At 36.8% G+C, this 463,479-nt stretch overlaps 39 protein-coding genes across 80 annotated transcripts; 21 read left to right on the top strand and 18 right to left on the bottom strand.

The window, feature by feature from the left end:
• Positions 1–12,816: 12,816 nt before the first annotated feature.
• Positions 12,817–18,513, top strand: LOC105256617 (zinc finger protein 835). Its single transcript, XM_011266705.3, has 2 exons — positions 12,817–13,115; positions 15,976–18,513. The coding sequence occupies exon 2, from the start codon at positions 15,988–15,990 to the stop codon at positions 17,749–17,751; it is 1,764 nt and encodes a 587-aa protein (XP_011265007.1). The 5' UTR covers positions 12,817–13,115; positions 15,976–15,987; the 3' UTR covers positions 17,752–18,513.
• Positions 18,514–25,305: 6,792 nt separating this feature from the next.
• LOC105256616 (pre-mRNA-splicing factor CWC25 homolog) lies at positions 25,306–27,655 on the top strand. The gene is made up of 6 exons (XM_011266704.3): positions 25,306–25,537; positions 25,627–25,966; positions 26,050–26,210; positions 26,280–26,918; positions 27,118–27,362; positions 27,503–27,655. The coding sequence occupies exons 1-6, from the start codon at positions 25,520–25,522 to the stop codon at positions 27,615–27,617; spliced, it is 1,518 nt and encodes a 505-aa protein (XP_011265006.1). The 5' UTR covers positions 25,306–25,519; the 3' UTR covers positions 27,618–27,655.
• On the bottom strand, positions 27,354–33,971 carry LOC105256615 (probable phosphorylase b kinase regulatory subunit beta). 3 transcript variants are annotated; one of them, XR_003122869.1, is made up of 19 exons: positions 33,656–33,693; positions 33,124–33,586; positions 32,614–32,970; positions 32,346–32,543; positions 32,080–32,218; positions 31,679–31,956; positions 31,366–31,380; positions 30,809–31,039; positions 30,430–30,617; positions 30,234–30,349; positions 29,778–29,920; positions 29,562–29,694; positions 29,330–29,472; positions 29,048–29,250; positions 28,833–28,970; positions 28,514–28,754; positions 28,165–28,272; positions 27,736–28,104; positions 27,354–27,624 (listed from the first exon to the last, which is right to left on the bottom strand). XR_003122869.1 is itself a non-coding variant. In XM_011266702.3 (18 exons), the coding sequence occupies exons 1-18, from the start codon at positions 33,691–33,693 to the stop codon at positions 27,928–27,930; spliced, it is 3,309 nt and encodes a 1,102-aa protein (XP_011265004.1). In that variant the 5' UTR covers positions 33,694–33,971; the 3' UTR covers positions 27,354–27,927. The 3 variants fall into 3 exon arrangements, 2 of the variants coding, with proteins under 2 accessions (XP_011265004.1, XP_011265005.1); XM_011266702.3 differs by having other exon boundaries at positions 27,354–28,104; positions 33,656–33,971; XM_011266703.3 differs by lacking the exon at positions 31,366–31,380 and having other exon boundaries at positions 27,354–28,104; positions 33,656–33,971.
• Positions 33,972–34,654: 683 nt separating this feature from the next.
• Positions 34,655–44,141, top strand: LOC105256663 (endoribonuclease Dicer). 2 transcript variants are annotated; one of them, XM_025408968.1, is made up of 25 exons: positions 34,655–34,875; positions 35,085–35,273; positions 35,408–35,585; positions 35,675–35,914; positions 36,018–36,309; positions 36,478–36,554; positions 36,671–36,774; positions 36,869–37,004; positions 37,182–37,312; positions 37,655–37,895; positions 38,550–38,795; positions 38,909–39,169; positions 39,451–39,627; positions 39,708–39,912; positions 40,063–40,384; positions 40,442–40,797; positions 41,259–41,380; positions 41,468–41,599; positions 41,710–42,225; positions 42,389–42,586; positions 42,800–42,881; positions 43,049–43,269; positions 43,360–43,531; positions 43,756–43,831; positions 43,934–44,141. In XM_025408968.1, the coding sequence occupies exons 2-25, from the start codon at positions 35,110–35,112 to the stop codon at positions 44,091–44,093; spliced, it is 4,809 nt and encodes a 1,602-aa protein (XP_025264753.1). In that variant the 5' UTR covers positions 34,655–34,875; positions 35,085–35,109; the 3' UTR covers positions 44,094–44,141. The 2 variants fall into 2 exon arrangements, with proteins under 2 accessions (XP_025264753.1, XP_025264754.1); XM_025408969.1 differs by lacking the exons at positions 34,655–34,875; positions 35,085–35,273; positions 35,408–35,585; positions 35,675–35,914 and having other exon boundaries at positions 36,056–36,137; positions 36,223–36,309.
• A 788-nt stretch (positions 44,142–44,929) lies between these two features.
• LOC105256614 (microfibrillar-associated protein 1) lies at positions 44,930–47,008 on the bottom strand. The gene is made up of 2 exons (XM_011266701.3): positions 46,763–47,008; positions 44,930–46,320 (listed from the first exon to the last, which is right to left on the bottom strand). The coding sequence occupies exons 1-2, from the start codon at positions 46,857–46,859 to the stop codon at positions 45,044–45,046; spliced, it is 1,374 nt and encodes a 457-aa protein (XP_011265003.1). The 5' UTR covers positions 46,860–47,008; the 3' UTR covers positions 44,930–45,043.
• A 333-nt stretch (positions 47,009–47,341) lies between these two features.
• Positions 47,342–49,655, top strand: LOC105256613 (dnaJ homolog subfamily C member 1). The gene is made up of 7 exons (XM_011266700.3): positions 47,342–47,641; positions 47,727–47,828; positions 47,910–48,128; positions 48,235–48,479; positions 48,561–48,867; positions 48,953–49,174; positions 49,246–49,655. Exons 1-7 carry the CDS (start codon positions 47,492–47,494, stop codon positions 49,309–49,311), a joined length of 1,311 nt encoding a protein of 436 aa, XP_011265002.1. The 5' UTR covers positions 47,342–47,491; the 3' UTR covers positions 49,312–49,655.
• A 204-nt stretch (positions 49,656–49,859) lies between these two features.
• LOC105256612 (ATP-dependent RNA helicase DHX8) lies at positions 49,860–54,287 on the bottom strand. Its single transcript, XM_011266699.3, has 2 exons — positions 54,205–54,287; positions 49,860–53,955 (listed from the first exon to the last, which is right to left on the bottom strand). The coding sequence occupies exon 2, from the start codon at positions 53,883–53,885 to the stop codon at positions 50,271–50,273; it is 3,615 nt and encodes a 1,204-aa protein (XP_011265001.1). The 5' UTR covers positions 53,886–53,955; positions 54,205–54,287; the 3' UTR covers positions 49,860–50,270.
• Positions 54,288–55,561: 1,274 nt separating this feature from the next.
• LOC105256608 lies at positions 55,562–57,880 on the top strand. 2 transcript variants are annotated; one of them, XM_011266694.3, is made up of 7 exons: positions 55,562–56,000; positions 56,154–56,366; positions 56,512–56,693; positions 56,773–56,962; positions 57,059–57,230; positions 57,319–57,464; positions 57,694–57,880. In XM_011266694.3, exons 1-6 carry the CDS (start codon positions 55,725–55,727, stop codon positions 57,426–57,428), a joined length of 1,143 nt encoding a protein of 380 aa, XP_011264996.2. In that variant the 5' UTR covers positions 55,562–55,724; the 3' UTR covers positions 57,429–57,464; positions 57,694–57,880. The 2 variants fall into 2 exon arrangements, with proteins under 2 accessions (XP_011264996.2, XP_011264995.2); XM_011266693.3 differs by having other exon boundaries at positions 56,773–56,971.
• Positions 57,569–59,758, bottom strand: LOC105256610. 2 transcript variants are annotated; one of them, XM_025408970.1, is made up of 6 exons: positions 59,293–59,758; positions 58,744–59,154; positions 58,403–58,605; positions 58,224–58,296; positions 58,071–58,157; positions 57,569–57,860 (listed from the first exon to the last, which is right to left on the bottom strand). In XM_025408970.1, exons 2-6 carry the CDS (start codon positions 58,968–58,970, stop codon positions 57,674–57,676), a joined length of 777 nt encoding a protein of 258 aa, XP_025264755.1. In that variant the 5' UTR covers positions 58,971–59,154; positions 59,293–59,758; the 3' UTR covers positions 57,569–57,673. The 2 variants fall into 2 exon arrangements, with proteins under 2 accessions (XP_025264755.1, XP_011264998.1); XM_011266696.3 differs by having other exon boundaries at positions 58,744–58,989.
• A 367-nt stretch (positions 59,759–60,125) lies between these two features.
• Positions 60,126–64,649, bottom strand: LOC105256611. The gene is made up of 8 exons (XM_011266697.3): positions 64,641–64,649; positions 64,290–64,400; positions 64,039–64,187; positions 63,153–63,358; positions 62,867–63,042; positions 62,446–62,604; positions 61,427–61,790; positions 60,126–60,574 (listed from the first exon to the last, which is right to left on the bottom strand). The coding sequence occupies exons 1-8, from the start codon at positions 64,647–64,649 to the stop codon at positions 60,423–60,425; spliced, it is 1,326 nt and encodes a 441-aa protein (XP_011264999.2). The 3' UTR covers positions 60,126–60,422.
• A 455-nt stretch (positions 64,650–65,104) lies between these two features.
• On the top strand, positions 65,105–68,817 carry LOC105256662 (peroxisomal acyl-coenzyme A oxidase 3). The gene is made up of 12 exons (XM_025409040.1): positions 65,105–65,234; positions 65,465–65,615; positions 65,706–65,834; positions 66,021–66,176; positions 66,254–66,401; positions 66,489–66,779; positions 66,902–67,068; positions 67,177–67,420; positions 67,524–67,757; positions 67,933–68,087; positions 68,321–68,614; positions 68,718–68,817. Exons 1-12 carry the CDS (start codon positions 65,227–65,229, stop codon positions 68,805–68,807), a joined length of 2,067 nt encoding a protein of 688 aa, XP_025264825.1. The 5' UTR covers positions 65,105–65,226; the 3' UTR covers positions 68,808–68,817.
• Positions 68,818–69,992: 1,175 nt separating this feature from the next.
• Positions 69,993–86,406, top strand: LOC105256607 (vacuolar protein sorting-associated protein 13D). 3 transcript variants are annotated; one of them, XM_011266691.3, is made up of 25 exons: positions 69,993–70,132; positions 70,196–70,406; positions 70,622–70,812; positions 70,950–71,181; positions 71,304–71,500; positions 71,568–71,735; positions 71,800–72,037; positions 72,145–79,010; positions 79,526–79,676; positions 79,755–79,983; positions 80,058–80,301; positions 80,425–80,793; positions 80,953–81,141; positions 81,257–81,580; positions 81,748–81,940; positions 82,027–82,209; positions 82,298–82,528; positions 83,034–83,060; positions 83,421–83,581; positions 83,664–84,278; positions 84,359–84,541; positions 84,624–84,995; positions 85,126–85,238; positions 85,322–85,754; positions 85,843–86,406. In XM_011266691.3, exons 2-25 carry the CDS (start codon positions 70,310–70,312, stop codon positions 85,942–85,944), a joined length of 12,108 nt encoding a protein of 4,035 aa, XP_011264993.1. In that variant the 5' UTR covers positions 69,993–70,132; positions 70,196–70,309; the 3' UTR covers positions 85,945–86,406. The 3 variants fall into 3 exon arrangements, with proteins under 3 accessions (XP_011264993.1, XP_019884726.1, XP_025264658.1); XM_020029167.2 differs by lacking the exon at positions 83,034–83,060; XM_025408873.1 differs by lacking the exons at positions 69,993–70,132; positions 70,196–70,406; positions 70,622–70,812 and having other exon boundaries at positions 71,065–71,152.
• A 2,982-nt stretch (positions 86,407–89,388) lies between these two features.
• On the top strand, positions 89,389–91,789 carry LOC105256606 (tumor protein p63-regulated gene 1-like protein). Of its 2 annotated transcripts, XM_011266688.3 has the most exons (6): positions 89,407–89,718; positions 89,828–90,035; positions 90,107–90,283; positions 90,615–90,722; positions 91,055–91,188; positions 91,321–91,764. In XM_011266688.3, the coding sequence occupies exons 1-6, from the start codon at positions 89,634–89,636 to the stop codon at positions 91,509–91,511; spliced, it is 903 nt and encodes a 300-aa protein (XP_011264990.1). In that variant the 5' UTR covers positions 89,407–89,633; the 3' UTR covers positions 91,512–91,764. The 2 variants fall into 2 exon arrangements, with proteins under 2 accessions (XP_019884749.1, XP_011264990.1); XM_020029190.2 differs by lacking the exon at positions 90,615–90,722 and having other exon boundaries at positions 89,389–89,718; positions 91,321–91,789.
• Positions 91,790–92,421: 632 nt separating this feature from the next.
• On the top strand, positions 92,422–95,239 carry LOC105256605 (glycoprotein-N-acetylgalactosamine 3-beta-galactosyltransferase 1-B). Of its 3 annotated transcripts, none has more exons than XM_025409039.1 (5): positions 92,422–92,593; positions 92,681–92,831; positions 92,937–94,018; positions 94,096–94,397; positions 94,597–95,239. In XM_025409039.1, the coding sequence occupies exons 3-5, from the start codon at positions 93,184–93,186 to the stop codon at positions 94,831–94,833; spliced, it is 1,374 nt and encodes a 457-aa protein (XP_025264824.1). In that variant the 5' UTR covers positions 92,422–92,593; positions 92,681–92,831; positions 92,937–93,183; the 3' UTR covers positions 94,834–95,239. The 3 variants fall into 3 exon arrangements, with proteins under 3 accessions (XP_025264824.1, XP_011264988.1, XP_011264987.1); XM_011266686.3 differs by having other exon boundaries at positions 92,681–92,835; XM_011266685.3 differs by having other exon boundaries at positions 92,667–92,835.
• Positions 95,240–95,764: 525 nt separating this feature from the next.
• Positions 95,765–111,795, top strand: LOC105256604 (hemocytin). Its single transcript, XM_011266682.3, has 28 exons — positions 95,765–95,972; positions 96,108–96,260; positions 96,569–96,696; positions 96,779–96,938; positions 97,018–97,145; positions 97,225–97,320; positions 97,568–97,920; positions 98,023–98,599; positions 98,809–99,096; positions 99,202–99,635; positions 99,738–99,999; positions 100,078–100,308; positions 100,575–100,800; positions 100,857–101,062; positions 101,135–101,494; positions 101,799–102,137; positions 102,233–106,739; positions 106,854–108,055; positions 108,371–108,724; positions 108,982–109,095; positions 109,192–109,413; positions 109,622–109,902; positions 109,997–110,275; positions 110,361–110,618; positions 110,714–110,866; positions 111,025–111,151; positions 111,266–111,418; positions 111,502–111,795. The coding sequence occupies exons 1-28, from the start codon at positions 95,863–95,865 to the stop codon at positions 111,693–111,695; spliced, it is 11,895 nt and encodes a 3,964-aa protein (XP_011264984.2). The 5' UTR covers positions 95,765–95,862; the 3' UTR covers positions 111,696–111,795.
• Positions 111,796–112,624: 829 nt separating this feature from the next.
• On the top strand, positions 112,625–115,857 carry LOC105256601 (nuclear pore complex protein DDB_G0274915). 2 transcript variants are annotated; one of them, XM_011266680.3, is made up of 7 exons: positions 112,625–112,823; positions 113,051–113,231; positions 113,400–113,436; positions 113,529–113,700; positions 113,859–113,945; positions 114,040–114,067; positions 114,125–115,620. In XM_011266680.3, the coding sequence occupies exons 2-7, from the start codon at positions 113,153–113,155 to the stop codon at positions 115,618–115,620; spliced, it is 1,899 nt and encodes a 632-aa protein (XP_011264982.2). In that variant the 5' UTR covers positions 112,625–112,823; positions 113,051–113,152. The 2 variants fall into 2 exon arrangements, with proteins under 2 accessions (XP_011264982.2, XP_025264882.1); XM_025409097.1 differs by having other exon boundaries at positions 114,040–115,857.
• A 231-nt stretch (positions 115,858–116,088) lies between these two features.
• LOC105256603 (serine-rich adhesin for platelets) lies at positions 116,089–124,252 on the bottom strand. The gene is made up of 7 exons (XM_011266681.3): positions 124,058–124,252; positions 123,668–123,864; positions 123,388–123,579; positions 123,018–123,269; positions 122,852–122,908; positions 116,590–122,777; positions 116,089–116,490 (listed from the first exon to the last, which is right to left on the bottom strand). The coding sequence occupies exons 1-7, from the start codon at positions 124,075–124,077 to the stop codon at positions 116,356–116,358; spliced, it is 7,041 nt and encodes a 2,346-aa protein (XP_011264983.1). The 5' UTR covers positions 124,078–124,252; the 3' UTR covers positions 116,089–116,355.
• Positions 124,253–124,925: 673 nt separating this feature from the next.
• LOC105256600 (transmembrane protein 184B) lies at positions 124,926–131,305 on the top strand. 4 transcript variants are annotated; one of them, XM_011266678.3, is made up of 7 exons: positions 124,926–124,945; positions 125,989–126,213; positions 126,683–126,879; positions 126,955–127,549; positions 127,654–127,895; positions 127,986–128,070; positions 129,997–131,305. In XM_011266678.3, the coding sequence occupies exons 3-7, from the start codon at positions 126,694–126,696 to the stop codon at positions 130,170–130,172; spliced, it is 1,284 nt and encodes a 427-aa protein (XP_011264980.1). In that variant the 5' UTR covers positions 124,926–124,945; positions 125,989–126,213; positions 126,683–126,693; the 3' UTR covers positions 130,173–131,305. The 4 variants fall into 4 exon arrangements, with proteins under 4 accessions (XP_011264980.1, XP_011264979.1, XP_011264981.1 ...); XM_011266677.3 differs by lacking the exon at positions 124,926–124,945 and adding an exon at positions 125,581–125,759; XM_011266679.3 differs by lacking the exon at positions 124,926–124,945 and having other exon boundaries at positions 125,582–126,213; positions 126,686–126,879.
• Positions 131,306–131,412: 107 nt separating this feature from the next.
• Positions 131,413–136,145, bottom strand: LOC105256597 (probable E3 ubiquitin-protein ligase bre1). Of its 2 annotated transcripts, none has more exons than XM_011266667.3 (3): positions 135,187–136,145; positions 134,912–135,028; positions 131,413–134,840 (listed from the first exon to the last, which is right to left on the bottom strand). In XM_011266667.3, exons 1-3 carry the CDS (start codon positions 135,295–135,297, stop codon positions 131,607–131,609), a joined length of 3,462 nt encoding a protein of 1,153 aa, XP_011264969.2. In that variant the 5' UTR covers positions 135,298–136,145; the 3' UTR covers positions 131,413–131,606. The 2 variants fall into 2 exon arrangements, with proteins under 2 accessions (XP_011264969.2, XP_011264970.2); XM_011266668.3 differs by having other exon boundaries at positions 135,202–136,144.
• Positions 136,146–136,241: 96 nt separating this feature from the next.
• On the top strand, positions 136,242–157,278 carry LOC105256598 (trithorax group protein osa). Of its 5 annotated transcripts, none has more exons than XM_011266670.3 (20): positions 136,242–137,587; positions 137,720–137,842; positions 137,969–138,175; positions 138,841–138,900; positions 145,581–145,728; positions 146,125–146,223; positions 146,363–146,688; positions 146,770–147,172; positions 147,261–147,386; positions 147,519–147,700; positions 147,828–147,869; positions 149,030–149,218; positions 150,158–150,377; positions 150,452–150,628; positions 150,719–150,878; positions 150,954–151,215; positions 151,416–151,581; positions 151,698–152,017; positions 152,168–152,404; positions 152,605–157,278. In XM_011266670.3, the coding sequence occupies exons 1-20, from the start codon at positions 136,679–136,681 to the stop codon at positions 154,612–154,614; spliced, it is 6,366 nt and encodes a 2,121-aa protein (XP_011264972.1). In that variant the 5' UTR covers positions 136,242–136,678; the 3' UTR covers positions 154,615–157,278. The 5 variants fall into 5 exon arrangements, with proteins under 5 accessions (XP_011264972.1, XP_011264971.1, XP_011264974.1 ...); XM_011266669.3 differs by having other exon boundaries at positions 149,030–149,227; XM_011266672.3 differs by having other exon boundaries at positions 136,243–137,587; positions 145,581–145,713; positions 149,030–149,227.
• Positions 157,279–157,312: 34 nt separating this feature from the next.
• Positions 157,313–174,233, bottom strand: LOC105256599 (vacuolar protein sorting-associated protein 13C). 2 transcript variants are annotated; one of them, XM_011266675.3, is made up of 50 exons: positions 173,903–174,233; positions 173,495–173,602; positions 173,234–173,360; positions 172,878–173,040; positions 172,588–172,796; positions 172,308–172,482; positions 171,693–172,180; positions 171,335–171,556; positions 171,122–171,234; positions 170,836–171,044; positions 170,478–170,762; positions 170,122–170,418; positions 169,877–170,009; positions 169,568–169,798; positions 169,352–169,491; positions 169,182–169,279; positions 168,893–169,092; positions 168,618–168,797; positions 168,354–168,543; positions 168,127–168,287; positions 167,654–168,040; positions 167,417–167,583; positions 167,078–167,336; positions 166,864–166,930; positions 166,421–166,752; positions 166,167–166,305; positions 165,781–166,070; positions 165,499–165,670; positions 165,193–165,384; positions 164,627–165,106; positions 164,398–164,552; positions 164,118–164,320; positions 163,706–164,045; positions 163,401–163,613; positions 162,844–163,320; positions 162,453–162,722; positions 161,895–162,251; positions 161,621–161,809; positions 161,186–161,320; positions 160,973–161,124; positions 160,098–160,266; positions 159,822–160,009; positions 159,561–159,747; positions 159,361–159,483; positions 158,933–159,050; positions 158,672–158,795; positions 158,523–158,589; positions 158,312–158,457; positions 158,041–158,167; positions 157,313–157,584 (listed from the first exon to the last, which is right to left on the bottom strand). In XM_011266675.3, the coding sequence occupies exons 1-50, from the start codon at positions 174,041–174,043 to the stop codon at positions 157,450–157,452; spliced, it is 10,230 nt and encodes a 3,409-aa protein (XP_011264977.2). In that variant the 5' UTR covers positions 174,044–174,233; the 3' UTR covers positions 157,313–157,449. The 2 variants fall into 2 exon arrangements, with proteins under 2 accessions (XP_011264977.2, XP_011264978.2); XM_011266676.3 differs by having other exon boundaries at positions 165,208–165,384.
• Positions 174,234–174,743: 510 nt separating this feature from the next.
• LOC105256595 (60S ribosomal protein L5) lies at positions 174,744–178,091 on the top strand. The gene is made up of 6 exons (XM_011266666.3): positions 174,744–174,869; positions 175,797–175,982; positions 176,440–176,574; positions 176,917–177,119; positions 177,370–177,547; positions 177,825–178,091. The coding sequence occupies exons 1-6, from the start codon at positions 174,867–174,869 to the stop codon at positions 178,011–178,013; spliced, it is 894 nt and encodes a 297-aa protein (XP_011264968.2). The 5' UTR covers positions 174,744–174,866; the 3' UTR covers positions 178,014–178,091.
• A 1,517-nt stretch (positions 178,092–179,608) lies between these two features.
• On the bottom strand, positions 179,609–190,750 carry LOC105256594 (zinc finger protein 91). Of its 5 annotated transcripts, XM_011266661.3 has the most exons (11): positions 190,319–190,750; positions 187,246–188,130; positions 186,687–186,920; positions 186,338–186,538; positions 185,828–186,253; positions 185,206–185,688; positions 184,430–184,717; positions 183,523–183,972; positions 183,080–183,216; positions 182,748–182,869; positions 179,609–182,668 (listed from the first exon to the last, which is right to left on the bottom strand). In XM_011266661.3, the coding sequence occupies exons 2-11, from the start codon at positions 187,771–187,773 to the stop codon at positions 180,624–180,626; spliced, it is 4,914 nt and encodes a 1,637-aa protein (XP_011264963.2). In that variant the 5' UTR covers positions 187,774–188,130; positions 190,319–190,750; the 3' UTR covers positions 179,609–180,623. The 5 variants fall into 5 exon arrangements, with proteins under 5 accessions (XP_011264963.2, XP_011264966.2, XP_011264965.2 ...); XM_011266664.3 differs by lacking the exon at positions 190,319–190,750 and having other exon boundaries at positions 185,551–185,688; positions 187,246–189,350; XM_011266663.3 differs by lacking the exons at positions 184,430–184,717; positions 190,319–190,750 and having other exon boundaries at positions 187,246–189,349.
• Positions 190,751–194,092: 3,342 nt separating this feature from the next.
• On the bottom strand, positions 194,093–196,375 carry LOC105256593 (isocitrate dehydrogenase [NADP] cytoplasmic). Of its 2 annotated transcripts, XM_011266659.3 has the most exons (3): positions 196,100–196,375; positions 195,863–196,006; positions 194,093–195,427 (listed from the first exon to the last, which is right to left on the bottom strand). In XM_011266659.3, exons 2-3 carry the CDS (start codon positions 195,875–195,877, stop codon positions 194,216–194,218), a joined length of 1,227 nt encoding a protein of 408 aa, XP_011264961.1. In that variant the 5' UTR covers positions 195,878–196,006; positions 196,100–196,375; the 3' UTR covers positions 194,093–194,215. The 2 variants fall into 2 exon arrangements, with proteins under 2 accessions (XP_011264961.1, XP_011264960.1); XM_011266658.3 differs by having other exon boundaries at positions 195,863–196,375.
• A 905-nt stretch (positions 196,376–197,280) lies between these two features.
• On the top strand, positions 197,281–203,137 carry LOC105256661 (ribonuclease 3). Its single transcript, XM_025409007.1, has 10 exons — positions 197,281–198,254; positions 198,402–198,645; positions 198,713–198,904; positions 198,988–199,345; positions 199,427–199,844; positions 200,266–201,217; positions 201,319–201,528; positions 201,608–201,930; positions 202,305–202,450; positions 202,882–203,137. The coding sequence occupies exons 1-10, from the start codon at positions 197,362–197,364 to the stop codon at positions 203,073–203,075; spliced, it is 3,930 nt and encodes a 1,309-aa protein (XP_025264792.1). The 5' UTR covers positions 197,281–197,361; the 3' UTR covers positions 203,076–203,137.
• Positions 203,138–203,618: 481 nt separating this feature from the next.
• LOC105256592 (mitochondrial mRNA pseudouridine synthase Trub2) lies at positions 203,619–205,230 on the bottom strand. Its single transcript, XM_011266654.3, has 4 exons — positions 204,959–205,230; positions 204,230–204,638; positions 204,013–204,149; positions 203,619–203,908 (listed from the first exon to the last, which is right to left on the bottom strand). The coding sequence occupies exons 1-4, from the start codon at positions 205,110–205,112 to the stop codon at positions 203,649–203,651; spliced, it is 960 nt and encodes a 319-aa protein (XP_011264956.1). The 5' UTR covers positions 205,113–205,230; the 3' UTR covers positions 203,619–203,648.
• Positions 205,231–205,930: 700 nt separating this feature from the next.
• Positions 205,931–208,312, top strand: LOC105256591 (ras-related protein Rab-9A). Of its 2 annotated transcripts, XR_002192791.2 has the most exons (4): positions 205,931–207,334; positions 207,421–207,677; positions 207,768–207,976; positions 208,187–208,310. XR_002192791.2 is itself a non-coding variant. In XM_011266652.3 (3 exons), the coding sequence occupies exons 1-3, from the start codon at positions 206,900–206,902 to the stop codon at positions 207,787–207,789; spliced, it is 714 nt and encodes a 237-aa protein (XP_011264954.1). In that variant the 5' UTR covers positions 205,931–206,899; the 3' UTR covers positions 207,790–208,312. The 2 variants fall into 2 exon arrangements, 1 of the variants encoding a protein (XP_011264954.1); XM_011266652.3 differs by having other exon boundaries at positions 207,768–208,312.
• Positions 208,313–210,523: 2,211 nt separating this feature from the next.
• LOC105256589 (high affinity copper uptake protein 1) lies at positions 210,524–219,148 on the bottom strand. 2 transcript variants are annotated; one of them, XM_011266650.3, is made up of 5 exons: positions 218,875–219,147; positions 212,201–212,431; positions 211,902–212,134; positions 211,613–211,642; positions 210,524–210,893 (listed from the first exon to the last, which is right to left on the bottom strand). In XM_011266650.3, exons 2-5 carry the CDS (start codon positions 212,429–212,431, stop codon positions 210,692–210,694), a joined length of 696 nt encoding a protein of 231 aa, XP_011264952.1. In that variant the 5' UTR covers positions 218,875–219,147; the 3' UTR covers positions 210,524–210,691. The 2 variants fall into 2 exon arrangements, with proteins under 2 accessions (XP_011264952.1, XP_011264953.1); XM_011266651.3 differs by lacking the exon at positions 211,613–211,642 and having other exon boundaries at positions 210,692–210,893; positions 218,875–219,148.
• Positions 219,149–220,503: 1,355 nt separating this feature from the next.
• Positions 220,504–223,972, top strand: LOC105256588 (separin). Its single transcript, XM_011266648.3, has 9 exons — positions 220,504–220,772; positions 221,005–221,221; positions 221,304–221,593; positions 221,652–221,788; positions 221,874–222,090; positions 222,884–223,191; positions 223,305–223,472; positions 223,560–223,705; positions 223,785–223,972. The coding sequence occupies exons 1-9, from the start codon at positions 220,542–220,544 to the stop codon at positions 223,925–223,927; spliced, it is 1,857 nt and encodes a 618-aa protein (XP_011264950.1). The 5' UTR covers positions 220,504–220,541; the 3' UTR covers positions 223,928–223,972.
• A 152-nt stretch (positions 223,973–224,124) lies between these two features.
• On the bottom strand, positions 224,125–226,429 carry LOC105256587 (mannose-1-phosphate guanyltransferase beta). Its single transcript, XM_011266646.3, has 7 exons — positions 226,064–226,429; positions 225,876–225,938; positions 225,617–225,780; positions 225,122–225,515; positions 224,855–225,016; positions 224,516–224,747; positions 224,125–224,429 (listed from the first exon to the last, which is right to left on the bottom strand). Exons 3-7 carry the CDS (start codon positions 225,767–225,769, stop codon positions 224,261–224,263), a joined length of 1,110 nt encoding a protein of 369 aa, XP_011264948.1. The 5' UTR covers positions 225,770–225,780; positions 225,876–225,938; positions 226,064–226,429; the 3' UTR covers positions 224,125–224,260.
• A 270-nt stretch (positions 226,430–226,699) lies between these two features.
• Positions 226,700–227,978, bottom strand: LOC105256586 (26S proteasome non-ATPase regulatory subunit 8). Its single transcript, XM_011266645.3, has 3 exons — positions 227,830–227,978; positions 227,505–227,577; positions 226,700–227,409 (listed from the first exon to the last, which is right to left on the bottom strand). Exons 1-3 carry the CDS (start codon positions 227,950–227,952, stop codon positions 226,790–226,792), a joined length of 816 nt encoding a protein of 271 aa, XP_011264947.1. The 5' UTR covers positions 227,953–227,978; the 3' UTR covers positions 226,700–226,789.
• Positions 227,979–228,231: 253 nt separating this feature from the next.
• On the top strand, positions 228,232–231,394 carry LOC105256585 (elongation factor 1-gamma). Its single transcript, XM_011266644.3, has 8 exons — positions 228,232–228,382; positions 228,514–228,663; positions 229,355–229,418; positions 229,506–229,648; positions 230,014–230,316; positions 230,418–230,753; positions 230,847–230,999; positions 231,083–231,394. Exons 1-8 carry the CDS (start codon positions 228,371–228,373, stop codon positions 231,236–231,238), a joined length of 1,317 nt encoding a protein of 438 aa, XP_011264946.1. The 5' UTR covers positions 228,232–228,370; the 3' UTR covers positions 231,239–231,394.
• A 743-nt stretch (positions 231,395–232,137) lies between these two features.
• LOC105256582 (probable 39S ribosomal protein L49, mitochondrial) lies at positions 232,138–234,097 on the bottom strand. 2 transcript variants are annotated; one of them, XM_011266638.3, is made up of 3 exons: positions 233,335–233,539; positions 232,563–232,749; positions 232,138–232,441 (listed from the first exon to the last, which is right to left on the bottom strand). In XM_011266638.3, the coding sequence occupies exons 1-3, from the start codon at positions 233,416–233,418 to the stop codon at positions 232,167–232,169; spliced, it is 546 nt and encodes a 181-aa protein (XP_011264940.1). In that variant the 5' UTR covers positions 233,419–233,539; the 3' UTR covers positions 232,138–232,166. The 2 variants fall into 2 exon arrangements, with proteins under 2 accessions (XP_011264940.1, XP_011264939.1); XM_011266637.3 differs by lacking the exon at positions 233,335–233,539 and adding an exon at positions 233,567–234,097 and having other exon boundaries at positions 232,139–232,441.
• Positions 234,098–234,136: 39 nt separating this feature from the next.
• LOC105256584 lies at positions 234,137–248,279 on the top strand. 4 transcript variants are annotated; one of them, XM_011266642.3, is made up of 7 exons: positions 234,137–234,435; positions 235,328–239,542; positions 239,904–239,937; positions 240,520–240,782; positions 240,905–241,060; positions 241,151–241,464; positions 241,541–244,278. In XM_011266642.3, the coding sequence occupies exons 2-7, from the start codon at positions 235,352–235,354 to the stop codon at positions 243,180–243,182; spliced, it is 6,600 nt and encodes a 2,199-aa protein (XP_011264944.1). In that variant the 5' UTR covers positions 234,137–234,435; positions 235,328–235,351; the 3' UTR covers positions 243,183–244,278. The 4 variants fall into 4 exon arrangements, with proteins under 4 accessions (XP_011264944.1, XP_011264941.1, XP_025264655.1 ...); XM_011266639.3 differs by having other exon boundaries at positions 239,904–239,979; XM_025408870.1 differs by lacking the exon at positions 234,137–234,435 and adding an exon at positions 247,872–248,279 and having other exon boundaries at positions 235,316–239,542; positions 239,904–239,979; positions 241,541–243,196.
• A 4,018-nt stretch (positions 248,280–252,297) lies between these two features.
• Positions 252,298–366,613, bottom strand: LOC105256581. Of its 4 annotated transcripts, none has more exons than XM_011266633.3 (3): positions 366,063–366,613; positions 256,312–256,648; positions 252,298–256,201 (listed from the first exon to the last, which is right to left on the bottom strand). In XM_011266633.3, exons 1-3 carry the CDS (start codon positions 366,208–366,210, stop codon positions 255,631–255,633), a joined length of 1,056 nt encoding a protein of 351 aa, XP_011264935.1. In that variant the 5' UTR covers positions 366,211–366,613; the 3' UTR covers positions 252,298–255,630. The 4 variants fall into 4 exon arrangements, with proteins under 4 accessions (XP_011264935.1, XP_011264936.1, XP_011264938.1 ...); XM_011266634.3 differs by lacking the exon at positions 366,063–366,613 and adding an exon at positions 355,772–356,010; XM_011266636.3 differs by lacking the exon at positions 366,063–366,613 and adding an exon at positions 285,113–286,051.
• A 637-nt stretch (positions 366,614–367,250) lies between these two features.
• Positions 367,251–368,466, top strand: LOC105256580 (glutaredoxin-related protein 5, mitochondrial). The gene is made up of 3 exons (XM_011266632.2): positions 367,251–367,448; positions 367,723–367,864; positions 368,164–368,466. Exons 1-3 carry the CDS (start codon positions 367,368–367,370, stop codon positions 368,358–368,360), a joined length of 420 nt encoding a protein of 139 aa, XP_011264934.1. The 5' UTR covers positions 367,251–367,367; the 3' UTR covers positions 368,361–368,466.
• A 51-nt stretch (positions 368,467–368,517) lies between these two features.
• Positions 368,518–374,561, bottom strand: LOC105256579 (4-coumarate--CoA ligase 1). Its single transcript, XM_011266631.3, has 7 exons — positions 374,304–374,561; positions 372,767–372,943; positions 370,067–370,401; positions 369,781–369,927; positions 369,356–369,601; positions 369,015–369,286; positions 368,518–368,927 (listed from the first exon to the last, which is right to left on the bottom strand). The coding sequence occupies exons 1-7, from the start codon at positions 374,559–374,561 to the stop codon at positions 368,605–368,607; spliced, it is 1,758 nt and encodes a 585-aa protein (XP_011264933.1). The 3' UTR covers positions 368,518–368,604.
• Positions 374,562–382,639: 8,078 nt separating this feature from the next.
• On the top strand, positions 382,640–459,435 carry LOC105256578 (potassium voltage-gated channel protein eag). 7 transcript variants are annotated; one of them, XM_025408924.1, is made up of 15 exons: positions 382,640–383,006; positions 396,846–399,081; positions 433,976–434,076; positions 437,672–437,804; positions 439,393–439,404; positions 443,445–443,713; positions 444,280–444,579; positions 444,777–445,030; positions 445,779–446,044; positions 446,282–446,567; positions 446,677–447,040; positions 451,370–451,485; positions 452,544–452,660; positions 456,972–457,129; positions 457,323–459,435. In XM_025408924.1, the coding sequence occupies exons 2-15, from the start codon at positions 399,003–399,005 to the stop codon at positions 458,363–458,365; spliced, it is 3,498 nt and encodes a 1,165-aa protein (XP_025264709.1). In that variant the 5' UTR covers positions 382,640–383,006; positions 396,846–399,002; the 3' UTR covers positions 458,366–459,435. The 7 variants fall into 7 exon arrangements, with proteins under 7 accessions (XP_025264709.1, XP_025264707.1, XP_011264928.1 ...); XM_025408922.1 differs by having other exon boundaries at positions 444,777–445,045; XM_011266626.3 differs by lacking the exon at positions 439,393–439,404.
• LOC105256577 (TLD domain-containing protein 1) lies at positions 447,121–450,150 on the bottom strand. Of its 2 annotated transcripts, none has more exons than XM_011266622.3 (2): positions 449,752–450,150; positions 447,121–449,404 (listed from the first exon to the last, which is right to left on the bottom strand). In XM_011266622.3, the coding sequence occupies exon 2, from the start codon at positions 449,402–449,404 to the stop codon at positions 448,070–448,072; it is 1,335 nt and encodes a 444-aa protein (XP_011264924.1). In that variant the 5' UTR covers positions 449,752–450,150; the 3' UTR covers positions 447,121–448,069. The 2 variants fall into 2 exon arrangements, with proteins under 2 accessions (XP_011264924.1, XP_011264923.1); XM_011266621.3 differs by having other exon boundaries at positions 449,882–450,150.
• Positions 459,436–463,479: the final 4,044 nt, after the last annotated feature.

Raw genomic sequence — 463,479 nt, 5'->3', positions numbered from 1 at the left:
AGAAAGAGAGAAAAGTAGTTGTAATTTATAATGATAATAAGAGCTGCGCGTGTACAAGTTTAGTCGCGAAAAATAATATTGAAAATCTATATTATGAAAACATAACACCGTGTAATATATTAGTAATAACAATAATAATTAGTAATAACAATAACAATAATATGGTAATCGATAACTAATTGTATAACAACATCAATATATGATGTTAGTAATATTATAATATTATATTATAATAATATATAATAATAAATTATTAATGATAATGATAAGAATAATAATAACTTCAACAAAGATGACAATAACAAAGATAATTGTTCTTGTTGTTGTTATTATTATTATATACTATTATATATTTATCGAATATTTATTCAATAAATATACTGTACGCTATGTAGTATCATTGCAAAACGTATTTACAAAACGATAAGTAGAAAAACAATTGCGAGAAGGAAAACATAAGTAGGAGCGTCCAAGAGCTATACTAGAATAGAATTATTTTGCAATACAAGGTATGTCTCAATAATACGATTGCTTTACCTTTTCGGGATATTTCTTATTAAATGAATAAAAATTTTATATACAAAATAGCACAAAAAAAAACGAAATGTCATTCTAAAATGCTAGAAATAATCTAAGAACATAAAAAATACAAGATTTATAATTTATTTTTACAAATATTTATAATTTCTATCTAATGAAGATGAAATTATTAAACATTACTCAACATGTGAAAAGTAATTACTACTATATTGATTTCTAATATATTGTAAAAATAAGTATTCTTATATTTAATTTACGTTCTAAGATTACAAAATTGATATTTCCCCCGAGAACAATAAAATGTATAACGATGATGATAGTTTTTAATTGGTGCTAAATCTATGCTAATCTGCGTAATGCATCGAATAATGAATAATAAAGTGTGTAATAAGAAGTTTAAGATTTGCGATATTTAGCAGACTTTGAACAAACTTTAAGAATTAGTAAGAATTAACTTATTGGAAATATCTTAATAATTTAATTTATTTGTAATTTTATGAGAATTGTTTACCCAAAGAAATAATTAGTCCTTATTACATATTATAAAGAAATTTATATATATATATATATATATATATATATATATAAATTTCTTTACACACACACGGAGAAAGATATAGATAAAGAAAGAGATAAAAAGAGAGAGAGAGAGAGAGAGAAAGAGAGAGAAAGAGAGTGCCACTATCGATATAAAATCAAAAAATCGTCATTTCCTTTTTTATTTGATTGAGATTTGATTAATAATATCATATGAAACGAAATTAATTAATTTGATTAATAATATCATATGATACAAAATTAATTTCAAAAGCGAAAAAGCAAGAATAGTGATCAGAAAATCCATAAATTGGCACGTCCAATGCAATATTTCTTATTTTGTTTCTTTGGTGAGAAAAATACTTTTTATAGTCAAAGGAGGAAATGTATACCTTTACATATACTATTACTACTATTATAGTACATTTTTAAAAGATATATTATGTAATCAAATTAACTATAACAATTTCACAAGATACATTTTTCACTATTTATTTTTAATTTTTATTCTACATCACGCGTATAATATATTTTTTGACTTTGTTTATTTCAATTTTAATTAATGTTTCAAAATCGATAGATTTTACAAGATATTAAATATGCGAAAATAGATACGATAATATTCAATAAAAATATTTCGTTTCTTTAATAAGAATGCTAATATATTTTCTCGCAATGTTTTTTACATGGAATCTCATTACATACGTAAGTTAAGTTTGCTTAAGTTTTAACGTAATAAAATCGCTATCTCTTAACGATCTCTTGACGACTGATCACGCATATTTTGCCCAGCGATGTTTTCTTTTACGAATACTACGAACGATGTTCATGTTATATATCAGGGATTAGAATAATTTTAGTGTAATACGTCGTTAGAAACAAGTAACAAATACCACATTGTAGTAAAAGAAAAAAAGGCATAAGGAAAACGTGTACGAGAGACACATGCGTGCGCGGAGAGCGAGAAATAAAAGAAATAGAAAACGCGCTCACGGTGGTAATAGTGATGTAAATAATGTTAAAAAAAGAGACTATTGCGATACACGAAAATTGTCTCAGAAATCCCTTTGGGATTTAAGTTATTTCCCTGCGAAGAAAGAGAGAGGGAGAAAAGAAGCAGAGTAAAAGTTCTAACGTTAATAGCTAATAATAGCTGTAATAGTTGAAGCCGGTGCTCTTTCGGCGACTTCAAGTTAACAAAAAAGAGAGATTCTTCGAAAATCTCACTGCGCCAATTATGCGTTGTGTCCATACTGTCTCAATTAATAATATATATTATGTATATTATATATATCTGACAATATTAATTATATATATTAAAATTCTTGATACTATATATAAATGTTATACCTCTTTAATCCTTATTTCCCGAAAGTTGATGTATCATTTTCTATCTTATCTTTATTTTAAGAGAACTGTATACATATTTATACATATATTTATTTATTTATTTAATCAATTTTATATATATATATATATATATATATATATATAAATGTATAAAAAAATTCTAATTATCATATTTTTCTGAATGGATATTCTCTATTACAGTAACGCGAAGGATTCTGTGCATTTCTTAGATGTAATTTCTTTCCTTCTCAATTCAAAACCTAAAATACGTAAGTATTTTATCATAAATACAGAAATTATTGACAGAGATGTAATTGGAACAATCAGATTCACAGGATAAATCACACGAAAGTTTTTCAAACGAGAGTGACCGATTTCGTGGAAGCACGTGTGCCGAGGGCGTCGACCTTATACGAGCTATGCAACCAGGAACGAATAGATGATAAATTCTCAGTTTCTAGGTCGCCGAGAGAAAATCGTCACGTCGTGAATGGCTCGTGAAACATATAATCGTTGGGCAACGCATTCAATGGCGGCTTCAAAGTTCGAAATCATCTTGTCAGAGATTGCATCACTCGGATGCGTTCGAGTCTCGGCCCTTTTGCGCCTGACTCACAAAGAGTATTTCCTTTGGAGAAGCTCTTCAAGTAGGACACACGATGTTACACAATCATGGACTACATCCTGTTTCGATGATATTTCGATTATATGAATGATTTAATAGTTTAGTCATTTTGCACATACTCTATTATATAATTATTACTATATAATTTTCGAATATATATCCGTTTTATTTTAAAAAATGTGATTAAATCAATTTATAATGATTAATAGATTAAAGTATGATAAAGGTGATAAAAGTATTTAATAGATCTGCAGATGCAATTATATATACAATATACATGTATATATGTGTGTGTGTATGAAAAGTAAATTTAATAATAATTTTGCTTTTAATTTTAATAACACCGTTTTATACATAAAATAAAGGATAACGATAAAACTTTTTTTATTTATCTCAAATTCGTATTTCTCGCTGTACTTTTATTGTTTCATAACTATTAGCTCGATTAATATTAAAGCATCGCAAAATTTTCCTCTCAAAACTCTTTATTTTTATTTTAGATCACATTTCAACTTGCGAAATTAAATATTTCGCTAAAGTACATGTATATCGAATAGATTGATTTCTAAAACGCGAAGCTTCTTAAATGTTTTTCAAATTATAAAAAAATTATAAAAAAAAAACATGCTCGTATATCTCATTCGTCTCGAAATAATTATGCATCATATGCAATATTGAAAATCAATGGAAATATACAGTTGTCAGCGCGAGTAATCCGTAAAAAAGAATTTATCGCTTCCGGGTCGAGAAATGCAACGATTCAAAATAATCGTGTCATTCCTGTGAGATACGCTCGTACATTCTTTTCCGATACGTTGGCATGTATGGTTCCACGTATTACGCAATCTCTGAAGAGAAATCGGATAAGACGGAGAAAGCTACTTCTAAGCTCTCTCTGCTTGGCGAAGATGCCGCGACCTTGAAGGGTAATGCACTGTGAGCGTGATGCAGCTGACATACATCGGTGTGCTCTAGGTCGTCGACCCTTTCTCTCTTTATCACGTCAACTCTTCTTTCCACTTTCTACTTTAACATCTTTCGCGGCTTCTTTCGATTCATTCACGTCCTAATCTGTTATCCGAATCTAATCCGATGGGTGTGTCCCGGAACTCAATCGCGCCCGGGACCATTAACCTCTGTTTCACGAAATTATACAAGAGTTATGATACGACTAATAGGAAACTATAAATAGAAAACACAGAGGATTACTCCTACGACATTTCTACCATAAGTAAAAATATCTGTTCAAATGAAAAAGACAAAGTTATTTCAAAGTTGAAAAGACAAAGTTATTTGAAAAAGACAAAGCTATTTCTTTCTAATTAACGTGGATTTGATCCCCCTACTTTTAATGAAATAGAAAGAGAAGAACAATATGGTATTTCAAATATCATCATCTCCCTTGTGCCTTATGTCTGATTGAGCAATTTATTTTTCTTATATACGAAATACTTACAAATAAAAAATAAATTACTATAATATTAGATCAGAAAATATCACTTTAATGATGTTACAAGATTTTAATTTTGCAGTATTTTGCAAGTTTATATACATATATTTTTTAGGAAATTACAATTAATGTTAAAAGATTCTTTGATTAAGTTAATCAAATATTAATTTTTTTCTAAAACGCGAAGCTTCTTAAATGTTTTTCATCTAAATTATAAAAAAAAACATGCTCGTGTATTCCATTCGTCTCGAAATAATTATGCGTCATGTGCAAGATTGAAAATCAAGGGAAATATACAGTTGTCAGCGCGAGTAATCCGTCACGTAAAAGAATTTATCACTTCCGGGTCACGTAAAAAAATTTATCGCTTCCGGGTCAAGAAATGCAACGATTCAAATTAATCGTATTATTCTTTTGAAACACGATCTAATCATCCTGATTTCATATTTTAATTAGTTTCATACAAAGTTGAGAATCTTATACAGTTTTACACATATAATTACATACATTGAATTTTTTCTGTCCACACAAATTCTGTAAAAGAGATTACATAAAGGATTCTATGAATATAACATAATATTGAAATTGATTAATGTCGAGTATTGGATTATTCTTTTTTTTCAAATTATTTTCGTCTCAAAATATCTTATAAAAAAATATTTTTATTTCTAATACAAAAAATAGATATTTCGTGCAATATATACATGTATGAATTTATTGATATATATAGTTTTTTTTTTATTATCCTATGTTGGTTCTGTAGTTGAATATTTCTGTACGAAATTATATCGATTAGATTGTTTCGCATATTTCTTTTTTAATTATCGCAAACGGACATTCGCTATCGCAGATATTTGCTACTTTCGAAAACAAGTCTCTCGTGACACCCTCCGAAAATACAAATCATTCCGTTTCTAATTAAGCCAGCCTCGGCTGTTCGAAAGGGAAAACGATATTACGCCGAGACGTTTCTGCGAATTCATCGCGGGAATGCGGATTTCGCGGGGACGGCCCGGACAAAAGAAGTACACGCGTGCTCGCCATTTCGGTTTCAGCACAATCGCGCAACTCGTTTCTAAGGTCATCGTTTCTCGCGCGCTTCTGGTATAGCTTAAAACAAGTCGCGTTGAGATTGGTCAAGGTACGACATCGCTTTAGACCCGCTCCTTTCGCTCGTTCCCTTCTCTACCACCCTTCCCCCTCGCTTCACCTTCTCATCTTCCCGCTCTGAGCCCGCTCGTTGCCTTCGTCACCGGTTTCTAGCTGGTCCATCTCCCTCTCTATCCTTTTGCCGTAGCAACGGGGTCCCCCATTCTACTCTGCCCCACCCCCTAATACGAGCGCGCAGCTTCCCTGCTGAAAACGATGTACCCCCGTTTGCGCGCTTTGGAGGAATCGCACGAACCAAACGATTCACGTGTTCTTCAGGAGCGGCGTCGAACATTTTCGGTGCCCCAAAAAGTCCCGATGTTTCATTCGGAAAAAAGAATTCAGCGAGATTGCGAAATATCGCATTCCTCGGGATTCTCGAGATTCTCACATCTCGGAAAGCTTGTGAAAATTGCAACAGTCTCTATTCAATTTCGTATCGAATTTATTTCCGAATTCAAATATTTCGATTGAGATAGAAATTTGTGAACGAGTCTGCTTTTTTAAAGGGAGAAATCTTTTTTAGTTTATATTTTTTTTTAGAAAAATAATAAAACTAATGAACAACTTTAACTTTAATTTCTCTTACTTTGGAAAATTTCCGATATAAAAAATTGTTAGTTATTTTGCATAATATATATTCCTTTACTTAAAAAAAATAAATATTAGAATTATCAAAATATAGAATCAAATATATAATAAACCTCTCGTATAAAGAGAGAGAATTAAAAAGATTTCTTGTAATATAACTCGACAATACAACTATTTATAGAAATAAGATTCGTGTAAAACATCTTTGTTGCTTTTCCAAGTAAAGATGAAAACAACATTTAATAGTAAATATAAATGTGATAAATATGACTCTTTTGTATCGAAGGCATGTAACATCCATATCGTAATTCAATTTGCTACTTTTGATGCTGGGGTCCGACCACTTTCTCTCTCTCTCTCTCTCTCCCCCCATCTGTGTAGGTATTGATCGCTACTAAATTTTCGTCATATCTTCCGCGCTTTAGAACCGCAAAGTCAAGGTCTACGATTCATAGGCCTTGTAATGTATACACGCAATGTTTATATCTATGTAAATTTTTAACACGTATCTATAAAATTGAATTTAAATGCGTGTATGCGAATAAAATAGTGTAGTAGTATACGTATATAAATTTTGTATATAAATAAAATTGATATATCGATAGCTAAAACATTTTTTGTCTTTAGCATTAAAATTAAAAAATTGAAAATTTCCTTTGCACAATTGCCGAATAATTTAATTTTTCAAATTGCTCGATTGTAATTTAAAAAGTTACATCTAAACAAAACGGTGAGTTTTCTCACATTTTTTCAATTTGTCGTCGTAATATTAATGAGAATTTATGTATTTAATAGAGAATACAAGATTGATATAAAATATTTAGAATTATCGTTGTTACAAAAGTTTGAGTAAACATTTTCATTCAATATTTCGAGCTCGTCGACAATCTTATATCCAATGTTACGATCTATTAATAAGCGGTTAAAATAATCAAACTGTACAAACGATATAGATACTATCACAACATCAACCTTATCGAATCAACATCGTAAGATCGTAGATATTTCTGATCGACGACGCGTGTACGGTAGTCGGAATTTTAGTCGAGGATCTTTCGGAGCGTTTCCGACTTGGGCACTCCGGTTCCTGGAAACGACGCGTACTTTGCTCGCATGCGCCGAATCAGGGATTTTACCGGGCCATCACCATTATCCGAATCAACGAGGGCGTATCGACGAGAGGCTCCCGTCGGCGTCGGGCCGGGCGTTTCGCCATTCGTGTGTAGATATAGCGCGTAGCGAACGGGTAAGGCGAGAGCGAGCCCCCTTTCCCCGCTTCGCCGCCCCTTCCGCCGCCGCGTCCTCCTCCCTGCCCCCATCCCATTCTCGCGAACCGCACGTGGCGTCCAATGCCCCGCCGTGAGGCAGTCGTCGTGGTTTCCGCCCGGCACACGTGCGTCGCGCGCACTAGGTCATTGCTCTCCTACGTCTCCGACGGGCTCTCTCGCGAGCAATATCGTTGCGAGCGAATCGGTGCGAGCGAGCTGGCGAACCCGACCCTTCTTCACGGCACTTGCCGCACACTGTGCGGCATGACCACGACACGCCAAATCGCGCCGAGCCGCAAACCGTCCCGCTCTCGGTGCGTTGTCCTGCGTAACCGTGAAACACTTGCGAAGTCGACGCTCGCGGAAACTCGTCGAGAGAGAGAGAGAAAGAGAGAGCTTTTTGCTTTCGCAGAAACTTTCCGAGAAGAGTAGATATATTGTACGTTATCTTCCGCAATATATACAATTATACTTGGCGCGTTGTTCTTCCTTGAATATTAAAATATGTACACGCGCGAATATGAAAAAGCATGATGAAACACATATAATTAACAAGGCTATATTTACCGGGATATTGTAGTAAGATGACGATAATTATATAATTATTGCCAACTTGATGAGAAGTTGATCGAAAGAAAAAAGGCGATAATTCCTTGCTCAATGATTATTTAATCGGTATCGCCCTGAATTTTTTTCTCGCGCACACGCTCTTTCTACGTTATCATTCTTGCATTACATTTCATTATTATAATATATTATTTATATAATAAATTTTATTATTAGCGAATGGATATTAATAACCAAGGTATTATTTATCTCTCTAGAAAGATAACATTTCGCGGCTTGATTATCAGATTCTCGATTGTTTGCTCCGCGCGATACAAGTTTATGTTGCGTGAAAAATAGAGACCTACCTCGTGATTCCAATTAACAAACGGAAACAAATTAGCTCCGCAATTGCCTCGAATTGTCGCCGGTTACGATGTTCGCAACAACGATGATGTGCGTATCATTTCGTAATAAAAACGTGCCGGTGTCAAGGTAGACTTTTTCGTATCGTACCGTGTTAGCAGTCATCGCTATCTTAGACGTGTACGACAGTAATCATCGCCGCGCGCGTGCAATTATAATATTATTCATGCGACATGAATATATTGACATATATAAGAGCGTACGTTAATCGTTCCTATCGCCAATTTTACATGTTTTTATTCAATCAACCGTTGCGCATTTTGCCTCGTGTCGTGCTCGTCCAAGGTCGTCAGCCCGGTTAAAACACCGAACGTTCGTTATCTAATATTGATACGTGCCATGCGCGCTTTCGAACAATCGGCGCAACGACTTCTGCTTGGTCGAGGTCTTTCTCGATTCATCTTGCTCGTATCCAAGTATTACGTACATCGGGGACGGCCTCACCTCCCCCTACATCACCCGCGATTCCCAAAAGATCCGTATTATGACATGGAGGCTTGCACAATTACTCCGACACGTTTCTTATTGCCACACTCGCATATTCGCACATTCTTGTTTAAAGTATGCAACAGGACTTTGTGCATGTACAATTATCATCTTTAATATTGATATGATCATTAATGTATTATATGATATTGATATGATCATTAGTATGTATTATATATTGAATGGAAATATATACATAGAAAAAAAATTAATGTCAAATCAAAATTTATATACTTAAACTAACGCGTTCATTGTTTCGTATATACGCGACAATTTATAATCTTCTTGGAAGAATTTAATAATTTTAAATTTCAACAATATTATAGTCTTATTTTAATATTGTAATTGTTACCTCACGAATATATATATAATTATTTAATTCTACTTTAAGAAAATTATAATCTTTGACTAAAAATGTTATTTTCTGTCTAACATTGTTTCTTTTCCATTCGAGAAAATTAAATTTTAAATCATAAAAATATATATTTTTCTCGATTGAACTATATAAAATGACTTCATTCAAGTAAGCAATTATATTTTTCTTTAATTAACGTAATAATCTCCTTTCAAAATTTCCAAAACTAAATATATTTTCAAAACAAGAATGTCTTTTTTTCTGTGCACATATAATATTGCTTGGGATACTGTGGCATAATTTTCAAAATGTGCAACGTGAATGCATGCAACGTATCAACTTTGACAAAGATAATTATTAATCAAGTCAACAAGTTTTGTTTATCATTAAAAATTAAAATTACTTTCGCATACATGTATAATAGCAAACAATTATAGATTGGCGATTAGAAAAAAAAATATAAGATAAATGATAATGTTAGCTAAGGGACTCTGCACTTGAAGAAGAAGACGATGGTTTAATGAATGCTCAACGAATAAAAGGATAGTCTTTGTAGCGTTTTTAAACTTTCTACGTCCGCTCGTTTAGGCGGTGAAAGCGAAAAAGATAAAAAGAGATCACCAGACGAGCCGGAATATCATTGCGCTAAATGTAAGCCACGATACATTTACGTCTTCCGCATTGTTTTAGAAATTTTAAAAAATTCCTAAAGTTTCGTTTCCTCGAGTTTTTCCCATAACTTTTGTCGATTTCCTTGAATTTTTAAATTAATCAAACTTTTTAATCGTCGAACCTTTCAAGTTTTATCGAAACGTAATGTTAAATCTTGTTTGAATAAAATTCACTAATATAAATTAGAGAAATAAATAATGTTATGTTATATCTATCTTTATCTGCTTCTTTTCTAATTATTATTCTCGTCTATCATTTTGATTAAAAATTTCTTTCTTACATTTGTCAACATACGAAAGCTTTTAATTCAAGTCTTAATTTTCTCATTAAAGAAACAACTTTATAAAATATTTCTTTAAATAGATGCCTGCGCCATCGAAAAACGTAGCCTCACGAAATATCAATACAATAAGGAACAAAGAGTTTAATTTAGACAGAGACTTTTTATATTTGTCTTAATTGTCAACACAAGGTGGGTGTAGTCTTTTCCGATCCTCATCTTTTGTCGACATGGCCGCTCTGATAAATTGTAGCATCGACCACGTGGATCATGCGCCGATGTGACACGACCTTACGAAAGAGGAGAAACAAGGCGTAGAGCGCGGTGAAAGCGAAAGACGCGACCCTACCAATCGTTACGCATGTACGTACGCACGCACGTACGCACACGAGCGCGCAGCCGTCAATGACGAGCAGGACGCGTATTGTGTGCAGTAACGTATCAAGTTTCCTCGCCACGGACCAATTCTAACTTAAGTTATTATCAAAAATTCTTAGCTTCTTGACTTTGTTAATCATTCTTTGTCTTTCGAGTCGCTCGTAAAAAAATATTTTTTTTTGCTTAAAAAAAAAAAGATTTTTGTACAAAATTATGGATTGTTAGATACTTTTTTTTAATTTAATTTCGACTCGTGAATGATTTGCTTTATTTGTGAATTACATTAAAGAGTGCAAAATAATTAAGTATAATAAGATAGTTGATTTATATGTATTAAATGATTCGTTACTTATCGTGATTTAATTTAATTTTTCTCTCTTTTTAGATTTTTTCTAAATATAATAGTATAGAAGAAAGCTGGAAAATCAATTGAATCATAGTTTCATGTAACGTATACTTACTCCAAAATACATTTTGTAAAAATAACGCGTGATCGTCCTTTTAGGAGCTGAATAGGATGCTGATAAAGGGAAAACTTGATCTTCGCCAAATAGCTCGCAAAAGAGTGAGTATTATGGAAGAGGGCGATATTTATGTGTAGAAGAATCCCTTCGGTATTTATGGGTTTTGGTAAAGTATAGGGCCATGGAGCGCTTTCTGGCACTCGCATACAATCGGGAGTTGGATCGCGCGCGCGCGAGCTCGCGAACGCGACGCACGTGTGGCAGTGAATCCATGATTGCGCGCGTCCGCAGGTCACCGCGTCCTTTACACCCTCCTTGTCGCTTCCCTTCGCGATTCCCTCTCGCTTCCTCCTTTCACCACCCTTTATCCCTTTTGCCGTCTTCGTTCTTCAATCTCACGCGCGCTCTTTCTTTCTCTTTCTCCTTCCCCCTTCACAATGCCGTATCTTTCAGAGTCATAACATTGTACTTTTATCAAGAATCTTAATCTAGCAATTTGCGTTAAATGTTACGTGTAATTTATTTATAAGGTCAATTTAAATAATTAATTTTTATTTAGGTAAATTAGAAAATATTTTTTCTAATTATTAATATAATTTTCTAATTCTTTGGTGTATCTTAAATTTGTAAATGCGTGAGTGTGTGAGCGAGGCTTTACATGTACATTAAATATTTTAAAAACGTATTTCAATGTTTATCATTAATTTTTACGCAGTATGGAAGTGGTTTTTCAGATACCGCGACTTTATTTTAAAATTTCCATGCTCGCACGTTTAATTTACGTTCAATACATTCAGCTCTATTTTTGTATTTGACTGTTTTGACTTGTTGGGCCGGAAAGGAGATTATTTTTATTCAAGAGAAACGACAGTTGTTTATGACGATAATGCGTCTATTGATTAGGAAGGAATGGGCTTATCTCCCAAATTTTGAAACGAAATCGTCGATCGCGGTCTGGGAGGCGCCACCTCATGACAAATCAACAACAAAACTTTGATAAGCATTGTTGTTCCGCTTGTACACGGATGGGGATACTTTACTATTCTCGATAAGCTCCTGATTAAAATCACTCGGATCAACAATGGTAACGTAATAACATTTTTCAATGCGTTGTGAAATATTGCGTTAATGTCAGCAACACGATGTATTTTTTACCGTTTAAAATTGACGGAAATACATGTATTCTCAATCAAGAAATAAGTTTCTACGCCTTCAACGTCGTATTGTAAATATTTTTCTGTTGCCTCGAATCAACTTGAAAATTGCAATTTGTTTATTAAAATTGTATTTGTTTGTTAAAAATGAAGGAGAAAAAATACAACGCATTTCATATTCGATACGAGCCATCGAACATGCCAGGAACGAAACGAAGGCTCGACGAGCGCTGGCTACGGCCGTGCCCTCTCCCGCGATCGTCGTCCATCGCCCCCTCCGCCCCTCGCGTCCCGCCTCCGTCGCGAATTGCACGCGCGAGCCAGGCTGCGCCGACCACGCCGACAGCCTCCACGTGCTGTCGAGCGGCACTCAGCCGCCCCAAATTGTAGGTCGCCGCCGACGTTGCGAAGAGCGGGCGGCGGTGCGGGACCGGCGGAAACGGCGGCGGGACGCGAGGGGAAAGCAGAGAGGGGAAGATGCGGATCGCGCGCTCGTGCGTGCGCGCCTCGGTCGTGATCGTTCGGTGCGGCCGAGGAGGTAAACATTGTACAGTACGATTGGCCGGCCCGGAGGCGGCGGGTCTTTCGCTTTTCCTTCCTGCCTGTCTCCTGCCTGTCTGACGAGATCAACCTCTTTTTCTCGCCGAAGGTTTCGCCACGCGAGACTCGAGTTTCGTCAATTTTCCCGATCGTCGGATTAAGATTTCGGGAATCTCGTCTCTCTTCCTCTCGCTTCGCGTTAATTCCTTTGGACGTCGCCGAGAAGATGAGGATGGCATAACCGTGATAACCAGCGCCTGAATTCTGGATTACGCTGGGACGCAAACGTGGCGTGAGTGAACAGGTGAGTACCGTCGACATTTTTTTTCGCATCGAGACGTTTCATTTTTCTTTCTCTTTATAATTGTTCGATGACAGATGACAGATTCTGCGATTTGATCCTTCGAGTCGTTCACGAATCTGTCGACGTATTTCATTTTTTCACGAATGTTACGAATTTTTAGAGTATCTGATTTTCACAAAATCATTATGCGTGTAAAGTTTTCGAATCATTTTCTCCTAAATTTATCAATGAATCAGTTTCCATTAATTAAAATTTTTTTTTTTTACATTAAAAACGACTTCAGAGTTATCCTATTGATATCGAGTTTTAAACGAACGTGGGTTATTTTCTCGTGATAAAGCACGCCGCGAAGGCGTCGAGTAATGTTTTAGTAACGTGCGCTTATTTGTGAAGCAAACTAATCAGCTTTCTAAATTAAAATCGCAAATCATCATATTCGGTTACTGATGGCTCGAATTTTATTTTTTGTAGAAACAGCCTTTAGTTAAATACATATAATCATCGGAAAATTTGTGTAATTTGTCTACACGTTGTTTATAATATTTATTCGAAATTTGGCAAATTATTAAAAAATTAAGAAATATTTAAAATTCCTTTTCCTTGGAATATTTTTAAAACAAATAAAACATTTTTTTATGTAAACGATTTTAATAAAATATAATGGTTGCTTTTTAAATATAAAAATTTATATATCATAATACAATTTATATTATCATAATCTGTAAAACATCCAAAATATACATATAATTAAATAAGTAATTGCAAGGTTCATAAATTATAGCCAGTAAATGTTAAACATTACATAGGCAATAACGTATATCATTTTATCTTTTCAAAGAGATCAATGGTTGCTTTTTAAATATAAAAAGCAACCATTGATCTCTTTGAAAAGATAAAATGATATACGTTATTGCCTATGTAATGTTTAACATTTACTGGCTATAATTTATGAACCTTGCAATTACTTATTTAATTATATGTATAATTTTGGATGTTTTACAGATTATGATAATATAAAATTGTATTATGATAATATAAAATTTAGCATTTTGTCAATTTATAAAAATTCGCGAAGATTGAAATCTACTAATCGAAATATATTAATGACAAATAAAAAAGATAAAACAGATAAAAAAAAAATAAAAAAGGTGGTTTATAATAAAATTGTAAGAAAAATGCGTTAGCTCGTGAAATTTTCTAGAAGAAGAGACTGATGCAGAGTGAAGATGGAAAAATCGAAGTTTACTCTGGTATCACCGATCAAAGATGAAATTTGTAATTTGTATAAAGCGCGATCACAGAGAAGCGGTCGCAGAGTCACTCGAGTCGTAAAGAGGGGACGAGAAAGAGAAAGAGAAGGAGGCGCGGTTCCATCATAAAATTCGGCGGAAAGTGTGTTCCGGGTGCGAGCGGCGACGGTCTGGCCGTAGGGCGAGATTTTCCCCCTCGGTACAGGGGATGTTTCCGTGGATCAATACGATTTTTGCGTATCCCACTGTGCGTCGCGATATTCGTCGTGGGACGCCGATTAGCGGAGCTCGGTCAAGAAGAGGACCGGGCCTCTTCGCGGGCGGAGGGGACGGAAGAAGGAGCGCATCGTACGCGATTATCGTCGGACGTGTGCCGTCCGCGCGCTCCTCTTGTGATGTAACTCGACGTCCTTACTGCGCGCCGAGTTGGACGAGGTCGGTGATCGCTATAAAAAAATGCGACTCGCACACGTGGAGGCGGTCGCGCGGTTTCGACCGCGGCGTGCGAAAGACGGGCGCGCGGCGCGGGGAGAGGCGCTTGGAGAAGGAACAGTGGGAGGGGGGTTGCGCGAAGATACGCGCGGCCGCCGACCACGCCCGCAGCCTCCCGGCGACCGTTGCCGGACGGTTGCGCTGCGCGCGTGCGAGCGTTAGGTTCGCATCTGCGATGCACGCATTCGGTCAGGATTGTCTCCGATCGAGAGAATACAAATATTTTACCTGCCTCTTTACAAATATTATTGTACGTTCCTACGTCGGAATTTAGATTCTCGAACATCTTGTATTCGGTATTGCGTCTTTACAGATTTTCGCGGAATCTATCTCACGCGCGCTTTTGTCAGCCTAGTTTGGACACATTTTTCGCAACGTAATTCTTTCGGTATTTTTAAACTGGAAAACTGTAGAAATGTAAATATTGTAGCAATAATAGTTTTATTTATTAATTTATATTTGAATTATAATAATATATGGGATTTCTTTGTATACGCGATTTTTGACGAACGATGAAATTGAATTGATTTAGGAAGCATTTACACACTTGCCTGGACTATCTTATCGCAGGGATGATGCATTTTAAAGATATTCCGATAATATGTTCCGTGAATTATTACTGAAATCTTTGTGACCGATAAACAACAGCGCAATTAAATCTCTTATGTCTGATGAGTTGCGACAGTAACGCGATTATTCGTAATATATGGCGTTACGGGTGTAAATCTCTCAGAATTTTAGCAAGAGCATTAAAATTCAAAAGTTTTTAAACTTTACGATCTTTAAGAGATTCACGTATCGAATTAATAATTTATGCCCATTCCAAATTTGTATATATATGTATTGAAATTCGTATAAATGATTAATCATACGAAAAACAAGAATGTGCAATTTTTGAGATTTACGCATAAACGAAAACATTATGTGGGAGCTAAAAGAGAAATTGCATCATAGCTTATCGTATGCGCAAATTTTCGCAAGTGCGATAAATCAAGATAACCGCGTTATCTCGCGCTGATCTCATAGATACGCTAAATGGTACACATTACATACGAAAGATTACGAAGAAAGATTCACGATCAAAATTAATCACCCTTTCCGATATATTTTCGTTTCAGTCTCCATCTTCGATGTTGGGCTACTATCAGACGGAATCCATGCCAAATTCAGCGATGTCGATGCCGGCGCCGGCACCGGGCGGCGGCATGGTCGCTGGCCTAGAGGCGATGAACTCGGTGAAGAGTCTGGTGTGTAGCCCGGACCTGACGATGTTCGCCGCGCCGAGATGTAGCGGCGCGAAGACGACGGACTCGGCCAGGCCAGCGACAATCGCGACGGCGACGGCGACGGCGAGCTGCATCGGCGGAAAGTACCAATGCGTGATCTGTCAAAAGAACTTTGCGCAGAAGAACGTGTACCAGAATCACCTGAGGTCCCACGGCAAGGAGGGCGAAGATCCGTATCGCTGCGACAAGTGCGGCAAGACGTTCGCCGTTCCAGCGCGGTTGACGCGCCACTATCGCACCCACACAGGCGAGAAGCCGTACGAGTGCGAGTACTGCAGCAAATCGTTTTCGGTGAAGGAGAACCTCAGCGTCCACCGGCGTATCCACACGAAGGAACGGCCGTACAAATGCAACGTGTGCGGCCGCGCGTTCGAGCACAGCGGCAAACTGCACCGTCACATGCGCATCCACACCGGCGAACGGCCGCACAAGTGCAGCGTATGCGCCAAGACGTTCATCCAGAGCGGCCAGCTGGTGATACACATGCGCACGCACACCGGCGAGAAGCCGTACGTGTGCGAGTCGTGCAAAAAGGGTTTCACCTGTTCGAAGCAATTGAAGGTGCACACGCGCACCCACACCGGCGAGAAGCCCTATACCTGTGAGATCTGCCGCAAGGCGTTCGGCTACAACCACGTGCTCAAGCTGCACCAAGTCTCGCACTACGGCGAGAAGGTGTACAAGTGTACGATCTGCAACGAGACCTTCAACTCGAAAAAGACGATGGAGCAGCACATCAAGAAGCATCCGGAATCGCCGACGTCCCTCGCCTCGACCATCACCGACAGCGGCGTCTCCTCGCCATCGGCGCCGATCGAGCCGGATATCGAGATTTCCCAGGGTGGCGTCGGTGAAGGCGGTGGCGGTCTCGGTTCGGCCGTTGTTCCGGCGAGCCCGGAGGGTCTGCTCGCAGGGTCTATCGCCGGCGTTGACGACAAGGAGAATCGCATGAAGACTGAAGAGGCCTATCCGGATTCGACGACGAGTCCTTACGCTGTTCAACGCGAGTTGGCGTATTACTTGTATTCTGGTAACAGGGAGCAGCAGTATTCGCAGCCGGTGGCCGCGCCGCCCGTTAACACGACGGAAACCGTGCTCACCGACGTCGAGGAGAAGCGCTTTCAAGCGAGCGTAGTGGTGAGCTCGCCGCTGGAATCGGTCACTCACTACCATCACCACGTATTCTTTTATCCCGAACCGGCGTATTCCAATTTTGGTTTGACTTCTAGCAGCGGCGTTGACCTCGAAACCGCCGATTGCTCGTCTCTACTTAATTTGCCGGGTAACGATGCGCGTCGCAGAGTCGAGGCCGCGCTGGAAGCGGTCGAGGAGGAACGTCAGAGGCAAGAGTGCGACGGTGTCGGGATCGTCAAGATGGACCGGGATCCGTTGCTCACGCCGCCCAGCAGCAATCCCGAGAGTCCGGCGTCGTCGCCCGATCTGGCGCTGGATTTGGCGATTCCGCCGCGGGAAACGCTGATTCTGCCTCCCAGAAAGCGCAGCAAGATGATCCTCCAGTCCATGGAGAGCGAGTACAGGAATAGCGTCGGCCTAATCGCGACCTCGCAGAGACAAAATTCTGTCATTCAGTTCGCGCGAGCTTCATAGTTGATATGCGGAAGCTAATGACGAAGCTTCGCGAAGACTTCACGTGACTTTGGAAACTAAAGGAAGAAGGAATTTTCCAAAAGGTATCCATCTGATGATCAAAAATGAAAATTGGAGCAATTCGACATCTGAGACAAGCTGAAGAACTAACGTTGGAAATCTTTGCAAATTCCACTAGTCTTTCGACGTCGAATGATAATCGCAAAGCGCGTAAACGAACTTATGAACATTTTAACTTAACGATCGCGATGAGCAAAACTGTATCCACCAAGTCCCGTTGTTTTCGAAAAAAATGGACCGAAGGAAGAAACTCATTGTTTCTCTTCGGCAATCCTAATGTGAGACATGACGCAAGTGTATTGCAGCTCGTCAGCATCTTATCTTTCCATTCACAGCCCGCATGGTTAAAGAAGGGCTGATGGCAAATCAGCTCGATAATCGAGAGTAGTCGCACTTGTTACTTAATAGTAATATCGATACTAATTAATGCGTAGTCCGTCACTGGACTATATGTATTTTCCTAATAGATTGCGGGCGACAACAATACGCTCGCGATTATCTTCTCAACCTTGTTCGATAGCTTTTCAGCCTTCAAGGCGCGTAACGTTGGAGGATATAGAGACGAAAAAAAGAGACTGGATATTCCTTCATCGGGAGAATCGCACCGATTGTAAGCGTGCTCGATGAAGTAACTGCGCGAACGTAACTATATATGTGCTCAATATTAAAACAATTTAATTCTACAAGAGTAATTTCTTTACAATTAATTAATTAAAAAAAAAGAATCTTGCTATCTAGAGAAAGAGTTTTCTTTTTTTGATAATCAGATCAAGCTTTTTCTTTCTTCTAAAAAATTTACTACAATTTATATTTCGTTTAAGTTTATATATTTTATTATATATATATATATATATATATATATATATATATATATATATGTTATTTGTATTTTAAATATGTAGCAATTTTTTTGGAGTTACATTGTTTTAATACTGACTTGTATGTAGCAGCTGAATATCATAGGTATCAGAGGAAGAGAGAGAATTTTAATATTTTATTTAAACAGAAGAATTTATCATTGAGTATACTATAGGCTGTACAAATATTAAGAAATATCACTTAGATACCTATGAGAGAGAGAGACACTTGGCTATTGTAAACTGATTTTATACACGGCAGCTATTGCCAGCAATATACCGCTCAGTGATTGATGTACAAAGTGATTAAAACAATAATTAAATATCAAATAATACATACATATATATGTTTCTATGTATGTATGTATTCATATGCCAATTTTTTGAAATATATATCGCTAGCTACACAACTGCCGAACGTTAACGGTCAATAAGTGACAACTATTACACAATTACCGACCAATATAATATAAGAGGGAGTTGGCCGTTTAAACGTTTGCTCGTTGAGCAAAGCGAGGCGACGAATTATAATTCTGACGTTCGTGCATATTACATCATCGCCGCACGCAAGCGACGTGCGCCCGATGTTTTTCGAATAATTTATTCGCCCACTTTTGGGTCTAATTTTCGACGTCGTGTGTTTGTCCTGTGTAATTGTCTAACTCGTGTCGACCGACTCGTCTTTCGAGTGCATTCGCGAAGGTCGAACATCTAATCTCTTGCCAGCCTTAACAAGACTGACGTCAGTCTACATTGTTAGCGTCATAATCCGGTCACAAACAGGTGACTCCTAGTGGCTGTTAATCGTCCTTGTCGTTGGTTGAATGCTTATCGAGCGAACAAAAGTAGACGATAAATTTGAGATAGGTACGAGTCTTTTTTTTTTACAAGTGTAAATTATTTTTAGCAGATTGATATTTAAATTTTGTAAAGACGACATATACGGTATGAATGTGCGACCTATGATTCATCCAAGAATTTAAATCCCCCAAAGATTTAAAATTATCAAAGATCTGAAAATTATTTTTTACATATATAATTCTCGAGAGAAATTAATATCGAGAGAATTGAGATTGATTTTATTTTTCAAATTATGATTAATTTAAAAAATTGACTTATACCGTTTAACATTATAAGTACCGATCGTCATTGCATATTGATTTTGCATATTGTTTTTATGAAGCAAAAACTTACCTCGACGTTGCTCGACGATGACGCCACTGGAATCTCGGATGTTTAGACCGGACGGACGAATTTTATCCGTCGACAACTCATCAGGAAATTTAGATATATTTTCGAGGATCAGAGGCCAACTTCGCCAATGTTGGTTAACCGCAATCCAATTTATTCTCCTTCGCTGCCTTCCAGTCGTAATTCTAGAAAAAGATAGAGGCTCAATATTAAACCAAGGTCAAAATTATTCAAATTTGGCGAAATTGGTCGATTTTTGAATTTCACCGAAAGACTACAATCATGCGCTTTCGGATATATTATTGTATATTTATATATATATATAGATATATAGATATATAAACACAGCTTATATAAAATGTACGACAAGGACGACAAACCTAATTGGTGAAAAAGTAAAAAAAGAAATCGGTCTTTGATGGTATCGTTGATATTGTTTATCGCTTTTGTGAGGATTCGAAATCGATCTTAGTGCGGTTATTTAGTGCGTGCAAAATTAGTGTGTAACATATTAATCAGCGTAGCCAGACGATACCGCTGCGGAATTATAAGGAAAAAAAAAGGATTACAGTCTGCGAAAAAAAAGAAACGATAGAGAAGGACAAGGGTAGGAAGGGGAGAAAAAAGTGCACCAAACAATTTAATATCTCTGTGATAAAAACTCCATAGTACCAGAGTATTGAGCGGAGCCGAGCCCACTGCCAGTACAAGCGTATATGTGCACATGCATGCTAGTGTGATGCGAAACTGTTAACTACACACTCTGTATTATTTTATACAGTATGACACATTATATCATGATGTGGAATTCTATTTGACAGAACAATGTCTATCAAATTTTTTTTTATTCTCGCAAACTAATTATCTCTCAAACATCTCTCGTGATTTTGAAGAAATCTACCGCAAATCTCTCTAGAGCGTAGATGGAAAAAGTCTAGATCTATAGTTTAAATAAATCTAAATTTGCTGAATGATTCTATATTTCACGAATGCTGAGTTTCTCGAGTCATACTTTTAGACTTATTTTCCGAAAAATTACTCAATTTTTCTATACATATATTTTCATATACACCGCACAATTAATAATCCTAGACTTTAGTTTCCACAAAATAATTATCGAGTTTTTGTTCTTTCCGGTATTTCAACCGAATCTATGCTAACTAATCTGTCAAACAGAGTTCCGCCACACACAAACGACACTGATAGTAATAAAATACATGTCCGCTCGCGACGCCTGGCTACCATAACATGCGTGTACATATATGCGTTCATCTAAGTTTATTATAATAACAAGTAGCGTATCTTGTATCATGTATACATTATATTCGCGATTGCTGCGAGAATACATCGCGCGGCTCACTCTCGTTACTCTCTCGATGCTTTTAGCGTTGATAACAGTGCAATCGTAATTTTAAGATCGCCCGATTTCGAATCACACCCTTCCACGAATATACGTAATGCTTCTATTTTTTAAAAATAACGTAATATGATATTCGCGCAACAATCGCACAAGTCTGAAGCGAAGCTGAAAATTGGAAGCTAACGCGAAGGAAGGGGTAAAGAGGGCTTGTTAATTTATACGTTTTGGATAACATTGAAATTTTCGAAATTCTAACATTTAAAGGGATTTTAATTGATCCCTAAATGATAATTGTTATGGCGAACGTAAGCTGCGCGATGTAACGCGAATCGAGCGTTAATTACATATTAAGTATTACATTAATGACGAAAGAAATAATAATAATGACGTCACTACTGTTAGTATATATAATATCTATTATTAAATATTATTTTATTATTATTACGATTACACTATCATCATTATTATTATTAATTATTATCACTGTCCTCTTATTATTATTATATTATTAATATTATTAATTATTTTTTTACAATTGTAAAGCCGTACATGCCGGAGACAAAAAATTATTTTATTCTAACTGGCATGTAGAACTGATTACATGTACAAGTATCATTTTCGTAAAGAAAAAAGCATCATTTCGTTGCGCCTTCATTTCATTGCGATTGTTATTAGAATTATCATCCGATAATCCTTTCTCGCAAAATCGAAGAACACGAGAGCAACCTATTTCGAAGTACAAGCAGGGGCCCTTTCTTAATTTTAGATCGTTGTGAAAGTTGTACAAAAATTTATTATTGTTTTTGTATTTATAAAATTTAATATAAATGAATAAAAAGACACACTGAGTTCTCAAACAGCTCTCTCGACATGTTTGATTCATGAAATATAAATAAGCATGATTAAAAAGTTTACAAACATTCGACTCATGTTTAAAATACATATGAGTGCATTTATTTCATATGTCCAAAATTTATCATTGAAACTAATAAGATCTTAATATCGCTCGTTTTTTGAACGCTTCGTTTAAATAATATATATAATTATTGAATATAATTGTATTAATTTCATGACACAAAGAAATCATCTGTCATATAAATAATATAAATAATTGAAACGACAAACTGCGTACATACGCGGCAAAATTTTACGTCAGTGCAGTCCGATGCAACGCGATGCATGCAACGTGATGCATGCGTTGCGGGCATCGAGCTCACCTGTTTTTACCTCGAGAGATTTCGCGCATTATGCACGCGGGGTGCATCTAACAATAATATGATTTTTTTCAATACGAAAATAACATTGATTTGATATCAGTCCATCGTTATCAAGTTATTTATCGAGTTATTATTCACAAGAGGTCTGTCCGCTTGAAAATCATAGAAATGGACGGTTCTATAGAGAACTTTGAAAAGTCTAAATTATATTGAAAATTGCATCAAAAGTCTAAATTATATTTGAAAGACTATTATGTAGATAGATTAATTACACATTTCATTTATAATTCTTCTCATTCATATCTTTTGAACAACTTTTGATTGAACTAAGTTTGATCAAATGTAATCAAAATGATATACAAAAGAAAATTGATTAATCATTGTGAGATTAATTAGGAATTAGTACGATAAGAGATCATGACAAACAAAAATAGTATGGCTAATATCTATACCACTAAATACATATTTAAGAATGATTTTTACTATCTCCGAAAATGCTGATAAAAACGCATGTAACATCTGATACAATCACAGTAACATGTTTTGCTTGTTGATTCATAGAAATGGATTTTACAAAAGACGAACATTTTTGACAAATATTTCTTCTATAAAAAAGATATCAACAACGCGCACGCTGTATAATATAAATCTTTTTTTAAATAATTTAACATAACACAAACAAAATATTGGAGATAAACTATATATTTTGTTAATTTTGTCAAAAAATTATTTGTTAAACGGGTTAATTTCGGATCAATTTCATTAGCGATGATATAATATGGAAAAATATCACTTATATATACATATGCAAGTATTTTTCTTTTCGAAAAAATTGTTTATTATACGACAAGAATATTGATTAGCGATGTTAATTTTTCTCATGCAATCAATTCTGATCATTTTACTTTGAGTATTGTATATACTTGTTATAAATATCTTAGTGTGTTCAATATCTGGCATAAGAATGTCTTTTATCAAACTTATATTAACTTCCGACTAATAATTTGGAAGCTTTCTGAAAAAATTGAAAAATTCATTTCCATGATCGAAAAATATTCTCTAACAAGAAAATTGATCTCTTAATCATTATTTTTTACTATCTAGGAAAAGTGACGGAATTTGCGTATCAAATTCACATTTACCTTTATTTCGGAAAAAATAAAACAGATGTTTGTGATTTTAAAGAAATGCGATGAATCTCTCTCAAAAAAATAGATATCCAATGGATATAATTATGTCAGCAACTTTTGGAATTAAGCTTTTGGAATTTTTTAAATTGCATAGAAGAAAAAAATAATAAATTTCGATATGAAAAGTTTGAAAAATTTTTTTAAAAATATTTTACTTATATTGCGTCTGCAATTTCTTTTTCACTTGACACATAGAAATTAAGAAGTCACTAAGTTTCTTACAAGAATGTAGAAGGCATAATATCGTCATTGATAAATCAGCTCATGCAAAAGAGGTACGTTAAATCTGATGATGAAAAAGATATCGATGTATTTTTTATAAGTACGTATCTTTTTTGTTTTTAAATTAATTTTTTTCTGCCATTTATCTTATTCTTTAAAATCAGGTTTAAATTTTTTAGAAATAATATGTTAAAATCAGTTTTAATTTCTTTTAGAAATAGTATGTTTTGTATAATAATTATGTAAACGTACCTTTAGAAATTTTCTTTCCTGTAGAATATTATTGTGAAATATCACATTTGTAGATAGCAACAGATAGACTCACTATGTTAGAAATGACTGCGCATATTTATGTCTTTTTCCTTGTTGAATTCCTTTTGAAACTTCCTTGACGATAATGTTCCACAAATTAGCTCAACACCAAGATCTATGAAATAAAATATACGAGGAAATTTACGAATAATCTAAACGAATCGACATATTTTCACAAAATAATAAACGACAAATATACATAGTAACATTTTCATTTATAAAGACATAATTTTCAAATAAAAAAGGAGAGGAAAAAATAGAAAAAGAAAGAGAGAGATTTGAAAAAGATATATTTATATTTCTTTAATTTTCTGAATATTTTTTACTTGTTATGTGCTTAAATAGAGAGAGAGAGAGGAGAGAGAGAGAGAGAGAGAGAGAATTGAAAAATATATATTTATATTTCTTTAATTTTTACTTGTTATGTGCTTAAATAAATATGCTCGATAATAACATACGTATGTATATATCCATTATATTTATGAAACATTGAATATATAACTGTCGAGTTATTTTTAAAAAGATCCTATACAGTACAGAACATTACAGCAATATTGCCGTAATATTGCTGCAATGTTCCGTGCTGTATGGAATGTAATCTCACATATATGTATATGATTTTATAAATAGATAAAAGTAGAATTAATCCTTTAACGTAACGTATGACTACAGTAAAAAATTTGTAGATATATTTTTGATTAAGAGTGTGTAAATGGCAAATGATAATAATCATTGCGGATACTCTGCTTTAATCTTACTTGTTTAATACTTCTTTTATATTATGTATTTACGAAAGTTTATACTTTTCATTATATTTATACACACTAGTAGGAAATTTTATATATTATATAAATTAATTACCGAAAACGTTGAAAATCTGCGCTCAACGACATTCAGGATATGATAAAATAATGCAACATTTTCGTGGCGTGATGTGCGCAACAAATTCAAACGTGCTTCGGCCAATCAGGAATGACCCTAAATATAAAAGTAACATGATGGCGAACTGCTAAAATTCGGATTCTAGACATTATTTCTGATTGGCTAGATAATTATACTGTCACCATGTTATACGTCATATTTCTTCATATCCCGAGTACGTTCTAGAAAGTGCGTGATACATGCTAGTTGTAGAATCACCGTTGTATATAATTTCAATTAACCTAAAAAGGTTAAAAGTGCGAAGAATTGGAATAGAGAAAAAAAAGAGAATAATATTTATATTGTATTTTATAAAGCTTATGTAAAAGATCAACATTCTTTTCAATTGCGATTACATATTGATACGTATCGGTATATATTAATATAGATTTAGTGTGAATTTTATAAAAAACATCACATTGTTGTATTTAATACAAAATGGGAGGCGGAGATTTGGTAATAATTTATTATAAAACAATAGATAAAGCCAGACATCACATTTGTTACACTTGTCAACTAACAAAAATAAAATCCTACTGTTATAGAATTTGAAGAAGTCATGGCATCCATCTACTATGAAAAACATGGAGAAGGTAAGGAAAGCGGAGCAGCAAAACAATCAAGAAAATAGAAGAATAGCCGAGTTGAAGAGGCAAATTGAAATGGAGAAAGACCGGGAGGACATGACAAAGTATGCTATGGAGCAAGGTGTAATAGAAAAGAAGGATGAGAAAAAATTGGATTGGATGTACAAAGGGCCGAATCAAATGGTCAATAGAGAGGAATATTTACTAGGAAGGCCAGTTGATAAAGCCTTTGAACAAATGCAACAAGCGGAAAAAGAGGCGGAGTTGATTAAAGTACCAAAAAATCACGTTGAATATGGTAAAGTTATATCTATATTTATATGGTAATTAAGAAAACTTATATATGATACTATAATCATTTTTATTTTGCTATTTACATAGAATGTATTCCACCTTCATTGCGATTTTTCTCTGGTAATGAGCAAGTAGACTTGGTTAGAAAAATGCAAGAAGATCCTTTATATACCATAAAGAAAAAAGAAATGGAAAATAGGAGTCAGCTCTTAAAAAATCCTGTTAAATTGAAACAACTAAAACAACTGGTAAGTAAATATTGATATTTCATTTTTGTTTGTATGAAATATTTATTTACACATGTGTATAATTTATAGCTGGAAGAACAATCGTGTAAAAGTAAAAGGGTGAAAAAATCTAAAAAAGAAAAGAAAAAATCAAAGCGGAAGGATAGCAGTGAGGATGAAGTTGAATTGGATAAATTGCTAGCAATTAAATATAAACAATTAAAAAACGATATTAGCGAAAAAGATTTGTTAAAATCGATGAAAAAAATTAGATATAAACGAAAGAAAAAATCAAAAAAGCGGAGTCACGATTCGGAAAGTGAATCAGACACCAGTAGCGACGACGCTTCTGTTAAAAAAAGGCGACATAAACGGCAAAAAAAACGAAGAATAAGTACAAGCGATAGTGACAACGACAGTGATAGTACTGAGAGCATTAGTAGTGAAAATGTCACACAACGTGAAAGAAAAGATAAAAAAGAATATGATAAAAGGAAATGTTCGAGAGATGATATAAAAATTGACAACGATGATAAACGAATGAGAAAAAGAGCGTCAAGCAAACATAAAGATTCAAAGTATGAAAAAAGTAGAAAGCATGAGGAAGAATATAATAAAAATTGTAAACGACGATACGAGCAAAGTGATACGCGCGCGCAAAGGGATAGTTCAAAAGATAAATATAAAAATGAAAGAAAATATTCTGCAGAGAAACGAAACGACGCAACAGTAAGTGATAAATCTTTGAATAGTGAATTAGCTTTAAATAACAACAAATAGTTTTTAAAACTTTGCATTATGAGAGCTCTCGAATCATTCTAACAAGAAATATATTGTCCTTTAATATATTATTATTTGATAAAAATGTAGAAATGCGTCTCGTTCGTATCATAATTGACATAGACTTAAAATGTGTTTGATTTTATAGATATCGAACAACGAAAGATCTAAATCTACCTCTGATATTAATCACACGAAAGAGGATAGAAAAGAAACAAAATATAGACCAAAAACAAAACTGAGCCTTACCGAGGAGGAAAAGGAACAACGGCGACAAGAGATGATGGCAAATGCAGCGTGGCGCGATAAAGAGAGAGAGAAAAATGTGAAAATGTACCGTGAGGAAGAGAAAAAGGAAATGCAAAATAATTCGTATAACAAGGATTTTATCAGGTACACGATTAGACGTGTTTCACGTTTATATATATATATATACATACATTTCCGCGAAATAGATATAATATACGATATAAAAAATAAATTTGTATATATTATTAGATATTAATTCGATTAAAATATGGCATTTGTTATAGGAAACAACTGGTTGTCGCGACAGAAATGGGTACTGTCGCATCTAGGATTAAAGCCAATATTAACAACATACAACGTTCCGGTCGCGCAATGGACATGAATTTCGCCAAGAGATGACTTTTATCTGCAATCATATATACTTTGTACAACTATACCATTTTTGTATAACATATATGTATCTGTATGAATGTAAAAATATTTTAAAATACGCATATATTTACGCATATATTATTACCCGAGAAAGCGAAAATTTTGCATTGCACCTGATCGACTCTATATCATCACCGTGCTTTATCTTGAACCTGATAATATATATATATACACATAGCAGATACATTACACACGTCTACATGTATTACTTTCTTACTAATATTAAATAATAATCTCCCTTTTAGATCTTTAATCTTTTTGATACCGACTCGTATCGTTATGTAATTTTACACATTTCTCGGGGTGATTCAACATCGCTAGGATCTACAATTGTTGTCACGCAACCACCGGTAAGAACGTTGTTGACTACAGCTCTAGCGAGATATCCCGTGGTCACCGAGTAATGTGCAGAGAAAAAGGATGATTTATCATCGGTATTTGATAAATTGTGATCCTGTAAACATATATAGCAAAGATTTAAAGAAACAAACACTTATAATATTTTTTATATTACCTTGCAGTACATGATGAAACTATCTTCCACAAGCTGGTTAAGATGCAGCTTTCTTTGGAAGCTTAATTCTGGATTTCGAAGCAAGATGGTCGATACAATACTCAAGAGCTATAATCATAGAATAAAAGTATTTCTTTTTTTTATATAAAAAACAACGATAACTATGACCTCTTATTAAGAGAACTCTTTTTAAATTTTCTTTGTTTTTTTCTAATATCTGGATTTCTTGTATTTGCATTTTTATATGTAATATATTGTTTATATTTATATATTATTTTGCAGTAAATAAGACAAGAAAAGAGAAAGATAATATTTATGAAAAATACTATATTTGTTAAAAATCACTTACTTCAACTACGATTTGACGATATTCCGGCATCTGTATGTGATGTAGCAAAGATTCCACGAGCAGAGCAAACGTGATCTCGGAACGAGTCATGCTGGATACGGTAGGCTGCTGAGGTAATTCGCGTCCATTCACCAAGATACCACCGGGGCAGCGCATCAAAACTTCCCACACTTGATTATAAAAGTGTGTCGGTACTCTACATAAGCAACCCTCAATTTTGCGGCGGCCAATCACTGTCAGACTTCATACCAGCAATGTGATTAATATTATCAAGGAAACAGATTTCGTTTAGAACTTTATAATTCGAAGTATAACATACTTTTCTGTATGAGCCCATTCTTTGACAGTCAATACTTTGATGAGAAACTGCCGAACTTCATAAGGACTATAATTTTCGATTGGTTTGGCATTCTTCACGAACATTTGCAAGTAGAGCTTCATCGCTTCCAGGACCCATCTAGATATCATTCGAATAGCCAATTAAGCTTTGCTTTTTTTATAGTGAGAATATTATTGAAAAAAAATGATACTTACCCGATACGTATTTTTAATATGCCTTTAAACATCTCTGGATTAGTACCAATAAGCCTGCCACAGTACAATAGAATCTCTTGCTGAAGCACAGCCTGTACCACATTATGCGGTTGTATCGTGGAATACATCACCGATTGTATCTCCGCCGGAGTCATCGGTTTGTCGAATATCGTTTCTTCCTCTCCAATCACTCCCACTGCGATCTAATGCCGCATTGATTGAATTGTGATAAGTCTCAATTGAATTAAAAAATCAAATTTAGAGTTTATATACTATTGATACCTGTTTTCCTTTGACTAGTACACCAGTAATAAAGGGACTGATGCTATCTACTGTATGATTCAACAAACTACTGCAATAACGTACAGCCATCCAAAATCTTAAGGATCCAGCTTGTTGATATAATGATCTCAAATTATCACGAACTGGAAAATGATGAAAAGTGACGATTACAATCAAAAATTATGAATGAAGAGATAAAGAAAATGAGAAAAAAAAGAAAAATATAAAATACCTGTCGTTCCATTAACTTCGTAATTAATTCCTTCTCGTTTTACGAGAATACCATACAGTTGACACTTGGCATATAGACCAATGCTATTGCGAAGTTCGTTTAATATATTGCTCAGGGGTTCATTTATCATACACTGAAAAATAAATTATTATCATTCACATGTCTAGTCAATTAAAAGTTGCATTTAACTGTGCAATTTTAAAACGATTTTCTTACAGAATAATCAGTGACGTCTTCTGCGTAAGCGATGGCTCTTGGGACATCTGTGAGGCTTTGATAACCAATATAATCATGCTGCAGTTGTCTAAATTGTGTTAGATCCAGATCTGTTTCCATCGTATTTACAAAGTCCAGATGCTCTATATATATATATATATAAATGTAATATGGATTATGATGTTATTATATATACCAAATCATAGTGCAGAAAGTCATCCAATCTATCGAGTTTTGATTATAATAAACGTTATATTACATTTCAAAAGTTATTTCATGTTTTTATTATTATTTTTAAAAAAGGCAGGAAATATCACTATAAAGAATATTACAATCGTCAATATTTGCATTGAATGTAAGATTTAAAATTTTATAAACTCAGTCTAGTTTCTTGTTATTCATTTATTTTTTATAGAGTGCACACAGAGAAATCAATTTTGTAAATATGTACGTTACCGATGCAAGAGGATGAAATTAGATTTTGTAAACGGCCGATTCGAACTTTTGTTTTATCACAGTAACCTTTCTTCAACATCGCAAAGAGGTCCAACATCTTTTTAAATTGCGGATCTCTAAATAAATTTTTGCAAAAATAAGACACAATCACTACCCACTCACGCATATATAAATTACTACAAGTATGCAAACTTACCGCATGTGTTCCTCCCGTATCAAGAGACATACGGTGGGTCGGCCAGAGAGACGCCAATACTTGCCCACGAATTGCAATTCCGTTTTAATATCATCGATTAATAGAGCCATGTCTCTGTACAAATAAAATTCGGATACCTCGAAGATTAAAGGATAACAGAGCACCGTCATACCACAGACTCTATACACCTGCTCATGTAAAAGTATTCATTTGCATCAACATGTTTTATTATTATATTACTTTACATTATCAACATTATTTAATATTGTAATTAATATTTTTTAACATTGTATTTCATTTTACACATTACACCATTACATATTATTGCTAAAAACATCTCTTTGGGAGAAAAAAATACAGAATCTTTCAACACACATACCTTACTTGTACCTAGAGAACCTATAGGTCGTGCGGGTCGTCCTTGGAGATTTAGTTTCTTATTCACTCCTAGTTTTTGATAAACTTTCACTAATTGAGTAGACGAAAGAATCTGAACTGGCTCAACTTCATGTGGCGTTTGCGTTTGAATACCATATGTGGCCATCATGGCTTGCAATCGCATAGATTCTGCGATCAGAACTATTTGTACTACTAGGTCGGTGTGAGTGCCCTAATATACAAAAGATACAGCAGTGCTTATAAGTACAATGCTATCAAGAATACTTCTGAAATTGTACAACATTGAAAATAAAAGTTTGCAACTGTCGTGTATATGCAATTTTGTAAATTTATAATAGGCTTTAAAAAATATAAAGCAAGCCAAACATATGATTATGCAAATAAAAAACATTTTGACTGGTAATATATTGCATGCTTTTGCAGAAATAAAACATCAAGAGAGAAACAACACACTTTTCATATAACAGCATTACTCTTTCAAGGAAAAAGAAAATAGGACATTCTACATATAACAGACATATACATTAAATTACTTACACTGCTGGGCTTTGCCTGTGTGGAACATAACACAAAAAATTATTAACTTTCTATTGTCCGAATCATGAAAATAAATTATTAAATCAATTAAATATTTCTCAAAATCACTGTTGATATATATATCTTATTTCAAGTAGCTGTATAATGCATGATTTAATTTCGAAACGAAGAAAACGAAATAGAACAATTTTTGTTAATTCCATTTTTCTTATTTATATTTATTTCACTTATATTATTATTATAAATAATTAACTATATATATTAATATGTATTTAATATTTCAAGAAGAATTATATATTTTTTTCCTTTTTACCTGAAAAGCAGAATATCTTCCCGCACGTCTCGGACGATTATACGATGGTAGATATCGACGTATCGGATCTAATTCGTTAATATGCAAAAGGCTAGCAGTCAGCAGTTGCGCAATCACAAACATGGCTTGATTCCACAGGTACATCGGCGCAGAATCTTGATCTATAGATCTAGAAGCTCTCCCTTCATCGCTCGGTAAACGATAAGCACTGCATGGTTCACATCTTTCAGCTTCCAAATTTTCAATGGGTACATAATAGTACATGGGAATCACTGGATCTATTGCACAAAAGAAATCTTATCATAAACTATACAATTTATATATGATTATTAAAGATAATTTACATACACATTACAAAATATTATTTATAGAAAACTGAAGTAAAAATATTTATTTGATACCTCCATTGAGATCTTTGTGCACTCTCGCTTTTAGTAAATTTTGATACTCCTCCACTTGCTCTGGTAGACTTTTGAATACACCATCTATTATCATAAAGATATAAAATAGTGGCCACTCGCACTCGATACTATCGAAATCCTATCGAAGAAAAATGTTGTTTTTCAATTAAAATCAAGAAATTTTCATACATAGGTAAATAAATTTCTCTATATATGAGTCAATGTAAATAACAATATAAACTCTAACAATATAAACTTTATAATACCTTGATTTCTCCAGGTTTATAATACCGTCGCTGCTTATCCTCCAGCACCGTTTTATAACCATCTCTTCCGAATCGTTTAAAGCCATAATTGCCTCTCAGCCTGCCTACTATGTTTGCCTTGGTTTCATTGTATAGAATTTCTTCGTGAGTCGCAAAGGCAGGAAACGAAATTGTTGGTAGTAAAGCTGCATCTACACTCTGGAAATCAGTAAAATTTCATAAAAATCAGCACTAGAAGATCGTGCAACTGTGTCCTTTGTCCACTTACCTTTGAACTAGATTCTCTCGGAAGCATTGTCTCGAAAATACTACGATTACGATTGTGAGCATCAATATCGACGTATATCACGGACCAGGACGCGCCCTTCTCTCCGAATAAGTTGCAGCCGTTGATCGCCTCCAGTGCGCTCTTGGCGATCCCGATAGAACTGGCGTGAATTTCTGGAGTTCCATCATTGTAACGACTTCCACGTTCCCACATGCCGTAATCCGGTGTACGATACGCTCTCTCAACATAGTATACTAGGTTTTGCACAAACGCCACTTCGTCTTGCGTGTATATAATTTGTAGCCCAGACGAAATCATTTGTACCAAAAATATCAAATAGAGGGATACAATGTCAATCTGTACAAACACACACACACATATATATATATATTCAACAGAGTAGAAATTTGTACATAACGACATATTGTATATAACGACAAATACATATTTAATATACATAAACACAAAAATAACATATAAGAAACACAACAATTTTTATTAAATACTAACTTGTAAATGATGATAGTTGGCATCTTTATAAATTTCATCGCCAGTGTTCAAGTGAAATTTACAATGCAACGCATAACGATCACATTGATTTTTCTTAAAGAGCTCTACTCTGGAGGATTGCTTTATCCAACATTCCAAGATACCCCGCATACATTTTATCGCGGATTGCCCCAATTCGTACGACTTTCCGCGATCGTCGTCGATACGTCTGTACGCTTGATACAGACTCCATATCGCAGCAGCACAGTATATACTTTCGCGCACGCTGCCGACCTCCCGATCAGTCGAGATTTGTGGAAATAAGCCTGTTATGCAACTCTGATAACGCAACAGTTGCCGTTTAACGATTCCGTAATATATGTCCAGTTGTCTGACAGTATCCTCATAGTTTGATATCTTGAGAAACATATCGGCGTCTATATCTATCACGCTGCCTTGCCGCATATTTCTAATCTGCGAGAATCTGCAGAAACGTAATAATTTTTATGGGGAAAATCATTATTATTCAGATATCTTTTTTAATGTGACAAACCTTTTTGTGTTCGACGATGTTGTCAATAAAGTAGCCATTTTACGTCTCCTGTTATCTCTATTCAAGTTATTTTTAGTTCGATGATGGATTGCTACATATCTGTATATATTACTAACAATTATATTATTTTATGTCGACACGATATACTGCTGCCTTAAAGTAAATTGTTATATGTTTCACCTTTAATATTCATTTGAAAAATTATTAAATAATTCATTCTCCCCTTAAAAAAATAGCAGTCGAGAAATTTTTGTTTAAATTCCTTCAATTATAAGTTATACTCGATACCGTCAACAATCATAGAGATCAGCTGATCGGATGATTGCTTCATAGATATATAAAAACATAGACGAGGCAATAACTATCGATACGGGAAAAGGTATAATATAAACCACTCTTATATTTTAAAAATGTCAGACGGTCATTTCATTGGCCGAATGGAATTTTAAAATGACCTAAAGGTGCGGCCTCATTGACGCTAAAAAGTAGCGTCAACCATTGGTTGAACAAGGAGGTAAGTATAGTTGCTTCATTGTTCAACCAATGGTTGACGCTACTTTTTAGCGTCAATGAGGCCGCATCTTAAAGGTGCAATTTCATTGACGCTAAAAAGTAACGTCAATGAAATTGCATCTTAAGACCATTTAAATATAAGAATTTTATATAAAACAGGCTATTGTCGGCATTTTCGACCAATCACAAAATGATTTCTTCAGAAGAATAGCTGCGATTGGTCGATAAATTAGTTTAGTAAACAACCCTGAATCGATCAAACCTGACCATTCGAAAACGCCATATGAATATCGGTCTTTACTCTTTTGTAGAATTTTCGAACGTATTCAGGATTACAGGCAAATTTTGAACCGACGTTTCAATGAAATAATTTTGTTTAAATTTTTCGATTGTTTTTTTTTTCTTTTTTTTTTGTTGTTTTTCTCTTCGTATTTATTTTCTACTTATTTAATGCGATTGTAATTCACGAAGGAGAAAAAACAATTTTTTCTCTCCTTTTAAGGTTATTCGTGGAACCTTCGAGTTTCGGGGTTGTCCCGAAATATATACAAACGATCTTTATTGATCCTTATCGAATGAAGAAACGTATACATGTATACGTAATCAATTGATTAGTCAGTGTCCGGTACTTTGTGTCTTCTAAATGCTTCTCAAGTTAGACTCTTAATCAAATCGGTCTTCCTGCTTGACAAATATTGCTTTGCGTGGTAAGAAAGAGGATAAAAATCAATAATTATAAATTTAAGTAATTTAACCTAGAAGTTCAAATTGCAAATTGTCTTAAGAATTGAGCTTAAGAGATTTATAACGCAACTATTTCACATCGTTGCCTAATACATTCCGTTGTACAGTATTAATTAGGTAAATCGTATCGAATACATTAATTTCCGACAATACAACGTGTTTTAAAACGTAGCGGTAATTTCAATTGACATAACACGATGGAGGACAAACCTACATCAACCGAATTTACTCCGAGGGCGTATCAAATAGATCTCTATGAAAAAGCAGTGCAAAATAATACCATTATTTACCTGCCGACTGGTGCAGGCAAAACATACATAGCTATTATGCTCTTGAAACATTTAAGCGCCGATGTACGCAAGTATGTATCTTAGTGTAAAAGTATTTTTTCCTAATCTTCCTAACAATGTGTGTTTCTATATTTATTCTTTTAATGTATAAACCAATAATATGTATCTGATTGTTTGGAAATGTTAAAGTTTCATTCATTTCTAGGCCCTATAATCAAGATGGAAAACGTAGTATATTTGTCGTAAATACAGTAGCATTGGTACTCCAACAGTCGGACTATATAAATAGACATACGGATTTAACTTGTAAAGGTTATAGCGGAGATATGCAAGTGGATCATTGGAAGGAAGAACAGTGGTTAACTGAATTAAAAGAAAACCAAGTACTAGATTTATGTTATTGATAGTTTTGATTTTGTTATAAAATAATAGTTATTAATAGTATTAGAACATGATTTTCCAATTCATTCAGGTTTTGGTAATGACATCGCAAATTTTGGTGGATATACTTAGCCATGGGTATATGAAATTAGAAAAAATAAATCTAATTATATTTGACGAGTGCCACAGAGCTGTATCCCATCACCCCATGAGACAGATTATGCAACGATTTGAAAACTGTCCTAAGGATAAGCAACCACGTGTCTTAGCTATGTCGGCAACATTATTAAATGCCAACATAAAATTGGACAAAATTGAATCTACAATCAGGGTGAATAGAATCATAATATTATTATAGTCATTATTATCAATAATCTTTACTTATACAATTTTCAGAAAGTTTAAAATTTTTAAAAATTTTTTACATTTTATAGTCTTTAGAGATAACATTCCATTCAAAAATAGCGACTGTAGAATCAACAGACTCTATTCAAGGATATTGTACAAACCCAAAAGAAAATATTATCACGTATAAGAAATATTCAATTTGTGAGGTAATTAAAAAAGTTAATGAAATAATAAAGGAGACTTTAGACATATTGGAAAATATAAATTTAAATTTCGACGATTTGTATAAAGAATCTAGTGAGCAATTGCGACCTAAAACAAAATCTTCTAAACTAATGGCTATCATGAGAGACATAGAATCAACTACTACGCATGCAGGTAATTAAATTCACCTGTATATATATATATATATATATATATATATATATATATATATATATATATTGGAATGTATAGCAAAAGCTTAATGCATTATTAATTTTTATACGCATCACTTAATGTTAGCTATTTAATAGACATGAATGTATGAAATAATTTCTATTGTAGGTATATATGGTGGTAGCAAATCAGCTTTATTGCATTTGATTCAATTAGAAAGCTTAAAAAAATATTCTACCGAGTTGGTAAGTAGTACTTTAAAATTATGATTAAAATCTATTATTCTGAGTGTGACATGTGTACACAAAATATAAAATCTTTGATTTTTTTTTAATTTTACGACTTATTGAATATATTTTAGGTACTGGACAATGTTTTGGATTATATGATTGCACAAATAATTATGATAAGAAAATTGTTTGACAATAAAATGAAAGGTTACACGGAATTAGAACAGCTGCAAAAGTTAGTATAAGAAAGTTCAAATTTTTTTCAAGCCATAACAATTTACTATTTATAATATTATATATTTTTATTAATGAGTAACTTAAATTTTCAGCTTTACATCCGACCAAATTCACCAATTATTTGAAATATTAGTAACATTTAATCATAACTTAAGTAATCAAAAATTCTGCTGCATTATTTTTGTGAAGGAAAGATTTATGACACAAGTGATATATCATATATTAAAAGTAAGCATTTTTCCTTATATCTTTGATATTAGTACTCATTACAACATTGCAAAAGTTTACAATTATTCCTTAAAAAATTACTGTATTTTTTAAAATTTAAACAATAATTATAGCTACAATTAAAAAGATATAAATTTAATATTTATAATATATTTATAATTTATATTATTATTTCAGACGTTATCAAAACTCGATCAACAATATGATTTCCTTTCGCCCGATTATGTAATCGGATTTCAGAATAATCCTTACAAATATAGTAGAGAGGTCGCGTGTATTGCAAAATGGAATAAGGAAGTATTGCAAAGGTGAAATTTAATTTTTTGCATATTTATTATATATTTTTGTATTAATAGGGATTATGGTAATTTTTTTTGTAAATTATTATTTAATTTATATAATTTTATATTATATAATTTTTTCTTATAAATAATTATCATAAACAAAACAATAATTAATATTCATTCACATATAATCTATATACACATTAAAATATAATTGAAATATTTCAATCAAATAATATGAATTATATAGTATATTTTGTAGACTTTAATAATTAGGTCCATAAAAAATTGTTTTTTGTGTATGTGTCATACAGTCATAAATATGCTTTGAATAATTTAGTAACCAATATAAATGCATTTTTGCAGATTTAAAACTGGGTCGTCAAATTGTATTGTAGCAACTGATATTGTTGATGAAGGTATCGATGTGCCAAATTGCACATTGATAATACGATACGATTTGCCAATGGATTTTAGAGGATATGTTCAAAGTAAGGGTCGAGCACGTCACAGTTCAAGTAATTATATCGTTTTAATGCCGGATGACGATCGCACTTTTCTTGAAAGATATAAAAATTACATACATACAGAAATTCAATTAAAAAAGGTAAGCATTTCAACTTATTTAATAAGCAATCATTGATCCTCTCATTTAAAAATGAAAAAAATCGTAAGATCGATTTAAAAATTATACAGTATTAGCTTTATATATAATAAAAGGATTTATATTTATAGTATTTATATTATTAGTATATTTGAGAGAGAGAGAGAGAAAGAGAGAGAGAGAAAATATTTGATATATATTTACATCAAAAATATATATGCATATATATAAATATATTTCTTGTTTTAATTTTGAAAAGAAATATTAATCTTGAAAGTCCTATATAGAGAAAAAAATTCTAGGCATTAAAAAATTATTTACAAATATTTATAACTTGAAAAAGTACATTTCCATATTTATGATTATATAACTTGTTCCATTTTCCAATATTGAATATATTATTAACATTTGATGATATAGTAGAAAGAAAAAAAGAGAATGAGAGAAAGAAAGAAGCACATAATTTATATTATTAAGTTATATATAGTATGTTTACTAATGAAATATGTATTGTGTGCGTTTGTCGCATGTATACATGATAATGTAATTTGTTATTTTAAGTTAAAAAAAGAAAGCATCTTTTAAATCATTAATCATAACAAATTAATATGAAACAAGAATCAATAACATTAATTTATGTGATTTTATTGTTATTAGAGTTTGATGGGGCAAAGTGACCTACGTATGTTGCCTACTGATAATGATATTTCAAGCCATCTATATGTAAGTGAGATCAAACCATATGTAGTGAAACGAAATAATATTGAAAGTTGTATAACAGAAATATCCGCGATCAATGTGGTAAATATGTATTGCAATACTCTAATGAAATCCAAGTTCGTTCATCTGGTGCCCATTTGGAAATTAGATGAAGTGAAAAATGATGATAGGATATTGTTTCAGGTATATTTTTCTGGTTTATATATATATTCTTCACTATGATTCTCACTATATATATATATATATATTTATTTATTTATTTATATATTTATATATTTATTGTATGAACTTAATAGATTTCTCTTAAACTACCAAGCATATCACCAGTAAAAACTGAAATTTCCGGCGATGTTATGAAAACTAGAGATAGCGCTAAACGATCTGCCGCTATGAAAACTTGCATAAAATTGCACCAACTAGGCGCATTGACGGACAATTTATTACCCGCAACTGGAAACGCAGTCTTACAAAATTTAAACCATTTGTTTCCAAACTGGATAGATGAAGACGATTATTTGCCTGGCACATATAAAAGAAAGCGAGGACATAAACTAGAGGCAAGTTTAGAGGCAACATTATATCTAATAGAATGAGATCACAGACATGAATTTTGTTTTTGCTTAAAAGTAATTAATATAAATTATATATATATAGACATTATTTTACATATGTAAACACTACACACACACACACACACACAGATATATATATATATATATATATATATATATATATATATATATATAAAATGCTTAGTTTTTGAAAGAAAAGGGGTGTACGGGTGGTCTAGGACACCCTGTATATATACATATTAACTTACAAAAATATTCTTGAACAGTATCCAATGGCATTGTACAGCGCATTCCCGAATTCTTCAGAGACATTGCATCTTCATACTCTTAATTGTACTCCTGCATATTCTATGACAAGTTTTGATAATAGACGTATAATTTTTTACAAGTTACTGAATGATAAGAGTGGTTTTGGTATTCTTTCCACAAAGAGTATGCCAAAGGTAAAGACATTTATAAGAATATAAAAGTATTAATTTAAAATTACATACACATCAATGTATTTCTTTTCACAATTTGTTAGATACCTTCCTTTCCAATTTTTATGAAGGATGGCCAATTAGACGTTGACGTAAATTCCAATTATGCAACAATGACACTTAATAATATAGATATTGAATTGCTCAAAAGATTTCACTTTCTATTGTTTAATGAAATTATAACTGTTATTAAAAGCTTTATGCTGTTTGATAACGAAAATCTTGAAAACTCCTTTCTAATTGTTCCATGTAAGTAAATATAATTAAAATATAAATTGATATACATAATATAATCTGAAACATTGTAAATTTACATGTTAACAATTTATAATTTCCATATTAAATCAATATACGTACATCAACACTGATAAGAGAAATATTTTTACCTCAATATTTTAGTGAATGACAAACAAGAGATAAATTGGGACGTTGTAAGAACATATCAACAAATAGAACGAATTATGCCATCTAAACCTTTTCACTTCAAAACTAGTGATTACGAATTGGCATTAGTCACTCCAACTTATAGAGGATCAACAAATGCCTATATAGTTACGCGAGTATGCGATGATCTTACACCCGAATCGTGCTTCCCTAATGAAGATTTTGAAACATTTACGCATTATTACAAGGAAAAACATGGTTTAACTATAGAGAATCTGCAGCAATCAATGTTGGAAGTGAAACCGATACCGGTTAAAATTAACTACATAACACCGAGGTAAAATAATGCGTTTGTGCCGTTTGCATAATTTAATCGACTTAATAAAATTTGTAGGAAATTGCACGATGGATCAAAATCTAAGAAAACGGATGATACAGTGGAAGATCTTCAGGAACACTTGATCCCCGAATTATGTTGGAAAATAAACTTTCCAGCTTTATACTGGTTAAAAGCGACCACGTTACCTTCCATTCTTCATAGAATTTCTCAACTCTTAATCGCAGAAGACTTGAGAGTAGTTATCGCAAGAGAAATTGATTTAGGATCTCCAAATTTACAAAAATGGTCTCCTTTCACATTGGAAAAAAATAACGTGAAATTAATAGAACAGGAACCTAGTAATGAATTAGATTTAATGATGGATGATATAATCGAAAGCCAATCGGATCTAAATATATTTGACTTAAACGGTATGTAGATAATGTTTTACCTACATATATTTCTAGAATATTATTGCGCCCGTGGATCGAGATATCGAATGTCACCCCGCAAATTACTCTTATGCGCGAAATCAATAACACACTTAGAAATATAACTTTAATATTAATAGATAATACATATAAAATAAGAAAGTAATTGAAATACATGCAATTAATATGATAGCGCGAATCAGACTTTCTCATTGTTTACTAACAACCTTTTGATAACACAACAACGATGAAAATTTGAGTGCTTTCCAAAATATCTCGAATACCGCGCAATCCGGGAATATAACTATATATATAGTTATATATATATATATATATATATATATATATATATTTATTATATAGATAAAAAAATTATGTGATACGATTAATCTTATTCATTACAACATTTATATTTTTATAAAGCTTATTTTCATAAGTTTTAATAATTCTAAAATATGCAGATTATAGTTCCTCGAATGACAAAGAACCTCAGGATTTATATCGTAATATGGAACAAGTTCAAATAATCGATATTCAATATTATAATCAATTTATATCTACAAATGGTGACGATAGTATTCAGGTGAACAAAATATAGCGGTACATATTGCGATTATACATATAAACATCTTTTAAATATTAATTAAATATTAATATTTTTATAAAATAGAAAAATACAAACAAAGGCTGTATCAGTCGCCATACTATGAGACCGACAGTATCAGTGCCATCATTGGACATTCTTGTATCGACTGATAATCTTTTTTTCTCTCATGGTCCTAATGCGGTAGAAATCATGCATGTGAGCAAAGTTATTTATTTCTCATCATAAGCGTCAAGAGAGTAATAATAATTAGATGAAAATAATTTACTCAAAAGTATCCATATCTGTAAGAAATTATTTGATTTTAGGCACTGACTACTAAATTAGGCAACGATATGTTCGATTTGGAACGATTGGAGACTCTAGGCGATTCTTACTTGAAGTTTATTACATCGTTATTTTTATATCATAAATTCCCCGCATTTAACGAGGGTCAATTAACGGCATTGAAGGGAAAAATTATTGGTAATCGGAATCTCTATTATTGCGGCAATAAGAAGAATATTCCCGGCCGTATAAAAAACGACGCTTTTATACCTACGAGCAATTTCATCGCGCCTGCTTACACGGTATTACGTCCGTTGCAAAAAATATTGTTGGATGAGTCGGTGGCGCCAAATGTATTATACGAACTGCGAATACCGGAAGAGGAGAAATTCACCGGATATATAAGCGAAGATACGAAGATGACGATGCAGCAGATAGTAATGAACTGGGATAAGGAAGACACGAAAACTGGTTACGAACATTACCTCGGTGTCCAAATTTTGTCTGATAAGACCATAGCGGATTCAGTAGAGGCACTGATTGGTGTTTATCTCAAGGTAAACGATTATGTACAACATTATATTTATTTATTTAAATTGTCTTTGACATTTGAATTTGACATTCGAGTAAAAATAAAACGTAACAAATGAATGTTAAATAAATAACCCTACAAGAATCAAATATAGAAAGTATTAAAAAAATATTTTCTTTTTATATTAGAGCAACGGTATAAAAGGTGCCGCAAAATTGCTCAAATGGTTCGGCATATTACCAAATATTCAGATCGATGAATTACTGTATAGTAATCCACCGGATCCTTTAATAAATCCCGGGAATCCCAACAGCTACATGCCATGGGCCAATGACATGGAAACTAAGATCGGCTATAAGTTTAATAACCGAGCGTTTTTGTTACAGGTAATCTTTTAATCTGCTAAAAAGAATAACTGCATATATGCAAACTTTTATATTATTATTTATATTTATTATTTACTATTATGTATATTTATTTAATCAATTCAAATTTTTTCTTCTTTACATGTTTAATTTACCAACATATTTTTTTCTTTATATATTTATACATACAATAATATACAATATAAAATTATGATATTGTCTATTTCATTTCAGGCATTCACTCATCCATCTTACACGCCAAATGTAATAACCGAGTGTTATCAAAGATTAGAATTTCTAGGAGACGCTATTTTAGGTAAATATGAAAATTATTTGACAAAATTCAAATATTCGTACGCAATATGAGATGTGATGAGAAATATAAAATATTTAGACACATCTTTCTCGATTATTTTAAATTGAAATGACAAAATTTGCAGTGACAAAAATACATAAATTTCATCTCCTTTTTAATGATTCTAGATTTTTTGATTACATGTTACATTTATGAAACTTGCGGAAATTTAAGTCCCGGCCATCTTACTGATTTGAGATCTGCTCTCGTCAACAATATAACATTTGCTTGCTTAGCAGTACGGTATGGTCTAGATACCGCTTTATTGTCCTACGCTCCAAAATTGCACGAAGCGATCGATCGCTTTGTAAAGTTCCAACAAGAACGAAATTACGTAGTTAACGACGAGGTATGCGAGCAATATTATTAATTTTAAAATGAAAAATATAATGTACTATATATATATATATATATATATACACATCTTTTCTTAATATAGCTGTTGTGGGTATTACTCGAAGAGGAAGAATGTAACCTGGCGGAATATGTTGATGTTCCGAAAGTTCTTGGAGATTTATTCGAGTCTTTAATTGGGGCTATCTATCTTGATAGTGGCAAGAATCTTACAAAAGTTTGGGAAATCGTATATTCTTTTACACATAAGGAAATCGGTAAGATTAATGTATAAATAATATTATGATACTAATTAGCAGTAATAATCTGATTCGATAAAAAGTAAGAGAATACCAAGTAAGAGAATAAGAGATATTCGATCGAGATCAAATAGATTTATTTATCTTCATTATATTCATTAATATATCTATTTGATTTGACTTGTTGGAGTTGAATCTTGTTGAAAATGAAGATGATGATTATAATCGTGTTTATTTTATAGATAAATTTAGCAAAAACACACCTAAACATCCGGTACGACTAATATATGAAAATACAGATTCACGTCCCAAGTTTCTGTAAGTTTTTAATCAATTGTTAATCAATATTTTTATGTGTTTATTACTTTACATTCGCACACACCCAAACATATATGTACCTATATATCTATAAAATTGCAGGGATGCAGTATTGATCGAAGGTACCGATACGATTATGGTACCTTTGAAAATAACTTTTGCAGGTAAAGAGAAACTCTTTCATGGTTTTGGAGCTAATAAAAAGCAAGCTAAATGTGCTGCTGCAAAACAAGCATTAAAAACACTAAAACATGAAAAATAAATTTTCCAATTTAATTGTTTTATATAGCATACATATATATACATATGTACATATTTGTACATATGTATAAATATGTATGAATCTGTGCATGTATGCATATTTGTATTTTGTATAAAAATTTATAGACATATGTCGAGCAAATATTTTTTTTATGCTCGATGTATTTGATAATTATATTATAACGTTGTTTTGATGGCACGAGCTTCCAGATTATCATTAATATGATAAATTTATGTAAATACTTTTTTTATTAATTTTCCTATTAATATACTAATTGGCTGCATAATTTGACTCCAATACATACTTTTATATTGCATAGATTATATATAATGAAAATTTTCTTCAAAAGATATATAATATTCCATTTTCAATATTTGATAACAAATAATTATAAACGTTTTTTCACATCAACTTAACAACTTGACAACATGCCAGATTATATGCAAACATAAGAGATTTCTGAAAAAATATATTCTATATATTTTTTTTCTAAAATAAAGATCTATTAAGAAATAAAGATCTATTAAGAAATAAAGATCTATTAAGAAATAAAGATCTATTAAGAAATCAATTACGATTTCTTATAATATTGTGTAGCGACTTAGAATTTACTTTATATGCATTTTTTAAATAAAATATGTACATTAAATCAGTAATTTCTGAAAAAAATGATTGTTCTTTATAATTAAAGATATGCCTAATAGATTATTACGTTAAATACGAAATTTGTATTTTAAATATAGAGCATTGAATTATAGAATATTATATTTGTAAAAACATGAAAAGTTATAAGAATTGATGAAATATAGATAAAAATATACATTAATAAAATAAGGTTACGTTATTATTAAGTTTTATATTTGTTATATTGCCATATTTGTATCTACAAATGTTTTCCGTATGTAACTGCTGTAAAAAGAAAATAAACGCAAAAAAAATACTTGTATAATTTAATTTTCAGTTTTCCTCTTTTTTAAGGAAGGTCGATCAAAAACTTGTTTCATCCCGGCCGCTTGATTATTGTGAAACTTTAGATTTTGCGCAGTCTCCGATATCCAAGGTGAATCGAATTGCGTGGTGTCTTGATCAACCAAATGAGTATACTTGGTTCTACCGCTGCGTCCAAAATTCTTTACTTGCATGACTTTAGGTAAAATCGTTTTGTCAAAGTGATCCTCTAAAGTTGCGCCGGAGAAATCACGTTTAAATATGGAATCGTCTTTATCCAAGTAGAAGGCGCCACGATGATAGTATTTCTGCAAAAATTTGTACTTCCCTTTCGCCGCTTTATTAGTAATCATTTTCGGATTCAATCGTGCCTCTTGTCTTCGTTCCTCCTCTGTCATGTTACGGATACGCTCGATTTCGAGACGTTCCTTCTCAAGTTGTTCCCTCTCTTCGCGATCTCGCTTGATTCTTTTCAGCTCGCGCAATTTCCAAGCTTCATATTCTACCTCATCATTCTCGTCATCTGTGCAAACATCGTTCAATTTGCTCTCTTGCTCGATGTTACCTTTGTTTCCCATTTGCGTCTCCTTCCGTACTGCCTCCTCCACCATTCTCAGGGTTTGTCTCTTTCGTTCTTCGGCCAGTTTTTTAATCTCAACCTCTGCTTGCTTTTGCCGCATTGCCTCCTTCTCCTTTTCCATCACTGTGATTCTGTCCTTTTTGCGAACAAATACAGGTTTTAATCGCGGTCCAGTCTCTTCTTCAGAATCTGTATATTCCTCGTATTCCGAACTTTCCTCCGAACTTTGGCCCGATCTATCCTCCTCTTCGCCATGTATCAATTCTTCTTCCGTTTCCTTCTTGGATAACACTCGTTGTTTTAGGGCTTCTCGTCGCTTCTCTATCTCTGAGTCTGACAATTCCTCGTCCTCGGAAGAATCGGAGCTCTCTAATTTGATCCTCTCTCGCGTTCTATCCAATTCAATCTCGATGAACTCGGGCTCATGAATGTGTCTGTGTCTTTCTGTACGCACTTCTGTTGGCGTTTCCTTTTGCTGTCGCGTTAATCTTCGTAAACGCGGATCATCCTCGTCTCTGATTCTCGCGTGTGAATGCGCGGTAACATCCGTAACGGCTTCGTTGTCATCGTAACTCTTATGTACACGTTTCTCCAGAAAATCCTCCTCTTCCGATTCCTCATCTGAGCTTGCAGCTGCATAATCTGGTCGTTTACCAGAAACATAGCGATGTACCTTTACCTTTTTCATCGACAATTCTCCTGTAAGTATAACACAATTCTTCAAAAGGACAGAAAAATTTAAACATAGATTATATATCTCAATTATATAATCATAAATATGAATAAAATTGATCTAAATATTCCTCAGTAAGACGAAAAAATGTATATTAAGAATAAATTTTTTTCATCTTAAGCAATTCCTTTATATTTTCAATATTTGACTAAATGTCATTATCGTCATTGTTATGACAAATGCTTATAATATAATCTACAATATAAATATATGCTTATAATATTAATCTACAATATAAAATATAAATATAAATTTATAAATATATAAATTTAAATATATAAATTTATATCAAATTATAATCTAAATAATATTTAATTAAATTATAATCTAAGTAATATTTAATTATAATTTAATTATAATTTTTGTTTCGCGATGCATTTGTACTTGATTTTAAAACTTAATCCTAACCTTTGTCATTTTTCACAGGTACAGCACCCGCCGTGCTTTGTATTCCCATCGGTGCGGGTGCTAAGGAATTATTCGTCACAAAGTAGTCCATCATCATCTTGATAACGTCTGTTAATAAACTTTGTCTGTAGGTCTGTTTTTTTATTCTCGCTAGACTGAACTAGATCTAAAAATGCGCAAGGACGACGCCACAGCTGATGTGCAGTGTGTACGAAAACAATTCATGACATTCCAACCTCCAACACTCTGACATTTCCTTTGGGCGATATTACATCTGTCGAGTTTATCTAATAGCGTTTTCGACTTATCGGGTTTAATCGCTCCGGGCTAATTTACTAGATGTTATTGACCAATCACAGTCATTCTTTTGAAAAATGTAACCATATATTCTTCAGAAGAATGACTGCGATTGGTCAATAACGTCTAGTAAATGTGAGAGTCAGCCAATCGGCACGTGCGACAAAGCATGCATGTGATGCTATTGGTCGATTTTTGACTATACGCATGTATATACTTTCATACGTATCGACCGTATCGTAATTCTGACGTATCGTAATCTCGAAGTCTCGAAGAAGAGATAATTGCAATGTGGCATTCTTGCGTCAAAAAAAATTTCTAACCTAAGATGTTGAGGAGCAAGCCACTATGTCATAGTAAAATTTGAGATTTCGCAACGAAAGCAAGAAACGCGCGTGTATTAATAATTATGTCTATATTCGGCGAATAAAGATGAACGTACCATTGATCATTTTTGGAATTTTCTATTTTCTGAACACCTTGTTTAGATTTTCCCATGCGTGGGACAACGACGAATTGGAGGTATTCGACGTGGTTGAGGAGGTCAATCAAAATTTTTACGATGTCTTGGGCGTTACACAGGTATTTTTCTACCACATATATTTTAACGTCGTCAAATACTATTCAATGAATTTTACTACTATTGATGAATGTCTCTTTCTTACAGTCCGCGAATGCATCAGAGATCAAGAAGGCTTTTAGACGCTTATCGTTACAACTACACCCGGATAAAAATCCGGCAGAGGATGCGGAACAACAATTTCGAAAGGTATATACTTTATAGAAACAAAGATAAGACATTAAAATTATTGAAGATATATATGTTGACAGTTTTTATATTTTCTCCTAGTTAGTCGCTGTTTATGACATTCTAAAAGATCCTGGGAAACGGCAGAAATATGATAATGTACTCGTTAATGGTTTACCAAATTGGCGATCGGCAGTATATTACTATCGTCATGTTCGAAAAATGGGATTACTGGAAATGAGTGTTATTCTATTTACAGTTATTACAATAGGACAATATCTTGTAGCGTGGGCAGCATATTTCGAGAAACGATATACTTACGTAAATATATATGCATCTATCGGAAGATAAATTTTTCTTCCAAAGAGAAACGTTTTCTTTCTTTATGCCTGCTGTGAAATGTTAACATCTGTCGTATTGATTACAGGAACAAGTTTTAGGTAGTAAACTGCAAAAGATGCAAAAGAAAAGCAGAAAGAGCAAAATGGATGTACCAGATTTGGCAGACATTTTGGAAAAAATTCCCACTCCAACTATGTGGAATACTCTTCCATTTCAATTACCAAGATGGATAATAGGTTCAATAATCGCTATACCTTCTACCATTCGTTTGATTGCTCAACTTTTGAAAGAAAGAAAGGAAAAGAAAAAGCAGGAGGAAGAGGAAGCATTGTAAGAGAATATATAACTTTCTGTCTATTTCTTATCTAATTTATTTTATCACTTGTGAAATTTTAAACATCTATTATCCAGAGCACAGGAGAATGAGCAACCAGAACCAGAAATAACGTCGCGTGGTGTTAGGAAACGTCGGTCTGGTTTTACACCGCAAGAGAGGAATAGCAGCAATTTTAAAGAGCCCGTAAAGAAAGAGAGCTGTGATTACACGAATCACGTTAGTGAAAAGTCAACGATATCTGGTGGCTTGTGGACTGACAATGACATATTGGAGCTGATAAAGTATGTGAAAAAGTATCCTGGTGGAACTCCGGAACGATGGGAAAAAATCGCGAGCGTTATGAATCGCACTGTCGTGGAAGTTACACATATGGCTAAAAAAGTTATTATTTTGTTATGTCAATTTTATTTTTATATATATAATAAGATAATTAGACGTTGAGAATCGATATACTTTACCATGTTAGGTAAAAGATGAAGGTTTGAAACCTGTTGAATCAATTGAGGAGGAAGTTGTTGCAGAAGAAAGACCAAAGAAGATTAAGACCCGTAGCGAAAATACAGTCAGCACCGTCGAGTGGAGTCAGGAGCAGCAAAAGGCATTAGAGGCGGCTCTCACGAAACATCCCAAGGGTACCTCCGTAGATAGATGGGAAAAGATTGCAAATTGCGTCGAGGGCAAAACAAAAGTAAGAGATTTTATTTATCACATACTTTCCCTCTTTGTGTAATAGATATAGAAATTATCGCTTATTTACAGGAAGAATGTCAAGTGCGCTATAGACAATTGGTAGAATTAGTGAAAAAAAAGCAACAATCTCAATAGTCCAATTTATATGAGATTCCGTTTTTCTGAAGATTTTGTATATCATACCACAAGCCAAGAAATAATATTTTATTGAACTATAGCACAAATGCGGAAACAACAAAGTGATATTGCCAAATATATATTGATTCTCATTTGGAAAATTAAATTTTCTAAAAATTCTCTTATGGTGTTTCAACCGTGTTATATGTGTAATATATATATATATACATGCGTCCATAACACACAAAACTCGGTTTCATCATAATACAAACATAAATTTGAAATTAGAAATAAGGGAAGAATAAATTAAATGGGGAAATGTTTTTTCTCTATTGTCACATCTTATTAAATGTTATCGAGAATGTATTTATTTATAATAAATTTAATAATTAATCAAGAGGGAAGACTGAGAATCTTAAAACATTGCCCTCTTCTCCAAAAGACTGATTACTGGAGAATTTGTATTGTATTTTGTCGAAGCAGATCTTTTTAAAATAATGAAAATTTAATATGAATAGTTATATACAACGTATATATTTACAAGTATGTACAGCATATAAAGATACGTAAATAATTGTTTTTATAATTGCATTATTTATACATATGATTCAATGATTACATTATTGTTGTTCTGTTTTCTCATGAATTTATAATAAAATCGAGTCGTATAACATCTTCGCGATAATATAAATTGTCTTTATTCCTTGCTTTTTCTAATAATGAAATGAAATATTTTTTACATATATATCAGAACAAGCTAGTGTTACACAATAAACATAAAAAATAAAAATGTTTTCTGTCTCACAAAGTCTTGTCATTGTAGATGCACGCTGTTACTGTCATAAAAAACATTACTTTGAACTAGAAGCAAATTTTTCTTTATGATTTTTGAAAAGATAAAATATTATTTTAGCAGAGGTAAAATCGTTATAATGCGGAAACGCGGACGATTTTTAGATAGATCGTAAGCAAATTTTTTAATTACGCCTCCTGCGAACTCGAGATATTCTCCACGCATTCGGTTCCTCATATTTATTGTAGAGCGGTTCTAGTCTCTGATTCTTCTTAAACTTGCTAAGCTTAGTCGGATCGCTAAACTTGAAGAATGCAGGCGCGAATTCCACCAACCATTTTGGATCAATGGTCGTCACTTCTCTCATGTATTCCTTAGTAGTCTGCACCAATTCATGATAGATGACCCATTCCGGTTGGCGATTGAACAACGCGCTACTCGGATGTATGTACACCACTTGGCTATCGACCAATGTTCTATATCCTTCCTGCGGATCCTTCTTCGCAGCATTTCTGAAAAATCCTGAACACACCGCCTTCTGTATGCGCACCGTATTTTTGCCGGCCGACACCACATCCAATTTATGCCTGTCCATTATGCCTAGCAGTTGCTTGCGCACATCTTGGGCGCGCTTCAGCGTTCTGATCTGCACAAAGTTCTCGTAGCACCATGCATTACTCAGCTTATTATTTTTCCAAGAATTATAGACCGCTAATAAAGTCAAATGATCGCCTTCGGCTTGATTAAATTTGGCCTTTTTTTGATCGGCCAAAGCCTGCTTATCCTTTGGCCGATAAAAGACATTTTGAACGGACAGCATACTAACGATAGTCAAGATCTCGTCGGAACATTGAAGATGTACGCTCATGATTAACATCTTGGATAGATTTGGCTCGAGTGGAAATTCTGCCATTCGCCGACCCAGTCGCGTCAGTAGACCCTCGTTGTCAAGAGCGCTCAAGCTGTGCAACGACTCTAATGCCATAATCAGCGACTCCACCGGCGGCGCGTCCATAAAATCGAAATGTAAAAGATCATTGATGCCCATAGTCTTCAGCTGCAACACGGTGGTAGCTAAATTTGTGCGTTGAATCTCCGGTACTGGCGTGGGCAACATCTCGTCTCTATAAGCCCGCTCGGTGTAAAGTCTGTAACACTTTCCGGGTCCAGTTCTGCCGGCACGGCCGCTGCGTTGCTTCGCTGCCGCTTGACTGATTGGAGTTACTATGAGACTATCCATGCCAGTCTTGGAATTGTAAACTTTTTGCTTAACAAAACCGGGATCAACGACATAATAGATGCCGTCGATCGTCAGACTAGTTTCGGCAATGTTTGTAGCGATAACGACCTTGCGCGAGCCGGGTGGTGCCGGCTCAAATATTCTGGTTTGCATCTCCGAAGGTAGAGCCGAGTACACTGGAAGGATGATTAACTCTGGCACATCCGGACCTAATGACTTCATGCGCTCGTAAAGAATCTCGCAGGCTGTGTCGATCTCCTCCTGACCTGTGAGGAAAAGCAGAATGTCGCCCGGAGGTTCGCGTAAATGGATCTGCATAACAGTGATCAGCGCGGCGTCCAGATAATCTGTCTCTGGCTCTTTCGTGTACATCACCTCGACTTCGAACGTGCGTCCGGGAATGGTGAAGATGGGCGCTTCGAAAAAGTACTGCGAAAACTTGACCGCGTCCAAAGTTGCACTAGTAACGATTAGTTTGAGATCGGGCCGACGACCTACCGCCTGTTTCAGCAAACCGAATAACACGTCTGTGTGGATCGTGCGTTCATGTGCCTCGTCCAGCATGATCACTGAATACGTCTTCAAATCGAGATCCATCAAACATTCGCGCAGCAACATACCATCGGTCATGTATTTGATGCTGGTTTCTGGTCCGGTACAATCCTCGAAACGAATAGTGTACCCTACTTCCTGACCCAGGCAGCAGCCAAATTCCTCTGCTACTCTTTTGGCCACACTCATGGTTGCCACTCTTCTCGGCTGCGTGCAGCCGATCTTGCCGCGCGCGGTAAAGCCAGCCTCCGCGAGGTATTGCGTAATTTGCGTCGTCTTGCCCGAGCCGGTCTCTCCGATGACGATCAGAATCTGATTGTCCGTTACCGCTTTCACCAGGTCATCGCGCAACTTATAGATTGGCAAACTCTGACGTTGCTCCAACAATGTCAGATTAGTCTTCTTACCGAACGAAGACTTCTTACCGCCTATCACGTGCTTCTTCCATTCCGGTAAATCTTGTGTTTGCAGTCCGATGCCGCGCATGTTCGCCGCCAGAGTACGGCTCTCTGCTTCCGGCAACGGATCTATCCAGTTCTTGTTCAGACCGGTAGGCACAGAGTCCATCTCTTGTTCGCGCTGCAGCATCTTCTGCTCTCTCCGTTCCTTCGCCAAGGCGCTCTGCATCATTGCTGCTTGCGCCAGCGATCCGTCCGGATTCTTCACTATTCGCACAGGGCTAAGGTCGCCCAATGCTCTACCATGACCATGTAGAAACGGAGGCTCCTCTTCAACGAGCTCGATCTCCACGTCTTCCTCTTCATCGTCTTCTCGCGGTAATATCCCGGTCTCCGTATCGAATTCCGGTAACTCGTTCCTGTCGATGCACGACGCTGCCAACATCTGCTTAATCTCCCACTTCTCCGGCGAGGACAAACGTTGTACACGCTTCCTCGAATATGTCTCGTCCTCATCGTAATTACCCTGTAGCTCTAACAAGGAAGTAGGCCTATCTGGATTACGCAGATGCTTCTCGTCCTCGTCCGCCTTTGCGATCGGCACCACGGGGTTCAGATCTTTACCGGTTTCTTGATCGACATCCTTCATACTTAGAGACACTTTTTGCCCACCGACGCTGAGAACTTTCACGAGGACCTTCTGACCCCTGGAGACTACATCGCTCGCGTTTGCTACTCGACCTTCTCTCCGTAATTGTGAAATGTGGACTAAGCCCTCCCATCTACGCCGCAGACCCTCCAACTGGACGAAACAGCCGAATGGTACAATGTTCGCGACCTTGCCTGCATAAATTTTACCCACTTCTGGTTCCACAGATAGCATCTCTTCGACAGATCCAGATCTAGATCTATCGGCATCGCGTTTCCTCGAGTATCTCGTATCTCTACCATCGCGGGACAATGATCTTCTGTGTTCGCGAGATACGGAACGTCTTCTGCGCGTGCTATCTCGAGATCTGTAATGGGTTCGAGATCTGGATCGAGATCTGTGCCGTCTTTCTTTACGGTTTGACGATCTGGATCTGTGTCTTCTCCTGTCTCTCGATCTGCTTCTGCTTCTGCTTCTCTTTTCCCGTTTGCTTTTTTGTTCACCATTGTTAATCTTACTGTTGTTTCTTTCAGTATTCGAAGAAAGCTTTTTATTGGACGGTGCAAATGCTTCTAAAGAAGCCATAACATCGTTAACAATATCCTCATCTTTACCTTTATTAATATCGGAACATTGCGGATCATCGTTTGGTAATGCCAGTGCAGGAAATTTTAATGCCAGTTCATCCTGTTTATTCGTGAGTTTCGATAGCTTTTCGGTAGATGTTTTAGCAGGTTTCATATGCTGTATTATTCTAAGAAGATTAGCTATAAAGGAGTCTGAGAACTCAGCATTATTCTCGATCAATACTTTCTTGAATGCCGCAAACGTATTATTCTTTTCAGCCAGATGTATAATAAATTCAGCCAAATATTTGTAGTTCAATCCTAAATGATTTTCCAACTCTGTGCAGATTTTTGACACTAAGGATAGATGTTCCAATTTTGTAACCTCTTCCATCGTGTTTCTTTTTAATAATAAATTCTTGAATGCACGTGATTTATGATTTAATCATCTTCGGTTTGTGATTCTGAAAATAAATGAAAAAGAATAAACAGTTTTATTGATACTAATATTGATAAAATAACGTTTTTTTAGTTACAACATTAAACACTGCAATATATTACCAGAAATAAAAAAATAATAGCTTGGTTTTCCTTTATAGTTTAATGTCTCATACACTATTCATTTTTCGCTCTCTTCAACATTCAAATATAATTATCTATTATATCTAATAATATATAATATATATTATATATAATATAAAATATATAAATACCTATTTCACTTCCTGCAACAAAATTATAACAATAACCACAAAAATGCACTCCACTTGAATGAACCGAACGTACTGGAATCTGGAATAGGTAATCCAAAATGGCCGCATTCAGCGGATTCAACCGCTAAGTAACAATCTAATATGATTGGTTTCTACTTTTAGGTCCGACCAATCAGCGTCGAATTAGATCAGAAAATCTAGTAATGTTGCCCAATTGTTGAGTCCGCTGAATGCGGCCATTGATGTTTCAATGCCATCGACATATACACTGGACTGAGCATTGTGATAGACAGGCGAGCGCCCGCTGTAGAGAGAGATATACTACATGGGAGACCTATGTCTGTTTCTTTTGCTAGTATCTCATTGGTAACTTTGTTTCCCGCCTCGATGGGCGGGATACTAGCAAAAGTCCGATCTTATATTTAAGACCATCTTAAGTTCATCTTCAGATAATCTGTAGCCAATAAAATAATACATACAACATCTAGAGAAAGATGAACTTAGAATAATCTTAAATATAAGAACGGACGAATACCGGCCTTAATATCATCTTAAGAACTCATTCAACCAATCAAATAGCTACAATGCAGCTATTGATTGGTGGAATGAGAGCTTAAGATGATCTTAAATGTAAGACCGGACTATGGCCGGTATTCATAGTCCGATCTTATATTTGAGATCGTCCTAAGTTCGACCTTGAAACGTTACGCAGCTATTTCATTGGTTGAATGAGGTCTTAAGTCAACCTCGGATCAGACTTAAGACAATCTTAAATATAAGATCGGACTATGAATACCGGCCTATGAATACCGGCCATAGACCGGTATTCATAATTCGATCTTATATTTAAGATTGTCTTAAGTCTGGTCCGAGGTTGACTTAAGACCTCCTTCAACCAATCAAACAGCTGCGTAACATTTCAAGCTCGAACTTAAGACGATCTCAAATATAAGATCGGACTATGAAAACCGGCCATAGGGTGCATCCAGATGCACAACCGCTCACCGAGCGGCTAAGGCTGTGTTCCAAAATTTACTGCCGGTACTGAAAATCTATAGTGTACATACATACGTCACGTAAACTATAAATTTTCAGTACTGGCAGTGTATTTTGGAACGCAGCCTAAGTAGCAATTGAATGTGATTGGTTGGGAGCGTCTCGTTTGACCACGTTGCGATTGACCACAGCCAATTATATCGACCTGTGCCTAGGGTAACCAGCAACGATTAACCAATCAGAGAGTCCTATTTTGAATTGGCCAATTGGCGACGTGGTCAATCGGGTGCCACCCGATTGGTTTCTATCTTCGAATTCACCAATCACATTCGATTGCTACTTAGCCACTCAGTGAGCGGTTGTGCTTCTGGATGCACCTATAAAATGGAATAAAGGTACGATTTATTCCAAATTTCAATTTAACGTAAATTTACATGATGCAAGAGTAATGCAAACAAAGAGGTTATTCATTGAAACATTTAGTTATTCGCCTAATAAAAGTATACGATAAAATTCGATTTGAGATGCTAACTACCAACGAAGAAATAGACGAAGCCGGGAAGCTACAGTCAAATGACAGTAATACGGTTGAAAATTTACGAGTAGAATTGAGAGAAGCTACTTTGACAAAAAGAAGGCAGAATCGTACGTCTGCGTGGGATAAGAATCGCAAAAATTTGGGAGAATGTCCAGAGAATGAACTATTCACGGTCGAGTATGTTAATGAGAGAGTGAAGTTTCTTAAGAAAAAAAGGATATCTCTTAAAGATTATAGATATTTGCCTAATGCTCTTATCCAGGTATATATGTGTTTCAGAGAATTAATCTTTTTTAAATTATTAACATTTTGTGTATGTATAAAATTACCTAATATATGCTATACAACTATATGTATAATAGATCACAAAAGAAGTAAACTATAATAATATTATTTAATCTCTTGTATTTATTAGTCGGAGGAGAATATTTATGCCTTTTTAAAAGTAGACCAAAGTTTATCAGGCTTGATACGCGATCTGTCTGGTAATAATCCAATCTTTCAATTATATGCAGCCAATTGCTGCTGTAATATTGCTCTTGGAAATACAAAAGCATGTACAGTATTGGGAAAAGCAGTTATTCCATATTTACTTATCGAGTTAGAAAGCTTAAATTATATATTGCTGGTAAGTTTATCTAATTAAAATTAAGCAAAAAAAGAGCAAACTATGAGTTAATCTATCAACACAGTTTTGTCATTTATCAAATTTGTATAAAAGTTTTAACAAGTACATAAATTTCTTATCTTACATAAATTTCTTATCTTTTTAGGATATTTGTATTTGGACAATTGGTAATTTAGTTGCAGGAAGCCATGTAGCTTTTTCTATACTACATGCACAGCATTGTTTGAAATATTTAATTTTATTGTTATCTAATTGTGACGATTTGATACTTCCTTCTGTAATATATGCACTTTTACATTATGTACATGTGGGATTTCATGAGATATCGTAAGTATTATTTGTTTTTATGCACTATACTTACTAGTAAGTAAATTTATAAGGAAATTTAATATTCTGATATTTACAGAGAAAGTGAGATGATAGAGCTTATCCAAGTTATTACAAAACAAAAATTTTTATATAAGAATCCAAATTTTATTTGGTTGTTAGCATTGTTATCTTCTTCAACAGTATGCACAACGTATTTATATTCTATTTTGCCACAAATTGTTGATCATCTTTACTTATTATTTTCTGACTCAAAGGAAATATCTCATGTTAGTGAGGTTTGCTGTCCCCTTCTCTCTTTTTTATATGTAATACAATTGTAAAATCAACATGTTAAATTCACAATTTAGTTTTTTCTTTTTCAGATTACAGCATCTATACGTATACTAGCTAACACGCTCAGCAATTCTTGCAAAGATGAAGCAGATATTCTTCTGAGAAACTCAAAATATTCAGATGAGGATCTGTGTCTTTTATTAAATAAATTATTATCTCATCAATATATGCACATCAGAAGGGAAACCTTATGGTTAATAGGTAATTGTGTTGATATTTTTTTAAAAAAGAAGATATAAAAGAGAATACAAGTGAAATATAATCTAATCTCTAATGTAATAAATTGTAGGAAATTTGTATAATCACAGATCATCTAGTGTTGCTAAAAATATAAGAAACCTTGTAGCCTTTTTACCAGCACTGAATCAGGCTTTTCTTTCAATTGGTAATTGTGTATAAGCGAACATTAAAACGACATGTTCTTTTTCCAAAAAGGTATATTATACAATATTTTTAAGAAATTAGGAAAGAATTTTAAGTATATAATGCAAATATAAAAAAATAATATTTACATTTTTATTATATGATTCTGAAGATTATTTTTACTTTTTTTTTTAAATTGAGCATATGTTAAACTTTTGAATACATCTAATATCATACATTTGATTTACATTTTTAGTAATTATAATATACATTATCAAGTTTTAATATTCTTTTTTCACAGGTACAAACTTTCTTGACAATTCCGTGGAGGAATACTGGTTTCTTTTTTTGTCTTCTATACATGGAACTTTGACGATGTTGAAATATATCTGTCCCATTAGATTTGCCGTTGGATGATTGGCAGCTTTTAAACATTGATAAAGCGCTTTGTCGCAAGTACAATGTGACCTGTGAAGCAGTGAAACACTTGCAAATTAATATCTTTGGAAGGAAAAACAATTTTGAGACTATTAATAGGTAATGTATAATTTTAAACTTTGTTAAGAATGATTAAAGAAATAATATAAGACATTGACGTTCAAAGACGCATTATACTAAAATACTTGAAATAAATCGATTATTAAATATTTTTTTTACGAATTATCGATAAAATCTTACTTAGTATACAGGGAGTAATTTGTAAGATTATATCGGGTCTGTTGAGCTCGGACTTTTATAGGGCAAAGGTCGTGGGTACGACAGCATCTGAAAAATACAAGATCTGTATTAAACTGACTTTAAAATTAACATTTTTGAAAATTACTGATTTACCTATCAATGTGAGGTAAATCGCCCAGATCATGGTAATTTTCAGCTATATCTCCCGTACCGCACCATTTTGTACCTATAGTAATATATTTCTTAATTAGGAATATATATACATGTATTTAATTTTTGCCTATGTAGAGTACAATATTGCATGCGTTAAAAATATCATAAAAAAGATTGACCTGGTAGAATACCAGATAACAGAGTAATTGAACTAGCGGCTCTGCTTAATGCGTTTGTGGGCAAAGTGGATGTAGCTTTTACTTGAAGTTTGTCCAACAATTCGCATTGTTGCATAAGTCTCGTTATCTCCTGAAAGGATACCACTTGTGGTTGTAAAGTCATAGACAAGTTTCGTAAAACTTCGATAGCCTCGGACGGCTCACTGAAAGAGATACAACGATGCGAAATCAAGATTATGCAGAATTAGAAAGAAAAAATCATGATTAGATATATAACTGACTAAGAACCGGTTTTGACACGATCTGATTGTCAAGCAGCGGCCTTTAGGGCGACCACTTACTATACTTCAATGATATTGCAATCGCGTAATACATTGCTTGGATCGAGATTGATCACCGCCACTGTCTGTTCGTGATAATAAACGACTCGTATCTCGTCGTTCGCGAGCGCAGAAGGACTCGATTCGACGCCGTTCAATCCTTTGAATGTACTTCTGAAGAATGTTGGCTGCGCGATCAAGCTGCATATCGACGCGACGAGAAGGAACGTCAAGCGCATTGAGTACATCTTCTTCAAAGTATCGATCCTGATTTTTCATCAATTATTGCATTATGTGGTTTTATATTTATTTAAAATCTTCACATTGTACATTTTAGAGTTTTCTTCGCGAAAGGAAGAAATAATTTCCGTATAAAATCCGTATATATTTTTCGATGTTTGAATTTTTCGCATAAATACGAAAGAAAAGTAACTGAAAAGTAACATTTTTTATAAATCACATAACAAAATGTTTTGAAGAGAAAATCTAAAAAATAAACAGTAAAACACTCAAGATCAGGACATTTTCTTCACTTGCGCGAAACAATACTTTAAATGGAATCAAACTTACCTTTCGTATTCTGAAATGTTATTTGGCACATGCGAGTTTTTGCAAAAACAATTTCTTTTAGTAAAAATTCTTTTAATATTATATAAAAAATTATCACGATATAAAAAATTATCACAATATAAAAAATTATCACGATATAAAAAGTAAAATAAACTTCTTTAAATTGACTGACACTATTCGCACGTTTGCATATATCGGAGACCGATCACATCAAACTAGTCGGACACAAATGTATCTGGCATATAATTATATAATGCATCTATATCCAACATCAATCGCATATACGGATATACCCGGACTAGCAGTCGATCGAATGGCTAAACGTATAGGTACGACAAACACCCGCACATAGCTTCCCTCTCCTTCGATCAAGTATTGCATGGTAGCGGCAACATATACCGGTGGGGAGACCTACATTCGTGGGGGACTAGGACGAAGAAAGTGGGACGAAACAGCGGAATACTGTAGTTTGTAACCATAAATTTATAGAATTCCCCGTAAAGAAAAAAAAGGGGGAGAAAGCGCAATGTCTCGTCGAGTTTCCTCGCAATCGCATGAGAATCGTTTTTATCATAAATAAAATTTCCGTCAAGACAAATTCTTACATAATTAATATTATAAAAATATATATATTTTATAAATAAAATCTCTATATAAAAGCATTTTTTGTACATATAAGTTACAGTATTTTATGAGAAAAGATAAGAGTCTTCTTAAGTCTTTTCGAAAGTCACCATCTTAAAAACTCTTGTAGGGACTTGTTTATGTAAATTACTACATATTGTTTATAATTTTTTTTTTGCGTGATGTAAAATATAAATTACTACGCATTGTTTATAATTTTTTTTTTTTTTGCGTGATGTAAAATATAAATTACTACACATTGTTTATTTTTACGTTGCAATCCAAATAGCTACGTGACATTTTTTATTTGCAATGGATGAGGTCGTTAAATTTTTTGAAACTGAAATTTTGCTTGTGATTAAGATTATTATCTCCGCAATATGGACAATTATTAAGCGCTGTCAATGTAATTTCAAAATTATGACAACGGTGGTTCGAAAATAATGCCAATGAAGCTAATAATTTTATATACAAATAATTTTACTTTTCTCGTGAAACATTGATATTTAACAGTGACCTTGCCTTAAGGAATGGCATGAAGGATTCGATTTGTTCGCCGCGTTTGTTGGATATTGACTCTCTGTGCGAGTTGTACTCAACGTGATGCTTACGGGAGTCGCGTTGGACAGTTGCAGTCTAACTGGACACTGTCTATATCCTGTAATAAAAAATAAAAGAGCATTATAGTCGCACTGTGTCTGTATACAATGCGCGATAGCAGGCACAATAGTATTTTCAATATGCATGCATATATAGAGTTTCTGATAATAAATAATGTAAAATAGAAATGTAGAAAGTTGTATTATTACGTAAACGTAAAGTAATTTGCGGCAAGAATTGATTTGTTTCATAAGAAAGTTTTTTTCTTGATTTCTAGAATAAATATGAATCGAATTTTATACTTTATTCGCATATTTTAAGCATATCAAATTCAAAGCGACAGTTTGTTTTTGTAGTTCTCCCAATAAAAACACCAATATCAGTTTGTAATTATATTTATGATTAATGAACGTCAAAATGAAAATCACGCCACATAAGATAATTTGCAAAAAACTAATAATAAATAATTTGTTCTTGCAAATTACCTTATAACGAATGAAACAAATCTCGCGATTCATTCCGGAGTGAATTGCAGATTAAATATTTTATAATTTAATTATAATTATAATTAAAACACAACGTTTAATTATAATTAAAACATATATTAATTAACAAAAAAATTAAATGAAGCAATTATTCATAAATTGTTAAATGCATATTATTTATTCATTCATATACGAAATCGATTTTTCATGTATGTGTAAGAAATATATAGTTCATAGAGCAAAAAAGTACATATAAATTTCTCGTGAGTTTGTGATCAATTATTTATACGAATAATTAAATAAAATATACATTAAACGATTCAACGAATAATTGCTACTTTTCTTAAATTGTGTCACAAAATGTGTGTAATTAAATAGATGAGAGATACTACGACGTTTTGGCAAAGAACGGAAAAGCTATCTACCGGCATGATGAGGCCCGGAACAGTGACAGCATATTGGATTATTGCGTGGCCTGGGACAGAATTCGACGCTGTGCGGCTCGCCGCAGCGGACGCAACGTGGCAAATGTCGACAATTGGCAGCCACGTGCCAAAAACCCTGGCACCGATAACATTGCAGCACGCCATCCGCCGTTTGCGGTACATTCGACATCTCCGGAGAATTATTCCCGTAATCTGGCAGTGTGCATCGCGACGATATACCGGAGAAACATGCGGTGTTAGCGCTACCACGCCACCAACGTTCCGGGACGGCATTGAAACGTGCCACCTCGAAAAAGTCCAGGCCTTGACGTAACAGGGCTTCGTAATGGCTCGCATCAAAGACCTATGCGAAAAGAGACACTAAATATCTTTCAGTGTTATATTAATTATTATGTTTATACATTATTATATTTATTAATTATTATGTTTATGCATTATTATATTTATCTTAACAATTTTTGCGATAGACTTATAATTAATTTTAATCGCTACTTTACATTTTAATGTTTTCAAATAAATGCAAATAGTGTAAGAGAGCTAATGGCAATGAGACATAATTGGAAAGTTAACTTTCGAAATCTATTAAGCATATCTTAGGTATTTCACAGCCAGATACAAAAACTGGTATTTTTACATAATATGCATTCTATATTTGTGCAAATTTAAGTAATGACAAAACCTATACATCTGAAGTTGGATCTAATTTTAGATCAATTTTCGATGATATTAACCCACATATCCAAAAGATGTCCAGAAGGTATCCAGAAGATATCTTTGAGCGATTAGACATCTTCAGGATGTCCTGTTAATGTCTTTTGGACATAGAATGCTATATAGGAATACTGCGATATTATAACTGCGTAGTATTCTTCATACGTAATATACATATGTTTCAATATTCTTCATACATAATATACACATGTCTCATAACATATAATTATTACATGAACGTAATAATTAAAGTGATAAAAACAAAAGGGAAGATATTCGATTTCTACCTCTACTCGAACCAAATGTCGCGAACGTTCGACATTTCCAGCGACAATTCCTTGCTTTGCCAGGGCCGAATTTATATCCTGGAGTGGTATGGCCCATGGGACATCTCTAAGAAGTACGGCTTGACGATATCGAGAATCTCTCGCTGAGAATCGCGCTACCTGATAGAAAAATAAATTTAATCGAAAAACTGTTCAAATATAAATGTTTAAGGAGAGAATATTTAACCGAAATTCGAAAGAATAATACAGCCTCAGAATAATATTTGATTATGAAGTAAATTGGTGGGGAATTCTAGACAATATTTTACAAAATAAAATGTTCTTTTTTTGTTTGAAAAGATAACAACATGCAACAAGATGCAACATTTCTAAAATGATTTGTCATTTGGTAAAATTTGAAAGTAACAAAAATATTTTGTACTTGTACAGGTCTTCCGAATACGCGGGCTAAATCGCCACGTTGCAATAGTTTTTCGGCGTCGTTTTCTCTGGCAAAGGCGGCTATCAAACCGCACGGAGTTTCAGAGACGCGCCACATCGACAGCGGTTCGGAACCGACGATAGCTTCTTCGAGTTGAGATCGTAGCAACTCACAACCTGATCAATATCGAATTGGTTAGAAATTAGATTATGTAAAATAAAGTATAGATAGATAATAGTCATGTAGATAATAAGTTTCTATCTTTGGAACAAATTGCATATTGCACCTTGGACTGTGTAACCTTGGTCTTGGCTACCAGCGCGCGATATGTATAAAGAGCAAGTGAATAGTGGTTCTTTCTGAATAGCGGGATCTTCATTATTATGCGACGTCAGATGTAAGTTTTTTGTGTGATTATTGTTTTTGATCTTGTTTTGTACAGAAGAATTTGCGACTTCCTCCATTCTGTCCGTCGCGTACTCGTGATGATAACTTGAATTTTTATGTATATAGAGAATCAACCTTTGTACACATGCAGTTTTTATTATTTATATAAAAAAAAAGATGTATTTTTTTACAAATATATATTATATCTGTTATAATATACACTTATTTTATATTTAATTATCAACGAAATACAATGTAATGTAGAACTTATAATAGGTAAATTAGAATCAGAAAATAGTCATTATATATTTATGTTACAAATTTCGATAACGATCATATGAGAACAAATGCGCCGAATTAAAACTTATATCATTATTGATTATATAGATAAGCGAGCGTACAAACCGATATAAATAAAATAGCATTCTTATGATCGTTCTCGAAAAAAAACATTCATTAACGATGTAAGGTCCAAAATGATTATATTATAATATCAAATAATCCTTCTCATTCCATCAAAATTTTATATCTAATTATAAGTTTGTTTATTTTTTTAAAAGATAATCTTCTTGCAAGATTGAAATTTCTATTGTATCTATTTTAAATTTGATGCTCAAAAAGAATTTTTTTTTCACAATTATGATAATTCAGTATTTTCTTCACGCATTTATAAAATAATTGTAATATTATGAGATAAGCGATATCGATGATCATAGTTTAATTGATAAAACTATTAAGTAACGTGTCGCGAGTTTGATTTCATTTTTGAAAGCGACATATCTTACCTCAAGTATCTTCTCTTTCGCCTCGTTAATGCAGAAGAATGCAGCTCGGGCACCGGAAGGATCAAGAAAGAAAATACGGCCCATGCTGACGACGGACGCCATTCGTACTCTTGTCTCTCGTCCTCGCCTACTAAAATCGCCTCACTTCGCTGTAATGATCGATATTAGTGAAGAGAAATTATAGTATAAAATTTTTATATTTTGTATAAAATTATATAAAATTTTTATATTATATAAAATTTTTGCATTACAGTGTTGAAATGTACTCTGCGACATATATTTCTAACATGTTTTAAGATTCCTCGAAATAGAATTCGTAAAATTGTATCCTGGATATATTTTAGTACACGGAAAAAAGTACTCTACATTATTATTATTAATATTTAAATGAACAAAAAAATGCTTCAAAGAAGGAATATTTCAAGATTATAGTATTGTAATGTATTGGTTACGATTATTTTATATGATTGTGAAAGCGTTTTAAGAATTTTTAAAAGTCAACGCATGAGAGAAGTCGATATTCTCATGGAATATAGAACAAAGATAGAATGATATTTCAAAGCATCCAGAGCGTCTTCCCGATCGCAGCCGATAAGATAGACTTCTCTCATGCGTCGCTTTTAAAAATTCTTCCCGCCGCAGCTATCGACTGTTGATTTCTAAACCACTATGAATCTTCATTCTAAAAATAGGGCGCTATTATCGCATTCATTATCTATTATTATTATTTACTTCAATAAAAATATAAAATAGAAATCAATAGAAGAAATTAATTTACATATATATATGTGTGTGTGTGCGTATGTGTATATTTATATGATATGTGTATATTATATGTATGTGTATATTTATATGTGCATTTATATATGCATGTGTATATGTTTGTGTAAAGGATAAATTATACATATGTATATATGTATATGAAAAAACGATTGTTGGATATGTGCACATTTCTGTTTTTATCGCTTACTCAGTTTTACTTTATAAGCTACTGTCAAAACGATAAAAACTGATTTATTCAACAGTTTAAAGTTCGATGTATTTGCATATATATATAGATTTATAATATATACTTATCATATACGACTATATAAGATTGCATTACATTTTTATATCTCCAATCGTGATAATATTCTGAGCAAAGTGACAAGTAAAAAAAAAGGAGGAAAAGTAGTAAATTATACTCATATGAGCATGTACGTATACGATATTTATCCAGTATTTTATTAGAATTGAGAGCATATTAAGCCACATCTGGAATTGTTAAATAATGTCACAATTATGCATCCTTTTTCTACTATGTCAATTTAAATAAGGATAAGAAATCATAAAAAAACATACTGAGAACGAATAATCTTCTATTAAATCTTTCTTTATTAATGCTAGCAAGCTTTTTCTTTAATCATTATTTATAATGCAATTGTAGTTTCAAAAGAAGAAATTGCATAATGTCCATTGCCAATAATTTGATAAAGGACCTGCCTAAGGGACCTTTAGATGTTTATAGAAAGCGGGCAACCTTTGATTGGAAATCATTCAAATTAACTTTAGAGGGTGAGGATAGTGTACGATTTCAGGTATTGGAACTGATAAATTTTAATATATGCATGACATATATACAACTATAATTTGTATTATATATAATTATATCTTAAACAAATATTTAGGAAAAATTATGGGAATATGTTAGAACGAATCCAGCATTTCAAAAGACTTCAACAGGTCTAACAAGTTTAGATGAACTGCGGAAGCGCTGTAATATTCAACTGAGAGCATTTCATGAGAATGATATGACTGTAATTATAAATAAATTACATATAATCGTAAATTAATTATAACTCTAATTGTATAATAATTATAATATGTTATTTTTCTCATAAATTGTTTATTAATATAAAAATACTTTAAAAGATAATTTAAAATACTTTATTAAATTTTTACTTTATTGTCTATATTTATATATAGTTTTATAATCTTTTTAGCCTATACATGCTCAAGATAATTTTTTTTATATTTTTCAATATGATGGATCTATACCAATAAAATTAAGTATTATGTATTCTATGGTATCAAGTACTGTGTTAGCACTAGGTACTGAACAACATTATCATCTTGTAGAAGAATTGAGCAGTGGAAAAGTATGTATAAACGAAATTAATGATTATTCTTGTAAAATATATAATATTTATTATTGATGTGTTTCTTAATTGCTTAGTATATTGGCTGTTTTGCTCTAACTGAATTTTCCCATGGATCTAATGCAAAAGGCATGCGGACTACAGCAACATATGATATAGCAACAAAAAGTTTTATTCTTCATACTCCTGATTTTGAAGCTGCAAAATGTTGGGCAGGTGGTTTAGGTGAAGCAAATTTCAGCATATAAATTCAATAATGAATTAAAAATTGACATAATAATACTTAATACATTATTCTTTATATATTTTCAGGAAAATCTGCTACACACGCCATTATATTTGCACAGTTAATTACACCTGACAGGGTGAATCGTGGTCTACATGCTTTCATCGTACCAATTCGCAATCCAAAAACTCATCTACCTTTCTCTGGTGTTACTATTGGTGACATGGGTGAAAAGATAGCACTTAATGGAATAGACAATGGATTTATAATATTTGACAAATATTCTATATCGCGTACTTGTCTATTGAACCGTACAGCGGGTGTTACCGAGGATGGAAAATATGTGCTCGCTATAAAGGATGAACGAAAAAGATACGGTAGATATTAGTATTAATGTGCCAAAAATAATGTTATATATAGCTTATATATAACATATATACTTATATATATTCTTTTTTTTTGTATAATCGATTTTCATTTATACATTTTACATATGTAGGCTCGTCATTAGGCGCTCTATCATCAGGTCGTGTCAGTATTACCTTGATGTGTTCGCATTATATGAGTCTCGCCCTAACGATAGCCATACGTTATTGTGCAGTTAGAAAACAATTTGGACCTACGGACAAGAATGATGAGTTACCAGTTATAGAATATCAAGCACAAGTATGTGTGTGTGTGTGTGTGTGTGTGTGTCAGATTTTCATGTCAAAATTGAATTGTAGAAGATTTAACAATTACAGTTATAATTCATGTCAAACTCGTACGTTTTAGCAATGGCGAATTTTTCCTCATTTAGCCGCAACATATGCAATAAAAATATTTTCGAGTATGTTTTATAAGAAGATGGTTGAATTCAATATGAAAAGATTTATGGGAGAGGACGAAAATTTGAGCCCTGATATAGGATTAGAGATACATGCATTGTCTTGCGCAGCAAAACCATTATGTTCATGGATCGCTCGTGATGCAATTCAGGATTGCAGAGAATCTTGTGGTGGTCATGGATACTTGAAAAGTAAATGCAAGATTTTGTACAAACTTATATTATTTCAATAACTATACATATTTTATACATATATATTTTATTGATACTAATCATCTTGTAATGTTGTTAATAGTGTCACGTTTGGGTGAAATAAGAGGTGAAAATGATGCAAACTGTACATACGAGGGTGAAAACAATATACTTATCCAACAAGCAAGCAATTGGTTGTTAAACCAATGGACTAACGTAATTAAAGGACAACGCGTGCCGTCTCCACTTGGTTCGGCGGATTTTCTTGTTGATGCAGAACAAATATTGAATACTAAATTTGATCAAGTTACAATTGAGGATACATTAAGACCTGAAAGTATGAAAAATTAAATAAAACATTAATTTTAATAATTATTATAATTAATAATATATTAATTAAATATTAATTATATATTAATAATTATATATTAATTAAATATATATTATTAGAAGTTGTTGATCTTACAAACGACTTATGCTTCCTGCAGTTAATAATGTTTTCCCTATTTTAGATTTGCTCTTAGCTTTTAAATGGTTAATATGTTATTATCTGAAAAAGACATATCAACATGTAAATAAACTTAAATCAAATGGAATGTCTGATTTTGACACAAGAAACAATTCTCAAGCATTTTTAGCGCGGACTTTATCTCTTGTATATGGAGAGGTAAGCAAAATATGTTGTGTGTATGTATGTATTTTTTAATTAGAACAGAGAAAGTATAGCAACTTACATTTCAAACAGTTTGCATCAAATTGTTAAATTGCATTATTGAATTATAGATTCAATTACCAAAGAAAATATATATGCGCTTTATATATGGAAATAAATTCACTATATGCTAATTTATATTTACTCAGACAAAAATTAATGCAATTAATTTTCTTCTTTTTTTATAGCATGCTATAATGGCATATTTTATCACATATTTACAAGATCCGAAATGGAAAGCGAATGAACGAAAAGTATTGACACAATTGTGTTCATTATTTGGAGCTATAATCTTGGAAAAGAAATTGGCAGATTTATATAGTGGTGGTTATGCTTCTTCTAGCAGTAACATAGACAATTTTTTGCGGGAAGGGATTATAATATTATGCAGAGATTTACTAGATAATGCAGTTGCTTTGGTTGATGTCTTGGCTCCGCCGGATTTTATTCTTAATTCTGCCTTAGGAATGTCTGATGGCGAGGTATAATATTACTATTGCTGAATATTTTTTACATCAAATCATTTTTACATATAATAATTACTTTTTTTCATATATAATAAATCAAAAACTTTTTTTTATATAGATATATAAACACATGAAAGAATGGATATTTAAAGATAAAGAAAATTTTGAACGTCCATCGTGGTGGGAAGAAATCCGCTCAAAGTTATAATATAATAGTAGTAATATATATTACTATATATAATATATTACTATTATATTACTATATATAATATATTACTAGTTACATAATATATGTATATTACTATATATATTTACTACTATATATATATATATATATATATATATATATATATAGTATATATACAATATACACATATACATATATAGAGTAAAAATACAGCCATTATATATACGAGGTACATTTCATAATTATTCCAATTCCTTTTTATTTATAGATTTTAAAAATAAAAAATACTTGAGAGAAAAAGGAAATAAGAATTTTGGTACAAATTCATGTCGCTTTGTTTACAAAGTTGAGCATATATACATATATGTATATACATATAGACTCAATTCCATATACGGTGCCACACATGTGCCACACATGTGCTCACGTATGTGTATGCATTGTCATTGGAATAATTATATATATTATAATAATCGATACCTCGATATTGAGTGGTACATTATACTATTTTAAGGGGGGAGATTGGTTTAGATTTGTTTGGATTTGTTTAGTCTCAATTCTTGTTAGACTTTATACATATATATACATATATACATACATATATAGATACATATATTTTTATACATATATACATTTATATTATACATATTTACATATTATACATATTATATTATATATATTTTTATACATATATACATACATATATTTTTATACATATATATGTAAAGTTTTTATTTTATTATATTGTTATATTTTTAATAAAGTTTATCAATATATTTCCTTTTATTATGTATTATCCATTACACTTAAAATGTACAGATTTTTCATTTATTAATTGATGAAACAAGCGTTGCGAACATTAAATAGAATTTAAATATGTTCCATTAATATTAGATCCTTTTCCTACGCATGATCAAATGATGCATAAGTACTTTGAAATACAAAATCTTATCCTTTTTAAAAAGCTATTAAAAATTTTTTGAAAAATTAGAAAAGAATCAAGTAAAATGGGAGTAAAGTTATATGATATATATAAATAAAATTATTTGAGATCAATCAAGTTTAATATAATTTCATACAATTGAAAACTGTAGTGTCCGTATTTTATTATGTGTCATTTATATTTACCGCTATTACGTCGCGCATGCGCCGAAAAATGAAATCTGTCCATCACTGCGTTCCACTTGAGTTGATACTATACAAGCATCGTGAACGATAAATGGAACGCACTCGTTGTTGATGGTTCTCAATGAAAAAGAGAGAGAAAGAGAAACCGTTATTTAAAATGATATTCACAGTCGATGACGAATTACGGATTTTTAATGAGGAATGTAACGATAGTCGAGGTATGAAAGATGCCAATCATACGAAGGTCAGATACCATCTATCAAAATGTCTTTTCGTTACAGGCTGTTATTTCGCAAATTTCGAGAATTCGAATGAAATATAAGGGACATAACCTATACAAATCTTACTTATGCCTATTCTCGATTCGATAGTAGCAAAGATCCTGTTTGATCAAAATGTTGGAAGGACTCGTGGCTTGGGTGCTCAACAATTATCTTGGCAAATATGTGGAAAATTTGAACACGGATCAGCTAAGCATTGCCTTGTTGTCGGGTGAGGTTATGTTACACTACGCATTTAAAATTTTTCGAGGACCTATTTTTTCTCATTATCAACTATATTTCTAATTTACAGTATTTTTATTAAATAAAAATGTATACTTCTATACATCATTTTGTATAAGAATTGAAGAATTTTGTTTTTATGTTACTTTTATTTATGTATATTATGCTAATATCAATCTGTTTAATGAATTTATTATCATTTAGGGGAAGTTGAATTAGAAAACTTACCTTTGAAACGCGAAGCTTTGCGTCATATTGGATTACCTATGGAAATTAAGGCTGGATTCATCGGTAAAGTTAGATTACAAGTACCAGTTAGACAAATAAGGACCGCATCATGGGTCATAGGCATAGAACAGCTTTATCTAGTAGCAGGACCGATTAATTTGGATGAGGTAAAACATTAGCAAGGGATTTTCTATCATTAATAATGTTAGAAAGTTGATACATATAAATAACATTAATGGGGATTACACAAAGAGAATAAATTTTACATATCTTAAGTAACTAATTTAAAAACAAATTTTCATAGTACGACAACGAAATGGAGGAACAAGCAATATTAGAATATAAACTTAGTCGATTAGATGCATTGGAAGCTAGATGGAAAGCTGACATAGAACATGATCCTGGTTATTACGCTTCGAGTTACAGTTCGTGGCTGAATTATGGCACATCTCTAGTAACAAATATCATCGAGAATTTACAGTTGAACATCAAAGATGTTCACATTAGGTATGAAGATGGTGTTACATTATCAAATGGTATGCAATTTCTCTTATACTTTATATTAAAGTTTATTTCAAACTATTAAAATTTAATGACAATCAACATTTTTAATGAAACTATTGATCTTGTTTTTTTTTTTATACATATATATATATAGATAATGGTATCGCATTTGGCATTACAATTGGAGCATTAACGATTCAAAGTTGTGATGCTAGCTGGATACCTGGTTCCACATCTTGGAATCTTACAGATGCATCTTTTAAATTAATGGAACTTGATAGTCTTTCTGTTTATTGGAACCATGTAAAGAAAGATCAACTTTTTGGAGGTCTGAATCTAGGTGATTTAGCTGTAAGTATAGACGTATGTGTGCATGTACATATATATAGTATTACCTTATTATGAGCTTAATTTTTAGATTGCCATGAACGAATCAAAAAATTCAACGAAGCGACATATTTTATCGCCTGTAAACGCAAGAGCACATATTAAGAGAGACCGAACAGAACGTCCATTAAGATCTATTAATAAACCACGTATCATAGTAGATTTACTTTTGGATGAAGTACCATTATCTTTAACAGACGTAAGTATCGTCAATCGCACAGAACTGTTTACTGCAGATAATGATAGACATTATTACAACTTAGATTCAATATGAAGAAATGGTCAAATGTATCAAAGAACTCGACCGCATAGATCGCTGTAAGCAGCAATTGCGTTGTAGACCGGTAACCCCTGTTAAAGAGAGTTTCAAAGAGTGGTGGAAATATGCTGCTAGATGTCACCTCGGCAGAGACACGCTTAAACCTAAACCATCTTGGGAAACTCTTCTTCTCAGAGCAAGAGAGAACATTAATTATGTTCAGGCGTATGCTAAATTATTAGGTACAAATATTTTTCTAGATAAGATACTTTTGTAAATTTTAGAGAACCCGATTCGCTTGAGATGAAAAAAGTTTTTTTTCGAATTTGTATCTTCTTTTTATTATTAGGCACACCTACTTCGGTCTTACCAACGGAAACTAAAGCTTTGAAGGAGAAAGTTGAGAACGAGCGGAGTTTCGATGAACTTCGGGTGTTGAGAGAATTGGCTATGCACAAAATGAAACCCGCAAAATCACAACAGGAATCTAATACAAAAATGCCACAGGGACGTGGCATGCTCGAACAGTGGTTTCCACAGTGGTGGGGCTGGTACTCGAAAACACCACACAGCAACAATGGAACACAAAATGGAGGTAGTTCGACTACTTTTGATGGTGAATTGCTAGATGTTTTGGCGGACACTATGAATGATGATACTTTACTACGTCGTGACACGATATTTGGACAATTTAATTTCACTCTAGTGCAAGGTGCGGTATCGTTGTGTACTGCTAGAAATGGCAGCGATGGTACGAAGACTGTGATAGAACTTAAATTTGAGAGAGTAAATCTAAGTTATGAGTCACGACCTAGGTCCGGATCACACAAGTTTTCGATCAGTTTGGGCGCATTATATTTACACGATTTTCTCACAGAGAACTCGACATTTCCTATTTTAGTGCAACCACAAATCATATCTAGCAGCACTTCCTCACGTGTCCGCAATTTATCTTCGGAAAAAGTGACGAAACAAGCCCCACATCATCTTTTCGAACTGATTTACGAGAAAAGACCGTTACATGTTAATATGGATCATTTGTTGCATATGTATTCACAGTCTTTGGACATTGTGTACAATCCTACTGTGATATACTGGTTGATAGATTTTATATATAAGCCGCATCGATCGACATCGTCTAATCAACAATTCCAGGCGATGAAGCGTCGCACGAGAAGACAGCTGATCAAAAATTGGGAGCAGATCTTAGACGGTGATTTTGTGTATCGTTCGTCGTGGGATCTGCAATTTAAAATCTCTGCACCACAGATTTTGTTGGTAGAGAGCTTCGTCGACTTTAACGCAGCCGTAATAGTAGTCGATTTCGGTAAATTACATCTGTCGAATTATACAGATTTGAATGAGATGATACTGAAAACAGAATCAATCAACAGCGATGATGATGAGGAAGAGAGATATGAAACACCTTGCTCCACTCCACCGGGTAGCCAGGAAAACGGCTCCCTGAATGATTTCCAAGCTTTATCTGAAACGGAATTACATAAGAAATTGTACGATCAGTACTCCATTAATCTGGTGGATTTGCAGGTTTTGGTAGGTAAAGCGAAGGATAATTGGAAACATGCTCGCACGAGAAGCATGTCAACTCTGCACTTTCTCGAGCGTTTCAACATATCATTACAAGTCGAGCGACGTGTCTTTACCACTTCGGATCCTAATTTCCCGTCAGTCACGGTATCAGGTAACCTGCCAAGATTGGTTGTGCATGTAAACGAACAGAAAGTGGGCTCGATACGTTTGATGTATAATTTACTTTCGAGCTTCTCTAACTCGGCTGGTATTCCACAGGCGGAAATCATCAATGTAGAACCTGAGAGCCCCAAAAAGGAGGAAAATCTAGATCGTTCGTTGAGTCATGCAGTGATGGTACAATTTATTATTGATCAAATGGCCTTTGAATTACAGTCGAGAGGTCGCAGCGTAGCGGAATTACAAGTGTCTGGCGTTCGAGCAGCTCTCAGTAAAAGAATTGCAGATCTGAGCATCTCTCTCTCCGTTCATGGATTACTTTTAGTCGACGCTCTTCAGGAATTTGGACCTGATTTTGAACTATTGGTGGCCAGTCACAAACACGTTGGTATGGACAGTATTTCCGGCAGCTTAAGAGACTCAGAACCAACATCTCCTATCTCGCCAGAGTCACCTGAATCACCAGATCTTACAAGACCACCGCGACTAACTTCGCCTATCGCTCTAACTAATGCATTATCCACCTTAGTAAGCAAAACAAAGATTCCACATTCGCCTAGAAATAATTCATCGGTTTGTCTGGAAAAATTGGATTCGGAAGCACTGATTATCGTAGAGTTGACGCTGGTGGATGATTCCATAGAAAACTTGAGGATGGCAAACATACAGTTCAATAATCTGGATATTATAGCCAATCAAGAGACGATAGTAGAATTGCTGGGTTTTTTCCGGAGAATATTGCCGCTGCAGAAATCGCGGTCGGCGTATATCGCTAATCGCAACGATTCCTTGTCGAGTCAAAATACAGAGACGAAGTCGGTATTGACAAGAACAGAAATTACTTTCGAATTTCACCGTTTGAATGTGCTACTTCTACGCGCGGTCGTGCAAGACAATCAATTGGTCGGACAAAAGATCGCCACAGCAACCATGTCGGATGCGCGCATACAAGCAACATTGGCCGCAAACACATCAATCTCGGGTTCTCTCGGTGGTGTACAGGTTCTCGATCAAACGCTAACTGGAAAAACCCATCAACGGATAATCAGCGTAGGTAGAGATCCGCTGGCGGATCCACCACATCATCCACTCGAGCATTTCAGCGGCTTATCCGATAATGAACAACAAGAAGCATTCAGATTCATGGTTAGCCGAAATACCAGACAAGCTAGCGATGAAGACTGCACCGAAATCGATCTCGATTTCACGATACGTGTGGCTAGCGTCTGGTATACTCACGCACCACATTTGATATCAGAGTTACGTTCATGCGCCGACGAATTCAAACAGTACTTAAGCAACTTTGCGCGTCAGATCGGTGCAGCCGCTACCGACATGGCAATCGGCTTAGTAAATGCCGACGATTGGAGCATCCCGCCGCGTAAACGGTTACCTAGCGTTTCGATCGATTTAGATAACACGAATGGATTATCGTTAAGATTGGACGTGCTTCTGGAAAGTCCAGTGCTCGTGATACCACGCTCTTCGCATAGCAAACAGGTATTCGTGGCTCACCTGGGCACAATGTCATTACGACACGAACCTCATCTAGGATCTATGGCAAAGCAAAAAATTACATTGGAAGTGCGCGATATGAATCTACATTCTCTCGAAGTGACTACCAATACTGGACAATCACAGAACAATCTACCGATGAGAGCTGAGGAGATGTACTCGTGTAAAGAATCTGGCAGGCCGATATTGCATGACACGACGCTAAAAATTTTAGTCGAGAAACAGAACACGTTAACTCAAAGTATGAGTTTCCTGCTGGACATTGATGATTATACGAGTAACAGCCCGATTGTACAGGTAAATGGTACTGTAATAACGCCTCTAAAAGTATCTCTATCGCGTGGTCAATATGAGCAATTAATCGACACTTTTCATCGATTGTTCTCCATGCCCGTAGTGACTGCTACGGCCGCGACTGAATGTGACGATCTCGATGGAGCGTCCGACTATTCGGATAAGCTCGATCTCTGCGTGAAGGTCTCGTTTGAGCTGCCGATCCTCAGTATAGAGCTGAAGCAGGCGCACTCAGAGCAACCGGTAGTAGAGCTATCGATGCGCGATTTTGTGGTCAAATACGAAAAATTACATCGGAACGAATCCAGCGTGCAAGTCGCGCTACGTTCCCTGCTGATGGAAGATCTTTTGTGTCCAATTGGCTCGCGACATCGTTATATGATGCAGTCGTCGGCGCCCACGCGCGCAAAATTGCTCACGGGTGCTTCGAAATCGTGTCCAGATCTTGCCTTTGCGCGACAATACAGGAACACCTTCGGTCGCGGCAGTTTACCAGATCGTCTAGAGACCGACTTATATGGAGCGATTCCAGCTCACTGGCGCAGAAAACCAGCTATTTCATCGGCTGACACGCCAAACACACCGCCACCCTCGCCAGGCGGAATTACCAGTGAAGAAAACTTGGTGCTAATGAGTATCACCATGACGCGACCTGAAGAGATTGTATCGGAAGAAAATCGGTTCCATCGGAAAATGGTAACCGTAGACTTCAATTGTCTGGACTTAGTAGTAAGCGTTGAATCGTGGATGGTAGTGTTTGACTTCTTTGGGATTGCAGGCCTGTCCGATACAGCGAATAATGAAATCACCATACGTCAAACCACACCGGATAGCGATAGCGTCAGCGCAAGCAAGGTAGATGATAATCTACCAGTGAAATCGGAAATGGAGATAGAAGTGAGATCGTTGACGCTAGTGTTAACGCAACTGGAACGTGAAATAGCCAAGGCCAATGTGTCTAATGCCAGCGTAAATATTCTCAAAGCGGTGGACGGCAAGACTAAGGTATCGGGATCATTGGGTTCGATGTCGTTGCTAGATTTAACGCCGCATGGTCGATTCTACCGTGAAAGATTTTTATCGTCCGGCAGAAAGGCGCTGAATTTTCAGTACTCGAGCTATGCCGATTGTGAAGATCGACCACATGACGCGCAGCTTAAACTAGAAATGTCTGCCGTGCATTACGTTCACACGCAGAGATTCGTAGCAGAGTTGCAGGCTTTTTTCTGTCATTTTTCGCAACTGTGGAGTATCATGAAGAATTTGCGGGCCGGCGTCGGTGCCGTCATAGATATGAACAAGCGTGGTACGCGATTGTCATTGCAATTGCACGCTGGCGCGCCAGTAATATTGTTGCCAGTTAGTTCCAGATCCGATGATTTGATTCTGCTGGATTTAGGAGAGCTCACAGCGCACAATAAATTTGACATGTCAACGACCGTTCCGGAATGCTTGCTGGACGTGATGCTGCTTGAGTTAGTCAACATGGATGTATATGCAGCGCAAAGATTTAAGTGTGATGATTCAAACTTGAATGAAGACGCAGATACTTTGACGGTGGGTGGCTTTTTCATCAAGAAAATGGGCTGTTCGCTGCTGACGGAGAAGTGTCATTTAAAATTGCGCGTCGAACGAAATCTCGACACCTATATTAGCCGCGACATACCCGATCTCAGCGTACATGGTATACTGTCAACGATGGATTGTGCCTTGGATCCGGCACAGTACATGTTGATTCGTGGCCTTTTGTCTTACAACATTGGCGAGAACCTAGACGATTTGCGTCTTCTTGTGCAAGACTTGAATCACACAGTAGAATATGCGATTCCGGCGGATAATCGTTTAAAAACATGGACCCGATCATGTATAATTCTCGAGCTGGTTAATGTGACAGTAAAACTACATCCGAGTCATAACATCGCAGCGTTGGCATGCATCAATTTCATCAAATCTCGATTGACACTGGATTCGCTGAGCGATGGTTCGCAGGACATTGATCTGGTATCACAGGAGATTCTGATCTTGGACACGCGTTTCCAGAATGAACCGGTTGATCGGCAATGTAATGTGTTTACGCGAATTCTGCAACCCTTAAGGAACTCGGCCGACACTAACATCGCGGAAGACCGCGTTCAAGCCGAAGTGCATCACCGAAAACGCAAAGCTTATTCGGCGACTACCATTTTGTTGCACAGCATGCGACTGACCGCCATTCTGGATTGGTGGCAGGCTGTACGAGATTTTCTACTACTAAACTCGCCAGAACCGGAACCTATACCTGGCACTGCTCAGATGTTAATCGTCAATCAAGAGACGGAAATCGATACTACCGCAACCATGACTATACCATTCGAATTGAAAATTAACATTACCGATTCTGAACTGGTCTTCGTTGAAGATACCGCGATTCTGGATACTAATGCCGTGATTTTGAAAACTACTGCTGTCTTATCTTACCGCTCGATGGCTCAGGAAGGCGAGAAACCATTATCCTGTAATCTCTCGCACTGCGAATTATTTTCATGCATTTTAGGTCTGGAGAACGAGACTGCCTTGTCGATCATAGATCCGGTTGGGGCAAGTCTAGATTTAACTCAAGATAAGGCTCTAGAGATTCAACTGCAACCGTTGTGCGTCCGACTGAGTTATCATGACGTTACCATGTTTTCTAGAATGTTGAGTTCGCTTCCCAAGCAGACCCTGTGGGCAAAACAGAGATCGAGTGAAGCGGTAACGGAGGGTAGTCAGATATTAGTGGATAACCAGGTGTTGAAACTGGTTAATTTAGGTTTTGCGGAAGCTGACTGTAAGATCGCATTGGACCGCTGCGATGGTCAACTGGACGATGCCGCCCTGTGGCTCACGCAAAATGCAGAACCGACAGGTTCCGTTACTGCGGCCGCAGCGGGGAGCGACGAATCAATCTTCCGCGCCGTGGAATTGGAAGCGTCTTGTATGCGAATCTGCATCATCGACGACTGCCGTGACGCGGATGTACCACTACTGGAGATCACACTGGCAGACTTTAGCATGCGGAAGATAAGACAGCAGCCTGGCTTTTTACTTGCCACTTTTAGTGTGGATTATTACAATCGAGTGTTGAGCGGTTGGGAGCCGTTTGTCGAACCTTGGCAAGCAAATATTCAGTGGGAACAGACGCTTACCGGTTCGCTCGAGCCAAAGAGACTATATGTATCCATTAAGTCTCAGGATTCGGTGAATGTTAATGTTACCTTAACATTAGTGGAGCTCGTACAATTGGTTAAACACAATTGGACACAGGATTATTACTTGTCCAATGATAGCACAATTGTAGGCAAAACGACAACGAGAGGGCAAGTCTATCGACGCCGATCACCGTTCGTACCTTTTGCTTTAAAGAATGATACAGGTTGTAGACTCTGGTTTAAAACAATTATTGCCATCGCGGATGATACGATAGATATCGATAAGAAGTCATCTCAAGCGAAAAAAGATGTGTCGAGCAAGGATGATACATGGATAGAGGTAACTCCTGGAGGTACAATATCGTTTACATTCGAAGGGAGAGGCAAAATGAGGCATCATGCAACGCATATCAGTAGAAGACATCAGATTGCGGTTTTGATCGAAGGATGGAAAGCCGTGGATCCTGTGACTGTCGATCGCGTAGGCATTTACTTTAGACACGCAAACGCTGACCTTGCTGAGTCTCAGGTAAGGCAATTTTTTCGTTTTAATGAGCAGAATTGTTTTGTGAATCTTTTTTTATTTCTTCATATGTAATACTGTCTACATTCTCTATTATATATATATTTATTTATTTATTTATTTGTAAGAACTTAATCATTATATATATATATATATATATATATATATATATATATATATATATATATATAATATAATATAATATAATATAATATAATATAATATAATATAATATAATATAATATAATATAATATAAAATATAATATAATATAATATAATAGAGAATGCAGACAATATTACATTTTTATTATTTCATATCTTTTTATTATATTTCATATAATAAATATATTTCATGTAGTTCCACTTTATAATCTGTGCATAAAACGAATTTATCTTAAAATATAATAAATTACAACAACAATAATAATAATAATAATAATAATATTAATTAAATTACAATAATAATAATAATAATAATAATAATAATAATAATAATAATAATAATAACGTTCAATTTTAGACATTCGCACCAAAAGCTAGAATTGTATTCGCTGTAGAGTTAGAAGGATCCGCTAGGAAATTAGTCACTATTAGATCAGCCCTCCAAGTGTCCAACAAACTAGCTCATCCTATTGAAATCAAGATGGAAAAATCCTTGAATCAACTGGGATGTCAGTCTTTTATTTTTCATGATTTTTTCTTCAATAATGATGATTAAATCCAAAATCGAATATCATATTTTCTTTTAGATTTACCGTTGACTTTGGCTAACATCGGGAGAATCCTACAAGTACCGGCGCAATCAGTGATGTCTGTGCCTTTGACGCATACTGGGGTGCAAATGTGTTTCAAACCACTCATTTCGAACTTTTTGTTTCAATATTGTGTGGAATCTGTAGATTGGACAATAGTTAAGAAGCCGTTGGAAGTGACGGAAAGCTACATCACTTGTCGAACCAATCAGCATAATATATTCAGGTGTGATGACATGTGAAACGAGTTTTCGAGGAAGCTGACGATGAAAACTTAACGTTTGTTAATTTTTTTTGCAGAATGTGTGTAGCAGTACGACGAAACAATTATCCGCTCGATGGTGTGCAAGTATTGCCAGCGCATACCATCACGGTAATGGCTCCCGTAACGTTAACGAACTTATTACCATATGAACTGATGTATGAAGCGGGTATAGAAGGTGGCAGAATTGTACCAGGCTGCAACGCGGATCTACATTGCGCTAATCTAATTGAACAACTGGAAATTACGATTCAATTGGATGGTTATCCAGGATCTGGAGTAGTATGTATATGATGAGTAGCATTCGAAGCATATGACTTTACATCCAAATTTACACGTTAAGCTTTGTTTAATTTTCAAGAATTTAATTATTTTTCAATAATTTAAATATATTACACATTTCAGGTAATATTACCACCAAACAGCTGTTCCTTTACCGCTCGTCTCAAGCTACTGGATTCTGCCAGCAGGATGCTGTGCTTACAGGCATCCGTGATCGTGGAAAAGGGTTCAGCTGTGCAAATTAATATCACCGCACCTTATTGGATTGTAAACAAAACTGGCTTACCGTTGGTGTTTAGACAAGAGGGAGTTGGCATAGAAGCAGCGGGACAATTTGAAGAGCATGAAAGAGCGAGAATGGTGGCACCGTTACTGTTCTCGTTCAGCGACGAAGAGGCCAGTAGAACATTGTCAGTGAGAATCGGCACCGAGGTGCACCCTTATGGAATACCGCAATGGTCTCAGCACTTTCATCTACAGCCTGGCATTCATGTAAATATATTTTAAATAAGATGTTTATTTTGATTTTTATTATTTTAATATAAAAGCTAGATGAGAGAGAGAATATATATCATATAAATTTATAAAAGATTCATTATAAGTAAAAAATCATAAGTAAAAAATGTCTATTCTTACATACATGTTCCATAGGTTCATCGCTTGAGAATTAGCCTACGCGATGGAAGGCCCGATATAGTCTATTTGATTAGTGTAGCCACTCGAGCAGCAAGAGCAAGATATAGAGCTACTACGGTAGTCACATTATCGCCGAGATATCAATTGCACAATAAATCGTCTTATACGTTGGAATTGGCTCAGAAATGTTTCACAACGACTGTTGTAAGTTTGGTGCAATCTAAAAAACTAAAAACGACGACTGTTGTAAGTTTGGTACAATTAAAAAAATAAAAATCAGGTAAAAAAAATAATTTGGTCAATGTTATATTGGTTTTAGTCTCATCCGGATGCTCAGGCGACGTATATAACGACTATGCCTGAATGTCATATGCCTTTTCACTGGCCACGACTGGATAAAGACATGTTGCTCTGTGTCAGAATCACCAATGTACCGGATTGCATGTGGTCGGGGGGTATCAGATTGGACGACAATTATTCATTAACTATTAATGTCAGAGACATGATAGGGAAGATGCATTTTCTACGGGTAGATGTGGTGTTACAGGAAACTACCTATTTCATTGTATTCACCGACGCCGATACTATGCCGCCACCCATAAGAGTAGATAATTTCTCAGAGGTTCCACTGATCGTTAATCAGGTACATTTATAATATTTTATTCGAATATCATTTTTAAGTTTCGACATATTGATATTTGTATTCTTTTATTGTTTCATGAATTTTATGTTTATACTTATTGAATTTTATAGCAATCGTAATTGTCGTCATTTGATTATGTTAATTAGTCGCAATTTCTAAATGTATAGATTGGAGTTCCTGATAATTTGCAATGGACCGTAAGACCTCATTCGTCGGTACCGTACGCTTTAGATGAACCAATACAAACTGCCAGTTTAGTGTTAACAGCACCTGGAGGAGTGACAGCATCTTACGATTTAAATATACTCGGAGAGGGCAGAGGATTGACTTACGAAAATTTTATTTATATTGCATTTTCAGGTAATATACATCAAATAGAAATAAAACGAGAAAAATAGATTTCGTTTATATAGTCACATCTCGATTTTGTGATTTTATTTCAACAGGAACTTTCAAAACTGATTCTGACCTCGGATCAGGTGAAAACGAGCTAGATCCACTGGATGTGGAGACTCAGAGATTAGTCTTGGAAGCTGGCACCGGTGGTTGGGTCGCTTTACGGAGAAAACAGTATGGCGATAGATCGCAACTTTGGAGAATGACTGGTGATGGACAATTGCAACACGAAGGTAAGACAGAACACACAGTTAATAAATAAATACCATTTTTTAAACTGTAATATTTATGTTTCTCTTTTGCGTAATTTTAACGAGACAGGTTCTAGTCCACCGAGAGACAAACATTCCAAAACTCCAGACACAATATTTGTTTTGGACATAGCAGGCACCGCGCCGCAACCGTTTACTTATTGCGCTCTCGCCCTAAAGAAACCGGATCCTAGACGGAGATCGACGCAAACCTGGCGATTCACCGATGATGGGCGTTTGTGTTGCGTGCATAAAAATATGTGCGTTCAGTCGAAAGACGGCTTTATGGGATTATATGAAGGTTGGGACGCTTCTATTTTTTGCACGTATTCCAATGCTTGGTGATTAAAATCGTTCGAATTATCTGTGAACGCTATAAATTTCTTTTAATTTCACGCGCTTCGTCTTAAATATTTTTTCTATTACTTTTTGTTGCTTTAGATTGATTCGATATATTTGATTTAAATTAATTTGATATATTATATTATTTATTTGCGTGTTGATAATTATTTCTCTTTGTGTGATAAATATAAATATTTTTTGTCTGTAAATACAAAAACATAAAACATAAAAGCTAATAAGATAAGTGTACAATATCGTTGGAATTGGCAAAAAAATATGATTTTCTGTTATATATTGAATTGATGGTAGGTAGTATAGTTGTCTTACAATGTTGCATCTATTCTGTGATTTTAATTTATGTTTGGCAATTATCTATTTAATTTCGATCAAAAGATCTTTCTATTTTTTTCACTATTCCTTTCTCGCTACTTTTGAAAAATCTAAATTGATCATGAATGTTGCAGGCGGCAGTGTCGCCCGTTGGCAAATGTGTACGTATAGTTTTAGAGTACACATTAAAATCGGTGATTTCCTATAAGAGCTTTTATCTATAAGTATATATTACGTGTTACAATATCTTTATTTTGCTCCTTTTTTTCTTTTTTTTCTGCTTATAAACCATTTTCGCTTTGCGCATTTTCCCTGAGAGTGTCAAAGTTCGATACAGAAATTTCTTCTTTTTTTTTTAATAAAACTTTTTTTATATCAGATCATCTTATTACAAAGCGAATCAATTGTGGCGTTATTGTACTGTGGCATAACTTTCGTACTCGCAAACTCTTTTAAATCGTACAATTCTATCATGCTTATTTTTCACGCAATACAAAAAAAAAGTCTCAATGTTTTTGTAGGGAGCGAAGCGGTATTAGGTCCTCAAATGCATGGTAATCCGCCACCACTCGAACAACGAGTGGGGAGACAAAAATTACGCCCAGGTTCTGGATTCTTATCAGTCAGAGTGACCACTGACGGTCCGACCCGTGTTTTGCAAGTCCTGGACATTAAGGAAAGAGTATATATCAGTCTTGAATAAATAAAATTTAAGCGAATGTTGCATAAATATCCAAACTAATACGAATCTTTTTGTACTTTAGAAAAAAACGTTTGCCCTACTAGAAGAACGTGATTGGTCGCACATCGCTGTGAGTCATCGGCCTACCCGAATCGATGCCGATATCAAAAAATTAGATTCTGGTGAATTAGATCTGAAACTGAACTTACCAGCTGGCCTCGGATTGTCCATTGTATCGCAACGGCCATTGGAAGAGCTCTTGTTCGCGCGGTTAGCTGGAATATCCCTGAATATGTTGCAAACCCCATTAAATACTACGTTGGACCTGAGCGTCGCCGATGTGCAAATCGATAATCAATTATTCGAAGCGCAATGCACGTCGGTTTTATTCGTCACACGTTCATTTCGCACAGAGGATGAGTACCGACCTGCTCTCCATTTGGCTGCCGAGAAGCTGCAATCGAAAAATCAAAACGCCGAAATATATAAACACGTCATAGTGAGTGTCAAGGCTTTGTGTGTACATTTAGAAGAGAAATTTATCCTAAAATTGGCAGCGTTCCTCGGAATTGGCAAGTCGGAGTTAGAAATGCCGGTTGACGAGAATGATTTCAAAGCGCAGAGATTTATCTCCGAGGTGTCCGCTGCGCATGCTAAAAGATATTACTTTGGCGCTCTGAAGCTCGTTCCTAATCAGGTAGATATCAAAATATAATATTATAAATAACAATGTACTATATTCATATGATAATATATATAAAAAAACATTTTCTCTAGGTAAAACTTAGTGTGCTTACCACAACAAAGTTGCCACATCATCTGCAAGCTGTAAAGAGAAAATTAGGTTTGACTTTGATCAACTTTGAGAACGCTACTATCGAGTTGGAGCCATTCGTCAAGAAACATCCTTTCGAAAGTAGTCAATTCTTAATACATTCTATCGTGAAGCACTACAAAGATGTAATATAACGCTCTAAATGATCCTTTTTTCATATATTGCTTATTTATTTATCTAATAAGTATATCACGATGTTTTTTTCAGGAACTGAAATGGCAAGCCGCAGTTATTCTAGGTTCCGTAGACTTTTTAGGAAACCCTCTTGGATTCATGAATGATGTGACGGAAGGTGTTTCCGGTCTTATCTACGAAGGCAGCGTGAAAAGTTTAGTGAAAAATGTCACGCACGGTATTTCAAATTCGGCAGCGAAAGTGACGGAGTCCTTATCGGACGGTTTAGGGAGAGTGATCATGGATGAAAGGCATGAAGAGGCCAGACAGAGAATCCGAGCAAATACTACAGGTAGCAGTGATCATTTAGTGGCGGGTCTCAAGGGATTCGGTTTTGGTCTATTGGGCGGTGTCACTAGTATATTCAAACAAACTTATGACGGAGCAGCTAATGAGGGTTTTCCGGTATGTAAAGTATAACAATTTTTTAAGAAAATCAATAATTTTATTTTTATATCCGGTTAAATAAATATTCGCTTTACGAGTATATAATATATAATTTATAAAACTTTTTGAAGATGATTTAAAATTCTAGGGCTTCTTTGCGGGCTTCGGAAGAGGAGTAGTTGGTACAATAACAAAACCAGTTGTTGGTGTTTTAGATCTGGCAACGGAAACAGCTAGTGCTGTACGAGAGACAAGTAGAAGGTATAATACATCTCATGTAGTTATATTTGTAATGCGCTTTTTGTACATTACATAATTGACACAGTTTATTCTCCTACGTATAGCGCTCATCGTGCGATACCGAAACGTGATCGACCGCCACGTGTCGTCAGTGGTTCTACTGGATTGCTACCACCATATAATCGTCAACAGGCTGAAGGGCAGGAATTCCTATATAGCATTAATAATCGCGACTATTCTGAACTTTTTGTGGCTTACGAGTGTTTGTGTAGCGGTACGGAGAATCTCAGAGTGCTCGTGTCTAACGAGAGAATACGTGTTATTTCGGGCGGCACGAAGGCCGTAGTGACTCAAGTTGATTTGGCGGATCTTCTACGTTGTCAACCAATGCAAAAGACACAAAGCAACAATGTAATCCAGTATTACATAGAACTAATATCCAGATTCGATTCTACAGCTGCGATTAATTTAGATGGAATGGCCGAGTTGTTGAGACGACCAAAGGTGCGCTGTGACAATGAAGAAGTAGCGAAACGCGTGAGTATATGATAAGAATAATTAATATGGTTATTTTTCGTTATGTCAAGCTTATCGATTAATTATAATTAATTAATTTTTGCTATAGGTATCGCAACAAATCAATTATGCTAAAGGGATGCATGAGGAACGCAGTTTGACATTATCATCGTCGGATAATATGTTGGACGACGTGCAATACTATAAGTAATCTGTTCAGACCAAGTCGACTGGATTTCGTTCTTATTTCTGACATGATTCTTTGATATACTAGTCGAATTTTCAACTTTCTTTTGTAGAACGCACGATCGGTATGGATGCCTTAGTTATGACGCTTAACGTTAAGTTTAAAAAGACTGATGCGAAATACCATAATAACTAAATAACTTGTCGGCACACGAGACACGAATTCGTAATTTAAGCGTAATTGAATGATTTCGCGTCTTACAGTTGTGGCGCAGATAACGCAGAAATTTTTGATACATATTAATTAGATGTAAAAACATAAAGTAGATAGAACTCGGAGAAATTTTCTAATGTACATACGCGCGCATATATGTTCTTTAATATCGCATATACATGATTCTATATGATGCATGTTCAGTATGTCTTAGAATCACTCTTTTTCAAAAAGACCAGAAACAATTATTTTTAAATGAAAATATATAGTGGGAAATTTTATAATTTGTTTCTGTAATAAAGAGCAGCAAACAATTTTTTATTATGCTTTTCAATTATTTGTTTCTTCGCAGTTGGCGTATTCCTATAATTTTTCTATAATCGGAATATATTCATTTTGAGACAGAGACTGTACATGTATTTATATGTATATATGTATTAAAAAATTAGCAGGTAGTATAGATTATTTATTTACTACATGAATAATTTAAATTTAATATATATACATAGAAACAATTAAACCAAAAATTTTTAGTATATTTTTACATCTAGCAAATAAATGTCAAAATATATTTATTTCTTACATATATTTCTTTGTAGCACATATCTCTTCTGCTTTAATTCTGTGTTTACATTTTCAGTTTTATATATTTCAATGTACTACTTTGTACAAAAATATAAATTTTCTCTTAAGGTTTTTTAGGGGACCTATAACTTGCGAAAAAATTCAAGACAAAATTCTATTTAAAATTTCATGCATGACATGTTTTAATATATGTGTGTATTTTGATGTATATTTTGATTTCTGATATATTTTGTGTTAAAATATTTCCTATATTATAATATATATATATATATATATATATATATATATATATATATATATATGATACATAAAATTTATAAATAGATTCTTGTCTTGTAAATTATAGCCAATTATAGCTCGTCTAAAGTCTACAGAGATCTTTATATGAACATAGTATATAATAAAAGTGTACAAAAAATTAAATCGATTCGTATTTAAGTACTTTTGTAAAACTAATGTACATGCATACAAAACAAGAATATTTGTAATATATTGTATTGATATTCCTGTTGAGCAGATTAATAAATGTTACATCTATATAACTGATATGGAAACAAAAACTTTGTTATATCTCAACAATACAATTGGTATATTTTGAGTAAAAATACTAAAATAAGATCATATTATGAGAAGATAGAATTTTATATAAAATTTAATTTAGATTAGTATTTCTCTGATACATAATAAAATTTAATTTAATTTTTTTCTAAAATTATATTTATTATATTATTAATATGTATTAATATATTAATATTTGTTATATTAGTATATTAATATTTTTAAATAAAATGAAGCAATAGTCGAGAGAATAAAGAAAAAGTAACATTTAATTGACCAATCGAAACAAAGATATCTTTGCTCCTTTTTTACTTTAATTGGTCAGTTAAATGTACTTTAACCCGCGAGTAAAATTTTTGAACGCATCCCAAGGCTACGGTCGGGGAGACGCTCCGAATGCTTTAAAGCGTTTGATTGGCCAATCAGGTTTAAAAATTCTTTACTTCTTTTGTCCTAATTGGTCAATCAAACGCTTCAAAGCATCTTCGCTTTAAGGTGCGGCCTCATTGACGCTACTTTTTAGCGTCAATGAGGCCGCATCTTTAAGCGGCCTTTTCATTGACGCTACTTTTTAGCGTCAATGAAATTGCACCTTAACAGTTGGCAGCCCTACGAGATAGGCTGTGCAGCACTGCGCGTATATAAAATAAATTTGAAATCGCTTCTAGCCTAATCATCTTCACGCGATCGACTTTATTTGAATTGCACGGCATCGCATCGAATTATGATGCGATGCGGCGCCGATTTGTTCGAACGTAATTCGGGACATCGCGATGCTGTATAAGCGTCGAATGAGCACGAATTGTCACGCAAATATGATAAATCACATCTACTCACCGTTCACCGGCTGTTCCACAGGCCGCTCCACTCGCTCGCCTCGGGACGTCCCATTCCGATCTTGATGCACACGATATCATCAACGCGAACGCGCGACACTTTATTCGGCACTCCCGATATTCGCTCGCATCCGATAATCATCATCAAGGGCGCAAATAACGCGACGCGACTTCGCTCCATCTTCGCGATCGCGCTATCACTGAACTGTGAAAAATAGCTGTCGCGCACTTTCACCGACATATTATGAAAGTCGCGCGATCATCCTTGAACACTTTCGACGCTCTTTCACTCGCGATATTCGTTTAAAAACGGTTAAAAGACGCGAAAAATGCGGACGTACGACGATCGTGTAACTGCGTATGACTCCGATTCACGTATGACGCGTATGACGTAGCAGTGACGCGCTAACATGGCGGCCGAACCAGTGTGCATTCGTTCTGCGCACTGGTTCGGCCGTCATGTTAGCGCGTCACTGCTACGTCATACGCGTCATACGTGAATCGGAGTCATACGCAGTTACACAGATCGTCGTACGTCCGCATTTTTCGCGTCTTTTAACCGTTTTTAAACGAATATCGCGAGTGAAAGAGCGTCGAAAGTGTCCAAGGATGATCGCGCGACTTTCATAATATGTCGATGAAAGTGCGCGACAGCTATTTTTCACAGTTCAGTGATAGCGCGATCGCGAAGATGGAGCGAAGTCGCGTCGCGTTATTTGCGCCCTTGATGATGATTATCGGATGCGAGCGAATATCGGGAGTGCCGAATAAAGTGTCGCGCGTTCGCGTTGATGATATCGTGTGCATCAAGATCGGAATGGGACGTCCCGAGGCGAGCGAGTGGAGCGGCCTGTGGAACAGCCGGTGAACGGTGAGTAGATGTGATTTATCATATTTGCGTGACAATTCGTGCTCATTCGACGCTTATACAGCATCGCGATGTCCCGAATTACGTTCGAACAAATCGGCGCCGCATCGCATCATAATTCGATGCGATGCCGTGCAATTCAAATAAAGTCGATCGCGTGAAGATGGTTAGGCTAGAAGCGATTTCAAATTTATTTTATATACGCGCAGTGCTGCACAGCCTATCTCGTAGGGCTGCCAACTGTTAAGATGCGGCCTCATTGACGCTAAAAAGTAGCGTCAACCATTGGTTGAACAATGAAGCAACTATACTTACCTCCTTGTTCAACCAATGGTTGACGCTACTTTTTAGCGTCAATGAGGCCGCATCTTTAGTTAGAGTGAAAAAAGTATGTTTGTCTCTTTCTAATTTATTGCACTAGTGTAGCTGAAAAGAGCAGATCCCATAATGTAATATGGCGTCTCGCACGGTTGAACGAGACGTCATTTTTGAGCGATTCGATCGACTGCATTTGCTTAATTAAAGTTTCAAGTAGTCTTGCGTACTTCAAGTTTCAGTGTTTATTATTATTATTGTACGTTTATATGTCATTGTGATTCCTTCACCATTGTGTCTGGTGTATACGAACGAATCTTTCGTTGACAAATAACCTAATGAGAGATATGGAAGAGACGTATTTGGACGACGGACCTGCGGTAAATTTCGAAAGAGCCACTTTAGAAATCGCTAATACCGATTGTAAGTTTTTTCACCAGTTTTTTTGGATAATAAGTTTTTAATAAAATATCTCCCTTAAATTTTGAATGAACAAAGAGAAATTTTTTGGTTATTCTTTCTTCAATTTCAGCTGTCAAATCTACTACAGAAAGTGCGGATGAGACATCAAAGCGGAATTCCGCTTCGAAAAATGTGTGTCATGTGCCGTTTAAACATATAGACGTTCATACATTCTTCACCGATAGAAATGAAGTTGTGGAAAGAGCGATAAATGACTGCACTGAAAATCTGATCAAGGAAAACGACGATGAGCTTGTAGGAAGCTGGCTTTTGACAGAGTATGTACTATTATAGCCATTGAGTTTTCTTTATTTTTGCATTTCTTACAAGAAAATTTATTTATTTATAGAATAAGTCTGTGGGATACAGAAAAGGAGAGACTAGTTTTACTATCGACAAAAGCTCTTTACTCTGTAAAATATGATTTTATTTCTCTAAAAATACTAGATTTTAATCGAATACCTATATCATTGTTTGATACAATAACTATAGGAGAATTGATTTATCCATCTACTTCTCTTGCACCGTGAGTACTAATGTTGTGAATTATTTTTGTCATGCAAGAATATATATTCTCTAAACTATATATTCTACAATACATATATTAATCATATAAAAGTTACTTATATGGTTAATATATTATCTATAATACTGTAGCTTTTTAAATAGTTTGTTCTTTAATAATCCTTTTTAAATAGTTTGTTCTTTAATAATCCTTTTTTTCTTATTAAAAAAGATAACATTAAAATTTAAAATATGTAAGCATATATTTTTTTATATAAATGAAGATTATAGTCTCTGTATTGCTTTTATTTGTTGCATATTTTATTTATGTCAACTTAATATTCTAATTCTAGACGATTAAGTGGATTAGCAGAAGGTGTGTCGTCTGTAATTCATTGTGCAGTACGTCAAGAATGGTCGTCTATCACAGGTTGCTCTAGTCTTACTCAATTTGAACCTAGGTATCGCTCTAGTCTCATTAAATCTTGGTATCACTGTGCTATATTATCTGTTAGCACTAATTCTTTACATCAATTTATTAATTTGCTTTGGATATATATTCGTTTTCACTGCTTTTTTCTATTGTTTATGCAATGTATTTACATTAATAAACACTTGTGTTATAGTAACATTTGCTTTCTGTGTATTTATGTTATAAGCAATTTTCTTAAACTGTCTCAAAGTATTAACTTTGTATGACACTTTATAAAATATTGTTAAAGTGATATAAAAATTAAATTGGCTTATTCATATATACATTAAAATCTGTGGAACAGAATTTTAAATTTTTCAGGAAGCGGCATATGTCAGGAATAAGACTTTTGTGGAATAGAGGGCAACCTCTGCCTCTTATAAAAAAGTGGAATCCATTTGCAAAAGATATACCATGGCTTACATATACTAGTCATCCATTATTTTGGTATAAAGGTAGATGTTAAAGCCAAAATTTTTTGTAACTATGAAAGCATAAGTAGCACAGCTATATATATGAAAGATTTTTCCTTATGTATCTTTTAATAGTTGCAATAATAATTAAATAATGATATGGTATTTTTTTAGCTGGAACTGAAATTGTCAAAACGAGATTTGACATAGAAGCCTTTCATACTACGCTCAAAACTTTATTATCGCCTGAATGCAATGTTGTTAATATGCCGATCATTATAGAAAATTATTGCGGTCTTGGTGCCTTGGTGCACAATAGAAATGGCTTAGGTTTTTTTAAAATACGCGGCAAAGTCAGTTTCTAATTTCTCCAATGCCATGTCTTGCAAACTCTAAGATATTTCTCTAAACTTAATATTTTTTCTTCTATTTTTGGAAATCATTCTTTTTACATTAACTTGTAATGTTCTTTAATATTTTACTTACAAAATATTTAAAAAAGAAAAAAATAGCAATTATTACACATATACATATATATATACACGAAATCACTTTTATGAAAAACTATTATGTATTAAGCAAAATCTCGATACAGTATTTTTAAATTTGCTTAATTATTTTCGTAAGAAATAGCACAGTTGGAAATCTGTTAAATGTACAATAGTAATTTTTATTAATTGTTACATATTTTCTCTAACATCATAAATCATATAAATTATACATTTATATTAGATATTTTTTGAAATATAAATATTATATTTATATTTAAGTAATTATATTACAATTATATTTACATTCTAAACACACAAATTACATATTTACATTGTGTGTTAAATTATTGATATCTTGCATGAAGACACAAAAATTTATGTGTTTTAAAAGAATTATATATAACAAAATTTAAAAATATTTTAGACTCTAGTACTTCAATTATTGTATGGAAAGAATTGTAAGTATTTGTTATAATCTCTTATTATAGAATATGGTGCAGTGTATCTACATATATTATATGTATATGGTACATGTCGATATTTTTAAGTTATATAATAAAATTAAATTTTCTGTAAATTATATGTTCACGATGATATTTTTTAATGTAGCCAAATAGGAGGAATATTTTAAATTAGAAACAGTCGAAAAATTCTCCTCCAGCTCAAATTATCAGGTAATTGATTAATTGGTAAACTATAATAAATAAAAATTAATAGTTCAATCAATTTATTATACTAATAAATTATAATCGTGCTACTCAATTAATTGTATTTGTTGGCATTTTAAATACGGATTACGGGGAGAGGTGGAGTCTCCACCTCTGATGGAAAGAGAAGAAGGTTATGTAAGTTAGGTTGGACAGATGCTTTGTTTATGTCACTCATTGAACTATAGAAGTTAGTTCTATAGTTCAATGATGTCACCTGTTGCATCGAATATTATGATTACATCTACCGTATGTTACATTAGCTTGATTGCTTTTTAGTTGTTAATTTTTCTTTTGAATTATTTAGCAAAAAATATCACAGATTAATCGTCGCAGGTGTGTGGGTGTGTTTGTAATATAAAATCACCGGATATATACAATAATTTTACACAAGCATAATTTTCAATATATTCTTCCCGTCAATTTACCCAGTAACATGAATGACTTCATCACGTATTTTTATCGGCACATGCGCAAAATGCATCCTGTAGGTAATTAACATGATTATTGTAATGATTAACTGTTAATGATTAATTATAGACATGATATATTCAATATAAATAAGTTAACTGTGTTATATTGATATTTACAGTTTGGTCAGATTATATAAATGGACAACTTTACAAATAATATAGAGATACAAATAAATTTAAAGTATGCAACAAAAGAAAATATAATGAAATAAATGAGTTCAACGAAGATCAAATATAATGATGAAAGACACACTAGAATGCAGAGTAGAGTCTACTTGATAATTGGCATTACTTAATCACTTAGCATTAGCGTCAAGAAAACTTGATTATGTATTTGTCAAATTCAATTTTCAGTGTGATGACAAAATGCGTTTTCGATTTTTAAAACAGAGATCTATATTCCTGATTGGTTCAGGAATTGGCTTTATTTTTCCACTATTGCTATCTTTATTAAGAAATATATTTGTGATTGATTCGAGGTGTGAGCAAACCCTGTTGTGGCAACCTGAATATTACTTGAGTAAAGTACCTCACCATGAAGAAATTGTTTTACGGCATTGGGAAAAAGTAAAGAGGACATCTGACTATTTTAATACCATTACATACTCTACTTGGTTGGCAGCACAAAATTTAAGCTTACGCACACTTGATTTGGATAAATATTTATATGGTCCCCAAAAAGGATATAGTACCAGAGAGATTGAAAGTGTGGAATGGAACTGGTTGAAAAAACGAGTATCTATCACATGTATGGTTTTTGTAGAAAAACTTAAATTGGGAAAATCAATCCAAGCTACATGGGGTAAACGTTGTAACAATATTTATTTCTTTGGACATCGTTTGAAAGACACCGAATTACCTATTATAAATATAGATACAAAAATTGTATCTTCCTGGCAATTGTTGTGTGAGGCTATGAATTACATTTGGAAAAAAATGGATAAATTAGAGTGGATTATTTTTGTAAAAGATGATACTATAGTCATACCAGAGAATTTACGCTACATGGTCGCTCCATTAGATTACAGAGATGATTACTATTTGGGTCATCCAATAATTTTATGGGGTCAGACTTACAATGTTGCTCGATCTGGATATGTTATTAGTAGAGGAGCATTGGCTAAAATAGTGAAAATGTTTAATACTACAGAAAAATGCATTGCAGGTGGAAAATATTGGAAGAAGGAAGATTATTATCTTGGTAAATAATATATTTTTATACAAATTTGAAATAACATGTTCTACATATGTAATATTATTTTCTGTCCCATTTTATAGGAAAACATCTATCATCCTTGGGCATACATCCATCTGATACAAGAGATCAGTACTTAAGAGGTACTTTTCATGGTTATTCTTTACAAAATCTTCTATGGGGTGTTATAAGACCAGATAACTATTTTACACATGCTGTCTATCCGACAAAAGGAGAATGCTGTTCACCGATATCCGTGACTTTCAGTATTAGTGAGCCTGATAAAATGCACATGTTAAATTATTTGTTGTATCACTTACATGTATTTGATGGCAAAGGCAAATTTGGTAACGTACCTATCAAGATGCATACATCTGAAGACAATGTAAGTTTTAATACTACATTTTTTAATTTGGTTTTTAAATATGTTTTCGTCAAATATCAGCATTTTTATCAACGCAATTTATTTATTTATCAATTAAATTTAAATGTATATATAAATTACTTTTGTTCAAACATATCGCAATAGAGAAATATTATAGTGATAATAATCGAAAATAATTATTTTATATGTGTCGTTTCAGGTATGGAAGATTGCTCTACAGGAGGAATTCAACATCACGCATTTGAGCGATATATCGAGTGACGCTTATTACGAAATATGGCACTCGAAATATTTGGAACCAGGACAGCTAAGAATTGCTAAAAACTATCGAATGACGCCAGATGCACTTAATTGTTTATTGGCTAATTATAAAGCGGGAAACAAATCTACGTTTAATTGTACAAGTAAAACTGTAGTCGATAGTACAAAAATCTGAGTCGTTAAAACAGTTATTAGAACATTATAACAACTTTATTATAATTATCAAGATAGAAGATTAACAAAAAATTAATAGACAGTGAATATTTTTAGTCTTGTAGCACACAATTATCTATGCATTAAGATCACGTTATAAATTTTGACAAATAAGTATATTAATAAAGATAACATTATTTGATTTATCTTATTTAGTTTGCTATGTTTAATTGATTCGATTAGATATATGCTGTGTAAGTCATATTATTAATAGGAAATGGTTGATAATTACTTTTCCTGTGCTTTATCAAGCCAATTAGAGACTCATTAACGTCTACAAGAGCGATAAGTTAATCTCGTTCTTAAAACACTTTCGCAAAAGCGTGCCTATTTTCATAAGTTTAATCATCGATATAAAAATAATTATATACGCGTTATTCTATGACAATAATTATGCATTTTTTTCCTTTGACTTTGATATATATTTTACATTTATTTCTATATTTTAAATGTATTTAAAGTTTATATAAAACATATAGAATTAGAAATGTACAGGTACGAAAAAGATATGTTTATAAAGCAAAAAAAAATGAATTACACATTTGAAACGATGAAAATTTTTACAACTAATAGTTTTAACGATTTTACACATGAAATGAAAATTTAAACTAGTGCTACAAAAAGAATGTTTATAGATAACATAATAACTATATTTCATATATTTTTCATACATTATATTTCTTTATATTATATATTTATAAAGATGCATACACACAATACAAACATTGATTTTTGTATATATAAATACTTCATACACAAAATGCATATCCGCGACCGGTTGACCCATATTTTTCATTTTTTTTTCATTTATCAAGCACGACCTGTAAGCTTATCGCTTATCCGTTTCCTTCTAGAGGTAGATATATAAAAGAGTCGGGTACTCTGATTCGCGTTTTTTAAAAGTGTTGCTTGGTTCGCGCATTTCATAAAACATAAATGTGAATTTTTGTCTGGTACATTAATATGAAAAGTTGCATTTTGCATTGATAACATGGTGCCGTTACAGATATTTGGATATTCATTTGTATTAATTATCGTTGCAAACGATATAATACAAGGATATGGATATTCGGTGGATATGAATACACAAGAAACAAACGAGTTAGTATTTTACACATCTTTTTGTTATAAAGAGAAATTTTTTTTATATTATTGGTGAAACTATACATCTCTTGTCTTATCTATACATGTATATATATATAAAAATACAATAATATACTTGGTTTTTTTATACAGAAAAGAAGATATGCTAAACGATGCGCCAGATATAGCAATTGAAGATTCTTATAGTGTTAAAAATAGGAAGGGTGGAAGACGCATATTCGCGGGAGGTTGTGCCCGTAGACCGGATACACCTATAAACGGCAAACTTAAATGTTCATTGAACAGGTACTTATATATTTATAACTTGTCTAGTATTATTGGTAAAACTATATGTCTTTCTTATCTATGTATGTTTATAAAAATACAATAGTATACTTTTTTATACACCAAAAAAAAAGATATGCTGAACCAATTATTAATTGTCAGTGGTTTTTTTAAACATATTAAATATATTTGTAATATTAATTTTTTAAAGATATTAAAGTTTCAAGATATTAGATTCTCTAGATAAATAAAAGTATGTACTGTATATAAAATATTGAGAGAGAAGAAAATGTAATAATATAATAATATAATTCTTTTTGATGATACAGTGGCTGTACTGCAAGTTGTGCGCCAGACTACCAATTTCCAAACGGCGCTCTTCATCTGATTATCACTTGCGTCGATAAGGAATGGCATATTGAAGGAACCGAATGGAATTCGATACCACATTGCGAACGTACGTAAGAAAATTATGAATTTTCTCCGAGTTGAAAAATCTAGAGATAATAAAATGATTTTAATCAAATTCTTTTTCATAGCGATCTGTATGCCCGAGTGTCAAAACAAAGGGATATGCATCGCGCCTCATCATTGCAATTGTCCGGAACATTTCAGTGGTCCGCAGTGCCAATTTGAGAATAAACCATGTTTGAATTATCCACCGCCTGTTCTTAATTCATATAAAAAATGTAACTCAAAGTGAGTGATGTATTTAAATCTTATCATTGCATTTTTTATTACATTTGTTTTTCTGACTTTTTAAATCTTGTTCTTTCAGAACGTGTACCGTCTCTTGTATGGAACATTTTACTTTCCCCGACAGTTCGTCCGTTGCTAATTTAATATGCAAGGACGGAAACTGGAAGCCAACCAGAAGTGATTGGGTATCGATTCCGGATTGCGAACGTATGTCTGCACGATCGTTAAATCTCTATGTGTATCATATAAAATTGCAGCATAATTTAATGCAATCGTATCCCAATAGCTGTGTGCGAGCCGCCCTGCCAGAATGGCGGCAATTGTCTACCGACCAATTTATGCCAGTGTCCACAAGATTACAGAGGACCTCAATGCCAATACTGTAAGTGTAAAAAAATATATCTCGTAACTGAATTTTATTTTATTTTACGCCAAAAATATATACATTAATAACGTAAAAATATTTTTAAAAATATTTATAAATTAATAAATTTTTATACATTTCTATCATATATATATATATATATATATATTATATATATATATATATATATATATATATATTCGTATATACGTATATTTTTTCATATAAATTACAATTTTAATTTAATTTTTAATATGGATGGCAGCTGCTAATACTTGCGATACCGAAAAACTACGTTTCAACGGCGGATACTATTGCACCGGCGACAGCGAATCATATTCTTGCACGCTGAATTGTCCTACAGGAGTGGAATTTGAATTTTCACCTGCCACAGCTTATATCTGCACCTACGATAAGGGCGTTTTTGAACCGCAGCCGATACCGCAATGTAAGATCGACAATAACATCAAAATCATCTCTCTCGGTACCTCTTACAACACCTATGTACGAGAATCGAATCATTCATGGTCGATGCATGATATTTTCGGCACAAAACACTCTCAGGGAATCCATGACGGATATTACGGCATTCATGGTAGTGATGCGTCTTTATATCCGGTAAATAATGCATCACATTCACGGGTATAACATACATAATGGAACGTGAAGTGAGAATGATGTTTATTTATTAATTAATTTGTGCCGTATTAAATTTTGTAGATTCAATCCAATGGCGTAATGATATTTGAAATGAATAAACCGAAGCCGAAGACATGCTTCACTTGGAGTGGCGCGCACTACAAAACCTTTGACGATAGAATCTACAGCTTCGATAGCGACTGCGCGCACACGCTTCTTCAGGAGACGCGAGACGGCATCTGCACGATTGTAGTACTTAATAGTCCAGGATGCAAAAGTGGATCATCGAGTCGTTGCGTCAAGATCATAAAGCTGTTCGTGCACGACAAGGAGTATACACTCACAAGCAATGAGATGGGAATGTCAGTATTTTCCAACAGCAAACGATCTTTGCCGATACCTGTATATTTGCCCGGATTGCGCGTGGACAAGTCTGCTCATTTCACCATCGTTTCTCTCGACTCGTTGGGCATGAAATTGAAATGGGATGGTGCCCTGTTACTGCAGATCGAAGCGTCCGAAAGTATGTGGAATAAGACAACCGGTTTGTGTGGTACAATGAATGATGATCAAAACGACGAATTCCTAACAAAAAGCGGAAGTTACGCTAGTAGTATACCAACATTAGCGAATTCTTGGCGCGTCGACGATCTTGGAGGTAAGAAGAAACGACACAAAATCATCTTATATAAATTATACATTTACATTAGTATAAAATCATTAAGTAGCGATAATATAATGTTGAAATTATAAAATTATTTATATTGTTTTGTCTACAATACGTATTTTGAAAATATTGTTATAATAACAGATAGATCTATCATCATTTTGACAATTACATATAGCAACCTGTTTTTCATTTCGCAGAAATATGCGATGATTATCCAAGTACGCGACATGCATGTGAATCGAAAAATGAGTTGACTCGAGACGCTTTCGAATTCTGCAACGAGTTACTTTCTAATCATAAATTCAAGACTTGTGCTAATACTATCAATTTTTCTGAATTAACCGAGTCATGCTTATGGGATTATTGTGCGTGTGAGCACGATGACAAAAGGAAATGCGCTTGCGATACTATGGATGTTTACATTCGCCAATGCGCTCACAAGGGAATCGCGCAATTAACCGCGTGGAGAAATAATGATACTTGTCGTAAGTTAATTTAAAAATGTTTTATATAATCAATAATCTTATGTATAACAATTAAAATCATTTTATTCTATTTATTTATTAGTAAACAAGTACATTATTTTGTAGCAATTTTTTGCGATGGTGGACGAGTGTATCTATCATGCGGCCCGAAAGCGGAAGCCTCCTGTTTTTCCGGCATCGAAGCGAAGCAAGAGATTTCTTCCGAATGCGAGGAAGGTTGTTTCTGTCCAGCAGGTACTTTAGAACACGAGGGCAAGTGCATTTCTCCGGAAGAATGTCCATGCAGATTGAGGGGGAAACTATTTCAACCGGGTACAAGCGTGCAAAAGAAATGTAATACTTGTACATGTATTTCCGGCAAATGGGTCTGCACGCAAATACGTTGCGGTGCCAGATGCGCCATTGTCGGCGATCCACATTACACCACGTTCGATGGCAAGCACTATGATTTTATGGGAAAATGTAAATACTATTTGATGAAAGGAGAGAATTATACGATCGAGAGCGAAAATGTCCCATGTTCCGGAGCGATATCAGAGGTCAGAGAAGTTATCGAAGAAATAAAATTATTTTGTTAATTTTATGAACTACCGCTCATTTTTCTGTATTTCATTATTTTCACTCATTTTTATTTATTTCAGAATTTGGGTTTTACCTTCGTAGGATCTCCATCATGCACCAAAAGTGTTACAATCAATTTTAAAGATACTATTATAAAACTAAAGCAAAATCGTCAGATTACGATAAACGGTGACGAGATAACAAAATTTCCAATACTATTTAATGGTGCACGAATACGAATCGCGAGTAGCATATTCGTGGTGATTCGGTTGCCAAATGCTTTGAAAGTATGGTGGGATGGTGTATCGCGTGTTTACATTAATGCTCCAGCCGAATTCCATGGTAATTTTTTTTGTTTAAATAGCGGCAATATAATAATTTCTTTAAAGAACATTTTTGATTAAACTATTATTATTACAGATCGAACGAAAGGACTTTGTGGAACGTTTACCGAAAATCAAAAGGATGATTTTATAACACCTGATGGCGATACTGAGACTGCGGCGATCGTCTTTGCTAATAAATGGAAAACAAACGAATATTGCATTGATGAACTTGAAAGTGAACCGAAACATCCTTGCGATTTAAATCCTCAAAGAAGAGCGAGGGCGGAAGAATATTGTTCAAAGATACATAGCAATATTTTCTCAGGTATTTGTTGGAATTTTTATATCGCACGCGTGACTTAATTTTATGTTTAAAATAATTTTATAAAAATTTAGATAAAATATAACATATATACTTTGCAACAAGTTATGAAAGAATGTCCGTTGTACTAGGATATAATTTTTAAAAATTTTAAATATGTCAGTTTTTTTTATGGATTGATTACTATATTTTTATTTACTTATAATTAGATATATAAATTTATTCTAAATAGTTTTCATAATTTTATTATTGTTATACTGTCGTTTTAGACTGCCACTGGTATGTTGATCCACAAGAATTTTATCGAGATTGTATGTACGATATGTGCGCATGCGATACCGATGTAACATCGTGCCTTTGCCCGATGTTGGCAGCATATGCGAAAGATTGCGCGACACTAGGTGTGAAGCTTTTGTGGCGTGCCGAGATTGATGAATGCAAGATACACTGTACTGGCGGGCAGACTTATCAAATTTGCGGAAATAGCTGCACCAGGTAGAATATACAACAACCATATTTTTTATTGGATTTTTATTACTCATTTATTGCAGATCGTGCTCGGACGTATCCTTTTATCGAGATTGCAAGCAAGAGTGCGTGGAAGGTTGCAATTGTCCAGAGGATCAAACATTGAATGCAAATGGCGAATGTATCCCGATTGTTCAGTGTCCTTGCTTTTTTGCCGGTCGCGAATACAAGCCTAATCATCGAGAAGTTCGTCCAGGCAACAAGGGACAGGAGTGTTGTTCTTGCATAGGTCAGTATTCAAAGTATGAAAGTTTGTTTTTGACAATATTTTTCAATGCAAAGTCTTATTCTTTTACTAAAGGCGGCGTATGGGAGTGTCGATTAGCAACACCGGATGAAATTCGTGAATATCCACCAGTCACGGATCTATTCTGTCCTGCTAGTAAACATCTGGAGGTGACGGATTGTCAACCTGTGGAGCAGAGAACGTGCAGCAATATGCATATACCGATCGAACAGACACCATCGGTGTGTACGTCCGGTTGCATTTGCAAATCTGGATATGTCTTAGATGTGACAAACGGTATATGTGTCAAAAAAGAGGATTGCCCTTGTCTTCATGGTGGAAAAAGCTACAAAGAAGGTTCGGTTATGCAGGACGGGTGTAACACTTGCACATGCAAAAACACCAAATGGAAGTGCACGGACCGAACTTGCGCAGGTAAGATTTTTCTCTGAAATTCAGTTTAATCATCATCATCATCATTATTATTATTATTATTATTAATATTATTATTATTATTATATGTATATTATATATTTATTGATCAAATTTAAATCATATTATATATTTCTTATTTTATATGAAATACTTCTATATGTGTAAATATAAATAAAATATATTTGAACGCATAATTGCTTCTTTTTTCTTATTTTTTGTTAGTAAATGCATATTGTATTATCTTGAGTGAAAAATAATGATTTATTATATCAACATATTATTCTCTGATATCTTCTTTTGGCAGGAATTTGCTCTGTGTGGGGCGACTCACATTACAAAACATTCGACGGTAAGATGTATTCTTTCCAAGGCATATGCGACTATGTTTTGGCGAAGAGTACGCTGAGCAAAGAAGAATGTTTCGACATCTCGATTCAGAATGTACCTTGCGGAACTAATGGAGTCGCATGTTCAAAATCGATCAAGCTCCTAATTGGAAGCGGTGAACAGCAGGAAGAGCTTATCTTGACGAAAGGAAAAGAGTTACCGAAAGAAACTTACAAGAGAATGACAATAAGGGACGCCGGTCTCTTTGTATTTGTCGATGTGCCGGATTTGGGATTGGTATTACAGTGGGACAAAGGTAAGAAGTCTTTAAAAAAGGTGTAGATTAATTATAATTATTATAATTAATCAGATTTAAATTTTTGAAAGACTATTTTGATAATTTTCGTTTAGGTACCAGAGTTTACGTGAGATTAAATCCGGAATGGAAAAGTCGCACGATGGGTCTGTGCGGTGATTACAATGACAATGCCGAGGATGATTTCAAAACACCGTCCGGTGGAATATCCGAGGTCTCTGTCAATCTATTTGGAGATTCGTGGAAAAAGAACGCGTTCTGTCTTGAACCAAAGGACATGCAGGATGATGTCTGTGAACGGCATCCAGAACGTAAGCTGTGGTCATTACGGCAGTGCAACGTGCTCAAATCACCATTATTTTCATCATGTCACTCGGAAGTGGAAGTCGAACCATATTTGCGCGACTGTATTTTTGACACGTGCAGCTGCGATGCTGGCGGTGATTGCGAATGTCTATGCACAGCATTGGCCGCGTACGCGCATGAATGTAATGTACGAGGTGTTCCCGTGAAATGGCGGACGCAAGAACTTTGTCCGATACAATGCGATGAGAAATGCAGTACATATTCGGCTTGCGTCTCGACCTGTCCACGTGAAACTTGTGACAATTTGATGATTGTGAAACATAGTTCGCATTTATGTACGGAGGATACGTGTGTGGAGGGTTGCCAATTCAAACCTTGTCCCGATGATCATGTGTATCAGAATTCCAGTTACACAGAATGTATACCCAAGTCGATGTGCGCGAAGCCGTTCTGCATTGAAATGAATGGAACAACATATTACGAGGGTGATCGAGTCAGTGGCGACGATTGTCATAGTTGTTTCTGTAGTCGCGGCAAAGTGACTTGTAATGGAGAGGCTTGCACCAGTACTACTATGGCTAATAATGCTACTATACCTTCAACGGAACTACAGAAATGCGTGGATGGTTGGTCATTGTGGATCAATAAGGATCCAGAAGTGAAAGGGAAAAAATTCTTGGACGTGGAAACATTGCCTAATTTAATGGATTTTCCTGATGTGAACGGATTTCCGATTTGCGACAAAGAGCACATGGTCGATATAAGATGTAGATCTGTCAAGGAACATTTGAGTCCGAAAGAAAGCGGTTTGGACGTAGAGTGTAGCCTAGAACGCGGTTTGTATTGTCAATCGCATCTTCCTGATCTTCCTTGCGTGGATTTTGAAATCAGTGTGCTATGTCGTTGCTTTGAACCAACTACACACGGCGTTGAAAATACAACAACGGAAATTGGAAAGGAATGTGATGTAGCGCATCCCAATTCACCTCATCCGACTAATTGTCAATTATTTTATCATTGCATTATCACACCGACGGGGCATGAACTGGTGGAGAAATCATGCGGTCCCGGTACCTTGTATAATTCCAAGACCCAAGTATGCGATTGGCCGGCACAAGTTATACGTATACGACCAGAATGTTTCGAACCTGAGCGAACCACGCAGACTAGTAGCGGTACCGAATGGAGTACTAACTATGAGAACACGACGACAAAGACAGTATCGACTATAAACGTATGTAAGGACGGCGAAATGTGGAATGAATGCGCGATTCAATGCGTCAGGACGTGCCAGTACTATCGTCATATTCTAATGACGCAGGGTCATTGCAACGAAGATACAGATTGCGTTGCTGGATGCGTCTTGATCGATCAACCGATGTGTCACTTTCCCAAATTCTGGCGAGACGGTATTACCTGTGTAGAGGCAAATCACTGCCCTTGTAAATCACATGACGGTAACTCGGTCGCGCCAGGCGCCATCAAGAAGGAATCCGATTGTGAGACCTGCCAGTGCATTAATAATTATTACACATGTGATACAACTTTCTGCTACAACGTATCAAGTCACGAAGAAACAGTAGGAACAGGAAAAGTACCTGAACAAACCGAAACTGTCACTACGCAATCGTCATTCAGTACGATCTCGGGAAGCACTTGGAAAATATCACCAATTACTTCATCTCCTTTAATCGAACATACGATCCTTATACAAAGCACAGTCACACCACCCGAAGAATGCGATGATGCAAATTATGTGCCATTAATACGAAATTTGGGAAAGAAAGTGACTATCCGTGCTAGTAGCAGCAAGAATCCTGTATTGCAATTTGAGGATCTGCTGATATATACAGAAGGAAACTTTCCGTCATCATCCGAGAAATTCTGGGAACCCGAAATAACGAATACGGATCAATGGCTCGACGTCGAATTCGATAGACCTGAACCAGTTTACGGTGTGATCTTACAAGGTGCCGTTACCAAGGATGAGTTCGTAACCAGTTACAAGGTACTCTTTTCGGAAGACGGTCAAAGCTTCTCGTACACGCTCGATCATGAAAAGCAGCCACGCGTATTCAGAGGACCTGCGGACAGAATCCAATCCGTGCAGCAAAGATTTTATCAACCAATCGAAGCAAGGATTATTCGTATCAATCCGCTGACATGGCATAACGGGATCGCTGTTAAAATGGAGGTACTAGGTTGTCAAGATCACATAATATCGGTAATGATGACGTCGACAACCGAACAATCAATAATAAAGACAACCATGTCTGAGAAGATCGTGAGACCAGTATGTGAAGATTCAATGGGATTAAACAATGGGCTAATGACTATTGAACAAATTTCGGTATCGAGTTCACCGCAGTTGATTCAAAATCTTTCATTATCTTCGGAAGGAGTATGGCGTGCCGCTTTAGATAATCCTCATCAGTATATTCAGTTTGATTTTCTAGAGACCCGAAATTTAACCGGAATCATAACCAAGGGAGGAGACAACGCTTGGACAACCGTATACAAAGTATTCTATAGTAATGATGGTCATCATTGGAATCCAGTCATCGATAAGAATGGCAATGAGAAGGAGTTTCTCGGCAATTTCGATGCGGAAAGTCAGCAAACAAACTTCTTCGAAAAACCATTGCACGCGAGATTATTGAGAGTACAACCCATCAAGTGGCACGATCATGTCGCATTAAAGATCGAAATCCTTGGCTGCTATTTGGCGTACCCTTCAATGAAAACATCAGAAATCACATCAACAACGACGTCATCATCGTTTGAGCGAGAATGCAATATATGCGATGGAATGGATAGGACAATATTAAACGATGAAACACGCTGCAAATGCGAAGATCCTTATTGGTGGGATGGAGAATCGTGCGTATCAAAGTGGGAATGTCCCTGCATAATCGGACACGTTTCTTACGCGGTAGGTAGCATCTACGAGACGGAAGATTGTCAACAATGCACATGCGTCTTGGGCGGAACGCCCACGTGTTCACCAAAAAAATGCGAAACTTGTCTGGAACCAGGTCTACAATCTATCGTCAGCAAATTATGCACTTGCCTATGCAAACCTTGTCCAGCAGGCACAAGACACTGTCCCACGAGCGACGTATGTGTAAACGAAACCTCGTGGTGTGACGGTATTCAAGACTGTCCAGATGACGAGAAAGATTGTCCAGAAATAATTTCCACAACGCCTATTGCGGTTGAAATTTCAGAAATAACAAATACGACTGGTCTACAAATTATAACTACTTCCAGTCCTATTCAAATTCCGCTACCATGTGAAAAACCATTTTGTTCACTTGGCTATAGAGTAGTCTTCAAACAATCCCGGTTGCATCATCATAAAACAAACATAAAATCCAATAATCGCAAAGGTTTTACGAAGACAAAGGGACACAAGAAGTACATGTTCCACGAGCATCCGATGAAAAATCAAGAGAATCAACCAATAGTGGAAGATATTCAATGTCCTGAATTTATTTGCATACCCAAACCACCTGTCTTGTCTGACGACAAGAAGCCGCAGACGTGTCCGGAGGCGGCATGTCCACCTCAATACGAGGTAGTGTTTGAGAGAACAAGCATGTACAAGAAGCACAAGTGTCCGAAATACATCTGTCGACCATTGAAACCACAAGAAGCAGTTTGCAACGTTATCGGAAGAACGTTCAATACCTTCGACAACATGGAATACAAATATGATATCTGCAATCATATTCTAGCCCGAGATATGTATGGTAACGAGTGGTACATCACATTAGAAAAACTGTGCTTGGATTCGCATGGGCAGCAACGCTGCACCCGTATCCTAGTAGTGACGCTGAACGAACGTACGATCGTGCTTTACCCGAATCTGCAGGTAGACATCGATGGATATACCTTTACAGCCAAACAGATTGCGCGTTTCGGAAATCGATTTCCCGGTTTTGAGCTTTTGCGCACGGGCGACAGAATTATCTTCCTCTCGCATCACTACGGTTTCTGGGTAATCTGGGACTCGAGTACCAACGTAAAGATCGGTGTCGTCGCGAAACTGGTTGGTCGCGTGGATGGTTTATGTGGATACTTCGACGGTAACGTCGCAAATGATCGTCAGACACCTGAGGGGACACAGGCGAGAAGCATCATTCAGTTCGGAAACAGCTGGGCGATGGAAGGTGCCAAAGAATGTGATCTACATGTGTGCCCGCACGATGTTCAAGAACAGGCTTGGACGATTTGCAGTTCCGTGAAAAGTCCGATGTTGTTAGGTGCCTGCTCCGCGATCGTCGATCTCGACAGGTTAATAGATTTTATTAATTATTTAACAATAAGAATTTGTTGCTATACATAATTATAAAAAATTCAAATAAATTATTACTATAATTCAAATTACTACTAATATTATTACTGCAGATTTGTGTCTCGCTGCGTGGAGAGCGTATGCTCCTGTTTGCATTCTTCCAATACTTCCTACGAGGATTGCCGATGTCGCTTGTTAACGAGCTTCGTCAGCGAATGCGAGGCTGCCGCCGATTATGACACAAATCTATTGACAGATTGGAGAACCGTTTATGACTGTCCCGCAAACTGTCCATCACCGTTTGTTCATCGGGATTGCTTCCGTAGCAAGTGCGAGATTACTTGCGATAATTTACACGAAGTAGAACCGTGTCCACCGATGCGAGATATTTGCTTCCCCGGTTGCTTTTGCCCAGACGGTCTAGTACGTCGAAACGACAATGAGTGCGTACCGCCGGCTCGCTGTCTGGATTGCGTATGTGACGGCCTCGGCGATGCCAAGTTCATCGACTTCAATCGCAAAAACTTTAGATTCACTGACAACTGCACTTATCTGCTATCAGGAAACACTATGGAAAATGCGAAAAATCAGAGGAACGAAACTCGCGCATATCAACTTTTGATCACCAATGGATATTGTGCCACCGGTATATGTACGGAAGTCATCACATTGCTCTACGATGAACATGTGGTGCAAATAAAGCGCGCGGAATTATCGAAAGATCTACAAGTATCGATCGACGATTCCCGAGTGGAAAGATTCCCAACTGATCACACGTGGATTGTATTAAATCAAATGTCAACTGGAGATGTTACTCTATTGGTACCATTCATTCAATTGGAATTTGTTGCTTTTCGACAGAATTTCGCATTTACCTTGAAACTACCTTCACACATCTTCAGCGATGTTACTGAAGGTCTATGCGGTAATTGCAATGCTGATACCGAAGATGGTTTTGAGAAACGCGGCGGAGAAATCACGCAGGATGTCGAAGAGTTTGGTAAATCCTGGTTGATCAAGGATCTGCCGATGCAGTTGGGTCTGAGCGATCGGACATGTTCCAGTAACCGCCAATCTCCATGTACGCCACCACCAGCTGAGGAAGATATCTGCAAGAAGCTTTTGGATTTACCACAATTTATGCAGTGCCATAGCATCGTCGATCCAAAACCATATATGGATTGTTGTTACGATGCGTTATGCACAGGTGGAAGTTATTGCGACAGCTTGGAAATGTATGCAAGAAAATGTCTGGAAGCTGGTTTGTGTCCAGCTTGGAGAACCGATGAAATCTGTCCGTATGAGTGTTCCAAAGGTAAAATCTGATCTCTGAATTTCATTCTAATTGCACAAATATTTATCAGTAAAATGAAAGCAAAATTATACAATACTTTGCATTTCATTTAGTTTATAAAATAATTTTTATGAAGATAATCATTATTATGCCTTTAAAAAAATAAAACTTACTTAAGAGAAAGAAGCTTTAAAACATTTTTAAAAGTCTCAAATGAATTTAATCTTTGTTTAAAACAAGATTCAATAGAAAACTGATCGTTTTTTTGTATCAATTTAATACCAATAATTTATGTAAATATATTTTTTTGATTCGACAAATCTATTTTTTACTTAGATCTTATCTACCAGCCATGCGGCTCTAGTTGCAAGGAAACATGCGACACTTTGAATAAATCAGACAATCCAAAATGTGCATCCGGTCCTGTTGAGGGGTGCTTCTGTCCAGAGAATTATGTATTCCACAATGATTCTTGTGTATTGAAACAAGACTGTTTCATCTGTGACCAAGAGGGTCATGTACAGGGAGATATCTGGTACCCAGATAAATGTACTGAGTGCAACTGTAACAATGGGGTTGTAAATTGTCAGAAGACAGAATGTCCTGTATTGGACACGATCTGCGACGAAAACATGACACCGATACTTGTTAATGGAACGGAGGAGAGATGTTGTGCCAAATATTTATGTGGTGAGTTAATAACATCATTAAAGAATACATTTTTATATATCTTTGTTTATCGAAACTGCTAATAGATAAGTTTTTAACATGTATAATTGTGTGAAAATAGAGAGAAAGAGAAAGAGAAACAGAGATAGAGAGCCTTACAAAATTTATAAATTGTAATAAAAAAGAAATTAGTAATTGTACTTTTTTAATCGATGCGATTTTAATGAATAAGAATATATTTTATTAAACTCATTTATAATTTAATGATTTTTATGCAGCTCCAAAACCAACAGCTCCTACAATATGTATTGAGCCACAAGAGCCGGAATGTGGTTTTGGTCAAATAATGAAAGCAATTATCGACGCTGATGGATGCCATAAATTTATATGTCGTATGTATATATATATACATACGTTTATAAATTATTTATCAGATTCCGTTCGAGATCTTTCTAATAAGCTAAATGGCATTGCGTGATTTATTTCAGAATGTCTTCCTGTAAACGAATGTCCTACTTTCGATGAACTTTCAAACGAAGTCGAACAACTGCAATCCGGTTTCGTACAAGTGATGAATACATCTGGCTGCTGTCCACGACCAGCTAAAATATGCGATCCAAAAACTTGTCCTTCTGCAGCAAAATGTCCAGATTATTTTAATACTACAGTAATTGTGCTCGCAAACAGTTGTTGCCCTACTTATGAATGCGGTATTGTATTTCCTTTTCCTAATTATATATTATATATATTAATATAACTTGTAGAATTGTGTGCGTGTGAATCTGTATTATTATATTTCAAGTAATTCAAAATGATGTGATATAAGAGTCTTTTTTAAGAAGTCGATACTTTTTTAATAACATCTATGAAAGAGATATAAAACGGAAATGTGAATGGAATGTTGATCGATTATTTTAGTGCCTCCAAAAGACGTTTGTCTTTATACAAATGAAAATCAAAGCAGCCAGCCCGTAATAGTGAAACAGATTGGAGAGGAATGGAAAGATGGTAAATGCAAAACGTGCTTGTGCGAGAATTCGCATGACGGTCCTAAGGCAAATTGTTTAATCATGGAATGTCCAAGTATGGATGCACAGTCTGATATGGAATTGTATGTATTGGAAGAAATACAATTGGATGACAAATGCTGCCCAATCTTTGAACGTACTGCTTGCAGATGGGAAGACAAAATATATAATGTATAAGAAGATATATTAACATTTTGTAACCAATTTTGCAATTTTTTAATATGGTTTAAAAACATTTTTTAATATCGAGCATTATTTGTAATAGGTTGGTGAAAACTGGAAGCCTAATATCAAAAATGCTTGTCTTTCGATGTACTGTGACAAAAAATTGGATAGTGTTCAGATATTAACCAAAGTCCAAGAATGTAATACTGTGTGTGACTATGGTTACACATATCAAGCGCCTAATGACACTAGTGTTAATTGTTGTGGTACATGCATCCAAGTTGCATGCATTGCAGACGGCATACTTAAAGAAGTGGGAGAGCATTGGTATTCAGATGATCATTGTGTGACATATTTTTGTGAATCAACGAATGGAAGTGTGAGATTATTAATAAAATTTTCTAAATACATACCGACCTAATCGATGAAAATGTGAATGTTCAATAACTAATATTTATTTTTAGGTATATATACACGCAAATACCGAAACTTGTCCAGAAATCGATCCGCAGTTGGAATCCGAATATGAGGTGGAAGAGCGCAAAATCCCAGAAAAGTGTTGTCCAGAATATGTCAAAACAGCTTGTCGTAGTGATGGACAAATATATAAATCTGGAGAAAAATGGAGATCTCTCACAGATAATTGTGTCATCGAGACATGTGTTGGACCGAATATAACAAAGCGCAAAGAGATTGAAGTGTGTTCAACGCAATGTTCTCCAGTAAGAATATTTATCATATATTCTAGATACGATTTTAATAATTTCGCTTTTATATATTCAAATCGATAATAACATTGCATTGGTCAATTTCTAAGGGATGGTCGTATCACGAATCAGAAGATGGTAAATGTTGTGGAGAATGCAAACAAGAGTTTTGTGTATTCGAAGATATCTTGTATGCACCTGGTTCAACATGGTCATCCGATGACAATTGTACTACTTATACATGCATGGGAAAGGATAAACAGGCAAGTTCTTTTTTAGGAAAAATAATATTTCCACATTTGTTGACGTTTTCAGAAATTTGATATTAGATATTAAAAATATAATCAATTATGCAATAAAAAAATGAATACATATATACAATTACTTTTTATAATTATCTCAGTTTTATTAATCATTTTAGCTATCTCTTGCTGTAAGTCCAGCTGCTTGTCCAGATATAACAGATTGTCCTGCTGAATCAATTTATCATGATCACTGCTGCAAGCGATGTAATTTAACCATCCTTAATATAGAAAAAGAGATTAACAGTAAGTGTGTATAGAAAGAAATTAAAACGAGTATTTTATATATTTATACTATATTCTCTCTCTCTCTCTCTCTTTTCGAGACATTTATTATTTTTTTTCGTGACTATTTTCTAGAAACATGCAACACAGTTTTTGTGGATGCAAATAATACTGTAGGTATGCTGGTTGTAAACCATCTTTTACATGGGAAATGTAAAAATTTAGATGTCGTTGAGGGTATTAAACAGTGCAGTGGAACATGTCAATCTTCAACGTTTTTCGATAGCGGTAACAATACATGCAAAATAAATTTTTCTGCGATACTTTACGGCATTGATTTTAATTTAACCCATTTTTTCTTTTTTACACAGGAAGTTGGAGTCAAGTGAGTAACTGTTATTGTTGCCAAGCAGAGAAATACAGTGGTCTTATTCAAGTCAACTTAACATGCGAAGATGGCGAAATATTAAAAAAGCAACTAGCAATACCAAGTTCTTGTGCTTGTCAAAGTTGTGCTTCTTCGGATGTTAAAAGCGAAAATAGGAAGACAAAGAGCAAAAGTTAATCTGTAAAAACTGTTTCTCAACTATACATTTATTCTTTATTCATATATCTTAATGATGAAATATTTTTATGTTCTAAAATGCCAAAGAAGATATTTTAAGAGAACATGTATGTACATACATACATTTTTTTAATAAAAATGAAAGTTTGAATTATTTTAAAGCAAATATAAATTTTTAAAGTGAATATTTTTATTCAAAAATATATATACATATATATTTTTTTAAATTAAAAATATATATATTCTAGAATATACATATATATGTTTTCGCTTATTTATTAAAATAAATCTCAACACTAGAGATAAATTCTTCGGAATGAACGGTGAAAAGATGCTATATTCACTTTTAAAACTTTTATATTTTCCTATATTTCATTTCATTAAATTTCGACTTGAAATCTTAAGAGACTATTAAAACATGAAAAATGAGAAAAATATAATTGAAAAATCTATTCAATTCTGATTTTTTTACACTCCTTGGATGTGTATATTTTAATATCTATAATTTTTCTTTTATTGCTATTACGCGAATGATTTCTTTACTAACTTAATGAAAAAATCTACGATATAAATGAATATAAAAAAATAAGTCTTTCTTTAATTCATCAATTGATAAGTTCCCGCTATTTGCAACAAAATGTTGAGAAAATAATACGAAAGATAAACTATTTTACCGACATATTTTTCCAAGAGTACGTTCGGTAATTCTCTTTGAATAGCATTGAATTGATCAATCAGGGAAACGTCTGATTAACTAACAGCCAATTATATCAACCTGTGCCTAGGGTAACCAGCAACGATTGACCAATCAGAGAGTCCTATTTTGAATTGACCAATCAGCACAAAGAAATCTTTTTGTTCTGATTGGTCAATTAAACGCCACTTTACGATATTTATTATTTAGTATTACGAACGCACCGGAATTCTCTTTTTTTCTCTCTGCCAATGGATTATATGTGTACAAAAGTCGCACATGTATACAAAATAATTTTTGAAATGAAATCGAAGTTTGTACTTAATGAGAGAGAATGAGAAGCAGAAGAGAGGTAAAAGAGTGTGATACTGCAAATGAATTATCAAAGAAGAAAACAGAAAGATCTCATTTATATTTCTGCTTATCTTTCTAAGGTATGTACATACTAGGATGCGATGAAATAGATTCGTTGCAAGTGAAATGAATATATAGACGATTTGGAATGTAGAGAAATCTTAATTTGCATTTAATCACACCCTAGATTCACAACATATTGCCAATTATATTCTATATTTTTTACATAATATTTCACGCGCATGGTTTTCAATATATTTACTTTTCACTTTTCGTCATGACTGATTTTATTTAAATTTGAAAACAGGCAATCATAGACGGTGTTGAAGCTGTTAAATTTTAATAGAGTCTGTATCTCATAATATCACATCCATAAAGAAGAAAAAGAATTTATATACTTTGGGATACAATGGTTATCTGCAAATATTATCGACAAGGCATTTGCCGTTACGGGCAATATTGTCAATTTGAACATATAAATAATTTTGGTAAGATACTTGTTAACAATATCTTCATCATTTAGGTGATCTAAAATTCACTGCTAGTACTGAAAATCTATAGTGTAAGTCATGTAAGCTATAGATTTTTAGTACTGGCAGTGAATTTTAGAACGCAGTCTTAATATCGAATAACATCATTATTATTTTTTCAAATAGGCAACACCAAAGCTGAGCATAATGAGGATGACATTGCGTAAGAACTATATCAAAATGCTATTATTCAAGTTATTTTATATAATGTAAATTCCATTTTTATTTACTTTTCATTTGTTTATGTAATATTAGTGTCACGGTAGCCAAGGAAGTGCTTCTTGCGGAGAGAGGTGGGCAATGGCTATTATCATGTTTTGGACCATTCAGAGATCGTCCTATCATCCCAGGCATGCAAGATTTATCTCCCGAAGAGGTTCGATATGAGATGTATGAGGCACAGAAAAATGGTTTAGTTGAACAAGCAGTTAGTAGAATTATGTCTTTATATTATTCAAAAACAAAGTATCTAAAAGATTCTTGAAGGATTGTTTCAACATCTTGTCAATATTTAGATACTTTGTACAAATGCATGTTTTCTTGTAACTTTTCAGATATTAAATTATTTTTGAAAATTATTTTTAGAAATTACATTTTCAACAATTGTGCCAAGATATGAAGGCGAAAAGAGAAGCGTTAAAAAACCCCACTCGAGAGACAATCACAATGTTGGTATGTCTCAACTGATACAATTTTCTTTATATAATCACTTTGATTAATCGATGAGAATCTTTCAAACTAATATAGGAATACAATTGTGTTTCAGAAAAGGATTTTGGGAAGCAGCCAAAAAGGTAAGTTGAACATAAGTAGTAACACAGCTGAAAAATCATTTATTTTCTCCTTTACAGCTCCTCATTTGGGCCTAGTCAATAGCGCATCGACTAATAATGTGTTTGGAAATAAAACATTTGGTGTTCAAAATAATAATCCATTTGGTGGAGGAGGGTTTACTTCTTCGAGTAACACATCGTCAATATTCGGAAAGAGTAATAATAATTCAACAGTGTTTGGTAGTACGGCGCCCTTTGGAAACAATCTCGGTGGATTCACTACCGCGACAAATACCAATTCCTTCTTTGGTGGAACAGCCAATACCTCGACATCGTTTAACAATGTACAAAACAACACTCCCCCGTTTGGAACACCTCAGAATAATTCAATCTTTGGCACATCGACACCTCAAACCGTATTTGGCCAAAATAATAATGTATTCGGCTCCACGAATCAGCTCGGCAATGCATCTTCCACTTCACTGTTCAACAATCCGATGACTTCGCAAGCAAACACTTCTTTATTTGGTGGAGCGACAACCACTACGGCTAACTTATTTGGCACCTCATCATCTGGCTTACAGACAAACTCGGTATTCGGTGCTTCTACTACCTCATCTGGTTCATCTTTCAGCGGTGGTTTATTCAATCAATCGAAAACGCAGATGCCTGCGTTTGGCGGAGCGCCAGTTTTCGGTGGGGTAACTTCCAACTACGCCAACAATTCTAGTGGTAATTCCATCTTTGGCGTTAATCAAACATTCGGTGCTACTACGAGCGGTATTTTTGGTGGATCCACAACCGCTACAGCACCAGCTTTCGGAGTATCTACCACTACGACGACGTCGGTTTTCGGCACATCTATTGCTACCACAACGGCACCGGCTTTCGGTACATCCGTTACTACAACGCCGGCTTTTGATCTGAACCAACAGCACGGTAATAATACTTTTGGAACGACGGTATCTGCCCCGAATGTCTTTGGTAGTACACAAAATACTGATAGCACAATGTCAGGCAACAGTAATGCACCGTTTGGAACATCGATCACTGCTGGTCCATTTGTCACCGTTAATTCGCAGCAATACGATTCTGCGAACGCGAGCTCGACATCGTTTACCGGCACGGGATTTGGTATTGCAGTCGCAAGTACAAATAATACGTTTGGCACCACAGAAACGTCTTCCAATTCGATATTCGCAAACGCGGGAACTACCTTTGCAACCTCCAATGCGACAATTCCGAATCCTGCGTTTCCTACGTCGACATTTGGCAATATTAATGTTTCCTCGTCGACTAGTAGCACAACTCTCACTACAACCACAAATCCATTTGCACCTCGAACGCAGCAAGGCACGCCGTTCGGAAGTGTCGCACAAGTTCAATCTAACGCTATTGATCTCTCCTCTCCATTCGGAAAATCACCATTTAACGCCACAACCAACACTGTCATCGATGATACAGTTTACAGCGTGGAAGGTGTATTAACGGATGATGAAAAGAGCATGTATTTGGCTGAGAAATTTATTATCGGTAAAATACCACTCAAACCTCCTACCAAAGATATAAGGTAATTCCATTCAGAGATTTATATAACGATACGTTTGTAAAGCATGTGCTGTGATAAGAACGCGTTTCTGTTGCTTGTAAATATCAAAATCTTTTCATGACTCAATGTACATAAAATCAGATTTTTAATATAAATTATGATAATTAAAAACTTTTACTACTAGCTAGCTACAACTAGCTTAACTTTAATTTGACAGTTTGAAATGTACAATTCAAAGAATAATTTGAAAAATTAATGCGGTAATGTATCAAAAGCATAAAATGTATAAAAGTGATTTTGGTTTGAGAACTGCGATTCAATATATGTATTTCTTTTGTACTAAAGTCTTTTGATTTATTGAAATAAAATCATTATTGGTAAGTCGACAGTCCATTATGTTTGACAATTAAATAATCAATATAAGTTAAATGTACAATTTTGAATGAATAATATACATAATATTATTTACATGATGTGTTAAATAATACACATTATTTACATTATATACAAATGCCGATTGATCGTATTACAAACTATGATAGATTGATAGATTTTTATATTTATTCCATATATGTGTATGTGTATATATGTATGTGTGTGTGTATGTGTGTGTATGTGTGTGTCGGAAGATAGAGGCAAAAAAGAAAACAGAAAGTAAACGTTATTGGTAAATCGCGTACTTTCCAGTACTTACAAATAATACATATACATATTATTCCTCAGAACCATATGTAATCGGGTCATATTAAGTGTAGAAACTCTATAAACATGGTTGCGGCAAATGACACAGAGAATTCGACGGATAATTAGTTCGTTGCGTATAGGTTGCAGTCTGATTGGATGCAGTCTGCGATAGGCCGGATGGTATACCATTTGAAGATTTATATCCGGTGACCTACAAGAAAGATTTTAAAAATAATAAAAATCTTGCAACGATCGAAGACATCGATAATACATGGCTCGAGCTTGTATCGGATGTACTATCATATCATACCTTATCATTCATTTCAGGAAATATTGTGGTTAAATTGAAATTGGTGAGACTGGTGCCTCCAGAGGGATGATGCGGCATAGCCATCGGATTGCTCGAGACGATTCCTCCGCGCACCATATTGGAATTCATCGAGAAACTAGTCGCGGCACCTTGAGCACTCATGGCCGACGGTGGAGGTGGAGGAAGACCATTGACAGTCTTAGCGTATACATTCGTTTGCGGATGATTCTGATAAAGTGGATTGGCGTGGGGCGGTGGCGGAGGCGGCGGCGCCAAGAACGTTGCCGAATGATGATGGTAGTCTTCCAATGGAGAATTGATGCCAGACAGTGGGAATTCTGCAAGATTCTGCATCGGACCAGCTTCAATAGCGCTCTTACGTTTGCCCTTTTTCGCAGCAGTGGAGTATGAACGTTTGTCGCAATTCGGATGTTTTCCATAGTGCTGAGGATTCTTTCCATTAGCATTCGTCGAGGTGGAAATTGTATTTGCACTGGATGTATTCGCGGTGCTGGACGAGCTCGTTCCTCCCATGTTTGGCAACAAGAAGCTGTTGGTCTCTTGCACGTAATCGGCGGTATTGTCATGCAGTTGCATACCCATATAACTGTTGGACGTGTTGGTAGAAATACTGGTGATAAAGTTACCGGTAGGATATATAGAATTGGCAGAGTTGGACGAATATGCGTACGTGTTAAAATTCTGATTGACCACTGATTGACCGTAACCGGCTGCGGCGCCATCGTCTGGCGGGGGCGCACTGGAAAAGTAATTAATCGGCATTACCGTAGCATCCATGGCAGCAGCAGCAGACAAACCATTCTGGAATTTATTCTGCGGATAGTTGGTTGTAAACTTGATCGACGCGTGCTTGTCCTGATGATGGCTACCAGCATCGTGAACGCTGGTTCCAATTAGCGCTTCCGCGGTGTAATTGCTCTTACAGTTCCTGCTTCTCCAATGAACGTTATTCTGCTGGTATTTTTGTTGCTGTTGCGGCTGATAATTCTGTTCCGTAAACACAGGTCCAGAAGATTTTTGTTCTTCGTGCCTTTGATGCAAGTTGTCATTGGTCGTAGTAGACTTGCGAATATCCATTTGTCGTTTACTTGTTGTTCTAGGACTTGTGTTACTCTTCCTTTGATGTTTTCTAGCCTGCTGTTGTTGTTGCTGCTGCGAATGCTGATGTGGATGATGATGTTGATGATGCTGCTGATGGTTCTTCTCTGCCTTTTCATGCTCCACCAACTGACTCACTGATAAAAAGGTGGAAGCCGAATGTTGCGCATTTTGAGTGTTCAGTATTGCATGCAAATCTCGCCCCGACACATTGTTTGTCTCTTTCTCCTTTATCGACGTATCTTTACCCTGCTCTGTGGAGATCCTTGATGAGGGAGTTGCAGTGGCGAACAAGAAATTCTGCTTCTCCGTTAGATTGGCGCTCAGATCAAGATCACTCACCAGAGATTGTAGACTTGATGGTACGATATGTTGATCGATACATTTGATCGATGATTGGCCAATTACATGTTCGACACTATTGTGCACGCTATTTTTCGTCGGCGACCATGGAAACGGTTGTTCCTCGGAATAAAAAGTTTCCGTAGACCTCTTTGGATCACTTTGTAGAACTGGCAAATTCGGGAAGCTATGAGCGGCGGCTGCGTCATAATTATTATAAAATTGATTCGGAGTGCTCTGATTGTACGTAGACGTCTGAGTAAACAAATTGTTTTGACAAAATTCCAGCTCCTTGCCAATTGGTGGTAAAATATCGGCAATGCTTGCAGAGTTATGTTTCACTTCCGGCGTCATCATCCAGTTAACTGGCGCCTTGACTGCGTGCTGTGGATGCTGATTACTCTTAGATTTGCTGCCGCTATTATTGTTACCGCTGTGCGACTGTTGTTGTTGTTGCTGCTGCTGCTGCTGGTTATGCTTTACGTCACTGCTATTGTAACTACCGTTGTCGTGTGGCAGAACAGAAATTTGTCCTTGGACAAGAGTCTGATACTTGTGCTGACTTGGTTGTTGCGTAGTTTTTTCCGCATATTTAAAATTCGTACCAGTGTAAGCCTCGATTGAGTATTTCATCTGTACATTACTTTCCGCCAAATCAAAGTTATGTGGTTCGTAGGTGTAGATCATTTTTTCCTGCTTGGACGACAGACTCTGATGATTCTTCGAACCATGCTGTTGAGACTGCTGTTGACTCATGCCAGTGCTATACTCGTTCTGCATATTGTAGTCCGAATCCATACTGTATTTATTCTTGCTTTTATTGCCATCGCCGAATTTATAGTCATTGTCAGTTTGTTGACTCTGCATCCTATTTTGTTGCTTCGATGGGTCATTCCTGGTTTTTGAAGTATCGACAAAAGACTGCTTCTGTGGCTCAATCTTTCCCTGTCGCAACTTGTCGATTCCAGTTGACACGGTTGGATAATCGTCGTTAATCAATACTTGATTGGAGAAATTCGTATTCTCTTTGTGTAACGGTACATAATTGTAACTTTCACAAATAGCCTTTGCCTCGGTATTATCGTTCGGATGTGGCTGTACTTGTTCAAAGTGCATCAAATTATTATTGTTGTTGTGGTTGTTGTTGTTGCTACCGCCACCACCGCTGCCGCTGACCGGTGAAAATGTCGTCCACGAGAGAATGCTAAAGTTGGACGAGTTGTGAGCAACAGTGGTAGTGGATTTGGCGTGATTCTCCGTCATCGTATTCTGTTCATAGTTGGACGACGTATGTTGCGAATAGCGTGGAACGATGTTTTGTTGTACAGCCGTTAATTTGCTGTTGGCCATAGCGTTTGTTGAAGCAACAGCATTCGTCTTCTTGCTATTCTTGTTATTCGTATAAGAAACATAATTATTATGCGTGTCATTGGTATTTAAAACATTTGTTCGTTCGCTCGAATTACTCATTGTCTCCTTAACGTCGTACTGGAACGATTGGACAAACGAATCTACGTCCACTTTCTTGGCGGGAACATAAGTCGAGTCGCGTATGTGATTGTGCCGCTGTTGCTGTTCCTGAGATTTGGAGCTGAGCATACTGTTCAATTTTGTCTTCTGATCCGTCTGATTCGGATTGTCTGACGTGTCTGTGCTTTTGCTCAGCTTGTTGTAATTTCGTTGGAAAGGATTTTCCTGATTTACGGTCTTTGTGATGTAATCTTGGTTCCGCGATGAAGCGCTCGTAGTCTCGTTTGTCTCGCCATTTGTGTATGTTATCGAGTCCTTCTGCGACATCGTTTTCGTTTGCGCATAATTATTATGAGAGCTCGCAATGATATGTTCTTGTTTTTTGTGAACATCAAACGTTTGTTGAGAATCATTTAAATCTAAGAGAACGTGGTTATCCTTAGATTGATTGTACATGGGTTGCATGTCCTGAGAAGGAAAAGTTGGAAGAGGACACTCCTTGGTTGTCGCAGAATAATTGGGCAAAGATGTCGCCGGAAGACTTCTATCTATCTGATTGTTGTAATCGACACGATGATCGGAAACAATGCCGCCAGAATCAATAAGCGCGACCTTGTTGTGCGATGGATAGGTAACATGCGATGAACTTTGCGAGCCTTTATCCTTCCCCTGGTCTGAATAATCCACTTGGAAAGATCGCAAAGTCGTAGATGATGAATTCGTGGTCACTGTCGCACAATCGAGGCGAGTGTCCAACAAATTCTGAGAGCTGTCAGTGGTTTCGATGCGCGAAACGACTGATGTAGAATTCGGATTCTGAGTTGTCGTCATGGCGTCCTTGTATACAGATAAGCTCGGTGTTTGTTGCGACGTTCCCACGCTATTATTTACCGTCGAATAGTTTGGCAAAAAGTTTGGCGCTCCGGAATATGCTATGTCAGAATTACGATTCGTTGTTTCTTGGGTCACGCAATTCATAATATCGCTTTTATCCGTAGATGCAGAAATGTTCACTTGAGAAGTTTGAGATGAGACGACATTGACGTTATTCAGCGCGTTCGTTGTCATCAGTTGACTCGAGCGACTTTGACTTGCTGCTAAACTTGAAGAGATGCACGAGGAATCCACAGCGGAGAAACTAACTGAGGAATGAGAAAAAAATGCATTGGTAGTTGTCACAGGTTTTTCCAAACTCGATGTTAAGACAGTTTGAACTATTTTATACGGTTCCCGCAATGTCTCCTCGCTCATCACTTTTGGTAATGATTTTGTCGTGGAGCACTCTACAGGAGCAATTATGCCTGTGTTCGTCGATGCGACTGATTTTTCTTCGCAAGACGCCTTTAATCGTTTCTCTGCAATTGCGTGAGACGGAGAGGACGTCTTAATTTTAAAACTATTCGGCTCTATGGTGCCGATTTGTAACAGCATCGGTGGAGTCTGACTGTGATACTTGAAGTCTTCTTTCATCTCCTCATCCAAGACTTCAGTCTTGCCGTTCAAAGACGACACCAACGGAAAAGACATCAAGAACGCTGCTGTAGGCGATATCGATTCCGAATTATGCGAACTAGACGGAACTTGCAACGATGCAAATATATCATTAGATAAATCCGAGTGTAATCCATCAGTTCTGTTACTGATCGGTACAAATGTATTTTCACTGGTATATGATAATGATTTTGACATCTCATCCTTCGAAGTTTTTGTCAATTTAGTCTCATCGTTAATTACATTGCTAGATAGCAACGAAGACGATGACGATGTTGATGATGATATTGATGACGATGATGAAGATATCGGTACCGATGCTACTGCATCGACAACATTCGCACTCGCGTCGGATTTCATAGTTGTCGTAGTATTTGTATCTAAATTTAGAATGATCTTGTTACTATCTGCGGTGCACATTGTGTCACATTGCGTCTGTTGCTTCTCCTTGGCTGTCGTCGCGCGTAAAAGATTATCGAAACGTTTGCCTAAATTGCACTCATTTTTTGATTCATTTGAACCTACAGCCTTTTCCGCCACATCAATATCAGTCAAGGTCGATTTCGCACCTAAATTCTCCGTGTTTTCATCATTCTTCTCCGCTATATTGTCTATCGACATGTTAAAATTGTTGGACGATTGATCGGCCGTATCCGTCTCATGCAATTCGTTGGGAAACTTGTCCGAAACAGTCCGCGACGTCACAGTATCGGTTGTTTCCTTGTCCATATCGAGGCAATTTGTCTCCACGATATTTATCATTTTGTCTGTTTTGGACGTATTTTCATGACTCGCATCATTCGCTACCTCCATAATTGCATCGTTTGATTCCGTAACGCCAGATTCTTTTTCGTTACTCGTAGTCACATGCTTATTTGGGATATCTTCTCCTATTTTCTCTATAACATACTTTAAACTTTCGATAGATTTGCAAGTGATGTTAAAATCTGACGCTTTCGAAATGATCGGTTGAGCGGTATTTATCTCGCTGTTTGTGTTCTTTCGCTTTTTGTCTTCCGGTTCATTTGCTGAATCGGATTCTGCGGATAAAGTGCGTTTAAGAGCGGCTTTTCGCACAGTGGTTACATCTTCTTGAACCTTGATAGTATTTTCTTTCGACGATTTCCTCTCGATATTTTCCTCAATCACTTCCGGCGTATTTAAAACACTTTTAGAGTTTTTGGAGTGATTTTTGCAACTTTTTTTCACTTCCAATTCTTTTTTCGCACTGTCTTTTGGCTTTTCCAGTTTTTCCTTGTGTATCGCCGGAATAGGCATTTTGTAAGTCATGGTCGTCTTTGTAGTATCTTTGCTTTTCGGCAAGATGCCCTTATGCCCACCGATTTTCGTAGCGTTGATTATATTCTTCACATTGGACACCGAACTGTGAGAATCGACAACCATGTTTGCGTGAATAGCCGCCGGTAGAGTGTTCAGAGTGACTTTTTGTACAGTGTTGATCAAAGCGTGATTACATATAGAGACGACAGAATTTTGAACGCGATTTGCCAAAGGCTGCATCACAATCATCTGATTCTGCTGCGTGCTACTGAGTATAATTGGATTAGTTGGCGCTTGCTGTGTATTTACAATGATATTCGATGTCATCGGAGCTACCAAGGGCATCAACTTTCCATCGGAGAAAATGAGGGTATTGGGAGTTAAATTGGTGACAGTACTGACTGCAGGTGGTAATGCCGCTTTTTTCTTATCTTTACGTTTACTTTTCTTCTTCAACGTTTTTTGGGATTTAATTTTCTTTTCCACTGGAAGGAAAACAATAATCCACATTAACTATTGATAATATTTGTTGAAAGTGTATTAATTTTTTTAAACTCACCACGTTTCTTTTTTGTATTTATTGTATTATCCGTAGCAGTGGCTCCATTAATAGAATCTAAATTAAGACAGAATTGATGAGTTGATGCGCTTATTCAACATCAATACAAGAGAAATTTTATGGAACATTATATACATGCAATTTATTATTCTGCATCTATCTGTACCATTTTGACAATGTTCTGTTTCTTTTGATCCAGTTTCAGCTACTGCTACACTATTCGTATTATCGGAATTATAATTTTTGCTATTGGTGCAATTCACCCGATTCTCCTGATTCTCTATCGAATTACAGACATTCTTATCAACAGCAGTTTCTTCAGACAGCTTTTTCGAAGCTGATGATGTCACAGATTTTCTCTTAGAAGGCACTTTATTTTCCACAGATTTTTCCTTCTTTTTTGTTCCTACAGTTTTTTCTATAAACATCAAGAGTAATATATATATATATATATATATATATATATATATATATATATATATATATAGAGTTGAAAATTTCCAACTATTGCAAACTTTATCATGCAACATACTTACTTTCTTCAATCTTATCAAAATATTTATCTATATCATCAACATTAATTTTGTTGGACCATTTTAAAGGGGATATTTTTTCAAGAGCTGGTTCAGTTGGTATAGAAATTCCTGCTTCTTTGAGAAGAGTAGATAGTAATTGAGTACGAGACATTAGTTGAGTCACGAGCTTTTTCAAACGAATCAATTCTTCCTCTGAAAGATTAAACCGTTATATTATATATAAAGACCATTATATTTAAAGAAATTTCAATGTCATAGCAAATCACAACAAATCACATACTATGTGCCTCAGTTGCACGATTAGAGAACAACTCTTCGGTACGACTATGCAGGTCTTTTATATATTTTGTAGCGTGAATTAGAATGTCGACTTTGTTGAGTTTGCGACCTTCCTGATGGGGCGGTAAAAGATCCGCCAATGTTTTGAAATATGTGTTCATACGTTTTCTTCTGTCTCGCTCCCATGTTTTCGCTTTGCTGCAAAGAGATTTAAATTTAATAAGAAGAAAAACCAATGTGTTGCGAAAGCGCGATTCGTGATACATTCCTTCATCGCGCACAATTGTCATCCGTTCGAAATAAAAGGGTGTTAATTGCGAATAACTCTTTTGCGAGATGACAGGTTGGGGCAGAAGACAAGAGGTTAGCCAGTTTATAAATCCAAACTCACGTGTTCTCTTTTCGTGGCATAATTTATCCGCTTGACATCATCTTATGGAAATAGCCTGCCGCGAAAAATTCCGGTGCGTTACTTGTCCCTGACATTGTGCTACGATTGTGAAAATCGTCTTCGCATCTCCGACATTTCTCGAGACAGGTACTCTCGCAAAACATAAAAACTACGAAACACACAGCTGTGTGAGCCGAGAGTAGAAAGAAACAAAAAGGCAGAGAGACAACGAAATTTGAGTCTATTAAAGATCAATGTCGGTAACTTGAAAACAACGGAATCTACTTTATGGACAGTGATAATGTCATCGTACTTAGTAGTTTGACAAATGAACGCGGATTTAAACAGTGCGCCTCGCGCTCTCAATCGTTAGAAATATCGATACGACTATCTTTCTTTTTTCTCTCTTTTCTGGCCAATGGCGTGTCAAGAGGGCGCGAAATTGTTTCTTTTTCCAACTTTATTTCGCGCAATTTTACATCATCGTTCTGTCGGCTCTTGTTCAAATAATCGAGCGCGTATCTCATTTTTCACGAGCTGGGTGATCAAACATGATTGGAGATATTTTTAAAAGTGTGGGATAAAGCTATTTCCTGATCCTTCTCTCGACCTTCGACGAATCGAGGGAAATCAAAGATCCGACAATTTGCGTAAACCACCTTCGGAGATGGCACGAATGACGTGATCTCTCATAAAAAAGGATGCAAGGGAGAGAGGTACTTTTCACGTGGATTATTCATGGATCGCGTGTCGACCAATTAAGATGTAAATTTTCCAGAGAATGCGATGCCCTAAGAAACTTGTTTACTTAACTGATATTTAAGATGCAGATGTGTTTCTTTTTTTAAGTGACATTTAAGACGCGGATATTCCTGGCTGCGAATACACGTATGTATATAATAGATTCCTATTACGATCTAATTAATATACAACGCTTTGAAATATGCAGAAACATTTATATTGTTTTTAATTTGTACTCATAATTAAATTTTCTGATATAAACAAATTTAACGTATCAAATATTGATATTCTTATATACATCATTTTTATATATTTTATTATTTATATTTTACTCTATATTTAAATATTTCAAAATTTATTATTTTCTATTTAGACATTTTATTATTTATATACATAATAATCACGTAATTTTAATTTTTCTAATATTAACGATTTTAATGTAAAATATCGATATTCTTTTCTCCTTGTTTTTTTCATTCTATATTAAATTATACGAAAGCTAGAAGGAGGGGAGGAATCAATCAAATCGCTATACGTCAATTCCGATATCTGGAGCCGTGGGATCTACTCTCGTAACTTTACTCCCTGCACCTTCGTGCGCGGAAATATTTCTCCTTTTTTCCGCTTCAGCGTCCGAGCAGAAAGTGATCTGAAAAGAATGGAATGCCGCGCATCCTGTCTTGCGCACAAGTGATCTTTCGTCGGCGCGGGCGGCGAAGCGTGGAAGGGATGGATGGAGGGGGAGGGGGGCAGCGAATAATCGGTGCGCGCGTGGTGGGAGGTGGGAGGTGAAACCGTGTTCGCGGGGATCGGCGGCGAAGGGCTCGCTCCTCGCTCGCTCGCTGAAGGAAAACAAGTTCGTCAAAGTTCGCGGAATAACGGCCATACGGTTCTCGTAATAGTCGAGCGAGATCTCGCGGATCTTCCACTCAGTCACTACCTTCCTTCCCTCGCCAATCTGGTACGTTCTTGTTTAATCGTTTGACGTCTGATTGATTCCCGACTCGATTTGACGTACGCGAGAGAAACCGTCGACGGAGAATGTCGAGCGCGGAAAGACGCGAGTGTAGATAGGATTCGCGAACGCAAATACCCGGAGGGCAATCAATTCTGTGTAATTCTGTATGCTTGCGTAGATGTATACATACATGCGTATGTGTCTGTATTGTTCATTGAAACGTCGTCGTTAGCGATCGCCAGCTGAGATCACGACCGACTTTGGGAATCTCGCGTGGCGTTCGAAATCTGAAGTGAAGCGTGATTTATCGGGGACTTTGAGGATTGGCCGATCGAGGTGCTCGCTGTCAGCTCTGCCTGCCTTGCCGCGTGAAAGGAGAGACAGCGCGGAAGTCCAGCAAGGGCACATCGAGCGTATGCTGCAATATCTGGAGTGGACCTTGCGAATGGGGACACGGGTATGTTGCTGAAACACGATAAGAGAGAGAAGGAAATTCGCGTTCGATTCTCCGTACCGTGTTTGTCATCTCGTCTTGTATGTATTATTTGCGTATTTTTATGCTAAAGAGCCTCGCGTTTGTTTGCGACACCGCGTAAAGGTCTTGTTTATTTATTTTTTTTCCGCATAACGGCCGTGTCAAAACCTAAAACTGTTGCGCGGAAATCTTACCGTGGTATATACATATATATCGATTTATGCGAGCATCGCTCGTGCAATCTCGTTTACGCGATTCGCACGCGCTTTCTTTCTCCCTTCCCCCCTACCAAACGCCCACCCACTCCTCCCTTTTACCTCCCTCGCGTTCGAGATTACGCGTTGCGATGATTCCTCAAGTCGATCACGTCGAATCGATTTGTCGTAAACATCATTTGTCGCTCCATGATCGCGGAAGTGTGCAACTGTCAATATCTTTGCTTTGTTATCAGCAGGTTGACGTATGAATGTAGTCACAGGGACACGCGCCTCGTTCGTAAATATTTCGGACAAGATGTCAACGACCACCGATGTCAGTGACTTGGTGGATGTCCCCAAGGAAGGAACGCCAATCTTTTTGCAAACGCGCGCGGCCCAAGTCATCGCTGGTATATTCGTGTGGATAGCGCTTTTCCTTACTTGCCAACAGGTATCTGTCATCGATAGAATTCGACATCTTCTTTTGTAACCAATATCATACTTACCTTCTTTCTGTCGTTTGTAGATTTATCAGCATCTAAGGTGGTACACAAATCCCACCGAGCAGAGATGGATAGTGCGAATTCTCTTCATCGTGCCCATCTATGCCATATATTCCTGGGTCTCGCTACTGTTCTTCAACAGCGAAAGCTACTATGTTTATTTCTTCACGGTGCGAGATTGTTACGAGGCGTTTGTTATATATAACTTTCTATCGCTGTGCTACGAGTACCTAGGTGGTGAAGGCAACATTATGTCAGAAATTAGAGGCAAACCGATACGTTCCAATTGTCTCTATGGCACTTGTTGTCTCGTCGGCAAGACATACACCATCGGCTTTCTGAGATTCTGCAAACAAGCCACCCTACAGTTTTGCTTAATTAAACCGGTGATGGCGTTTGTCATTATATTTTTGCAAGCCTTTGGCCATTACAGAGACGGAGATTGGTCCCCTGATGGTGGTTATATTTACATCACTATAATTTATAACATCAGTGTATCACTTGCGCTTTATGGGCTATTTCTATTTTATTTCGCTACAAGAGACCTGCTGACACCGTTTGAGCCAGTGCTCAAGTTTTGCACGGTGAAGAGTGTAATTTTCCTGTCATTCTGGCAAGGTAATGTTGTTGAAAAATTTTACTTGTTTTATGAAGAAAAAAATAAACACACGGATATGTATCAAATATAAATAACAATCTAAGAAAAATTTTTCTTCATACAGGTGTTTTACTAGCTATTTTGGAAAAAGCAAATGTTATTTCACCCGTTATAAATAGTTTGGGTCAGTCGACAAGCGCTGGTACAGTCTCTGCTGGCTACCAAAATTTCCTGATTTGTATCGAAATGCTATTTGCTGCTATAGCTTTACGTTACGCATTCCCGTATCAAATATACGCAGCTGGCTGTGTTACTGATTCCAGGGGTAGAAGCGTAACGATGCAAAGTATCAGTAGTAGTCTAAAGGTACATATGAAATATATTTCTCAATCTTTTACATGGAAATATAACTTTTTTTATGATGACCTGATATATATACTACTGTCAATTTTGCAGGAAACGATGAATCCAAAAGATATTATGACCGATGCCATCCATAATTTCCATCCACAATATCAACAGTATACGCAATATAGTGCCGGTATGTATATAATTTTTATATTACAACTTTAGTTTTTCATACATATATGACTTTAGTTTCTTTTTTATGTATTAATGTGCATAATTATTTAGTATATGTATACATATATATATTTATTTATTTTTATCATGTCAATATTATATACATTTATAAATTGCTCAATCTTCGTATAGCATGACAGTATGTAATAAAATTGACTTATAAGTTTTTATATCTCATACCAAAGATTATTTTTTCTCATACATTGACAAAAAAATTTTAATTAAAAATTTATATTATAAAAGCACAATTACTGAATGTTCTAATTATAGAGCAAGATTATTTGGTATATAATGCTAATAATACATAATTATGCAAGATATTTTCGAGGTTGCAAATGCTTGAATTACACACACGCTTTAGCTTTTGTATATAATTTATATTTCACTTTTATCCAACTCTCTGACACTTGACTGCTGGTCGATGCGGGTACTAATTGGCGAATATATTATTAATATAATATTCACTCGCACATTTATGTAATTTTTTTACACAAGCAAGTTTAAAATCACAAATAGTATAGAATATCACTTTCAAAAATGTTTGTCGTTTTACTTAAATAGAAAAGATTATACAAGTTTTCCCTATGTGCCAGTTAATTAGATTCAGCAATTACTTTGAAGGCACTTTTGTTTGATATTTTTCAGACGTTAATACCAACTTGCCGTACGAAAAGATATGACACAATGAGGCGTCACTTTTTTAATTTCAAGAAATTGGACATCGAGCTTTGCGCGCGACTTTAAGTGAAGATTGAAAGATATTCGATACAGCACTATACTTTACTTATGGGATTACACAATCTCTTAAAAATTGTCCATAAGGGGTTGATCAATGAATTCTCTACTGAAATTATAAAATAAGGGTTGTACTTAAACTATCATTGATATAATACGTATTACATGCATATATGACTCATTTATATTTTATATAGATTAATAAATATCTATTAAAGTAGAAATTAAGCGCTTGATATAAGAGCATTTATATATATATAAGAAAGAGAAAAGAGAAAGAAAGAATAAAAAGAGAGAGATATTGTACTTTTATAGTATTGCTCTATAATAAATGTAAAAGATGTTTAGGCTTTGGTTGATGTTTATTTTTTTTTGTTTTCTTTTTTTTTCTTTTTCGAACATTGTAACTCTGTCACAACTTTAATATTAATTTTATTGCTTTTATTTTATATTTCTATCACATGGTATGTAGCATGCGAATGTACAATGTGAAGCGGCTGAGCATGCAAGCACATTATGTCCTCTTCCCAAGATATGTACACCTATAATGATAAAATTATCACGGTCCTAGCTGCTTCTTGCGGTTGTTTTATTTCTTATTTCGATAATTTGCATGATTTGTTAATATTGCAATTTTATCATATTAATATATTTCTTTTTGCACTCGTCGCGTCAAATTGTTGCTCTGATAAAGCCTTTCGAGCAGCTTGTCCTCGCTATACGTTATCGATGCAATTTGTATTTGCGCTACTTAAATTTTCTCGTACGAAGCATCATTTTTATGTAGAAAAATTGGCATAGTTTCACCGAGTTTAGAATTGAATATTTGCAAATAAATAAACTTATTATAGAATATTAGCTTAATTAAAATGAGGAAATTATGCTGATTTCAATTCTTGATTTCGCAAGTATAAAGCAAGATCGTTAACGAAATATGTAAATGTGACATTTCGGCGAGAATACCGTCCGCTAGATTTTATCATAATTTTACTGTTAAAATTTAAAAGAGGAAAGTGTACTACTACACGGCAGTTTATATTTACGTGTGACAAATTAGCCAATTTTAGCGCATTATATCGGTCTCTCCGAAATCGACGCATATTTTATGTATTTCTCAATCGTATAATGTATAACGTGATGAAACAATTAGGAGGCCCGAAAGGACAACGTGGTATGCGAGTATCCAGCTTCGATCCGGACGATCCGCAAAATATGCCGGTACCACCGCCGCAAAGGCGAAACGCTTCTCATCAGCGCGTCGCCACGATTTCGCAAAACTATAACGAGAAAACAATGTTGCTGAGTAGCGACGATGAATTTCAATAAGGCATATGTGATTTAAGTTCGACTCTCGTACCAATCAACGTTGCATTACAATGCGCGGGACTTCCATAAACTTTTAGAGAATCTGCTTTTGGAGAAGAAGAAAAAAAGGATATGCTTTAAGCGAAGCGAATTTAATCAAGTAGGAACGTAAGGTTTACAGAAAACAAACGGGCTGAGATTAAAAAAAAAAAAAAAAGAGGAGACGAAAGAATAAAAAAAAATTAAAATCGCGCGGGGATGTAAGAACGTATTACGCCGCACACAGTAATAGAGTTCCATAATGTTACATCCATGTTAATATATGTATTATGTTATGACATATGAGTAAATGGTATATAGAAGATATTTATTTTACTATGCTGATGTATCTGAGGCAATGTGTTATCTATATACCTGTGGCTCTATACTACGATACTGTAAAGGATATATTATCTGCACGATAAAACTTACATCTTGTGAATAAGCAAATGTAATTGTGTATAGTACTTAATTTTATGTAAAATCACATTTTTTCATTATAATTGTTCATGATACATCTATATGTAAGTGTCGACGCTTCTTTATACTTTTGTATCCTTTTTTTTATTTACGTAATGCGTTTAACAAATTTTGACTTTTTTGTAATCTCGCATTTGTACAAGAAGCCTCGAGCCACACAAAAATCTTTGCGTCCTTGTCCTGTGAAATTCCTTTTTTGATCTTACGATATTCTCGTACGTGTATATATCATTAAAATAGATTATATCTAAAAATGCAAAAAAGTTGACGAGTTTTCTTTCAATGGAAGCCTTTCGAGATACAAGAAAAAGAGATAATAATACTATATGTGAGAGAAAGTGCAAAGACAATTAACGGGTATCGTATCGAGCATGAATAAACATTTGGTATTTGGTGTCTTAAATGTGTACACAAATTGTGTATAATCCTTATATTTTTTTTAAAGAATAACAGACGATCAAAGTTAAGAAACAAAAATCTATTTTATACCAAAAACACTGTGTCGAAAAGATTTTGTCGCCGCTTAAAAAGAAAGAGAACAAGTAAATCTGTGAAGAAATTTTATCGTCTTATTACATCTTGTAATAAAGATGAAAGACAATTATATGAATACAACATTATTTATTTACAAGTAACACATTTGTTAATAATAATACCTCACTTGTAGAAAATATACATATATAGATATATATATATATAAGCAATTTTTTTAATTATACAATAATAATCTGTCAATGTTTTCTTAAAAATATGTTAGTCAACTCGAATATCGTATTATTATTGTTAGAAAAATAATTTAAAATGTTATCAACAGCCTTCAATTTTTGGCAAAAAAGAAGAATAAAGATACAAAATATTGTACACACGTTTGGATGAAACATGTTCATTTTTCTGATTGCAGTGAAGAAGCATTTATACAACAACAATTTACAACTACTACCAGCCGATCCAATACGATCGATTGTTCGCCACAATCTTTTTCCAACCGTGCCACGGAGATTCCAAGTTTTCCGGAAACACATTGTTCTTTGATCGTACTTTCGATTTCATCATGTTTGCCGATGCTTTATCGTTATCCTCCTCCTCGTCTTCCTCCTCGTCTTCCTCCTCCTGCTCCTCCTCCTCCTCTTCTTCTTCTTCTTCTTCTTCCTCCTCCTCCTCCTCCTCCTCCTCTTCCTCGATATCTCGATATTGCAATTCATCATCCATGTAAATGACCGCATTATCGTCTTCACTGGCGTACTTGTCGTATCTCTCGGCAACATCTCGCTTCGTTACTTTGCTCGTAGTCACGAAGGTAGGATTTTGGTCAAGCTCGGAATCGTACGCGACAATTTCAAGCGGGGACCTTGGTTCAATAATAGGCTTGAAGCCGATCGACCTGAGCCGTGCGATTCGCAAATCAGTGTCAAACGCGTTCGTCACAGGCACAAAGGCCGACGTTCTATCCTGGGAGAAATCCGTCTGTTCTTCGTTGCGCTTCACGTTATTCTTCTTTGCAGAAGCAGCAAGTCGTGCTGTTTGACAAATTTGGAATACTCGATCGTTGTCTGTTGCATCGCATATAGATTCCGATCTCATCATCTTCTTGTATTTGTCCAACTCCATCTTCAAGATAGCCTTTTGATCGTTCAGCTGTCCGATAACAAAGACCTCTGGGTTCTCGGAGACGAGTTTGCATTGCGTCGTCGCGTCCATTGTTCTGGGTTTCTGAGCCTGTTTCTTATGAAAATAGTGTAAGAGTGGCGTTTGAGCAGCGCGATGCGATAAAGGGATCGTCAGTTTCTTTCGAAGGCCTCTGTCGAAGGAAGCCTTGGAGATGTTACGATCATCGTCGCCAACCGTTGCAACTCTATTCTCCTTCCTTTTGCTGACATTATTACGATTGTAATCTTTATTCGCACTATCGTTGTTGGCGGCAGCCTCGAAATTTTTCTGCTTTTCGGTCGTATCGTTCATATCTTTAACATTTGTATGCAAAGCGTCAGATATCCTATCTCTGCTCTTAGCTTGTCCATCACTGGTACGTTTTACCTTAGTCAATTTGCTCTTTCGTTTAAAGCTAGACTTGCATCGTTTGCTAGGCGAATAAATCACGGTATTGAAAGTGCTACAACATCTCTTGTTTGCGTACGTAGTGTTTTTGCATCGTAATCTCCTATTTCTTGGTCCGCGAGTTATAGGACTAAAATTGGCGTCTATCGACAAGTTGGCGATTTCTCTATCTCGTTTCTTATATCTGCTCTTTTTAGTCGACGAATCGGAAAACTTTTGTTTCATCGAGCCCATCGCGCCTTTATCGGTCCTAAGACGAGTCTTTATGTCATACGAACTACGAGTATGTTGGGCGATAGTCTGAAGCGAAGCTTGTACGCGAAACGGTGATAAATACTCGTTGCTCTTCTTGGGTATATCGCTCTTCCTTGTATTATTGTTACATTTCTGATTTGCATCGTTGCATGATTGGCGATCCACGCTAGGTAAAGTCTTGTCAAATTTTCCCGCATCCGATTGCACCTTCCAAGATAATCTCTTGGATTTGGAATATTTACAGTATCTTCTGTTGTCCAGACACGCGACATTTTCTTTTATATTATCTCCTTTTTTGCGTCTTTTCTTAAGATTTACCTTTGACGATATATGCATCTTGCTCTTGGAATCCAAGTTTATCTTTGATTCATCCAACATTGCACATTCTTCACTAGTTATTCCTATCACATTTCCAATCAATAACTTGGATAGAGGATGATGCTTCTCCTTATTAATCAAGTTCAAGATCTTATCTGGTGTCAAAGAATCCAAGGATTTTATGTTTTGCGCGCAAAGCGATTCATTCGATATATCCAAAATATCATGGTGTTTGGAAACTTTTTCGTGCATTGTGATCAAGTTCCTCGAAATTGATTCGTCTAGGGGGGGACTAGGGTTTGACATCTGTATATCCAATTCATTACTGGAATTTAAATTTGGTGAATCTAAATATTGCTGAATATTTTCAAGTTGTTCTTTATGCTCGATAACGTTTGCATCATTTTCGAGACTATTTAGCGATGTAGACAAGACGGAGGAATGCAAATGTTCCGAGTTTAAAATTTGCAAATTTTTGCGTTTCTTCAATGGGCAAATAATTTCGTTTGCGTTCTCAGTCACGATATATCCATTACAAGATACATTTTCATTTAGTTGAGGACTATTCAGCGGTTTATCCGCATCTAGCCTCGTGAAGAGTTTATTATCCTCTTTCGATGTCAAACGAATGTTCTCCATATCCAATGCCGTACGAATAGCGATATCGATCGACTTGGACGGCTTGTGCAACATTGTCGAAACATTCTTCTTTGCGTCTTGAGCGTTATGCGACGATTCGTATAAACCCATGCGTATCGAGATATTTGTACTGTGAGTTTTAGCAGCTGACGTACCCATGCACGTTAATGTCTTTTGATCGGATAGGATGGTCGACGTTGTGTTTTCCGCATTACTCGGTTGTTTCTTAAAAACATGACGCGTGACGATAAAACTTTCAGGTACAGATTTTCGACCGATATCTACAAACGAAGCCATTTTCGCAACTGATAAATCATCTCTGTGGCTGAGTTTTCGCTTGCCGCAAATACCGCTAATGTTATACGAACATTTTCTCAAATCATACGCATTCGAGTGGTTTGATTTCGATAACGGATCGCATTGTCGCGCGGAAATTAAATCTTCCGAGTTTGATTTGTTCCAGCTTGGCGGGTCTTGGTCGGCCAAACGCATTAGAGCAAACTTATTGTACTTGGTTCCATTCGAAGCTACGCCTATCCAACAGCCTATAACTATATAGAGTCCGTCATATCTATAACCTGTGTTTGGCGCGATGTCGTCTTGCAGACTGTAGCTTCTGATTAATCTTAACGGTATCTGATTCTTGTAGTTGCGAATGAAGGGATCGGCGCCAGGTTGCTCCTCGCGATACATCTGACCTGTGAGCGTGAGAAAATCACCAAGATCCACATCCTCGTTCATATTGGTATGAGAAGTGCAAACTGAAACAACACCAAACGATCCTTCGTGTACGTCGGCATCAAACGGATCGTGCATATGATCCCTAGAGCAGTCCATGCGTATGCCCCACCAAGATCCAGGTGGAAAACCCAGAACTGGACCGTACCAACATTTTGCAGTAACCTAAACAAAGTACACGAATCTATATCGTTATGTATTTCGTTGCAAAGATCGATGAGAACAATTATACTCACGCTCGTACTGTAACATGGCAGGTTAAACTTTTCTGACGTTTTCACCAAGTTTGTCCCCACAGTCTGATTGAGTTTGCTAAACAATTTGTTCAGGTCCTGCCTAGCTCGGTTCTTTCCCTAAAAGACGAATCGATATATGTCAAATAACATTAATAAGTATATGTAAAATTCGCAAACATTCGTCTACAATAACATAAACACAATAGATCGAACGGTACCCTACGGACACTAGATATGCTTTCTCGATTCCTAGAGTTCAGTATAGATAAAATTACCTTATGGGGCAATACCTGATTCTTAATTCGCGCCTCGAGCAGCCTCTTCTTGTTCTCCTGAATGATATTCGCGCACACGATCCTCGATACGTCATTACTCGCCCTCGCCATTTTACAAACGGCAAAAAGATGCAGCGCGTACGCCAAGATGCGTTCCACAATCGGGACAATCCGTTCTCCATTCGGACGGAGAGTCCGTCCCGCGAATGCAAATGGCCGCTGCGGTTGTTTCGTCGATCGCTCGCGCGATAACTTTGTGATGTAAACACACGACTAAATTAAGTTTGTTCATTTTAGCTGCACTTTCCACGCACCCTCGTTCAATGTCAAAGTATGATACATACGTATGTATATCTATATATATTTTATTTTAAATGCAAAATAAAGTGCAAGAACAAATTTCTCGTGCATTGAAGTATCGCGACGAAGCAGTTGCAGCAGGGTATCAGAAAAAATGTTGAAAAATTGCTCGATTCGGAATATTAGATTTGTTTCTGCCTCTCGTAGTTGACTTTCGCGTTCTCTTCTACCTTAAAATGATGTACGTATCTAGATTATCTTGGGAAGAAAAGGAGAGATGGAAACAAAAATGGAGAGATTTATTCGCACGAATGAATCTAGGTAACCGTAAACGTGTAAATGCTCGGACACTAATACAGGACAGCGTCGCGAATGCCTTTGAAGCTCAGATAGCTACTTCCGGGTCAAAGTAGTCGACATCGCATGCAGATGTATTCGTACACGAGGGCCATCAATTTTGACAATTTCGTTCAACGAAATTTTCGATAGTTTGACAGCTGCTTGATTGAAAATGCGAGATTAACGGAACGTAACGTAATCTTCCGCTTCGCGTTCCCTGGCTGACGATAACGCGCGATAACATTGCCAATTCTTCTCGGAAGCAACAGTCACGAACGCGCGAATAGATCTAGATGCGACGCGTTCGATCGGAAAGTCGAGGCGCAAAACTGCCGTTGCAAAGTCGAATATAAATGAACGAAGAGCAAATAAATAAATAATAACGAAGGAATAATTGGAAACGAGCGATGGCGAAACGATAAAGTTGCGAGTCGAGGTGGAAAAGTTGGGAAAAGATTGGAAACGGGGCTTGCTTTCGGGGACTCAGGGAACGGAGCGCGATTGGAAACGGCGGCCTTTGGATTCTCAGGCGATTCGACTCGAGGAGGCTCGACTGGCCTCGCGGCCGCGAGATGGCGTACGACATGCGACGCTGCTTTTGACGTTCGCGGACGAGTTTTTTTTTGGTTGGCCGTCCTTTGAGAGCGCGAGGAAGCGATATCGGGCGATCTCGGCGCTGAATCAAGACGCGGACGATCGAGAATGTTCAGGGAGGCGGTTGCCGCGACGCGAGCCGTTCGACTAATCGGTATTTCGATTTCGAGTACGTAGTACTTGGCCCGAGGCGCGCACGAGGTCCCGCGATTGGCCAGTTTACGAAAACGACGATGGCTCCGTGAGGTGAGGAGAGAACATGGCTGCGACGCAAGCCGAGAGCCAACAAAACGATGTGAAGCTGAACGAGTCTGTGAAATGCGCACAGAAGCGTACGCAAGTAGGTGGTGCGAATAGTGCGAGTGCCAGTGCGAAGCAGCAGCTGGATTCTGAGTCGGACGATAAAGTGTCCCGGGGCGCGGCCCAGCTGCTTAAATATGTGAATCGCGGCGGCGGCGGCGGGGACACGACGACGGGCTACGAGATGAGTCAATACCGCGAGGACATTGGCGGACACGGTGCCGCCGGTGTCGGTGTCGGTGTCGGTGAGGTCAAGTCGCCGCGCGAGGCGCCCCAGGAGCCCGTCGGCAAACAGGAGGCGCACGACGCGCCCGGCCATCCCGGCGCCCACCCGGGACATCCGTTCGCGCCAAACGTTAACGTTATGCGCGACTACGCCGACGAATACAGCAACAACAAATCTGCCAGCGAGGCCTTCGCCGCGACCAAATCGCTCGCGGCCGCGGCCGCGGCCGACTATCCGCCCGGCAAGCAGCTACCGGAGTACGTCACCAAGCACGCGGACTTTCCCGGCAAGCAGCTCGATTATGGTAAACACTTGATGCACGAGAGCGAGCGGGCGCACCGGGCCGAGATGGAGGAGCACTATCCCGGCTCCAAGATCGAGTCGCGCCTCGCCTACGCCAGCCCAGGAAACTTCTCCGGCCAGCCGAGGAGTCCGTTTCTCTCCGGACAGGGTATGTCCCCGACCGCTGGTCCCACCCCGACGTTGAATCAGTTGCTGCAGGCCTCCACTCCGTCGATGCATCGGTTTCACGGCAATTATCCCGGAATGGGCTCCGAGCCGTATCAGCAACCGTGGCCTATGCAGAGGCCACCGGTCGTGCCACCGGTGTATCCGCAACCTAGCCAGCGTCCTCCGCAAACGGTAAATTTACGCCTTTTCGCGCGACCGACCAGTCGTGGTCAAACCTAGCTCTAGTCTTCTTTGCGAGTCTTTGCTCTCCCCAAACACGTAGCACGTGAGTCTAATTCGACTGTCTGCTTCCCAAATTGACAGGGTTCGCCGAGATTGCACGCGGGCCCAGGAGGACAGAGCTCTCCGACATCTATGCAGTATCAACAATATGCCCAACGATATTCCTCTCCTACGAGACCTCACGCACCTTATAGTCATCATCAGGTAAACCGTTTTATCGAATCTAATTGGTGACTTTTAATTTAAAAATACTAAAAAATATTAAAATAAGTTGCTGCTTTTACGAGATGTTTGACATACGTATATATATATATATATTTTCTTTTTTAGCTAAACTCTTATACGACGCAAACCAGTCATCCCTCAAGCTTATACACGGAACAAAGGGGATGGAATCAAGGTGGTCCGCCAAATCCACCTCCACCACCGAGTAATCAGGTCACTCCATCCGGTCAATCGCCGCAACGAGCTCTGTCTCAGTCCCCGGCTCCACCACCAGCTGCATCGCCACAACCACAAGCTACCGGTCAATCTCAGGTGAATGTTGCTAAAATTTATATAATTCGAAGTCATCGATACACCCTCTATGTCTAATTTCATTGGAAATGTTACCAAAATTTTAGATAATTATTAACGTACACCACATTCTACGACAAATAATTACATGTGATAATTTAAATGTAAAAAATGGTGTATTTGTGAAAATAATGTATTTCTTTATAAAATCAAGAAAAATATCTTGATGTGAATTATCTGTTGCAAGTAAACTTGATTTAATAATTGTTGACACGAAACAATATTTGCCTAATAGATTTTTTAATCACTACATACAAATATTTTATAATGCAAATATATATTAATGATATATATGAATTATGGAAATGTTAATGTATGCACATATATGCGTAGACGTTTCATATCAACAAATCTAATCTCTTGTTGCGTTTTATTATACAAATTTATAATGCAACACGAATTTTATAAAGTTTATTCGAAATGTGTATTTAAGAAAGCACATATGTATGACAAAGACAGAGAGGAAAAAGTAATTGATTTGTTAATAATTTGCAAGAGAGGAGTTATTTTAAAATTAAAAAAAAGAACCACGATGACATGACTTAATATTAAGAATCTATATGCTTGTTAGAATATTTTCATAATGTAACAATAAATAAATTTACAACATGGCGTTTTTTTTTTAGGCTTTCCACAATCTGCAACAGCGAGCTACGACACCAAATACTCAAGGAATTGATTCTGGGGTGAGTTTTTGTATATGTATATATATATATATATATATATATGTACGTACATGTTTTTAAAAATAATTTTATTTCAATGCTAAAGAAACAAGTGCCATCGACACTACATTTAAAGCGCCTCTTTCTCAAGGTTCAAATACGCGTGCAGTAAAAAAGCTTAAAGTACCGAGAACGTGGCAAACAAGTTTTTGCCGGCAATTGCATAATCCCCGTCATGACAAGAATGAAATCGCGTCACAGGAAACTCGTATACGACTCGAATCTATTCTATTCCTCCATCGCAGAAGCGATTCTACACTGATGCGAAATTTAATACCGCATATATCTAAGTTACATGCACGTGCGTGTATGTGTGTGTGTGTGCCTGTACATCGTCCGTTTAACGTAAGGACGCCAATCTCCTGCGACGGAATCATTTAATGACGGGACCAATGATCGATCATCGACCAGTTCTCTGTCTTATGAAATATCATTTGATTTTTGACACGGTATCTCGACGCAGACCCTCGGCCAAGTATCTCCCCGACGAAAAGAGCAAGCGAGAGTGAGCGAAAGGGATGCCTCTCGCTTCGCAGCGCGCGAGGATTAGGTTGCGAGGAGAAGTGACAACGAAGGAGGAGGAGGAGGAGGAAGGGGGAGGATGAGCAAGGAGCGGAAGAGCGCGAGGGGAGGAAGAGTAGCACGACGGTGGGGGACGGAGAGTAGCGGCGACTCGTGGAGTTCGATTAGGGCGCGAGTTGCGCGGCCGCCGGAGCCCCAGATATTAGCGGCTTCCCCTCCGTTCTCCCGCTCCTATCCCTCGCCCCGGGTTTCCCTCCTCCTCCCCCTCCCGGTCCCCCACCACTTCGTCGCGTTTACATGGGCGGGTGAGCGAAAGAACCGAGCGGGATACGACGCAAGGGCGAGCGCGATTGGTCGAAATCGACGACAGCGACAGCCGTGGGTAATCCCTCCTCTCTTTCTCTCTCTCCCTCCCTCCCTCCCCCTCCCGCCCCCCTTTCCTCCCCCTCGTGAAAGACGTGACGTTTTGCGTCGTGCTCGGCTATATTCGGTTCGCCGGATCATGCGACTGTCACTCTGCGACACGCTATCGAACTTCTTGCGCTCCCACGGCGCGGTTTCGAGGCGTCGAACTAGTAATTGAAATGTATCTACCACGCGGATATATCAAGGAAGGAGCGAAAGGAAGCGATATTATTGCAGGATTATCGCTGCGTCCGCACCCCGATGAAGAGTTTTCGGACGCCCGTGGCTGTCGCGGCAACGGAAGCCATCCCCTGGTTCTTTCTCTCTCTCTCTCTCTCGGAGCGAGAGCGTCGCGAGAGAGATACTCTCCTCGAAATAATATTCCGCGCGTTGCGTTCCAAGGGGAATAGAACGATCGTCGGCTCGATCGTCAGGGTGGCGGGAGCTCGCGATCTTTAAGTTAATCGCGCGAATCGTTCGCGGAGTACATGCGCTCTCGGCGGGTGCCCGCCATGTTACTTTTAGCGCGACTCGATTCCCCAGCTCGTTGTGCAACGAGGAAAAGGATTTTTCTTTCTCGCGAGCGAAATTCAAATTTGCAGCCCAAATAAACCCGGGGAATTTTTACTCGAGAGATGAAAAATTGCGCTTCATTCCCACTATTAATTTTGTACACATCTTTCGATAAAATTGTAGGGATGGAAAAATAGACATATATATTTTATTTTTTTTTTTTTAGTTTTCGATGTTTGTTATGAAAAAAAAACCATAAGCTTTGCGAAACGACGTTAGCGGCGGGAAGGGACGCATTTTTCCCCGTGGAAAAATTCCTCTCCGTTTCTCTTCAAAGTTAGAAGACTGTCGCGAGGAAAGGGACTGAATTCGTAAGGAAAGGGAGTAAAGTTTGGAAAAATTGTTCTCGATGGCATAAAAACGGCCATAAACGGTAGATGCTTTATGTACGGTCACGGTGTGTGGTATACGGTCAATAAACGTCAATGTGCATCGAGTAGCGGAGCTCCAACTCGCGACGCGTAAAACTAATCCGTGAACGAGTAGTAGCAGACGATCCAATGTAAACACGTCTGATGGGAACACATGGTATTTAGTCTGCTACAGGTGATCTTTGAGCGGGTTGTAATCTTCGGGTTCGATCTTGCGTTTCGTAAGCAAATAGGAAGAAAAAAAAGACTGTTTACGCTAATCACATGTATCGCGAACAAGGATAAGAATCTCCCAAACGGAATTTAAAAGGAAATTATCGCGCCTTCGATAACCGACTTCGATATCGGCTCTTGATGTACGCTACTCTTCTCTCTCCCTCTCTCTCTCTCTCTCTCTCTCTCTCGATAGAGTTGAATGAACCTCGAGGATTCAGTTATTGTCGCAGTTGACGGGATAATAACATTACGGCGACTGGCAGATAAAAATAATGTTACGTAACCTTTGCGATTCGCGCTCCTCCCTCGCGAGAGAGAACACGGGTAAATAGCCGTGTACCCCCTCGCGCCCCCCGTTATTTACGTTTTCATTCACGCACATCTCGCTCAGCGGGCCGAGAAAGAGAGATACCGATCGGGACCTCTTTCTAACACGCACACTCGCGCACTCGTTACATATCGCTCAAGTTCAGCGCGCGTATCGAACGGATTAACTTTAGTCATCCGATAACGTAAACATTCCCGCGGATGCCGTGGACTTTTTGTGACAATGGATTTGTGTGAATCAAACGCTTTTGGTTCACTTGGACTCGGATCGATTTTCGTTTTTGAAATATTTCGTACAAATATATAAAATAATTTGGAAATCGGATGTAAAATAACGAGCTAAAAAATTCGTGGAAATTGTATATTATTCTTGCATTTCGTTTTTGGTTGAATTTTTAGAGAATCATATTTTCCAAAGATTCAATGCTACTTTTGACAGTTATTTGGAAAAGCCACGTGCGGGGTAAAAAAATTTGAAAAAATTCACGGAAATTGTATATTATTCTTGCATTTCGTTTTTGGTTGAATTTTTAAAGAATCATATTTTTCAAAAGATTCAATGTATACTTTTGACAGTTACTTGGAAAAGCCACGTGCGAGTAAAAAAACGCTTTTGATTCACTTGGACTCGAATCGATTTTCGTTCTTTGAAATGTTTCGTACAAATATATAAAATAATTTGGAAATCGGATGTGAAATAACGAGTCAAAAAATTCGCGGAAATTGTATGTTATTCTTGCATTTCGTTTTTGGTTGAATTTTTAGAGAATCATATTTTCAAAAGATTCAATGCTATTTTTGACATAGTTAGATAAGCCACGTGCGGGGCAAAAAAACGCTTTTGATTCGCTTGAACTCGGATCGACCTTTGTTCTTTGAAATGTTTCATACAAATATAATATAATTTGAAAGTCAGATATAAAATAACGGGTCAAAAATTTACGGAAATTCTCAAAAGATTCAATGTTACTTTTGACAGTTACATGGAAAAGCCACGTGCGGGGTAAAAAAATTTGAAAAAAATTTAGGAAGGATTAGAGAACCTTTTTACATTCATCTGGACCGATCGATTTCATCCGAATCGAACGCGCTAAAAACGGAATAAGAGCTTTCGCTTTTCGTCCTAAAAAACAAGAGCAGTGAATTTCCATATTTTTAGCATCAAACGTCCAAATAATATCAAGATTGTCATATTACAGACTCGAAAATAACTGCATATATTTAGCGTTATAAATATCGCCTGTTACTCTTACATAAAAATAGATGAATTTTAACATGTTACATTCCCTTTTGCGAGATCCGCTTTTATTTTATTCGATACTCCAATTTACACGAATGACATTGTATATTTTCCATTTTCACGCGCGCTCGGGAGATTTTGCGCTAGAATATGGAAAACGTTTATTTTGCATAGAACACGACGAGATGGCATATAGACACGAACCCCTCGATGTTCGAGCTTTACTGGGGCACACACGAACACGAATTCGCCGATCGAAAAGCGCCGAAGTCGCGCGACGCTCGCCGATCGCTTGCCGCCAACCACACGAGCGGCTGCGCTCCTACGGGCTCGCACGTACATACGTGTGCGTCCCAACACTCATCCCCGACACGGCGATCTATGTACCGTGCATTCGATGAATTCGCGACAGAGTCGACGACGAGTCGGCGTCCCGCGATCTCTCCGAGGGAAAATGACGAGACGCGAGGACGAGTCAAAATGTATGAAAGGACGATGGAAAATTTCAACGGGGACAAATACGATGGGATCCGAGCGTATATACGTTATACGTCATACGTACATGTACGCGTATATACACGTGTATACGTATATATACGAGAATATCGACTTGGATAGAGTTCCCGAGACACAGTCGGGCTTTTGGGAACGATTCGCTGGCATACGGTCGAAGCTCGGTCGAGGCGGAAACGACCGAGCGGCGCCGAGCGAGCGCTTGCCGCGCCACGAAAGAACGCCCTCCAACAAGCCAGCGACGAGCCGAGCCAGCTAGCTAGACGCGAAATCTGTAAACCGAAGTCTCAACGACGAGGCCGACCCCGATCGAGGAATCTCTCGTCGCCGAACGCGACACGTTCGTTACTGTGCATCGCGCGCCTTTGCATCGCTCGTCGCGGCCCCGAGCGCGGATTATAACCTGTTTGACGCGTGTAGCACGCGCGCACGCACGCACGCACGCACGCACGCACGCACGCACGTAGAGACAGACGGACGATCGAGCAGGCAGGCAAGGCAGGCACACACGCATGCACGCACAGATACGGGGACGAGGACGAGGACGCGCGCGCGAGCGAGAGATATTATACCACTACGTAATCCTACGTGTCCCTCCGAAGTTGCACCAGCCGCGTCCCGTGACACCGAGCTCGTTGGGAGAATTATTGACACGACATGCGACGCTCGAGGAGAGCTAGGACACACGGCGGAAAAGCGACGACGGAATAGGCAGCGTCCGACCCACCAGGAATATAATGCTCTCGTTTGATCGGTACGCCAGCGGCGCACTGGTGCGATAATTCTCGCTCGTGGCAGCGAATATCTTTGACAACATTTTCTCTCTCTCTCTCTCTCTCTCTCTCTCTCTTTCTTTCTTTCTCTCTCTTGCGCGTGCATTACTCCACGCAGTTTGACAAACATGTGAAAGCGCAACTATATACGGAGCAAAATACGTTTCCGCTTCTCTTTCTTACTCGCTCTCTCTCTCTCTTTCTCTCTCTCTCTCTCTCTCTCGCTCTCGCTCTCTCGGTTGCTACTCGTCGTGCTTTAAGTGGAGAGCCGGGTAACGCCTCTCCTTCGATCTCTCGCGTCATGCCGAGAGTCCTTGTACCGGACGGCCTATGTACCGTACGTTCGCTCGTACGCCCGAGGAAGTGTTTAATCGCCATCCGCACGGAGCAGCTATACGCGGCCTGGTAGGTGTAACGATGTGCCTGAATTTTCTTTCGTTCTCCTCGGCCTCGCTCCGCTCCCTTTGCCTCTTTCTCCGTCTCTCTCTCTCTCTCTCTCTTTCTCTCTATCCCTTCCCGTCTAATCTATCCGCTTCTCTCTTTCCTTCCCTCGGGTTCCACATCCATCCTCTTCCGTCTCTTCCGTTCCACTCTCTTTCTCCTACCTATCCCTCCTCAGCGCGCATACACACACACGCGCGCGCGCGCTCGCGCGTATTCACGCACACGCAGCAGCCGCTCGTTGCGATGCTCGTTGTGTGACGGACAGATCCGTAAGAAGTGCGTATACACGCGGGCACATGCATACGCGATTTCGACCGGGGATATACACGGTGTGTGTTGTGTATTTCGTGTATTGTGAATCGAGAACGACGCCGCGTGCCATCGTTGCAACGATGACGACGACGACAACGACGACGATCATCGTCGTATACCACCACCGAGCGTTTCGCCTTCCACCTTCGTTCGCAACACGGGACGTGATAGTGTGACAAGAGCATTTGTGAGCGATATTAACCGCTGCGCGCGCGAATAACACGAGCGACATCGTCGCTGTCATCGTCATCGTCGTCGTCGTTGTTCTCGTTCTCGTCGTAATATCGGCATCGATTGATTTTTCAAACGCACGCGATTATCCGAGCACCGCCCGATGCACAAAGTCACCTTCGTGGCAACGAAGATGAATCGCGTTAAAAGAACTAGCATGACGATGAACATGAAGCGGACTCCTCGTGAGTCTCCCTCGTTTGCGCGCTGAGCAATCGAGAGGTGATCCTTGTGGGTTTTCTCTCGGTAGCTCCTCGTTTTCACACGATTCGAGTGTAGACTACGATTGTAATCTGTCTATATCAAAAAGTGCTTCTCGTTTTCTCTGTATATCGTAATGCATGAATAAATTGTTGCCATAGTCTTATGAGAGTGGATTCTGTTACAAAACAATGACCTACTTTACAAAGCTGCAATTGATATTTACAGATTAATCATGTGCACCAAGTGTGGAATAGTGTAAAAGTTGTATTTCTATAAATTATATATTAGCTGTTTAAACTTGTCATATGTACATAAGTACGCAAGAGACAGTTTACCGTATTTATTGTTGTAGGCTAAACACAGTTAAAGATGCGGTGAAATTCCTACTAAAATTTGCTACACTTTATTTCTGCGATTGACAGTTTCGTGTCACTTCTTTTTTCAATCTCTAAATAATTAATCTTTTTTTCTATCATAAACTATTGTTACATGATTTAATTTGATTTGCAGGAATTATCAGGACAGAATAGTAACGATAGTTCGAATGGACCAGCTTGCCCAGGGACACCGAATTCTCAGGGGATGAGACCTACCCCGTCGCCTACAGGATCCACAGGTTCTCGCTCGATGTCCCCTGCTGTTGGTCGGTCTTTTTTACGTCTGTCTCTCTTTTCACTCGCATTTGTATTTAGTGATAAAATTTATAATTACAGATATTATGCGATGCGGAATGTTCCATATAGATCATAGACGTGTTTCCTTGATTACACATTGCGATAAATTAAGAATCAATTTTTGTCATAGAGTATCTCACTGTTATATCTCACAGTTTTTATTGGAATATTCCGCATAGCATATATTTTAATGTAATACTCGAGAGTAAATTATCTCAGTGTTTTTTCTCAATAGAGTGATATTGAAAAGAAGAAAATTTGGATGTTATTGCAAAAGTTATTTTATATCGTCATTTTTCTCTTCTTTCTATATTACATGTATATATGATATTGCAGAGAGTATTTATTTAAATTATATAAATTTATCCTTGAATGTACAGGCCAACAAAACGTTCAGATGCCTCCACGTCCGTCGAGTAGCCAGTCGGATGGTAGTGGACCAGCACCACGCATGAGTCATTCTCCCATGACCACTCAAGGTATCATTTCCATTCTTTTTCTGGCACTTATTTCTTCTTGTGAAAATTGATTAATTTTCAAGCAGATTCAAGTATTTTAATGCAGATTGTCTCATATTATAAAAATCAATAATAATAGTAAAATTGTCATTGATTTCAGGGGCGTACCAACAACCATTGGGTCCTTCGCCACACATGCACAGCTACAAAATGAACAACACTGGTCCTGGCGTAGTCCAACCGGGACCCGGCTCGACGGCTCTCGGTGGGATCAGCCCAATGGGTGGCGGGATGAGCTATGCAGCTGGTGGAACAGCTGCGGGTCAACCTGGGGGTTATCACGCGCAATCTACGTATCCACCACCGCGTCCTCATATGCAGTTTCCACAAGGATATCCGACACCTGCAAACTCACAACCGCCACCCAATAATCAGTATCAACCCCCCAATAGACCCAATAACTTGGTACAATATCCACCATACACGGTAATAAACAGTTTCTTAATAACATAATAACGATAATGTTTTATATTATTGTACAAGCTAACATTCTTTATTGGTTTGCAGCATAAAATGGGCTTCAACAGTGTACCACCAGGAATGCCACCGAGTCCAGGACCACCGCAGGTTTATGGAGCCGGTGGTGCATCCGCGATGGTGCCGCCAGGTGCTCCAGGTGTGCCCGTCATCGGTAATATGGGACCGCCAGCAAGTTCCATGGGCCCACCACCGCCGTCTCCTAATCATATACCTAGCAACCAACCACCACCGCCTACTAGCTCGGCGGTACCGCACTTACACACTCCAGCGGCCACACCGCCGCTCAATCATGAAGGCAGTCCGATGCCACCGCCAAGTACCACACCAAATTCACATCAAACTGCATCAACACCGACGCCAATCAGCCACAACTCTGCAGATCTCACGGCTGAAACTTCCAACGACAGCGGTATAACTACGACCGCTTCAGGTACGCGAGAATATCTCGAGTTGTATAGTTTTTGTTTTTATCATATCATGCAATGCCAAATAACTAAAAATTGTACGATTACATGTAGGTACGTCAGCTATAAATGTCATATCTACTTCGAGTGGTACTGTGACATCTGTAATAACGACAGGTCCAGATGGCACATCTCTAGATGAAGGTTCACAACAGTCAACGTTATCCAATGCATCAGCTGGTTAGTATTATTTTTCAATTCACATATTTCATATTTTGATCTTTTTTTTTAATTTTGCAAATTTTCATTCATTGTAAGCAATATCGCGAGTACAAATAAATATAATAACTATATAATATATTTTGTAAACAGCTTCTGGTGAAGATCCAACATTTACGCCAAAAGTACGAAAGGAAATGATGGGAGGATACCACAGCCATCCTACAACACCACAGAGTACAGTTCCGTCTCCTGGTGCTGCGAGTATTAATTCGATTCATGAGGAATATTCAGACATGAACAGTCCTGGTTGGCCGCGTACTCCTGCTAGTCCTGTACGTATGATAATATTACCCATGTATTTATTTTATTGTGTTAAATAAGTATAAGTTTATTATGTAGATTTCAGATAAAATTGCAACATAATTATATATAAATTTTCAATATTTTAATATTTTACAGGTATTTAACAGTCATGTGCCTCAAGACCCATACAGATCTAAGGTTATTGTTTTTTTTTACTAAATATTTGTTACATTGTCGAAATCCCTTTTCCATGCTTTAGGCATTTTTATCCTATACTAAAATTTTTCATGCTTGACACATATATAAGACGATATATGTATATATATATATATATTTTCTTATTAATCTGCAAGTATCATGTCATTATCCATAAAAGTTACATGTAATGTATTTAAAACTGTTATTTTAATAGGACATAGAAATAATAGTATAATATATTAATTTTCTTATTACATTTCTAATTTAGAAAAAAACTTTTTAATTTATTTAAATTATCTTTTTTTTTTTTAATTTACAGAGTAATATTTTCTGTGTTACTTGTCAATATTATTTATATTAACTTTTAATTACATATTTTGATCAGATAGAATATTGGAACAATGGAATAAGTTGACTATACTTTTGTAAGATTGCAAAATCTTCTTGATATAGTGCACAATTTAACATACAATAATTATATACAATAATTTTATCATATATAATATTTTATAACAGATTATCAATATTACATAAACTACACAATGTAGAGTTGTCACACACAACTATTTATTAAGACAATTTATTTATTGATACATTTATTTCTTGCACTCAATATTTTACAAATTCTTTGCCAACTTTATTTCTGTTACTTGCATAATAACAGTGTTATTTGCATTACATTTTTTACTAAATGCATGTATCAAATTACTATGCTACATATATTGCTCTATTCATCTTAATTTTTTAAACTTAATATTGTTTAAATTAAATAAGAATGTTTTAATCATGCGTTAAAGGGAAAAATAATTCCTTGTAAACTTTTTAAAAATGCTAATACTTCTTGTTACGATCTGTGGATTTATTTGGTATATGTGTCTCACTAATGGTAATAAAAGATATGTTAACAACTGTTGTCACACAATCATCAAACGAAAAAAAAAAAGATATACAAGTATTGAAAATTATGTTTATGCATGTTAGATAATATGGCTACAATTGGGATTACGTTCGCAGCTTTGCAAGAATTTGCAATAATTGTTTTATATTTTAATATATAGTTGGATCAATAATATACACGAAACATTTCTATTAAATCTATATGTTAGTAACATTTTCATTTAAGATCATGATAAAACATGAAAATTGTGTGCGACTTTCAGAAGCCAGATAGTCTGGCAAAGTTATATGAAATGGATGATTCGATGGAGCGGAGAACCTGGTTGGATAAGCTGGTCAATTTCATGGAAGATCGAAGAACACCCATCACTAGTTGTCCCACCATCTCCAAGAACCCCCTCGATCTATTTCGGCTATATCTCTACGTGAAGGAGAGGGGGGGCTTCATGGAGGTATGCAAGGTGCAGTGTAGTTCCATCTAGCCCTCGGTGTCTTACATAGTTTCTATATTGTTTTTATGTATTTTTGCATTCTTTACATATATGGTTGTTATTCTGTGCACATTGTATTTTTGAGGTGTCTTACGTCGAGTTCCAAGTACTCAACGATTGAAAGTAAATGTTTTGAAGTTAAAATCTCTAAAACATAAATTGTCTAATATATGATAAAGTTTTGATTGACAATTTGTATCAGTTAAAAAATTTTAAATTTAATACTTAAATATATATATATATATATGTATATATATATAGATAATGACTGAATATATGTATATATATAATACCAAAACACCTCAGAACATGCTTCATTTTTATATCTATGTTTAATTGTGCATGATATATGTATAATTTCTATTTTTGCTATTAGTATCCCTTTCTTATATTCTACGTCTATGTCATGAGAAAACAAAAAAAAACAGAAAAGCTTAACATATCTTTTCTTAAAGTAGTCATTCAACAGTCGAATATGGAAACACCCTGATCTACAAACCTTGGTGCTATATGGAATTATTCTAATAGTCACACAGCGAAGATAAACTTTTAATATCGAAATGTAACAATAACGGTAATTCGTTCCGATTGTATATCTCTCGTTTGTTTTTGTTTTATTTTTTTTAAATTTGCATGTATTTAGAAACTGCTAATTTGTACCAATATCATTTTTTTGTTAATTTCTTCAATTTTATTATTATTATTATTTTTAAGATTAATATCTTGAGCTATGGAACATCGGCAATATCTTCCGTATTATATTGTACATTTTTCTTTTTCTTTTGGACATGCAGATCTTTTTTGTCTGTATGTGGGTGTGTGCGTGTATGTGAGATTCAACGTAAAATTGTTCTCGTGTGAGCGTAGTAAGGAACGCGTGTGCGTAATCTTTTTCTGTAGGTGACGAAAAACAAAACATGGAAGGATATAGCCGGCTTGTTGGGCATCGGCGCGAGCAGCAGCGCAGCTTATACATTGCGTAAGCACTATACAAAGCACCTGCTGGCATACGAATGTCATTTTGATCGCGGGGGAGTGGATCCTCAACCCATTATTAATCAAGTCGAAGCGGGGTCGAAGAAGAAGGGATCCAAGGGAACTGCTTCCGTACCATCGCCGGGTAAAAACTACTCTCTTTTTTTTCGAAATTTCCTTGTTTGTTCCAAAAGAATCTGTAAAAACCTCTTGTTGCAGGTTCTTCCAATTCTCAAGACTCTTTTCCCGCTGGCGGATCGAGTAACGCTTCCATGGATGGCTATGGAAGTTATCAGGGTAGTTACGCGGGTGGTACACCTGGTGGTCCGTCGTCAGAATATACGCCACCGCCACCTAGGCCACCCAGTCAAAGCAGCGCACCTTCCGCTCATCAGGGTATGTCTCGCAATTTGCAAACACATTAATAAAGTATATATATTGTTATGAATTTTATGACAATATTATTTTTCTCGTTAACTTTTTAAGGAATACAACAAGGTAGTTACCAGAATACGGGTTCCTATCAAAATTATCCGCAAGATCAATACATACGGCCGCAGACAAACACGCTGTCCCAGCAAGCGGAATTTAATCAACCATACTCGCCAAGATCGCATTATCCTCCATATGTACCGGATGTCGACAGGTAAGAAAATATCATCTTTATCTTTGTTTCACAATAATGAATCTGTTATTCAATATATTTTCGTCATGTGTACAGGGGATACCCGAGTGGTAACATGCCGCCGAGCAACGCTACTGGACAAGACATGTACAACAGATATACTAGTAATCAGCAGGGACCTACCAGCTATCCCACAGGAACGCCTCCCAACGCGCGGAGTAACAGCTATCCATCGGGACCGCAGACTCATCCGGCCACCGTGCAACAGCAAACGGTGACCAGTCAGCCTTCTTCACCTTCGCAACCACCAGCCGCATCGTCATATTCGTGTCCACAAGATTACTATCGACAGGAACAAGTTAATACTCATTATACTTGGTTAACATAAATAATTACATCATTATACACTCTTACGTGTATATATTATACTTTTGTATTTGTAAGCTAGTTGATTTGATTCTTAATTCTCATTATTTCTTAAAATTTAAGAAAATCTTTCTCTATATACAAAAAGAAAGATGTTAAAGTCAATAATTTTAAATATCTCGTATATTGCAGAGTGGGTATGGTGCGCCTGCTGGAACACAAATATATAGCACGAGTGGATCGGCTAACAAGAATATGCCACCGCCTCCTCCGGGACCCAGCCAACCTAGACGTCACCCAGATTTTGCCAAAGACCAACAGTATCCCCAGTATAATCAGCAACGACCACCGTATTCAGGTCAGATATTTAAAAGTATAAATTATATTTTGTAAGAGTAAATTTGAAAAAAAAAATTTAACTTCAAAGAAGATAAGAGAGCATGATTAACGGAGAAATGCAATCTCTTTCTACAGGATGGCCAAATACAACTAATCAATACAATAGTAATAGTGGAAATAATAGAGTTCAGTACCCAAGTCAGCCGACACAACCGCCATCACAACAACAGCAACAACAACAACAGCAACAGGCATCACAAGTCGGTTCCACCGCACCAGCACCCACGCCAGTCAGTGCTATGACCAGTAGTCAGCAGTGGGCCAGCCAACCACCAAACAGGTCTTCGACTCAACCTTCTTTAAACGCTATAGCACACGCGCCTCCGCCGCCGTGGGATCATCGTTACACGAATCAACCGTCCCCTTCTTTATATCCGACACCAGGAAATCATCCGGTATGTTTTTAATTCTCGTGCCAACACAATACATTATTCACGACTAAATTTATCACATAGCATCGTTTGTGTTAAATGATATATACATATATTTTTTTCACAATTAAAGTATCTTGCAGATAAAACAAAGTATCATTTTATTTCACGCAGAATCTCGGAGTAAATCCTATGATCAGCCAGCAACCAACGTCAAAGAGAGAAATGACATTCCCTCCTGACAGTGTAGAAGCGATTACGCCTCTTTTGTACAAGCGACGAAAATTGACGCGCGCTGACGTGGCGCCAACAGAAGCTTGGCGCATTATGATGTCTTTGCGATCGGGCCTCCTCGCCGAAAGCTGTTGGGCTCTTGACGTATTAAACATTTTGTTATTCGATGACTCTTCTGTAAGTATATCTTCTTGTTGCAATTATTTTAAAATTTTAAAAATCTATAAATTTTTTAAAAAAATTTTCTTTTAAAATTTTAAAAGAAAGAGAAAATATATATAATAAGGAATATTTCTGCCTATGTGATAATAAAAGATAAAAAGTATAAGATACTTTATTTAAATTTAATTTATTGATATTAAATTTTGCGTTTGTAGGTAAGTTACTTCGGGTTAGCGCACTTACCTGGATTATTGGATGTTTTGCTGGAACATTTTTCTCGTTCTCTATCCGACATGTTCGAATCGTGCGTGAATGACGACGACCGCTATTGCCAGGCCACAAATGGTCCGGAGGTGGATCTTGGCGCAGTGACGCGCCCAATCGATCCAGAGGATCGGACAAAACTGCTCTCGACATCGAATTACACGTATCTCTCGAGAAGAGGTCGACCCGTCAAGATCGTTCCTCGGGATGAGGATTTATTTGTTCTAGATACTCGGAGACCTTGGGATCATCAAGAGTGCGAATCGGAGACCGAGCCGTGGCAAGTCGATACGAACGCGACCAAATATATCGTGACGTGTTTTCAGTCCGAAGTGGGCTCGGTGCCTTTTGCTCGTTTGCTGAGGGACGAGAAACCACCGTTGCTGCAGAAGGAGGTCGACAGCACGGATTTAAAGGACGAAGCTAAAGCGGACAGCTTCAGTGGTAGTGTTCATGAGACACTAGATTTTACTTACAAATCCGGCGAGCTCGGCGATAAGCAGTCTAGCAAGGAGAGCGGTGAACGTAAACAGCAGTTGGACAAGAAAAAAAAGACAAAGACTCTGAGCGACGTATTGTCGAGGATTAAGAAAGAACCCGTAGAAATGAATGATCTCACGAGGGAGCTATTCGAGAAGAAAAATGATGGCTTTAAGAAAGATTGCGACAGCGAGACGACGAAACCGAACAACAATATGGGCGAGCACTTTGGCAGCGATATGTCAAAGGTGAACGACGAGGATTCTCTGCCCACGCAAAATGGGTTGAACGATCCGACAGCAACGACGACAGCGAGTAACGTCGACAATACCATAGACAAAGCTGAGATCAAGACAGAGACATTGGAAGAGCACGAACTAGAAAACATGACGAGAGATGACAAGGAGGGACCAAGTTTAAAGATAAGAGATCCGGCAGGAACGCTGAAACGACGGAGGATAAGCGACTACGAGGACGAGAGTTACTCTAGAGACGAGGCGAGCCTTTACCTGGTAACGGAGACGCAGGACAACTTGGCCCGCCGTTGCGTGTGCCTGTCGACGATCTTGAGGAATCTCACCTTTATCCCTGGCAACGAGGTTGAGTTTGCAAAGAACGTCACGTTTCTCAGCTTACTTGGCAAATTGTTGCTACTACACCACGAACACCCGGTACGGGCGCAAAAGACACGCAACTACGATCGCGAAGAAGACGCCGATTTTGCAGATTCATGCAGTAGTCTGCAGGGTGAGAGCGAGTGGTGGTGGGACTTTCTGCATCACGTGAGGGAGAATGTTCTCGTGATGGCCGCCAACATATCCGGCCACATGGATCTGAGCCAGCATCCGGAGGAAATCTCGCGGCCGGTGCTCGACGGCCTCTTACATTGGGCCGTATGCCCGGCCGCGCACGGTCAAGATCCGTTCCCGACGGTCAGCCCAAACTCGTCGTTATCGCCGCAAAGACTCGCGCTTGAGGCATTGTGCAAATTATGCGTGACCGAGTGTAACGTTGACCTGGTGGTGGCGACGCCGCCCTATTCTCGATTACAGAGATTATGTTCCGTACTGACCAGGCTCCTCTGTCGCAGCGAGGAGCAAGTGCTGCGCGAGTTCGGCGTGAATCTACTACACTTTCTGTCAGCCGCGGACAGCGGCGTCGCGCGTACCATTGCCCTGCAGACGCCGTGCGTGGCGTTGCTCGTCGCGTTCATCGAGCAGGCGGAATCGAGCGCGCTTGGTGTCGCCAATCAACACGGTCTCGCGGCCTTGCGCGACAATCCCGAATCGATGGGCACCAGCCTCGACATGTTGCGACGTGCGGCTGGCACGCTGCTCAATCTCGCCAGGCATCCGGATAACCGGACTCTCCTTCTACAACACGAGTCTCGCCTGCTCGCATTGGTGATGAGCCAGATCCTGGATCAGCAAGTCGCCGCGATAGTCGCACGCGTGTTGTTTCAATGCTCGAGGGGCACGTAACTTTCTATCGTTTGTCGGGACACTATGCGATATATTATTATTAACGGTGCCGACAATGATTAATAAAATATACACGACGTTGTGATGGTAATATGTGTATGAACGGATGTAGAGTGCGTGGAAAGCGGAAATGAAAAAGTAAAAAACTTTAAAAGAAAGATAGAAAAACAGATGTAATTGACAAAACAAATGAAAGAGAGAGAGAGAGAGAGAGAAAGACACGCGCATAGCGAGAGAGCGCATACGAGTGAAGGAACAAAAGTGCTGATGAAAACCATGGCAGCGCAATTGTAGTTTTATATCGATTAAACAAGAAATAAGAAAGTTTAATTATTGGTGTTAGCGTGTAGGTATACCCGATGCGATCTCCGCCTATCGGTATACCTTCCCCTTCGTGAATTGGAATAATATCGATAGTGTAAGATATTTCATAGTTAATGAAAGAAAAAAGATACATATACACACACACACCATACAACACATGCAAACACATACCAGACACACACACACTCACATATAGAAAATACACGTACACACAGATTCATGTACACACCAGGCACATACAACGTAATCCGTGTACTTGTAGCAGATACACGCGCGCAAACGCGAACGCGTATATGCAGATACACAAGCACACACGCAGTATAAAGGGAAAAAAACGAACTTTCATACACAAGAGACAACGGTCAACTGCATAATAGTATATATATATATATAGCATGCTTGGTATATATATATATATATATATATACCAAGAAGTATATCGGCGAACCTTAAATGGTGCGATGTGGGACGATATATATATATCGGATGATGATTATATATAAATATTAAACGATAATATAATGCAAATTTTTATATTTGCATGTTTTGTGCTGTAATTAGCGAGTAATTAAGATATTTTGTAGATAACACACACTTCCATTGAATCTTATTCGATTTTTGTGCTACGGCTACGGTGGCGCAAATATACGTTTGCGGTCGTAGGACCGCATAAAAGTCTCGACTTTTAGGAGCACAGGCAGAACTAGAACTGAAGAAAGACATTGCTAGAAGAGAAAAAATAATGTGACATGTGTGATAAAACCGCTGATTGAAGTGAAAGGGAGAGAAAGAGAATGCGAGAGAGCGAGAAGGAAAAAAGGAGCATGCGTGCGTGCGCGTGTGTGTTTATGTATTGCGTGTAATATTTGCGTGTGTGCATGCGTGTATGTATGTATGTATGTATATATATATAATGTTGAGATTCAGAAAAAGAGAATGAGAGAGAGAGAGAGAAAGGAACGCAAAAATATAGAGAAAGAAAGTGAAAGAATGAGAGGAAATATTTGAGATAAAATGTAGAGACCGGAGATACATGTTCGCCTACATTCGCGCATTCGAAAAATGCTTGTGTACGAATGCATATGCGACACGTGCATACAATGCACACTTTGGAACGTATGCATATATATATGCGTGCGCTAATGTAAAAGATGGCTTTAGAGAAAAAAGAAAAATGCGGGAATGCGTGCATGCGAGTGTGCGTGCATGTATGCGTGCGTATGTATGCACGGAGGATGGGGGTGCCGGTAGAAAAAGGGGTGGGGATAGTGTCTGTGAAAAAGAGAAAGAAAATATGCAGCTTGCGACATTAAGTAATTGATTCATTTAAATAATTACTTAAATTATTAATTTTACAAATGGTTATTTAAATAGTAGGAGATTTTACAGTTTCAATAAAATTTTTTCCTTCGTTTCTTTTTTTTTTTTTTTTTTAAAGATGACTTCTTGTAAAAGAGAGAGTTGAAAGTAGCAGATCCAATTAAAACTGCAGTCTTTTTGGAAAATAAACGTATTTATTAAAATGCCGTTGTGATAACGAAGAAAAAAAAGACAAAAAAAGAAGCAGAAAGAAGAGAAAGCCGGAAGATGAGCCGGAAAAAACCAACCATTGTAGAAACAGACAGAAACTGGACGATAATGTAGAAACGAATATATTAAAATGGATGAAAAAAAAAAAGAAAAAGAATTTTTAAATTTAAGCTCGATCGTGCCATTAACGATTCTAATGGAAATAATATATTTATAACCAAGATTTTATGCTTTTTCAAAGCGCGCATACGTTATTGTAAAATTAACAAATACCGATATATTGTCAGCTTGCACATATTTTGATGATTCTTACAATACGTACATTTATCTGTAATTGTAAAATCCCACTCTTGCGCAAGAGAAAGTTGCAGAAAAGAAGAAAAAAAAAGAAAAGACGCATTCGCGAACTCGTCGCACACCTTCCACTGATATATTTCCTCGTTTCGTAGAGAGAATGAATTTATAAGAGACGGAATGAGGTTTAGTTTTCACGCGACGTGTTGTAGCCGTTTAAAAAACGACTCGAATTCTCGTCGGAGATACGATTAGAAACGATTCTATTGAAATAATAAGTTAAACAGAACACTTTCCCTGGTCCCAGCTTCTCCCCGACCCCAAAGTATCCTATTCTATAGATATCTAAATACATGTAGTTCTTAAATTATTTACTTTAGTTCGAGTGGAGATGCCTGTAAGTGTAATTTACTAAGACTTTTTGTAAATAAATTATGAAATAAACTAGACGTACTTTATCCAAGATGAAGATGCGATCTGACTTAAGGCATAAAATATAACGATAATAAAACAAGTGTAGGGCATTAGAGAAAGAGAAAGAGAGACATCGTTTTTCTTTTTCTTTGCATTCATCATATATAGACCTTTTATTACGCCAAACTAAATATGTAAATACACTGATCTCTTCATCCTTTGTTCCTTGCTCTTGATTTTCTCAACGGCTTCGTCAACGCATTAGAGTTTCTCTCACTTGGAACAAATGCTGCTTTCCATATTCAGGATCATTACGCTGTTGATTTTACGACACAGCCATTCCAGAATATCCGCGGCTTTGCTCTCCACGTACCAGTCTACCATTGACGATGACGTCTCTTCCTCTTCCTGCGCGTGTAACATTTAATGTAATTTTTAATCATGTGTTCAACGCTTTGTCGATCGAGTAATATTAGAATGTTAGCCTTGATATAATGATTTTGATTCTTTTTATTATATCATTCCTATTTATTTCATGTGATTCAGACAAAACGTTTTTCGTTAAAAGATAACTTTAATTATTTTTACACCGAAAAATTATCAATGACTGATTTCAAAAAGAAATCGACCACTACTTTATGATGTTATTCAATTGCTCGCCACTGTTGAGCATTCTATTGTTAATTTTTAAAAAATCGAGAAACTGAATTACCATTATTTTTTAACAATTAATTTTCGTTAAACCTGAATATTTCATTCTTTAAAAAGGCATGTTCGAATGTATCAAATCATTGTCTCTTTTTCACGATTGTAATATTTTAGTAATATGAATTAAATATATGTCGCATCGGACGTACAAATTACCTCTGTTACATGTAAAATGAGTTTATTTTTAGCGACAGTTGGCGGTGACAGCAATTGATTAGTTTCTAAAGTCCATTTCACGTTCCATGATCCCCAAGCATTTCCCTTCTCGATATAATGTATTCGCCTAAAAATTCATCCAGAATTGATTTTCCAGGACATGTTCTTACATTTCACAAAAGAATTAATATAGCTTTATATTCTTAAAATCTTTTAGCTGTCAAATACGCGAGCATTGAGAAATGCGACTTTTTATAATTGCCATACTTACTGCAAGGATACTAGTGTAATATATTTTCCATCATTGTAGAGCGTAGCGTGTCCCCAATAAGAATCATTCTGAACGCAATGGCCTTTACTTATAACGTTCAGTAAGTACACTCCCTTTGCTTTGTGCGTCGAAAACAACTCCACACCCTACATAAGGATACAATTAACGATATAAAGGATATTACACTTGAAACATGATGGACGGTACTTACGAAATGTGGATTGATATATCGTGGCAATCGCACTCTGGATACAAAATTATGTCCTACTTCCTGTGCTCTGTAAAATGAGCAATTCGCTTTTAAAATAAACTATGATCTTATGATGCACGGAAGAAAGAAAATAGTATTAACGTTGATACCTTTTTATTATGTCTGGTATTACTTTCGAATGAGTTTTTAAACAAGAGCTTTCTGTGTTAAAAAACACGGATATTTTTTTCCCCAATGTTTTGAAGAAATATCTCAACTCTTCTCGATAAATGCCTGCCACATTTTTAATAAGATTTAATAAACGTGCCGAGAGATGAAAATAAAATAATAACGTTCGAATTAATATTACATGCACAATTATATACGATTTCAATTTATGTCGACTCTTGTTCATATTATAATTTACTCACTATTTGTTGACGTGGTAATCAAGCCGGCGGTTTCCAAATCGATTTCTGTAGCGAATGAATGATCGACTAGAAATACTAAAGGCGGTACATCCGGATTCTGATAATTCACATCCTTTATCTGGAACGAAACACGAATATGTATTATTTCCTATATTTTCATACTATAAGATATTTCCCGTATAATCAATGAATTTCAATTATATAAATATGTGAAGATAAATAAGGACCAACTTGGAGTTTTGTTTTTTAAGCAAATAATTTAATTTTAATTGGATGTGTGCTTGACAGAGACGAAAAGTTTAATCGTGTCATATTTTAAAAACTGCCACATATTAAATTTCCTATCAAAGATTCGGAGAAATATCCACTGATTAAACAATCATTATGTACATATAACAGAATATGTTTAGCTTTACAGTTTTATTTACCTTAAAATGAGATGCATGGCTATCTAAAATCGATGCTTGTATACCATCAGGCGTAGCATATCCCAGTTCACATGCCACTTCATATGCCAATCTCTCCGCAGCTTCGTCACCGCATAGCAGTAACTGCAAATTTTCCGCCTGATTAGCACATTTCAATATAGAAACAAAAAAAGAGAATCTTATTCGTTTTATACACTTACTGAATCTGGCTCGCAAAAGTTGCTTCCTGGCGATTTAAAGTTGTAGCCATACTGATTTCCCAAAACGGTAACTAATCGCACCAATACGTGAAACTGTTCCATAATCTGCGCTACATAAGTTCGCAAAAGGTGCGAGAAAAATTGCTTCTTATTGACCACGATGAAATTCTTTTGATAACTGGGCAATCTAAACAATGGGAGTAATATAATACTTGTTCTATTGTACATTTGCATCATTACAATTCAAAGTTAATCACTCACCTGAATTCAGCCTCCCTTTCAAATGCGCCCTTTTCCGCGTAATCAAAAATGAATCGAAGAATATTGCGATAATCGAGCATGATGCTGAAATTACGCGCGTTAGATCCGTCTGTATTGGCCAATAATCTCAGGCGCAATGCCATGGGAGAAATATATATCTGCTCTATTAAATCTGTTTTCTTATTGTTCTGCAATTTTATATACGCAAATCGGTCAAATCCCTGCTTGTTCTTTGTATATATGCATAAATTAATATGATAGCTTGTATGATCATACGTTACTAATTTTGTGAAACGAAGGAACGCGCATATTGGACACGTCTCTCCTGAGTTTGGCGGCAATTGAGTGTTTGGTTTCCGGGTTCTTGGGTATTAGATTAATCAAGGAGCAGAGAAAAGTCTCTTCTAAATTTAAATTAAATTCCCTGACGATGACACATATACCTCTAAAAAAATATCATTTGAAAATTAATATACTAGCTACTTATCGTAAATAATAACATTATATAATAATATAGTAATTAATAAAACAATAATATATAATTTATAATATAATAAAATGTTATATAGTTATTATATAGTTAATATATAATGTATAATAATATTATATAATATTAATATATTAACATAATAATATATTAATATAATACTATATTAATACAGGATGTCCGCAAAACCATCCGCAGTATTTCGGGAAGTGATTCGGGACCCAAAAAGAAATTTAAAAAACTACATAAACATAGATCCGTAAATAAGTCATTTCCGTGTTATAATCACTTTTATATTTAAAAAATTGGTATTTATAGTCTGCTTGGCATCCCTCTTTTTAAAATTTCTTTTAAATTTTTAATTTTTAAATTTAAATTTTACATTTAAAAATTTAAATTTAAAAAAAAATGTTAAAAAGAGGGATGCTAAGCGATCTATAAATTACTTTTAACAAAAGTAGCTATAACTCGGAAATGATTATTTCCGGACCTATATTTATATAGCTTTTTTTCCTTCTTTTTGGATCTCAAATCACTTCCGGAAGTACTGCGGGCGATTTTTCGGATACCCTGTATAATATTTATAATAGATTACACAATATTATGTTATTAATATTATTATTTATATTATAATTAATATATTATTTATGTACGCAAGCTGTACTTGTAAATAGTGTTCTTCAATTTGCGTTGCTTCAGATATGAGAATTCTAAGCAGTGTTTCATTCTGCGGCTTCCAGCGTAATTCACAAAAGTCTTTTGCAAATTGGAATATAGAACCACCGGAAAGACAGCTTCACTCAGTTGATTGTCGATCTGTGCAAGATAGATAAGAAAAGTTATTATCGCGAATTGTAATTATAAATATAATTAATACCTGTATCCTATGAATGTATCCTTGCAGATAACAAAGCGTGGTGGATTCCCTGCAATGAAACCAGATACCTGGCGAATATGTCCTTCGTAGCTTGCCAAAAAATGGTTTGGTCATCTGCATTTTTGTCAAGTCAACCTGAAATATTTGAAAAAGAATATTTTAAAGATTCATTTATTTATGCAATACATCACAATTACAGCAAATACATGCAAATATATTAATGATTTTTGTATAATAAACATACCAATGAAACATACTTTATATTCAATACTCTACACATTTTTAATTTTTATAGCTAGAAATGTCGTATTTATTAATAAATCTAATGTTCTAATCAGTTATATTTTATAAAATAAAACTAAATAAAATCAAGAGCAAAAGTGGTGATATTCATAAACATTTACAATTTAAGAGATTACGTTAGGCAAATCGTACATCAATAAAATTCTCCAACTGCGCCGTTTTTGCGGAATTCGTATACTTGTTTTCCAGCCAAGCGCTCAATTCTAACGATAAGCTCCTCCATCGTTTGCTGAAGTAAAGCTCCCAATGCGCGGCGGAATCGATCACACTGGCGTACAGTAATTCCCGTCTAGTATTGTGAAGATTGGATTCCTGTACAACCTGTATGGGAAAAAAAGTCAATCGATTTTCAGTTTATCACAGCTGAACGATTTATGCAAAATCGCCTTAATATGTCTTTACTTACAATGCTAACTCCGATAGCCGCGATCGACAGAAATATTTCCCTTTTGCTCGCCTCAGGATCGATGATGCTTTTCGCCTTCAAATACACACTTTCGTGCTGCGTAAACAATAATACACGTTGCTCACCTTCCATGTAACTCACCCAGTAAACCTCCGTTTCATCTTGTCGCGCGTGTTCCAACACTTGCGGCTTTGTGTCGGATTCTGTATTAGGAGAAGAATGAGCAATACTTGCGCTCGTATCTTCTGACCACGACTTTGCATTTGCTAGTGATTTGGGAGCGACTTGGGAGGAATGAGACGCGCTGTCACGCCGTTCGACGGTTACGAAAGTTACAGTTTCGTGCCCACAGCCATCCTATAACAAACTAAATATTAGTGTCAAGTAATCAATCCTTAAAATAAATTGAAATTAAATTTAAATTGTGAAGATTAATCATGAATTTTGATCATTGCATTAATAATAAAAATTGGAAATGTATTTCAAAGAAGATAAAAAATCTTGTCAAAAATATAAGTATATAATGTAAATTAAGAACAGACAATTTTCTTTCTTTACCGTCTCGAGTTCCGCTCGATAGCCAAGTGCATTATTGTTATAAACATTCCAAATCAGTTCTCTGGTCTGAGTAGGATCATCCCAAGTATATAATAGACTTTGAAACGGTTTGAGCAGAGCGACTTGACCTAAACCGATTTGATTCAGTTTCAGAAATAGTTTATCGCAGAGATTATCTACTCGTACGGGTATATCATTGGCGATATATCTTCGAAATGTTATGCGATATGGGGCATTCATGCCACCTTCGATCTCTATGCATAACGCTGACTACAAGATAAGAAATTTTATTATCAAATTTCTTCAAGTAAAAGTATCGTAAAATAAATAAAATACTGTACAAGATCCATTCGATTAATTGTTACAACTAATATGTACTCGCGTGTCTTACCCCGTTATCCATTCTCAGCACAGTCTTGCCCACGTATGTGATATCGAAATGTTGCGAGACCAGCTGACTGTTTCTCCATTTTATCCTCATTTTCATAGACTCGGTGACAGGCCAGAATGACATCTCTTGCCCTGGTAAAAGATCATTCCAGAGATCGGCCTCTTCATTTTCTTCCATGAATCTTAGAGCCTTTTTGGTTTTGTTGCAGATGAAAAAGTATGGTAGAAATGTTATAATTTTCGTGAAAATTGGTGATAAGCGGGAACTTTCTATCTCCGTTAAGATCTGATACTTTCGTCCGCGTTCGATATCTCGACATACAATCAACGACATTGAGGTGAGTCCATCCAATCCAAATGGCATCGACCACTCAGATTGATGGGCTCTCAATCGTATCATGCTCTTTTTATTATTCTTTTGGGAGAATACCATCAATTCCTCTTCTGGCATCTCATAAGTTATATGAGAATGGCAATCCTAAAGAAGAAGGACGAAAAATGATAATAATATAAAAATCATAATTTATTATTATGAAAATCAAACTGTTTAACTTATACCTGGATAAATAACGGTAAGCCAGACTTATTTATCATCCAATACTGCGACTGTATAACGATGTTCCAGCTAGAAATTTTGCCCAGTTCTAAGCACAGCAAAAAGGGTTTCGTCAATTCCGATTCGTTATCTGTAGACATCAATATAAACTTTCGTTCTAAATTCATATTCAGTTTTACCGCGCCCATCCAAGATGTACCCAAGTAGTTATGTATCTATACATAAAATTATTAAGAGGTGAGGTATAATTAAACGACGTAGAGTTTGCAATATTTGCATAGCCGACTTTTTTCAAAATTCTACGCACCTTAAAAATAAACTGCACATTACTGCTATGATTCAGAGAATGCATGTTTATTTTTTCCCCGGGTTCGATTTTCACTTCGTAATTAATGCTAGGTATACCGACATCAATGACGAAGGGCAGTTGATTATTAAAAATTATTGGTGGTATAATATCTATCAAATAATTCGGCACTTGGCAGCCCGAGGGACGAGTTGTTAATGAGACTTCCATGCATATCGCCCTGACACAGAATACATTACAGTTAATGTCGCCCTTCGTTTTGCAGTATACGTCTTTAAATGCATTTGCTGTACCCCTCAAGTCTTTCCAATAAATTCCTTCTTCGCTGACTTGATATTTTCTATATAAATAATATATTTATTAGTAACAGAAAACAACTTTTACAACTGATCTGATCTGCGATTCTACTTACTCTAGATACGCAGGAAGAACATGAATCGGACAATGATAAGCGATATATAGAGGAACATTATAAGTCGCATCAGGTTCAATGATCGCCATTCTTATATTATGATCAAACGGATTTGTAACTTCACCGGTAGGTGTTAAACCCAGTTTGTCCACCACCGCTTTCTTGTAATAAAGTCCAAGTGCGTACGATGTTTCGTTTCGAAACTAAAAGATATTTTTCAATTGGTGGAAAACAATGAAAGATGATGAACGTGAAACATGTATAAAATGGATTACATTACCTGTAATGGAGATCTCACGCAAATCGTACGATGTAGATAACTGTTTATTGTCGCCTCTATCACCAGATAATAGCGGACATCGTGTCTTACAGGACGAAGCGATATGAGATTGCGTGTTTCCTTTTTAGGACAATACACCAATACGTCCTCGAAACCTGCGTATAGATTAAAAATGCGATTATTAACATATTTATTTGATATTTTTCATATAATGAAGCGAGTAAGATACCTTCGAAAATGACACGAAGAAGCTCGCCAGTTATAGTTTTATAAATTTGAACTGGCGAGTAAACAGGAAAAGTTTTACATTCCGATACGAGTGCGACTTCTTTATCGATCCATCGGGGACTCGTGAGATCCCCTTGGGTTTCATTTTCCGGACTGCTAGGCACACTGGTCGGCGAATTTCCATCGTGTGCAAAATTATGCGCGGCCAGAACACGCGTAACACTGTTTCCGTCTACTTGTTCTTGAACAAGCAGTTCCACTCGACTTGCGTGACCTATATCATTCAGCACAGTCAATTCTCGTGTATTGGCTGGTACGAACGGGATTCCACCCTTAACTCGTGCAAATGCGTTTGACATCGCATTCCATGTCGCGATCATGTTTTCTGTTATAGTAATGTTGATTTTATCCTCCGAATATAGAATAATATGCGGCGCGAATAGATTTATTTTCCCTGATGCACGTGGTATGGCGGAATTAACTGCATGCAAAATTAAAACATTAATATTTTTTCATGTGTGAGATTTTTTCATACATGTGTGATGTACTCTTTGAATTTACACATACAAGATTCATAGTTACAATCTAGCGTTAATTCCTCCAGTTCCTCATCCTCATTTGTACTCGAATCATCGGAATCACTTTCTTCGTCATCACTGTTATTATTAAATAGATAATTGGAAATTTTTGTTAATTTCGTATCGCTCTCGTCATCATCCGTATCAGATTCATCCTCGTATGTGATGTAAGTTTCAGGCTCTGTTTATTTAAAAAAATAAATAGAATACTAATAAATTCATGTATTATTTATAAATGTATCATATATCATGTATAAATTCACGTATTAAACAATAATCATATGAATAATTTCACCTTTTTTCGTAGACGAGATCATATCAGCATCAGGTCCAATAAATATCATATCTGTTACATCCTGTTCATTACACTTTATATCTTTCTTTTTTGCCTTTACCGAATCTTGCTTTATGCAGTGACAACAATCTGTCCAATGGGAATTAATCATATTTGCTTCACCTCGATATGTCTGAAAAAATTATCATCAATAATAATATGAAACTATATAATAGATAATTAAAAAATAATAATATAAATATAAATAAATAAATGTGTAATAAAATCGATAATTTTTGCAACCTTGATCATGAATTCCCATGGTTTATAGTTTACATCGTCCTTTGTGCAGAGTTCTATGAATGGCTCCCAATTCTGATAAGCTCTATTATAACAGAATGCATGAAGTTTTATATTGGATTCGAGATGGAAATTATTGTGCCAATCATCGATGGTAACGGTAACAACAGTCTCCATTTTCATTACTGGAAATCTTCCTACAGAATACTCCATTTCCAATAATAAACACATTAGTACAGGTCTCAAATTGAATATTACATGATCATTATGGTGATGATACAATGCCGAATCGCCTAATAATAAGATAAAAATAAAAATGCAAATTATTTAGATAAATATGATAATAAAATTTAAATAAAACAATCTACATTGTATTGCAAGATATTTACCTTCATCAGTTTTTTTATATGGTATACTAGAAACTTTTTTCGGTGCCCAGAGATTATTATACACGTTGGCACTCTGATTGCTATTGTCATCCATTTTCGGGCTAATGCTGTTCAAAAAAGTCGACGCTTCACTCAATATCTAGAATACAGATATTAACAATATGCGATAATAATTAAATAATTCAATTGCAGTTTATAGATATTAGGTATATTCCATAAATTAGAGACTCTCAGCTCAAGTCATGATTACTTACATCGAAAAAAGTATGGATCACTTCTGCCGATAGTTGTATATTAATACTATTTACAGCAACGACGATTTCCTCATTACCGGTTGACAATTCTTTCTTCTTAGAAATTTCTACATCGCAAGGATGTAGTAACCAATATGGGGACTCGTAATTTCCCTGTCCTTTGGTCTTGGCATTGACATTAGTCAGGGTGCAGACTATTGAAGAGGAACAACCATGTCTGCTGCTTTCAATGAACACTTCTGTCTGCATTCGAATCACGTGCGTATTATTCTTCTCCAAGTCACCGAATAGAAAAATATCCGGCTTCTGTATTCTAATTGAAATAGAAGTACCTAAACAAATTAGAATTATTTTATTTTCATGTAAAGTAATATGAAAAATATCACATATATGTTTAAAAACAAAAGAAAGAGTCATCTTTGTGTACAATCTGCATAAACTACCTGGTTGCTCCTTAAAATATTGGGAGCGACTTATTTTGTCAGTTTCTGCATTTATAGCATTCCGGTTCTTGATTTAAATCAAATATATTAATGGAATTAATATAATTTAACAAATACATTTTCGAGAAGATGTACAATTTTTGAGAGATTTAAAAAATTAATAGACAAATATTCTTAATGAGTACTATTACTGTCCAAATTAATTTATATTTACCATTTGGTTATTATTATCGTATCCATGATTGATGATTCCTTTCTCTATTTGCTCGCCAGGTAAGGAATCCAAAAAGTACCGACCCAAGTGCATTAAGAAAGGTACAGACAGATTAATTCGCACATCCTGAATAAGAACATCGAAACACTTTTCTCTTGCTTGAGTACGACTGTACGTGATATCAACTATAGGAGACATTGACACAGAAATACAAGATTCTAAATTCTTCTCTAAGGATATTGCCGGTGATTGTATTATTCTACAATTGTAAAATGAGATTAATAAAAGATAGTTAACAAAATCTTTCTAAAATCAAAGCTCTCGATTAACAATACCAACTTCTTTTCAACAATCGAGTCCTTGCGAGTGTCTTGCAATAAGCAGCTCTGCAAAGACAATTTCATTTTCACGCTCTTATCACTATAAAAGTCCCAGGTGTTTATAGTTTCTCCAAAACTTAACTTGCACAAACCATGATTTAAGTCACGCACAGGGGAACTCAATACCTGTATGATATAATCAACATTATATACATATAGATAGATCAACATTGATTAATTTAATATTAATATTTACTTCTTCTGTATCCATGAATAAATTCAATTGTAATCCCTCCAAAGTAAGTTTTATATTGACTTCACATAATGCTGTTTCATTATGAGTTAAAAAATCTTCCAGCTTCTTTACCATAACATCATCATCGTGCTTGACATTTTTTTGAGAATCTTGCATTGAAATTCGATCCTCGTTTTCGCCGACCTTCTTAAGCAATAGTATTTTGGAAATATTATCTTGCCACACTGATATGAGAGACTTGAGATCTCGCTGACTCAAGTTTACATTTATAATGTCGATTGCCCCTTGCACATTAAATAAACCGTACATTTGAAATTCTATAATACTACGATATTCAGTTTTCCTCTTGATATCAAACTGAATTTGTATAGGCTCGATAATGGGTTCCTGAAATTATTTCCATAGGGTATACAATTTTTCTTTAATAAATACTTTTTATTGTAACAAAATTGAAATATTTAATCCAATTTTACCTGCACTTCCAAGTCTCGCGCCAAGGTCATAATTGCTCTAGATATAGTCATAGATTTCAATTTTATCAAAATGTTATCAATTATCAATTGTCCACTATCATTAGTAGTCGTCTTCATCGATTGTCCGCTATTCTTGAAAAAGTTTTCGACCGATAATATGCCTGCAAATAAATTCTATAAAAGAACTATCTCAAGTTGTTATAATTGTCTCGGATTCAATTTTATACCCGTGTCAAAAACCAAGAGACTCGGGGCATCCTTCTTCTGTGGTAGCAGAAAAGTAGGTCCTTGTATATCGATAAAAATATGTAATTTTGTCGCGCTCTTCTTAAACAGCTCGATTCCTCCCACAAATTTATTTTTCAAATAATTTAAGAAGCAAGTGTAGTACGTGGAAGCAAACGGTCTCACAAAATTCTACACAAAGGCAGTTAAAATGTTAAATATCAATAATATCATAATAAAATATAAAGGCAAGAAATTTATCGTACCCGTAAATCGTACAAAATTTTAGAAATGATCACACAATTTATTCTTCCAATGGAAAGCTTGAAGGTACCGTCTGACATCACATCATCCTGATTATTATCAATATCCGAACATTTATATAATCTTGGTGTATGTCTTACATATTTCAGATCAAATACCTTGTCTTCATCAGTCGTTAAAATCTTTGAATAAAATAAGAAATATATATATATATATATATATATATATATATATATATATATATTAAAAAAATATACATATTATTTAGCATAATTACTTTCGAATAAAGCGTGTCATCATTTAAGTCTTCGGCAAGTATACTGCTAAGATGGGCACGCAATACCATTCTCTCGTTTGCATTGTAGATGCAATCATTTTCCAAACCCGAAATCTTAATCTCCATTAAATCTATGTCCTTGTCGCAGAATCGTAATATTAGCGAGCTAAGTCTAGTTGAATAATTGAGTTTAATTGCACCTATAAAAGCATTGTTGTAAGATGCGAAATTAATTGATACTCCCTTTCCATATCCAAAAATGCATATATACTCAAGAATATATTTATACCTGGTGGGATGGGTGGATCTACATTCTGTTGTTCCCGTTTTATAATATTACTGCACATCTTTCTGGAGTACTTGATTAAAAGCGTACCATCACACATACTGAAATAAATCAATTAATATTCCTAAGAATATCTGTCGAAACGATTGTGTTTTCTTGTATGTCTTACTTACGTTTTAAATTTATGCCAATAATCTTTTATTTTCAGTAATGCGGATCTATGAAGATTTATATTAATATTCAATAGATTTATAACCAGTGAACGCTCAATATTTTTAAAATGTGACTTGAAATCCGGACAATTTGATTTAACCTTTAAAACAGAGATAATTAATACACATTTACAAATTAAGGAGCATATATATTATATTTTTTGTAAGATACGATACCTTGCGATACGATACAACGAGAACTTCATAAGATTCGTCGGTGGATATTAATTCCAAATATGATCCGGTAACGCCAGCGTTTGTCTTATCGACCAGAAGAATCGATCCAATGCCGAATTGAACAGCAACACCATATTCCATCATAGCTGTTTCGTAGTACAAGGTATGCAATCTCAAATTCAGATAAGGTTGTTCTCGGTTATCCACCAAATGTTCAAGATTTATGGAGAACTAAATTTCAGAATCCAGATATATTAATGATATGTACACTTAATAAGATATACGAATGCTTGATAAGATTGTACTTGCCTCGCTTATAGCAAATCGAAGTAACAAATTAATGTGATTACACGGAGATATATTATCATCAAATCCAGACAAATTAATCGTTTTAGATAACAGTTCCAAATCTTCTTCACTGACTTCCGAAGAGACAACACTCCTAATAAGAAATTAAAATTATTTATTCCTAATAAGAAATTAAAATTATTTGATCTTAATAGACTTTGACTGATGAGAAAAAAATATACTTTTATAATATATTATCGCATTACCTGTCAAGCTTTGGTACATTATTGGTAACTACTTCTTTAATAACGGGTTTAAAACCATTATGCATCATTATAACAGATGGCAAACACACACCAGATTGTACTTTCATTAATTCTTTTAATGAAGTAAAAGTAATTCTCGATTTTTGTTCAAGAATAGGATTTTTAAAGGTAGTTTTATATTTTTCAACATTATTTTCATATAGCACTAGCAATTTATTCAAAAAGTGTGCCATCAGTTGCAATTTGTTTTCTGATAAATTCAATTTTACGTTTGAAATATGTACATTGAGTTTTGTCCTGTGAAAGTCACATATTAAAAAGAGGAATAAACAAGAGAAATAGCAACAATTTCTTACCGTGGTAATTGACGATATTCCGGTCTAATACTATACGAAAGTGTTGCATTCGCTTGCAGCTTGGGTAACAAATGATACTCCGAATCGTTCCGCTTTCTCGCAGAGCGCCAATCGTCACCCGAATGACAAAATAAAATTTGCGCGCCGGAAAACACCATATTAAGTCTGTCGTAAAGTAATTCTTCCAGTTCCATGAGAGTGGCATCTTCCAGTTGCAAATTCGCTGCTTGAAGTTCATTAGTCAACATCACATTACCGAGATCCAAGACAAGTATATATCCTCCTCTAAGATAAAAAAAAGATGTGTGATATTTTTTGTACGCTTTTTTTCATAATCCTACATACATAGTGACCATACTTTTGAATCGATCCGTGTTCGGGAAATATAATATACGGACTTTTAATATCTATTTTGAAACTAATTCTCAATGTCTGTGAAGTGATGTCGTCCACAAAGTTGAAATATTTTCTTTTGGCATAATCCCACAATCTGTATATTCCGAGAATCGTGCCATAGATGTAATTGGTGTTGAATTTGAAAAAGTTTATAATCTCCACCATGGCAAACTAAATAAGAAATAATGAATGTAAGAGAGAGATTTTGGAATTGCGACCGAAATAAACGCATATAAAAGCGCTATTACATGATGATAAGTCACTTCGATAGCTTCTAGCTTTATAGATACTTCAAAAATAGGATCCATATTTAATCCATTCTTCTCAAAATCTATGGCCAAGAAATAAGTGGACACATTCCCTATCGGTTGCATATAATAATTGCAATTAGTATTTATAATAGTATTTATAATAGTTTATAACATTAATTGCTTAGCAAGATAAATAAATAAGTGTGTTACCTGTCAACACATTATCAACTGTAATTAAAGGAACCAAATCACCGTCGGTTGATATAGCTTCGACAACAAAACTCTCAGCACGAGCAGATATCTTGAAAGCTAGTAATGTAGGCCGTGCCTCGATACTTGTCAGTAATTGTGCGACAGTTACAATCAACATTTCTTTGCCTTTGCTCAAAAGAGTCAGACAACAATTTGCCAAAGTAAAGTTCAATTTGTAATCTACAAACATGAATAAAATAAAAATTCGTGTCAAATATTTGCTTTTAATACAACACAAAATTCTTGTAATAATTTTCTTCATAATATTATATAAAAAAGTAATTAATAATTTTGAGGAAAGTATTTGTGCGCTCACCGATTTGCTTTAGTGTCTTTTCCAATTTTATCTGTAAACCAGATATATTATCCTTCACATCTATCATTGAATTTTGGCTCTCTTCTTTGGTTTCTTCTTTGTTGGATTGAACCATTATATTTTGATCCTTTTTCGATAATATTTCGACATTGACATTTTCTGATGAATTCATTGTTGTAGTTTGGCACTCGCGCTCGATATCCTTATTCTTTAATTCTTGTTTAGCGTGCTCCCTCGCGATCACTATGTTTAATATTGTCAGACTGTCCTCGTATTTTTGCAAATCCAGTTTTAACTCTGTGTCGTTTGGTCGTTGCAAATTTTGAATACACACTTCTTTATAATTTCTATAATTTTTTCTATGTTTGGCTATATGCGGCCAGGTATATGGTTTAATATAGTGATCCAAGATAGAATTATAGGCGTATCTCCACCAAGATGTTGGCTCCTCGTATACACTTTTTTCAGGCCGATATTTAGCATGCGGTCTGCAAATATTACATATAATTATTAATTTTTAATCATATTTTATTAAGGATAGAAAGAGAGAGAGAGAATTGATTAAAAATACATTTAATATTAAAATAAATAGAAGAATTTTAGTAAATTCATTACCTATTAACGATCGCTCGTAACAAAGACTCTTGAATATGGCAAAATGTAGCATATTGTGTTTCAGATAGTTGCATTGCCACATCCTGGAGCACAATGTCGACCAACATACGAGAAGCTTGCATTTCCGTACCTTTGTGTATGATGACTTTGATCTTTGCTGTAAAAGGCTTCAACACTTCAACAAAAAAATGAAATTAAAATCAAGATAAAAGTGGAGAAATAATATTTTTCTTTTTTCATGTACAAGATATTGAAATGAATAAGAAAATGTCAAACATACAAAATTGAAATTCTTGATTTCTCATTCCGAATGTTTGCAGAGATCTATGCATCGCGCTTTTCCATGCCAGAAGATTGGACATGTCCCAATTATCCTGGACATTGATACAGGATTGTGTATCATGATCCATATACACACTGAGTGATTCCGCGCGTATAAGCTGATATACTGTCTGTGAATTTGTAGCACATACTCCAGGCTTCCATTTACTGAAATTTATCATTTCTATTAACAACATTGGACATACATAATCGAAACATGACAATATGTGTCATCAAGTTACTTCTTACTTGTTGGTAGTTGTAATTGATATACTTTGTATACATATACCACAGGCACAGAGAAAGTTTCGCAATATTTTCTCTTCATATCTAATATGTACATTATTTATAGTAATTTGAAAGTTTTTTGTGACTGATGCTAATAGACCATCAAATAGCTGAGGAGGTAGACCTATAAAATGAAAGAAAAATAAATTATACAGAGATAAAACTTTGAGAAAAACACTTTAACGTTTATATTAATAAATGAAAAACTTTGACAAGCATGTAAATTAAATATACCGATATTTCCTAGAAAAAATAGAATAAGCTCAATAAGGCAATTTGTTAATAAATATCTAATCTTGACAAAAATATTTAACTACCTGCTTTAAATAATTCATCTTCCTTGAGATCCTCAAGAATTTTCTTTTTTTCTGCTCTTATCAAACGTTTCTGTATTTCTGGATCATATGGACCAGACAGTGCAGGTACTGCTACTGCATATATATCCTACAGAGAATAAAAATAATTATATATGAAACATACTAAGTTCTTTATTAATATATATACATAATTGTATATGATTTCATATACTATTTCAATATAAAATATTACAACATTATTATATATAAATTTCTTGATACCTCTATGCATATCACAATTGGTTGCGAAAAGAGTCCAGACCATGGTATTTTCAAAATAATTTTTCCTATCAAGCCAATCTCTATTCTAATAGGTAATCCCAGTTGATACTAAAAAATATATAAATATAAAATATATATATATACCTAATATAATTCTATTTTATATAAAATGAGGACAAAATTTTGAGCAAACCTAGATTAACTTAATTAGTAATAGAATTTTGCCTACAGCAAAAATCAAATTTATCAATCCTAATTAAATTTTTCTTCCAATATGTCAAAAGTTAATAATTCTATCATCATAATTTTAAAAAATATTGCAACTTTTATTGAAAAATTAATCGCCGAATAAGTTAATCGAAGTTTAGCTCTGAAAATTTTTTTATTTAACTATTGGAAAAGTCGTACCAGAGCTTCCGGTTTCAACTTGAGATCGGTGAGGCACGTATCCCCGGAGAAAATACCGACGTTGAACTGTTCCGTGTCCAGGTCCTCTACGTACCTACCCAGCAGACGGTTCAAAAATGCCGCTATAGCCCCCTCGAACATCGTAGCTGTCAGGCCCGTTGGCCGTTTTCTATGGGTATATTTCGCGAGTCGAAAGAAGAACGAGATCAGCTGGAGTCGACCTGGCGCCCGGTTGTCACCATCGTCATAACCTCAAGATTGTTGTAAAATAATTCAGTCATGCGCGACGCCACCGCAATCTTTATCGATCTTGAATTTCGTCTCGCCATCAGTATAAGGACGTATTCACATCTTGGCAGTAAAACAGACAGCAAAAAAGCAGAGAGCCAATCAGAATTCGCGTTGGTAATAAGCAGTGGCTGCGGTCGGGAAGACGCTTTGGATGCTTTGAAGCGTTTGATTGACCAGCGCGAGTTGTGATTGGCTTGGGTTGCACGCGATTGACCACGTCGCCAATTGGCCAATTCAAAATAGAACTCTCTGATTGGTTAATCATTCCTGGTTACCCTAGGCAGATCAATATAATTGGCCGCATTCAGCGGACTCAACCGCTAAGTAGCAATCGAATATGATTGGTCTCTTTCAGGTCCGACCAATCAGCGTCGAGTTACATCGAAAAATCTAGTAATGTGTCCAACTGTTGAGTCCGTTGAATGTGGCCATTGGCTGTGGTCATTCGCAACGTGGTCAAACGGGACGCTCCCAATTGGCTTCTGCTTTTCTGTTTTCTGCCAAAGTGTGAATGCGCCTTTAGCTTGAGCCTTTTATAAAAACTGGTTTCGGCTTCCTCTTCCTCTCTCACTACCCAGTGCCACTAATAGAAGGTAACGTCCTTTTTCGTACCTTGCACGGCCTGTTTTAGGAGTGCTTGTATTTCGTGCAATTTTAAAATCGTCTTGACATAATGGTAAGCAGATTATTTCTCTTAATATACGGCTTATTTGTCAAATTAAACTTTAATATACGTGGATTATTCATTAGAAATCGACAAAAAGATAAGATGTCTATTTTTTAGAGAGATTCATTTGTCGCATGCTGGAAAGATACTTGACAAAGAAATTCACATTTTCTTCATATAGCTTTAAAATTACTTGAAATAATGTATCTTTACTTGACAGGCTTTAATTAGCTATCAATATTTATAATTTCCAATTATGTATTTCATATACATATATATATATATATATATATATATATATATATATATATGTATGTATGTATGTACTTTTTCTTTGGCTCATTGAACTCTAAATTTTATATGCAAAATATGTATATTGTCTGTTAGCAATAGAAATAGTATTTAGAAAGAATGATCCCTTAAATAATAAGTTTACATATTATATTCCTTAAATCCCTTAAAATAATAAGTCGGATATCTTAAGTTTATCAATTATTTATTTACTGTAAACCTCCGAAAGAATATCTGAATGTATCTGATATATATTGCTAAAATGATGACACACCTAGCTCGCTTTGATGTTTTAATGAAGAAAACATAATTGTTCCCTATATATATAATCTGATTAGCAAAAATATTAGATAATATATTTATGAAATATTGAGAGATTAAAATTAATTGTCGAAAGTTAATCATGTGTTTAGTTATACATCGTGCAATTATATGCTTATTTATTAAAAAAAAAAAATTTTATTTTATGATAAAAGAATTCGAGCTTGTTTAGAAATTATTAAAACTTAACTTACTGTTGACTTATCTGAAATATTAAAATCAATAATATTAATAATTATTCAAAAATTAATAATTAAATAATTTAAAGCTTTTTAAGGCTTTCTTTATCTGATCTTATTCTAATACCTGTGTGCTCTTGTATAGGGTTTTGTCAAAGTAGTCAAGAATAAGCAGTACTTCAAGCGTTATCAAGTTAAGTTCAAGAGGCGTCGTGAGGGAAAGACCGATTATTACGCTCGCAAAAGATTAACTATTCAAGACAAAAACAAATACAATACACCCAAGTATAGATTAATTGTACGTCTTTCTAACAAGGATATTACATGCCAGGTAAATTGATAATAAACATAAATTTAATTAAAATTAAATGTGTAATTTAGATGTATTAGAACTAACCAATCTCTTTATTCTTAACTTTTATTTCTATTTGTATTACACACACACACAATATATACATGTATATGCAAAACAAAAATTTTTAGTGAAATTGGAGACATTTATGACTGCAATTTCACTAACAATTTTTGTTTTGCATGATCAAATGGTCAATATTTAGTAATGAAACATTAGTACAAAAAGCCAATTTATAAAAGCTTAATTGGTCGAGAACATAGAGAAATATACTATATTTTTCAATGTATTATAATTTTTACCTAATATATAATTATATATTATATAAATATATATTATATGAGTATATGAAATGTATATATATTCTGTGTGTGTGTATATGAGTATGTTATTTATGCAAAAAATCGACAATTAGCTAATAATAAATCTTCTCAAGGTTGCTTATTCGAGAATTGAAGGAGATAGGATTGTGTGTGCTGCTTACAGCCATGAACTCCCCAAATATGGTGTTAAAGTTGGTCTCACCAACTATGCATCTGCTTACTGCACTGGTTTGCTCTTGGCCAGAAGGGTAAGTCATATTTTTCTCTATTTTCTTTGCAAAAATATGTATAATATCTGCAACATATACTGCTGGCAATGGCCATACTACATTGTAAAATACCAGTTCTCATCCGATCACTGAAGTTAAGCAACATTGGGCATAGTCAGTACTTAGATGAGTGATCGCTTGAGAAACATACTGCTAACATGATGAAACACCTAGCTCACTTTGATGTTTCACTGAAGAAAACGCAATTGTTCCCTGCATATATATTCTGATTAGCAAAAATATTATACAATATTAGACAATTGTATTAAAAAAACTAGCATCTTATATGATTTGCTAAAATCTATAGTTTTATTCTTGTAGCTCCTTAAAAAGTTGGGATTGGATACTTTATATGTGGGTAGTACAGACGTGACCGGTGATGAATATAATGTTGAAGAATTGGATGACGGCCCAGGTGCCTTCAGATGTTATCTAGATACGGGACTTATGCGCACCACAACAGGCGCCCGAGTTTTCGGTGCCATGAAAGGTGCGGTAGATGGCGGTCTCAATATTCCTCACAGGTAAAAAAAAAAGTCATACGTGTCATTCTGCTATTTCATTAAATCTACTACTTTTATATTTTTCCTTTTTCTTGTATGAAATATATTTTTGTTTTGAAATTTACTTTTATTTTTACATTTTACAATGGCGATCTAGTAAATTTCACATACAAAGTAATAGAATTGCACATGTAATAGAATTAAATAAAAATTTTTCTGATAATATCGACTTCAAAATATACTTCAAATTACTACTACTATTGTTCTACAGCACCAAGAGATTTCCTGGATATGATCCTGAATCGAAATCATTCAATGCAGAAGTGCACAGACAGCATATATTTGGTCAACATGTTGCAAATTATATGAAAACTCTGGAAGAAGAGGATGACGAAGCTTTCAAAAGACAATTTTCACAATACATTAAGCACGGCATCTCTGCGAATGATGTAAGCAATTATATATTGCAATTTTTAATATATGTTTATATTATTTTAATATACATATACATATATATCCAATTATTTTAATATACATATACGTCCAACTATAATTACTGTTTAGATTAATTAAATCTATGTAGTGTCGCAGTTGGACAATAGCAATTTTCATTGGTTGTTAAATGTGAATGCATTACTGCATTTATCAAAATAAACCTATGTTACATTATTACTAAATGCATATTAGATAAGTATAGAGATATGAAAAATGTATTTTTTTTGATAGATCGAGAACATATACAAGAAAGCTCATGAAACAATCCGCGCTGATCCAGAACATAAAAAATTAACGAGAGAAAAAGAACCTATTAAGAAGAGATGGAATCGCGCAAAATTATCTTTGTCCGAGAGGAAGAATCGTGTGGCCCAGAAGAAAGCTTCATTCCTCAAGACCTTGGAAGAAGCAGAAGTGTAACTATTCTCCTATCAAAATCATTTATGATACACAAACTTGTGTTTATATGAATGAAGAATAAAGAAAACCTAATATATATGATGAGTTTATAAATTGTAATTACATATTTACGTTTTTTTTTTTTTCCTTTTTTTTTATTATCGTCAGGAAATACAGGTTGACTTTATAATGAAAATTTTTACATAAAATTTAATTTTGTTGGTAATAACAAAATTACTTGAATCGCTCTTATATATTTGTTTCTGTGGTAAAAATCGATTGTTAAATGTAAGAAAGATACTCTTAGTCCGTGTTAAAATTAATCTTTTGTATCTTGCATTAAACTTTTGATTAATCATTTTTTTATTTTCTCTTGTGCTATCAAATGATATAAATAAATAATTCTGAATTTTCAACTTTTAATGAAATATTTTATATACATCTATTATTTTAAATGTGTGTAATAATCACAATGATATTGCAATATTACACAATATTTAAAAAAATTCATAATTTTGATAAATTTTATCAATTTTGCATCATATCGTCCTGACGCGGCGCATGAGAAAGCGGACATGAACCAGGGAGAAGTCTGACAATATATATAAACTATAGAATGGGAATCAAATAGCTTTTCGCGAGCCAAGAGAGAATATTCGTCACGGCTAGGTATCTCACTTTGTCCTTTTAGATCTGCTTGCTGTCAAAGATATGCGTAAATGCGTGTGAGCGAGACACCTGGAAATCTACCTATCTCAAGCTCGCTATTCATATATAGTACATACGTATAGCACGGCAGTTCCCATTCCAGAGAGTTTATATATAGCAATATGTAGTTCAATGACATTAGCAAAGGATATTGTGTCGCCACAATGTCGACACCTGTAGAGTGGATTTCCGTTGCACTTTCTGCATTTTGAACGAAATAGATGCATGCTTGCAGACTGCTGGAGAAAGAAGACAGATAGAAAGAAATTGAGAGAGATAGAAAGTTAAATGCGAACAAAGATCTTATAGATTCATTATTCTCAACTATTGTTTTGCACTTTTTACATTAGTAAAGATGACGCAGCGAACCGTGACAAAAAGCGGAGTCTATAGAAGCGATAAGATTAGAGATATGTTATCTCTTGTGCTACATCATATACTTGCAATTTGTATAAATAAAAATAAACTTGCCAGTAAAAATGTCAGCTACAAGATGGAAATTTAGATAAAAATTATCTCTACAATCTTGACATCGATCGTACACATATTTCTATAAAGTATTTCAGAATTTCTATTTCAATGTACATACATATATCAGTCAAACTTAACATATGCATTGCAATATATAGTCTTTTTATTTTTATCTAGTAAATAATTTCAGATTAGAAATAAAAATTTGCAGATTCGGATAAATTCAATTTTTTGGATATTGAGATCCGAATAGTTTTAATTATCCGGATTGTAGTCATAACTTTATATATTCAGATATATATTATATACCTCAATATAACATGTGTATATGCATATATATACATATACATACATACATACATATATATATATATACACGCACGCACACGCGCGCGCACACACGCACACACACACACACACACATACATATACATAAATACACTGTGTGAGCATTTATTATCGTACACATTTTGTATTGTACAAGATCGACGGTTTCAAATAAATATTTACAATAATGATGATCATAGATTAACAAAATATAGTATACATTATTAAGTTTGCATGTAGAATATATATTCACATATTCATTATCGTTCAAAGTTACTAAATAATGTATCAATAATGAATGCAAAAATGTAATATAAAGCGCGCGGTACCTATAAAATATGACTGAAAAGATCAATACTATTTTATTACATGTAACAAATCTATATACAGGGTGTCCCACGTAGAAGTGGCCACCTCCTTTTATCTTTTAAACTAAAAGAGATAGACCATAACAAATATAATGAAATTAAATGGCTTTAACTGAACTTTATTGTGAGTATAGTGGTTGATTACAAAATTTATCTGTATTAAAGAACGGAGAGATATGTATAATTTTTTATAATAATGTATTTTGATATAATAAAAGTTGAATGATGGACGTCGCCCGCGATATTTCAAGCCGGAAAATCTCGTATAATATGTAAAATATTTACATTAAATATCATACATCGTTATATTCGTTTCAAACTACTACAACTTTTATTATATCAAAATATCTACATTATTATAAAAAAATTATACATATCTCTCCGTTCTTTAATATAGATAAATTTTGTAATCAACCACTATACTCACAATAAAGTTCAGTTAAAGCCATTTAATTTCATATATATTTGTTATGATCTATCTCTTTTAGTTTAAAAGATAAAAGGGGATGGCCACTTCTAGGTGGGACACCCTGTATATATGTTCAGAAATTTAATGGATTGATAAATTCTGTTTTAAATGATCAATTATTTAAAAAAACAAAATCGTTAATTTTTACAATGCGCACTAACTTATAATTGTTCGCCAAGTCTATATCATCTATTTCGTATCAGTCTCTTACATAGAAAAATGCGTGAAAATATGCCATGGACACAGAAATGTCCGCGCGACCATAATCATAGAATAAAAATGTTCGATTTATGTAGCAAGATTATTCTTAGTTTCACCCGTGTTTGGATCCACAATAACCCTCTTGTTTACAGTTGAAGTACCTAGAGATAGAGAGTGCGGTTCGGTAAGCGGCAAAAATCTGCCATCGGCGCATTCCTTGAACAAGAGCTCTTTCATCCGTTGTCTTCCCTTCTCCTCTTCTTTGCCGTTTACCTTTGGTATCTTTTCCATCATCAGCGTCAACAGCTCGACAATGAGATATGATTCGGGTTTATACAATCTCGTAAAGTGCAATCTGATGTGTTCGCCAATATTTTCATCCTTTCGCGGAATATAATCGCAATGCGGACATGACGGAGTCATACGCTCAATGCCGTGGCGACGCTTGTGCGCGTCCATCACGTCCTTATCGGTGGTGGAGAATGGGCAACTGAGGCAACGGATCGTTTCCGCATCGGCCTCACCCGTTGCGGAGATGATACCCTTCTTCTGCATCAGTAGCAGACTCTGCTTATCCTGATTAGAAGGTTGCAACGTATTTGTGATATTGTTACCGGAAGATACAACAACGACAGACGATCGCGAGGATTTGCGCGATGAAGACGCGACAGTTACGTCGGCGATACTGTCGCTGTCCACGGAGATCCGATCATCCTCAAACTGTCTGCGCGATGCTTGCGCTTCCGCATTTGCCTGATGCTTTTTTAAATGTTGTATAAAATTTGCGTAGTATTTGACCGAATAGTCACATGTGTCACAGCGATATCGCTGCTTGGCGCCGTGTAGCGTTAGATGGACCCTGTACTGCTCGCGTTTCTCGAAAGCGGACGGACACTTGTGGCATTTGTAGCGTTTTTCCTTCAAACGGCCGTTCCGCAGATAACCTTGGTAGACAAAGTTGGGATTACCGCGCATGAAGATACCGAATTGCGGATCCGGTGGCGGTTGCACAGATAAGGCGGAAACGGAAGAGGTAGCTATAAGGGTAGTCGACGGTGTCGTTGCTGTCGTTTCGTCGTCGATTTCGTTGTGTCGTCGATGTACCACCTGATGCTTTACGAGGTTCTGTGTTGTTTTTGACGAATAGTCGCAATCGTTGCATTTGAATCGATTGTTCGAACCATGTAGAGTCATGTGGTACTCTAAGGCATCTAGCCTGAAATAGCGCGCTGGGCACTTAGCGCACGTAAATACTTGATTTCCTCCAGTCCTTTGAACGGTCGACACGGCGCTGCTGTTTACATTTTCATTGATCTCGACGACGATCCATGCAACGTTGGGCGCAGAACTATTGTTACTCTCCTGATTCGCCGCTGCCTCTACGCACGCTGTCGCAGGTGGCGGATAACGTTGCGAATGCCCGTACAGAGATAACAAATACTTGGTGCGTTCTTGATACTCGCTCGAATGCGCCTTTTGATGAGCCAACAGATGCGTTGACTGACGCGCCGCGTATGAGCACCATTGGCACGAATGCGCTAGTTCTGTGGTATGATAGCGCAGGTGAATGCGCAATTCCTTCTCACATAGGAATCGTGCCGGACATTTGCCGCAACAATGCACCAAACGAGAGTCGTGCAAGTCAGGTTCAGTGCCCAATACTGGGGTATGCGTCAAGCCGAGTAGAGTGGCTAGATCATTCGCCTGTTGAGAGTCGGGCCGTGTCTCATCCACTAGACAGTGAACAGTACCCAAGGATCCTGCGTGCATCTCCGTATGCGCGATCATAATTTCCCGGCGCGCGCAGGTGAAGCTACAATCCGTACAAGCAATCAAAGGACCGTGAGCCGGTGTATCTACGTGCATCGTCTCGTGGTCGCGCACTTCTGCACGACGCGATGAGACATAGGGACAATGACGACACTTGAGCATCTTTGTTAACGTGCCATCTGGTCGCGATACCCAAACGAGCGGAGCATCTGGAAGAGCGCGGGTATCTAGGAGAAGCGACGGTGGTGGTGGCGGCGGTGGAACTACTCCCGACGCAGACTTTGAAACCGTCGTTACATTATTACGCGACGTTATCTGAATCACTTGTTCTACAGATGTTTCGTTCTTTGTTCGAGATATGCCTGTGAAGAAATATTTTAAATCGCGATGAGTATTCGAAATATAATGTTTCGATTTGCAGGTGCAATTTATGAAACTTACCGACGTCGGAAATTGACACTTGTTGTAATTTATTCTTCGAATTTGGTGAATCCATCATCATGTTTTGCTGATGAATAGATGCCAACTCTTCCCCGTGAAGTCTAGCGTGTTCCAACAGTTCTCTGTGACAATAAATAGAGATTGTGTTATATATATTAGAATATCACTTTTTTTAATATTTTGCTTTACATAAAAAACTAAAAGTTAGTGCGCACTTTTTAATATTAAAGAAAACAATTAACTAAATAATTGATATTTTAAAACACTAAACTATTACTCGAGATTAAAAAAAAAGGTTCATGTTCATAAAATGCATTGTCAGCGACACATACGCCTTTGTACTAACGTAGTATGGACAAAGATAGCATTTGAATATAGCTTCCAAGTTTGGTCGATGGTGCATCTTATGAAGAGATAGAGTCGCAGCGTCTGATGCTGAAAAGGGACAAACCCCACAATCAAATGGATCCTGCGAAAAAAAGAAAATAGCGCATTAAATTCGATTTGGTTAAATTCGATTTAGTTAAACAGATGTAAAGATATAAAGATTAAAAGCAAGAGAGAAGAATATTTCTTATTCTTCATCAACTGTTGTATTTAATAGTATTGTTTCGCTTATATTATTTAATTATCTGCACAACTATTGCACTTAAATCTTTTTTCTTTTTTCAAAGCACTCGTCATTCGTCAGGTGGAATACTTAAGTATGAGTACGAGCGCTTTACGAGCGCTTTACGAGCGCAAGAAATAAAATATAATTGGTAGTAAAATTTACCCTTTCTTCGGTGGGCTCTTGATCAGTAGAATCGTAATGAGACTTAACGTGCAACAAGACAGTGTCTTTATTAAAATCTCGAAAATTGCAACGTTTACACTTCCACTGAATACGTTTGTTTTCCTCTGTCGCTGTTGATATAGAGAGCGCACCGCCACCACTAGTGGTATGTATCGTGATTGGATTGTTCTTCAGCAGAGACTGTCCACGACTCTTCACTGCAGCTTTAAGTGCTGGTGGAGGTCGCAAACTCACGTCCACGTTATGACCGTTCTGATTCGCCTCGCTCGACGGCAAGATCGTGACGGGAGATTGCGACGCGAGATCAATCGTCGGAACGTACTCTTTGTTGTCTACAATTAATAATTTTGTCGAGGCAAGCTCCTCAGAGTTTGTTTCCTCTATGCTACGTTCCTCCATATGATCCTCATCCCACGGTTGTTGTTCTACCTGAATCACAGAAATCATTGCGCCGTGAATTTCGAATTTAACGAGATATGAATCGAATGTAATAAAATACATGAAATATGCTATGAAATATTATCATCAAACTACATCTACGCTGAAAATTTTGTATCGCATTCTTAATGAAAAATCAGTTTTGTTTTTTACATAAGTAATAATATACATAATTTACATAATAGATTTTTATATAATTTTCAAAAATATCTAAAGTTCGTTCATAAGAAAAGATAGAATAGATATTTTCCGTTTATAATTACTAAGAATATGCTTATAATGAGTGTCAATGTCAATCAAGGCGTTTAAGCGCCGTGGCCGAATTGTGGTGCCGAGATTCTGTCATCTCTTTCGCAAGTCAAATTATTGCATATTAAATTACTATGCTCGATATGATATAAATCAATGAATTATTCTATTATGTAACTATTAAGATTCATTATTTCACCTGTGCGAGATATTTGTTATACTTGGAATAATTCCGTCGACCTGTCTCATCCGTCATGAGCACTCTGGCGGTCGTATGCACTGCGTCTTTAGCTGCTTTAAGTTTAATATGTTTTGTGATGTCCCATCGCCAGTTAGAACGATACGCGCACATAGAACACTCGAACGGCTTCCGGTTTAAATGACCGACTATATGAACGTGAAAGCGACTTGCGGTGGAAGCCCAAAACGGACAATGGGGACATTTGAATACTCGCCGCCCGCTCGGATGTGTCGGACCACCTTCAACCTGATAAAAGTTTTTTTTTATCGCAACAAACTTAAAATGTCAGTAATGACATGATAATGAACTAGTAACAAACTAGAAGAGAGATGCTCGACATCCACTATGCAATATGTAAAGCACATTCTTAATAATAAACGAAGAGAAAAAAAAATAAGGCTCTAATCAACATTCTCTAATCAACATTTCGCGATACACAGACTTCTGCACACCTCTATGATATATGCTTTACCAACACTAGCACTAATAGTATTACAGACTTTTAACTATTTTACAGAAAATATAAATTATAAAATACATGGCTAAAATGAATATTTACATAGCGAAAAAAAAAAATTTGCTTCACATAGAATTCCTATAAAAACGCCCGTGTCCCACAAACAACTGCTTTATATGACTTTGCGATGATGATTTCCGTAGAGAATCGCGATATCTGTTTTGCGTAATAATTTTCTTATCACATATACATAGATCATTATCATCAAGCACTGTACCGAAGATCCAGAAGAATTTAGTCCTCTGAGATTCGCGTCCCAATCCATTTGCGATGGAAAAGTGTATTCACCACGATAAGACGAGGTCATGCGGACGTCCGAACAATTGGTTACTTTCTCTAAACTACTATCGATGAACGATGATGTGTCGTTGCGCGAATGGCAGCATTGCATGTGCACTTGAAGATCAGTTGTACTCTTGCAACGTCTTCTACACTTAGGACAACGTGTCGTACCCACGGATACACTGAGCGCAGTGTGATGTGTTTGTCTGTGGCAAGCTAGCTCCTCCATGCTACTAGCTTTAAACGTACACCAGCATTTCAAATTGTTGTCGCTACTTACAGCTACCTCTGGCACGCTGTTATTATTAATCGACGTCGCCGTCGTCGTTAGTTTTTCCTTAAGTTTATCGAAGAAGGAAGCGTTTTTTCTCTCAAATATACCGGCCGCAGTATTAAGGTCCCTCTTCGAATTCGCAGCCTGAAAAATTAAATGACAGATATAGTAATAAGATAAAGATATATTCTGTAATAAAAGTATAAACAATATATCTTAACTATTTATGTATATCACATTCACGTTCCATACATAACAAGCAAATTTTTTTCACGCAACCAACCTCTTTATTTCCATACATTTTGGCCAGCTCTGTATCCCTCGCAATTTGCGCTAGCTCGGGCCTCACTCTGACTCGTGGAACTTTTAGCAGAGTGGTGGGTGGTCCACTACTACTATTGCCAATCGGGCTATTATTGGGCTTAGAATTAGCTAAACTTAATGGAATTAATCGTGGCAGTGGTTTCCTTGGCTTGGGTGGCGCGTGACATTCCGCTAAATGACGCTGCATCTCGGAATCCCAAGCTGTTATAAATTGACAGCCCTTTTCTTCGCATTTCAATGCAATGCATTCGGCACTGGCTAGAGCGCTTCTCTTATCGTCTAACGAAATTAACGAATGATCCGATACAAACGAATCGGTAGAGTTGGCCGATGTGGTTGTACTTCCAGTTTTATTGAACGATGCTCGAAAATCACTGGCTCCAACCTAACAGAAATATCAAACGCTATTTAATACAACTGATCGATGCATTTAAACAGAGAAAGAATATAACAATATGCCTTACGTTACCTGATTATAACGTTTCGGACTATTTCGTGGCTTACGTTCAAAAGCATTATTACTTTTGCGGTTGATATGACCCACAGGTGGGTTGTGATGATACGACTCATGCACCGTTAAGCTCTGACGGATATCAGCGGTAAAATTACAAGCGCGACATTTGAAAGCACCTCCACCTCCATGATTCCGCATGTGTCTTTCTAGATTCCACTGAAAAATAGCGTTAAAAGAGACACACATATAATCAATATAGATATAATCTTAAAGTAATCGCAAGCTTCTCTCCGTAATCCTGGAAAATTTGTGACGTATAATCACTCATCTTTCGAAAACCAAGTAGGATTATGAAGAAACAAACCTTATACGCTGAACTAAAATCACAAGCATCGCACTTGATCATTGGCATAGAATGATATTTAACATGCTTAGTATAACGCGCTCTGATGTGCGTCATATAATCGCATTTTGCGCAGCGAAAGAATTTTCTTTTCAAATGATGCACTCTTTGATGATTTTCAAGATCTTTCACGTTCAATGTGACATACGAACACGCAGGGCAACGATTTTCGACTGGATTGTGTCCGTTTTTGCCCTAAAAATGACAATAAAACATATTCCTGCGAACTGATGAGTGTACTGTCTTGATATGTGAATGATTCACTTAATACGTCGTCACACTAGAGAAAATTGCGATCGTGTCTAGTAGTAACGCGTCGAGAATATTGCCTCGTTTCTTATCGCGTATTTCGCATTCTTTAAAAAAAAAGGAGGGAGGAAAGAAAAGAAAATGAGATAAGAAGAAAAAAAAAGAAAAAAAGAAGGAAAGAAAGAAACGAACACGAGAGCGCAAAACGGAGACACAATCGAGGATACGAATCCGGACGGGAGAGGAACAGCCGTTCCCTGATGGCGCTCACCTTGTACTTGTGCTCCTTTCGGAGATGCTCGAAGTAGGCCTTGATATCGGACAGCATTTTCGGGGGTTTGCAGCTCTTGCACTCGTAGGAAGCCTGCTCGGTCGTCTCTTCCTCGGATCTCATCTCGATGTCAACGTCAACGACATCATCCGGGGTCGCCTCTTGGTTCGCCTCGTCGGTGATGGCGGTCATGGTCACCTCTTCCTCCTCATCGTCGTCATCGTTGTCGTCGTCGACGTCCATTTCGTTCGCCATCGCATTGCCCTCCATATCGGTCGTCTTCCCCGCATCTTCGGTCTTCTTCTCCTCCTCCTCGTCGCATCTCTTCGCGTCAAGCTCCTCCTCGCGACTCGCTGCCCCTTTAAGGTTACCTTCCGATCTGCGCGTCGCGTCCGTCCTCGTCCGTTGCTGCCGCGACCGCGGTCGCAGTGCCCGCAACCGGGGCGGCCTTCCCGACATCTTGGACGAGAGTCGCGCGCTTCCGCGCAGATTTCTTCTCTCGCCCTTGTTGCCCGCCGCGGGCAACATGGCGCGCGAGGAACGATTATTATTCACCAGTATCTAGGCGCTCGCGCGTTCGTCGATCGTCGTCATCCTCGGATTCGGCGGTCTCCGACTCCGGCTGCGGCTCCGGCTTCCGGCGACGACGATCACCTCCTCGCCTTCCGGCGACACGATCGCGGGACGAATGTGGCACGGCGCTCTCGTCGCCTCCTCCAACGTCCACCCGCCTCGCGACGCTCGCTTTAGCGCGGAGCGATTAAAGAGCCTTGCCTTATCGCGATCCGTCAGCGTCAGCGCTCCCGTTCCCGTTCCCGTCGATCGTCCGGCTACTGGCTCGCTCTTCTTTCCATCGTCCTCCGAGACTCATCGGCCGACGTGTGGCTGCAACAAATTCCGGTTTACATTACGGCCCGAGCGGATATGCGTGCGTGCGCTAATGCGTACGTGCGCGCGCGCGAGCGCGGACATCCATCTGTGCCGAGAGGCACGAGGAGGAAGAGATCTAGACGCACTTCGATGGCGAGCTGCCCCGGAGTCGCTCTTTCTCTTTTTTCTTTCCCTATCGACGAAGATTCGTCTGAAGCCTCGAGGGAATGATTCTCCTACCCCCTTCTCTCTCTCTCTCTCTCTTTGTCTTTGTCTTTCTTCCACCTCGCGTTTCGGATCTATGAGCCGTGTCTCAAGAGCGCTCGATCGTTACTCGGCGCTCGGTAAACGAGGAGATCCCTGGCCCCTATCGCGTGGTGCGCGATATCGCAATAATATCGCCAAGTGCCAAATCACGCAACTTTATATCATGCGCGGTGAACGTTCGGAGCCTAAACTCGGGGCCTCTCCTTCCCTCTTCCCCCCCCCCGCGATCTCTGCGATTCTCCGGGTTACATCGAGAAATCCCTTTATCTCTCGAATAAAGCCCGCTTACCGTGCTCCGTTCAAAGTACACGCGGAAAAATGTGCGTTCCTCTCGCTCCAAGCGCGGAGGAATTCACGCTTCTGTATGGCTGGACGAGATAATTTTTCACGCGCCCACACTTTGCTAGCCATTTATCGCCGCGCGAATGAACGATAAACATGGCCACGTCTTTGACATCGATGCCGAATCGTCCCCGATTTATTATTATTATGATTGACGCCATTCGATTAAATAATTTCTCTCGCGAGACTTTTTTTTTCCGAGACGCTCTTTCCATCCGACAGGAAGTAAAAACCACGGACTCGGACGGAGACGCCGCGAGAAAGCAGTCAGCTGATCGCCAGAGGGACGGAATTAATGACTGATCATTTGAAGAGAGCCATTATTGGCTCGCGATTCGCGAGCAGATCGAATTTAGCAGCTAAAGTGGCTTTCACGGCCGCGAGAAATCCCACGTCGCGCCACATGTGACGCCATGATTAATCCCGCGCCACTGACGTACGCGTTCTTGCTCGCGACGTACTCGCGGAGGAAACACGTCATCTCGTTAACTCGCTTGCTCGAGAATTCGCCCGATATTAAAGTCCAGAGAAGCGTCGTGGAAGCTTTGTCCTTTGTTCTCCTTTAAATATTCTCGCGACATATATTTGGAAAAATTAAAATGGCAATTATATCGAGGAGAAATTATACGCATCGCGTACAAATATTTATTTATATTTACATCGCGATATATCTTAGAAAAATTTTATCCGTTAAACAACCTGAAAAAAATACTGTAGGAATATATACTTTGAACCTTGAGTTTTTTTTTTCATTTTTAAATTTATTTTAATCGTTACAGCTACTTCGCGCCCTTAAAAATTGATACCGAAATTGACGTAAAATTGAGAAAAATATTACATCGAGAGTCCGCGAGGTCCTGAATTTCGGAGGGAATTAATTTCAATTCGCAATGTCGAATAAAATATTAAGAAGAATTACTTCAGGGGGCCTGCATTCGCGTTCGACTTTAGTCTCTCATCCCGACAACATCCGGTAGAGAGAAGCGTGGGCGGAAATAGACAGGACGAGTCGGCTCGGAAAACTCAATGGGCGCTTGTTTACTCGATTCGTGCGCGCGCGCACGCAATATTGGGACGACGCGGAGAAATCACTGTCGGGTAAACCAATGACAACTCGAATCGTAATAAACCTTGAATGATTCGCTCGAATAACGGTGATGGCATCAGTCGCGAACTCCGATGATTTAAAAATTGACGATAGGATTGCCAGACTAGTCACACGGAATCAATTGGGCGGCCATCTTGCGAGGCTACGGTTCTTCGAGATCGGGAGGGAGGGGGATTCTAGGATCTATCATCTGCCATCGCGCGACGTGTTGCTTTCTATTTCCCTCGTACGCACGTTGATATACGCTCGTCTCGATCATCAACAGGGAATTGATACTCGCATAATCAAACGTGATTAATCGTATTAATAAATTGTACGATTGTCACGCTGATTAAAACGATTAATCGTATCGCTATTATATCGCCGGCAATAGATACAATTGTTGGCAACACGATGCAGCAAACTCACAGACAACTGGCCATCTGGGTGACGTCGCGGATCTAATAACGCGAGCCGGAGCGATCGGGCGCTTGATCGGAAACAAACCTTCGTTCACCTGCGCCACCGTCTGCGAGTCTTTCGCGAGTAGGTTATCTTGCTATCGGAGACGATCGTGGTAGAGCGAGCGATGACGACGCTGACGACGTCGCGTGACGATTAGTGTCGCGTCATCGGCAACGATCGGCCAATCGACGAGAGCCCGGGAGGATTCCCGTCGTGGCTAATCGCCACGTCCGTCCGTCCGTCCGTCCGTCGATCGCAAGGTATCGGATGTTCCGTTTCTCGAAAGTCTCAACGGCGACAAAATAAAAGAGAGAGCCTCCTCTTTGGCTCCCCTTAGACTTCCCCACCTCTCGATTCTCCCTATCCCTCCTCTCTCTCTCTCTCTCTCCCTTTCTCTCTCTCTCTCTCTCACTCCGCTCCGACTCTCGCGCTCTCGAGCTTCTTCCGTTCTCTCCGGCTTCGATCGCGAATACCTCTCGTCGTTTCGGCATCAACACTGGCCGATGGAGCGGACAGCGGATCGTAGGAAGACTACGAGGAGCCGAGCGAGCGCAGTCCCTTCCCTCCCTTTCCCCCTTCTGCCGCGCCCGCGGTCGACTCGACTGGCAGCGGCGGCAACGACGGCGACGGCGGCGATGGCGAGGTGGCTAGTGGCGCAAGGCTGGGCGCCATCTGCAATTCCAATTCCGACGTCGGGAGGAGATTCGCGAGGCCGGGAAGAAGCCTCTTGCTCTTGGTCGCTTTCCCTCTACCTGCGGTCTCTCCTCCTGCGAGAAAAAACGGCTTTCCGAGAGAGCGGATGTCGGAAAATCAGCATGATGATGATGACGTCACTTTCTACCGATGACCTTTAATTATGTAACAGATCCTATCGTGTATATAACTTTGGAATGATACCAGAGTATGCTTGTTTCTTTTTTTCAGCCCAATCATAACGCGATCCTCTTCTGTCCTGTCTCAGATCCAGTTTTCTCTCTTGGGAAAGGTCTTTTGTCTTATTTCTCGAGGAGGGATATCTTTGTCCCACGTCCAATTTTTACTTCGAAAAGATATCGTACTTTCGCCTTTGAAGAGATGTCGCAATATTATTTCGATTCCTCCTCGCGTCTTTCGCATTCTTCGTTTATCTCTTAAAAACGAGCTACACTCGGAACGATGTCGACGTGCGAGAGCATCTCCACGATCCTCATCGTCAATTTCAGATTCACGCTGACGATTTATTCATTTGATTGGCAAATGGATTCGTTTTTTGGAGTTTCGAAAGCCGTTTTTTTTAGGCTTCAATGTCGATTTTTTTCCAGCAAAAATGTAGGGAGAATGTCATCGTTTCGCAAGTCTTCGATTTTCTCGAATACACGATAGAAACGAGGATAAATAATAGTCGATCATGAAGGACATTTTTCCGTATAATTATTTCACAAATAACTCTCTTAATTTGTATTATTGTTGCAGCATATAATTGTAAAGGATTGACAATCGAGTATCTGGTTTGTGTTACCCCTTGGAGAAAATATTTACATCTTGCATTTTCGGCTTCTATTTTAAAGAAATTATATAGTGCGTCTCTATATATTCGTATTTCGCATTTTTTTGCGAACCAGCACGCAGCAAGATCTCTTTGAGCGAAGCGTGTTACGCTATAACCACGATATTGATGCAAACTAGCAGGGCGGTTACGCAAACACGTGCTTGTAAAACGCGTGCACGTGCGTGCGTATGCGTCACACGCATTGAGGACACTCCACAAAACCAGATATACGCGTACATTAAATGCAAAAAAATATACAAAAACATGATTAGTTGCATTAATTCATGGCCATTTAACTTTTCCTCCTGTAATTATTCATTGCAATGCCAAGTATTTCTTACTGTCTCGCTAAATTAGATGTAGCCAACATTGTATATTTTGCGGAATAAAATAGATTAGTTAATCTTATTCCGATCCATCTTTTTTCTTAAAGTAAAAGAGAGCGATCTCTTACGTACAAAATGCTAACCGAGGTTGACATCTTCTCTTAAAGAGAGCTCGAGCAAAGTGTAGATAAATATGTAGATTAAAATAAGTCGATGCTCGAGAACTTATCGTTAGTCTGAGATATACATGCAAAGTCGATGAATTATCATTATTAAGTAAAAGCAACTGTGCAACGAATATTCTATGTATTTATATGATTGGCGGAAATAAATTTTGGCAGATTGTATAACGCAAATCCTTTTCTACGAGTCTATATTTTGCTCTCTGTTGATAAAATCATCGAAAATTATATATCGATAATGCAGACCGTCTGCTAATATATTTCACGGTCATTTACCGTCGGTTGATATATGCGATATGAATATGCGATTATGTAAAAAAAAAGATTAAAGTCAAAGTTGCTTATAATGTATGCATAATTTATTAAGGTTTTCAAAGGTCGATAAATTCAATGTTTCTGAATCAAAGAGAATGAGTTTCTATGACACTGATCAAAGTCATTCTCTACATTTTGATATATTTCACATTAAAAAGATTGAAATCATTGTTAAAATATTTCTATTTAATTTTTTTGATTTGAGAAATTTAACATCTGCTTTTTCTATAAAAAATTAAGAACTCTAATTATTCTAATTATTGGAAACATTATTGTGTTAATTAAAATCCACCTCGAGATTTCTTTGCTTTGACTGTTCTAATTTGCGATATATTATTTACCGATGTATATAAAAAATTGTGATTTACATTATCGCAAATCACTAAGAAAAAGAATCCATGTAAAAATTTCACAATATATATATGTGTACAATAAATTGCATTATATTTAAATTATCGAAAAACCGTGAATCTCTTCTCATTATTTTCATAGAATTATATTATTTCATTGAACTCCGACTTTTCGATGCATAATATTCCGTAATCGTTTTTACGTAAAGTTAAGTTTAGCAACAGTTAACTGATATAGTTTTTTTGATAATGAGGCTGTTATTTGTAATACGATAGATCGCGTGATATTATTTCTTATTTAGATAATTATGTCAAATTCTTGATACAAGAATTAATATTTAGACATATTTTGGGAATGCAATTTAATCGCTTAATATTATGTAAGAGAAATATATAAAAAATTTAAAGCAAAAAGATTCTTGTATCCTCAAATAAAAAAATAAAAAATATATATAATTATACAAATAATATATATAATTAAATATATATAATTTCTTTAAGTAATTTAATATGTAATTTTTTATAATTTCTTTAAGAAATTTATTTTCCACAATTTAAAGTTATTAAACTCTTTTAATATCGAACGATTATGAATTGCATTACTCATATCAACGCATGTAAAATGCGTTTTATGATTTTAAAAAATTTATTTAAAAATTTATACAATTGTATATATATTTTATATATGTAACCAACTAGTGTACTAAAAGAATATATAAATTTTTTAAAATATCGCCCAAAATATCGACGATAATTTGAATACAATCGCATATATTAATATCTAATAATCGATTTAATAATAACGAAAATGAACGAATCTATCGTTTTTACTTTGTCAAACTAAAAAATTCTAAAATTTTTCATTATCAAATATTGTTACTTTGCGTATGTTTGCGTCTTTTATATTTTTATTGCATAAAAATCGGTACAAAAGATGCAAACACGAAAACAATAAAAATAATCAATTCGATTTCGCATTTTATGAAAGAAGCAGTAATCTCATCAACATTTCTAAATCAAGTACAATTATAATGCATAGCACGAAACTGATTTGATTATGGCAACAAAAAATCTTTATGTATACACATATAAAATGTAATTATATAACTATATAATATATTTATATTGAAGCCTTCATTTTCCCGTAACCATACAAAAAAAGGATTACTTTTTTTCTTTTGTTGAATGTATACTTAATATTTGGCTTGTAGACTCGTACATTCTTTATGAGTAACGAGTCATATATTAAGCTGCTTTTTCAGATTGTCGGCGAGCTTGTTCATAAACTCGAAAGTCTCCAAGTAATCAGCCCTAGTGACATTATTCATACCCTTGATGCATATGGCGAGATCCTTGGTGAAGAAACCAGATTCGATGGTGTCTATGCAGACTTTCTCCAGTGTTTCAGCAAAGTGTCGTAAAGGCTCGTTATTATCGAGTTTGGCGCGATGCAATAGTCCGCGAGTCCACGCAAAGATGGAAGCAATCGGGTTTGTGGATGTCTCTTTGCTCTGCTGGTGTTGACGGTAGTGACGGGTGACGGTGCCATGGGCAGCCTCGGCTTCGATCGTGCGACCATCCGGACATAAGAGAACCGAAGTCATCATACCTAAGGAACCATAGCCTTGAGCCACCGAATCCGATTGCACATCTCCGTCGTAGTTTTTGCACGACCATACGAAACCACCCTCAGACTTCATAGCGTACGCCACCATGTCGTCGATCAATCGATGTTCGTACCATATTTTCTTCGCTTCGAATTGTTGCTTGTACTCTTTATCGTAAATCTCCTGGAATATGTCCTTGAAGCGTCCGTCATATTTCTTTAGAATCGTATTTTTTGTAGACAGATAGAGGGGATAATTTCGCGATAGCGCATATTGGAATGAGCTATGAGCAAATGCGCGTATGCTCTCATCGGTGTTATATTGAGCCTGAGCGATACCGGGACCCTTAAAATCGTGGACAGTGTGTTGGATCTTTTCGCCGGAAGCGCCGGTCCATGTGATTTCCAGCTTGCCTGGGCCTGGTACCACGAAATCCGTTGCTTTGTACTGATCGGCGTGCGCGTGTCTGCCGATAATGATCGGTTCCTTCCAACATACCACCAGCCGCGGTATATTTTTGCATATAATCGCCTCGCGAAATACCGTACCGCCCAGGATATTTCTAATGGTACCATTAGGACTCTTCCACATTTGCTTCAGATTGAACTCCTCTACACGTTTTTCATCGGGTGTAATAGTGGCGCATTTGATGCCGACGTTATAACGCTTAATTGCCTCAGCGCATTCTACCGTCACATTGTCGTTTGTGGCATCGCGATTTTCGATACCCAAGTCGTAAGTATGCAGCTCAATGTCTAAGTAGGGCAATATGAGTTTCTCCTTGATCGAATCCCATATGATGCGTGTCATTTCATCTCCAAGAATGTCGACAACTGGGCCTGCCTAAAAGTTATATATAGTATTAAAAAAGTCCTTGCATTTTTTAAAAGACAGTTTTTTTCAAGATAATTTCTTAAAAGACAATTTTTTCAGATCAATCTTGCATAAATATTAAATTAAAAATAATTATAAAAATAAGCATATCTCAAGATATTGCGTTATATTTATCTAAAGTCTAATATTTAAAGAAACTCGTTTATTTTTCACTAAATATAATATATATCAAGGGATATCCTGTTTTTGATAATAAAATTTATATAATTTTATTGAGTTGAGAAATATCGATAATCAAAATTGAGCAATCTCGAAAGTATAAAGTCCACTTTCTCCTGCATTAAAAAGATTATCGCAATTTATTAATGTACTCTTCTCTTCCCCCTCCTCTTTACTTCGGATGACATATCACTTTCAAGCAAGAACTTGTAGCAACTCTCTTACCTTTATTTTCGCCATTGTCGTAAATGATGCACCGAGTGTTTTTACGAGCGATTCTGCCGACGAGGGATTTTGTAGCAGGTGACGACGATTAAATTCTCGAGCGAGCAACAATCGCGACGACGATGTGACACTGTAACTGGCTAACTGTAACGAGCGTACTGTCTTTATAAAATATTCGCACGGCTGGAGGATACGGTGGGGCGTGAGCATGGCAGCCTTAAATATGTGTACACCCACCTCTACCTATATACTTTTTACTGCCCTCCGCTCCGTCCTTTCCCCACCTTCGTCGTTGTCGTCCTCTTTTTCTTCTTCTTTAGACCGCACGCGTTTTTTTATCGCGTAAACGCGACTATTAGTGATAATAGTTTAGAGTAACTTACGAGTTTAGATAACTCGAGAGGAGATAACTGGAGTCTTATCTCGTGAAAAAAATTGCACCAGTCATGAGGTTTTAACTCTGATTACGTAAATCCAAACAAAAAATTTGTAAACTAAGTTTACTAGCTCAGACTTTGAATTAAACGAGACGAGTCTTACCGAAGAGAATCGCTAACTGACATCGAAAAGAGACATACCTTTTATCTTGGAATATGTAATCAGAATATTTACCGAAGATGTAAACACATGTATGTTATGTTCCCGTGAATCTACCAGCATTTGCTCGCGAGTTCAAATCTTACAAGTCGATTGCCCCGAAACAACACTTACCTTATTGTCATTATTTTCACATCTCTTTGTCCTGCGATAAAAAATAAATACAATATAAATATGCGATCTCCGACTGTTTATTTTGAAGTGGTACCGCGTTTAGTACCGCGGCCATATTGAATGAGTTCGAATTTCGAGCGTATTCCTCAGGGCGCATTCACATCTTGGCAGAAAAGCAGAAAGCCAATCAAAACTCGCGCTGATAATAAACAGTGCGTAAGCAGTACATTAGACAGGCAAAAAGTAGGAATTGGGTACTTCCCGATTCACGCATGATGCGCATGAGATGACAGAAAATGTATAATATGCGTGACATGAACTATATATTTTCTGTCATTTCATGCGCATCACGTGTGAATCGGAAAGTATCCAGTGCGGGTTCTGATTGGCTTATGCTCTTCTGCTTTTCTGTCAAGGTGAATGCGTCTTAACACCTCTTATCATCTATCACCTCTCATTCTTTCGCTGGTACCGTACCGAACAATACAAAAAGACAGCTGATTCAATTGAGAGGTTCTATGGAAGCACTTTTTTTATTATATTTTTGTATTAATCAGAGTAATAACGTGTAATCAATATTTATTAATATAATCATCATGAGTGAGAATAATGTATTAAATTATTAATTTAAAAAAGATAAAAAACCGATAAATAAAACTAATTATTATATTGAAAGTTATCGGTAATGAAAAATTTTCGACATTGACATAATTAATTCGAAAATTATTACTTACGAGAAATTAATAAGATGATATTATCTTAATAAGAAAAATAAATTTTACACGAAGATGGCAAATCCTTCAATGAACACGGGACAAACGTACTATTGGACTCAGGAGCATATGAAGTATTATCCAGTACCTCCAGTGCCAAATTTTCCACCGCCTAATTACAATCAACCACCAAATTATAATTTGTCGTACAATGTTCCTCCTCCTAATGTAGCCGATGTTAAATCGCCAAACTCAATGTATCAATTTGCACCTCCTACTTATCATGATGGAGCGACCAATTTTTACAACAATGTTCCTTATCAAAATCAAACAGACCCACAGTACAGTAGTCAATATTATGACAAAACAGAAACTGCGCAGCAATTTGTGAGTGAAAATTATACAAATTGGGACAGAAGAGACATGTATGATAATAATACTGATAACGAGTGGCGTTCTAATAATTCTACTATAAATTGGACATTGCATCAAAATATACCTAATTCTTCTATCTATGATTTGAGTAAGATATATAATGATAGCGAGAGAATATGCTCGGCACAAAGATACGAATTGTTGCAAAGAAATAAAGAGCCTGAATGGAAATACGACGATAGGGAAACCTTGTCTAATCGTACTAGTAGTAAACAAAGATCTAGAAGCCCAGAAGGTAGACTAGAGAAAGTATATAGATCACGATACGATGATCGCAGGGACAGATATCGTCAATACAACAAGGACATATCTAATTTACGAGAGCCTACATATGACAGTGGTTATTTTGAGAGGAGGTCTTCATATAAGAAGCATGAAAGTTATACGTCTCGTTCAGAAGGATCTTATACAAGAAGTAGAAGTAGAAAGAGATCAAAATCACGGGAATCTCGTTCGACCCGAGATACAACTCCTATCAGCTCTAAACGAACAAAGGGTCCTACTGAGAGAGAATTACTTTTAGAAAAATATAGGTAAGATTTATGCACATATAATTTTTCAATAAAGGTTCAATAGATACAGTCTCGATTTTTATTATGCAAATGTTTGTTTTTTGTGCAAAAATCATATTTATAAGGTAAGAGACTTTACTAATTGTAAAATATTTTTATATCTTTCAGACGTAATTATTGTGCAACAAGTAAAGATATAGAGCGAAAGTTGAACGAATTATCAGCAATGGGATCAGAAGGCATACTTGAAAGTGAGAAAAAGATTTGGACTCGCACGGCACCAGCGGATCTTTATTATTTCAGAGACGAGAATAATCCAAAGATAATGAAAAGTACTGTCAAACTACAAGAATTATGTGTGACTTTTAAGAAATTATTAATTGACAGAGCAACCGAAGCAAGGGCATTACAGGTACATATATATTCTCCTTAATTGTTTTAATACAATGCAATTGATTCTCTCTTTTTAATTTGTTTAGCCACCTTATGATCCACCTCCGAGAAAAACTAGAGCACGTCTTTGTCGTCATAAATCTGAAGCTTGTAGTAGCTCTTCATCTGATAGTGACAGTTCTATGGATGAGGATGATAGGACAATGGAAGAATTAATGGCAAAGAAACAGCATCCACAGAGATTGCATCCTGAAATGTGGTTCAATGATCCTGGAGAGGTAATCTCGAGAATTATCTCTTTTCTTTTTTTAAAAAATCTACCCATTAGACATTTAAGAATATATTTATAAATTTTTCCTAGATGAATGATGGTCCGTTATGCAGATGCAGCGCGAAATCACGACGGTCAGGCATAAGACATGGAATTTATGCCGGAGAAGGTGCAATAAATAAGTGTGATTTGAATATGAATAATGCGGACAAATTGTATCACTATAGAATAACAATTAGCCCACCGACTAATTTCCTCACTAAGACACCGACGATTATCAAACACGACGAACACGAATTTATATTCGAAGGTTTTTCTATGCTCTCTCATTTTCCACTGGTCAAATTACCAACGTGTAAAGTCATACGATTTAATATCGAATATACAATTCTCTATATAGAAGAGAAATTGCCAGAAAATTTCACGATACAAGAATTGGATTACTTTCGTAAGTAGTACTATATTTTTTTAAACACGATATTTTATTTTATCGCGCTTATTTTGAGTATAACATTATGAATTTTTACAGAGATGTATCTATTCAAAGAAATTTTGGAGCTTGTAGATTTTGATTTACATGCAGCACAAGATAAATCTGGCTGTGGACAGTTCCATTTTATGCCAAGATTTGTACGTGATTTAGCTGATAATGGTCAAGAAATCTTGTCGATGAATGAAGTCCTAAATTATTTGATAAAGAGTAGTACTCTTCTAATAGATCCAGATGATCTACCTAAATTGGTGGCGATGCCACAATACAAATGGCAAGATTTCGCGGACGAGGTGAAGGGAATGGTTGTGACTTATCCGGGGAAGAAACCGTGTAGCGTTCGTGTCGATCAGCTGGATAGAAATCAAGTGGACCAGCCACCCGGCGTTACCGCTTATCCTGAGATAGTACATTTTGGTATCCGTCCACCACAACTTAGTTATGCTGGAAATGCAGAGTAAGTAATCATTTATTATGAATATATAAAATGTGTCATATTTATTGCGAAAATATGATATTAATATAACATATATATATATATATATATATATATATATATATATATATATATAAAGTTTAATATAAAAGATTTGTCAAATAAAGTTGAATCCCAATCAATTTAAAATCATATGTCCTAATTTATATAATACAATAGTTATGTGCTTTGTTTTACATAATTATGTATAATAAATCCAAAAACAAAAAAATATTTTTTACTTAAAAATACAAAATTTTTTTTAGAAATGTTTCATTCTAAATAATACAAACATTATACAAAATTATATTTTAAATGTATCAAAAGTTATATTTTTTGAATACACATGATATATTAAAAAATTATAATACTATAAAAAATAATTCTTTATGAATTTATCCAGTTATCAAAAAGCATGGAGGGACTATGTGAAGTTTCGACATCTACTCGCGAATATGTCGAAACCTTCCTTTGAAGATAAGAGAAAGTTAGAAGCAAAGGAAAACAAACTTCAAGAATTACGTACCCAGAGTAAGATGAAACGCGATGTCACAGTCGATGTCAGCTCCGAAGGATTTTATAGAACTGGCATTATGTGTGATATTGTGCAGCATGCGATGTTGATACCGGTACTCGTCTGTCATCTGCGGTTTCACAAATCTTTGGACAATCTGGAACGCACGTTGGGTTACGAGTTTAAAAACAGATATCTGCTCCAACTAGCCCTCACACATCCCAGTTACCGTGAGAATTTTGGCACGAATCCGGATCATGCACGAAACTCTTTGACGAACTGCGGTATAAGGCAGCCCGAGTATGGCGATCGCAGAATCCACTATATGAACACACGAAAACGTGGAATCAACACTTTGATAAACATAATGTCCAGATTCGGTGCGAAAACGGAAACGGAATCATCCATAGCGCACAACGAACGGTTGGAATTTCTGGGCGATGCGGTCGTCGAATTTCTCACATCCATTCATCTCTTTCACATGTTCCCGGATTTGGAAGAAGGCGGTCTGGCTACTTATAGGGCGGCGATCGTACAAAATCAGCATCTTGCTGTGTTGGCAAAGAAATTGAGTCTCGAGGAGTACATGCTCTACGCACACGGTAGCGATCTCTGCCACGATCTCGAGTTGAGGCATGCAATGGCAAATTGTTTCGAAGCATTGATGGGCTCACTTTTTCTTGACGGAGGGATAGAAGTGGCCGATCGAGTTTTCGGAGAAACGCTTTTTAAAAGCGAAGAAGATCTTGCCAAAGTTTGGGTCAATTATCCGCGGCATCCTCTTCAGGAACAAGAACCGACGGGAGATAGACAATGGATTCCCAGTTTTGAACTACTACAGGTATGTATTATTCAGCATTTGAATAAGTACTATTCAATTGCAAGACGCGTTCTTAAACAGTCTCTCATTTTATCTCTTCTTATTTATCTCCTTTTAAACAGAAACTGACAAAATTCGAAGAATCAATTGGAATAGAATTCACTCACATCCGTCTCCTTGCTAGAGCGTTCACGGACCGTAGTATAGGATATACTAATTTGACCTTAGGATCTAATCAACGATTAGAATTCCTTGGAGATACTGTGCTGCAACTCATTGTTTCTGAATACTTGTACAAATTCTTTCCAGAACATCACGAGGGACATTTATCAGTAAGAACAGTATTGCTTGTAGTATTATTTGATCAAGTAATTTTTTTCTATTTCTAATTATAATATTTGTGTCACACAGTTGTTGCGGAGTTCGCTTGTAAATAATAAAACGCAAGCGGTTGTTTGTGACGATCTTGGTATGACTCAATACGCTCTTTACGGGAATCCGAAAGCTGAATTAAAGACAAAAGATAGAGCAGATTTATTAGAAGCTTTCCTTGGCGCGCTTTATGTTGATAAGGGTTTAAAATATTGTCACGTTTTTTGTGATGTATGCTTCTTTCCACGTTTACAAGACTTTATCATGAATCAAGATTGGAATGATCCAAAGAGCAAGCTGCAGCAGTGTTGCTTAACTTTAAGAACCATGGATGGTGGAGAGCCAGACATTCCTGTGTACAAGTAAGTTTTTAGTTTTTTGATAGAAAAACTTTTAAAATTGATATTAAACAAAAAAGAAATGCATTATAACATTAATTTATTATTATTTGATTAACCTAAAATACTGATATTATAAATTAACAGTGTATACGAATTTTATTTTTATTTTATTTTTATTTTATTTTTATTTTATTTTATTTTTATTTAATTTTACTTTATTTAATTTTATTTTTATTTAATTTTACTTTAATTGCAAATATCTCAATTATTGCTGAATATATATATATATATATATATATATATATATATATATATATATATATGTAATGAACCTAACTAAAGAATGTGTGTTTACAAAAAATATTTTCATAATTTCTTATAATTTTTTCCCACAGAGTTATCGAATGTAAAGGACCTACTAATACAAGGGTTTATACAGTTGCTGTATATTTCCAAGGGAAACGGTTAGCTAAGGCTTCAGGACATAGTATCCAAGAAGCGGAAATGAATTCTGCTAAAGAAGCTTTAGAAAAATCTCAAGGTATGCTAATAAATAAATATATACACACACACACAGGATAGTTTAAAACAGGATATTTAAAATTAACTTATCAATTTTTACAATTAATAATTAATTAATTATATAACATAAATATATATAATCAACCTTTGTGGGATAAAAAATTCGGTTGCCATTTTTCTTTTATAATTTCCTTCACAATTTTCTTAATTGTAAGAACTTTTAATTAAACTTTTATTAAAATATTAATAGAAATTGAACAAAGAATAAATCTTTTATCCATAAGATTTAATTCAAAAATTATTAAGATAAATTTTCTAAATTTCCATCCTAAGAAAAGTTTCATTGTATATTTTAATTTATAGAATATATCTTTGTAGTGTTTAAAATTTAATAGTTTAAGTTTTGGAATTATTATAGTTTTTGATTATTATTATTATCTCTTTCCATAGACTTATTCCCACAATTGGATCATCAAAAACGTGTGATAGCAAAAAGTATGAAAATGCAGCAATGGCCAAATAAACAGAAACCAAGAGGAAAATCGTCAAGGCCTAGTGAAAGATCTGACGATTCTGACTCGAGCCAAAACCGGAGAAGAAGTCATAGCAGGGAGCGTAATGCTTCAAAGAAAAGAGAAACTTAATTGTTTTTTTATATAATTCTTTTACAAGACTAAATCACAGTTTTTATTTCGACAGATAGAAATGCGCATAAAAACAAAATAAACTTCTTTAAACTTTTATTAAAATATTAATAAAAATTAAACAAAGAATAAATTTTTTATCCATAAAATTTAATTCAAAAATTATTAAGATAAATTTTCTAAATTTACATCCTAAGACTTCTATCCTAAGATCTTTATTACAGGTATATTATATGAGAAAATGAACTCTCCTTACATATCTCTTTAAAAATTATTTATTGAATCTTAAACAATAATTTTATAATAAATAATATTAACGTTAATATATTTTTATTGATTTAACAAGTTTGTTGAATTAAAGAAATACTCAGTGTTTTCATTGCATTAAAATTCTTCTTTATTCTCTTCCTGCTCTCTCATTTTATTATTAGCTGTTCAAAGATAATTCTCTTATGGAATAGAGCATATATACATCATTATCTATACATAAATGTTTTTCATTAATATGTATGATAATTTACATGACGTGTTTTATTTTTTATATTTAAATTTACAGTCTGAAACAAATTTTAGTTAATTATTTTGTTTTGTCAATATTGGATTTTTTTGTTTCAGTAAAGATCTATTTTGATTAAGTATATCATGACATTGTTCTATATTATCTAAAATGTTTTGCAACTCCCAATGTTTTGGCAATAGGGCAAGATCTAGGTTGAATAACGCGTATCGAAAACATAATATTTGAGTACATGTAGCAACACTATGAAGTTGTATTCCTAAATCGTGAACCAAAGTTTTCAAATACATTTCGTTTTCGTTTATAGCCACAATTTCTAAAAAGAAATATATAAAAAGTATATCAATATATAATTATATAATATGATATGATTATGGATAATAAAAATGTGTTGTGTAATAAAAACTATAATATATTTACCTAATGTAAATTCAGGAGATGTAAAGTCTACACATTTTATGCTATAAACCATAGGAATATCGTTGTTTGCAGGTCTCATTAAACCTTTTACAGCAAACTCATATGCAGCTTGACTTTGTATATCTATTCCACTGACTCTAAATATGCAGAAAAGATTGACTGTTAATTGTAAATTTCAATAATAATTCATAATATCATAGATATTTATCATACATACTCAAACATTTTTCTTTGATGCGCAGCCTGCATGGAAGCACACATTCTATCAATAACATCACGCTTAATATATTTGTATGTAGATCTTTCGACGATTTTTCCAGTTTTAAAATAATTATCTGTTGCTTGTCCCAAGATGCCTTTAACTTTGTAACTGCTCGGAGGTTTAGATGCTTTCAATTTGTGAATCAACTTGGTAGAATCATTAATACCACAGATCATGAGTCCTGATGAGTTGGTGTTCAAATAATTAGCGCATATTAATTTGAAATCTTTTAATTGATATCGTGGTCCTACTACTAAAGGATGATCCGCATAACTAGGATGTGTAACTACTTCCATCTTCTCTGTTGTATCACCTTCTATACACACATGTTGGATCGGTGGACGTACTTGCATACTATTCAAATCTAAAATTAAATATTGGTTTTGAAGAAGTTAAAAATAAAAAATAAAGATCATTCTTTGTATTAGCATTCATTTTGTTTGATTTTTTCGCAATACAAGTCTTTTGGTTCCATTTTAAGAGTAAAATAGAAAAAGAAAAATTCTTAAATTCTGCTTCTTTTTTAATATTGGATTCTTTCTTATACTTTTTATATTTAACAAACTTAAAACTTAAAATAATATAACCAGTTTTTATAGAAAAAAGAAAGAATAAGATTTATGAAAGTGTAAGAAAGAATGAAGCAGAATTCGCGCATAAAAACATAAAAAATAAAATTCTAACCTTCGCAGAGACGATAAATTATGGTGTCTCGTGTATTTAAATAGGTGACTGCTGGGGGTTTGTAAACAGCAAATACGCCGTTTAAAACATTCCATGCTATTCTTGCATCGGATACTACATGTTTAATTTTTGGAATTAAAGTTCTCGTCTTCATATTGAAAATGCAAAATATTCACTGTTTTTACTTAGATATTATATCTAACTTGTATAAATTTTACTTAAATGTGAACTACATAATGTAATTACGTAGTAGTTTTTTCTCTAATTTTATATATTTTATAAAAGTAATTTGTTTTTAATTTAATTTAATATTTTTTATTAATTTTATATTTTTATAAAAATAAGAGAAAGAGGTTATCATGTATCGCTACTGTTACATGCCATAAGGAAGAATGAGAGGTCTCTGAAAGCGATACGCCCTCTATAAACATTAAAAACATGGACATGAACTACGAAGCTAATGTTCACGAATGTTCTCAGAGGGTAACATAAAATATGCACAATTTCTGGTTTGTTCCGTGCTATGTGCACGAAATGCTGATAGCACCAGTACTGTATGTGATTTGATAATAAATAAATTATTCAATCGCGAAAGATACTATGATATTCAAAGATGAAATAAATATTTTTCTATATTCATTGTTATATTTATATCTTTTTAATTACACTCTCTCCGCGTGCACATAGCACGGAACAAAACCAAAAATTGTGCACATTATATATTACCTTCTGAGAACATTCATGGACATTTGCTTTGTAGTTCATATCCACGTTTTCAATGTTCATAGAGGGAGTATCGCTTTCAAAGATCACTTAAAAGCAAGCCATGACATCTCTCAGTTTTCTCTCTGATTGCTATTTCCTTCTTGGTATTTTCCATTATCCATGTTCGATTATTTTCTCAAAGGGCACTTCCGGATCAACTCTACATATATTGTATCATATCTAGCTGTTCATGCATTATGACTCAAAACAGATGTTTGACATCTGCGAGCGCTATATGTGTTAAAAATTAAATGTAAGGTTAAAAGACGAGTAGTAAGTCGTATAATGTTAATCAATGAAAATGTGTTAGCAATTTTGAATTTTTCTCAATCTTAACAATCTACTCTCCATCATCTCCTAATTAGATGTCCTAATTGTATTCCTGGATATATAACAGCGGCTGGTATTTATTTATAATCACAGAGGTAGCCATATTTTTGCGAGGGTCGCGCTTGCTCGACCTCCAACATGGGCGTTCCTTTTGTCGTCTGCAATGTGTCAAATGAGCCGAAAATGATCGAAAACTGTTGGATAATCGAGTGAGATATTAAATTCGCCGTGAAAATCGATGTGTCAACAAAGACGTCTCTGGGGAGATCTAAAAATGCATTATCCATTTTGACAAACGTATCGGATTTCCGTTTGCTATTTTTGCTGATAGTGTCGCGAGAACAAAAGACATTTCTAGTGCAATTAAATACATTAGTTGAATTAGAAACACGAAAGAAAAAAGTGCGATTTCGTTTTATCGAACAGTCTCTTTTTCACCGAAGCTTCGAAACTCTTAATCCACCAGATGAGAGATCAATGAGGGATCCCACCGATTCAGTAAAGGTTATGCAGCGAAATCGAGAAAAAATAAAGACGTCAAAAGAATTTTCTGCATGCTAATTATTTGATGTAAGCAAGAAAGAGAAAAAGGAAAACGGTTTTTTTTGCAAATAATAAGCGACAGAACACTTTAATGCGTACTACAAGCTCCGAGAAACTAAAGTACAAGATTCCTGTCCCAAATCAGCTGATCAGCAAAAAGAATCTGTGAGATTTAATTAAGCTTTAATGAGAGCATTATTTTGAATATACACATATTGAAAATATTTGCACAAAGCTCAGTTTGAGATAATTTTGTACGCGTGACAGACAATATTTATTTCTCACGAAAAAGAAAATTGTAAAATGTCGGGGAACAATTCAACGGCGATGAATACAAACAAAGGTAGTAATCTCCAAAATCGCAATTCGCAGAGATCTACCCTTCTGAAAGTAGTGATACTTGGAGATGGTGGTGTCGGAAAGTCTTGTCTTATGAACAGATTCGTATCGAATCATTTTGATGAGCATAGTTTTCATACTATTGGAGTAGAATTTCTAAATAAAGATATTGAAATCAATGGCGAAGGGTATACATTACAAATATGGGACACTGCCGGCCAGGAAAGGTTTAAGACCCTCAGAACACCTTTCTATAGGGGCTCGGATATTTGCCTTCTGACTTATGCAGTAGACGATAGGACGAGTTTTAGAAATTTAGCATTATGGAGATCTGAATTTCTAAAATATGCAGATGTTCAAGAAGATTCCAGTTTTCCATTTATCGTTGTTGGTAATAAGGTAAGCTATGGAATAAGCAAAATTTGCATTGAATAATGCATTGAATACTCTTTCCTTACTATAAAACATTCCTTTTTCTTTTCTAGGTGGATGTTGCCGAATCTGAGAAGCAGGTGTCCACAGAAGAAGCTCAAGCTTGGTGTTTAGAAAATGGCAGTCCTCCGCTAGTTGAGACATCAGCGAAAGATGCCACTAATGTTGAGGCAGCATTTGGGGCAGCGGTTGACGTATGGGCGCGATTAGAAGCTAGATTAGAACGGCCTTTAATAGAAGATACCGTCGATCTTTCTAAACAGCAATCTCCGCATCGTTCGAGCTGCTGCATGCCTGTATCTAGCGGCGAGTAGGTCTTATGATTCTTCTCAGCTTATGATTCTCATTAGTTTTTGATTTTATGTTCCAATAAAATAATGCATGATATATTTTCTTCAAGATCTTCATTTGTGAGCAGCTAATTGAAATTATAGGGTTATAGGAAGATAAGCATGCAGTATGCAATCTTTATATGATGCAAATCAATATTTCTGGAACAGACATTTAAAGTTTCTTTCCATTTGTAAGAAATATATAATGTCACAAATTGAACTTGAAATGATGTTTTTACTCTCTTTAGGGTCAATAAGAACATTACGCAATATAAGTGTAAGAAATTATTTTAATCTGATATTTTATATACTCACAAAAAAAATGAAAATTTATTTGTAGTCCACAGAAAATTCGAACTTAAGTCAAAAGTTTAATTAATTAATTTCATTTCTCAGTTTCTCTTTTCAGTTACGTCAGAGATAGACATTTTTACAAATTATACTTAAGACATCATTTTTTTTTATACAAGGCATACTTTGTTTCTAGGTCTAACAAAGTAATTTGAAGAGAATCTCTTGCCTGTCTACAATACTTTCTTCATTATATGGTAAACTTTCTTTATTGACATTGGAATTATGTCGATTGTATATGAACGACATATATAATTTCAAATCTTTTACTTAAGGCTGATTAAGATTTCCAAAGAATGGTCTAATTTATTTACAAGCAAATGAATGTTGATTTTGTTGGTTGACTCCTTTTTTATGAACAAAACCTTTCTTAATAAAATATATTCAAATAAGGCCACAGAGATCGTATATAAAATAAATAATGCATTGTGTGATACATATATGCATATACATACACACACACACACATACATATATGTATGTATATATATACAGGATGTCCGGAAAATTGCCCGCAGTACTTTGGGAAGTGATACAGGACCTAAAAAGAAGGAAAAAAGCTATATATATATATATATATGTGTGTGTATGTATATGTATATATCTAGAATACAATCTTAAGATCTAAGATCAAGTTAAACGTCCTATCAATGCTTTGTGCAGCTCTTAATAAGTTACTGACAGTATTTTAAGTGTTTTCACACACTACTGGCTTGTGATAAAATATAATGATAATAATAATAATAATCATGAATTGCTTTATTAAATAAGACATAAGCATAAGATGTAATTTTAGCTTTGTAATCTAAATTTGCCTTATCTTCGCGATATACATCTGAGAGCAGTAAAGTAATATTTTATTTAACATTTTATTCAAGCAAAATCTTGCTATTCATATGCGAATCTCTCTCTCTATATATATATATATATTTAACATTTGTACAAAAAAATGTGGCACATGCTTTTCTGCTCTTAGAATATTTCTCATTCAATATTTAACAATTTTCCTACAAAATTAATAATGTTATAAAGGAATGAATTTTTTATAAACAATCATCGTTATCACATATTTGATTCGGAAGGTATTTGATTCTTTAGAAATATAGCCTTATATATAGCACAAAGAGAAAGTGTATGTAATAATTTTCCAACGACAAGATTTAAATTGTGTATAAAACGTGCATGCTGGTGCTTTTTATATATATATAAAGTACATGTGAAGTATATAAATTTATAATAAAATATATAATGATAATTGATAATTAAAATATTAAGTACATCTAAAACTAATCATATCAAGATGAGAGATGACTTCATCTCATAATCATAACACATAAGCATCATTATTACTCCAAATCTTTATATGAAAAATCTATGAATTATTTTTTAAAAGATACTGCTGCATACACATATACATGCATTATTTGTGAAAAAACGCGTGCGCGTATCGATTGTTATTTATTATTTTTACATATTTAATAAGACAAGGCTATTTCTCATATGCACATGTAACTTATGTACAATATGTGTGTATGCCTTAAGATTTTATAATTCTAGGTGACGATTTTGCAAGGAAAAATAAATTATACTGCTTGTTTAAAAAGTCATAATATAACACATATTACTCAATTACTAACATTCCCTTCCTCTTTCAACTATGGTAACATTTTTAATTTGCTAAAAAAATGTATCATAAATATGAAATATGAAATCAAAAATAAAAATGAAAATGTGAGACAAAAATTTACATAATTCAAGACAAAAAAGGGAAAAAAGAATTGTATAACTCTAATTCTTTTAAATTTCTTTGCTTTTTTTTCTTATTTGAAATATTTCATGAAATATTTTACATGAAATTATAATGCAATCTTTACATGTAATATATGCAATTTACATATCGATTTGTAACAATTGTATTTTATAATTGTATATTTTTACAATTATTTAAGATAATGTAGCGCACACACATTCTTTTTCCCAAATATTAAAGTTATTGATACTAGTAGGTGTTCTTATAAAAGCATAATAAAAATGGATAATAAAAATATATAAATTGGGAAAAAGTATGTGTATTTCTTGACAACATATTTCTTATATGAATATTTTAACAATATTTACAACTTGCTACATTTATATGTATCTAAGATTCAAGCTCCTAATTGTTTATAATTATTTCATGATTCAATGGTGAATTACATTCTAAAATATTTGTGTTTCATCTTTGTAGAACTTATATAATAATTATTTAGAATGTTTTTAATATTAAATTTAAATGTAAATTAATATGTCCATTTATATTGTCTTTTTAGAATGAGAAATCAAGGAAAAAAGTAAATTATGTAACTAAAATAAATATTTTTCTTGCTTCTTGCTATATTTCTATATATTTATCTATAAATATATAGATAAATATATATATATATATTTTATATATTCTATATATTCTATATATTTCTATATATTTATATATATAAGCTTAGAAGAGATTAATTCTCTATATCTTTGTTTAATACGCAGAACGCTATATTGCGCTGTTAATCTTGACGTTTCTTTTACATTTAGACGGATTTCCATCAAAATTTAGTTGCACTCTTGTATGAGTACAACTTGGAAAAAATAAATTATAACAATTTACTGAATGCTAATGACAATGTTCCGTAACATCTACGATCACTGACTTTTTCCAGCCAAATAGGAAGTAACCGATAGCAGCACCTATTACTACGGCACAGCACAGCCAAACATTGTACGTCATGAAGATTAGCATCAAGAAGTATGACAGGACGATCTGCACGATATGCAGAAGCGTTTGGAACAAATGCATCCAAGACAGCATAGTTGGCCTGCACAGATTAATGCATCTAGTTACGCTCAAATCTATTTAAAACTTGAATAAATTCAAAAGTTGATTTATAGATTTGAATAGTTTACAGTTTTGCAAAGCTAAATTAAGTTAAAGTTAAAAGCAAAACACAAGATGAAGAATTTTTATACTAATTATTCATAGTTATATTTCAAAATTGAGTTATAATAATTTCTGAAAATAAATATGTAGTCAAATATTAACTTTTCATATTTTAAATGAATCAATCTCGTTAATAATTTTAATAATTAATAAAAAAAATTTTAATTATTTAGGGAATATAGAAAGAATTAATAAATAATGTAATAAAGTCACTAACAGTATTAAATTTAAAAAAAAGATAAATATTTAATATATGCATCAGAAATTATTTGCAACTTAATTTAATATATATAATAGATATAATAATTAAAAAAGTCAATTTATAAAAACGCTTAATTGAAAATATAAAGACATACACGAGATGAATGGAAATGTTGATGAAACAGTCGTGCTAAAAATATTTGATAAGTAAAGTACTTTATATTTTATATCCAAAAGATAAAATCCTATTAAAAAGATATACATACAAGTTTTACAAATATGAAAATCACTTAACAAAATAATCACAGCAACACCACAGCAATTAATGACACATAATAATATTGCAGAGTACAAAGAAAATATCTCACAGTATCTCGAAGAATATTATTTACTTACGGTTGCTTGTGGATTACTTCGCCAACCATACTAGAAAAGTACATTTAACGATTAAATTGACAATGTAAACTATCGTTTATGCATTTTAACGATCCTGTAAAAGAATATTGCTCTTTGATTTCGAAATGAAAAGCTGCCTGAAGATTACATACTACTTAAGTTGATTTAATATTTATCACATCCTTGCAAATTTGTCACAGTAAATTATAAATATTCTTGCACAAGCAAGTATGGGAAAAGCAACATTTTTTTGCAGGATCGCTCTCTAACAATAAACAAGCGAGCTTACTGAACGACTCGATTGTCCTCAGCTACCACATTCTTCTCACTGGGCACCGTGACGCTTCTATATTGCAGAGCATTGTATGTCTTCCAGAATAAATACTCCCGATAATATTTCAAGCCCTCATAGAGCGCGGCCATGATAATGATACCGATCATCGAACCGACGAGGCCGCCGATCGACGAGATCTTCCAGTTTTCGAACAGCACCGATTCACAGTAACCGGTGTGAAATGTCATCTAGGCCGTGGAAAGCAAATAGTATCGTTAACAGCACCAGGTACTGAACAATCTACTCATACCTACCGACATACCGTGCATGTCCATGTTGCTGCACGCATCACTCGTCGAAGCACCGATATCATGGCTCATTGGGTGGTTCATACTCCCATGGTTCATATTCGCATGGTCCATACTCTCATGGTTTACGCCTTCGTGATTCATGCTCGCATGTTCCATGTGAGCCATATGTAGACTGTGAGACGTGTGATCCGTTGTATTATTCATCATGATGTGATCTGCGTGATTATGAGACATCTGCAAAAAGGAAGGAAATTCTTAATGGGATATGTTTTAATCAAATCCATCGGATACACTCAGTCTCTACGCGAAAATTATATGAAGGCTCGACGATAGTAAGAGAGATAGAGAGTTTTGCCAGATTCCAAGATCTGATCGAATCGTTTTTTCTCTTCTTCATTATCACAATTCCATTGTGATAGAAAGTAATACATGAAATGTGAAAATGTAAATCATTTCTTTAATCTGGATTTAAAGAATTTGTTCTGTTGCGATATCTGTTGAAGAATTCGCAAGCACTTGAGATTTACATGTTGTGTGTTATATTAGAAATTTATATTATATAAGAAAACATTAAAAGAATTTATTATTTTAGAAACTTAGATAATATTAATCGGGGATTATCCTGAATTTACGATATCTGAATTTACGATATCTGAAATTGTGATATCTGAATATGCGATATTTGAAATTGTGATGTAATAAAGGAATTTATTATTCGAGCCATTAAGTGCTCGAACACATTTAAAAACGTAAAGAAAAACTAATTTATGTATTAGCTATTAAAACTATTTGTGCTACTTTTCAGTAGTTTATCAGTAATCTGATTGACTATGAGATAATAAACTAATCTATAACTTCAGAAACGAAACTTCAAGCATTAATTTGGAAAGTATAAAGAAAAAAATAATTGCGAGTCACAATACTTTTTAAAAAATAGATTTCTTGGATAAATGTAGATCAACATTTAATTCTGTTAAGCAAAGGATCACTGTCTATTTTAATCGTTAAAAGTTGGTTGGATATTTTTTTAATACCTGTAGTTATTGGTATAGAACTTATATATATATATATATATGTGTGTGTGCGTGTGTGTTAAATAATATTCTGAAAAAGAGCAAATTTAAAATCGAAAGTTTGACTTTATAGTTTAAGAGATTAAAACCTTTAAAATGAAATACCTGACATACATTTCACAAATTATTTTAAAAAACAAAGAGTAAGTGTAAATGTTTTGTAAAAATTCGAGAAATAAATCTAAATTTAATTTTACCGATTTTAACACATCTGTTTCCTCAAATTTTAAAAATAAATTTGCTCAATATTATAATTAAATAAATGGAAAATAATTTGACAATTCGTTAAAAATATCAATAATTTTTTGATTATTGATTAAATGGGAATTATTCATCAACAAATAATAATAATGATAACCTTGAGAGAAAATATGTAAATATTATGTAAATATTAATAAACACAACTAATATTTTGTATTTTTTCCACTTTGAAATTATATATTTTAACAGTATAATATATTATGATAATATTATACACAATATTATATATATTATGATAATATTATGATAACATTATACACAATATTATATATATTATGATAATATTATACACATATATATATTATGATAATATTATATAGAAATACTCTTCTGGTTAGTGATATCTCGTGAAGTAATGTATCAGTTGAATGGCTATTTCAACTTATATACATTTCAAATCATATATTTCAAGTAAGCATTATCATCTCATTAATGAACAAATTTTATGATTAGATTCTTTTACATAGAAACGAAAAAGATAGAAAAAAGCGAAAAGGAAAAAAATTTTAAATACGTCCCGAGAATAATTCACTAATTATAGAATACATAGAGAAGCAATTTTATTTTATTTTTCATGAGAAATAAATATTTGTTTCATTGAATGTTTCACAATCAAATATTTTCACAAGTTTAATTTTTATTATTGTTTATTTGCAAAAGTGTATAATTATCAAGTATATATTATATGAATCAAAATATTATCTTTCGTTGCTTAAAACTTCACAGTGAATATCATAATAAGAATGAATATCATAGTTTTCGTATTTTTCTTGTCAAAAAAAATGGATTAATTTGTATAATGCTGTATATACTCTGAAAAATATAATAAATATAACAAAACTTAAGAAATAACAAAAATTGCAGAGGTAATACAAAATGTTGCTTTCAGAAATGATTTGATTACTTATTCGAGAATACATTTTAAAAATATTTGCATCGCATATTATCACATAATGTGTTTCTTGTGTATCTTTAGGACAGATAAGATACACATCTTTCTACTTGTCGACCACAATTTATGTATGCACGTACAATTTAAATGTAATAAAAATGCACATATAGTACTTAATAAAGCATAATCTTCATTCTAATGACAGATTCCTTAATCTGAGATCGATTTTTTTAAATAAAAATATCAAATTCTTTTCGATTTATAAACGATTGAAAATGAGGTATTTCTCGTAAAATAAGCCTCAATAAAATAAATATTTTACTGAATTCAAAGCTTAATTTCGATTATAAATTGGAGATAAAAAGGAGATAAGAAAGAACTCAGATTATAAAAAGAAGACAGGAAAGAATCTGTTTAAAAAATTAAAATAGATCGTACAAATCCACAAATCTAAAAAAAGTTTAAATTGAGAAAAATCAAGAAATAATAAAATATCAATAGCTGCAGGAACGAGGAAAATTGATAGCGATGATTAAACATACACGGATATGGTAAAATGTGACCATCAGGATGTGTGTGTGTGTGTGTATCGATGAATATTATTTTGGAACTGTGTAACGATAAGAAATATACATAAAATATTTCAATACTTTGGAATCTTATCGATTGAGTAAATATTCCACGGATACATGATCATATAAAAAAATTATCACCGTAGATTTACAAACAAATCAGCGACTGAGCTTAAGTTACGATAAAAAATTAAAAATAAACAATTTAAAAAAGGATAAATCGCACTGTAAAAGACAGTTTTAATGTACAAGAAAAAGATAATCTTTCTCTTTGTATCTCTTTCACATTATAATTTAAATAATTTTTTTAATTAGTTTATATAAAATTTTAAATACATAGATAGGCGGAAAATTGCATCAATTATTTTCACCGTCAAATGTACGTCAAATATAAATCAGTTTTCGTATATGTGTGGCATCGGAATCTAAATTTTCCACAAAGATCAATACTAGTCAAATGATTTTTTTCCATATTTTCTTGTTTCGTATCATGTTCTGAGGAGAAAACTCGTAAGCAACAGATAAAGACACGCTGAAGAATGCCTTTGAATGCGTGTATTCGATTGTACAGGCTATTATTGAATTATTATTTGGTTCAAACAAGTACATTGTTTCAATCTTTCAACGAAATTAAACTCATCGATGAAACTTATAAACATTATCGTTACCGATCACCGTATCATTCATTTTTTTTACTGGCTATCTCATCCAGGTAGATCAGATATCTCGATTAAAAATTGCGTAATATTATAGAAAATTACAAATATCATACGCAATAGTTGTCCAGTATCCAATACGCAACGTCCTGCTAAATGTTTCATAACGAAATCCTAGGACTCAATCAAAAGACGAAATACCGTTATCGGTTGATAAAACTGACTCATCCAGCAGTGGTTTAACTGTAAAAACCGCATATGTGATTAAAACCCATGATATAGAAACGATTTAAAAAAAAAAAGAAAAAAAAAGAAAAAAAACAGGAAGCGTCGACGATCCGGAAAAAATAGCACGGAAAAATAGCAAGGATAAAATATTCAGAAGAGATAAAAATACTACAAGTATGAACAATAAGATAAAATAAGCTAACAAAATATTTTACTAATTGTAAGTTTAAATATATGTTTAAATATATGTAAGTTGAATATATAATTTCAAGAATATATTCTCCAATGAATTTAACTCAATTGCAAAAATTTAAATCATGACAGAATTATTTAAAATGACAAATAGTAACAGATTTTTTAAATCAATTTTATAATATTAAATAATCTTAACAAAAGCATTGAAAAATAATTTTCATATACGCTTTCCGAAAACTTAAGGATGAAAACAGATAATTAAAAAATGTGATTTTTTGTTTAATTTTGAATGTACTTTACTTTAACGGTTGAGCAGTTCAAAAATTATTAAGTTCAAAGTTATCAATTCGAAAGTCTATTAAAAAGGCAGGAAGTAAATGACTTCGATATTTTCGCTAAATCAATTGAATTGATCAAAGACGGACTTGAAAGAGAGAATGCTCTGTATACGATATTAAACGTAAAAAATATAGCGAAATTTCTGTTGCAAATTAATAATTAAATTTCGAAATTTTGGCTAAAGTCATCATCGCGAGAAAAGATTTATAATTGAAATTTTGGAGCTACCAAAACCTTGAGCTTATTTGCTGTTTTATGCTGTTGAATATGGAAAACAATTAACGCATCGATTGAGATAGACATTTTATGCAGAAATATTCCATATTTCGTGATAGATTTTGACAAAAAATGCGTTCTAATTGTAAGATCAATATTAATCGACAATTTGGCGCGGTGCAGGAATCTTTAATATCGAAATACCAGAACATACCAAGAAAAGGCATGCGTTATAATTCCTGTAAGAATCTCAATTATCGATCAATTGGTGGAATCATTCGTGGGCTGAGTTAGAATGAACGTTCGGATAAATTCTCGCGAGAAATTTTCAATTGCGAAAGCAATACCCGAGATCATTATAGCGTGTCATTGTGTCACGTTTAACACACAGAATCTCATTACAACGAACTGAAAATCGATTCGCATCCACTTACGATCTCTTTAATCAATTTAGTCGTCAAAAAATTTTTCGGTAAAAATTTTAATTGTTCACGCTCTTCTGAAATATTTAACATCAAATATCTTTAAATGAAATTTTAAAATTAAGTTCGTAGAAATAAAGTTCGCTTAAAGTTAGACAGAGAATGAAGTTTCGTTATGTTTAATTTATGCCTTTAAAATTTAATTTAAATACCTTTAAATATTTGTAACTCAGAAATTATTAATCTACAATATTTCAAAAGAAAATTCAAATCAAAGATCTTTTTTAGTAGGTGAAAGGAAATGCGAGAATTCGAGATACTTTCATATAAGCTTAAAACTATATCAACTCTCTATAGCAAATTCTGCGTTCCTTTCACAGCACCTTCTCTATCTAATTAGACATATTAAACAACGATTTTGTAACTATCTTACCTTTTATGGAATACTTTCATGAACTATCATTCTGCACAATTTTATTTCTAAAATAATGCAGATTTAATCCTAATCGATTAATAAAACTGAAACGTGATAAATCTACATAATTTCGATTATACTTTTTAATTTACATAATCTCGACTAGCTTAAAATCTAGTTTCAAATTTTTGTTTAAAAGAATATATACGAAGCAGATTTGTATGAAAAACGTACATTTTAAAATCGCTCAAAAGTTACGCGACTTTGTAAAAAATAAAAATTTATCATCAGAAGAAAAAAAGTATCAAATATCGACATGCTTAATTATATAATATCATGGTTGGGACAACATGATAAATTATATAATATGGTGTGACATATTTTTCACACAATGTGTTCATGCTAAGATTTTTTTCGCACAAGTCTCTTTCGATCTCGTATCCTGGTGCAGTTTCACCAACTCAAACTCCGCTATCGGTTCGATGATGCAAATTCTCGACCGAGGGTTGAGGGACGATATTGGCTCCAATTGGATCAATGACGGTAAATCACGATTAATTATGTACACGTCCAACCGAGGGATGTGAAGGAGCATAAATATCCGCTGCGGATTTATCTGAGTAAGCAAACGCACGCGCAAGCTGATAACAAGTATCAACTTTCACGTCGTGAAAGTGAATGCTCTGTAAGGTTCTGTCTCTCTCTCTTTCTCATCGCGATTTAGGCAAAACACAAGAAACTGGAATAGAATTTCGTTACAAAATATATTGGCTTTTTATACAATTGAAGGTATCTGTGACGCAACTGTAGCATATGTTACATCGGAAGTGCTGTGTAAAGAAATGCAAGACAGGAAAGATTCGCGATAATCGCGTCCGTGAGAAAATTTGTTTCACGATAGCTGTCGTTAAGCAACTCTGCGCGACTACCCGTTCTAAATCACGTCTCTAATTGCGCTGAGGATAAAAAAGGAAAGGATTAGTCATGGCAACCCTTTCTATAGACAATCTAGTTGTTTTACATATGAAGATCTTTAGGATCAATAATTTAAGTATATAATAAAAGAATTTTGCGCCGTAGACGAGTTTTTTAAGCATTTACTCGACTGGATCTTTTTTCAAGATTCTGAAGAATATTTTAAAAATTTGAAAGAAATCTTGTTTGTCTTCAGAAATTTTGTTTACAAGAATAAAGGTCGAAATCCATTTCCGCGATAACAATTACATCAGAGGAAGAGGGGAAAATAATTTTCTTTCAAAAATGAGCAAAATCAAACAAGACAAGATTATTTATAATTGCTCTCCTTTTACTCAATCAGCTGAGAAAATCTTTCGGTAAAATGAAACGAAACAAGAAAAATCACGCCACGCAAACTCGCAATGAAGGAAAGTGTCATCGAGTCATTTACCTCTGCAAGTAAGGTTATATCACGTTGAGCGACAATCGGACGAAGGTCGAAGTCAGGTCACAAGCGACGATGATGGAATGATGGCAGTTTTTCTCGGTATCCTTTTCCCTGTTATCCAAACGCTGCTTAACTCGCTCTCTTAAGCAACCTCTCGCGAATCCATTAATAAACTGTGCGCGACTTTCACAAGTACCCACTGCCTACCCATGCGCCGTCTGTCATCGCGTAGCTGTGCAAACCAAGAGAGTTGATCTCATTGATTATAAGACTCGTGATAGCGAATGCATGATAGTAAACAAACATGTGATAAGGGACACGCGCTATCATATGATTGCATTAGGGTAGGGCGCATTCACATCTTGAAGAAAAATAGGAAAGCAGGGAGTCAATCAGAACTCGCGTTGATAATATATATATAAGCAGTGTATAAGCAATGCATTAAGGCCCGGTTGCACCAACGTTATTTCAGCTTTAAGCGAAACTTAAATATATGTCTGCCTTTATTTATTTAGAAAGAAAGATAAAGATAGATATATATTTAAGTCTCGCTTAAGGCTGGGTTTACAATAGATAATTTAAGCCATAAGCCTTAAGAGATTGACCAATCACAGTCAAGTATGAAGAGAATACTCGATTGTAATTGGTCAATTTCTTAAAGCTTAGGTCTTAAATTATCTATTGTAGACCCGACCTAAAGCTAAAATGATAATGGTGCAATCGGGCCTAAAGGCTTTTGCACATGAATTGCCATAATCATAAACGTAAAACGTAAATATAAGCTGAAGAACCAATCAGAATATAGGCCGCAGCACACACTTTTGCATAAGCGCATACCATAAGCATAAGAAAATTGATTGGTTCATTTTCTTATGCACATACTTGGGGACCAATCAATTTCCTTATGTTTATGGTTATGCGCTTATGCAAAAGTGTGTGCTGCGGCTTTTACGGCCACGTAAGCAAAAGTAACTAGGATTTCAACCGGTTGAAATCACAATGGATAACCAAAAGCAACGATTGACCAATCAGAGAGTCTTATTTTGAATTGGCCAATTGGCGACGTGGTCAATCGGGTGTCACCCAACATGACGTCGATAAACGTATTGACCAATCAGGAGTAAGGATTTGTTTTAATTGGTCGAATAATCTCCGCTTCTACCAATGGCCGGACTCAATGGTTGGGCAACATTACTAGATTTTCCTATGTAATTCGACGCTGATTGGTCGGATCTGAAAGAGAACCAATCATGTTTGATTGCTACTTAGCGGTTGAATCCACTGAATGCGGCCATTGGCAATTTTGACACATGTACTTATCAAACAATCGCCTTAAAATTAACTGCCGATTTAAACTTGAAACTTGCGATGTAAAAGTCTGAACGCGTATTTAATTAAAGAGTTGTGCGTCTTTATATAATATTTAATTAATAATAATTGCTATTGTACGTATAATAGAAATTAAATTATTAAAGTATTACTATCGAAGGTGAATTATAATAAAAATCGCGTTGTACAGTGTAATATATCACGTGTGATACAAGTGTGTATATATTATTTCGTACAAATGAAAAAATTTTATAGGATAGGAATAAAATGAATATTGTATAATATATACATAATTCTTATAATTTTTTTACAAAAACTTTTTCTGAACATTTCCGAGTAAAATGAGCTTAATTACTGATAAAATTATGCGAATTTTACGCAAATGTCATCCTGATAAAAATAATGAAAATGAATCAAAAATGAGTGTGATGAAAAAATCACAAACAGAAAGAGAAAAATTGGAAGAAATCAAAAATAATGCAGAAAAATTGCTTGCGGATATACAAAGCAATTATGTAGGAAGTATTGAATATGCTAATTTGAATAAAATGCTGGCAATTTGTAATTTAGAGGTAATCTTTAATTCAAATTTTTAATTTAATTAGTGTTTATGTAATGAAATGAATATAAATTGTTTTTAAATATATATATCCCTTAAAACATATATACTATTATATATATAAATTACACAACATATATATTATATATATATATATACACACGTTATATGTTTGTGTAAATATATGTGTATATATGTTTAATGATAATCTTGCAGTAATATTAATATCAGCTATATCTTTTTAGATTGGAGATGAACTCACAGCTGTTCATCATTTGATTGAATCACATGCAGTAATACTTCGACAACACATTCTACATAGATATCAAAAGTCTAAATTGTATGAATCTCTAAAGGCTAAGCCGCAAATATATGGATTAAAACCAACACATGTAAAGTTTGAAACAAAATTTGCAGATAATAATGAATCATCAAAATCAAAGCTCGCAGAATTACCAAAGGGTATATATATATATATATTTTTTTTTTGTTACAGTATATTCCTGTGTAAATTTATTATACTTTTCTAATTTTATATTTGCAGAATGGTATATGATTCAAGTTACTGTTCAATATGAATCTTCAAGTATATTAAAACATGAAAAATGTACATCTACTGTAATGCATGCCATACATATTACAATATTGCCCACGGGACCATCTGATATAGAACCTTTGTGCATAACTTTGCCAAGACCTGCAACACAAGTATCTTATGATATTTGCAAGGAGATTAAGAAATTATTAAACAATTACAGAACCGAGTTAAAAGCTACTTATGAAAATCGTGCACAATATTGGAAGATGCGTGAAATTCAAAACAACAAAATGAAGGTAGACTTAAATTTAAACTATTTTAATTATTAAGGAAATTTAAGATTATTAATTACAGATAGCTATAAATGGATTAGAAAATATATGGCTGCGGGAATGGAGAATACTATTTATGGCTGATCCCATTGAAAATTTAGAAATTGTAGATGATATGCATCAAATGTTGGATAAATTGATATTAGATTTCAAACCTTTGTAAGTATATATAATGTTATGTAGATTATTTAAAGCCTACTGCAGTATGTTATTTGTGGATATTGATTTTGTTATATCATTTTAGTGTTGAAATATCAAAGCGATGTAGATGGCTTCTAAGAAAGATATCTACATGTGCATGTTTTCTCACACGTGAAGAAATAGCACGTGCAGTGAAATTTCTCCTTCCTAAATATGAAAAACTTGCAAATAATATTATTTTGTCTATTTATGGAAAGTTAGCATATATACAAAAATTAAAAATCGCAAAGCGAAAGACATTAGTTCTAATTATCGACGAGGTAAGTGAACAATATTGTATCAAAAAATAATTATACTGGATGTCCGGAAAATCGCCCGCAGTACTTTGGGAAGTACTTCGGGACTCAAAAAAAAAAAGGAAAAAAAGCAGAGCATGTATAAACATAGGTTCGCAAAGATAAGTTTCCGAGTTATAGGCACATTTATATTTAAAAAAATCGTAATTTAGAGTCCCCGCTTGGCATCTCTCTTTTTTACATTTTAAATTTAAAAATATAAATTTAAAATTTAAATTTAAAAATTTGAATTTAAAATTTAAATTTGAAAATTTAAATTTAAAAATTTGAATTTAAAATTTAAATTTAAAAATTTAAATTTGAAAATTTAAATTTAAAAATTTAAATTTAAAAATTTGAATTTAAAATTTAAATTTAAAAATTTAAATTTGAAAATTTAAATTTAAAAATTTGAATTTAAAATTTAAATTTTGAAATTTAAATTTTAAATTCAAATTTTTAAATTTAAATTTTTAAATTTTAAATTCAAATTTTTAAATTTAAATTTTAAATTTATATTTTTAAATTTAAAATTTAAAAAAGAGGGAGGGATGCCAAGCGGGGACTCTAAATTACGATTTTTTTAAATATAAATGTGCCTATAACTCGGAAACTTATCTTTGCGAACCTATGTTTATACATGCTCTGCTTTTTTTCCTTTTTTTTTTGATTCCCGAAGTACTTCCCAAAGTACTGCGGGCGATTTTCCGATCATCCTGTATATGAATTTACATAAATTTCTGTTTAATATAACAATTAGTTTTATTTATGTCTTAAGCACATGGATTATATAGCATTTGAAGCTATGGAAATTATTAAGAATCACCCTGTCACTCGTTTCCCATCTCTACATGTAGCATATGCATTATTCAAAGAACATAAAGATACTATAATAGATGGTTGTAAAATAATTAAAACCACAGAAGATATGGGAATCTGTATGATTAATTCGTCGGGTAATCTAAGCAAAATGGAGAAACGCATAAAGCTTTTTATGGACTTTTGGCTACCACAATGGAAACTGCACAACACAGAACTTAATGAAGAAATTTTCGAGGAAGCGCTAATAAATCACGATGTTTTAATGTATAAAAATATTATATATATTATATATGTATAAAAATATTATATATATTATTTCAGCAATGTTATTATTATCGACTATTCGTTTGATTATATCTATCCTTTCTCCTATATAGGTATACTGGTCATGGGAGTGGCGTAGAATATTTACCTGGAGAAAATATTGAAAAAATGAAAGTGAGATCTACTGTTTTATTATTTGGATGTAGTAGTGTGAAATTACTTACGATAGGCGGAAGATATCCACCTTTTGGTGTTTCGAATCAGTATTTAATAGCATGCAGGTAAGAAAGATGTAATGCGTAGTTTAGTTTTCCATTGTAAAAATTTTGTTTAAATTAAAAACTAAATATGTATAAATCAATTTGCAGTCCTTGTCTCCTAGGTATGTTGTGGGAAGTAACAGATGTTGATATTGACAAAATGACTGCACACTTTATAAGTAATTGGATTCCTTCATCGTCCGAGAGATCGTGGACAGAGGTAGACATAGATAGTTGGACTTCTGGTACTTTAAGTTAGTATTATGAGGTGAAAGTCGCTTTATGTTTCCTCTTCAATGTTTGATAATTTTTTTATAATTAAATTTTTTATAGAATTCACAAAGAAAACAGAAAACGATAAAACGGAAATGGAGCCAGAAATGTTGCGAGCAGTGGCAAAATCTAAAAATACTTGCTCTCATTATATGACATCAGCTGCAATAGTAGTACGAGGCTTACCAATAAAAATAGTTTAAAAGTTTTCCTAATATGCAAGTACATTTCTTTTTTTATATTGATATAAGCTAATTTCTTTTTCTACAATGTGTAAATTACTTGTATTTTAGAAAATGAAACAAAGACTTTTTGATTATTTATAAAGCAAAATCTGTATTTTTTTGTTTTAATGTGAAGATATTTTAAAAACGCGCGATATAGTATATAAAAATAATAACATATGGGAAATATTATACATACATTGAGTGTTTTTAAAAATTATTAAAGAAATTTTCTAATACATTTTCTAATACATATGTCTTGCCATTTAATAATGCCTTCACTGATTCGCGAATTTAGATTATACTCTTTGGTCACATAATGATCTGAGGTTCTGGTACAGAAGTGGAAATGCTCTTATGTGGCAAAACTTGTCCTCCATTGATGTATAGTTCATCCTTTACAATAACGTCTTCTCCTAATACAGTTGTACCTTCCATTCGTACCCATCGCCCTACGACACTTCTCCATCCAACTATACATCTGTGGGTGATAATAATTACTTTAATATCATTAATATCATACATGTGAATCTTTGTACATATATACATAATATAATTAATACTTGCCCATCAAGCCATGCATGTTCCTTTATCACAGCTGCCTTAAGAATAGTGCTTCGTTTAATACAGCATCCATCAGCTAAAGTGACACCAGGGCCAATTGTTACGTTTGGTCCAATCCTGCAATCCTTGCCAATTGTAGCTGTCGCATCTATTAAAACGTTTCCTACTATGCCCGGTCCAGAATGAAGTTGTTCAGGATGCTTTTGCCTCAACGAAGCGAGGTACATAGACATTCCTAAATAAAATTAAAAATATCAGATGTAAACGAACAAGTTAACTTATATAACTTATATATAAATATTATAACTTATTAAATAACGTATATGAGTAATATGTAAATACCTGTAAGAAAGTCTTTAGGTTGTCCCACATCCATCCAGAAGCCTGGCAATTCCATAGCGTATAATTCTCCATCCTGAGCCATGCTTGGGAAGACTTCTTTTTCAATACTAGTAGGTTTCAATTCTATTCTGTTTAGTATGCTTGGATTAAAGATGTACATACCTGCATTTTATCAATATAATTTATTTTTTTATATTATGTAGATGTATTTACAATCCATAGAATTTTTCTATACAACAACAAGTCTTGGTATTTTTACTATCATACCTGCATTAATTTTGTTAGATATAAACTCTTGCGGTTTTTCGACAAAACTTTCAATTTTTCCATCTTCTTTATATACAACTACACCATATTTTGATGGCTCCTCTACTTTGGTGACAATTATAGTTCCCTCTTTACCATGATTCTCATGAAATTCAAGAAGCTGTTTAAAAGGAAAATCGCAAATAATATCAGAATTCAAAACAAAGAATGGATCATCACTGGCACATAAATATTCACGCGCGAGCGCAAGCGGTCCAGCGGTACCCAACGGTTCTGGTTCGTGAGAGAAGATGAGCCTTACTCCCAATTTCTTTGCTTCATGAACCAACTCCTCTTCCATTTGCTGCGCTCGATAGGAAACAGCCAATATCACTTCCGTTACATTCGTTTGTACCTAAGAATGTTAGAAAAACGTTTGAATAGAATATGAAAATTAATTTTCACCAAAGTTGATAGATTAATCAATTAATAGTTGAATGACAAATATTTATATACCAATGCCTCAATCTGATGTAGGAGCATCGGTTTATTTGCAAATTCAACAAGTGGTTTGGGCCTACTTAAAGTAAGAGGTCGCAATCTGGTTCCATAGCCACCTACAAGTATTAAAGCACGCATGGTTTGTAACTTTTTTCTCTTTTCGTGCATTCCTAAGAATTCTGCAACAGTTAAAATAAAAACATATAATTTACACTGTAATGAAAACGAATTAATTCATAGTCCTAATGTGTTATATCATTTTTTATTAGATTACCTTATGTTTTTTTTGTTCTTGTTTCTTTACTGCACTTTAGTAAATTAATATATTTGCGCTTTACTAAAATATACATTTATTTATTATTACTCCATTGTAATATGTTACTATTATTTTATAATATGGATAATATAACTGTTACACAATGTATTTATTATCTTTCGTCGAATACACGCGATGTTACTTACGTGCAATGCACGTCTTAACGAAGCAACGCGATATCTCTCTGCGATAACTATTGCCACGTAAGATGCGCTTGTAATAAATGGAAACGCATTACGTGTTTACGAGTTGAGTACATGGCAGCGACAGCTTCATGTGATGATTCACTATCAACTTTGGTTGAAAAAAATAAGTTGCTATACACAATGATAAACCTCATGTGTTCCTCTCACATAATAATTGCAAATATTTATTTCACGAATCTCTGTTGTGGCTAATTAATCTTCCAACAATATTACTGGACGCCATTTTTCCACCTGCCGGTGCTCACCTGCCTCGCCTGTCACTGCTACTGTCATTTTTGACATGACAGTATTATGCCTTGTGTTATTGGAGGTTAAATGACAAAAAGAAATCCTCTTGCATTTCAATTGTAAAATGATTTATAAATTATCCACAAAGAAAATTTCAAAAATATTTTTTTCTCGAAACTATTAAAACGACTTATTTGCAAATAACATAACCTTTTCAAATCCTGAAATTAATGTCGTCAAACGTGACAATTCTTGCAAACAAAATATAGTACATGATATACATATATCTATATATGTATATTTGCATATAAAGAGGAAAATGTTATTTAAACATAACTTTTTATTTTAAATATATTACAAAAAAAGTTGTATTTCTTTATATGTTATACAAGAGTGATAGTTTATTTAAATGTAAAGTACAGAGAAAATGCTTAAGCATTAAACAATCATTTCTAATTCTCGGGCATAGTCTATAGCAAGCGCTGCCAATTCGGAGCTCGGGATAGGATCTTCGGATTTTTTTTCACTGATTGTGGTAAAGTAAAAGTAACCGTCCTTGGACAGATTCCAATTCTTCTTGGCGGCAAACGCCTTTATGTCTTTCTCGGTGTTTAAATTGAGCATCCTTGCAGCATCTTGAATGGAGATCTTGTCATACGCGCTCTCCATACACGCGCCGATCTCGTCGCGAACAGTATTTAATAAAATGTCTATGAAGAAATTGTAGGACGCAGCAGGAACGTTGCCCTTGGCCAGAAAAATCTTGTTGTACGAACCCTCCATCAGGTATTGCTCGAGACTCAAGGGATGCCTTATGTAGACATTGGATTGTATCTGATCAGACGGCAGGAGTTCCAGTTCTGTGTGAAATTCGGCGACACGATTTTGCGACAGCAGGAACAAGAGATTTAGACCGAGAAGCTGATATTTGTACGCCGACTCCATCAAACCAGATTTATAATCGAAATAGTAGCACTTGAGCTGTGCCATGTATCGCTCGAAGGAAGGTATATCTTCAGCAGCAATGCTCCATTGCGCTCCGATTTCTAATATATCTCCTGTGAAACGTATAAAATGAATTAATATTTTATTCGATATAGTATATAAAATTAATATTTAAAATTATTAAGACTTTTGAACGAATGATACATACTGGCAATGAGTAATTCATTTTGACTGGCTGTGCTGTTTGATGTCGGGAGAAACATCAGATTCGTGAGACCGACCTACAAGATGTACATATAAAATTATCATTTAATCATTAATGTTATATATAATTATGAAAATTTCATATATATACATATTTAAAGGCTGAAATGTCAAATATAATAATGGAATAATGGTTGAAATTTGAAAAATAGATTTAAGGGCAAACGATGACAATCCATTTTGACAGTCCACAAAAATGAGGTTACGACGAGATGCTTGCGTCAGTAATTATCTTACTTCATACTTTATGAATAAAACATATTATAAACCTTCAATTGATTGAGCAATTCCCCGCATTTCTTTAAATTACACGGGGTTCTTGTCCACTCGCGTTTTAAATTCTGATACAAGGAAACAACATCCTTGAGGGCTGCCATTTTTAATTTCGCCATGGAACATTAAAATGTCTGAGATGCGCGATCGGAGAAACATCCAGTTCTGCCAATTTTATGGAAAAATAAAAAAGAATTATGTAAAATCTTGTCATTGGATGGAATAACGTTTAATCGACCAATCAGAATATAGGAATTTTTTCCGTTTTTCCTGATTGGTCAATTAAACGTGTCATCTCGACATATTATAATAGCATCAACCAATCAGCGAATTTCTGACAAAGATAGCGATGCTACCAACATATACCTGTCCTTTTCTACGAATTTTACATCGTTCCCCCACCCTTGGATATTTACTCCACATGCGTGGAGCTCAATGGAATGTATGGTTCACTTGCGGCGTACTTTACGACGCGATTCGGCCGAGGCGCAAAGATCTTTACCGGCCTTCAACTTCCTCTTCCCGTGACTGGATACAATGGCGTCCGGAGTAAGTGGCTTTCACGCGGCTCTTCACCGGTCGGCATCCGCGTCGTGACGCGTCGATGCCGTCATGGGATTAACGTAAAATGAAACCTCGTACGATGTACCATTTATTACATTATGGATTTTTTCTTTCAGACTTTATATACGTACCCGGAAAATTTCCGTGCCTACAAGGCCTTAATAGCCGCACAATTCTCCGGTGCTCAAGTCAAAGTCGCCGAGGACTTTATATTCGGCGAGACCAACAAGACCGAGGCGTTTTTAAAAAAGTTTCCGCTGGGAAAGGTAAGCCGGGCGATTTCAATCGCGCTCCTCGCAAAATCTCTTTATTGTTTGCAATACACTTGATATGCTTCTGTAACACATGGTGAGAAAAGTTGCAAAATACTTTGTTATTTGATGAAGCTAAATTATTATTTAAACAATTGTTTGTTAAATGCATCGTTTTACAATTATATTTAAAGTTTTATACATAAAGATTTAATGATTCATATGGTATTATATTGACATATTTTTTCATTTCTTCATGTATGATAGAATTAGATTTATGTATGATACTAAGTAGTATAATATAGTAAATAATTTTTAATTTTGCATAAGAAATTAAATTCTGTATAATTATTCACATAATTCATATAATGATACTTGATTATCTCTGTATAATAAAATGCTATATATCTTTATATAATATCCATATAAAAGAATGTCATTGTGAATATTTGCAAATATTCTTTACGCTATGTTCTCTTATTTATTCATATTTACTATATAATCATATAACCACATTAGAGTAAATATATAATACATTTTTTATGTACATTACTGTTAGAATAAATAATTGTAAAAAAATTTTGCAGTAATGATATCATTCTATAAATATTTCACAATACAATTATATTCTTAAATATTCTATCTAGTTAAAATCTAGGAATTATTGTAAAAATTGGAAATATTGTAATATGTATGTAATTTTCAGGTTCCAGCATTTGAAACAACCGATGGAAAATATATTACAGAAAGCAATGCAATTGCTTATTATGGTAAGACTGAGAAAAAATTATTTTGAGCTATTTATATGATCTATTAATTTCAATATGTGTATTTATTTATTTATTTATTTATTTTAGTGGCTAATGAACAACTCAGGGGAAAAACTGATATTGAACGTGCATTGATCATTCAATGGCTTGGCTTTGCTGATTCTGAAATTCTTCCTGCCAGTTGTGCTTGGGTATTTCCTCTACTTGGAATAATGCCATATCACAAGCAGGTATTAATTGCATTTGTTATTTGATTTTGCATACATAGTTACATATATCCTCCTACAAAGGCAAAATTGGCGAAATTGTATAGCCATTCTTTGTAACTCAAAGAGGTAGATTAACTCTGGGTGTATTGAATTTACACGTATATGTGTCAAATGCATATGCTTTTAAAATATTCCATACATTTATAATGACAGGTTTATTTTTATGCAATTGTACTAATTACAAACATACAAATATTGCCAAATTATAATAAAGTATTAATATGGCTAGTTAATTAAATTTATATGATTACAAACATACAAATATTGCCAAATTATAATAAAGTATTAATATGGCTAGTTAATTAAATTTATATGATTGCTTTTAGACTGTTGAGCATGCCAAGGAAGATATAAATAAAGCACTCAATGCTCTGAACTCACATTTACTTACGCGGACTTACTTAGTAGGAGAGCGATTAACTTTGGCAGATATCTGCGTAGCTATGACATTGTTACATCTGTATCAGTATATTCTTGAACCAGAGCTGCGTAAGCCTTATTTGAATGTAAATCGATGGTTCCAAACAGTTATCTATCAACCTGAATCTATTGCTGTAATTGGTGCCTTTAAATTGGCGGATAAAACTATTGAATATGATCCTAAGAAGTATGCAGAAACTCAGGGAAAGGTATTTTACTTAAAAAATATATAAATTATATATAAATAAAGAAAAAAAAAGAGGAAAAAATAATTTCATAACTATTATAAATTATCTATTATTTTACTTAGAGTTCGAAAAAAGAAAAAAAGGAGAAAGAATCTAAGAAGGAGACTAAAGAACCGAAAGAACCTAAAGAGTCAAAGAAAGAATCTAAAGCTGCAGCAGATAAGACTACAGCAGTAGAAGAGGAAGCTGACCCAACAGATGAGGCTTTAGCTGCCGAGCCGAAAAAGAAAAATCCCTTTGCTTCGATGCCTAAGAGTTCTTTTGACCTTGACGATTTTAAACGGTTTTACTCTAATGAAGATGAGTCTAAATCTATTCCTTACTTTTGGCAGAAATTTGATGCAGAAAATTATAGTATTTGGCTTGGTGAATATAAATACAACAATGAATTAACTAAAGTATGTAAATACTCTTTTCAATAATAAGAATTCGAAAAGTCAAAAAACATTGGATATCTTATTAATATTCATATCTTTCTTACTTTCATGTAGGTTTTCATGTCTTGTAATTTAATTAGTGGTATGTATCAACGGTTAGATTCAATGAGAAAAGGTGCATTTGCCAGTGCCTGTATATTTGGAGAGGACAATGACAATACAATCAGTGGCATTTGGATCTGGCGTGGACAGGACCTTGCTTTTACAGTAAGTGTTACACATTTAAGTGAATATTTAAGATATTTATAAATAATATATATTTACATATATTGTTTTTTTGTTTCCTGCAGCTAAGTCCAGATTGGCAAGTAGACTACGAATCTTATACTTGGACAAAACTGGATCCATCGAAGGATGAAACAAAAGAATTGGTCAAGCAATATCTCAGTTGGACTGGCACGGACAAAGAAGGACGGAAATTCAATCAAGGAAAAGTTTTTAAGTAAACTTTACTATATACATCAAATAAACCCTATTCGCATAAAAATAAACCACATAAAAATAAACCTGAAGGAAATGATAAAATATCAAAAAAGTTTACATATGTCCTTCGCAAGAACTCTAATAGAATAAACCGATATTCGGAATCTCATTCTCCTAAATATGTTCCTCTCTTCCTCTTGATCTCCATATATAAAATAAAATCTTTTATATACATTTAAATTTATTTTCTATAGTTTAAAAAACGTAAAAGTTTTAATGGATAAATGTTGGATATCATTTGCAAAATTATAATATTTTTAAACAAATTTTTTACTCATTTTGTATTCAAATTATTAGCATGTTTGATCATATCTATATAATTTTAATCAAAGTATTTTAATAAATGGAACGAAAATTATTGAATCTTTTCAGTAGGAAAAAAATGTATAAATTTATACAGAATGTATATAAAAAGAAAAAGTAAAAACAGATTGAGCTCTGTTAAGTTTATGGAAACTAATAATTTTATGATAAGAACATTGTACACATATATATATATTTGTTATGGTCAGTAATTACTTATTGTAACAATGTGTGAGATTATATTTATGTACACATTTATATACATAATCATTCATTTTAATTAAAAATTGTTTAATGTATGATATATATGTATTATATACTTTTAAAGTTTTAATATACGTAAATAATTTTTTGGTATCATGCAAACATATATTTTCACAGAAATAAATATAATGTTAAGACAAAAAATAATTATTTTATTAAGCAAAAAAAGGTTAAATATTCTTTATTTAAATGAAAATTGTATGAAACCGTAAGTAATTTTGAATAAATAACGCAAATATATTTCATAACAAAGATTCACTGTTTATTACATATTTAAATATGTCATAACAATTGATTAATTAAAATATCTTTTTCTGATTATTTTTAAAATCCTTTTATGTTCATCCAGTCTTTAATGCGATTAACATAGTCACCTTTATATTTAATTACACCTGAAAATTCATGTATTTGGCTAGGAGGTGCTACTCTTAAACGTTTCTTTAAATATATTTTTATATCGTGATCCAATTCCCATATATTTCCTTGAATATTTTTAACTGTTGTGAGTCTTCTCATTCCTCTGTGTGTTATACCTAGATATACAGGTTGCATATGATTTCTGGTACGTTGTATGAAATAGGGATAATCCGTGGGTGACGCTGTTAAAAAAACAAAAATAGGCAAAATTCTTCAGAGACATAAAAGGAGATTGAAATGTATGTACAGTTTGTATAAAAAAAGGAATACTTTAATAAAATTTATTTAATGATTATTGCTTACCACATGCTGGTTTATAGCCAGATGGCAATTTAACATCTCCAGTGGGTGGTTTAGGTACAACTTTATATCTAAACAAACGCTCTACATATTTCCATTCATTTGGATCATTTGTTATTTCATAATCTGTGTAATTTTTAGAATCAGTGTACGTGGGAGATGATTTATAGCTGCTCCATCTCCGTTGAATCTGAAATGTGAAGATTATGTATAGTAAACTATGTACACATGTTGTTGCAAGTTTTAATAATTAGCTTTATTGTATATATTAAATATTGCAATTTATCAATATTAATACATAAGAAATTTATCATATTAATTTCAGTAAATTTTTAAAGAATATAAACTTTTGTTCATAATGTATAAAATATTTAATGTAAAAATTTTAATACACTATGCAATATTAACCATCCTATTGAGTAATGTGCAACTGTTAGAGCGTATAATAAAAGACAATAATTAAAAAAGTAACAATAACAAACTTTTTAAACTTTAATTACAACTTTTGTAACTATATATACAGTTTAATCCCTTTTTTTAATAAGTTTAATCCCTTTTTTTCAATTATGTAAATTTGTAGAAAGACTTTATATATAAATTTATATGTATAAATAATATCTCTAGGTTAGTAAAACATCCGTTTAGAAAATGCGCAGTATTTTTCCATAATCATTAATTGAATTTTATCCGTCATTAAATTACAAGTCGGATCAACAAACCGCGTTGGACTGTGTAGATAAACACGATAGACAGAAAACGAGTCACGCTTAGAGACCTTAATCTTTTCTCGCGTTTGAAATGATCGTCTCATGATCTTTCGTCGCGCATTTATCGAGCGCCGGATCGACGGATGTGACATCCGCGGATGATTTCGAGGACAAGCACGCTTACGACTACTAGTAATAACGAGAGAGGCCCTTCGGCCCGTATCTCGTCGCGCAGATAATTATACGGTTACAGGGCGAGGAGCCGCGCCTCGAGATCTGGTCGAGGGATCTCGCGCGTACCTGAGGGAGCACGAGGGCGACGCGCGACGTCGCGACGTGACTCGACGTCCGCGCGGAATTCAGGATCGTCGCGAGGCTCTCGCGTGCGAAAATCCGAAGGGCGGCCATTTTGGGTACTCGGGTAAATATAAGGGTCGGCAGCCGCCATTGATGCGCACCGCGCAACGGGCGCGTCTTCCCTCTCGCATTCTCTTCTCGCGACCGACCGACTCGACCGATCCATCTACCTATCGCGAGAGTCCTCGTATCGCGGGACTATCCGACTCGCGCCGCGCGTCATCCACCGCGACGTTTTCATTCTCGCTCGATTCGCGAGTCGCGGGCTCACGAATAGCAGAGACGACGACGACGACGACGACGCTGACGACGTCGACGACAGGCAATTCCGATAGGTAGGTGATCGCGTCCGCGCGCTACGAGGCTAAAATCCGCGCTCGGAACGCAGTCGAGTTAACGCGCATGTACTGTAGCGTTGGAGCTGGACTGGACGAGGTGAAGTGAGGCGGGGTGCGACGCAGACGGGCAGGGAAACTCGCTGTCTCGCGGTGCTCGACGTCGCGACGGTGCGCGGGTTCTCTCGTTTTCCCCCCTCGGACTCGCGCCAGGAACCGGCGCGGTCGCGCTCCGTCCTATTTCGGCCGGACGGGGGTGCAGTCCGGCGAAGTGACGCGCCTTCGGCGCGGCGTTATCGCGAACGGACTATGCTTCTGGGAGAAGCCGCGCGCCACGGCCGCCAGGTGGCGACAGACGAAAGACAGTGGGACGGCGCATAGACACCCTGCAACGGGATTGTCTCTTCTACGGGGATCGTCGTCCGCGATTTTTCTCGCGATCACCACGGACCTACGGCAAGATTTTCAGTCCCCGAGGTGAGTACTATCGCCGGGCTTCTCGGAGGACCCACGATCGCCCGTCACCGGGGCGTCGCGGCGTCGCGCTGGAGCCTCGAAAATCCGAGCCGTGCGTCCGACCTTTTGTTTATTCGTGGCGATTTTTTCGCGACGACTTGTCGCGACGATTTCGCGACCTTCCGCCGCGATCCCGGTCGGATTTCCCGGCCGGGCAGTTAGCGTGTGACACGCGCTCTCTCGCGAGCGCGAAATCGTCGCGATCGGGTGGACGCGAGCCGAGATATCGCGCGAAATATTTCAGCCGCGCCGCGAGACGGGAGAGCCGAGAGCGCGCAGCGAGCGAGCGAGCGAGGCGCTCCGCTCCGTGCATCCGTGTGTTAACGCAAACTTTGTCACGTAATTTTTCTGGTCGCCAGGGCCGCATCTATTCGCTCGGCTCGAAAATCGCGTGTGCTTTTTCTCGACGCCGCGTATTTCTCGCCCACTCTCGCCTACCTCCTTTCCCTTCCCTTTCCTTGTTCTCCTATCGTTAACGGAACGGAATTTCGATTACTAACTCGTAACGAAAAACGTGTCGACGTCCACGTGTTTCGTTCTCCAAACTTTTTTTTTAATATTAAGTTTTGTATTTATATTATATTTATGTTTGTATAGTTTTATTTATTTCTTTTTTTTCTTCCTAAATGGACATTTATAATAATATATGCAATATTTTTTATATAATATGTATTTAAACTTTGATGAAATTTTTGACTCTTCTTTTTTATTAATTTTTAAATATCTCCGGATTGAATCATATACAATGAAATAATTTTTATTCAGTCAATGGTAAAGAATAATTTTAATATTTTGTAAATTTTGATATAACGTTAAAAGTATTTCTTTCTAGAAGATGTAAATGATATTACAGGAGCCCAATGTGGGTGGAAGTGAGATGGCATCCAGGGAAAAGAAACCCTTAGCGCCTTCCAAATCGAAACAGAAGGCGAATAATGACTCTGGTTTGCCATCCAATGAGGTCAAGAATAAGAAAGGCAGGTCATTGCCGAATATAAAGCAGCAGCAACTTACGCAAGAGATTTTTGATACAGTAGCAACAGGTAGTCAGGTTCCTGTTAAACTAGAGGCGAGCTTGCCACGCAGGAATGCCCTTAAAAATCTGAAGCGCAAACAGAATCTAAGAGCAACTAAGGTAAATCTCATTAAATCCAAGGTTACCAGGAAAGTGACGAACAGAAATATACGCAGAATAACTCCTGACGTTAAGAAAGGTGTGAAGACGAAAAAAATTAAGCAATCAGACGAGTCGACTGTCGATATCTCTTCGAAGATCTCGGAAAATCAGACAAACAATAAAGACAACGAAAGCAAAGGAACTGAAACACCAAGTAAAAGTGCCAAGAACAATCTCAGGACCAAAAAAATCAAATCTGACATTCAGAACAAAGAAGAGGCCAGTGCTACATCTAGCGTTAAAGTTAGTGCAAAACTTGGCAGGAAGGGAAAAGCGACAGAAAGTCCTGACTCTTTGTCCAAGAGTGCCAAAACAACAAAGTTGACAAATTTGAAGAAGAATACCAAGGACAATTTCATCAAGGTTGCAGAGGACAACAGAGATTTGCATAAGAGTGCAAAGGGCAGAAAGAGCAGTGGCAAGGAATCAGATTGTGGTAGCGTAAAAAGCAATTCCAGCGTTGAAAAATTTCCAAAGGCAATTTTGGATGACAAAAATTCTATTGATCTTACTATAGACGAAGTTATTGCTTTTTCAATGTTGAGTGATTCTGAAACTGAAAATCAGAGCGTTACAGAGAAGACTGAGGGAAAAGTAACAAGGAGTAAGAAGATGTTGGTGGATGAAAACATTGCCTGCGACATTGAAATAAAGAAAGAGCCTGAAACCGATGACATGAAAGTTACATCGGATGGAGAATATACAGAGACGGATCAAGGTTTCCACTTTCAGAATGCTATTCAATTGAGAAAGAGATCGAAAGTCGGTTATATCGAACAAATATCTCAAAGAAGCTTGAGAAATGGAAAACAGCGACAATTATCAGATTCGGGGAACTCCGCGGATAATGATTCTAAAAAGCGTCATAGATTAAATTCGGATGGGACTATTATCTCGGATAATTTAATAGAACATATCTCGGATTGTAATACAAATATGGATCCTTGCTTTGCGGATCCCAGTTGTAATGAATCTCAGACTGCATCGAGTAAAGAGGAGATTTGTTTAAAGGATGAAGTGTCCAAGAGTTTCGACGAGGAAACTGATGTCGGATCGGAAATGGAGAACAATAATAATAGTGATCGTGTAGATAGAACAGGTGAAACGGGCCCGACATTGCGTTCTAAAACTAAAGCTAAAACTATAGAAAACGAAGCAACAAAAGATGACGATGTTAAAATTGAAGACACGCGGATAACATCCAAGTGTGCGGAAGCACAGGAGGATTCAAAGAAGCTTAATAATTTAGATCAGGCGAGAAAGGATTGTATTTTAGCCAAACTTACAGATAAATCGAAAAGTCGTAGGAGTAGTTTAAACATAGATATGAAAAAGACAGTGAATTCCTTTTACAATTCAGATAAATCAGATGGTAATTCAAAATCGCAAATAGATCAAATGATTGAGAATATTAAATTAAATATTGCAAAATCTATCGAGAGTAAGATATTTGGTCCCGAGAAGGGTCTTGGATTAAGTAAAAACTTCGATGTGCCCAAAATCGAAGAGATTGTCGCGCCACTCAGTACAGATTCCCAGAAAATGGGATTGGAGGACAGTACCGACGAGGACAGATCCGCTGTTGCGAAAAACGAGATCACGTCAGATAGCTCGGAGAATTCAGTACCAAAAGTGGCCGATACTGCCAAAGAGATTGAAGAGAAACTAGTCAAGTCTGATATTGGGGAAGCAGAGACGCATTCGCAAAACATCCAGGAGAACAGGGCCTCCGATAATGACAGAATTAATAATGTACATAATATTTGTGAATCTACATGTAATATAAGTAATAATAGTACTGCATCTTGCAACAGTATGGATGAATCGGAAGTCGAAAGCGTTGGTTGTAGCACAGCCAGCAGTGCTTCGGTCAGTTGCGATGATAATGAGTCGAAGACTTTGGACGAGAATAAAAAGATCGCTACGAGAAGGTCTCCGAGGATCAGTGATAAAAGTTTAGACATCAGTAATTCCGATGCGAGAAAATCGAACAGGACACCGAGTAAAGCAATTTCGAGATTGGAAGATATTTCTGCGGAACATGTACAAAAATCTACGAACGAGGACACAATTTTAGAGGATGCTGCACCTCGTCAGCTTTCAGATGATAATGCTACAACTGCGCTAGTACCTGCATATTCTTCTCGGGAAGTAGAGGAGAGATTTACGGAAAAGCACGCAGAAGCGAAAGAATTAGAAACTTCTCTAAGCAATTCGGAAGATTCGGAAACGCTGGAAAGTATATCTCTCGAGGTAGAGAGACTAGTTGCAGAAGACCAATCTGCCAAGTCATCATTACCAAACGCTACAAACGATACATCGCTAAGCAAAGAAATAATTTCTGATACAATGTTATCGGATAAGGAGCCAATGATCCAGCGTGTAAATAAACAGGAAGCATCCGCTTGCTGCAACGAGAGTTCTATGTTAGAATCAGCTGCCAATACTGTAAACGAAATACCAAGCGAAAGCCATGCGGATAGCAATCTTGCCGATGCGAACGAAACATTGCAAGAGAACGATGCTTCCTGCAAAACAGCGCAAAGCGCGAAGCATTCTAAAACAAATAACGTATCAACCACCGCAAACTGTGATTCAAATAGCGAATGTAGCTCTGTAAATTCTGTGCCTGTACGCATGTGCACTCCCATTTCTTGGCAGAACGATGAAACCAAGAACCTCGACGCGGATAACGACTGCAAAGAACCGGGCAAAATCAGCGATTCAATATCAAGTTTGGACGAAAATGTTTTGGAGTCAAATTCGGAATCTAACAAAACGGATTCAAGCAATAAATCACCAGACAATAAAGATTCTGAGGAACAGAAACCTGTGAATGAGAAGAAAAGAGCGTTACGAGCTCGTGATAAGCAGAAGAAACAACAATCTGCGTCTCGCGGTCGAGAATACGTCGATGGCGTAAAAGTCAAGGCTGAGGAAGCTGGCGTTCAAAAGACGCAAAATTCCCCTTTACAGGGCGATACCGACAAGACGCCGCAAAGTTCATCAGTATTGGACGAGACTGTCGTTTCCGAAGATTCTCAGAAGATTGAAGATACGGGTGATTCGCCCAATAGCAATGAATCGGATGACATTCCCGAGTCCCAAGCCCGTAATACTCGTCGCAGTAGAGACATCAAGAGGCGCAAGGAAGAACCGTCGTTATCCAGTAGCTCCAAGACTAAGCGCGTCAAGCGAGAGTCGCGAAAGTCCGATCAGCAGAATAAAGAAGAGACTCTTCTGGATAACGAGGTCGCCAAGATTAACGAGAACAATAGATCGTTCTTGAACAAGTACGACGGTGCCGAAGTATCCCCCCGTACGGGTCATATAATCCATGAATTTCTCAAGGAGCAAACCAGACTTGATAAGAAGGGATCTAATGTGCGCAGCAAATCGGAAAACGATTTAACAATTGTTGGCGCAAAAAATTGCAAAAGCGCGAAACGACAACTCTCGCGAAACTTGTCTGAGAATCACGTGTCAAAGCAGACGGCTGACAGTATAGATATCCTGGAAAATGAATGTAAGAGTCCCAAAATACCGGAGCTGGTACAGAAGGATTCCGACGAGACTTCTACATCTGGCGAATCGTCTAATAGCGATATGCCAAAGATCCTGGAAACACCTGAAGACAAGGAAAGAAAAGAGTCGATCTTGCGAACGTTGGGACTGGAATCTCTGGAAGAAGCTGCGAAGAGAGTGCAAAATCAGCAAAAAATTAAAAAGGAGCAATCGTCAGGTACTTTGAAAACGATTATCAAGGTAACGCAAAAGGAGAAGGATAAAGATAAACGAGGATCGCGATCTCCATTAAAGATGATCCTCAAACAACAGGGTCGTGGAGATGGAGAAGGGGATTCACCCGAGTTTTACACCATTCAAAAGGAGGTAAGAGAATGATTTCGCATGCTTTTTGATCTATTTTATTCACTCAATGAATGTTGTTCTTATCGATTTCATGTTTTTTCCTCTTCACGTTTAATTTAAAACCGCTGTAATATCAAATTGTCGATCGATCATGGCTCAAAGCGATTTCTAGTATACAATTTATTATTGCCTTTTTAGAGATTTATACATTTGGTTTCATAACGCGCGCATTCGTTTAATTTCTGCAGCGTGCATGAAAGGCAAAGATTTAAAAAATATATCGATGCGGGTGTAAACTTTAATGGGTTTATTTGACATTATTATTTATACGTATATATTTTTTACAATCGATTCAATTATATTTTGTTTCCTTTTTTTTCAGTTTGGAACCAGTGGTTTGGGAGATAGCAGCTCTGGTGCGAACCGAAAGTTCACTACTAACCACAGACACTCTTGCGGTAATCCTGGTTGCGGGAATAACTAAATTGATAATCTCACTTACTTTTCCTTCATCGCCTTTTCCAAAAAAAAAAAAATTTTATACTTTATTTTCAAGTTAAATTAAGCGCGCGATTGTATACATCGAGATTAGCACAGTGTAGTCGGCTATTTTTCACATTTTTATCTTGGATGTTTTGAAAATAGATTATTAATATATTCGAAATATCGTGTTAATCGCTCGATTTATATTCTCACATTTTTTGTTCACAATTTTTAAAGCTATTCGCTATGTGTCTAATGTAATTAAAAAAAAGTAATATGCACTAATCCGATGCGAAGTATTACGTAACACTTTATGTATTTCAGACCACTAGTTCCAAAAATTACACTTACACTAGCTAATATTTTTTATAACAATGCATGCTGAAGAATGCTATTGCTTTTCACCTATTACATTCTCACTAATATCTCTCTAATATCGACGTCTTCACATTATCTAAGTCGGAAGATGAGTTATATATTTAACATTTAATAATTCGCTAATTTTATCATCACAGATGACGATAATGAAGACGCTACACCTAAGGATCGTCAGTCGCTTGTCATTCCAGAGAAATCTTCCTCTTTTTCTATACATCCCGGACGTGTATGTTCCGACGTATGTTCCTACTGCTTTGGCAAATTCGGTTCGCTGGATACGCCAATGCACTTAGCACAAATAAAATCCGACGAAAGGCGAAAGAAGATCTTAAACTTGGAGAGACATCTTACAAAAGATTCGTGTCTATGCGATGCGTGCTATCGTCACGTTGATAGAAAGGTTCGTTGCTCCTCGACAAATGACAATAATCACGCGAATCGTTATATCACTTGTAAATTATTAACTCTCTAGATGTATATATAATTGATATAATTCTGATAGACAATTTATCGTTCTCCTAGGCGAACACTAGTCCGGCAAATATGCAGCAAAAGCCGCAGAAGCAGCACAGACAATTAATGGTATCAAAATGTTCGGCTCGCGAATGCCGAGATCCTGCGCGACATCACGTTAAACGTCGTTGGTTGCTCAAGATAAAAACTGCTCTACAAAATCAGGTTAGTATTTGTGATCTAAAAATGCTCATGTTAATGTTATTTTGAATGGCATATATCGTTTGCATTTGCAAATGAAAAATATTATTACAGGTCGACATAGATTGGGAGTCGTCTCAGCACACCACGATGTCGTTTTGCGTTAATCATTACGAAAAGATTGGGCGCTTTTTGACATGCGCACTGTGCAAACGCCGACTAGCACGAACGCATACCCATCAACTGACTAGCGCGGAGATTGACGAATTAAATCAGCTAATCGGTCAGCAAGGAATTCACGTTACACTAACAGCCGGCACATTTGTATGTAAACTATGTCGATATTTTACCCAAGTGCAACTCAAGTATAAGGATCTCGAAAACATGAACGTGAATCACAGAAACTTCTGTAAAAGTTATCGAAGGCGGTAAGTATACAAGCTACTTCGAGAAAATCCGTTGAAGAAACGGAAAATTGAAGAAAAATGCTTTTCGATAATGCAGGATCTTGCATTACCATGGAATCGAAGTGCCCGACGAGGAGGACGATGATTCATCACAGCAGGCGAATCAGGTCAAGGACAAGAAAAGTAAGAAGAATACCAAAAGCGCGCAGCTTAAGAGCGGGAGTTCCAAGTCCCCGGAACACATGACGAGCGGCACATCAGAGAAGTCGACGCCGGAACCGAATAAGAACGAGGGTGTGGGATGTCCAAGCTCTTGCGAGATGAGTGGCGAGAATCGCGTCGCAAAGACAAGCGGCGACGAAAACAGTGGTACAGATATTCAATATCTTAACAGTATCGAGAGCGCTGTGGAGAATTTGAAGAAGCGTAAGATACTTGACATGCATACGTACACATCGACGGGCGACGGCGCGACGACGGCGAATGAAATGGTTGAGATTCTCGGGATGGATAACGAGGTTACTCTGACGCGACTGCCGAAGAGGCCGAGACTCAATAATAATAACAACAATGACATAACGCCCGTGGTGCAGAGACTTGGCGCGAATCCCTCCATAAGCGTGCGCACGCTTTTCCCAGGCGAGGAGGAGATGAATCTTCACGTCAACATTGAATTTCAAAACGTACGCGAAGTAACGCCGCAGGGATGGGAGAAGTGCGCAACAATGATTCAATACGATCGCGAAACCAAGCATCTCTGGCAGCAATTGCAGCGACCGTACGGCAATCAGAGCTCCTTCCTACGACACCTCATCCTTTTGGAGAAATATTACAGGGCTGGCGATTTGATACTGGCGCCAAACGCTTCACGAAACGCGATCAACTACTCTACATCGGTGCAAAACAGATTGATATCGTATGAAGGCCCAGAAAAGATGGATGAACCGATAATGGAACCGATCGCAGCGGAATACAATTCGCGTCGTTTAAGCGGCGGCTATGTGCTGGAAAAGGATAGACTGTCCGTTCCCGGCACAAGTTCGATGTCCAAACCAGCCACTAGCGGCAGCGGTGCGATGTCATCGCATTCAACGAAAGTGAATTCGCCGCGGGTGCTCAAGCTCAACTCGGGGGTGTCGATTATCAAGAAACCGCCGCCTAATTTGCAACGATTAAATCTGTCGTCCACTAGCGGCAGTAGCGGAGTGGTCGGTACCACAACGAATGGTGGCGTTAAGCGGAAGGATGGACAAAATGTATCTTCTTACGGCGGCGGCAGCAGCAAAGTATTTCAATTGAGCGAATCGGACCTAAAGCGGATGCAGACGCTCAACAAACGGCAGAAGCCTAGCGACAGACAGTTTGGTGCCGGTACGAGTAACGGATCGAGCTCACCGACCAGCGGCAATATCAGATCGCATTACCAGAAGACGCAGATCGCTACGATTCCCGGCCACAACCAGCAGTTCCAAAGGCATTTGCGGATGCAACAGGAGATGCTGAACCGTCAGAGCCGCGGCGATTTCGAGCCGCTTATCTGCGACATGACGCGTTCCGCCGCGAACGAAAACAACCCTACCGGCCAAAATCTCATACACAATCTTAATCTACCCAAATCGATCCAAGTGACGACCAAGCCGACGACGTCGTCAACGAGTAGTCCGATTCCGATTTTGCCCAAGATCCCAAAATCATTGACAGTAATACCGCAGACCGTCACGAGACCCGCTGATAAATGAAAGAACGAGAGACCGTAAGTAGATTACATTGTTGAGCATACAGTTTCTTCTCTTCTTTTTTGAAGGAGGAGACGCGGTGCGGCGAATACGGAAAATCGATTACACGTGTGCTTTTTTTACGCACCCGATCGAAATTATCGCCAAAGCAAAATAAGATATTGATGATGATCGATGCTCGGAGAGCAGTTTTTGCCTTACGTGAGCGCATCGTGGCATGCACTTACCGAGCTTAACGCTCAAAACATATACATACATATATACACGTAAATACATATATACATGTACACATGTATTGACACACTTTGATTTTACATTCTGATTAAGACAGATTATAGATGATTTATATTTGTTGCATTAATCATGATCACACAGACTTGTAGATAAATTAATAGAATAATTTTAACAAATTGAAACACTTCGATTTCTTTAACAATATTATATTAACAACCAAAGCATTATTATAAAAGTAACGAAAAATGTGTTGAACAATGCTGTTTCCATAAAAAATATCTAAAGTGAGAAGAGCGGAAGTTAATATTATCTTTAATATTATCTTTAATATTACGTAATTTTGCACAGTCATTACAGAATCATTACAGTCAATATGCAGAATCGTTTAGTAAATCGTTACAAACGGAGAGGCGGACATCTTTTGCGAAAAACTCGACATTTTTAATAAATAACTGCAATTAAAAAACTTAAAAATTCTACATGACTTTATTCTCTTTCAAGGTAAGTAACATAAACTTTTAAAGAGGTTGAGCATTTTTTTGTGAAATACACTGTATTACAAAAGATATAGATAATGATATTTATCTACCCCGAAGCAAAATCGTTTAATTGTCGATCATTTTCAATTAAGTAAATTTGCTTACTTTTATTTGAAATCCATTATTCCCGAAGATAAATCAAGAAACATTTTCTTGTAGCAAATTAAAAGAATCTTTTTGTTTGTGTGTGTGTGTTTTTTTTTTTCCTTTCCTATCATTAGATATCATCTCGCCGATTGTACATTATCGATTTATTGAACATCATGTATAAATAGACTTCATTATTTTAACAGCAATGTATAGATTCTAATTTAAACGTAATTTTATGTTCTTTTTTATATTTTTTTTACATTTATAATTGGGAACATGTAGTCAATAAAATAAGTAAAAGAGTAGGCTTTTTTACAATTCATCACGCAGAAAGATCTCAAATTATAAAGAAATTACTTTATTGAACTTGATTTTCTTAATTGATAAACTGGACATATCTATTTTTCAAGAACAAGATGTGAAGAGTATAAGTAAATTAAGAATAAGAAAGGGATGCATAAAATATTCAAATTCAATATATATATATATATTATATATATATATATATATATATATATGTACTTTGTATTTGAATCTTATGCCGATTTTTCACGGTAGTTTGTTCCTTTTATCACGTCTAAGAAAAATATTCGAATTCAAAGTTGTATATAAGCGATATTATACAAGTCAATATATTTTGTTTACGCAGATACCTTTTGGGCATCTATATGATAACGAATGTACATTGTAATATTGGCTTCCTCGATTTTTTTAAAACATAACAAGAACGTAATTAATTAAATAACGATCAGTTTAATCTAAACTTGGGTTTTAATAAACGCCATTAATCGCATTCTGGCATTCGACATCATCGTCACGTTTCGTTCCTGTTAACATATGCGAGATTCTCTTCGCACCGTTTGCATTAAACTGTCCGCAGAAAGTCCTTTCCATTCGCGTTATGCAAGAGAATGCGAAATAATCCTTCAAAACGGTTCGTAAAGTGTAAAGTATATCTTTAAAAGAAAAAAAAAGAAAGAAAGAAAAAATATAATTGTGCAATTTTTTTATGGGATATGAAAGCAAAATTCATACTTTTTCTACACTGCCCAAAATACATAAGAAAAAAAAATATTTCCCAGAGAGAGAGAGAGAGAAAATTAAATGACTTGCATGGATTTTGTTTATTTTGAAATCGTGAATGTTGAGCGTTAGTTTAAAAAAAATGATTTCTACTTGAAAATGATAGTAAAAATAAAACTGAGAGTAAGAAATAGAATAAAAATTGCCTTCTTAATTGGATAACGGAAAGGAAAACAGAAAGGAAAATTAGAAAGTGTGAATTTTGCTCGTATATTTCTTTGCATCATTGTAATATCTTGCACTAAAAATCATTGAAATTAAGTTATGAAAAAATTATTGCTATATTTTTTTTATCATGGGGAAAATACTTGCCGTTATATATTACTGATATAAAATATTATTGAAATTATTATTGTCGTATAATCGTTTTATTTTTATATATTTGAGCATTGTTCAACGAATAAAATACGAAATAGATTGATGCGTGTACAAAATTTTACGAGTTTTCACTTGCTTTACAGATCATGAAAGAATGTATTCATATATGTATTCTCCAATTTTATCATTCATTATTTAATCAAATATACAATTATAATCTCAGTTATATTTCTTATATTTGTCATTGAGATGTCATGAGATTATCTCAACTGCCTATAAATCAAGCAAAAATATGAGACATTTTACATTATCTTATAACTGTATATTTCTCTAAAAATTTTTTTTGCACACGCAAACACACATGAATGTTTTAGTATATAGTGAAATGTACTTGTACTATTTTAATTTTCCTTCGAGGTGTTTCATTTGTTTGTCAATCGTGGTTGCATAATAGATTTTCGATCGCCATTATGAAATAATAAAGTTTCTTAGAAAAATTATTACAAAAAAAAGTTTATGCAAGAGAATCTTATATCTGCAGAAGAAACGATATTCCTCCTTTCTCTAATCCAATTTAATATATAAATATTCCTTTCAAAATTGAAAAAAATAATAAATATTGTATACATTAAACAAACGTGCGAGATAGCGTTTTATTAAAAAATATCACCGAGCGATTAACGCTTATGTTCATACATTCAAAGCACACATAACACACAAACACATGTTTATATAAATGCACGCGTATGCGTGCGCGAATGTACGAATAAAAGCATAGGTATTACATGTATATTAATTATATATAATACCGCGTTATAAATAAAAAAACTATAAATATTATATATATATATATATATATATATATATATATATATATAAAGTACGTATGTAAGACGGTATACATACATTCACACACACACACACACGTGTTATACATATAAATGCTTTATTTTACTAAGGATATTTTTGATATATCTATATATAATAAATATATGTATATCGAATTGAAGGAAGGAATGCAAATCACTAGCGATATAGTGATCGATAAATATGATTATATTGTTATATTGGGACTATGCGAGGGTGTGGAAATCACAAAGAGCCGTAGGGTGGAGTGTGCCGCAAATATATATAATGACCATAAAACATAAAAACTAATTGTAACACACATAAAGATTGATATTGATTCACGTGTACATATGTCCCTATTTTGATTTTCATCATTCTCGCAATCAATGAAATTTCGACTTCTCGTGTAATTTGTTTGTCAACAAGAAATCACAGTGATTTTACATCTCGCTCAATGTTCCTTTTTCCATTTTTTGCTTTATACAAATTTGCTACCTGAAATATTCTTAATCGCATTTGACATTTAAATAAACACACGCGAGAAGGATAAATTCATCTGAGTGATATAAAGTACTGCGTGTTAATATTTAAGACTTGTTACTTTAAATAATCTCAATATAAATTACGATTATGATATCGCATAGCATGTGTACATAAATATTTATTATTTTAATGTAGGAAATGTTATTTTTTTTGTAGTATTAATTTCGAATTTTCTTACATCCTAGAATTTCCTTTTCAAAATATTGTAACATATTATCTTCTTGTATGACTTAGAATAATTCTTTCTTTATAGTTTTTATTACAGAATGATTCTTTATAGTGTTTATTACAATCCACATGGACGTAACGCTTATGTTCAACAAAAATTTGCGATCCTATGCTATTTAATTATACAAATCAAGTTATAAGAAATTTGACAAAACTTTCCTTTATATATTTCATATACATGTACTTTTTTTTTAAATTTTTGATCGTTCATACACAACGAGCGAATAAATTCAGGTTGAAAATGTACCCTCGAGATACATTATCGTGAGGGTAATTAAACGGTCGCTTGCGCTAATTTCACTCGAATGCTCGACATTGCTGATTTATTCGCCATTTGCACGCGCCTAATGTAAATCCATGGCACGCTCCACGATACGGCATCCGCCACGTATGCACGCGTGGATGCGACGAAGGAGGGGAAGAAGAGTTTGCGGATTGCGAACGAGAACTGAGTTTAAGTTTTAAGAATTCTATTTTTCTTGCTGTGCACAGAAAGTGTAAATTAAAAATCATAAACTTATCTCGAACGATATTGACTCTTGGAGATCGATCGTATCATTGTCCCCGATCCAATAATAATTGTTTAATATTATCATCCACACGGAAGTAAAATCAAATCATTAATTCTTCGAAAGAAAAAAACAGTTGCTTTCTATCGTCATTTATGGATAAGAAATAACTGATCTTTAAACATGTTTGTTGATTGTTTATTTGAAAAGTAAATCACAATAACACGTTTAAAGAAATTTTTTTCAGATGTATTTGGATGATACTTGGATATTTATTTATTTATTTTTTTTGTTTATAGGCAAAATGGCAGCGTTCGAGTTGTGTTTACTCGATCTCGATTGCTCAAGTGTTCAATTTAATCTCAAGGTAAAATTGTGGATTCTAAGAGTCAATAAACGTCCCGAGGATGTCGGAATGAGTGTAATTTCATTCCATTACAAAAATTATAAAAATGCGAGTGAATGAAGGCGCTGCTACGATAATTTGAATTATGTATGTTATCTATAATTAATTGCTATATGTAATATATCATGATTAGGTCACAGTTATATCAGGTTTAATCAGTGCAAGATTTTAAAGATGAAAAGCTGTGCTTTTACGTGTAAGTGTGTGTTTGTGTACGTTAAAAAGAGTGAGAAAAAGGAAATGCAAAGTAAACGATGAGCGTGCGATACAACGTACATGTGTAGAATAAATCTAGGATTAGGAGTGAAATTTTTATAATATATTATAATATTTTGTAATAATATATTATAATATATATTATGTATATATATTATATTATAATATATATTATGTATATACATTATAATATATACTATCATGTATATATACTAATATATATACTGTATATATATGTATTATTATGTATATTAATATGTATTATTCATATGTATTCTGATTTGCCTTTTTTCGTAAAAGAGGAAATGATGATTTGCAATATCACGAAAATCGAGTTTGCTCAATTGCCGCTGACTGTCCAAAATGTATGTATCGGAAATGTATCAATTGTGTTTACAATAGCAACAGCTTCGTTCACTCGCCGTTTCACTTTTTTAGTGACAAGGAATGCTAGCCGGGGATTGAAGTAAGTTTGGCGTGAAAGATAACCGACTTGTGTGACTGACAATCACTTTGGCAGCGTGGATTGTATTTTCGCTCTTAGGATTCGAATAACATAATCCTGCGTCCTTGTCGCGAAAAAAGTGAAACGACCAAAATGCGCGGCCTTGGCAACGAGCGGATCTCTTCGAGGAGAGCGAAAAAATGAGAGTGCAACTATGCAAACGCAAGTATGCTAACGCAAATATGTGATGGGAAATGGCGAAAGCGTCGCGTCATGCAAAATGTTTCGATGTTCTTTGCGTGTGCGTGGACGAGAATATTTTTCAGAAAATGGTGATATCTTGCCTCTCGCGAGAGGTGATATTTTATTAAAACACGTGGAAAAAAAACAAAAAAAAAAGAAAAATATGAAAGAAATCGTTGCGCAGTGTGTTTGAAGAGAAGCAATAAACGCGCACTTCAGTTTTACGCGAGTCGAGCCTCTCGAGGACATGTATGATGTTTTATTGTATTAACGCGTTCTTAGATATCTCGGAGACACATCGAGCTTGGTCTTTTTGTTTCTCGCCTTGGGCGGAAATTTCCCCGAGGAAAAAAAAGATATCAAGGTGGTGACCGCGAAGCGAATCAGACAGGAAAAACTGCGTTCCCGCCTCTCTTTTCGATATTCTCTTCTCTCTCGACCACGAAAAATTGTGTTCAAAAATTTAGTATCGCGGTGCCGCGGCTTAATCGCAGAAACTAGGCGAGGTCGTTCGCAAAAGGTTGAGAGAGTGAACAGTGGAATGGACGGATCTTAATCTCCATCCCTCTTAGAGAAATCGCAAATATTAGTTTAACTTTAATTAAAACTCAATTTTTGTGTGAAGATTTTTTGTATCCTTTTCGTGCTCGACTGGAAAAAACAAGTTGGACCAACGTGAATCCTTTTGCTCTACATTCTTTCGATTTTCGGGTACCTGGCAGGAATATGGGTAAATTCTTTCTTTTGCGCTTTTTAAGTAGTTAAAATATTTATACCTTGCAGATATTATTTGAACATCCGGAAGAAAAATACGCGCAAGTAAGGATTGATTCACATTCGATCCATATTCAAGTCAGGTACTTTGACGAATAAATTATCGAACGTATGAGTGAAACATTGCGTAGATGATTAGCGATCGTGTTTGACTGAATGATGCGTCAACTTGTTTGTGCGGTCGATGAGAATACAAAAAATTCCCTCTCTCTTTGATTTTTTTGTATATTTATTCAGTAGTAATTTAGTCCAGAAAATATTGCGTCTGGACTAAAGTAACGTCACACGGTATGTCATACATCACCGTGTAGATGACGAAACGCACAATAACACGTAACGCGGGATTCGAGTGTGTTTTTGCGTGATCACGACGTGCCTCGTTTCGCTCTTTTCGGCCGAAGCGTTCATTATGTTCTTTAAACAATCATGGGGATGTCATCTTCCAAAGCGAGGAGGAGACTTTTACGAGTCCTGTAGGAGATCTACACGGCGACTTATAATGATTTAGGCCGACCGTGACCAAAGCGCGAACCAGGGATCGATTCGCCGGGATTGATCGCTGTAAGATATAATCCATTGGTTAAGATTTATTGTCGTTAGGGTAGAGATTTATCAGCGCGCAATCGAGACTCTTGTCGCGACTTGTGCTTTTAAATAAGATTAAGATTATTATTTTAAGATTTACATCGCGAGAAAGATACTCTCTTGCGCCTTGTGTATCAAATCTGCGATTAATTTTACGCGCATTCTTTAATTCAATTCTACGTGACAATATAACGCTTAGAATTATTACATTAATATTATTACGAGAGCGTCTCGTAAGGAACGAATTATAGATCCCAAATGTAGTAGTCAATCTCCAAGAATATACTACTTATGTTGAAATGGCAAATAACTGGCGATATCTGGTACCGGTTTCTGACTGAGAGTTATCCCCGGGCCCACATTAGATAAAGGCAACGATCTCGAACGACGGAGGTTCGAAGCAATAATCGTGATAGACGAATAATTTTCGCTTTTTGAGAGAAAATTCTTTTAGCAGCATCATCGAGAGAAGCGGCAAGAAATTTTCGGGGTGTATCGCGAGCGAGCGTGAAAATGATCTTCGAGAGGAGTGACGGAGAGGCACCGGGTGCCAAACGGGATAAGCGGGAGAAACCATCCCGTCTGTACGTTCAGAGCCTTTTCTCCGTCTCTGGTCTCGGTGCAGTCTGATCCCTATGCTCATATACATAGACACAACACATACACGGTGTTACAACTATTATGTTATTTAAATTAATATTAACACACGGTTATACTAGCATGATAATCCTTTGTTTATTTAGTTTTTAAGCGTAATAGTTATATTATTAGTTTCATCCTTTGTATATATTTTACGGAAAGCATCAATAAAAAAAAACAATAAAAAGAACAAAAAAACCACTAAAAAGTGTGTGCAACCTTCCATTTCATTACCACTGCCATGGAGATCTGCATAATGTATATGACGCAATGACAAATAAATATTGTATAACACAAATATGATAACATTGTAATTTTTTTCTTTCTTTGGACGCATATTTTTTTCTTAATTATTGAGAAAGTGACGGGGAAAATTGAAGACAAAGATTGTTTTTGCAGTTTATTTGCAATTTGTTCATATAATTGGTAACTGATCTCGGATATAACTAGTACTAAAAAAACCTAAACAACGTATGAAATTTTATACATAGCTAATTATCTTAGTAGTGCTAAGGCGACTATTTACATGTAAACGCATTGAGCCGTTTTACGCAATGTATATCGTCAGGTGTCGGGAGATGATACACGCGTGAGTTTCGTTATCCGTATACACATTGCACACGGTTCACGGAAAACTTTGGCCCAGGCGTTCCGAAGGAAGTTTGGATCTATCTGCGCATTTAACGCGCGCCCCAGACGTATTGCCACGGAATTTGTCTTTACCCATATGATATTTCACTTTTATTTTTATTTCCAACTCTCTTTCGGAATATTGGATTGTTAAAAAATATTAAATGATCGAAAATAACGATAGGTATCGTAAAAACATGTTTTTAAATCGTAAACTAGTCTTTCCTAATTGACCTAATGTGTAATATCTCGAAAGGATATGAGATTTTATTCTCGAGAAGAAATTTTCCATTTTTTTGCGTTGGAGAGACTACGCACGTTTTATTTTGCGACGAAGATAAAAGTTTATATATGAGAAGTTTATTCGAGAGTTGAATAACATATATATTTGTTAATCGATGTGACATGGGTGACAAATCGTTATCCAATTCCTTTTAGCACTTTTTGTGAAGAATAATAAAATAAATTAGAAAAAACGGAGGATTGCATGAATGTGATTGCCAACCACGAATCAAGCGTGGCTGTTACTTCGATAACGAGCATTGGTACCAATAACTATAATAAATTGATACATGATTTCTCACATCATGCATAATTTTAAATAATAATTAATGTAATCATACATTGCGACTTTGAGGAATATATTTCACAGTACCGCGTTTTCATAGTTTTGAGCATTTTTAATTTCGCGACATTAAAATGCAAACATATATATATATATATATATATATATATATATATATATATATATATATAATGAAAAAGAAAAATTATTCATGTGTGACAAGTAATTTAAGTCAAATAATTAACAAACGCATTTTCAAATCAAACAATACAACAAACGCGGCAGTGTCTAAATCATATAAAAATCATTGATAAAAATTATTGTGATAAAAAACATTAGCAAATATTAGGAATGAAAATATTGCACTATGCAGAAAATTCATTAAAAGTTATGAAAAATATTCGAACGATCCAACTTCAAACACACTGTTTGCAAATAATATTAATATCTTCTTAACATGTAACTAAATCAAAGGCGAGTTTAATTTCGATCAAGATAGAAAGAAAAAAAACCAAAAAATATTTCTTTCGATTAAAATCAAATGCCAAGAGTCAAGTAAAATTAACAAATGATTCAAATTCAAAATTATTCGATTTAGCATGTATATAATAAAGAGTAACGAAATAGATTTGCGCAATAAAGAACGAAATTCTCATCTAATGTAAAATCGTGCTCCTCGATGCGGATTTTTGCGTTGATCGCGAAGGCTCTTCTCCGCATATCATTCCAGAGAAGAGAAGAACCTCGCGATTGATCACAACCGATCGTACGACGATTGAAGAATAATTTAACGCGTATGTCTCTTAATAATTTGCTAAAACGCTCGGAGGAACGCAAGTTTGACATCCTCATTCGCATAACATGAAAAGTCGGATATTTCCTTTCATGGTTAACTTTTTCATTGATTTTATAATGAAATATTATAAGGTTCAAATGCTGCGATTTCTCGTGTCATTCTATTCGATCATAAATAGAATGATGCCATAGAAGGAGGAAATCACCAGTGTGAAAATACAGCTATTAGTCGCTGTTTTCAGTCCTCTCGAGCGTACAGAAAGATATTATTAACAAAAATGATACGATAACATACAACAGCTAAGGCTCGTCGTGGCGTTACGCGGTAGCGTGTCTTTCTGTCGCGCTTACAAAATTGCGTTCGCAGAACATTCTCTAGAATGAATCGTATCCCGCATTAGCCATATAAAATCTGAAAACAGTCGCTTGCATCTCGGAAAAACGACGAGGTTTATAAGTATGTATGTATACATATTCCATAAGAATATTAAATTTGGAATCTTTTCATATCAGAAGAAGCGAGTTTTCTACATCGGCTAATGGGAAAGGATCCTCCATAGAATAAAGTGCCCTCGAACGCGAGACGGAGAAGAGATCGCGCCTCGCATTATTGCGAAAATTACAATCTTATAATCTTTGCGCGATCTTCTCCGCTTTTCCTAGTAATAGACTATAATCATTGCGCGGAAAAAGCTCTTTAAACGCTTTTCAATTTTCCGAAACGTCGGGAAGACGCACGAAGCTTCGTACAACATTCGGCAACTCAGAAAAACTTTATCAGAGAGCCCGACGTTCGAAACGCTCAAGACTTTGTTGGCGCCAAAGCCGCGTTTTCCACGCGCATTCATAGTTCCGGGGACGTGCTATCTCGCAACATAATTCATCCTACATACTTATAACGTGCTCTCTTAAAAATCTATCTGTATATGTACAAACAATGAGCGCATACGCGCGTGACGTGTGCCGAAGGCCGACGTCGCGTCAGCGGAGTATGTAGGCACGTATCTCCACGACGCTTTCGACACTGTAAGGTGCAATTCGAGCCGCGGGCAAAGTTGGGCGAACAACGCGCCAGGAAGATTACGCTGGCGAGAATACGTGAATCGGGATGAACGAGGGTCGTTATTAACACGTACGAGAGTCGCTATTAGCGCGGCGTCGGCGGATTCACAAAATTAAAACACTATCTACCAACTACGCGTATATATATATTCCTCTCCGATTAAATTTATAAAATAATTAAAATGTAAAAAGGTAAGTTTATAATAATCTATAAAAATGGAAGAGAAATATCGGCAAAGAAATTCAATTCTCTCTATAGAAAAGAAATGATTGTTGTAAAGAAGAGATGTTAAGACTTATTATACAAGTGAGAAAGAAGAAACGATTGTATATACGGATAATCAGCTGAAAAATTGATCATTTATGACCTTTAAAATTTATATTGCCAATGTATAAATAGATCATGCGCGGCATCCAAAAACCGAAGCCAACTATTACATCAGGGTAAAGAGTACTGCAAAGAGCAATTCTCGCTGTACTACTGGATTAATATATTAGACAAATATATGAATGATGAAAGAATTTGAGTCTCAACTAGTGACATTTTCTTCGAATATTGTTTTCTGCAATAAGTTTGTAATTGTTGGTCTCGTCTTTGTATGATATATACACGCTACATAAAATATCAAGAATTGAAAATTAATATTCTACAGTTTTATTGGATATAAAGAAAAAGGCTTGTACTAAGGTTATTGCTACTTTGAAAGGCCGATTAAAGAGCGGTGTGTGTTTACAGTATTATTAGATATCTCGTAGCCGCGCGTTGAACATTGAATCAGTACCGTAAGTAGATTATTACCGGCATGAGTCAGACTCTCGTAGGCGATGATTCGACCGAGATACCGTGCATTTATATTATTATATGTTACGTGGCATTCTCTTCCGGGAGTATATGAAACGTTTAATTTTAATTTTCAAATCTCAAAGTTAAAAATATAAATTTAAGAATAAATTTTTGAGTTTTAAAATATTAAATATTATGCTAAATGATAATCAGAAAAATTTATATGTTAAATTAAGATGAAATTATCGATCATAATTTCAACGTTCACAGTTTATGATGTCATTAATATGTATTGATTGCGGATCTACTCTTTTAAGTCAATTAACATCAGAATCACGAATATGTTTTATCTCATTTTGAAATTGAAATTTTTACCCACTTTTTTGCCACTTTGTTGATACGAGAGCTAAATATTGATAAATTTGGTATAAAATCTTTTTAAAACTTTGGAACTATTTTCCTATCAAGAATACTTTTTTAAGCCATTTTTTACGTGAAACATGTTTATTCTGTTTCGTGATTTTAATGTTAATAGAATAGCGCGCGTGCTTAATTTTGCCCATCTATTTGCCCACGGTAAAAAAATCCATTAGCGCAGCTTCTTTTAGCTTTCGCATTTACGCAAGTTTCGTCCTCGGCATCGGAGACGAACGGATCATCTCCGACGCCGCATTGGCCACTGTCGACCACACTATTGCGGTTCGATAAAGTCACGCATCTCAACGACATTGTTACTCGTTTCCAGACACGTGCGCACATCTTTCACTTGCGAGGATAAGCCACGAGACAACAAGTGAATCTAGGCTTATCTGTCAAAGCTCGTCAAGTGATTTCGCATCCCCGAAAATCGCTGTCCTGTTTTCGCCATTCTGCGACATGATCGCGGGTCGCTCGAGGCACGACGCTGCCGCCGTCTATGTCTCCAGGCCAGGCACCAGACTATGAAAGGTCTGTATATCGTGGAAGGCGCGGCCGCAGCTCTGGTTGTTGTTACGCTCGAATTTGGTGAGGTCAAAGTGCTCGTCCAGTGACTGCAGCTCGGCCAATCGTTCCTCCAGCGTCTTCGCCGAGTCGGCGAACCTGGCAAAATCGCAGAGCCGATCAGGATCGACCACGTCGGCTACCTCCATCATGTCGCTACACGATCTCGAGAGGTGAGCGTTCGCGTCGTCGAGATCCTCGGGGAAGAGCACCGAGTGACAGCTCGTGTTGCTGCTGGCGGTCGTTGCGGAAATGCTGCTTGCGCTGCTCGATCGCACATCGAGCACCCCACCGCTGCTCAGACGATCTTCCGGGAAACCTAGGTGATGGTGGCCGTTGTGATGCGACGCTTCCGGTTCCGGTTGAAGCTCGTCGATGTGCGAGAGCAAGCGTGGCGTCGGCGGCAAAATGTAGAAGTCACTGAACACGTCGTCTTGCAGATCTAGATCGTCGTGCCTCTGCCTCTTGGACCCGAGCCCATCGTTCCTCGAATCATCGGCCAATCTGCGTCAATCGATCGATAAAAAATATTAGCACGAGGATTCTTTACGCAATATTGCGATGCAACTGACAAGTTGACTTTGCGAGAAATTTCGAAATAAACTAATTCGTACCTTTTTCTGGAGGATGCTTCTTCGTCATCGGAGATGAGGCTGCCGGTGAGGCTGACGCTGCTCTCTTTGCTGACGTCGTCCATGTACGACGTCATCACCGGAAGGCTACCGTAACTTCGCGTCTTGTCGTCTCGGCTTTCGCGATGCAATCGTCGCAGAGCGTTATTTATGAGCACCGATCGGCATAAGCTTGCCTCGGGATCCTCGATTCTCTTCAGCTTGACAGCGGAGATCTTCATCAGACGACGGCGTTCCTCGCGGGCGCGATACTTGGCGGAAATCATCGTGGGTCGGCTCCTACGGATCACTAGGTCCTCCTCCAATCTCATTTTAGCGTCTGCGGAAACAAGAAAAACGGGAATATTACAATGATTATCGTTATTATTGCAAAATTGTCATTCTCTCAGTTTGAATCTCAACTCTTGGATATTCTTACAAAAGCAATTATCTTAGAAGAGAATGTTTAGAATGTTTCCTCACACTTTGAACGATTGACTTTTTAATCTTAATGAGAAATGAGAACCGAGTGAAAAGCACTATTAATGCGATAAAATATCTAATCTAATCTTACATTAAGAACACTGTTCTTTTAAAATAATATTAGGATCGATTGGGAGCCGGAATATCTAGCTTTATCATATTTTTCAATATATGATTACTTTCTTGAGGACAAATTATGATAAATTTATTATTGTTTGAAGTTTATTTTGATGACTAAAAACAAAAGAGATAACGGATCATTATGATAGAGAGAAAACGGCGATCCGGGATTTTACGGAGTAAATAATTTCAACCCGGTTAAAAAATGATAATGCATCATTTATAACTTGTGCATCTGGCAAAATCTCGCGGAGATTTGCACGGAAATGGTATTCCATGTGTGTTTTCATCGTGAGTAAACAGTTTCTTGCGGTCGACATAATATATGGATACACGTGTCACTCATCCTACATTTATCTTCCGGTGAGAAAAAAATTCGATTACTGCGCTTTTTCCACGATGTTCATCAAGTATTTTCGCGAGAGCTGCAGAGGAGAGAAGCACACGTACGCTCCAAGTACGTACGTACGTACGTATGTATGCGTTTACTCACGTATGGCCGATAATCTACGGAGACGAAAGGTCTCTCCTCTTTTTCTTTTCCCCCCTATCGTCGTCGTTCGCTGACTGACCCAGTTACACGACGGTGCTTCCGTCTTTCCGTTCACGCAGCGCGTAAATAAATCCTGTCCGTCTGCTTTGTGTTAGCGGAGAGGGGGGGGGGGGGAAATAAAAAAAATACGCGTCCCGCTATCGCAGCGTCTCTCATAATCGACGACGACAATGACATTAGATCGTTGCGTGAAATCGCGCTAACGGTCGCGAAAATTATTACTGTTGACAATAATTCCCTTTTTCAACGATTTTTGAATAATTCCCTTCGTTCGACGAATAAAAATATTTTAAGGTAAATAAGAGCGTGGGAAATTCAATCAACGGTAAGGAGCATTTTGGATCTCTCGTTAATTTGACGAAAATTTCGCGAGAAATGTTATCGAAAATGCATCTCGAAAAAGCGCATCGATTCTTAATCAAAATTCTATCCATCGAGTCTGTGGCTTCCGGTATCTCTTTCAATTTTCCACGTAAAGAAAAATAAATAACTAAAGGTAAAGAGGGAAAATGATCAAATTTTTTACAATCTCGCGAGAGAAAAAGCTGCACGCACGAATATCCACTAATATATTTATTGTTTACTCCGATAAGAGAACGAAAATGTTTATTTAAAAAATATATACGCCGCTGTTTCCAACTCTTCTTCTCTCTTATGTTTATATGGACAGCAATTTTTATTTTGCTGCCGTACGTGCCGCTATACGTTATATTCGCGCATCTTTCGTGCAGTTTTATTGCTACTTGGGTATTTTAATATTAAGAGGGAAACGACTCCCTCCTTCCCTTTCTCGCGCGCAACTCACTTTTCCCTCCATCGATCTCTATTCTCGAGAAATGTTTTCGCGAGCGAATACTTTAAATTGTCATGGAAGTTACTTCTGACCGGTCGCGAGATCATTTCCGGTCTCTCAACGAGGGCATCGGAAATCGCGCTCCCCGATCCCCGCTAATTCCCATCTCCCAATCGATCCTATCGCGTGAAAATTGTTAATTCGCCGTCCCATCGAGATTATGGCCGATAGTCACGGTCATCTGCTTTCTGATTCTTTGTTTAATCGATCGCGTAGGAGGAAAGCCCGCGCGACCAGGGAAGATCGATTTATAATTTCATTAACTGAAGTTGCGACGTGTCAATTAATTTTTAAAATTTAATTTGACACGTACTCGTTTGTCATGTCTTCGATTGACTCGAGTTTTCCGATTCCGGAATTTTATTCCTTCCTGATCGATCGCGCAAATTTTGAGACGAGGGTACGCCGTGCGACCGAAAGATGTCGCGCCACGTGTCTCTTGGCGCCATTTTTTTAGACGGCCAAGATGGCGCGAAGTCGGTCGCGTTCGGTGGATTCGGATGGCCGTTCGCGCGACACTTGTTGCTAAATCGATCGTTTGCGAAAAGATTCGCGTCCGAGATCTTTAAATTTACTTCGACCAACGACTACGATGATTCCTTTGCGTTCGCAATTCGAAAATGACTGAAAAATTTCTGGAGTCGGCCGCTTATTCGCGAGAAACGACGGTTTTTACACGCGCGATATTCAAAGGTTACTGTAATTTTTTTGAGTGCAAAATCCAAAGTGCAATTTCGCGCATTTCGATATTAAGATGATACAAAAATTTCGCGAATCAAAGTGACATCCGAATTGACGAAGACAATTGGAAATTGAAAGTTAAACTGAAGATCGCAGGTGTCGTTCCATCGCGATTCTCATCATCCGGAGATTACTTAATTCTCGTTGCCGTAGAAAATAGAGCGAAAGTGTGAGAGAAAGTAGAGTGGAGACAGGAATTCTCTGTTTTGAGACAATAAACTCCGGAACCATAAATCAAGGTAATACAGCAATTATATAAAGTATTTCTTTTTTGTGAAGAATCTTTGATTAGCGAAAGGTAAGACGAGCGAAATGAAAATGGACACGAGAAATATAAACTAATTGTAAACTTCTCATTTCTCGATCCACAAGATCTCGATCTGTAAAGCGACTTTGGAAAGTGACCGATTAAGTTAAATTCTGTAATCTCACGCGGAATGCGTAGACTAACAGCTCGAACATATGAAGAAGAATTTTTAGCGGATAACAATGTGACAATGTAAGACAGACAGAGAGAGAGAGAGAGAGAGGAGAGAAGGAGGCCTCTCTCGAGAGGCGATTTTACGCTCGAGGTACGCCTAGGCTAACTTTCTCCATGAAGGAAAAACCGCCATGGATACATACACACACACACACATACACACATACAAGTGCACGTTACCTAACCTGACGCGCAAAGTCCGCCTTGCACAGTCGCTAACTCGCACGTTCCTCCCTTCCTACCCCGCCCCTCTTCCTCATTCTTCACCCTTTCGACCATCGCCCTCCAGACTTTCTGCTCTCTCTCTCTCTTTCTTCTCCCCCCCTCCCCCCTAGCGTTTATTTACATACGCTAACACATTGTTGTAGATTGGCAACTTCGCGTGCGCTCTTCTTCGTTGGTTAATCTCGCTGTTAATCTCGCGAAAGAGCGAGATGGGCTTCAACATTTTACAACGTATCACCTTGATACGACAGGTGGATATCGAGCATGAATTGCAAAATCTTTAGGAATTAATTAGTAGAGATATGATAACGACGAACTTCTCTTCTTTGTGAGTATCAGAAGAGTTGGAAAAATTCCTCCTTCAAAGCGTTGAAATTTCAGAATTTTAGGATTATATAAATTTACATAATTAAGTAATATTACGATATTTACGAACAGATTGCATTAGTTGATAGATGAACAGGTCGCGTCAAAGACTAATGAAACCGCATCGCTCTGTTTGTATCGATATGACTTTTATACAACGGCTATCGTTGATCCCGCTTAACAAACACAAGCTTAACAACACAAGACTCCAAGGAATCGATTTATGCGAGCTTTCTAGCACCTCTCCAATATCCGTGTCTTATGAAACTATAGCTTGCATAAATTTATAATGACGCGATACATGCAAGCGACATTAAAAAATCGTTTAAGATGCCGTGAAAAAAAATACGATTTTCTAACGAGGTTTCGTCGAAGGAAAAGCATCGTCACGCGCTGGATATTATGTCATTGTCGAGTAGTCTTTGGCAATTAAATGAAACTCGGAGCTCGACTAAATTTAGATTCCCTTGTGCACGCGCCATCTTAATATTAGGTCATCGAAAGAGGACACAATAGCAAACGTGAGACATCGATAACTGTACATTAACGATACAAACAATAACGCATTGTGTAATTAAACCGTCTCGTTAAATAGTCAAACAATATACTTTCCGTTAAATACAACTTTTCATCAATTTTGTCTCCGTCTATTGAATTTTTTTACGCGAAATGCGCCAAAATGCAACATTGAAATCTTTTTTACAGTCTGTATCGCGGAATAATCGAATTGTTTTAAACAATATTTTCGATATAGTCACTCGTGCTATAAATAACAGTACCGCCTGCCAAAAGTTAATGGCGATTTAGTAACAATGTCGGTTTAGTCACGACTGTTTGAAAGCGGCAGCAATGGGGCAAACTACCCCCCTCCTAAAACGACCATCCGACCACAATACGAGCTTCGATCGCTGCACAACTGTAAACGATGTTTCTCGCTGCCGGGAACACGTTTGCGCCGCTATACCGGGTGTTTGCGTCAAATTTTAACGCGACAGGAACTTGTCGTTTGAGAAATTTAATTGCAAGGGCATTTCATTCTTTAAGAATAAAGATTTTCTTTAAATTGCGAATCTCGTTTCTTTGCGTGAATCTCGAATGAATTATTCTTATTATTTTAATCTATTCTATATTTATTTTATATCTTTTATCAATTATTTTATTTTATTAATTAATTTATTTCTTTTATTTAACTTATTATCTTATTATTTTAAACTTTTATTTTAATACGATTCAATTTCCAATTGTCAAGGATTTGAACGACTGATTGTCAAATCTTACAATTTCCTAATACTTTAATCAAATAAAAAATGCAAATTTGAAAAAGAGAATATAAATATTTGACTCTTCAAATATCGGAAAGCATGAATTGAATATGTACGTTAATATTTAGCTATCTTTGAACGTTGTCACGGTCGTTTCCCGAACAATTGCGAAAGAAGAATCAGCGCGACTTTGAGAAAGCTCTGCTCGACACAACAGTCTCAAACTAATTTGACGAGAGCGCGCAAAGCGTCCCGCGTATTTTCGCGCGCGATTTTCGCCACTCGATAGGCGCATTACGTATGCTTCGAGTAATCGCATAACGGGCATAGTATATGGCGATAGCTCGTAATTCGCGAACGTTATTCGAGCGTACATACGCCATCGATATTCCACCGAAACGAGAGACGTCCGGCGTCGACGACGGCGGGCGGTGCCATATTGAACGAGAGAGACTCGAGAGTGAGAGGGGAGAGTACGAGAGCGAGAGAGAGAGAGGAGATGTAGAAAGCGCTCTCGGTATTATACGCAGGAAGGAACGAACGGCGTCGACGGCTCGTTCTCTCCGGGGCCTTGGAAGGAATGCAGCGGATAAAAAGAAATCGCTCCTCCGCGCGTGCTTATAAATAAATCTCGCGGACGGTGAACCGAGAAAACGCGAAATTGACGTCGCGTCACCCACATCATCTCGGGTGGCCCCCGGCTTTTCCTCCTCGATCGTGTCTCTTATTTACGTGTATTATATTAATATCGGTGGTGTGATCTGGTATTCTCTCGCCGCATTATTGAATTGTTTTTAAAGGATTTTTTTTGCGCAAACACACTCGGTGAAATAAAGTAAATTTTGGCGAGCTAATATATTATAATTATTCATACGTGATGCGAGAATTGAGCGCAACATACGAAATTATCAGATGCAGCGGGGAAAATTAATAAACACGCGCACTATTGAGCATCATGTGTAAATAATAATAATAATCCATGCGCAAAAAAATTACAATATATATATATATATATATATATATATATATATATATATATATATACATGTAATCAAATTTTAAGAGAATTTATGTCGCTCGTTTGAATAGAGACACAAAGCACTCTATCCGCCCACTTGGATTACGCAAGTCATCGTCTGCTTAATAGATTCGTTACAAAGCTCCATTGTCAAAGCTCCCATTACCGACATTATTTTTTTGCAGAAATGTCTCATATTCATCGTTTCGATCGATATAAAATTTCTTTGAAAAATGCCCGATTGTCATTAATTTTTCAAATAACTTGACAATGTTGTTTCTAAACGAGACAAGAAATTACGTTATTCACTTAATCATTGACTTGTATTGTGCTTTAGAAATAAGGAGAACGGTAGGATGATAATTTCCAGGACATCCCGTATAATGAGCGTAATCCTCGTACGGGCACATTGGATGGCTCTCGCGGGTTTATTAACCACCGGGTTCAATATCGTGTTTCAAATGCGTCGTAAAGCGACTCTGATGCACACGCGTTCCGAACAGAGGCTCGCGGCGCGGTTCTTCATAAAACTTTATTCCTCCGTCGTCAAGATCGATAGGCCGGTTATCCCCTGCGGGATAAATTGCACGTATCGATTACTTTGTTTTGCCGAAGGAAAACGCGGGGAGAAAGTATGCGGTTTACGCGGAATTTACGCGGAGCGACCTTTTTTTCTTATCTCATACGCGTATCTCCTTTTTTTTTCAAACGTCTCAATGCCATCTTAATTTTATGCTTATCGACACCGAGCTTTCGCATATTTATACAGCTCCTAAGTTCATTATCACGCCTGATATTTCGCGAAATCAGAGATTACGAAGCCCCGTTCACGTTCTTTTCGATAATTCGATTAAACTTGAAGCGTTTTATTTATGATATGTAATCTATCCAAAATTAAATGTTTCTTAATAACTCTTTAATTACATGTTTTGTAAATAACTGTATTATTAAATGCGCTTATCTGCAAGGGAGCAGGGGAAGAGTTGACCCTGACGTTTGAATAGACGCATTCGTTTGCATTCATCGCAAATCCATTCGTTTGAGTGCAAAAGGCCGAACCGATGGCTTAATTAAAGGACATGCGCTGCGGTTGTATCTATATTTACACACGTATACTCTATTTACACACATTGCGGATGTTATTTTATAATGACCTTGCGTAAGACTGCAGTTTTCAATCGACACTTTTTGTTTAAATTAAGATTAAATTCTCGACAATTTTGTTCCGATCTCTCAAACGATAAACATTTTACGCCGCTATTATTATTTACACATCTTTCAGTCAGCGAGACGTTCTCTCATTTTTGTCCAAAGTTATCGCAACAGTTTTGAAATTTGACGAGAAATTACGTAAGCTGAAATTTTTCATAAGCAGAAAACTCGGTGAATTCAGATTGAAAAACGATCTAGCCGGTCCTGGTTGCAGACGAGGATTCCATTAATTACACGCAATGACTTTCACTCTTGACGATAAAAGAAACGAATCTTTCGAGCGTGCTGCAACGACGTATATTGACGCAATGGTTTTGCGGTTTTCGCAATTTCTTACAAAATTTGCGCGCGCGTCCTCCCGACACGTGTAAATAAAAACTAGCTCCTTTTCGGAGTAAATAAAGCGTACGTCGCGTCGAAAAAGGTGAGGTGACATTTACTCCAGATATCCTCGCGAAGCCTTCTTTTCGTGGAAACACGAGCAATCGATATATCGGTCTCGCCGCGATAAGAATCTCGCCGCCGGAAATGAATGGCGTGTCTTTCGCTCGCGAAGGAGAGCAAAGAGAGGAGCGTGCGAAGAGTAGTCGGGAAAAGAACGGAAGAGTCGTAACTGTCCGCGAGACAAACGGTACCACGTTTCATATGGAAAACGAGTCTGCGAGCAGACACCGCTTTTGCACCGCTCGTCAGAATTTTTCAATTCTCGCTAAAGAGTGTCATCTACAGATCACGTATCCGTTTATATATATATTTTTTTTTAATTTTCTATTCGCAAAGTATCTAAAGATACATTCAAATATTTTATTTAATGTCAACTTTTCAAAGTTACTCGCGCGGATCGCGCCATTTTTTCCTCGCTTCTACGATTATATTCGACTGCCGATGGATTCCTATTCTCTCGATTTAGAGAGTCACGTTCTCGGCGAGATTGTGCAGAGTCGTGCGGCTAAATAGGCCGTGACCATTCGGACGACTTTCTCTCACAGCCGCAATGAGCGAAGACGTAGAGAAAAAAAAAACGTTCCTATTTAAAACGGAGCAGACGAGCTTGACTCGAAGGAAATCGACGCGCGAATTTTAGGTACGCGGTACAAGCGGCAGTTTACGGAAATAAAGACGTCGAGAATACGAACGTAATATGATTTCGCAAGCGTACGTTACGAAATCATTATTTGATTTGATTTCCCGATAACAAACGAGTGGAAAGATAAGGATTTTTTTAATTTTAAACGATTTTGCAGCAAAGATTTTTTCGAGCCGATGCGAGAGGAGCTTCTTGCCCGTTTTCTCCGAGTTTCGCGCTACGTTACGAGGAGAATATAACTTCTCTTCCCTTCTGTTCCCTTCACGATTCCTCCAACATCCATCATTTTCGGTCAATTTGCCGCGCGAGACGCTACTTCGTCAGCCGATGCTTAAAGCACTGGAGAGAGAGAAAAGCGCGAGTCATCGACGAAAAGCGCGTCAATAGCCGCGTCATGATATTGCCACTTTAGTTTCGCAAAGCATCGAAATTGACTCAACGATAAGAGCGATTACGAAAGTTCCACGGTGTATAGTCAGTGACGGAGTGTTTCAATTTGCATTTACCGCAATATGATCTCTTGTCGCAATATTTTGTAACTTGGTCTAAGCTGTCATCCGCAACGGAAAAAGAGAATTGAATTTTGTCAAGTATACGATCATGAATTTAGCAATACGATTACGATACGCGTCATTCGACATTATTTCAATCATATATAAATAGATAACAAACTGATCGACTGATTTAAAGAGAAAAAAAAGAGAGAGGAACTATGTAACTTTTACTTAGGTAATAATGCGAGAGAATAACTTGTTTTTAACCATCTGTTGAAATAAATAATTGCGAGAGAAAATTAAAGAATCGATAACAAATTGAAAAATTGTCTTCATACGAAAAGATAGTAAACAAATACAACGCGACAATAATAAACGCAGAAAGTTGTTTGCGGACATTATCATCACATGATATTCCGATCTCGAGTCGGCGCGTATCGATAACGCGACTATATCTTCGGTCACTTATCGGTCGTTCGAGAACGTCCGGAAACGAAAATACAGATTCGAGGAGCCTCTCCTCTCCCTCTCATCGTCGCCGTTATCGCGAAAATAACGGAGATCGCGCAACAGGTTAGGGAGATTAACGTAGGCGCGCGGATTCTCGTCGCGCGATCGTTATTTTGCCGGCAACCTTTCTTCCCAACGCTAATAATTCGCTTCATCGTGTAATTCGGATAGTCCATCGCCAAAAAAAAGTTGATTCGCAGAGTGAAACGTGCGCGTAAAGTGACCGTCGACAATTCAACGTTGACCTAGATTTAGATTAATAGATCCGCGTTGCAATTTGCCTCATCAAGCGCTCAAATTTTCGTTTTATCGTCCTTTTTTTTTCTCTCTCTCTCGCTCTTGAAAATTAAGTCATGCGAAATTCATCCGCGTAGAAATAATGTCACAAACATGTTTTATCCTCTGCTTTGTAATCTTTGTCGAGAAATACGAGATTTATTCGACGAGGAACGTGAGGCAATAATCAAAGACGTGGAATGAAAAGGAAGACATGATGCAATTTTACACACAGCCTTTAATTATAATCGCCAACACATGTTCTTCGTAGATCGGATTGATGAAAAATTGAATCTCAATGTTGAAATGCGTCGAGATGCTCGCCGCGAATCCGCGATGAATATGCAGTAAAAATGCAGAATCATCCATATTTATTTCGCGGCGAGGAGAGAGCCCGCGATAGATGAAGAATCGCTGCTGCTTTTAAGCTCTTAATTGATTAATTGCCAGTGATAATACATAGTACGATCATCCAGCAGCAAGATGCTAATGAGATGCATCACTTTGGAAAGTAGACGCGTCTCGAAAATCAAGTTTTCTTTCGAAAAATTATATATTTTTTCACAAAAAAGAAATAAACATTTTTTATACGATATTATAAAAAAGGTATCCTTTTCGTCCATCCGCTAGACTCTTTTTACAGCTGCTCAAATTTTTACAAAATTATTATTAAAACTATTATTAAAAATTATCCTATAAGTATTCAAATTATGCAATAAGATATATACGAGCGCTCTTTCTCAATTGTGTAATATAAATCACAATTAGATATACTATTCGTTCCCGAGGCACGTTGCAACGAGAGAAGCGATAAAGTAAGTGCGACGGACGTGACACGTTGGCCGATTCTTGACCAATCTCTGGTTATCCGGAACCGTTTTTCCTCTCTGTCGTCGCGACCTTCCGCGAGCCGCGGCCGCGGCCGACAACATTAGGGATCATGCGTTTATCTGGTAGCCCGCAGTCCTCGTAGAGCCGCGTCTATAGACGGCAATCACGCTAAGAGCAGATGTTATCCCCACCCGGATCGCGCGGATCTTCTCCGGCAGCTAGAGGAACGAAGGAGGAGGTCAGACGCGGCATGAGCCTCGGAATCATCGGCTCGTGTCGTCGATACTCGGATATCCCCGCTGCTCTCCTTTCAACCTCCCTCGCTCCGCCACGTTCGTACGTATGTACGTACGTCGTACATGCACATGGGACCGAGCCAATACTTGGTCGCGAACGTCGCGCGAGTAGTCTTGTCTCTCTCGCCGCGACGTCCCCACGGTAAATATTTCCGTAGGCCTCTCTCGCACGGGAGGCGAACGTGTCGCACGCGCGCCACCAGAAGCAACCTTGTATGTGCTGACGTCAAATAGATATCCCTTCCGCGCTCTTCTTTCCGAGAAAATTAATGCGGAGAATCGGGGATCTCGACTCTGATAACGCGCGACCGACGGTTCCTCGAGATACTTCAATATGTATTACTTCGCTTCGAAAATAATACAACGTCGATTTATTGCGCTCTCCGCACTTGAAATACCAAAATTACAAAATTAATATGATAATATATGAAATTATCCTTCTCTCTCATTAAGCTTTCACATTTTTTTTAGAGATCAAGTATCTAGTAATTTTATTTTTTTTTATTTCCCCATCGTATTTTGATTACGTCGCATCGAGCAACTCGAATCTATCAGCGATCGCAAATGAGTATTTCCGTTTCGCACGATCTTTGTCCTCTCGCATCTATTTTTACCTGACACTCTGTCGACTATTTCCGACTCTTAACATCACGTCACCATGATTATCGGGCGTTGGCGCGATATGGCAATTTGGTAATGGTGTTTCGTCGCGCGGGATCGCATCCGAAACATTTGTAGCGCGGCGACATTAATGGCTATCCCCTCGAGATTCCAGCGGCTATCGTTCGCGCAAAGATAATCGCTTCCATCGCTCGGTGGTTCTCGGGTCTCGTGCCGCACGCTCTCGCTACATGTGTCGAGTCGCGCGAGCGAGGAAGGGGGAGAGAAAGAGGAAGCGAGAGTGTATCGACGAGGGATGAGGCGCGCCTGTGGCACGTTGGTGAATAGGTATAGGCTTGTGATGTCGCGCATTCCATCAGCTGGTCGGGTAGACGCCAGTGTCGTCGCTCGCCCTGTTGCCATGCCTGTGTTTCTCCGTAAGAACAAACGTAAAGCAGCGAGGGAAAAAGCCACGAAATTTCGAGGAACGGCTTCCCGAGCTTTTTGCAGGAACAATAGAGCCCAAAGTATACAGGTTCCGCTCGCCATCGAGATATTTCATAAAGGAAAAAGAGTCGCGATGTATGCGCGTGCGAAAAAATTGAGAAATTTTCTAATGTTTCGGAGGAGCTATTCGATACAATTAGGAAGAATTATTCAATGTAATACGCGTCGACTGTAAAAATGAAACATTCGTGCGCAAAATATGTAATTTCGTCCAAAGCTTCAAAGTTGTAATTCTACTCGGGACTTGGTTAAAGAGGTCGCGGAAGCCCACGAGTAGTTTCTTATCGACCTGTTTTAACTTTTACGCAGTTAACTAACTCTGGTTACAGCGACTCTCTCTCTCTCTGTCTCTTTCTAGGTCACAGTCGAGCCAGCTATTATAGATAATGCAGGTCGAGAAACAAAGCTCGCGCTAACCACTGACAGTCGAGTCTCTTATCGACGACGTCGCTAGAATTTTAGATCGTCTCCGCCAAAGTTCAGCAAAGATCTATTTTCAACTTTGCTCTAAAATATGCATACAGCGTTCCGTATATGGAACGGATATAATAGAAACTGCTATTTTTGTCTTACTATAGCTTTCGTGTTTAGATACACACCCGTTATTCAATTTAAAACAAGCATCAGAGTGCGAGTGGAATTCATTTCCCGTCAAATGACACTAAACTCTATGCAAGTTTTACGCATCCTCTCATTCCCACCTATCTAGTGTCGCTCAAAGTTGTATCTTCGCCCCCACTTTAGGTGCTTTAAAGATAGATATTTTCGTCCGTTTTACTTATCAATGTCAGGCAGCAAAAGTAAAGCGAAACGATAAAAAAGACCCTCATACGCGGATGTTTCTCACGCTTGGGGAGAACTTACTACAGGATCTTGGAAACGGACTTGGAGGCAACGAAGATTCCCCCTGGAAAATGATGGATTCGATTATCTCGAAGCGATCGAAATAGTCACTCGCGTAGCGGGCGGTTAAAACCGAGATCGCTTCCCATCCTCGGCGAGAGAGGCGTTAAACGGGTTCTTTGTTCCGCGTAGCAATAGCATAACCATGAGCGTTTTATTCGATTTCCATCTACTGGCGGCGCGTGTCATCGCATTTCTACGTATGTATACGCGCCGATAGTCGACAGTCCGCGTCCACACACCTAGCGTGTTCACCTGCACGTGTATACCTGTACATATATATATATATAGTCGGTATAGTCGGTATATCGGGGCCAGGCTATCTCGCGCAATCAGACCCATATCGATAGTCACGGCGCGGCCCGGCGGTGGCACATGCTCGATTCGCGTATTATCCGCGTGACGTGCGTTTCAATCTGCCGCATGCGTGTCTACGTATTACGTATACATGTCGGCGCGCGCGCGAGCGCGAGCGCGGGGGCGAGGGTAGGGGCGGGTTTGCTTTTTCGTCCGTCTATCGGCATCCCGATCGATCGCACGGCAAATTACACGGACCGCGCATCTCTCCCCGGACTATTGTTGTCGGTGATTCTCGACAGATCTTCGGATTAACGATCGCCAATTATAGCTTTCGCGGCCAATTACGCGACGTAATTGACCATAAATGCTGATAACGCGCGCGCGCGCGCGGGATTCTTTCGCTCGCGAGACGAAATCGGCGGCCAAGTCGCAACGAGCGCGAAAATCGGAGGTGCATCGAATGCTAATCTCTTTGGCATGTCAAACGGAAAGCCGCGCAGCAGCCAGCACGTGTTTCGGAGACGCTTGTGTCTCGCGCGAAAAAAAAAAAACATTTTCGAACGTGAAAACGGATTAATGTCTGCGTAGAAACAAAGCTCCGCGCGTAAACCCTTTTACGATTCGACGAGCGGCATCCGTCTGCGTTTTAAACGCGATATCGCGTGATTAAGCAGAGTTTTGCAATACCGAAACACACAACTATGTCGAAACCGGCTTGATAAATTAGAGAACGGCGCAATATATTTCCAAATGCCGTGACTTCCTCGTAAGATAATGCATTCGCACACAAATGCTAGATATCGATTCCTCCTTAATCTTTTGTTTGCCGACATCGCTGCGATAGGGCTTTTTAATTTATATATAGCGATAAGCGTGTTTTTGAAAAATGTTTCCCAGCCGCGTACAATTTTGAAGATCAAAGAATCGAAGATAACGATTAATCTTATCGAAAAACAAATGTCTATTAATTTGGTCATTCTGTCTCGGTGGAAGATCTGTTTGTAAAGATTTTTTTTCCCGAAGATATAAGTTCTATCGCACGGCTCTTTTTTTTTCTTCGTGTATTCTGAACGCGTGACGTAATTCGAGTTGGTAATTTCGCTCCTCCTAGTCAGTTGCTCGCGCAAAGTTGAAGTTTTATGCGAGCAAGCTCTCTAATAAGTGGGATATAAACTCTTTGGCCAGTTAGCAGTTCGTTCATGCTCGTGCTCATTTTTTCAAACACTATACCTTTACCTCCCTAATCTCGGAATCGTCGGGAATTTGTCGTCGCTCGTTTAATTCGTTATTCCTCGTCTCGTTGGTCGTCGTTTCGAATGATAAATTAACGCGAAATATCGATCATATGTATTCAGTGTCGCAATAAAGGTATAAAGGTATTATCTTTATAACGTGAAAACTCCTTTTTTCCGTATAATCTTCATCAAGATCGTTAAACATGCCGTGACAAAAGCGCGAGCGTAGCCGCGCATTACGACTAATTAAATCATGCATTCATTAAATTATAACCACACACCTGCGTGTGCGCGAGAGAGAACTAAACCGAGTCCTTCGTTGACCTCGTTTAGAGCTCGACGGTGCATACATAATTTCGCGATCTTCTAACATTGCGTTTGTATACGCGTATAACGACTCCTACAAGAAATATTCATATATTTATCGCACATTATACATTTATCAATCATAATTATGCGCGTGTCTTTTGATGAATATTCTATCAATATTTTCCTAATAAAATCTCGACGGAGGATTATCTTGCCTTCAATCTTCGCTATTAATTAAATCGATAATTGATTATTTATCTTTGGAATTTAATCACGGCGACTCTTTGATCTTTAGCTCTTACTTTTCCCGTCATCGCTGATAAATATCTCCGATATTCGAAGACGTTAATGTTTGTCAATTTAAAAGGAATCTCTTTAAACAAATTGACCTCTCTATTCGCCTTATATCCTGTGTATAACTGGACATGACGCGCATCTCGAAAAAAACACAGACCAAAGACGTCAACGATGACGCCGAGGAACGACAAATTTCCGGGAAGATGCGTGTCATCTCGTTTATACGCGCAATCGATGACGTAACCGTCGCAAAACATTGATAATTATTCCAGCGCGCTTACGTCTTCGATCTCTATCCGGTTGCTTAGTTTTTCCGTTTCTGACGGAGCCCAGCGTATTATATCGTAAAATCAAACAGCGTATTTTGAATACAGCTCGCGGGACTGGATCTGTGCCACGCAGCGCGTGAGAGCGTCTTTATGCTTGGTTTGTCACGCAACTCGATGACGACCGTCTCCAATTATTGCCTCCAAGCGCTCCACACATCCGGATTTTCCTCTAACGCATCGTTCGCAAGATACAAAGAGTGTTCTACCCACAATTGGACGAGGAGAAGAACTCGTATATTTTTTTCTGTCTCTCTCTCTTCTCTTAAAAGGAGGAAATAAATTTATCGTCGAGAGGAAACACATTAACATCTCTTATCCATTTTCGAGAATAAAAACAAAACGATAAAAAAGGTTGTATACGTTTAACGTTCCATAATGTTATCAAAGTAATGATAATTCAAGAAAAATATCGAGTTTTCTTTAAACGAGATACCGAAACAAATTTTCCTCCAAAGGCGAGACCTGTCGTCATCGCTGTTTGCAACATCGACCGGTTCGAAAGCGGAAAGTACGCTGCAAATGTATTCAAAGTGCATAGAGAAAAGGAGGCATATCTACATGTACATAATACACACACGCACATATATACATAATGTATTATACTATACGCATTCCTCTTTTCCAAGACGCGCTAATCGCCGATGTCGCTGGTAACGGGACATTTCTGCAACGGCAGGAGAGCGAGCGAGCGAGCGAGCAACGCGCGCACGGGGCTCCGGGGCTACGCGAGCAGGAGGAATCGTCCTATCGCGTGCCGCGCGCGGAAGGTCAGTGACAGAAAAGCGGGCGCCGCGTCGGATCCGAGCGCGCGCGCTAGTCTCCCAAAACAAAGAGTCATCGGCCTTTATGCGGCGGGATCTCCGCGCCTCGCCCCGCGTCCCGCCGCGCCTCCGCCCACGGGATATTCGCGCGGGGGTGGTTGGAGAGGCGAACTCGCCCCCTTCTCCCTACGCGACGACACGCTCGCGCATTCCGGGGCTGAGGAGACGCGCCGAGGCGCGTGCGCGGCGTGACGGCCGCTGCTATTTTCGTCGGCGGATTCACCGCGGAATGAGATCAGTGCGCTAAATTTATGACGAGGCGCGAGCGAGCGAGCGTCTCCTCCCCTTTTACGCGCGGCGCTCACTGAGCGCGTCGCGGTTTAGTACGTCGTTAAATAGCGTCCCCCCGCGCGGGGCGATACTACTACTTACTCGAAGGGCGCGCTCCTCCGAAAGCTGCAGGGTGCATTATACGTCCGCGACTAGCCGCATCGAGTCAATCGACAACTTTCGAAATGGTCACTCGGCCCACATCTCGTATATCGCTTAATCCGTCCATCTTGTTATTTGCATTTTGTTGTCGTTCTCTTAAACGCGTCCTTTCTCAATGTTTACTTAGCTACGGATTAAAAGAATGTAATTCGTTGTTATTCCAAGAATAATGGAAAACAGACCCGTGTGGGTGTGCGTGTCTGGTAAATTGGATCTCGAAAGCTCCATATGTTGACACGGTAGACCACGTTTCCGCCTGGCGCCAAATTCTACGAGATGCCTCGTCATGCCTTTCGAGCTAAAATTGCAAGTTTGAAGCGAGAACTCGGTTTCTGAGTACACTTTTCTCGACTTTATTCTACGTAATTTCAATGTGGGCGCATCTCGCGAATAAAGATATTTGCGCGCGCCCAAGATTACTCTCCCGACTCTCTCAAGACTGACGAAACGAGCTCTACAATCACGTCTCGATTATACCCGCGTATTTTTTAAACACGCAAAAGCCGCGCGATAACTACGCGTCATTATTCATTACGCACGAATATATGGCTGCTCCAAGATACTCGGCCATGCGAGCGTAACAATGAACGCGTTTATCACCCGTTATAGCGTTGATTAACGCGCCATCATTAATCATCAGAGATAAGTTTACACCGTATTTGTTGTCTATTATGTATTGCGAGATTGTCATACATATTTATATTATATAAAGGTTAATCAAAAATATTTCTTGCCCTTCCCCTTTAATTTCAAGTATAATTCTTTAATTCAAACATTCAGCCTAATTAATAAGCGCGAGCGTATTTTACATCGGACACGAAGAAATGGCTTTCCACGGGTGTAAACGCTGCACGCGTCGCCAATCGGCAGGTTAATCGCCTTCTGAAATACGTCGGCTATCGTTAAATATGCGCACGTGCGCACCTAATGAGCCGAGTGTGCGTGCGTGTGAACGTGCGTGCGTGCGTGCGTACGTGCGTGAGAGCGCGCGCGCGAGCGCGCTCGTGGTTGAGATTAGCGCCAAGGTTTTTTCCTCGACTTTCTCGATTGAATAAAGACGTTTGTCTGCGGTCTGATGCCGAATGCCGTTTTACGATTGCGAATATATGACTCTGCAAATGTTGCGCGCGCCATCAACGAAATAATAATATCGGATTCTCGCTTCATTATGGATAGTATATATTACAAAATTGCGTAATGTTAAGAATAAATTGTACATCTACGTCCATGATTAGCTTCATCATATCGCGATAATTTCTCCGTCGAGTGCGACGTTAAAAAAAAAAAGATTACAACGCGAGGAAGCTCGCTGAAATTCAAAAGAAGCAATTATCGAGCGCGTAATACACGCATTATATTGATGTTTGAGTTCTTTAAAGGCTTAAAAAACACGCGCGGGCAATTTTTATACAAATCGAGTTATCGCTTTAAAAGACTCGGAGCCAAGATTGCCATTATCGTAGTCTTATCAGCGGCAGTATTCGCCACCGTACGCGGGACATGTAACGTCATATGTATGTACTATGTACCTCGGATACGCGATACGTCATGTGCGAGCACGAATCCCATGTATGTACGTGTGGCAGTTTCGCGTCACGCGACCGACGTATGAAGAGTCTCTATCCGCGAGATAGCGACCGTGGATTTGCATAAGGACGCGAGCGTTAACGCGCGGGACACCCGGTATACGTATGTATATAAGGTATGTCGCGTACAGACATTTCGTTCATTGTTGGAAACAATTGGCGGATTCCCGATCGCGGACAGTCGGGGACAAACTCTCGCGGATACTTTCCCCGATATCGATAAATTGCCGGTTGTTGCCGATACAACGCGTTCGCTTCATTTCGCATAAATCTACGATCGCGGATTTACACCGAATGTTTCCGCGGGATTTCCGATAACGTAAGTATATAACGCGCGCGTTTCGCATTCCTCTTGATTACGCCGATCAACACGGCTCTTCTGGCATTTATCCCGATTGTTTTAGAACGTCGCGAAGGAATCGCGTGCTCGTGTAAATTCGCGCTGCTCGTGCAAATAATAATATCGTTATCCGAGTCGCGCACACTTGTCACAATATCCGCGCGCGAGTCGCTGACTTTGCGATATCTCGCGTTCTTTTTAACAATCATTCCGACTGGAGGAAATGCATCGGGAATAATTTCGTCAATTTTAATTCGTTTGTGCGCGCGGTTCTCTATTTATTTTTACAAAAGGATTGCGCCGTCTCTCCCTCTCTCTCTCTCTCTCTCTCTCTCTCTCTCTCTCTCTCTCGCACTCGATAAATGAGAGAGCCAAGAACATGGTGCACGCGATAAAACAAGTTGCGGAACACCTTTTTATCGATCGCGATGGGTCGTCTCTGGGTCGGGATACTCTTTTGCCCGCGCTGGGAGACCATCTTCCTTCCTGTCGTCTCGTTTCTTACGCAGTTTCCACGAGCGGTCTCTCTAATCGGTGCCGGCATGTAACTTTGTGCAAATGTAACTCTTGTACTTTCTTCCCCCTCCTCTCTTTTCGCGACGAGCGGTCCGAGTTTGTCTTTTCGCGGCATAATTCACTCGCAAAGTTACGAGCAAAACGAATAATAATAAGCGCGTCGACGATCGTTTGCACAATCGAGCGTGATTTGACGAAATTGACCCGATGGTTTTCGGCGAAAACGCTTTGTTCGAATAGCTTGGACCATATTGCGGTTTTGCAATATCGCGGACGCAGCGAGCAATGTCCATGTGCCTTTTTCAACGCTGTCTCTTTCAATAAAACGGTAATTTAGAAACAACGTACCATTCTCCATATATATATACTCCCGTTCCCGCCTTCTATCTTGATGGTACTTTGAAACATTACGCAACCGTATAGCGGTCTCGCAAAGTAAAATTTTGTTTTCGATTACTGAATATTTACAGTTTGTAACGTAACGTATGACGGTGCTATTATTGCCAGACTATCCCTCGGGACGTGACGAAAACTCGACTTTGAATAATATTGACAATTTAGCACGACGCAGAAAAAACGCGTGCTGTTGATTGGAAACGAGCAACGAGCGCAGCCTCCGTAAGTTCAGTGTCAATCGCGAGCCGTCATGATGTCATCGGGAAGAACGATCACTGTTATTAATATCGCATGTACAGCTCCGTCGTATGTATTTTTCGTCGGATACGAATCGGAGGAGGATCGTGATTTTTCGCACTTTAAGATATCGAGAGATCGGCAAGTCGATCCGTTCGTTTCGTGGATCCGTGCCAACTAATACAAGTTAATGATTCCGCTCGAGCGCAAAACAATGATTGCCAAACGTTTTGCGATTATACGTTACGCGGAGATATTTTCGTCTCTCTCATCAACGGTATCCTCGTGTCTTGTATCACGAGTAACATATCGCGCAAGTATCTCCAAATTTATCGCCCCAATTTTGACGCAACGTTCTCGATTATTAAACTATAGTCACATAAATTAGTACGAAAAGGATTTGTCAAATAAATAAGAAAAAAAGATGATTGCAATGTGATTCTCGTTTCAATGTATTCCGTTCTTTGGCGAACATTTTAAATCATTTATAATGTATTTGTACTTCTCTGAGAAAGAAAGAGAAAGAGAGAGAAAAAAAAGAGAGGAGAGTTATATCGACTACGTCCGCTATCCGTCCATTAAAATGCGCTACTCCACGATCGAGCGTATGTATATCGATCACAAGTCAGCGTCAAGCTCATAAAAATTCATTCGATCCCGGGAATAAAAATGCGTCTCACGAGTTTCGTTAAAGTTTAAATGGAACGTGCCTCTCCATTACTCGACGCCTAGAGTACAAACTATTAAGCTACGAATCTACTTTGCAAGTATCACGCGATGTTTTGCAAAGATCGCGCGAGACACATCTCCCACCCTCTCTCTCTCTCTCTCAAAGATATATTTACGCGCTCGAAATCAAAACAAATGTGTTTACCATCAGCGACACGCGCAAAGAATCGAGCGCAAATTAATAGCCGAGCGTCTGGTTTTTAAGGAAATTTCCCTCGTCGTGTTAATTTCCGCAAAGAAACTAATCCTTGACAAAATCCAATTTTCCGCAAATTACGCGAAATTCATGCCCTCGATAATCTCGAGCGCGCGCGATTCGCAGACACTGGCCGTGCTCCAAACTCAATCGCTTGGACAACGAGACTTTCTTAAATTTGCGACGATTAATTTTGCGTTTCCGAGTGTCATCGACGTTCCTTCTCCCCACCCCCGTTCTAGCAAAAGTGACAATCGCGCGATGAAACGCTGCGAAAATTCCGTCGCAGGCTGGTGCGCGCGCGCGCGCGCACGCCAGCCTATAAATAATTCCTAATCCAGTGATCGATCGCGTCTTTTCCTCTCGCGAGGCGCTCCGAACGGGCGAACGAGCGATCGACGTACGGAGGCGACGGTCCCCTTCTCGCTTTTATCGTATACGAACGGAATCGGAGGATTAAGCCGCCATCGCCGCCGCCGCGTCGCACATGCATATGCGCGTCTTTTATACTTGACCCTTCGACGCATAATGCGTCGCGCACGAGGGCACCGTTTAAACGACTTTAATTATGCGCGAACGCTTCGTCAGAACTCGGAGACGCGAACGCTCCGATGTGAACCGGGGAGTTTCGAATTAATTATTTCCAACAACTGCGAACAGCGCGAATTCGTTGTTTCGGATGTAAAACGAGATAGTTGGAAAAAATAAATTTTTTACATTCTCTTTCGAGAATGGCGAAAGAGAAATACTGCGCTTCTTTTTTTTCGCATATTTTCCGGGAGACTAAAATATTGCGATAATTTTCAACTTGCATAATCGTGTTATACAGACCGTTTAATTTCCGCGAAAATTACCATAAAAATTTCGCGCTGTATTTAATTCCCGTAACAAATTACTCTCGAAAATTCTTGTTTCCCATATTTATGCCCAAAGTAAAATTATTAAACAATTAAATTCCTATTCATTCCGAAGGTTAGGATGAACAATAAAAAAGCCTGTCGTTATCTTTATATAGATTTGCGCTATTAATATACTTGGAGAGGCTTCCCGATGTCATTGACAAGTGTATTAGAATCTCGATTATACTCGAAAAGACGCGATTCACAAACTTTTCACAATAGTATAACATTAACGACAATAATGTAATTAAAAAATGAATAATGAGATTATGATATAATGGGATAATGATGTCGTACGACTAATTATCACTTGGAAATGTCCAACGGTCGAGCAACGCGATAAACTCGAGGCAGAAATGTATAAAGAATGAAGGCTTATCGAATTGTTTCGGCGAACGACATCGAACGGAAGGAAGAGAACCGCAACGCTTCTAGGTTGAAGACTACTTTGAGCGGCCCACTTTCTTTACTTTCACGCCACCGCCGTTCTTCTCTCATCGCGTTTGCCGACCGGGCAACTCGGGGCGATGCAAGAGTCGTGAGAGGGGAGCTCTCTCTCTCTCTCTCTCTCTATCTGTACACAGATATTGTGTTGTGTATATGTACACGTGTACACAGATATACAATGTACCGCTCGGCGCTTAATGGCAGATCCGTTGGCTAATTTCAAGTTGATTTCCGTAACGAAAAGAATGCCCGGATGTGCGAATAGAAACTTAAATTCTCTAGTTAATTTCAAGTTTTTTGTAAAAATTGCCGTTCTCGTCGATGTAAAAAAAAATTACCTCGCCAGAGCTCGAGGAGAGCTACAGAGCTATAGCGGAACATTGTATGTAAGCGCACGCTCGTCGTCGGCATCTTGGACATGCGAGCGCGGCGTCGAACAATTTCTAACGGGTTTTCGTTTCCTCGGCCGCGTCGAGGGAAGAAGAGGGCGAGACAAGAGAGCCTGCGAAGGTTAACTCACACGAGAAGCGAGCGGTGTCCGCGCGTTCCTTCATTCGAGAATCGTGTCCGGACGCGAGCACCGCAAATGAGAACGGATGCATGTGTTTCGTATTAATCGGGCAACCCGCGCGGTACTTTTTTAACGTCAACGCCGCTGTTCGGTCACGCCGTTGCGCCGCTTCATTCGCGAACAAGTACAATTAATATTAAATATGGAATAAATAAATACGTGTAAAATTTTGCTCGTTGATTCCATCATATATGGCACTTTTATATTAAGAAATGACAATATATACATATTTTATCGCGACGTTAAATAAATTAGCGAATAATTATTTTTTTACACGTATTTAAAAATTCAGCCGTCGAGTCACGCCGCCGTCCATTCGCGTCCATTGTGCAAGTTTATCTCGCTGCTTTTCCGCCCAAATTATTCGCGGTACGTTTCCGGTTCTCCCGATGTCTTTCCACGCTGCGAAAAAGTTAAAACGCGCCCGCCAACAGCTGCACTTTGCATAATTTCACCTCGCAGTGGCTACGCCCCTGCAAAGTTGTCTCAACTTTCGGGCGATAGTGTACACCGGTCGCGCGGCCGATCGATGCCGGATGCCATTTTCGAATTCGGATTCCGGCCGCGGACGCGAACAACGTACACGATGTGTACGTGTGCGTCGAACCTCGAATTATCCCGAAATTGCAAGACGCCAGACGACACCGTCGCGTCCCCCAGGCCCCGCTTCGATCTTGCACGAGAGCAAGTTATATTACGCGAGCACGCATAACGTAAAAGCGAGACGGTACTTTAAAAGGGAGACCGACCGAGGGAGGAGGGAGCGCTCGCCGATGCGTATAAAGGCGATATCTCACGCGCAAGCCCGAGCACCGGAAGTGCGTTTACACAGGCGGGTGTCCGTTTCATCGCGACGCGCGTGCAGCAAGATCGAAACGATGAAACGAGGGGGAGTTGACGCGCATAATCGCGCACGAGGAAGATTTTTTTTTTTTTTTTTTCAATGATTTAACATCGAAGGAGAATAATCGAGCGCGCAATCGTAAAGTTGGATTAGGAAAAGTTGCGTCGCTTTGAATCAAACGAAAAAGAGGCCTTCTTTCATCCCCTGCGCGGAGCAGCGTGATGTAATATTCTCCCCGGGAACAATCTGACCCCGATGTTCCGACGATATCGAAAAAAAGTTTTCCACCTCGGTGAATTCTACACATTATCGCGCGCAGCGCAAAGTATCATCGGCCCATGTAATTAATATACCACTGTGTGAGTGGGAAGAGCGTCGGAATGCGAAACGCGCAATGTTGTGCTATTTTCGACGGCGTTTACCACCGACGATTTTATCGGATGAAGCACCGGAGGTTCGAGGGTGGAAAAAAAATATAATATCGACAGGGGCTGCTGGAGATGCGACGTCGCGCAACGTTAACGTCGTCGTTTCCGGGATAAATTCCGTGAGATGCGACGAATCGAAATTCACCGTCGCCAAAGACGCAACAATCGCTGGAAAGTTTGAATGTCGATGTCTCATGTACGTCGCGATGTTACCTTTATCCGTCGACGATTTCCTGCGCTTACGTATCGATAACAGGAAACGTTATCGCATTCCCATCGAACACGGAATGGCATAAAAAGTATTCTCGCGATTCTCCGAAGGAGAAGGATCCTTCATCGATTTATGCGTATCGCGTAAAAGAAAGATTATTACGTTGTAAGAAAAAGAATTTGAAAATGTAATATTTATATTAAAATGTAAATTTTCGATACTCGAGGAGAGATAATCTCTTTATAAAGGGGGAAAAACATGTCGCCCGATTTTCGATGAAAAATTAGGAATTCGCGACATTCGCGCACAAAGCATTCCCAAGAGTTAATATCGTCGACGACGACATCGATTACATTATGAGTATCGGGAATCGATAACGAAGCGCACCGTTCGGCGTAGATCGCGATACGTCGTCGCCGCGATAGCGATTCGAGTCCTTAACGGTGACGTCGGGTTGTAGTATACGCGTAGTTTCACCGCGTAATTGATAGACATATAACAACGCAAATTGAACGCACGGAAGACGCGCTAATGTAATGCGAATACGTATCCGTTGCATCGGGACACGTTTCGTAACACGCGGAATGTCATTACGTCCCAGTTATTTTCTTCTCCAAACTTCCGTTTTATATTCTTTGATATTTCTTTACGCTTAAAAATTGCCATGAAATTGATCTATCGAATATTATTTATCGAGGTGCAAAATTTTAAATTTAAATCTACCGAGGATATGTTTGAAAGAATAATTTTGCACGAGTATTTTTTCTCTCCTCATCGGAAAGCAGCATTCGGACGAGGCTTAGCCAATCAACTGTACCATTAACTGCCCGAGAGCCATAAAGGATATGAAAGCGTGGTTACGTTCGTTTCGTCCTTGATGTGAAGCGGACATAACGCCGCGTAGCACCGAGAAGAATGCGGTACTCTCAAACACAAGTCCACAGATAAAGAGAAAATATCCACAACATTGTTAAAGAAAAAATCCAGATGTCAGTTTAAACTGACAATTCTTTAAAATGCTTCACGATATCTACAGCATTATTTCGAAAAACAATTTATATAATAATTATATAATATTAATATTATTAATGATGATGAATATTATAAAACAGAAATTTATGATTGTAAATATTCTAATACGATTCGCGCGTGCTTTTCTCAGTCTATTTGTGTCATCGAGGACAAAGCGGCGCACGAGTGAGACCATCGCTGCGATAAAACGCTAGGAATCGACGAGCCCTCGGGTCACTCGACCACTCCCGGATTAGAAATGTCCGACTGTGTTTATGTTTTCGTAATGCTCGACGATCAGCTACTCGCTATTTCACGCAAGGTGAGAATAAGCTCCACGCCTTGTGTACCGAGTGGCGCGGGGTTAACTTGGGCAGCAAACACGATAATAATCGGATACCTTGACTCGCGGCCGCGCTTTCCCCGCGATCCTCGCGGATCGACACGCGTGCGCGGGCGTCGCGTGTTTCGCGATAAAATCATAAATCACGCGCTCCAACAGGTCTCGTTATCCGAGAGTCTCCTTCTCGATAATGGACGTTTTACCGCCAGTTGATTCTCGAAACAATGAGAGGGAAAGTTAATCCCTCCACCGGGAATTTTTGGAAAACTACTACTACTTTCAAAGATGTCGTTCGAGGAAAACGGACAAAGGAGTAACGGAAATTTTACAGGTCATTGTTAAACCCCAAATGACTCTAAGAGTCATCCTTCTTATGGCGCCGCTCTTAATACATTGTACGGTGCTGGGAAAATGCAACTTTAACAGGGCCATAAATTATCTTCGTTATTCTTGGCAGCACTCGACAGATACCGGGGCAACGACTACTCTCGCAATCAATACTCGGCGCGACACACATATTTCAGAAAGATATTTCGCCCGATGACTTTTCCAAGATTTATAAGGCGCGAAAATATTTCCCGCGCGCCTCGCACCCAAGAATCTTAGGCTCGCGATTCGTACCCCCCGATCGACCTTATTATCGGCGACTTGTCGGGGACAAACGCCAGAGAGGAGAGCATGTGGATTTACGAAAGATCGCGCGGCTCGCAGGCCGTGGGCATAAACGCGATAACTCGAAAATCGATAGCGGGCTGTGCAATCCACTTAATGGCATCCTCCCATTCCTCTTTCCCCTAAGCAGCCCCATTGGACGTGATAAATCGCGAAGGCTGCCGGACTATTTAGATACGCCGCGTATTGCGTGCGTGCGAAGTTGAAGAACGCCTGGCTGCCCGATAGCGATATTATATGATATATCCTCCTTTTTTATATTTATCGAGTCGGCGAAAGAAAAAGCGACACGGTTGCCTCGCAACTTGTTTGCATTGAAATTGATTAAATCAAGAGTAGGAGAGAGATTTGACTTTTATATTATAAAAATGTTTATTCACGAGCGCGAGCTTGTAATTTTAATAATTTTCAAATCCCGTCATTTTTCAAGTACATTGATTTCCAACGTACGTTGATGGAGATGGAAACGACGCAAAGCTAGGAGTAAGAGAGCTTTTCATCCGTAAAGAAGTTTAAATCGACGATGATGATATTAAACGGCGAATAAAAACCGTTTCGTTTCGGAAACGCTCCCCTGCATTTTTTTTTAAATCGTCTAGAAATTATCTCGACAATCGGTAAAGAGTGAAATATTTCGCACGTCAGACATACGAATAACTAACCCATATTCGCGCGCGAGTCAAATATTTACAAAATCTAGCAAAAAGAACGAACGTCGCGTCGAGTTTGCAGAGCGTTTTCGGATTTATCGTAAATCGACACACTTCAACAACGCGCGAGAGAATAGCTTTTCCGCGTATATACACCGTACGGTGTAAAATAAATACCTGCGCGGATTGGAGTTTCTCGCGACTGTCAAAGAACCGATCTGCTGCGCCCTTATTCGAGTTTCCGCGCAAAAACCGCCGTAGGGTTTAAATATCGTGACGATATCTTGTCCGGTGTTTCGCGCTCGGCAGGTCAAAGGTGACGCGAAGCGAAGCTGCCTGAGGTTTTCCCTCTCTTTGTCACGAGCCACGAATCCCTCTCTCTCTCTCTCTCGGCGAGTTAAATTCCACCGAAATCACTCGTCGCCGTCGAGCTAACTCGGTCTCGTCTGTATTGCGAAATTAAAACAAGTTAGTTTGCAGGAATCGATTTTCTCTTTATAGGAAAGACGGACGGCGCAAAGGGCGGGTTAGGTAACGTTTCAACAACATCTTGTGCTCCGACAGCGCAAAGTTTTTAACGAACGCCCGCGCTTTTCGAGCTCGCGCAAAATTGAAAAGAACATTACGAGCCATTATCTATTGTTGCCGGTCCGGTATTTACTCAAATTCCCAGTATTCTAACGCTCCGCTTTTTTAATCCATTCGAATGATTATTTCTAATCCCTCTATAAAAGCGTAATTTCGATGAAAACTACACTAAAAGTGTTCGCACATACAAAGTGTCGTAAAAGTTTCGCTCGAAAGTCCCGCGTCATAAAATACCACTCGAGGCGCTCTCAAATTATCTTCAAAGTAACTTATGTAACCCCCTCGAACACTTCATAAATCATAATTTTAACTGCCGTTGAAACGAATAAACATTTTTACACGCGTTTCGATCGCGAGCGATGGAATTTTCGACGGGGCGCGACCATCTTTTCGTCGTTCTGTCGCGTATCGATATTCGTATAGCGATACATTTGCAGCTTTGTCGGGCGCGACAACATCGCTCTGTCTCTCTCGCCGAAAACTTTGGCAGACGTTATTTCCGGGATTACGTTGTTCATCGACAGACACGCGCGGCCGTCCTTGTCGGATTGCGGATGGCGGTCCAAAACCGCCGTCGAGAGAGCGATACATGTCGATCCGTACGAGTCCGGGACTCGTATTCGCGTAATAACGTACATACGTTAGCGACGAGATCGCGATGCAGACGTTTGCAGTTGCGACGAAAATTCCGCGCGAATAATGCGAATTAAGCTTCTTCTCGCCATGTTAACTCGTGACATCGAGTTACGCTTATTATCAAAGGAATGAGTCAGGGCAAAACATGTTGCGACATCAGCGCGTTGGGCGGAGTGATTTCGGAAAAAGACACGATTCCTTACGCGATCGAAGAAAAGAATCGGATCGCCATTTCAACCGTGACATAAGACGTCACGGGGCGGATCTTTGCGAGAGTCCACGAGAGCGTCGAAATTATTCCGTTTCGATTCCCGGGAGAGATTCTCGAGCGAGGCCCGTGATATCCGCGCGATATCTCGTCGATGGAAAAACCGCGCGCGCGGGCGTCCTCGAAGGAGACCGCGGCGCGGAATCTCCCTCTTCCGCTCCCCCCCAATCTCGCGCGCCCCCCGGGCTGTCACTCGCGATCAGGTGGTTCGCTTCGGCTCGGCTGTCGCGATTCGAGCAACGTCAAGCGCGGCTCGCTCTAGCGATTAGATACGGCGAGGCACGAGTCTCTGAGGAAAATTGGTTTCGATATCGAAACAATTATCGTTATCGCGCAATCGAATCACGTCAAATTGCGCTCGCGCGATATATCGGACGATCGACTCGCGCCCACTCGATATAATGGGACGAGAGAGAAGAGAGCCGTAGGAAATGATTATCCCTCTTTATTCGTGAATGTAAAGTCGTGCGCGATACGCGAAAACTCTGTAATATCTCGCGGTTGATCATTAGCTAGGTTCCGCTCCGACGCGAAGGGGGAGTAACGGAGAGTTAAAGCGCCGAAGGGAGAAGGGGAGGGAAGGACGCTCGGTGGCGTACGTGCGGCCGGAGGTTGCTCAACTTGACATCGCGCGCGCTCTCTCTCTCTTTCTCTCTCTCCCCCTTGTTTTATGACATCATTGAAAATCACTTTACCTCAAGACACGAAAACCGAGTCGCCGCTCTCTCTCTCTCGTAGCCCTTGTTCGTCGCTCGCAGCACCAAGTCGCAGCGCGGTGAGAGTAAACGAACGTTGTCAGCGGTCTCCCCAAGATAGAGAGAGAGTTATCGAGCTCTCTACAGGGAGAGACGGGGGGAAACGGTAGAAAGACGGTCCTCGCGCACGTAGGCCCCCGCGCTTCCGCCACCGCCAGGCAGTGGCACGTTCGACGTTCTTTGTTCTTCTTTCCTGCGCGCTCCTCGCGGGATTCCTCTCTCGATCCGCCGTATGGCTATGGACCACGCTTCTCCTCCGTTATCTCTTCTCGCGTCGACGGACTCGATTCGTATCTACTCGTACGGATAGCGCACGAGTTCACCAAAGAATTGCAATGTCCACTTCACGTAAGCAATGTATTTATATATACGCGTATGTATATATTTATATATTATCCCTCTCTATATATATGTGTCACTGGATATATATATATACGATGCACACCCCGTGTACCGACAACGTCAGACGCGCTACCGTTAATCAGCCGCGCTCCCACACGTGAACCGCGCGTACGTACAAAACACTCGCGCGCGCGCGCTTTTATACTTGAATTCACATATACAATACGTATGGATACATGTATATATATATATGTGTGTGTGTGTCCGTGTACGTCGGAAAAACTCGATGTACTCGCGCGCAGAGAGAGACTATATATCTCGTCTTGGATATATAGATGCGCACACGCGCTACCGAACACTACGACGACTCGTCGCTCACCCTCGGTTCCACCTGACGTCCGCGCGCAAACGAAGCCCGAGGACGACTGACGACGACCGAGCGTACCGAGCGTATGCGAGCCGACAGCCGACACCGGCCGAGCGTGTGGGCCACGACGCGGAGATACCCGACCGAGCGTCGTACCGCTACGACACGAGTTCCGAGTCGTTTTCCCCTCCGCCCCGGCCCCTCGGCCCCCGACTCCTCCGCCCGCCCGTTCCCCGACCCTCCGCCTCTCCCCGCTCCCCTCCTCGTCGCCGACTAGGAGCGCGCGTACGGGGCCATCTATACGCTTCGGTCTCTTTTCCTACTACCGTCGGTGAGCGCGTATGTACGGACTACGGACACACGTCTCCCCATCGCCTCCTCCTCCTCCTCCTCCGCCCCCTCCTCCTCCTCCTCCCAACGGCGCTTAAAGCCGCGTCCTTCGGTACGCGAGAGAGATACAACGCGATTTTTCCCCGAGCGACGAGTGAGCGATCCGAGAGGGAAAATGTAATTCTTATTTCGCACGCGCGCTTATAGATTTATTAATTCGTATCAAGAGTTTTACGCTCTCTTTGCGTCGAGACGCGAACGGAAGACGCAACGTCGAGTCGTTTCTCCGTCAGATTGATCGTGTTCCGTAGCGCGCGGGGACCGTGATCGACTGAAAGAGCCTCTCTATTTTAAAACGAAGCGAGACGCCACGCGTCATATCGACGCCTCGTTTGCGACATTAGCCAGACCTCCGAATGCGTGGATCTAAATGGACGTGCCACGCCGCACGATCGACATTTTTTCGCGAGATTGTCATGGTCGAAGGAGAAATTGACCCTGGCTCTGTCATTTCGCGGATGTCATTCCTCCTCATTTACTTGTCAGAAAACACAAAGGCATAAATAATTAGCACGAATAAATCTATAGTTGGGATATATTCCGTTCTACGTGTATTATTACATCGCTTCATTTTATCGTTGGATCTACACACGTTTCGCCGGTCAATGTCCATGGAATGGAATTTTTTCTACCTGCAAACGTCGACCCGCTCGGTATAAGAAAAAGTACATACGGTGAAAATCGTGATTATTGACATTTTCCTATAGACGGAACTTATTGTACCGAGTAAAACTCAATGCATACGCTTCTCTTTAGATTTCGCTCCCTCCGAGATTCGCAAAATTGAAAGTCTCTCGACAGAGTATTCATTCCAAACATTTTATCGTTGCGATAATTGCAAGTCTCAAGTGTGTACCTACAGATATCGTATACGACGTATCGCTTAGCGTGGGACGACGGTTTGCTTATCGGACCTGATCGAGAAGGATAGGGTGTAAAATTCAAAGGGCGCGCTCGAAGACCGTTTTATTGACTTTCGGAGAGAGTTCCAGAGATTAATAGAGAGAGACAGAGAGAGACAGAGAGAGAGAGAGAGAGAGAGGAGGAGGAAGGAGGTATCTAGCGTGGTCGACGCTCCAGCGATTCCGTGTTCCAGTATTCGATTGTTGCTCCGAAACGGAGCGTGCATTCAAAGTGTATTCCACGTGTTTCGGAGGGTCAAAGAGGTTCCGCGCGTATTTTCATGAAAATTACCTCTGCCGATGCCTCAATAGCTACCTTACATATTGCGCGGGCTTATCTTTGACACGGCACGTTCGCGAGCACCGCCTCCGCCGGCTGACTCTCGAAATTATTCGCTGATAAGCGTTACCACTTTCGCTCGACAGTTTGTTTCTTTGCGACGCAACGTTAGGTAAACTCATTGAATTTCTTACATAAAAGAAATTTGGAGAATAAACATATGTGCATCTTTGTGATAAATGAGAAAGTTATTGTAAATACAAGGCTTGATTTATTCTCAACATTGTTTTATTAAACGGACGATGATATTAATAACTTTGCTAAACATTTAGGAAAACGGATAATGTATCTTTAAACGCACGCCAAGCAGGCGTTTATTTTTTCAAGAGACTTCCTGTTTTGTACGGTGAAAAAAATCCGCTCCGTCGCCCGTACGCAAAAAATGTGCGTTTCGACGACTTTCTTTTATTTAATTGCGAGCAAAATTTATTTCCTCCGATTTTATTCAAATAAAATTTTGCGACATTAACAGGAATAACAGCGGGAAAATAATACGAGCAAACTAATGGCGATTATTTGCATCCCTAAATTAACAAGAGTGCGCTACATAATTATTGTATTAATAAATATGTTTTGTAATAAAAGAATTTTGTATACGTATAGAAAATAAAGTAAATAACACTCTTGACGATGTGTAAATCTGAAATGACCGGCCGGAAATGACGTTGTCGTCGGACAAAAGAGTATCGAGGGATGGATGCGGGTGGACAGACTGGGGACGGTATGAAAGAGTCGGGTTAAAACGTAGTGGGGCGGGGGCGGTTTGCCGTTCCGTTTAATGGGCAAGACGGCGAAATACGTTACGCGATACGCATTGCGTTTGCGTAAAGGACACCGCGTCGACGATGACACCCACGTGGCGGGCGTACGTGAAAACGTGGGTGTAAAAAATGGCGCGGGGGTGCACTTTGTTAACCAACACCGTTGAACTTTTCGGTGCGCAGGAAATGTCGTCGTTGTCGTCGTTGTCGTCGTTGTCGCATTATCGTCGTACCGCGCTGCTCTTTTGATTAAAGCTGAAAATGCGCTCGCGCAACGCAACGGGATACGTTGTAAATTACACGCCGCGCCATCACGTACGTGTTTGCGAGCGTGCTTAATGTCATCATGATCATGGAGCATTAGGTGGAGAAGCTGGACCGCTACGCTCTCGGAGATTTCGGATAAAAGAGGCTGCGAATGTCAAACGTCGGAAATTGTCGCGCGCGAGAAAATTATTTTTTTCCTAAACGCTATTATAAAACAAAATAAATAACTATACATTTATAATAACAATTGCTATAATTCATTCGGAAATATATATTTTCTATACACGTTTTGTCTTTATAAACGCGAGGTCACTCTCAGCAGGTGCAACGATTGCGCTTAGCTTTCCATTGACCTTGTTTCGCGTTGTAATAATTTGCGTTCTCATTAGTGTGCAATCGTGTGTACGTGTACTCGCATCTTGTATAAAATATTCCGTTTGATTGTGGACATGATATTTGTCGCGTGCGCGTCGCACGATTTCTCGCGCTTATCCGGTTCTCCTCCGAATAGTTATCGCGCCGAGTTATTGATCACCGTGTGAATTACAATTACCAGCATCCCGAATTAATTTCGGTACGCTTATTATTAAATAGCTAGCAGCGCGGTACAGTTTATTTGAAGTTTGATCGTACCGTAATATAAAGCGCGATTCGTTTTATATTGGATTATTTATTTCGCGCACTGTCCTCTACAGTTACAGCTATACTTTTCAATTAAGGTATTTCGAGAAATCGATTTTTCTATTTCGGAAAAATTTTACACGCTGTTACCATGTTGTTATTTTTTTAAATAATCAACATTAAATTGATTTCTTCGTGACCAATTTTTTAAACGAGGTTCATTTAAAATGTTTGCGAGCCTTGTGATTTTTCAAAGTGCATTAATAATTTGAAAATTAAACTAAATAACGCGTTTTTAGCTTTGAACGATAGCTTTTTACCATTTTCAATTTAATGGCGATAATATTCTGATTTATGTGCCATGGAAAGATTATGTACAAGATTATGTACAAGATTGCAACTTGTCGCGCTACTTTTATCGCGCATCTATCTACATCTAGAGTTGGTATTACAAGTAGTAAAAGAGAGAAAGAGAGAGAACGAGAGAGGAAACGAAATGCCGTTTAACGATCTAATTTCATTTGTCGAATTGTAAATCGTAGTTGCCATCAAGTGTACATGAGATGGTATTCTCGAACGGAGGGATTAAAACACCGCTACACACAGTCGATGGTATGAGGGATAACTGTGTGCGGATCACCTGGGTCACCGGATATAGCAGCGCGAAATAAAAGAAAGTCGGCCGATAACCCCTGCTCGATGTAAATTACACGAGAAGCGGCCAGACTCTCCTCTCGCTGTAATCCTGCCGTAATGGCAGTCTCCAAAAGAGACTTTATATAACTTAAAAATTTAATGACGCGAAATTTTTTACGCGCCTACGTTACGATTACAATTTATTTTTGATCTCAATCTCAAATTTATTTCTTCTTTAATTTTAAGTCGTTTAATAGTTTTAAATCGCCGACGAGAGATCTTTCAAAACATTTTATATACACAGTAGTATTCTCTATCGTGTGTCTCTTGTATTGGAGTATTTTTCAATCCACAACAGCAGTTACGAGGTTAATCGCGTCAAATGAATTCGTTGGAATAATTATCCGAATTTGTCCCTCGGTCTAATAAAATTTAATGAGAGATTCGACAAGACTCGAGAGAGCAAGTACGAGAGGGTTACAAGTACTTGGCGACAAGAAAAGAGAGAGAGAGATGTTCCGTGCTCGTATTTTTCCGTTTCCTCTTTTGGCTGATACGAGACTGCAGCGTATGTGCACGAGTCTCGAGAATACAGAAATTTTTTTATCTCCTCGATTTACTCCGCGAAATAAGGGACGGGGAGCAAGAGAATATATGCTGAAATACACTCGACCCAAGTCAAAAGTTAAGCGAAACATATTCGCGAAACCTATCTGGGAAACGAAGAGCAGGTTGGCCGATAGAGTACGTACTTTGTACAAATCTTACACACATATTTTACTTCGCATAGCCAGAAATAATTTACGAAAAGTTATTCCGGGAATAAAATGATGAAAAAAATTTTACACGTAAACGTTTTGCATTTCTCTCTGTCTGGCATTCTCTCCCTTTCGATTATATATACCCAGGGCATTTTCGACGATTCTTTCCAATATTCAGGATCAATATCGAATTATGATTCCACGTCGACGGTCTAACACGGTTCCCAACATCGCGTAATCGTACTTAAAACATCGGACATTGCGCATGCAGTCGGTTCTACGAGCGAATACCGCTACGTGCAAACGAGTACCGAGCGGGTTTCCATTTTGCGCTCTTGCACACCGCGCATCATTCCTCCTCTCTTCTCTCCCTTTCTAGACGAGCTCGTCCCACCTTTCAGCCTCGGCTAGTGGTCTCGGTGCCGCACGTTCGGCTCTCTTCCTTGTCCGTCCTTTGTAAAATACACGACTCCCCTCCTCTTCTCTTCTCGTCAAAGTCTCTAAAACGCTTAATGCTATAACGCGCGTAGTCCGAAGAACGAAAACAACACCAAGCTTATTATTCTCCCAGCCCTGCAGGTAGAAAATATTTCTAATCTTGTGGGACAAACGTCTATTTTAAACTCTTGATGCTCTTTGGTCAAGACAGCCGTTATCTTATTTCAACAAGTATTGAAAAACAACAAGAATCTTTCAAGGAATCGTGCGCGAGCTCGTATAAACATTATTCAAATTCTTTTTTTAAAAAAACTAACTCGGAAATCCTATCGCGTTTCATGAGACATAAAAAGTTAATGTACGACAGCGATAATACATCTATAGATATATATTGATAATCATATACAAACAAATAATAATCGAGTCTCTCCTTATCAAACGATGATTTTGACTTTTACAATTTACATTCGATAAATACATCAATTTTTAGAATCATGTTGCGCATTTAAAATAATAACTTTTAGATGTGTAAGCGTGTTTGCGAACTTTTGCGCAAACTGCTCCTAGAAACTCGCCTGCCGAATTATGCAGATGCGTTTTGTCTCGGCGAATGAGAAACGTGCGCGAAAATTTCCATGAAACAGAATCTTGCGCGGAATCCTCGCGCAAAGAGATTCGCTGGGATGAGATTAGAAGAGATCCGAGAGTTCGAGGGACAACGTGTGTCGACGAATCGACGCATCCTTTGCGCTACTTACTCGTATATATTTTGGCTCGAAGCGTTTTTAAACGTCGGATTTGATATTGCCACATCGATTATACAACAATTTATGTAAACCGGCGAGAGAGTCGGCGCGAGAGAGGACCGGAGGAAAAGGAGCGCGCGAGGCGTAGTTGAGATTTTCTCACAGCGCGAATCGCACGTCGGCCTCGGAGAGGCCGACGCGAGTTGGCCGTTTCTCGCTAACCGAGAAAAATTGCAGCGTACTCACGAAGGACGATCGAGGAAGTGGAAGCTATAGGCGAGACGGCCGCGAGAGAAGCGGTGGCACAAGAGCAGCGGTCGCCTATCGCGAGGATAGGTCTCTTCCCCTTCTGCGCGATGCGGGTCGAATAGAAAGGGGGGAGAGGAGGGAAAGGAGTTAGCGAACCGCGCAGAGGGGAAAACGACTCGGAACTCTCGTGTCGTAGCGGTACTCGTTTTCTTTTCGGTCGCGTATCTCGTTGCCGCGCAAAATTGAATAACCGCGATATCACCGCGCCCGCGCGCAAGAGAGAGAGAGAGCACTTAAAGTCGAGATTAAAATTTCCCGACTCTAAAAAACACCGGCCGTTGCATCGCGGAGCTAAAGAGATGTAATCGAGCGAAAGGAACGCTCTCGAGAATGACACTGACGAGACGCGAAAAATACTCTTCTCGGGAAACCGATGGCAGATGAACAATGCCGATCTTTTCTCCAACGAAACTGTGTATTCAGAGATGCGCAAATTAATATAATGGTACCTTTCGTTTATTAATACCGCGTATTGTCATTAAAATATAATTGAATCGCATGCATTTCGAAAAGGGCTTTATTGCAGAAATGTTGGAATTATTCGAAAATGGATTTTCACGAGATGAGTCTGCATGTCTTGCCCGTAAATGCACACATTTATATTCATGCGGAAAGAAATGTGCACTATATATATATATATATATATATATATATATATATATATATAATATTGTATTTATTATTTTGTAATTACTCTATTTGACGCACGTGTGTGTAAAAAAATATTTTTTCGCTGAAACGCTCGTCCGACAGCAAAAGATTCTCGCTCCTGTTTGCGTATTCCACCTGCTACGAGAGGGTCATAGACTCTTACCCTACTTTCTCCTAATCGTATCAATTATTACGAACTGCCAACTCTCGCGTATCAAGTCGCTCTCGCGATATCTAATTGATGAGATATCAGTCGACGTTTTCCCCGAGGAAAGACGAGAACTCGTAAATCTGGATTTACGAAAATCGACGGGGAGAGATATCGGAACTTTACCTCGACTCCCGTGCTGTAACACACAGAGTCACGTGAGTTATCGACCCGAAGCGAGATGTTCCTGCCTGCCTGGATGACAAAGAGAGAGAAAGAGAGAGAGAGAAAGAGATAGAGAGACACATAGAACGGATAGCTTGTGAAAAGCAACAAGCCTATATAACGTTACACACTCTCTTGCGACGTCACGGGACTCGCTGAGAGATCGAACTCATCTCGAAACGCTTTTGAAAAGGACCTCTTCGGTAACGCGAAATAGCAGGATACACTTCGTTACCAAGCGAAGGCTGCGTGCCGTAGTCGCGCAACTTTCAAGTTGTTTTCTACGGTAAACTTCCTTTCTCTCCCGCGCGCGTCGTGTAACAGCCAGCCACGGTGTATAACCGTCCTTCGCGAGATATTAAATCTCGATGTTTCCCGCGAATCTTGCGGACGTAACTCGAGCACCGAGTAAAACGATCCGATTGATTGACTCCAATTATGTCGGTCCTAAAGTACCAATAACGTAACCATCTCCGATCCAAGTCTGCATGTCCGTGTAAATTTCTGCTGGAAATTATTTTCAATTATTTTCAAGATTTATTTTTATTTTCAAATCCTACAATTTTATATCATGCGTTATAGCGACGATTGTAAGCGGGTACAGGAAAACAAAATTATTTGCGCCAATCATATATTTGGACATTGGGTAGCTCGGCCAACTTGGTCGTCCCACTCCGCGAATTCGCCCCAGACAAGACCGACCGCGTACGACCCTTGCTAACTCGCACACAGAGTCTCGACTGCTTAACCCTTTTAACCCTTCGGCAATCCCGCCGGATCCCACGGAGATGTAGTCAAAGCACGGGCTTCGGAGTTGTGCACGCGCGCGCGCACCGTTTATTCTTAGAAGAAAATCGCAGTCGCCGTGAGAGACTGTAAAGCGTAAGCGACTCCGCGAGAGGCTTTTTGAGGAGAATTTCTCGTCAAAGTGTGTTCCGAGGATCGCGCAGTAACCATCCGAGATTGACGTTTCCCGAGCCTCTTCCTCGACCGAGCGCGAGAGCTATTAAAAATTTCTCGACTTGTACGTCGCGCTAGAAAATTATTCATTATTAGATATACGTGTTAATATCGATAATATAATCGAGCGTGACCGAGGAATAAATATCTCTCAAAAGAATTGAGACACGCGATTAGGTTCTAACGTCGCAGTACGAGTTTCTGTCAATGACCGCGAGTCGTGTGGTTTACAATAGTTGCGGTCACAATAATGGAAACATTTTTTAGAATAAATTTTTATCAATCTCCCTTCTAAGAATTTCTGTCCCACTGAAATTAATCTTCAATTTTTAATATATTTTATATAATATTTTTAATATTTTTCTCATATTCTCCTTTTTAAATGTAGAGTAAATAATTTTATCGATTTTATTTATTTTTGACACTTGATACTTTTAATTTGTATATTTGTATATTAAATTGAGCAATCGGTCGACTTAAAAGTGTAGATTTAGACGTCAACTTGGATAAGTAATAAAAGCACGATTCTTGTCCCCTTACGAAAGGTTGAAAGGAATTGTGGAAGTAAACGCCTGATCAATACAAGTTGCAAGACTCCATAAATTATTATCGATAAGCTACCCGCGAGCAGCGCGACGTCATCTGCGACTATAAATCTCTTAGAGAAGGCGCAATCTAAAATTCATATTTTACATCTATCTATCTATGATTTGCGACGAACGTTGCGATCGCTCCTGTAGGTGGTAAGTATCTTAGATATTTACATCGAGCGATCGAATCTTTAATTCTGTTTCACAAGTAATGCGAATAAAATTACAGGAAATTTAGTTTAGTCTACGCGTGATATTTGTAACATGTTTTTTCTTTACTCTAATATCGACATCATGTTGCATGCAAATAATAAACCGAGAGGAAAACTTGTTTAATTATTTTAAAATCAAATAAATGTACCACGTATAATTTTGAATTAAATAATTTCTTTGAAAAAAAATATATATACACATTGAAAGCTACATTTTGCAGAATTTTATACAATTACTTGAAATCCTGCATTTGTATTCGACATTTTATTCTTTAGGGAATATAAAAATACAAATGTGTCACATTTGTCTCGCGCTACCGAGATAACAGACTTAATTAAAACATATTTCTTCACGTATCGATTCATTGTGACGAAATTGAGCATTTGTCACGGTGCCCTTGCAAGTTTAAGACACTGACTCATAGGAATAAAAAGAAAGAAACAAATTGGCGGCGCGATTAATTACATATCGCACGCGTGTCGAGCGATGCGGGACACTCGCGCGTTCGGTGGCGTTAAGTAAACAGGCCGGACGGAATCTGTCCCCGGATGCTGCGTAAGAGACCGACCCCGCAATACGCCAGAAATAGGGATGATTCTCCGAGTGGAACGGACTGCTTCTCTCTCTCTCTCTTTCTCTCTCGCTCCCTCTCTTACGGCTGGTTCGTTCGTTCGTTCGGTGGCTCGTGTCTGCTCAATTACGAGATACCCGGTGTGTAAAGCGCCTCGAACCGAGGGTCGCACCGCAAGCTAAACTCACGCGTTTTTCTCTGCCCCCGTATATTCTCCGGTCGCCCTCTCTCCCTCCTCCTCCTCTCGAGATATATTCCACTCCCATCTTCGTCTTTTTCTTTCTCTTTCTCTCTCTCTCTCTCTCTCTCTCTCTTTCTCTTTCTCGTTTGATGCATACACACAACGCATACCTTTTACCACCATAAAGATAGATATACACACAGAAAGGATGGTCGACTAACGTCCAAGAGGATCGAGAATGGAATATTCTTCTCGAGGGCAAGAGTGGAGTATCGTTTCGCGATAGGATTCTGCCTATGCATTCTGGGTTTTAGTTGTGGAAATCGTTTTCTTCGCGGACAACATGCCATAGCGTTATCGGAGGGTGTTTGCTAAGAATAATGTCACAGGGGAGGCGCGGGTTTACCGCAAAATGTAAATATATTCGATAGCGGAGAGAGTGATCTTCCACAAACCGTACCCTGCGTATCGTGTAAAGTGCCACTGGATATCGTTTAAGGATGTATTTACGGATGTACTACAGATTGCAAAGAGAGACTCTAGAATGTATATATTTAATACTTCTTGTGGCTGTAAATTCACATTCCCAGCTTTTTAAATCAAATAAAAGTTTAGTAAAATTCATGAAACGAACAAAGTAAAGAATAAAATTGTCTCATATATTCTCACAATCGCGCTCGGTTTGTAATCTATCGGAACATTTGGCTTTTCGTTCAATTCGCAATTGCAAACATTGTTTAATATGCACGGATTAATAACGTTCAGTAACGTCTTTGTTTTGCGCGGTGGAAAATATGTAAGAGAGCGTCACGTCTCAAGTTAGAAAATCCAACGTGTTTACTCGCGCGAATTCTGCGCGATAAAATGTGGATTCGCTATTAGCGAATACCACTACGAATAACAAAATAGTGTTGCAAATCGTTTGGTGAAGCTACAGCGCAAACTTGTTTCTTGAATCCAAGTCTGACGCACGTTGTCTCTCGCTCGCTCAAAATCTTTCCCTCCTTCTTTCTTATTTCCTCTGTTGCTCTTTCATTCTCATATGCATACACACGCGCACACACACACACACACACACACACACATATATATGTATGTCATCGGAAGTTTCGTTTCGTTGAATGGACGCGATCGGTCGATGAGCCAGAATTAAACGTCAAGGATAGAGCAATGAGCATACGTTATTCGTACAAGTGCATTGCCTGGCTGATACTGACAAGGCGAGTCTCCTTCTCTTCGAGACTTTAAAAGCGATAGAAACTAACAGCACGTGTTTCAAAGTACTCGCTAACCGAGGACCGATTCGGGAAAAGAATCTAGAAAGTGGCATCGTAAAACAAATATTATTTTTACGAAAGTAATCTTGCTTTGAAATTATTTAACATAAATGAAAGTCTTTTTATAGAATACATATAACTTATGATTAATTATTTATATGTACAACATGTGGAGAAAGCGAGATTTTTCTTATATTTCACCCAAAGATTTACCGACTCTACGAGTGGGAAAGCTTATTGTTTTTGAGAGAGAGGAAGAGAGAGAGAACATTTCGAGGATCGGCATAATTATTCGAAAAGCCGACAAAAGCGGGTTTGTTGGCCCTACCGTAACCCGCTGACCGATCATAGTTGTCGGAAACCCTTGTACGAGCAAATGAATAAATTCAATCTGCATTTACTAGAGACATTACGAGAAAGAGAAAGGGAGAGGGAGAGAGAGAAAGAGAGAGAAAGAGCGAATTGAGACAGACAAAGAGAGAGAGAGAGAGAGAGAGACGAAAGTGTGTACGAGACGTTAGCTCCTCGCCGGGAATGTGCATAGAGAATTTTGAGACTCGATGAAAATCGATCGGGGCCGCCTCTCCTCTCCTCGCCCCGGCGAAACCGGGTGTCCACACAGATTGCCGGTGCACACACACACACATACCCGTTCGCGCGCGCGCGCGCGCGCGTGCATCCACCAACGTACATTCGTTCGCGCGTGCAAATGCGTGTAAAAGAGACGAGAGGTGGCTACGTGACGATCGCTGCGTGCGGGGAAGAGTAGAACGGTAGACGAGCCAGAACAAAAGGCGGTTCTCCGTCTGTGTGTTCGTCTCTCTTTTCCGGCCGATTCTACGGAACGAGGGCGACAAGGACGGCAAAGAGCAACGAGAGGAAGAGAGAAGGCGAGAGAGCGGGGAAAGAGAGCGAGAGTACGACACGACCTACAACTCGACTCTACTATCTCCCTTTCTCTCCCCCCCCTCTCTCTCTTTCTCTTTCCTCCTCCCCTCTCTCTTCGTCTCGTCACCCGCCACCCTCGCTACGGCTTTCGAGCTGCACTCGCTCCGCTCTCGAGACGCTCGATATTTTAATTCCTACCGATCGACCGTCCCTCTCTTCGCTCTCCGCGAACGAACGAGCGCCAAAGGAAGCGAGTATCCTTCCTGTCACACACGTTATTCGGCACGACGTGTACTCGCTCGTCGGGAATTGGCTTTTGGGCTCGACACGAGGAGCGGGATATGTTTGCTCGTCAAAGCAAGGTGGACGATTGTCGCTCCCGCGAGTTTCATTCAGGTTCTCGGATCATCGTGGAAACACACGTAGACCGATTGTGAGTCCAAAGATGGGATGACGATGCGAGAATTATGCTTGATACACCTATGCGACTAATCAAGTTTCGAGGAAGGAATCAATGACACGAATGTTTTCAAAAATAAAAGATTGGTCATCTCACTTAAGATTGATTTCTCTCTTTTTTTTTCTAGAAAAGAATAACAAATGTTTTAATTTTAAGGAAATATATGAGAATAAAAGCTGCACTTGTAGATCCGTCTGTCTAGTTTAAAGAAAACTTGTACTATTATTAGATCGATACAATCGCATATTGCGATACTACTAGAAAGTTTACTATAGCGTGTTAAACGTAACGGAATGTTATCATTGAATTCGCGGTACGTGTACAGTTGGATTCTACACGGAGATTTAACAATCACCGTCGATAATCACGGCACTCTATTCAAACTCAATTTCCGAAAATCGAACGCGCGTTATCGGTTACACGCTAGGGTCGATTTCTCTCGCCTCTTGGGTATCGCTCTTTTTCTCTCGTATAACCATCGGGAACAGCCTACCTGCACTTTTACACTCGAGACGTTCGATATTTTAATTTCTACCCATTACGATTCTTCCCTCTCTCTCTCTCTCTCTCTGTCTCTTTCTTTCTCTTTGCTAAAGGAAGCAACGAATATATATTTTGGGTCGTTTCACATCGAAAGCGACGTTGACGTTTGTCGACAATTGGTTTTTCCTTTGATGAAGGAGTCTCAGCTGGGCTCCCGGTGATTCGCGATCCCGTTTCTACGAAAAAAGAATCGACCATCGCGTGCAATTCGCTCTCGACGTTTCTTCTATAGATGCACGTATTACACGGAGGGTGACCCGACGAGGTAAACGCCATCCGGGAGGGGGGGGGGGGGAATGCCACTTTTCGATATTGCTCGAAACTGCTTCCGAAAGCGACTTCCCGATGCGGTCGAATAGAAATTGAATATTTTCCCGCATATATTTCAAATAATTTGCGGTAATTTTTGAAAACGACGTTCTCTCTCTCTCTCTCTCTCTCTCCTCTCTCTCTCTCTCTCTCTTTCCCCTTCTCTGTAAACTGCGATTCGCGCGCGTTTACTCTTATACCATGCTCTCGATACTCGGCTCTCGGTCGATATCATTTCCGCGGCCCCACATTTTCCATTTCGCTCGATATGTGTTGGCCATAAATATGCATAGTCGCGGCGATTCGCGACAGGACACTTTTCCGCTCGAGCGCGCAATCCCCTCCCCTTCCCCTTCCGCGGAAAACTTCTGTTTATCCAATTTGCCCGCTCCTCCGTCCGTCCATCTAACGCGTTCCTTTCGACACGCTGCTCTCCCGTAGGATTCTCATCCGCGTGCCAATTAAACCGCTCGCCGTTCGAAAGTGTAAAGCTCCCCGGAACGTACAATGTGGACGGGAGGAGGCGCGGGAAACGCGAGACGTAGAAATTTTCTACTTTCTACCAGGTCGGTGTAGAACAGCTGTAATATACATCGTATCTATAGCTCGCAATTTCCCACACGCTTTTCCTCGAAACGACGCGGCAAAGCCGTATTTTTCGTCGGAAAAGTGGTTAAGAGACCGAGGTGGCTCTCGTAAAAGGCACGCAACGTCTTTTTGGGACGCTGCATAAGACGCGTTTAACGCCGCGCTTCAACTTTATTCGCCTTATTTTTAATTTATCAGAAATTTCACGGTAGCCAGAGGTAGGAGAAATTCCACCGCGTTGCGCGATACGATAAAGTTTTTTCGTTCATAATTACGGAAAATGAAAACGCGCGCGTGTCGTCGCATCGAGTGTCGGGATATAATTATTGCTCTACAATTAATTGTAGAGCGCGTTAAATTTACGACGGGATAAATGATGTAAGATCGAATCTTTTTTTTCTCATGCGATTCGAAAAACATTTTCTCCACCTGAGAATCTTATATTTATAGCGACAAAATCCCTCCGAATAATTGCTCGAGTAAAATCTACGCTAAACAATCTCAGGAAGTTGTCGCTAAAAATGATTTCGCTCCGAGACGCACTTTGCACAATGGATGAAAAGCAGCCCCGTTGTCAGTAAACAAACGTCGAAATACGCATATACGCACGTGCGTTTAACGGTCGCAAACGGCTGGGCGTTTATGCGCGCCGCCGCGATGGCGATTATCCCGGAACCCGAGTTACTCCGGGGAGCGTAATGTTGTGTCCGGCGCGTATGAAAAATTATTCATTATTATTCGTGTGCGTGAGTGGCCGATACGCGCTGCCGTTCCGTTGCACTTTATTGCCGTCCAACGCGCGATCGCTTTACGATTCAAGGTGGTCGGGGCAACACGGTGCCAACCTACATTCTAAACACAGTTCTACTTTAGAGAAAAATTGCTCCTCCGATTACTTATTATAGGAATGGAAACTTGAAATGCACCTTTTACGTTAGAAAAGAGAGAAGAAATATCGCGATTCGCCGAAAGAGAAATATTAATAAAAATATTTCAAAACTGCGGCAGATTTTGACGAAACTCTTTCCATGTCCCGGAAATAAAATCTCAAGCTTAATTCTAACTTAATTCTTAAATATTTATGCCCAGTGTCTGAAATAAAACGATCAACTTGTATTACGAGGGCGAAGAGACGATAAATGTGAGCATCTGCAATGCATATATGGAGCTAACGCGAAAAATGTCGATTTCCCTCTTAATAAATTGAGTATCGGTGGCGAAAAGGTTAACTCTCGGCCCTTCCTTTCCCCTCTTTGCTCGTTGATGCTTCCGCGATTAATCGGCTCCGGTTATTCGTAAATATTAAAAAGCCCGTTTAGAGGACTTGACGAGCAACAGCGGCAACAGCAGCGGCTGCGTTCCGATCGGCGCCCGTTCCCGTCGGCCCTTCGGGCGACGACCCTTCCCACCGTGGGACCCCTCCGCCCTTCCGGTCCCTCGCGCGCGTTCACGAGGGGCGGTCCCGAAGGTTCTCAATGGAACTCGGATTTCGATGTTGTCGCCTTGCCGCGGGAGTAAACGATTCTTTTAATCTTGAAGGATCCTCGAGGACACACGCTATATGTTTATATTTCATCTTTCGATTCGATCAAAATTATTCCGTCCCTCCGCTGGTTGTCTTATTATTTTCTTAGCGCGCGTTCGGTCTTGAAGAATAAAAATTTCAAAATCTGTCACGTATAGCGAATCCTAAATAAAGAATCATCAAAAATATATTCCCGATTTTCGTGATAAAATCCGCGCAAACAAATGGAACAATATAATTTCGAATAGTTGACGTGGAAAGAAAATTTATGTTTCCATTTAATTATTCTTCCTTTAAACAAAGAAAAATTATTCCGAAATATGGTAATTAGAGAAGAGTGAAACTAAAACGTTCTCTCGCGAGTTATCTGAGAATAATTAGATTTAAATTAAATTAAATTCTACCGAATGTGTATGAGAAAGAGTTTTCAAAAATGGAGTTTAGAAGTTATTTAGAAGCGTCCGGTTATTAATCCGTTTTTATCACAATCAGATTCAACATTCCAATGCTGTTTTCAATTTTCTCCCATGCACGAATGTCTTGTTACAATCTACGCGAGGAATACAGAATGAGAGCACGAGATGGACGATTCCATCCCATCTGGCGTCTACGTGTCGTCGGCTGGCGATAAGATAGCCGACTAAGCGCACACAGATATATTTGTACGTACAATCGAGAGCCGATTCTCTATATTCGCGATTTGATCAAAACGATTTACAATAGACATTTGGAAATTTCAATATTACGTATATATATATTCGAGGCAGAAATCACGAAATAGAGCCGAATGCAGATTAGACAAGGATAATGAGTCGACATATTTTCTTTCTATCGCTCTATCGATGCACGGGTGCATCGGGATTATCGATATTTACAAAAAAAAATGATATTTGCGCGTAAATGAATATCTCGTAAAATAATTCATTTTCGTGTTTCGCGGCCTGAAATTTGGAGATCCTGTCAATCGACAGGACTACGCGACTATTACAAGACTTGACAAACTAACGTTTCGTCCCGCGGTGGCGGCTGCGGCGGCGGCGGCCCTTGCTTCCCGCCGCGAGGTTCGATCCCTCGAAACCCGATCTCTCCGTCGGTGGAAACGCGCGCGGGCCGGACTCGGCCGAGCATTGTACAGTACCAGCGCGTCTCCAGGCAAATCGATAAAGTGGCGTCTCGTTTCGTAGATATCACCATTACGTCGTCCGCCTGTTTTTCTCTCACCGGAGCGCGGCGCACCTGCACCCTCGCGTATATTTCCCTCCCACGCCGATTATCTATTTTCTCCCTACGGGGCAGCGTAAGATTTTCGAGGGATTTACATTGTCGTCGTCGGAAAATGCCGTCTCGGAGGTGACGCGCGCGCATCACTGGGAAAAAGTTTCGCTATTCCAGTCGGGAGAGAATCGATCTTGAACGGAGAGAGAAACGGAGAGAGCAAGAGAGATGGGGGAGAGAGAGATTGCTCGTGGATAGACCTTTACCTTTCTCGTCCTACGACTTTTGCCACGGATGTATATCGCCGTGGAAATTCACACGCGGGAAAGAGCGATCGGCGCATTATGCGAAATCGCAATTGCCGGCAATTTGAATCGGGGGAGACGCATCTCTACGTGTTTCGGATAATTATATTACATTACGAGTCACGCATACCCGCGCAATATTTCAAAATTATTCTTCAGAATTCATTTCAAAATGTCATCGCAAAATATCCACTACTTTATTCTTTTTATTACGCAGAATTTTTTTCTACATTTAGTTTAAAACTTTTATATATTTCAATATATTCGAAAAATATAAATGCGTTGCATTAAGTGAAGAATATGATTAAAAAATTCGCTTTTTTTAAAAAGCGAATTTTATCAAAAAAAGTTTAAAGATTACAGTTTAACAAAACGATAAGATTTTTTTCAAATAGAAAAAAGGAATTTGCTAGTAGGTTTTTCATGTTGAATATGGTTCCAGCTTTCAAACTGCGTCATCTCGCAATTGAGAAATTGAGATATTTGAAAAAAAGATTTTCATATTCAGCGACTTAAAAAAAATCTAAATTTTAATAAAGCTATTTAGTAGATCATTAATTATTCATTTAATTATTGAAAGGAATTTGTCGTATCGATTATAGTTCAAGAGATATTTATTCAGCTTTATTAAAATTTAGTAAAAAAATATTTATAATTTATATTTATAATTTATAAAAAAAGCTACTGGAAAATTTTTTTCTATTCGAAAAAAAACTTGTGTTAAATTCGAATAACATATTCTTTCTATGCGTTTTGTAATCAAACCAAAATACACAGTTATTAAGATAACTAAGGCCACGGAAAAGATCGAAATTGCGAAAGCTCCTCGCGAAATTTGGAAAACGTTCCTCTTTTTCACGAGATACTGTTTGGTTTTTTTCGAAAAAAAAAATACATTGGCACGGTGGCTCCGTTGTGCTATTTAGGCGCAGTACCAGACCCAATAATAGCGGCGTATATCGAGACCCCGTAACTCGGGGCCATTCGCGCTGATCGATCTTCCGGCGTGGCGCGACTAACCGTGAAAAGCCGTCGAGTGTTGTCGTCGTACGATAACGAGCGTGTTTTACGCACCGCACCAAAATAATCCGATTACCGTGCTACCTCTGAGCGAAAGGCGCTCTATCGTTCGCTCTCCTATATCGAGGAGAAAAAAAAGAAGAAGAGATCCTTAACACTCGGCGCCTCCTCTTTGCACCTCCCCCTCCCCCTCCTTCTTCCCTTCATCTCTCGCGAGTCGGCAATTGCATTTAGACCCGACGTCAACTTTTAATGAGCTTGTTACACATTTCTGTTGATGGCGATTCGTTCCGCTGGATATAACGATTCTCTTAATATTCACGGGATATAATATCTCTCATGAATATGTCGATAAATATTATATTACGCGTTATTCGCGATCCGCGTATATCGATTACTCTTCCATCTCCCTCTCTCTCTCTCTCTCTCTCTCGCGCGCGCGCACGCTCCGTATATTATATATTTTTATTATATTTGATAAGAAATCGTTTGAACGGTTTGTTTACTTGTTGAGATGTACACATTTTCCTGATTTCTAAAGATATATTCAAGCATGCGTTAATGATTCGACATTACATAATTAAAATGAATAATTTTTATCACTTTACGTAACAAATAGTTGTACGCTAATAGTATAGTTCTAGTATTGTAGATAATTTTTTTTCCTAAAGTCATCAAGGCTGCATTTATTATCGCGACGTATGTGTAGAAACTAGTTGGTTATGTAAACGCGAGCGTGTATATAATACTAACGAGGATCGATTAGCATGGATGGCTTGACCGGTTGATGCACTATCGGGCCTGCATATTATCTGCATCTACAGCTCGCTATCGAGCGTACACCTCTTTGTTCTAGCCGCGTCTACTATTTATTTACATCGTGAATCGTAATAATACATTTACCTTTTTTTGCAGCGGAACATCCTCATGAAATATTTTGTCTGCGATGTCGCATGATTTTTTTCCAAACTCGCAAACGGGTCATGCTTCAAAAATATCGCAACGACGGTAAAAAATTATTAATCTAACATAAGAAAGAATCACCGCGAGTGCATGAACCTCGCGCTTGTTTCAATATACATTGTTTATTTCATAATCTCTCTCTCTCTCTCTTTCTTTTCTCTCTCTCTCTTTCTCTCGTTCTCTCTCTGTCTCTTACATTTTAATATTGTTGACAACTTTTGCATTATCGTTAATTATTATCTATCTTTATCTATGTTGCATTATCATGCGCATTACGATGCCCGTGAATGCACATGCACGACACATTGCAACGTAGATAGATGCCTGAATTTACTGGACGCTTGTGTAACGTCGGTACATATGTATATGTATATGTATATGTATATATGTACGTATATATATGTATATATGTATATATATATATATATATATATATATATATATATGTATATATATATGTATGTATGTATGTACGCGTACGAACGCGCGCAAGGAGATCGATCACGGCGCGGCCAGTCTCGTCGATGATACGGCGTGGTATTTGTACGATACGAATTCTATCCGGGATATCACGGCGTTCACGTTCCTCGGCATGCGCGAATAAAGATGAACATCCAAACAGGACGCTAGATACTCCGACTCACGTGCGGCTTGTTATTCGGCCATTCTCTATCGTGCCATTGAACGTAAATAATACTTTTTCTTGTCATTTTTCAGAAAAAATTGTATAAAAGTATTTAATGTAAAGCATTCGGCGCGCACACGTTTCATTTTGTCGCAAATTTCTCTACAAACGGGGAAATGTAAAATTTGTTTGCGTTATGCTCTCGAAAGAATCGTGCGCAATTTCGGAAACAAGAAGGACTCGATGTACGATTCGTGGCATTAAAATAATATTCTTTGTACAATTTTTCTCTTTTCACCGAGAAAGAGAGGTCTAGAATTTTTGTCGGGTCAAAATTTTAAGATTTAATACAGGATATACCGTTACTTTGCGCAACGGCTTGCTTATTAGCCTTATCGATATCAGATCGTCGCTTATTAACGGGGTCTCGTAACACAATATTTTGCGCATTACCGTCGCGCGAACAAAGTATCGTTACAAAACATATCGTAAATTGTGCAAAACGTTTCCGTATTATTCGCTTATCCGTACGCTTGTACAAGATAGCGCCATGATTATCGCCAGCTGTAGTATCTCGTGTGTTTTGCGAGATACGACAAAATGTTGAGGCAAGTTGCTCGCGGATGATACGCGATAACAAACACGGTAATTACGGTGTAATAACGGTCGATTATATCGGCGAGAGTTCACGCAGACTTTAGCAACTAATTTTATTTAATAAACGAACCCGCACGCGAGCATGCTGCGGTTACGGCATTATTTTGTCGTAATCGACTTTGCGTTTAAAAGACGAGATGCGAATCCGCGGCGAGACTGTTAAAAAAAAGTGCGCGTAAAAGAAAGATTAATTAATGAGCGTGTCGTGCGTTTCGAGTTTTTCTTTCCGGGTGCATAACGCAAACGTGTTTGGCTGTTTAATACGCGCGATTATTGTTGATGGGCTCTATATAATGATTAAACACGCATTGTACTTAAATTCATATTACTGCGCGTTGTTGATTCTGTCGCACAAAGCGTTCTCATGCGCCAAAGTATCCTCGATTCATGGCAACGGGAGCCATTTATTGAAAAACGACACACAATCCGGAATTTGAACGAGTCTCAAAGTCTAAATTCATTGCGCGTTGTTCTTGCAAAATATGCGGTTTAAATAAATAAATGGATTACGTACATATTCAAAGCGATCTTTTAGGGAATCCGACGCGTTTGAAAAGCTACAGATCCGCAACGCGGTCGAATGCGGCGAAAGGGTCTCTTTATGCACAGGTGAGGGAGAGGAGGGGGACGGATAGGTAGGAATTCGATTTGCCGCGGCCACCGCGCGTATCCCTGGTTCAATGCGCGGCGCTTATAGTTGTTGCTATAAAATCGAAACGCGAGTTAAGTACTCGCAAAACAGTTGGCTGCACGCTCTGATAACTCGGCGGGATCCACGTTTTCCGATAGGTTAGGTCAGGGAACCGTAGCGAGCGGCATAAACGGAGTATAGTTTACGCGGCCTTCTCCAAATTGCCGTAGGTGCGTTGGCTAGATTTTGCGCCCTTCCCTCCCCACCCCCTCATCCTCCGTTTCATTTCGACGCGAAACCATCGCGTTCGAAATTCCAGGCTGTTAATTATCGCTCCCCGCGAGAATCAATCAAATCGGAGCAGATTGCTTTGATATTTGCTCTCGACAGAAATTACGCGCGATTCTTTATGCCAATTGTCAGCCCGTATGAATATCATTCTTGCCAGAATATATGTATTTAACTCTCGAGAGCACGCGCGCTTTCTTTTCACATCCCGACAAACGGGCGTGAATTTTTACGTACGTGAAATGTATACAATTTAATTTTCTAGATCAAAACCCCCCTCGGCGCGAGAGAGAGACTGAATTAAAATCTTCGTTACATTTAAATAATAAGGAGAGAGAGAGAAATTTTATATATTTCGAGCACGCAAATAAAAAGTAAAAATATTCGCAATGTTGGTTCGATTACTCGAAATGATTTGTCAGTTGAACCTTGAGTCGCGGGAAAATCACTTCCGTCGTGCTCTTTCCAAGATTTCGCTCTTTTCGCTCTCTGCGTGAATTTGCTAACGCTTCGAAAAGGATCTCTAATGAAAACAGTGACTCGCAAGTAGGGGACTCTTCTCAGGACCTCTTTCCTCTCTTCGCTTTTACTCGCTTTTCCGCCTCTTTCCTAGATATTCCCCGCTTGGCTACGCTCATCCTTTTCTACCGTCGACTTTCTCGAGAAACTTTGCAAAAAAGAGGATACAAACGATCGCTGCCTCATCTTTAGCCGCTTTTGCGTACGTATGCGTGATATATACGTATTAATTTCAGTGCATACGACAATTATGTATTCCACACTCGGTTATATCACATAACATCGCTCCTTATGTAAGAATTATGCAAGAATTACCTGGTATCTCTTCGTCGTCACACGGCAATCATTAAATGCGTGTGTTATCCACGCTATAATTTTCCAGCGTACGCCTCTCTCCTTCTCTCTCGAGTCAAATTCAATTCTCAATAATGACAATAATAACGATTCCGGCCATTTCATTTTTACGCGTCGATGATGGGATGATTACAACAAGCTAAATCGTTGTTTATGTATCAATAGTGGGATACATCGTATGCCGTTCGCTAAATCTCGTTTAAAGCTGCTTGTATGGTTGTAATTCCGATATTTAATAATACAAATCAATTGGTTTTTAACCGCGCAATGGCTGCAAATTATGGGAAATCCATTGATTACGATGTTAGCTTTTAGCTCTGTATCGCATGTACAACCGACTTGGATGCTCTCTATAAACGTGTATTACATCATACTAGTGTAAAATCAACGAGCGCGTCAAAAGCGGCTTTTACGATCGGTACAAGATTTTAGAGACCGTATCTATGTAAATAAAAATATTTGCATCAAATCATTCTTCTTATTGTTGCGATCTACAAATTTTTTTTCAACGATTGGCAGTTTTTTTTCTGCCAAGTATACATGTAAAACCGTAATACTCGAGACGTTCCTCGGGGCAATCGTTTTGACAGACACGACAAAATCGGACGCTTGAGCGACGACGCGAGGTGATTCTATCGCGTAAGTCTAAACTGGATCGAGCCGGTCGATCATTGTGGCGCATCGACTCGGTCGTGTTCGACCGGTTTACCGCTTATTGTTGCCGACTTGCGTAATTGTTACCTCGTAATTGTTACGATCTTGAGACGCGAGAAAATGTCCGGGCCGGAGGGAAGCCACGAAAGATAACATCACGGGGCTATTGTTACAATGTTGCAGAGAGATAACGCGCGTGTTAAGTTGTCAAGTAAAAATCGCAGTTGAGCATTACTTAATGCTTTATTAACGAGCGTGTTTGATAATAGCACTGCTTTTTTCGATATATCGCGGAAGTAGGGGAATAATATATATAATATTGCTAATGCGCGCATGTTATACCTCATTACGATAGCTACAAGATAACTGCGTATGATAATCGCAAGAAGCGATTAATTAACAGGCGGATGTGAAAGGTTAAAATAGTCGAGTCATCCTACGTCTATGGGCGGCAAGTTCCGGGACATCGTGATTGGCTGGAAATAAAATATGTAAAGTGCCATGTAAAGATATAAATAAATATATACGTTAATATATATACTTGTTTTTGTCGAGTCTACTTAATGGCTGCACACTTCGTTATCAATTTGAGTGTCATTTAGCTACAACGTGAAACGGCCGCGTCTCTTTCCGATACTCTTTACATAAGTGTTGACGCAATTGATACGCGATAACGATAAAAAATGTATCGATAAGTATCGTTTGGTATATTTGACGCTTTTTGTACGCTTTATGTAATTCGCGACACGCTATAAGATACAAAGAGGCAACGTAAACTTAATATCAAAATGCGTATATACGTATTACATAAATGTGCGACATATTCTACGCGGTAAAGAAATTTACACTTTACAACAAATTTCATAATATATTACAAAGTATGTCCGACAACTAATTGCTAATTTTATTTCTCCCGCGAGTCCTTTAATCATTTCAACCGCATTATTAAATACATTTCGCTGCTACGCGTGTTTATTTAATTCTTACCAAAGTCGATTATATATACCTGCTTGTGGCTCGGTTTTCTAGAAAAAAATACACGCATAATAATACCCAAGAGTCGCGTTTCAATCCTTAAAAAGTTATTCCGCGATAATTATTTAAGCTATAAACGGAGGAAAAAAACGCTTGTAAAAAAAAACTTGAAACGCTACGCGACAATCTCGTTTCGCGGTCGAACGATGTCGCAGCGAAAGGGTTAAGACTCGGCTCGGCTTTTAACGTGAGCGGAAAGAAGTGAAAGTTAATCTTTGTTTAACGCGTTGTTACAAAAGCATAATTGCACAGTTGGCCAATCGGCCGATCATTGTTTTGAAGCGAAATGATAGATCGCATCGAACTATCATTAGAGCCCTTGCGCAATCGGCTCGCACTGTTCCTTCTTACTTCTTTGCATACTTCTTTGCGATTAGACGCGGGTATCAATATGTAAACGCGGGGCACTTATTGCTAGTAATCACGCCGCCGATTTATTATTGCGAAGGCCGCGACATCAAGCATATCGATCCGTTATGCGAGATAATATCATGTGTGGACACGCGAGATGGAGGAAGAAATAGATAATTGAATATGTAATAGATTTAATACGTGTATAATGGAGAAACGAAAAAGGAGAAAATTCTAGTCGGGCGGTTTTTCGCTTTTATTATAGTAATTTTTCTTGCCCAGCTTTTTCCATTTGCCCTTATATTTTTAATATTTTGTTATATTAAGGAACTTTTTCTTTGTTCATAAAGGAATACGGCTCAAACTTTGAATTTACCTCGCAGCTCGATCGATACTCGCTGCTCTTTTAAGCTCAGAGTTTATTCCTAGCCTCTTTTATTGTTAATATTCATCGTGTTGAGAAATGTTCTTTCTCTTTTTTCCTAAGAAAACACGATTTGAAGATTGAATTTAAGAATTCGATCGACATCCGGAATACTTCCATTTGGCAACGGGAAAGACGTTCCATTATTATCGAAGCCTTCCAAAAATATGCTTTATGATTTAACGCTTTCCGAAGCTCCCTTAGTAACGTATTTTCGAGGAGCTGCGACTCGAAAGCGGTCGATCGTCGACGAGAAATTGTAACGCACAAAGTTGCGAAAAAGAGAGAGAGAAAGATAGAGAGCGAGAGAGAGAAGCGAAAGAGATGCGTATGCGCGATCGTTTGTCGAACCAGAGTGGTACCCGTCTTTATTTTCGGCAGCTACGCGGGCTATTTTTGAGCGACTTTGATCGTCTTCGAGCGCCTCTCTTTCGAAGATGCCATCCAATGTATCGACGCAAAGAGGCTCTCTTTCGACGCAAACTCTACAGACGTGTTACACCGCATCGTAAAATCCGACGTTTTACAACACTCCAACAGACGATTCTTTACGCGAGAATTAACTTTAACGTTGTCTCGATGCATTCTTTATAACGCGATCACGACAAAAAATACGCACGTTAAAAAAAATTATAGATATAATTTATTTCATAAAAACATAATATTATTAATAAATGTAATTTTCTTTAGTTTAATGTATCGTTTATTTTATAAATATAATTCACGCTGCGCGTGTAAATATAACGAAAAGTTACAACAAATATTTTCAGACTGCGATTTTTCCCTCTCATTATCATACTTTACAATGGTTTGTTTAGTTGCGTTTAGAAAATAAACTCTTAAATACGTGCGACAATATTTTTCTGTGGTATATTGATCTCTAAAAGCTCTCCTCTCAAGTGAACGAGAAAAAGTCTTCTTTTAAAAATCCACTTTATCGCAAACGTAATATCGTTCTAGTCTGCAAACAAGTTGTCTACTGTCGCAACAATTTAATTAAGTATCGATAGTTGGCGATAACATTGAAGCTTTGGTATTTTCGATCTGTTTCTACTCCAATTCGCATTCGTCGTAAGAATTGAGGTATATCTCCTCGCAGAGAAAAGAGAGAGAGAGAGAGAGAGAGAGAGAGAGAGAGAGAAATTAGCGCCGCGGCGAGAGGAAGAGGGAGACGAGTATCGCATCTCTCTCGCTATTGTTTACTCTTGGCGGCAGGGCAAAAAATGCAATTACGATCTAGCGATCGTGAGCGTAATCGCAAGGTGCAGACGTGAATCTCGCAAGCTATCGCGCGCGATTACAATGCACGCTCGTCGGTACTCGGAGAGGCTCATACGCCGATAACAGTGTTTACAGAATCTGACCCGACGTTATCTTCGCTAGCTTCCGCAATGTCCACGATTCTTCGTGGGATGCCTCGTGAGGCTGAAATTTATCGAACGGTTTCTCAACGTCGCGCCGGCGACCTCGCGCAACCGTTGCGTGCACGCGTGTGTGCGTGCACGCGTCATGCGTGTATGCGTGTACGCGTCATGCAATGGAAACAATGTGTTTACATGTCGCGATTATTAACCGTTGTTTAAGTTGATCGACGTTCGCACGAGATAGCATCTCGTCTCTCTCTGACGTGTCTACTTAAAAGTGACGAAAACAAGTACAAGTTTACCGTTGACGCTATTTTCGTTCGCGTCTATTTATTATTTCTCCCCAAAGTGAACGTTTCTTCGCTAAAAATGCGAATAAATGTTGCTCCTTTTTGTCGAGTATTAAAATTGTACTAATGTTATAAATATACTCCTTGGATATATGTCCATTAATTTAATTACGTATCCTAAGATAGATTTCGATTCGCGATATATTTTCCTATATGTCGAACGCGGGCAAAAGTAAAGACTATTATAAGAGATACAACTTTGTCAAAACGTCGTCGAAACGTTAGTATGACAATTTTAGCACGACGAAAAATAACGTATTTAATTATAGGCCGTATGCGTGATTTCACGCACAGAAATGCGACTGTTTAAATAACACGCAGTCGGCACAATCGATATTACGCATATATATATCTGACATCATTCACGCTATTCGCGCTTAACGATTAATCATATATATATTTGACGTCATTTTTCAGATTTAATTTAATGTATTTGACACAATCGTCGAGGTAAAATGGTCAAAAAGGATGACTCGAAAGTACTATTATTTATTAAATCGAGGATTAATCTTGAATTTAGAAGATTACTAGATTTCGCCGACTACTGCAAAATTTACTTTAAAAAATGATGATTTATCGTCGCGTATCGACAGCTAGCATATTCACACTCTGTAAGTTACTTGCGCTTACCGCATATATTCGCGCGATTTATCTCTACTTTTTGGCAAAAAATAAATGTATCGAAAAGAGCTTTTCTTCAGTAGCATTATAATATGTTAAGTAATACAATTTTATATAAAAATTGTGCGTAATATATATTGTATGAAATGTATCTCTAAAATTTGTCCAATGATTTGAAGGCCTTTGTATAATCTCTGCAATTATTTACATCACAGGATAAATAATCGTAACAGGATTATAAATTGTAATGTTTGTTATGAAAATTATAGTTTATGAATCTTGTGTACATTTTACTTGCGAAAATCATATTTTATTTATGATCATATTTTATTATTGCAATATTTTTGACGTAAGAATATTTCATTCGCATAGAGAGACGTTTGTAATCATATGCAACGTTTTTTCTCAATTCCGCGAACCTCGCGAGGAACGTAAAGGATTACAGAGAGATTCCCGAAGCAGCGATCCGAGAGAGCGGTGGATACGTAGTCGGTCGTTTCGCCGTGAAATGCCGTTATTCCCGGGTAGAGAATCGCATCGGGACGCCCGGTATGTACGGCGCCTATTCCTCTATGGCCGCGCTCACCGTCGCGATTTCGCCGATAACGCAAGGTTCCGTTGCCATACTCGGATTTGAATATCCCAAGTAGACAAGTGTGCACGCGTGTATGACTAACCGTATATTGCCAAACGGACGAGTCACCCACCCATTCGTTCCGTCCTCGTTCTTCCTACGCTCTCTCGGCGTATCTCCCTCTCTCTCTTCCTCCGTCTCTCACTTTTGCGATATCTTGCAATTAGCTTCGAGGTACTCGGAGGATTACTCATCTAGGCATATTGTTTTCATTGTCCGGAGACTCGTGATGCCATCGATGGACTTGAAGGTAAAAAGCAAGAGGAGGTGGAGAAAGGGGGAGGATTTAATAATAGGTAAGGACGTTGCGGTTTTTAACATTCCGTGTCCGTGACATGCCTATCCGCCGATCGCTCGCATCTAGATCGAGATTAAGGGCTTGGTAATAAATGCGCAATGTCCCCATTGCGATACATTTCGTCGATTCGTAGTAGAAGGTGGCGCAAAGAGCGAAAACGCTAATCAATTAAATAAATAATTAATCCCTTTTTTATTTTTAAAAGTATTGTAATTAGTTTTAAAATTGATTCGCCGGAATACCGTAATTTAAATCTATTTCAAATTCAAACGTTGCCTCGATGGTAAAAATAATCGCTACTTTCTCCCGAATATTTTAAAATTATTGTTATGTCTTTCGCTAAAAAGAGGGATTCATCATCGTTTATCTTTATCTGTCAGTCTCTAGCGTTCCATTAGATGAAATATTACGTTCGAATAAGAGTAAGTGGATAATTATAAGAACATTAATGAGAAAACGAGTAATATTCGCCGATTTCACACTAAACGATTCCTTCGTCAAACATAATTCGTCGAGAGGTATTTATATTAATTGAAATACTTGGCAAATAATGCGACTCGCGCTCGTCGCTTGCTCGTCGTTGAGAGAAGCCAACGATGACGTGCGAACGATAGAAACATTCAACTCACGATAAGATAATGTTCACGATTAATCATCATCGCCGACTAATCTGTGACCTTCTTCGGAAACGTAGTCTATTTAATAACGCACGGCATTCCATGTTTTCGATAGAGAATCTCATCGATACAACAATGCAAATAATACCGATAGTTTCTTCTTTTCGTATCATTTTTCTTCCAAAAGAAATTACAAAAATACAATTTATTCGCGATAAAGCGCGCAAAGGAAAAAGTATGCAATATACAAATAAAATATAAGAGATATTTTTCCCTCGTTATCGCCATTTTCTCTTATACGTTACGTTTCGTTATGTCATCGTTCCTAATTGGCTAAATAGATTCTCTCGGCGGAGAATTAACCGTGACACTGTCGCGTGTCGAGCCGGAAATGGATGTCTGAACGGTCGGTGAAGGATCTCCTATTCGATCGGGAGCAAGTCTTCCTTTAGTCTCCGCGATCGAGATGCGACGCGAGAGACGATGACTGAGACACGAATAAAGATATGGGTCACGCGTGCGGGAAAGACGGAGACGCCGACAAAACGCGACGACGTTTGCGGGATTTATCGGTCCGATTAGACGCGGAAAGGCTAGGCAGGGGTGTGCGCGTATATGTATACGATTCTTAATCCTACGGGAGAAACGCGTGAGGGACACAATGACCCGACGCCGGCTCTTCCGACGGTTATACGCATGCGTATCGCCGGACGCACACGTATATCCGAGTCCATTGCGATCATACAGACGCACACATGTATTTAGATACGTACGTATACGCGCGCGCAACACGTCACATGTGTGTCCGTGGAGAGAGAATCGACCGAGGAGCAAAGCGTGTCCGTGGCACGTCGGCCGGGCCGCGCGATATCGGACAATCTGTTTAGAAAACAATGGAAACGCACGCCGCGCGAGCGCGGATGAATATTCAGGGATTAAGTAACGATTGGGTAAGCCAGAAATCCGGATTATTACCTACTCGCGATTCCTCGCTTGCGCGACGGGATGCAAATTTAATTGATACACGACGCGGCTAATAGGGCTCGCCGGAAGATCAAAGAGCGAGCGAGGTTGCGACGAATGCGAGTCTTTCGTGTTAGTCACGAGAGACTTTACGTTCAATCGCTTCTACGATGAATAATCAGATAACTATGCGATAATCGCCGTAGAAAAAGAGTAGCCTACACACACACATAGACACATTTTTTTAAAGAAAGTAAAACTTTCATCGATAAGAGAGTTTCGAGACTAAATAATATTATCATCATTTTTTTCCTATAAATAAAATCAATATATATTTATTTTCGTGATTATCGTGATTTTTTAAAATATATATACATTTTTAAATATATATATATAACTTGAGAAGATTAAATTCATCAGATTTATGTATTTGTTTAGATTGTGCTTATTTAATATAGAATATTCTTGCTCGAATATTTTAATATAAAAAATTAATTTCCTTACATGTGTTTATATAATACAATAATCGCAATGTTATATATCGATTTTTAATATATTGAAGTCCAACAAAAAAGATAATTATAATAAAATGTATGTACATGTCATAAGCTACGAAAGATAACTAAGCCAATTAATTTCGCGAATGTCGAATAAAGAAATTTCGATTCTAAATTATTCGGTCTATAAAAGTACGGAAAATCTACAAGTAAATCGGCGGGGAGACTTTCGATGCCTGAATATGTAATATTCAAGTATGTACACAGGTACTCGAGTTATTCGTTTCAAAAATATTGAAACTCGGCTGGTAGGTCGTTCGAAAACAGAAGCAAAAGGTAGACTCCGACGATCATGATCCGGAGAGAGGAGAACGTCAAGGGCCCCAGAAAGGTCTGTGACACACAAATTCGTCCACAAACTCGTAAGCGAGCCTGTGTTTGCGCGTATGCGTGTGCAATACACGACGCGACGGAAGAAAAGAAAGAGAAAAAAATATGGCCGCTCAAGGAGCGCACCGAGTGCCGAGAGAACAGGATCGAGACACGATCGCAAGAGCGCTAGGAGCATTGTCCACCAACCCCCTCGGCTCCTCCTGCGGGCACCTGCGTGACGTCACGCGAGGAAACAGCTGGTCGCTCCTGTCTTGCCTGCTTTGCTGTGTCGGGCCACTCTTACATTTCGAGAAAGGGGAAGCTCTCTCTCGCTCGCTCTTTGACTCCGCGAGTTTCCTCTCCTTCTTTCATTTCCCTCTCTCGCTACCTTCTTTTCCTTAAATCTAATGTGCACCTACTTACCAAAATGATTTTTAACAAGTCTAATATAATCTCTATTTCATTCAACCAATTTGTACGAAAGGATTTTAGATTATCAAATTATAAACTTGCATAATTTTAAGTGAGATGTATAATATTTTGCATTCGTTCTTGAATGTCAAAATTTTGATTCAATTTAAATATTACATCTATGATTATGGGTTGTGTATACAAATTTACAAGTAAATAATTCATAAATTTATATATTTTTTATGGTTTCGAGACATACATGTACATTTAAGATGAACTTTGATGAAAACTTTGATATTACTCCAAGTCAACTTTAATCCTTTGAAATCGCAAAGTATTACTACGTATTAAATTTTTCTGAAGTCTCTTAATGATTTGTGTTACTTTTATATCCTCTTAACGTGTCCTTCTCCCCGGTATAAATCTGTGTGTATACGTTTCTTTTTCTTTCTGTACATGTATATGTGCGTCGGAGATCTTTCACATCGTTTTCACATACATTTCAGCATACGTTTACTTGACCTCACTCTCGCCACTCGTGTAGCCCGTCTCGTCGTGCATTTTTCGTTTTCCTTATTTTTTTCGACGCGTTTATCGTCGACGTTTAAACTCGGTCGTCGTATTCGTTATCGACCAGCAAGGTACTCTTTAGCTGATTTCAGCACGGTGAACGAAATAAGGTATACCTTTCTAGCCGACGATCCCTCGCACAGCTCGTTCTCTCTCTCTTCCTTTTTTTCTCCTTTTCACTTTATCCTTCCCTGAGAGACTCCTTTCGCCGCTATTCCGCCGCGGCTTCTCATCCAAAGTCGTAGCCCCTTTAACCTCTGCGTCCGCGTCTCTGGGCTCGCGAACGGTCGGTCTTTAAACCGGTCGCATGCCACGAGCAGCACAAGAAGCGGTGGTTTTATGTCGTTACGCTATCCACGCGCGCGGAGGGATCCCTTGTCGGAAGAGAACGAACGATCCCGCGAGCAGGTCCGTTCGTTCTGCTCGATTCGCGACGACGATAGTAATTGTCGCTGTCATCATCGAAGCGGGGAATCGAGACGGCCGGCTTTGCATAACTCGACTTTTTTTTTTTTTCGTTGCGAGATTCGCGCTGTGCTCGCTGAACCGTAAGAATCATGCGAGTCTCCTTAACGTTTAACTGAAATGCGACCTGTTAATCCCACCAAGTAGTCTTCCAAGTAGCGTTCCGAGAGCCCACGGTTATCTTGAATAAAATTCCCAGACTCTTTTCTCCTTCATTTTATGCAAAAATAAATAATGCGTATAAAAATGTAATGTATTTGTGTATTGAATTCGCGAATGGATAAAGTTTGCGAAAACTTTTAATCTTAAGTAACGATTAGATACGTAAAGCGATATAAGAGCATTATAAAAAATAAATTTCTAATAAGATTATCTTATTTATTAAAAAAATTTTAGATTAGCAACCGCGGAAAATGCAATTGTCAAGAAAGAAAGGTACGCGCATATTCTTCTTTTTCGCTTTTCAGCGAAAATCACCTTTCTTACTTCGTCTCTTCTATCTGACCACCTGTTTGATCACCTGTGTAACCATGTAAAAATATAGATGACTGCATGCGCATAATGACAGCAATCACCAATCAACTGTTGGCTACAAGTGCAAGAAATAATATAGCTAACCAGGTTGTCCAAAGCTTTCAGATGATACAAGTACCAATTTTAATACGTTGTATGTATTATATAAAAAATTATGAAAATTGTTCCGTCATGTATTTTTTGCAGGCGCAAAACTCAAATAAAAAATTAATTATTTGCAATACTAATTTAGGATTTTTATAATTTGTAACTTTTTACGTATTGTGAAGAAATTCTCGATGACTGCTGCGCATTTCTACATCATGAGAACATCTTTCCTTTCACATCATGTGTGTAACTACGCGATGTATGAGGCATCCATCGTTGTCTATCGAGTATTATAGGTGTTTAAAGTTCGATAATTGGCCAATGTCTCTCGACCAAGTTGATATCGTCGACTCGTCCGTACCTGGGTGCCCTCGCGCGGGTCTTAAACCCGGTGTTTCGGGTCTCCCGATAGCCATTGTGTCTGGTTTGTCTCGACACGTGCACAAGAATGCTCGTGTTCTCCTGCGTGCGGGGTAAGCAGGCCTCGCTCGTGCACGTGTGTGCGTTCTCGTCGTAAATAAAAATGGGCAAGCGCGAAAGAAAGAGATAACGACAGAGAAGATGCTGCGCGTTCCAGGACCTGTGTCGAGCAGGTTTTCGGGCCGCCCTCGATAATGTATGCGACGCTACGATTCCCTCGAATTTCAACAGCGTACGCGACGAATGATCTCCTTTGTTCCGCGCGATGTATATTCGATCTCGATGGTGCCTCGTCTGAAAACACGTAAAGAATTTCCCGCGGAATGTTTCTCAGATGATCGATTATCCTTTCTGAGCTATTTCTCGCTGCCGTTGTTATTATTATATTATTATCGATTCAATATATTATAACATTCAATTATGTTTACGATAAAATCTTTTTTATGTGTAATTTGTTGCATTCCATGTTAAGATTCTAGACTTGAGATAAAATGTCCATATTTAATAAGAAAAAAAAGAGACAAAAAAATCTGGTTTATAACGGGCACGTGAACTTGTGCGGTCAAGAACTTGTAACCGTAGAAAACGAAAGAGTTACAGCACTGGTTGTCACACAGTCATCATTGAAGAATTTTTCGGCTCGAAAATTACGCTATAAATTCCAGAGCCCGTGTCGGGTCTTTTAAACCTGCCTTACCTTTGAGACTCTATTAGAAAATACGAAGCTAGTAGTGACAAAAGAAACTCGTAAATCAACGTGTTATCTATAGACTTTGAGCGATATTTTCCATTTGACGGCATTATTCAATTCTTCCTTCGGCAACACGGGCAAAGTTGTAAGTGCTTTTTATCTTTCGATATTTTTTTTCAAATTAACAACCTACTTGCTAGATAAGAAAAAGTATGTTAAAAAGAAAGAAAAGAGAGAAATTTATTTTATCATAATTACTTGTTAATTATATGTAGTCATTTTCTTTGTAAAATATATTCTTACGAGAAGTTTCTTATGCATACCGGACAATCCTGGGAAAAGAGAACAACACTTTGTATCCCTGCGCACACATTGGCATTCTCACTTAGAGTTGCGCGTTGTGTGTGAGTTTTCTTAAGTTTTCCTACGCAAACTTATGTACTACCGGCGCGAGAAAGTATGTTCGCGTCTCTCGGCGGATTAGCGAGAGGAACTTTGTTATATTTCCACCATCGCCAAAACTTTGACACGATCCATTATTTTAAAAAATCGCAAAAATGCGATTTGTTTAAATATTATAAATTTTATTTCTACGTTTGATTCAATAAACTTTGCTATATTCACGTAATCTTACTGTGTGGATTAAACTGAATCTGTAGCGTACATGCATTCGTATATTCCTCGGAAAAGACGAATGTTCTCCATTTTATCGAATCGCATACATGGAAGATACGGAAAGTCTGGAGCGACGCTCCGTAAAAACCTTATTATTGTGAACATTGCGGAGGCGATTTTACGTTTCTACATGCGAAAAGGTAATTCCCAGGCGACGCTATTCGCGAATAATCGACCGTTATACCGACAGGACCTGTTCCGCGGTGAGAAAAATCGGCACGATTTCTTCAAACGTCCCGACCTGTATTTTTACCGTAGAATGAGATTAAAATGAGCTCCGCGGGAGAAACGATCGGTGAAGAACGTAACGTATAACGAATAAAAAGCCAATTCTTTCGTGCCCCGCGCAAGATAAATAAGAAATCACCGTCATATAAACAGAATGACGATTTAACATTTCACTTTTTCGAAGCACCGAATTTTATAAAAGTATCAAGGCTATTTAAGCGCTATTACAAGAATTATTAATTGAATTCATTGAACTCTCGACTAAGACAACAGTTATTATTCATTTTAAATGTCTGCTTTTAAATTTAATCAATTTAATTAGCAATTTAAAACTTGTAATCCTTTTTACATTTTAAGAAAGTAATAAAATACGAATTTTCCAAGACGTTGATTTGTCGTGTTTTTTAATTAAAAAAAAATAAAATATTAATTATAATCTAAGCGCCACTTTTTGACGAGACGATAAAAATGGAATCGTGTATCCGTGAGGGTAGATTCGCGATGTCTCACGAGTGCTACGTTACACGAAAATTCCCCTCGCTCGCCGCACCGAAACTAGCGACAAACCGAGTAGTCAAGGAACGGCGCAAAGGGAGAGGAACACAATGGAAGTGGCTCAATAAAAAGGATTTCGGCGCAAAGGATTTCCCACTGCATGATTACCCCGCCTGGTCGAGCGCTCGTAGTTCTCGTCTACGCGGACTCCTATTGTAGAGACCATCGCGTAACGTCGCGCTTTTTTTTCCCATCGAGACACTTGGTCGATCCGCGTCGCGGCCGAGAAAAAAACAGTACAACGCTTTTACGATAATTGCACGGCGCGGCGATACACACACACACAAAGAGATTCTTCGTTATTACTATTATTGCGCGCGAGCGTAGAATCGCTACTATAAATATTCCGGCGACTATAAATATTGAATTTTGATGTAGATTTTAATAAACACAAGTGAGAAAATGATTATCGTGAATATCAAATATATCGGTCGCGCTAATCGTTATACCAAGAAATCGTTCATATCTTGTTTCACGGTGAAAAGGAGTTTTTATCAGACGAGATAAAATAATATAAACGAACAATTCATTTCTTATTGATTATTTTCTCAGACAGTCCGCTTGCGAAATTTTTAATATATTTTAAATTATTTCTCCCGTCTCTGCTTATTCGAGGAAATGATCGATACCGCGACACGAAAACGCGGTCGGGATCGACAAATAAAATTTTGGCCAGTCGCGATTTCCAAAAGGGACAGGCAAAGCGTCTCCTCCTCTGCGTATCCGATACAAAAGTCGCGAGCAACGCGAGCTTATCTTAGAAATGTGCCACATGTTATTCATTCGGTTCATCTTCGTTCGTCGGCGGCTCTCGTCCTTCATTCCCCTCCTTCTCGTTGTCTCTCTTTCTCTCGTTCTCGCGCATTACATCTGTTTTGCTCGCTACTTTCATTCTCTCGCTCACGAGCCCCCTCTCCTTCTTTATCCTAACGTCCTACCCTCTCTCCCCCGCCCATCTCGTTCGCGTTGCTCCTCCATTTTCGCTACTCTTTCTCTCGCTTACTCCAAATCGCGCTCCCCGTCTTTCCTCTCCGTCTCTCTTTTACTCGCTACCTCGTTGATTCTCTTCTCGGTTTTGCTCGCGTCACTCTCATCTCCCTGCCTTCCGTTTCGCCTTCTCGTTTACACTCTCGTGACGCGTTCTCCGCCTTTCTCCCTCCCTCTCGCTGTCGTCCGGTGCTCTCCCGTCTTCCTCGCGCGCGTGCTCGCCTCTCTTTTTCCACGTGTTCACCACTGCGGAGGGACTCTTCGGTTTATTGTGTCCGTGTCTTGTTCTCTTTCTCACTCTCGTTTCCGACTCGTTCCTCCTGCGCACCTTTCGACCCACGTCGAGCGGTATTTCTCCCCTTTTTCCTCGTTCGTCCAACCATCTCTCTCTCTCTTTCGCGCAAACCGAAGGTTTATTCCCTCGGCGCAGGGCCGGTTAAAAACCTCGCAGACCCTAAGCGCTTCTAAACAGAAACGTTCCGAGTAGAGACATGGATATATCGGTAAAATTATTTATCATATCCTTTGGAATTTTACATGTACATCGGTGTATCGAAAATGGATATCGTGATATTTGTCAGGACCGCCGATTATCAATCACACAGATGGAAGATATCGATCGATACTGAGAAACGATATTCCAAAAATATATAATACATTAATAGACGAGAGGACGAGTATATTTTTATTTCATTTTGCACGCCTTTTTCCGTCTTGCGTATAATTACTCCGATTAACTCTCTACTCCGAATTGATACGAACGAACGCGCACGCATGCCGTTTGCACATTCCACGCAAACGTGTGTCGCATTCGCCGACCTTTGGTATCTTCAGGTAATCGGCCTTCGTCGCGGCAAACACGTCCGGAGCATCGGAGCGAGTCGGCGCGAAGCGATCGCAAAATCCACGATACTTGATCAAAGAAACTGCTGAATTTCATAAAATTAATATCGTGATTTAATGTGTAAAGAAGCGGAAACTTGCGCGCGCGAATCGTACAAGATTAACGGTTCGTTCCGGGCGAAAATAAGTTTGGTAAAGTGGATCGTTCTTTCCATAGCGCGATGTACGATGCAACGTGTATTCGGAATATTACTTGGTAAAAAAAAATGATAAATCAAAAGATTGTGAAATATTAAAACTCGACAATTGAACTCAATCTAATCGATCATTATTATTATTATTATTATCCATATTCGATCATTATTATTATGCAACATGAATCTAGTATTACTTTATCGAATGCTTGTTATAATACGCAATATTTATAATATTATTATACGTTACCGTCGACTGTAAATTTCACTTTATACTTCGGAATATAATAAAATAACTTGATATATAATAAAATATAATAAATAGAATGTAATAATAAATATAATAAAAAATATAATCAGATGATTTGAGTTTAGAGAAGGAAAGAGACTCTCGATTTCAGTAGATTCCTAAGAGGTATCTATGTAGAAAATCTTGTCAAAAATTCCCAGCGGCGCCTATGTCTCGATAGTAGGGTACGACGACCTATGGGGGGAGTGTGTTGAGTGCATCTGCACCGACACCAATAACACCGCGCCGTATACGGTCGAACGGGAGACACGCATACACGGATGACGCGATGCACATGTGTACGTATGTGTGCGTATACGAGTAGCACCGAACACAGGCGAATACGCTGGCTGCTCGCGCGAGCGACTTGGTCGTCGAGGGACAAAGCGCTACGGCATTTCCTGAGAGGAGAGCAACTCTATACGTTAAAATTACAGTTAAATGCGCGCGCTCTGGATGCGAACGCGTAACGTTGCATCGCGCGACACACGCGCCGATTGTTTCGAATCACGATAAGAAATCGCTCTCGTGTCATCCGTTTTATCCCGGAGATGCTACGCGCGAGCAATTATTTCTTTTTAAATAATCGTATTTTTCATGTATCAAAGAATAAAAGTAGCGCGATTCATCAACGCCACGAAATCTACAACGAAATATATAAATATTTAAATATATATAGTTGCAGTTTATAGTTGCGTAGTCTCATTCTCTTTATAAAATACATTTCGTTTAAACGCGCTGCTGCAACCCGTCAGAGGTAATATTCTACGTAGAAACACGGTATGGAATCAGTGCGTGGTATTAGATAATTCACATATATCTTGTGCAAAAGTACCGGCCGTTCGTAAAAACTGTACATTATGCTGCATATTACTGCATTTTTTGTCATCATCCTTCATTATATAACGGACATGACGACGACGAGCGGGAATCATTCGTCGCAACGCTGATGAAAGAACGCATCGAAATAAAGTTAGCTACTACTTTGTATATAACGTGTAACGTAATAATCCGAATTTTTATTACATACAAGTAAATGTAAAAAAATTCTGAGCACGTGAAAACAAATGAAAGCGAGAAAAAAAATATTCAAATATAAATCATCGATAGAGCTTTGATTTTTCCAAATTAATCGATCGCGGAAGGATCGCCGCAAAAGGAATGCGTGGGCGTGATTTTTCGATACAACCTGTGTATGTTTTCAGCAATTGTGCAACGCTTTCCGCATGAGCAGTCGGCAAGAGCGCCGGTGTGTGTTTTCAGTGTTTCCCACTGTTTAAACAGATTACGTCGCAATGCTCGAGCGACTCTCAAGTACGTTTACGTACGAGTATAATACGCCATAAGACACTCAAAGTCCATGAACAAAGAACGGGGCGATGTCGACAACCCAGCCGAAGGAACTTTGGGCGCGTGGGTGGTTGAATCATGCGCAATGGATTCAGTTATTAATAGTATTATAATATAATACCGTAAATATGGACTTTGTACATTTGTCCCTTTAGGGGATATCGTACACTTTATTTTCAGCTTTTGAAGCCAAATGTGGCAGCGACTAGTTTAATATTAACCATCCTTTTCATCAAAGGCTGATTAAAGTATAACTCATGTTTTTTTATGATATTATCATAACGGAAAAACCTTATATCGTTCAACTTTTAGACAATAATGTTAAAAAAAATCACATCGCGATATTTCTGAAAATTTTTATGGGTAAACAATTCCGTTCCTTGGTCGCGGATAAAAGAAATAACGCATTATTTCGGCAAATCTTTATCACTTTATAATCGAAGTTACGATAACGATACGACAGATGTGCACACGGCGAAAAAAGCGAAGAAGAAAGAGAAAGAGAGAGAGAGAGAGAAAGAGTATGTGTGTCATCCTGTCATATAGAACAGAGTTGTGCATGTAGGGCGAACTTGAGTTTACCTAAGGGAGAATAGCGGCGGATCGCGTGTCGGCGAAGACATACGTAAAGCGTTGTTGTTGAGCGACGCGCAGGTGGGTTTTACCTGCCTGTTGGTTGTAAAATACGCTCCCGCAATCCACATCTGCCTTCCTCTACTACCAGGTTAATTAAACGAAACTGCGAGGATCGCAGAGTCGTCGCGGAGACGGGAATTGATTTTTTCCAATTCTCTCAGCGTGACGTGTGCAGCCCGATAGCCGGTAATACGCGATGCTCGATGAATGATAATTTGTACGATCGATGCTCGAATGCTAATCAGCTGTCGTGTCGTTGCGGAAAAAGAAAGAACCAATGATCGTGTTTGTTACGATTCGCACACATTTTTACGGAATCTAAAAATATAGTTGCAAGAGCGATAAAACATCATCTACGTCAGACATTATCTCTATCCACATTTCTATTTATATTATCTAAAATCTAAGATATATATTATCGGAAGATTATAGTTGGAGTTGTTTTATTTTTATTTTTCAAGTTTTCCTTTTTGCGGACAAACATCAGTTTCGATACAATAGACGTATACTTGAACCAAATAATTTCACGTAAAAATCAACTAGATTGCAACAACTTTCGACTGTACGCTTCCTGATTGTTTGTTTAATTAATCGGCTTTTCTTTCGCCTCGTAATAACCTTCGCATCGGTAATTGAGACGTAGCCATGTGCGATGTACGTGAAAGAGCGATTTCTTTTCGTGTCGAATCGAGTGCACGGTCATAAATCCATTGCCTCTTTGTAGCGACAGATGTTCAAAAGAGTATAACATATGCATGTGTGTATGCGTATACATATATATTTATCGAGGTATTCCTGTTGCGCATAACCGAATTTATTCGCGCGTTGCGGAAACTCGGACCATCGAGTTGCATCTGCAGGATGCGACGTGACGCTCGAATTTTCCTGCTAAATTTTCTCGCCGAAAATTTTCCTCGCGAATTTTCGCTCCGAGACTTTCTTCCGCGCGTTGCTCCTGATATAAAACTTATGTTCCAGTTATGTAAGTTTTTACATTCTCTCGTCGACGTACGTAAAAGATATATATTTCCCACTTTACACCAGCGGTGTTCCTCAAATTCAATAAATAGATTTGAGATACGCTATCTTTGAAATTAAAATGTAGCTGAAATATCTCTACGAATTTTCTGAAAAATATATATTTTAAAGTAAAAAGTATTGTACTTTAAAAGAATACATGTGATGTATTTTGAATCTATTAACGTGATTCACGCGAGATAAGCAATGATATCGCTGATAACATCGTCTTCCCGATGATAAATATAATCCATAATCAAAGTGTTTTCCGGACATATATCTGTAAGCTGACAGTGTCGAGAGATAATTATCGACTCACTCCCGATAGTCAATGTTGAAATCTATTCCCCTTTGGGCAATATCGCGACATGGAAATAATGTTTGCAGCTTGGATCGCGTCACGAAATGTATGCAAAAACGTACATTAGACGCGTTTCTGGTTTCGGGAGCGATATAATTTGCGACGGAGAGAGGCCATTGCTCGATATCATAATTCTTGCTGATTAATATTACTACGGATATATGGATTGCCGACAGCAAACGTCGCTTCTTGTCCTAAACGCGCCGGAAATAGCAGCATGTTTATTTAGGGGAGAGGGATTACCATGAGAAAAGGATAGGAAGCACCTGGGAAAGAGGCGGGAGACCAAGAAGACGCGATACACATATAAACGGAAGACACGAACCGTTAATAGTCGTAATTTACACCGTAAATTGGACAGTCTGATTCACCAGTTTTAGTTGCGCGGCGAGACAGGTAACGTTTAGATAAGTAATTATTAGTCGCGGAGTATATTTCTCGGTGGCTCGACAACGTTACCGTTACTCTCCTCTCTTTGCTCGAAATAAATCCACTTTTTAGGCGAAACATCGGGTTATTTATACCATTCGTCGTGCTCGCTCGCGCGCTTGCTCGAGAAACACATGTGGCTCGTGCAATAAAACACGGAAATTTCTTTTACCAAGCCGCGATTTTTGCTGCGCATTCAATATTTACTTCAAGGACTTTGTCACATTACGATACCGACTTTGTGATATACCTATATATCTTGAGTCGCATAATAACTGTTCTCGATATATTTTCTACGTCGTAAACTATATAAATTAGCTCTTGATGTAATGAAGATAAAATCACAGAAAAGAACTTAGAATTTCCGGCATCATTTCCATTTTCTTTCCATACAACGAGAATTCCATACAATGAGACAATAGTTTTTGCTTTCTATACAACCCCCGCTGCGTTTGTAAAATGTATTTTTCCATTTTGTTCGATTTCTTTCGATTTTTATCGGTAAAGTCGACAGGTAGAAAATAAGACGAAAGAAATTTTCACCTTTTGTCGATCATGTTAATTATCTTTTCAAAATTTTGTATCACCATCTCTCTTTTTCTCTCGCTTTATGTGTACGGAAAGGATTTACACAACGTGGCATTTTTTTGAAATATATTTGGGGGGAAAAATGTCACTGTATCTCTTAAACCTACACGTGTTTTTTTCCACTCGATATATACACAATAAACACTTGCTCCGTATTTTTCATTTTACGCTTTTTCATCTCGTACATCTTTTTTTTCGTAATATCTCGTAATATCCGTAAATACCTCCACCAAGCTTTAATATTAAATTACTAGCTTGTGCCCGTGCGTGCCTCTGTATTTATTCCTTTCAAGCTCCATTGAAACCAAGCAAACTCGCGAGATATCGAACGATTAACATTGAAATTAATATTTCTATAAAGCCGTACGTTATAGCACGCGAAGAAAAAAATACCGATACATCTCTCGAGACGCGAATGTATCATCTCGCGCGGTGTTTCGAATTTTATTCAACGACGGGTTTTCTCGAAATATCGTGCCGATTCAATTTTATCAGGCATCGCGCGCGGAAGAGGGGCGAGGGACGGAAAGGAGGGACGACGGCGTCGATCTATTATTCGGGACGAAAAGGAGAAAAAAAAAAGATCGCTCCTCAAAAGCCGCGTAGCGTTCGCTCGCGTTGGCGCCGAATAACGAAGTTCGTATTGCGCCATCGTCAACGTCGACCGAATAATTATTTCGAGCAGGATCCAATTTGAACTTTGTTCCACTGTTGCTGTGTTTTTATTAAATTGATTCGTGGGAGAGTACACAGTTAGGCACTGTCAGGCTGTATAACGGACGAGCGTCTACGGGAGGGCATCCTCCCCCCCCGGCCCCTCTTCCCTCTTCCCCCTCCCACCCAAGGTTTATTATCCCGGAGTAACGTGGACGAAGCACGTTGTGTCGCACGGCGGCTAATATCGCGGTGGATGGGTAGCCCGTTTTATAGGATGTGCTCGTTAGTAACCGAGTATAAATAAGTGCGACTCTCCGGCTACGGCGAAACACGGTATCTCTAACCGCTGGAAAATGAGGCGTTTTAACTGACACGAGACCTTACCGAAAGACCCTGAAGAGAGAGAGAGCGAGAGCCCGAGGCGTTATTAATTTGTAAAACGCGCTGACGTTGACCCTAAACGTTTCGGAACGCTTGTCTCTGTTCGAGTCGGTCAGATAAGACATGCCATGATTTTACAGCCTCATCATACAAATGATGAGAGAGAGAGAGAGAGAGAGAGAGAGGAGGCACACAAAAAGAAAAAATCATCACTCATTCAATATTTTATCCAAGCTCATGACGGACGTTGACGACGCTCGCGGATTAATCGAACTAATGCGCCTGCGCTGTTGATAAAAGTCGACGTACAGAGAAACCTTGAGTGAACTCCGTCGTAAACAATCGCTGCTGAATAAGTCGCCTTCTTGCACATTGCGAATGTTTCTTTCTTTCGCATCGGATTTTTAAAACATTTTTTTGCAGCTTATTGTCACTCGCAGTTTACGTTTGATGACGATGGACTTTGACTTGATGCACCAGTGTTTTAATCTCTGAAATCTATTTCTCCGATTTTATATTATATTAAATAAGAATGCATTTACGATATAGGTAAATATATAAGACGTGTAAATATATGTAAAATACAAAAAAATAAATGTTTAACGCACGCATGTTTTATTTTCATAAAAATTAGTTTATTATAATCTCATAATCTTTGTCATATTTTCAATCGAGTAAATCTTTAGAAAAAGAAATACAGTTTGGACAAAAATAACGTAGAAAGCTCTCTGATGCGTTATCAATGATAAACACGACGCGCGTTATGTAATGCAAACGGTATAATATATATGCAAAATTTAGCAAATAATACGTCAAAGTTATTGCACTTTAAATAAAAGTTATCGGTGCGCGTGGTAACGATCGACGAAGCGTCGAAAGAAAATATTTAATGGAATTGCTCTCTGCTATTTAATTACATAGCAGCCTTCGTGACTGCAACGGATTACCGTTTAACCAGCGAATGGATTTCCGACTTTGTCGTGCATCAAATTTAAAGGCAAATCTACATCGACGATTAATTATATGTCATTGATAGTGGAAATGAGCCATCTTGTGCAACTATTAATTTTAGAGAAATATTTGCGCCGCGTATAAAGCCTCTCGGAAAGCACGATAAATGCGTTAAATTGATTAAAGCAATTTACATCCGTCATTTAAAGACGATTAGTACGATAACTTATCGTTAGTTTTGTATTTCGATACTATTACACTAAAAACAATGCAAATCGACAAGCAGAAACTCAATTACAAATATTAATATTTAACACATCGATAAACATTGATAAATATTCATATAATTCACCTTTTTAAAATTTTTTAAATTATCTTTTTATGTAACAGTGATAAAAATTGATTTACATATTGCCGTACATCAAAAAGAGAAATCAATTTACGAAATAACGAAAAATATCGCTTCTCACGATTCTGCAAGAAAAATTACTGTACACGTGACGCGAGCTGTCTTTTTATAAATACAAGATTCGCAATCTCTCGAGGAATTATGAGATAACCTTTACTCCTTTCGTTCTTAAACCTGCCATTTCCGCCCATTTCGCAGCTAAAATGCACTCGAGTAAATCATAACAGGATTATCCTAAAGATCTCCAAATTTCCTCGGTTACCTGCAATTTACAAGGCCACTTGCTTCTCTTTGTCGCAATACCTGACGTCGCTTGTCGATTCCGTTGACTGTTGCTTCCTAACGACGGCAAATCGAACGACGGAATCAGCACGTAACTGTACTTGTCTCCTCGAGCTCATAAATCTTGCGCGCAAATTTTTCTTCTCACGTCTTTCGCTCTAAGCGCCGTCGTCGCATTAGCATACCAGGACCATTGTCGCAGCGAACTGAGCGCGCTTTCGGGTCCATTGTTATTTCCGAGAGAGACGGGAAAGCGTTAAACGCGACACCCGGTGGTCGCTACGATCGGGAAGGGAATATCTGCTGGAAAATACACTCGCTAACGTCTGTTTCTGGTCGTTCTTTTAGTAATTTTCGTGCACGCGCGATAGCGTTTCTTTTGTTCTTGCAATTTAAATTTATAATGATACGCACGAATATACACGAGCTGAAAACGTGATTTATATACGTGTTTAAATTCCACTTTTAAGAGCCGCGAAATAAGTGACAATTAGTAATGTCGTCCTTGGCATTCAGATTAATAACTTGCGACTTTGGCGAGCGTCGTCGTCGGGAACGAACAGTCGTTTTTCTGTCATCTCGCGTCATCGATCGTGTCAAATTCGACGACGGATCGATAATCGAATCCAAAAAGGCGCGCGACGAAATTGCCGGTTCTCCTTGAAAAATGTACGCAGAAATTGTAGATCGCGAGAGGTGAGGTGAGGTGCGATGCAAAAGCATTGTCGCGGGCTTTTCACTCGTTACGGCTATCGCCTTCTCCCGGCCGTCTATCCGCGTGAAATCGGGCCGTGTGAGAAATTAGAGAACGCCGCACGCGCGCGTATCTCTCTCTCTCTCTCTCTCTCTTCTTCTCAATGCCAGGCCGCGTCACAATTCATTTCCCAACCGATGCGGCGCGCTCGCGCGTGCTGCCCGACATTCTTATCCTACCTGCCTGCCTTTCTCTCTCTCTCCTCGTCGCTCCTCGCCGCGATGAACGTCCGCTCGCATGTACAGTTAGAGATCCCTTTCTCTATCTCTCTCTCTCTTTTCCCTCTTTTCTACATTGCTTCTTTCTCGTTAGGTTGTCCGCTGTTTGTCGCGGTTTTTTAACACGGCAATGTGCGACGCTGGTGGTCCGAAGATGGACAAACATAAAGGATTTCTCGTAATAATTAAGCTTTTTTAAATTTGAAATTTTCTTTGCAGGAAAATAAAAGATCAATAATTTTTGTATCGCAAGAGTGACGATGAGCATAAAGATTCTTCGCTTCGGAGATGCATGCCGATAGCTGGGTTTCATGCCTCGTTTAATTCCGAATCGATTTTTGTCGATGCGAAATTTAAATACAGAGTTGGACCTGTACAGTCGACGGCTTTAAAGCGACCTTGGATTCGATAATACGAAAGGAATGTTGGCCAACGAACGCGCGTGGATATATAGCTGCGTATAACTGATAAAAAAATATCGCGGTTGCTTAAACACATAGTTTTACGCAGTTTCGAGCGCTACTTTCTTCAGGGACGTCACGTAGATTGATTTCAACATGGCAGCAACTTTCATACGAGGTGGCAATGTTCTGGAAATGTGGGCGAAGAAAAAAAAAAGTTACACGCGTAGAACACATCCTTTTAATAATATATTTCTCCGTGGCCTTCGACATAATGGGATATGTACCCATGGGTCCCTGGGATATCTAACGGCTCGAGTTACGTAACATAAATTGAGGTGCTCCAGTTAAGGATTAACAATCGTGTCGTGTATCGCCGAGTATCCTTGCGCGAAAGCACGCGCGGTATCCGTTTTCGAGTCTGTTGTTAACGTATGATGAAACATTTAAATATGACGAAAGACGCGTACTCTTCATTCTCCGCACGTTTAGCGTCGTAAAAAAATTGGTCATTTATTAAATATTTGTCTATAGCTGTTGGTCGTCATTTCTCGTTTGCGTGTCTGTGAAATGTAACATTTATTTCGATCGTACGGAGAAGGAATGCGGATAGAGACGATATATTTGAAACCTGAATTGTTTGTAAAATAATCGAGATCGACACATACTCAGCGTTTCTGCGATTGCAATGATCCGATGTTCTCGGTGAAGGCGTAGCGGACGCTTTTGCTGAAAGTGAAAGTCGTAGGTTTCAAGGGGGCCACGTTAACTTTTACATTCTCCATCTAGGAATGCGCACGTCGGTCGGCTTACGACCGATCCCGAAATACACGAGGCACCGGCTGTTTACAAGAGTCGACGTAACGTTTAACACATGGCGGCGAAATAATAAATTACAAAGTTTTCGTCAAAAAACGTGTGTCAACTTGAACAAATTTGTGCGCTACACATATATATCAACAATTATACGCGTCCCGAGTTTCGAACCATAATATTATTTCTTTAAATCCGTACGTTATTCTTCTTTTTTATGTTCATTGCATATATTCGATTCGTAAATAAAATAAAATTGGTTAAAAATCCTTTTAAATAAAGCCTCGGCCTGCGGAGAGGATAATAAATTTCATGGCGAACGTTACACGTAAAACTACTATACGCACATTTACCGCTACGCTTTATACGTCCTCGCGTGCGAGCGATGAAAATCGAAAGTCTAAGCTTCGAGTTGACATACTTTATTTGAGACGCTCAACGCGTTGTCGTAGTCACGATAAAAACCGTAAATATCGGTCGAATTGTAAAGTTACCGCCGACTCCAATAAAGTTAAAAAGATACAAATTAAAATATTTAAGCAAATCGACGTTTATAAGAAATATGTATATAAAATATATTATATTGCTCTAGATTAAAAAATAACCCACGTAAAAAATTTTGGAGCTGTCTCGTATCAGAATTCAAGAAAAAATAAACTCGACCCCATTTGATAAATAATGATAAATACGAGATACGCGTATTTATTTTCATTTTTTCATCGCAATTTAATTGGATACATGTTAAATTGTGTAAAACATTAAACTCGCCGAAATTTTCCGCAGCTCTTGAGATGTATGCTCGATGCGTAGAAGAAAATCTTTTTCGAGAGGATTACATTCTTAGAGAGCTCCGAGATGTAGAGGGCAGCGCGAATCGACTGTCTCTATTCGACGTATCATCGTGCTATGACCTAGAAACCTACTTTCGTGCCGAATTAAAAGCGAAATCACGAGGCGAGTAGGAACGGAGGGTTCGGTGCAGATAAGCGGAGATAGCATCTACGCCATACACAAAGCGCGATATGTCGCGATTACCTCGAAATTAAACGTAAATAAAGCGATTTTACTTTAAATATACGAAATTTATATTGAAATTACATTAGCAACGAAACAACGATTTTTTAAAAATAGCAAAGTCGGACATATTATTTTCTAGATAAGATCATACTTTTAAGCGTGATATTAAAATATATCCCGTGAGCGAAAAGTTACTCCGTTCTTGTTTATTAAGAAATAATACTCCGAAACTGCATCCAGTGGCGCAGTAATTATGCCGAACTTGCAGTTCCGCTAAGCAAGCTGTTCCAATTAATTAGAACTTTATTTTCGTGACTACGATGTTACCGTTCGTTTAAGCGCGAATAGCGGCGCACCTTCATGGAAGTTTTCCATCGAGCGGAAAGCTGCGTGGGAAGATTCGTGGAAATTGACTAATTGCGATACTCGCGGGAATTTTAATAATTACAAGAAAACCTAGCGAAAGAGCGAGAGATCGATGGGTATTTTTATCGGAAAAACAGATATTAGCGAGCTTTGTTGGAGGACGAATAATCGTGAAAGTAGGAGAAACTCCTTTTATATACGCACGTTATATTTTATATGGTAAACGCATATATATATTACATTTTTTAAAAGCAAAATATATTTATATATGCATATAATATTTATATTTTATTTTATACAAGCATATATATACTCCCGGACAAAATTATCGCGTTAATTTTGTATATATATATGTTAATGCTGCAGTTTTTACGAATAAAATACACACATCATGGGCACGATTAAGGAAGTCATCTGATACATTATCGCTGCTTGTTGCAGTTATCTCTCATCTCTCCTCTCCTAATACGGACTTGCCGACAAAACGGGCGCCGCGTTTGCCGTTCGAACGGCAAGCAGCTTAAGAGACCGCCGTAATACCATCGCGAGGATACGGTAGAATGTAATGGAGTTTTCTGAACGTACCTTTTCGCCGCGCGGAGCTCCCCTTTCGGGATCGACTCGGTTTCGCTCGCTATTATACGAGCTTGGGGGAAGAGGACGCAGCGTCGAGAGGAGCGAAAAGGAGCCGCGTGCGTGCAGGGGAGGGGGAAATATCGAAGAACGCCGAAGCCCGCCGACGGCGTACGATGCGCCGGAGGTCAAACGCACGGAGGGCGCGCGACGCGAAAACGGCCGAGACGACAACCTTGACTCCTTTCGTCTGTTGTTCTTAGGATCTCCGCCGCGCACCGGAGAGCGACGGCCCGGTCGATGGGGTGAGAGCCCGAGAGAGGTGAACGAGGGTAGCGTGACACGGCGCATGTATGTGTATATATATATATATATATATATATATATATATATATATATATATGTACATCGGCGGGGCAGATAGCCTAGCACTCGACCGAATAATCGGCCGTTTTTAGCCGCCGGGCTTGGCGAATTATCCGAGTCGACTCGAGCCGAGATGCGGCCGATGAAGCGCGCGAAATAAGCGAGACGTTTTATTTTCAGAATCAGATTAAAGGACGTATCTTTTATATTTGTACACAAACAGAAATTACATTGTTTTTGTCTAATAAGCGTATTGTCTAATGTACACGAATTTATATTAATATAAAAGAAAATACAATAATGATAATAGGTAAGAAAATACGTAATAATGAAAAATATATCGAAAGCGAAAGACTATAAAATGGGGAAGGAGCTTATCGGCAATAACATAGTTTACTTTTGATTAAAGCACTATAATTTATACACTTAAATACGCTGTGCTCTTGAATGAAACTTGGCGCAGCTATATCAATATATAGACGCTTGATTTGATTACAAACTTAAGATGATTACATTACGATCGAATGAGTCGTGCGGAGCTGTAGTTACCGTGATCGAATTAATTCGATAACGTGCCTGTGCGCGACATTTGCAGGATCTTCGCGAATGACCGGTGTGTCCAAGCAACTACGGGTCGTGGGCGAGGACGTAGGACGAACGAGATGCCCTTATCGATCACAAAAACCATCGGCCACCCGGGTAACCCGAGGGGGAGCCCGTCCGGTCCTAATTACGCCGACACTTTTATCGCGCTCTTAAGACGTCCCGTAGACTTTAAGTAGAGTAATCGTTCTCTCGAGAAGTAGGTTAAAAGAAGAGACTAGCGGGATTGCGACGTTGGTCTAGCGCGATTGCAAAGTACCGTGCAATATTTGTCGAGAAAATTTTATCGACGTATATATATATATATACACGCACAAAAAATGTATACATATATATATCGACGTTTTTGTAATGTCAGGAGTCGTTAAACCTCGTGGCAGAAAGCGTGACACTTGGCAGCGCGTCATTTCCGGTTGGGGATAGAGTGACGTCTTTTCGATTCGAAACGATGAAATACACTGAATCGACATGGTGCTAATTGTTGGCGCGCGCGAGACGATGACAGTGATGACGATAACGACAAACTCCGTGTAATTATAATAACGGAAGCCTCTCGGAGCCCGCGCTCCGGGTGAAAGGCGCATAACTGTGACTAAAAATCCGCAATGTGCAGCGCTGTCACGCTAAATAAGTCAGGCTACGAGGACTCGGTTATTGCTTAACTTATCGTCGCGAGAGAAAGGAGAGAAAAAGAGAGAGAGAGAGAGAGAGAGAGAGAGAGAGAGAGAGAGAGAGAGAGAGAGAGATTTTAGCGACGCTCGCGCGAAAAGGCGACTCTAGACGAGCATCGGTATCGAGAATCGATTCTGTTGTCAAACGAATACACATACGCGCATCGGTCACAGCTGTCTGATTTCTCAAAATGGTAAAGAAGTTAATAAAAAGGAAAAAAAATGTTGATATACATGTACCAGTTTTCTCGCGCCTATCTATTTTTAGATATGATATAAAATTTTACTACCGTCATAAAATAGCCAGTCTAGACAACGCCAATGTGTTTAAAGAACGTTGTAAATCTTCGAGACGTCCTTTAGAAGTCCTTTAGACGCCCAAAGCGCATTCGAGTACTTTTGTATAACTGTTTTGCTTCTGTCAAAATGAGAAAGAAGAATGTTGCATTACGTAGGATATCTCGGTACATAAGAGTATTCGAGTATCTGGCGGACCGACGAATTGTAACAGATTGCGGTGTCGAGCCAATCAATTGGCAGATTAGATTCAAAGGGACCATATTCCGTGAATTACATTGAAACGAGTGCGCTCTCTTCTTCTCTTCTCCCGTCCCATCCCTCTCCTCTTTCTTTTGACCTTGTTTCGCGTACCTGCGAGGAACAAAATTGACTAGCACCGTTCCCCCCCGAAGTTTTACGACGTTTCATGAGAGAGCATAATCGATGGGATACTAAAAGCCCGGGTAACGACAGCCTCGCCAACAAAGTTTCGATGCCTACCGCGTTTCCGAAAATAAGCATGTTATATTAATAATATATTTATATATATTAATGCGATATTTCAATTTACTTTCCCAGCTCGTGACATTTCGGCATTTGAAACGTGATAGTTATTTACACAATTTAAAAAAAAACTTTAAATTAAATGTAAATAAAATAAATAAAACCATTTAATAAAAAGCACTGCGTACATATATACAATATGTAATGCGCGTTTTCTCTTTAGCACTCCTCTCCCCCTACTCGACCTTTAAAGAAACATTGCTATGAATATCAAATAAAAGAATTGTGGGTCCCGTATCCGTAGAGCGCGGAGAGTCATTGTTAGGAAAACAATGCCGTAGAGAGAGAATACGATATTTAAGAGGTTAACTACACTGTTCTTTCTCAACATAGTAAATCGACGCAATTAAAATCGCGCGAATCAAAACGGCCGGCGTTCGATCGATACCCAGAAAGAGGGAGAGAAAGAGAGAGAGAGAGAGATTGCGACGACCATATCGCACCGAACGAGGAGCAGGGGGAGCGAAATAAAGAAGAGCGAGAATAAAGGGCGTAAAGGGAGAGGCCAGCAACCTAACCATCCTCCCCCCCCCCCGTCCCGTGACCATGTCTCCGATTATCGGGGGCGTTTAATCCGGTCTATACACTTTGCCGACTCTTTTCGATGCCGTCATCGTTCGTCGTTCGAGCCGTGCGATGCGTGCGCGCACGTGTTTACGAGCGAAGCTTTTGTCCTTCGTCGAGGGGTTAAGGGCCCCGGAGAGAAGAAACGTATGCGCGCCGTTTCTCTCTCGCTCCCTCCGACTCGCTTCTCTCTCCGATCGATCGGTCGAGCCTGTTAAACGGAGGAGCTTAACCACTTCGCTCTTGGAGTAACGTCTCCGACTCCGTCAGGCTTATCGCGCTTATCGAAATTATCTCTCGCGCGAGGCGTTTTCACTTTATACCGCATATAATCGTGGAATAGTTCTCGGATAAAATAATACAGCGGAGTCTCTCGATCTAATCTTCATAACTCGTATCGATTGGGCTCGATCTGTTTCCGTTTAAAGCCCAAGTTTGCTTAATTCGAGCTCGCGAGGGAGATTCCTGTTTAGCGTGACGTAAATCTTTCCGAGATTGATGCGTGCTGATGAGATTGGCGAATACATATACATACATGAATATCAATTAATGAAAAAAATGCAATAAAAATGTCACCAACGTCTCTTAATTTTCAATAAATTCTCGTATTTCGTGTCCCGATAATCAAAAATTGTCGCAATTCCAATTATTTCGGCCAAACTATCATCGATATACAATATACATTACATTTTAATATGTGTGATATAGGAAAAAAACGATAATAATAATATACCATAATATTCAGTGAATATAAAAAAGTGAGTTGTACAGTTGTAGCCGAGTCGAATGCACGCTGCATTTTAATTTGGTACGTTTAAAACTGAGCTTTTTATCGTACAAAAAAAATAATAATAACGTACAGTTGCAGTTTATTATTTCGTTGTGGAATGTTTTCGGGAAAATGACATATCAACAGCTTTTGTGGGGCCTGCGTTAAACGCATGTGAACGTGCGTGATCTCGCCGATTAAATTCCAAGCCGAGTGTTTAATCGCTCGTCGTGAATGGATTCCGTCTGCGAAGGATGGACGCGATAAGAGAGAGAGAAGACGCTCTTTTTGAAAAGGAGAAGATGCCACGCGACGTAATCGACGTTAATAATCGAAGAGGATCCGCCGAGAACGGCTTGTACGCGCATCGCGTGAGGTAGGCTCGCGAGTGACGGCTCTTGAATCAATATCTACTTGCAATTTTCATGCGCACCCGGTATCCGGCCGTTTGTACAAAAGATATCGATAAGCGTTTGCAGACTCTGAGCTGCCGCAGGTATTTTAACAACGTCTAACGTTCTCTCAATGTCTGAATATTAATATAGCGTCTGATTTTTGCGAATTTCTTACTCGATACCTTCGCGCGAACAATGCAGAAATATCTTTAGTTTTAAAATTAATATGTTTTTGGAAAAATACTTGGGAAAAAAATGAGACCAATATCTTTCTAGAAAAATATCTTTGCGAAACAAGAATAATAAAACTCAGCAGAATAATCTCTCTCGTGAAGCATTTAATTCTATTTTTTCTAAATCAAAAAATGCATTCTATATGTTTTCTTTTAAATTTGTGAAATACATTGAGAAGCGATTGAATAAATCAAGATTAACCTTTTCGATTAATCAAGTTTAACCTGAGGTAAATTCAAGTAAGGGGATAATTTTGAATCTAGTTAAACCTAGGACGCACGCGATATAAAGCTGTACAAACAATCGCTATCTCGCAGCCACGAAGGCCCAACTAACACTTGCCTAAAAGAGCGACGTATCTTTGGACGAGATCTCGGGCATTTCGTATCGCGAGACGTGCAATTACATCCCGATTACGTCGACGTGCGCGGTAGCGCATTCGCAGTTTTCTTAATCACAGCGAGCGCCGCTGGTGATAAGGATATGTTTACGCTCCGTGGCAATAAAATCCGATGAAACTCGCACGGCTTTCTCCGCAAGGGATCGCTTTACACGACGCGCGCCGATCAATATTGTACACATCCCGCGCGTTCTTCGGACAAAATAATAATAGTAATTATAAAATCACTCGATATCGTACTTTTTGCGATATTTATCAAGTACTTTACACCCATAATTTTTGCGATATATCGACATTTATTTTGCATTATCGCAATTGTGTGTGCATACGATATAATATACATAGGTATACACGCACTCCTTGATTCTTCCGAGTCTATAACTTAATTCTTATGTTGATTCAGTTATACAAGAATGCTTCGAAACCATCCCGACGTATCGAATGATGTTTCTATCGTGGGAATATGTCAAAGGTATCGATAATTTTCGAGTTGTAAATGATTGAGAGAGAACAGATTTTCGAATTAACCGCAGATTCAAAATCAGTTATTTTGGGTAAAACGTATTTTAACGTATTTTAGAATTCTTTGAAACTAAATTATACAAAGATGTTTAATGGAAAAAAACTGGAAATTTACTAAGAATGATAACTTTTAAAAGAATCCGGTAATCTTAAAATACCTATTAGCCATATTCGCTCTGTTTTGTGTATTTTTTCCAAATTATTATTTAGTACACGTAATTTTTTCTTCTTCGAGCATCAATTTTTAATTCAAAGTTTCATATTCGTACATCAGCTGTAACATCGACATTTTCTTCTGATATTTTAATAAACTATTTCAATCGCGGACAAAGTCATAATGTCGGCTTTTACGATGACGATCGATTGGCATAATAATCGCGCGGGATCGTTTTTTATGTCCAGCGTACGATAATTTACAGTCGCGTGGAAATTTATTACGTTAATTCGAGCGGATCACGAGGATTATCGATAGACACGTAACGTCGCTGTTTTCTGATCCCGTTTGTATCCCCGTTTTTATTCAATCCGCGAGAGCTAATACATCCTCCAGAGTAGACGAATTAACCCCGCGAGCGCGCGCGAATCCTCTCTTTTTTCATAAAAAAAATCCTTGTTTTTCACCACTGTACACGCGCGAAAACACCGATACGCTTTTCACGTTGCACGAATATCGTGTCTTTATCGGAATCACGGCCAATACAGTAACGGGATCGCGAGTAATACGATGTGACTATTCGTAATACCGTTTTCCCAATACCCGAAATGAGTATTAAATTTGAAAATACAAAACTCTCTCGTTGCCCCTTTTACCGTCGTTAGACGTTTTCGTGCGCAATTATTTTTCGCGTTATTTTCGCATATTTACAAAATTGCCATTTATCAAACAAAATGTGCATCAATATTTTGTATATTTGACACAGTGATTTTAAAGGCGATATTTTTTTCGAATCCCCGGATTTTGTCGGAATTTATTTTCTCGAAACAGTCCGGAGAATATTTTTCAAGATTCCCGTTTATATTCTAGGCAACTTATAATCCAGGGTACATTAGCCGGTGCGGTTGCGCAAGCGTAAACGCGTGCAATTTTACTTTGACGTTGCGAAAAGTCGACGAGAGATTCAGTGCTTTGCGGATTCAAAGATATTTAATACGAACGGTTCCTCGAGTTACTCGATTCGACCGCGAATATCAGCGCAGAGACAGTTAAACGCGATGACATTGAATGCTTTATCCTGGACGGGAGACTTGTTTTAAGACGCGATATACGTGAAATTCCAACCTGTCGCATCCAGAGATAGGGGAGAAAAAGAAAAGTGAACCCGATCGCCCTGAACCGAGTAAATTAGCGACGCGTGCTATTCTTTTACGATCGCGCGTTAACATTTCCGTAACATGCCCGTATAATTCGCGCAAACAATGCGTTTCGCGCAAAACGTTTCACAATATTATATCTAAATTAGACGTATCGTTTGTCGGGATTATAATTGAAATTCGTATAATTTTAATGGCCGCTGTGTCGAGCTGCTGTCGCTTTTGCCGCGTTGCGCATAAAAGGTCCGATAATTATTCGAGTCTTTTATTTCCAGTATCACGGGACACAAGAGAATAAATCCATATCACCGGGCTTAAAAAAGGATACCCGCTCTGGAGAGCAGGGATCGTCGATGTGTATCTACGCTGAATCTCGACAAAGTTACACGCCTCCGGGGTTGACGTCATTGACCCAACTTTGGAAGAACCCTCCTTTTCATTAGTCCTTTCTCGGCGACGTTCTCTCGTCCCGTCTCGCTCTCTCTCCAGAATCCCGTATAGACAGCCTATTTACCGATCGATTCGATACCGAGCAACGTATAAATAGGAATACTCTTGCGACACGCCAACTTTTTATAGGCTTACATCGATAACTAATGAAATTCTAATTAACCAAATGATTCTGGCGTTTAATTAAACGTATTACAATGTATCTTTCTGCATATGGTGAAATTGCGAAAAATTGTCTTTTTCTTTAGTAAACATGCAAATTAATTACAGCGTGATTAAATGGCGAATCTCTAGATTTATCGCTCTCATATTATGATCTAAAGAGTCATTTTGAAAAAAAAAAATAAAAATTTCTTTCGAGCGATCGAAACTTGGCATTCGAGGCTCGACATCTACTCCACGAACGCGCGAAATCAGCGAAACACCGTAAAGTACCGCTCCGTCCGCGATACGACGAAATATTTCACGACTCTTTCTTTTGTTCGCCAGAGCCAGAGCCGCGCGGCGGCGGCGTGAAAAAGGATTCCCCGAGAAAGCGTTCGCGCGGATGAAAGTGCCGCCCTCCGTTTCTTATTGAGGTCTCCTTCCTATGCAGCCGACGCGTTGCTTAGCCGGACTGTGCCGCTTCGAGAAACGCCGTTTACTCGCGACGTGGACGAGCTCGAGAAATTTTATATCTCTCACAGATGCCAAACGGATTTCGCCCACGAATCGTCTTCGTTTAATGATTAAAATTTTTTAAATAATATCATGATATATACGTATATATTTATTTTTCGTTATTTGAAAACTTGAATTGTTAAATTCTAATATATATATTCGGATCGTTCATTGCGTCATTTCTCGTATTTTTATACGTGATTATCAATTTCGAAGGCTCTCGGCGCGATTTCCTTCGCGCTATCCCTTTCTCGCGAGTGCATCCGGGCGGTGCGCGTTCGCGTGTAATCGCGATTTCATCGAGTCACGTCGCATTACGTGATTTCGTCGGCCACGGATATCTCCGCGAAACAACATGTCGGGGGTTCCGACGAAAGAGCGATTCACGCTTCGCGTTAAGTCGACGTCGCGTCGATCTGCCGGAAGCGAAACGCGTTAGGGCTTTAGTTTTCAACGTCGTTGAAAATACCTCATTAATATTTACTATAATATCTAATTTACCGGCGCGATAATCCTTTCTTTCCTCGGCTAAATTCTGTTGCGGGGCAACGCACTCGCGTAATACTCGGATACGTGGTTTCTTTCGTTTACCTGAAATTTTTAATTTATAGATTTTTCCTCGCACGCGCACGCATTACACCGCGGGAGTCTTTATTCCCGGTGAGATAAAGGCGGCGCTTTTTTTCGCTCATCCACGTGTAAATCTACGGGCGGGCACGAAAAAGCGGGTTCTCGGCTCGTCGCGCGTGTAATCGTAATTTTCATCGTGTCGCGTTGCAACGTTACGCGAACCACCGTCGTCCTCACGTCATCGTCTTCGGACACCTTCGGCCCGGCATAACCGATGTACATAATCGATATCGCCATACCGAAATACCTTATAACACGAGTTATTGATTCGCGACTCCGCCTCCGCATGCCGGCGCATAACGCGGCCATAATAAACCACCTTGTATATGCCGTCGTCATGGTGTAAATTCTGTTTGAAATCTCGGCAGGGAGAGGAGAGAGAGCGATTCTCGCGGACGAAAAAAACAAGTCCGGATCGATCGATCGAGAGGCAGACGGAACGTGCGGCCTTTCTTCGCGTACGGTCGGCCTTGACGTCTTCGGGGTCGCTCTTGACGTCGCCGGGAAACGTTGACACCGAGTCTCGTTTATTCGACGGAGCGGCCAGGGCATCTCTCTCGCGGCATTTTTTTATTCTTTCGTATTCTTTCCCCGTTTAACGCAATTATCCCGCAGCGAGATAGAAACGCACGGTATAAACTAGTTTTGCGAAACGAGGAGCGCGCTACCGCTTCGCAAATCTCCTTCCAAATCACTTCCCTCTATTTCGAAAATAGGACCGAGATTATGCGCGGCACAATTAGAGCGAATACTTAATTCATGGCTATTCGATTCCGCATAATCCCTGCATTGTTTGTTGGAACCAACGATCGCGTGAAATAGAATCTTTCGATAATACAGCAAATCGATGGTGTTTACTTTATGGTTATATTCGCGCATAGAAGAGAATTGCCCCAAATGCTATTACCTTCAAGTTTAATTTAGCTATTATTTTCACGTTTAAAATTTGTATATAATAATTTTCTAATACGAAAAACGGATCACAGCGTATATAAAGTATTATTATAATATTATATAATATAAATAGAATAATTAATAATGTAGAAATTTTGATAATATCCTATAACCTTTTAATATCGCGTTCGATCATATCTCGATAATTTAACTTTAATAAATTTTATGATTGACATTGTAATCATCTATATTTTAAAAGTATTACATCACACGCAGACAGTTTGGATTAATCGGTACGAGGGTCGATTTCTGCGTTTGCATATGCCACGGTCTTTGTGGGTATATTTACTTCCGGTAAATATTATGACGCGAATTGCGTAACACAAAGACGTTAGGCAATCGAGTAATGCACGATATATATATTCGGAATGTACACACGTCGATATCGTCGACGGTCGAGACCCATCGCGAGAAAAATGGGTATAAAAATTTGCACGCCCTTCTAAATAAATGTCGTAACTCGATCGCATCCGCGAGTAGGAAACGATACGGTGTTTGTCGCATCAAAGGATACGCGTGTGCGCAAAAGTACACTTGTAATATTAGCAATTAAGTCGCACGCGCTGTGAAACTTTGGCATCGCTTCCAGTTGGAAAGGTAAGCGGCCGCGAAAACGTGAAAGTTAATCGCGCCGCGGAAATATCGTCGCGCCGCTCCTTTCATTCGCAGATCACTCGATTCGAAGGCGATCGTCTCGTGACGAGAATAAACGCCGAGATATTATTAGACTCTCTCGTGGTATTTTAAATCAAAGAGAAGTAATAATTTCTGACGATTAAGAGCTTACGAAATCACGGAATTCAAATGTGTCAGGGTTCCTTTTTCATCGAGGATGATGATTAGACGATTTGTTCTCCCTTTTCAGATACGTTTGTTCGTTTTCGCGAGATGTTTGTCCAGATCGGGCTAAAGGCGACAACGATATCGAGTAGTACGCAGTAGTTTAATAATCTAATAACCGAGTATCGCCCTCACAATGAGCGTATTGCGTATTCCTTACGTGGAACGAACGGCAGTGGAAACAGCCTTGCGGCTCTACTTTCTATTGCGTCACGTAGAAGGATGAGGCCTTCGCATGCCGGCACATTTTGACGCGTTTCGCTTCTGCTGCGCATTATTTTTCTCACAATCGGACGAGGCGAGGCGAGGCGAGACGAGGCGAGAGACGAGATAAGAGGGCAGCCATTTTAAGGGAAAGGATTCCAACGTAATCGCCGAGATTAACTCTTTCAGAGGCGCCCGGTGTCGACATGTGTATGATAGCGGCGGGCTAATTTCTTGGAGTAACGCACGAGATGAAACTGCAGTTTAAGCAACCGCTCCTCGCTTCGTCGTTTTGGAGTCGCGTTGCCGGTACGTTAAATAATTATATAGTTTCCAAGTGTAACGGTTTAGCATAAGCCTCTACATAAATATTCTTAAAGTTAATCGAGTAAAAGACGCAGGATTAGATAAAGTTTCGGATTTTGAATTTTAAATAATGCTCCTGCGAAAGAGAAAATGTGTACGTCATAGATGAATGGTTAAAATTTTTGCCATTTTCTTTATCTCCATCGTCTCTTTTTTATTGCTCCTTTCTACAAGTTTATATTCTAAAAAATTTCTCTCCGACGCTTTTATCCGAGAAATACCAGAGAAATTAGCCGACAGATGGATAGACAGATGATGCGCATACACATAAATTTGATAAATTAATTTCTTTCTAACCGAGAGAATAAATTTTATGACGCCGCTTCCACGGCGATCTTTGTTTCGCAACGTTGTAAATCTAGCCGAGGAAACATCTAATCATAATCGATACCCGTTATCACTTTACGACGCTTTTTACGTATTCGCGAACGCGAATCGAGAAATCTCTATGCGCGAAATATTCGAGCGAGAATCGCGCTCTCGAGGTATCGCGGTCTCGGCACCTGAACCTGTTCCGCGGCCGTCGATGCCCTTCCCTCGCCTCGTTTCCCTCGCCCTTCCCTCCTCTGTCCCTCGTCCACCTCGTCGTTCGCTTTTGCATTTTTTTCATCAAAAACGTTTTCGCTAGCTAGAGAGAGCGAGAGAGTGCGCTGTGCGCGGCTTTTATGCGGAGCGGCCGGCGCATTTTACATCCCCGCGGCAACGATGAAAATTCATCGCGTAGACTTATATAAATATTTTCATTATGGTTCTTTTCGCTCTTTTATCTTTTGCCGCCGTCCGTCTCTCTCTCTCTCTCCTCCGTTTCCTCCTCTCGCTCGTCCGCGCATCTTTCCCTTGTCCAGTCCTCCTCCTCCTCCTCCTTTTCTCCCCCCTCCCCCTTCACGTCTCCTCTTTCCCCGCGCTGCGGTAGATACTCTTCGATACTATCGGTTACGTCGCTTTTAATTAACGTTGTCGCGCGTCGTTCGGAGCGATTTATTCCAAGTTGAAATTAACGATTGGACAATCGTGCTGCGAGAGAGAGAGAGAGAGAGAGAGGGGGGAAAGCAGGAAGGTTATACGAGACTCGGTGATTGCGAAACCGCATTATTGATGAGATAGTTTATTCGTAGCGATGAAATAAATACATATGCAGTTCTCACGGCCGTTGTGGTACGCGTGCCACAAAATCCCTTCGCGCTACTCCGATATCTATTAAATACAGGATTCCCGCACGTATTCTCTATATATTTCGGTGTGTCATCAGATTATACGACGGAAATTTGATGATGATTGATAATAATAGCGCACAAAGAAACGCGAACGCGACGTGCACTAGCGCGATATTTGAGCAAATCATTTCCTAGTAATTTGAATCCCTTTGCGAATGAACGTTAATGTAACATTGAGTACATTACGCGCATTCGACACAAAGCGTCGACATGACGCATATTTTTATACAGAGGCATCGCATTTATTAACGTCTTAATTCTTGGACAATGGACCGCGATTGGATCGAGACAACTCAAGCGGAAATCCGCGAAAGATTGATACATTGCGTCATTTTAGTACAGTTAAATTGACACACTAACCGAGCATGAAGCAGTCACGCGACTCGTTTCAATTGTACGTATTACGAAACATTCCTCTATTCTCGTTGAAGAAGGCCGGCCGATCCACCGGACCCTGAAATATGTATGTGTATACGTGGAATAAAAAAAATATGTTCTTTCGTTGTACTTATAACGATGTTTTCGTCGATGATTTCATTCGACGCTCATTGTATCGAGCGACAGATCGCTTAAGCAAGATTTGCGATATCCTCGTTTGCGCAGTGATACGCGACGATTTCTGAGGGGAAACCGACGTGAATGAACGGGACGGGAGATGATCCTTGGGACGAGAGCGAGTCGAAACGATGTGGCGTTATAGAGCGAGCGCGTCCTTGATTCATCTCAATTAGGCCAATGCCTCGTTGCGTATCGACGCGTTCGCGATCCAAGAGAATCGCTGCTCCTCTTGGACGAATATTCAATTCGTTTTGCACGCGGTTGCTTGACCCTTGTGTCCATTGGTCAAAGTGATCTCATCGTCAAATGTGGCCGCGAAATTCCTTTTTCGTTTTTCATCAATTCGATAATAATTAGGGATATTTTTATGTAATCAAAATACCGACATTTATATTAAATTATTATATTTTTATACGTTGAGTATTATTCTCATTTACAGCTTATTTTTTCAAATTATTTCATTTTCCTTCTTTAAGAGTTTAACTAGATTTGAAAACAAGCTCTTTATTTAATAGTAAGATTGATGGAAACACTAATTTTTCATACGAAAGATAATTACGGGATATTTCCGCATTTTTAGAAAAACATATCAACCATTTTGACATTAATTGACATTGATATTTATTCGACGATTGTTAAAAAAGATTTCTCTATAATTCCTCCTATAGAATATAAATGCTTTTACAAAAAATATAATACCAAAAATATAAAAGCTTGTTATTAGACAATGATTATTTATAATGTAGAAATTCTGAATTAGATCGAAACATGTCTAATTTGATGCATAAATTAAATAAAAGATATGTTAGAAATGGCTGCTGTAAAAAACATAAGCTTGTTAAGATTATATTAAATTCAAGGATAATAATTATACGGACATTATGGATTTTGAATACGAGCCTTTCAAACATTCGACGAAGAGCCGGATAATGTCCACTAACAAGAGCCATTAGCATTTCCTCTATTTCTTACGAGTGCTTGGTTGTACTCGCAAATGTTGCGCGATAGCGCTTTATCATTCTCGGCGTGAGTAAGTGAATTCTTTCCTAGGCTTTTTGTCGAGCACTTAAGGCACCGATTGGTTCGCTGCTAAACAAGAGATCTACTATCTTTATTAATGTTACATGAACGAATGTTGAATGTCGACAAACGATTTGCATTCCTCGTTTAAAATTTTGAAAATAAATCACAAACGTGAATTCTTCTTTTACGATGTCCAGCAGTTTCATTTGCACGATAAGCTATGTAAATGTAGAATTCCAAAATGTCCTTGTAATTGCAATTTCACGAAATAATGTTTGTTTTAATGAATATATTATTTTTGTTAAAAATACGTCTTTTCAATTTTCTTCACAATGAGATTTTTTCAGACAAAATAATAAATATAAAAATTATATATATATATTTAAAATTAAACTCAAAATACAATTTTATTTTTTGAAAATTGAAAGTTTCTTGTTTTCAATGATTAATATTATATTTAAAAGTTATAAATAACTTTAGCTACGAGTAACAATCAATTTTCAAGGACTCGTCCCAGGAATTTACGAAAAGAATTCAAACATGTATCCAAGAATTTTTATGAAAATTCTATCGATTTGACCTGTACAGTCGGATACATTTTTCACTCGTTTGTGCAGTATTATCATCCAGTGCTTCGCGCGTCGTTAAAATCACGAGGAAAATATCATTTTCCATAGGAAAACGCAGTCTGTGCGCGTGTGTACTTTTTCTGTGGTTTTCCGCGCTGTCCTTTTTTCATTTTAAACTATTCTTTTGATACGAACTTCGGCAATCCGGCTGTTGAAAGTTCTAGAACCATTTATCAGGGTGCCCTTCTTGTTTTTTTTGCCCCTCTTTCTTTTTTTTCTATGGTTGCTCGCGCGACATCGTCTGCGTAGCATCTTCTTTTTTTTACGTAACGTTCGGTCAAAAGCGAAGTAACGTGAAAGTAGCTCGGGAAATAAATATTCCGTCCGCATGGGAGGATTATGCGAAACACCGCGAGTCACGTATAAAGTCGACGGCCTCGATGAAATCTCGGAAGAAATAGCAAGACTGTTCTCATATCACGAGACTTGTTATGGTTTATGCGAAAATTTATAAGAGACGGTTTAACGCATTCATCGTCGAGCATATATTTTTTCCATACGCAAACTATACGCAAAAATGTATAAATATTTACAAAGAGAAATAAATAAATATACATACAAATATACAGAGTGTCTGTCACAACCATTCTACAATATTTTAATAGTGTATTTTAGAGATTAAATGGAGTTAAAATTCTGAAAAAAATAAAATATAAAAATTTTGCATTAGTTTTTGAGTTATGAGCGATCAAAGTTTATTAATAGATAGATCAATAAATAGAATCTATCAATAGATAGATTCGCAGATCGATAACTAGACATACGCACGTGCCAATCTGTCATCTGTTACTGATTTTTATAAATCAAGTAATATTGACCTTTGTCGTCGCATAATAAATCTTATTGTTTTTTATAGGTATATATGGTCAACTAATATTAATGACTTTTATAAATATTATATATAAAATATTTAATTCTTTTTTAATATTTAAATAATAATTTGATAATTGATTAATTATTACATATATAAATACAATTACAAACCTAATATTTTCATACATTTGAGAAACGAAATTTAGTTTTGTTTCGATCGGAAAAGTATTCTAAAAGTAGAAATCGATTTATTAGCTGTCTTGTAAAAAATTAATAACAGATGTTAGAGATTGGTATGTATATAAATGTACACTGAAAAAAATAGTTAAAAAAATAGTGCTGATCATAAATAAGTACTTATTTTCAAGGGCAACTATATTTAAAGTTGTTATTACTATGCACAAGGTTATTATTATGAACATTATAATAACTATAAAAGTAAAAGTCTGAATTATAATTTTTTTTTTCAATATAGTTACGTGCGTGAAATCGCAATATTATTAGCAAATTTTGATCACTAAACTAAAAATAAAACTATTGTAGCTTCGATATTTTCATATATATTAGGGTTTTTTATTTTATTTTACTTTTCTCTAGAATACGCTATTAAAATATTGTATAGAAATTGTGAGACATTTTGTATATAATTTAAATTGTATTTTAAATGAAATTATTGAAAGACTATCAAAAATGTTTTCTGAAAACGAGAAAGAGATATAATCTTATCTTATCCAAGTATACAATTAACACTGATATCGACCTTGGCCATCAAGAATGATAAATGAAATGAACGAATGCTTATAAATTTGTCAGAGTAATATAAATTAATTACAAGCAATCACAAACGTTATAAATTTGCAGAGGCAAGGATCAAGGTCCGAGGTTTTAAACGATCATTTGTCAATCAATGCGATGTACAAAAAAGTATTTCTCATTATAATATCATGAAAAAAATATTAAGCAACAAATCAAATATATATGGTCAAGCATATTTATAAGTTTATAGAAACTATTTGTATCCGTTGTCATCTCATATATATTCATTACGCGACTTTTACGAGACGAGTTGGCGAAACCAGCGACGACCAGTCGATTAATTATTCGCATGTACGCTTAATAAGGAGCAAACGCGATAGGGTTTTCGTTGAAGAGACAAGCGCGTCGTCGATTCGTTATGTCGTAAACGTGTTATTCGAATTCGCGGGAAGCAAAAGGACGAGAAGCGTCGTCGGTTTCTCGCGGCTCGTCACGCGTGTTTCAAAAATGAATGCCTTTTAATCGTCACGCGAATCTCCTACGCACGCTCTCTCGCTCTCGGTAGTCGCATCAGCGACGCAATCGTTGAGATGCGTCGCGCACACGCACACATCTCTCTCTCTCTCTCTCTCTCTCTCTCTCTCTCTCTCTCTCTCTGTGCCCGTTATGGCCGCGAGATTGCACGCATATGTGTGTGGTGTATGCGCGCATGGTTCATATACCGGTGCAGGTAAGTTCACCTTTGAAGCGAGCAGGTATATGCAATATGCATTTGCGAGCCTGGCGCCGTGAAAGTGCAGGTGCGTACGTGCCGCGCGAGAGACCCGGTTCCCCGGAGGAGAGAGAGACGTGACTTTTGCACAAAAGGCACGCGTGCGCCTTTTGACAAAGTCGCGACTGCGCAAATTTGTCTCACTAGGCGACATATAGAGATCCCTTTTCAATTCTTTGTAATGTAATAACGTGGAAAAATTATGTGACACGTAAATGCGTTAGCAGGTGACGTTTACATATAATAAATTATATAAAAATGTGCAGGATTTTTTGTCGAGGCAACCTAAACAAATTTACGGAGATGTAATTATGCACGCATTCGGATATTTGTTTAATTATTTCCAGCGTGGATATTTTATTCGTATTTTTCTGTAGACGCTTAACTTTTTATTACGCTCGATGATAAACATTGTCGAAACATTGTAGTTGCGATGCAGATCGAAATGATGAGAAATAATAAATTGATAGTTTGTACAAGTTTTTCCTTAAATTAATTTTATCGATTGAATTTTCACGATGAAATATATAACAACGTGGACGGTTTTAACGGTTCGGTGAATTTTATTGTTAAATTTAATAGCGCGATTTCTTGCCCCCCTTTTCTTCCCCCCCTTCGTATAATTTGACACGATGCAATGGTAATGCAGTCTGGCCAAAATCGATACGCGCATCAGCCGTACATCTATATGTAACACGGTGCATTCTCGCGAGGTTGTGTGTGATTATGTGTACGTATATACGTGCGGTTCCTCGCCCGTCCTACGCGAACGTTTATATCTACACGGAATAAACTTTTTATTACAGTTACCGACTTGTTTCTAAGCAGCCAAGCTATCTCGATGCTTTATTTTTTATACATAAGCGGCCGAAATACTAGGCTCTTACTTTTCATCCTTCTTTCGCAATGACTCGAAATCCAGTATAATTCAATATTTATTTCGTAAAAACAAAGAAACTCGAAGAAACGAAAAGTTGAGAGAAAAACTGGCGACACAATTTTTTACTTTAGGCGAATCAATTATTAAATTGTTTTATCAATTCCATCACATATGTCGATAAGACGTGTGCATTTTAATTCAATTACACAGATTAAATTTCGCCATTTGCCATTAAATAAAGTCGAATGGTAAACGCGCGTATCTCTTTTTGAAAACCCCATTTTGTTATCGAAACGTTGCCGGAGAGAATTTTGCTTTTGTCAAATTACGCGCAAAGCGTACGAAAGCATTGCTTTTTAAAATTGCTCGTGATGCAAATGATGTCCGCGTTATTTCGGGGAGACAACAATAATTTGCTATTTCTCGTAATTGCAATCGCATAACCGTGTGCGTATTGACAAACGTAACTTATAATTATTTACATTTTCATTGGTTTTGCGTATGTGACCTATTATTTCAAACATAATTTTATAAACCGCGGATTATTCTGGCCGGATAAACAACGATTTTATTATATCCGACGAGGAATGGTATCGCATTATTTACTGGAAAATGATTAAAAGCACGTTTATATGAGATTATATGGGATTAAATTAGACAGGATAGAAACAATAACAAATAAATTGCAAAGTTAAAAATGCGACGTTTTTTTCCCGTTTAATAAAATTCTTTCGAATTTTCATCGATATTACTTGACGATGTACGACGGCTGTCGTTAAAAAGACTCCATTATATAATATACATTTTTCACGTATACATTTATATATAGCACGAATAATGCGATAGATTTCGATTTATATATCCGTATGTCCGTCGTGTCGCGCATGTTTTTACTTTTCCCATCGCTAAACTAAAATCCGAGACTTTCTTTTCCCACTCGCGTAGCAATTTTACAAGCAGGACGAAGAAAACAAAATGACCGACCGCGCGGATAATGGTGTCGTGAGTGAAAATACAAAAGGTCTCGCGTCTCGCCAACAGTTGAAATCCCCGTTTAAAATTGAAATAAATACATTGAAAAGTACCAGGGTCTAAAACCTCCACGGGAAGAAATTCGCGGGTTTAAATGACGTGTAACGCCGCTTGGGATGACCGAATGGTTTAGGTAACGACGGGGAAAGGCAGCGTGGATAGTCGACTCGACTCGAGTGCTTGCTTATTTCGACAAAAGTAGGTAGGCGGAAGGTGTATTTACCGGGAAACAGTTATCGAGCTCTCTCGTCTCCTTCGAAGAAGGTAACCAGGCAACTCGCTACTCGACCGCGCTTCTCGGCCAGCCGGAATTCGTCGCGCGAGACTTTGAGAGGCGGGAAAGGATACGGCCCTGCCGCCGGACGGGCGGCTCCGTCGGCCAGGTGGTCCAAAGCCGAGCACCACGATATCGTTCTTCTCGCGGACATTTATGCTCCGCCGGACGGACGGACAGGTGTTGCGAATCGTGGTGTCGGTGGCGCAATGTGCGCACCGACCGACGTGTCGCGCGCGCTCGCGACGAGAATAACGGACGTGTGCCACGTGCACGAGTCGACGACGAGGAGAGAGAAGGGGAGGGAGAAAAAAAATATCCGCGCGCACAGCCGCTGGAACAAAAGAATCGCGCGCGCGACTTTCTCGATGATTATTATTATGCTCCATCGCGAGTCCTCTGACGCGATCGTCGCAATTTCGAAAGTGCATAGTCCTCTCCTCTCCTTTCAACGCAGTCGCGTGCGTTACGTCGTAACGCGTATCCGTTGAAAACTTTACTCCGATGTAGGTCGTACTCTAATGTTAGGCGAGAATTCTGTTGGAATCTTGCTAGGAGTCGCTTCGCGATTTGATTCGATTTAAGTTTAGTTTTTTCGACGATTAGCGCGATAGTCGTCAATTGTGCGGACTCGATGTCGCGTTAGTACATGCGTGAATACCGGTTCTCCACGGTATCTTCATTCGTCCGGCTAAAAATAAACCATGGTTCGCCACAAGCTTAGCTATTTATTTTTAGATCTCCACGCGGTATGTTCACGGTTGCCGAAGTATAACTTTGGTTCGATGCTCCAGCAAAGATTTCTACTCTCGCAATTATGCGTTATTTGCGTATTTTACGAAATTATCGATACGATAGTATCGAGCTTCGAGTCTCGTATAATTTTCAGGAGAGTAATTTTAAGTAAAAATTTTTGCGGAATTTATTTATCGATATATACCTTAGGTGAATACGGCAGGAGCGACGAGACGAGTGAAAAGCAAACTATCGTTGCCGATAAAGTTTTTGCAGAAATAAAAATAAAGCATGCGACGATGAAAATGCTTAAAGCCATATTGATCGCACGCGACAACGCGTCTCACTCGGAATAAATTGACCCATTTTGATCGCCATTAAATCGATAACGCTAAAATACGTACGTAAAATTGGAGATTGTTACCGAATAAGCATTTACGAGTCCGTAAATTGACGTTTGCGCGCGGTTTAATAGCGCAATGGTTAACCTTCCATTTTCCTCCATCTGTTGCGCGATTATCTCTCCAATAGAATGTATTACGAGTTAAATCAAATGCAAGACACATCAAATTAACTCGATCAAATATATGTATAAAGGCATTTTAAATGACTATATAATCGAAACGTAGTGATGATAATCATAACCCCTGCGTTTAGAAACGAGAAAATAAGAAGCAGTGCTCTAAAATACTTGTTAATTATAGCATACACGCACGCAAGAACGAAAGGAGATTAAAGGCGACGGTATGCGAGGGATGTTTGCCGCAGAGAAAGGGTTAAAAGCGCGGCAGATTATCGTGTATAGAATCAACGAATTTGTAAATTCACGATGCCATTGTTTCTTTCGCCTCGAACAAGGGTTATCGTACTTTGTAAAGGAAAGAGAATACGACGCGTCACGCCGATTAAGGTCCAAAACAGCACTCGTTTGACCATCGCGATGGTATTCGCGAAAGGGGCAGAGGGAGGAATCACGGCGGCTGTGCACGCACGCGTTCCAGATGCGGATGCACTCTGAAAAGAAAAGACGAACTCCGGAGCGCAGGCACGAGGCGAGATCGCAGCTGCGCCCATGCCGTATATGTATCGTGTGTAACTCGGTCGACCGGAGAGTGAGTTTAAATCTAGCTCAACGAAGGGTCCCCGAGGAGTTAAGTACCTTTTGGTTCGACTAACAATAAGTTATATCAACAGCGTGACGGGCGGAGGATATCGTTAGCGATGGAACGTAAGATGCTTCGATTATTCTCGAGGTATCTTCAACAAGATTTTCGCTTCTCGCAAAAATATTTTAACCCGGATTGATTTCGCTAGCGAAAATCGTAGCGAGGAATATCGCGGTTGAAAGGACGTTCGATAATACAAGTTTTCTCGGGGAAAAATATGCGAGGGACGTCCTCGACGACGACGTCGTTAGAAATCGTTTCGCCGAGCGAGTCTATTAAACCCGCGTCATACATCTTGTTTTCGACATCATTAATACGCAACTATCTCGACTGCAATAAATCAGTTTTTCGTCGCGCGTCGATGACATCGCCCCGGGAATAACGTGCGATTCTCGTGAGCGCGAATTTTGACCTACTCTTCTCAACGTCATCGACCGTGTCCATCGCGCACGTCCACCGCGCGTCAATTAATAAACATCGCGATAATAAATTTCATTCGTCCAATCGCTTCCTTATCAAATACATAACGCAAACACGCATCTTATTTAAAAGGTAAAACGAATGTAATCACGCTCTCGTTACACAATTACATCGACGATATCAAGGACTTGGAATAATAATGCCGATATAATAAATAATTCTTTAACTCGTTATTTCACGCGATACGCGAAATTAATAAAGACAATAAAATTTAATTAATTTCATAAATTATAAAAATTGATAAAGATAACAAAATTCAACTTGTATCTTAATATCTCGTTAATTAATATTAATATTAATAAAATCTATATTAATATTAATACAATTAAATATAAATACAATTTCTCGCCGCTTTCAGTGTCGTGCGGATCGATGGCGGCGCGGTTTCTTCGAACTTGTCGCTCGAAAGTAAGGGCCTCCAAATACCGCTCCGAGGGTTCCACCCCACCCCTCCCTGTCGGATTTGAATTTCGAGCGGCGTGGCATCGCCCTGCCAGGGCCTCCCGCGCGCCTTCGAAAGAAGGCGCGCGAAAGGGAGAAGGAAAATTGCGAAGGTCGTGCGCTCACCCTCGAGCAGGTGCCAGTCGTCGTCGTGCGAGGCCAGCGCCGGTGCCTGATTGGCCTGTTGTTCCAAGTCGAGCATCCCGCTGGCCTCCTTCTTCGCTCTCCTCGCCTCTCCTCTCCTCGCTGTTCCGGCTCGCCGATACCGTCGTTCCGTTGAGCTTCACCCGGCGTCCCCTGTCCACTCGCTTCTCCTCGCACCTTTTTTTTCTTGTCTCTGCTCACTTATCCGATACTTATCCGGTCGCGTCGAGTCGTCGAACTCGTCGATCGTCGCGCGGGACGCCCAAGATCGGTGGAGGAAAAATCTCGAGGAGAACCGATAACGCGACCAGAGGTGACTTTCCCTTACGAGAGAGGTTAAAACCAGGCGAGAGTGAATCTTTTTTGGCGCGAGAGAGTCGAGTCGCTACTCGATCGCGTATTTTCCCCTCTCGTTTACCGTCTCTGTCTCTCTTTCTTTCTCGATTCTCCTCGTCTGTTTATACTAGAGTTTTTCTTATCGCTTCTCAGCTGGTTCCCCACCCCGTGCTATGCGCCGGCATTTATCTTTATACTTTTTCTCGAGTCGACTTGTCGTAGAAAAGGTCAACTAGCGTCGAGATCTTTGGAAAACTCGCTCGCTTCCGTTTACGCGCTTACGACGCGTTTGCTCATCGACGCTATCCAGAGCAGCTCGGGAAAGACGCCCATAAGTGCGTTTACATATGTTCAAAAAACAGAGAGAACAGCCAGGAAGAAGGACGGAGAGAAAGAGAGCAAGGGCCGAGGAGAGAATAAAAGGAAGGGGGAAGAGAAAGAGAGGCGCGACATCCGCGAGACTCGAGTGACGGAGAATGGTCGTGGGAGAGACAGAAAGAAAGAGAGAGAGAAAGAGAGAGAGAGAGAGAGAGAGAGAGAGAGAGAGAGAGAGAGAGAGAGAGAGAGAGAAAAAGACGGGTAACGCGACGACAAACGTCGCTTACGTGCATTCGCGGCGGTACTCGAACCGCGACTGATTTCCCCTATCACTCCGTACTCAGCTGCCACCCACGATCCTCCTACCCCGCGCCACCTGCTCTACCGATGCCGGGCGTCCCTCTCTCCCCCGCGCGGCAGCGCTTCTCGCTCGCGCCATCACCCCCGCATCCCTCGACCGCCCGTCCACCCATCTTGCTCGGAGCAACGATAGAACGTCTGACCCGCTCTAACCCCCGTCGCCCATCCCTTCGTGCCCCCTGCGCGCTCGCTTCTACCCTTCTTCCTCGACGCGTGCTCTCGCCTCTCTCCACCGTCCGTATAACCACTTTGGTGGACGAAGTGCGTCTCACTCGTGGCAACGTACACCTCCTACCGTTTCCTCCCCCTTCGTCCCCTTTGTCGTTCCCGGTCTCCTCTTCGTTCTACTAGTTTCTCAAACCTCCAGCGTGGTCCACGGCTGTTAATGTAGAGAGAACTCGGCGAGGAGTATCCGTGAATCCTCTCTTCCATTGTATTTCGCACCATCTTTCTTCTCCTCGAATGTAAGAAGGCGCACCCGCGACTTTTCTCCTTTTATCTCCGTGCTTCCTCGCTCCTTCCTCGCGCCGGATCCCCTTTTCGTCCTGGTCGCACGGTTCGAACGTAAAACCGACAAGCAGTAAACGCGAGAGCTTATTACACGGCCACCTTATGCGGAGGATCACCTTTTGTCGAGACTACAAGGGACGGTACACTGTAAAAAAGCATTTCTTTCCACGGATACGGACGAGTTAGATGAATGATGAGACGAGATAAACGAATGTATTATAAATCGGTCCTCAAAACTAGCATGTAGCACACATAAAATATGTTTAATAAATAAAATGTATATTTTTATTGCGGTTTTTCCCTCATAATTGAAGACTCGGTACTTTAAAGAGCCAATAATTAAATATTTTGTGACGCGTCATTTTGTAAACATCATATATTATATGTATATATCTCATCTTCTGTGAGAGAAACGATATAAAACAAGAGTGCTATAATTTTCAGAGGTTTGATTAAAAAATTGTCACGTTATTAACGATACAATTAATAACATCTAAATTTAAATACACGAAGATTGCCGATTATTTGTCAACAAATTTTATCGCTCATCGTTTCATCGCGCGATCGTAAGCGTAAAATAAAACATATTAAGGTTGTAACTTTCCACAATGTTTAGCTCTATTAGTGAAATTTTGCATTCTCGACGTAGACGAGCATCCGCGATCGCAACCTACATACACGTAGAAAGTACGAAACGCGAGCGTAAGAAAGTAGCGTCTTTCTAAATAATTAAACGTTGCCATCGAACGCCAGAGTATTCGCAGGTTAATAAAATCATGAATCCGAAATCGTGGGCGGAAAAAAAAAGAACCTCCACGTATCGCATTGATTGGCGCGGTATTTTTGTTACCCCATTCGCCGCGCGCGTTTGTTTTCATACAGCGTTTTACGCGCCGCATATATTCTCGTATCCGTGTTTTATTCAAAAGTTGCGTAGCGCGCGGTTTAAGCCCGAAAACGCGTAACTTCATTTATCAGTAGTCCTCGGGGTTCACCCGTGTTACAAAGTGAGCGAGGGCCGGGGCTGTCCCTAAAAGCGCGGCGAGGGTGGTGCAAAGGGAGCGAAGCGAGCAAGAGATTGGTCGCGGAGCGGGAAAGGCAGCGAACAAACTACAGCTGCGAGAGGATCCCCATCTGCTCCGTAAATTCTCTCTCTCTCTCTCTCTCTCTCTCTCTTTCTCTTCGCATTAGCGAGCATGTATTTAAGACATCGGAGAAACCAGCAGGGTACGACGATGAAAGGTTTATCCACAAATTGTTTTTTGATAAATGTATCGCGACATTTGTCGATTAGTGGTGGATTCGAAAAACTAACGCGCGTTTTGTAAAAATATAAACGAAAAAAAAAAAATGAATAACGTTACGTTACATTCGTGATTTAATCGAATTAAAATTTATCGATACAACTTGTTTGCTTATCGAGCTTTGATACGCCCGCTCAAAGTACTGTCAAATACGATATATCGCGGCAAAAATCTCTACTGCGTATTTATAAAACGTCCTACGTCGCGTCGTCCCACGGCTTGGAGACAGAAGGACATGATACGCGCGAGGCCGAATGTCGCGCGGAACGTCATTGAACATTCTCCTTGGTAGATATCGATATCGGTGCGCGCAAAGTAATCCTCCGCCGCGTAATCTGACAAACGAGACGATGCCGACAACATACGCGTGTTCGGGATAAAGTCTCAGTTTGGCGCAGCTTTCCCGGTCTCGTCGCGAAACGACGTTCGACGCAGCCCGTTCGTACATATCGTCGAAGCGAGGCGCGAGCCGGGTCTCTCGGGAGAAAGGTGAGACGGGAGGAGGAGAGACGGACGCGCGGCGACCTTCCCGAGGAAGCTCGCGAGTAGCGCGAGCGACTCCCGACTCCCGGAACGCGTGTCGCGTGCTCCGGCCCTGCCGGCTCGCGCGCGTCGTCATTTGTCCTCACGTCCCTCGGCCTCCTCGCTCCTCCGCGAGCCGAGTCCCTTTCCCCGCCGTCGTCGTCATCGTCGACCGGCTCGGTCGCTTCCGTCTCTCTTCGTCCGTTCCGTCGTCGCGTGGCACTCTCTCCCTTCCGCTCTCGCCGCGCTCTCTCTCTCTCTCTCGCCCCGCCACCTGTTTCTCTCTCCCGTCTCTCTCTGTTTCGCTCACGGGATTCCGGTTCTGCTTGCGCGCGCTTCTTTCGCATACGCGGCGCAAACTTTCGACCGATACGCGGGCACGCGTCGATCACGATCGTTAACTAAGTAGGTAGATAGATATCCGAGTATTCCAGGGTATCCGGATAACGATCGAACGAGGAGAGAAGCGTGATTAATGGATTTGTTCGCTATCAATTCGGTTTACGAGGTAAATGACCCCGCGCGCGCGCGTATGATATTATCCATCGTCGGCGATTAAATCCTCGAACGGGCCCGAGAACGATGACGGTGGGCGAAATCTAGTACAACGAGCGGCTTCTCGACGCGACGATCCGCACGTAATACGATATACCATGAGAAAGCGCGTTCGCGTCTTCGTAAACACAGAAATGATTCTCCGATATGAATTTTTTTTCCTCCCCTTCCTTCCCCCTCGGCCTCGTATGGCCATTTGCGCGTTTCCAGCCTCGAATAATACACAGGGTCGAGTCTGTCCTTCTCTCCGCTTCGATTAGCCTCGAGAATCAGCGGTAAGGTTTCCCTCCGTCTCCATCTCCGTCCATCTCCCTTTCTCTCTTTCCCCCCTCTCGTTACATTTCCGTCTTTGTCTTTCCAGCTGCGCAACCTCTTTCCTGTCCCCCCCCCCTCCCCCTCGCGCGAAGCGCGCGCACTCCATTCCAGATGCTCGGCAGTGCCGACAACCTTCCCCACCCACGATGCCCCGGCATACATAATCGAGACGCAGGCCGACTAAACTATCGCGCTCCCCTTCGTCTCTCCCGCCTGTGGCTGCCAAAATCATTTTACTATCGTTCGTAAATAAAGCTCGTTTCGCCGCATTATTCCAGGATCGGAATCATACTCGCGCTATTTTCACCGCGCGATTTTCAGCAACGAATCGACCCGTACAAGTCCGCATTCCCGACACGCGCGCGTCTACTTCGAAATTTCATTAACCCGAGTAAAATATCTTCGGTATCGGGACATTCGAGAATACATTCGCGATAGAAACCGATAGATTTTACGGCGATCCTTGATGTTAAATATTTCGAGAAAAAATACGACCGTCATCGTTCTTATCGGATTCCCTTGAAGATTAAGCGGTCGTTTCTCCTCGCGAACGATTGTTTTTTTAAGTAAAGCAAGAACGATGAGGTCGCGTTATCTCGTATGTTAAGGTGAGAGTAATAGACCGTAATCGGTCGTGCCAGGGTCGTTCGTTCGTGAATATCGACTAGAGCTGATAACGAGACGCTTTAAAGCTTACGACTTTGGCTCTCTCGATCCAACACGTGCGCGTGAAACGGGAGGGTACATTAATTTTGTTTATTTATTTTTAAACAATTTTTAAAAATCGCTTAGACGTATTCGATGACCAGATCTTGGCGGCCTGTACGGTATATTAACATTCCATACGCTGGACGAGATCCAAATTACGTTGGAATCCCGTTACCGCGTCGATATCATTCGATTAGCCGCGGGATACAACGACAGAGGATACGTAGATATCGAGTGGTATCGATTGCGGTGTGCACGCTGCCGTGTGTTCGTTGCACACGGTTATTCGAGTATCGCGCGCCGTACTCGTGTAAAATCACCAACTCCTCGCCAACTCCGTAAATGCTGGGCAGACTCGCTCGGCGATGGTGTCGACGAAGGGAACGCACGACGATGGAAAGGTCGACGGGGGAGAGACCGGCTGGGACGGGGGAGGCGGCGGCGCGACGACCGTGATGCTGCACGAGCGTGCGACGTGCACGCTTCTCCTTTCGTTTGCCGGTATTATTTTGCGTGACGTCACCGGACGTATGTACATGTGACGGTGGCGCGCCACGCGACGTGACGCACGATGATGTGCCGATGAATTCATCGAGGCGCGCTCGGGCCCCGCGAGGTCCCCCGATATACGGCCACGAATTTGCAAGACCTTCGAAAAATTACACGTTTTTAAAAACGATAATAATAATGTTCATAATCAGTAATAAATATGTTTAAAAAATTATGATGGTGATAATTGAAAAGAACGAGGGTGTTAATGGAAGCTCGTGTCATTACAATAATTATGTGTAATTAATAGAGTTTTTAAATGTTAAATTTGTAACGAATTTGTAACGACTTGAAAAAACTCAAATGTGTTTTTCAAATAATAATAATAATAATAATAAACACTCCAAAAAGGACAAATATTAATTTAAATCTTTGATTAGGTGGTTATTACAATGTATAATTAATCAAGGGTTTTTAAATTTGTAACGAGTTTGTAAGAGCTCGAAAAAATTCAATATATATTCTTCAAAAGTAATAATCATAATAAAAACTCCGAAAGAAACGAGTGACAATTTAAAGCCTTGATTATTATAATGTGTGTATGCAATTAACAACAATTTTTTTAATGTTAAATTCTTCGTCCAGAACTACCTTTGTCATATAGGAAAAAGAGCTTCAACATCATTTCGAAGCAACATTTACGTACATTTTGCATAAGTATCGCCTGCATCGTATCTTTCTGGATTATTTTTTGCCACTCGACTTGCTATTTGCAGCGTTTGGGTGCACAAAAGAGAAGTAACAAATGTTACGCAAACTTGATTATCCCGAGCGCGATAACACAAAGGCTTTACCTGCCGCGCGTGTGTGCGTCGTGTAACGGTAAAATTCGTTCGTTACATCGCAATGAGCTACCGTATATTCGAAAATGTTTCTTGATTTTCTCTACTCTGCACATGTCAGAGGCTAATCTAGCAGTGATTCCAATTGATTAATGATCAATAATTCGTCAAAATATATTAAATTTGTCTAATGCAATTTTATTGCATATTTGTTTTTCTTTTCACTTTAAAATGCAATAAAATTACTAATTGAAATTTTCAATTAGTTATCTTTGACATTTCGATACCGTATATATTGCGAAACATCGGGAGTCTTTATTTATTGACGATATGTATTTCATTCCGATTAAGATGTCTTCTCGCGACTTGAGAATCCGTTTCGTTCCACTTCTGAAATTATCACTTTGCGCGCGAATACCGGATCCGAACCGATACAAGATATACCTGTACACTTGGATATACTAGCGAAACTTGTCGGACGAGTCTACATCGCTCGCGGAGAATACCTAATTCCGATTGTAAAGGAAATAACGAATTAGAAAAGGATCACGCGGACTGCGATAACCGGTAAATGGGTTATCGAAAAAGAAGAAGAAGAAGAAGAAGAAGAAGAACTGTAGTTCCTCAAAGTTCCGTTAAAGTCACCATACATCGTGTAATCTTTTTAAATTTTTATTTAAATTTTGCCTTGCGAAATACATACGACTTGATAAACAGATGTAAGCCCAAAATAACAAATACGCGTCTTCTTCCCATTTACTTTTCTTGATTTTTTACATCATCTTTTACACGTTAAAAGACAATCATTCCATTTTAGTGCGATTTATATCTTGGATTTGAGAAATATAAGAAAGAGAGAGCGCCTCGACTTTGTTTCCCTTGCTGTCTCACGGATGTAAAAGCATAACTTTACCTTAGAAATGCGGAGCACGACATTGTGACAATATAATACTCCACGTCACGGTAGTCGCATTAAAGCGTTTACCGTAAACTATCGCAACAATTGTCGCTTCAACATCATAATGTCGGTAATATTCCTTTCCGCTTCTCGTCCCTTTATTCTCCCTTTAAAATCGTTGGCCTTCGCAAGTTCTCTTCGGGCCTTTCTCACTTAATAGACCTAATAGTAGTTTCCCCAGTCGACTTTTTCCAAGCATCCTGCGTTAAATTAGGATAGAAACCAAGAAGCCAAGACCAAGAAGCTACATGTGCGGTAATTATGCGAATTAAAATTTATCGATCAAATAATCTGCTGCAACATAATTTTAAGAGTAAAATTTCTTCCATTTCTTTAATTTTAACATGTTTCACAAATCAATATTATATAAAAGAAAAAAAATATCGTATAAATATTATCCGTTAAATTATCGAGTATCAATAAATTAACTATTAATATAAATTTAGTATTCAATTAATTTTCACATAACGTGTTTAATTTTGCGCATATTTTGTGTTTAAACTTTATGTTGAAAAATTTATTTATAAAATAATTAATAAATTCATAATTAATAGAAAGTGTGTAAAGAAGCACATATTACTTGCATAAAATTATAACATATTATGAACGATATTGCGCGTGTGTTGCCTGAAATATCGTACGTCTCTTCGAGATCTTCGAGTCTCGCTCAAATCAATTATTGGGCGGCTATGTTGTCGTATTTTTTTTAAATAAAAAAAAAATCATCTTGCGCATTCGCTATGTTTTTCATTTTGTACCGTGTACCTGTTGCTATTTTCGGACTTTTATCCCGGACCTACCGCAACACATCTACCTCTATCCACCTTTGCCCGTCAAACAGGGCGTGACGACCGGCAACGGAAGTTTAAATCTCGTGGGCGAGATCCGTAGGGACGAGGAGAGACCGCCCGAGAGTCGCCATGGTGACCATGATTTTACCCCGTGACGTCACGAATTACGAGGCGAACACGTGGCGCGAGCGGCGCCCACGCGAGTTTTCCCAGATTAGTAATTTTTCAATATTGCGTCATCGCCGCACACGCGCAACCGATGAACGCGTCCGAGGTATGCATCTCGATAACGTCATCGAGGTGCTCCGACGTTTCCGACGTGACGTCACTTGCCACGCATCGTATCGCATACCACGCGGCTCGATATCGGCTTAATCTGTCGGGATGACGCGACGTATATATTTGCGAATCAAAAAAATCGATTATTGAAAAGAATTAATTCCGACTTAACTATTAATGTTAATAATCTATTGCGACTCTTGCGTACGGTACTAAATAACGATCGGCGTTAAATAACGTAGCGAGAATAAACAAGGATTAACATCTAGTAACTGTTGCAGGCTTTTCCGATGTGACGTCATAAGCGAATGGCAGCACGTGCCACGCCGCAACAGTCGGCGGAGCAAAGCGTTTTACGACGTATCACGGCATTTTATGATGCCGAACAGCCTGCTATGCGCCCAAAATCAGTCGGTGACCGAAATTTTACGAGCCGAAATGTATTCCATAAAGCCCAAGTTGGTATATCTCGTGGACGTTACCGACGTCGAATCGATCCGACGCTGCCTTTCTATTAAATGTGTATATACAAACGACGTATCATTTGTTTAATCATTTTTATCGTAAATTTTATCGATTCGTTTCACAGTGTTTAGTATATCTGGGAAAAGGGCGTTTTGTCGTCCCTTTATTTGTGTTTAACTTTCGTTAAGTATTTCGATAACTTTTAAATCTCTTGTATATTTAAGAATCTATTTTCTCGAGACAAAATTCGTTTAGATAAACGACGAGATTTATATCTTCGATAAAAAAATAGATAAACATCTTTGCATAGTAAACTGTCACATATTTCTGCCTGCTCTCAAGAGAGGAAAATAAATATTTTGCCAAGAGATATAGGTTAGATCTTTAATTCTTATCGCGTTTCTAATGGCTAACGCCGTTAAATATAAAGATATAGATAAGATAAAATATTCTCTCTTTCTCTCCGAGCTCGTAGATTGTATATTCACGCAACGTCACGAGAAGCATGGAAGGTCGCGAGAAACGGGAGAGGAGAGGAAACATTTCCCGTTAATTTGATGGAACTAATATGTGTTTCCTAACTGATAGACTGAACTGGTATTGACTCAATATCGAATTACTTGGAGATTCACCGTGGATGCTCTCTCATCGAAGAAAATGATAAAGAAATTTTTCAATCATTTCGAGCAATTTAGAATATTTATATTATTTTTCTCTCTAATATATACATTTTTTTTTCTTTTAAACGATTAATTTTTATTCTCCAAGGAAACGCCATCTCGTTTCATAATAACATAAATATTCATTGAGAGAAGTAATATATTCATTGAAACACATATATATAGCATATTTTGTGAGTGGTTAATTTTAATATCTCTAAGAAGACGTCATCTCGTCTCTTGTGACGTAATTCCGATTCATGTACGCAATCGTATCTCCGCAACGATGCGTTTATTCGCGAACGTAAGTACCTAGGTCATCGATGGAGGTCAAATTCGGAGAGAAACGAACGCTTCGACGGAACTTGGCTTTTCGCGCACACGCCATCTTGCCCGAGTAAACGACTTGTAGCGAGTAAACGAAGAGTACTCTATCCGTCTATTCCTCGTAGTGTAATCTCTCTTGTAGTTCCGCGATACTTGCCGCACTGAAATATATCGACGGCATTCGCCGCAAAGTGCGTCTACGAATACATGCGCGTGTGGGAATCGTGCACGAGTCGCGGTCGCAGACCGCATGTCAGTGACATCTGACACTTGTTCCGAGTAACCGGCTGACGATACCGGAAGATAACTCAACGATTACCGACTGTCGCACTACTTTCTCATTTTTCACGAGTTCAGCCGGTATACTTTTTCTGCGTTACTTTTTCTACGAAATACGAGACAAAGAATTTAATTAAATTCTTTCGTAAAATATCGAGAGCGATAGGGAAAACGTGATTAAATCCTCGCAAGCGGATAAAACAAAATAATTGATAAGGAGAATGTAATAAATAAACGAATGCATAAATAAACTCACCGATCTGTGGATCGAGAAACGAAGAGGCGGAGGGAGGGAGAAGGATTATCGTTGCTTTTTCGCCAGCTACTTCGTTATTCCAGATCCTTAGAGGTCCAATTGATTGCGAATCGATCCAAAAAATGCTCCTGACATTCTTTTCTGACATTTCTTTTGATTAAGGCGATACGCCGTAATCAACACTTCCCGCACTTTCTTGATTTATTACACGCACTTAGCTGGAATATCAGCTATATTATCACAAAATAAATTTTCTTTTCACCAACACCGCTCGATTATAGACACTTGTGGATCTATTTCACTGTAAACCGACAAAAAAACACTAATCACTCGATACGATATCTCCGACATACTTTCGGCGCTCGCGTTATGCATCGAATTTACGATACATTTTGAAGCAAGGATCGGTCATCGTCGCTTGGAATTTAACACCTACTGTGTTTTCTCGATTTGTATCACAAATAACACTATCTAATCCGAGGGAGGTACCGAATCGCTCGCCAAATTCACTTAATTCAAACTACCGATACTTTCGCGAATCCGAGGACGGTTAAAGCACGTAATTTACTGAACTTGCAAAGTTTGAATATCTCAAAATTATAAAACATGCGCTGTGATTGGTCGAGTGTGACGCAGTAATCGTAAAAAAAATGCTCGATCTTGATTGGCCGACGCGCGTAATTGTAAAGCAATGCTCGACCGTGATTGGCTGATTCGAACGCGCGCGAATTGTACATTTTACATATCTTTGCAGTCGACGAGCATCCTCGGTAATGACTTGACGCGTATTAGTTTTGCTCCCGATTATTCGTCGGCTGAATGTGAGTCGCGGTGCGTTTGTGTTTCGCGAGTGTCGTACTTACAACGAAAATCTAATCCATCGTGTTATCGCGTGTTAGCGAATACGTGCGTCGTAATTTGTGTCGATGTAGTCATTTTTTGCAATCGTGTTCGCGAGTGTGAGTGTTTTTCTAAGTCGGCAGCAGAAAAGCTGTTGGTGAGTAATTCATTTGTAATAGTAATCTCTCTCAGCATTTTTTCGTAAATTGTTTACATATTTTTTTGGGACGATATGTTATAGATCTCATAAATTATTTCTGTCCCATAAGTTGTCGAGATTCTCGAATAACGGAATTTATACACTCTGGATACGAATTTGACGATTATAACGCACGATGGCGCCACGACCATCGGTTTAGAATCGCGTGTAAATACGAGATAGGCTACATAACCTCTTTAGGCTGTCTAAACGAAAAATTTAAGTTAATCGGTAAAGTGCGTTTTTTCTAGCGACATAAATTAAATATGTTTCGTTTTGGAGCGAGATGTTCCTTCATCGTCAGAAATTTTAGCACAAAGCTCGATGAAATAGGCAATCTTGTTAAAGTAAATATGATTGATACGATTTGGGATTTTTTTTTCATTATGTAAGATATTTCTGACTTGAAATGTATGGTATTTCATACAAGAAGAATTATATGCATTTCACTAGGTCAGCCTATATTTCTGTATAAAATTTTTTTATACTTTAAATTTATAGCAAAAAAAAATACATTATACAAGCTTGTAAAGAAAGGACTTTCTATTTTCGATAAATATCAATAAATATAATATTACTTATGTGCACTATTTACTATTATATGCGAATTGTTTTTTGTAGAAAAATAAAGTAGTTGTCTTCATGAAAGGCGTACCGGAAGAACCAAGATGTGGATTTAGCAATGCTGTGGTTCAAATATTGCGAATGCATGGTGTTACTTATGATGCTCACGATGTTCTTAAAGATGAAACTCTTAGACAAGGTAAATTGTTATAATTATTTATTATTATATCAAGTATATATCCACAGTAATGTTTCAAAAGAAAAATATGTACAATTTTTTATTTTATAAAAAATATAAATGTTATGAAAACATTTTTCTAAAATCGTTTGTAATATATAAAAAATTTTTTCAATTTTTATAAATCTTTATAAATATATTTACATAAATAAAATGTTTTCTTTTAATATTATTCTCTATATCCGTTAATATTACTAATAATAATATTCTTTTAATATTATTAAAGACATCACTTTTAAATATATATTCATATTAATTAGGTATAAAAGACTTTTCCAATTGGCCCACAATACCTCAGGTATATATAAATGGTGACTTTGTGGGTGGCTGTGACATACTGTTAGAAATGCACAAAAATGGTGAGCTTATCGAAGAGTTAAAAAAAGTTGGAATTACAAGTACTCTTTTGGAAAAAGAAGAATCCTCTCAAGGAGGGATAAACAAATCTAAAGAATAAATTCAACTTGATTAGCGTATAAGTAAATAATTGAATCTTTCAATCTTTGAATCAATGATTGTTTTTTGTTGTAAGAAACATTTTTTTTGTTAATATTAATCTTAATGTAAATAGATATATAATGAGATATAAAATAGAGATATAAATCTATTTATTAAACGTTTATTAAACATTTATTAAACGTTTATCGATAAATTCCTTGATATTAATTTGAGTGTACAAAACTCGACATTTGAAAAGTGTGCTACAACTTTTCAAGTTCTCTGCGAAGAATCTTTCCAGAAGCATTTTTTGGTATACTTTCTAAAACTTGTACATATCCCAAGTGCTTAAATTTGACTACACGTTCAGCTACGTATTCTTTGAGTTCATTTTCATTAATTTTTACTCCAGGCTTAGGAACTACAAAGGCTTTTGGAATTTCGCCGTATTTGTCGTGTGGGACACCAATGACGGCGACGTCTTGTATTTTGTCGTTACTGCGAATTACTTCTTCTAGTTCGGAGGGCGCGACTTGAAATCCTTTTACTTTTATCAACTCCTTCAATCGTGCTCGCACGAACAGACCTGCGACATACGATATTCAATTGTTAAGTTTTAAAATGTAAATGCCACATCTTACGTTTTCAATGTTTTCGGTTAAATCTTACTTACCTTGTTCGGTGTAATATCCTGAATCGCCAGTCTTGTACCAATCTCCGTCCATAGTATCCGCCGTGGCCTGGGGATTTTTATAATATCCTTTCATTACTTGCGGACCTCGTATGTATATCTCTCCCAATTCATGCAACGGTAAATTTTTGCCGAAATTATCTTGTCGCGTGCCTACAATTTTCAACTGTGTATTTGAAACCAAATAACCGGACGATGTCCATGGTGCATCCAAACTCATCGTAGCGAGCGGCGATAATTCTGACGCACCGTATCTGCATGCAAGTTACAAATCTTATTATTGTTGTACAGACCTATTTTTTTTTATAACTGTGATCTCTTACCCTTGGACGAAATTTACACGATTGACGCGACCTTGAAACTTGGCGAGAGATTCTTCTCCGATAGGTGCAGCTCCTGATACTATTAACTTCATAGATGCAAAGTGACGCGACGTTATCCGTTTGTCATATGTCATCATCTGTATGATCGGTGGTACCGTATACATGACCGTGCATCGATAATCTTCCAGCAGTTTTACGAGTTTATTCATGGAAAATTGCGGCATGCACACCAACTTAGCACCTATCCTATATATTGTATTGCATGATATTATAATAAATTTTATTTTTTTCAATTATTATCAAATACAAAAGAAAAATTAATAGAAATTAATTTTTAGAAAACGCAATCGGAAAAAGTTAAAATCAAATAATTATATTTAATAAATGGTAATATCATGATATAATTGATACATGTTAACACGTACCGTAAATAACAATACAAAATAATTACTAATCCATAAATGTGAAACATTGGTAATATCACTGGTACAATATCTTGGTGATATTCAGTCGTTTCCTCCGCGGGACAGATTTCCGGAAGCAAGGCTTGAAGAATATTTACCACAATATTTCTATAACATTAATACGTTTGCATTTACATAATAATACAAGGGGTACATTTTTCAATGTTCCGCGCATGTTTTCGTACATATTTATGTGTTTCTTTCAATTTAATTCAAAATATTTAATATGATATCAGAGTTTACGCACCTATGGCTTGTCTCGATACTTTTCGGTAGACCAGTCGTACCGCTGGAATAAGGCATGATTACCGTATCTTCGTAATTGACGTCGGTTTTCTGACTGACTGAAAATTCCTCGATGTCATCGCGCACGAGATCGTCGAATTTGATGGTTCCCGCGATCGAAGCGGTGCCACTGCCATCATTTACGATAACGATGGGTAATTTTATTTTTGAATTGTTGTCTATACTCGATTTGATATCAGCGTATTTGGCCGGAAATGTGAAAATCGCCTGAACATCCGCATTCTCAACTTGCTTTTTGATCTCGTACATTGTATATGCAGGATTAATTAATGTTGTCTTAAAAAAAGAAAAGAAAAATTAAAGAAATTACAATTGAAATAACAATTTCAGTTATGTTTGCGTAACACCATGAATACTTTAAACGTTTTATATAATAAGTATAATAAGTTTAATATAATATAAAGTTTTAATAAATTTCCTAAATTATATTCTTTAATAAATACTTTATTAAATTGTGAATTAACGTAACATTAGTTTTTATTTGTTACACAATAGCATTAATTGCAATTTTTTTTACTATATTTCTTTGTTATCTTAAGCAGATTCAAGTGTTTTATTCAAGAGGTGTCTCACTATCGCAATATATGTACATTTTTTTCTAGAATTACTTACGCATTGCGTCATATTTCTAGAATTACTTTGCATTTGACAAATTTTATAACAAAATAATAACCAAGATAAGTTTAAAACGTCTTCATAAAAAAGTAAAAATTATGTTTTGTAACATCTTTTAGAAGCGCGTGAGTAATTCTTTAAAACTTAAATTTATAATTATTTAATATTTCAGATAAATAGGTAATGATTACAAAAAGATAATTTTTTTAACTTAATAAAATAAGATGAAAATCAAAATTTTTTTTCTTTTAAATTATGTACATGCTTAATGTTTCGATAAACGGTAATACAAATGTATGTATGCGTTGTCGCTTGTGTGCTTGCGTTATTCTTTCCAGTAACTATAGTCATAGTTTATATTTTTAGCAAGATTTTCAAAAAAAACAGTCGTTAAATAATAATTAGTATTTTTTCTGAAATTTAATAGACATGTACACAAGCTGTGTATAATATAAAGATAAACAGGCTCTAAAGATAGATACAAACTTGTTGTACATGTTCGTATTTTGTATCATCGTATCATTGTAAATAAATACAACAAAAGACTGTAACTTTCTTAATATATTTAATTAATTTTATTATTTTTGACCTTAAAATATTATTTCACTTTACAATATAAACTTTATAGTTTAAAAAATTTTTTTTAAATTATACTACAAATAGAATTTTATAAATAAATGTTATTTACAAGCGTTAATTACAGAGCAAAATAGAAAAAATATGTTTATTGATGATAATGGTGGTTTAATAATATTATTATATTCTGTAATTTTGCTTTATATTTTTTTTAATGAATAAATAAATTAAGAAATTAGTAAATAGCTTAATATCGCTAGTCGAATTTACAAAGGTTAAATGAAATTGTGTAGTCGACCAAACTAGCCAGAAATATAATTTATTCAATACGACGTTTCGACCATATGATTGTGGTCCTTATCAAGTATACAAAATTAGCCGACGTATTGGTAATCAGAGTGTCGGCATAGATAATAATCTTGTACAAAGCACAAGTCACATTAACAAAACTTTATTTTTTAAAATTTAATTTTAAGAACAATGAGTCCGTGTGGGACCTCGTCAAAGACTGAAATAAAGTTTTGTTAATGTGCTTTGTACAAGATTATTATCTATGCCGACACTCTGATTACCAATACGTCGGCTAATTTTGTATACTTGATAAGGACCACAACCATATGGTCGAAACGTCGTATTGAATAAATTATATTTCTGGCTAGTTTGGTCGACTACACAATTTCATTTAACCTAAATAAATTAAGTTTAAAAAAATCAAAATAATTCGCAATACATGTACAAATTTTTGGTAAGTGAGACACCCTTCGACATCTTATTATGCTCTACCATGTTAATTGTACTTTTCGAATTTTTTTAAGGTTATTCTAATCAACTTTTAAAGTATAAGCTATTCGATAAATGATATTACAGTCAGCAAGAAAATAATTTCACACAAGAAAATGAATAAAGAATACTGGAACTATTTACATAGATTTGATGAGAATAATTTTCAAGTTAGAATAGCTATTTGAAGTATTACTCGATCAGACGATATGTTATCGCCATTTAAAGTTAGAGAAATATAATTACATTATATGATAATTATATGAATTTATGTGTGTGCTCTATCGTACGAGTCAATGATAGAGCAAATGTATAGTGTCATACAGAAATAAATTCTAAAGCTACATTTGCTTTTAATGAATTTATATACATACATACAACGAAATAGACGTATATTTTTTCATATTTAAAGTTATTTTCTCGAGAAAACTATGTAATTGAAAAAAAAAACAATTTATTATAGAAATAGTTTAGGTGACTTTGCCCATCTTTCTAAATCATATTATTGAATTTTTTTTCGATAAATACGACATAATATCGCATTTTCTGGTGGATAAGTTGTGATCATTTTGCTTCCTCATTTTAATAAGGCAAAAAAAGATAAATTCTTATCATGTGCTATGGGTCATATGCGCGCATAGAAATGTTTTCAAATATAATTTAATCTTACGCGTAAACCGGCTTCGTTTGCCGCTAGTAATATGATGGCAAATTCTGGAATATTTGGCAAAATAATGGCGATAGTATCCCCTGGCAGGAGTTTGCTTTTTCTCAAACTCGTTGCTAGTCTGCCGCATGCTTTTCTCAATTGACTGTACGTATACGATCTACCAGTATCTAAACAAATCTAAAATTACAATCGGACATTAATTATACATGTACAGTAACATAATATAATCATAATACATGAATGACAATATCAGAATTTCTAAATATAAGACATTTCTAATTTTAAGCTTTTAACAGATCTTGTTTGTTATTTTAGATCATTCTTTGATAGAGCTTTAATATTGTCTTTTATATGAAAACAGTAAGAGAGTATAGATTTGTATAAATGAAATATAGTTTCTTGTTTCAGAGAGAAATCATTATTTTATATAATCAATGTTGTAATAATCGATAAATTTTCTTTACAATTTTTAACATTATATATCCATTATTTGACAGAAAAATATACACGGTGGGCCATTTTAATCGATGCACTCGAATATCTCGAAAACAGCACTCTTCAGAAAGAAATGTTTCAAACAAAAATTGTAGGGTGTGAAGGGGGACATAAGATGGTAGCATTGGTTTGACCTTGGAAAGTCATTTGAAGGTCACATAAAAGTCACCTTCAATTTCTTAAATTGAACCCACTATTTTTCATTACATATTCTTGTAGCTTATCTCGAGAGTTTTCCAAAACACTACAGACAAATGTTTTTTCATTAAGTACTTTTTGAGTTATAAGGCTTCAAAGTTTGCAGTACTTCGATATAAAATGCAAAATATCTCGTAAAATATTTAGTTTTCGGTAGTCTTACCCTAATACTTTTATGCACAGGATAATGAGACAAAACTATTGGTGCAAAGAAAACGTATGATTGTTTATGATAAAAAATGTGTAATTTGCAATGCACTTTTTGTTATAAACAATCATGCGTTTTCTTTGCATCAATAGTTTTGTCTCATTATCCTGTGCATAAAAGTATTAGGGTAAGACTACCGAAAACTAAATATTTTACGAGATATTTTGCATTTTATATCGAAGTACTGCAAACTTTGAAGCCTTATAACTCAAAAAGTACTTAATGAAAAAACATTTGTCTGTAGTGTTTTGGAAAGCTCTCGAGATAAGCTACAAGAATATGTAATGAAAAATAGTGGGTTCAATTTAAGAAATTGAAGGTGACTTTTATGTGACCTTCAAATGACTTTCCAAGGTCAAACCAATGCTACCATCTTATGTCCCCCTTCACACCCTACAATTTTTGTTTGAAACATTTCTTTCTGAAGAGTGCTGTTTTCGAAATATTCGAGTGCATCGATTAAAATGGCCCACCGTGTATACAGTAGATTTTTATAATTTACTTATATTAAAAAATATATTCCTTATAATAAAACTCGTCAATATATTTCCTATCATATTGAAAAAGATATATCAATATTTCTCTCATATATTTTGTACAATTTTATATTATTACACTTATGTGGGCATCACGTACCAAAGCAGTACGATTCGACCATCTCTCGATCTTCTCCCAGATAAAATCATGTAAATAAATATTTTCAAAACCGCTCACATCAGGCAATCCGCTGCTCACTACATTTTGCGAATCCACTTTTAATTTGATCGCGGTCGCATAGCATCGACGTTCGATCAATTTCCCGAAATGAATTTTTGGCGATGCATTAAGAGCATATTCTCCAATGCTCCGATTCAAAAATGTCCGTGCGAAAACCGACAATCGTAGAATCGTCATTTTATGAAATTTAAAACAATGCGACTTTAACACTCGAGAGTTGCGAATAAGCTAGTGCATATATATAAGATCGTCATTCAAATATCATTCGTATGATATCATCCCCACTATCTTTTATAAGACGTGTACAGTGTACTCTACTATCAGACTCAGAAACTAACTATTCACAATTAACTTACGAGTCATGCTTGAAAGTTGGTATCAAAATGGAGCTTGTTAAAAACTGAAACTTGCCTCACTATTTATTAAGCGTCGTCTACAATGGCAGTAGGATTAATGCATTAAAGCTGTAACTCAATCAATTGACCAATAATTGATCATAATCGAGTATTCTCTTAATGCTTGACTATTATTGATCAATTCCATAAGTTACAGCTTTAATCCATTAATCCTACTGCCATTGTAGATGACTTGTTAGCCTCGAAGTATAAAAGAAAATTTCCTTTATTGATTAATCTCTTTGTAAGACGGAAATGATGCAGAATCAGTGGCAAACTGTGGCAAAGTGGTTTCGATGCGTTTAGAATCGCGAATCAGTCATTCATATGCAAAATAAAAAATTACTAACCTGTATTATACATTGTATGTAATTAATGGTAGAAGAGTGAATACAAAGAAGTGAAAATAATAACAATGTATGTTTCAAACATAAAAGTAGACTTGAGCAATTTAAAAATATCAATACGCAGCAGGAAATGTCTGTGTTTATTTTGCGTAGATGTATAAAAATTGTGTTTATTATACGTACATGCATAGAATTGAGCGTCAAGTAAATCAAGATTACGCTAGTGGAGTGTGAATGTTGCATTAGTAATAGAGTTGTTCCAAGCAGTTATTACACCTATGCGTTTATAAAATGTAAGCAGCACTTGGAGAGAGAAAGAGAGCGCTCTCATATTACGTCACAGGAAGCGCATTCATACGTATAAAATAACAGCCTTAATGTACAGTCAAGACAAACGATTTTGCGTATTCTGAAGAGCAATGACATGTGATGCATTCGTGCGCAAAATATATAAAAAATGATTAACAAATTATATTTACAAATATCGACAACAAAAGAGAAATGCGCAACGAAACACAACGAAATTTTGACAGTGCAATAAATTAATTTGCTATTATAGGTTAATTATTTGGCAATTTGATTGATAATATTGAGAAATTCACTTTATATAAATATGTACTTTTCTGAATTTTATTTCATCAATATCCCATTGTTTTCAGATAGCGGCTACTAAAGCATAATTTATTTGTTTGTATATACATATTGATAGAATACAATTTTATCGCATAGTTTGCAAATAGATAGCAATCAATCATTATTATCTAACGAAAAATCGTTTATTTATTAACTTAATTCTAATCATTTATATAATCATCAGTAGAATATAATATTTATTTTATTGAATAACATTTACGCAATTATGCGACAAATTTTATTTTGAAACAAGTATCGTTTATAATCGCAAGGAAAATAGGAAATTTTTAATTGATTCTCATAAACTTCGATCTGTCAAATTGAGAATACTCCAAAATTTCTTTATAAATACATTGTCCGACAATATATCATACCGATTGAATCTCGCCGTTTCCATTTCAGCGAGCATAGCCATTCGCATATTTTTTCGAGAAACACAAAATGCGAAAAATCTGGGTTAATACGCTGCCTTCGTAAGGCGCACGCAACTCCGGATATATCGAATGCCTGTTTAAAAGCGCAAACTCCTGCGGGGCAAGACAAAGGTAAATTTATTTCCGTCCGAATGATCGTGCGAATGTGCAAATCGCCGAATCGCGTGCGACTTACCCCTCGCCTCCCTCCCGCAAATCTGCCACCCTTGATTCGCTTCGCTATGCAGCCTCGACCTTGCCGTGGCGTCTCGGAATCGGTCCTCCTTTTTTTTTGTCTAATCAATATTTTAGATATTACATTTAGTTGATCGACTGACGTGTGATGTATATAATATCATCAAAATGTAAGATATTCGAATCTGCATCATATATGCATACTCGTAAAAATGCCGCGTATCGTATGCGATATATGTATAGCACAGCAGATACAATTTTATTTGTTTGCGCGGCGCGATATCGTAGCTACGGCCTATTTTGTTGTTGTATTTGTAGAGCAATATTTTCAGAGCGAAGTTTATTTTTCAAGAAAGAATGGCTTTGTTGTGTTCTCTCTTGTAAGGAGATATATTCAGATTAATGCAACGCGTCAACATCATGCCAGCTGTCTCGTAATCATACGCAAGTAGATATGTTTCTGTATACGGAGAGAATATATCATATATTTTATATCGGAAGATTTTAAAGAAGAGAGAAAATGACACAAGGGTATTTTGAAGAAAATGATGGGCATAACAATTTTCTTTATATTGGTAGAGAGATATCGCATATTTTGAATATTCTACAATAATATATTCTTCATTACATAAATAAATGATAGATACAAAGCTTTATTGCCAACATTGTTTAACTAATAATAGAAAGTTATCGCATAATATTGGTACTTAGCGATAATGTACTTGAGATAAACTTTATCATATGTGTTTTAAAAAATTATGCAAATTTTATTTTTGAATGTGTTTTCTATATTATATCTATATGTTTACGGTAGCGTTTTGTCACACGAATGATATTGAAACAGATTATAAAATGTGTAATGTAGTGTTCAACTTTCAAAAAAGACAATTTCTCTTTTGATTAGAGATTAATAAATAACTGATTTAACAGGTGCGGCGGAGAAAGTATGTCATGATCGTGACATGATTCTCGTAAAGATCCGATGAAAGGATATACTTTTTTTTGTTTTTCTTTTAACAGGGAATTAATTACGAGCGATTTTCGAGCGAAAGCTATACGCGAGTTGTTTGGCATTTGTCCAAGTTGCTTTCTACGCGATTGCGTTTTACACGAGAAAACGTAAAGGATCATAAAGGGGATTATATTTGCATATCTCTATGTATACAAAAGAAAGAAAGTACAATTAAAATGACGCCATATACGTCTAAGCAGCGTCATAAAAATATCTAAATTATCAAAAATATTAAATGATCTCATTTAATATCGCTTTAATTTAATTAAGTCACATGAAGTTTTTTTAATATGGTTAAATTATATCAAGTTTTTTTTTATTGGGTATTTTAACTGACTTTATATATAATAGAACGATATCAGATGATTAGAGGTGATTAGAGATGATTAGAGATTATCTTATTAGAGATGATTAGAGATTATTTTTTGCACAATATCTGCAAGACGAGTGAAGAGAATTATACATTTGATGAAATAATATAATATTATATAATGATTCCTTGTCGATCATTTTAACATGTATGTATGTGTGTGTATTGTATGTAGGTATGACATATCTTCAATATAATATATATTTAAAGAAAAACGCGAAATATATATATGTATATAAAAATTTTTCGATTTAGCAGAACAGTATTATAATCGGGTGGGCTAACAGTCGGCCAAGTAACTGGTAATATATATTACTATATCGTCGCATGGGGATCGACGAAAATGCGGCATTTGCATTTCAAATGAGCCTTCTGGAGGCAACCGAAGTTTCCCAGAGTTAGTATGTACGTGCGTGATGTGTAGTCTATGGGGAATTTCTGCGTGCGATTGTGTACATGCGAAATGAATGATGGATCTCGTTAACATGTTTCTTTCAAATGTTCTGAATGTACATAGACAGTGATTAAGTAGGATTAAATCGTCTTTATCAGGAATTGCATGTGCCACATCTTACATGTATGTAAAAGCGAGATCAATGAAAAATTCGATAAATAATTAACCGACTTTTATTAAAATTTGAATAAATATTTCTTACATGTCGAAAAAGCTATATTTAATTTTCTTAAGTTCTTAACGAGGCGAATTAAATTGTTATATTGGAGTCTTTTTATAAGAAGAAAATAGGATCATTGATAATTCTTTGATAATGTTGATAATTTTTGAGAAAAATATTCAAGCATCAAAATTACGATAAAAAAGAAATCCAATAAGCTTATGTTAATATATTTTTTAAAGCTATCTAATTAAAAGTTGTGTATTTAAAATTTTTTTCTTGCATAGAAAAACAATACAATAATAAAATCTATTCTTCGATAAATTTAACTCTTTCACGCTTTTATTATTTTATATAACATGATATAAATTTTATGTGTGAATAATAAATTTAAAAAATAATTTATAACACAAGGGAATGTGATATAATTATAAAATATAAATAAATCGCTCTACAGAAATATAATCATGTGACGACGAGAGTTATGTAACAAGGACCAATTATTGGTATTAGAATGACTATGATGACACATTCGTATTGATCATATCAATTCTTTGTCGTTGACCAAAGTTTCTCGCCTTGTGTTTCGCTCTCAAAGTTTCCATCCATTTGTCTTTTTATCACTTTCATCCATAGTTTGTTGTGGTAAATGTTGGATGATATCAATAGCGATGGCATCTATCTTTGGCAAGAAGATAGCTGCTCTCTAACTTTAAAGGATATAAAGCTTTTAACCTTGTCATTCGGACACGAGCCGCCGGATCAACTTCGAATGAGATTTATCAGTTTTTATTTCACAAATCTCGAATGTCTTACTTTAAAAAAAAAGCAATAAGATATTAAAAATTTATTACATAAGAAAAAGATGTTATAAGAAAATTTCTACAAATTGAATAGGGCATAGAACTGAAATTATTACAAGTTTTTTACAATGCCAAATAATTATTATGAATAATTTAACATGTAAGAAATATTTAATTTTTTTTATTGCAAAATCGTCGGAAAATTATAGGCATTTATTTTATTATTGGAAATTCACAGAGAAAGAGAATATTGTCTTATTTTTAACAAAAATGTTAATTACTAACCAAAATACATCGCATTTTATCAACAAGACATTATCACGGCGCCGATCGTTATTGAACTAAAATTTGTACCGTCTAGCATTTTTGTTGGAAAATCGCAAGTAAGTGTTGGCATGAGAGCCATCGTTAGAAATCAGTTCGTCTGAAGAGTCGATGGAAATGGGGTTGCCGGCGAGGTGGCGCCCTCCCTTTGATGCCTTCGATCGCAACCTTTCCGTCCTCGTTGAATTGGCGATGCCTCTTTATCTAGCACGCGATTTCCTCGTGTTTCGGAAACATTATCATGGTGTCCATGGATTCCAACAGGCTATTTTGCCTTCTACTTTCGTATTTAGGGACGTACGAGAATATAGAAAAAAAAAAAAATGCTTATTACGTGGTTACGTTCATATTTGTTATTTAGATTATTTAATTAGATTTTTTTTTCTTTTGAAAAGAATATTTGTATATGTATGTACTAAAACAATTTAATTGACATTATTTTGGCGAATTTTTTTTAAAATTTGATTGATATTATAGATACATTAAAGTATGCGCGATTTACATCACTTCTTCTTATTTTATTACAAATATAAAAATATAAGGATTGTTTTTCTCTTAATAATTCTTAGAATTTTAGGCTGAATATTATTTATACAGATTTTTTAAATCTTGTACAATTTTTCTTGTACTATTTGATATTATAATACTAGGATATAGAGAATAGATATTTCTGATTATTTTTTGAAATCATCTTTTTTAATATCCAGAAATCTTTTCAACGTCATTGTATTGATCATTTTTCAGAAAAAATGCAATGTAACTTTGCTCTTCATTTGTCTCTTTTGTTTGTGGTACCCTTTGAATCCGTTTATTATATAATATTGTTGACAATATTCGTTTTTCTCAAAAACGTCTTCAATAAAAATAAATACTTAAGTTTTATATTTGTCTGTCTCTTGAAAGTTCTCTTTTCGTCCCTTATAAATATAAGACTTTCAAATTATTATTTATATTGATAATGTAGTTTTATTATATTTGGTCTCTCTTTCTCTCTTTTGTACTCATAAGTTTTAATTAAAAAACTTTAATAAAGATTTATATAGTAATTGAATCTCCCTACAATATATTATTGTGTCGTTCTATCTTTAAAAGATAATAGCATTGATATGTTTTTATGGATATGAATAAATGAAAGGGAATTCTCTGTTTTACAATAAGATTATTCACATTCATGCATGCTAATTTTCTTTTTTAATCTTATAATTATTACAAAATCTGTTTATCAAGTATAATAATACTTTAATAACATTTATAATACGTCTGATGTCCATTTTTTAGATTTGTAGGTTTGTAAATATTTAATTACAAATTTTTGAAATATAATATATATTGTATACACTAGATATTGTATTAATAAATATGTCCATGCTCGAGTCCAAACTTTACTGATAAATGATTTACGCGACTAAACAAAGTTCGTCTAGCGTCGAAAAGCCTTGTCGTTTGACATACGTTTCCATTAACCCAGACGATGAGAAGCGCTTTTGCATTTCCTATTGTCTTTCTTCTTGCATCGTACATCGTCTCTCTCGCTCTTTGTCTGACGCAGTTCCACATTCCATCCCATCCTTCGCACTTCATGTCGTGGCGAGGCATTTAGTCCGCACAGTTCCTCTATTATCCTAATAAATACACGAATGCCGAATGTATTGTGATCCTAATAACGTCTTCGTAATGACAATGCACGATATTCATAGAGCGTATCGGAAATAATTTGTTTGCTTGCAAGGGAAATATAATCTATAGTATTTTGCATTTTTCTATCTTTAAAATTCCCACATATGCACTAGAGTCGTTTTATTATACTAGAATTTAAAACTTTTTATTTAAAAAAAATTTTTATTCCATTAAATGTAAAAAATAGAGATACGAAGATATGTCGGGCTCTAGCTTCATATTTTATGTAAAAATTGATAATACTATTTTTATATTTGATAATCAGAATCAATTTACATTATTGAATTATAATACCTTTCCTGGAATTATCTGGAATTTGTAGGAAAATGCTAGATATTTCTAGGCAAAAAAAAGCAACTTTTCTCACAATTAAAATTTTTAAGAAATTTTTTTGAAATTTTTAGTCTGCTTTGAATAATCAGAACTCTATCTATAATTATGTCAAGATACTAGATATGGAATACTAATTTTTGCAAAAATTAAGATTACATTATCAATCATCATAGATATATAAATTGAAATATTTGCATATGCACTTTGTAAAATTTCATTTTCTCGTTTTATCCACAATTATTCTTTCCATATCATAATCAAAGTGCATACGCGTCGTATAAAACAGTTGTTAATGCAAATAACTTGGACGATTAAGCATGGTAAATCTTCGAACATTCAAAACTTCTTGTCATAAAGATTTCTCGTTGAAACCATGCCAACTTTTGCTGGGATAGTCACGGTAGAATGGGAGATCGTTAATAGCGTAATAGAATTGTAAAATTTGCCAAAGCGCGCTCGAGAGATATTATTTCGCGCACAAGCGTAACGAGTGTTACGATGAATTTTATCACGGCATCTATTTGTCAGGATGAAAAAAACTACATAAGAAAAAAATGATTAACGTTCCCGTATGAAAAAAGCATAAGCGTAGTACAAAGTAAACTTATATAAACGTAGTTTTACTCGCGACTCCCCCGAGTTTCTTGGTCGAATCGGTCTTCGCGCAAATCACCGCATCTCGTGTCGCGCGTTTATGTGTCAGCGGGTCACGTGCGTCCCCTTGGCAGTGAAAGGGTTACATCAGGCGTGTGGAAATCGCCAGCAGTTATCTGATATTCCGGTAGTTACATTGACCAAGCCGGTCAGTGGTTGGTTCGTCGTCGGATTACAAGAGCGACCCGACCCGATTCGACCCGACTCGTCCAGCCAGCGCTGATCGGGCCCGGCGTCGGCGTCGGCGTCGGCGTCGAGCGGCCGAGGGGGAGACGGCGCGGCGCTTCGCGGCGGGCCGGAATGTTTTAGGGAAAAAGGGCGAGACAGCCAGCGGGGGGTTGCGCGCCGCGACGCGCCGCGCCGCCGTACGAGTGGGGGGATGGTGTTTCTTCTTTCGGAGGGGTAGTCAGCGCCGCCACCGCGGCACCACGCAGGGTGAGTCTCAGTCGCTACTCGGTCACCCCGCTGATACGGGTGGGTTCCGCGCGAGGAGTCGATCCATCTCTACCGCGCGTATATCTCTTACCCCCGTTTCGCTCTCTCGCGAGTCGTATCGTTGATCGCACGCGGGCTTTTCCCGACCTTCGAAGAGGGGATTCGTCCGACGACTCGCGACGCGCCGTGCCCCTCGTGTCCCCGTCGTCGGGGTACGCGAATCGAGGGATCCGCGATCTGTGCGAATCCGTGTGTGCGGGAACGTGGTACCGCAACCGGTCAGCGCGCGTGCACCAGGCGACGATCGATCGACTCGGGATACGATACGATCCAGAGAGGCGATGGACGAAACCATCCCCTTACGGGACGATAGATAAGGAACTCGAGGATAAGGGACGACGACTACACTATTTACCGGTACGGAAGATCGTATGCGGGCGAGGCGATCGCTCCAAGCGTCTCCGACTGCGCTTAATGCGCCGGCTTAACGATATAAGCTTCTCGAGGAGGGAGTATATAGCGGTCGAGCCGCGTGATGCGACCTAGTCCGGAATGATCGTTCTCGCTCGGTCCTTGGCTGCTGCGCGATGCTCGAAAATTTCACGGAATTTCGCACGCGTTATTTCGGAGACCGTAAATATAAACGAGCTTCGAAATTCGTGCTCCAATCAACGGACTTATGGATATTCGATGATTTTTTAACGATACGTTTTTATTAGATACCTGTATATACCTGTGTATTAGAGAACTAGAGAGGAGCACGAGAGGGCAGATGAATTCTTAATTGCGATCTCGAGAGACGACGAAGATATATGTATATAGAATGTGTATGTGTGCACCGAGAATCTATATGTTTCTCAGCTTTCGGCATTTTCTTCATTAATTTACAAGTCAATTTTGTCGAATCGTAGCGAGAGAAAAATCGTAGAATCGATGATATTAATGTACATCTTATTTTTTGCCCCCACTTTCGCAGACAGCGCTCAGTTAGGCTAATTTTAGCATACATACATTGTCGGGAAAAATATTCAAGATACTCGAGAACTATATCGAGCAAAGTTTGATAAATTATTCAATGATATTATTTTAATAGTTATTAAAGTACACATAAATTTAGCACAAAACGCTCTACCAGCAGTAGACTTTACGATTTACGAAGCATCATTAATCGTTCGATGACTCTCTACTCGAGATAATGATCGTGCTACGTGCCATGTGCTTTTTGATGAACTTTAGCATCACTGGGGTGAATTAGAAATTCCATTAGGAGTGATTAAAACGAGCGCAATATAGCGAGCAATTAGTAACTTGAAGATAAAAAAAGCGATTTCTATCTGTTATTCAAAGATCATTCATTATTATATATTTTTTTCCAATAAAAATCGCGTGACGACGATAATCGCATCTTGGAGTATTTTTCATCGATTTCTACTTTGGCTTTTGAAGGTACGATATATTTGATGCGTTTAAACGGTTAGATGCATCGGATTTTGTGGCAGCTTTCATTCTAGTCGACAAGATTTTATAGCACGATAAAAGAAGCAAGGAGCTATCGAGTTTTGTCAACCGTAGGCTTCAACGACTGAATCACTTCGGTTCTATCTCGTGGAAACCTGACAGCGTCATAGAGATGCGACAGAGCTCGAGGTTGGCGCAGTTCTTATAAAGTTGTGCGAGCCACATTAATGTCCTGTCCCGCCATCAGAGCTTCTTTTAAGATTTAAAGACTGCTCGGGTAATATATATGTGTATCTTGCAGCAATAATTATTTCATTTAGTTGCTAAATGCACGATTAAATATTTCTATCTATTTTCGTGCTCATAACGTTCTCATCGAATGAAATAATACACGCAATTTCATTACGATAATGATATTTTGTTTGTGTGTTCGTTAATTAATTTCATCTTGATGCGTTGATTTTATTTTGTGCTAGACAACAATTACAAAATTTCTATTTCGTGACAAATAATCGAACTGATAATCCTAAATGACAATCGAAACGCGTTTGTAATGTCAAGTGGATTCGACACGATAATTGAATCAAGATGTACATGTACCTTTTAACGGAAATTATGGCTACATTGTTGTTGGTAGCGTGCACTCATGTGCTGATGTGGAAAGCCACGATGACATTCCCGCCCTTGGTTATCGAGCATGACGGCTTAGGAGAGATCGGAACGCATCATAGTCGATTGCACCTGAATAGTCTTTCAATCTCTTGCCCTCAAGAAGACTGAGACGCGGAAGTCGATGGTATCCGTCAAGTTTCATCAATTAAGGCTACTAGGTTGAACCTTGATAGCTTAACATTCTAATCGATCAGCGGTGGTTCACGCTTCATTGAAGCTTACAAGTACATGATGATCGTTAACAGATCAAGGATTTATTGTTTGTCTTCGACTTTTTCAAAGTTCTTGATACAATATTTGAACGCTTGTCTTTTTTTCGTCAAGGGGATACTTTCTCCTGAAAATGCATGATGTAATGAATGTGAAAGATACTTTATATATTGTACATGTGATGAGGAATTTGTATAAAGTTTGCGGTGGTCGAAAAACGTGCGACGATAATAGACTTGTAAAGATTGGTAAAAATAATCGGAACTTTATACAAATTGCAGATAGAACTCAATTTCTTTTTCCGACGACAGTTTTTTCGAGCGACTGCAGTACTTCCGACGTTATTTCTTCCTTGCAATAATGACAATAATAAGTCGATAAAAAAAAAACGCAAAAAATAAATACGACAGCAGATGGAAAGAGAAATAAATAGCATCCGATGTGAAGTATCTTAAATAAGAAATTGGAAGAATTCAACCGAATTACGTGAAATCAATGACCTGAATTAATGACGCTAAATTTGTGTATTGATTCGAAAAAATAGAAATTCTATCCAATATCAGTTTGATTGTGATGAACGAGTTGCCAATCCTAACAGGTTGCGTTTGTGAACTCGTAATAGATTGTGATATTTGAATTATGATCGGTCAAGATTGCTAGCATTTTTGAAAAATAATGGTTTTAAAAAAGATTATTCAAATATCTCTCGAACGCATAGTAAGACAATTTTTTACGTGAAGCAAAAAATTATAGCTTATTGGTCAGTATCCGTGAAAGAAAGAATAGCTTATGGCTCTTGGCTATAATCTTAAACCAATTTCTCGTTAATAATTCTACAAGATAAAATTATTTTACGCTTCAATCGCTTTGGCTAGGATTATGCTTTTTCTCTTTTATAAGCTTTCTTTAATGAAATTATCTCTTGATTGGTAAAGCGAAAATGCCAAATTAATTTAACAATTAGTGTTATAATTGTTTTTTTATAATTGATTAATTGTCGCTAATAATATTTAACTTAATCCTTTCAATGACTTTAAATATTATTATTTCAACATAAAATATTTACAATACTGGACTATAAATACTTACGCAAATATTTGCATATTTATATTTATATGTATATTGCTTGCAAAAAATTGCGTTAGACAACCGTCGATGTAATTGCATTTATTGTAAAATTTTCATCTGCAAATACCGGATGAAAGTGGGGCTGATTTGATCAGATTAATAAAAAAAGAAGGAAAGGAAGCAAAGTAGATGAACAATCCGAACTTTCATTCAGTTTCCGTCGATCGATCAAACGTGGAAAATCCTCACAAGCTTTTCCGCTCGACGTTTTCGTTTGCCCTTTACTGTCACACCAGCTTTTTTTATACAAAGAAATATTTCCAATTTTATCTTTCGCTTATCATCCATCCGTTATACACTATCGATTCGATTTTATAAATTTGTTAAGTTTACATATAGTGTATTCAATTGGAATATAATTTTTCTTTTTTCCTCGTCATCAAAATGTGTCTATGAATATATAATTTTACATTGCGTTTCGTTGATGTATTAATTTAATTAATTTTTTTAATGTCTTAATGACATAATGTCTTATGAATAATTTTTCTAGTTTTATTTGCACTTATATGTATACACGTATATGTATATTGTTATTTTGTCTTTATATTGCAAGTTTTACATGTGCATGCACATTGTCATTTGTCAAGGTGTTGCTCTTTTTTAGTAGAAAAATTTTTTTCGACGTAGAAAATCCTTTTTCAAGAAGTATATCTTCCCTTGAGTTTTCGCATAACATTTCGCCAATTCGTCCTAGCATATCGACCGGATGCCAAAAACTTTCTGCTGCGAGTTTCCTCTGACACACATTCTGAATATTCTCCTCGCAAGTATAGTATAGTATTTATACAAAAACCTTAATTCTTTCCGCTGGCGATTCCAGATAAAAATTTCAATATATATATATGTATATATATATTCTTTTTCTGTACCTTTTGTTAGATAATAGTGGAAATCTGAGAGTATACTTTTTTTTAAATCGTGTACCTACATTTGATACATAACAATGATTGCTTGATCGTTGGTCTTTTATTTGCTATGGCTTTTTTGGCAACTTTCTATATCCTTCCTCAAATAGATTGCGTTATGAATTTGTTTGCTTCCCGAGGGAAATCGAGGGCCGTGTATATACACATACTACCTTACGAACTAACTACAATTTGCATTGCATGTCACCGATCGCTACGATGCGATTTGTCTTTTGCTTTCGCGTATTGTGCTTTGCGCAAGACAATGCGTCTTTTAGTTTTATTGTCGAATTAATTCTGGCGCGCTCAGCTCGTTTTAATTTGTAGTGTAAATGTCTTAAAATGTGTCAAATTTAATTATCAAATAAATTTTACACGTATAATTTCAAATAACGATTGAGTTAATTCTTATTTTTTGCAATTTTGCGGTTTACTTTTTAATTTTAACAATAACAAAGCTTATTTTGTTCAAAAAGTCTTTGAAGAATTTGTAACAATGTACATATGTAATATATAATTTATACATTAATTTGCCACATTTATACATGATTTTATAATTGCTACAGCTTAGAGAATTATTATTTTTTGTATTTATTAGTTCAATCAATTTTTATTTTTATAAAACGATATCGTGGAAAACAAAATTGATAACTGTAAAAACTATGTTTATAAAAGGATGAAAAAAATAGAAGAATATATGTATTTATATAAACGTCAATTTTTTGAATCGGTACAAAGTCGCTGCAATTTTTTGCACATCCATTATGTTATTTAAATATCAGGTAGTCGAACAATAGGCCAAGCATATTATAAAAAGAAGACAATGTAGAAATTTAGTGAGCAGTTAATTTTCAATGGATATTTTTTTCATTTTGCATTTTGATTATTCTATTTTTGCATTTTATCTTTTTGCGATTCGACTTTGAATTGTAACTAACTTGATTCAGTCAGCTATCTATTTCTACTGCGCACGACGATTGTGTAATTCCATGTGAATATCCCATAGGATCAACCTCTATGAAACAACGAATAAGCTGTTAGATTAACATTAATTCAGCGTTACACATATGTATACAATAAACATAATGCTTTCGCGTTTTCAAGTACAAGACTATAATACAATTCATTCCACTTTATATCAAAGCGTAGATTTTATTTCCTTTACTAATGATATTACATTAAAATAAACTCAACGGTATTGCGCAAAATATCTATTGCAATAAGATGCAACTTTTTTTTATTTTTTTGTCCATTGATTTATTTTATATTATATAATAGAAATATTTGATATAATAATTACAATTTGCAACATTTTAATCAAATAACAAGATGATCGTAGTAAATGTTTATAAAACATAATTTTTATCTCAAAGAATTAATTTTTAACATTAAAAATTATTTACACTACATTTATATTAGGATTCTGTAAACTTTCATTATTCTTTTTCCTTATTCTTTAGATAGGCAGATGCAACAGCTCGTAAATCTACGGATAAAAGTTTCAATCAAACAACGCGCGTTATTCTTATCTATTATATCTATATTCTTATCTATATTCTTATCTATATTCTTATCTATATATTCTTATCTATATTCTTATCTATATTCTTATCTATATATATACATATATTTTCTCAATTCTTTCTCTGTCGACAAGAAATGCCAACGTGTTATGACATTTATATAATTGTAACGTCTTATATTTCCTTTTCTTCCCAACAATTCGTGACGATCGATTGGTGAAAATTCGTCGTACACTTTAAATCTCAAGCCAAGCTCGCGCTATTCTGTGCAAGACACAGGGATATAAGAAGCGTTCTCCTTGCACGTGGGAGGTCAAGACGACGACAGTAGTCGCTGGCGATAGTCCCGACGCCGTGCATTCTTCCGAAGGACGTCGGAAGGAATTATAATTCGGTTTTTTACTCTTTCATCTTCTCTCCACCACGTGGAGACGCGACATTATTTCCCTCGCTGACGATGGTATTTACGAGCGACTCATTCTCGAATGACGTCGCGGCAAAGATAGCGGCGCCTTCAGCTTTCTTGCGCGAAGACGTTAATCCCGACATCTTCACACGCGAGGCGAGATCGTTCTCGTTGCATTCCGCAGCTGAAAGAATCTTTTACGATGCGTCTTTTACTCTCGACACTCGGTGATACATAGTACGTGATGTAATCGATGCGACACGTACACGTTGCGAATACGCTTCCAATATTTTCCGGAGAAAATTCAGAGGCAGAGAATTGGACAATTGGATAATTATCATCAATAATTTTTTTATTTTATTTATTAACTGAAACAATATAAAATTATAAAAAAGAATAAAATCTTGTCGAATTTATTTATAAATGCTATGGAAATACAGAATGATTCTTATTCGTTCAATTTATACAATATTAATTATTAATTATTAAAATCGCATCCAATTATAACAAATGTTTTTCTCAAAATTTTACAAAATCTTTGATTTTGAAACGTTTTCGAGAGAGTAAATTGCATGTCATGTTTGTTGAAATATTTCGAGCAACGAAATATCTCAAAAAATCATCTAAACTTTAAAGAATTTTGTGAATTTCTCTCTTGTATAAATTACATCAACTGTGATGCGAGAGATAAAAGGCTAGACTGAAAGTATAGCTAGTAAAAAAGAAAATTATCTCCCGTTTTTATAATTTTTCAACGGCCAGTCCTAGAATAGTCTTGTGAGACGCTGATTTAGGCGATCGACCAAAATTGCTTTGTCGCAACTTCAAGCGCGGCCTTGGCGAGATAATTTACAAAATATCAGCAAAAGAAAACTGTGAGAAAGTCTATGTCCAAGGTAAATAAAATATGTAATAAAAAGAAAAAGATTTTCAATATAATACATCTTTGGGAATTTTTGATGAGATATGTGTCTATTTTCGTTATGATGAATCTTAGTTTGGAATTTTCGTGAAAAAATATGGATCAGATGGCGATTCATGATCGTCGAAATACATTCTTCGAGAATTCTGCATGATCTGCTAGATTCCTCCATTGCTTACACCGAATTCAGGAGATCGAATAGAATGTCAACAGGCGACTCGGTAGCATTATTCGAGGACGGGACAAATTCCTTCTGGCAGTCGGTGTAAGATGAACGCGCAGGAAGGACGTACCTTCGTGTAGGGAGCGTAGAAAGGTCGATCGATATATGCTCCTTTTGAAATAAGAAGCCGCTTCCTCGAGCACATCAGCAAGATAGTCCGGCTAAAGTAACGCTAATGGTGAATCGAACCCCACTTACAAGGTAAATGAAGTATCGTATCTCCCATGTGAAGGTCAGAAAAAGCGAGGAGGGCCGAAAAGCAAAAGGGACACGTCCAAAAGTCATGCTCGGCCAATCGATTTTTTCCGAGAGTTTGCACAGCAGAGCAGGTTATTACCCACATATTCGCTGCTAGTAGGTCGATGTAACTTCGATTATCGTTCGTGACACAATCCGATATCTCGTTATAGAGTGAAAGAGACAGCTTTCGATGTTTGAACGAGCTATTAATGGTAGAATTATTAGCTCGACACCGGAAACAGGCTTCATCCTTTATTAGCTTTTCATAGAGATTAGAGCTACAAGATTTTTTCTTGACTTGTTATTTATTTAGATATTTTCGATTTTAAGATAGTAAAAATCGTGCAATTTTCCATACATTATCCTGTCGATTGCAGGAGCGGGTGTATGCAGCGCATAATTAAAGTACACGAGTACAAGAAGAAAAGAAGGTGTATTCTAAATTGACCGAGGAGTAAAATGTTGATGCGGTGGCTGGCATCTTGTATTTTGCATTCGCATTTTCATTTCACTTTAGAATGTAGGAAATTGTATGGGATCGCGGCAAGCAAAGCGTCCTTGAATTTAACAACCCCTGCACGTACATAAGGAGAGGAGGGAGTTCGCTCCCTGAATTTTCTTGCATTGTACTTACCGTGAAGCTTGTAGGTAGAACTGCTCCTGTCCAACGATCGCGGCTTGTCTCAACGGGGTCATTTGGCGGTTACACGTAGACAATGGCGTGGACCACCGACTGAGAAAAGTACGTCGCGGATCGATCGATCTCCAGAGAAGATGAAAAAGGGTAGTAAAACGTGTCGTGCCAAAAACGCGCGTCTCGATGTAACGATGTTTTATATATATATATAAAATCTTCTCTGGCGAGACAATCCGCGCGTGATACACGCTTTAAAGGACTTAAATCCGCGACTTAAATCGCTCCGAGATTATATATTCTCCTTTTATATTAATATTATAACGCAAAAATATTATAACGTTCCTAGACTTATAAGCGAATAAAAATAATGTAGGTATTATTGATGTTCAATCATCGAAGTAAGAAATTCGTGCAAGATTAGAATTTGCACACGATATATGTTGCTTGATTTTTAAATTCACTGGAATCGTAACGAAATTGTGTCTACAGTCTTGTAGCGAACAGGTAACAGCGCATATTTATTCTGGCGAGGATATCCATATAAAAGAAACTACAAAAGAAGGAATGTGAAAGAAAAACGATATTCCTTTTCTTCCATAGTATTATTGCATTAGAGGTGATATCTTCTTTTGTTTATACTTTAAAATTTACTTCCTATTCTATCCTAGTACAAATAATGATGATAAAAATAACTAATTTTTTAAATACATTAAAATTTCTTGTAATATATCGAATATATATCTATTGCTATTAAAATTTCTCATATAAAGGGGGATATTTTCCTTACTAGGTTTACATCCTATTTATAGCCGAAAAAGTTGAACAATTTTGCTATCGTATATTTCTTTTTTTACTACCATCGTGTAATCTCGATAGTCTTCAAGAAATTTAAAGTTTGATGTAATTCGTCAAAATTTTTTTTCCACGAATGTCATCACGTATTTACAGATTTGACACGCGAGCATGAAAGCATAAAGTTTCTTAGTGACTTACACGTTTATCATGGAATCAACTCTCCAATATGTGTACCTATTGCAATTATTATTTGAGTGCAACGCGATGCGGACATCTCGATCGTTGCGTCCTTACGAGCTTAAGCTTTTTTAGCGCGAAACTAAGCTAATCGATTGTACGCGAACTACTTTTCCACTTTAGGCCGACCTTCGGGCGATATTAGAATTCTTGTAAATCCGGGCGAACTCGGCCTCTCTTTTCTAATATTGGTAACATTCACCTGCACGCGAAGCATGAGTGCACCTATCCTGTAAACTGGGACAAATTGGAAATGTCACATAATGACGAGGACGCCGACGATGATATCGAGTCAACGGTGTCGAGGTTGGAAAGAGTCAACGTTTTCTTTCCGGTCGATTTCGCATCAACTTGCAAAAACAAGTTTAATTTTTAATGCGAAATACGCTCACATAGATTATTACAGATTCTAACATGCTCGAATGTCTACATTCATCTTGGCTACACTTGCACCAAATTTTTGATCTCTCTCTCATCTCTATTTTCGGATTATAATTAGGATTACATATTTCTTCATTGCGCGAGATAACGAGAGATAATAAAAGAATTCAGAGGTACAATTGTCTCCTTCAGTCATGATTAGATTAATCGCTCTTGACGTTGTTCATTTCGTTATCCCATATATGAATTTAGTTTATCATTATATGCTTGTTATAGAAAGCATCGTGATAAGGTTTAAGGGCGTTCGAAGAGTTTTTCTTTAATTAGTTGGTAATGCTACTCGAATCCTTCTTCGGGGATTATCATACACACTTTGGTATTTATCTAATCTGTATAGCTAGCCAAATATGTATTTGAAGCCCTTCACTTCGACACTTCAAGTAATTCTTCTGCAGAGAAATAAAAACATGCGGCGACTATCTAAATCCTGAAGAAACGAATATTTTTAGAAGTTGACGATTCACGATTTGCAAATGTTTGTCGCGAAAAGGTTCAATTGTCTTCAGTCGAAGCTCTCGATGACATATCGAGGAACGATTTGTCTTTCTCGGATAAATTATTCATTTGGATTGTTAACTTCGATTCCGTAATGATGTATGATGTTGACGCAAATAGGGCGTACGATAGCCCATTTCTAAGTAGAACAATTATTTTTGACAAAGAACGGGAGCCATACCTCGTGGAAATTAAAACAAAAATTAATTTTTAAATTTTTATAAACTTACACAAGTTTGCATTTTAAATGTTTACGTTACTTTATTTTACATTTTCCGACAAGGTTATCCATAGATTGCATTAGAAGAGAAGTAAGAGTCGATAAATGATCGAGAATGATTGTTATTCCAGTCCGAGCAAGCGGTAATATCGCCTTTCTGATCGTTAAATGGTTTGCGTTCCACTCGTATTCCTCATTTTATCTTAGCGGTACTTTAAGTGTCACCTAGATTGAAAAGCGCTGCCTTAAGAGCTTCTCGCAGTGCATCGCTTTCAAATAGTATCATAAAATTCATTTTATGTTGCTATAAATTTCCTAAGTAAAATTGATCTGCGCATTAGATAATTATCAACCGACTCTCATCCATTCACTCATACAAATACGCTTCGCAGCTTGCGTGAATATGACAACTCAGCTCATACATATCCATCATTTAGCTCTTCGAATAAATAGAGAATTAAGTTATATTCCGAGCTTGTTTTTCCAACTCGGCATCCCGAAATATTACGTATTACCGATATGCAACGACGTAAAATAATAAAAAATAGATTTCTTTTAATTATAAGAATAAATGTTTCTCCAAGATAGGGAAAGAAATAAACGACTGTATATCTTGGAAATTTATTCTGGTGTAATTAAGGAGAGTATTTTTATTCAACAAATTTGTTTGATTTTCTTTACGACGTCCCAGGAAAAATCATCGGATTATCACTTTCCTCCAATTCTCGTTATTCGACATGAAAGAGACAGTTATTCCTTTGAGACACTCAACTTTCACAGATATGCTCGAGACCTCCTCCGTTGGTTTCCCGCAACGGCTGTGCTCGTAAGTTAATGAACGTCGCGATACATCGCCACCACTCTCGTCTTATCGCAAATATCAAGCGGCGAGGGCAAACTTCGTGTTTTGCATCAAGCAAAGTTTTGCTCTTTGCGAACTTTAAGAACAGCCTTTCGCGGCTTTCACTTTAAGCAGATATATCTCGAATATATATATTTATATAAACGACGAAGAAATAACTCTATATAACTGTAATGATTCGCGATAGTAACTGATAATATATTCATTTACAGTAATGCAATGGTATATTAATTTAATTAAATTTTCATAACTTCTCTTCATATTTTATCTATCTATCTACATAATTATATATACTTTACTGTATAAGCAAGTTTGTAAATTGTTCGCACTTTTTCACACTTTATATGAAGTATCAAGGTATTATTTCATATATATTTTGTAGCTGATAATATCGGCGAATACATAATGCATGATCGCGTTTTTGATACTCATTTCGCAATTTCGCGAGTATGACGAAACAATCGTCCGACAGCATGTTGCGGAATGAAAAACATTGAACGAAGGTTTTGCTCGCATTTGTGATGACAAGCGACATACGCGGAAATGGCAATACTCGCAAAAAATAAAACCGTTGAAAACGCAGATTTGGCATTATCATTGCCGCTTGTATCTTGCTGATACTTCGAGGAGGCAGATTGAAAAGGAGATCGATTCTCTTTTTATACGAGAATTGGCCAAAGCGATTCGAACATAAAGAAAATAAAAGCGGATAAAACAGCACTCTCGATTATTTTTCGAACAATTTCCTCGCAATATTAGCGATCTCTGTTTATCTAAGAGACATTTTATTTTTCAACTAGCAGAATTTTCATTTCCATGATTGTTAAACGAGTAATACGTTATTTAAATAATTAAAATTAAATGAAAATATTTTCGTTGCGTTTATTTTTTATCGGAAATATTTCTTTTACAAAAAAAATGTACTGGATTTATGTATAAAAATATAATATTTGATAATTTTCTGTAAAAAATACAGCATAACAACGCACGCCCTTGTTTGCACACATACTCGGTGGTATGTCAAAGAAGCATAATAGGATATAGTCCATTACAACAAAAGCCAGAGGAGAGAAAATGGACAAGGATGGATACGCAAAAACATACGAAAATATTATAATCGGTCTTCCATTAATTCCATTGTTCGTATAGGAAGAAATATTATTCATCAATAAAGCTCTTATTTTGGCAGTCTTGGATAATAGTTCCATTCAGGTTCCTCGTAAAGTTAATTTATACATATATAAAGATTAAAAAAATTAAAAAATCAGAAAAATCTATAAAAATAATTTCTCTCTCTATGTTTCATTTCATAGTTTCATGTATATATATAATAGTTTAAATTATAAAGCGATCGATAACCTGCGAGATTAATAATAGACCAATTTAAACGCAATATTGTATGCCGTATATAGATTGTCATTATTTAATTTAATGCTTCTATAAACAGTCTAGTCCATCTTATGTAAAGATGTGGTTTCATAAAGCGTCGCGACTAGAAATTATCAGAGCGATTCAAGTAGCGGTACGTAGGTGCAATCGATTTCAAATTAAACATGGAAGAGGAGTAGCGTACAACAGACGCGCGAGAGGAAGTAATCGTGGCAACCTTGTCGTGCTACAACAATAATTGCGACTATAGTCCAAAGTTTGCAATTGAAGTTTGCCGGATATGTCTTAACGGTAACGTCGCGCCTCGCTTTACACGTGTCGCACGCTACACTCTCAATTATATTCTTGCGATGCAGCTTTGTTTTGCTCTTCAAAAGAATTCGAAAGAAAATGCGCGAGACTTGGATGATAGATTACACGGTCGGGACATTTCTCGTTCGAATTAAAATAACATCACAATCGAGATCTATATATATATATCGAGTAATCTCGTTTGTCGCTTTTATTTTAACCTCTGTATCTATGACTGCTGGATTACGGTATCTCGATGTGTATGTTCAAGCAGTTAGAGGTCAGTTAGCCTCAAGTGTTTCTTAGCACGATATTCATTATATGCGTGCGATGAATGTTTTATTCGCGAAAAATTGTAATAGAGTGTTCAAAATGATTATAAAAAATCAATCTCTCGATGTTACACAATTCGATCATCTTTTACACAATGAAATCATAAATGTATAAAAAGTTTTATTTCGAGTATACACAATATCTACACAAAATGAAATTCATGAAATTAAAAACGTAGTAATTTTCTATTTTCTTAATAATTAATAATAATGGCTTTTTGATAATATATACATGGAACTAATTGGAGATGCTCGTTTCATGTATGTAAAGCTATATGGCTATATAACATATGTAAAGGCCAAGGCGGACACATGTCGTATATATATGTACTTGTCATATCCTATCTATATGTGATATTTACGACGCGATCGACCACGCCCGGGTCAAAATAGAATTCACGAGTAGCACAAAACTACGTACATGTGTTTGTAAACGTCTCGTTTTGGAGTTCATAGCCGATGCTAGACGTAGCGAAGACGCTGTATTTTTGGCAACAGGCTGAATGCGTCGCGGCAACGATTCGCGTCCGAATGTCGGAAGCTATCAGGAAGTTCTCGAATGACATTAAAAGTTGGACCGCTGTATTTCTTCCGACACGACGAGAAGTACATTTATTCGGAATAGTCGGAAACTAGATGAAGTCGGATTTTCGCGCGAATCGAATTTCTATGAAGTCGAACTCCCGGAGAATCGGAAAATCGCAATAAAATTATAATACGATACGCTATTTTAAAAATCATCTATCCGAAATATTATGACAGATGAAATTTCATTATCAATAATATAATTTCTCTCTCGGGAACTTATATATTAAATTATTAAGTTAGTGTTTTTTGCGCTTACGCAAACAATTATTTTTCTGTTTACAGAAAACGTTTCCCCGACATCGTCGACTAAACATTCTCGATCACCATCGCTCACCCGAGAAAAATCCCCGTGAATAAGTAACAACGCGAGGACATCGCATTGGAAAACAGGGATTTGTCGGGACTTGTCGAAAAAGCGCGCGATCGAGTCTCGAGTCTCGAGGTGCCTCTCATCCGTGAGATAGCACGGAAATGCCTAGCCCGAAATGATGATGTGACTGTCGGCAGTCGACGTCCCGCATTCGGCCCATCTCTCCCGAGGGATGTCCTCCTCCGCGGGTACCGCCTGCACGGACGCCGAGGAGGACGCCGAGGATGTGGAGAACGACGTCACGGGTACATCGGCGCAATCGTCACGTTACCTGTCGTTGTCGTCGTCGTCGTCGTCGTTGTCGCGAATTCGTCACCGTCGCCGCGCGAGCGATCACTTGGAAGGATTGCGGTTAGATGGGTCATCGGTCGTGCATCGTCCGCCATCGTCCGACGACACTTCCGGGAGCACCGTCGAGGACACGCGCCCATCGACGCCTCGGGCGCGCGGATAAGAAGAGGAGGGGTCTGTCTCGCTCACCGCGATCGCCAACAACGTATGTTGTAATCGTCCTCGAGGGACGACGACCAGGTGGATCGATCGACGCCGCATTCCGATCGATCATCCTTCTCCACGGCTCGATTGTCGGCCACCTCCGGCCGATACTCATTTCGAGCGGATTCGGCGAATCGTCCGTTTGTCCCCGCAAACGACTGACGTCGGAACCAGTCGATATATCGACAACGACAGTCGTCATCTTTGACGCGGAATCAAGAAAGTCGGTAAACGAGTTCGTCGAATCGAACCGCCGGCAGGCACGTGCGGCTGGAATTCCGAGCAAGCATCGAGCGTGCGAATCGATAAGTGAATTCGAGGCGCGCTCGAAGGTCCTCGAAGAGCCAGGTGGACCGTCGACTAGCAGCACGTTGGTCGCTGAGCGGTCCTCTGGGTCGATAGACACGCTAATCCCGTCGAGCATCGCCGGCTTCCCCGTTCGATCGTATTCAATCCGATTGGTAAAATCGATCTGGGAGAATAATAGGATAAACCGATTGACAGGAATCGTCGTTGATCTCGAGAAACGATTTCCGATAAACGCTCGACCGAGTCTCTTGTTTCATCGACTGTCAAACGAGCAAACGATTACACGCGTCGGACATGTGTCGATTCTTCTGAGTAAATCGATAAATCAGTTTTTCCAGCCGGCCATCCCTAAGACGATCGAATCCCACGAAACGATTCGCTTCTCTTCCGCATCGTCCTCGAGGGAATCGTCGATTCTCATAGCTGCCCCGGTTCGAGTTACCGCGATGACGTGCAGAAGGAGGACGTCATTCAGGTGACGAAAAAAGTCGTCGATCCCATCCCCGTTATCGTTTATCGAAAAATTGAAGACTATCCTTCGATCGGCTATTTAATGGATAGCAAAGGTGGTGATAAACGACACGAGGGTCCACGACAAGAGAAATCTCCCGAGGGATTCGAGGCCTCTTTCGTTTTTCGTTACTTTGCCCGCCGAAAGCTTCGGATTTAGAAATTGCTTCAAAACGAAATGTCAAAAAAAAAGAATCTGAAATTTGTCCCTAGTGCCACAAGCAATAAAGAGTGCTTCGATTGATTTGCCGAACAAGTGATGATGGGAAACTATTGGGCGCTTTTTTCATCGCTCAAGAGTGCCGCGAAATTGTGAAATTTATTTGAAAACTGAGCGTTCGCTCTGCGAAGAGGGCTGTTGGTTATTATACAGTTATGCAAAATCGCATCGAAACTCGTACGCGTTTCGTACTTATCTCGGACTAGTGCTTGTGTTGGACAGTTCTCGCGTGCGCGCGCGCGCGCGCGGGTATCGATCTAAATGAATCACGATGATGAATCGTCGCGTTCGAGCGACATCGCGAACGAATTTGAGTGCGTGAGGTGTATCGTCGCTTTTACTACACGTTATCGAGAGAGATACTCATCCGAGGTAAGATTACCGAGCTAAAAGCTGCGAGAAGAGAAAAAGAAAATACGAAAGATTTTCATCATGTGTCGCGAACGGCTTGAGATCATCCTAGCCGGTACAGGCTGGCCGAGATCCTGATAGCCACCGCAGCGACCAGGATCCGGGACCATTCAACGAAGAAAGGATGCCAGGGGGCCGCAGGGGCCTGGTAGCCCCTCAAAACACGTTCCTGGAGAACATCATACGACGCAGTAGCAGTCAACGTAAGTTTTTGCCCTTGTGTCTTATTATCTTGTTATCTTGTTGTGTCTTATTATCTGCATACATTTTGAAAAGTATACATTTTTCAAAAAGATGATGTAGATTCCTCGGCTTGTTTTAGTCGATTTTTTTTTAGCGAAAATGTTGAGACATGTTAATTAATAATTTTCGAATTATATGCGATTGAAAAACAAGTCTCTGTTCATGAAACAAAGAGAGCCTCAAACGGATAATAAGATATCCCTTAACTAAATTTTAGATAGAGTTTAATGGAATTTTAGTTTCATTTCAAGTTTAATTGCAAAGATATACGCTAAAAATTATTAAAGTTGCGATAAATGATAATTTTCTGACATTTTCGCTAAGAAAAAAATCTAAATTTGATAAGGAGTTTTTATCAAAGAATAATGAAGGAAAAGTGAGATATTCTGTACAATTAAAGCTTCGGAAAATCGTAGGCGTCGAGAACTTTTTAATTTACGATCGTAATATGAGTGACAGAAGTGGAAAAGTGGAAAACTTTGTTATTTTCAGCAATAAGAAATTATGGATCTAATCTCAATCGATACGATAGAATATTAATTAATTGTATTCGGGGCAACAAGATGCACATAGTGACATAAATTATTATTATACGTATTTAGGAGGTTTAAGGACATAAATTATTAATTTTACGTAAATCAATATCCCTATTATATAATGTCGCATTATTTCGCAATTATTCTCGAATCCCTCAATCATAATTTTGCTATTGTTACGCGGATTTTATTGGTGCTATAATATTTCATAGAAAATATTGCTGCACTGCAGATTCAAGCATCATAAATAAACCTTTTGGCAGTTATGGAAGGGCTAAATCAAGCATGTAATTTGATATCGATTTTCCTAATTGGAATGCCTCGAATTTCCGGAATCTGTCGGAATTCTCTATATTCATATACGTTCAAAAATAGCAACGGCAGTCAAGCGGATCGTAAACGAAGGCGAATCTGTTCGATTATACGTATATTGACTCGGAGTAATGTATTGACTTACTCGCGTTTCTGGAGAAGAAAGTGTTAGGTACGCGCTCAAAGCGCGTCGTGTACAAGTAAATTTCAGGCTACCTTACGTAACGGTCGATGGATCTTTGCGGACCAAGTTAAAACTTGGAGTTAATTAAAAGTTCGGAACAACGGTCATTCAAATTTCGTCGCGTTTGTAATTTTGTTCTTATCGTTCCCACCGGTAAAATATCGAATGAATGTAATCAATTATACGTAACGTCATAACTTTATCTTTACAATTTGATTTTTTGTCACCAGAGAGAGAAATTTAACAAAGTTGTGTATAACATAATCTAAGATATAATATTATGTAATATAATTTTATAATAATTTTATATATAATATAATTTTATATCATTCTCTCTCTCTCTCGTTTGGCGCGAAAGTAATAAGCGTAAAATACAGTAAACTAAATCTCTTAATAAGGTAATGTATCAAAAGTCGAGTTAAATCCGATGAGAAAATTATGAGAGCGTGCATCCCAAAATTACATTAAATTAAATGGCGAGGCGATTTCAGGAATAACATGCCGAAAAGTTACGCTCACTAATATAATAATGTAAAAGTTGTAAGAGAATTATCGTATTGTGAATTATTGGGAGAAAGAGACTTTTTTTATCCATTTATCAATCGTGAGACGGGGGTTACATGCAAAGTTGTCTTCAGCGAAATTTCTACTCTTCTATGCTTCTGACGACGACGTTTGTCATGTTTACGCGAGGTATCGAGAGTGGCTTTTTTTGTCGCTTTTTATCCGCAGAACCTCTTAAATTTTCTTCGACATGGAAGACCGAAATTTCCCCCATGATTTTTCCGTAAGGACAATAAATCCTATCGGCTTTTGCCTTCAGGTGCTGCGCACACCCACGGATCCGACGTGTGTCAGTGTGCCTCCTGTCATACCATCTCGTGTCATTGTCTTTTGACGACACTTTTTTTCTCGTGGATGAGAAAGATTTATTCAGAATACATTTCTCTGGAAAAATGCTTTGCATGACGAGATAAACAAGGATTAGGTTCGCGTAGCGTATAAAGTCATCACACCATCGGTTTTTTCGAAAGAATTACTCGATAAAGGTTTATCGATTTTCGAGGTAGCTCGTGTGGCAATTGTTACATATCGATATAAAAAATGTGATATTTTCGGACACTATAACAATTGATATAGTCAATCGTTTTATATATATTAATTAATATCTATATAAGTACGTATACAATTATTTATTAACACACACATGTAACATACGGTTTCATTAACGAACGTTATCCTTATAATTGTTAAATATTCTCTTACGTGTTTTGTTTAATTATTTAAATACATTTAATTATTGAAAATAAATGGTAGCATCACTATCGTTTCGATTTCCGTTCGATCGACAAATTGGTTGCGGTAAAACGCGATTAAACGAATCCGATTTTACGCGAGGGAAAAGCTTGTATCGGGCTGGATGCGAATGAAAGGGATAGCAATTACGGGAAGATATTTACATCTTTATCCCGGAAGCAGAGAGACGTCACGGTGTATTACAAACATTGGCTACGGCCGTGGTGCAACAATAACGCAACGGCGGTTACTCGATAGAGCAAATTATTAACGGCAACAGCGGCGGTGCATATTTTCGACGAGCCACTGCCCCGGAAGTAAATTACACACAAAACCGATGATTTCGATTTACGCGGGCACGCTCGCAAATACGACGAGTAAAACGAATATCGACGACAACGGCACAGGTGCGCTATACCGCTCTGTCGTTATACCGCTTTGATGCATTATCGTGATTGAAAATCATCAGAGCCGGGTGAAATGATCCGCTTGCGACACACGACCTCGAGCAGAGGGTTCGAACCTGCCTATCCTCCCCTTCTGCGCGCGCTCGTTAGTCAAACCAACGCCAGCTACCTGTCGATAAACACCGTACAAAACCGACGTTTCGTGGAGCGAGGGAGTGGTGACCAATGCCTGCCGTCAATACGTGTATTATATATTAGATCGGTGAAAAAGCTCCCTCCTTTCCCGCGCGCCAGCTTTTTACAAATATCGAGAATAAAAGCTGTTAAAAGTGTTTGTAATACATAGTGAGTGCGAAATTGGCAAGCTTATTTGCAAGAAAAGTGTATATTAGTTCGCTATATTGATTTCCTTTGATTGCTCTCTCTCTCTCTCTCTCTCTCTCTCTCTCTATATATATATATATATATATATATATATATATATATATATATGAATTTTTTGTAGCCTTTCTCACAAAAATTGAGAATAGGATAGCTTATCTATTATATTACGGACGGATTAAACATTTGTATAAAGTGACACTTAAATCGTTTATAATTTTCTCTTTTTAAAGAAAGACGAGATTTTTATTTAATTATCGTTATGTTATTGTTTCTTTTATTTAACATGTCAGGTGAAACATTATGTCCAACCTAGTGAGGCAAATCCTGTGGATTTGTAATTTTCATATAATATTCATGGCACGCGTCGATGCAACGCATCGATGACGATAATTTGTGAATTAATTCAACCGTCACAATCCCATCAGTTATTCAAAATGTTTTTTATATCGATTAGCGATTCCTGTCAAAGCAAATTTATTATTCATTAAATTTAGCATTTTAATCGTCGTAAATGAGCGTAAATATTCAGAAACAATCGCGATGGTTGTGCGATTTTTGTTAGACGGAGATTCGTCGCGACGAACAAGAGAAGACAAATGAGAACTATTAAGCGACGGAAAAAGTAGTAGAATCTTATTGTAAGATTTTATGGGGGCGAGGTGAAATATATGACCGGAAGAGCATACGCCGAGAGGAAACGCCTCGTCCTGAGAGATGATTGTGACAGACGACAGAGTTCAGTTACCGTATGTTTTACTTGCTACTAGCTTTGAAACTCGGGGAAAGTTGGAAAAGCGTGCCATGTGCCGTCTATATTTAGCTTATACGACGGTGGAGTTCACGGCGCCGTTTTTACACTCGCACACTACTTGCCTGTAAATAAAGGGGATTTACTACTATCTCTCATCGAGCTGCACCGCTATCCATCTGTTCGTTATTCGCTGTTCCCTTAAGTCTTTGCGTTTTATCATGCCATTTGCAGATTTGCATCTCTGCAAATTGTAGATTCTGGCTCGTATAAAGAACGACTCGTAATAAGATTCGCTATGGCCAGAGAGATGCGACATGCATCTCCCTCTAATTATAATTATAAATAATATTTATTAATGAAATAAATAATCATTACAATTAATTAATGATGCAACTCGATCAAAATATAGTTAGAAAATATGTCGCAATATAATATGTAAACAATTTATTTAATACATGTAAATTTAAAATACGTAATTAATAGAATGCGCGCTAATAGAATAATTGCCGACATAATGTAACATTCATAATGTAACAAATCACATCATTGTAGATACATATTTTACCCTTTTGTATGCATCTTTTATTTTAAAATTATGCAGAATCCCCGTCCCGGCAATTTTAAAGAAACTTTCAAACTTTATACGACGATATCTCTCTTCAACTATTCTAACGCTCGCGATCCGAGGATTACATCTTCTTTCAATTTCAGACGACGAGTCGCAAGGATATCTTTCTTCTTCCGTTATTATTTAAGACATTTTACAGATACCATGAAAAAGAAAAAGCACATTTTCATTAAATTGCATTCTTACAAACTGATGTAAAAGAAACTCCATTCTTAAAAACTTTTAATTCAAAATTTGAACCATCTCCTTGATGGAAAATTCCTTTGGATGTAAGCCATTAGAATTTCGATTATGATGAATCGAGAAATTTGGCAAATTGTTTCTTTTACATGATCTCATCGATATTGCAAGTGTCGAAATGGAATTAAAAATCCATCGATGTATTGAATTCATCGCTTCTCGATATCTTTTCCTTCGCAATTTATTTTCTAGCTAGCAAAATTTACAAAGAAAATCTACAGTTTTGTAATCGAAAATATATTATCTTTTTACAAAACTATAAACTCGTATTGATGATATATGTATTTCACTTATTCTTCACTAAAAATTCCGAAAAATTAGATTAATAGCCGGTCCGATGTAAAATTTCAAAATTTAACATATAGCATTAAATGAACCGTAAAGCATTAAAACATTCAGTGCATTCCATTAAACATAAATGTAAAGCTTTAATGTTTCAAAAATAGTAACGAATAAAATAAAATAATAATAAAATAAAATAATAAAATAATAAAATTCTTAATTATATTATGAAAATTCAATTTACACGGTTCTTTATCCGAATTGTTCATTTATATACAGTAGCATTTAATTTAATTAAATCCCTCTGATTACTTGAAATTTATTTTGGAATAATATAGAATTATTAGAACATTTATTTCTTAAGCACTTTTGATCGCGGCTGTTAGTTACATAAAACTTAAAATAAAAAGCATCGATCGCGTTTAACGATTGCTTGTTTAACGACAAGGAATTGTGCAGAAATATCGAGCTGGAGATTGAGCCTGATAAGCTCAGCAACTTTACTGTGTTACAGTTCTGTGAAAGTTTTGCGAATTCAATTTTCAGTTAGATAAATCGAGGAAATGTAGGAAAAATAAATTGCTTACGCAATTAATATACATATATTTAATGTAATATTATAGAATCGTCGCTGATTCAAATCTTTGTTTGTCGTTCAAATTTCTTTCCGTAATATATTTTTTTTATTAAAGGGCGTTATATGATGTTACATTAAACAGATTGATAGTTAAAGTACAATATTAAAAATAAAAAATAGTATGATAGCTATTCTATCTTTGTTTTTCGTTGAAATTTCTTTCCGTAATATATTTTTTCTATTAAAGGGCGTTATATGATGTTACATTAAACAGATTGATAGTTAAAGTACAATATTAAAAATAAAAATAGTATGATAGCTATTCTATCAGTTGGAGCGAAACATAATGATGGAGACATTTTATGATTTTTGTTTTCGAAATTCTACAAGTGCAAATGCGTGTTCGTGCAAACATTATATTATGTAATAATGCGAGATTAATTATGTAAAGTGAAAAATCATTTTCGCTTCGAATGCCAAAACACTCGATATCCCAGTCTGAGTTGCGGTTTCACGCTTGACCTAGTATAAGTTCCCTTAGTTCGTGAGCTTATCTCTCTCCTCCCGCGCGAACATCGATTCCCCAAGATATAACTTACCAACCTGTTTTTTTATTCTTCGGCCTTGAAAGCACGTTTCTCTCTCAGAGCCACTACGAGCGTATCGTATCGCGTCGTTGCGCGCGCGATACTCTTTGGACGATTAATATTACCCTATTTCGTCCAAAGGGAAGAGCCAGGACGGGATTCCGACACAGATATCGGACAACGGCGAAAAATATTTTATGGAAGAGGGATGAGAGATTGTATGGCGAATCGTGCTTTTGCTGGGAAAGTATTTTTTTTTTTTTGCACAATCTCGGGGTGCACATCCTGTTTCTCTTAGCAATAACTGGGATCGAAGGAAAAAATTATTGCAGTGGAAAAAAAACAAATAACCTTATATTTGATATATGCGCATTATTTTTGACAGTTCATTCGAATATTGCAGCATAAAATCTTCATGAAAAGAAAAAATCTTCATGGCAGAAAAAATAATCTAGGCAAAATAACATAGAACTGACGTTCATTTTTATCATGTTTTTCAAATGTAGTGTTCACAGGATAAATTAGACCGTTATATTGGGCGAGAGAAATATACATAAGCCAAATGTATATACGACATTCGAATTATCTCGGTGTACAAGTCATCTTGTAATTAAAATAAAAATATAAGCAAAATGCTGTACATTGCGTTTTTTTTTATTTTAGGAGTTCAAGTATCTACTGACTAACATGAAACAAAAGCAATTACGTAAATTACAATGTAATACAACTGTGTTCCATAACAGAAAACCCAAGTATTTATACACAAATGTATGTAGCATTGACACATGTAACATTCAATTATTTTGTTTTTATTAATTATATACATCAAAACCATAATTTTAATAAAAAAGAATCCACTAAATGGCGTACGAAACAAAAGAATTTTCTGCACATTTTACGATAAATCCAACGATTATACAACCGAATTTTCAACATTTCATAAATTGTTATAATATTATTTAAAATATTAAATAAATGCCGCGAATAATTTCATGTATGCAAACAACAATTCGTTTGCTAAAATACGCAAATATTTTCTGCAAGTATATAACTCAGGCTCAAGCGGCATTCGTCAATATCTACAAAAATACATACGCTGTTTCCTTTCATTTGTCTGGAGATGAGAAACAACGTTCAAAAACAAGAAATGAGAAGGATTGCGCCCCGAGGTAGCGTGAAGGTTGCATAAATCTCCCGGGTAAACTTGATCATATATTTTATGGTAAATAAAACGGAGAACAGGAGAGATTAGATTACATTGATCGTGAGATATGAACTTTATACGTCTTGACGGTTAATACAGCTAACTTTTGATATAAAATTAAAAAGATTTTTGATAAATGCAACTGCGACCTTATACGAATTTGATATGACGAAGGAATGAATACACGAGTAATTATACTTGTCTGTCAAGTCAATAAATTTTTTTAAAATTTCATCAATTTTCATAAATCTCTATTATTTAACTTTATTTGGAAAAAGGCAGCCAAATAAAATGTTTCATCCATCTTGTTTCAGCGCTCATTCTAATGAAAGTTTATATGCGAGACTTTCGTTGTGAAATTAGTAGAAGTAGAAGTTTGACGTGTTATGGAAAAAACGGATGTTACTTTTTACAAAGTAACTCTGCAAAGAAACTTTCTTCATGATATATAACATAACCAGCGGGACAAGCGCGAAATGTTGTAAATATATACTTTCGCCATTTCTCTGACCGTGCAAAATACTATTTTAGTTGAGTGGCATGCTGACATTACAATTTTATACTTTATGTAAAAGATATATTTCTCACAATAGACATATCATAAATGTCACACATAATTGAATAATTTTTCAGAGCTAAAAATGTAATTTTAAATGTTTTTTGCTCTCTCCCCCTTTAAATAGTTCTTTTAAATATAATTCTTTTTATATTTGATAAATCTTGACTGTGTACAAGTTGATTTTAAATTCATCAAAAAATTTGCAATTGAAGAAAAGCGCAGTTGACCATAAATATCTTATCTAATTTTTCGTCATGAGATTTTATTATATATATATTATATTATATTTATAATAAATTTGTGTAATAAAATTAATAGATGTAATTTGTAGAGAGATTACAACAATTTTTGAAACAACACTGGAAAATGTGTGGCTTCCACGAAATTAGGAAACTAGTCGTTGTTTGATAGGTTTAGCCTATTAGATAAGGGACGACTATTTAAACTTTCGAAAGTCATTAAAACCGGGTAAACACCGTGGAACTTCATTAATCTACGCGGGCGATTGTTTTTCTTGATGCAAGAACAAACTCTATCAAAAAGAAAAATTACTAATCAATACTGTACATACTATTAAATAACACTTTTTTTCTAAATTTTAATAAAAATTTAATATTTTTAATATTATATTTAATTTATTGGATTGTTTAATATTATATTTAATTTATTGGATTTTTAACATGCGTATGTGTATGAATAGTGATATTAAAATAAAATTGAATTTTAATAATTAGATAAAGCCTTTAGTAATAAAATAAAATCGTTTTTGAACATGAAATACTTTACAAAATTTTTATTTCGTAGAAACGTGGTAGAACCGATAAAAAAACATATTATAATTATTCGCACAGCAATTAATTAACGCATGTAATTAAAAACTATATTTTATTTATATTTACGCGTCAAAATGTGTAAATAATAAACTGTATGTATAAATGTCAAAACGCTTAAAATTAAACATGTTATTATATTGTAAAAATAGCTAAACATTTTCTTCGTTCGACATTTCTTCTGCAAAATAATTGCTCATCTTCAATGATTTATGACGCCAACCTTTACGCACATGACTGCGTAACGATACTCGAATATCCGGCCACGATTAGTCAGGAAAGACATTTTGCGAGGCATAGATTACGACACAAAAGTGTAATGATAAAATATGTCGCTCGTTGCCGTTGACTAAAATTTTCACCATTTCTTCAAATTAAAGCGAACGAATATCGCAACCCGAGAAGCATCGCTGGGATGCGCGTTGCATGATTAATGGCATCTCGTTTTTATCCCTGTCCAGATTATAAATTTACGGAGCTCGTGACATTTCCGCGAGAAGCGCTCAATCGCATTACTGTATGTTGTAATAGTTTTTTTTTCGTTTCTTTAAAAGGATCTTGTCGTAGAAATATCATGTCTAGTGGCAACTTATTCCTATATGATATTTTTCTACTTTTCTAAATGTGCTGGAAATATCGATAATGAGTTATTAAATCATTAGAAATTAATTCAAATAGTTCTTTATTGACAGAAAATGTGGATATATAAAATTACTTTTTTTTAAATAGAATTGACGCGAATAATATCAAAATATTTTTACGATCCACTTTTTTGACATCTTTGTTTGCTTAAGTAACGCGAGAGATCTTTCCCCTTGAGAGAAGATTACACCTGGAAAATGTCCGTGCAGATTAATCGCCGAGAGAATTTGTGACATGCCGAGAATATAAAATGAATAAAATATATATATATATATATATATATATATATATATATATATAGAATATATAAAACATAAGAAACTGTCAAATGAACGATACTGACACAAACGTACTTTTTAGAACAATCTATTCTCTTGTCGTATTTTATATTTTTGTAAGTTATGACATTCACACAATTACGAGTTGTTTATCAGATAGTCAAGATCCATCTCTGTCATTTTCTTGAATAAATCTTGGTCTTATGCACACAAAATTTAAATTTTATTTATATATATGCAGGAATACTTAATAAATTGAACAAAAGCGTCACTACATAATACATTTATATTTCTAATACACAACTTTAGATATACATAATGATAATAGTTTTAATTTTAACATATAAACTATGTGTGTAATGTTTTATTTTTTCCTATCTAAATTGAATTTAAATACAAAATGCGCACGTCAAATATAGAATATATAAATAATGAGAAATCCTTTTATTATGGTATATTTTCTTTATGTGTACCCACATACCAAGATTAAATGACCAAAATAATCCTATTATCATATATCTATATAAGCGTCACATATAACCCGGAGGATTTGCTCTACTTCTAGCTACTTTTCCTATATACATGAGACTGGGCGGTCCTGAAATACCTTCTCGTTTATCGTTGCTCGGAAAAGTATCGAGAGAGTGAAGAGACGACATAGGCCATTCGCGGCTAATGTATCTCGTGTGCATCTTGCTATATCTGTATTTTTCATACATAGCGCTTATATATCGCAAAATAACGTTATACATCTATGTAGCGTATTGAGTATATGCGGATGTATGACGGGTCGCGCAATAAAGTTTATACTAACTATCGGAGTCGGGAATGTATTTACACTCTGGTTTCGGTTTTCTATCTATGCCCCGTTTACTTTTGCAAATCGATCGGAAAAAGATCCAAGAAGCAGAATCGAGGCATATCACGAACATATGTTTTGCACTTTACGTAATGCTACGGATATATCGTAACAGTCGATGCGACATTAGCGCTTTACACCGCAGAATAACGGTGATCTGATAAAATTGCATGAAAAAGAGCGGAAGATTTACTAGCGGTTACTGTATACTAATCGACAACATTATCAAATAAATTGCCTGACATTAAAAAATCTTCACGTTAATCTTATGATGACTATATAAAGTATGTATCAAGATTTAAACCTCGCTATTTTTGTGCTCTTGTCATTATTACTTATCCTTGTCGGTTTTTTGTTGATAAATATCATATTAAACTTTATTAATCTTTAAGAGTCTTCGGTGAGTTGATTAATTAATTTTATAATTGCAAAGAAAGAATTTTTTTATCGTACTAAAATAGATGTTTTATAAGACACTTGAAAATAACTAAAATATCAAAATTCTTTTCATTTTCAAGATAAGTTAAAAAGAGATAATTTTTTAAACTATATAAAAGATAATTTTTTAAACTATATATTTGAAGCTATATAAAATGGAATATTAAGTGAAATACAAAACAAATCTTTAAAAATGTGAAATATATAAAAAATAGCATCAATTTTTCTGAAAAATGCTTTTTTATAAAATTATTTCTTGATTTTTATGTATCTTTATTTTGAAAATCATTGATTGAAGTATCAGTATTTTTTAAATTTATTTAAAAATAAATTATGATTTAAGTATTTAATTTTAAAAAATTACAATTTTTGATCAAAAGTTACAAACGATCAAAGTTCAAGAATCGTAATCAAAATTTAAAAAAAAACTCTGCAAAAAGACTGATCAAAGTATAGAAAATGTTAAGCGTATAAGAAAAATAGTGGAAAAATTGGATGTGTTAACTTTTTATATAGATATATTAATTTTAACGTTGAGCAAAAGAAACATAAAGATCTTGTAATTATATTCCTATTTTATATATTTTTTAATTAGTTTTTTTTTTGATTGCAATATTTAATACTGAAAATTAAAAAGATGCATTTATGATAATTAGTATCGTTACTGTTAAAATTTAGTTAAGGAAAGATTTACATAAAAGTTATCTCGTGTTATCTTTTCCAACCGCGGCACAAAATCCGCAACATATGTATATTTACTTCCGAGCACCGAAACGCGCGAATGTTTACCTCGTTTAGCGCCTCGTTTAATATCTCCGACACAAGTCATGCTCGCCTAATTGCGTCGAAGATATCCCGAGAATCTTCGTAGGGGCATCCGATGGACCATGATTATGCGAGCGCGGTGACGCGTTCACATAACGCGTATAATCTCGCGATACATTATGACGTCGCGACATACTGATTATCCCGAAAATGGCCGCGTTAAAATTAATCATTGTGCGGGTGGGGACGTTGAAATAACGTATCGCTCGTGCCGAAGTCGCATCATGGCGTCGCGTGTTATGCCGCTCCATTAGAAGCTAGCGCGTATGATAGATACACACCAATAAAATATTTACACCTTCGTTCATAGTCGATCAGCGGAGGAGAAACATCTCTCGTCGCGGATGACAGGATGGGAGATTGAAATAAAGGGGAATAGAAAGAGAGAGAGAGAGAGAGAGAGAGAGGGAGAGAGAGAGAGAGAGAAAAAGCGTAATTCAGGATTGAGGGTGAAAGCCACTCGGGCGTTTCCGCGGCGTTTCGGGCCCGTTCGCTGGGTCATTGGGTCAAATCTACGGTTACATGCGGGATGAAGGGATAGACGGGAAGGTACTATGTAGTCATATACACCGCTCTGTACGCGTTCACAATGCAAACTTCAACCCCAGTCGCCCCCGCCGCTACTCCCAGCTCGTTATTCGATGCGCGCCTATTTTTAGAAGAAGCGCGGCCGCTCCGAGTACGAGAGAAGCCGAAGAATAAAAAGACGATAAAAAGAGAGAGAGAGAGAGAGAAAGAGAGAAAGAGAGAGAAACAGGAAGGGGTGAATTAAGGTTAGCGAAAGAAGTACAGAAAGCAGTTGTCATGAGTCGATGATTCCTAGCAATGCTTTTGATCGGTCGATATTTATTGTCAATCCAAGTATCCTACCAGTCAGTGTCAACGAACTAAACACTGATTATTCATGAAACATTCCTGGACGTCAACAAGACCGAGCAAAAATTTAAAAGATAATAATTCGAGGATTACGTGAATTAAATTGCCATAGCGAATTAATCTCTAACAAAAAAAAGCATGAATATGAATGCAGTGAAAATTTGTCTTCTATGTCAGTATTTTAAACGTCAAAAGATACATTATTTATAGATAGATAAAATATACGAAACAATATAAATATTAAAATAATTAATTAGTTTCATAATTTTAATAGCTTCTCGTAATGAGCAAATAAATTGTACTCTTTAATATTTTTACATTTCTAATCGTTAGATAGATATTAGTTTAGATATATATTATAGCTTAGCACTTTTATGACGTTTCATATTTATAGTGTACACTCATTATTCAGACTCGTTATGATTTATACGTATTTGACATTGCCGCTTCTCTGAGTGCAGCGTCGCTTCTCATTAATCCATATCAGTTATTCCTCTCTATGTAAATTTCGGGGTTGAGCGAGAGGGTGCGACAGTCTCGTGTATAACGCTCCAAATGTTCAGTCACCTGACATGACGCGACACGCAGATGTTAATTTACCCCTATTCGTGTGTGGAAATTCTTCTCTTCTTTTTTGAATGACAAGCATACTCGAGTGTTAGCTTGAGTGCGCGTGAGTTGTTAATTATCTTTCATTAATTTACTACAAGTTGGACATTTATTTGTTCAGCGCGCATCAAATTTCTTCAAAATTTCTTCGTTAAAAACAATAAAAGACACTTTAAAGAACGAAGAAAGAAGATGATGTTGAACGTTCTTCAATTACCATCCACGATGACCAATTTCATTTAATTAAAGTGTTACAGAAATGGAAAGACGTTTCTTTGTTCCCACGAGAGTTCTCTTCAACCCTTCTTAACTATATCGTGAAGAGAAATTAACACTTTTCTATTTTCTGTAAATTTAAAAAGCTCATTCGCGATAAATTTAAAGCGAAATTAATTTTTTTCTCATTATATTTAGTTGAAGATTTAATTGCCACGAATTTATCTTCATTTCTCCAATTATATAAATTAATTATCTCGATCTCTTTTAATAATTAAAGTAATACGTATTCAGAAAATATACAAAAATACATGTACGTTCACTTAAAAAAAAAAAAAAAAACATTCACACGCGTTTGCATATCGTATTTTGTATTCACAGATTTCCCAGATATGGTAAAGTGATAGGTTATGCATGAGTAAACCTTTATTGGTTATCGCAGTGGTTATCGCTAACCGCGAAAAAGCGCGACTGTCGATTTGCATTAACAACAATCGATAGAGAAATAAATTCTCGCGAAACGTTTATAGAGTTTACGTCGGAGAGGACACGAATTTTAAAGTCGTAAAAGTGCAATTTGCGTACGATAGGGAGATCGATGGCGCATCGGCAGTAATTTGCCCGGAGATCGGAACAAGTTGGAAGTGAACGCCGGAGGTGATTCGCTACTGCGTTACTTCCGCTGCGTTTCGTCGCTCCCGGGTCATTGGGTCAAATCTGCACAGATGTACGCAGCGCAAATGAAATTGTCATGCCGCCGTGTGCGTGCGCAATGTAAATTCGCTCGTCGACCGATTTATTTATTTTTAGCTTTCGTGAGTTTCTCCCCCGTTTTACGGAAGAAAACTTTACAACGGTGACTTGTAATAGACCACGCTACGAATACGATAAATGTTCGAGTGCCGCATTGCCCGGAAAACAATTGTAAATTGTGGGTACGGTGGCGACTTTTAAGGATTTTCTCTGGCGAAAAAATACGTTGCGGAAAAATATATTTTTCTTTTATGCATTTATTTAACAAATCGCGCAACAACAATGCAATGTTAATCAGTAGTTATGTAATGTTTTTCATGCGCATTAAGAATGTACAAAGTGTGATCTAAATTTATTTATAGAGATTTCTATTCAAGATCTAAAAGATAGAGATTTGAAGAAAAAAAATTTAATTGGATTAAAATTTCTTTCAAGAAGTAAAGTCTGTTCGCATTTTGCTAGACATAGGACGAGAAATGCATCTTTGACCGAAGATAAAAATCTAAAAATGAACACGGAAGAGAAGATTTGAGGCGAAAGAGGCGCATTGAAAAATCTAGGTGAGAGGGGTTGACGGTGCACTGTTTCTTACATGTATGTATGTGTATCTGTACGCGCGCGTCTGGAAACAACGAGGGAGAGTTTAAATTTGCATCGAGACTACTCGAACAGAATCTATCTCGCGCAATGTCGAACCTGAGCCACTGAGGTGAATAATTGACGGGGCTATAAATTTGCAACACTCGGTCCGCAATAACTTCACATTTAGTGTTATTCAACAACACGCATGGAACAGTATAAATAATAGAGCTTCTTTTTCTAGTAAATTTCTTTTTCTGTTGAACCGACTATCGTGACATTTACGTGGATAACATATGCATTATATAAATAAAATTTTATATGTATGTAATATTTATAGGGCAGAGAAATTAAAATTACATATATTATGTTATATAATTTAATAAAGAATTTGTTTTCTATATTTTTATATCACATTTTCGTACATTAAGTTAAGGAGATATTACTTTTAATTATTAATATTTTTACATTTGTATTCTATTTGGAATATGAAATCAATAATTAAATAATAAAATAATAAATAAAAAAGAAAAATATATAGAAAATTAAGTTCAACATTGCTATCGCTTTAATAATCTCTTTATTCTGCGAATTTAAACACAATATAACAAAAAGTTTTTCTTATAACTTATTAAACTTTCTTTTTGCGAAAGCTCTTGACCTCTCTTAACAAAAGTGGCTCAGTAATAAATAAAGTTAGCGACCTCGCTCAATTTTTATTGATCCAATAACCTTTCTCAATCGTTTATTTTAAGACTTGTATACCAATGTATCTTCTCGAAAAACTATATTGAAACTATTAATTTTAATAATATTAAAATTTGTATGTACATAAGTTCCTATGTGCATTTTTTATGATGTAGTCTTTAAACAGTAAAATTAATTTTGTGAATATATATATTGTAAAGAGTACCGCGTTGAAAACCAATTATCCGCGCAAAAATTTGCTAACGTGAACATTTCGTTCCGCAGATATTCAAAAATTACGATGCTGAAAATGTATAGAATTAGCTCGTGGTTAACGTAAAGCGATGTAAAAATATAGATATATAATTTTCCGGCTTCGCTATTTTAACTTTGTCGGTAGTGCATTTTTCGGGCACGTTTAATGTTGCAAAATATTTTTAATAGCTCGCAAATTATTTTCGCAGACTTTTGTATCAATATTAATATTCACTCATTAGTATTCTGCCGATTATAAGAAGAAAAGGTAGAGTTAACTTGAAAGAATTTTATGATAATTATTATTTTTACATAATAAATATATTGACCTTTTGTCAATAATTTCTGTACGAAATATAATTACAGACATATCGATATTTCATTTTGTATTTAATACGCGTTACACAAAGATATATAATAAAACGAATTATAATTGTGATACATTTATTTTGAGATACATATTATCATTAAAATTATTCTGATACAGAAATATTAATAAAATTTTTAATTAATACAATAATGTTTGATATAATATAATTTAATACACATATATATTATTCACATTACGCATATTATCTCACATTCAATTAATTATTTATGAAATAACATTTTCAAGAATTTTTTTATAGAAATTTTTGTTTTAATTTCTATAGAAATTTTTTTCTGTAGAAAAATTTATTTGTTAAAAATATAAATTTGTTTATAAAAAACAATTTCGAGGATTGTAAAAATTTTCCCAACATATCTTAAAAGGCGAGAGAAAGAGGGAAAAATAGCAGACAATAGCTCATCGATGTTGTCACTCTATTGGCATCGTCGTCGGAACGATCATCCTCCAACTTGACATAAATTCTTCTTCTATGGCTCGTACTATTTCTGATTCCGCAAGGGTGTAGATAACGATCCTGCGGAGGATGAATGAAAAGAAGAGAGAGAAGTGAACGTGGAAGCGATGTTTGACGATAGTTTGAGCGCGAGTTGATATTGATGGGAATATAAACAGCAAGATGCGCGGTCTCTAAAAGGAATATCGTGTTCGTTGAATCTCATAAAAATTTGCGTTCTATTCGAGTTCTGTCCAAATAGCAGTCATTAAAAATAAAGAATGTAACAATTTGCATATAAATAATACGCTAAAATTTTAAAGCTAATTATTTTCACTTTTTGATCTATTTATATTTATATCATATATATATATATATATATATGTAAATAAATTTAAAAGTAAAAATAATTAGCTTTAAAATGCGAAAACTTTTATAAAGTAATAAAACAAAATAACAAAAATGAAATAAATTAATTTTTTTACTTGATAAAAATTTCCACACTTTTCATAATATATGTAATATTTTGAGACATATAACTTTTAAAATATACACTTATTGTTAAGTGACAATTAAAACAAAATATTAACAAAAAGTTTGTGATTGATTAATAAGAAAGAAAAAGAGAAATATTTCAGAGGAAAAGATTGGATTTTAAATTCTCTTCGAAACCTTTTTACAGTACTTATGTTCCTGCTTTCATTGCACACAGTTTAGCGCTAAATGAGGTTACTTCAAAGTTCTGCACAAGGTTTTGTGCTCACTTTTGTGTAAACGAAGGTTTAGTCTCTATGTGCGAACTTTAGTGTGTACGTGGTGATGTTAACAAACTTGTACAGACTTTCAAATTCGCTTCGTGAAACGTCGTTTCGTCCAACATCACCGTGTCATTTTTTTTTCAGTACAACACGCAATACCGCAGTGTCTCCGCAGCGAACGTATAAATTGAGATCGTTTCTCTCTATTCTCTCCTTGAACTCGTCGCGATAACTCGCGAAATCTCAAAATAGGCGACGGACACGTACATAAAACCATCGCTGTAGCCGCGCCGTAAAATTGGTTTAGAGCAGCCTTTCCTTTGAAATTTTCAACATCCCGCCGCCAATCGCCCGTGCTCTCTAGCAAAAAAAAATCAAGTGCAAAATTCTTTTAAAAATACCGACCTTCGCATTGTAGTACCCGCGCCCTTTAATCGTTTAATTTCATGAAATATGTAATCTTTTGTGCGAATCTTTCTAAAAAATCCTTCGAAGAAAGAGATAAGCGAGAGATAATTGGCAATTGTGATTCGAAATTTACGGAAGAAACCGAGGCATGAAATATAATACTGTTACGAACTTTGCTCGCGTACATTATAATAGAGACAAAGTACGGTGACTGTATGTTGAAATATGCATTTGTCGTATTTTCAGACTCGACCCTAAAACTCTGAAACCACAGGGGATCATGATCGAATTCATTATTGAAGCAGTCGTACACGTGGACCGAATTTAATGACAAATATCTGCGAAAGATATTCATAGTTATATTCAATTTAAGATTAACATGTCATTAACATGTCATTAACATTAACAATTTTTTACGACATATTTTTAAAATTTTTTAAAACACGAAAAGATTTATAGGAGAATCATTTATCAATGATGAATGATTTATATCATTAATTTACGATTTTCATCATTTATATCAAATCCGTACGTACTTAAATTGAATCTTTTCTTAATTAAATGTGCATTAAAAATATTGAAAACAATAATTAGTAGATAGTGATAAAATGTAAGGCACGATAAAATAAAGCAACAAATACACTTTGGAAATAGATTAACACACCCATGTACAATAACTTAGTATTTCTATCAAAAGAGTTTTTCCGAAGGTCGTAATAGCCTTGAAGAACCGTCTACCCCCATTCGCGATCTCAGCAGCGCGTGTCGTAATTACATTAGTTGTAACAAGTTAGTTGTAGGCAACTGGCAGCAACTCTGTATCACGCCACAATTGAGCACACACGGATCGCTACGCGTGATTTCGACCACGCCTTATCAGCCTTTCGCGATCCGCGTACAAGGTTCGTCGTCAGCCTTGACGGGGGTCGACGTTGACGAGGAGAATTCGCGCCCCCGCGCGCATTAAGACGAGCGACAGCACGCGATCCATGCGCGTCCCAGCGATAAATCATCCCTCGTAATCGTTGCAGTTTTCCGACCGACGGATATGCCTTTGTAAAGAGGGGGGCTGCTGCGTGCCACCCTCGATAAGGCTCAGGAGAGCCTGCGAAAAGTTTTTGCGGGGGAGTGGAATAATCGCGTGAAACGGAAATCCCTATAGCGAGAGGAGCGACGAATTTAGAAGCTCGCGATATGTTCGAGTCGATGAAGATTGTGAGATACGAAGGACATAAAAACGTAACAAATTATGCAAAAAAAATTGCGTAATAAAAGATTCTTCGAAGATAAAATTAATTTTTCGAGTTTTTGTAGAAAAAAAATGTAATTATGTCAGATTTTTCAATTGCTATAAGATTCTTTTTTTGCAAATATATCGCAATAGTCGTCTCCAATATCTTTGATAGAAATCTGTATACCTTTAAAGAGAGGTATATTGTAGATATTTTCGAATCTCTGTCTTTATCCGATGACCTCCTTTCCCGAATCATACCATCGAAGATACTTTTCAAACTCATCTCCCAACTGCGAATAATATATATACATCCAACGTTTATGATAAAACTTAATTAAATTTAGTCACAATAAAGCTGGCAAAATGAATATTTACCTGGGGGAACGGACTGCTCGTATATTGTGCTTGCTGCACGATAAAGTTTCGACGATACTTGTCTGGAACGCGTATTCATTCCGTTGCTTATTGCTAAAAGCAGATTTCAACAAAGTATTTTATGCGAATATAATTGGAGAAAGATTATATATATGTTTATTTAACATTTTACATTTTTATATATGAAAGCTTCGTAACGTAAAGCTTCATGGCGTATAAATTTAAATTTGTAAAAGATTGAAAAAGGCTGAAAAAAAAACAAAAACTAATGATATTGTTAGACTTAATTATGTAATAAAGTAATAATGAAGATATAATGTCGCAAAATTGCTATATAATTAGTCTCGAAAGTAAAACGTATATCCTCGGCGTTAACTTTTAATCGCGAGATGAGACCGCGAGAGAAGACTCTGGAATTATAATTATTGCAACGTTTCGCAAGCGGTCTTTCTGCGACTGCGTTGTTTCCGGAAGAACATGAAATTTGCATTTTCAAAGACACGGCAGCAGTCGCTCTCATACAGTCGTATATGTGTATATGCATATAAATCTATATGTATATATATATATATATATATATATATATATATATTTGCGCCGGAAATTTAATAAATCAGCAGATTAATTTTTCACGAGCGCGGAAATACTTCTACCTTCGCAGTGCCTTTTCTGCCCATATGAGGAGATTAATCGCGATTCACGTCATGCAGAAGCGGTGTCGCAGATGTGTCTGGACCGTGAATAAAAATGGGTAAATCGTGGCTGCGTTTTAGCATCCGCGTCAAGACGAGACGAGCAAATTTGTCGAGCATTTCGCCAGTTGACTTCCATGCATGTATGAGTGAGCATTGAGAGAAGCGGGCTCTGCTCGAGGTTATTAGTGAGAGATCGTTGAAGACAAGTTAGTTTGCGCGAGATTTTATCCTTTAAATTGCGCAGAGTTATTATCTAACAAGATAAAATTTCCTCGATCCATTTATTTTTTTTTTAACGATTTTTAGTAGAAAGAGGAGCTTTTATTATCGAGTCTTTTTACTTTATACACGTTGATACGTGTTTGTAAAGAGGATTGTTTATATAATTAAATCCAGCTCGCGTAACGTTTGTTTTAAATACTATTTTAAAGCCTGTCAAGTCTGCGATTTACGGATTTTATTTCAATTAGCTTTGAATGACTCGAGATTGTGATGACAGCTTCTTTGAGCCGATGATTTTTGTGCCTCGTGTAGAGCGACCGCGATTCTCCCGAGTTCCATCGCGCATTTATTCCTCACTGTCACGTCGATGGCGATACGACGCCCGCGCGTTTCTATACCCTCTTTATGATCACGATATATTAAATCGAGTACAAGCATTTTCTATCCTTCCTTTTGGGGAAAAAAGAGAGAGAGAAAGAGAGCTCGCGAATTGGGACATCACCTCGATTTCTCGATGCAATCCGCAGATGTATGGGATGCCGTCGTCGTAATAACGCGCCGGCAACAAAGGGGGGAAGCATTTTCGGTTGCTGCGGTTTCGCTACGTGATCGACCTCGCCAATACTTAAAATCTTCTTATTTTCCAACTTTTTCGCTTTGCGTGATGAAAAATTGTGCCATATTGTTCGGTATCTTCGAAGAAACTATAAGAAAAAGCGCGCGAATAGAAATAATTGTATATCGAAATTTTTAGTCGTAGAGATTTTCATTTTGTTTTATATAGTCGTTATTATTCCTTTTTTATGCATATATATCGATGAAGTATGAAGAAGAGACGATAAGAAAATATATAATATCTTTATTCGACGATAAGGGGGGGGGAGAGAGAGAGAGAGAATATATAATTTATTTATATTTAGATTTAGACAAGAAAACATATAATATAATTAATTACATTTAATTAATTAATAAATATAATTATCTTTTATTCTCACAAAAACAAATGAGAGAAAAATGTGTAATATTTTCTCTAAAAATTTTAGAAATTTTTGTACGATATTATTTATTCTTCTATGATAAAGTTGAACACGATTCCTAACAAAGAAATCTGTTTTAAATTGATCATATGTAAAAGAAATTACATTTTCTTTGTAAATTATTAATATCAAGCTGAGCAATTATACGAAGCAATTTATTGTAGCAGTGAGAAGTTATTACGTTAGAAAATCTTTTATTCATATACATTATGTATAATATATAATGGGATAATCCGATAAAAATGGTGGTTAATTTTATAATCTTGCAGAGAACTTAATCCTTATCAAATATGTACAATTTGCTATCCTTTTTATGTGTGTATCTTTTCCTTTTATTTTCATGTTTTCGGAAATAAAATTATGAAAAGAATAGTCAATCTTCACGCACGAATTAAACAACATATTATTTTATTTTATTTCACTCAGATAATGTATCTGCTATAACATTAAATATTATCTTTATTATACATATATAAAGTATATGATTTTTGCTATTATACAATCATATTTCGTAAACTATTAATTTTGTTGAAGTAACCAACTATATATTTTATCGAAAATTAATAATTTTTAGTACACAATATAAATGCATAACTTTCCAAGAAAAAAATCCTTGTATATTATATATTAATTTTTTCTAAGAATATATAATAAATTACAGTGTTTCGCGTGTTGTTGCTTTGTACAGTCATATAACATAGTGTAATAACACTTTTTACAGAGCTCGTATTATGTTAATTGAAAATATAATTTTGACGCATTGCGTTTGCCAGAGAGGACGCCATAATAAGCTACTTAGAGGCTATTTCCGACAAAATAGCCTTTCGTGTCTTTAGGTCACGATTTTCAGAAAATCCTTGTACGAGAAAGAAAAGTCGATTCGTCAGCTATAATTAGACAAATGCGTGTCAAAACGAAGTAATGAGCCTGAAATAATATGAAAGATATCATTGTACTTTGTGACATTTAGATACAAATTCAATATATATTTAGTAATTATAAATAAAATTCAGTAATATCGACACGTATTCAACGATAACTTTTAAATAAACACTTCTGAGAACGATGTCAGTTAATTGATGCTATCGGATATTTTTAATTGGCTCCTATTTCCGCGTTGTGACATTAAATCAATTCGCTTTTTATAGAGCTTCATAAAAAAATCTACATTGAGAGAAGATCTGTCTTTTTAAATCATCCCGCGTTTTGTGGTAATATCAGCTGTCTGCGGTTTTATTACAGAACTAGAACACCAGCTATGCATACAAAATTGATATTTTTTTTTATGTTACATACATTTCGATGCGCGTGTGAGTTTATTCTAGGATGCATCGTGTAAGTGTTAATAAAAAATTTACATGCTGACGATATACTCAACGATGTGAATAATTTATTGCGCGCGAATGGAAGCTCGAGTAACAAAATTTATAGTTGTTCGCGAATTCGAGAATTTTCGCGTACATGAAATATTTTACAAAAAATTTTTTACACTTTATTTTACAAGTGGCAATGATTCTTAATCGAGCGATTTGTTTGCAAAACTATTGCGTATTCGTCAAGTGTCAAGTTCATCTCGATACAGCATCGTAAAGAATTCAATATACGAGCCCCAGTCGCAAAAACTCGATTGTTATAATCAACTGTAAGCGCATGCAAGTCTATCGCTTACCGCACCTTGACCCAATCTAACTTCGGTCGCGAGAATTACTCGCGTGCGAATCAAGATTAAGTAAGGTTGGTCTGACCTTAACTTGCTGTCGACCATCCGACACGATCGCCACGATGCGTAATCGTTTTTTGAAGAGGTAAAGCTCGCCGTTCATACCTGGCGTTCTTTAACAAACAACGACCGATAAGATTCTCGCGTTCTCATCGCGCGAGCCTTATCAGCGAGCGAGATGTAGCGATTGTCAAATTGATTTGAGGATACATTCGATTCGAACCGTGGAAAAAAATTGTACGCATATAATAAAAATGTAAATGTAACTCAATTTATAAGTTTAAAATGTATTTGAATTGATTTAAATTTTCACGAAGCTACCGCAATTATTACTGACGAATTGAATATCATATTAAATGATATAATATTTATTTTATAATTTGAAGTTTGCGCGTCTTATGCTGTGGAAATATTTTGTTAATTTTTTTGTAAATATAATATTCTAATTTTTTAAAGAAAATTTCTGACGGCCTTTTACCATTGCTATCAATATACAATTCAAGATACTTGAGAAAGGCGACTACGACGTTTCGATTTGCATTGACGATGTTCATTATTATTCCATGTATTATTTATAATGTTAAACGTCAATGTTCAATGTTACATACATTGATAATATTGTCACGAGTGCAATACATTTAGCCCAATATCACATGATCATGTGATCTGACGTCGCTATGAATTGGTACTGTATCGTTCGTCGTGTATTATCTCGATGGATAACTCGAACGTTGGAACAATGAAATTGCAATTATGTTTCTCGCGATAACAACGAAAAGGGTTAACACCGTCTGGCCTTTCGCGCGTGGAAGTTTCGCGTGGGCGATATATATGTGGCTCCTCTGTGTGATCTCTTTTAATTGCGGTTAAGAAATTAAACTCTTCCAATCGATCCCTCCTTTGAATGCTCGAGTCAATTTCGCAAGAGAGTCACAAACGCAACACACAATATACCTTTAGTATTTTTAAACTTTTATTCGTTCATAACGTTTTATATTTAATTTCTTTATTTAATTTCTAAGCTCTCTTCTCTCTTTCTCCTTTCATGCGTGATATCTCTACCATAAATTTTCTTTTATGTTCTTTTACTTGATCATAAAGTCTTCAATTTTTCAATTGAAGGCTACAACAGAATATTACAGACAATCTTTTCTCTAAGAAAATCTAATAATGTTTTATACAAGTTAGATAAAATTGTGATATAAGATCTCCTAAAATATGTAACGTTGAAAAAGGAGAGAAATCTCTTCTTTTGTAGGACTGCGCCACAATGTATAACCGTATCTCGATGCAAGCCGATAAAATATATATGAAGATACATACGATTCTATATATCGAAATATCTCTTTTTCTTAAAATTGAGAAATAAAATAATGTAAAATATAAATTATATTGTAAATTATTGCGTTTTTTTTCGTAATGTTCTCGTGCAAATTATTAATGCATATTTAATGTTTATTTGCATTGAAATAACGTTTATGGCCTGTTTCAACTTGTTAATGCGAATTATATTCGAATTTACGGAGCATCCCAAAGTTCAAAGTTGAAACGACACTACGCCACGCAAGAATAATCATGATCGTAAAAGAAGAGTAGTCTCATTAAGAATTTACTTGAGCAAATTTATGCATTTTATGCTTGTTTAAAATCATTTTACATTTCTGTAAATGATCAGATCGACTGTATTAACGTTAGGAACGCAAAGTCGGCGATTTACGTGACTAATAGAACTTAACATTTTGTTTAATGAAATACATTTCCGTACTCTGAATATTTCCGTGCAATAAATTTCCCGCGTAAAGTACCAAAGAGATTTACTTAGGGGAAACTACGACAAGTTATTCAACTATCTGATAATATATATTTTCCCCGAAGGACGCGAGAGATAATATCGTGTAATTTGTCGCATGTGTTTACGTGTCATGACCTAACGCGACATTTTACAAGATTATGAACAAATTTGCCGAGATCCCCGGCCAAAGTATACATCGCACATTTTTTTCCCAATAACGCAATGCGCGATCGTGTTCGCGCTTTAAATCTTGTAACGTTGCCCGGTTGTCTTGGCGCAGACTTAAAATGCGTAAAGTATACGATTTCTGTAAAATTCAATACGTGACGTATCGTCGTAACAACAAATTCGCGGATATACCCCTAAAAATCCCAATATACGGTTATTGTCGAAGTAAAATACGTATCTTTCGTAAAAAATACGTCGAAAATGTAGCGCTGGCATATTTTTTCTCTTTATATTTTATTTATTTAGTAGATTTTTTCTGCCATGCGTGCGTGCGCGAGGTGATTAAGATGCTACTTTTTTCAATTTCTTTTTAATATAAATAATTTTGAGCAAATATCCCAAAACCCGCGTAAAATCTCATGTATTTTTCATAACATACATATATCGTTTATATTATATTTGTGTATATTAGAAAATATGCTTTTGGGTAATATCTCTATAAAACTGTTCTCATGTGAAACGACATTTTCCCTTACGTCATTGTGCGCCAAAGAAATCTAGCGAAAGATGCTCTTAACGGAAAAGCTTCGTAATCCATCTCGTTTGAAGGGAAATACAATTTGTTAGCGAGATACGCGTGTCTAAGATTTGAAAAGGGCAACCGATAGCGGACTATCACCGGCTATAAATTTGTTTTCAAGATTTACAAGAAAATAGATCGAGCGTCGTTGTCGTAGAGTCAGTGACTCGTATTCGCCAACGCGGATTAGCGTTTGAAAATGTAGTATGAGAATTTTTCTCCGCGATGAAGGTGGCTGCTGTGAGAAATTCCGGGAGACATTCTTTCCCACTTTATGCATGCCATATAATGTTGAGTAATGGCGAGAGAAGAAGGCAAGAAAATCTAGCTAGCAGCTAGATACATCGGATACTTTTATCGGACAGCAGTTACTAATGGATTGGTATCATGTTCTACCATTTGCTCGGGGCCGCCGGATGAATATTCACGCGCGCACATTATTTCTATGTCGAAGCAATTATATAGGTCAAGATTTATCTCTTGCGAGCGCGTAGAATATTTCGCGTAACAGAAGCAAACTGCATTGTCGAGATAAAGTATATCGGTCGCGTTTAAACTTGAAATAAACTTGTGAAGTAAAAAGAATAGAACAAGAGATAAAAATTTACTCCTTTTTAATTAAATAAATGCAGTTTTTTTTCGCGATCGTAATTGATATTTTGATATACTTGTCTGAAATTTTTGAAGGATGTTCTTTCATTTTTGTCGTCAAATATATTTATTTTTTTCTAACATATTGTCCCCTTTCGGGAAGCAGAATCAGTTGAATTATATATATTGGATATTTTGCGAGGAATAGGTTAATAAATCACGGATTGGATTCCCCTTTGTCATCGCAATGGCTTGCGAAAATCGTTCATCGCGTTGCCTCGAAGGCAACAGACATTTCAAAGAGCTTTTACGCCGTCGTCGTTACTTCTTTAATTCTTTGAATTCCCCACATTTCGCTTTTGAAATTTATCTCGAGCTCGAAAGAGAGTGGCTCGACACGGTGGCGTCAGTTATTTCGGTGGACCATCCATCCGTAATCTAAATCTTTTTAATGTGTTTCATCGATCCACATCCAACTGGGAGTGGAGTTTACAGCGAGCTTCGATTCTCTTTCCCCGTTCACCATTCGTCTCAATTAACTTCCTCTCGAGATCGCAGGAGCATTAATTGGTCCGGAATCGTTCGTCGTAGTCTCGTGATTTTTCTTGAAATCTCTTTCTCTTCTTTTCGAAGAAAAAGGAGAAAATGCTTTAGCGTGCGAAAACAATTTCACACATTATCGAACGCGATTCGAACAGGTTACTTAGCATAAAACTAAAACTGACGCTGTAATTCTGGATGAAAGAAGCAATATCTTATTTCGCATCTTAATTTTTATCCCTAATGAATTCTTGTAAAATTCATTAATATTTGTAAATTAATGACTGCTGTATACCGTGTATCATGTCGCGTGAGAATAATATTATCTCATCGAAAATTCAATTAAAATCAAATACAATTTGATCGACTGATCATGCAATCTACACGCAACATATTTCGATGTTTATTGTCTTATATTTCTGATCTATATTTTTAGATATTTCTATCTTATCAAACTCAGATTGTCCGTCAAAAGTGTATGCCTCGCGCGATTATTTTTTGTACGGACGGAAATGTTACAAGTTTGGGGCATTCTCTAGATTTTGATGTCACTTGCCCTTTTTTATTCTCCGTCTTCGTTTATGTCTGCGTTTTCAGGATTCAACGTCCATGAAGGCCACGGCTTTACCGGAAAAAGGAAAGATAGTTGCATTTTATTGGCCTCTAAGTAGAAAAGTCCATTAAAAGTATGTTTGACTCGCGTCCGTGAATCGGCATTTGTGTGGATGACGTAACGTCATCGCTGTAGAAAAAAAGCGGCGCAATCACTCCATTATATTCGAATATTCTTCATCATTCCCGAAGCGAAAGCGCTTTTATTGACTTCGATATTATGAACGTCGAGAATATATCGGATCGAATCTGATTTCGATTTGAACAGAACTAAGACTCATCGCGAGAAAGAATCGTATCAATTCTACGAATAAAATGACGATAAACAAATAGTTATGATAATGAAAAATAAATAAATCTCTTACGTGCTAATCGGTGCGATAAAAATCTGACAAAAGTATATATTATTCAGTTTAATAGGTAAAGAGTATCTCTCGATATTACATCAAATTTTGTTGCATTCTTGCGTCGAAAATTTTCTCGCAACATAAAATTAATATATTATGCAATACACACATAGTGCTTAGCTTTTAAACAGAAATTAAGCACTGGCGACGATATGTTTAAGGTAAATGTACAGATTGATGTGGATATAACGTGAGTCATGAACAGGCGCAATGAGGTAATAAATTAGGTAATAATAACCGACGTGTAGTTCACTGATCCTGGCACAGGTCGCCGCGGTGGCGTTCCGTAAAACCCTCTACGTGCGCCTCAAGACGACACACATATACACACACATATATACACACATATATACACACGCACGCACATACACATTATCATTGCGCGCGCAACGACTTCATAACGCGAATTATTAATTAATAGACACGTAAAGCTCAGGGGCGCTATAGTCACGTGCTGTTGGCACATTGGTGGCAATCAGGGCTCGTTATGTCGAAATTTATCGTGCATAACACCACAGAAATGAATTCCCATGTTTAATGCATAACGAATATCCGCGGCCAATTTCCCTCTCCTTCTCTATGTCCCGAAATAATGATGATTTGCCTATTCGCCGATGGCGCGGGTATCGATCACACAAGCTGATCAAGTATAAATGTAACTAAAGCTGTTGAAACTCGTGCTGCGGTATATATAAACCACGAAATAACCGCGAAATAACTCTGAATGCAACATGCAAAATTATTGCACTTATTGATGCATTTAAGTGTGACACGTATAAACGTTTAAAATACAAATATATAATTTTCTGAAACATCTTTTAGAAAATCGTGAAATATTTTGTTTAAAATATCGATGCCACACATAATACAAATAATAAATATTTTCGTTATGTTTTCGTTGAAGAAATACATTATAGCCATAAGAAATATATGTGCGAAAATATTAGATTTTGTACCTTTATATATTTTTGTATGTAACGGATGTGTATAGATTGAAATTTTATTAATCTCCATTGAGACGCGAGGTTTCCTTTCTTTTTCTTTTTAATCAAATTTATTCGAGCCTTTGTACGGCGCGTTATAATTGAAAACGAACGGACGGCATGCCAATAATCTTTTTTCGATTAACGGTACGCGAGAGATAATGCAATGAAAGCTACCGACTCTCTCTCTTAATGGAAGGTATCGTGGCTTGACGCCATCGTCCATGTAACAAAGTTGATTTACGAACCTTGGCAATTTAATGAGGTGTATCATTATTTTGAGATGCTCTTCTTCCATTCAATTCTTTACGACGAGATTTTTCTTCAAAATAAGTCATGAAAAACATTAAATCTTATAACTCAGTAAAAGAATTTATAAAAATAATTGCAACAACATAAGAGAATTTTCATTGAAAGAGAATTATAACTTTTTTTCACAAGATAAATTATAATAATCATTTTTCTTTTAGAGCAAAAGAGAGAAAGATATGTTTTATAAAATTATAAATAAAAAATAAACTTTAAAAAATAATACTTAAAAGGTCTGTAAAATCAATTTGGGAAAATATTAATCACACGTACTAAAATTTCTGATCGATCCTGATATTTATGTTCCTGACATGTATGTATGTTATTGCGAATTCTATCTTATAACTTTGTTTACTCAAGTCGAAAGGAAATATTTACAATGCGATGCGATAAAACATTGCTCCACGACTACCATTGGTAATTAATTAGCAATTGAAGATAAGAAGTAAATAATAAAAGAGATTTTATATTTAATTTACATTTTTATAATTTCTACAAATTAAATTTTTAATTTTTATTTACAACCAATTTTTATACATAATTTATTTAATTATTTTTATATTTTCCTGAAAATATAAAAATTTTTATTTTCACATTTTATTTTTTATTTCCTTAAAAATAAATTTAACTTTATAATTGTAAATTTTATCTAATTTTGATTTTTTTTTCTAATAACTTTAATAAACATACACTAAAAAAAATCTGGTTGCATTAATTAAAATTCTAGTAGATTCAACCAGTATGTCTGTTGGAAAATGGACGAACCAGATTCTTGTAGGAATTACCAGATGAATCTGATTAATTTCTTCCTGTTAAATTTATCAAAATTTCTGGTTAATAATACTAAACTCGTCAGCACCAAGTCATTTAAAATTTTTTCCATCTAATCTCAAAAGTCTATTTAATATTCTGAATTCCAACAAGATTATTGGATAAATTCAATCCAGATTATTGAATAAATTATTTTAAATTCAGTTTGTTAGAAATTAAACTGATAAACAGTGATGCAAGAAGAGGATGCAGCTCAAACTCACACAATCAGAGAGCTAGCGTCCTCTTTCTGGCACTGCTGCTCGTAAGAAAAAAAAATATACTTTAGATTTAATATTAATACTAGTTCTTTATATACATTTCATGCCAAATATTGAATACGAGTTAAGTTAAAAGTGACTCGCTGCCTAGCGACAAGCAAAGAAATTAATGTAACAAGAAATTTTATAGATTCATCAGAAAACCAACTCTTTACTAACCAAATCCTTATAGTAAAATCTATTAAACATTCTAGTTATAAAAAATCGAGTCTTATCATGAACTAGAAATTCTTGTTTGATTTAACCAAAATGCCTTTAATCATATACGTCTTGTTGGTACAATCAAACGATTTTTTTCAGTGTAGTTGCCCTATCTAATCGCCCTAATAATCCTAATAAATCTAAATGCCCTACTTAACCGCCCTACTTAGTTACGCCAATAAAAACTCCTGATTTGGGAACTCTAATCGGAAATCCGCAAATATATACCAGGAATTCGCTATCACGAGATTTAGAGAGTCCTAACCGCGCGATTTAATTTCGACGGCCGACTAATTATTATCGCCGGCAGATAAGACAATCGTACGATCGTAAATAAATCGGTTTTCAGATGTGCACGTCTGAATTTATTCGTCAAACGTACAAAATACAAATTATCATGCATATGATATAATTAGCATGCATACTCACCGGTACTGAAGTGCAACAGCGGAATTGTTAATTAAAAAGCTAAAGCGTTGTTTGTAACATACAAATATAAAATCCAAATTATAACTTAAAATAATTAATATTTTAAGAGATTGTTTTTATATATTGAATTTTATGCGTAATTATAAATAAATATAATTATAAATAAATATATAATTATGAAAATAATTTTATAAATAGTTAAATATTTTTAAGTATTCTCATTTTTTCTTGTTTAAATCATTCAAATAAATGAACCAAATTTATACATGTACGTGATTATTTATACATAATAATTAATATAAAAAATAATATTCAACCATCAGATTGCTCTAGTACAGGATGCTTCTCCTAGAGCTTTTCTTTCTTTCAGATCAGTCTTAGGCGCGATACGGCCGTGTTTAAGCGATATTTTTATTGTTATTATGTACGATTCTGAACGATTCCTGCACTATTTTGATCAAAAATATTCTATTTAGTCGCGTGATGTATATATTTAAATATATATATATTTTGAACGACACTGTCAGTTTTAACAGGAGCGACCTCTTTCACTTAGAAGAATTAACTTCGAACCAACAGGTCGGGAATGTAAATGATACAGAATAGAGGCAAATGAAGTTCACTTGTATGTATAAGTTCACTCCAGTAAAGATAGGAATGTACGGGGAATGGGAGGAGGTCAGACGTATCTGTACGCCCATTTTTTTCAATGGGCGATATAATCCATGCGTGATAACGTCATCGACGTATATCCTGAAGAGACCATACACATTCTTCAGCCCAACGAATAATTGTTAGAAACAATATTCGTGGAAAAATATGTGAGGTGCAAGTGGCTGGATCGGGAATTGAACCTGACTCTTTCGCTTTCCGGACAACTGCTCTAGATCACTGAGCTATCCAGACCTTACACCTAATGCCACCTATTATATATATAAATATACAAGTATTTTAAGGTATAAATAATCATATGTAGAAACGACTCAACTAGCACAAATTAATTCTTTATTATTCAAACATATGATGTTTCGACCATTTGGTTGTGGTCCTTTTCAAGTATAACTGTAATCAAATTAACGGTTTGAGTGAAACAAAGGTGTTTGAAAGGAAAACAAAAAACAAAAGTAAAACGAAAAAGAAAATTATGAAAAAACGAAGCAAAAAATAAAAAGTACATACAAAAATTTCAATAAAGAGGGTCGATATTGAAGGTAGATAAAGAATGCAAGAAACTAGTACATGTTAAAAAATATTAGTTAAATTTGAAAGAGAGAAACGAGAGAAAGTGAAAACATTCTATCAGAGTCAAGATTCATTACATTACTAAATAACCTTTATTATTTTGTCGTATATTTGAATAATAAAGAAACGTCGTATGTTTGAATAATAAAGAATTAATTTGTGAAAATTACATAAATTTTAATTAATATATCACGAAGTCATTTATCGTGCTAATTATTCAAATCCGTGATTCGATTGCGATTTTATTGCACGTTCTTAGTCCGAATTAAATGTGGTCGAAAAGTAAAATGATTTTTATAATTGATAAGTATGTTTCATACATACATTTGATAAACGAATAATTTCCAATTCTGGAAAATATATATTCTCTGCGATTACAATAATATATAAACTACAAATAGATTTTTTTCCCTTGATATCGTTACATGTTCCTCTCGCGATATCAATGATATTATGAATTTGTACCTTTGTACAAATCACATATTGTACATCAAACAACCATAATGTGAAGATGTTGTCGTGTAGATTGTTGTCGCATAAAGTTCACACACTAACTAAGTCTCGTTGGGAATTCTCGTTCCGACGACGACGAAGAGAAGGCTTAGGGGAAAAATAGGAGGACGGGATATGCAGGGAAGAGAGGAAGAGGTCGATGTTACAAGGAGGCACTTTTGATCGAGTGTCCCCTCGAAAGCTCTCCGTAGAGTCGTTGAAAGCCTCCGTGCCGACGACCGGCTCGTGCTGCGAGAGTTACAGATACACCCGGTACATGTATGTATACACATATACATATTCCATGTACACACACACACACACACACACACATATAAAAGGGGATCGTACATATACTATTCCACAACGTGTTGAATGCAACAGGATCCACTTCAGAGATCATACGCTCGGAAGAGTGCATCCGACTCTCTGTGTTGGAACTCGAGAAAGAATAGGAACGACGGACAGAAATACGGCCATGGTACTCTCGGATTCGGATTCATATTACTTAACCGGGCTATTTCGTCGAGGCTCGGCATGCGATGTTCATTAAAAATCAACGAGAAACGTTCTCTTTTCTTGTTTTTTTTATTATAATCGCTTACGTTAAGGTCCCGCCGTATTTTCTTAATAGCAAGTTTAAGTCGTCTTATATAGTTTGAGCATTAATTAAATTAATTATTTATTCTATTTCTACAAAAGTTGTTTAATTAATTTTAATAATTATTCCTCAGTTTTTTTTATATTACACGCACAATTAATCCGGCAGACGATTGCGAATTTTTGTATCGACGTTATAACTGGGGTACCTACGATTAATAGTTTGTCAGAAAATGGAAAAAAGCACATTTTTCAGCTCCCGCGAGCGTGATTTTATTTCAATGTTCGCTGACATGTAAAAATGCTGAGTTATAAAAATGAAGCTTTCGCTCCTGTGTGTTCGACTGTCATTCTTTGTCGTGGAATCGCGACGACGTCGACGGTTGTTAGCGAACGAGCATGCGAATTGTGCTTTGCAACGTGAATTTTCAGACGTCTTCGTTTACGATTTAAAAGACGCCTGGTAAACGAAGTCGACTGAATAATGATTGTACGTCCTCCCCGCATCTCGGCATCTTTGCGAATTCTTTTCAACATTACGGCGGGGAGACGCGATGCTTTTAGATTTTATGAATCAATTTCGTGAGCCAAATCTCGGTGTTTGCGAGGGAGAAAGAAATCGAGACGAATATACATAATATTATATCGGTCATTTGCGGATTTTGCGTGTCAATCGCGATAGTGTTTATCGCGCATAATAATAACAATCGTGATTGTTATATGGTAATGCGAAGGTCCGTTACGTGCCGGGGCACTTTAACGAGCCATTATAATTTGTGCCAAGCCGATGATCAATTATACGATCGCGTCATCGACGATGCTTGTACATGTGTCTTTCGCACGGGATAAAGTGAGAGATTTTCCCCTCGACAGGAAATTCATTTTAAAAGGATAGCGCTCCGATCGAGGCTCTTACTTTGGCCTCATCAAGCAAATCGGCGCTCGTTGAACGCTAATTAAATTCGGCGACTAATTGGATAACCACGGTAAGGCGTGGCTCACCTTGCACCCTTTTTGTTCCGCTTTCGCGAAACTACGCGTTATAAGCATCCCACCAAGCGCGCGCGCTGTCTCTTGTTTAATTCCCTCGCTTGTAATTTATCGGGAAACTCTAAATGAACTTTAGCTCACGTTAAAAAACTTCCGAGGTACCCATTAGCTGAGTAACGTAGATTTATACGAGATAGACATTGATTATTACTACTCCACCGTCGCTATTTCTCGTTGTTGCTATGTAATACGTAGTTTTTATATTTATTTTTATTTATCGTACGCACGTTACGTAATCATGATTTATGTAGCAAAAATGCTTTCTCTTAATTACATCGCGCATCGGACAATAATTTATGATTTAATGTTAAGTAAATAAACATCGCGTTCTCCGCTGAAGAAACATGCAACATTGTATTTATAATTGATAAATGAATAAAAATAAATAGATAAATGATAGATAAAATTTAGATTTATAACAATTGATGTGTAAATAAATAAATGTGCATCGATATGCAAGCTGCAGTTTGGAGGATTGGAATATATAAAAGAGACGCCACTTATTTTTTCTCTCTTTCTTTCTTTTTCTTGAAAAGTTGTATAATACGAATGAAACCATGAACAAAAGGCGTTGATGATGCGAAGAAGACAGAGAGAAGGAGAGGAGAGAGAAATTTGAAGGGGAATGCATATTTTCGCTACTGTCACGTTTTATGCAAGAGAGAATAATGTCTTCTTTTTCTTTGCTTTCTGTCCACAGCCGACAGCAGCTTCCTACTGGCAAATGCCCAGATCGTCGACTTCCCGATCGTCTATTGCAACGAGAGCTTCGTCAAGATCTCCGGCTACAATCGTGCCGAGGTACGAATACCTTATTTAATACAACACACATTTGATTTCTCTCAAGTTCTTATTCAATTTTCCTGCCAATATTATTGCCTTCGTAGAGCTATATTTAGACGACGCATAATGCATAAGATGTATCTCTCTCCTATGCTGTGTATATTAATTAGTTAATTAATTTATTAGTTAGTGCCGTATCACAAGCGTCACATATATATTCAATTTGTTAATTAATCTATTAGATACAATAGATTGCCAATTAGCCGAATTTGAATTATTCATTATTGATTTTCTCCGACAAATCAAATACATAAGCAGAGGAATTGCCTAATTTACATGTTTCACGAATATTATTAAAAATATATTGTTATATTTATTTCGTTCAACCGCAACACATTTTTTACGAAATATTTTTCGAAAGTTTTAGATATATTACATCGAGAGTAAAAGTGTATTATTGTTCTTTCAGTTCTGGTTTGAATAATCTCGAGCTATATTTAAAAATCGACTGCACGTAAGATTTCATGCTTTGTTACATATTTTTTCTACGCGTTGCATATTTTTCAGGTTTCCCCGATTAAAGAATCGATACAAGTTTGTGATATTGTATATTTTCGTATATTGCGAGGAATATGTTCGGTAGCATCTGATGATGAATAATGGTTCGCTTATTCATTGCCACTCTTCTCGATTTAGAGCGAGAATAGCCTAGGTAGCGAATGGATAACGGGATTTAACGACTAGCGAGGGTTGATTCATCGACATCGATTTATAGCTGTGGATAAGAGTTTTAGCTAGTAAGGTGCGAGAACCAGAGATATCGGGAGATAATATCGCGCATCGGCCAAACCCGGGATCGAATTCAAAGTCGATTTGATCGATCGCGCATATTCAATAAATTTGATAATTTAATTATTGATTTTTTTATTCGAAATATTATTGCGAATATCTATTATTTTTGAAAATTACAATCTATTTTATACGACATGAAGTATCTATAAAGTACATAAATATAAATAGGATTTTATTATTTACAATCTTAAATCTTTTAGTTCAGTTACTCTCGTTCTTCATACATATATGTATATATCTACGGATTGTGAATGATTATTATATTTGCCGTTTTAAAAGATGCATTTGAATATATTTAAATTATTTACGTAGATGTATTTATATCTAGGTAATGGTAACTCGAAAAACGGAAGAAATTTCCTTGGAAAAACGGTCTAATAACGATAAATCATGTATCCGAGTAAACAGGAAATTTCGTCGACGTAACGTAAAGTAATGCTTAAAGTAGCTCGTAAAGTAACGACAAACAATGCAAGATGTAAAATTGCCCCTCGAACTTAGATGAAAAACATCTCATTCGACTAGATTATTCGACTCATTGTCAGACACGATTCGGTTCTAACGTCTCGATTAAGCAACGACGCGTTGCTGCAGTAGAGAAGCGGTAACTATCCCGTTTCTGTAAGACACCCAATGTTCCAAATCCTATTGTTCGGAAAGACACATGGATTTGGGATTTACGAACTCCATTACTAAAAGCCGGATTGAGAATGCTTCCGTGGAAGGTTTGCGTGGCATAAGGAACAAAAGCGGTACAATGATAGGGACACATGCAGCGCATTTTCATTTTCCTTCGAGTTTTTCTTTGCGATAATGTATATTTATTTTTTAATGAAAGATTGAGATGTTACCATAAAATATATAAAAATATAAATATATAATATTTGAATGTAAAATAATTATTACGACGAGGATTGTGATTCGATAGATTTTCAGAGAATTTCTTTAAGAAGTAACAATTTCGTTTGTCAATCTGAAATAAAAATCCGCTGCATACTTATGACCTTTTGTTTTTTGTCTAACTTGTTTCTACAGCATTATTAAGGAAATGTCATTAATCCAATTGCTTTCAGCAACCTCAAAGACGTAATCGGCTTAATGTAATCGTACACATAATTGCGGGATTCCTTCGTGCATAAAATTTTCAAATTTTCTTTGAGTCTTATTTCTGCTTTTGCAACGGTCAGCAAGATTGCGCTTGCGCTTTTCTACTTTTCTGTTTCAAAGTGGGGTATTTTTCTTTTCACTGTGCACACGTGAAAAAGTCCAGCTAACATTTTAAAGCACAGAAAATACGGCTGTTACGTTACTCCTTTCATTGCAGATGCTGCAGATGTTGAAGCGCGAGAGATGTGTGCATTTCAATGCCATCGGATATTTGAAGTAAATCTCTTTAGTGTCGCAGCTTGCCGAGATCAATGGAGCGAGAATAAAATGCAGAAGCTTTACGCTGTCCTTTTTTTTTTTAATTTTTATATATTTTATATATTTATCCCCGATGTTATCCTTGTTATTTTTGCAAAATTCCAATTAAAAAAAAATCACGCCACGCGGCGCGATTTTAATTCAACCGGGATCGAAGTTATTTCGTTCCTGTTGCGCTCGCGAGCCATTGGGATTTAAAGGTCAACGCTACGGGATTAATAAATCTGTTTCGAAGTCAAAAAACATGGTATCATCTATGCCCGATATCCTGCACGAACGACCGTTTCTCGCTTTCGTCGGCATTTGATAACGCAAATCGGGTCAACCTTTATCGACGTTATCGATCCATAAAATCGCTATTTTAAGGAAGCACTTTATTCACAATGGCTTCTGTTTACGTCATTTAATCTCATAAGCATTATGGATTGTAACGTTATAATTTTCGCTCGTGGGTACATAAATTTGTATATTATCTCAGTGATTAAAGAAATACAAAAGAAGAAAGACATATTTCAAGGATAATTTATTCGCGAAAATTCCGACAGTAATTATATTCTTGATTATCTACACCCACGTGATCATTCCGTGAGCGCCTAAATCGATTATTATAATGAACAAGATTCGAATATGGTACGCCGTTTCTATGATTAACACTTAGAAATTTCACGCTGTCCAATCGTAACTTACGATACGCTCTTTATTAATACGTAACGAGCGCAAAGTGCATATTAATAATAGGCAGATCGTTCTAATTATGAAGTAGATTAATCGATCTTCCACCACCCGTGGTCGTCTCGCACATTTATCATCCGTGCTTCCCTTCTTTTCTTCCCAAGGATATACAGGGTTGTTTCTTAATAAATGCGAAAAATTTTAGGAGATGATTCTTTGTCGAAAATTAAGAGGGGAACTTTTTTCATATAAAAAGTTCTAATAAAAAATTGAATAGGGGTTGCTAGTTTCATCCCCTTATAACAATACGGAAGGTTGGAAAAAATATTAATAAATAACCTTTTTAGATACTAGTAGAAAATATCCACCCAATTTCATTTCATTAACTTGTTCCATATTTGAGAAAAAAATAAAAACCTAATTTTTACTCCTATTTTTGGAGGAATGTAATTTCACAGAAGGTATGTAAAAGTATATGTTTATATGAAAAACTCCCCTTAATTTTCGATAAATCATCTTCTAAAATTTTTCGCACTTATTAAGAAACACCCGGCACATCTCATAATTTATAATCTACATAATAGTGTATATTATATGTATGTATTCCACACACACTTAACGTCCTATAAATGCAAATTATAATGGATATTTTATATATCTCCAGGTTATGCAAAAGTCATGCCGCTGTGGATTCATGTACGGGGAGCTGACGGACAAAGAAACGATCGCCAGGATCGAGGAGTGCCTCGAGGGCCAGATTCACGATCAATTCGAGATTCTACTGTACAAGAAGACCAGTAAGTCGCCACGCTTATAAATCTCTGCATGAGAGAAGCTTAAATGTGTGGTTCGTGGGGTTTTTTCACGAGAATCGACGGTTTCGCAACGAGTTGGCCATGTAATTTACAGGAATCCGGAGAATAGTATTGGGTCTAAAAAGACTGGAAAATTTGAAACATGTTTTAAATTCCTTTCAAATTTGAAGCAAAATTGATCTACTTCGTCTACTAAATTCGTTTACTTTATATGGGATAAAGCCGTTGCAATCTAACAAATTAAATTGTTACTTGCACGATGGATATTAAGCGGTATGAAAGATCAAATGAAGGATTAAATAACTCGTTTCAAGCGAGTTGTTATCGCCGCGTTATTATGCCACAGCATAATTTTTGATTTGGACGAAATTCGCGCGACGAAACCCGCTCGACGGCGACAGGTCCGTTTTTCTTCGCGCGTTTGTCACGCGCGATAATTGGATGGCCATGTAAAAAGGCGATTGTCGGAAAGAGGAAGGGAAAAACTTGCTCCGCACGGAATCTCGGTTGGAGGAGGGGGCGGAGGAGTTATTGCGCGGAATTTGCATGCGCGTGTTTATCGGACCGGCATCTAGCTTCCTATTGCGTTGTCGTGCACCGCGTGGAAACGTTGAAAGTACAGCAATCAGCTCGACTTATGTATGTATTTAATGGGGAAACAAAACGTGACCGTTTTTACCGCAAAGAAACCGATACTTTGCCAATGAAACGTGTCGATATTTTAATTAGGATAAGATATAATCATCGTTAGCGCCGTGCAATTTTCGTGGGCATTTTTCTTACAGCGATAAACACGAGAAAATCGAATCTTTGCTTCTTTCATCGGTCTTATAGTCGGATTAATATGAAATTAATATGAAAAGATTTAATAAGTAGTAGAGTACTTTTACGATATTTTTCTTTGAATGCTTTTCGCCTAAATATGTCGTAAACGTTTCATAAATGTTTATTCCTGCAATGTTCTGTCAAAAATTTTATAGATAATAATTAATGCGATAGATATATTACCGTGAAAATTTATGTATTATTTTTCGCCATACTTATATACATTATTTTTTAAGAACAATTGCAGTTTTTCAAGAATTGAATGCAACCTGAGAGTTAACTATGAGAATGAGTTAACTATGAAACATTTTTATATATATTTTATATTTAAATAATTAACCCTAAAACCTTAAATTTGTAAAGAGCATGTTGAACAGGTACAATGTGTTAGTTGCAATATTCATAAACTGCGATCGTTGATAATGAAACCGTCGTTTCGGGAAAACGCCTCGGGGCACGAGATGTATTATTATGCATGCGCAATATTTGATGGAAACATATATCGAAACGTAACTGTGTCTGCATATATCACACCGGTAAGTTCCGTGTTTCGTGTTGGTTGTTCCACCATCATGTCGTATCACCCAATTTCTGATATTCGCGTGCTGTCTCGGCACAAAGACCCTCGAAGGAAATTTCATTATTTCCGATTATTTTTTCTCAGTAGAGAAAAAAAAAGAACACCCTCCCCTCTCGACACGTGACGTGTTAAGCGTAATAATGAAAGAGATCCTTCTGTTTAAAGGTAGCCCACGAGGTATGTCTAGCACAGATTCGCAAAAGCGTGCTCGCAAATGCCACCAGTAAGTCACCCACGAATTTAAGATCTATGCAAAAGACACCGTATACATGGCAAATATATACTTACCGATATAATACGCTTAAACTAATCCTTAACATTAGAATTTGAAAGGCTTTGTAAAAGCTTTTTGAATTTGAATTAATTAATTCTTGATTAATTTTAAATCGATTTTAACAATTTTTCTAAAAAAAAAGCAGCAGATTACATCATCGTTTTAGCGTTTGAACCTCTTCGCTTGTATATTAACATCAATGAGATTTATCTTTCTCCTTTTAACCTTTTTTTTATACAAATTTCATTCATATAATATTCACACTTATTTTGGAGGACAACCGTCGCATTTGTCCCTGTAATTGAAGAATTGCCTGTCAACCGGGAGCCAGAATGGAAAGATTACGGCTCCGCGTTCGGCGACGCTCGTAAAAATAGATCACGGACGTTATTTTTGCGTCGCATTACTCGCCCTAAAAGGGGGCGAGTTTAAGTACCTTTTTTATTCGACAAAATCCTCGGCCAACGGCTTATCGTCGAAAGAGACGCAAAAGAGGATGGATGCAACGACGCTCCGTTTCTCTCTCTTCAATGAGAAAAAAAAGGGTTACACCTCTTGAGGGAAGATTATCAACTCGCAAGGTTGATTAAACTCACGAGGAGACACAGATGAAGCTTTGTAAAAGGCGACTTAATTACGCGCCATATTATGAGAGAAACGGAGGTTTTTTGTTTTAGATAAATTTTATATTTTTACCCGCGTTTTATCCTCGCTAACACACAGCAATGTATATATATGTACATAACATGTACAGGTAACACGTACAGTGGTATACTGTCGGAGCAATTTTCGTTCTCATTTGCCTCGTTTCGTTCTATTAAAATGAGAATTTGTCGCGTAAAGCATCTAGCGCGCACGATGTTAATTAACTTATATATTTTTTATCTCTAGTATCGCTATTATACATATATTTACGTATGCATTAGAACTCCAAATTTAGAAACCAAGTTTGATGCATTTATTATTTCATTGACGAACACCAGAGCAAGAAAATCTTTCATTTTACATTCCCTTGAACCGTACAAACTCAAATTATATCAATTCAATTTGATATGTTAGCATTTAATATTAGCACTCATTAGTAAAGCATTTCGGTCGATTGAACGAGCCTATTATCATTAGCGAATTTCATTTCCCGTATATTCTGTTATTCTTCTCCTGATATTTATTACTATTTATATTATATTCCGCTTTCATTTGTAACTCCGTTTGTTACCAGTAATTTGTAATACTTTCCGTAACCACAACGCACGCTACGTTATATAATAACGCTATTTACATTCAAGCGTACGAATTGGGATATTTCGCGTAAAGTTTAATGTGGCGGCAATTGAAATAATTTTGATACCCTGCGGTATATACAGGGTGATTCATTTTAATCTTAACAGGCAAATATTTTGAAAAATATGCGAGATACGAAAAAATGTTTCAGACAAAAGTTATATGGTTTTACAGGAGACATAAGATGGTGTCATTAATTTGACCTTAAATAGTTACTTGAAGATCACGTAAAGGTTACCCTCAATTTTTTAAATGGAATCACCTATTTTTTTATTACATATTTTTGTAGCTTATCTCGAGAGCTTTCCAAAACACTATAATTAAGTTAGTTTTCATTAAGTACTTTCCGAGTTATGAGGCTTGAAATTGTTTCTTAATTTTACATAAACTGTAAAATATCTTATAAAATATTCATTTTTCGATTACCTTAATATTTTTATGTACAAAATAATGAGAGGAATCAATTGGTGTAAAGAAAACACAGTTATTTCGAAGAAAAAATATGTAATTGTTAATTGCAATTTACATATTTTTTCTTACACCAATTGATTCCTCTCATTATTTTGTACATAAAAGTATTAAGGTAAAATAATAAAAAAATGAATATTTTACAAGATATTTTACGGTTTGTGTAAAATTAAGAAATGATTTCAATTTCTCATAATTCAAAAAGTACCTGAGGGAAAAATATTTTATTATATAGTGTTTTGGAAAGCCCTCGAGATAAGCTACAAGAATATGTAATAAAAAATAGGCGGTTCCATTTAAAAAATTGAGGATGACCTTCACATGATCGTCAAGTAACTATTTAAGGTCAAATTAATGATACCATTTTATGTCTCCTTTAAAACCATATAACTTTTGTCTGAAATATTTTTTCGTATCTCGCATATTTTTCAAAATATTTGCTTGTTAAGATTAAAATGAATCACGCTGTATGTAAATATGATACTGTGATATTTTCCATTTGATAAAACCAATATTTTCAATGCAACATTATAGAAATAGGTATATTGTGCGTAGAGTCTTTTTAATAAAAACTCATCTTAAAATTTATATTACGAATTTATATCGTTGAAAAATATTTCAGTATCTTTATTCTCTTTCTCTCTTTCTTTCCTTCTCTCTCTTTCTAGCGTCACAATTATTCCGAAAGATTAATACCGAATAAGCCTTTTTCGCTTCGCTTTGAAATTCACACTGGTTTGAAGCCATAGCTACGCTTTCACTCTTTTTGCTACCCCTTGAGAACAGGGTCGCCCGTATTTCCGGTCGGCGAATATGTACATTGTCGATGCTTTTCATACGTAGCTCACACACCATCGTCGTTTGACGGGCTTACACGGTTGCTTAATTAAACCATTTGTCGGGGCACGAATATACAATAGTACCAAAATTATTATCAAACGTTTATATATGTGCTTGTCCCTCGGGTCCAAAATTTCACGTGTACTCGCAAATTTCGTATTCTCTCTCTCTCCCTCATTAATCCACGATAAAGGACGATTGTTTCAAGTATTGTCGAACGAATACTCCCGAGAGAATAAATGCGTAAAAGACGCGCTCCGTTGAGAGGACGGGATGCAAAAGATATCGTCTCATTCAGGAAATTTACTTTTCTACTCGGGCGCGAAAATCTCTCGATTTTCCGACGTCGCGAAAGTGTGTATCTCTTTTCGAAGCGCCTTTTGTAGCATCTTCTGCGATATATTTCTTTATCTCAACTTTCTACTGCATTATCTCTGTATTCGCAGCGTATTATGTGCTCTCTTTCTCCCTCTCGTACTTCGAATTTTCCTCATTATCGTTACCATTCATTCGCATGTTCGCATGCTTTACGCCGCGAAGCATCGTAGGCGAATCCCTAATTGGATTCCATCGGTCTGAACTCGCATATAGCTTCGATCTTGCATGCCCGACATGCGGCATTGTGGACAAGTGTGACAATAATTCAACGCGCGGTGCGACTTATCGCTCGTGGTTGAAACATTACGTTACATCATGAAGACGACAACTTGGAAATTGAAGAATGCTGGAGAACCAGCTTTTGTTTGAGCGACTTGGCTTTTGACTTTTGCTCGAAGCAACACACAATAATGCATGATCGGATATAATTTAACGCTGTCACGCAAGAAAGAAAACTTTCTATCGACTTTATTCGCGATATTGCAGGAAGAATCGCGAAAGAAGTCTCGAGGAAAAATTTTGTGTATTCTCTTAGAAATCCTTATATATTTTTCTTGTGTTACATTGTGTTATTTCAGCATTATTCTGCGTTTTATCAGCAGTTCTTATCTTCAGAAATTTTCCTGATACATCAAACAGTATTGATATATTAGTTTTTATATTAGTATTCCATCTTCCCCCTTTGCTTCTATTATTGTATAATATATATTATACTAGCACAGTATTTACAAACTAGCTTCTAGGACACGTAGCATGATAAATCTATCTAGACTGCGGCAGCAGAAAGATTTTCAGCCGAATTGATAATCAGCTGACTCGCTGATTCTCTCGCAACATCTGCAAAAACAACTTAGATTCGTGATAATCTTCCTGCGATCGATCGTGCTTGAAAGTATATACGACTTGAAAAGTAGATTTTATTTTCTCTGCCATCTTTGCGCGAGCAGACGGTATCAATGTCGTTCTCTTTTTACAGAGACACCATTATGGCTGCTGCTGCAAATAGCACCCATAAAAAACGAACGAGACCTCGTGGTCCTGTTCCTGCTGACGTTTCGAGACATCACCGCCCTGAAGCAGCCGATCGAAACGGACGACAGCAAAGGCGGCCTTTCCAAATTCGCCAAGCTCGCCAGATCGGTCACCAGATCGAGATCGGTCCTGGTCTCGCAGTTCAGCTCGCATCTGCCGGCTCTGAAAGATCCAGCTGCGCCGACTACCACCAAACAATCGCATCTGGGTCATGTAAGCTGTAATGTTTTATCACATAAAAATTTATCATGTGTAATTTTATATGTGCATGTTACGCACACACATACATTTTTAATATACATATTTTATATTTTATATATATGTATATAGATATTAATGCAGCTAAGAAATTTTCATTTTTAAAAATAATTAGCGTAATGGATAAGAAGCTACGAGATTTATAAAGTCTCATTTAGAAGTCGATAAAATAGAAATGTATTTCCAATATTGCTCCACTTTTCGTCGGGAAATGGAAGCCGAGAACACATTTGCATGAATTTTTCTTCAAAATCAACACGGAAAGCTCTTATACATTCGAAAGCTCTTTGAAGCGTGAAAAGTTAATGGAGCCAGACTCGATGTTAGAAAAATATATCAGATAAATGAGACACGATAAGAAATCAATATGAAAGCATCGTGAAAGATTGTTTATTCTCTTGATAATTTCACATATTTTTCAATATAAATAACTTGTGAAAAAATATAGAATATCTTTAAATGAACATATATTTGAAGTATATTTTATGATATACTTCAAAGTATTACGTTTCTTCTTTCAGATGATGTCTTTAAGCGGCGATGTTATGCCGCAATACAGACAAGAAGCGCCGAAAACACCACCGCACATCCTATTGCATTATTGTGCATTTAAAGCGATCTGGGACTGGATCATTTTGTGTTTGACCTTTTACACAGCCATCATGGTGCCGTACAACGTCGCGTTTAAAAACAAGACCAGCGAGGACGTCTCTCTGTTGGTTGTCGACAGTATCGTCGACGTGATATTCTTCATCGATATAGTGCTAAATTTTCACACAACTTTCGTCGGTGCTGGTGGCGAAGTGGTGTCTGATCCAAAGGTAAACTTGAAGGTTTTATTTTCTCGACTTCGTAAAAAACGTTTCCTTACGAAAAATGAAGCTATTCATTATTATACTGTAAGCTTGTACGGTGAAAATAATTAATACATTTTCTTTTGCGAAAATTGTTCATCAAATTGGTAATCAACTCATTTGATTCAGCTGTTGTCAAACGTAACTATGTTTAATATTTTCAGGTAATCAGAATGAACTATCTGAAATCTTGGTTCATCATAGATCTGTTAAGTTGCCTACCGTACGATGTGTTTAACGCCTTCGACCACGACGAGGACGGGATAGGTAGCCTGTTCTCGGCCCTGAAGGTGGTACGATTGCTGCGACTCGGCAGAGTCGTACGCAAGCTAGATCGTTATCTGGAGTACGGTGCCGCGATGCTCATTCTTCTGCTCTGTTTCTACATGTTGGTTGCTCACTGGCTGGCCTGTATCTGGTACGTCACATTAAGGTGATTTTACCCTGCGTACACGTATTCAAGGTAACACATACGCCTCCCGGGACACGGTACCTCGCGTAACAACGATCGTTCATCATTACAACATTACACACTCAAACATATCGTTATGATTCTTGTCGTGCTACGCGATAGACTTTAGGTCACTGCATGTGAAACTCTCTGTACAACTCATGTATTTCTTATTTTCCATCATATTTTTCTTGCAGATTCTCTGATCGTCTTTCTGATTTTCTGTATCTGTCGCTTCCCTCTCATATTATCATATAAGAGGGAATATATGAAAAATATGAAAAATGAACGTTGATCGTTGTATCGCTTTTTAAATTATTTCATTAAATTAAATATCGTTACCGAAAGAACTCTAATTACATTTATATATGCTGAAAATTATTTATATTTATTTAAAATATAAAATATAAAATATAAAATGCGAAAATCGACATTTAAATTGTTATATATTATGAAAGAAGGGACGGAGGCAAAACTGGAGAATTGCAATGATATTAAAAATTAATTAATAAGTCTGACAGTTAAAGTTGATCGAGAAGTTTGGAAGGATCTTACGGAAGCAAGAAGATATCGATCAAGTTTAACTCGATGCGATCTTAAAGGAAATAGCATGTGACGCTCTGCATCCAAATATACATTATCTCGCAATCTCATATCAATCTCCTATCCACCAAATCCCGTTCACGACCTCGTAAGAGATCTCGTTGCGTTAAAGGTATTCGATAGGGAGATCGGACGCCGACAACGGGGTACAGTATTCGTGGTTGTGGAAGTTGGCCAATGTTACTCAGTCACCGTACACCTACTTTTGGAGCAATACCAGCACCTCACCCGAACTAATAGCCGGCCCGTCACGTCGCACGATGTATGTCACTGCTCTTTACTTCACGATGACTTGCATGACTTCCGTGGGTTTTGGAAATGTTGCGGCCGAGACCGACAACGAGAAGATTTTTACCATCTGCATGATGATTATTGCTGGTATGAACAATATTATCATTAATTCCTCTAATTTTTTGATAATGTAAATACGATAATATATAAATATAGTAAATGTAGATAAAAAAAATATGTAAATATAGAGAAAGTAGATTATCGATTATATTCGGATTTGATTAAGCTAGAGATGAAAAAAAAAATTCATAAAATAAGAATTTGAAACTGTCTTTTTTTCTTTCTCTCTCTCTCTCTCTTTCTCTCTTTCTCTTCCTCGACCAGCCTTATTGTACGCCACGATCTTCGGTCACGTCACTACGATCATCCAGCAAATGACGTCCGCCACCGCCAAGTATCACGATATGTTGAACAACGTAAGGGAATTTATGAAGCTACACGAAGTGCCGAAAGCTCTCAGCGAGCGCGTCATGGATTACGTTGTCAGCACGTGGGCGATGACCAAAGGTCTGGACACGGACAAGGTTCTTAACTACTGCCCCAAGGACATGAAGGCTGACATTTGCGTGCACCTCAATCGGAAAGTCTTCAACGAACATCCCGCCTTCAGGTAAATTCATTCGCGTGTCTCTTAATTTTAGAATTTGAAAAAAGATGTTTAAATAGTCTTAAATTTACTAATTATCCCAATTCACTGTATTTTCCGCGTTAATATCTAGATTAGCGTCTGATGGGTGTCTGCGCGCTTTGGCGATGCACTTTACCATGTCACATAGCGCGCCCGGCGATCTGCTGTATCACACGGGGGAGTCCATAGACTCCCTATGCTTCATCGTGACCGGCAGCCTCGAGGTCATACAGGACGACGAGGTGGTAGCGATTCTGGGGAAGGGTGACGTTTTCGGCGACAGTTTCTGGACAAATCCGTCGATCGGTCAGAGTGCGGCGAACGTCCGAGCGCTTACTTATTGCGATCTGCACACAATCAAGCGAGATCGGCTGTTGGAGGTGTTGGATTTTTACCAGGCTTTCGCCAATTCCTTCGCCAGGAATCTGATCCTGACTTACAACCTGAGTCACCGGGTGAGTCTTTTGGATAGAAAGAAAAGATACCTGTTATAAGTCGATGGAAGGAATATGATTAGATTATAACTCTATCGAAAGAGATGTAGATTTTGATTGTTTATTGAAGTTTTTTAATAGATCTTACAGTAATATGCGGTGGTTTCCGTCGATTTTATAGCTGGTAAATCGGTGTGTTTGCATTATATGTAGTGTGTGTGTGTGTATTTTTTATTTTATGACACGATTATACAGTCTTAACAAGAGCAATTTGTATGGCACACGGTTATTCGTTTACAAATAATTAACATATGCAGAGAACGATAAATTAACAATTATAACGACTTGTCAGGCACTATACAATAGGCATTCAGGCCACGCAATGATTGGCATGATACTCTTTAATATCATAGTTTTTAAGTTTAATAAAAAAGGTACACATATAGACAATGTGATAAGATTGCACGTAATATATACGATAAGTAATAATCGAATGAGCCGAAAGAGACAATCGCGAATCGAGAAACATCAGGCCGTTATAAAAAGGGACAAAAGTCCTAATATATAATATACTTAGATAAATAATTATACAAATAAACAATCTTACACACATATGAGTCTGTAAAAAAATGTACATAAAGCTCGCATTCGTACAAGTAGACGAAATTTTCTCATTCAAACTTTTCACGCAATGATTTTCGTAATATAATTCGTTTCCGTTAACATTCTAATTGCCTCTCGTGGCGAATTCATTTCAACTTTAAAGATTATGTAAAATGGGAAGATTCTCTCTCTTTCTTTCTCTCACTATAAGTTATTTTTGTAAACTATTAAGATTTTATACATATCTCTCTCATACCCGTATATAATCCCATTACAATTATCAGAATCGATAACAAATTTTACATATATTTTATTCGAATTAAATGAAAAGTTGAACAATCTTAAATATCTGCAAATATCTTTACAACGTTAGCATTCTTTTTCTCTCTCTCTCTTTCTCTCGTCCTACTCAAATTTTCATAAAGATTTCTAAATTTTATATCACAATTACTCTTGTTCTTCGCGAAGTCCTTCGCTATGTAACTTACGACCGGACAGTTCCAGCATTAATTTTGACGTCGGGTCTTGATCCAACACAGATTTCGCCTCGCGTACATCTTCTTCGACGTCTGGCACCGGGCCAACCCCCCACACCTCGCAGTGTTTGATTTTAAAGTCTTCCTTACCACTAAGTTGTACATAATTCTGGAAGGTGGTGCACGACAAACTCGATTTGCCGGTACCGTATTCGCAGTCCAACCAGAGGCCGGGATAGTTAAGCTGCCCCCCCATGAGCAGGCCGTTAGGCATCGTTTGCTGATGGAGATTGAGATACTGATAGTGATTGTTGTAATTTGTCGACGAGAACGTCAGTATTTCCGGATCGAGTTTGAATAGAAACGAAGTTTGATTCCCTGTGAAATTCGGTCCTAGCTTCCAGCTGTCGGAGGCAAAACCGCCAAACACGTGATCGTCTGTGTCTTGAAGTATGATTATCGTTGCACCTTGCATGACGATCCTTCCTAGCATAGTGGAAAATGATTCGCCGTGTACCTGACTTGAGAACAGAAATCGCCATTCGTTACGAAGCTCGTGCGGCAGACTCAGATTCAGGAACAAAACGTCTCCTAAGCCTAGTATACTCGGAAAATGCGGTATATTTTCCAAACCCTTGCATAACGGCAAAAGATTCAGATCGTTTAGCCGCACACCTGTACTCTTATCGCTACCCTTCTTCTGAGAAATCAGATAAAGGTATTGGAAAACATGCGACTGAATGTGCTTGAACGTAGCCGCCGTCACAAACCAATTCTCCACTTGATCGACGGTCAATACGTCCCCGTACTTCACCAGATCTTCGCAAAGACAGCGCGAACGCATACTTATACGTCTGGTATTGACGGTACAGCCGATGCTGCTCCAGCTGAGGTAATGGGCATTACCAGAATTCTTTTGTAGTCGCAAGTAAGAGTTGATCGTTGCTTGAATATACTGAAGGAACGTAGCGGTGGGCATCTCGTACTTTTGCTCGTCCTCCGAGAAACCATCAAAGATCAGATTGGTGCGTTCCTCGGGACTACCACGTACGGCAAAAACGTAGAGTCTACCAAAGTTTTCGCCGTTGACTGCCGAGACCTTTTTGCCAGGTTCATGGCAAAGAAATCGTACCACAAACTGTAGCAATACGTCGTCCAAGTGAGTCGACCAGTGTTTGAATATATCTTCGCGTTTAATGGAGCCCGAGCTGCGGGACATGGATTTAAAGAGGTTCTCCACTAGTGTTAACTCCTCCGCAGAAAGAATATTCGCTGATGAAGCGGAACGACTCGATCCATGACCCATCTGGAACAATCGTATAAAATAGCATAACATTAATCACTCTGTCTACTTCAAAAGTAACTCTTCTATTAATTTCATCTTTCTAATCATAAATTATAATGCTTTCTAAATATATAAATTAATTCTGCGAGCCTACATCACAAAACTATGTCAGCAGCGTACATTTCTCTTGCAACAATTATTTTACACAAATTATTATTTATTACATCTAACATTAATTTTGCCACAAGGTGCAAAAATAAACTAATGAGGCTGTTATTATACAGAAGAAAGTGTACAATAAAAGTCCCCTATTTCTCTCTCTCACACACACACGTTTTCTTTGCGGATCGTGTTACACACATACTCACTATCTAGGCTTTAGAATCGTAAGAATCTCCGTGCATGTATTTTTCCTGACATTTTCCTCGATTCGGCACATCGCGATTAGGCTAAGGCGTAGTATTTGTTATCGTCGATAAGACGACGTAATCTACGCACCTTTCGTACGGACGAGCGGTCTTCTTTCTTGGCAGCCCATATACTTCTCGTTTGCCACCCCCGTCCTGCGGACGGTGTCGAGGGATCACAAGCCCCGATATTTCACGGCTCTCCGCACGTGACGGCGGCCCCGCGTCGTCTCACGTAACGCCGCGACGTCACGCACGTCACGTCACGTCACGTCACGTAACGTAACGTCGTCGTCGCGCCAACGACTCGGACGCGCTCAGGCTCGACACTCTCGGCGGCGGATTTTAGAGGTTATGCGCAGCGCGCCCCTGCCCCTGCGTCGACACCTATCGACTTCCGTCATCGCGCCTGCGCCGCTGACCTTCGCACACGCTTTATGCATGAGATGCACGTTTGTGCATTTTCCTCGTTCGTCGCGCGCGCACGAGAAAATCGACGACGAAGCTCTCAAGGCTTGTCGGAACAATCGTCTCGAATTTTTCGTTCGAATAACGCGGAATAAAGGGTTGTGAGGTAGTGACGAATCGAAGGATTCGGGGGCGAGATTACAGAGAAAATATACAGGAAATACCAGGAAGAGAGGGAAAAGAATCCTGAGAAAATAATCTAAGTCACGCGAATGCGATAAAGCAAGCTTGTGATTGCATCTGTATAAATTTGAATTCGATAATAATATTTTATGGAGATGAAATATTTTTAAAATGCGAGAAAAGAGCGCGAAAATGAGAGAACCGGAAGTATAGTCGTTTCATCCGCGTGACGTCATTGTCTACGTCACGTCTACTCTCGTCGGCTATATATCGTTTATCGCATTTTCCTGTCGCGCATGGATCTCCTAGGATTGAGAAGAATAACAGGAAAGTTTCCAGATAAATTCGCAAACATTCGCGCAAACATTTCCATAGATAATGCGACGAAAGAATCGTGAAAGGTGCGAAATTGCGCGGTCTCGCTCAAAGGGAAAACGCGGATAGACGCGAATTGCGCAAATTATGCAATTTCCAAGGGAGTGTGTTCAGGCGAAATGACCCTGTGCACAGAGCGCATTCATGATGACGCACGTGCATAATACAGGGAAACCGAAACGCGGCTCCGGTTGTTTCCACGCAATTTTCGCGTCAGCTCGAAAACGCTTGACTGTTAAGTATTGTTTCAGTGAGATCTTTTTTTTCTTTCTCACGAGGAATCGCTAAAGTTATTAAGCAGAATATTTTAAAAAGTTATTAAATAATATAAAGTATAGTATAATTGAATATTTCATAAATAATGTAGAGCAAACTCTTTTTTTATATTTATTGTAGAAAACAATGAATATAATATAGATATACGTATGATGAATATATTCTATTTATTATGTAGTATAATTTTTTAATATGTGATATATGTTCATATTAAAAATTATTAAAATTATTTATAAAATTAATAATAATAGTAATAATTAAATATCAATTTCTTAGATTTGTATCATTTTTATTTAACTAATAAGATTTTTATAACCAAGTTAAATTTTGTGTGCAGCTCATCTTTCGAAAGGTCGCCGATGTCCGTCGAGAAAAGGAATTGGCCGAGAGGAGGAAGAACGAACCGCAGTTGGATCAGGCGCAGGATCATCTGGTTCGCAAAATCTTCTCGAGGTAGGAAAACATTTGCCAGCAGCTATTAGTTATCGGATACAATCGAATGCAATCGGGCTCGATGCCAGTCACGAATCCTTGGATGAAATAAAAGGAATCCATTCTGAGAATTGTATGCTCGATCTTCGGAAAATCTAGAAGAGTAGAAACTAGCGCAGAATAAAAAAGGTTCGATATTGTAATAAAAATGCAACCTCTGATTTCTCGAGAATTGCAATAATATTTGTACTTTCATAGAATGGATTTCTGATGTACAAATTACGATTTTGCAAGCATTAGCCTAGCAGTTGACTTCCGGTTGCCACTAATGATAAAACTGTTTGAAAGTATATGCTTCGATCTGTTTTGACAACTGTCGAAGCATGCGAAAAAACTAATTTAATTTTGCATTTAAAATTTCTTCTACACAATGTCTAGATATAAGTGACTTTGCGACATTATAAGATTCTGCATAATAATTCATAATAATACTTTTCACGCGTACGACGATACATGATCTTTTATAATTATAGCGCAATCTATCATTTTTGTCTTTATAAAAATCTTTCATGCCATGAAATATAAATATATACCATACAATATAAATATATACCATAAAATATAAAATAATTATGTATGGTTATATCTGAAATATAATTCTGTGTACTAATTAATCACAGCATTTAATTGCTGAATAAAGTGCACATCAAGAATCATTAATTAACAGAGATGAAAACATCAGTTGGCGAAAATAAATTTGACAATAATAAAAAGTCATTGACGAAGATTGTGAGATTTTGTGTAAACAAACTTAAAATGTCTGAAAGTATACATAATAGCGCTGCTGATGGATCACTTTGCCTCCCTTCCGTATCCTTGTACGCGTAACATCCTATGTGAGAATATGGAAGAAAAAAAAGAGAGAAAGTGAGAGAGAAGAGAAAGAAGCAAGAAAGAAAAGAATGAGAGAGGTGAAGCCAAGATGTGTGCAAAGAATTGATCGCGGACGTTCTTTATATTTTCCGTGGCTGTTGCTGAATGTGATCGTGTTGCTTGGCTGGCCTGTTGTTTCCGCGAAGGTTCAAGAGCGACGGGGAAGGCCAGATCGGCGTGACCAGGACCGTGAGCGGACGGTCCCACCAGGATTCCGACGAGGAGCTCACCGTCAACGTTCTGCCGCCCTGGCCAAGTTTTAGGCAATTTCATTTTTCTTATTCATATTTATTTCTTCTTCAATTCTCTTTTTTGCCTTTCTCCTCGCTACCTTCACAATCTCTTATTATTATCTCGTTAACATTATTATTACTATTATATTGTCATTATTATTATTATTATTATTATTATTATTGTTGTTATTATTATTATTACTTTGTCTGTCGTTGAATTTATATTTATTACTATTATTATTATGATCATGGAAGTTTTATTAATATCCACTGCGTATATGTATACGATGAATATTATAATGTGTATTACATTATACATATAATATCTGTTTCAATATTCGTACGTGTGTATATATGTAATATTCACAGATATATATTGTATATCACGAACAGCGCGCGCGCGTGATGCACGTGACATTTTCGAGTTTTGTTAATTAAAATAGTTGGTTTTTATCGCAAAATTGGCATCCATTTGTCAAGATACATAATAATCACGCACGAAAGAGAAAGAGAAAGATAATAGATAAAAAATAATTCTATTTAAATAAAAGTTTAAGCAAATGTGTTGGAAAAGAAAATTTTAATATAGAACTTTAATATAAGATATAACGTTATTAAAATATCCGATGAAATGCATTCTTTTTATAAAAAAATTTATATTCAAGTATAAAAACTAGAGCTTTTAATTTTAATAATGTGATCAAGCAAATGATAGATTAAATTGCATTTTTGCCTCTTAAAACAGAGATGACATACGTGGCAGAGAATGGTCTTGTATAATATTGACAAATTTCACTCGATTTAATTTCCTCGTTTTTTTTCTTATTTTGATAAATCAAATATTTGATTCATGACTTTAAACGAGCGATTTTATGTCGTTAACGGTAAAACTCAAGGAAGCGTAAAAATCTGGATTTAAACTTTTGTGAGAGACAGATAGAGAAAGAAAAATTCGCGCGATTTTCTCTAGATTGGTCGGAGATTCCTTTGAGCTGAAATTTGTCATTGTCACTCGAAAACACGTGCACACGCTCGGGCGCTTTCCTCGCCTAATTCGTCACGGCGAATACCGTAATGTGCGTCCCGTAATGTGCCAGCCGGAAGGTATCACGTATGTGCACTTGCTGTACACGCTTGAATGTGAACGACGATACATTTTTATCGCACGTCGAGACACGAGCAAATCGAAATTAGCGGTCGATCAACCACCGCGAAATTCCTCCGAGAACGTTCAGGCTCACCTCATCATCGCGAAAGACCGCATTTATATAGAACGTTATTTAAAACTTGTTAAAATTATTATAGAATTTTTTTATTTTGCAGTAATATTAAAATATTATTTTTTCTGATAATATTTAATGAATATTTATTGAACCAATGAAAGTCGAAAGCTAGAGAAAAGTAGACTTGAAAATTAATTGATAATTACTAATACTTGGAGCTTATTAGATAGTTCTTGATCAAGTAATTTAAACTTTTCTGGTCGAAATGAATATTACATGTACAGAGATTATACATGAATAAGGTACAAAGATGTTAAAGATTTGTTCGTCCTTCCAGCAGCATTTTCAATCGAGACGTACACTTCATTTGCGGTCTCGTCATCATTATTTTAACAATCACATTGCAGTTTCTAACGAATGCTAGAGTGCTGTAAGATATACGGCTTTACAAGGCTATGTGCATCTCTTTTTTCACATCATATATTTTCCTACAACTAAAAATCAGATATTTATATATAGAGCAAACTGCAGGATTTCGTATAGTTTTCACCTTACCTAAATATATAGCTTCGCAATTTTATTTTTCAGCTTTTATAATTCAATGTTAGAACGAGATATCGTATTATGTAACAACAATACTCTAGTATATAACAATAATAATAATAAAAACAATTCTTACAAGATCTGTTAAAATAGAAAGAAAATAAACCTAAAGCACGACAAAATTAGCCAATGAGTATTCTGTCTAATGAGACAATATCTCATTCAAATAGTCTAAAATTACGAGTGTAATTATATTAAATATTAATTAAATATATATTCGCAATATTGGGGTGAGAAGTTGCCGAAATCCTGACGTGTTTAAACGAGCATCTGATCTTCTTCGATTCTTATGCAAAGTGCATGCGACGAATACACACACTCTAGGATTCCGACTTCTTTTTCTCTTATATAAAATATATTTGTGAGTATTTTTACAAGTATGTATATATACAAACATATGTAAATTACTGTGATGCAGCTGTGCCCGAGAAACTACCGGAATGCCAGAGAAGAAATTAAAAGCAAACATCACGCTACGTTTGCGATTTACAGTCTTTTGCCTTTTTTATATTCTCTCGATATGTTCATCAAAAATTTTATACATCTATAACTTTTGCATTCTCAGTTGCCTGATTTTCGCACGCACATAACGTGCTTTCACTGCTAATAATTGTCTCTCGAGTCTTGACAGCCTTGTGTTACTTTTCTCTGTAGCGTAATTAATTAATTATACTCGCTAACTTATAATAGTTTTCTTTGTAATAATTATTATTGCAACCAGCCGGAAGGCATTTTTATCGTTTAATGATAGACAATATATACTTATTGATTTACATGCATGGAAAAATCAAGTTTTGACGTCATAAGGACGCTTTAATATTCTCGTTCTTATAAAACTTTTAATAAAACTTGAAAGTATTTTTACGCGCGCAACAGTTTTTAGCATTTTTAAATTATGAATTGTATTATTGAAACTTTAATTCGTATAACAACGAATTTTATAGTAACTGCACTATCGGAACTTTAAAGTCAGGGTAATGAAAATCGTAATTAAATTGATCCTCGATCAATTTCTCGCAAGGACGAGCTTGCTTTGACGCATATAATAATAATGTGATTTTAATAACATTTTCCGCTACCTTACGCTTGACAAAGACAACGCCAATAATTAATAACTGTAATGCAACTATTCGTCACGTTTAATAGTGTTCGATAATGTGGCATTCCCAAAGTTTGTCGGGCAATTTCTCATCTCCCAAGGTACATCGAAACGTTGGTCGACGCTGATCGGTACCGCGATATGCTTTTTAAGAGAGTTAAATATAACTTTTTAATAGTATTTATCAAGATTTATATTACATTATCTCAAATATTAGTAACTTTTTATTAACTTGTTATTTTATTTATGTTTTTTAATCTAACACAACTCTTTTTTTAGAAAGACGAATATATTAGTCATTGAAAATTATTCATATAAGTGTATTATATTAAATTAATATAACTCTACATATCAAGCATAGAGAAATTTATTATGTCAAATAAAATGGTCTGAAATTTTTGAATATATAACAAATGCGCGATTTATTTGTTAAAAACGTTGTACTTTTCATATAATTCATATAATTTTGTAATATTTTCAATTGTTAACAGCATCGTATCTGTCGAAGAAGCGAAGCATTATGGTGTTCGCTGTTAATGCAGATCAATGATAAATTCGAAAAAAATATAAAACTTACTAAAAGTTCTTCTTAAGATTTTGTACTACGAGATTGTAATCCGAGCGATTTCAGACGAATTAAAAGTTTCGGCACGTAAGAGCTCGAATAATTTTAGCACAAGCTGCCTAAGTTTGATTCATATATTATGGCAGAACAAGAACGTGCCCTGTTTACTCGAGGAACTACAACTGTTTGGTGATTTTTCCAAAAATATATTGATATATCTGTTTTCCTTAGGAAAAAGTATTATTTGATAAACTATTCAGCAATTTTATATATATATACATATGTCCCTGTCAAAAAATTTTCCACGATAAATTATCACCGTCGGCGTTCACCAACGTTCTCCGTTTTCCTTGTGCTCTTGCCAAACGTCGTCTATCACCGCCGTGGATCCCGTAGATACGTCGCACCAACGTAGGTCGCTCCAGTAGGACCACCAACCAGTAACCGGAGCCGCCTTCCTTTTTCTAATCGTCGATAGTAGACGATCGCATCTACGGCGATAATCCTATTATTAGTTAATCCACGATCTAGTTCAAGGATGCACCATAGATTTATCGCGGATCGAAAAGGAGAATGAAACGTGACGAATAATGATAGAAGAATTAAAGGGAAAAGAGAAAACAATAGACATAATCAGGTTTTCACATGAGATTGATCCAATGCACCCCTTTGTCACATTTTTGACCCTCTATATGCATTTGTATTCTTGCTGCCCTGGTCCAAATATCTCAGGAATAATAATGAATATATTTTTATCGTATCTTCTCCTTCGTGTTTGTAAATATGTTTTACAAATTTCTTACATTGAAAAGTAAAGACAAATGTTTTTTTCTCTCGATTACTTCGTGTAGATTTCGCCGAGAGAGGCCACACACTGCCGATGTGGAAAAGGGCGACGGTAAGGACGCCAAGGATGGCGAAACGTCGCACGCTAGGAAGCCATCCGTCGCCGAGGAAGGAGGTACAACCGTCGCAAAAACGCGACCGGGAAAATGGGGCCGTTTATTAGGTAAGAAAAATAATCTTTCAATAATCAATCTTAATTAGATACGATTAAATCAATTATCGAGTTGTGTAACATGAATTTTTTTATTGAAAAAAATTGTGCAATAATTCATTATTGAGAGATACTCCATTTGAAGCAAGCTAGTTAAAAAAACTTTCTAGATTAAAATCTATGCAAAAAATTTATAATGTTGCAGGTAGCTCGAGTTTAGATTCTGGCAGTGAATCGGGCACGGCTGGTGACACGTTCAAGCGGTCTCTCAGCACGAGAGATTCGCGTCCAAGTTCCAGCGTCGCCACCAACAAAGTCTTCCCGAAGCTTGGCAAGTTGGGAGGCACAATTGAAGAGGTTAGCGATAACGTTGAAAATTCAAAGGATGCTCAACAACAGCAGCAGACGCAACAACAACAACAACAGACCCTCGTCGTGGACTCGAAGCAGCTGCAGCTGCGACGCCTGGAGAGCTATGACGGTGGTCTGATCACGCATCAGCCGAGCCACGAGCGAGAGATTCTCGCGGCGGTGCTAGAAGTGAAAGTGGACCTGAAACTGGAGGTGCAGAGGGTGAATCAAAGGCTGGCCAAGATCGAGGACATGTTGCAAGCGCTGATGAACAGGCTACCAGCCGCGGGAACATCGCCATCCGGTGGTGCTTCTCAGCCATCTCAGAAGATCTCCGGGAACTTTGCCTTGGGCGGTAACGGTGCCATCCAGAATCAGCCGCCCGTCACCCCGAGCGCAGTGACGTTGGTCCAATCTGCGACACAGACCGCGGATTACAAGCCGTCAATTGCTACCACATCGACGTCGACGACGCCGAGCGAGGGCTATCGGGAGCAGTCGACGGCAACGGAGCGCGTATCCAAGAGCAGTCAGGAGCATCACCATCATCATCACCATCACCATCAGTCGTCATCGTCGTCGCGGGATGTCAACAAAGAGCTGCTGGAGCGGCTAGCACAGGCCTCTACGTCGCGCGGCGATGATTCCAATGCTCTGGGACCGCTGATCCTTCGCAAGCGACGCAGCAAGTCGCGCAATAAGGGCGCGGCGCCGCTCGCACCACTCGCTACGCAACCGATGAGCCCAACAGAGATCACGGAGACCACGCAGATGCTCGAGTGTACCGATGACCGGGATTCAACCGGAGGTGGACCGACCGATAGGAGCTCTGCCGACCGGACTGCCGAAAGGTCCGAGCGTAAGAGACCGCCGCCCAGACCGAGGGAGTATTTGTGAAAGTTCTTCTCGCGTCGCATTATCTCTTTTTTTCCCCTTTTTTTCGAAACAATCCGCCGCGACGCGGTTGAAGGTTCATCGTCCGATACGCTTGTTAGTTTAGCATTTAATCACGCAAGAACGCGAATTTGCCGCACGGTGATGCGATCACGCGATTATCTTATTCTAAAGCTATGTGCTACATCGAACAATAACTGTTTCGTTATTCTTTCGTTCGTGTGTGCAAGATGACATGCCATGACGGCGAATCATCGTTTCGATGCGGCTTGGAAGATTTGGAAACTGTTAGTCATCTTACGTGGTCTTGATCTCTCCGGTAGCGTGACTGAAATATCGTGTAAATTGACTCTCTCGACTTTCCGCCGAGTGGCGGACGAATACAACGTGTCGATAATTTTGTTTCATAAAGGTAACATCTGATAATACATACATAATTACGTAATTAATGAGAAGAACTCCATATTTTCGCGCTAATCGCTTTACAAGACGAGCTGAGAGAAAGAGAATGAAAAGATTTCGTCTCGAGCAAAATAAAGTAATTCTGCATGGCCAAAAGCGATAAATAAACGATAAATAAATGCAGTTTTAAATACGAAATTATTCGCTTACTTCTTCGAGACACATCGAAATTTTCCGAGGGAGTATATTCACTATGTATCATACATACACACACACACACAAAACACACACATACACACACACATATACACAGATGTAGATTCACACGCATCGCGTAGCGGATTTCGCGGTAGCATCTCTCTCTCTTTCTCTCTCTCTTTCATGGCGATCACGCTAAATTTCTAACAATAAGCCTCTCCGGCCACGATCGAAACGGTTCACGATATTAAGCCAACTGTCTCTTTCAACGAGATATTTTGTAATTATTAAGTGAATTATTCAGTGAATCTCCGCATGATGGTGGTGTCCAACAGAATCGTTAAGAATGTGTAATCCAAATTGGCCAAATATAATTCTCAACAGATATCACCTCGAATCTTTTAAATTTCAAGACATCCGAAAATATTTATTACAGTAACAATAAGATAAAGACAAATAGCAAAATAATAACATAAAGCAACATAATAATAAAAACATTTATTACAATAACAATAAGAAAAAGACAAATAGTAAAATAATAAAATAAAGACTTTATTGCGCTCGCGCGACGATATAATTTTCTCTAAAGAAAAATCAGTTAATTCCAATATGTATTTTGGACACCACGTTAGGTAATTTTTATCTTGGTTGTGAAAAATTCTCGATTTTTAAATACAAATGTATTTGCGATTTTTCTTTTTACTCTTTGTATTAAACGAGATTTTGAATGATACTGGATAATTAAAGCAAAACAGCCAAATCAAATACTAATTGAAATAATCGTTTTGTCTCGACAAACGGAATTGTGAAATGGAATTGCAAATGTAATCGTCTTGTTCTATCCAAGATAAAATCTATTAAATATTGCAAATGACTTTATAGGATTTCGATTAAAACCGAAAATTTTGAATTGATTTCGTTTGAAGTTAAATAACTTTTATTTTTACATTTTTTATTTATATCAAGATTTTTTAGAATATTACTTCTATAACATATTCCCATATATTATATTGGAATCATAAATTATGAAAAAATATCTCTAGCAATGTTTATGCCTTCTGATTTTATATTGTTTTGTTATTTAATTATTGTTTGTTTGTTGATTTAATATTTTTACATTACATGACGAATAATTACGAATGGCTACAAAAAAGAAATGGTTTAAAAGTTCATCAAAAAAATATTAAATGATATCGAAAAAGATAATTTCTCGTGCAATAGTAGTATTACACACAAATGGCGCTACGCAAATTCGTATGATACGTATACGAAGCCAAACAGCAATATTAGATGTATATATCTTGTAATATGACATGTACATATATTTGCATTTAATTATGAATCATACAAACGTGTTAAAACACGCTGCTGCTGTTACTGCAAACGAGAATGGCGTCTTTGCTAATATTTGAATGAGCCGACAATCACATGTCTTTTTAAGCTTATATATCAGATCGAATCGAACAAATCTCCGAATTATTCGCAATTTGGAGTTTTGTTACAAGGATTAGAAAAATGATTAGTTCGTATCGATAAGTATCACACCAAGTGTCTTACTCTTTGATTAAGTTTTTGATTAAGTTTAACTTTTATTTTTTGTAAGCAACGCGATAAAAAGTCAGTATTATTCTATTCTCAAATGACCATGCGAAGAGCAAAGGCGCAGATTCTCAAAAAACTCACAAAAAACATTTGGTCAAATCGAAAGTATAGATGCAGAGATGCGTAGACAAAGATATACGCATATGTTATGTATACATACACACGCAACACATACATACGCGCATATATATGCGTGTACATATATAAATATAATATAAGGGACAAGAAAATAAAATAAATATAGAGATACATACATATATATATATATATATATAATTTCATGTTACGAAAGATGAACTATCGAACAGTTACGAAGACTTTGTTAAATAGATTTTAGAGACAGAAACGATACAGCTGGCTCTATCGTAGTTTATATACTTATACGCAGAGAGAATAAAAAAGGTTTAACACTGTTGAAACTGTAGGGATTAAGTTCACATCTATTGCGCGTTGATCATGTTGAAAAAGCGCTGAGATTTTTTCATGTCCCAAATCATATCGCGCGGGTCGTATTATGGGCTGAGATGCTCGATTTTTCTGCAATTATAAATCTCGTCAAAAATGTATGAGAATTCAATACATATTTATACGGTCCATAATATCGGGATCGTCGTCCGTACGTTTCGATGACTGGAGCATATCTCGATATATTTAGAACGATCGAAATCTACGTAATCGAATACAACTCGATCGTCATAAAATTAATCAAACTTAATATAATTTTGAAATAGTTTTTAATATTAACAGAAATTTCATTCGAAATGTGAAATATTGATCGATTATCAGAGTCGAATAATTTTACGTTTCTTCCTATCTTGAAAAAAGAGACATTAACATAAAATTCATGGAATATTTAAATAATTCTAACGTTATAATATTGAAGTAATTTTAAAGTAATTTTTTTCCGAAGAAGCTGAAGGAGACCAAACTCTTGTCAATTACAGCTGCCTTTTATCTCCGTCACGATGGAGAGTTGCGATGGAAATTTGCAGAAAACATGGAAACGTACGCGATGCGAACCCGAATGGCTTTAATTCCGCACCTCATTGCTTAAAAGATTGTTGTTCATTGATCGAAAGGCCGGTCTACTCAAAATGTTTCGCGACTTCTATCTCTTCACCGCGAGATATATACGGCGAGATACAATCCAACGAATTGCAAGTGTGTAACAAATACATATTTCATACTGGAACAACGACACGAGGTTTGCGGCTGTGGAAGAAGAAAGAAGACGCGTATATGTGAAACTTCAATTACATACGAGTGAAAGTTTGCTAATTAATCCGTATTAATGCGTGGCAGAATTTAACGAAGCAATATCACCTTCGACAGGTCAGAAACAGTAATCCCTGTTAATCCTGAAGATCACATATGAGTCTACGATGTAAAATTAAATAAAGATGATGAATAATGAAAGAATTAATATGTTGGAATAAAATGATCGCTTTTAAATTATTGAAATTTTATGAAGCCGCATTAGAGAGTCATCGAGTTATTGACATTTAAATGGAATGAAAATTATTACCGATCTCCATTGTGCTCTTCAAGGCTAAATAAATTAATTTTGTTAAGTCCTTAATAGGGCATATGTGATACCGCTTTTCATAAATATTAAGTACATGAAATAAGCAATTTATATCTTAAATAAAAGTATATAAAATCCGATGAAGGATTGCTCGTTAAATATTGCGCACAGTTTTGTAAAAAGAAAAATGGCGAGAGAGAAGCGAGAAAAGGCGTACATAACAATAAGTGAATATAGTTGTAAAAAGAAATAGTTCTCTCTGTTTGCGCGATCTGCCCTGACCAAATACATTTTAATTTTACTTGCGGCAATAATTTTCGCTCAATCTATATCTTTAATTTCTTCTTTAATTTCATCTTACGCGTTAGGAAATCATACAGAAAATATAATAAAAATGAAAAGTATATATATAAGTGATTTATAATACTTAAAAATGTTAAAAAATAGTTAAGTTCTCCTTGTGAGAATGATCATCTCATGATTCACAGCTTTTACTGGGCAGATTGTCATTGGAAGTAAAATCGAGAGAATATAAATGCAATACGATATTACGATTTTTTATATCAGCTACTTTGCAATAATACAAATAATCACCATTCGAATAACAACGTCGTAACACGAGTCGTCGTCCTTGACTTTACATAGTCGTTGAAACAAAGTTTCAAGTCAATTTTCGCGACTCGTTACAAGTTATTACACGGCATGCATTTATACAAGTCCGCATTCGAAAGTTGCTGCGAAAGTTCTGCTTTATCTTTGATCATCAAAAGCAGATTAATATATTGTGCGTCATATTATTATTATTATTTTTTTTAAATATTTTAGATTAAGTGAAAGAACTTTATCAAAATGAAATGTAAATGTTTTTATTATCGTTACCCAGTGCGTTTATCAGTGATATGTATATCAGATACACATCTTTCTCCATGTAAATATACTTTAATTTACATCGCATAAAAACAATGGTGATTCAAATTTCAGATTATTTTTTTATCATGCAATGGTAGAGATTAAAATAAGCTTTGAAACGGTATAATTTATGCATATTAGCATTATGTTATATTATGTATACAGTCGCGACACGCTAAGTAGCATGTTACGATTGCCGCGTACGATCTTGGAAATCTTAAATATGGAAAAATTCGATACGACGACGACAGTGTTCGCAACGACGATCGAAGAAGCCGTGATAGATACCATACGAATTTCATGAAAAAAAAAATGATTGGAAGAATCTATATATACATATAAATAGCTACATACATACACATGTACTGAACAGAAGAAAAATTATAAATATATAAATACATACGCGTATGTATATATATATATATATATATATATATATATATATATATATATATTAATAGAAGAAGAAAAAGATTTTTGC

This window comes from Camponotus floridanus, unplaced genomic scaffold (assembly GCF_003227725.1).
Source record: "Camponotus floridanus strain SB8 unplaced genomic scaffold, Cflo_v7.5 scaffold24, whole genome shotgun sequence".
In the NCBI taxonomy this organism is placed as follows: domain Eukaryota; kingdom Metazoa; phylum Arthropoda; class Insecta; order Hymenoptera; family Formicidae; genus Camponotus; species Camponotus floridanus.
Note: the sequence above shows the minus strand (reverse complement) of the source record. Positions and strands in the feature narration are given on the sequence as shown.

What these genes read in the sequence shown, in the direction of transcription:
- LOC105256593 (XM_011266658.3), bottom strand. Translation starts at nt 196,072, where the DNA reads ATGCTCACGCCCCACCGTATCCTCCAGCCGTGCGAATATTTTATAAAG. An exon ending in CGACAATGGCGAAAATAAAG is followed by an intron (nt 195,428 to 195,862) that starts GTAAGAGAGTTG and finishes TATAACTTTTAG; the next exon opens with GCAGGCCCAGTTGTCGACAT.
- LOC105256592 (XM_011266654.3), bottom strand. Translation starts at nt 205,112, where the DNA reads ATGAAGACGAGAACTTTAATTCCAAAAATTAAACATGTAGTATCCGAT. An exon ending in AATTTATCGTCTCTGCGAAG is followed by an intron (nt 204,639 to 204,958) that starts GTTAGAATTTTA and finishes ATTTAATTTTAG; the next exon opens with ATTTGAATAGTATGCAAGTA. An exon ending in CATCAAAGAAAAATGTTTGA is followed by an intron (nt 204,150 to 204,229) that starts GTATGTATGATA and finishes CTGCATATTTAG; the next exon opens with AGTCAGTGGAATAGATATAC.
- LOC105256614 (XM_011266701.3), bottom strand. Translation starts at nt 46,859, where the DNA reads ATGATGATGGACTACTTTGTGACGAATAATTCCTTAGCACCCGCACCG. An exon ending in ACCTGTGAAAAATGACAAAG is followed by an intron (nt 46,321 to 46,762) that starts GTTAGGATTAAG and finishes TTATACTTACAG; the next exon opens with GAGAATTGTCGATGAAAAAG.
- LOC105256578 (XM_025408922.1), top strand. Translation starts at nt 399,003, where the DNA reads ATGCCAGGGGGCCGCAGGGGCCTGGTAGCCCCTCAAAACACGTTCCTG. An exon ending in ATCTGGTACGTCACATTAAG is followed by an intron (nt 445,046 to 445,778) that starts GTGATTTTACCC and finishes GTTGCGTTAAAG; the next exon opens with GTATTCGATAGGGAGATCGG. An exon ending in CTTACAACCTGAGTCACCGG is followed by an intron (nt 447,041 to 451,369) that starts GTGAGTCTTTTG and finishes TTTTGTGTGCAG; the next exon opens with CTCATCTTTCGAAAGGTCGC.
- LOC105256582 (XM_011266637.3), bottom strand. Translation starts at nt 233,674, where the DNA reads ATGGCCGCCCTTCGGATTTTCGCACGCGAGAGCCTCGCGACGATCCTG. An exon ending in TCGCCCTCGTGCTCCCTCAG is followed by an intron (nt 232,750 to 233,566) that starts GTACGCGCGAGA and finishes TTCACATTTCAG; the next exon opens with ATTCAACGGAGATGGAGCAG. An exon ending in TGGCTATAAACCAGCATGTG is followed by an intron (nt 232,442 to 232,562) that starts GTAAGCAATAAT and finishes TTTTTTTAACAG; the next exon opens with CGTCACCCACGGATTATCCC.
- LOC105256605 (XM_025409039.1), top strand. Translation starts at nt 93,184, where the DNA reads ATGCGTTTTCGATTTTTAAAACAGAGATCTATATTCCTGATTGGTTCA. An exon ending in GAAGGAAGATTATTATCTTG is followed by an intron (nt 94,019 to 94,095) that starts GTAAATAATATA and finishes CCCATTTTATAG; the next exon opens with GAAAACATCTATCATCCTTG. An exon ending in TGCATACATCTGAAGACAAT is followed by an intron (nt 94,398 to 94,596) that starts GTAAGTTTTAAT and finishes GTGTCGTTTCAG; the next exon opens with GTATGGAAGATTGCTCTACA.
- LOC105256606 (XM_011266688.3), top strand. Translation starts at nt 89,634, where the DNA reads ATGAGAGATATGGAAGAGACGTATTTGGACGACGGACCTGCGGTAAAT. An exon ending in CCATCTACTTCTCTTGCACC is followed by an intron (nt 90,284 to 90,614) that starts GTGAGTACTAAT and finishes TTCTAATTCTAG; the next exon opens with ACGATTAAGTGGATTAGCAG. An exon ending in TCCATTATTTTGGTATAAAG is followed by an intron (nt 91,189 to 91,320) that starts GTAGATGTTAAA and finishes GTATTTTTTTAG; the next exon opens with CTGGAACTGAAATTGTCAAA.
- LOC105256603 (XM_011266681.3), bottom strand. Translation starts at nt 124,077, where the DNA reads ATGCCACGAAAAGAGAACAC. An exon ending in ATGCCACGAAAAGAGAACAC is followed by an intron (nt 123,865 to 124,057) that starts GTGAGTTTGGAT and finishes ATCTCTTTGCAG; the next exon opens with CAAAGCGAAAACATGGGAGC. An exon ending in AAATACAAAAAAGAAACGTG is followed by an intron (nt 122,778 to 122,851) that starts GTGAGTTTAAAA and finishes TTTTCCTTCCAG; the next exon opens with TGGAAAAGAAAATTAAATCC.
- LOC105256607 (XM_011266691.3), top strand. Translation starts at nt 70,310, where the DNA reads ATGTTGGAAGGACTCGTGGCTTGGGTGCTCAACAATTATCTTGGCAAA. An exon ending in TACCATTATCTTTAACAGAC is followed by an intron (nt 71,736 to 71,799) that starts GTAAGTATCGTC and finishes ATTACAACTTAG; the next exon opens with ATTCAATATGAAGAAATGGT. An exon ending in TCCTGGACATTAAGGAAAGA is followed by an intron (nt 83,582 to 83,663) that starts GTATATATCAGT and finishes TTTGTACTTTAG; the next exon opens with AAAAAAACGTTTGCCCTACT.
- LOC105256591 (XM_011266652.3), top strand. Translation starts at nt 206,900, where the DNA reads ATGTCGGGGAACAATTCAACGGCGATGAATACAAACAAAGGTAGTAAT. An exon ending in TTATCGTTGTTGGTAATAAG is followed by an intron (nt 207,335 to 207,420) that starts GTAAGCTATGGA and finishes TTTCTTTTCTAG; the next exon opens with GTGGATGTTGCCGAATCTGA. An exon ending in ATGCCTGTATCTAGCGGCGA is followed by an intron (nt 207,678 to 207,767) that starts GTAGGTCTTATG and finishes ATTTTCTTCAAG; the next exon opens with ATCTTCATTTGTGAGCAGCT.
- LOC105256612 (XM_011266699.3), bottom strand. Translation starts at nt 53,885, where the DNA reads ATGGAAGAGGTTACAAAATTGGAACATCTATCCTTAGTGTCAAAAATC.
- LOC105256584 (XM_025408870.1), top strand. Translation starts at nt 235,316, where the DNA reads ATGATATTACAGGAGCCCAATGTGGGTGGAAGTGAGATGGCATCCAGG. An exon ending in TTTACACCATTCAAAAGGAG is followed by an intron (nt 239,543 to 239,903) that starts GTAAGAGAATGA and finishes CTTTTTTTTCAG; the next exon opens with TTTGGAACCAGTGGTTTGGG. An exon ending in ATCGTCACGTTGATAGAAAG is followed by an intron (nt 240,783 to 240,904) that starts GTTCGTTGCTCC and finishes TCGTTCTCCTAG; the next exon opens with GCGAACACTAGTCCGGCAAA.
- LOC105256599 (XM_011266675.3), bottom strand. Translation starts at nt 174,043, where the DNA reads ATGTTCGAGGGGGCTATAGCGGCATTTTTGAACCGTCTGCTGGGTAGG. An exon ending in AATGTACCAAAGCTTGACAG is followed by an intron (nt 170,010 to 170,121) that starts GTAATGCGATAA and finishes ATTTCTTATTAG; the next exon opens with GAGTGTTGTCTCTTCGGAAG. An exon ending in AGATTGTAACTATGAATCTT is followed by an intron (nt 165,107 to 165,192) that starts GTATGTGTAAAT and finishes TTTTGCATGCAG; the next exon opens with TTAATTCCGCCATACCACGT.
- LOC105256617 (XM_011266705.3), top strand. Translation starts at nt 15,988, where the DNA reads ATGTTGGGCTACTATCAGACGGAATCCATGCCAAATTCAGCGATGTCG.
- LOC105256661 (XM_025409007.1), top strand. Translation starts at nt 197,362, where the DNA reads ATGGCAAATCCTTCAATGAACACGGGACAAACGTACTATTGGACTCAG. An exon ending in GGTTCAATGATCCTGGAGAG is followed by an intron (nt 198,905 to 198,987) that starts GTAATCTCGAGA and finishes AATTTTTCCTAG; the next exon opens with ATGAATGATGGTCCGTTATG. An exon ending in CCAGACATTCCTGTGTACAA is followed by an intron (nt 201,931 to 202,304) that starts GTAAGTTTTTAG and finishes TTTTTCCCACAG; the next exon opens with AGTTATCGAATGTAAAGGAC.
- LOC105256581 (XM_011266633.3), bottom strand. Translation starts at nt 366,210, where the DNA reads ATGTCAGAAAAGAATGTCAGGAGCATTTTTTGGATCGATTCGCAATCA. An exon ending in GTTTCTCGATCCACAGATCG is followed by an intron (nt 256,649 to 366,062) that starts GTGAGTTTATTT and finishes TTGTTTCCGCAG; the next exon opens with ACGCTAAAATGAGATTGGAG. An exon ending in GAAGCATCCTCCAGAAAAAG is followed by an intron (nt 256,202 to 256,311) that starts GTACGAATTAGT and finishes CGATTGACGCAG; the next exon opens with ATTGGCCGATGATTCGAGGA.
- LOC105256611 (XM_011266697.3), bottom strand. An exon ending in GACATTTGGTTCGAGTAGAG is followed by an intron (nt 61,791 to 62,445) that starts GTAGAAATCGAA and finishes CTTTTCGCATAG; the next exon opens with GTCTTTGATGCGAGCCATTA. An exon ending in TTCCGGGCCTCATCATGCCG is followed by an intron (nt 60,575 to 61,426) that starts GTAGATAGCTTT and finishes TTTTTATTACAG; the next exon opens with GATATAGACAGTGTCCAGTT.
- LOC105256601 (XM_025409097.1), top strand. Translation starts at nt 113,153, where the DNA reads ATGGTTATCTGCAAATATTATCGACAAGGCATTTGCCGTTACGGGCAA. An exon ending in ATGGTTTAGTTGAACAAGCA is followed by an intron (nt 113,701 to 113,858) that starts GTTAGTAGAATT and finishes AATTATTTTTAG; the next exon opens with AAATTACATTTTCAACAATT. An exon ending in GAGAGACAATCACAATGTTG is followed by an intron (nt 113,946 to 114,039) that starts GTATGTCTCAAC and finishes ATTGTGTTTCAG; the next exon opens with AAAAGGATTTTGGGAAGCAG.
- LOC105256616 (XM_011266704.3), top strand. An exon ending in AGAAACGAAACGACGCAACA is followed by an intron (nt 26,919 to 27,117) that starts GTAAGTGATAAA and finishes TTGATTTTATAG; the next exon opens with ATATCGAACAACGAAAGATC. An exon ending in TATAACAAGGATTTTATCAG is followed by an intron (nt 27,363 to 27,502) that starts GTACACGATTAG and finishes CATTTGTTATAG; the next exon opens with GAAACAACTGGTTGTCGCGA.
- LOC105256662 (XM_025409040.1), top strand. An exon ending in GGATGAACGAAAAAGATACG is followed by an intron (nt 66,780 to 66,901) that starts GTAGATATTAGT and finishes TTACATATGTAG; the next exon opens with GCTCGTCATTAGGCGCTCTA. An exon ending in TAGGAATGTCTGATGGCGAG is followed by an intron (nt 68,615 to 68,717) that starts GTATAATATTAC and finishes TTTTTTATATAG; the next exon opens with ATATATAAACACATGAAAGA.
- LOC105256594 (XM_011266661.3), bottom strand. Translation starts at nt 187,773, where the DNA reads ATGTTGCCCGCGGCGGGCAACAAGGGCGAGAGAAGAAATCTGCGCGGA. An exon ending in AAATGTATGGAAATAAAGAG is followed by an intron (nt 185,689 to 185,827) that starts GTTGGTTGCGTG and finishes TTAATTTTTCAG; the next exon opens with GCTGCGAATTCGAAGAGGGA. An exon ending in AAGAGCCCACCGAAGAAAGG is followed by an intron (nt 183,217 to 183,522) that starts GTAAATTTTACT and finishes TTTTTTTCGCAG; the next exon opens with GATCCATTTGATTGTGGGGT.
- LOC105256610 (XM_025408970.1), bottom strand. Translation starts at nt 58,970, where the DNA reads ATGTACTCAATGCGCTTGACGTTCCTTCTCGTCGCGTCGATATGCAGC. An exon ending in GATTTACCTCACATTGATAG is followed by an intron (nt 58,158 to 58,223) that starts GTAAATCAGTAA and finishes TGTATTTTTCAG; the next exon opens with ATGCTGTCGTACCCACGACC. An exon ending in AATTACTCCCTGTATACTAA is followed by an intron (nt 57,861 to 58,070) that starts GTAAGATTTTAT and finishes ACTGCTTCACAG; the next exon opens with GTCACATTGTACTTGCGACA.
- LOC105256577 (XM_011266622.3), bottom strand. Translation starts at nt 449,404, where the DNA reads ATGGGTCATGGATCGAGTCGTTCCGCTTCATCAGCGAATATTCTTTCT.
- LOC105256588 (XM_011266648.3), top strand. Translation starts at nt 220,542, where the DNA reads ATGAGCTTAATTACTGATAAAATTATGCGAATTTTACGCAAATGTCAT. An exon ending in CAGTATTTAATAGCATGCAG is followed by an intron (nt 223,473 to 223,559) that starts GTAAGAAAGATG and finishes ATCAATTTGCAG; the next exon opens with TCCTTGTCTCCTAGGTATGT. An exon ending in TTGGACTTCTGGTACTTTAA is followed by an intron (nt 223,706 to 223,784) that starts GTTAGTATTATG and finishes AATTTTTTATAG; the next exon opens with AATTCACAAAGAAAACAGAA.
- LOC105256595 (XM_011266666.3), top strand. An exon ending in ACAAGGATATTACATGCCAG is followed by an intron (nt 175,983 to 176,439) that starts GTAAATTGATAA and finishes AATCTTCTCAAG; the next exon opens with GTTGCTTATTCGAGAATTGA. An exon ending in GGTCTCAATATTCCTCACAG is followed by an intron (nt 177,120 to 177,369) that starts GTAAAAAAAAAA and finishes ATTGTTCTACAG; the next exon opens with CACCAAGAGATTTCCTGGAT.
- LOC105256597 (XM_011266667.3), bottom strand. Translation starts at nt 135,297, where the DNA reads ATGGCGAGGGCGAGTAATGACGTATCGAGGATCGTGTGCGCGAATATC. An exon ending in ATCAGGTATTGCCCCATAAG is followed by an intron (nt 135,029 to 135,186) that starts GTAATTTTATCT and finishes TTCGTCTTTTAG; the next exon opens with GGAAAGAACCGAGCTAGGCA. An exon ending in TGCCATGTTACAGTACGAGC is followed by an intron (nt 134,841 to 134,911) that starts GTGAGTATAATT and finishes TACTTTGTTTAG; the next exon opens with GTTACTGCAAAATGTTGGTA.
- LOC105256579 (XM_011266631.3), bottom strand. Translation starts at nt 374,561, where the DNA reads ATGACGATTCTACGATTGTCGGTTTTCGCACGGACATTTTTGAATCGG. An exon ending in CAAACGAAGCCGGTTTACGC is followed by an intron (nt 370,402 to 372,766) that starts GTAAGATTAAAT and finishes TCTTTTTTTAAG; the next exon opens with ACAACATTAATTAATCCTGC. An exon ending in AGGATATTACACCGAACAAG is followed by an intron (nt 368,928 to 369,014) that starts GTAAGTAAGATT and finishes CGTATGTCGCAG; the next exon opens with GTCTGTTCGTGCGAGCACGA.
- LOC105256613 (XM_011266700.3), top strand. Translation starts at nt 47,492, where the DNA reads ATGAACGTACCATTGATCATTTTTGGAATTTTCTATTTTCTGAACACC. An exon ending in ATGTCTTGGGCGTTACACAG is followed by an intron (nt 47,642 to 47,726) that starts GTATTTTTCTAC and finishes TCTTTCTTACAG; the next exon opens with TCCGCGAATGCATCAGAGAT. An exon ending in CGGAACAACAATTTCGAAAG is followed by an intron (nt 47,829 to 47,909) that starts GTATATACTTTA and finishes ATTTTCTCCTAG; the next exon opens with TTAGTCGCTGTTTATGACAT.
- LOC105256598 (XM_011266669.3), top strand. Translation starts at nt 136,679, where the DNA reads ATGGCTGCGACGCAAGCCGAGAGCCAACAAAACGATGTGAAGCTGAAC. An exon ending in AAGCTACCGGTCAATCTCAG is followed by an intron (nt 138,176 to 138,840) that starts GTGAATGTTGCT and finishes TTTTTTTTTTAG; the next exon opens with GCTTTCCACAATCTGCAACA. An exon ending in GCTTCATGGAGGTATGCAAG is followed by an intron (nt 149,228 to 150,157) that starts GTGCAGTGTAGT and finishes CTTTTTCTGTAG; the next exon opens with GTGACGAAAAACAAAACATG.
- LOC105256587 (XM_011266646.3), bottom strand. Translation starts at nt 225,769, where the DNA reads ATGCACGAAAAGAGAAAAAAGTTACAAACCATGCGTGCTTTAATACTT. An exon ending in ACCTAAAGACTTTCTTACAG is followed by an intron (nt 224,748 to 224,854) that starts GTATTTACATAT and finishes AATTTTATTTAG; the next exon opens with GAATGTCTATGTACCTCGCT. An exon ending in GAACATGCATGGCTTGATGG is followed by an intron (nt 224,430 to 224,515) that starts GCAAGTATTAAT and finishes TATCACCCACAG; the next exon opens with ATGTATAGTTGGATGGAGAA.
- LOC105256586 (XM_011266645.3), bottom strand. Translation starts at nt 227,952, where the DNA reads ATGGCGAAATTAAAAATGGCAGCCCTCAAGGATGTTGTTTCCTTGTAT. An exon ending in AATTGCTCAATCAATTGAAG is followed by an intron (nt 227,578 to 227,829) that starts GTTTATAATATG and finishes TACATCTTGTAG; the next exon opens with GTCGGTCTCACGAATCTGAT. An exon ending in AAATGAATTACTCATTGCCA is followed by an intron (nt 227,410 to 227,504) that starts GTATGTATCATT and finishes TACGTTTCACAG; the next exon opens with GAGATATATTAGAAATCGGA.
- LOC105256615 (XM_011266702.3), bottom strand. Translation starts at nt 33,693, where the DNA reads ATGGCTACTTTATTGACAACATCGTCGAACACAAAAAG. An exon ending in ACATCGTCGAACACAAAAAG is followed by an intron (nt 33,587 to 33,655) that starts GTTTGTCACATT and finishes ACGTTTCTGCAG; the next exon opens with ATTCTCGCAGATTAGAAATA. An exon ending in AATTTCATCCTCTTGCATCG is followed by an intron (nt 29,921 to 30,233) that starts GTAACGTACATA and finishes ATATATATATAG; the next exon opens with AGCATCTGGACTTTGTAAAT.
- LOC105256663 (XM_025408968.1), top strand. Translation starts at nt 35,110, where the DNA reads ATGGAGGACAAACCTACATCAACCGAATTTACTCCGAGGGCGTATCAA. An exon ending in CTGAATTAAAAGAAAACCAA is followed by an intron (nt 35,586 to 35,674) that starts GTACTAGATTTA and finishes CAATTCATTCAG; the next exon opens with GTTTTGGTAATGACATCGCA. An exon ending in GATTCACGTCCCAAGTTTCT is followed by an intron (nt 43,832 to 43,933) that starts GTAAGTTTTTAA and finishes ATAAAATTGCAG; the next exon opens with GGATGCAGTATTGATCGAAG.
- LOC105256608 (XM_011266693.3), top strand. Translation starts at nt 55,725, where the DNA reads ATGCTAACTACCAACGAAGAAATAGACGAAGCCGGGAAGCTACAGTCA. An exon ending in GCTTAAATTATATATTGCTG is followed by an intron (nt 56,367 to 56,511) that starts GTAAGTTTATCT and finishes TTATCTTTTTAG; the next exon opens with GATATTTGTATTTGGACAAT. An exon ending in AAATATCTCATGTTAGTGAG is followed by an intron (nt 56,972 to 57,058) that starts GTTTGCTGTCCC and finishes TTTCTTTTTCAG; the next exon opens with ATTACAGCATCTATACGTAT.
- LOC105256580 (XM_011266632.2), top strand. Translation starts at nt 367,368, where the DNA reads ATGTTTCGTTTTGGAGCGAGATGTTCCTTCATCGTCAGAAATTTTAGC. An exon ending in AAATAGGCAATCTTGTTAAA is followed by an intron (nt 367,449 to 367,722) that starts GTAAATATGATT and finishes TGTTTTTTGTAG; the next exon opens with AAAAATAAAGTAGTTGTCTT. An exon ending in AGATGAAACTCTTAGACAAG is followed by an intron (nt 367,865 to 368,163) that starts GTAAATTGTTAT and finishes CATATTAATTAG; the next exon opens with GTATAAAAGACTTTTCCAAT.
- LOC105256589 (XM_011266650.3), bottom strand. Translation starts at nt 212,431, where the DNA reads ATGTCTCATAATCACGCAGATCACATCATGATGAATAATACAACGGAT. An exon ending in TGGACATGCACGGTATGTCG is followed by an intron (nt 212,135 to 212,200) that starts GTAGGTATGAGT and finishes TCCACGGCCTAG; the next exon opens with ATGACATTTCACACCGGTTA. An exon ending in GAGGACAATCGAGTCGTTCA is followed by an intron (nt 211,643 to 211,901) that starts GTAAGCTCGCTT and finishes GTACTTTTCTAG; the next exon opens with TATGGTTGGCGAAGTAATCC.
- LOC105256585 (XM_011266644.3), top strand. An exon ending in CAATGCAATTGCTTATTATG is followed by an intron (nt 229,419 to 229,505) that starts GTAAGACTGAGA and finishes TATTTATTTTAG; the next exon opens with TGGCTAATGAACAACTCAGG. An exon ending in ACAACAATGAATTAACTAAA is followed by an intron (nt 230,754 to 230,846) that starts GTATGTAAATAC and finishes ACTTTCATGTAG; the next exon opens with GTTTTCATGTCTTGTAATTT.
- LOC105256600 (XM_011266678.3), top strand. Translation starts at nt 126,694, where the DNA reads ATGAATGTAGTCACAGGGACACGCGCCTCGTTCGTAAATATTTCGGAC. An exon ending in TTTCCTGTCATTCTGGCAAG is followed by an intron (nt 127,550 to 127,653) that starts GTAATGTTGTTG and finishes TTCTTCATACAG; the next exon opens with GTGTTTTACTAGCTATTTTG. An exon ending in GTATCAGTAGTAGTCTAAAG is followed by an intron (nt 127,896 to 127,985) that starts GTACATATGAAA and finishes TCAATTTTGCAG; the next exon opens with GAAACGATGAATCCAAAAGA.
- LOC105256604 (XM_011266682.3), top strand. Translation starts at nt 95,863, where the DNA reads ATGGTGCCGTTACAGATATTTGGATATTCATTTGTATTAATTATCGTT. An exon ending in ATCGATTCCGGATTGCGAAC is followed by an intron (nt 97,146 to 97,224) that starts GTATGTCTGCAC and finishes GTATCCCAATAG; the next exon opens with CTGTGTGCGAGCCGCCCTGC. An exon ending in GTGAATCAACGAATGGAAGT is followed by an intron (nt 110,276 to 110,360) that starts GTGAGATTATTA and finishes ATTTATTTTTAG; the next exon opens with GTATATATACACGCAAATAC.